This window comes from Callithrix jacchus, chromosome 7 (genome assembly GCF_049354715.1).
Source record: "Callithrix jacchus isolate 240 chromosome 7, calJac240_pri, whole genome shotgun sequence".
Lineage (NCBI taxonomy): Eukaryota > Metazoa > Chordata > Mammalia > Primates > Cebidae > Callithrix > Callithrix jacchus.
The window spans coordinates 131305682-131867029 of NC_133508.1; the positions used below are offsets into that span (position 1 = coordinate 131305682).

Sequence of the window (561348 nt, forward strand, 5' to 3'; positions counted from 1 at the left end):
TCATCATTTTTGATTGCTGCATAATATTCCATGGTGTATATGTGCTACATTTTCCCAGTCCAGTCTATCATCAATGGGCATTTGGGTTGGTTCCAGGTCTTTGCTATTGTAAACTGCTGCAGTGAACATTCGTGTGCATGTGTCCTTATAGTAGACCGATTTATAGTCCTTTGGATATATACCCAGTAATGGGATTGCTGGGTCAAATGGAATTTCTATTTCTAGGTCCTTGAGGAATCGCCACACTGTCTTCCACAATGGTTGAACTAATTTACACTCCCACCAGCAGTGTAAAAGTGTTCCTATTTCTCCACATCCTCTCCAGCATCTGTTGTCTCCAGATTTTTTAATGATTGCCATTCTAACTGGCGAGAGATGGTATCTCAATGTGGTTTTGATTTGCATCTCTCTAATGACCAGTGATGATGAGCATTTTTTCATGTGTTTGTTTGCCTCATGTATGTCTTCTTTTGTAAAGTGGCAAGACCCCATCTCTACGGAAAATTTAAAAACTTAGCCAGGTATGGTAGCACACTGCTCTACTCCTACCTACTTGGGAGGTTGAGGTGGGAGGATCACTTGATCCCAGGAAGCTGAGGCTACAGTGAGTTGTGATCACACCACTGCACTCTCACCTGGGCAACAGAATGAGACCCTGTCCCCCCAAAAAATAAATAAAAAGTTAAAAATCCAGTTTTTTTAAAGAGTTTATTCACCAACCTGGACAACATAGCAAGACCCTGTCTCTACCAAAAAAAAAAAAAAAAAAAAAAAAGAAGCCAGATATGTGTGGCATGCACCTGTAGTCCCAGCTACTGGGGAGGCTGAGGTGGGAAGATCGCTTGAGCCCGGGAGGTCAAGGCTGCAATGAATCATGATTGCACCACTGTACACTAGCCTGGGTGACAGAATAAGACTGTCTCAGAACAACAACAAGAACAACAAAACAAACAAACAAAAATCACCAAGAGTTTATTCGAGGAAAAAGCTGGGAATGGCCATCTGGGAAACAGACTCCAAAGAAATGGGGTCAGTGTTCTGAAGTTTAAAGTTAAGGTCTTGCTTATAAATGCAGAAAACAAAGAAGTTTAGTCAGATTATAACAGTTCACTGCTAAGCTGGTTTATGAATTATAACAGTTTGATTAGTTCATTTTGTTTTCTTTTCCTTACAGCTTATTTTGCTTCTTAACAGCTTGTCATCTCCTTTCCAATTTAGACATTGTGAGAGTGATAAAGCCTATTTTATATATTGTGGTTTTATTCATGATTGTGAGAAACTGGAAACAACACAAATGTCCTTCAACAGGAAATGGGTAAGCACAGGAAAGAAGCAGAAAAGCCCAGGAAAAGAAAGGGGCAGGACAAAGGAACTGGGGAGCTTGAGAGAACTGTTCTGTGTCTTGAGTGTTGTGACAGTTCTATATTTCTGTGTATTTCTCAAAACTAGAATTGTACACCTAAAGAGCGAACTTCTCTGTTTATAAATTATAACGTTTTTAACAAAGTTAAAAAACCTTAATGTTTTCTTAGGTATGAGGAAATAAACTATTAATACAAGCAATGTAAAACAAAATCAGGTCAGATCAGCCATCAAACATTAAACATGGAGAAACAATCCAGTTTATCTACTATTGAAAACTGAATGAAAGCAATATAAGTTGCTCTATTATTCTACTGTATTATTATTTGAGGCCTTCTCAGATAGCAGCTTTGATTTATAAACTAGCAATACTCTTACCAGCTATCAAAGTAATCAAGAGTCCTGTGATACTGGGATATTTTCTTCATACAGAATATAGAATGTGAATGTGCTTAGAGAAAGATAAGAAGTGAGACAATCGGGTTCTTGTATTACTTACAGGGAAATACTCTGGCTCCAGTTCTTTAAAACTATACCGAGAGCTGCCAAGATTGAGTAGAAGAGATAAAAACCAATCTGGAAGGGCTGGGCGCTTTGGCTCAAGCCTGTAATCCCAGCACTTTGGGAGGCCAAAGCGGGTGGATCATGAGGTCAAGAGATCAAGACCATCCTGGTCAACATGGTGAAACCCCGTCTCTACTAAAAATACAAAAAAAAAAAAAAAATTAGCTGGGCATGGTGGCGCGTGCCCGTAATCCCAGCTGCTACTCAGGAGGCTGAGGCAGGAGAATTGCCTGAACCCAGGAGGCGGAGGTTGCAGTGAGCCAAGATCGCGCCATTGCACTCCAGCATGGGTAACAAGAGCAAAACTCCGTCTCAAAAAAAAAAAAAAAACCAATTGAGTAAAAGAAAGATTGTTACATGCTAGTATCTAACACATAAGCATAATTCTAAAAATAATACAAAATTCGTTTTCCTTATTAGAATTATCTTGTAGGCCACTGATAATTTTTCATCAACACCTTTACTATTTTCAGAGTGTCACTGAATCCTCTGCAAGGTGTGTCATCCACACTGCCAGTTAGATTCTATAGTTGCTATAACCTGGATAATCTTTGAGTATAATGACCTATAAAATGAATTGGGGCCAGACGCGGTGGCTCACGCCTGTAATCCCAACACTTGGGGAGGCCGAGGTGGGTGGATCACGAGGTCAAGAGATCAAGACCATCCTGGTCAACATGGTGAAACCCCGTCTCTACTAAAAATACAAAAAATTAGCTGGGCATGGTGGCGCGTGCCTGTAGTCCCAGCTACTCAGGAGGCTGAGGCAGGAGAATTGCCTGAACCCAGGAGGCGGAGGTTGCGGTGAGCCGAGATCGCGCCGTTGCACTCCAGCCTGGGTAACGAATTAAACTCCGTCTAAAAAAAAAAAAAAAAATGAATTGGGAGGGCCATCTGTGGGTCTCTTTTAAACAGGTACTGTCCTACCCTCTTCTCTCTGAAAGTCCCTTCCATAGAGGATCAGTATGTACCATTCGTTCAGTCAGGTTCTTCCAAAGCATTCATTCTGTGATCACTTGCCACTATTCTTTACATACCAGCGCTGCTACACACAGAGACCTGGCATCTAGGTGTGAAAGAATGTGTTCTGCTATGTGCTGTAAGCCTTGCTCTGGTAAAGTGGTAAAGTCCTGCTGCAACATGGGCTTCAGGTACTAGTTAATACGTCCATGCCGATAGTGACAAATTTGTGAAATAAGATGTTCAAAATAGCCATAGTTGGTTGGGTCTTTAATCTGGAATCTATTAATTCACTCAAAGTTTTTAAAAAAATTGGTAGAACAGCCGTTGTCCTAAATTGATACATTGCCTTCAGGCTAAATTTTAGTTATTCTTTGTCATTCCAAACATTTCTCAAATTTCTTTTTAACTATCTGAGGTTGAGAAGTAGTTGCCTCTTTGAGTTCTACAAGTAGGTCCTCAAACTGGTGAACTCTTTATTCCCTTCATTACTTACAAAATGGTCAATTCTTTTTCTCAGCTCATCTCTTTCTTGTAACAGCTTGCCAAATGCAGCCAATAGCAAATAACACACAACATTCTGTTTTCCAGCCTTCCGCCTAAGCTACAAATGTATTAAGTACATGACCTGTCTTCCAAGTTACTGTAGATAACAATTTTACTAAAAGTTTCATTACTGCATAGCATGGATTGCTATCTTAAACTCTGAAAATAATTTTCTTGCTACCTGCTGTCTCTCTCAAATATTTTATGTTCTTGTTATGGCAGCAACCCACTTTGGATAACTATGTCTACCTTAAGTGATGATGACCTAGATTTTGCTGTAGTAACAACCCTAAATTCTCAGTAGTTCGAAACAATAAAGATTTGTTTGTTGCCTATTGCTATGGTCTGAATATATCCCCCAAAATTTATTGTTGAAACTTAATTGCCAATGTGATAATATTAAGAAGTGGAGGCTGGCTGGTTTAAAGGTAGTCAGTTATCTCAATTGTTCGCAGTCAGTTATAGATAGAACTCCTTGTTCCACTTTTTCCTCCCTTCTTACTACTGCAGTTGACTAATCGTGAAAAACAAAACAAACAAAAAAAACAATGTGGAGGCTTTTAGGAGTGATTAAGCTGTGAGGGTAGAGCCCTCATGAATAGAATTAGTGACCTTACAAAACAGGTGCAGGGAGCTGTTCACCCCTTCTGCCATGTGACAATGCATTAAGAGACACCATCTATGAAGTAAAGAGCAAGTATTCAACAGACATAAAATCTGCTGCTGCCTTGATCCTGGACTTTCCAGCCTCCAGACCTGTGAGAAATACCTTCCTATTATTTTTAAATTACCCAGTCTCAGGTATTTTGTTATAACAGCCCAAATAGACTAAGGTGCTTATGCAACTTGTCTTCACAATGTGGAGCAGAGCCCCACAACTACCCCAAATAAACATGTAGTCTATCTCACAGGTGCACTGTAAGATAACTGAGACTTTCTCAGGGTATACATTGCGAAAGGAAAAACCAAACTGATTTTTCTCTCTACTGACACACTTAACACAGAACACTTCTGTGACCAGATATGGTGTGATTTCCCCACACATCAGTCAGTTCTGCAGCTGACACGAGCTAGATGTTCTTTAATGCAATTCAATTCTGATACTATCTACCTGGAGATAGGGTCAGATTCCACAGGTTAAGGGCTCAGTCCCATAAGACTGCTTCCACTTCAGGTATCAATCACCAGTAGTGGGATGTTACCAATACTTCTGACCAACAGGCTATAAATCATGGCTCCCACTACCACCTTGAAAAAACTGCATGTTTTGAGAATGGCTTAAGGGCTGGGATGAATTTGTCCCACAATCATGCTGGGTGGTGTGGTACTACTGTCTAAGCTAAGTTGCTGAAGTTCAACTAGCTTCTTACCTTGTTCTTGTGCGGTCCTGGCTGTCTGGGCAAGTGTCCTGGGTAGACTCAGTGTTTCTCTGGGTTTTGTGTAAGATGACTGGCTTTGACATGGTGTTCGGGGGACTGGTAACATAAGGAATCCTTCTCTCTCCTTTTTTTTTTTTTTTTTTTTAGTTTTAGATGGAATGTCACTCTGTCGCCCAGGCAGGAGTACAGTGGTGCAATCTCGGCTCATTGCAACCTCTGCCTCCTGGGTTCAAGCAATTCTCCTGCCTCAGTGTCCCAAGTAGCTGGGATTACAACCACCCACCACACCTGGCTAATTTTTGTGTTTTTATTAGAGATGGGGTTTCACCATGTTGGCTAGGCTGGTCTCAAACTCCTGACCTCAGGTGATCCGCCTGCCTTGGCCTCCCAAAGTGCTGGGATTACAGGCGTGAGCTACTGCACCTGGCCTGAATCCTTCTCTCTTTTGTGAACTGGCCTGAGGCTCCAGTTTTGTACCCTTTTGTAATAATATTTCTATAAAAAATACTTTTTCCAACATTTAGACCTTTATGAATCGAGGAAACAAATAGCTTTCATAATGTCAGATTATAGACTTATTTTTGTTACAGAGAAGTATAATACAGTAGTCAATTAAAGATTCAAGCATAAAATATATTTGGATAATGTACTATGGGAGAAGTGGGATGAGAATATGACTTCAAGGAGAAAAAGGAATAATCTAAAATTACTTTGTTTCAGAAGAGCTTGTTTATGTACTTTTTAAATGGATGATGGTTATTTTAGTTAAGGGGCTGTTAGCTACTGAAGCAGATAAACCATCAAATCTCAATGGCTTAAGTAGAAATTTACATGAGTAAGTCATATAAAAATCTAATGGCTACTAAGCGGTGGGTGTTAATGGGAGATTGGAAGGCAGTGGTTGGAGGAAATGGTCTTTGCTCAATGTAGTCAATCAACATGTAGCAGGTAGAAGGGGAAAGAGAGAGAGCAGCATACAGATAGATTGTGCATTGGCAGTTTTTAATGGGTCAGACCAGGAAGTAGCATAAGTCACTTTCACTCACATTCTATTGCCCTGAATTCATTCTACACAGCCACACCTAATTTCAAGGGATGCTTTTTATCCACAAAGAAGAGAAAGTGGGATTGGTAAACAGCTAGTTGATCTGTAATTCTAGAGTGGAGATAAAATTGCTAAAATATTTAGATTTATTTTTTGTACAATAAAAAGAGCAAAATCACAGGTCTACTTTTAATGTCAGCATCTAAACGGCAAAGGAAAATGTATCTTTTGTGAAGACAGTCCATTGAGATTTGGGTTTAAAACATCTTTAGTTGGAGCAAGCAGGCAGTTGCAATCTGACTGATTTTTCAAGTTTATAATTTGTATGTCTTAAGGTTGTTTATGCATGAGCTTCAGCTCATCAAACTTCAGAAGAAAAAGAGTTTCAGTTTTGGTGAGTCCAAGTCAGAAAAGTGGAAGAAAAATTTAGAAAACATTAGTTTGGAAACTTATAGCCGGGAAAGAATTCAGGATTCAGGATTTCCTGCAAGGAAAACAATAACCCCAAAACAATGGGCAGGGTTAGGAATTTAATAACAGGTACATGATAATTTTCTTCTGAAACATAGTTTTCCTCTCTTTGTTCCCCATTTCTAACAAAGATAAATCATAGAAAGACCAATTTATATATAAAATTAAGTTTTAGTCTTATACCTGGTGATTATTTGCATAAAGTACACTAAGAATAGTGATTTATCACACAAGCTCTTTCAAGTCGGTTTGTTGGAACATTTTCATAAAAAATCGCAGATTCGACTTTTTAAAAACTTAAGAGCCAGAGCTGAGTATGATGTTTCATGCCTGTAATCCAAGTTCGTTGGGAGACTGAGGTGGGTGGATTGCTGGAGCTCAAGAGCTTGAGATAAGCCTGGGCAGAATGGCAAAACCCCATCTCCACCCAAAAAAAAAAAAACTTAGAGGCCAAGCCAAACACTGTATTACCTGTACCAAAAAATTGGGTGAATACCTTTCTTCTCAAGGCCCTCGAAATACCTTGAGTTTCCTGGGTCTGTCCAAAAGTGAGATTCTTGACTTACTTCAAGGTCAGGAACCTTGTAAGGGAACTGTGTAGACCCAGGCCAGTCTTTTTCCAAGTCTGTTGGCTTCATAAAATGCACCTCAATTCCTCAAAGAAGTCTGGTCATTTCTAAAAATAGGAAATTCCAGTCAAAGCCTCGGTAAAATAATCAGCATTTCAAATTATGTACTATTAAAAAGAAAACAGATTTTTACTGAATCTATGCAAATAATTATATTGTCATAAAATAAGAAAACTCACAAATGGTTTCTAAATTTTGGAGTGACCAAATAAAGAGGTAAATGTTTCAGTTTGGCTCACAAAAGTATACTTTACTTAGTTGGTAAAGCTATAAATAGCTTAAAAGAAAAGTGTTTTCTTTAGGAAAAAAAGAATCAGCAATGTTTCAAACAAAAAATTGTCATTGAAAAGCAGTTTCCATTTTTCATTAGTTCAGTCTCATGTAGTTAACTATTGTTCCATTTGTTGATACATTAGCAATTTTATGAGTCCACTTTTATTCTCTTAGTGTTCTGAAATTTTTTTACCCCGTCTAATGATTAAATCTTGATTTTTTTTTTTTTAAATTTTAAAGGATGAGCTTGCTGTTAAAAGAAAAAGAAGAAGAAGAAGAAATTTTAAATAGAGATAAGGTCTTGCTATGTTGCTCAGGCTGGTCTTTAACTCCTGGTTTCAAGCGATCATTCTGCCTTGGCCTCCTAAAATGCTGGGACTACAGACATGATTCAATCTTAAAGTAATCAGAAACATGTATTCAAGATTATGTGTTGTAGTCTTTTCCACAAATTTCCTTAAAGACACAAAATTTTAAGATTTATAAAGGGAGAGACCAAGGCAGGCAGATCACCTGAGGTCAGGAATTTGAGACTAGCCTGGCCAAATGGCAAAACCCTGTCTTTATTAAAAATACAAAAAAATAGCTGGATGTGGTGGCGTGCACCTGTAGTCCCAGCTACTCAGGAGGCCGAGGCACGAGAATCACTTGAACCTGGGAGGTGGAGGTTGTAGTGAGCCGAGATCACGCCACTGCACTCCAGCCTGGGTGACAGCAAAGATTTATAAAGAGCTTCAGAAAACAAGAGCATAAGGATAAAACCACAGATGCTTAATTGTGAACAATAAGACTTAAAATGACCATGATTAAAGATGCAATTGACAAGGAAATTTGGTCATTTTTGTGGTCTACAACAACTTTACACAGTATCCGTAATTATGACTGATAACACATATCAGGACATATCAGTTTTTTAAGAATCACATAATTTTGGAACACGTACTAACACATTTATACAAAAATGACTCAAAAAAAGGCTAAACATTATTTCTTATTTCACAATCCTTCCTGCATGATTTTAACATACCAAGTAAGCCTAACATGTCTCTCTCGTATTTCCAGGAACCCTTCCAGAGTGTCTAAAAGTTAGTTTGAAGTCAAAAAGACTTAATTTTTAATTTGAAGTTTGATTTTGGGAAGCCTGTAAAATATGTCAAAGATTTAAAACACTTGAACAGCAATAGGATCATAGGTCATTGTGAAATAACTGTTATTCATTTAGAAAAACTGATCATTAAAAATGCAAAAAGTAAAAATCTTTTTTTTTGTGGGCAAATCTCTTTTTAATTGCAAAAGACTTCATTTATAGCACATTCAATAATCAACCAACGGGAGAGTTGCTGACTTTGGAACATATGAATATATAAAAATCCCTTGCAGTTCAGGTAGTCAAGATAATAAACGCATACAGGGAAAGCAACCTTCATTTTTCTGAAAACGTTTACATTTTAAAAGGTCACTAAGTATACTTGGAAGTTTAAAGCGGTAGAATGTACCTTGGAGGGAAAGGAGGAGGAAAACCCTTTTCCATGTTGCCAGACAAATTTGTATCAAATCTATTCCAATTCCGCTTGGTAAAGTCAGCTGGATGACCTCCTTGAACCAGGATAGGGCAGAACACTTGTGAAAGCGGGCCCTGGGTAGGGATGTGAATCCAGGAGAGGAGTACCAGACCCCATGCAGCGCCAAACACACCCGTCCCACCCTCTAATACAGACGAGGCACGTCGCCCATGTCCCTGGACCCGGATGCACAAGAACAGTCATCAGATGGTTACTGCTCCCACAGCCTAGCACTTTTTAATGGTCTTAATTTAGGCCATGGAGAAAAGTCCTTTACCACCAAGTGCAAACCGTCATTGAACTTAAGTCATAAATGATGCTAGGGGGCAAATTCTTGTAGTACATATATAAGGACTTCTATTTACCTAATTAGAACAATGATCACACAATTGACATTCCTGCTTCCATAAGGGTTTGTTCTCTGCACTGGAATGGCTTAAGAAAACGTTGTCTATTTTTGGTTCTATTTTACACTTTCAAAATAGAGGGAGTAGAGAGAAAAAGTGTGACCAAGTGCCTAACTTTGGAGCCCAGCAGGTACAAAAGCGAACTTCTCTGACTCTGGGTCCATCAGATTTGGGGGAAGTTTCAGTGCCTAGGGAAGGTTAGTGAAGCCCATTACACCCCGAATCCTATAGAAAGAATTCTACAGCTCATCTATCACAGTGTTCTAGTAAAGCATATGCGGAAAAGTACAGGTTTCAACCTAACATCTACATTTTTAAAAGTAGCATTTCAGCAACAAACAAGCTCAGAGAGCTCATCGCAAAGTGGAATAATAGAACTGCTCAGATGTCAAAAAAGTCAAGCTGCTGCCCTCAGCTCTGCTCAGGCAGACACGTAAGGGGGCGGCGGCTGTTTGGCAGCACCATTCACAGTGGCCTCATCATACGGGGGTAGCAGCACCTTATTGTCATTGCTGGTAACGTAAACCAGGACATCGGAGGAGTTCCTGCCATTTATGTATAGGTATCAGTTCCAAACACAACTAATCAAGTAACCCTTGAAAGTCAAGATAATGCTAATAAACAGAAGAATAATAAGGACCAAACAGGTAGGATTCACTGACATGACATCATCTCTGTAGGGAAAATTAGGAGGCAGTTGTCGTATGTATTCCTGAATGGAGTTTGGATAAACAAACACAGTGATTGCAACCAAGGGGTTCAGGGCAAAATCAAAGATCTGGTAACAGAAGAATGGGATAATCCAGGCTACGTGTTGCTTGTATGCTCCGTAAGTAGCCATAGCACATATCAGAATCATGAGAACAGAAATCGCAATGGCAATGCACATGTTGGCATCATCCATGAACTCAAAGTCACCGCCCAGTTCAGAACTTGAAAAGTGATACTGATCCGGGTCAGCCAGGGCACTCAATAAAATCAACAGTACCACGGCATTGATGACCAGGTACCAGACACCGAGCAGGATGGTGCCGGTGCGGACATGGCAGCACAGGCAGCAGCTGTTGGAGTAGAACCGCGTCCAGGGCGCGACCATCTTCATCGATGCGGGTGCAGCGGCGCGAGCGCGCGCCCGAGTTTTCAGGAGCGCGGATCGCCTCGTCCGGGGCTCGCCGCGCTGCTGCTGCCGGCTCCTCAACCGCTCCGGGTCCTGGCCCACTCGCCCGTGCGCCCACAGGCCTCCCTATTAGATCCCCCGAGAGCTGCGAGCAGCTGCTGCGGCGAGACCCTGCGCTCCGAAGGCGGCGGCGGCGCGGGCCTAAAAATCTTTTCATGGTAGAAAGGGGACTCAGTTTTCTAAGCAATCAAAATATCTAATAGAGACAGCAGGAGGCAAACAGAGTCTATCTGTCCATCCCCACTTTTTTTGCAGTTTACTGAAAAATGAGCAACAAATTTTTTCTACTATCACATTAATAGTACACAAAAATCTTTTTCAAAAGAGAAAAGCAAATTTTATTTATTTTAATTTTTTTAGAGACAGAGTCTCTATTATTCAGGCTGGAGTACAGTGGCATAACTATAGCTCCCTGTAACCTTGCTCTCCTAAGCTCAAACCGTCTTTCTACTTTACAACCTCCTGAATAGTTAGGACTACAGGCACATGCCATTATGCCTGGCTAATTTATAAATATTTTTGTAGAGATGAGATCTTACTTTCTTGCCCAGTCCTGGCTTACTGAAACTCATCTCCTAGACTCAAGCAATCCTCCCACCTCAACTCACCCAAGTAGCTGGGATTACAGGCTTGTGCTACTATGCCCAACTAATTTTTATTTTTTACCTTTTGTAAAGACAAGGCCTGCCTATGTTGCTCAGGCTTGTTTCAAACTGCTAAGCTCAAGCAGTCCTGCTGCGTTGGCCTCCCAAAGTGCTGGGATTACAGACATGAACCACTGCACTTGGCATTACCAACAATTTAAAAACTAGTTTTGCTTTAACCTATATTACTAAATTTACATGAACTTGAAAAGCATTTTGGCTGATTAAATTATGAACACATTTATTTACAGGTCAATTTGGTGACATGTAGATAATATAAAGGCAGCCATGTATACATACATGCATAAAATACAGACAAACATAAGTAAAGATTTTATAGCATTGATTTAAAAATTTTAGCAACAAGACATGTAGAACTCACTTAAAGGACAGTTGAATTCAAACTCTATCATTGTGAATGAAACAAGTTAAAGTTTATCTGTCCCACATAGTCAAAGCCCTCATCAAGGTTTTTGTTTTGTTTTGTTTTTTAGAGAACAGTGTAGCACATTTATATCTCATAGCACAAAGAGAATTTAAGCTTTCTGAAGAAGAAGTTGGGGTGTGTTAGAGAAACATTAAAAATAGATGCCCAGGTAACATAAAATTATAGGAATTCACCACAGGAGATCAATTTTATAAGGAGATCAATTTTAGGTAGTTTTCAATTTAGTCTCTATTTTCCAGTTGGACCACTGAGCTCAGGGTGGAGCCCATTAATGAATAGTACCAATAAAGGTGCTTACAGTTTCCAGGGCCCAATACTGATATTTGTGAAAAGCAGACACAACTGGAAGGCAGAACACCTAGATCCTAGAAGTGTATGATCCCATTTTCACTGAATTCCAGGTTCTCAGAGTGGAGGCAAAAGTCCAAGAGGGAAAGGTCAGGGAGATGGTTCATGCCATCTTCTACAGTATATCTCATCGGAAGGAAAGTCCCCCGAGGCTTGTGGGTGACTCAATAGAAGTCCCCCAAGGATGGCAGGACTCCAGCCCACTCTGTGATCAGCCTATCCCCCATAGGAGTCTTATCCTTTTGTGGTGAGTGTTCCTACAGCCTCCACGTTTCCAAAACGTACTTAAAAAAAAAAAAAAAAAAAAATCTAACCATGCAAAAAAAAAAAAAAAAATCAGTAGCCCCTGTGTAATACCCATTCATTGCAACCACTGTCAGCCCCTCCAAAACTACAGCCCTCACCAGTGACTGCATCCACTGAGTTTAGAGCCAGTCATTGCACACTTAAAGATCAGGTGTTCTCTCATAGTACAGCATAACTCCTGGTACCCTCAAAAGCAAAGCTTTCAGGGAACTCAGTGCAAATGAGAGCAGAGCTTTAGACCTGAGAAGAACCTGCTCATGACTTTTGGTGCTTCATGAAGAAGATAGAAGACCCCAAAATGTAGTCAGGAGCACCTTTTTTGTCTTCTTTAAGGAATGTCAGAGTTGCTAGGGGTCCACTCTAGATCTCTTCATATGGTATCAAAGGTAGCAAAAAAGGAAGGAAGAATAAAAGTAAATGGGAGAACAAGTCTCAGAGAAGCCAATTTGGGGAGATTTAAAACTTCTCAAAAAATGTCGAAGTTTTACCAAAGATGGTGGAACATTGTTGGCAAAACACTGAAAAAAGAAATCAAACTAAAGTTCTAAACCCAGTAAAAGTATCTTTCACAAAAAGGCAAAATAAAGGCTTTGTCAGATATATAAAAAGTGCCTCTTTCCCTTGCTCTCCATCCTTTTTGCCATGTGAGAATGCAGCATTCAAGACACTATTTTGGAAGCAGAGATCTGGGCTCTCATCAGACACCAAACCTGCCAGCTCCTTGATCTTGAACTTCTTAGCCTCCAGGACTGTGAGAATAAATTTCTATTGTTATAAGCGTATATATAAAGAGAGAGAGAGAGAGAGAGAGGAAGAATTTAATGGCAGCAGAATTGCCCTACAAGAAATGCTAAAAGGGCCAGGTGCAGTGGCTCACACCTATAATCCCAGCTGAGGTGGGTGGATCACTTGAGGCCAGGAGTTCAAGACCAGCCTGGCCAACATGGTGAAACCCTGTCTCTACTAAAATACAAAAAATTAGCTGGGCATGTTGGCAGGCGCCTGTAATCCTAGCTATTCTGGAGGCCGAGGCAGGAGAATCATTTGAACCTGGGAGGCAGAGGAGGGTACAGTGAGCCAAAATCACACCACTGCACTCCAGCCTGGGTGTCAGAATGTGACTCTGTCAGGAAAGAAGGGAGGGAGGGAGGGAGGGAGAGAGGAAGGAAGGAAGCAAAAAAAAATCTGCTAAGCAGAAGGGAAGTGATACTAGATGAAAACCTATAACTACACAAAGGAATGAAGAGAGCACTGGAAATGGTAAAAATGTGGGCAAAGATAAAATACACTCCTTGCTAATTTACAACAGTTCTTTAAAAAATAATTGAAGCCATGTCAGTAGTCCCAGCTACTCCAGAGGCTGAGGCAGGAGGATCACTTGAGCTCAGGCATTTAAGACCAGCCTGAGCACCAAAGCAAGAGCTTTATCTCTTTAAAAAAAATTGGCTGGCCAGTCACAAAAGACCACATGTGATATGGATTCATTTACCTTAAATGGCTGGAATAGGCAAATCTATAGACAAGGATTAATGATTGCCTAGGGCTTGGAGGATGGGGGAAAATGGAGAGTGACTGCTAATGAGTATGGGGTTTCTTTTTGGGATAATGAAATGCTCAAAAATGATAGTTGCACAAGTCTGTGAATATACTAAAAATTGTTGAAGCGTGCACTTTAGATGAGTGAATTATATAGCTTGTTAATTATTTCTGTCTCTCTCTCTTTTTTTGAGATAAGGTCTCACTTTATCACTCAGGCTGGAGTGCAGTGGTGTGATAATGGCTCACTGCAGCCTTGCAGCCGCAGCTTCCTGGGCTCAGGTCACTCTCCCATCTCAGTCTCTTAAGTATCTGGGACTACAGACATGCACCACTATGCCCAGCTAATTTTTTGTATTTTTTGTAGAGATGGGGTTTCATCATGTTGCCCAGGCTGGTCTTGATCTCCTGAGCTCATGCAACCACTCACCTCAGCCTCTTAAAGTGCTGGGACTACAGGCATGCACCACTATGCCCAGTATATTATATTTCAACAAAATTCTTTAAAAAGATAACTAGTTATTTAAGGCAGGATTAATAACAATGAGCTGGTCACAGTGGCTCACACTTGTAATCCCAGCACTTTGGGAGGCTGAGTTGATAAGATCATTAGAGTTCAGGAGTTCATGAGTACCCTGGGCACCATAACAAGACCCCATCTTTACAAAATAATTTAAAAATTAGCTGAGTATAGTGGTAAGTGCCTGTGGTCCCAGCTACCTGGGAAGTTGTTGTGGGAGGATTGCTTGAGCCCAGGAGGTTGAGGCTACAGTGAGCCATGATTGCATCACTGCACTCCAGCCTGACAACAGAGTGAGACCCCATATAAAAAAAATTAATGGCAATGCATTGTGATGCTTATAAAATCTGAAGGAGTAAAATGCATGAAAATAGCACAAAGACAGGGGAAGGAAATAGATGTATATTGTGGTAAGATTATTATACCATACATGAAGTCTTGAAGGCATACATGAATTCTTGAAGGCAGATGATAATAAATTAAAGATTTATACTACACATCAATTAAATGTGATGTAAAACAACAATGAGATACTACTTCACACCCACTAGGATGGCTATAATCAAAAAGAAAAATAATTACAAGTATTAGTGAAGATATGGAGAATTTAGAACCTTAATGCACTGCCACTGCTGTGGGAATGTAAAATGATGCAGCTGCTTTGAAAAACAGTCTGGAAGTTCCTAGAATGGTTAACATAGACTTATCATATGACCCAGTAATCCAAGTCCAGGTATGTAGCCAAGAGAAATACTAACACATGTGTCTACACAGAAACATGTATACAAATATTGATAGTATCATTATTCATAATGGTCCAAAGATGAAAACAACTGAATTATCCATCAACTGATGATAATGAATAGATGAATAAAATATCTTATATCCATATAATGGAATATTATTTGTGAATCAATGGAATAAAGTACAAGTATATTTTACAACATGGATGAACTTTGAAAACATCATACTAATTGACAAAAACAGTCACAAATGACCACATATTGCATAATTTCATTTATACAAAATATCCAGAATAGGCAAATCTAATGGTTGCCTATGGCTGAGGAGAGTGGAGAAATGGAGAAGATTGCTTAGGTGTATGGGATCTCTTTTTGGGAATGAGAATGTTCTAGAATTGATCATGGTGATAGCTGCCAAACTATCATGGATCTGTTGCCATACTAAAGCCATTAAATTATATATTTTAAGCAGATGAAGTGTATGGTATGTGAATTATATCTCAAAAAAAGTTGTTTTACCAATATAGTCATGATAATAGTGGCAGCCTGTCTGGAGCAGCTGCTGCCATCATGCCAGCTGAAGCAGGGAGACACAGCTGGACTGCACACTCCATGGAGCCAGCAGGAGCCAGGAACAAGTGGGAACCCCTCCCCTTCTGAGCTGGTGGGGAGCTCCCTGGGTACCACTGCAGCTGCCCAAATTGTGTCTGTGGACCTGGGCCTCCTGCTCCATGGAGCAGGCAGGACCCCCCTGCCCCCTGCCACACACACACCCCTGAATAGCTGCAGCTGCCCAAACATGACTGTGGATTCAGGCATCCCTACACTCTTCGGGACCTGGAAAGGCCCCCACTGCTCTTGCAGACTCAGAAATGCCTACTCCCACTGCCTGGCTTCTCCCTGCTTTTGGTGCTCACTCTGATCTTGCAGCAAAGTCAGGGCCAAGCCCAGGTGCTGTCACAGAGTGGCCAGTTGTGCCCACACTTAGGGCAGTGCTGACACACTAGCCCCCTGCTGCCTTGGCCCCCTCCAGACTTTGGGCACTGAAGAGCATAGGAGGGAAGCCAGTGGGGTCTGAGGGCATCTTGGTGCTGGGCTGCAGGCTCTCCTTGGCACCTACAGCCTGGGCACCATAAATGGCCACAGGAGGCAGACAAGTTCCTGGGTGAAAGGGTCTTTGGTGAGGCCTCACCTTCAGGCCACGGAGGGCCTGAAGACTGAGGACCAGGCTGCCAGTCCTGCAGACCAGAGTGGGGATTTCTGATGCCTTTTTTGGGCCCATGGCCACCCATGGACCAATTGGTGCTTACTTCCTCCCCTCTGAGGCCCATAAAAGTTCTGGACTCAGCCAGAGCTGAGTAGACTTCGGGATGACCAACTGCAGAGAGGACCTACCCACTCCAGAGCCTCCTCTCTGCTGAGAGCAGTGGACATCAGGACGACTGGCTGCAGGGAGGAGCTATTCACTCCAGGGCATCCTCTCTGCTGAAAGCTACAGACACAGCGGGACAACCAGCTGCAGAAATATAAGCAGGTGCAGAGAGGAACAACCCACTCCAGGGCCTCCTCTCTGCTGAAAGCTGCAGAGATGACAAGACAACCTACTTGCAGAGAGAAGCCTCCCTCTCCAGAGCCTACTCTCTGCTAGGAGCAAAACACTTATTGGGATACCCTAACTGTGGAAAGGTGCCACCCACTACAGGTCTCTGAGCTGTTCTATCACTCAATAAAGCTCCTTCCCATCTTGTTTATCCTCCACTTGTCTGTATACTTCATTCTTCCTGGTAGCAGGACAAGAACTTGGGACGTTACAAAGAGGGCTGAAACATGCCCCTTGCTTGCCACATTGCTGGTGAAGAGAAGGAGAAAAGAGCTATAGCTCTTCAGGAAACCCAGACCTGGGAACTGCCTGAGCCAGGATTGTGACTCCCTCTCTGGGGTCTTGAGGTTTCTAGAGTCTCTAAGTTTCTGGGCATCACTGCATTCCCCAGTGGCAGCCTTGGAAGTTGCTTGTGGTGTGCCTGGTCCAGCCGGTGTGTTATAGAGAGCTGGCACCTATGCCAGTACTTGGAGCTACCCGCCCCACTGCAGCAGCTGGCATGTCTGACTGTGCAGTGGCTGGGCCCCATGCTTGCTCATTTACACAGTTCTCACCACTCCACACCTGACTCACCCTTGGCAGCCATGAGATCCAGGCTGGTAGCATGAGCTGAGAGGAGCCTGCCAAGCCAAGTGGGTAGAGTGAGCCCAGCAGCCCCAAGCAAAACTCAGGCAAAGGTGCCTCCAGCCACAGAGGTTTCCAGCCAGAAAAGCAGCACCTCAAGGATCCTGCAACAGTGAGATCTCATTCTGAAAAAAAAAAAATTAGTCAAGTGTGGTGACACATGCATGTAGTCCTAGCTATTTGAGAAACTGTAGGTGGGAGGATCACTTGATCCTGAGAAATGAAGGTGGCAGTGAGCCGACACTGCACCACTGCACTCCAAACTGGGTGACAGAGCAAGATCCTGTCTCAAAAAGGAAAACAGTCTTTTAAAAAATAAAGTTTAAAAAATATATGTTAGAAATCCCAAAGTAACCACTAAAATACAAAACAAAGAGTTGTAGCTAATAGGCCAACTGGAGATAAAATGAAATAATTAAAAAATACTCAACCTAAGAGAAGTTAACAAAAAAAGAAAAAACAGAAAACAAACAGGACAAATAGAAAGCAAACAGTAAGATGGTAGACTTAAACCCTCCCAAATCCTTAATTATGTTAAGCGTAAATATCTTAAACATCCCAATTTTTATGTTTAAGAGATTGTCAAGTTGGATAAAAAAGCAAGACCCAACTATATGCTGCTTATAAGAAACCCATTTGAAAAACAAATAACCTAAAACATAAAAGATGGAAAAAAAATCCCATGCTAACACTAATCAAAAGAATACTATGATGACAATATTAATTTTATATAAAGTAGATGTCTGAGCAAAGAACATTGCCAGTCTTAAAAAGAATCGTTTTAAAGCCAGGTACAGTGATGTGTGCCTGTAATCCTAGTACTCCAGATGCTGAAGCAAGAGGCCCCTGGGTAGCTGGGACTACAGGCAGGCACCAACATGCCTGGCTAAATTTTTGGAGTTTTTTTTTTTTTTTGTAGAGATGAAGGTTTGCCACATTGCCCAGGCTGGTCTGAAACTCCTGGCCTCAAGCAATCCTCCCACCTTAGCCTCCCAAAGTAGTGCTGGAATTACAGGCATGAGCCACCACTCCTGGCCCAAACAAGATCTTTTACACAAATGTTTATAACAACTGTATTTGTAATATTTACAAATATTTTATTTGTAAAACAAAATGTGAACGATAGGCCTTAAGCAAGTGAATGGATAAACAAATTGTGATATATCCACCCGATAGAATACCACTCAGAATAAAAAGAAATTATACAGCAGCAACATAGATTAATTCAAAGTAATCAACCAGGTAAAAGGAGCCAGATGATGGTGTACATACAGTATGATTTTATTTATTTAAAAATTACAGAAATGTAATCTTATCTGTAATCAAAAGCAAACCGGTAGCTGCCTAGGGACAGAGTGGGATAAGAGAGGTAGGTTTGGATTACAAAGGGTCACAAGAGCATTGTTGAGGGTGATGGATGTTTATTTCCTTGATTTTTGTGAATGGTTTCATGAGTATATACATGTATCACTTTATAGATATGCACTTTATTATAGGTCAATTGTACCTCAGTAAATCTGTTCATACAAAAAAAAAAAACAACTGATTCCATTTGAATTAAAGCTGATAAAAGGGGTTGGAGTATTTTGCTGGAGGATGAAACTATATTCATCTTGGTTACTTCATAAACAGGATTTGGGGGGGGCAGGATACTTAAATCTAAACAAAGCTTCCTCTTTTCCTATTTTTTTCTTCATTTTTTTGGCTTTCCATAGATGTTGCTGAAACACACTAAAAATTGCTAGTTTTCTGAAAGTTCCGTTTAGAGGGCTCTGCCTCCTCTTTGCTTAAAAAATACCTAGTTAACAGTTGACCCTCAGAAGTGCTTATTTTCAACAAATAATTTTTTAACTTTCTCTCTCTCTATCCTGTTTGTTTGTTTGAGACAAGGTCTCTCTCTGTTACCCAGGCTAGAGTGCAGTGGCACGATCACGGTTCACTGTAACCTCCACCTGAGGCTCCAGTGATTCTCCCACCTCAGCCTTCTGAGTATCTGGGACTACAGGTGAGCACCACCATACCCAGCTAATTTTTGCATTTTTTTTTTTTTTTTTTTTTAGAGATGGGGTCTCACCATGTTGCCCAGTGCCCAACCAACTTTCTCTTTTGGTTTTAGATTTCATCACAATGCATGTAACTTCTAGGTCAGAATATAGCAGCATGCCACGTAGACCCCTACTTTCAAAATCCCACTGAAAAAGTAGGGTCCAAGTAGAATACTTTAAGCAGCTCATTAATCCAGTGCTTTTTACAGAGCACTGTTTATATTCAAGGAATTGAATTACATATATTGAATCTATTTCTCCTTTTGGACTTTCATAGTAAAAGGACTATATATTGTGCTACTGCCTAATATTTGCAGTACTAAGTGGGCTGTAATCTGAAAGGACTAAAACATATGGTCAAAGAAAGAATTAAAATTACAATAGGGTCATGAACTTCTTACACAAATGAAAAATTCTGTTTTATTTCAGATTTCACAATCCTAATTGAATGTCATAATATTTACATCATGTCCTAATATTTACAGTGAGTACAAATGATAAATTCCATTGTAAAGCAGTCCTGCAAACTGTAGGCAAAGTCAATGTCCTTTTGCTTACTGCAGGGAGAGCGGTTCTTTTTACGTCTATGTAGTACAGTATTCTTACCATTAGATGGCAGTCAAAACTAATGCAACGATTAAACTTCAAGTTTAACATTGTTTTGCATAGGTGCAAGATGTTATTCAGTGGACATATTTATAAAAAGTTCTGTGAAAATTGAAAGACATGGTAAATGATCTAACAATCCTCTTTGAAACTAGACATTTTACAGGTAAATAGGTATCCCAAAGAGATCGGGGCTTTTTAAAAATATGCTTTCTGAAAATTTGGAGTATAACATATGTACAGTAAAATGCAGAAAGCACCACCAGTTTGAGGCATCATCACAAAGTGAAGACACCTGTATAAGCATCACCTAGATAAAATGAAAGAACGCTACCAGAAACTCAGAAGACTCCCTTGTGCTGTCTCCCATTCCCTTCTCCCCAGAGGTAACCATTATCCTGACTTTTTTTTTTTTTTTTAATGGAGTCTTCCTCTGTTGCCAGGCTGGAGTGCAGTGGCGTGATCTCCGCTCTGCCTCCTGGGTTCAAGTGATTCTCTTGCCTCAGCCTCCGGAGAGCTGAAACTACAGGCACACACCACCATGCCCAGCTAATTTTTGTATTTTCGGTAGAGACAAGGTTTCACCATGTTGGCCAGGATTGTCTCAATCTCTTGACCTTTCCATCTGCTCCCCTCAGCCTCCCAAAGTGATGGGATTACAGGCGTGAGCCACTGTGCCCAGCCTATGACTTCTAACATCGTAATTTAGGCTCTTCTATTTGAGAAAGTTTATAAATGTAATTATGTATTATATATTCTTTATGTCTGGCTTTTCTTCACTCAATATTTTTGTTAATTTTGTTTGTAGGTATATTTCACTTTTTTCCTTTGTGGTTAACATATTTTATTACACGAATATACCGCTATTTATCCATTCTACTATTGGAAATTTGGGTTCTTTCCAGTATTTAGCTATTATGAATAATTTTCTGTGATGAAGATCCTTGCATGTGCCTTTGGTACACATAAGAATGTATGGCTGGCCGGGTGAGGTGGCTCAAGCCTGTAATCCCAGCACTTTGGGAGGCCGAGGCGGGTGGATCACGAGATCAAGAGATCAAGACCATCCTGGTTAACATGATGAAACCCCGTCTCTACTAAAAATACAAAAAATTAGCTGGGCACGGTGGCGCGTGCCTGTAATCCCAGCTACTCAGGAGGCTGAGGCAGGAGAATTGCCTGAACCCAGGAGGCGGAGGTTGCGGTGAGCCGAGATCGCGCCATTGCTCTCCAGTCTGGGTAACAAGAGCCAAACTCCGTCTCAAAAGAAAAGAAAAAAAAAAAAAAAAAAAAGAATGTATGGCTTTTGAGTATATACCTAGGAGTAGAATTTCTGGATTGTATAGTATGCAATATTGCCAAATAGTTCTTCAAAGTTGTATCAATTTACACTTCCACCAGCAGTGTTTGAGAATTTCCATCATTCCACATCTTTACTAATGCTTGGTGTTGTCGATCTTTTAAATCTCAGCCATTCTAATAGACACATAGCAATATTTCAGTGGGGTGTTAATATGCATTTTTTTTCATACCTAATAAGGTTAAATACTTTTTGAATATATTATTGACTACCTGAATATTTTTCTTATGTAAGTGCTGATTCATGTATTTTGCCAAGTTTTCACCATGTGGTCTATCTTACTATTTTGTAGAAATTCTTTATATATTCTAGATATGAGTCCTTTGTTGGGGATATATTGCTAATATATTTTTCCATTCTGGATTTGTCTTTTCATTCTCTTAAACGCACTTTTTGATAAATTTAATTTACTCATTTTATCAATTTTTTCCTTTATAATTAGTTAGTGCTTTTTGTACATAGTTTTAAAAACCTGTGCTTATACCAGAGTTGTGAAGAGAGTCGCATATGATATGTTCTAGAAAATTCCCTGTATTAACAGTGAAACTCTGTATTTTCACAAAATTCAATTCCAGGTAGATTTTAGCTCAAACTGTGAAATACCTGTTTACTATTACGTGCAGTCATGTAACTTGTGGCATTCCTTTTTTTTGAACACAGGAGCCATAAATAGAATACTAAGAAAAGAGAATAAAAGTTTATTTTTTCTCAGATTATATGTTTGCCTGTGAAGAAATTCTTTCCTGCCAATTTTACTGAAATGAAGAGAAGCAAGGGTGCACAAGAGACACCACTTTTTCAGGTTAACTCCAGGAGAATGATCTAGGAAGTGCTCTAGGATACTCAGCTGGGCATGTCTTCTCTTTGCAGATTAAATTTTGAAGTATTGTAGTCAGTCATTCCTTTAACATTAAATGACATTTTATTTTATGAGACCTGGCCTCGCTCTGTTGCCCAGGCTGGAGTCTAGCGGCAGGATCACGGATTACTGCACCCTCAATCTTTCAGGCTCAAGTGAGCCTCCCACCTCAGCCTCCTGAGTAGCTGGGGTTATAGGCACATGCAATCATGCCTGGATTATATTTTTATATTTTGTAGAGACAGGAAGGTCTCACTATGATGCTCAGGCTGGTCTCAAACTCCTGGACTCATGTTGTCCTTCTGCCTTGGCCTCACAAGTGCTGGGATTATAGCCATGAGCCACTGCACCTGGCCTTAAATGACATTTGAGTAATAGTGAAAATGAGATAAATTGTGAACAGGTAGGGTGTTTCCTTGAAGCAAGCTGGCAAATTCCTATGATGGCACAACAACAGGAAGAGTTTCCAGGGGTGGCAGGTCCTTGTTACTCCTAGACCCATCCACTAGAAGTGCAGAAAAGGCAGGTTACTTAATAGATGGGTAAGCAAATGCTCAATTACCCTTCAGTGTAATCTGGTGGCCAAAAACATTAATTAAGAGTCCCCTTTCCTAAGCCTTCAGCTTAAACACTGAGCAGCTTCCTGTCTCACCACCCCTAAGTGGAGAGTTGTCTGAACTCACCACACATGAGTTCTTAAACAGAACCTCTCCAGCCTTGCTTTAAGTGAGTCATTTATTTTCTGGGTCTTTCCCGGGAGATGCAGGGAATGGTGTTCACATGAGTTTGTGGTGTGTGTGTTTGTGTTTGCTGTTTTTTGACAAATTCCACAGAGCAGTGTGTGTGATTTTCATGTATAATCAAAGTACATGTGGAGTTAAAAAAATATCCTGTGGAGTTTAAAAAATACATGCAATCATTATGGCTTAATCACTGGAAATTTAGAAATTCTGACTTAATAGTCCTACAGTGAGGCCTGGGCATTGTTGGTTTTGTAATTTTACACTCTCTTTAGATAGATAAAATATGGACAATATAATAAAACTAAATGTACAAAACAGAAGTAGTGAAAAGTAGGGCTTTTAAAAAAATCATCTCATTCTCCTAGTTCCCTTGTCCAGAGGGAAGTACTACTTCCAGTTTCTTGTGTTTCCTTCCAGAGGTATTCTGTGCATACAAACAGACAGTACAAATTTCTCTTTTAAACAGAAGTGATAGCATTATTTACTACTGTTCTGATATTGTAAGTCACCAGTCTTTAAAAGGCCCTCCAAGAGATTTTGAAGCAAATGCTTCATTAAGAGCTACTGATAAAAGCTATGCTTCTGTTCCCCCCTAAAAGCTATGGATGCATCTATTAAAAATCTTTTGTATCTAATTTCATGTGTTCAGCAATGCCCTCAAATTTGTTGTCTAAATACATTGGGTTAAGAGTGATCTAGGGTGCACAATGTTAGAATACTTGGTGGGATGTTGGCCGGGTGCAGCAGCTCATGCCTGTCATCCCAGCACTTTGGGAGGCCGAGGCGGGCAGATCACAAGGTCAGGAGTTCGAGACCAGCCTGGCCAGCATGGTGAAACCCCATCTCCACTAAAAATACACAAAATTAGCCAGGCATAATGGTGCGCACCTGTAGTCCCAGCTACTCAGGAGGCTGAGGCAAGAGAATTGCTTGAATCTGGCAGGTGGAGGTTGCAGTGAGCCGAGATCATGCCTACTCCAGTCTGGGCAACAGAGCAAGACTCTTATCTCAAAAAACAAAAACTTAAAATAGTTTTTATTATATTTCATGCAGTATTTTAATATCTGAAATTCAAATTTAAGTGGGAGTCTGAATATTTAATCTAGCAGCCCTATAGAAAATTTTGACTCATTGGAAGTTATTCCAACTGATACTCTGTAGAATGCCCTCTATTAGAGATGACCTAGGTTATAATATTAAAACCAGGCCCTTTAGGTTAAAGCCAAATTCTCTGAGTATACTGATAAATTAGACATCTGTTGGCTTACTTCCACATAAGTGGATTTAACTTGTTGTTTTATCTCATGGGATAAACTGTATTGTTACAGTGAAGTGGCCACTGAAATTTAAAAATATGCTTGAGGCCAGAAGTTTGAGGCCAGCCTGAGCAACACTGTGAGAGCCTGATTCTAAAAACACAAGAAATTAGCTAGATTTGTTGGAATGCAATATAGTCACTGCTACTCAGGAGGCTGAGGTGGGAGAATCACTTGAATTTGAGGAGGAATTGAGGTCCAGGAGTTTGAGGCTGCTTTGAAAGATGATGTTAGGCTTTGCACTACTGCCCTCCAGCCTGGGCAATGAAGCAAGACCCCATCTCTTAAAAAAAAAACACCAAAACAACAAATCTTGAATTTACACATAGTAGATGATCTTACTTTTAAAGAACTTAAAATATCTAAAGTCTGAGCCATGTTGGTGTTTAGAATCAACATTAAAATCTTAGCTAACTGGATTTGGATAAAGATAAGGAGAACCAGCCTAGAGAAAGTGTTCATGATTGATTATTTAAATCATCTTTATCAATAAAAAATCAAGCATTTACTTAAATAGTGAAAAATTCTGACATGAAAATGCAGAATTGTGGTTTATTATCTTTTAAGTAAATCAATAATAACGGATTATAATAAATATCAAATGACAAAGAATTACAAATGTTAGAATTCTACTATGATGATAGTAGAAGAAAAGATTACCACAAATGGATATGATTATGTTACATAAGAAATGAAAAAGAACTTATAATTGTGTTAGATACAACACAATTCTATCTAACTGAGTATCCCAGATAATGTCTGGATGGACTCAATAAAATTAAAATGGATCATTTCGCTGCCTGTGGTGGCTCACGCCTATAATCCCAGCAGTTTGGGAGGCTGAGGTGGGTGGATCACCTGAGGTTGGGAGTTCAAGACCAGCCTGACCAACATGGAGAAATCCCCTCTCTATTAAAAATACAAAATTAGCCAGGCATGGTGGCACATGCCTGTAATCCCAGCTACTTGGGAGGCTGAGGCAGGAGAATCACTTGAACCCGAGAGGTGGAGGTTGGGGTGAGCCGAGATCAACTATTGCACTCCAGCCTGGGCAACAAGAGTGAAACTCAGTCTCAAAAAAAAAATATATCATTTTATTTCAGAATTGTTCTCTTAGTAGCTGTTGTACATTTTCATTTCCTTCCCTGCTAATCTACTTAGGATTTAGATAGTAGTATGCTTGTGTTTAACGATCAGCTCTGCAGAGAAAAAGCCCTGATTTGAAGCATTTGCTAATTCCTATGGTGTAAATACTCTCACCATGACTGCTATCAAGCTGACATTTTAAAACAACCTGTTTGCTAAATTCCTGAAAATTTAACAATTTGTTCTCATGAATCTGTACAAGCTGATTTTATTTCCGTGAGTTCACATGATGCACCTGTCTGGTTTTCATAAAAAACAAAACAAAACAAAACAGAGAATATCTGTTGTTAACTGGTATGCATGTCTTGAAATTTGTTATCACATGCCAAAAAACTCCCAAACAAAACTCAACAACGAGAAAAAAAATAGGAATACTTAAAGAAATTAAAGTACAGCAAACACGTAGAGAAAACTATAACTTTTATTCTACCAGGTCTCCTGCCCTGAGGAAAATTTAATATAAACAAATACCTAAACATTTTTAATGTTACGCAGTTGTATCATAATGCAGTGGGAAAAATCCAACCAACAGAGAAAAGTGGACATAAGTTACCTCTTTAAACACATTTGATTTATATAGAATTTTCTTTTTCTTCTTCCACATTTCACTAGAGCAATTACATGAAATGCTTAACTAGATTCGGTAATGGTGAGTAGAATTCCAAAAAAACATAAAATGGTCTCTCTGTCTCTCACTTTCTTTCCCTCTTTCTCCCTTTCTTCAGTGAGCCACCTTGAACAATGCACTTGAAGTTTTGGATTTCTTCCAAATCTTGGATAGGAAAACTGGCAGTACAGAAAGTAGTGATGACTATTAACTAACCAGTGCCATTCTTTATTTGGCTGGCACGGACTCAGCGTGCAAGTGTGATCCCATTTTTGAAACATTAAAATGGTACTGGTCTTTGATTTTCTTCCTTAAGGTAGTTTTAGCTTGATTGTTCTGGCCTAGCTACTTGGAGAAAATTTTATTTCTGGACACTATCTCTGTAACTTTAATTTTAAGACATAGTCTTAAGATTTTCAGATGACAAGGGATTGATTTACAGTTGAAAGTTGATGTACTTGGACCAGTAAATTATTAAATATCCCAGCATGCAGCAGTGAAAAACTCTGTTTCATATTTTGCCTTAATAAACGATTCATGAAGTGAATATTTGAAACCAGAAAGGGCATTAGCTAAATGTTTATAACATAAAGAAATTATAAAAGGAACTTGCATTTGAATTATAATATATGGAAAAGAAAACATAACACTTTAATAGATTATGATAGACCAGAGTTCTATGACATGCCTGAAGAGAAAATGGGTTCAAAAAGTTATTTTTCATAATAAAAAGATACATTATAATAATTGTTTAAATTGCTAAAGCATCTTTGTAATTTAAGCCCTTGCAAATTTATTTGGAGAGTAGATTCATTGTATATGGAGAAAGTAGAATAATATTCTCATTATTTCTTCTGAGTATTATTACCTTATAAATTATGTAATAAGAAATAGAAACTATGTGGTGATTTATTGCCAAAATAGGTCAAGCAGCAAAAAAGTATAGTTGGTTTGAAGAGTTTTATATCCTTTAATGATTCAAAGTATGTTATAGAGGTAGCATCTGAAATAAATTAATAATAGATTTCCATTATAATAAAGAGATATTTCTTTGAAGATTCTGAAGATTGTGTTTTAACATTTTAAATTTAATTTACTTTTAATTTTTTTAAAATAAGAGATGGGGTCTTGCTATGTTGGCTGGGTTGGTCTTGAACTATTGGCCTCAAGCAGTCCTCCCACTGCAGACTCCCAAAGTGCTAGGGTTACAGGCATGAGCCATTGTGCCTGGCTAGTTTTAACATTTTTAGAGATAAAAATTCTGTGTTTGAACTGCTTACAAAATGCCTTGTCATGACTCTATAAAGAATAAATTATCTGTAAAAATAATTTAATGCCAAAATGATTTTGATTATGCAAAAATCGTAAACAACCTTATAAACTGCCATACTGATAATATATATTTGTGTATGCGACTATGTGTATGTAAAATATCTCTGGATGTTTGTTGACTAAAATGCCTATATGCTGTTTTAGAGATTTGTTATCAGAAGAAATATTTTGAACTCTGATTAGTCTTTATTATTTTTGTAACAAAATATAACACTAAACATTTATCTCTTTATTGTGAAAGTTTTCACTTTTTAATTATCTTTGCTTAAAGACTGTTGAAACTGACTTTTAATGTCATGAAAGAATCTTATAAATTACAAATAATTCTTTAGAAGAGATTATTTAAGGTGGTAATATGAAATATTAAAAATGTTATAGTAATGGAAGGTAACAGAAATTTTATTTAAATCTGAATATTAAACTTGATGCAGTGCTGGGTGCAGTGGCTCACTCCTGTAATCCCAACACTTTGGGAGGCCGAGGTAGGAGGATCACTTGAGTCCAGTAATTTGAGACTAGCCTGGGCAACATTGTGAGACCCCTGTCTCTACAAAATAAGTAAATAAATAAAAATAATAAAAGTAGCCAGGTGTGGTGGTGTGCCTGTTGTCCTAGCCATTTGGGATGCTGAGGTGGGAGGATTACTTGAGTCTGAGAGGTAGAGGCTTCAGTGAGCTATGATGGTGCCACTGCACTCCAGCCTGGATGACAGAGCAGACTTTGTCTCAAAACAAAAACAAATAAGAAAACCCTTGATGCTCCCAAATCTAACTTTTTGAAGAGAAATGAATTGTTTTAAGTGTGGAATCCTGCTTCAGTACCTTGGAAGAAGAAAAAAAAATCTTCATATAGGAGGTAAGCTTTATTTAGGTAAACAGTATGGTTGAGAATTTTAATGTGAACAGATTACTTTACTTTAAAAGAGAAATCCTGGCTGGGCATGGTGACTCACGGCTTGTAGTCCCAGAACTTTGGGAGGCTGAGGGGGTTGGATCTCTTGATCCCAGGAGTTTGACACTAGCCAGGGCGGGGCAGCAATGGCAAAACCACATCTCTACAAAAAAATCCAAAAAATTAGCCACGTGTGGTGGTGCGAACTTGTAATCCCAGCTCCTTGGGAGGCTAAGGCAGTAGAATTGCTTGAGCCTGAAAGGTGGAGGTTGTAGTGAGTCCAGATGGAGTCACTGCACTCTAGACCATTGAGGGGGCGGGGCGCGGGGGAAGAGATAAATTCTTTAACTTTGGTTTAAATTGTACTCTGTAGGTCTTAGCTTTTATGACAATACTTAGATATAATAAATCTTGGTATTGCTGTGGTTCTAAATAATGAGACATTCATTTAATAAATCAATTTCCTGCCTCGGTGCAGTGGCTCACGCCTATAATTCCAGTACTTTGGGAGGCCGAGATGGGCAGATCACTTGAGGTCAGGAGTTCGAGACCAGCCAGGCCAACATGGTGAAACCCCGTCACCACTAAAAACACAAAGATTAGCTGGGTGCTGTGGTGGGCACCTGTAATTGCAGCTACTTGGAAGGCTGAGGCAGGAGAATTGCTTGAACCCCCGTGGGGAGGTGGGGCAGGGAGGGTTGCAGTGAGCCCAGATCACCTGGGGCGACAGAGTGAAACTCCGTCTCAAAAAAAAAAAAAAAAAAAATCAATTTTCTCTTACTAATTAATGTTACTTGCGATTGCAAAATACATTTGTAATTCTATGGAGTGAGATGAAGTGATAGGAGAGGCGGTTAGCAGTGTTAGGTGATATAAATAAACGAATAAATTCTATTTGAAATAGAGGCAATGTAGAAAAATTGTAGGAAGTGTTGTTGAATGCTTCAGTCTTTTCATTGCATGGTACACTTAAGCATTTAAAAATTGGCTATACCACTTGGAAGAGGGCATTTGTATGCTTAAACTGGCCTCAGAGAAGGACAGCAGAGAATTTAGGAAGATTAGCAGCTGGACTGTTAGGCGAACTCAGGCTGTTGGCCTCAGGAGCGCAGCTAGGCAAGGACAAGGATTAAGCGGAAGAAGTTGGAACACCTGTGCAGGCCAGTTAGAGGAGGAGTTTCAATGCTGACAACCTGTTGGGAGAGCTTCCTAAGACACCCAGCTGTCGTGATGCACTGAGGAGTACTCTGCTAGTTGACTGGTTTGAAGTGTCTGTGCGCTTGCTTGCTTTAGGAGACGAGCTATTAATACTAAAGCATATGTTAGGGAGTTGCTCAGGGTACTTGATATCTAGTAGCACCAGCCAAGCTCGCTGACAGCCTTCCCATGGAGATAGGCCAGGAAGTAGCTCCACAGAAAAAAAAGGAAGTAGTGGACCTGCCTCCAAGGTTCCGATACTGGGAGGTGAGAGAGATCTGAAGTTCTGAATAGGCTGTTTACACTACCGGAGAGGAATCTGGCTCTCATCCAACCCCCACCCATGAGGTGCCCATTTCAGACACCGGGCGAGCTGCCTTCTCATTTTCCGCAGGTGACAGCTCGGCTCACATTTGTCCACGTCTTCCACATCGTGCCTTGGCAACATCCCCAGATGACTACTGGAAGAGCTGTCTCTTTTTATGATTTCATGACAGAATTTATAAAATTAAAATATTTAATTAAAGACAGAATCGGGGACATGTTGCATTCACATTCGATGTTCAACCTGTGCACATTTTGGTGATTCCCAAGAATATCACGCCGAAGCATCAGGCTCGAAAGGACAAATCACCTTAAACGCCAAGATTTTAAATAATAAAACACAACTCTCCTCAATCTAAACCCTAGGATTTGGATGATGTTTCCCGGACAGGGTTTCTCCCGAGAGGAGACAAGAGGCAGGAAAGGCAGGTAACTGAAATTGCCTCTTGTAAAGGGGCTCAGCGCAGAGAAGGGGTGAGATAATAGCGGCGGTGGGGATCTTTTCCCTTCTCTCGCTTTCTATCTTGGAAACAAGGGTCCGAGTGGCGGCCGCGGCGGGGCAGTCCAAGCTCCGGGGTACCGGCGGGAGGAGACTCAACCAGCGAGAGGGGCCCGCAGGGGGACCCCGCCGGCGGTGGCCAGGAGAGCCCAGGTCCTCCGCGATCCCAGGATGCACTGCTCCCCGCCCCCTCCCCGCGCCGCGTTCCACCTCCCCTCGGCCCGGGCCCCCTCCCGCCCACCTCGGGGAGGCGGGGACGCGGCGGCGGCGGCGCCTTCTCCAGTCGCGTCTTTCGCACTCACTGGGGAGCCCGGCGGTGGCGGCACCTTTCGAGGCAGAGCCTCTTAGCTGCGAGCCCGCCGGCCAGTGAGAGGACGGATAGACTGGCGGCGGAGCCGACAGACGGACGGACAGCGGCACAGCCAAACGGCCAGAGACGCCTCAAGTTCCGCCATGAGCTGGGGAACGGAGCTGTGGGTGAGTGGAGGAGAAGGGGCGCCCCGTGTGGACCCCGGTCTCCGAAAAGCACGGGTTGGGCGGGCGCCGCGGACTCTAGGCGGTGAGAGCGCGCACCGCCGTCCTCGGCCCGGCGCTGGCGGAGGATGGGGGTCCCGCTCCTCTTTGTGTGCAGACTCCTCTTTCCTTCTCGGCCGGGGGTCGACGGGGCCGCTAGTCCGCACTCCCGCCTTTGCCGCCGCGGTGGGGCTCGGGCTGCGCCCGGGACGGCCTGGGGAGCAGCCCGCGGGCTCCCTCGTCTGCCCGGATCGTCTCTCGTACCTTCTCACTCCTCCGCCTTCACTTTCCTGACGCCTGGCTTCGCGCCAGGCAGCTCGCCTCTCCCTTTGTATCTCTCCGCCTGCAGGCGGGGGAGGGGGGTCCATTGTCCCCAAGGGGCGCTGTTGGAGGGCAAGGAGGGGACCGGCCGCGGTCTCTAGCCCGGGCCAGGGTCCGTGGGGCTAGGGCGTCGCCGGGCTGCGGCGGCGTGGGGAGCGGGGAGGCGCCGCCCAGAGCCCTCGCCCCAGGTATGGGAACCCGGGCGGCTTTGTTCGGAGCCCGGCCTCGGGCCAGCCAGGCCTAGCCCACACGCCCATTTCCCTTTCCCTGCCACTGTGCTTCGGGCGGGCACAGCTTCGGTGGACTCCTGTTTGGCCACCCCCCGCTGCAGCCTTTGGCCGGTGGGTTGGTTTTGGGGGCTGAATTGATAAATCGAGTGATCGATGGGTAAGGTAATTTTGCTTAAAGGAGCGTACGGTTTCCCTGTTGCTTGACTTGCTCCTCCGTTCTTTATTCTCATTCGTCCTTTCTCCTTCGTTCTCTCCTTTTCTTTCCTCCCCGTCTTTCTTTGGCACCGGAGGCTCCAGACAATGCCCAGAGTCTGGCCAAGGTACGGGCGGAGGGTAATAGGTCGGAGAATTTGCTCCCGGCGCCGGCGCGGAAGGGTGGAGGTGTGGAGGGCAGTGATTTCTCAGGTGCGGCCGGGGGAACTGGGGGCGTGGGGGCGCTGTCCCGAGAGCTGCCTGGCCTCAGCCACTCCCCTTTTTATTCCACCTGTGCCTGTTTTCCTTTCCTTTTGTTCGCGAGGATCTCGTGAAATCACTGCAGAGAAAGGGGAGAAATAACTTTTGAGTATGTATGTGCCCGACTACGGTGGGAGTGAAAGCCGATCGGTTAATTGAAAGGCAAAATGTTTTCCTATTTTTCACGTCTACTCTTGGATTGGAAATCTTAGAACTGAGAGACTTTAGAGTCTATCTAGTGAATGCTTAGCCAGCCAGGAATCTCTTGTGCAACATTCTGGACAAGTGCTTACCCAGTCTGTAAACACACCACCCAAGAGAAAATACCTTAGGAGCCCTTTCATTCCGCTTCTTAGATAGCATTAATTGTTCTTATATTGGGGAGGATTGTGTGGTACATGAATTATGTAAAGTTTAATCCTTTTACATTGATTAGTTTCTCAGGCATTATTGGCCTTTTTTCCTTACACTTTGTGCATTCTGTAGTTGATTTTAGTGAGTTATCAATGAAAGGAAATGGATATAGTTTTATTGTCAATGTTTTAAATTTTTTCATGCTTACTAGAGTGCATTCATCCATTTTTATAATTACAAAATAATTTAATGTTTGCCTACTTAAATGACTCGTGCTTCAAAGGAAACCAAAATGTAAGCAGAATACTTTAAAAAAAGTAAACATAGGAAAACAGTGGAGGCATATTATTTAGATTTAACTCTTAAGATTTTTAAAAAAATTCACCTTGTATAACACAAAAGAAAAAGTTTAAGGGAAAACAATATTTTAGTGAACAAAATGTGATTTTAAAAGCTATTTAAAAAACTTACAGTATTACATAAGAAAACTGTTCCATTCCTCTACTGTCTCCTGTAATTTGGTTATTTACTTTTAGCATTTAAATAGTTTTTCAGCAATCTGAAAAGATGAACTGTAGAAAAGATGGGAATTTTTGTTCTAACTAAAATTTGTTTTGTGTCCTTTGGAAATTCTGAAAAAATCTTTTTAATTTTTCTTAACATTTAGTGCATCTCTATATTTTAAGATTTTTAGTTGTATGAGGATTTGAGGGAAACACTTAACTAAATAATTTAGAATGTAGTAATATTAACTTGATGTCTAAAACTTAGATAAGTAGAACTTGGTGCGGAGGACTATTGTTGGGACTAGAAGAAATCTTAGAAAAATTTGAGTATACTTCCTGTTTTTAGTGTTCTCAGTTTTGAAAAAGGATTTTACTTCCAGTGGATCGTAATGTAATACAAACACCTGTGCTGTGCTCTTGCTGTTGAGAACTTTGAGGTTGAGAAATTCTCTTGAAATTTTGGATTTATAATCCAGTTCTCCTGTTATTTCATATTTAGAATCACATTACTGTCCTGAAGAGTTAATTGTTGAGAATATGTTGTTACAGAAAAAATATGTAGCCATGTGCTCAAACCTAAGTCTCTTTTTTGTAACAATCATTGGAGTTTTTATTGTTATGTTAATGCTTTTTAAGTCATGTTAAATTTGAGAAAGAAAGGAATTCAATAGGACATCTCTAATACTGACTTTGGGGGACTTTTATAATGATATGCCAAGTGGGTTGTGTCAGACTGGTTGTGTAGCTGTTAGGAGATATGAACTAACTGGTAATGAGTTTGAGCTGTGCTTACAGGGATTTCTAGTGTTCCAAATGAGTAAATTAGTGAATACATATTACAGTTACAGTTTTGCATTGTGTTACGGGTAATACCAAAGAAAGAGATGATACTGTCTTCACTTCTTCAGGATGCAAGGTAGCATCTTAGGCATTGCTTATTGTGTTCATTTCTTTATTACATAGTAAGAATGGATGGATCAGTTAGAGAGCCAAATATGAATTAATAATTTCACAAAGCAGGGATTTGAATTGTTAGCTTTTTTGTTTTTGTTTACTGATAGAGAAATTAGAGATTAGAGAAGACCTATGTTTAGTCAATAGGTTTTACTTATTAAGAAATAGGTTTTTAGTTTTTTATTACCTGGTTAAAGTTAGAAAAAAAAATCTGTATGGGTTGTGACTGTATGTATAGATATGAAAAAAATATATGGCTGAGCACCTCACATTCATATGATTTAATGAAAAATATGCTATTCAAGGGAAATGCTGGACAAGTCTGGTAGTTAGGAGATGGATTCAGATATCTGATTTATAGGTGCATATAAATCTTTTTTATGCCTTAATTTCCTGGCCTATATAATCTTTGGCCCTTAGTTTAAGAATGTATAATTTAAAAGCCATTGTTATTTTTATCATATTATTTATGTTATTATTTTTGAGACAGAATCTCTCTGTCACCCAGCCTATAGTGCAGTGGCATGATCTTGGCTCACTGCAACGCAGCCTCCCAGGTTCAAGCAATTCTCCCACCTCAGCCTTCCAAGTAGCTAGGATTACAGGCACGCACCACCATGCCAACTAATTTTTGTATTTCTAGTAGAAACAGCGTTTCACCTTGTTGGCCAGGCTGTTCTCAAACTCCTGAGCTCAGGTGATTTGCCCACCTCCGCCTGCCTCCCAAAGTGCTGGGATTACAGGTGTGAACCACCATGCCTGGACTCATCATATTATTAACTAGATGCATTTGACGAAGCTTATATCTTTTTTTGGAAGAAACTGAAAAATGTGGGTTGAGTGATAGATTAGGTGGATAATTTATGTATTACCCCCAGTCTTAATCCATTAATGCTTCAGTATCTTTGCTTTGTTGCACTTTATATACCATTTAAATTTACATGGTAAGTGACTAGATTGTCCTTGAGTATAGAGAGGTTGGATTCATCTTTGTTTTCACTGACCAAAATGATGTTTGTAGGTGATCATGCATGTTTTGCCCAATTGAATTCATAGTTGATTGCATTACCCAGAGTATTGATTACTAATTAGCAAGTGTATTTTTAGGGTTCTGAAGGCCTTTGTAGGTGATGATAGGCCAGGTGATCCCATAACAGCCCAAAAAAGTCTAAAGCTGAAACTAAGATGATAGTAAAGTTTTACTACTTGGGTTAAACATTTTTATCAAGTAAAATGGTAAAAGAGTGGGGAAGAAATTACCTACAGGTAATTTCTAAATTACTAAAAGAAATTAGTAATTTAGGGAAGAAATGACCTACAGGTAATTTCTAATTACTAAAAGAAATTACCTACAGGTAATTTCTGGTTAATTTACTTGAATGATAGCTTGATAATGTGACTGACTCAATAATTGGTAAAATCTAGGCCCCATTAATAGATTTATCTGGAGCAAAGGAATTGGGTCTCATTATAGTCTACTGGTTAGACCATGTCTGTAATATGTATGTATACTTTTAGAAATGGGGTCTTGCTATGCTCTCAGGCCAATCTTGAACTCCTGCATTCCAGCAATTGTCATGACTTAGGCTTCCAAGAAGCTGGGACTGTCTATAATATTACTGACTTTAATTTTACTTCACTTTGTTTAGAGGGTACTTGTCTAGAGGAGGTTGACAAAGAAAATTCATTATTAATGTAAACGGAATTGCTTCTCCAAAAGCAAATGAAAGGCCATGAAACTGCTATAGGAAATCAGTTTTGTTTTAAAAATACAATAATTATTTTTTGTCTGTTATATGGGAAGCACTGTTATGTTTGGTGAGATTTGATTTATGAAGGCTTGTGGTATTGGCCCTGCCCTGACAAAAGATAGAGTTGACTTGAGGTGATACAACTTTACTAACTCCAAAATACTTCCCTACATTGATACCACTACCCAGAATGCCCTCTGTTGACCAGTTCCTATCAACCCATGCCTCCACACTACACATTCTGGATATTATCTTTCTTATGGGACTACCACCTTATGTTATAGTTGTTTTTTGTTCATTCAAAGCTTAAGGAAATGGTCATGGTATAAATACTTATTTTTATTTTCCCTTTTGTTGGTAGAAATTGTTGTGTTCAACATTGTATTACAGATGTAACTGCTATTAAGGAGGATGATTGTGAGTTATCAAGGCATCTGTTTATGTCACCATTCTATAATGACTATAATAAGCTGGAAGCTGGAGAACTGCCTCTAATCAGTGTCTCCTTTGCATTGCCACTCATACTTCAATTACTTCCATTTGCTTTCCCTGCGTTTTTCTTAAAATATTTGCTCTTTTTCCTTCCCCCACCCTATAAAATAGGATTTTGGCTGGAAACTTCAAAAAAACCTCTTCTCCCAACTTTTTCTGTCAGTCAGTTTGTAGACAGAAAGTATGGCAAGAGAATAGTGATGGCTTTTAATTATCAAATACCTTCTGTGTATTTGATATGCAGTCTTGAACCACAAATATCAGCAAGTGGTGTCTTATTTAATAATCTTTCATCTTTAAACACTTTCACTTCAATAGCAAAAAAATTCTGTCTCAGGGACCATATAGAATAGGAAAAACTGATAGGAAAGGTTATGTAAAGGTTTTGTTTTATAGAATGTAAAAGCTGTTCGATATTTCAGTTCAGGCCATGTCTATCCAGCACAATTAAAACATGTAAATAGAACTGATGCTTGTTCATTCAACAGATGTTTATTTCATGCCTATTACAGCTTAGGCACTAAGCTAGGCTTCCTGGGGCATACTAAAAGAATCAATTAGATATCAGCCTGAGCCTCAAAGCAACCCTAAAATAAATAGAAAGTAATAAATGGACCTTAGGGCTGCGGAAAATGACTTTTCACACTAGACATCACAGGAAAATCTTTAGGAAGGCTGTGTCTTTTGACCTAGATTTTGGAATAAGAAGGTTTATGCAGGTGGGGGTTCCTGAGAAGTTCCTAGAAGGCAGATATTGTATCTTATTCATTCTCTGATTCATTGCTGTATCCTGCCTGGCTTAGAGCCTGACATTATTAGGGTCTTTAATAAATGTTTACTGGACTAACCTGAGTATAGTGTTAGGTTTGACTTGAATTTGAGTGTAGAATGCCTGAAAAGAAGTGATGAAGGGTAGATTGGAATGAGGGAGGCAAAGAGATTGGTCTGGCCGAATGCTTGATTCATGAACCGTGTGTGTGTGTGTGTGTGTGTGTGTGTGTGTGTGTAATGCATTTTGTATGTAATCAATCCACTTTTCAGACCATTTAAAAATTCACCGAAGGAAATCTTAGTTTGTTGGTAGAAGGGATTACCTCTTGCTTCTCACTACTTTGGTGGCAGGAGAGGGAATACCCCTGGATTTTAGAGGATGAAAGTGTATTGATTTTATCACCCCTGCAAGAATATTTGAAGGATGTTAGTTTTTTTAATAATATGTTATTGATTTGAAATCACTTTTATTTTTAAATATATATTATTACTATGGCTCATTTATACTGTTATTTTCTTTCCCCTTTATCTGTGACTTTATATTGTAGGCTCTTCATATCAGTGTTTTCCACATCTGTGGATTCAGCCAACCATGGACTGGAAATATTAATTCAAACAATTATACAACAATAAAAATAACACAAATCTAAAAACAATACAGCATAACTATTTACACATATCATTTACATTGTATTAAGTGTTGTAAGTAATCTAGAGATGTCTTAAAGTATATGGGAGGATGCATATACTGTGCTGTTTTATTTTTATTTTATTTTATTTTTAGAGGTAGGTTCTTGTTCTGTCACCCAGGCTGGAGGGCAGTGGCACGATCATAGCTCAGCCTTAAACTCCTGGGCTCAAGTGATCCTCCTATATCAACCTCTCAAGTAGCTAGGACTCCAGGCATGTGCCACCATAGCCAGCTAATTTCTTTTATTTTTTTGTAGAGACAAAGTCTTGCTGTATTGCTCACTCTGGTCGTGAACTCCTGGCCTCAAGTGATTTTCCTCTGTTAGCCTCCCAAAGTGCTGGAATTACTTACAGGCCTGAGCCACCATGCCTGGCTCTATGCCCACAGGCCATTTTCTAAGGAACTTGAGCATCCATGGTGAATACCAATGCTAGTGGACAACTATATTTTTACTTCTATATCAGTTTAGATATCAGTGCTTTTTCTGGAAGTGAGAGGGTGTTCATTGGGAAAATGCAGTTAGTTTTGATCCCTATACTTTTGATTTAATTCCTATTTTCATGAGCTGATTTATGTACTGAGTTTTCTAATAACAAAGTATTTTAGAATATTTGAAATATCACCTTCCAATTGATGACAATGATAAATGCTTTGAAACTGCAAATTGTGCTTTAAAAATATTAAAAATCTAAATAATTTCAATATTGTCACATGTGTCTTTCAGCATTTTTTTTTTTTAATAAGTCATATTCTATGATTGGTTTTACAGAATTTTCATTGACTAGTTCTTTGAAACCTCTTTTATACTATACGGGATTACTGTCAGGCATTGTAAGATGTTATCTACCTGGGCATGGTGGTACTCCCCTCTAGTGCCAGCTATTTGGGAGCTTGAGGAGGGAAGATAGCTTGAGCCCAGGAATTTGAGTCCAGCCTGGGCAATATAATGAGATGCTGTCTCCAAGGGAAAAAAAAAAGTCTGACTGCTTTTTGTAATGTGAGAGTCAAGATTTAGAATCTATATGGAGCCCAAGGGGAAAAAAATCTATAATAACAAGGATAAAAGTTTTTGTAAAGTGTCTATATTGAATCCAAATTATTCATGTTTGGCAATTAGGGGAATGTTCTCCCTTAAGTTCTTGATGGAAAACTAATCAGCAGATTTTACAAATATTTCATGAAAGTTGGGAAATACTAGTATTTGTATACTTGTTATAGTTTGAAAAGAATAAATATACGAAGTGAGATTTTTCTATTTTTGGCACACCTTAATTTTGTTGTTTTTTAGGGAGTAAAGGATCTGTTTTGTTTTTGCTGTGTACCCAATTTATAGAAAAGGAGCCAGGTGCAGCGGCTCATGCCTGTAATTCCAGCACTTTGGGAGGTCAAAGTGGGCAGATCTCTTGAGCCCAGAGACCAGCCAGGCATGGTGGTGCGCACCTGTAGTCCCAGTTACTCGGGAGGCTGAGGCAAAAGGATCACCTGAGCCTGGGAGTCAAGGCTGCAGTGAGCTGTGATCTGCCTCTGCACTTCAGCCTGGGTGATAGAGTCAGACCCTGTCACCAAAAAAAAAAAAAAAAAAAAAAAAGTGGTTGCTTATGGGGGAGTATTTACTGGGGATGACAAGCCATTGAATCCCTCTACTGATTCAACAAATATTTGAGTGTTTAATGTATGCCAATTCCTTTCCCCTCCCTCCCTCCCACTTCTTTCTTTTCTTTCTTGACAGGGTCTCACCCCCATAGCCCAGGCTGGAGTGCAGTGGTGCCATCACAGCTTACTGTATCTGTGACCTACCTGACTCATGTGATCCTGCCTCCTCAGCCTCTTATGTAGCAGGACTACAGGTGCTTGCCACCATACCCAACAAATTTTTGTATTATTTGTAGAGATAGCATGTAGCCATATTGCCGAGGCTCGTCCTAATCTCCTGGGCTCAAATGACCTGCCTGCCTCAGCCACCCAAAGTGCTGGGGATTGCAAGTGTGAGCCGTTGTGTCTGACCTCTAACCGCTATTCTGAATTGTATCCCCACTGATTACTTTTTTAAGTTTTAAAATTTCATTTAAATGATACCATATGATAAGTACTTTTTTGCATCTTCTTCCATTTAACATTTTTCTTCCATTTTTTATCTTCTTCCTTGATATCTGAGAATCATCCTTCCATGGTTAGTTGCAGTGTTCCATTTTATGTATAGAATTTGTATTTTCTTCTCCCTGGTCTGGGACTACCTTAAACCAGGTTTAAGATGTACAGTTCCCTTGTGTGGTTGTTGGATTTTGATTTTTCTCTCCCTGTATCTCTTGCTAGCTTAAAAAAACAGTTTCAGGATTGGCAAACTTCCTCAGGACAAGGGTAGCTTATATGCTCTTTTTACCTTTCTGGATTCTCCTTTTTACTTCATATATATTGGCTTGTCTTCTTTAATGATTTAAAAATTTTGAAATATATTTTATCCAGATTTTTTATTCAGTTAAATAGTGATAGTTGACCTGGTTAACTTAGTCCACCGTTAATTGAAACAGGAATTTCTTATATTAAGTTTTTAATTTTTGCTATTTTAATTTATCAGGGCTTTATTTTTTTTGGTTTTGTTTTCTGAATGTAATTTTAAAATAGCAGCTACTTGTATCTTGGAGTAATATCTTCACTTAGTTCTTTTTATAGATCAAAGATAGGTTTTTGAGGAGGAAAACTGGATATCCACATGAAGAAGAATGAATTTTTTGTTTTTAGGTAGAGATGGGGGTCTCACTATGTTGCCCAGACTGGTCTTCAACTTCTGGGCCCAGGTGATTCTCCTGCCTCAGCCTCCCAAAGTGTTGGAATTACAGGTGTCAGCCACCATGCCTGGTCCAGAAGAATGAAATTAGACCTTCATGTCACATCATATACAAAATCAACTTAAAATGGTTTAAAGACTTAAACATAGCACCTGAAACCAAAAATACTAGAAGAAAATATAGGAGAGAAGTTCCATGACATTGGTCTGGGCAGAGGTTTTTTAGCTATGACTCCAAAAACACAGGCAACAAAAGCAAAATGAACAAGTGGGATTACATCAATCCAAAAGGGAAGCAATCAACAGTAAAGAGACAACCCATGGAATGGAAGAATATTACAGTAGTCCGCCCTTCAGTTTTGCTTTATGTGGTCAACTGTGGTCTGAAAATATTAAGTGGAAATTTTCAGAAATAAACATTCACATAACTTTGATACTATTTATTATTGTTATAATTGTTCTCTATTGTTGTTAATCTCTTACTGTGCTTAATTTGTAAATTGAACTTTATCCTAAGTATAGAAGTATAGGAAAAACATAGTATAGACTTGTATAGGCTTTAGTATTACCCAAGGTTTCAGGCATCCTCTGGGGTTCTTACAGTGTGTCCTCTGTGGGCTGAATATGGTGGCTCACACCTGTAATCCCAGCTCTTCGGGAGGCCGAGGTGGGTGGATCACTTGAGGCCAGGGGTATGAGACCAGCCTAGTCAACATGGCAAAACCCCATCTCTCCTAAAAGTACAGAAATTAGCCAGGCATGGTGGCATGCACCCTTAATCCCAGCTACTCCAAAGGTCGAGGCACAAGAATTGATGGAACCCAGGAGGCAGAGGTTACAGTGAGCTGAGATCACACCACGGCACTCAGCCTAGGCAACACAGAGAGACTCTGTCTCACCAAAAAAACCCTGTATTTGCAAACTATGCATCTGATAAAGGGTTAATACCCAAAATATGTAAGGAACTCAGACAACCCAATAGCAAGAAAACAACTTGATTAAAAATGGGCTAAGGACCTGAGCATACATTTCTTGAAAGAAGACATATAATTGGCCAACATGTATATGAAGAAATGCTCAACATCTCTAATCATCAGAGAAATGCAAATTAAAGCCCCAGTGAGATACCACCTTACAGCTATTCTAGGGCTATTATTAAAAAAGGAAAGATAAATGTTGGCGAGGATGTGAAGAAAAGGGAACCCTTGTACACTGTTGGTGGAAATGTAAATTAGTGTAGCCATTATGGAAAACACTATGACAGTTCCTCAAAAAATTAAAAATAGACTGCCATATGGCCTAGCATTTCCACTTCCGTGTATTTATCCAAAGGATATGAAATCAGTATGGTGAAGAGATACCTGCACTCCACTTACTTTGCAACATTTTTCGCGGTAGCCAAGATAAGGAATTGCTATGATTTGAATGTTGGTGTCCCCTCCAAAATACAAGTTGAAGCTTAGTCTCCAATGCAAGAGTACACATTACGTGCCCCTTCTCTGAAATGGTTAGAGAAGACCAGAAGTGTTCTTGATTTCAGATTTTTCTTTTGATTTTGGAATATTTGCATTATACTTACCAATTGAGCATCCCAAATCTGAAAATCCAAAATCTGAACTGTTCCAATGAGCATTTCCTTTGAGCATCATGTTGGCACTCAAAAGGTTTTGGAACATTTCAGATTTTGGATTTTCAGATTCGAGATGCTCAATCTGTTTTAAGCAGTGGGGCCTTTAAGAAGTGATTAGTCTGTAAGGGCTCTGCCTTCCTGGAGGGGATAACAGCCCTTATAAAAGGACCTGAGGGAGATCGTTTGCACCTTCCATTCCTATTTGCTTTTTTGCTGTGTAAGGACACAGCACCAAGGTGCTATTCTTGGAAGCAGAGAGCAGCCTTCTCCAGATACCAATTCTACTGGCACCTTTATTTTGGACTTCACAACCTCCAGAACTATGACAAATAAATTTTCGTTCTTTATAAACTACCCAGTCTCAGATAATTTCTTTTTAGCGGCACAAATGGACTGAAACAGGAAGCAATGTAAATATCTATCAGTGGATGAATGGGTAAAGAAAATATTGTATATTTTCACAATGGAATACTATTCCTTAAAAAGAAGGAAATCCTAGGCACTTATTTTCAGGATCTCCTGGGGCTGTGTCACAGAAAAAAAGAAAAAAAGAAAAAAAGAAAAAAAGAAAATCCTGTTATTTATGATAACATAGATGAACCTGGAGGATATCATGTTATACGTGAAATAAGCCAGGCATAGAGAGACAAATATCACATAGTCTCACTTACATGTGGAATATAGAAAAGTTGAACTCATAGGAACAGAGCAAAATGATGGTAACCAGAGGCTGGGTGTGGGGAGAATTGGGAAATACTTGTCAAAAGACTTAAACTTTCAGATTTAAGTTCAAGGAAGAATAAGTTCAAGAGGTCTATTGTACATCACGCTGACTGCAGTTAATAATAATGTATTGTATATTTGAAAATTGATACGAGAATAGTTTTGTTATGTTTAGTTTTCTTATCTTTGCATAATATCTGTAATCTCCAAGTTTGCATTTTATCCTTTGTTGGTTTTGGTTTCTGTCTTTCATGTTAGAGGCTTTCCTTAAATATTTTGTGATTCCAGGACTCTGGAAAGATACCTGTTAAAATTAGGGCATACTGAGCTCTGATATGCTCTACCTGTAAATTTAGAGTTTGGGTTGTTTGAAGTTTTTTTTTTTTTTTTGAGATGGCATCTTGCTCTATAGCCCAGGCTGGAGTGCAGTGGCACCGCCTCAGCTCATTGCAACCTCTGCCTCGCGGGTCCTGGTTCAAGCAGTTCTCCTACCTCAGCCTTCCAAGTAGCTGGGATTACAGGCACGAGCCACCATGCCCAACTAATTTTTTGTATTTTTTTTTAGTAGAGATGGGGTTTTACCATGTTGGTCAGTCTGGTCTTGAACTCCTGACCTCGTGATCTGTCCGCCTCGGCCTCCCAAAGTGTTGGGATTACAGGTGTGAGCCACTGCACCCAGCCTTTCGATACTTTTTACAGTTTTTTCCCTGAGACAGAGTCTTGCTCTCTTGCCAGGATGGAGTGCAGTGGTGCCATCTTGGCTTACTGCAACCTCGCCTCCTGTGTTCAAGAGGTTCTCTTGCCTCAGCCTCCCGAGTAGCTGGGATTACAGACATGCATCACCACACCTGGCTAACTTCTGTATTTTTAGTAGAGATGGGGTTTCACCATGTTGGCCAGAATAGTCTCGATCTCTTGACCTCGTGATCTGCCCACCTTGGCCTCCCAAAGTGCTGGGATTACAGGTGTGAGCCACTGCACCCAGCCAGTTTTTGATCCTTTTAAAGGAATTTTGCTTGTTAATTTACCCTGGAGTATTCCGATCCCCTTTTTCTTTTCCAATCATTTTGTGAAAGCCCAGGAGGCATGCAGAGTCCTTCTGAGGTAGAAGCAAATTGAAGTATTGATGTCACATATACCATTGCTGTTCATGGTGTTGGGAGTACAATTTTAATTTTTTTTAAAAAATCAGGTTCTTAAACAAATAGCTTGTCTTACATAACAAGACATTTGGAGGTAGGCTGTCACTGGCATGGGTTCACGAGATCAACACTCTCAGAGTCAGCATCTGTGCAATTGTTTTGGACTTTCCTTGAAGTTATAAGGTGATAGTTATAGTTCTAACCATTGTGTTTGTATTTAAGGCAAAAAAAGTGGGGAACAACATCAACAATGTTTGCCTCAAATACAAAAGCTTTCCTAGAAACCTTGCAAAAAATATCTCCCTCCTTCTCATTGTCCAAAGCTGGGTGCACTGCTCCTGAACAAAATTAGGATTCCATTAGGAAGAAGAGGAATAGGTATAAGATACCCCAAAGCATAGAATATCGGGGGTCTCTGTCTCCAAGGAGTTAATGATGACTTTATAGAGAGAAAACATATATATGGATATTTGAATTATTACATGGGAGTTAAGAAAAGGATAATAATACAAGTAACTGATCAGACATTCTAAGAGGAGATAAAGTCTTCAGAGATCTCAACGTAGCCCACCATCATTTTAAGAGGCCTGTTGGTGAAGGGCTTGTGTATCTTAGCTGAAATCTATGGACCACTTCTTGCTTGCCACACCTTGCCATGCTGACATCACCTGCCAGAATGGATGGATGTTTTGAGCAAGTATCCAGAATTGATGGGCAGTGCATAGTGGAGTTGACCCGACTCAAGACAGATGAGAAGACTCTATGGGGACTGAGGAAAGAGTCATGCATGACACAAAAGGCCAGAAATTTATTTTGTGAGTAGGTTTCCCTGGATGTTGGAAACAAAGAACTATATTTAACCCAGATTTCTTAGTCACGTAAATATAATACCAAGCTATAAATTTGTCTGCAGAGAGTAAGAGACCATCAGTCTGGAGTTACTTTTTTTTTAACCGATAGACTTTATTTTTTAGAACACTTATAGATTTACATTGAAATAGAGTAGCTATTATCCCTTTTGCCCTGGTTTCTCCTATTATTAATATCTTACATTAATATGGTACATTTGTTAGGATTAATGAACCAATATTGATACATTATTATTAACTGAAGGCCACAGTTTATTAAGGTTTCTTTACATTTTTACCTAATGCCCCTATTTTGTTTTATATTACATTTAGTTGTATAGACACTTGGCAGTAGCATTTTCTCAGACTTCCCTTGTTTTTGATAACCTTGAAGTTTCGAGGAATACTGGTCAAGTATATTGTAAGTATATACTGTTGGAAAATGTCTGATGTTTTTTTATGGCTAGACTGGAGTTATGGGTTTTGGGGAGGAAGACCATATGTCATTTACATCACATCATTTCAAGGGTATCTCTTATCGACAGGATTTATCACTTTTGGTGTTGATCGTGATCACCTGGCTGAAGTAGTGTTTATCAGATTATTTCACTGTATTTTTTTCCTCCTTTTTCTATACTGTACTCTTTGGAAGGAAGTCACTATGTATAGTGCACACTGAAGAAGAGGGGAGTTACGCTCCTGTTGTTTATGATAGAGTATCTACATGATTTATTTAGAGATCTTCTGCACAGGAGATTTGTCTTTTCTCCTCCATCTATTTATTCATCATTTATTTACGTCAGTATGAATGTATGGATATTTGTTTTATACTTTGTGTTACAATCCAAGTCTACTTCATTAGTTTTGTTGCTCAGATTATTTCAGTTTTGACCATTTGAGCTCTTTTAGTTGTTTTTTTTGTCTTTTTAATGCACTGCCATCAATAAGGATTTTCTTTTAAAGCGCTTCTTACTTTGTGGGACTATAAGATAGCTGATCCAGGCTCATTTTGTACATTTCCTCCTATCCCCTTCAGTGAGTTTGTTTCATACATTTGTAAAACAGATTCTCTTACCACATTTTACATTCTTTTTTTTTTTTTTATTGAGATGGAGTCTCACTCTGTTGCCCAGGTTGGAGTGCAGTGGCACAGTCACTACAACCTCTGCCTGCTGGGTTCAAGTGATTCTCCTACCTCAGCCTCCTGAGTAGCTGGAATTACAGACATGTGCCACCATGCCCGACTAATTTTTGTATTTTTAGTGGAAACAGGGTTTCACCATGTTGGTTAGGCTGGTCTCGAACTCCTGACCTCATGATCTGCCTGCCTTGGCCTCCCAAAGTGCCGGGATTACAGGCATGAGCCACGGTGTCAGGCTACATTTTACATTCTTTCTTGAGATTATCTGATCTCCTGAACGATTTTTAAAACATGCATACATTAACTTTCATTCTTTGTGCTGTGAGGTTTTGTAGGTTTTGACAAGTACATTATGCCATGAATCCAAAGTTCCAAGATCATATAGAATAGTTTCACTACCTTAAAAATCCCCTGTGGCCTACCTCATACCCATTAGGGTGGCTATCATGAGAACCACAGAAAATAGTGTGGGCAAGGATGTGAAGAAACTGAAACCCTTTTACACTTTTGATAGGAACCTAAAATGCTACTGTGCTGGGGAAAACAGTATTGGTGGTTCCTCCAAAAATTAAACATATGATCCAGCAATTTCTCTTCTGAGCATATACCCAAAAGAATTGAAAGTAGGGTCTTTTTTTTGTTTTGCTTTTTTTTTTTTTTTGAGACGGAGTCTACCTCTGTCACCCAGGGTACAGTGCATGCAGTGGTGCGATCTTGCTCACAGCAACCTCCACCTCCCAGATTCAAGCGATTCTCCTGCCTCAGCCTCCCGAGTAGCTGGGACTACAGGTGTGTGCCACCATGCCCAGCTAATTTTAGTATCTTTTTTTTTTTGAGATGGAATCTCACTCTGTTGCCCATGCTGGAGTGTAATGGTGCAATCTTGGTTCACTGCAACCTCCGCCTCCTGGGTTCAAGTGATTCTCCTGCCTCAGCCTCCTGAGTAGCTGGAATTGCAGGTGTGTGCCACCACACCTGGCTAATGTTTTGTATTTTTAGTAGAGACAGGGTTTCACCATGTTGGTCAGGCTGTTTTCGAACTCCTGACCTTGTGATCCGCCCACCTCAGCCTCCCAAAGTGCTGGGATCACAGGTGTGAGCCACCACACCTGGCCTAATTTTTGTATCTTTAGTAGAGATGGGGTTTCACCATATTGCCAGGCTAGTCTTGAACTCCTGACCTCAAGTGATTCACCTGCCTTGGCCTCCCAAGGTGCTGGGACTGCAGGCATGAGCCACCACACCTGGCCAGAAATAGGGTCTTAAAGAGATATTTGAAAAAATGGAAGCAACCCACTTGTTCATCAGCAGATAAATGGCTAAACAAAATCTGGTATACAGTGAATATTACTCAGCCTTAAAAAGGAAATTCTGACACATTCTATATAACATTAAGGACATCTCACTGAGTGAAACAGGCACATCAGAAAAGGACAAATACTGTACAATTCCATTTACATGAGGTACCTATAGTGGTCAAAATTGGAAAGAAGGAAGTAAAATGATGGTTGCCAGGGAATAGGGGTAGGAAGGAATGGGGTTAAATTTAATGGGTTTAAAGTTTCAGTTTTGCAAGATAAAAAGAGTTCTGGAGATGGGTGATGGTGATGGTTGTACAACAGTATGAATGTATTGTGATACCACTGACCAGTACACTTAAAAATGGTAGAGCCAAGTGTGGTGGCATATGCATGTTGTCTTAGCTACTTGGGAGGCTGAGGTGGGAGGGTCATTTGCGGCCAGGAGTTTGAGGCTATAGTTTGCCATAATTGTGCCTGTGAATAGGCACTGCATTTCACCCTGGGTGACATAGCAAGACCCCAACACTTGGGGAAAAAAAAAAAAAAAAAAAAAGCTAGGCATGGTAGTGTGTGCAATAGTCCCACCTACTCTTGAGGGTGAGGTGAGAGGATCCCTTGAGTTCAGGAGTTCAAAAGTCCAGCATGGACAACAGAGTGAGACCTTGTCTCTCTCTCTCAAAAAAAAGTTAAGATTGTAAATTTTACATTATGTGTATTTTACCACAGTAAAAAAATTGCTACTCGCCTTCCCCCAATTTCTCTGTGCTTTGCCTAGTCATCCCCTCTTCCCCTACAATCACTGATATTTTTACTGTGACTTTTCACCACCTCAGAAGGAAAGCTGGTGACCATTAGGAATCAGCTTCTTCTTCCTCTGCTCGAACCCCAGCGTTAATGACTAATCTTTCTGTCTCAATAGATTTACCTATTCTAAACATTTCATATAAATGGAATTATAGATCTGTGGTCATTGGTGACTGGAATGTTTCAGTGAGCATAATGTTTTCAAGGCTCATGCATATTGTGACATATACATTACTTTTTTTTTTTTTTTACTGAATAATATTCCCTTATATACATATGCCACATTTTATTCATTCATCTGTTGATTGATGTTTAGGTGTTTTCTATTTTTGGTATGAATAATGCTACTGTGTGCTGTGAACAATAATGAACAAGTTTTTCTTTCTTCTTTTTTGGAGACAGTCTTGCTTTGTCATCCATGCTGGAATGCAGTGGTGCAATCTTGCTCACTGCAGCCTTGACTTCCTGGGTTCAAGCGATCCTCCCACCTCAGCCTCCCATGTAGCTGGGACCACCGACATGGGCCACCACACCTAATTTTTATATTTTTGGTAGAGATGGGGTTTTGCCATGTTGCCCAGTCTGATCTCAAATTCCTGGGCTCAAGCAGTCTGCCTCTAAAATTGCTAGGATTACAGATGTGAGCCACCACTTCTGACCCAAAGGACAAGTTTTTGTGTGGATATGTTTTTCTTTCTCTTGGGTGTATACTTAACAGTAGAATTGTTGAGTCATATGGTGAGTCTCTTTTTAACCGTTTTAGGAACTCCCAGACTACTTTGTATTTTACATTTCCACCAGCAATGTGTGAGAGTCTTGATTACTATACATCCTTGCCAACGGTTGATATCATCTGAATTTTTGGTTATAGCCATCATAGTTAGATATAAAGTGGTATCTCATTGTGGTTTTGATATACATTTAATTGATGACAAATAATGTTGAGCATCTTTTCTTGTACTTATTGTTCCTTTGTATATCTTTCCTAAAGAAATGTCTGCTTACCTCAGTTTTAACTTTTTTTTTTGAGATGGAGTTTCGCTGTTGTTACCCAGGCTGGAGTGCAATGGTGCGATCTTGGCTCACCGCAACCTCCGCCTCCTGGGTTCAGGCAATTCTCCTGCCTCAGCCTCCTGAGTAGCTGGGATTACAGGCACGTGCCACCATGCCCAGCTAATTTTTTGTATTTTTAGTAGAGACAGGGTTTCACCATGTTGACCAGGATGGTCTTGATCTCTTGACCTCGGGATCCACCCGCCTTGGCCTCCCAAAGTGCTGGGATTACAGGATTGAGCCACCGTGCCCGGCCGACCTCAATTAACTTTTAAGTATGAATGTTCATCTTAAATTTCTGTGGTGGTATGTACTAGCAAACTACAAATAAAAACTAATATTGATGGCAGTGGTACTGTATTAAGGAAAAATTGCCAGGCAGCAACTCAGGAGGCTGAGGCAGGAAGATCGCTTGAGGCCAGAAGTTTGAGGTCAACTTGATCTTGTCTCTAAGAAAATAAAAATAAAAAAAATTAACCAGACATGGTGGTGCACATATGTAGTTTCAGCTACTTGGAATTACTTGAGTCTGAGAGTTCAAGACTACAGTGAGCTATGATCGTGTCACTGCATCACTCCAGTCTGGGTGACAAAGTGAGACTCTGACTCTCAAAGGAAAAAAGAAAAGGAAAAATGTAATTGTGGTATTAAAGTACCATATTTATCTTTGATATTCCTCCCTGAACTTGCCTGCTACTCTTTTATACTGTGATGTTTGGTTTTGAACATTAAGAAACTTAAAATCTAAGTGTGAATGTTAGCTATGCTGTCTTCTATTTATTTATTTACTTGAGATGGGGTCTCACTCTGTTTCCCAGGATAGAGTGAAGTGGTGCCATCATAGCACAGTAACCTCAAACTCCTGGGCTCAAGTAAGCCTCCTGTCTTAGCCTCCAGAATAGCTGGGACTATAGGTGCATACCACCAAGCCTGGCCACTTTTTGTGTGTGTGCATACAGGGTCTTCCTATGTTGCCCAAACTAGTCTTGAAGTCCTGGGCTCAACTCAAGCATTCCTTCTGCCTTGGCTTCCTAAAGTCCTGGGATTACAAGCATGAGCCGCCACCCTCAGCCTTGTCTGTTACTTTTTAAAAGAAACCTTTCCACTAACTGGCACTCCAGTTGACTTGGTTCTCGTCGCTGACTATGGATTGGAGTCTTCATTGCTGTCTTGAGTAGAAAGCTTTTTTACATTGTTATCTGTCAGTAGTTTAAGGTATGAAAGTCCAGGAAATGGGCTGGGCATGGTGGCTTATACCTGTAATCCCAGCACTTGGAGAGGCTAAAGTGGGTGGATCATCTGAGGTCAGGAGTTTGAGATCAGCCTGGCTAACATGGTGAAACCCCGTTTCTATTAAAAATACAAAAATTGGCTGGATGTTGTGATGCACACCTGTAATCCCAGCTACTCCGGAGGCTGAGGCAGGAGAATCGCTTGAACCTGGGAGCCCGAGGCTGCAGTGAGCTGCGATCACGCCATTGCACTCCTACCTGGGAGACATAGTGAGACTCCATCTCAAAAGGAAAAAAAAAAAACAAGAAAGTCCAGGAAATGTGGAGTCTAGGAGATACTTAAAAGTAATGAAAACCTTGTGCATAATTCAAACATGACTTTAGAATTTCATTAATTCCTATAACTGAGATATTTTGGCTGTTCTTTGGTAGTATCTAAGAAGAATGACGGCAGTATTATTTTTTAGCGATTGAGGATTACAAATACTGCAGTGGTACTTACTCACATTGTAGATACAGGTTGAGTGTTCCTTATCCAAAATGCTTGCAACCAGAAGATTTTCGTATTTTGGATTATTTTGGATTTTTTGAATACTTTCATTTTACTTATTGATTTGAGCATTCCAATCTGAAATAGGAAATGCTCCAACGAGCATTTCCTTTGAGCATTATGCTGTCACTCAAAAACTTTTGGATTTTGGAATGTTTCAGATTTTGGAGCATTTCAGATTAGGGATGCTCAACCTGTAGAACGTTAGTTGTTTATGTTAAAGCTACATTTTAATTTTTATTCTGCTTAGTGTTTTGACTTTATTATCTAGATTAAGAACCTAATTCTTGTCCAGGCACTGTGGCACATGCCTGTAATTGCAGCACTTTGGGAGGCCAAGGTGGGCTGATGGCTTGAGCCCAGGAGTTCAAGACCAGCCTAGGAAATATGGCAAGACCCTGTCTCTACAAAAAAAAGGCAAATATTAGCTGGGCATGGTGGTGTGAGCCTGTAGTCCTAGCTACTTGGGAGGCTGAGATGAGAGAATTGCTTGAGCTGGGGATGTGGAGCCTGCAGTGAGCTATGATCCAGCCTGGGCAACAGAGTGAGTGAGACCCTGCCTCAAGAAACAAAAGCAAAAACAAAAACCTAATTCTTTTTTATTTATCCTAATTGTTTCTTGCCTGGGTGAAATGTTGGTCCATTCCTTTGTTCAACTTCTAGTAGTCCATAGGTTAGTCATTTATTTTGTGTATTTTATGCCTTTAAACATCAATGACAACTTTGTATTTCAGTCAGCCTTTAGCATTTGGCTTGGAGAAGCTAATAATAACATTAATTTATGAGGTGTTAGGTGGGCAGTAGTGTATAGTTTTGTAAGTTTTCATTGATTGTGATTCTCACTTGGCTGAGAAATGGTGCTGTTAATTAGCACTACACAAATCTGGGTAATCATTAGAATCATCTAGAGAATTTAAAGGCAGTAAAAACCATACTCCCAAATCCTACTCTAATCTCTTGAATCAGAATCTCTGGAATGAGGCCCAGAAATTTGTGTTTTTTGAAAGCACTTCAGATGATTCTGACAGTACCAAGCTTTGATCCATTGCTTTATGTACTCTAAAATCTGTGCTTATGTCAAGTCAGGGAATTAGAAATCCCCTTGTTCTTGGACTGACTCATTTTCCCTTTTACTCCTATTAAATTGATTTTACTAATAATAGTCTAATAATTATTGAATACTTAAGCAGTATATTTCACATTTTTGGGGTTCAGAGAGACTAAGTATCTTGTCCAAAACTACTTCATAGTTAATGGCAGAGTGATAGAAAGTCAGATCTTTCTGTATCCAGAGCCCTTACTCTTTACCATGAATATTATACTGCCTTTATTGAATTGCTTTTGTTGAGAAGCCAGCCATTGGTTATGTGCAGAGTGATTATTAAAAATCCTAACAGTTTGTCAGTTTACCATAAAGATGTTAAGAGTATTGCTGATTGCATTATGCTATTCTTTATGAGACTCATGGGAGAAATGACTCTTTAGCTTTTTTATAGTATAGAAACTGCATTTTCTATGACTGTTTATGTTTCTCATTTTGCACTTGCTGCTAGAAAACTTAAAGTTAGATTTCTGGTTCACTATTAGCAAATGTATAGGATATTTTGTTTACAAATTTTATCATATTAGATTTGTCTATTTCTTTTTTTTTTTTTTTTTTTTGAGACGGAGTTTTGCTCTTGTGACCCAGGCTGGAGTGCAATGGTGCAATCTCGGCTCACCGCAACCTCCGCCTCCTGGGTTCAGGCAATTTTCCTGCCTCAGCCCCCTGAGTAGCTGGGATTACAGGTATGCGCCACCATGCCCAGCTAATTTTTTGTATTTTTAGTAGAGATGGGGTCTCACCATGTTGACCAAAATGGTCTCGAGCTCTTGACCTCATGATCCACCCGCCTCGGCCTCCCAAAGTGCTGGGATTACAGGCAGATTTGTCTATTTCTTTTTTTCATTTTTCATCTCTTTTATAATTATTTTATTTTGCTCTGTTATCTTCATGTCCCTTTAGAGGGAAGTGTTAGGTAATTAACAAGTGATTTTGAACCATTTTATGTAATTCTGGCCAAAAATCTTTTTGAAAGAGTTGAATTTGGGTAAGAAAGGATCTTATAATTTGGAACATTGTGTACCAGGCACTTTGCTAGTTGTTCTTTTTTTATTTTACTTTAATGTCAGTTCTGTGAGATAAGTAGTGGTATTCCATTTTAGAGAAGATGAAACTAAGAAAGTTTAACTTTTGTCATGCAAAACTAAATTCTGATCTAGATTTATGTGACCCTGAAACTTTTTTTGTGTGCCTCTAATGGATCTAATATACCTAGAGATTTCTTAACCCTCTAGTGGGTTGTGAAAACACTGTGCCTAGTTCTGGGTATGCTTTGTAGAAATTGTCACACTGGGTAGGCTGTCTTCACTTGAGCTTATTGTGTATTTGAACAGACGTTGTATTAGTCTGTGGTCCTGGTAGGAAGTAGCACTCAAAAGACTTAACTGAGGAGCTTTAAATAAACTTGTTATAAAGGTGTGGGCCTGGTCAGTGGAGCCAGCAGTGGTGGATGGTGCCTTACCCTAGAGCTATAACAGCTGGGAGCTGCTAGTTGTTAGGCCTTAAGGGCAAAGAGAGGCAATGGTTACTAGCCCTCTATACAGTAGGTGTAGGGAAAAGGACTACTTGACAGGATCTGGCCTTTAGTAGGGAAATATAGGAAATTTGCAGCAGAGTGGTGGAGGAATAAAAACTTTGACTTCACTTTCATCCTGCTGTTTCAGAATGCCTCGAATTGACTGAACCAAAGGAGAAGTTAGAGGGCAAGGGAACCTACTGATAATAGTCTATTGGGGCCCAAAGAATTGTTGATGAAAGAAAGAGTGATTCTGGAGGAGGAAACAGTAAGGAGCACAGACCTGGCCCTTATTCTGAAGGAATTTTACCATCCAGTAAGTGAAGACAAGTATTGAGCAAATTCTTACAAGTGTGATGAGGGCTAGGGAAACTTATGATAGATGTACCTAGTCTCAGAAGGCTTCTCTGTGGAACGTTCTTCACACACCCTAGTTCTAAAAACAGGTCCCCTTCTACAGAGATTATGATTTACTAGGTCTGGGCAATATATATTTAAAAAATCTACTCAGGTGATTTTGTCAGTCATTTCTTAGAGGCCATTATGCTGGGGCTTAGAGGTTCAGGGAAAGAATGATGCAGATGAAGCTAGAGAGATGATGGCCAGAGCCTGATAGGTCGCTCTTTCCTCCCCTCTCCTCCCTTCCCCCTACTGCTTGCTTCCTTCCTTGTTAAATAACTGTATCCTAACTACTTCTGCCTCTTCACAGCAGTTCTCATTCTCAGACCATAGCTTCTTTTTCTATGAACCTCCAATTCCTTAGGAGGAGCACAGACCTGGCCCCACACACACGTGTGTGTGTGTGTGTGTGTGTGTGTGTGTATGTGTGTATGTATCAAGGACGCTGGAGAAATAAAAGTTAAAAGTGATAACAGTAGCATTGTGTCATGATAACTGAATTCTAAAGCTTGTTCATTTCCAGTAGAGAACTAGAGTCAAGGTCATTTGTATTTTTTTTCCCAAGCAAACTGAATCTCAAGTGACTTCTTTTTGAGATTTTTTTTGGTATCCAGAATGATGATACACATAAAACTAAAAAACTATGAGACATGGAAAATATATAGAGCTGCAGTTTGAAAGAAGTAAAATATACTCATAACTTTTAGAAACTAAAGATTCAAGATTTACATGTTCTGAAAATGTATAATGAAAAAGTTTTTATTTAAAATATATTTAGACCAGTTGTGGTGGCTCACACTCGTAATTTCAGCACTTTGGGAGGCCAAGGTGGGAGGATCACTTGAGCCCAGAAGATTGAGACCAGCCTGGGCAACATAGGAAGACACCCTCCTTTACAAAAAATACAAAAAAAGTTAGCCAGGCGTGGTGGTACTGTAACTGCGGAGCATACTCAGCTTCCAGTTCCGAAGAGGGTCTTCGCCTCCCTAACCCCGAAGAATGGGAAAAGGCCCCCTCCCACCCTTGAGGTGCGGTGAGTTTCCCATTTGAGTAAATATTGTAGACCCAAAGAGTTTTGCAGAAAAGCGGTTTATTAGAGAGAAAGAGGACAGCTCCCACTATCGTGGGTGGGGACCCAGAGGGATACTGGTATCCCTATAGGTAAGGAGCAGCTGGAGTTTTAACCCTTGAGTTATTCCCTCCCTATTCATGTTTTCGTCCAGTGAGAGGAGTTCTTTCAAACTTCCTCTGAAGTGATTGACCTTTGACTCTGATACCGGATTGGGTGCTTGGTCCACAACTCCTTTTTTTTTTTTTTGAGACGGAGTTTCGCTCTTGTTACCCAGGCTGGAGTGCAATGGCGCGATCTCGGCTCACCGCAACTTCCGCCTCCTGGGTTCAGACAATTCTCCTGCCTCAGCCTCCCGAGTAGCTGGGATTACAGGCACGCGCCACCATGCCCAGCTAATTTTTTTGTATTTTTAGTAGAGACGGGGTTTCACTATGTTGACCAGGATGCTCTCGATCTCTTGACCTTGTGATCCACCCGCCTCGGCCTCCCAAAGTGCTGGGATTACAGGCGTGAGCCACCACGCCCGGTGGTCCACAACTCTTGAGTTACAGAGCCTCGTCCTCCCAGAGCTTTCGGAGGGGTTTTTGGGACAAAGGAGCTTTACCTGGCTTTTCCTACCTAGCCCACCTGGGGGAAACCCAGACAAACAACTTTACATTTGAAACCACGTCCCTCGCGGACCCAGGAAGAGAAGTCCCTCAGTATGTCCCTACGGTTCCAGCTACTTGGGAGGCTGAGGTGGTCGAAGCTGCAGTGAGCTGCGGTTGTGCCACTGCACTCTAGCCTAGGTGATGAGCGAGACCCTGTCTCAACAAAACGCCCAAAGCAAAAAACAAACTCCCTGTCTTCCACTCATTACACATCACATGCATGTAATAAAGAGTTACTCTGAGCCATTCATCACATTTCGTGAAATATTTTGCATAAAAGTTAGATAATAAACTGTAAACATAAAAATCAATTTAACATCACTTGTAAAGGATAAAACCTGCTATTCATAAGAAATTACGTGTAAGAATAATTGTAAAATAATAACAATAAGCATTATTAACAGCTTTAAATATTTGAATTATTCTGTTTACTAAAAGGAAACATAAAGTAAGGTTGCCTATTACTAGCTTTACCAGAGTTGTGAAATAAAATTGTGAAATCGAACCACCTTATTGGTAGTTTTATATATGAAAATGGCTGATTTCTATGTTTTAGTTCTGTATCTTGCTACCAACTTTGTCATATTTTTTTCATCGGTTTTCTTGAATTTTTGAGATTTTGCAGGTACAAGGTCTGCAAGTAACGATATGCTTATATTTTCCTTTATACCTCCAATTTCTTTCTCTTATTTAATTTCGTTGGTATGTTAGTACATTAAAACGTGAAGTAGACCAAACACCAACATTGCAGTAGTAATGTACAAATGATATGTAACTGAATCTATGTTCAATTAAAGTACTTATTCAGCTCTTGTTGACTGTAAACTCTAAGTGCAGAATCTGCTTTTTATTCTTTGTATCTTCCGTCTAGTCCAGTGTCACTTACTAGCTGATAAGCCCTGAGCCTTACTTTACATGTTTGTATAGTAATAGTAGTAATTATGTCTACTCTTAAGGAGAAATTAAATGAGATAATACATCAAAAGCACTCAACACAGCCTGGCACTGGTGGCAGTTACTACTGTTCATTTAATTCAACAAATAATTGAGTGTTAACCTAAGCATAGGGATATTATGTCAAAAATATCCCTATGTTTTTGGTATGATGGAAAGAGAGCTATTAATTAAATAGTTACATAGAGTGGTAAGTACTGCAAAGGAAAGGAATAAAATTCTGTAAGATGATATCAACATAAAAAACATAACCCATCTCTAAGTTGAGCAGGGCTGTCCTGTGGAAAATATTTTAACAGAGATCTGAAAAATTATTAGGAGATAATAGGTGTGTGTGAGTGGGCAGAAGGGGGAGTTCAGATAGAAGATGTAGCATGTGCAAATAACTCTTAAACAGGAGGGTGTCTTTCTCAAATGAAAAAAAAAAAACCCCACCATTGTAGCCAGAACAAAACATACAGAGAAGGATTTGTTATTCAAGTTGATAAGGTGACTACCATTCACAGAACACTTGCTATATTAGTTCATTTAATCCTTCCAGTCATTTAAGGTACATAAACTGTCATCTCTCCATTTTATCAATGATGAAACAAGACAGAGAAGTTAAGTGGCTTGTCCAAGGTGACACATCTAATAAATGGCAGAGTCTGTATTTGAACACAGGCAGCCTACATACAGAATCAGTACCCTTAATATTTGTACCATATTGCATGACATGATCACTTGCATTTTGAAAAGATTGCTGTAACTACAATGTGAAAAATAGATGAGAAGATAATTAGAAAGGACATTGAGAGACCAGTTAAGAGGCTATTGCAATATTAAACAAATGGTAATTGTAGCTGGAGTAGAATGATGGCAAGAGAGATTCAGAGAAGTAGATGGCTTATTATTATACAAAGTGAGTGTATCCTGGGTGAATAAATGAAAAATGAGTGAATGAGCTTAGACACATGTATAATATGGCAGTATGCTGTCTTACTGTACAGTATAAGCAACAACTGTTGAATTATCTGTTGGAATAAAAACCATGAGGTAAATATAAACCTATTTAGATTTATGTTGCTATCAACTAAGGTTTTTAATCTTAAATACTTCGTAGAAAAATATGTTAATCTATAAAGTAGTAGCTTGTATATGTTCATTCCACAAATTTTGGGTGCGCTTAATGCTATAAAGCTCTTCTGTTTCTCATTAGACCTTTAAATACTGTTCAGCACGAAAATGAATTATTACTGCTTCTCAGACATGAGAATAAAGGAAGAATGCTCTAAATATAAATGAACTAAAAGGAAGAGATTATTCACTTTAAAATTGAATATCATAACCTTCCTGAACAGTAAAGGCAGACAGGCAGAATAAGTACTTGGGTCTAATTTGAAAAATCCATATTTCTATTTCAGACATCCTACTATAACCATATCCTGCATTAGTGCATTTTATGGCTAAAACATTTTTATTCCAGAAAGCTAAAAGATGTAATAAGATATAATTGTTCTTAATTCTGCTGTTTCTGTTTCTTTAACAATTCTGATACTTTTTGTAATTGTAAGTACCATCGATAGATACAGACCAATTAATTCTTTGTTAGAAATAAACTTAGTTTTTAAAAATGTCTGAAACACACACAAACTCACTTTGGTTCTAGAATAAGCAAACTGTGAATAATTCACACCATGAAAACTGTGAATTAAGAATCATTCTAGTTAGAGATAAATGGGGAACTGATAGTACAAGAATGTAAATCAGAATTTGCAGTGAATGGCAGGAACTTTCTCTTCTCTCTTCTACCCTCTGAGCAAGTTAGGTGAGGCTCAGCAAGGTTGATGTCCTCAGAGTTGGAAGCTGCGATGGTCTAGAGCAGGGTATCAGAACCTGGGTCTTTGAGGGTAGGAGGGTGGCCAGGAATGGTAAGTCAGAGCCTAAGTAGAGATGGGACAGCCTCCATGTGAGAGGATGGCAGACTCAGTGCGGGGTATCAGCATAAATGGGATGAAGAGGATGACCATTTGGGAGAGTGGGAAGAGTGGCAGCTACAATCCATTGCAGTATGTTGGAGCCTAATGCAGGAGGGCAACCAGCCTCAGGGTAGTAGAACCCAGGTGGAGAGAGGGGGCAGTCTATGCATACAGCAGCACAGTGGCATCAGCCTGACAAGAGTGTCAGAGTAGGGGACAGCAGTGGCAGTCTAATAAGGTGTGAAGCCTTGAGTACAGTGAGGAGGATACCTGTGTGTAGCCATGGTGGCAATGAGAGACTGATTATCTACTGGGGATTGTTTAAGTGAGTAAATATATTAAGGATAAAGGGAACCAGGCCTTTTCACTGTTGGAGAAAGAAATTACAAATATTGAAAAGGTGTTGAGTTAGATTGGAATTGGAGATGGTGTAAACTGATGGTTTTCTGTATAGATAGATGGATAGATATAGAAATAAAGAGGTTAATGTTTGGTTAGTTTAATTTTGACTCAGATCTTCTTTAATCCACAAAGTCACATTGACAGGGAAGATACTTAATGATTTGACACATCCTGAGGTCTGCTTTCCAAAAGTTGGCCATTTAAACTTAAAGCAAAATTCATACATCAAAATTTGTAACTCTTCTAATTCATATCCCTTTCCCCACAAAGCATGTGGTTCTTCATTTTATGATTTTACTGAACCTTGGAACAGTTTAGCAAGGAGAAATGGGTAAACCTCTAGTGGCCACTCGTTCTATCTACATACCAGCCTGAGTCTGGATGAATACCTTGGACATATCAACAATGTTCTTGTCTTTTTCTTGCCATAGTGACCAGAAAGACTCTGAAATTTTTAACTTTCACAAATCACTTAATCTTTTGAGAACCCATTTCTCTCGCTATAAAATAAGGATAATACCACCAACTTCATAGGGTTGTGGGTGAAAATTAAATGAGAAATGCATGGAAATTTTCTCTAGATATTACACATTGGAGTGTGCTTCCCTTCAAGTGTCTTTCTACTTTCTTACTGATGACTCAGGGGTCCTGTAACTTGGGTCTCTTAGAGTCTCTTAATTCTTAAGGAGTGAACTTATGAAAATCTCTTCCACAAGTTTCTGTATAATAAAATTGGCCAGATTGTGTCTCACATCTTCCAATTTGTGCAAGAGCAAATAATGATTAGCGTAGAATTGTGAAAAACTATGATATGTCCCTTTACAACAAATAATCTTAGTGTTTCTAAGTGTAGAGCAAACTTTTTAATTTCTATATAAGCAATTAGGCCCCAGAGGTCCATGTATGCTCCTTTTTTTCCCCTTTGGAGAAAAGTCTGAGGCAGTCATTTATTGCATACTCTTCCTTCAATATTTTAGTGAAAGCACACTTCAAACCCAGTCTTTCATTATCACTACTGGCCTGTCAATAGTCAAATATATAGCTATTGAATGAAAACTTCTATTTTACTATTAACACCATAAGAAAGGAAAATAATATTGACATCTGACATGTTTAAGGATGTTTAAGAGGTAAAATTAAGGAGACTGGCCCATTAATTGTGGGATAAAATAGTAATAGTCAAACATTTTAATTAGTTTATCAAGTCACACTTAGAAGCATCTTATTAATTTACTCCTGTACTGAAATGAAGATACAGTAAAATTCAAAAGAAATTGAGGTTCAAAATAAATTTTACTTTTGAGCTTGGAATACAAAAATGTAACAGACTGTTGTCCTAATTATAATACCTTTTGACATCTTAGAGTTCCTTGCCACATCTGAATAAACTGTCCATTTCTACATAATTGTTGTCATTTGTGTCAATCCTTTTTGAAAGTAGATAAATACATTTTTTAAAACTTGGGAAAAGTAAGTGTTGGTCTGTTTATGTAAAATTTCCGTCTATTGCATTTGAAAAAAAAGCTGGGCACAGTGGTTCACACCTGTAATCGCAGCAGTGTGGGAGGCTGAGGCCAGAGGATCACTTGAGCCCAGGAGTTTGAGACCAACCTGGGCAACAGGACAAAACCCTATCTCCACAAAAAATGCAAAAAACAGCCAGACGTAGAAGCGTGTGCCTGTAGTCCCAGCTACTTGTAGGGCTGAGGTGGAAGGAGGATCACTGAGCCCAGGAGGTGGAGGCTGCAGTGAGCCGTGATTGCGATCACACCACTGCACTCCAGCCTGGGCAACAGAGTGAGACCCTGACTCCAAAAAAGAAAAGAAATCAACCAAAGAAACACAAGCACAACCCTGAAAAATTTTTTTGTTTGCCTTATTTTTGTTTCTTCTTAACTGCTAAACTTTCTCCATGTGTATACTTTTCTCCTAGTATATCTGTTAATTATTACTCTAAACATATGATTTATTTCACATTAGCAAAAAGAAATCATTCCTTTTCCATTTAGAGCCATTTTGTATAAATGTTAAAGGTCTACTGAAGAATTTTAATAGTTTTTCTTTAAGTTTTTTTAGAGGTATAATGCTTGTAAGTACTTTTTCATGTGCAGTATAAGGTTCATTCTAGTGCTCTTTTAGGAATAAAAAAAATTCTTGAAGTTATTTTTAAAAGTCTGAAATTATGTATTCATTTTAAATGCTGTGTATGGTAATGATTTATTGAAATGAAAGCTCGTAGCAGGCCAGACACAGTGGCTCACACCTGTAATCGTACCACTTTGGGAGGCTGAGACAGGCAGATCCTTTGAGCCCAGAAGTTCGAGACTAGCCTGGGGAACACGGTGAAACCCCTGTCTACAAAAAAATACAAAACTAGCCAGGCATGGTATCACACTGCTATTGTCCCAGCTACTCGGGAGGCTGAGGTGGGAGGACCACTTGATCCCAGAAAGTTGGTGGTGCTTTGGTGAGCTGTGATGGTGCCACTGTACTACAACCTGGAAAACAGAGTGAGACCCTGTCTCAAAAAAAGAGAAAAAAAAAGGAAAAGGAAAGGAAAGCTAGTAGCAGCCACCCTACCAGGTTGCAGGCAAGTTTTTGATGTTGAATAAAGAATTATATAGAGTCAATATAAAAAGGACAAAATTACCATGTAAATTTAATGTGGCACTAATAGTGCCTAGTTTATGTTCATGTACAAGAGAATTCATTTGCTTAATTATTCACTCAATGCCTCCCACCAGTATTACAGTCACTGTAAGTTGTACAAGAAAGGATAAACAGCTAAATTATGCACATATGTTCTGAATGTTGCTGTTTTTGATCATGGAGACTTCTGATTAAATTAACATGCATCTGTATCTATTGTATAAAATTGAATACATTTATCATAATTTCTTAATTTTAAATATTAAGATTTTTTCAATATTATGGATAAAAATCAGCCATAAGAGTTCTGTCTAGATCAGTGTTGCTTCTTCCAAAATATAATAGGACATGTATAGATAAAACTAAATTATCTCAATATTTAACCATAATTATATGCTAAGAATAATATGAGGTCACTCTTTGGAGTTATTCCCATGAATATACCAAGAACTAAGTATCCCTTCACATTGAATTAGAGCCAGGAAGCCTATTTGCTTTCCAAATAATAAATAGTCTTAGAGCATTTACTTAACTAAGTGAATAAGCATCAACACAAAGGAACAAAACTAATTAAGTCAAGACATCTGGATCATTGATTTAGCTCTGTTTCTTAGCTCTGTTACCTTGGGCAAATAGTTTAATCTGGAGGCTTTAGAAAATCTGTAAATAGAGGCTGATCTTTGAAGTCTCTTCTAGCTGTAAAGGCCTGTGATTAGATTTCATAAACATTGCAGTCACCAAGTAGATTGAGTCTCAGGGGCAAGGGGAAGGCCGACTAGAGTACAATGGAAAATGAGCCCAGGGAGAAGTAAAGAAATCAAAGAGAGATGGTGCAAAGGGATGCTTAGCACCATTCTAGAGAATTTAAAAAATATGAGTACATATACACAAAAGACTAGCTTGTTCTTGTATCCCGTTTGCTAATTATGTTCTCTGGTGTCAGGATAAAATGTCAGCACAGGGGAGTCATACTGTGTTGCTAATTGGTGTGAGGGTAGAGGAACTCCTGGCAGGATGTGGTCCAGGTTGGCAGGAAGTGGTCCAGGTTGGTAGGTAGTAGGGGTGATGTGCAAACAAATGACTAGAGAATCTGAGCAAAGGCTAAACAGTATAATATAAAGAAAACTAGATTTAAAATAATTAATCCTAAATTCTAGTTTTGACGTTAACCCTAACTACTGAATGACCCTGTGCTCAAGTTTGAGATCTTGGGAGGCAGAGCAGTGCTGAACGATAGAGAGGCTAATGTCAAACAGAAATGAAAGGCAGCTACTGGCTCATGCCTGTAATCCCAGCACTTTAGGAGACCAAGGTGAGTGGATCACCTGAGATCAGGAGTTTGAGACCAGCCTGACTAACATGGAGAAACCCTGTCTCTACTAAAAATGCAAAATTAGCCAGATGTGGCACATGCCTGCAATCCTAGCTACTGGGGAGGCTGAGGCAGGAAAATCACTTGAATCGGGGAGGCACAGATTGCAGTGAGCCAAGATCATGCCTTTGCACTCCAACCTGGGCAACAGAGGGAAATTCTGTCGCAAACTGACCACCCCCCATCCCCCGCAAAAAAAAACCAAAACCAAAACAACAACAAAAAAGGCAAGTACTGGAAGGAATGACACACACCGGTAATCCCAGCACTTGGGGAGGCCAAGGTAAGAGCATCCCTTAAAGCCAGGTGTTTGAGACCATCCTGGCCAACATAGTGAGACCCTGTCTCTACAAATAAAATAAATTAGCTGAGCATAGTGCCACACACCTGTAGTCCCAGCTGCTCAGGAGACTGAGGCAGGAGTGCTGGAGCACAAGAGGTCAATGCTGCAGTGAGCTATGATTGTGCCATTGCACTCCAGTCTGGGTAACAGAATGAGACCCTATCGCTTAAAAAAACTGCGTTAAATGCATTATTTACATTTCATTTAATCTTTTCACTTTAGAATTGTGTAATTCAGTTTTACAGTTGTGGAACAGAAAGCTCAGATCAAGAGCTAGTAAATGACACTGGGTTAGGTGGTAGATACAAAGAATTAGAAATGGATCTGTACTTAGAGTTTTTATTGTACTAAAAGCTGTAAGTGAGCATAGAAAATGTTAACATACTGTTCATGTATAGTTATTACAGAACTGATGTTTGGTCTGATGTACTATGTACTATTTTAATGCATGGAGGTACCAGTATTTTAGTTGGTATAATACAGTTATTTTGGAATTTCAAAAAATCGGAATCACTTGCATGTTGAGATGTGCCAGCTAGTTATTAGAATTTCAGCTGTGGAAAGGTCACTCTTCTATAATTCCATAATTTTCAGAAGATGAAGAAAATAATTGGTAAAGTATGGCTCTGTAGCAGAGCAATTTTTTTTTAGTGCTTTACCATTTATCGATCTTTCACATACGTTCTCTTTTGACACAACATCCCTGTGAAGTAGGCAGCACAGGTATTCTCAATTTGACAGTTGAGGAAAGTGAATCTCAGAGCAGTTAACTGATATGAATAATTACTAATTCTAAGACTTTCTGGGCCAGGCACAGTGGCTCATGCCTGTAATCCAACATTTTGGGAAGCCAATATGGGCAGATCACAAGGTCAGGAGTTCAAGACCAGCTTGGCCAACATGGTGAAACCCTGTCTATACTAAAAATACAAAAATTAGCCAGGCATGGTGGTGGGCACCTGTATTCCCAGCTACACAGGAGGCTGAGGCAGGAGAATCGCATGAACCTGGGAGGCGGAGGTTGCAGTGAGCTGAGATCGTGTCACAGCACTCTAGCTCTAGCAACAGCGCGAGACCCCATCTCAAAACAAACCAAAAACCACCCTCACTTGACCCCACTCTTCTCTTTGGCTATTTTCTGTATGTCTTCTCTCCTTTCAAGCAAAATTCCTTGAAAGCAATGTCCATACTTACTGTCTTCAACTTCTGTCTAATCTTTTTGGAACCCATTTCAGTCAGGCTTTTGCCCTCATTATTTCAACAGAAGTGCTCTTATTAAGACTATCAGTGACCTGCATGTTGCTAAAGTGGTCAGTTTTAAGTCTTTTTACTACTTTTACTAGCGCCTGACAAAGTAGATTACTTTCTCCTCCTTGAAATAATACATTATTAATTTGGCGTCCTTTTTCTCTCCCCCAGATGTTGGCTTTTAATTTTGTTTGTTTTGTTCATGTCCGTAACAGTGGGTACTTGGTATTTGATTTTGCCCTTTTCTCACCTATCACTTCTTTTTATCCAATGAAGCTTGATTTGGATAATCAGGGTAAGTCAGTTAAAGTGTTCAATCTGTGTATATAGTTTGTCAAGTAAATTTCAACCCTTACAGTCTGAAATGTTGCAAAGTCAGGCTGCACTACATGTTTGGCATCTCATTCTTCATCATACTTAATTTGTCACTGCATTCGATAGAGCAAAGCAGAACAAAGAAGTTTTTACTAACCAACCACATGACAGAGACTTTTGACTCCAGGCCTGGTGGAAATTCAGAAAGAGAAAATCGTATAAAGGAATGAAGTTCCTTAGAAGACCTTGGAAGATCCTGTTAACAGGTCAACCTAACTAGCTGTAAATGTCCTGAATTCAGGACTAAGATTTTCATCACTATAGTGATCTTCATTTGTTGTCTTATGAATTATGCCACACTTTTCTAGTTTTCCTTCTTCCTCATTGGTCACTCCTCAGTGTCCTCTGCTGGTTCTTCACCAATTCCTTGGCTTCTGAATGTTGGTGTGCAACCAGGCTTAATTGAGATCACATCCAGGGTCATTTCTTTATCGCATATCTTCAGCAGGACCACTTCTATTAATTCCAGACATATGTATTGAGCTGCCTACTCAACATATCAACCTGGATGACTTAAGGACATCTCAAACTTAACTGTCTAAAACCAAACTTTTCTCTTCCCATCGCCCAAACTTGATCCTTTATTTTAGTTAAAAGCAGTTCTATCCTTCTACTTCATGGGGGTCAAAGTTGATGTTTTTCTTTCGCAACCCTTGCTCAAAACATTAGAAAATTTTGTTAACACTAACTTCAGAATATATCCAAAATCTTGCCACTTTTTACCACCCTGCTGCTTTCAATCTGGACCAAACCAACCTCATCTCTGGTCTGGATTATTGCAGTAGCCTCCTTAAAAGTCTCCCTTGCTCTGAGTCTGTGGTGTGTGTGTGTGTGTGTGTTGTATTTTTTTAAAGGTAAAGCCTATAGCACCCGGTATACCCAAGCAGTCTCCCATCCAAACACTAACCAGGCCCTACCCTGCTTAGCTTCCAAGATCAGATAAGGTCAGGCGTGTTCAGGGATGATGGGTCTGTGGACCTTGAGCTAGTTTTAAATCAACATAGAAACACTCCAGTGATCTATTTAAGAATTTGTATTAGGTCATGCCAGGTTTATTGGAGGTTATGCCCTGTAGTGTATTTCCAACTCAGGGTTCAAGCCAAGGTCCTTATGGTGGAAGATAGGACATATAAACTGGCATTCTGGCCCTCGCACACTCCACTTCAATATCTACTACTTTTTCCTCTTGCTCACTCAGCTATGGCTTGCTTATTCAGCTTCTTGCTCTTCCTGAAATACATCAAGCATGTGTAGGCCCAGGGTTTTAACCGTTTTAACAACTGAACTTGTAACTGCACTAGTTCTCTAGGTAAGCTGAAGTATTAGGGGTATAGACAGTTTATCCGAAGTAATAGGAAGGCCTAATGAAAACATGCAGTTACTGTGGTAAAAATAGAGTTGGTGAACAAGGAATTACCGTCTGACTACTTTTAGCAAAGTAGGAGGCAAGATTATTAGCTAAACGTGAGATGGATAGGAGGTGGTATAAATTTCAAGTAAAAGAATAAGGTACGGGATAGTTGGCTAGGTTAATGAAATAGTGAATGGAGTTGAGCTAAGTAGTATTAAAGTCCCACAGGTAATATACATGGATTTCAAAGGATAACTAGACAACCCAGTTCTTTCTTTTTTCCAGACTTCTTCAGCAGCATGAAGAAGGGTTAGTAAAAAACTAACCATAAATCAGGGTTGAAATTTTGCAAAGCTAGAGAGGGCAAAACAGTGAGTATATTTGGAAGGAGTGACTGTAATGATGGCTTAGGAATTTAAGCTGTATAAAGATGGAAATGAAGACAGGAGGGGGGGTGAGAGATAATAATTAGTAGGATCAATGGATTGTGTTCTCTGTGGGGTCAAGAAGTTGTTTGACTTGGGGTATTCCAGGGCGTAACTTGACAAGGCTAGCTGTCTGAGAATGAGATTCTTGAAATTTATTGCAGGGAAGTGGAGTGGGAGAGACATGATTGGCATTCTTCCTACTTCATAAGGCAGTTATTGCTAATGACAATGGAGATGACCATGGGAGTGACTTATTGGGGTGGAGTGGAAGTGAAAGTCATAGAGAAGTCAAAAAAATTGCAGTACGGTATTGGAAAGGGAAAGATCATTTAGATAGATTTTGAAGTCACTAAGAGCTTAATTTAAATTTTAATTAAAAATTTAAATAAAAAGATTTGGAGAAGTTTCCCAAATATGGAAGTTTTCACCTGTCTTTTAAAAAAACAACACCATGAGAAACCAACAATAATTAAATTGATCTTTTTTTTTTAACTCTACAATATTTTTCAATTTTCTTTGAGGATAGATGTGGTTGATTCTGAATTGGATATTGGTTTTTTAGGTCTGTGAGATGGAAACAAACAGTTCTACAGTCCATACGAATTAAAGAGGAGAAAAGTCAGTTGTGTTAGATCTTTAAAAACATTTTTGGTGGTAGTTTAGTATTCAGAAGTGCTGGAGGAACTCTGGCACAAAGTCAGAGCCGTAGAGCAAGCCCAAACTAGGACAGCAAAGTCATTATTCTGCTTTTTAGTGAAGAAAGTATTTTTTAAGTGATGGTGACCCTTGGTTTTTTACCAAAAAGTACTTTATTGGGACTTCATTTGGATGCAAGGCTGTATCAAAGTAATTAGGAAAACAAGGATTGAATATTAAATAGTGACTTCTAAAAAATAACATTTTGTGATATATAAAATATTAATATATAATTAATATATATATTAATTTAAAATAGTTCTTTTAAATTAAATTACATTAAAGGCATACAGATAAAAGCAAGAAGATTTAGTAAACATAATATTTAGTGCCTCACATACCTATACAGTAGAACCTTGGAGCAACATATAATTTGAGTTATACTACATAGTGTGGACATTTATGTTAGTGCTAATGCCAGCTTTAATTTAGAATATTTTCCTTGTGTTTCCAAGTAAATACAGTAAAATAACTTTAACTGTTTATAAAATTTAAAAAGAATGCCCAAAGGAAACAGAAAATAAGAGCTTTCTTGAGTTTAAATATTAGATGATAAGATTTAAATTAGAGTTCACCACTGATACAGAGATTGATTCACACAAGCTACGGTAAGAATGAATGTATTGGAAAATGAAGTGAGAGGGTAATTAAGACAAGGAAATGAGGAAGTTGGACTCAGTAAGTCCAACTAGCTGAAATTACTACCTTGTAATTTATTCCAGATAGGAATAAGAGCAGTGCTAAAGGTAGAGAGAATAGGGAAGTGATGCCTCTTTGATGACTTAATCATCTTCTTTATTTCTAACACACACATGATTTCAGAATACTACTTACCTAAACTTCTTTAGTTTGTCTTGATCTTTTCCCTTGAACTTTTCCATAGTCCCAAAGTATTTGCTGCTGTGGAGCAGGAAGATTTATGATCTCAGACTTTGAAACTTAAAGAGATTGGAGGATGTTACTTTTGAAAAATCTAAGACTTCATGACTTGATTCTTATATTTTATTATTATTTATTTTTAAGAGATTGGGTCTTGTACTGTCACCCAGGCTGGAGTGTAGTATGTGATCATGACTCACTGCAGTTTCAACCTCCCAGGCTCAAGCAGTCCTCCCACCTCAGCCTTCAGAATAGCTGTAATTACAGGCAAGGCCATGATGCCTGGCTAATTTTTTTAAAAAATTATTTTTTGAAGAGATATTCTTGCTGTGTTACCCAGACTGGTCTTGAACTCCTGGACTCAAGCAATCCTCCCACCTTGGCCTCCCAAGTGCTGGTATTACAGGCGTGAGCCACTGTGCCTGACTGACTGTTGTATTTTAACTTAAAAACTTTCTATTTTATATTGTGGTGATCAAAACCATTCTTTCTTTCTAGCCTTCTTCTCTCATGTTTCTGGAGTTGTTTGATCACTAATGATGTGACCACTAAAGAAAGGCTGAATGACTTTTTTCCCCCACTCCAAAGAGACAGGGTCTTGCTCTGTCACCCAGGGTAGAGTGTTGTGACACGATCATAGCTCACGGTAATTTTGAATGTTTGGGCCCAAGCTGGCCTCCCATTTCAGCCTCCCTAGGAGCTAGAACTACAGGCATGTGCCACCATGACCTAATGTAAAAAAAAAAATTTTGTTTGTTGTCCTCCCACCTGGGCCTCCTAAAGTGCAGGGATGATAGGCATGAGCTACCACCAGGTCACAGATGTTACAAAGAAGATAATTTGTTTCACTTGCAGCTAAACTTGTATTATATTTTACCTTTATGGTGCCTTTTAAAAGCTGATACCTGTTTTTTAAAGTTGGCTTTTATTTGGGATCAATTTATTTCAAAGTATAGTACAGCCTTAATCAAATATACTTAATACAATTATAGGCTTAAGTTTTCCAATTGTACAGTTCTATTTTTGAGTTTTAAATCAACATTAACTATTAAACATTGGATCCATATATACAGTTTTTGTCAGTTAAAGATACATTTAAAACTTTAAAAAATGATATATAAATAAATTTTATAATTTATAACTTATTCTTCAGTAACTGAAAAATGAAATTTGACTGGTGACCAACTCTAAAAATACCTTTAGAGGAGAAGGATCCAAGATGGCTGATCCCTAACATCCCGGGATTGCAGCTCTCAGGGAAGGCGCGGAGAACTAGAGGACGCCACACTTTCAGACAAAGTCTGGTCGCTCACGGAGCAGAAGATCCCCCAGTGGTGGAAAAACACGAGTCGCCAGCGCGACTCTCGTGGTCGGCGCAGCGGTTCCGCCGGCACCTCGACACGGCAGCGCTCAGCGCAGAGTAAACGGGACAGGTTCCCCTTCTGACCGAGGTTTGGAGCCCCGGGAAGGCAGAGTCGCCTACTACAGAAACAAGAAGGAAGCCCGACAGGAGAATCCAGGGCAGAAAAGCACCATCAGTTTTAATGCCACTGCTCTGGCCCTGGGAACTAACAACCTGGACGTCCACTCAAGAGACCTAATCTGAAAGTTGGTAATTTCAGAGACGACAGGAGGATAAATTTACAATGACGGGAAGAAACCAGCGTAAAAAAGCTGAGAATACTCAGTCAGAACGCCTCTCCCTCTAAAGATGATCACAGTTCCACATCAACAATGGAACAAGGCTTGATGGAGAACGAGCGCCTCCTGATGACAGAATCACTCTTCAAGGAATGGATAATAACAAACTTCGGTGAGTTAAAAGAACATGTTGTAGCCCAACGTAAAGAAAGTAGGAACTTTGAAAAAAGGTTTGATGAAATCCTATTGAGAATAGACAACTTAGAGAGGAGTATGAGTGAATTAATGGAACTGAAGAATACAATACAGGAACTCCGAGAAGTATGCACAGGTTTAAACACTCGAATTGTTCAAGCAGAAGAAGGGATATCAGAGGTCAAAGTCCAACTTAATGAAATAAAACGTGAAGAAAAGATTAGAGAAAAAAGGATAAAAAGGAATGAGCAAAGTCTCCAAGAAATGTGGGACTATGTGAAAAGACCAAATTTACGTTTGATAGGTGTACCTGAATGCGACGGAGAGAATGAATCCAACCTGGAAAATATTCTTCAGGATATTCAGGAAAATTTTCCTAAACTAGCAAAGCAGGACAATATTCAACCCCAGGTAATACAGAGAACACCACAAAGATAATCCTCAAGAAGAGCAACCCCAAGGCACATAATCGTTAGATTCACCAGGGTTGAAACGAAGGAGAGGATACTAAGGGCAGCCAGAGAGAAAGGTCAGATTACCCACAAAGGCAAGCCTATCAGACTTACAGCAGATCTCTCAGCAGAAACTCTACAGGCCAGAAGAGAGTGGGGGCCAATATTCAACATCCTCAAAGAACAGAACCTTCAGCCCAGAATTTCATATCCAGCCAAACTAAGCTTCACAACTGAAGGAAAAATAAAATCTTTTATGAACAAGCAAGAACTCAGAGATTTTATTACCACTAGGCCTGCTTTACAAGAGCTTCTGAAAGAAGCATTACACACAGAAAGAAACAACCAGTATTAGCCTTTCTAAAAATACACCAAAAAGTAAAGAGCACCAACATAAAGAAGAATTTACACCAACAAATGGATAAAACAGCCAGTCAACATCAAATGGCAGTAACCCTAAATTTAAATTGACTGAATTTCCAATCAAAAGACACAGCCAAAACCCAACGGCATGTTACATCCAGACCTGTTTCACATGCAAGGATACACAAAGATTCAAAACAAATGGATGGAGAAAGATTTACCAACCAAATGGAGAGCAAAAATAAATAATAAATAAATAAAAAGCAGGAGTTGCAATTCTTGTATCGGATAAAATAGATTTTAAAGCAACAAAGATATAGTGGTAAAAGGATCAATGCAACAACAAGAGCTCACGATCCTAACACCCAGATAGGAGACATAGATTCAATGAGACAGAAAATTAATAAGGATATCAAGGACTCGAACTCAGATCCAGAACAAGTAAACTTAATAAATATTTATAGAGCTCTCCACTTCAAATACACAAAATATACGTTCTTGTCAATACCACATCACACCTACCCATTAGTTTAAATGAAACATTGATTGGCCATTATTAATACCCAATTTTTTTCAAAATAAAGCAATATTTCCATTTACTCTCCCTCTTTCTCTTCCTCTTTCTTCCTCTCCTTTACTTATTTTTTTTTTCTTTTCTTTCCTTCTCTCAAAAAAAAAAGAAATCAACTTGTAAACCTCTAGATCCAGGTCGGCAATGTCTCTTTCATTGCTTGATTTCCTTTCTTCCCTTCCCTCCCTCCCTCCCTCCCCGCTTCCTCCCTTCCTTCCTTCCTTCATCCCTTCCTTCCTCCCTACCGTCCTTATTCCCTTCCTTTCTGCCTTCCTCCCCCCCCCCCAAAAAAAAATAAATAAAAATACTTTTAGAGGAGAGAGCTAATACATAGATAGAGTCCAGGGTGTAATCCAGTAGAATTACAGCATGCATGATTTTGAGTATTGGAGAAAATAAGAATGACATTTAGTTTTTAAAAACAGTCTGAGGCCAGGCACAGTGGCTAATACCTGTAATCCCAGCACTGTGGTAGGCCGGGGCAGGCAGATCGCCTGAGGTCAGGAGTTTGAGATCAGCCTGGCCAACATGGTGAAAATGTCCTGGGTTACAGAGTAAGACCCCATTTCAAAAAAATAAAATAAAAAAAGAAAAACAGTCTGATGCAGGTCTTAGATATCAATTTTTTAGATGAAGTAATTTTTCTTTGGGAGTCCTGAAAGAGCTTGAGAAGTGATAAACAGAAAATGAATTATTTATGGGAACTAGAGATGGAAGACATAACAAGAAGAGAAAAGCCAGTAAGGCCATGTTAGTAGGGTAGGAAGGACTTGATATAAATTAGATAAAGGATAATGCATTATTTAAAGCATAGGTCTTCAAAGAAGAGCACACAAGATAATCCACTGACATAAGGAGAAAAGAACTTAGAACTTCTGTTTACATTAAATAAAAAATAAGAAACAGGATACTTTACTAGTGTTTAAAATGTGAGTTGTTACTGGTGTCTGGTCTTGGACGTAAAACGTTTCATATAAAGAAACCACAGATTGGGCTGGGTGTGGTGGCTCACACTTATATAAGTCCCAGCGCTTTGGGAGGCCCAGGTGGGAGAATTGCTTGAGGCCAGGACTTCAAGCCCAGACTGAGCAACAAAGCAAGGTCCGGTCTTTACTATATATATATATACACGTATATATATATGTATGTATCTATTTGAACCGGAGTCTCGCTCTATCACGAGGCTGGAGTGCAGTGGTGCGTTCTGGGCTCACTGCAACCTCTGCCTCCTGGTTCAAGTGATTCCCCTGCCTCAGCCTCCTGAGTAGCTGGGATTACAGCCACATGCCACCACGCCTGGCTGATTTGTTTGTATTTTCAGTAGAGATGGGATTTCACCATGTTGGCCAGGATGGTCTTGACCTCTTAACCTCATGATCCACTTGTCTTGGCCTCTCAAAGCATTGGGATTACAGGCGGAGACACCGTGCCTGGTCTAGAAAATATTTTTAAAAATTAGTCAAGCATGTTGGTGCATGCCTGTAGTCCTAGTTACTTGTGAGGCTGAGGCTGGAGGATGGCTTAAGCCCAGGAGTTTGACGCTACAGTGAGCTCTGATGGTGCCACTGCATTCCTAGGTGAAAGACCCAGACCCTATCTCTTTAAAAACTAAAAAACAAAAAGGAAACCATGGATTAAAGGTAGTACTTTAATGTGAAAATAGGCAAACGATAAGAAATGGCTAGGCCAATGCTTCTTTTTTTTTTTTTTTTTTGAGACGGAGTTTCACTCTTGTTACCCAGGCTGGAGTGCAATGGCGCGATCTCGGCTCACCGCAACCTCCGCCTCCTGGGTTCAGGCAATTCTCCTGCCTCAGCCTCCCGAGTAGCTGGGATTACAGGCACGCGCCACCGTGCCCAGCTAATTTTTTGTATTTTTAGTAGAGACGGGTTTCACCAGGTTGACCAAGATGGTCTTGATCTTTTGACCTCGTGATCCACCCGCCTCGGCCTCCCAAAGTGCTGGGATTACAGGCTTGAGCCACTGCGCCCGGCCAATTTTTTTTTGAGACTGAGTCTCCCTGTGTTGCCCAGGCTGGAGTGCAGTGGCACGCTCATGGCTTACTGCTGCCTCTACCTGCTGAGCTTAAGTGATCCTTCCAGCTCAGCTTCTCAAGTAGTTGGGACTATAGGCAGGTATCACCATACCCAGTTAATTTTTGTATTTTTAGTAGAGATGGGGTTTTGCCATGTTGCCCAGGCTAGTCTCAAACACCTGAGCTCAACCAATCCCCCTGCCTTGGCCTCCCAAAGTGCTGGGATTACAGGTGTGAGCCACCACGACCCTCTGGCTTCTGCAATTTTTTAGTTATGTTAAAAGTCAAGACTATGCCAAATTTTACTCAGTTTATTGATAATGTTTGGAACCCTCTTCTTAAAAATTATAGTAAAATATAGATAACCTAAAAACTACAATTTAAAGTGTATAGTTCACTGGTGTTAAGTACATTCACACTGTTGTACAGCCATCACTATCATCCATCTCTAGAGCTTTTTCATGATCCCAAACTGAAACTCTGTACCCATTAAACAATAATTCCTCATTTCTTCCTCCCCCATCCCCTGGTAACCACCAATCTACTTCCTTCATTATGCCGATTGAAACATGCCAGTCATCAATGATAACAATTATATGATTTCATTTATATGAAGTGTCTAGAATAGGTAAAGCTGTGGTTACAGAAAGATCAGCAGTTTCCTAAGACTGGTCGTGTTGGAGAGGGGGAAGTACGGAGTGACTCCTCATGAGCACCAACTTTTCTTCTGGGGTAAGGAAAAGTCAGAGTAAAATGATTAGTGGTTTTAGGGGGTAAGGGGAATACATAGGTGAACCACAGGAAATTTATTTTTGGTGGGGACATGAAGATTTTTTTTTTACTGTATAAAATATACATAATGTAAAATTTGCTGTCTTAACCATTTTTAAATGTATAGTTTAGTGGCATTAAGTGCATTTATATTGTCGTACAGCCATCACCACCATAAATCTCCAGAATGATCTTCATCTTAATTTCTTATTCCTTCCTACCCCATTCCCTGTCAATTACCGTTCTACTTCCTTATTTCTGATTTTGACTATTCTAGGTACCTCATATAGGTGGAAACATACAGTATTTGTCCTTTTCTGACTGTCTTATTTTACTTAGCATGATGTCATCAATATTTATCCATGTTTTGTAGCATGGCCAGAATTTCCTGCCTTTTCAAGGCTGAATAATATTCACTGTCTTTATATACCACATTTCTTTATCATTTATCTGTTGATGGACAAGTGAGTTGCTTTCATAATGCTGCTATGAATATGTGTTACTGGAAAGTCTCTTGAAATTTTGAACTTAGCGGTGAAAGGCAGCACACTGTTAGAAATATACTTGCTTAAAGGAAAAATGGTTTCTTCTGACGCCAAATGTGTGAGTTTTTTCCACTTGAACAACCAGTTCTTCAACTCTCTGGACACTACTAGATGTCTTGCAGTTCAATTTTGTCACTATCTATCTGGAGTTAATATAGATCCTACAGTTGAAGGATTCAGTTCCATAATACTGCCGAGACTTCAAGCTTCAGTTGCAGGTCCTGGACTTCTGGTACTTGATTGACTTGGTTACAAATCAGGGGTTCCTGTGATCCCCTTCTCAGGCTTGATAATTTGCTGTAATGGCTTACAGAACTCCGGGAAACACTTGATTTACTGTTGCTGGTTTATTACAAAGGATATCGTAAAGGTCACAGATGAACAGCTAGATTAAGAGGTACCTAGGGTAACTTTGGAAGGGCCCAGGGTGCAGGATTTTCTGTTCCTGTGGAGTTGAGATGCACTGCAAGTGGATGTGTTCACCTACCCAAAAGGCTTCCAAACTCATAGTTTAGGGTTCTTATGGAGGCTCCATTACATAGGTATGATTGATTAAATCATTAGTTACTGTTAATTAAATTCAATTTCCATCCCTTCTCTCTTCCCAGGAGGCTGGGGGTAGGGAGAGCTGAAAGTTTCAACCCTCAATCTCGTGGTTGGTTCCTCTAACAACCAGCCCCTATCCTTCAAAGTCATCTCATTAGTATAAATTTAGGTATGATTGAAAAGGAGTTATTATGAATAACAAAAGATGCTCCTCCTACCCCTATGACTCAGGGGATTCCAAAGGTTTCAGAAGCTCTGTCAGGAACCAGGGGTGGAGAGCAAATGCAAGTATTTCTTATGTAGCTGTATTAGTGTGTTTGCATGCTGCTAATAAAGACACACCCAAGACTGGGTAATTTACAAAGGAAAGAGGTTTAATTGACTCATAGTTCCACATGGCTGGAGAGGCCTCACAATACTGGCGGAAGGGGAATGAGGAGCAAAGTCACGTCTTACATGACAGCAGGCAAGAGAGCACGTGCAGGGGAGCTCCCCTTTATAAAACCATCAGATCTTGTGAGACTTATTCACTGTCACAAGAACAGCAAGGGAAAAACCTGCCCTCATGATTAAATTACCTCCTGTGAGGTCCTTCCCATGACATGTGGGGATTATTACAATTTGAGGTGAGATTTGGGTGGGGACACAGAGCCAAACCATACCAGTCAGTGGCACTAGCTCTTTTGTGGTTTAAATAGTGATATTATATGTGTAAAACATGGCAACAAAGTAAATTATCTTAGCAAATATTATTAGAAGGCCGTATAGAAAAATAGAAATTTTTTAAGGAAAGATTTGAGGTGGAGAGTTTGTTGTAAGGTTTGATTAAAATACAGATGTTTCCAGCATTTCTCAGCTTATAATGTATAGATTATGTTTCAATAATGAATAATGTTTCAGTAAAGCAGTTACATTTAAAACTGCCTTTTTGTTACCCACTAAAGGAAAGATGTGTTGAAAAAGATTTGTTCTCAACAGTAAATGTATTAACCACTGATAAAGTAGTGTGTTGGCTAGAATTTCAAAAAGAAAATTGGAATAAGGTTGCATTTATAGGTATGCAAAGAAATCCAAAGCAGTAAGTCCACAGAGTATTAAGTTATATTTTTATTATGGTTAGTTTTATAAAAACAATATCTTTGAGACTATTTACAGTGTTTCCAAATGAAACAGGGAGAGACCATTGACAAATCTTTGTTTCATACAGATTTGCTGTTTAGGCTGTTTCAAGTTTGTTGATGTTTTTCTTTAATTAGTGGCTGACAGTAGTATGCTTACCTACCAGGTATTTTTGGGAAAATTTAAGATAAAAGAGTTTTAATGGTGACTGAAAAGCTGCTTTTCCAAAGAAATTTGAGCTATGCAGAAAGCATATTAATGATGAATATTTGGAAATGTATTCATTATATAATTTTGTTGCTGAAAATGTTTTATTTCACTTGGAAATATTGTTGTGTCTGTACACTTAAAACTATTGGCAAAAGAAATTTTTTACTTGTAAAGTCAGTGTTTTAGTCAGAGTTCTCCAGAGACAGATAATCAACGGTATATATATATATATATACACATATATAGAGGAATTTCTTTTAAGGAATTGGCTCATGTGATTGTGGAAGCTTGGGGTCTGCAGGGTAGGCCCAGGGAACAGTTGTAGTCTCAGACCAAAGTCAGTATTCTGGCAGAATTCTTTCTTGCTGGGGGAAGGTGAGTCTATTCAATGAAAGCCTTCACCTGATTAGATGAGACCCACCTACCCATTTTTGGAGCATAATCTGCCTTACTTAAAATTCACCTATTTAAATATTAATTTTTTCCTTCCCTCTTAACCTATCCCCTTACCCCCTCTTCCTTCTTCCCTTTTTCCTTCCTTTCCTTTGGACAGAATTTTACTCTGTCACCCAGGCTGGAGTGCAGTGACACAGTCACAGCTCACTATAACTGGAATTCCTGGACTCAAGGGATCTTCCTGCCTCTGCCTTCACCTGGCTAATTTTATTTATCTATTTAATTTATTAATATTTATTTTTATCCCCTTACCCCCACTTCCTTCTCCTCTTTTTCCTTCCTTTCCTGTGGACAGAATTTCACTCTCACCCAGGCTGGAGTGCAGTGACACAGTCACAGCTCACTGTAACTGTAATTCCTGGACTCAAGGGATCTTCCTGCCCCTGCTTTTCACCTGGCTAATTTTATTTATCTATTTAATTTGTTAATGTTTATTTTTGAGACAGGGTCTTTCTGTCTTGCCCAGGCTGAATTGCAGTGATCACCGCTCACTGCAGTCATGACCTCCTGGGCTCAAACGATCCTTCCATCTCAAGTCTCCCAAGCAGCTGGAACTATTAGCACATGCTAACATGCCTGGCTAATTTTTAAATTTTTTTTGTAGAGACTGGGTCTTACTATGTCGCTAAGGCTGGTCTTGAACTCTTGAACTGGAGAGATTCTCCTGCTTCAGCTTCCCATAGTGCTGGGATTACAGATGTGAGCCACCTAGCCTTTTTCATGTTTTGTAGAGACAAGGTCTTGCTATGTTGCTCAGGCTGGTTGCAAACTCCTGGCCTCAATGTTAATTTCATCTAAAAAACACTTTCACAGAAACATCCAGAATAATGTTTGACCAAGTAAATAGCTGGGCACAGTGGCACAGCCCAGATGACACATAAAATTAATCATCACAATTAGTATCAGTGGGGTTTGAACTTACTATTTTTTTTTTGAGACAGAGTCTCACTCTGTTGCTAGGCTGGAGGGCAGTGGAGCAATCTCGGTGCACTGCAACCTCTGCCTCCTGGGTTCAAGTGATTCTCCTGCCTCAGCCTCCTGAGTAGCTGGGACTACAGGCACACACCACTATGCCTGGATAATTTTTGTGTTTTTAATGGAGACAGGTTTTCACCATGTTGACCAGGCTGACCTCAAGTGATCCGCCCACTTTGGCATCCCAAAGTGCTGGGATTACAGGTGTGAGCCTGGCCATAATATTTTAAAAGTCATTGCTCAAAGGTTTTTGTTTGTCAGATATGAAAAAAAATTAATGTTCATTTAATTTTCATTTCTTTTAAAAATTTCTGTTGTGAATTTTATAACTACCTAATTCAATAGTATATCATTTAATATGTAAATAACTGCATATAATAGTATTTGTTCAGGTGTTTTACTGAAGGGTTTGGAATTCAAAATTTGGAGACAATCTAGAGGATAAAGAAGTGTCATATAAAATTTGGTGAAGTAGCTTGTGGGAAGAGAAACCTTTGAAGAATTTGGAAAAATAAAGGAAGATTGTTTCAGCTTTGAAGTGACTTTTTTTGGAATTGTTTTTCATTGAGTGTGTTCCAGTTTGATGAGAACTCTAATTTATGATAGTTCATATTCTATAGATTGAGTTTACTGAGCAGCACATTTTCTCGCCATATTCAAATATATTTTGAAACCCAGATGATAATCAGAAAGTTTACTGAAAGAATAAGAGTAGCAACTTGCTTTTAGGAGTAGGTGTTTTTATTTATTTATTTATTTTAGGAAGGGAGGAAAGGAGGAAGGGAGGGAGGGAGGGAGGGAGGGAGGGAGAGAAGGGAAGGAAGGAAATCAAGCAATGAGAGAGACATTGCCGACCTGGATCTAGAGGTCTACAAGTTGATTTCTTTTTTTTCGTTTTTTGAGAGAAGGAAAGAAAAAAAAAGGAGTGAAGGAGAGGAAGAAAGAGGAAGAAAAAGAGGGAGAGAGAACAGAAATGTTGCTTTATTCTAAAAAAAAATGGGTATTAATAATGGCCAATCAATGTTTCATTTAAACCTATGAGTAGGTGTGATGTGGTATTGACAAGAATGTATATTTTGTGTATTTAAAGTGGAGAGCTCTATAAATATTTATTGAGTTTACTTGTTCCGGATCTGAGTTCAAATCCTGGATATCCTTATTAATTTTCTGTCTCATTGAGTCTAAATCTCTGTGTATCTGGGTGTTAGGATCGTTAGCTCTTGTTGTTGCATTGATCCTTTTGCCACTATATCTTTGTTGCTTTAAGATCTATTTTATCAGATACGAGAATTGCAACTCCTGCTTTTTATTTATTTATTTATTTATTTATGCTCTCCATTTGGTTGGTAAATCTTTCTCCATCCCTTTGAGTCTTTGTGTATCCTTGCATGTTAAATGGGTCTGGATGTAACATGCCCTTGGGTTTTGGCTGTATCTTTTGATTGGGGGATTTAGTCGATTTAAATTTAGGATTACTGCCATTTGATGTTAACTGGCTGTTTTATCCATTCGTTGATGTAAGTTCTTCTTTATGTTGATGCTTTTTACTTTTTGGTATATTTTTAGAAAGGCTAATACTGGTTGTTTCTTTCTGTGTGTAATGATTCTTTCAGAAGCTCTTGTAAAGCAGGCCTGGTGGTAATAAAATCTCTGAGTACTTGCTTGTTCATAAAAGATTTTATTTTTCCTTCAGTTGTGAAGCTTAGTTTGGCTGGATATGAAATTCTGGGCTGAAGGTTCTGTTCTTTGAGGATGTTGAATATTGGCCCCCACTCTCTTCTGGCCTGTAGAGTTTCTGCTGAGAGATCTGCTGTAAGTCTGATAGGCTTGCCTTTGTGGGTAATCTGACCTTTCTCTCTGGCTGCCCTTAGTATCCTCTCCTTCGTTTCAACCCTGGTGAATCTAACGATTATGTGCCTTGGGGTTGCTCTTCTTGAGGAATATCTTTGTGGTGTTCTCTGTATTACCTGGGGTTGAATATTGTCCTACTTTGCTAGTTTAGGAAAATTTTCCTGAATATCCTGAAGAATATTTTCCAGGTTGGATTCATTCTCTCCGTCGCATTCAGGTACACCTATCAAACGTAAATTTGGTCTTTTCACATAGTCCCACATTTCTTGGAGACTTTGCTCATTCCTTTTTATCCTTTTTTCTCTAATATTTTCTTCTCGTTTTATTTCATTAAGTTGGACTTTGACCTCTGATATCCTTTCTTCTGCTTGAACAATTCGAGTGTTTAAACCTGTGCATACTTCTCGGAGTTCCTGCACTGTATTCTTCAGTTCCATTAATTCACTTATATTCCTATCTAAGTTGTCTATTCTCATTAGGATTTTGTCAAACCTTTTTCAAAGTTCTTAGTTTCTTTACATTGGGCTGCAACATGTTCTTTTAACTCACAGAAGTTTCTTATTATCCATCTTTGGAAGCCTGATTCTGTTAATGGCATGCACTCGTTCTCGATCAAGTCTTGTTCCCTTGTTGATAAGGAACTGTGATCCTCTTTGGAGGGAGAGGCGTTCTGATTTTGAGTATTCTCAGCCTTTTTACACTGGTTTCTTCCCATCTTTGTAAATTTATCCACCTGTCATCTTTGTAATTACCAACTTTCAAATTAGGTCTCTGAATGGATGTCCAAGTTGTTAATTCCCAGGGCCGAAATATGAGCAACCCACTGCACTGGCCAAAACAACCGCGTTAAGACTGATGGTGCTTTTCTGCCCAGGAATCTCCAGTCTGGCTTCCTTCTTGAATCTGTAATAGGCGACTCTGCCTTCCTAGAGCTCCAAACCTCGGTCAGAAGGGGAACCAGTCCTGTTTACTCTTCACCTAGAGCTGCCGCGCCGAGGTGCCGGCACAACCGCTGCGCCGGCCACAAGAGTCGCGCTAGCGACCCGTGTGGCTCCTCCAAACCTCGGTCAGAAGGGGAACCAGTCCCGTTTACTCTTCATCTAGAGCTGCCGTGCCGAGGTGCCGGCAAAACCACTGCGCTGGCCAGAAGAGTTGTGCTGGCGACCTGTGGAGCTCCTCCACTGGGAATCTTCTGCTCTGTGAGCGGCCAAAATTTGTCTGAAAGTGTGGCATCCTCTCGTTCTCTGAGGTTTCACTGGGAGCTGCAATCCCGAGATGTTAGTGATTGACCATCTTTGATTGTTCCCCCCGTTTTTGTTTTTTTTTTTTTTATGATTTAAGGTGGAGAAAGATATAAGGCAAAGGGAAATAATTCATATGTAAATAACATGACTAAACCACAAGTGATTTTAAAACAAGCTGTAAATATGGAAAGAGATGATACCTGAATATTTTTTCAGCATTGCAGACTTGATATTTGAGAAGGAGACAGCACGAAGTTTATTAGTCAGTTTGGAGCTTGTTCTTAAAGCAAGGGAAATGGTAGTTACTCTGGCAGGACTTGGAGGACTGAAAGAGCCCTGTAGGACAGTGGTACTCTGTTATATGTCATTATCATGTTTTTCCTGCATTGCAGAACATTTTTAATAACATCACCACAATCTTGTTAGGTGGGTGATGGGACTTCCATTTTAAGATGAGAAAACATTTAGGGAGCCTTGTTAGCTTGCCCAGTTTGAAACATCTTGGAAATGACAGATCCCAGAATTTGAACTCAGGTATATTTGATTTTGTCCAGCTAAATATTTCTTCATTGAGTATCTGCTATGGTGCCAAGCACGGTGTTTAGGCTGTGGGAGTTCAGAGTTGAATAATGTGTGATCTGGCCTTCAGTATAGTATGGCAAATGAATAAGATAGTAATTTTAGAGATCCTTGGGGACCTAGAGAAAGACCACTTATTTCAGTTTGAGAGTTTAGGACCGTTTTCTGGTAGACATAATACCTGAACTGAATCTCAAAGGCCATGGTGGGGGGTTTAGGGAAGAATTGACTGCAAAAAGTTGACCACAGGAGGGTGTTGTACCTAGGAGAGCCATGTGCATAAAGATATTCAGGCATAAAGTAGCATGATTTATGCTTAGGGACTTATTTCCAGGTCTTAAAGGGTGAAGTAGGTGGGACTAGTAGAAGAGCCTAGGTTTTTCCTTTTATACCTCATTGCTTCACTATACAGATACCAGAAGCTGATTAAAATATTTGTGGATAAAATTTTAGACTTTTACAATGCATTTTTATCTTCCCTTTGTAGGATCAGTTCGACAGCTTAGACAAGCATACACAATGGGGAATTGACTTCTTAGAAAGATATGCCAAATTTGTCAAAGAGAGGATAGAAATTGAACAGAACTATGCGAAACAACTGAGGTAAGTTAATTTTTTTTCCAGTTTTTAGAAGTGAAATTACATGTTTAAACAGTTGAATATTAGATGAATGTGATATTCCAGAGGTTAATATGTTTTTCATTAGAATTAGATTGAATTAGTAACTGGTTTGTTTTAATGATTAAGTCATTGGCTAGTACAGTACCAAAAGGAATATCGACTAGCCAGATCACAAGTAGTTTTCATTCCAGAAAGAAACTTAAAAATCTGAAAACTGGGCCGGGCGCAGTGGCTCATGCCTGTAGTCCGAGCACTTTGGGAGGTCGCTGCGGGTGGAATCATGAGGTCAGGCAATTGAGACCATCCTGGCCAACATGGTGAAATTCCATCTCAACTAAAAATACAAGAACTAGCTGGGCATGATGGCACAATAGTCACAGCTACTTGGGAGGCTGAGGCAGGAGAATTGCTTGAACCTGGGAGGCTGAGTTTGCAGTGAGCTGAGATTGCACCACTGCACTCCAGCCTGGGAGACAAAGCAAGACTCCATCTTAAAAAAAAAAAAACAACTCTGAAAACTGGGGAGCAGAATCCTAGGAAAAAGAAATATCTGGGTGTTATTCTGTGTTTTATACTTTTATTCCTCTAACTTTTTGCTTTAGTCATCGTTTCAAAGTATTGAACATTTCTTCAGAGTTTCTCTTTTTTTCGGAGTTTGTAAGACTTGGAAATTGAGTGTGTGCTGAGCTGAATTTCTGTCTGTCGGTATTCAGATATATATTACAAATGAATGTGATTTTAGAATATGTGTTGGAAGGTAAAAGTTTTAAAGAAAAAAATTTTAGTCTTAACGCTGATGAACTTTGTTGACAAGTAGTTGCTGGAACTTATTCAGTAAAAATGGTGCTTGAAGCCTGAAGACTAAACACCAGTATAAGGTTCTAGCTGTAGGGTTTAGGACAAAAAAGTGTCCTGAAATGACAAAAAAAATCCAACCTAAACCGGCATGCATGACTACAAAGTCCAGGCGTATTTTGATTCAGGGGTCAAATAATCTTCAGGCCCCATTTCATGGCTGTGCTCCCTTTTGTTCTCTTTATTCTCAGGTTCCGTTCATACCATCCTCTCTATTCCTTTGGCTCTGGGTTTTACATCTTCATACCCCCATATCCTGGAGAAAAATGATGGTCTTCTCTATTGTACCTTCGGGGAGAAAGGAAGGGAGGGAAAGAGGTAGTGGAGGAATGGAAGAAGGGAAAGGGGGATGGAAGTAAGGGAAAATGCAAGCTTGCACCAAGCTTCTTTTCTCCAGAAATCCTAGCAGTATTTTGTCGTAGTGACTCTGGATAGGTTAAATGTTTATCCTGAACAATTCACTAATACTGACTTACAGCTAGTGATGGGGGGAGGATAATTATTCAAAATTAAACTAGTGGTCCCGGAAGGAAGGGGAAGATATTTGAGTACTTTATGTATCCACTATAATAGTGCATGTAACCAACTGACTGGATGTAGGGATGGAATACACTAGAGTAATAGCTTGCTTATAATTTTGTAATGAGAAATACTACAAAAATATTACTACCGAACAGTGGCATTATGCTAATTTCCTAATCCATTTTCCTCTTGTTCTTTAAAACAAGGTATTTTCCACATGAGAATATGAACAGGGAGCCTATTAGTATATTAATAATCATGTTGATGATACTTCATCTGTCCAAAAGTTAATGATCTGGGAACCTTACCTCTCTAGAATCTAGAAGAGCATGAAATGGCCTTTGAGAGATTAAAATAGCAGCTAACAGATCTATTTATTGTAGACAATTAAACATTTCATTTAAACTTTTAATTTAATCTCAATGTTGGCACATTTAATTCTCAGATTTCTATTGGAAAATTCTCAGTTTTTCCAAAGAAATGAGGAAAAAATGCTATAGGTAATACAGTGATGGCAGTGTGAAGGGACAAACAATAAAGAAAAAGGTTTAAAAATTACAAAAATATATGACATTTAGTGCAGGAGTGTCTTAGTTCATTTTGTGTTGCCATAACAGAATGCCTGAGACTGGGTAGTTTATAAAGAAAAGAAGTTTATTTAACTAATGGTTGTATAGGCTGGTAAGTTCAAAGGCATGGCACGGACTTCTGGTACAGGCTTTTGTTGGGTTAAAGGGAAGTGTGACTGTGTGAAGAACAAAAGAAAACCTGAGGGGGATACTGGCTTTATAAAAACCTACTCTCAAAAAGTGATCCAGTCTTATTAGAGTGAGAATGCAACTCACTACTAAAAGAATGACACCAACCCACTGGCCATGAGGGTGGATCCCTCATGACCCGGCTCTTCCCATTAGGCCCTGTCTCACAACACCACCACTTTGGAGATCAAATTTCAACATGAGTTTTGGTTGGGGTCAAACAAATCACATCCAAATCATAGTGAGATGTGAATCTACTTCTCAGGCCCCAAGAGAATCACTGTATTATAGGCAGAATGAAAAAATACATACTGGTAAGAATCATTCTGGGCCCTCAAGAAAAGAATTAATCAGATTATTTTAAAGAAGGCAGAGAATTTAACAGTGTATCTCAAAATATTTAAAAAGTCTAATCTGTCCTTTAATCTGGCATTTTCATTTCTAAACTTTCTTGCAGAAAAACACAAGTGTGCAAAAATGTATGCACAAATCTCTTCATTGCAGAAAAAAAAAGTTTCTGGTGTAAAAGTGCCTGGCAGTAGAAGAATGAAGAAAAAGACGGTTAGATAAAGTTTTAAAAAAAATCAGGCATACCAGCATTTTAAAACTTAAAAGCTTTATTTATCAGGTTGAATGATGAATGTACAGTAAGAACTGAATGTGCAGTAACATCATTATTTATATTGCTTACTTGTGTTTATATATACAGTTATTTATAAAATTTATATGTATTCTGAAGAGGTCTAGAAGATTATGCCCCAGATTGTATTACAGTGGTTACCCTTGTGGAATGAGAGTAGGGAATAAGGGAAGGAACTTTTTGTTTCATATACTTCTGAATTGAAGTCTTTTAAATTATTGTATATTACTTTTGTAATTTAAAATACTTGTTATTAAGCAAAGAAGAGGGTATGCTTCAAAAGAGATTTCTATCACAAATTGTAAAATAAAAATTGGCGGCGCAGTGGCTCACGCCTGTAATCCCAGCACTTTGGGAGGCCTAGGTGGGTGGATCACCTGAGATTGGGAGTTTGAGACCAGCCTGACCAACATGGTGAAACCCCATCTCTACTAAAAATACAAACAAAGAATTTAGCTGGGTGTGGTGGCTGGCGCATGCCTGTAATCCCAGCTACTCGGGTGGCTGAGGCAGGAGAATTGCTTGAACCCCGGAGGCAGAGGTTGCAGTGAGTAGAGATAACGCCATTGCTCTCCAGCCTGGGCAACAAGAGTGAAGCTCCATCTTAAATAAATAAATAATTAATTAAATAAATATTGATAATTTATAAGATAAAACTTCAGCAATCTGGAATATTTAACTGTCCAGACCTCAAAGGTTTTGGGATGCCCGGGGTTTTGCTAGTATAACGGGACTCATCTAATCAAATGACAGATTTGTTTGCTTTCTGTCTGTTCTGAGATTGATAATAACAATTAAAATTTTCACTTACCTGCAAAAAAGGGATTTGAGCTTAAGTTCATTGAAGCAAGGTTGGCTAGAACCCACAACTTTATGATATGAAAAATAGAATTTTGTATTGAGAAAGTGGATTTTATTATGTACTGATGCTTTAGATAAGTGATTTGTATCTTTTAAGGAATGAAGGACACTTAAAGAATTTGGCACATTTCCAATCTAAGGATAATTCTTGATAGCAGTGATTTTCAACAAGGGCAGAATTATTGGAGTGGTCATGTGTGAAGAATAACGAAGAGTTGAGAAAAGGCATGTTTAATTTGAAATGATCTACATTGAGATTTGCTGCTTTGGATGACTACTTAGTAAATAATTGGATTATCAGCTGCTGTTTATAGAATGTGTTTTGTCCAAAGGGAAGAGGTTTGACTTGTTTGTTTCCTCCTCTTTAATGGGAAAAATTCTTTTGGTTAACTCCCCTTTTTTTTTGCTACTGCAGAGGATAATTTCTTTCATAGTGAGGCAGCACTTTTTTTCTCATAAATCATAACTATTCTATTAGTCCATTCTCATGCTGCTAATAAAGACATACCTGAGACGGGGTAATTTATAAGGGAAAGAGGTTTAATTGACTCACAGTTCAGAATGGCTGGGAAGGCCTCAGGAAATTTATAATCATGGCGGAAGGAGAAGAATAATTACTCAGCGAAGGGAGAATCCCCTTATAAAACTATCAGATCGCCTGAGAACTCACTTACTTTTGTGAGAACAGGATGGGGGAAACTGCCCCTGTGATTCAGTTATCTCCACCTGGTCCCTTCCATGACACATGGGGATTATGGGAACTATAATGCAAGGTGAGATTTTGGGTGTGGACACAGTCAGATCATATCAACTATATTTATGATGTTAAACAATTTTATTTTAAATACATTGCCAAGAATAAAATTTCTTAGTCTTTGGTACTTCCAGATTTTCTTCTTTTCTCTCTTTACTCTTCTGTTCTTGTGTTTTCATGGTGTTGATTTAAATTTATTCTGGTGTTTAATATTGATTGACTTTTGGTTTGGGTTTGAGGATGGGAATAAATAGAAAATAAAGCATCTAATTACATTTGGAAACATAGTTATATACAATTGAATTATGTTCATTTTGATTGATGGAAGCTGATTACTTCAAATCACTTGGTAGAATGGTTTTTGTTTGCAAAGATAAATGCAACTGAAATCAATCATTCTTTTTAATAAACTTTTAATAAAAAACTATTGTATTTATATAACAGATTAAGATTTCTAAGTAAATAAAGGAGCCCTATATAATATTTATCATTTTAGTTTTTTCTAGTAAAAGTAATTGTATTAAGTTCTAGCATAGAGATAGTGCTGTATGAAATTATATTCCTCAGCCTCCACCTCAGAGCATACATACATTTTTGGGTTCAAATATGGCAGTATGGCATAGTGGAAGAGAATTAGGCTGGAAGACAGGAAGCCTATAAACTATTCTTATTTTGGCCAAAGCAGTAATCTCTGAATTCCTTTTGATCAGAGATTATATTATGTGCATTTCTGTACTCCATACCAAGCCTACCTGGTACCTGTGGAACTGGGTGATTAAGTTGAATGAATAAATAATTGAATAATCTGTGTTTCTGTTTAGTTTAGAAATTAGAATTTCTGACCACATGCTGAACCTTTGATCACATAACAGCTTTCTATTAATACTGGAGTTTGGTATCATGTACATCATTGTGATGTGGTTGTTAAGTTCGTGTCATGTACATCTGTTTTAGTGTTTACTAAGAGCAGTCCTAAATATTTCGGGTAGGCTTAGATACAGAGCAATCCAAATATAACTAGTCTGTAAGAAGTGCCTTTTACCTTCTGCCATGATTCTGCGGCCTCCTCAGCTGTGGGGAACTGTAATTCCAATTAAACTTCTTTTTCTTCCCAGTCCAGGGTATATCTTTATCAGCAGCATGAAAATGGACTAATACATAGTCTCTGTCTCATTTTACTTTCCTCATGCCTCCTTATCAGAATTTGATTTCTATGTCACTTTATTTCGTCACTCTATTTTGTCTGGCTGAAAGATTTTACATTCTCACCAGCTATGCACAAAGCTTCCACTTAGTCCACATCCTTGTTTTGCAAGTAGCCAGCCTAATCGGTGTGAGGTTTTTATCTCTCTGTGGTTCTGACTTGCATTTCCCTGATGATTAGTGATCTTTTCATATGTTTATTTTCCATTTGTGTTCTTTGGAGAAATGTGTCTTCAAGTCAATTTTTTAAATTGAGCTACTTGGTTTTTGTTGTGGTTTTAGGAATTCTTTATGTATTCTGAATATTAACCCCTTGCCATATATGTGATTTGCAAATCTCCCCCATTCTATAGATTGCCTTTTCACTCTCTCTATTGTGTCCTTCTTTGCACTGAAGTTTTAAATTTTGATGTAGTTTATTTATTTTTAATATTTTTTGCTTGCTTTTGGTGTCATATCCAAGAAATCATTGCAAAATCCAATGTCACAGAGCGTTCCTCCTGTTTTATTCTTACAATTCATAGTTTTAGGTCTTTGATACATCTTGAATTAATATTTGTATGTATTATAAGGGTCCAGCTTCTTTCTTTTGCAATGAATGCCTTTTATGTTTAATTTTTTACTATATGAGAGAAGATTCTTGGCTTTGATAGAAACTCCAGCTTGAGCTAATTTAAGTACAGTGAGAAATTTATTTACAATATAAATTTATTGATTTATTGATTTTAATTTTTTATTGAATTCAAGAAGTAGAATAGTCAAACTGCTGTAAGGCTTAGACTACAGCCAGGTCACAGAAAAAAATGAAGACAGTATCTGAAACACAGCCAAAGCCCTTTGTCTTTTTTTCTTCTTCTTTTGGTGGATTGATGGCTTTGTTCTATTAGCACAGACTGACTTTCTCCCCATGGCAGGAAACACAGTCACCCACAGTTCCAGTTTTATGTCTTAGAGAGTCAGCTCCCATACTGGCCTCAACGCTGTGTCAGGTCCAAAGTCTTACAGCTTTCAGAAAGGGATCTCGTTGGCCCAGCTATTTTGTTTTCTATCATTGGGTCACTTAACTGAACCCACAAATTGGGCCATATGTGTTAATCTGGCAGGTCTTAAGTAGGTTAAGAAAAGGGGTACTAGTCATTAAGTCTCAGGTCACTAATACTGCCCTTTACCAGAAGAAATAGTATGATTTATATTCCATTTTGTAAGTAAATAGGATATTGATCACCTGTTAAACAGTAATTAGAACTCAGCCTCTCAAATACTGAAAGGTTGAAAATGTATAGAAGTGATTCTGAGTCTTTTAAGATTTTTGAGATAGTTTACATTCTGACACTTAGCTGCAAAAGGTTTTAATAGAAGTGAACTAATGTTTTGAGAAAGTATTTGGAATATTTTGTAATTTTTACTGAAACTCAAAAGTCAGTATAAACATGACAAAACTAGAATGGATAAAAAGATTAGAATCAACAACTTAAATATATATTAAGTAGGGTGATATTTTTACTGTCACATATATAACTAATATGTATGCATTGCTATAATCTTTGGAGATGCCCACTGAATTTAGAAGCCTTGTCAGACAACTGAAGGAACAACATTAATTTCTTTTGTATCCAGAGTGCATGAAACCAAAGTACATAGAAAAACATGGATGACACATACACACACATTCTCTCTTCCCAAAATGATGTACCAGCATATCTATGAAATCTATTCTAATTTCTCTAATATGTACTGTGTGCATCAAAAACTTTGTTTCGGTTAACTCCTGATTTATGACAACATACTAAAAACATGTCTTATACATAAACTGCTATCATAATTGGTGGAGAATCTAGATTTAGAAGAGGGGAGAACAGAAAAAGAGCCTAGGGGAAGTGACATTAAAGGCAGATTTCTTAAACTAGATGAACTGTCTAAAATATTTTTAGTTTAGGAACAACCTGAATACTTTGCACTTATATATTTAAGATTTATTTGAGCTGGTAAGCATACTGTGTTAGAACTGCAAAGCAGGCATTTGTGGGACTTATTTAACCATTCAAGCCTTGGTATGGCTTTTTGCTGGCTTTAGACTCAAATGAGATTAGCTACTTTGGAAGAATAAATTCTCATTGCATATTTTTATTATTAGATTTATTTATTTATTTTTGAGATGGAGTTTTGCTCTTCCTCCCTGGCTGGAAATGAAGTGGTGTGATCTCGGCTCACTATAACCTCCGCTGCCTGGGTTCAAGTGATTCTACTGCCTCAGTCTCCCGAGTAGCTGGGATTATAGGTGCTCCCCACCACACCTGGCTAATTTTTGTATTTTTAGTAGAGATAGGGTTTTGCCATGTTGAGCTGCCTGGTCTCGAACTCCTGACCTCAGGTGATTTACCAGCCTCAGCCTCCCAAAGTGGTGGGATTACAGGTGTGAGCCTCCACATGCGGCCTAGTTTTATTTATTTTTTAATTATGAAAGCATTGTATGATTTTGTTTTTTTGAGATAGAGTCTTACTCTGTTGCCCAGGCTTGGAGTGCAGTGGCGCAGTCTCAGCTCACTGCAGCCTCCACCTCCCGGGCTCAAGTGATTCTCCTGCCTCAGCCTCCCAAGTGGCTGAGATTACAGATGTGTGCCATCATGCCTGGCTAATTTTTGTATTTTTAGTAGAGATGGGATTTCACCATGTTGGCCAGGGTAGTCTTGAATTCCTGACCTCAGATAATCCGCCCACCTCAGCCTCTCACAGTGCTGGGATTACAAGCGTGAGCCAGCATTATAGGATCATTATAGCATATTTAAATTCAAGTCCCTTTCCAGTTCTTCTCCTGAGAAGTGAGTACTATTAATAATTTGGCATATTAGCCCAGGCAGTGGCTAATGCCCGTGATCTCAGCACTTTGGGAGGTGTAGGCAGGTGGGTTGCTTGAGTCCAGGAGTTCGAGTCCAGCTTGCCCAACATGTCAAAACCCCATTTACTAAACATACAAAAAAATTTAGCCAGGAATGATGACACATGCCTGTAGTCCCAGCCACCGGGACTGAGATGGGAGGATTGCTTGAGCCAGGAGGCGGGGTTGCAGTGAGCCAAGATTGTACCACTGTACTCTAGCTTAGGTGACAGAGTGAGACCCTGTCTCAAAATAATAATAATAATTATTATTATTTCGTGTGTCTTCTTTCAGATCATATGTTTTCCTAGAAATTTGGATTTGGTGGAATATGAGAAGAACGTCGTGGACAGTGCTGTAGTTTTTCAAGTTGCAGGGTTGGCTTGAATGGAGTCTCTAGTGACTTGTGTATGGTATCTGAGGGCTCTGGACATTGGGGTTTGGATGAGTCACCTATAAATGTGTGAGTTTTACATACAGGGAAGCAAGAGGAATTTATTTTTAAAATTGCTTAGGACTACCCTGTATGCTCAAAATACAGAGTTATTTGTCTTCTTCCCCTTTCCTCTTGTGTTACATGTGCTCTTTCTCCCAGAAGCTAGAGTTCAAATTACTGTTATTTATATGATGTTTAAGCTATTAATGACTCTCTGGTTAACCTCTGTAATACTCATAATTCTTTCAAGTATCAGAAGCCTAACTCAGATTGGTTTAAACAAAGAAAGGAATTTATGGCTTATTTGAGTGAAAAATTTAGGTATCCAGGTACTCAGAGAATCGTTAAGGATCTTTCTTCTTGGCTTCACTTTTCTCTGTGTTGGTTTAATTTCCCAGTAGGCGCTTTCCCCATGGCTGTAAGATTATGTCCTATCAGTTTAACAACTTCAGCAGAAAGAGAGCAGGCTTTCCTATGAATTACAACAGAAATTTTAGGATTGAGTTTCGTTGGCCTAGATTAATGGACCTGGATCACATAAATATTCTTGAACCTTAATATATAGTCACCCTGACCATAGGTTCATAGGCATGACAGTGGAGGAGCTGTATTTTAGGATGCGTTAGGCCATAGCAGAATAACAAATTCCAAATCCCAGGGACTAAACATAACTAAACACTTGTTTCTTACTCTGCAAAGTGCCACAAATTCAGACAGCCCATATGGTAACTCAAGACCATACTGTTTTCATCTTCATCTCATCGTTCAGCCTCTACAGTTGCTTCAGTAGAGAATGAGGGAGATGAGAAGGCTGTGCACAAGCTTTAAGTCCTTCAGCCTGTGCTTACACAGAGCTAATAGCCTATTATGCAGAATTGACCACATGGTTCTACAGAACTGTTAAGGGGACTAGGAAGTGTGTGAAATAACAGGGTTTTTGGTGAGCAGAAATGCATCTCCACAAGCTGTTACAAAAGAAGGGTAATGATGCATGTAGGTAAACTGTGTCCACTGCAGACTGGGACCCTAATCAATGTTTAAAATGTTGATATAGGCCAGGCATGGCGGCTCATGCCTGTAATCCCAGCACTTTGGGAGGCTGAGGTGGATCACGAAGTCAGGAGTTCGAGACCATCCAGACCTACATAGTAAAACCCTGTCTCTACTGAAAATGCAAAAATTAGCTGGGCTCAGTGGTGTGCACTTCTAATCCCAGCTACTCAGGAGGCTGAGACAGGAGAATCACTTGAACCTGGGAGGCGGAGGTTGCAGTGAGCGAAGATCATGCCACTGCACTCCAGCCTGGGTGACAGAGTGAGACTGCATCTCGATCAATCAATCAATCAATAAATAAATTAAAATGTTGATATATAAAAATGTAGTCAAACTTTGAAACTACTCACTCTATGAAATGTTTTTTGTTTAAATTTGACTTGCTTTGTTTAATGCGGTTCATGAGTTTGTGCTTGAAAACCACTGAATTTTAAAAGTAGTTTCTAGACTACAACCCCATTTATAGGTTGGAGACTGTGTCTGTCATAACCACACTGTTAAATCACCTGGTAATTGCTAAATTCCATGGATATTTTAGGTACTTGTTTTATTATCTTTGATGAATTGACTGTTTCTGTCTTAGAACAACTTCTTCTTTTTCGTCCCCTGCCTCCAACACTCCTCCTCCGCCTTCTCTTCCTTCCTCCTCCTCCTTCCTTCCTTCTTCTTCTTCTTCCTTCTCCTCTTTTATGTTTTGAGATGGAGCCTTGCTGTTTTGCCCAGGCTGGAGTGCAGTGGCACAATCTCTGGTCACTGCAACCTCCGCCTTCCAGATTCAAGTGATTCTCATGCCTTAGCCTCCCGAGTAGCTGAGACGACAGGAGTGTGCCACCATGCCCGACTGATTTTTTGTATTTTTGGTAGAGACTGCTGACCTCAAAGGATCTGTTTTTCTTGGCCTCCCAAAGTGTCTTAAGTGTCTTCTTTTTTTCTTTTCTTTTCTTTTTTTTTTTTTTTTTAAAGAGACGAGCCTCACTCTGTTGCTGAGGCTGGAGTGCAGTGGCAACAATCATAGCTCACTGTACCCTCAAAATCCTGGCCTCAAGTGATTCTCCCATTTTGGCCTCCCAAAGCACTGGGATTGCAGGTGTGAGACACCTCACCTGGCATGTCTTAGAACGTCTTTTTAAAAAATCCCTTCTCTGCAATGACAGACTCTTGGGTTTTCTATTACCCATATGTCTGCTCAACTCGGTTGTCTTTCAGCTTTGTTGTTGTGGTGATGCAAAAGCAGCATAAGACAATACATGCAGGAATGAGTGTAGTGTATTTCCATTAAAATTTTGTTTTACAAAAATAGGTGGTGGGACATAGTTTGTTTACCTCTAATCTTCCTAGCTCTTCATCCTTATTGTTCTTCTGAAGCAACTCTTCTTCCTTCCCTGTTAAATTTATATTTGTAGGTGGTCTTTAGCTACCTTTCATTTCATACTTCTTGAGTAGCCTCATTCACATTCATTATTTTAACTATCTCAGGTGATGCCATCAGATTTGAGTCAGGTTTTGGCTTTGTCACTGACTAGCTGTGTGACTTGGGCAATTCATTTAATGTGTCTGAGTCCTGCAAAGTCATGCTAATAATATCTGTATGCAGTTGTTATAAGCATAAGATTATATATAAAGAGTTTAGCATTAAAATTTACAAATAATACATGAATGACAAATGGTAATTCCTGTTGTTTCTGTTACTGTCTTTATGTATGTTTACTCCCACATCTGCATCTTGATCCCAGAAGTTTCTTTAGAGTTCTAATTTTTACTTTATATCTCCAGTGGGCATTTTTATTTAGCTGTTCTATAGTGTCAGTTAAACATTCAGCTTCAGTAGTAGAGTCATTTTATATAACAAGAAGTTTGGAAGCGGCATTCTAGAGCTCAGTGATGATCGGCATTTTCATAAATCGCTTGGTCTTTCCCTTTATGATTTCAAGATATTGCAGTAGATTCCAGCAGCCTGTCCTCCTACATCTGTATTCAAAACAATTTTATAAAGTAGGCACAAGTCAGGGCTTCTCTTTGTGTATTTTTTCCTTTTTAGTATAAAAATTGTTTTTAAAAAAGTTGATTAGGAAATAGAATCTGTAGGGACTGAACATGTTAAGGTGTGAGAAACTTGAGAAAGTGTAGGATGATTGTCAGATTTTTGGCTGTAAATGTCTAGTGTCTAGGTGGATGGGAGTGCCACTAATGTAAGAAAAGAGGTATGTAAAAGAAGATTAAAAAGTAGATAAATTCCATTTTAGATTTGTTGAATAGAGGTACCTGTGGCAGATGGACTGCCTGTCCAACTGCCACCCCTCCTCCTATAGTAGCTTTATTGAGGTGTAATTCATATGCCATTAGATTCACTAGTTAAAAGTGTACACTTGAGTGGTTTTTAGTATATTTACAGAGTTCTGCAACCATAACCACGATTGAATTTTAGAATATTTTTATCATCCCAAAAAAGAAAATTCTGTACCTATTAGCAGTCATTTCTGTCTCCCCCATGTGCTGGCAGTGATTGCCTATTATTCTGCTCTGAATTTGCCTATATGTGAATTCTTCTGTTCGTCATGTTTTCCCCTTCTTGCTTTTTGAGTTCTTTTGTAGAAAGCGCTGTAGGTCTTGCCCAATTACTATTTTCCAAGCCATGACTCATCCCTTTCTTTCTGTCAGTCTAGTACCTGAAATAATTAATTTATAGCACATAGTAGCTTTGCTGATATTTGGGTAAATTAGTAAATTAATTCATTCACAACAGTGAATTTTGATAGTGTTTGTGTAACCAGGATTAATAACCACTGGTCAAGAGTATTTATTCAGAATTCCTTTATGTGACTTTAGAAAGGTCTCTGCTTTGCCGGGCGCGGTGGCTCAAGCCTGTAATCCCAGCACTTTGGGAGGCCGAGGTGGGTGGATCACGAGGTCAAGAGATCGAGACCATCCTGGTCAACATGGTGAAACCCCGTCTCTACTAAAAATACAAAAAATTAGCTGGGCACGGTGGCACGTGCCTGTAATCCCAGCTATTCAGGAGGCTGAGGCAGGAGAATTGCCTGAACCTAGGAGGCGGAGGTTGCGGTGAGCTGAGATTATGCCATTGCACTCCAGCCTGGGTAACAAGAGCAAAACTCCATCTCAAAAAAAAAAAAAAAAAAAAGAAAAAGAAAGGTCTCTGCTTCATTCCCCACTTTTCAGCCTTACTACCTGCAATTCTGTAGCTCATATTTGATGTTACAGCAGCATTGAAGCCACTTACAGTTCTTAAATGCTGTTTCTCCCCACCTTTGTTTGTCTTGCTCATTAAGTCTTCTCAAATGAGCAGAATCCTCCCCCTGGGTGTTTCTCTAGTTACTAAATTCCTATTCATCTCTTTAGGCTCAATCAGCAAATTGAAATTTTAGTTTTCTACCCCTGGAGAACCCTCTTTACAGAGCCCTCTATTGTTCTTACCATATTATAAGAATGTCTATATATTTGATTTCTCTAGACCAGAGATTTCTGAACTTTTTATTGCCCACTTGTAAAAAAAAGTTTGAGCATGTAACTGCACAACTGTTTGTAAATTACATGCATGTATTAGTGTAGTGATGTATTAAATATCAGCAAAGCTTTGAAGGCCAAGAAGGATGACTCACACCTGTAATCCCAGTACTTTGGGAGGCCAAGGCAGGCAGATCACTTGAGGCCAGGAGTTCGAAACCAGACTGGGCAATGCAGTGAAACCCTGTCTCTACAAAAAGTATGTATAAATATTATTAGGAATGATGGTGTGTGCCTGTAGTCCCAGCTACTTGGTAGGCTGAGGGAGGAGGATCACTTAAGCCCAGGAGTTTGAGGCTATAGTGAGCTATGATTGCAGTGTTGCAGTGTAGTGCGGGTGAAATGCTAATGTTTTCATCTTGGACCTAATTTTACCACCAGCGACAACTCTGGGTTTCTTGATGGTAGGAACTCAATACTTGTTGATATGAACTCTTTTCTCAGTGTCTTGCCTGTTCTTTATCCGCTCCTCATTGGGTGTAAGGTTTTCCTTTTCTTTGTGTATCTTTATCATAGCACTTACCAAGCTGTATATTATAATTATTGGTATATACTTGTTTCCTTTCACTAGAGAGTATAAGTCTCTTGCTCATGGGTCCTCTTTATGTGATGATGCTCCTAGTTGTTTGCATGGTGCTTAGCTCATAATAGACAATTTGTAGAGTGAATAAATTGATTCAAGTGGAATGAATTGATACTAATCTGAAAATAATTAAGACAGTGATTCTCTTACAGGATTGAAAGATAGTAGAGCCACTTATTTTAAAACTGCTTATAGTTTAAAGCAGTGCATCTCAAATTGTTTGTGATGATAAACCAGTTGCTTTTAGTTTCCAATTCATTGTGTACTGATGCTTTTGTAAAATACAATAAAAATTAAATACTAGAAAAACGACGTAAGAGAGACAAAATATAGACCCTAATTTTTAATTATTAGGTTGGAAAGAGAGAAAATGATTCCCAACTTCTACACTTATCTCATTGTAGATTGTTACCAAAGAGTATATGGATCCTTGCTGGACCCAGGTACCACACTTTGAGAGTTAGGGTATAAAGCCCTTATGTCATTTAATTCTTCTAACTGTATGGGGTAGGTACTATTTGCACCATTTATAGGAAATAAGGGGACAGAGAAATTAGGTGAAATTATTCAAGGTCACATAAGTACTACATAAAATAGCCAGGATTCAGGTTGGGTGTGGTGGCTCATGTCTGTATTCCCAGCACTTTGGGAGGCTGAGGCGAGTGGATCACCTGAGGTCAGGAGTTCAAGACCAACCTGGCCAATATGGTGAAACCCTGTCTCTACTAAAAAATACAAAAATCAGCTGGGTATGGTGGTATGCGCCTGTAATTCCAGCTATTCAGGAGGCTGAGGCAAGAGAATCACCTGAACCTGGGAGGCGGAGGTTGCAGTGAGCTGAGATTGCGCCACTGCAGTTCAGCCTGGGGACAGAGCGAGACTCTATCTCAATAAACAAACCAGGGTTCAAACATAAGTAGTCCAGTCTGGCTCCATAGGCCATATGCAAGTCTCTTTCTGATTTTTAAAAGGTGAAATAAGGTAGCATTCTACTGTAAGAATGTTAGGAACATGCCTGCATCACTGATAAAAAAAAATAAAATAAATAAAGAATGTTAGGAAGAGACATGGATGAAGGCAAAAAACAGTTACAAGTCAGAATGTAATTCATTTGCCTAGAAAAGAGAAGGGTAAGGAGTCCCATAATTATTTTAATATAAAAGTAGAGTTATAGAGGATGGTGACAAACTGTTCTTTTATCCCTTAAGTGAGTTAGCATCAGCTTACATTTTACCTTAGTTAGTATTAAAGGTCCCCGCCCCCCGCCCCGCTATTTGTGAAACAGAGGAAGTGATACTGCTTTGAAATGTTTCTTTTTGCCCTGACTCAGTTTTGCATACTGAGTGTAACTGTTCCTGAGGACGATTGGTTCCCAGACCCATAAATACCAAAATCCAAAGATGCTCAGTCCCTTATGTGAAAGGCATAACATTTGCCTATCACCTATCCACATCCTCCTCATACTTTAAATCATCTCTAGATTACTTAGAACCCCTAATACAGTATAAATGCTATGTATATATTTATTAGGCTCTATTTGTTTTTTAATTTATATTACTTTTTTAGTTGTATTGTTATTATTTGAATATTTTTGACCTATGGTTGAATCTGTGGTTGTGGATACAGAGGGCCAACTGTACTTTGTTTCTTCTATTCTGCCTCTTAACTCTTTTCTTATTTGATAGCAACATCAACCAAATTGTTCTGATTATGTTCATACAAAAATACAGAAATAACCTTTCTTTCTCCTTGTGTCAGTATTTTAAGAACAAATTGTAAGTAGTGATTGCATTTTATGATGTTAATAGAGTAGATGATCATATTGCTGTCTTAATTATTTTATATCATAAAATTAATGATTGAATGAAATTGAAAACTTAGACTATTTCAATTGTAACAACAGTTGAATTTTTTAAATAAATTTTTAAAAATCTTCTTCCTATAGAAATCTGGTTAAGAAGTACTGCCCCAAACGTTCATCCAAAGATGAAGAGCCACGGTAAATTACATACCTGTTTATTATTACATATTTAAACATTTAAAAAACGTTTATTATTTAGTAAGATAAACATATTCTTAGCTTTTTATAAAGATTTTCTAAAGTTTAATTTAAAAATTAATGTTTATGAAAGAGGCAACTACTGTTTATCTTTTATGAAGAGAAACACTTCAGTGGGCTTGATCAGCAGTTTTCTAGAATAGTCCAATACAGGTTTTCAAGTAAAACATAGACTAGGACTCCACTTGAATGATTTATTCTGCAGAAGTAAAGGATATTTTTCACACTTTGTTGTGTAGTTGTTGGCTTCTTAGATTCTTGCTTTTACTCTTATAGGTAGTAAAACAATTTAACTGATTGATATAAAGGGATATTGAAAAGCACTGAGAGTTTTTGGATTAGAAATAAGGTTAGAAATCACTTAGGAGTTTTTTGGTAGTCTTAAAGAGGAATATGTGGATGACTGTTTAGATGCAGAAACAAGAAAGACTAGGCTTAAACAGCTATGTATATAATTGTCAGTTGTAGAGTTCTCAGGTTTAGTGTTAATGGAGTCCTATCTGAGCTGTTAATCTTCAGCTGTAAGAGAGTGTTCCGCAGTATGTTCAAAGTAGATATATACATTAATACAGTGATTCTCTTTGTTTCTCTCCTTCCCTCCACACACGTTTTTACCCTTATTTTTGACCCCTCTACCCCCTTTGGTGTCAACTATAATGGCAGTTCACTTCCATTCAGGATGTGGGCAGGCATACAGGCAGCTGTGTCCAGAGCTGATAGCAAAATTGTTCTGTAGATCAGCCATCGAGATGCATTTGGCAAGCACATCATCTCTGCAACAGGTTCAGCTGCCAAGCCTAGGAATCCAACCAAGTTCATTCCCAAGCTCAGGCCAGTCAGTTGGCAACTTAAGAGATTCCAGTATGCCAAAAGAGCCTGCAGGTAGTATTCTTATTATTTTTTGACCCCAAATATCCCTTTACTAATAAATGAAAGACTACTTGAAGATATACAAACATGTACGACTTGAGCTTAATGCAGGATTTTTTCTGTATGAAGTTAATTTAGAACTAGTAGCTGAGATTTAGGTTGAATATGTTAAAATTTGTGAAATGTTAGACGCAGTCCATACCTCACCAACATTTTTGTAATGAAATAAAAGTAAGTCTCACCATTTTGAAATGTTTTTACCAGGTTTACCTCGTGTATAGCCTTTTTTAATATCCTTAATGAGTTAAATGACTATGCAGGACAGCGAGAAGTTGTAGCAGAAGAAATGGCGCACAGAGTGTATGGTGAATTAATGAGATATGCTCATGATCTGAAAACTGAAAGAAAAATGGTAATTCTTAAAATTTTTATCCAATTGCAATAGTATATGAAATAGTTGCACAGAAATACTTTGGTTTTTTAAAAAATGCATATTCAGCATAAAGTGGTTTTCTATTTTACTACATTTCTTCTAGCTAAAAATACTCTTGCTAATTTATGATCCTTTGGGATTTAAGTTTGGCAAACTACAGCCTATAGGCCAAACTGAACCTACTGCTTGGTTTTGTTTGCTAGTTGCCACAGGCTAAGAATGGTTTTTATATTTTTAGATGGTTGAAAAATAATAATATTTCATGGCATTGACAGTTATGTGAAGTTTAGTATTTAGTGTCCATACCATAAAATTTTATTGGAACAGACCCACACTTATTGAATTTTATATTGACTGTGACTGCTTTTGCAATACATCAGCAGAGATGAGTGTCTCAGAGACAATGAGGCTTGAAAAGCCTAAAATATTTACCTGACCTTTTATAGAAAATGTCTGCCATCCACTATTCAAGACAATCATTATTTTTCTGGAAATTATATCTGTTTTCAAGGTTATATTTAAAGTATTAAGACAATATCCTATAAAATGCATTTTTAGGAAGTTTTGCTTTACTTTTTTCCTAAGTCTTGGTAAAGCTATGTAATTAGTACCTTGAAAAAATAAAGTAAAAAGCCATTGAGGACTTTAGTCTTTAGTGTTTAAATGTAATTATTTTTGTTTGTTCTGTTTTCTTTTGTTTTCTTGGTGGTGATTATAATCTTCAGCATCTCCAAGAAGGACGAAAAGCTCAACAATATCTTGACATGTGCTGGAAACAGATGGATAATGTGAGTTATGTTGTTTTCATGATTAACATAAAATCTTGTAGACTAGGTTGGCCCTAAGTTATTTTATGCTTCATATTTAATAGAGTTTAATGTTTCTCAGTGTATTATTCATAATTTGACATTGGTATTGTTGTATAATAGTTAATAAAGTGTAAATGGAGGATATGAGATCATTTTGTCACTTTTCTTTTTGTCCTTTATAACTTTATATTTATGAACTCTGTAATCTTGAATCATTGTGAACATTTAAGGAAATTCTTTGCTTACTTTAGTTACTATAAAGCATTAATAGAGGATAGAAGTAAGAGGGAAAAGGTGATATATCTTAGAAGACCATTTCACTGAGAAAAATCAAGATCTATTTCTACCTTTAACTTAGCACTTGATTTCTCTTGACTTCATTTTTAGCATGTGAAAAATGAAGAGAGTGAATGAGATGATATGAAGTGTTTCTTCCAATTTGGTCATTGTATAATTTTGTAAATGCTCCTAATATTGGCCTGCTAATCAGAAACCATCCCATTGTAGGACATAAAGTACTTTGTAGGGCAAAATTATAAAGGCATAATAATTATTTACTTAAAAGTTTCCCCAAGGCACTTCCTCATATGGTTTTTCTTAAATGGTCTAGTATATAATAATTTGAAAAACAAGATGTTCACATGGAACACTGCAGTTGCCTTTACGTAAAATGCTCTATAATCTGTCATGAGGTTAGAGAAAAAAAGAAAAAAAGTTCTATTAAATGATGTTCTGTAGTATAAGATGTTCTTTTTGAACTCTCAGGTTATTGAACAGTTTCATTATTACTAACGTGTTTTTTTGGTGGACACACTGCATAATTATGCCAAAGGGATTTTATCCATGATAAATTAGTCAGTTTGGTCTGTGCTTGTTAGAAAAAGGACTTTGAGATAAAAAATCTCATGCATATAATTCCATTGTTTTCAGCCCCTTTTAAAAACACATATTCAAAACTTTGATTAAATTTCGACTTGGGAACTACCATTGATGTAATATTCTAATCACCAGTGCTGATTGAGAGTTCTTAGGTATATTAATAATCTGTTTTCATTTTCTTTCTAATTGGTTTCAGTAAGACTTTAGGAACTATTTATGTTGATTAAGTTTTAAATTGCCGTAACTATCATCCTTAGTATCTGCTAATGAATGTGTATGTGTTTTCATTTGCACAAAATAACGTACTCCTACACTCCTGAGTCATTGGTTCCTTTAAAAATTAGTGTTGGCACAAATTATTCTTAATATGCACCAACTTGCCTTTAGAACAGTTGACAGTTGTTAAGCAAAAGTTTTAGAGGTCATAAGTAAGAAAGAAGCATCAAAATTGTAGGAGAGATTTCTTTAAGGCATTAACAATACTGTAAAAAAGGAGTTCAGCTCTACTTGTGTTTATTGGGAAGTATTCTTGACATGTACTCTGGAGGTACAAAAGTAAGTATGACATGGTTCTTGTTTTTGTAGCACCTGTGGTCTAGTGAGGGAAACTAACAAATATAATTTCTGTTTAATATGTAGAAACAACTGTAGGATCCTATTTCCTATTCCATGTCTTCCTGTTTAGTTAAGAAAATGAAATTCTGAAATTCCTAACATGTTTGAAATAATGGAGAGGCGAAGTAAACAACTGGTAGAATCAGGTTGAATTAGTGACAGAGTATTAAAAATTGAGCAAAAAATTTAAAAGACAGTTATTAACCCTGGGATAAATAAAATAGGCAGTACTGGCATTTAAGATCCGGACAGAAGAGCCTATAAAGGGTGTCTTGAAGGAATGGTCAGAGATTAAGAAGATAGAAGCATCAGATATCAGGTCCATCAGTTGGGAGGCTCCAAGTAACAGAGCATACAATTTTTTAAGAGCAGAGCTCCAAAATGGAGCAGATCCAGAGTTCATCAGTGGCTCAAGAATGTCACCAGGCTCCGTCTCCTTTTCATCTGTCTACTTTGCCGTCTCGATCATGTGCTCTTTTCCTCAGCCATATCTCCTTAAGGTCAACAGTGGGCTTAAACAGCCAAACACCATATTCTCTTTCAGCTTCATCCAGAGGTGGGGAAAAGGGAGGATTTCACTTCCAACTATCTCTTTTTATCAGGGAAGGAAAACTTTCTCAGAAAGTCCCCAGCAAATTTCCTCTGCGTGCCTTTGACAGGATTAGATTACTTACCTCTGCCCTGGCTGTGGGGAGTCTGGGTTAGCAAGTATTAGCTGCTTTCTTCCTCTGTACTGGGTGGACAGGCTCTGCTAAGCAAGAGAAGGGGAGTAGAAGTGACTGTTCTTTGTCTGCCACACCAAGGATGAAGGGAAAGAGAATCTTTTCTGGAGTATATTTCTATACTGTATGTTACATTAATTTTCAGGGAAGAAGCATTTTTAACATTATTGTACTAGTAGTTCTTTTGCTGTTGCAAGGAATTACTAGGTAGGTGGTTTTCCACAAATAGGACACCACATATAAAAATACTTTTGTACATAAGTAGCCTCAGTTTGCACCAAAATTAGTAGCCTATAGTTACTTGATTTGAAAACACAGCTCTGAACTCAGCTTCAGAGAACGAAATGTGAAAACTTAATCTTAATTTTCATAGCAAAGTGACTTTATGTATGTTATGAGTATTTAAATATTTTAGGGGTTTTGAGTAAATTGCAAGTATCTTACTTGATGTCTCATACTAATTAAAATACCTGTAGAAAATAAAGCCTACATTTAAATAAATTTGTAAAAAATCTTGGAGTACATTTATTTGATAAAAGTTACAGGCCTATCTGGTTGTAACTATATTACACACTGAACTAAGAAACCTTTTGGCTACAAATGGCTTGAGATAACAGCTATTGTATTTTTAAATTGTATTTTAAACTCAGTTACTTGAAAGAAAGGGAAATTGCTAACTGCTAGGGAACCATAGGTAAACAAATCTAGAGCAATGGGTGTCTGAGCTGATACAGTGGCATTTGGAAAAATGGGGACAGAGGTGTTTGAGGTATAATGATTTCCTGGACCTGGTACTTGCTAAGAAGGGCTTGGGTTTTCATACCTACAGAGGGATAGAGATTAGAGTTAAGCTCTGTATACTGTGGAGAGTTAGAACTGAGATGCTTGTAAAAAATTTGAACCCCCCAGAGGACTAAATCTTTTAGTGGAAGGTGGACTATAAGAACTGTGCCTACTGGCCAACACATCCGTCAGAGAAACTTACCTCTGTCTGAAGGTCAAAGGAGAAGAACGTATCCTATGAGAAATTTAATCTTTCTTACCTTTGATCTTGTAGTCGTGAGGTTTGAGATCCAAATTTGTACTATTTTTATGGCTTTGTAATCTCCAAAGTAAGAAATTAACATTGTAACTGGTTCTATAAAGGAGGTTGGGTAAATACAAAATGTTGAGATCCCTGCTTGCTGCTTCTGAGGAATTCTCAGAGTAGAGGTTTCAAGGTATATATTTTCCCGGCAAGAAATTGGAAGAGTTTTTTGGGTAATCTAATCAGTTAGGGAGGAAAAAGCTTTAAAAAATGGATGCCAGGTTTTTCCAAGGAAACAAACTACCTGGCCATGCCACCCTAGAGGAGAATATCATAATCTGTAAAGCCCTCTCTATGGAGCTTTTAACCGGCTTTTTAAATAAGAGCAGATATCCAAGGATCCCCAGATAAAGAAGACATCTAATGTACACATCAGAGACCAGAACTAATAGGGAGGAAAGAAGGCAATGTGACTGTGAAAGGAAATGAAAATTAAAATGCAAAAACAACGAAAATACCAATAGCTATTAGTTAGGGAATAGAGAAAAGTTTACATCCATGAAGTAAGAATAAGGTATTATTTGAAAAGAAACATATAAAGAACGAAAAAGAACTTTATGATAGCAGGAAAAAAATGAAAGATAAAGTTCAGTAAATATCTCAGTAGAGCAAAATGACAGACATTGAAAATATGGAAGAAAATTAGACGACTTATCCAGTAGGTTCATTTTCAAAATAATAAACATAATAGAAAAGAGAAAACATAGAAAAGGACAAAAATAACCAAAGTTTTCCTATAACCAAAAGATATAAATTTCCAGATGGAAAGGGTTTCCCAGGTACTCAGCACAGTGGGTCCACATCTCTTGAAATTTCAGGACACTTTGAAGAGAGAAGATTCTACCAGGCTCCATGGAGGAAAAAACCCAAGCAAACAAACATGCTTTATACCGTGTCTCAGGAATCAGAATGGAATTAGACAGGATAGTCACACAGGAAGCCAGAATAATAATAGAGCAATGCTTTTGAAGGAAAATGATTTCCACCTTAGAGTTCTATATCCAGCCAAATTTATTGATTAAAAATGATGGTAAAGGCTTTTTTAGCCATGGAGATTCAGTTATCTCCTGCAAACCTTTTAGGAGGCTGCTGCTGAATGTGCCTAGCAAAATGAGGAAGTGAATCAAAAAGGAGAAAGCATAAAACTAGGAAATAGGAGATTCAAACAAAGATAGAGGTGAAATGAATCCACAGGTTGCTGGGGGAGGGAAATCCTAACTTAACTATGCATTAGGCCTAGTTGGTAATGAGTTCAAATTTCAGCGAGTTTAGAAGCCTTTGGGAGAGATTTAACAAGAAAATCACTAGAAAATTTCTAGTGTGTTAGAAGTAACTGCAGAGAGATTTAAAGAACTGGGAAAAACTGGGGTTGAATTAGAGATGAGTGCATTGGAAACTAAGCAAATTGAAAAAATGAAGACATTAATGCCAGGATTTAAAAAAAGTATGTAGGAAAGGAAATATAATATGACATATATTTTACATGGCTCAGTTGTGAATAGCTTTTACAAAGTCATAATAATTTGAATTAAATAAAATTTAAAAAGATCTGGGGCCTGGTTTGATGGTCTTTGTGGGACACCTGGAAGAAACAATATAAAACTACTTTGGAGGGACATTCCACATCCCAAGCTGCATTGGGCTAACCAAAAAAACAATGAAACAAACGCTAAAACAAAACCACCAGAACAAAAAACACCAAACAAACCAAAAAAGTCCTCCTGAAGATGAGTTATATGTTTTATAATAAAAATTATAAAACACATTTTTTGAGTGAGATACATAGTAAATATTAACTAACTCAGTCATGCCAACTTTTTTTCTTCATAGTCTGTAATGTCTCATATTTAAGGAATGTGGATTGGTTGTAATAGTAAAATTTATTTTCTAATTTAGAAAGGACAGATTTTACTTAGTGTGCAGTTCATTTCCACATAATACACAATGGCACATTTTAAAGTTATTTCTTTTTTTTATTATACTTTGCGTTCTGGGACACATGTGCAGAATGTGCATATATACACGTTCTTTGTTACATAGATATACATGTGCCATGGTGGTTTGCTGCACCCATCAACCTGCCATCTATGTTAGGTATTTCTTCTAATGCTATCTAAAGTTATTTCTTAAATGAAGTTAGCCTAATTTTATTTTCTTAGTGTGATATTTTAATTTTTTTTTTAACAGAGTAAAAAGAAGTTTGAAAGAGAATGTAGAGAGGCAGAAAAGGCACAACAGAGTTATGAAAGATTGGATAATGATACTAACGCAACCAAGGCAGATGTTGAAAAGGTAAGAAATACTCCAAACCAACTTTGATGTCAAAGTGCTATTACTTGCATAAGGAAGGTAGTTAACAACATTTGCATCAGTACAGTATTAGAATTTATTCAAGAGATACCGTGTATCTAAGTCTAAAATATACAAATATTTGCCTACTTTAAATTGTACAATTGGTCTGAGAAAGTAATATGTGTTAATTTATTACAGTATCTTAGCTGCATTCAAAGTTAGAGGAAAGATGTAGTTGCTACTGGGATTGAGTTTTTGTCCTATTCCAAAATAGGTTAGGAAGCCTAAGATGTGTTGATGAGGTAGTAACTAGTTAGTTAGAAAATAACTATTAAAATTTGACTTTGTACAAGAGATCAAGAGGAACAGAACTATATTCTAAGTAAGCATTCTTTAAAGTATTTGTGGTTTTACACAGAGGTGGAAACACTATTGAATGCTGTATTATTAAAAAGTCGTTAGTTTTCCTATGATTTTATTTTCATATTTTAGTTAGATATAGGTGGATCATAAAGACATGTTTTACTGTTAACTTCTTTAACAATCTGAAATATTCCTAAAGCTACCTGTTTTTCTCTTCTGATTAAAAGCACACTGTTTCAAGCTATAATGTTTTCATTTGTTTATGTGGTTTTTTTATCTGGATTTGATAAGGAGAGACTATATTAGAATGACTTATTGCTATCAGAGGATACAACTGTAATGAGGGAGGGAAGAATATTGTAATAAGGAGACCACTCTGACTATAAGATCTGCAAGTATCTTCTTACATTTTAAATGATATTAATAGTTTGAGAAAGTCATGCCACTTCATTATTCTTTTGATGTCACGTGTTGGCTTCTCCAGTGATAAAACCTAGTTTTAAGATAATTTTCAGAAAAGTGAATTGCTGTGATTTTGTTGTTATTCTTGGTAATAATTTTAACCATTTTGCCCCTAGGCCAAACAGCAGTTGAATCTACGTACGCATATGGCTGATGAAAATAAAAATGAATATGCAGCACAATTACAAAACTTTAATGGAGAACAACACAAACATTTTTATGTAGTGATTCCTCAGATTTACAAGGTAAGTTTTAGATGTGGAGTTAATCTCGCTTCAGAGTTGGAAGATCTGGTCTTTAAATATAAAAACTTAACTTGTAAATCTTAGACATCAGAATCTTTCTAGATTCACTACTCATCAAGATGAGGGATGAGAGATTCCTTTATGATTACAGATTTGAAAATAAGTTTTTTCTAACTTTTAAGTCACACATTTTATTACATAGTTACTATTAGTGTTATAAACAGTTTACTAGAACAATGACATTAGTAAGATACATTTAAATACTGTATCATTAAGTATTTTGACATGACAAAGGAGAATTAATTGAATTTGTAATTTGTTCACTTAGAATTGAGATGTAGCTTTTTTATACTAAATCAGAGTCCTTGGCATCAGTCCATATGGCAGAAATAAATCTTACAAAATGTATTTGCTAGCGTGATTTTTGCCTGCTTATCATGTTGGCTCTGTTAGATGATAAATGTAATTCACATGTTGAGCTTGCTTATAAATCCTTTCTGTCATCACTTGATGATAACAGATGCCAAACAGCCTCAGGTAAAAAAGACCTCAGAATTTTCATGAGGGTTAAATTATGTTATTGCTTTTTCTAGGAAGAAGAGAAATTATAGAAAAGGAATTTAGTAAAACAGTGTTGATGAGGTAGTATCTCAAAGAGCAGAGCTTATGTGGGAAGAGTATCAGCTCGGGTATACTTTTTCTTCTTTATAAGGCAATTTGGAAATACAAAGGAAGCACAGTGAGAGTTGGTGAACTGGAGTGGGCATCAAATTCTGGTCATTGAATCCAGAGGACCAAGCCTGCCAGTCTTCACTGTGGTACTTTTCTAGGCTTAGTAGTTAAGTCTTCATATTCTGGGGAGACCATAACTTGGAGATAAACTACCTTTTATGTTTTGGGCCTGATCCTTGCATTTGGACCTTTCTATGGGAGCAATTCTTTTGTGAAAATGCAGGTCTCAAAGTCCCAGGCTATGGGAGTTTGGGGACACAGGCAGTGTAACTGCTTCTACAAAACAGAAAGGTCAGTGCTGGCAAATAGGATATGTCAAAAAAATGCCTTTAAGTTGTTCGCCTTTATGTGTTCCAACATATTTCCTAGTGGCATGTGCCAGTGAATTTTGAATTGTAAGGATTCTATATGTGCCCCTTTGAGCTTGTGACTTCCTGTTTTTCCTTATTGTCCCCAGCTCTGAGCTGTACACTGTGGTGGGTCTGGTTATCTGTTGAGAAACAATGAGTGTAGACTCTTGGTCCAGCCAGGTCTTACCAAAGTACCCTGAATTAACTTGAGGTTAGAAGTCTTAGACTTGTATATGTTATGGGCCAATTACTTTAAAAAAAAAAAAAAAAAAAAAAAAAACAAACAAAAAAACTAGAATTTTTTCTTCAAATGAAATGTTTCCTAGAAGCATAAACAAGAACTACTCTGATTGAAGAGTAAAAGGCGGGAATGGTATGGGGCAGGGAGCTGATAGCCAGTAAGGGATCCTTTTAGAAGACTAGAATACCAGTGCCATCTGGTTTTAGGAAAACAATACTAAGAGCCTTACTAACTTTTTTTCTTTCTTTTGCTGTTTAGCATGCCTCAGGTTTTATATATTATAAGTCAATAGCATTTGTTAAAAGGTATCGACAACAACCGTATAACTATGAGGGCAGAAATCTTTATTTTTTTGGTGGAGAGTCACTAATTGATCTCCTTTAGAATGATTGCAAAACTGTTTTCTTTTTTTTTAATTCTTGATTATTAGCAACTACAAGAAATGGACGAACGAAGGACTGTTAAACTCAGTGAGTGTTACAGAGGATTTGCCGATTCAGAACGCAAAGTTATTCCTATCATTTCAAAATGTTTGGAAGGAATGATTCTTGCAGCAAAATCAGTTGATGAAAGAAGAGTAAGTGCCTCATAATTGTCTTTGAATACGTCTGTTTGGTTTAGGTGTGCAGTTTAAGTTAGTGAAATGAGTTGGGAAAGGGATAAAGTATCTGATGTATAGGTGGTTCTAAATTATATTCTGTAGAAGAATGTATTGTAATAGATTTCTTTGGGTTCTAAGGTTCATTCTAAATGAAAAATTTCTAATTCTTTCTTTAAAAAAAAAAAGATTTCTTAACTCTGTTCTTCTTTCACTAGGTTTTCAGTTCTTAACAAAGAGTCTAACCTAAGAACTATGTGTTACAAATTGTGTTATACTATTAGTTTAGAGAAAATTTAGAGAAGGACATGATCAGAGTTGCGTTTGGCACTTGAGCTATATCAAGAAATGTGGGTAGCATATGTAGTGATGACCCTGACCCATGAGGAGGAGGAAGGAGGACATTTTGTGCAGATGAAACAGCATAGCCTTCCTCCCCTTGGGGAAATATAGGTAATCACATTGTATCTTGATTAAGGACTAGTGGTCTTTTATCTCAGTAAATGTTGATTGAGTGATCAAAAAGCATGGTTGGCAGAAACTGAGGAAAAGGCCGTACGTAGCAAGAGGAGAACTGGTGTTTGGAGGGTATCACATGTGTGCCACGTATTTTAGTCTTCATGAACCTATCAAGTAGATATTACATTAGTGAGGATCCTTTCTGTAACAACTAATAGAATTGTTCTTAAATTTAGAAAAGAGGATTCTTGGCTTCTTTGATTGGGAATTCCAAAGTGCATATATATTTCAGCATGGCTGGATGCAACGTTATACAATATCATTAGAGCCATCTTCTCTCTTCTTATGCTTTAGCAAAGGATTGCTGAGGGTAGCATTACCGACAAAAGTAAGCTATGACTTAAGGATGACTTTTGACTAAATGAAGGGCAAAATGTACTCTTAAAAGAAATAGGCAACAAAAGAGGAGAGGTTGTTGGGGTGGGGAGGAGTTTATAGAGATATTTTGTTTGAAAATAATGAGTTTAAGGTGTCAATAAAGCATTCAGATAGAGGTATGGATATCTAAAAACAATATTTGAGTTTAAAAGTTTTAAGAACATGGTATTAAACTTTGTATTTTCAAACATTTTTTGCCCTCAGTAGTGTTTATGAGATCTTTCCCTGTTACTCTGTTAACATCCCACAGTATATATTTAATTTATCTTTTCCCATGTTGGATGAGTTAGAAAGCCTTTCCTACTCATCTTTTACAATTAGATGTTCTTTCCTCACTCCAAAGATTAGCTTCTTTGTAGACATCTATCTTTTAAAGCAAAAAAGCCTTTTTCCTTTGAAACTTCTCAAAATTTCTACTTGATAATTACCTCTTTCTGTATTCTTTTTGTCAATTAGGTCTTTCTTATCAGCTAACTAGTCTTCAGATAAATTTCAGGTGTAAAAATATTTTATGAATATTATAAATTAAGTGGTAATTTGCAAGTATATTTTTCTTTTGGGATTAAAATATTTTGAGTTTGTTAAACATTCATAGGAATAAATTATTTACTTTAATGATTACTGTGGAATTATTTATTTAAACAGATATTTGTTGTTTTCTTGTACTGAATAAAGTTTTGAAAGCTAATGTAGAATTATGAGCCAGTAAAATAGTTCTAAAACTTATGTTTCTTTTGTATAGGACTCTCAAATGGTGGTAGACTCCTTCAAATCTGGTTTTGAACCTCCAGGAGACTTTCCGTTTGAAGATTACAGTCAACATATATATAGAACCATTTCTGATGGGACTATCAGTGCATCCAAACAGGAGAGTGGGAAGATGGATGCCAAAACCACAGTAGGAAAGGCCAAGGGCAAATTGTGGCTCTTTGGAAAGAAGCCAAAGGTAAAACTCATAAAATTCCTATATGCTAATCAATTTAAGTGTACCAATTAAAAGAATATGGGTATTGAATGGAAAATGGTTTACCATTAATGGAGAATAAATGTTTTCAATTTGAATGATTCAGTTAACCTTTCTATTATATTAGGAAACATAGTTTTAGACCTTAATATAAAAGTCATTTATGGATTTAACATTTGACTACTGCATAATGGGTAAGAGTATTAACAAAGTTGTTAATATCTAGTTAAATTTTATGCTTTTGAAGTTTCATTTGTATGTATTTCCCACCAGAATTTCTAAGGAAACATGATCTAACTAAAATACTACTAAAATTGCAATTCTCAATGGAATGAATGACTAACCACAGCCATAGTAAATGTCAGATTAGGTTTTATAGATCATACACTACTAAAATTATTTTTATCATCCATATATGTTTTTAATGGGAAGGGTTCAGTCTTGGTTAATTGAAGTTTAAAACAATTTCGAGTTTGCTGAGAGAATCTCTTAACTTCTTGTTAGAACCTACCTTCTGATGTACTACTGTTCATTTTAGATAGATCTAGATCAGCATGTGAGCAAATGAAATAGATGGGTGCTGTGTCTTTCTTATCAATTAAGTGGTTGCAATAGTGTCTTATTAGCAAGGAGAATAGAGAAATACTTTTAATCTGATGTGCTATGTTTATATTTGATTATTTCTATTCATTTTTTTGATCATGGCATATGAGTGTAGATAAAATTTAACTCATACTTACATCTTTAAAAGCACAATTATAACTAACTCATGCTTTATTTATGCTTTTAATAATATTGTTCAGTCAAGAAGTTGGGAAGTGAGACCTGTTTTAGTCACATCGAGGTAGCTAGAAGAACTTAGACATACAAGGAATACTGTAATGAAAAGGAAAAGATGAAATAAGGATGAAATTGAAAGAGTCAGAGGAAAGCCATGAATGTAATGGAAGTTTTTTTTGCCTATTTTTGATAATAATCAGTTATAGTTTTAATATTTTATGTGTCACATTACCTATTTAGATAACTAGCTGTAGCTACCAGCTTTATCTCTTAAGTACCATGGTAGTACTAATATTCTAGAAATTAGAAGAGAATTTTAAAATCTAGGTCATATTGCTTTCTTTGACAGTGTAATTTACGTACTCTATATTTTTAATGTCCTCTTATAAAAAGTAATCAAGTGAAATGGTACATTTTAAAAAGTAAATTTGATTTTTTAAAATGATAGCTTTGGGCAAAACTATGTTTACTTTCTCATAGTATATTTATAGTAAACTTTATTTGAGGTATATTTTGTGAAAAGTATGTTGCCAAAAATAGAATTTTCATTTAGGAAAAAACTATGCACATTTGGCTTATTGATTCCTTTCTTTATTTCCATATTAGCCACAGTCCCCACCCTTAACCCCTACTAGTTTATTCACATCCAGTACTCCTAATGGGTCCCAGTTTCTCACATTCTCCATTGAGCCCGTGCATTATTGTATGAATGAAATAAAAACAGGGAAGCCCAGAATTCCTTCTTTCAGAAGCCTCAAAAGAGGGGTAAGTTTAATAATGGGTTAAAATGCATGATGGCCTATTGTGTGTGTAGTGTGGCTTTTAATACTCTCCACCCTCATTATAAGGCTCTCTCCTATAAATACATAGTTTAAAAACACCACAGAATTAAGAATAGCTGCCCTCAAGTTAAAAACAACTCCTCTTTATAACATTTGAAATGCTCAACCATAAAAGAATGGTATTATAAAGAGGGTGCTGGGTACAATCATATTTGAGCTATTTTTTTGTTTATGTGAAATCATATGTTCACCATTGTCTTGTAATGTATTTACATTTTTAAGACTTTCAGTAATTTGTCACTGGAGTTACTCTTGAAATAATTTGTCACCAATGCTGACTTTACCTGCCAATTTTATAAAGTATTATTTTGTTGACAATAAAATGTCAATAATTGCCCTGCTTACTTTGAGATGTATGAAACACAGTATCAATAATTAAAAAATATTAAAGATAGGTATTTTAAATATCAACATTGTTGCAGATCAAATTGAGATAATATATTAGAAGGATATTGTAAATTGTAAAGCCTAGAAAAATACTAGGTATCACTGAGTAATGTTTACTAAACCGTTGCTTAGCAACAACTGTTAAAGTACTAATAAATACATTAATGTTTATTATGTTAGGGAGGCTAATTTTTCTCATGTTTGATGTTAAGGGTGTGCACATTAGTGTTACTGTATTATGTTAGTGAGGCTAATTTTTCTTGTTTTTGTTTGATTTTAAAGGGTGTGCTTTTAATATTAATAGCCTGTCATTTAGATTCATTTATAAGATTTGTTTGAGCATTTGATTGGACATTTGAAAACCATAGGTTTGCTAACCCATAGATGAGAAATCAGTCTATCAGTGTCATAAGAAGTCTAACAATAATAATCTAAAGTTAGGTTATTTCATTCTTCCTTCTTCCTTCTTCCCTTCCCTCCCTTCCTCTCTCCTCTCTTTTTTTCCCTTGTTCCTTTCTATTTGTCTTCCTTTCTGTCTTCAGATTACATTTTGGCCTCCTGTAGAAGATATATTAGTTTAGGGACAAGATTACATCTACGTTGCCTTAAAACATTATGACAAACTTAACTGATATTACTAATGCAGCAGAAATGTTCCAGGGTGTTGTGATTCTTTTTTTTGGACTTGTTTTTTCCTCCAATGACATGAACTTCTTTGCATCTATCTTACCTAATTCTATATGTGGATGGTAGGTAATTGATGACATTTTGAAAAGGCCCCATGTATTATAACTACAGGATGCCTATAATCACTTCTAAAAGCTCTGAACACATGTTTGAAAGACTTGAAAAATCGTATTTGGGATTTCTATTGCCTGATTTACAAGGCTAGAACTAATTCCTATGTTGCTTCCCTATGGCAGTTTATTTATTTACTTATTTTTATTTTTAATTTTTTCTTATGGAGATGTTGATCTTGCTATGTTGCCCAGACTGGTCTCAAACTCCTGGGCTCAAGCAATCCTCCCACTTCAGCCTTCCAAAGTTGTGGGATTATAGACATGAACCATCACTGGCAATTTAGACTACACTAAATATTATGTTGTTATATAAATCATGAGAAATAACTATGTTGTAGTCATGTTTTTGTAATCGTTTGTGTATCCTACATGATGAGCCTGCCAGGCCCAGTTAAAATAGTCATATTTTATACAATATAGTCATAGTCATATTTTATACATATAGAGGTATGAGGTGAGTGTAATTATTAAAAAAAAAAAAAAAAAAAAAAGCTCAGGCAATGAGAGCTATGAGCCCTGGAGAGAGAAGCATAAATTTGTGTCATCTTATTTTTATTGAATAAGTTTGTAAGTAGAATTTTACAACTGTAAAACTTAAAACTATTTGCTTGTTATTTGTTTCTCACAAATTATAAATTATTTTTATGGGGCCTAGTTTTAGAAGGCTGAAATTCCCTCCCAGATTTATTACTAGCTGCCACTCCAAAGAAGAAAACTGTGCAAGGTAGAAAATATGACAAAACAACTGGGGTTGAGAGGACAGAGCAGGGAGGAAAGTGGATTACAACTTTGAGGTTGACAAATTTCTTTCTTTTGATGAGCATTTGTTATTTACTAGATATTATCTCAAAAACTAACCTATAGAGATTTTTTTTCCACTTAAGAATTTTCTCAATATAGAAAAATTCTAAAAGAAGGTAAGCTTTAGTAAACCTGCTATGGAGTTTTCAGTCTTACTAAGATTACAAAATAAGTCTAAAGGTTTCTTAAAACTGACGAGTTGTACCATTCAATTCAGAAACTTGTTTTGTGCAATATTTGCTGCACATTGCTTTTCCTAAGTAACTTTAAAAAAATTATAATTAAAAAAAATATTTTTCTTTTCCTTTTTTAAAGAAAAACTGCTGTGTACAGATCCCAGTGTAAATTAAGGATATGAAAAATGTTGTATTACAACAGTGTTTTTTAGTTTGACAGTGGTATCAGTGGATTTTTTTCTGAGGGAGAAAGGTCTAAAATTTCCTTCTGTGACATTAAGTTTTAACTGTTAATGGATATTTGAGGATATACCCAAACTTTAACTACTTAAAATATAAACTAATAATTTTTACTCTGTTGCTATTTTATTTGAGCTTTATTGGATACCGTTTTTTAAGTTATTTAGCAATGAGTTCAGGTTTTTTGTCTAAATTATTTATGACTTTATAGACTTTCAGAGACATTTTTCTAAGCTTTTATCTTTCCAGAGTAGTTCTCATGAGATTTTGTCCTATTTAAAATGAAATACACCTAATAATTTTAGTTGCCTAAATGGTATCCTGTTTAGCTCTCTTATATTTATTAAATATAGTTGAGTATATGAAATTTTCTAGTATATAAGTATATGATAATTGTATATGAGAATAAGGTATTTTTGTATGGAACATGTATTACTTTAAAACCTTACAAAGAGTATATGTCTAATAATTTTACAAAGAACTTGAGTTTTGTGTATCCCCAAATCTAATGATGAAATTTCCAAGTGATAATTTAGTAAGACTAGATTAACAAAAAACCGAAACATTTGATATTTCAGCTATAATTATCTTAATGTTTTCTCTCAAAGATTAACATAGAAATTAAGATAATTTGCATCACTTAGAAATTTTGCTGGTGAAAATTATAAAAGATAAGTCAGATTCAAATTCTTTATTTTGTTGCTTGTCCTATATATAATTTCATTTAATAACATTTTTTAAAGACTGTGAACATCTTTCTTTAAACCTTTTTATTTCCTTGCCAGGAGTTTTTTCATAGCCAAATAAATTGTGTTTTTTATTTCTCAAAAAATACTGACAGTCTAAAGAATGTTAAGCTTAATTTGAAAAGATAATGCATAGTGGTGACCAACTCATCAGAGATAAGGGGTAGATATTTTTATCAGATTATTTATTAAAATTCATTCATATTTTTAATGTGAATTTTTACCTGACCTCTCCCTAACACCTTCTCTTAAAATATCATGATTTAGAAAACAGGGAAAAGTAAAAATTTTAGAAGCTGCTAACCAATTGAGATGAATGTGAAGATTAACTTTATAAAGCTCTGTTGCATATTCTGGGTCACCGTGTGTGTGTGTGTGTGTGTGTGTGTGTGTGTGTGTGTGTGTATGTATGTGTGTAGTTGGGATGCTAGATAGATTCCATGCCAGTTGCAGAGAATGTGGGAAATATATCCATATCCATATTCGTATCTGTGTCTATATATATACACACACACACACACACACGTATATACATATATATAAAGTATAAGAACACTACAGTTGGTCTCTCCAGAATCTCTGTCATTGTGTATTTTCAGAAAGAATATATTCTAATCAATTTTCTAAAAATTGAAGTTAAGTTTTAAGTGTTCTTCAAGCATATGGATTTTAAAATAAAACCTGAAAAATAGAAGCTATATTTTTAAAGCAAAATTCAACCTATATATTTGTATGTATTTGGAAATGTGTATGGGAAACTTGAATCTAGATAACTCATTATTTTGATAATAATGTTTTTAATGTATCTGTATGTTTAAAAAGATCTTAAGATGAAAGTAAAAATGTTCCCCTCACCTAACCATGGTATATTTAAATTCAAGCAGTACTTTGAAGCATCAAAATGCAGATAATAGTATTTTCTTTAATGCACTGGGATGAACATTCTATTTTTTAATATTTCATGTAAGATTTCTTTTTAAATGTCTAATCTTGGAGCTCATATTCAACTTTTCAAATGTTAGTAATTTGAGAATAAAGAGCTATAGAAGTTAAATTCACTTACATAAAATTCACTTTAAAAGAAAATGCATGATTACAGATAGAATGATTACTTTTAAGTTTTAGTTAAACATAGAAAATATCTGCCCATTATCATCAGTGTATGCTTTTTTTTTTTCTTTTTTTGCAAGTAATTTACTTTCCCAAAATGTGCTTAAAATGGGTTTTCTGGCATATCTGTTTGGATTGTAAAATGTACATGATTTATTTTAGTATTGTAAAAAAAAAAAAAGAATAGGCTATTGCATCTTCTGTATTATGGTTTCCTGTGAATAATTTACCATTTCTTTCTGTTTTCCATTGAACTATTCAGTGGTCGGTGAAGATGGTAAGCCTTATGTGCTGATCTATATACTGTGCCAACATTAAGTAATCTCAAAACATTGTTTTGTTTAATTCAAAACAAGTGGTAAATTACATCCCACGTTTTCACCTTGTGTGTTTTTTCTTTTTATAGTTTAATTCATAGTCCAGCATATGCCAGTACTCTTGATGTCATAAGATTAGAAAATAGTGTGGTTAATTGTCATCAACCCATTAAGTTCTTAAATGTCATTGAATGGAGTCCTTGTCATGTTACATAGGAGTATAAAATTAAACATTTTTAAATGGTTAAACATTTTAAAATATTACATGGTGGAGCCACAGTTTGTTATGCAGAAGGAAAATTTAGCAAATATTATTTTACTTATATCCTTTAAAAATCATATACATTTGATTTGTAGTTTTGTCACCAGAATCATTCGATTTTTCAAAAAAGAAAGAAAAATTTCCTTCTAGTATCATTATGGAGTTAGTGCTTGGTTCTTCTGTACTGTTTAAGGAGAACAGAAGCACGGATGATCTAAATATCGTGAGTGTGTGTTGTGGGGGCATGGTGTGTGTGTTTCAGATGTATGTTTATTTTTTTCAAACAAATTAATGGAGCTACATTAGGAACTAACTCCAAAATTATTGTATAGAAAGATATTGGAAAATAGACTACTCTTTTTTACCCTGTTGGAATCAGCCTTTTATGAATTTCCTTTGTAGGAAGAGAGGTTGTTAAATGCCTCAGAGGTCTTCTGAACATCATAGGAAATAGAGCCGAGTTTAATTCTTGTATTCCATATAAGAATAGGGTTCTAATGGCAAAAGGGATATTAGAAATGTAAGTACCTCAGTATTTACTGTTCATAAATTTGAGAAGAAGGTTTGATAAGGGCTAAGTGGAATTTTGGTGGATTTACTTCTAGGTTATTGTAATTTTATTATAATTTTAAAAACAGAAACCCCACAGTATGTTGAACTGCATTTCTTCATTTTACTAAATAATTTTTCAAGATTTTTGGAAAAAAATTTTTTTTTTAAACGGAGTTTCGCTCTTGTTACCCAGGCTGGAGTGCAGTGGCGCGATCTCGGCTCACCGCAACCTCCGCCTCCTGGGTTCAGGCAATTCTCCTGCCTCAGCCTCCTGAGTAGCTGGGATTACAGGCACGTGCCACCATGCCCAGCTAATTTTTTGTATTTTTAGTAGAGACGGGGTTTCACCATGTTGACCAGGATGGTCTTGATCTCTCGACCTCGTGATCCACCCGCCTCGGCCTCCCAAAGTGCTGGGATTACAGGCTTGAGCCACTGCGCCTGGCCGGAAATATTTTTAAAATTTAAATTAGGAAGTTTATTTTTGGCATATATATGTGTGTGTATATGTATATATATGTGTGTGCGTATACACACACACACTAGTTTTCAAAACTTATACTCCTTGCCTATAATTCCAGCTATTTGGGAGGCTAAAATGGGAGGATTGATTGAGCCCAGGAGTTCGAGGCTGTAGTGAGCCATGAGAGCTATGATCACTCAGCTGCATTCCATCATGGGCAACAGAGTGAGACCCTGTAAAAAAACCCTCGACTCCAAATTAGATTAAACATGACAAATTTATGTTGAGAATTAACCAATAAATCTAAAGGAATTTCATATAGGAAGTTTCACCTTGATTTATTTAGGTCAGATTGGGTTGATTGATATCCTTGTTTCTAGTGACTGGTAAATGAAAAAAAAAAAAAAAACCACTTAGGGTGCCCTACTTTTTTCCAGCAAGCTCGTTGAATATCCATAATGTGCAGGCCACTGGAGAAAGATGCTAGGGATTCTGTTATTAATTAAACTACATTTGATCATAGCTCATCCTAGGAGTGAATTTTTTCTTTTCTAAAAGTAAATGAATCATTCTTACACAGGGTGAAATAAAGCTATTTAGCATATGTTACAGGCATAAGAGGTCCGAAGAGCAGGAATGTCTTTGTTTTGAGAGCTCCTTTTAGCATCACTTTAACAAATGGAATCATATTTATATTCTTTTGTTTGTTGTTTTAGACGGAGTCTTACTCTTGTCACCCAGGCTGGAGTGCGATGACACAGTCTCAGCTCATTGCAACCTCTGCCCCCTGGGTTCAAGCAATTCTCCTGCCTCAGCTTCCCAGGTAGCTGGGATTACAGATTTCTGCCACCATGCCTGGCTAATTTTTTGTATTTTTAGTGGAGACAGGGTTTCACCTTGTTGGCCAGACTCCAGGCTGGTCTCAAACTCCTGACCTCAGGTGATCCACCCGCCTCGGCCTCCCAAAGTGCTAGGATTAGAGGTATGAGCCACCCCACCTGGGCTCATATTTATATTCTTAAAATAACCATTTTGGAAAGAATGAATAGTGACAAGCATCATCAGTTTCTGGAGTATATATATAAAGACTTAAGTAATATAGGTTTATATTAAATAGATTCAATAGCTGCTAATATTGGTTCTGTTGTAATCTCTAATAACATAAGTAACAGTGATTAAAATAACATTTAAGGGGAAAGACATCATTTGGATCCAATGTTTACATTTAAATAGTAGCACTTTTTCTTAAATTGCATAGTTTCTTGAATATCAGAACTTTAAAAAATTTTCAGACATTAAGCATCTTTCCTAAAGAAGCATTTTATCTATCTTTCTCAACTGATGTATGTTATTTAGTTTACAAAAGGATAATAGAAAACATACTTCTTGTTGGAATATAATTTCTGCTCACTAGACAGTTCTATCTTTTGTTTTTTTAATGACCAGGTATGTTTTGAATGGTTTAATTGTTGAAAGGTTATCTGTAGTATTTTTTTTTTTTTTTTTTTTTTTGAGACAGAGTTTTGCTCTTGTTGCCCAGGCTGGAGTGCAATGGTGTGATCTCGGCTCACTGCAGCCTCCGCCTCTCAGGTTCAAGGGATTCTCCTGCTTCAGCGTCCCAAGTACCTGGGATTACTAGGCATGCACCACCACACCTAGCTAATTTTTGTACTTTTAGTAGATGGGGTTTCTCCATGTAGGTCAGACTGGTCTAGAACTCCTGACCTCAGGCGATCCACCTACCTTGGACTCCCAAAGTGCTGGGATTACAGATATGAGCCACCATGCCAAGCCGCCAAGCCCTATATGTAGTATTAAAGTATATTTCATTAGATTGTCCTTGTGAGGTAAGTTTCTTAATTATATTCATATTTTTAGTTTGAACATGTATAACATTCTGAATGTCATAGCAATGGGTTTGATTTGGAACTGTTGTGATATGTTATATATAAAACAATACCCTGTATAGACGAGATGTTACGTGTTTCCATTTTGTTGTTGTTGCTGTAAGAAGGTTTATATGTATTCATCACAACTGCCAGGATTTGAAAGTGATGTTTTACTGCCTACCAGTTATCTGTATCTGGGTATAATTTTAACATATTTTGTTTCATGGCTTTATAAAATGACAGGAATTTGAGCTTTCTTCAGTTCAGTTGTTTTCATTAACATATGCATAAACACAAAACGCATACATCTATGTAGATTTTTTTTAAGGGGTTGCTTGAGGCAAATTTGAAATTAAACAAGATTGGTATGTATTCTTATTTTGTAGCAGGTATATTTTAAAAACAACATTTCCCAAAAATGTCTATTATATTGATTTAGATTCTCTTTTCAGGGCCCAGCATTGGAAGATTTCAGTCATCTGCCACCAGAACAGAGACGTAAAAAACTACAGCAGCGCATTGATGAACTTAATAGAGAGCTACAGAAAGAATCAGACCAAAAGTATTATTCCTTTAAGTCTTCTCTATCATTATTATTTTAGGATTTACATTGAGTGACACCCTTAAATGTGATATACAGAAGGTTTAAAAGTCATATATCCTAATTGAAATCTTCTGAGAGAAAATTATACTCCTACACTGGAAATTTTTGTGGTTTTCCTGTCATAGGTAAAAATGAAATGTTAGAGAATTTCCTTGGTTGCAGATTTTTATTGGATGCTAATAGTATATATTTATGCCTTCATTAATTTGCAAAAAATTTCTTGATGTTTTATTATCAAGACTAGTTTCACCAGCACTAATCACTTCTTATACTTTGATACATTTTTTATTTTGCTTCTATATATAAATTGATTTCAGTAGCAACCTGAGGCTATTTTTTTTTGTAGCAAAACCTTTGGCAAACATTGCTTGATTACTTATGACTTCATATTTGTTCACACATAGGTTTACCTTTTTTTTTTCATTTTTACAAAAAGTTTTCTCTACTTTAATTTTTAAAAAATGGACAAAATTATTTATGATCATTAAAGTGTTATTACAGTGAGTTGGTGACTTGCTATATCTTCACTGAGGATAAAATTGGGGCTTAAATTGTAGCATGAAAGATTGAAGTTTTGATGTTAAGAATTAATGTATCAGGTATGATGTGGCACTTAATAATGAAATACTGCAGTACCTTTGATTCTAATTTACAGTAGCTATATTCTATAAAATCACTGTGAACATTGAATTATGGAATATGGAAACATTGCTCTTAGGGTGATACAATGTTGGGCTCTAGGTAACCTCTGGTACAATGTTTCCATCAGCTAATTGACACATAACCTTGTTTTATTTATGTTTCTGTGTAAAGACACCTTATTTTATATATGATGTTGATTTATTAACTTTGAATTTTTCTAATAGCACTGTAACTTGTGCTTGAACAAAGCTTATCTAAGACATGATTTTCTCATAATAATATTACAGCCTTCTTGTACTTAAGAACAGTAGACAGCACTTCATTGCTGTGCTTTGGGGCTATTTCAAACACCAAGATCAACAAAAAGCACAAAAATATGAGAAATATTGCACTAAATGAGTAGATTGCAAAAAGAATACATGTCCACAATATGAGAATACAAGCAAGAAGGCCAGAGTATCACCTGGTTTGACCTCAGCTTGGAACTCTGGTGACTCAGGTTTTTGACTGATCTCTCCATATCCAAAACAAGAATAAAGACATAGAAATGTGAATGTTCTTGCCATGGTCTGGAATAAGTGCTAATCCAGAGAGGCTTGGTTAAAAATAATATGGAGCATAATAACAGAAGTTGAGGATGAAGAAGTATAGGACTTCCCTGAATGCTTTTCTTTTGAGTTCTGTAGGTATTACAATCCCCAGTTATTGAGAGAAGGGGTAACATTGTTAGCTGTGTGTGCTACAAGATAATAGAAAGCTGTATGAAGAGTAAATAGTATAGGAAAGAGATTGGAGGTAGAAGACTTTAACAGTCGAGGTGAGAAATGCTGAGGGCCTAAATTAAGGCATGACTATGGGAACAGAAAGGAGGAATAGATAAAAGAGTGATTTCAAAGCCAGAGTAGGTTGTACTTTTAACCTGATTGGATGCTGCAGGAAACAATGGAGGAAGCTTTATAAAGTGGGGGCTTGCAGCTATAGATTAAATTGCAATAATAAGGAAAAGGTTTAGGACAAAGAAAAAGATTTTGATGTTGATTTTTGAAATGTGAAAAACCCGTATTAGAAGTGTCCAGTTGGGTTTGGAAATGTGAATCTAGAATTCAGGAGAGAAAGGGGTCTGGAGATATGCATTTGAAAATCATCTGAAGATGGATGATATTAAAACAGTAAGAGATCATCAACAGGACTGTAAGAAGAGATGAGAGGAAACCTTTGTCATTTTGTGTAGTGTGCATTTAAGATTGAACAAAGAAGGAGAAGAAGCCAGTGAAGAAAATTGTGAGAAAGCAGAGGTGAGGAGGAGGAAGAAGAAAATGTAACCTCCAGGAAGTCATGAAGGAAAAGAATATTAAGGAGTGTTAGGCAATAGTGTTGGATGTTAGAGTCAAGGACAGCTAATGGAGGCATAACCAATTCTAATATGATTAGAGAATAGGAGGTAGGTTGAGAGGAATTGGCAAATGACTGACTTTGGGTGGGGGCAAGTTAAAGCTGCCATTCCTATTTCTAGCAGAGATGAGTGGGAGGACAATGATGATGTATGAGCTACGGAACACTGTGGAATACTGTGGCTGGGTGGGAATATAATGAGTTTGATTTGGGACATGATGAGCTGAAGGATATTGAAAAATATTCTTCCAGCCCTTGTGTGTGTGTGTGTGTGTGTGTGTGTGTGTGTGCGCGCGCGCGTGCATGCATGTGTGTGTGTGTGTGTATAGATACAAATAAAATTCCTTGTTTATAAAGCAGGAAATAAGAAATGAACTCTGTTCTCTTTTGCTATTCCAATTTCTTCATAAATTACTAACACTATATATGTTATCACCTTTATGCAGATTGTCTTTAATCAGGTCATGTTAGACAAACTTAAAAAGATATGGCTCTATTTAAGATTAAGCTGCATACAAGTCCCCAGAATCAAATAAAACTCTTTTATCTGGAAGCATATGAAGTTAATATTTAATTATGTGGTTTCCTTCTCTTTTTCAGAGATGCCCTCAACAAAATGAAAGATGTATATGAGAAGAATCCACAAATGGGGGATCCAGGGAGTTTGCAGCCTAAATTGGCAGAGACCATGAATAACATTGACCGCCTACGAATGGAAATCCACAAGAATGAGGTAGATTTTTTATTCAGCAGTTGTCAAGATAAATTATTTTTATAAACTTCATTGTGATAGATTGGTTTTTATTAGAATTATCTTCAGATGTTTATATTTAATTTTAGGGTTTATGATCTAAAAGGATTGTGATGTGTATTTTTTAATCTCATTGAAATTTTTTTTATTTAAACCTTTATATAAAACTAAACATTTATACTATGTTTTGAATCAGCTGTAAAGTTGATCATTTGACCAGTTTGGAATAAAGTTTTCACATCTCTAAGAATTATGTAATTATAAAAACTTCAAGCACATTTTAAATGCAGAATATCTTAACAAGCTTTTAAACGTATTTACTGAGCTCAGTTGTTTGCTTATTTTTTTCCTAAGGCTTGGCTTTCTGAAGTTGAAGGCAAAACAGGTGGGAGAGGAGACAGAAGACATAGCAGTGACATAAATCATCTTGTAACACAGGGACGAGAAAGGTCATTTTTTGTATTTTATTTGTATTCCTTCTCCCCAAAGTTTTCTCACCCTTTTGTGCTAAACTTTATACAATTTGTTTTCTCCCAAATTTAACAAGTTCAGCTTTCAATAACCTCAGTCTTTTGAACCTAAGTAATTTTCTTTAGTGATAATTACAGGTGAAGTAGGAAAGTTCATCTTGCTATTCAATCAATCCTAGTTTATTGTGCTTCCAAACACAGAGCTAGGAACATAGAAAATTCTTGGAGCTGCAGTCTGAGGGCATAGGCTCCTCAGGCATGGGAAGCTTTCCTAAGGTTCAGGTGAAGTTAGGGTCACTTCTGCCAAAGAAAAATTTTACTATCAAATAGCTCAAAGTTTTGTGAAGGAAAAAAACCACATATTGTTATTCTAGACCAGAGCTTCCAAAAGACTTTTGCTAAGTTCTGTGCCACTTGTGACGTTTTTTTCTTTATATGTTTTTTTTCCATAATAAAAGTCCACAAATTAGGATTTGCCTTAACGAAGAATGTGAGAGATCTAGTAATAACTCTTAGTTTTCTACTTAATTACAGTGTAATCTAAGCAGGTTCATTTTTAATGCTCCCTGAGTCTCAATTTTCTGAAATACAAATGGAGCTTAAAATATCCATCCTTCAAGTTTGTTAGTAAAAAAGTAAATTATGCACATAAAGCACCTAGTAGCGAATAGCGGTAATAATAGTATCACTTCTTGAAAGAGTACATATCTTTTTTTTTTGAGACGGAGTTTCGCTCTTGTTACCCAGGCTGGAGTGCAATGGCGCGATCTCGGCTCACCGCAACCTCCGCCTCCTGGGTTCGGGCAATTCTCCTGCCTCAGCCTCCTGAGTAGTTGGGATTACAGGCACGCACCACCATGCCCAGCTAATTTTTTGTATTTTTAGTAGAGACTGGGTTTCACCATGTTGACCAGGATGGTCTCGATCTCTTGACCTCGTGATCCACCCGCCTCGGCCTCCCAAAGTGCTGGGATTACAGGCTTGAGCCACCGCGCCTGTCCCAAGAGTACATATCTTTAATATATCAAGAGATATCCACAAATTGCTGCTTTTTCTTTTTAGGTAAAACTCAGATTAAAAGGATCTAATTTCTTTGGCATGTGTTATTTCTCTGGCTTCTAGGCTTACTGAAAGTACTGTTAAAATCTAATTCTGGCCGGGTGTGGTGGCTCTCGCCTCTAATCTCAGCACTTTGAGGGGCTGAGGCAGGTGGATCACGAGGTCAGGAGTTTGATACCAGCCTGACCAACATGGTGAAACCTTGTCTCTACTAAAAATACAAAAATTAGTCAGGTGCAGTGGCGTATGCCTGTAATCCCAGCTGCTTAGGAGGCTGAGGTAGGAGAATCATTTGAACCCGGAAGGTGGAGGTTGTAGTGAGCCAAGATCACACCACTGCACTCTAGCCTGAGCGACAGAGCAAGTCTCTGTCTCAAAAAAACAAACAATATCTAATTCTGTAAAATTTTCTATTCAATCTAATTTATTGTTTGATTCTTCAGCAAAATTATTCACAATTTTCTCTGATTTAAAAAATTTTAAGAAAAATATATTTGTATTACCTGCCATTTTTTTGTTTTGTTACCAACTTCCGTGTTACCGTGGTTAGTTGGAAATTAACTTTACTTTTTATTTTAGTTGAGAATCTTTTAATTTTCAGTGACAGAGTGAACACTTTATTCGTGCTCGCTTAAACTAAAAATGCACTTCATTGGCTGACTTTAGGGAGAGCTTGGTCTGGGAGCTCACGTGTTGTCCTCAGGACTCAATTTCTCTCTACCTCACAGCTTTGCCTTCTATTGTGTTGGCTTCATTTTAAGGGTCCAAAACTCTAGGCCATTATTCCTCTGGGTTCAAGTCCAGTAGAAAAGGGACAGAGTGAATTCTCTTCCAAGAGTCCCAAACAAAAGTCCCTGTGCATTTCTTACATCTGATTGGGTTACAGGACTACTTATGAACTACTTATTTACTCTGGTCATGCAAATGCTTGCTCTGATGGCTACTCCAGGTCCAGAATAGAAACAACCCCACCTGAGGCATGTGAACTAAACTTGGGTCTGCATGGGTCCCCTAAGGAATTTTAGGGTGATAACTTTGGGATGATGGAAGACAAGTGTCTAGAACATTTTTCTGATTTTATCTCTAGACCCAGTGATAGTGAGATGTCTTTACTGAATAATGCTTTGTGCTTAGAATATTGTAATCTTGTAATTTTTTTTTATTTCAGGAAATTCAGCAAAGTAGCATTCTATGTTAGAATTAATTTGTATGCTAGATGTTTGAAAAAAAGAGGGCTTAGCTGGAAACCATGCCATTAATATTTAATTTTGGGAATTGATCCTGAGGAGATCAATTTATAAATAATATATATAGAATTCTCATGTTTATGATACTTGATCAGAGATAATTTTTTGTTTTATAGTCCTGAGGGAAGTTACACTGATGATGCAAACCAGGAAGTCCGTGGGCCACCCCAGCAGCATGGCCATCACAGTGAGTTTGATGATGAATTTGAGGATGATGATCCCTTGCCTGCTATTGGACACTGCAAAGCTATCTACCCTTTTGATGGTATGATTTTCTTAATAATATTGTATTTGATAATATTGGTTTTGTAGGCTGGGCATGGTGGCTCATGCCTGTAATCCCAGCACTTTGGGAGGCTAAGATGGGTGGATCACGAGGTCAAGAGATAGAGACCATCCTGGCCAACATGGTGAAACCCTGTCTCTACTTAAAATACAAAAAATTAGGTGGGCATTGTGGCACATGCCTGTAATCCCAGCTTCTTGGGAGGCTGAGACAGGAGAATCGCTTGAACCCAGGAGGTGGAGGTTGTGGTGAGCCAAGTACGCGCCATTGCACTCCAGCCTGGGCAACAAGAAGGAAACTCCGTCTAAAAAAAAAAATTGGTTCTTTAAAAGTATTTACATCAAGTCATTCACTATAGTGTCCTTATTTAAGTAATACACATCAGAAAATTATTATAATTCCATTTCTTTAGTATGTATAGTTTTGTTATAACTATTACAAATATAGGGATTTTTCTTCCATACATGGAATGAAAAGAAATTACTCATGTTGCTAGCATCCTAATACAGTTTATTAATTATCAGCTTTGGTCAGTGCAGAATTTTCCCCAGAGTTCTTACTAATGCATACATGTACAAAACAAAGTTGAGGCAGCTTGAGCATTAGCCCAACCCAGGAAGCAGATGCCGGTGGATGTCACTTCATGTTCTTCCTTGTAGCTTACTAACGTTGAGAGACAGGTCTGAGGCATAGCTAGCTGAATGCCATCATCAGATCCTGAGTCTGTAGGCCACCCATTTAGATGAAAGTGGGAGAGAATGTAGTAGCTTCTGAGAATGTAGTAAGACTATGCCATCTCTTACCCTATGAAAGTTGAACAAACTCTGGGAGGGAAGTAAGTAAGGCACTGAGGCCCTCTTCTGTAGAGTTTTAGTTCTTCTTTCTCTTGGACTCTGAAAAATACTTTTCCTCGACTAATAGGAGAGAGCTAAGTAACACTTTCATAAATAAACTGTTATGAAATGGTGCATGATTTAAGGTATTTTCCCCCCTTTGTGTTGATTTAAAATTGAGCAAAGTCTCTAGTAACCTCCTATTAGAAAATATATTAAATTTAAGACCTTGTAGCCAAGTGTAGTGATGTGCCCCTGCAGTCTTAATCACCTGGGGGACTGCAGCAGAAGGATCACTTGAACCCAGAAGTTCGAATCCAGCCTAGGCAGTAAGACTCTATCTCTTTAAAAAAACAAAAAAACTTACTATGATGTTATCTAGAGAGTAGGGAAATAATTTATTGTGTTAAATGAAGATTCAGTTGTGAAATTGTTACTGCTAAGCAGGTTGGGGGTGGTTGGGGATGGAGAATAAAAGAGTTATGTATGGCCATTCTGCTTCTACCATCACTAGAGTCACACCTATATTTTTCTTTGCTCTCCCTTCAAACTATATTTTTTCCTTCTTTCTTCCCTCTCTTTGACTGTCTAGTTACTGTTTTCCTAATCCATATGTGATTAACTTTTTTTGATTGACTACTAAAATTTGGGAAAGAAGTTGGAATAGTGAAATAGGAATTAGAATACCCTGTCAAATCATGTAATGTCACTGTTGCTCAGTTAACTTCATCTGTTACATGGGGGTGATGTTATCCAGCCTTACAGGCTTATTATGCAGCTCAAATGAGAGAATATAAATAAAGGTGCTGGATAAGCCACAAAGCACTATAGAGATGTTGCTAAGGAGAGTCAGTGGTTCCAGGCACATTGAAATCTATAATTTATTTTGTGTGTTGTATTTGTAATTTAAAAAAAAATGTATCACTGTGCTTAAATTATGCTTGTGAAAACTCTCATCTAGGACATAATGAAGGTACTCTGGCAATGAAAGAAGGTGAAGTTCTCTACATTATAGAGGAGGACAAAGGTGATGGATGGACAAGAGCTCGGAGACAGAACGGTGAAGAAGGCTACGTTCCCACGTCATACATAGATGTAACCCTAGAGAAAAACAGTAAAGGTGCAGTAACTTATATCTAAACTAACCAGGCAGCTTTGTGCCATGTGTGACACAGGAAGAGTAACATAAAATGAAAACACATTCAAGAGGTTGAAAAGAATAAGGAAATTTAAAGGGCATCCAAGATTAATTGTTCACTATGTGAGCTGAGTTAGGCTTGATCTTGTGAATGTTACCACAAGAAACTTTTTGTGGCACTTTACTGTTTGAGTAATGTTGGTGTGAAGCTTAATTGATGCCTTTTGCTTTATGTCCTGCTTAAGTCTGTGTGAAGGATTTGTGTTTTTCTGCCTTACAAGTAGAATTTGATTTATTGGGCAGGAATTCATGGTTAGTAATGCTCTCTGCCCCCTTTACTTCAGAAAACACAGTGACTCTAGTGAATTTGAATAAGTGAAACTGCTCTGAAATGCTATGGAAAGCCAACTCCCCAGAGTGGTTTCTTCCAGGAGTTTGGATTTGTAGCTACAGTTTCCAGGAAGAAAAATAATAGATGGATAATTGAGTAAAATAATAATATCATTTTCATTTTATTCCCTTTTCTTAACTTTGGTTTCCTAAAGGAAGAAAATAAGCACTTGGCACAGTAATCTATTTAAATAGATTTAAAGAGAGTTGCACAGTAAATCTCCTGGTCTAGCTCTTAGGTGAATAAAGCATTTTGTTCGAGAGACCTCAACATATTTTGAGGTTTGCTGTTAATTTTCAATAATTTACAAGTTTCCTTCCAAACTAATCTTATGCTTGTGTATTTCATCTTGAAAATATCTTTTGGGAAATACCACTTTAGTGATTATTTAGCATTTAGCAGTTACATATAGGAAAATACATAGTTATATAGAAAAATACGCATTTGAAGATAGAGAAAACCTTGGAGGGGAAGTGTTGACAAATTTTAATTTTAAAGGAGGAACTTTTTACTATCTGGGTTAGAGGAAAATATGTGTACCACCATTTAGGGCATTTTGTTATTTCAGCTGAATCATTAGTTATGAGGATAGATAAATGTTTCCAATTAATTTCAGCAAGCATTGTTGGAAACACTGTGCAGTCCAGGATTGTGCAGTGCTGATTGTGTGATCACACCCTGAGTCAGTGGTGTGGGGAAGTAAAATGAAGAAGCAGTAAGATTGGTTTTGATTTTGCCCATGTTTTTAAATTTCCTGGTGTTTTCAGTAGCTGTCTATAAAATGATTTTAGAGACATTTGAGACAGGCACTTTAAACTGAACACCCCTTTTGGTTTTACCAAAGGTCTTCAGTAATTGTTCTTTTCTTTTTCCTCCTGGACTGCAGGTTCCTGAAGAGGGTTTCTGAGGAAATGGGCAAGATGTTGAAGGAGGTTACATGCAGCTGCTTTTGGGGGGAGGGTATTAGAGTTGTCAGGCTCAAAGAGAGTGAGAGAAGCAAGTTGCATGAGTGCATGCAGACATGATTATTTTTTACTAACTTCATTAGCATTTCCATACATCGTTTTTAAAAATCGTAATACCAACCCTTAAGTTTCTAGTTCACTTACTCCCACAAAAGAAAAAGCCAACAATGGCTTACCATTTTTCTGTTTATTTTATTGTTGTCTAATCAATAAAGAATGCAGAGCTATCAAAAAATTTGTCTTACATTAGCTGTCCCAACAGGATTGTCTCCCTCCCAGCTCTGTTTTAATTGGCTTTTAGACCCACTGTCTGTCAGATATTTGCCATCTGTCAGTGTCTGCCTGCGCCACCTCCGTGCTTGCTTAACATCCCGTTGCATGTCTAGAGTGATTGGGCTAGATTTTTCAGGCATGTCTTTAGATTCCCTTGTTCTTGTCAAAGCCTCTGTTTTGTTTTACATTTGTAGTGCATATCCCATTGTCAGACATCTCCAGCACTAATGTTTCCATCCTAGTATTTGTGTGCACTGCTATAACTTCCCCACTGCAAACATTCCAGTTTTGGCATTACAAAGAAGTAGACTGTGAACCTGAAGTATTTATGATAAGAAAAAGAAAACGTCTCTGCTCTAGCCTACAGCCCAGTTGAAAGAACTCTTTGAAACGTGATACATCTTCAGCACCTCAGTCTGGGAAGAATCTAGTCAGCACTGAAATCCTGGCATAATAAACACAGAAGATACTCACCACCTCAAGACAAAGGACTATTGTCAAAAGTCAGCTGCTTCCATTCAAATGCTGCCTTAAACTAGAGTGCCTAAATCTGTTGATTGCCAACACTACCACTACAGTATCCCACAAAGGGCTTTATGTGTCAGCTCAGTGCGACCTCCTTTAACTCTGCAGCATGGCTGCAGCTGCCGATGTAGCCTCGGTAGGTGGCTATTAGAGCTCTACTATGTACAATGGTGCATCTTCAAATTTATGCATCAGACTGTCCAAGTCCATTTTACTTTCCTCAGTGTTTTTATGAGAAGTTTTATGGACCTCCCCCAGCTATCTTTTTATTTGGGGTTATCACAGTCATGTTTGATTATTACAATGATAGTCTGTTTCCATGTGATGCTTTTGTTTGAACCTGATAAAATTTAGTGAAACTTTGTAATTATCTATGTGCACTTTTACTTGTAAAATGGAATTTCTGTATGTTTATACTTGTAAATATGATTGTTGTTAGTGCTCCTGTTGCTTATGGTGTCCTGCCTCGCATTTGTGATTCTGTTGATGGCTTGTATCTTAACTAATTTCTTAGTGGTGTTGTAATAGGGAGATGGGAGCGGGTGGGGGGTTATTTGTACCACTGAATCTCCATTACTTTGGTTCTTTACTGTTTCAAGGGGAGAAGGAACATGAAATGGTTTGTGTATTATTGGATTTTAAGCAATATTTTAGAAGCTGTGTGACTGCTTTAATAACTTTTTCCCAGTGTTATTTGAATCATACTACCAGTTATACTAAAGCTGAATGACAATTGTGTGAAAGTTACTACCTTCATAAGATCAAGTCACCACTGTTACACAGCTGACATATAGTGTATTACCTTTGTGGCTAGTAAACTATAAAGTTTAGATATTAAATCTCGTAACAGGGTTATTTATATAATGTGACATTATTCAATGCTGACAGACTACATGAAGTAGTTTTAAAATCTAGTGCTATTTTTATTTTAAAGGTTAGCAATGAGGAGGAAATGTGATCTGGCTGTGTTTGTCTTCTGTACAAAGCCTGAAGTGCTTATGGTTCTTTGGCTAACAGCCACAGAGGGCAAAGTTCTTGTAAGGACTAACTGTTCTTTTAAAGCTACTGTTTGTTTTTCTAAAAGCAGGATTTGCTTCCGTAGGAGGCAAGTTCCTTGACGTGGAATAGTGCAACCTGCATATGGGTTATTATAATAGGAAAGACATTTGTACTTGCACAGTTTAAATCATTCTTAAATTTTGAACATGTGAATTGTCCCAAAAAATCTTTAATTTTTTGGTAATTTTTACTCTTTTTGTGCACATGTTGATTTCTTAATGGTAAATCCTTCTTTTAAAGATAGTGTTCTCTGTTGAGAATATTTTCATGGAATAAAACAATCTTTTCATGGCCTGTTAAGGTGTTTCGTGTGTGGTCTCTCATTGCTGTGTAAACCAGAGGTGTCATGATGTTGTTCTTGAATGTGCCAAGTTTCAGATAATAAAGAGTAGATAACAAGTTCCATACATAGGACAACTTTACTTTTGCAAAGCAGTTTGGAAATTTTATTCTAATTTTGGTTTCTCTAAGCATTCCTAAAGGAAAAAAAAGTTTGTTGTTTCTTTAGAGTAAATTTAAATGGCATGCAATAATTTGGATTTATCTTTCTTCTCCAGTAGCTGTGTTGCATAGACTTTCTTTTTACACCATCTATCCACTGCATGCATAAGAACTGTCCCTGTACCACATAGCCTCATCTAGCCGCTACACGCTAGCCAGCATTTCCTGTGCCCTGGCTTGATTCCTGATCAGTTGACAACACCCAAGTCTTCCTGGCATTTCAAAGCATGGAAAGAACATTTGCCATAATTAGTGACACATTATCTGTAATTTCAGGAAGTCTAATTTCAGAAGATTCGCCTTTTAAAAGATGCAAATGTGAAACTATGACTACAAACTTTTAGAAACTAAAAGGGAATAAAATTCAGGGTAGATGCTGAACAATGAGAGGTTACGATTGTTGAGATGAAAATTTAGAGATCAGTGCCAAGCTTGGAAGTAGGAACACACAAAACAGTGCAAATAGCAGGAAAATAGTGTCAGTTGTTACAGCATCAGATAGAGGTTTGGGGTGGGGAGTTCAAAACAATGAAAAAGGCTTTTATTATCAAAACTAAGATCAGGGAAATCACATCCTATTGTGAGAGGAAAAAATAATGTCCTTAAAACAATAAAAACAAATGAAAAGTCTCTCCAGGCTCATTGAAAAGGATTCTATTTTGAAGAATGTACAGGTTGAATATTCCTTGTCTGAAATGCTTGGGACCAGAAGTGTTTCAGATTTTTTTTGGGGGGGAGGGGGGGAATATTTTGCATTACATACTTAGTAGTTGAGGATCCTTAATTTCCAAATCCAAAATTCTCCACTGAGCATTTCCTTAGAGCATCATGTCAGTGCTCAGGTTTCAGATTTTAGATTTTTGAATTTGGGATACTCAACTTGTATTAGCTTAGGTTAAAAAAAATGCACAAGAAACATGGAATCTAATTTCAATGAGCTCATATACCTAAGATCACTGTATTCCTGAGCATAGTCACTGCCAGGAATTAGGGAAACTGCAGAAAACAGAAGAGGCGCCAAAAGACTGGGGAATTGGCTAACATGTATTTTGAAGAGGGAATTCTGAGAAGTTGGAAAACAATGCTTGAAAGTATTAGATAATGTTGGCATTTAGGGGACAGTGTATTGGGCAACTGACTGAGGTTCTTAAGAGTAAGTCATGTCAAAATAGCCTGATTTCTTTCTTTTGATACAAAGGGGAGAATTCTAGGACACAATTAGTGTCTTGCTTTCAACACAATTTCAGTTTGACAAGATTTCTCAGTGTTTTTGTGAATTGTGTCAACACTGTTAAGGAGAATGGGAGCATTTGACGGCCTCATTTGGTAAACCCAGAATCTCCACCCTGAGGAGTTTTTTGTGGATAATATGTATATGTTATGAACCATTAAAAGATAAACACATCACCCAGTTTAACAAATAGAATATTACCAGGTGGGCACAGAAGAAGCACAGTCTGAGTGTGGAATGAGACAGACAAAAACTTCACTCCCTTTTTCGGCCTTTTCTCCATTCTTTTCTATGGCTGGGAGCTCCTGCCACTGACTCTTGGCATATAGCCAGCACCCATTTGGTGCTGTTATCTGACGAGGGTAGGAAGTGAGATGAGGATCCATTGCTTATCCCCTCTCTTCAGGTGCTAGACAGTGGTTGGTAAACCAGTGACGATCAGTGGAATGGGGGAAGTCACTGGAAGAGTTTGCAGTTCCTTGCATCAAATCACAGGGGCATTTTTTACCTGGTGACAGCCTTATCAAAAGATTATACCAACTCATTTGTTTAAACAATTTGAAAATTATTAGTGATTGATAAATGGTTTGTGCTATTTTTATAACTTGATAAAGTTTTATGTAGTTTAAAGATAAAATGAATTCATTTGTACAGAGTTTATGAATTTTATATTTAGTAATATCCCACTTATCAAATATCTTAAATATTCCATTGTATCTTGAGACTTAGCTTTTTCACTCAACATTGTTTCTAAGATTTATCTGTGTTTATGCCTAATACAGTATTCCATCCTCTTGTTGATGGACATTTGGGCTGTTTTGTTAGTAAAATGTGCTGCTTATGCATATCCACATGTTTCTTGATATGAGTTTCTTTAAAATCTGTACCAAGGAGTAGAATTGCTAGATTATGGTTTTAATTTTCATTAAAATTTTAGATCCAAGGGGCACATGTACAGGTTTATTATAGGGATATATTGTGTGCTGCTGAGATTTGGACTTCCAATGATCCTTTTGCCCAAGTAGTGAACATTGTAACCAATAGGTATTTTTTCAAGCCTTTCTCCCCTCCCTTGCTCCCCCTTTTTGGGATCGCCAGTGTCTGTTGTCCCCATCTTTGTGTACATTTTTATCCAGTGTTCTGCTCCCACTTATAAATGAAGGCATACAGTATTTGGTTTTCTGTTTCTGCATTAATTCGTTTAAGATAATGGCCTCCAGCTGCATCCGTGTTACTGCAAAGAGTATGATTTCATTTATATTCTGTGTAGTATTCCATGGTATGTATGTATCACATTTTCTTTCTTTTTTTTTTTTTTTGAGATAGTTTCACTCTTGTCACCCAGGTTGGAGTGCAGTGGGACGATCTTGACTCACTGCAACCACTGCTTCCCGGGTTCAAGTGATTCTCCTGCCTCAGCCTCCTGAGTACCTGGGATTACTGATGCCCACCACCACACCTGGCTAATTTTTGTATTTTTTGTAGAGAAAGGTTTTCACCATGTTGGCCAGGCTGGTCTCGAACTCCTGACCTCGGTGATCCACCCATCTTGGCCTCCCAAAGTGCTAGGATTGCAGGTGTGAGCCACCGTGCCCAGTCACCGCATTTTCCTTATCCAGTCAGCCATTAATGGGCACCTGGGTTGATTCTATGTCTTTGCTGTTGTGAATAGTGCTATGATAAATATATGAGTGCAGATATCTTTTTGTAGAATGATTTCTTTTCCTCTGGGTATATACGCAGTAATGTGTCAAATGGTGTAATTCTGGGTCAAATGGTGTAATTCTAGTTTTAGTTCTTTGAGAAACCTCCAAACTGCTTTCCATGGGGGCTGAACTAATTTGTATTCCCATAAATAGGGCATAAGCATTCCCGTTTTTTCACAACCTTGCCAGTATCTGTTATTTTTTTTACTTTTCAATAGCCATTCTTACTGGTGTGAACTGGTATATCGTGGTTTTTTTATTTGCGTCTCTCTAATGACTGATCGTAAGCATTTTTTCATGTTTATTGGCTGCTTGTATGTCTTCTGAGAAGTGTCTGTTCATGTCTATTGCCCACTTTTTAAAGTAGTTGTTTATTTCTTGCTGATTTAAGTTCCTTATAGATTCTGGATATTAGTCCTTGGTCAGATGTGTAGTGTGCAAATATTTGCTCCCATTCTGTAAGTTGTCTGTTAACTCTGTTGATAGTTTCTTTTGCTCTGCAGAAGCTCCTTAGTTTAGTTGAGTCTCAGTTGTCAGTTTTTGTTCTTGTTGCATTTGCTTTTGAGGACTTAGTCATAAATTATTTGCCTAGGCCAATATCTAGAAAAGTATTTTCTAAGTTTTCTTCTAGACTTTTTGTAGTTTGAGGTCTTTCAGTTAAGTCTTTAATTCATCTTAATTTTTGTATATGGTGAGAGATAAGGGTCCAGTTTCATTCTTCTGCATATGGTTAGTTTTCCCAGCACGATGTATTGAACAGGGTATCCTTTCCCCATTATTTATTTTGTCGACTTTGTTCAAGATCAGTTGGTTGTAGGTGTGCAGCTTTATTTCAGGGGTCCCTACTCTGTTCCATTGGTCTATTGTGTCTATTTTTGTACCAGTACCTTGCTGTTTTGGTTAGTGTTGCCTTGTAGTATAGTTTGAAGTCAGGTAATATGATACCTTCCACTGTATTCTTTATGCTTAGGATTGCCTTAGCTATTCCTTAGCTCTTTTTTCATTCCATATGAATTTTAAAATAGTTTTTTCTAATTCTGTGAAAAGTGACATTGGTAATTTTATAGGAATAGTGTCATATATATATATATATATATATATATATATATATATATATATATTGCTTTGGGCAGCATGGACATTTTAATGATATTGATTCTTCCAATCCATGAACATGGATTGCTTTTCTGTTTATTTGTGTCATCTATGATTTCTTTCAGCAGTGTTTTGTAGGTCTCCTTGGTTAGAAGTAGTCCTAGTTTTGTTTTGGTTTGATTTGGGGTTTTTTATGGTGCCTACTATAAATGAGATTATATTCTTGGTTTGCTTCTCCGCTTGAATGTTATTGGATGTAGAAATGCTTCTGATTTTTGTATGTTGATTTTGTATCCTGAGACTTTGCTGAAATCATTTATGAGGTCTGGGAGTCTTTTGGTGGAATCTTTAGGGTTTTCTAGGTATAGAATCATATCACCAGCAAAGAGAAAAATATGACTTCCCTTTTTCCTATTTGGGTGCCTTTTCTTTCTTTCTCTTGCCTGACTGCTCTGGCTAGGACTTCCTTAATTTTCAGTTTTAAAATATAATGCCACATTTTCCTCCCAAAGTTATTGTAACATTTTTACAATAAATGGTTATTACAAGGGTTATTTGTATTCCATATCCTGGCCAGCATTTAGGAGTCAGACTTCAGTTTTTGTCAGTTCAAAGGATATAAAAGAGCATTTCATTGTAGGCTTAAATTGTGTTGTTCTGATTATTGATGGGCATCTACGTGTTTACTATGTTTCTCCTTCTTGTAAAAACCCTGTTTTATCTTCATTTTTTTTGGGGGGGGTGGGGTTGATTGTCTTTATATTTATTCATGGAAGCTCTTTATGTATTGTGGATGCTAATTTTGCTAGTTATCTTTTACTGTGTAACATAGCTAGCTGATTTTGGCTCAGGGTTTCTCATGAGGTGGCAGTCCAACTGCTGGCTGAGGTTGCAGTATCTTCAAGGCTTTGGGGCTGGAGAGTCCACTTCTAAGATTATCCATGTGGTTGCTGCTCAGCCTCTGTTACTTGCTGGCTGTTGGCTAGAGGCTTCAGTTCCTTGCCATGTGGATCCCTTCAGTTCCATAGGGATACTCATAAGGTAGCATCTTGCTTTCCCCAGAGTGAGTGATTCAAGACCCAAGACAGAAGTTACAGTCTTCTCATAACCTATCTATCTCAGATGCAACATACCATTACTTCTGCCCTGTGTGCTTGGTTGCACAAAGCCTGGTACAATGTGGGAAGGGACAACACAGTGTGAGCACCAGGAGGCAGAGAACATAGGGGGCCATCTTGGAGGCTGCCTACCATACCAATCTGTTGTCCACTGTATATGTTGCCAATATCTTTTCTTTTTTCAGGTTGTCTATGGTGTCTTTTGAATGGAAGTTCTTCATTTTAATGCAGATTAATCATTATTTTATAGTTAATGCTTTTCTAATTTAAGAATTCTTGATTCAGAGTAAAAGATATTTTCTTCTAAAAGTATTATGATTTTGCTTTTCACATGTAGATTCTTAACTCATCTAGATTTTATTTTTGTGTGTATGATAAAAGAGACCATTTTCCCCCTTTCATTTGCTTAACCAATTGTTCAAGATTTTAAAATCATCCTTGCCCCCACTGATCAACAGTATCACTCTGTCATGTTAAGTTTCTGATAATAGCTTAATTACTGTAGCTTAGTAATGAGCTTTTATATCTGATAGGCACCACCAACCTGGGACCACTGTAAATCAATTTCTTGGTTTTGGATTTTGCTTACTCCAGACGTATATGAGCACAGGCGTGGTTACAAATCCTCACCAAAGACTATTGTTGTTATAATTATTTTCTTTCCAGAGTGGTATGTGAAGACAGTCATGTTTCCTGGCAACCTCTCTTTGGCGGTAGATTTTTTCCATCCTGTTAACAGGGACCCTTTAAGGATTCCTGCTTAATGAAGGCATTTTAAGTTTCCCCAAGACACACTCTCTCATTCACTGAGCTGCTGATGTTACTCTTTGCCTCTAGGTTCTCATATGGAGCTGATTCAGATTTGCTGTACCTTTTTCAGGTGTGGTGGGGGGAGAAGTCTGTTCCTTGGGAAGTTCTATCAATCAAGGTTGATCATACACTAAAAGGTATGTTTATTAAAATTTATTCAGGATTTTCTTATGGTAAGAGGCTTTCTAAGAGCATCTGAACCATCATATTGCCAGAAGTAGAAATGTGCTTTGGTTTTTTTCAACAAAAAATAACATAATGTGGCCCATTTTAAAAAACCATCACAGGGTGATGGTTAAGTTACAGTGTAACTTCTGGAACCAATAAATAATATTTTTTAAAGGCTATTTAACAAGGAGAAATTTTCACAGCCAGTTTAAGATGAATATAAAAGTGGATATGGGCCTAATGTTATTTAAACGAGAAGAAGGAAAACTATTAAATGTTTGACGGTGGCAGAGTGACAGAATATTTTAAAGTCTTGTATTCCAAATTTTGTACAATAGGAAAAGTTGAGGGCGATACTGATAAACTAGAAAGAAATGAGAAAGTATCCCCTTTGCAAAGTGAGAAACCTAGAAAACCAACCCAGGTAACTCACTGTTGTACTCATCAGCCAGAGGAAAAGGTAACAGTTGATTACTTTGAAATATGTGAAGAGATGTTAATCATAACTAAGATCTGGGTGCCCAGTTTGTACAGGCTGCTATGCTGCACATGGGATCCAATGAGGTAAACTTGGCCTAACTCCACCGCTGGCAAGCACCGTGGCTTGAGTTTGAACCCAGATCCCATGGAGCTGTCATTAGCACTCTGTCTCCCAATCCAGAAATCTTTAACTTTTCATACCACTTTCATTCATTTTGGTTTACTATCAGGGTACAGTGCCTAGGGAAGAGCACACCTGAGGCAGCTAAGAGGTAGAATTATCGTACTAAGATGAGTTGTTTAAAATGAAAGAGACTGGATACAACTGTTTCGCAAAAAGATATATTTTTTATTCATGACTATTTACATTTTTCTTGTTTAAAGAATATCATATAACTGATACCTTCTGAAATGTTTCATGCTTTTAAACTTCTATTTACACTTATCTGACATGGAATGAAAACTAAAATCGTCAAATACCATAGAAAGCAACCAGCCAACATAGCTAGGTCTTCTCTTGAGTGTGCTGATCAACATTAGCAGTAGTTACCTTAATAATAAATTATTCATTTTAAAATCAGTAGTAATTTTAGACAATTCATAAATAAGTGTGCTCTGTGCAATTTACATGTTTAATATCCTGTGGATACTAAAAGCTTGTATACTGTCAGGTTTGCACATTATGACTTTATCAAATGGTTGGCTTTCCCAAAGAAGCAGCTGGGGAAACTTGAAAAGATACTCTAAAGATTCTCTGGAGAGTTATCAAAGCTCTGCCTGCTTTACAGGAGGAGGTTCCAGTTTACGGGAGAGGGCAGTTAAAATCTGGTTGAATTTCTCATATCTCTCTGTCTGATTGACTTGTGCACCTTTGCTGCCCCATAGCAATCGCATTTGAAATTCAGTCTTGCAGATTTCATTCATTTCTTCATCTGGTTGAAAACCTAATCAAAATAAAACAACCGAAAAGTTACTTCAGTTCAGCCTAAGATGTAGTGTTAAATACAGACTGAAAGCTTGCTTAAAGTAGAATCAAGATGAACTTCATCTTTTCTCTCTCAGAACTTTAAAAAATGTCCCCAAAGAAAAACAGAGAATCTATTCTATACAAGGGAGGGCAGAGACCCACCCTGCAGAACCTGAGCACCTTCAGAGAAGAAATAACAGGTAAACTGATTAAAACATGATAGAGTGACATTGGTTTGTACAAACCACTGTGGGAAGTAGTGCTGTGGGAAGGCAGGTTCACGGTACCTATAGGAGTCTGTTACTTGTTTTTGCTAACTTTACTGATGTATAGTTTACGCTCATATGATTCACCTGTTTTTGGCTGTGCAGTTGTATGATAGTAAGTTTCTACCTAAAATAGCACCACCAGTTTTAGACGTTTTTACATTCCCATCACCCTACTACCTCTTCGCGGTCAATTCCTGTTCATACTGCAGACCTCAGTCAACCACTGATCTACTTTCTGTTGCTACTGTTTTGCCTTTTCTAGAAATTTGGGATAAACTGAATCATCCACTATGGACTCTTTAATGTCTGACTTCTTTCACTTAGCATGATGTTTCTGAGAGTATTACATATGTCGCATATTCATGATTCATTTTACTGATCAGCAGTATTCAGTCTTATGGACATCCCACATTTTGTTTATCTGTTCACTAATTGATGACTTTTGGATGTTTCTAGTTTCTGGCTATTATGAGTAAGTGGTTGTGAACATTTGTTTACAAATCTTGTGTGGACATGTGTTTTCATTTCTCTAGGAAAGGAATTATTGGGTCATATGGTAAAAGTGTATGTTTATTTTTAAAGAAACTGTTAAGTGCTATTCCAAAATGGCTGTACCATTTTAGATTCACACCAGCAACATAAGAAGATTCTAAGTTTTTCCACATGCTGCCAACCCTTTATCATTTTTATTTTTTTTGAGAAGTAGTCTTGCTCTGTCACCGAGGCTGGAGTGTAGTGGCTCGACCTGGGCTCACCACAACCTCTGCCTCACTGGTTCAAGCAGTTCTCCTGCCTCAGCCCCCTGAGTAGCTGGGACTACAGTCATGTGCCACCACACTCGGCTAATTTTTTGTATTTTTAGTAGAGATGGGTTCTGCCATGTTGGCCAGGCTGGTCTTGAACTTCTGACTTCAGGTGGTTCACCCACCTCAACCTCTCAAAAAGTGCTGGGATTACAGATGTGAGCCACCGTGCCTGTGCCTGGCCTATCATTCTTTTTAGTTGTAGCCATTCTAGATAGTGTGGTAGTATCTCACTGTGGTTGGTTTAAATTTACATTTCCCTAATGCTGAATGCTTTGAACATCTTTTCATGTAGTTGTCATTTGTATGCCTTCTCTGATGTAGTGTCTGTTCAAATTTTTGTCTATTTAAATTTTGTCTTCTCATTGAGTTGTAAGAGTTCTTTGTATATTCTAGCTGTAAGTCCTTTATCAGATATATGTGTACTCAATGTTTTCTGCTATGGTTCATGCTTTTTGTGTCCTAAGAAATCTTTAGCTCAAGGGCACAAAGAATTTCTCCCATAATTTCTTGCAGGAGGTTACACTTGAACTCTTACATTTTGGGTCTGATCCATCTTGGGTTACTGTTTACAGTAGGAATTAAGGCTCGAGATTCACTTTTTTGCATATGGATATCCCGTAGTTCCAGCACCATTTGTAGAAGGACCGTACTTTATCCAGTGAATTACTTTGGCACCTTTGTTGAAAATAAACAGCCAGCCACTTGTGTGGGCCCATTATTTCCTAACTCTCTATTCCATCTAAGAGAGGATCTGGTCTACTTAAGGCCAAAGATGTTCAGACAACTCTATTAAAGAGGGAGAAGCTGTTAGCCAGAGTCGTGTGTTTGCTTCTCATCCTTGATTATTGCTGGGATAGTCTGTTTTGTCGTTAAATATACCCACCATCTAGATCATAGGGTCCTCGCGGTAGAAAGGACAATAGGAATATTTTCTTCCTGATGATGCCAGAATATCCTTGATGGATAATCAACCAAAGGCCAGCTGATGGCGACTTTTGTTTTGTTTTTTTGATACCAGGCTGGAGTGCAGTGGCATGATGCTGGCTCACTGCAACCTGTCTCCTGAAGTCAAGTGATTCGCCTGTCTCAGCCTCTCAAGTAGCTGGGATTGCAGGCGCCCACCACCATGCCCAGCTAATTTTTATATGTTTAGCAGAAGCAGGTTTTTGCCATGTTGGCCAGGCTGGTCTCTTAAGTCCTGCCTCGGCCTCCCAAAGTGCTGGGGATACAGGCATGAGCCACCACCCAGCCCCCAGATGGTGACTTCTGTTCATCCGGTTAACATGCATTAAGTCCCTTCCCGTATCACCTGGGCTGGTCTATGCTGGTGAGCAGATCTCTGCCTTTCCTGGGTTCACAGTCACTTAAGGCAATGGGAACTTACTATGTAAACCTGCATTAGGATCAACTGAAATATTTCATCCGTGGCCTTTAAGGTGATTTAAAGCTGTAGAGCGGCTCATGGCACAGTTTCCTCAAAACCCACCCTGATGTATATGCAACAACCATTGTAATGTATTCATTGGCTTTGTCTAAGAGGCACTCTGATATTCACTGGCTTTGTCTAAGAGGCACTCTGATATTCACTGGCTTTGTCTAAGAGGCACTCCTCTGATATTCGTTGACTTGTGTACTTTTATGGTTTGAGTCACATACAGCCAATCCTGGAGAACGTTTTGAGGAAGAAAATGAAACAGGTATGTGGTGCTTGTACCCACAGTAGATGGTGCAAATGACTGAGTCCCACATTCTGGTTCTGAAGCAGCTTCCTTTTAGAATGAAATGAATGGAGTCTCCTGCCCCCACATAGTTCTTAACCTTGTGAATCAAACTGTGGGCCCTTGAAGAATTTAAAAAATTACACAGTAACAAAATAGTCATCCCCGCTGACTGTCTTGGCAAAGCCCTCCTTCTTGGTCTTTCTGCCAACAAACATTCAGCCCTCCAGCCTTCCTCCACACAGGCACCAGAGTAATTTACTTTAAAACAGAAATCTGACCATGTGACACCCTCCCCTGGTTAAACCCTTCACTCGCTCTTCCTCAGCCACGGTCCTGTCTGGAAGGGCCTTCCCAGCTGCACCTCCCTCTGCAGCCTTGTCGGCCATTCCTTAGGTCATACTTTGCACGAATCTAAAACCGAGCACTTGTGGATCCCAGTTTTTCCTGGGCGCTCTCAGAGCCTTTGGTTGGTTGTGCGGTCTGAGTGGAATTCCCAGCCCTGCTTGCTGGTAACTACTTTTGTCCTTTAACAATCAATGGCAGTGTTTTCTGAGAAGCTGTCCCCAGGTGCTTCCTCTTTCCTAGCATCTCTGACCAAATCAGTCCCTTCCCCAAGTGCTCCCACAGTACACACTGCACTTTTCGCTGCGTGCCAAGATACCTGCTTCAATTCCTCAGGACGTCCAGTTAGCACGGTGCTGCGCACATGCCACATCTGTGATACATGTTGGTCGGGCTGACTGAGGAGGCTGCTTTCTGTCACCATAGCACTTATAAGAAAGATTCATTTACACAACACTGCCCCACACTTTCCAGGATGTGTCTGATGCTAAGAGCAGGGGACCTCACTTCCCACTGTGACTGGGAAGGAACAGGAATGCAGATAAATGAGGCCTGGATAAAACTCCACCTCCTCATCTTGGCATGTCACCTTTTCTAATCTCACCTATTAGAGGTACTATTAATAAGTGGTAGACAAGTTGGCCAATTCTTTCCTTTCTTCTTTCTTCCTTTCCTCTTTTCTTTCTTTTCTCTTTTCTTTCAGATGGAGTCTCGCTCTGTCACCCAGAACCCAGGCTGGAGTGCAGTGGTGCGATCTCGGCTCACTGTAACCTCTACCTCACAGGTTCAAGTGATTCTCCTGCCTCAGCTTCCTGAGTAGCTGGGATTGCAGGCATGCACCAGTATGCCCGGCTAATTTTTGTATTTTTCATAGAGACAGGGTTTCACCATGTTGGCCAGGTCTTAAACTCCTGACCTCAAGTGATCTACCTGCCTCAGCCTCCCAGAGTGCTGGGATTACAGTGTGAGCCACCAGACCTGGCCCCAATTCTTTCTTGACCCCTCCTCTCTGTTAATTCTATACCATTGAACAACAGAACAAACAAGAAGAAAGGTGAAACAGGGCACTTGAGTCATTCTGGAGTTAAGAGGAAGTAGTAACCAGCCATATAGGAAATGGAATTCTATCCTTTAATCCTTCCTCTTTGGTGTTTTTCTAAGTGAAGTCAGCCATGTTCTTCCATTCCTTCATTTCAATTACTACGCTGCGTTAGAGAACAGCTTACAAAAACCAGCTCTTACCTGCCAGGTTCATCTCAGCATTCATCCGGTAGCTGTCCGCAGTCTGGGCCATGAATCGTGCTGTTGCCAAATGGTTGAGCATGATTTCACAGCTTTGGTCGTTTTTTTCCCACATGTCGGTTCCTTCAAAAGTGACAGCCTGACGCTCCATTAAGGTCACAAGGGGCATCAGCAGTGGGACTGATACATTGCTTGGGGGAACACACGTGGACTCTGAAGAATAAGGAGTAAGAGTTTTCCGTATCAGATGCTTTCCAAAGCTAAGCACAGAATGAGGTGACTAGTAGCCCTTGCCAGGTTAGGTCAGCTGTAGCCTTCTACAAGCAACGCTGTCATCTGATAAAAGCCCTGATGAGCCATCCACAGTGCTGCAGATACCTCAGGGCCTCATAACATGCCCTGCGTACTTGTACTCCACTCCCCAGTGAGGTGGCTCCGTGCTTGCTCTGCCCCATGCTCACCTCTTCCTTCATGCAGGATTTTGCTGAAGGGCTTCAGCTGTTTCTCATAGAGGATGGCAGTTTGGGTGTACTGGTGCCGCAGGGCAGTCCACATCTTTTCTAACCTTGTGATCTGGAAGAAAGACGTTACTGTTTTGGAAAAGGGTTTTTTTTTTTTTTTTTTTTTTTTAAGACGGGGTTTCGCTGCTGTTACCCAGACTGGAGTGCAATGGCATGATCTTGGCTCACCGCAACCTCCGCCTCCCAGGTTCAAGCAATTCTCCTGCCTCAGCCTCCCAAGTAGCTGGGACTACAGGCGCGCACCACCATGCCCAGCTAATTTTCATATTTTTAGTAGAGATGGGGTTTCACCTTGTTGACCAGGATGGTCTCGATCTCGACCTCGTGATCCACCCGCCTCGGCCTCCCAAAGTGCTGGGATTATAGGCATGAGCCACCACGCCCAGCCTGGAAAAGGTTCTTTTTAAAATTACCTTTTTGCATAATCCCAGTACTTTGGAAGGCCGAGGCGGGTGGATCACTTGAGGCCAGGAGTTTGAGACCATCCTGGACAACACGGTGACACCCCATCTCTACTCAAAATACAAAAATTAGCCAGGCATGGTGGCATGCACCTGTACTCCCAGCTACTCAAGAGGCTGAGGCAGGAGAATCGCTTGAACCCAGGAGGCAGAGGTTGCAGTAAGCCAAGATTGCACCACTGCACACCAGCCTGGGTGACAGAGCAAGACCCTGTCTCGAAATAAATAAACAAATAAAATTACCTTTTTGCTTAAATTTTAGAAAAGGTGAAAGATACTTATGGTAAAAATGTCAAAGTGGTTGAAAGCAGGGTAGAGAGAAAAAGTAACCCCCATCCGCCCCATCTGCATTGCTGTTAGTCCATCCCAGAGATGACTCTCAACTGCCTGTGCATGTGTGCTTCACATACAGCCTGGCCTGCTGGCCAGGCCACTGTCAAAATTCAAGGCAGTATTGGATGAGAGGAAATAAACATGATACAAAGTAAAACAGCTGAATGAAACATTGTAACTCCTATTATAATAGAAATCAGCGTATCATGAAAATATGGCAGAATTGATAAGTTGCTTATTTCAAATATTGATCCCAGAAGATTCTAGTATAGCTGAGGAGTTTTGAAACCTCTTGAAATATAACTGGAAGTGACCTCCCAAAAATTCCTATCTATACACACAACCCTTTTAAAGACACATATATATGCATATTATACTATGTAAACCACATCTATTCCTTGCCTCAGAAGCATTCAGTATAAGTACATACAGAACAGCCTTATTTTGTTAAACTTCTGAATAATATTCCACTGTATGGATAAGCTATAGTTTAACTAGTCTTTTACAGTTAAGAGTTTTATGCCTTTTTGAGACAGGGTCTCACTCTGTTGCCCAGGAAGAGGTGCAGTGGTGCAATCATGGCTCACTGCAGCCTCAACCTCCCAGGCTCAGTGATCCTCCCACCTCAGCCTCCTGAGTAGCTGGGACAACAGGCATGAGACACCATGCCTGCTACTCACTTCTTTTCTTCTGCAGATAACTCGGCCTCAGTTTTCTTCTGGAATAATTTAGTCAGTAGCAGCATATACCACTGACTAACTGTCCTAAGATAAATGGTCCCCAACTCATATCAGCAAGGCTGTGTTAAGTTTTCTATGTGAAACAAGGAAGGACATTAGTATTTATGGAATAAGAGTCAGCTTTGTGTCAAATATTTGAAGAATTTCATTTAATCTTCACAATGTCCTTTAAGGCAGGTATTTTGGCTTCGTTTTACAGATCAGAAAACAGAAGAGATTAGGTAAGTGCCCAAGGCTTCCCAGCTGGAATGTGGCAGAACTGAGATTCATTTACTTGGCCCTGAAGAGCTCCTGTATCCAAAAGGAAGGTGAGTAGGCTCAGCACCAGCAGATGTGCTGTGAAGAAAAGGCTGTGCTGGCCTTCCTCCTGCAGTGCACCATGTTGCTCTCCCTTCTGGAGACCCCTGCTCCCTACCCACTCCCTGAGGCATTGCCTTTCTGAAAGAAGCCTCTGGGTCTGGGCTAGGCCCATCTCATGGACGAACTCTCTCGATACTAGAAGCTGAGAAGAAAAGGTGGCACATGTGGCCATAGTGTAAAGGTTGGGTTGGATAGTGACATGCAAAGTGACGTGACTCTCCTTTTGGGCTTTCTCTGGGTATGCCACTTCCCTTCCAGGCCACTAAATGCTCCAGAGGACTGTGTCCTCTCACTGCTGATGTGCTCCAGAAAGAAAGGTATGACAGTGTCAGAAGGCAGGGAACCACCTACAAAGCATGGTAATGTGGTTGGGGACAAGTCCCTAACCGCTGAGTTTGATGTCATGGATGGCAACCATGCGATCCCACAAAACATCCCCTTTACCACTCTCAGGGGAAGCTCTGGGCTGGAAGGCTTTACCCACAGCCTGGCCTGTTGGTTCAGCTGTCAAAATTCTAGGCAGCTTTAGATGACATGAAATAAACATAATGCAAATTTAAATACCTGAATGAAAAATGTGATAGTAGAAATCAGTATATCATGAAAATCTGGCAGAATTTATCAGTTGCTTATTTCAAATACCAATCCTACAAAATTCCAAACTACCTGAAGACTTTTGAAAGCTTCTGAAATATAATTGGAATTGACCCCCCAAAAATCCCCGATGAAGGCACTACGTTGTTCAACCTTTTATTTTTAAGACCTTGCTTTAATGCAAGTAAATTCTATTCCAGCCACGATCTGACTTGCGGGACATGTGGCTGTGGCTGTCTTTCTCAGTGGCAATGATGGATTTTCAGTGAGCACCTGGCAGGACTTCAGAGATAATCTGTGGCTATGAAACAGCCACGCTGAGTGACCAGCAGCTTTGGTGTTACTAGCTGCGGGTTTTGCTGGCCGGACTGTAAACTCATACTCAAGTCCTCCAAGCACCCAGGGCTTGAGAGAACAGAAGTGGGAACGCTGATCCCGAGTGATAAAGGTGGCAGCATACTTTCCTCTATGAGGCCTGTTTGACTTTAATACAGGTTTTTATGTTTGACACTCATCCTAACAAACCCCTGGCACAGCCGATAAATGCAAATGCCCAATTTTAGAAACGGTAATTAGGGAGTTCTATCGCAGGTGGACCAGGAACCTGAACTTGTTATTAGGACAGTCTGTTTTAGATGACCTGAGATAAAATAGTCTAAGGATTCTCTGATAGAAGCTCCACAAATGTCTCATTTCCCAGTGATTATCCTAAACTGCCCACATGGTGACCCTCTCTCAAACACCACACTGTACCCAGATGTCTCATCCTAATTGATTCTCCGTGAATCCCTACTGTTCATGAGGCTAACACTTGCTACTGTACATCAAAGAGAAAGCATGGACTGTCAGAAATTATCTACTGCTTTTAAAAAATAGACCCTAGAGGTCGGGCATGGTGGTGCACGCCTGTAATCCCAACACTTTGGGAGGCCGAGGTGGGCAGATCATCTGAGGCCAGGAGTTCAAGACCAGCCTGGCTAACATGGCAAAACCCCATCTCTACCAAAAATACAAAAATTAGCCGGGTATGGTGGCCCATGCCTGTTATCACAGCTACTCAGGGGGCTAAGGCAGGAGAATAGTTTGAACTCGGGAGACAGCGGTTGCAATGAACCAAGATCACGCCACTTTACTCCAGCCTGGATAAGAGAGTGAGACTCCATTAAAAAAAAAAAAAAAAAATGGGAGGCTGAGATGGGTGGATCATTTGAAGTCAGGAGTTTGAGGCCAGCCTTGCCAACATGGTAAAACACTGTCCCTACTAAAAATACAAAGCGGGTGTGGTGGCACGTGTCTGTAGTTCCAACTACTCAGGAGGCTGAGGCAGGAAAATCACTTAAGCCTTGGAAGTGGAAGTTGCAGTGAGCTGAGATTGCAGAGATAGCCTAGGTGGCAGAGTGAGATCCTGTCTCAAAAAAGGAAAAAAAAGACCCTAAACACTTAGGACACTGCCCCCAACTGAAGCAGCTTTCACTAAGATTCAATTTACTTTTGAGATTGACTAATACAGTCTCATTTGCCAAGCACAGCATGCAGCTCTCTCTACAGACCATAAGCACACATAAAGTAATTGGAAATTTACCTGTGGCATTTCCAGGGCCTTCATGAGAGCTGAGAAGGAATAGAGGTCCCCCATGGAATCCTTCAGTTCCACCGCCACCTGGATGATCTTACTGAGAGTGGCTGCTCGCTCGTCCAAAGTGCTCGTGCAGCCCAGAATGTCCACTGCAATGCCCATGGCCATTGTGTTGTGTCTGAAAGCGAGATCAGCGGTCAGGTTCAGGGCCAATGGGGACTAGAAAAAAACTAAACCAAATCAGCCAAGAGCAGGGCTGTGTTTGTGCCACTTGCTGCTATTGCTCTGAAATGTGCCAGCAGCACAGTTTAGACGCCAGTCTCAACAGAGAACGCCCCTTAGCAGGCTGACTGCGGAGGGCCAAGCTGGGCCACAGAGGGTGCACTTTGCAGTCAGAAAGCAAGAAGCCCCCGGACAGGGCCACATTGAACCCTGGACCTGGGGGCACAAAGAGGGTGCTCCTGGGGCAAAGCTGCTCAGAAGTACATGTGGCTGCTAGTACACTGTACCATGAGAGGTCCATGGAGACAGCAGGTCCCCCAACACACTCTGAGAATCTCTCCTCGGGGAAGCCCAGGGCCACCTCCACTGAGCCCCTGGACTTGGGGATGAAAGGGACAGAGAAATGAGAGGATATGTTTTAGGCAGGACAATAACACAGTTATTAGAACAAAAGCTGGAAAGAAGAGATAAGAATGGTGTTCTGTAGCCTCACTCCAGAAGCCGGGAAATGAATGGAGAAGAGCATAAAGATGGAATAGTTGATGGGCTAGAATGTGCCTACAAGGCCAGACCCTAATAAAATTGAAATCTCATGTTCCCCAACAATCCTCCCTTTTCTCATCCTAAACTACATGGGTCAACCTCAGAGACCCAGAACAGGAAACGGTGATCTTTTCGCTGCATGACAATCGGTCTAATATGAATGGGGTCAGTCTGTGGCAGAAAGCATAGACCGTGACCCCCTGTCCTTCCCACTGTAAATCAGGACCCTGGAATTAACTGCTTTAGACCAGAATTGCCTCAGTTTCTTCTAGGCTGTGGTACAAGTGCTGGAGATGAAGCCCCAGTTTATAGCTATAGTTATTAAAACACAACATGCATTCGAACGCCAAGGCCACTCTGTCCTGAGTGTTCACAGCTTAGGGTGTTACTCCATGTGGTGTTCTCCCTGTTCCAGCTGTGCTGGTCTCCGTCTTGCTCTCCTTGAACAAAGGGCAGCAGGGATTCATCGAGTGCTTTACCATTACTCATCTCTCTAATGTTTGTTAAACAGCCAATGAGCTCTGCCTCCAAGTGTGTTTGCACATATATGCGTGTATGGGGCTCACTTGCAGTGTAAGCTTAGGCTGGTGCCTAACTGCTCTACCCCTCAGCTGCTTTATCTGTAAAACAGGAGCAAGGGTTGTGAGAAATAGAGACTGTGTTTGGGTGTAAAGATAATTAAAGTGAGCCAGGTGACATGGCTCACACCTGTAATCCCAGCACTTTGGGAGGCCAAGGCAGGCAGATTGCTTGAGCCCAGGAGTTCGAGACCAGCCTGGGCAACAAGGGCACAACCCCATCTCGACTAAAAATAACAAAAATTAGGCATGGTGGCACATGCCTGTAGTTCCAGCTACTCTAGTGGCTGAGGGATAAGAATCTCTTGAACCCTGGAGGTGGAGGTTGGAGTGAGCAGAGATTGCGCCGCTGCACTCCAGTCTGGAGGACAAGAGAGACTATTTTAAAAAAAAGTAATAATAATAATGATTAAAGTGCCTGGCACTGGCAGGTGCCTGATAAATAGCAGCTGTTACTACAGTGTGTCTGCACTTCTCTCCCTCTGTATCTTGGTCCATTGTGCCTCTTTGTCCATCTTTCCTCTTTTCTCCATTTATCTCCTCTTCCTGATTTATCTTTCTCAATGGATCCAATCATAGACCTAAAATATATTTTTATTATTTGTTGTATTGTTTTTGCGACAGGGTTTTGCTCTGCTGCCCAGGCTGAAGTGTAGTGGCGTGATCATGGCTCACTGCAGCTTTGACCTCCTGGCTCAAGGGATCCTCCTGCCTCAGCCTCCTAAGTAGCTGGAACCACAGGCATATGCCACCATGCCCAGCTAATTTTTCTATTTTTTGTAGAAATAGGGTTTTGCCACATTGCCCAGCTAGTCTCGAATTCCTGGGTTCAAGTGATCCACATGCCTTGGCCTCTCAAAGTGCTGGGATTACAGGCATGAGCCACCACACCTGGCTGTTATTTGGTATATTTTTGGAAGAGTTTTATTATCCATTTGCAAAATGTTAACATTGACAGAACATCTTAGATGTTGCCTTTAACTAACTATAAACTCACTTCCCATGCTGCATTCAACTGATTCTTTATTCAGTGTTTTCTCCCTGTATGTTTTAATGGCCCTCTAGTGTTATATCAATGGTTATCAGAATGGTTATATCCATTCACTCAACCAGCATTTGCCTGAAACCTGGATACACCCACTATGGGAAAACAACTCAGGCTGGCAAGTCTGCAGCAAAAGCTCCCGTAGTTGGCGAGGGGTGGCACTCATATGTCACATGAAGGACACTTCCAGCCTAGGATGCCTGGAATGGGTGAAGTGGTAAATTAAAGGGTGGTTTTGTATTTGATTGTCAAATGCAAGAAGGTGATGTCATGTGACACATCAGGACCTCTATAACCTTGGCCTTTATTGAATAAACAAATTGTAATTAATGAAACGACTCCCCCAGCTCTAAAAAGAAGATCTCACAGGTCGGCCTTGGACAAGAAACAAGTGAAGGAACAAGACCCCAGCCAAGAGGCAGTCAGGAGAAAAGAGAAATGAAGGGGAGAGTCAGAAAACAGCCAAGAGAGAAGCCCCAAACCTGTCACCCTTGTCCTGTCCCAGCACACCAAATGATACTGATAAAATAGGGCTAGATTCATTAGTCCTGGAACCTGGAGGGTTTCAGGCTGAAATGTCTCATGGGAGAAATGGCAAAGTATGGCGTCACAGCTCACCTCTGCTGATAGAATGGAAGATAGTGGAGCCGGGGGGCCAGGGCCCTGGGGCAGGAGGCAAAAAGGGGACACCCGAGAGAAGCTGGAACCTAGAAAAGTCTCATCAGGAAAAGCAGGGAAATTCAGAAGCAGAACCTAGACTTCCCCAAAGGCCTGAACAATGGGTGTTCCCGAACAAAGTCAGCAGGGGCAGGCACTTCTTCACCTCCGGCCTCCCTCCCACACGGCTTCAACTCAGCGTTCTGGGTATTTTCTATGGGATGTATCTATGGCTGTGAGGCCAAAACAGCAGCAGCATGGGAGTCGTTTTATCTGCTTTACGCCCACGGAAATGCCAAAGCAGCAACGCTCATGCCCCCACAGATGCTGTTTACCCTGAAAATAGTAAATTCTAACAAACGTCATCCCTCAATCACATCAGTCATATTTCAGGTGTCTGAGAGTGACGTGGCTGGTGGCTGCTGTAATAGCCAGTGCAGAACTCGTCTGTTACCACAGAAAGCTGCCCTGGACAGCCCTGGCAGTCATGGCAACTAGGACATGGGTGGGACAGACAGAAAACTTCACAAGATAGTCTTGCCCAAATCAATTTTTAAAAAATGTGTCAAAAAGGCCAGCTTTTGTGGCATTATGGATATCTAGTCTAGTGCTTCTTTTCTTAAAAACATACCTCACTGTTGGTGTTTTTCTAATTCCTAAACATTCCATTTCAATGGACACCCAGGGCCCTGGCTTTTCATAAGAGGGCAGGGATGGCTTGGAGGCCCTGGGTGAGTGCCGTCATCCCCTGACCTCTGACCCTATTTGTCCACCCCTCAAAGAAAACACTGTCTAGACCCTGCTCTTCCCAGCATTTCCCACAAACTCCTCATAATTCCTCAAGCAATCTTAATCCCCAAAGAGACAAAGGCGCAGCTCACTAGGCAGGGCTGTAGGGCTGTAGGGCAGGAGACCCAGGAGACCCCGCGGTGCTCTGGTCACCCCAGTCCCGCCCCAGGCTGCAGGATCTGTGACTCCTGCTCACACAGGCCAACTGGGTCACTGGCTTCAGACCATCTGTTCTCTCCATCCGACCCTCCAGGATCAGGGAGGGGAAGATGTTCTTTGTTCCTGAGTTGTGCTGTCTTCGTGTGCAACTCCAGGAATTCTCTGGCTCAGGCTTCTGGGAAGAGTCGCCACAGGCCATGCACCCTGAAGCGCTGCTGCCCTAGGGCTGGGCTGGTGCTGGGCCTCTCTCCGTTCTAAAACCTGCTGCTCTGATACCTGCAAGGAGCTGGGAGCATCAGAAGTGCAGAGAACGGCGCTGCTCACCTTTCAATTATGTCCAGGCGCAGCTGGTGTCCGTGAGGCAAGGTAATGAGTTCCAGGCCTGAGCTCACCCCCATGTTCCTTTTCATCTCTTCAGAGACTTCAAGTATCCTAGCAACCTGTCAAGAGCCAAAGTTGAAATATACTAGGTCAGGAAGTGGGCTTGCCTGATCACGAATTCAGCATATGAGAAGAAACACACTGAACCAGAATGGCGTGGACACACTTTCTGTGTTGCATTTCTTTATAAGCAGCAGCTGACAATACTGTTCTTATGTTTAGGGTGTTTTAATACACACAGTATAGTATAAAACTTAGGGGGAAAAGAAAGACTGGTGGGAGATGCCTACACTGCTCTGCAGATCTACAGATTTGTTAAGTGTTTCTGCCCAGCCAGAGAACAGTTCAGTTCTCTGAGCTTTTGTCTAACACAGGATCCTGCTGTGACGTTTTGCTGCCAACAGCAGGGCTGCATGTGTGCGGAGCTGGCTGATCCCCTGCAGTGGAAAAGCAGAATCTCATTCAAGTGCCTCTCTGCTGTGGGCTTTGCCATTCATGTTCTCACTTAACAGCCACAGCTGGCTGCTATTACCCTTAATTATGCTTCTCCTGGGCTCAGTAAATGCTCTATACGTCTGGAAGCTATTAAAAATGTGTACAGTGATTGGAAACCTGAGATCTCAAACACGCTTCTTTCTCCTGAGAGGCCTTTCTTAAAGAAAATCTTTGTCCCAGACGGCTCTCAACCCATCTCAATTCTAGTATGTAATTCTCAGTTTATTAGAATCAGGTATTAGTTATTACATTGTCATGGAGAAATGTTACAACGAGCCAGCGTGTCTCTAAAATGGGGCTAATAGGCCAGGCAGGGGGGCTTATGTCTGTTACACCAACGTTTTGGGAGGCTGAGGTAGGGTACTGCTTGAGGCCAGAAGTTTGAGACCAGCCGGGAAATATAGTGAGACCCCATCTTTACAAAAAATTAAAAATGAGCTATGCATGGTGATATGCGCCTGCAGTCCTAGCTACTTGGGAGGCTAAGACAGGAAGACCACTTGAGTACAGGAGTTTGAGGTTACAGTGAGCTATGATCATGCCACTGCACTTCAGCCTGGGTGACAGAGCAAGACAATGTCCCTAAAAACAAAACAAAAAAAAACTAAATGCAGTTAATGACACCTCACAGCATAATGATGTACTAAGAGTGGAACTAACATATGCAGCAAGTCCAGCCACCTAAACACACGGCAGGCACGGGATGGTTTCTTCCCTTGATCTCGTGCACTTGTCCTCAACCATAATTACTCTAGGCTATCAAAACACATCTGGTCATTTGGGTGTTATTACTAACCCTGCCCTGTAACTTCTGTGGTTCAACCCACTGTCAACCCTTAGGGGATGAGCCTATGGAATTAGTTCTCCAGTGGCAGACGCCAGAACGGGATGCAGTATTCCTATTGTGCTCCTACCTGTGCTCTCTGGGCCTCAGTTTCCCCTTTTCTAACTTAACTGCTAAGTTTGCCTTTCTCAAGGACTTTGCAAGGGATTCAGATAACTTTAGAACCCCCAAGAGCCCCTGAAAATAGAAGTTGTGAATCATCAGCCATGTGGAAAGGGGAAGAATTCTGGCCAGATCTTGGGAAAGAGATTTATACCTTGACCTTGGCAAGGTAGCCCAGACACATGCCATGCACACTTCCTCATCAGCTGCCCTCTGTCAGAGGTCCCAAACCCTGTACTTCTGAAGGGTGTCCCCCACACTCTGGGTGGCGAGACTGGAAGGCCTGTGACTAATTTAGTTTTGCTCTGGAAGACCTGGCAGACAGGCGGCGGTCCCTGCTCTCCAGCCTGTGTTTCTTCAGCATGTATATGGCATCCTTGGGTCACTTCACTGGAGATACACCTGCTTGCCTGAGGGCTGAGGGGGTCCCAAGCTCACACAACCGGGCCTGGATTAGGTTCCCTGACAAATGCCCAAGGCTGTACAGCTCACAGACACAGAGGAAGGATAAACAGGTCTAGAGCATTTACTGTGAGCCGACTCCTCAGGGCAGGGTGGCAGAGGCCCTCTAAATCTCAGCTGGCCTACTCTGCCGCATCTCTGGACTCTGCCCATTGCTCCTTCTCCCACTGCCTTGGAGGCTGCTGCACTGACCCAGGAGAGCCCCTATTGGGGCCCAGCCCAGCCCTCTCCCAGGCGCAAAGGCCCTTCTAAAACACCATGAGACTGCCTGGCTCACTCACTGGTTCTGTTGCCCTTGGCATAGAGGGGCAGATCTGTACTACACTCGACTGTAAAGTGCCTTGCAGGCAGGAACGTGGTATAAGCCCAGAAGTAGAGACTTAGAAATGTTGAAGGAAAGACCTGTGAAGCCCTCTCACACCGCACTCCTAACCTCATCTTCTTCCACTCAACGGAATGAATCTGCTGTAAACCAACCCTCTCGGTCGCTTTTGACAACTGATCCTCTGTGCATGTGCATTGCCTGCCGCCTGCAAGATGCTTTTGCCAAGGTGCCCAGGGCTTTTAATATATTATCTCATTTAGTCCTTGCCAACCACCTGTGTAGTTGGTATTCCTTACAGATAGGGAGAGAAGGGGAGGTGCTTCAGCTGATGTGGCAGAGGTGGGACTCAGGCTCAGGCAGAGGCCAAGCCCTTCACTACTGGACCTCGTTTCTAGCTACAGTCAAAGACCTTGTGCACGGGAGGAGAGGCTCAGTGGCTCCTAACCAGACCCTTGGGGGATAGGGAGATGGACACAGCTGGGCAGGGAGCCTGGAGGGCTCTTAGGACCACCCACTGTCCTGATGGTCTATCTGGGCATCTGCCCGCATGGCTGGGAACCAGCATGCGAGTCCCAGATGCTAGCCAGACGCTGCTCTCAGTTTCCGGGTGGCCCTGTCTGCACTGCCACTGCATTTGGGGTGGGAAACAACAGATCTTGTTGTATTTCCCTCTTAGAGTTGTTGATTGTGCCTCCTTGGAAGTCAGTGATTCCAGAAGAGAATATGGAAATGGTGGTAGACTCCAGAGACAGGGAAGGAGGAATTTTCAACACAGCCCGGCCCTGGGGCTGGGTGGGCAGAGTCCAGGCTGGCTCCTGCTCACTGCCTGAGCAGGAGCCCCTTGTCCAGCCCCTTGTCCAGGGGTGCCTGCAGGCAGACATGAGAGTGAGGCCCCACTAGGAGGACAAAACGCACCACAGCAAGCCAGGGCAGACTGTGTTCTTCAGTTGAGAACATCCCCAGGGTCTAGTTTCACGGCTACCAAAAGTACTGGGCGGGTCCCAGACCTCCTGCCAAGGGTGGGAATGTAGGCATCTCGCCTCTACCTAGATGATCATTAAGCCCTGCCCAGAGCCTCAGGAGGGATTCGTTCCCTTGAGAACTGGGCTGCTCTGTAAACCCAGGCCTATTTCTACAAGGAGCTTCCTCTGTGGAAAACCCGTGCAGGTTCACACCAGGCCAGAGTCTCCCTCCTGGCCCACTGACACGGTTCTGCTCTCAGATCCAGGGCCCAGAGTGCTTGACTGATTAGAACAGAAATGCTCACTCCTCTCACCTCCAAAACAGGTTAAGCTCGCTTATTTAAAGTGAGGTCCAATAACTCCGCAAACTGCGTGACCACCTGTGAGCACTGCCCAAGGCCATTCGGCCAAATGTGCAGCACAACCTTGTTCTTCCAATGCAGCTGGTTCCCTGGCTCTCCTCTCAGGGCCTGCCCAGCAGAAGTGCACCCTCAGCCCCACCTCCCAGTCCTGGGCAATGAGTTATTCTGGTTTCTGAGTCATCTCTCACATTCTGTGGTCAGCAAGGGCCTTGTGAGCCCTCCATCAATGCTGGCACTTCCTGCAGGAGTGCTCCAAGACTGGACTTCTTGTCATGATCCAACACATAGGGAGGAAAACCCAGTTCCTAAATAAGCTCTGACATTGGAAGCTAATTGACTTCACTGAGCTACGAATAAAAAAGGGCTTTGAATGCCCAGGAACCAGCCTCTTTATGTTGAGAAGGTGGACTGAGACCACCATTGCCTGAGATGGTGCCTGGTGTCTAGAATACAGTCAGCTCTCTTTATCCATGGCTTCTGCAGCAGTAGATTCAACCAACCAAGGATCAAAACTATTCAGAAAAAAAACTGCATCTGTATGAAACATGTAGACTTTTTCCTTGTCATTATTCTCTGAATGATACAGTGTAACAGCTATTTACGAAGCATATCTGTTGTGTTAGGTGTTATAAGTAATCTAGAGATGATCTGAAGTATACACGAGGGTTGCATAGGTTATGTGCAAATACTACTCCATTTTATATAAGGAATGGGAGCTTCCATGGATTTTGGTAGCCACTGGATGAGATTGCTTTTGGGAAGGAACAAAAGTCACTCACATCTAAAATAAATGTTTCCTATAAAAAATGGTGATGGGCTGGGAGCGGTAGCTCATGCCTATAATCCCAGCACTTTGAGAGGCTAAGGCAAGCAGATCACTTGAGCTCAGGAGTTCGAGACCGGCCTGAGCAACATGGCAAAATCCCATCTCTACAAAAAATACAAAAGTTAACCAGGTGTGGTGGCATGTGGCTGTGGTCCCAGCTACTCAGGAAGCTGAGGTGGGAGGATCACTTGAGCCTGGGAGACAAAGGCTGCCATGAGCTGTGAATGCACCTCTGCATTCCAGCCTAGGTGACAGTGAGACTTTGTCTCCAAAAAAAAAAAAAAAAAAAAAAAGCGACAATGTAAATATTTAATCATGTGGAAAGACAGTCATGTTGGTCAATGAAAGATTCAGGGTTTGGAATAGTGTGTATAGAGCAGTGCCATTTCTGTGGAGAAATGATAATGTTTTTGCATAAACCAAATTCTGACACCGGTAATCTCCAGGAAACTGCATGTGGTGTTTTCATCTGTGCAAGCCGGGGCTGACTGCCTTCTTCCGTTGAGAGCAGCCCTTGGGGCCCCGGACAGGGCCACCCGGAAGCTGAAATTAACGGATTTTATCTTTTAATCTGTATTTTAGATTTTTTCTAAACTGAAGAGGGATTATTTTAAAAATCAAGGTAGCTTTAAAGATGTTTATTTATACTAAAGACCACTTTAGTAATAAAATAAGTCTATCATGCATAAATATAATGTAATAAAAATAACTAAGGTCTGCTACTCCAGAAACGTTTTCATCTATAATCTACTCTCCTGTAGCTTTGGCTTTACCAGTTCTGACGGAGCTGAGGCCAAGGGGGAGTTTTTAAATAGCACCAGGTAGGAGGAGGAGGATTCTGTTGCAGCTGTTGACACCAGCAGGGGTGGGTGGGTGGGTAGACAGGGCAGCCCCACCCCCGGCAGCAGGCTGCCATCCCTCTGTCTGAGATGAATTTTATAAGCTTCCTGCTTGGGCAAAGGTTGCCCAGCTTGTGGTTCCCACCCATTAAATAAATCCCCATGCTGGTGTTACCTTCAGACCCTCCTATGGACAAAGCACCTAATGGGTGGGGCAGAGTGAGGCCAGATGGATCCCCTCCTTCCAAACTTTCCAAAGCCAGAACAACACCTGGACCCCCAGCTCTTACCTTGCAGTCCATGCTCAGTATGTGCTGGGCGATGATCTTGGGGTTACTGTTGGTGAACACTTCTTTTGCACGTTTCAGCATTGCTGTTTCCAGGGGCTTATTCTCAGGGGGAAGGAGCTTTGACTCAAAGTCATTGGGCCTGAAGGAGGAGACAGTCTCCAGGAGGGGTGTCACAAACTTGCCCTTGTCCCACTGCCCCTCCTCCATCTGAGTTGCCACAGGTTCCCAAGGTCTTTCCCTGTCATCACCATCAAGGATCAAGTAGTTGATGCCAGAGTTCCGGGGACCTGGCACCCCATTCTGCCTGGCTGTGAGCAGTTCTGTGCGGCTGCCCTGGGCACATAAGGGAAGCTTGGCTGCCCTGCTGCAGCCTGTGGCAAATGCTGGGTTCAGTTCACAGTAGTTGGCCTCTGAGTTGAGCCAGGCAGAAGGAGATGAGGGAGCCTTGAGGAGGGGTACCTTGCAGGGCTTAGGGGGTGGCTTAGGGCACAGCTGGCTGTCTGATCCCCTCAGTGCCTCCCCAGCCCTGGCGTCCGAGGAGACCCTCCGAACCACTGCTGGGCTCAGGGCTGGCTCGCTTCCTGTCCTGAACACGGGTGAGTTTGGGCAGGGGCTTGTGTCCACACCTGAGGACTGAGGTGGCAGCTTGCAGCCTGTGGGGGATAAGAAAAGGTCAGAAAAAGCTCATCTGTGTGGAGAATATAAAACAAACAAAACCAGAGTGGCAGCTCCCCAGCCCTCTGTTCATGCCCTCAGGTTTCAATTTTCATTTTCATTTCCAAAAGAAAATGCAGTGTGACTGCACCATGCCTAATCTCAGGGAGTCTACAGCATTGTGAGGGCTGGGCTGGGCTTGCCCCATCCCACACTCCTGCGTGTAATTCTAAATCCCGGGGACTACTGACACCTGGGCTACAAACGTTGTATGGTCATAGAAGGCTGGGACAGTCAGAATGAGGAAATCTATGAGCGTGGAAGCCATGAATAATGTAATCTTGCCCTAAGAAACAGGAGTCATTAGCCACGTAATGACTCCAAGGGAGAGCTGGAGACAGAGAAGGGAGAAGAGACAGGTAACCCATGTGGAAGTAGTTTACACAGGGGCGTTAGCAAAACCCCTTTGTGGTCCCAGGGAAAGTCAGTTATGAAAATAATGAAAAACAACCCCCGGTTCTACTAGTGTAACTGCTTAGGAGGTGTGCCCACACCCAAATCTTATCACGCTTCTGGCCTTGAATGGAGGATGGAGAGGAAGGGGAGTCGGCCTGGACAGTTCTGTCAAAAGGCCACCCGCCCAGGAAAAGGACTAAGGGAGTAGGCTTGTCATGAAGACCACGAGTTTTCAAATGGGCTTGAATCAGAAAACCTGGGTTCAAATGCTAGGTGATTCTAAAGAAGTTACTTAACCTACCTGTGCCTCAGTTTCATCAGCTGTGAAATGGCGATAATCACGCCCACCTTGAAGGCTTGTTGTGAGGCTTAAAAGCTGGCATACAGAGTCTAGCTCAGTGCCTCACCACTGGATAATTCTGCAAACCCATTCCCCTCCAGGCTGCAGGCCTGAAGCCTTCCAAGTCGTCTCCAAATGAGACGACTAGATGGGGCGGGGTAAAAGCCTAAAGGAAACCAGGGTCATGCTGACATTCTTCGCCCTAAAAATTCCCCGAAACATACCAATTGGCAGGTAACTCTCCGACTGGTGGGCTTTGAGGGACAAGGCTCTTCTGTCCTGCATGTGATCCAGACAGGCTGGCTGGCTACCACTCTTTTCTTTATTTCTGAAGCAAAAGACAGATAGGACAGAAACATGTCATTGAAGTGTAAAACCTTTAGGCATGGAAACTTAAAAAGAAACAAGAAAGAAGACTGCTCAGAACGAGAGTGCTACAGCATACCCTAAAAGTAAAAGAATGTCCACTGGCAGAAAAAATTACTGATGGGACAATTAATACGTGACTGTGTTGTGTGCTCTGTCCCCCTGTCCTCGTGACCAATGCAGCTAAGTTCTAGGATGTCTCCTCTGGGCCGTTCCATCCTGTTCAACAGAGTAGGGTAAAAGTTTTACGATACTCCCAGGAAAATCTGATGAACTGGAATGTGTACTTTTAACAGAGCCCAAAATGACTTACAGGCCCAGAGGGAATGGCTTGTCTAACTAACACGCATTTTCCACATGCTCCACAGTGTTGCAGTTAGGAAGGAAGCTGTGGGGCAATTTACGTTCTGGTGCAAATCTCAGCATCCCCCAAATAACCTGCAGGACTGCCCAAGGAGGCTGCCCTGCGGGAACCCCCCATATGGCCTCCTCCTGCTGAGCTGGGAAAAGGCACCGCATGGTCCCCAAGCAGCAGCCGGGAGGCACACTGGGTAACCACTCAGGGTAAAGGTGGAGGTAACTTTAACACGCTCTCCGTTATTCCTTCTGTCCCTTTCCAATTCAAATTGGGAATTTCTCTAATTAGCACCAAGCACCAGAATCTCCCTAGCTAGAGACGGAGGCACTGCACCAGCCAAGTTGTTATGAATTTTAGTTGGCCTTCCCATAAGCATAAAACATTGTTACGTTACAGAAATCACGAAGTTCTTTCCTACCTTTACAAGCACCAAAGAAAAAACAAACAAATCAAAAAAACCCCAAACTCCGAGCAACAGAGAAATTCCAGCAACCTTTCGAAGATAAGGCAAGAACGAGGGCAAATCGCAAAAGGAAATGGCTCCCAAGAAGTGATATTTAAGTAATGACCACTGCGGCTGGACTCCAAGGGCCAGAACCGAAGGGCTTGGAATGCAACCTGCCTGTGAGCACACACCTTTGCCCAGGGCAGGCCACCAGCCAGCCAACTAGCAGGCCCGACGTCAGGACAGGGGGCATCTGGCCAGAGCTGACGTGAGGGAGCCACTGAAGGGCATTGGGGCAGGGCAGCAGGCCACAGGGCCGCCTTTTCCCTTCCTCCCACTTAAACATTTCTGGGTGTGCTGCCTGTGCAAAGTGGTGACACGTCCTGGGAGGATCTGGATTCCAAAGGGCAAACAGAAAAGTGGCTCTATTAGGCCTGACTTGTTGACTTAGAGACTTTCTTAGTCTTTTTTTCCTTTCTTATCTTAAAATGTTTTTAAACCAGGATCATTCAGGGCCAACGAGGAGGCCTTCCCCACAGCAGAGGTCCTGTCATCTGGCCGAATACACTCCCACTCTGTATATGACGTTAACTCCCTGCTTCAACCATTCAGCAGCCAATACCTCCCAAAGCGAACAGAAAAGGTACCCCTGTAACATTGTAAGGGATCTCAAGTTCGATCCTATTAGTATGAAAAGCAGCATTTCTAAATATCGGGCCTTGCCTCCCTCCTTGTAATTGCCCTGAGTTTTTTTTGTTTGTTTTTGCTTGTTTTGAGACAGGGTCTTGCTCTGTTGCCCAGGCTGGAGAGTAGTGGCACTGCCATGGCTCACTGCAGCTTTGACCTCCCAGGCTCAAGCAGTCCTCCCACCTCAGCCTCTCAAGTAGCTGGGACCACAGGCACACACCACCGTGCCCAGCTAATTTTTGTATTAAAAATTTTTTTTTAATTATTAGAAAAAATTATGGCTACATAGGTGTCTACACTTATGGGGTACATGAAATGTTTTGATACAGGTATGCAATGTGAAATAAGCACATCATGGAGAATGGGGTATTTATCTTTTGAGTTACAGACAATCCAATTACAATCTTTATTTTAAAATATATAATTGTTTTGATTATAGTCACCCTATTGTATTATCAAATAGGTCTTATTCATTCTTTCTAAATGTTTTTGTACCCATTAACCATCCCCACCTCCCTCCCAACCCCCACCCACTACTATCCTTCCCAGGCTCTGATAACCATTCTTCTACTTTCTCTGTCCAATAATTCAACTGTTTTGACTTTTTGATCCCACAAGTAAGTGAGAACACTTGATGTTTGTCTTTCTGCACCTGGCTTATTTCACTTAGCATAACGATCTCCAGTTCCATCCATGTTGTTGCAAATGACAGGATCTCATTCTTTTTATGGCTGAGTAGTACTCCATTATCCATCCATCTGCTGATGGACACTTGGGCTGCTTGCAAAGCCGAGCTATTGTAAACAGTGCTGCAACAAACATAATGCAGATAGCTCTTTGATATACCGACTTCCTCTCTTTTGGGTATATACCAGCAGTGGGAATGTTGGATCATACGGTAGCTCAACTTTTAGTTTTCTGAGGAACCTGCTAACTGTCCTCCATGGTGGTTGTAGTAACATACATTCCCACCAACAGTACAGGAGGGTTCCCTTTCCTCCACAACCCTCACCAGCATTTGTTATTACCTGTCTTTTAGATATAGGCCTTTTTAACTGGGGTAAGATGATATCTGTTATAGTTTTGATTTATATTTTTCTGATAACCAGTCATGTTGAGTGCCTTTTCATCTGCCTGTGTCACTGCAGTGGTTCGATCTTGGCTCAGTGCAACCTCCACCCCCAGGTTCAAGCGATTCTCCTGCCTCAGCCTCCCCAGTAGCTAGGACTACAGGAATGACCACACCTGGCTCATTTTTGCATTTTTAGTAGAGATGGGGTTTCACCATGTTGGCCAGGTTGGTCTTGAACTCCTGACCTCAGGTATTCCACCTGCCTTGGCCTCCCAAAGTGCTGCGACTACAGGCATGAGCCACTGCGCTGGGCCCATGTGTATGTCTTCTTTTGAGAAATGCCTATTTCTCAAAAGAGCAAATCTTTTACCCAGTTTTATTTTTTTTAATCACATTATCAGATTTTTTTCCTATAGAATTGTTTGAGCTCCTTATATTAATTTTATTATTTTTTGTAGAGATAGGGTTATGCCATGTTGCCCAAGCAGGTCTCGAACTCCGGAGCTCAAGCAGTCCTCCCACCTTAGCCTCACAAAGTGCTGGAATTACAGTTGTGAGCCACTGTGCTGGGTCTGAGTCTGACATTCTACTCCCCTCCAGATAATAATTACCATTAGTACTTCCCTAGAGCTCCTATGGGCCTGCCCTGCTCTGAGCACTTTGCATATATTAAATCATGTATACCTCACAAGCTCCATCTTTCTAGATGAAGAAGCTAAGGCCCAGGAAGGTCGAGTCACTTGACCCTGGTTGAACAGTTGCCCAGTGCAGAGTGGGCCTTTGTGCCTGGCTACCGGGTCCACAGCCAGAGGCTGACTAGCGTTTGCTGGAGCCCCCAGGCAGCACACAGATGCCATTTGCATTCCACAGAGTCCTGTATTTTCCTCCCCAATTTCTGTAGCATAGAAATGACAGTTTATGACATTTCCTCATGGACCAAAAAGAAAACCAGTGAGTAGAATACAATATGTTGGTTTACGTGCATAAGATTAGAAGCTGGGAGCCAGGGCAGGGCTGCTATGTGACTGAGGGCTGGACTGGGTCTGTGTCCCTGACACCTGCCTTTTCCCTCCTTTCCTTTCCCAGTGCATTTAGATGATGTGCACAAGGACCCTGAGCTCTGTGAAAGACAGGCCCTAAACAAATGCAGGTCACCACTGCTGACATTTAACAGCTGGGCGCCGAGGCTCAGCGATGTTCTGAAGCCCTGATTTTCCACCGAGTGCTCTAAATCCTTCTCTGCCCCCATTCCCCAAGGTTCACACTATAGCCCCCATGCTCTCTGCATCTCCTGTCTTAGAAATCTCATTTGTTTTCACCAAGTCAACTACCCTTTCCACGTGGACCAAGCCCTAATTTGTCTTCAGCCCTAATGGCCTCCTGGACCCCAAAACTCCTGCTGGACTCTGGCATTCAAGTCCATAGTCTTCCAGCTCAGATGAAAAAGTATGTTTCTCCTCCAGAGTCCCCTCCCTCCTGGTCACTCCTGTTGCCTCCAATGTGCCTTCCTCCTACTCCGCCACGTGCATTAGAGGCCTGGGAGGCCAGGCCCCTCCATGATTCACTAACTGGCTTTCGTGTTCGTGTCTCACTCCTTGCCCCCAGTATGTTGCTGTCCATTTCTATTCTTAGGACATCTGCGTTCACTCTGCTGAGTCTGTGCAGCTCCCTCAAAGCCCTGCACCTGGCATTAAGGCCCCCACGATCTGGCTGGGGCTAACTCCCTAAGCCCACTGCTACAGGTACCTTGCACAGACCTTCTCTTCCAGCCCCACCAGCACACTCACTCCAAGATCATGCCATTTTCCATCCCCAGACTTATGCCCAGGCTGCGCCTCCCACCTCCCCCGCTTTGCAGCATCTATCCAAATTTTCCCCAACCATCAGACCAGCCCAAGCTTAACCCCCCTTCACAAGGTCTCTTGTGAAGAGGGAGTCGCCACCCCCTCTGTCCTTCCTCAGCTCCTGTAACATTTATCGCTGGCACTGCTCAGATGGGAGCTAATAGTGCAATGCCTCGTAACAGCTATTCCATGAACAGTCGGCATTCCTATTAATATCACTTATTTCTCTGTTCCATGATGAATTCTTCATCTCCCTATGTCTGGGCACCTCTGGTGCCTTTCATGGTCCTATGCCAACTGCAGAGGAGGCCTTGACCCACCTGAGGAGGTTTCCCCTGGGCAAATTCTGCTCTCGGGTCTGGACGCCACCCATGGTGAGGCTCAACCTCTTGGCCACATCCGGCCGTCCCTCGGTGAGGCTGCCCTCCTGGGCCCGGCCTGAGGAGGTGCCATAACGCTCCTCCAGGCACCGCAGGGGCACCGTCCTGTTGATGGGCTGGAAGATGATGGCACCACTGTGCTGGGAGATGGGCCGGCGGTTGCCCACATAGCAGCGCACCAGGCCGGGGATGGAGTCGAAGCTCTCCATCTCGAACTGGTACTGTACGCGGCTATATGCCTCGCTGAGCCGCAGAACTGTCCGGTTGATTTTGAAGTGCTGAGCAAGGTTCTTCCACTGACAGGTTAGGACGAAGTTCCCAGGGCTGGACAGAGAGTCACGAACTAGGAAGTCGCCATCTCGCTGCACAAGGTTTTCAGACACCTTTGGGACAAAAAGGTGAGTGAGGAGTAGGAAAGGCAAAATCACATTCCTTCTAAAAGCTTATGGCTACCCACTTCTCTGGGCCAATGGAAGGCAATGCTACTATTTCTTCTTGGGTCAGCTGTTTCGTTTTTCAAAGGTCAAATTCATAGAAGATCCAATCATTCATTCAGGAACTACTGACTGACCACCTACTTGCACCAAGCACTGCTGCAGGGGTGACAGTGGCACACAAGAGCCCACCTCATGGAGCTCCTGTGTTTGGTGGGGAGCTTCTGTTTTAGTGAGGATAAATAACCAATGGCTATGGTATGTCAGATGTAACGTCAGGGAAAAAGTAAATCAGGAAAGGAGACAGGAAGTGCTGGGCAGGGGATGAGGGCTGTCCAGTAAAATAGGGTGGGTGGGGAAGTGTCACAAGAACATGATGTGTATATAGACTTGAATGACGTAATGCACCAGGAAACAGGAAATTAGAAACTGTCGGGCAGGCCTGATTTTCCTTCCCCAACAGGTGGAGTGAGGAGAAAGAAGGTGTTTGTTGGTGTCTAGAAGTCGTCCTCGGAGCCCTCTCAGAGGAGGAGTCCGTGTGCAGGACACACCGACTACTGGCTAGAAGGCTTGGAACTAAGTCAGGCCGGCAGGCTGGGGTCCCTCATCTCACAGTTACTATAAGGGTTATGCATTTGTATACATAATACATGCAAGCGCTGGAACACAGTGGATGCTCAAAAATAACTCGCATGATGCTGCTGCTTACAGCAACTGGAGAATTTAGACTGTGGTGCAGTCTGGCTGTTCCTGTAGCCTCAACCACCTGGGTTCGCATCCTGGCTCAGCTGTAAGACTCTGGACAAATTACATAATCTCCTTGTGGCTAATTTACATTATCTGAAAAACACAAATGATAATATTACCTACAGGATGACTAAAAAAATTTAAGGAGCTAAAATGTTAGCAATAACTCTTGTTATGATGGTTATGGTTATAGTGTCCAGTTACCCAGTTTGGAATGATTTATCGCTGAAAATTTATACTCATACTCATGGCAAGTACTAAACAAATTTAATGACCATGATAAGGAGAAGGACAGTGGTGACAGTCACCAGTTTTATAACTCTGACAATTTTTCTGAGACATTCCATCATTTGATCAACAGTATACTTCTGTTAGCTTAAAACAGTAGGCTACCATGGTTACTTCGAAATTGCATCTTTGCCTTAAAAATGTTTTCACTTAGAAATTCCATTTCTTAGAATTGAGCCTGTGAAGGCCGGGCATGGCGGCTCACGCCGGTAATCCCAACATTTTGGGAGGCCAAGGCAGGTGGATCACAAGGTCAAGAGATCGAGACCATCCTGGCCAACATGGTGAAACCCTGTCTCTACTAAAAATGCAAAAATTAGCTGGGTGTGGTGGTGCACGCCTGTAGTTCCAGCTACTCAGAAGGCTGAGGCAGGAGAATCGCTTGAACTCGTGAGGTGGAGATTGCAGTGAGCTAAGATTGAGCCACTGCACTTCAGCCTGGTGACAGAGCAAGACTCTGTCTCAAAACAAAAACAAAAAACAAAAAAACCAGAATTGGGCCTGTTGAGTCTGTGAAAATAATTACAGGTATGAACATAGTACTCTTAAAGGATGTTGGTCACAGTGTTAGAAACACCCTATGTGTCCAGTAAATTGTGATGCATGCATACCATGGACAGGCATACAACATAGGCTGGTACAGAAGAATATTTTATAGTGGGTGAAAATTTCCAGGAAGTGAGTAGAATGGGCTACCAAAAAAGTATATGCAGTACAATCTCATACGTGATTTTGAAAAGCCCCGGAGAATATATGTACACAAAAGTGTTCACGGTGGTTATCTTCAGGAGAATTATGAGGAGAATTACAGATAAGAGTTAATTTCCTTATTTTTGCTATCTATATTTTCTACCATCAATTTTCAACTTAAAAGAACAAAGTCAGAATAAGAATTATTTATTTGATTGTGCCAAGAAATCTGCTACATTAAAAAAAAAAAAAAGCCCAGGTGTAGTGACTCACGCCTGTAATGCCAGCATTTTGGGAGGCCAAAGTGGGTGGATCGCTTGAGGTCAGGGATTCGAGACCAGCCTGGTCAACAAGGTGAAACCCCATCTCTACTAAAAACATAAAAATTAGCTGGGCATGGTGGTGGGTGCCTGCAATCCCAGCTATTGGAGAGGCTGAGGCAGGAGAATCACTTGAACTCAGGAGGTAGAGGCTGCAGTAAGCTGAGATCATGCCACTGCACTCCAGCCTGGGCGATAGAGCAAGACTCTTGCCTCAAAAAAACCCCCAAAAAACAAAAACAAAAAAAAACAACTTACGACATGATGCCCTTCCCCCCAGCCCCTGCCCACACATTTCCTGTCATGTTGTCCTTGATTAATGATTGGCCAGATCAGGTTTACAATAAAAACCCAAGGGAAATACTATGCCTCAATTCTGCAGACTTATTCTATTTTTCCATTTTTACAGTATTACATTAAAAAACATTATTCATGGCAATTATCCAAATGACGATCACACAGTATATTCTGGGCCACGAGTCTGTGGTCATGGGTTTAATTCCCTTCTTCCCCACCTCTGGGTCATGGTATCCAGTATGGAAGCGATGGAGAGGGTGAATAACGGCTGGCTCCACTGGGGCACAGGCAGCCTTGTTGGTCTGGGCCACCCGCCCTCTCTCCTCCTGAAGCTAAGCTGCTGCCTTGAAAGGGAGGGGTTGCAAATGGTTTGAGGCTGCTGGCAGCTGGCCAAGGGTTCAATTACCTGGGCCACAGCCCTCCCTCCTAGTTCTTCCGGTTACTGACCCTGTGGCTGCTGCCTCCCGAAATTCTGCTTGCAGACAACAGGAGCGCTGGCTGTCCCTTCACTTCCTGAACATGTGGATGTGTGCTCTGGGTTCTTGACCTCAGCTCTTGCCATGGTCTTCTGAGGTAAGGGTCTAAATGAGGTCATTTTTAGAGTATTTGTTTTTGGTTATACAGGAGCTTGCTCCCACATGGCCTCAGAGTGGGACCCTGCAGGTCATCAATCTACACTGCCTGAGAGTAGCTGCGTGTGCGCTGGAGGGAACGAGACCAGGTACCTGTCGGGGAATGCGGCCGTGGTACCAGGCATGGCTGCGCAGGTCCTCGCTGCTCAGCAGCAGCTCCTCCTCCAGCTCCTTCTTCAGCCTCTCGGGGGTCCTGTCCATCATGTGCCTCTCCTTGGAGAACTGTAACACAGAGTCAACCATGAGCTCCCCTGCCCAGCCCACGCCAGGCCATGCCAGCTGAGGTGACCGCCTGCTTCACTAATCCGACCAGTTTTGCTAAAGCCTGCATTCAGGTAGGGGAGCCTGGATAATGATTACAAAGAGCTGTGACCTTTCGTTTCCCTGGCCACAAGTGTGTAATAAAATTTTTACCTGCACATGGAGACTATGGTGGGAGAGTCCACCAAGAAGTTCCCTTTACCAGTCTACCCAAGCAGCTGGGCGGGAAGGGCCAGAGAGACGTGCAGACAGCAAGACACATGCTGCCCAGGCTACTCTCTTCCCGGGGGAGCTTCTGCATTCTCCTTCAGGACTGTCCTGACACAGAGTGGGGAGGGCAGCAGTTCCCTTCTGGCTCTAGATCCTGGCCCAAATCACAGTCCCTGGGCTGGTAGCGATAGCCCTGGCTTCTTTGCTGTTGGCAAACTCAAGTTCAGGAATTGAGTCAGTCTTTAGAAACTTTTAGGGCAAATGGACAGAGCAATTTTATGTCTCTTGAATCTAATAACAGAAGTCTATGTCTTTATTTCGCTTTTCTAATATTTCATTTTTGTGACAGATAGGAAACTGAAACAAATTTTAAAAGGCAACCCTGGTCCTTCACCCCAGATGGTCTGAGGCATTGCACAGTGGCCCTGGCAGGGAGTGCTGGGTGGCTAGCAGTGGCTCCAGGTTTAATTTAAAACCAAGCCCACTTACAACATGTGAACTGAACCTGGAAACCTGCCCAGTTTCCAGCAAGACCAGGCTCAGGAACCACTTGCTGAAGGTCCCATGAGCAGAAAAGGCTGTGTCCCTGTGATTTTCCCGTTTCCCAGCTTGCCCTTCAAACCCCCATGAGAGCCACAAAATTATTACTTATCATACTACGTTTTAACAACTACTTTTTAACACTACTCTTTATTTATTTTATTTATTTATTTTTTGAGACAGGGTTTCACTGTTGCCCAGGTTAGAGCACAGTGGCGCAATCTCAGCTCACTGCAGCCTTGGCCTCCTTGATTCAAGCGATCCTCCCACCTCAGCCTTCCTGGTAGCTGGGACTACAGGCATGTGCCACCACACCTGGCTAGTTTTTGTAGTTTTTTTTTTTTTTTTTTTTTTTAGAGATAGCATTTCACCATGTTGCCCAGGCTGGTTCAAACTCCTGGGCTCAAGTGATCCATCCACCACCTTGGCCTCTCCAAGTGCTGGGATTACAGGTGTGAGCCACTGTGCCTGGCCTATTAGACTACTTTGCACCTCAGCAAAAAAAAAAAAAAAAACCTCTCCAAATCCTTTTCCACCAAAAAAAAAAGAGCCCTGATATTTTAGGACTAGATTCTTATCCTCTAGTGTTTCTTTGCATGTTGGCCCATGAAGAGCACTAGCTGAATACTGACTCAGGCTGATTTTTAGATGGGGCACCAGCTTACTACCTGTGTACTTCTCCCTCCTTCTCTTCTTACTGGGCAGGTACTCACCCGGGAGTGTTTGAAGGATGGAATTCGCATCAAGATATGCTGACACTGGCTGTCCAGGATGCCCACAGGCTTTAGATGGTGATGTTTGACATGATCCGCTCCCATCATTAATATTGTACAGTTGTATCTGAAGATAGCTCGAGTGTGGAATGCGGGTTGTCAACCCGGCCACACTTATTTTTCATTTATTGTCTGTCTTGCCTCCCACTAGACTGTAAGTTTTATGAAAACAGAAATCAATCTACTGTTTCCTCACTGCCCTTGAGCAATGCCTGAAAACATCAGGCATTGGGTATTTAGTAAACAAATACCCAGGATGAGAAAAGATGATGACTTTGCTTAGTAATGGAGATACTCCCTTTCTCCCTCAAGTTACGTGAAGCCCTGTTTTCACTGGGCATGCTGCCATTCAGCCAAAAGACCACATTCCTCAATCTCTGTCTCTTCCAGGGAGATGTGGCCACAGGACTCGGTTCTGACCAAGGAGTTGAGATGTGATGGCTGGAGCCTCAACACGATTCTGGACTCTGAGTGGGGAGCCATAACTAGGAATGGCTGGGTGGAAGGCCTGATTGAGGCTGGGTCCCTGATGACTGTGGGGCCAACACACCAGCCCTCGACTACCAGCTTCCAGATCTCCTAGGTGATCTATCTTAGGTAAGCCTGGGATTTATGGGTGTTCCAGTCACTGGTGGCTGAACTAAGTCCTAACCCATATCGTGACCTGATTGCCATTTAGTCACCCTGATAGGCAGTCTGCAGGCTGAGCCTAAATCCCTTGAACTGCACCCTGGACCCACTTCTTGGTCTGAGCTCTGAAAATGCAGAGATCTGAAAACATACAGCAGGTCTTGCATAGTTCTTTGCTGAAAATTTATTTGCTTATATCCAAGAAGCTTTTTCCATATTTATCTTTGCATTTTCCCTCCTCCCTGATGCCCTAACACTCAGCCACCTCTCCTTCTCCCTGGCTCCTTTCTCAGCCCTGCTCATAACAGCAAGGGGGTTTTTCTTTATATGCATCAATCTTTTATTCCAGGTTTTGAGATAATGCTGTTATAAACTGGTTATAAAAAAGATATAAAATCAGCTATCTTCCTAACGACTAAGAGAAGAACAGGAAAATCCTAAATTATTGCACTCTCCCCCTGTAGACTCCAGAGAGGGAATTATAGGGTACTATAGGAGGTAGGGCACTACAGGGAAGTACCGAGAGAGAGAAATGAAGATATTAACGCTCTCAAATAATTTGGGATGAAAGACCAGACTTCAAAAACTATGCCCTTAAGCTCTTGCATAATTTATGAAAAGTTTGAAGGTTACACAACTGCCTAGACTTGTATTTTAAAAGGGAAAGAGGGAAAGGGAAAGGGAGAAAAGAGAGAGGGAGAGAGAGAGCGAGACCCAGAGTGAAGAAGCAATTGCAAAAGGCTTTTCATATCTAGCCAGTAAGGACTGGTTCGAATATGCTGCAGAGCCAGGTTTGCTGCTGGGAGCCTCTGCCTCAGCAGATGATGTGGACAACGTCTCCCAGATAACTTAAGAAAGCAATTCAAAAGAATCACCCCATATGGCCACCTCATGATTAAATAGTGGTTATTTTGGGAGTGGATGCCTTCTAGAACTTTCACTACTGCTTTCATCACATATATTAATGCAGTTATTTTTCCCAGCTGTCTGTATTTTATGAGAACTATGATTTTGCCACCATAGATGGACTGTAAGCCCCAAGGTGAGAGGTGACCATATAACAAATTGTAGCAAAATGTATCCATCTGTATTCCTGAGAACACCTTGATTGATAGCTGTGCTTCTTGGGGACCAGAAATGAGATTTCTCCTTCATAGGACTGGTCATGTGTGTCTGCAATATTTGGCAAAATTCCTGTAGGCTTCCCACATGCAACTGAATTACTGGTAACAGTGTATCCTTCCACTTTTCTGCTGCATGTGGGAAGAATTTGGATTTTTCCCTGAATGCAACCATTTTGTTCATGGCCTGGGCTAGTTTTTAGGACATGGCTATGAAGCAAACTCTTAACACTTTAGGGTAACACAACAGAGCCTCTGCCTTCAGCAAAGGTTTCATCCCATCTGTGTGGCTACTGGTATCCTCTAATTGATCTAAGCTCTAATTTATTCTACGAATGCCCTAAGAATCCTCCTGCCCTTCCTTAGACTACCTTTCTAAGGGAAGGGCAGAAGAGGTAAGTACTGTATTCATTCACATAATATTCACATGCACTGTTATAACTGCATAGCCCAGAATTATGCATAAGGAAGAGACAGAATAAGGTGTCAGGCCATAGGCATTCCAATTGTTTCCAATCTTGGGAAAATAAAGAAGACAAGCATCATTCAAATCCGCCCCAGTTCCTACAGCCTTTTCTCCTAGCTCTTTTCCAACCCTACCACATTTGTAGACATCTTCTGAACTCAATGTGCTTCAAAGACTGGCTGGACTCAGATCATCCTCAGTCCCTCTGTCAGCAAGGGACAGCAGCCATTGTGGCACCCAAAATGAGTAACACAGCTGTGCTCTCTTAGAAAGTTGACACTGAGTATGAATGCAGGACTCTGGCCCTCTGGACTGTCGTTCTTCAACTGCCAGGCAAAGAGAGCAAGCCTTGTGAATAATCACTCGCTTACATAAATACAATAAACATTAATAATGATCACATTATCTGGTAATACAACTTTCTCTCCAAGATCAAATTCTCTAACATTTGCCCCTGAGTTTGAACCTCATTCCTAGAAGGCATCTGATTCCTGGTTTTTTCAGCTTTTTGTCTTCGGGGGAAGAAGGTGGCAGGAGGGGAGGAGTTGGAGAGGCAAGGTTGGTTTTCACTGCCTCGGCACAGCAGCTGTGGGCTCAGCCGCCGGAGGAAGGGATGCTGCTGGGCTTTGGATCAAGAACATTGTGCCCACAGGTCTTGCTAGGTTCATTCCAGGGACCAAATCCACCCACGACCATGATGAGACAAACATGCAGGCAGGGCCCATATCTTCTGCTTCAAGAAATTTAAGGGTAGTCCTTTTGGGGGAATAGGGAGAGTGAGAAAACGTACTATGTACATAAAGAATAGGCATGCCTTCAGCAGGAAAGAAAGAGAAGAAGGGAGGGAGAGTAAGTAACTACTGTACATGGCCCTATTTGGAAATGTTCATGTTTGTCCCAGTCATTAGCACTGGAGTCTCAGATGAGATGTAGGTAAACTGACAAACAGGGCAAATGGAGGGGGTGGATGAGGCCCTCTCTTCTCCAACCAAATTGCAGTATAGTTCAAAAACTAGTAAGTTACTATAATTGATGCTTTTCATGAAAATCTGAGTCTAGTGACAACTTTCCTATCCCCAGCATTTTAGTAGACCTCAACTCATATCAAAAGCTGTTACAGCAAGGTGTTTAAGATCCACCTCAATCCACAGGCCACTGTGCCACGGACCTGCTATGTGGCCTTGGGCAAGTGACAATAACTGTAGAGCCTGAGGCTCTTCATCTACAAAATGGGCAGGATAATGCGTCATGAGGTGTTAATAAGGATTAAATGGGTCAGCACCTGGAAAGCATCAAGAACATCCCTGGCATGCAGTCAGTACTGGTATCATTACAGATTCATATCAGGATGCTACTAATCTGTTTCCATAAAATAAGCAGACTTCGTGTTCGGGGTCTGATACAGGACGCTGAGGGAGGCCAGTGTTTGGGAGGGAAGCAGTGAAGGGAAGCAGCCTGGAGCTTGCCGAGTGCCTGGAGGCTGCCTGCTGCAGGTTTCTTCAATCCTCACTCACTGCTCGCCTGCCCCAGCACCTCTGCTCTGTTACATGGAGGGGGCTCGTCCTAGCTTGCTGGGGCTGGCTCAGAGAAATCATAAATATCACTCTGAATCTGGAAAGCACATCTCGGCAGCCCCATATGGCCCCGGCAAGTCCAGTCTTGACAGGCTGGAATAGCAGGGCCTGGGAGATCATTGGAAAACACGTCTGGAGGCACAGAGCCAGCTCAGCGGACGTGCTGGGAACCTTGATTAACACAGAAACCCACATTTCAGCAGCTCTCCAAGGAAGAAAAGCCATTCTGGCATGGGAGGAATTGAGCTCAGGGTCTCCTGTGTGAGCATCAGAGCCTGCATTTCAAATCAGGCACAACAATGGGCTCTGGATGCCCAGGAGATTCCAGTTCTCAAGACGGGGGAAGGGTAGGGATGCACTTGGAGGATCTGTCAGAAAGCCCCAGAGGAGGCTGAGGACACTCATTCACATGTAAGAGACAGCAGAATTTTTAAAAAGATGGCATCTACATTATAATTAATAATTATTTTACTTGATCCCTGCCTGTAAGAAAGGTTTCCTAGTTCCCACAGGATTTTAAATTGTGCAAATCACCAGGAAAGACTCCATCCCCAGGCCTAGGAACTGAGGGTGAAAAGAGGTTGTTGCTGGCCATGGCCATCCATCATGACCAAACAGTTGCCCAGCATCTGGCTGCCCACAGGGGATGGATGCCCTCCTCCCTGTCCTCAAGGAAGGCACAGTCTCCTTGGAAGACAGCACACAAAGAACAATTTAACACAACCCAAGCTCTAGAAACACACTGCTTGTCCTGCCGTCTGCTCCCTGTCCCTCCCTGCAATGCCGCCAAGGCAAGTTACTCCACCTCTTTGTCCTTTGGTTTTCCCCATGGAAAAATGAGAAAAGTCACTGTGGCCAGGAGTGAGTGTCCTGGAAACAGCTTCATGGGGATGGGAGGAGGACAGAGGTCTGGAGAACCAGGGTTGGACGGTGAGGATCAGATCTGGGACATTTGAACTAAGGAAGACAAAAAGGGCTGGCCTTGGCCGGAAGGTTCTGGCTAGGGGGAAAGGGCTAAAGCATGTGAAGACACAACAATGATATGTTATGTATTTTATATAGATCCAGCAACCCCACGGTTCTCCAGGAGAGCCCCATCTTCACTCTGAGCATGTGGTTCTGACCCCACCTTCCTGGTCATTGCTGGTTGGCTTAGGAAGGGCCCCGTCCCAAGTTGGTCCAATCAGAGTTCTTCCTGGGATATTTCTAGATGGAACTGAGCAAAGAAGATACTCTATGCGTCTCCAGTGAAAACACCATGAGACTTGAAGCATGGAAGCTGCATCACCCCTGTGTTTCCTGCCAGGTAGAACAAAGTGCTGAGAGAATCAAACCAGAAAACAAAGAGAAGAGGAGCAAGAGATGGAAAGTGACCCCTGGCATGTACATCCCTAAGCCCCATCTGATTACATCAGCCAGAAGACTCTTCTTGTGACCTAGGCTAGTATGAGTGGGATCCCTGTCACTTGTGATCAAAGCAGTCCTGATCCAGAAAGGCAGGGACTGGCTGAGGGCAGCCCAACATTGGTGGCTGAGGGTTTAGACCATCACACTTCAGAAAGTCAGTCACTAAAACTTTTGCCTGGGAAGGCCACAGGTATACAAAAAAGATGCTTTTAGAGAGATCAATCTGGCTTCAGTGAGAGCAATGGGCTGGAGGGGGCCAGGGCTGGAGGCAGAGGTCAGAGTCTTTTGAAATGTACTGACAATGACCAGATCTCTATCTCCAGCCCTTAGGGTTGGCGCCTGGTAGGGATATTTACTGGAATCCGTGTTGGAGCTCAGATGTCAATATGGATAAATTGAATTCATCCCCTTTGCAAAGCCTGATCTCACCCTTTTCCCCAGTCACTGGCATCTCTTCTGTCCTCATTATTACCCGAACTAGAACCCTCAAGATCAGCTTCCATTGGTTAAGAAATTTCTGATTCTGCCCAGGCACGGTGGCTCATTCCTGTAATCCCAGCACTTTGGGAGGCTGGGGGCAGGGGGGAGGGCGGATCACGAGGTCAGGAGTTCAAGACTAGACTGGCCAACATGGTGAAATCCCATCTATAATAAAAAAATACAAAAATTAGCTCGGCATGGTGGCTCGTGCCTGTAATCCCAACTACTTGGGAGGCTGAGGTAGGAGAATTGCTTGAACTGGGACCCAGGAGGCGGAGATTGCAGTGAGCCGAGATCATACCATTGCACTCTGGCCTGGGTTACAGAGCGAGACTCCATCCCCCCGCCCAAAAAAAAAAAGAAAGAAAAGAAATTCCTGATTCTGTTATCTATCCCCACTGTTTAGAGGACTGTTCTGTTCTCCTAGAACTTCTCCAATAGCCCCCTAACAGTTTCCCTACCTCCCATCTCTAGTCCCACAACCTGCCACCTACAATGCCACCAACCTTGTTCTACTGCCCCTAGGTTTGGAGATCTTAGCCCAGGAGTGCTCCGGCTAATGCTGACATGACAGCCACAGTCTCTTTCAACTCCCCTCACACACCACGCGCACACACACACACACACACACACACACACACACAATCAATAAGCTTCTAATATTTAGTTTTCATTCATGCCAGGGCTCAGGCCTGGTCCTTGGGGGTGCAGCCTCCCGTTGTGCCCTGTTCCCCCAGAATCCTAAGCTTTCAATACATTCCCTGTAGCCCCAGGGAGCAGAGCCACAGCCCCTGCCATATACTGAACCTGCAGACACACTAGGATTCAGCTCTGAATTTGCCAGGAGCCCAGCTCATGAAAGGGCTGTGGATGCAAGCAGGAAGTGTCCCTGGGGGCCCCCAGAAATAACTGTCAGAGGCATGACTGTCAGGGGAGATGGGCAAGGGTCCTGCCATTACAAAGTGTGTTCCATGAGAGTGTGGAGGAATTCAAGTTTTCAGGACATTATTTGGGTCTGTCGGCTGCCAAGGTCTGGGGAAATACTAGTTATGCTCCCAAGCGCTCACAGTGATCTCCAGATAAAGCCCAAAGCCTCCCTCATAAGGTAGATAACGCCCTTTTCCACCTGGCCACAAGCTAACTTGCTAACATGTTTTGATGCAGGGCCCCAATTACTGGGACTTCACGGCTCTCTGAACAAAACATTCCTCATGTCCCGCCTCCATGTCTCTGTCTTGTGGTCCAGCACACAGTGACACAGCTGTAGAGGTGCTGGCTGCATATCCTGGCTGGATTCCAGGATGGGGACTGGGAAACAGCCAGAGGAAAGTCAGACAAGGCAGGCGGGGACCTTGAAGGCCAAGCAGAGGCCATGCCTTATTTGCCTATGGCTCCCAGAGCCTGGCCCAGTGCCTGCACACAGGGAGTGCCCAGTAGGCACTGACTGGCTGGAACCATGCTCACCTGCTTGCCCTCTGTCTAGCAGGTTCCTTGTCACAGTGGGTGGAGAAGAGGAGAGAGCTTGGAGGCTAGTCAAGAACAAGTGACCTTGAGCACATTTCTATACTTCTGAGCTTGCTCTGTATGCACAAGGAGTGAGGTAACAATTCCCAGCTCATAGGACTATAGGACGTAATGCACATAAGGCATCTGGCACTATACCTGGCACATGGATGCTTGTTTGACACAATGTGGAATTTGAACCCTCTTTCAAAGATGGCTTTTAGCAACAAAGCGGAACAACTTCATTAAAGAAATAAAAAAAATTTTTTTAATCCATCAGAAGTTTTAGAGATATCTGGCCCGTGAGAATTTAGTTCTAATGGAATATAAAAGCTAGAAGTTGGAAAATTAATCTTTACTTAGGCACGGGTTTGCTTATTTCATTTATTTCAGTTCAAAGTCAATAGTTTTTAAGGTTTGGGGTAGCACTCACTGGTTCTATAGATGCAGGGTGAGTAGGCAGGCATGCTGTCACTTGGTGGCAAGCACTTTGTATGCATATCTTAATACTAACAACTGTGTGTATCAGCTCCAGGTGGCTCACATATCCACAAGTACCCAGGTGACACAGCCCTGCATGAGAGTACAAGACAGTGTTGTGTTTACACAAGGCTAAGAGGTCCTTGCATGTAAATTCTGTCTTCTTGGACACTTAGCTGTTGATAAATTTTTTGTTGAATTTTAAAAATTGAGATGATTTTCTAGTCATTCATTTATTCTATAATCAAGGCTGGCAATTAACTTGGCTGGACTAAAAAAAAAGAAGGGAATGTGTGCATAAAAAGAGGAGGTGGGGAGGAGAAAGGAGAGGAGGCTGGAGAAGGAGATCACTAGCAAGCTGCAGGGCCATTTTATCCTAGCTGGGGGCGATGGGCTCCAACACCCGGAATGCTACCAGGTTCTCAAACAAAAGCCTCTTTTCTTCAGCTTTGGAACGGTTTATTCGCTTGAGGGAGAAGTCCACAACAGTCCAGGCCTCTTATCAAATTGAACAAAACAACTCCACAGGTTGGGATTTTCTAGAAATCCTATCCAGAAATTTTGATAACAAACAAAATGTTCTGGATCTTCAATATTAACATTGGTCTAATTTCTTTTTCATTTTTTTGAGACAGGGTCTTGTTCTGTCCCTCAGGCTGCAGTGCAGTGGCGCCATCATAGCTCACTGCAGCCTCGACCTACTGAGCTTAGGTGATCTTCCTGCTCAGCCCCTGGGGAGCCAGGGCTACAGGCCTGCATCACCATGCCTGGCCATTGGTCTGATTTCTAAGCAAAGCCTAAGAAGGTGTCTTCCAATGAGGTCAGGGTGGGAAACCCCATGGGTTGGGCTGTGAACTGCACCAGGTGGCCCAAGCAAGGGTCCAAAAAGACAGATCCACATCTCAAATCCACGAACTCTGGGGAATCGCTGTGATGACTTGAGGCCTGCATCATCACTGTCCCCAGTAATGCTGTAAACATGTAAAGAAAATGAATCCTCAAGGCCTTAGAAATAGAAATTCCATTTGACCCAGCAATCCCATTACTGGGTATATATCCAAAAGACTATAAATCGTTCTACTATAAGGACACATGTACACGAATGTTCATTGCAGCACTGTTTACAATAGCAAAGACCTGGAATCAACCCAAATGCCCATTGATAATAGACTGGATTGGAAAAATGTGGCATATATACACCATGGAATATTATGCAGCAATCAGAAATGATGAGTTTGTGTCGTTTGTAGGGACATGGATGAATCTGGAGAACATCATTCTCAGCAAACTGACACAAGAACAGAAAATGAAACACCGCATATTCTCACTCATAGGCGGGTGATGAAAAATGAGAACACATGGACACAGGGAGGGGAGTACTAAACACTGGGGTCTATTTGGGGGAAAAGGGGAGGGCCAGTGGGAGGGGGAGGTGGGGAGGGATAGCCTGGGGAGAAATGCCAAATGTGGGTGAAGGGGAGAAAGGAAGCAAAACACACTGCCATGTGTGTACCTACGCAACAGTCTTGCATGCTCTGCTCATGTACCCCCAAACCTAAAATGCAATAAAAAATAAAAAAGAAAAAAAAAGAAAATGAATCCTGAAAAAGCACACTTTCAAAAACCACTACGCAAAGCAGTCTGAAGCCTTGCTCCGAAGAAGGCTGCTACATCTGGCATCGTCTTGCAAGTAAATCCACCCCAAAATGAATGAAGGTCTTCGGAGAATTCAGAAACTCAGCCCTTTTGAATCCCTGCCTTGTGGTGCATTTCAGGCCAAGTTTACAACCAAATTCCTAAGTATAGAAAGGACTTTTAAAGATTCAATTGGCATTTTTACAATTGAAAACCTGCATAAATTGATCACAAACCCAAAGAATGAATAAACCCCAATTACCTTCACCATTCTAAACCCTGCCTGAAGCTGAAAAATAAAAATCCAGTTCTCTACAAGTTTGAAGACCAGTTACTTCTAGTTCAAGGTCTTGGGTGTTTTCATCTAAAGTAGAACAGGAAGAACAGGGATGGCACTTGAGGTAATCCTAAAGCCTTGTAATGAAATCACTAGTAGACTGGGTCTGTTTCACCTTTTTTTTCTTTTTTTGAGACGAGTTTTGCTCTTGTTACCCAGGCTGGAGTGCAATGGCGCGATCTTGGCTCACCACAACCTCCGCCTCCTGGGTTCAGGCAATTCTCCTGCCTCAGCCTCCTGAGTAGCTGGGATTACAAAATTAGCCACCGTGCCCAGCTAATTTTTTGTATTTTTAGTAGAGACGGGGTTTCACCATGTTGACCAGGATGGTCTCGATCTCTTGACCTCATGATCCACCTGCCTCAGCCTCCCAAAGTGCTGGGATTACAGGCTTGAGCCACCGTGCCCGGCCCTGTTTCACCTTTTATTGAAACTTGCTGGTTTTGTGGCTTACCTAAAAATATTTATTATAATCCAAAGATAAATGAAGAAATGTCTGAATCCACCAATCCTACTTTTCTCATTGAGATGCTAGGCTAGAAAAATAGTTTCTTATGCTAATAACTGTGATTAAAACCAAAGCCTTTACTTAAATAACTAACTTTATAAATAAAAAGTTCAAAGAGAAAAAAATTCAAATTTTATATCCCCTATTTGGTAAACAAAACCAAATGTGAACATAGGCATCTGGGCATCTTTGCCTGGCCCAGCGGGCACGTGGTGGCCAGAACCATGGCTAAGGAGCTGCTACTCATACACAGCTGTCGTGAATCTGTATATTGATTACAACAGCTGCCCAGCAGATGGCAATAAAGTGTGTTGAGGAAAGGGTGTCTAACTTTAATTCACCCAAAGGCGCCCTATGGGCCAGCAGGGAGGGGCCCTGAGTGTGTCCCTGTGACTTCTCTGCCTTTTAGGTGTTGGGCTCTTGGTAGCTGAGGACCTCTGGCCTCCCTGGGCCCCTTGCCCATGAGCCAGCTCCTTCACACTGTCTCATGAAAGCTCAGTGAAGCAGCCATTGCAGAGAGCTTCCTAATCCATGCATACTTCACCCTGTTGGCTAAAGTTCTGCAGAAACAGTCAGGGGGTCAATTTTCAATCAAGAGCTCGATAGTCCCTGGAACACTGTGCCTTAGATGAAACCCAAGGACTTCCTGCGTGCCCGCGGTGCTACTCGGCCTCCCTGGTTAGACCTGAGGCAGCCGCAGCTGTGATGGAAGGAGGAGTCCAGGCCCTGACAGCAGTCACAGCCTTTTTGAGGAGACAAAGCATTAGAAGAGAATGTGCAGCAATAAACATCTATCTTATCTGGGGTCAGTAAGGGTTTCTGGCCTCTTCTGACAAAGAAAGCAGAGATTCCATAAAAAATTCAGTAAGTTTTAGCATTCTGGAACACTTCAATTAATTTGATGTTAATGTTTAAGCACCTTGATGAAATACATTTCTCTCTTCCAAATCCTAGACTCTCCCTTTCAGCAAAGATTCTGCAGATGGGTTTTGATTCCGTTTTACCATTTTATAGTTAGATCTCTATAATTTATCACACTGTAGACCAAATTCTCACTTTAGTGCCATTAAAACTGATTTGCAATTTGCTGTTAAATTAAGATGCTTCATTTTCTTACTGTATATGATTTTCCTTTTCACAGATGAGTGAGGATACAAGGGCAATCAGACCCTAATGCAGATAAGAAAATATCATCAAAACCCCTAGAGACCTCAAATCTAAGAGATTTCCTTTTATTCGTTATCAAACCTACTCAATCTCTTATCAAGAGGCTCAGAAACCATGAGCAGTAAATATGAAGATGATATCTGTAGAAACCCTTGCTTATAAAAGTTCTGAGAAATTTCCATTAAATTACTGTTATCCATGTGTGCAAACTAAAAAGACTAATTTAATTTAAATTTGTGAAGATTGAAGTCTTAGAGCAGAGCACTCTGTAAGCAGGCAGCAGTAACTTAATCCTACATGCCAAACTCACTATATTAGAATCATTGTGATAGGTGCCCATGGCTCCTTCGTTGCTAAAGGTAACAACCTTTGATCCCCCAGTTATTCTCTGGGCAAGGTCTCTTGCACACATTCCCATCCTGCCAAATCATGAAGCTGTTGCTTTTGAAGGTCAGTTTTAGTTTGATAGAACACCAAGGGACTGAAAATTATTTCTCACTGATATTGGCCTGAAAACTTCAGGTGGAATTCTAAGCTTGACAGAATGTAGCAATCACAACGCCAACAAACATGGCTTCTTTTTTCACTGAGATCACCCACACACTGGCGAAACTGCTCCATGTACTCACTGCACTGTAACATCCCTCTCCACCCCTTCTTGACTCCAGTGAGTTTGCCCATTATGTTTCTTACCCCCTTGCTAAGCATCATTTACCTACAGCCTCACTCAAAGCTCAGCTCCAAGGAGGGGGCGGGTCTCATCTTTCCCTGTTACTAGATGAACCGAAACACGATGAGATGTCCAATAAGCTGTTTGTTAACATCTTGCCCTGCTGAAAGCCCTGGTGGGTACCTTCCGTCTAGATCAAATTTAGATGACTTCCTGGAGCAGCCCACAGAGAAGCAGAGATCCAAATCACCCCCACGAGGCAGTCCTGCATTCTCATTCCTCCTAGCAAGAAATTGGGTGTGCCATGCTTAAGAGGAAGGGCGAAGGTCACTGGGTGCACTTAATTATTATTGGACCAGATAAATGAAACGCTTTGATAAAAGATAAACACCAGTTCAACCTATGAAAACCCTTTCTAAACCACTTTGCTCCCTTTAACCATGTCCTCGAGTGACTTCAAATAATACTTCTCTTACTTTCACAGGATTGGCACTGGGGTTAAATGAAACAATGCAAGTGAAATATTAATCGCCAAGTTCAGCAGCAAGATTACACTTAGTAATAGTAGTGCTTTGTTAACATCTACAAAGAATGAAAAGAACAGAGACTGCCCTGGCTAAGGCAGACCCTAATAAAAGAGTGAAAACCAGCTGATCAGAGTTCAAAATGCTAGAGGATCCAAGTCAGAAATCTTGACCACCGGTAATTCAATCTTGTTAATTCAACATCTTAATGCAAATTATGAATGATCTGGAACACAGCTGTTCATCAAACCAGATATCCCCTTTGCTATTCAGTAAGAATGTCAGCAAATCAAAATCAACTTAATTCAAATACTCTCCTTTTCATAATTCACCTTGAATGCATGAGATAAATTAAGAAAAGGAGAGTACTGAATCAAAAATATGCATTGTAGTTGAAAGACACCCAAAGATGCAATTGGAAGGAAAAACAAGATATGCCAAACACACGAACGAAAAGCCAAAGATTCAGACAGCCTTCAGCGTGGGGTGTGGAACAAATGACTTTCAAATTCTCTCTCTCCAAAATAGTACCATGACTAACAGCCGTCTTAGAACTCTGCTCTGGGACAAGGCGCATCATATGTCAGAGCTAAGTACGTAGTAGGCTTGCAGTAAAAATGATTCATCACAAGATGGGTTTTGGCCAGATATCAACTGCGCCACTTTTAATATACAACTCACAGGTCACTTTAAAGGTATATTCCTTGTAGAGGAGCTCAAAGGACTTGATACCCAGATATCTCATTTAACAAGCATTTAAAAAAATGCAAACAACATCCTAGAAACAGAGAATCAGGAACTGGACTTAAAGGGATAAGACACTCAACCCAATACAACTCAGATCTCATGAATCCATACAGTACTTCTGTAAGCTAAACAGTGAGCAAGAATGTTTATATCTTACAAGAGAATAGGGTGGTGGTAGGGACAGAAAGAAAGAGGCAGATGAGAGTGACATTTAGAAGGTAGTTCCATGAAGACTCACTAATTAATTACATGTGGAAAATGAATAGGAGGAAGGGGCATGGGCATTCCAGAAAGATGACTGAGCCACCAACACCTAATAAAAAAGCACGAGGGCACAGCAGGTTTGTGGAAAAAGATGTAGGACTGGGGTCTGCAGGGTCGTCTGGATGGAGTCACTTACTAGGCCACGGGGCCCAGGTGCTGTGGGCATGGGTTGACTGTGAGCCTGTCTGGAGAACTAAGGCTTGGGAGTCCTCGGTATAGAGGGGTATTCTATCCCAACTTTCACCAAAGAGATGGGATACAGCATGAGAAGAGGGCTGGGGGAGGCTTTTCAGAGGCAGACTAGAAAGAGAAACCCAAGAACACAGTAGGACTGGCCAGGAAGGACTCAGGAGAACAAATAGTATGCAGTGTCCTGGAGGCTGAGAGAGCAGATTTCAGGAAGAAATGATCAACATTGTAAAGTGCTACAGAGAGTTCCAATAATCTCAGAATCGAACAGCATCTACTGCACTTGGCAATGTGCAGGTCGCTGGTGGCATAAAGGGGGCTGAGTGGCTGATGGAAAGGGAGGGAGTAAAGACTGTTAACTTGTAAGTGGGAGTTTATGCATATATGACATACAGAGGGACATAATAGACACTGGGGAATCCACAAGATGGGGTGAGGGTTGGGTGGTGTGGGGTGACAAACTACCCATTGGTACAACGTTCAGTATTTGGGTGATGGTTCACTGGAAGCTCACATCCCACCACTATGCAATGTATCCATGCACAAACCTGCACATGTACCCCTGGATCAATATTTTAAAAAAGACTGTGTTAACCAGCTTTGGGATGGGGGAAGATGGGGACCAGGAAGACAGCATGGAAATGAGGATGGTTTTTAACATGGGAAAGACCACAGCATGCTTCTAAGCTAAGAGGAAACACGATCTCATTGTGGGTGTTAGAAGGACAAGGCCCAAAGAGAAGGTGGAGGGAGGAAAGTTAGGGTGTGCTGAGCTAGGACAAGCAGGACAGATGGGAGGTTTCAGGGGCCCAGGGAGGACACAGGCATGAGTTAGGCGGATGCTGCTGATGCTCCTCAAACTCATCCCACACATAGAGCCCAGCCCTCAAGCTCTCATTCACTTCTCATCCAAGCCACTTGCTGGGTCCCCACTGCCCTTAAAATAATGTCCTATTTCTTCCCCAAACACAGGCCCAGTATGCTCTATTCCCCAACCACCTCATCTCCTTCCACTCCTCAGCTTCAGCCTTATGGTTCCATATAGGAAGCTCTTTCCCTCTCCTATGCCTTTTCTACCTATGGCTCCTATGGCGTTATCTCTTCCAGGAAGTCCCTGATCCAGGGTTGGATTAAAGACCTCTCCCTAGATCTCACAATAGGCTGTGCCTCCTTCCTGCCTTTGCACCCACCACATAGCACAGCTTAAGCTGCTTGTATCTCCATCCGCCTATTGGACACAACAGAGCTCCTTCAGGCGGGAACATTCACCTCTGTCTTCCCCCTCCTAGTAGGTCCTCAGTGCACATGCTAGGGGTAGGGTGGGGAAGGGCGATGAATCAGTGGCTTCTGAGTGTGAGGCTGGATGGACAGTTCCTCAAATCCCAACTTACTGAGAATCCAGATTCTACTAGTCAGTCCTTTGTACACAACTATTTTTATAAAAGCATACACAGATCTAGAGTAGACACTAGGAGAGTTCTACTCCACAAGAACTAAAAGACATGAAATATAGCACTTTGATGAGCTAGAAAGGAAAATAAGCCATAACATTCTCATGGCTAGAGCCAGATTTCAACAGTAGCTCCTGGCAATGTGTGTGTAGACACACATTGGAAATCCAGCTGAGGCCAGAGATGGTGTCCAACCTCCTGAGGTTCCAACCTTCCAACCTTCTTCCTTTCTTCCAACCAGAACAGGTTGAGTGTCCTTTGCTGTTCCTGGGGATACCCAAGTTACCCATCAGCTAAAAGGCCCCCAAGCCATCATTGACAACATCTTTAAACCCAGCAACAGGCCTGGGTCGCCCGTGCACTGCTGACCTCTCTCTCTGGCTGTGCAGAGAGACCTTTGCAGCCAGAGCACACTAAGCCTCCAGAGTCCTCCGCAATTTAGCCTGGCCCATCCCTCTGCAGTCCTGGAGATGCTGAACCCACAAACAGAATTTTCCCAAGATCCCAGTCCTGTTTCTGCTTCCCACTTTGGTCTCTCCAACAAAAACAAGTTCTTGGCCACAATCCCAGCTCAGGGTCTGCTAGGGAAGGGGGTGCTGGGATACAGCCTCTGTCAAGCATGTCTTTCCTCTGATATTGAAACCAGATCCCACAGCTCCCAGATGCCAATGGAATGCATTTAAGCCTCTTTCAAAAAGCTACGCTGTCCTTTCTTTTTGGAGGGCTAGAGAGATAAGTGAGCAACTAGCGGCAGCCACAAGGAGGGGCCGAGCCATCTGAAAAGACATTTCCTGCAAGGCTTCTTCCACCTTCCTTGTGCAGCTTGTGCTGATGGTGCATCTGCCCCACTGACAAAGGCAACTCAGGCCATCGTCAATTCTGGGATGTGTCACCAGTCCCCAAGCTGTCACAGTAACAGACAGACCAAAGGACCAGCCACAGGGAAGATGAGCAGGGCCTCTGCTCCACCACACACACACCCCACCACAGAAAGACAGTTTCACATAAAACCAAGTTCCAGCAGCCCAGCACTCTAGGATGGCAGATGTGACTCCTCAGGCTATAATATGGATTTCATGAGGCTCCAGATTTTTTTTTGGGCAGGGGAAATGACTTTAAAGCGAAATAAAACAGGAACAATACTACACAGAACTTCCTGGCTGCAAAGACAGTCAAATCTAAGTCTAGGAAAGTACATGCCTAGCCTTCCCTGCCTCTAACTGTGGCTGCTCGTTGACAAGACCACTGCCACTGGACCGAAGGCCTGGTTAGCTGAGACTTACTGATTCATCTATCCACAGGCGCTACACCCCCACCTCTCCATGTGCGCTCTTTCAGAAAGGCGGCTTTTCTGCTCTTGCAAGGTAATTCCCAACTCTTAGGTTCATCTAACACACAAAGCCGCCCCAACCTTCCTCAGGCACAGACATTGATAAAGTGACAAGTTTTAGCTCCTCTGTCCCCTGCCCACAAAAATACCTAAATAAATAAGTTACAAATAATCAGAGACCAGAAGAGATGGGGGGTTGTTTCCAGTGCCAGCCCCATAAATGTGACCCAGGGTGCTTTTTACCAAGTTCCTTCTCTAGCTCACCAAGGACCTGGAGGTGGGTCTGCCAGCGGCCGCTCCCTGCACTCCCCTTCCCAGCTGGTACCTCCCGCTCACCCACACCTGGGTACTCCACATCTCTATACTTTTGTGCGTGTTCCTCTCTGTACCAAGAAGGCCAATTCTCCTTCTTCTCTGGATAATTTCTATTAATTCACCAGACTCAGCAGAGGCCGTCCCTCCCTGCAGGAGGCCATCCCTGATTCTCCCCACTCCAGCCCCATCTATGCCAGGCCTTTGCCTCTGGGGAGCCACAGCACCCTCTAAAGAGAGTACCACCAAATCATTGATAACCGATCATTTCCATCAGCCAGAGATAAATATCTGCAGAACGCCCATCAGGCATGGTATGACAACAGAGCTTCCCACAGTACCAACAACTCCCACTGGGTCCCCAGCACCCAGAAAGGGAAGACATATCCAATGTACCGCAATCAGATGAAAGTCAGTGGGGAAACGTGCCTCAAATACTTATTAACCCCTAGTACTAGAGGTCTAGCTGCTGGGATTATTCCTAGATCCTCTGTGACTTCTCTGACCATGTCACCCACTAACCTTCCCAGTGGACCTTCTGCTCTGAGCAGGCCTGGCCTTCTGCACTCTTGTAAATGCCAGTGACTTTTCTTTGAGCTACTGGGTCTGCGGCTCCCCCAGGCTGAAATGCCTTCCCTACACCATTCTTTCCTTTGTCCATCCAAATCCCCAGTTACTAAAAAAAAAGGAGAAAAATTTAAAGGGGGTTAAATGTTCTTTAAAAAAAAAAAAAAGAGAGTCCCACATCCTCCCTGAAGCTCTTCTAAAAAATAGGCTCACACTGTTCTCTCCCAACTGAACTGCAAAATAAAATTATTAACATATACAATATCACGTTTTAGGCATCACTTGTCTTAATATGGTACAGTAGAAAGAGCACTAGGCAATCGGGCGCGGTGGCCCACACCTGTAATCCTAGCACTTCAGGAGGCCAAGGCAGGTGGATCACCTGAGGTCAAGAGTTCAAGACCAGACTGGCCAACATGGTGAAAACCCATCTCTACTAAAAATACAAAAATCAGCCAGGCATGGTGGCGGGCGCCTGTAATCCTAGCTACTTGGGAGGCTGAGGCAGGGGAACTGCTTGAACCCAGGAGGCAGAGGTTGCAGCCATTGCACTCCAGCCTGGACAACAAGCGTGATACTATCTCTAAATAAATAAATAAATAAACAGCGAGCACTAGGCTTCAGCCTAGAAAATGTGATTTCTATTCCTTGTTCCCCATGAAATGATTCTGGGCAGGCTGTCTCTCTGAGCCTTGGTGTCTCCTCTGTGGAAAGGGTAAATTAATGCCCTACTTACCTCACAGGGTTTATTTTCAGACTCCAATGAGGCAAAGTTGTTAAAGTCTTCACAGCACACAGAGCTTGTTTTGAGACTCCGATGGAACAAGATGTGAAAGAACTCACATTTGAAAGTCTTTTGCAAATGCAACGAAATGATATGATGACCCAACAGTATTCTTGTGGTAAGCCCTTTGAAGGCAGGATCCATGCCTTGATTCTCATTTACTGTCCCATCGCTCCACACCTAACGGAGTGCTTATGCATGGAAGGGGCGACATTCAACACCCATGGACTCTAGAGCTTGAATGCCTATTAATGTTATGATCTGGAATATCTCCATTACAAGCTCCTTTCCACTGGGCTTAAACAAAATACACTTTCCTCTTTTGTACCCCAGAAAAAAGGTCCAGTAGTCTTTTATGAAATGGCTGTCTACGGCGAACCCCTTTGGGATACAGTCACAACCCTCAACATGGCTGGAACATCCTGTATTTGGCTCCAACTCTATGAGGGCCAGCACATCCCTGATCCTGCTCTCCATTTTGGCCTTCCACTTAATTCCCTCCCAGGGTCTTCAGACACAAATCCGTATGAGGCCTCTAAAGACATCCTAAATTCTGTAAGCCCTCTGCAAATAAGATCTCACCCTCTGAAAACACCAGTATAATTGTTCTCCTATGTAAGGAAGGGGCCTCTATATTTTTAGTTTTCTTCCCATACAACAAACACTATTAATACCATCGTACTTTCTCTAGAGATGATATGGATTAGACCAAACGGAAAGTTACCATGGCTACCGCAGTGTTATTTTTGGTATGAGAAATTCATGCCAAGGGAAGCAGTATACATGGTCAAGAATTGGAGCTTTATTTCCTCTTTGCTATCAGGCAATCAATCCCAATTTAATTTTGAAACTCTAATTGCAAAGGAAACTAATTATGAGCAGCAAGATCTGAAACCCCTAATTAAAGTGCGAGTCAATAAAGCAATTCGGCATTATCAATTGGGGTGCCACTGGCAGGATGGGGGATTAGGTACAAGCAGATTTCTTTCCCAAGTGAGTAGCTAAGCCAAATAAAAGAGGGAGACTCATTTTGAGGGTGCAGTTAGGGAACCCTAAGTTGGGACTGAGGGCTACAGTTTCCAGCGAGTGAGCAAGGTCAGGACTTCTCTCTGTGCTATGAAGAGTTTGACAAACTGGGAATGGAGTAGGAAGTCTGGCTGGAAAGAAGAGTGTTTCTACCAATAGTCAACCACTGAGAGTGGCCATAGTGGCGAGGGAGAAAGTGGACAAGCTGAAGGACAGCAGGTTCCAACTAAGCCCATATATTAAGTGGCCTTTTCTACACATTATGCAGCCTTGGGGCTGTAACTGCAGACAAGCAGGGGTGCCCAGACAGAATCTCATCCCTCAGACCCAGATATTTATAGGCTGACTCCCTCATATACCCAATGCTGAGTTGCACTTTTCTGAATTAGCAGAAGTTGGCTTGTGGAAGGACTTCTGTTAGAGTGAAATCTACTGCCAATCCCTGAAGTGCACCATACCCTTTGGGACCTCCCAGTCTATCTTGGAAGCTTTAAAATACTGTTAATGGCATGACGTCATCTGCCCCACACTAGAACGATCCATATTTAGGCCAGAAACCACATGGACCTCGCATCACTCCACTGGGCTCCAGGACAGAAAGGGGCTCGAGTCAGGAAGGGAACGCTTCTAACTGATAATTACTCATCCTCCATCAAATTTCTTGACAAAGGGACAAAGATAAACACTCCCACCAGAGAGCAAAATTGGCGGAAGCTCATCCTTTCCCCACTCTGCATATTTTTATGCAGAAAGGTTTCCTCCCACTAACAGATAGTTTTTCTGATTTTTTTAAAAAACATTGAGAAGAAGGAAGCATCATAACCCTGTTGCAGCTTTTTCAAAGGTAATGCACAAGCCAGTCCCACAGGAAAGGGAGCTCTGCTTCAGGGAGGGAAGGATTCCTTCAGAGCTTTCAGAGTCTAATTTCCCAGGAATAAATGAGGTCCACAGGCAGGCTTGGGCCAACAGGCTTTTTCCAAGGCAGGCAAACCCCAAGATCAACGAAAGCCTATATTAATCTTAATTCCTAGTGCGTCACAGGCAGGCAACACAGAACACAGGCATCGGCTTGAATTAGCTAAAGGAGGTTCTCTGAATATTTTTATCAAAATAGTGTATTGACATACAAAGCTCTTGGCACTGGTGTCTTACAACAAATGTTGAAATGTGAGCAGTAAAGACAACAGTTCTGAACTCTGAGATGTTTTGAAACCTGGCTGCAATTTGAAAGAAAATATTTTGTGGCTTCTGTACATTATATACATTATTGATATCTAATGGACCAGCAGGATCAACAGAGAAAAGGGTTCAGTCACCTTGCATTCATTACAACTGAAGGAAGAGAGACAGCGACAAAAAAGAGAAAGAAGAAAAATAGCTCTGTCTTATTGAGCTACTTTAGCATAAAATTTCAGCCTAAGGAAAACAGGCTGAAAAACAGCTTCAGCCCAAAACAGACAAGGAGCCCGCCCCAATCTGTGCCACTGGGCTCTGCTTCCAGGCGAGGTATACCACTAGGGGCTTTTGAAGACCCGCCAGTCAAGGAGAGCACCTCTGTTTTTACAACCAGCAAGCTGCAAACTTTTTCTATTGCCCTTTAAGAAACTAATGCTTTCAGGGCCCCCCGAAAGAGTTATACATGTACTTTATTTCCAAACCAAACCTACCTTCACTCCAATGAAAGACTTGCGGTGATAGAAGCAGCACAGAGCTGCCGAGAGGGCGTGGAAAGCATTGCATTCCTTAGGCATCTTTCGGTCTTCAGTCCCGGGGAACACACACTTTCTTTAGGGTTAAAATAAAGGGGGCTTCAGATGTAAAAGCCCTAGCCCACCACAGCAGCTGTGCTGCTTCTGCCCAAGAAGCCAGGGAAGTCAGCAGGCAGGGGAGTGAGTCGGCTCCTTCTCCTGGGCTAGTCTGGGACTTTTCCCCTCTGCTGAAGCCAATACGATCCACTCGCTCAATTCTTGCAGGCTGGTGTCCAGCCTGCCATGCACACAGTGCCAGAAATTCTCATGTGACCAGACTTGCTTTCTGATGAAATTCTAACCCCTCTTAGGAGAGGCCTTAGGCTTTAGCTGTCCCCTCAATTTAGAGACCAGGCAGAAATCATTAGCGTCCGCCTTCCCGCCCCCTAGTATTTTCTTCTGAGGCTGAACTGTACCATGTAACCTGCTCCTAGTGGTTCTGTTTGCTTGTCACTTCAGCACCCAGGTGTCTAAGGAAGCAGGGCAAGTTGTACATATCACACCACCTTGTTATGAACAGAGGCTCCTTTGAGTAAAGGAGGTGGCCTCAAAGTGACTTTCCCTAGGAGCAATCCTAGATGTCCTAAGTAACCCAGGCAGGATCCCCTGTCCTCACTCTCCCAAGCCCACCTCCAGAGCTGTTTATTTTTAATTAAGATGCTCCTGGCAGCCAGTTTGCAACTGATAACATTGGCACAGCCATCACTATTGGCAAAGCAATATTGCCTTTTGGGTTTAATTAGCAAGTCTGTCAGCAAACACCCAGAGTGCCTTATGCCCTCCCACCTGGCTGTGCAACCTGTTGGGAGGATGGGGACTATGTACCTCCTCCTGACTCAACTGTTTGTCCTACGCCCTCCTTTAAATCCTTCACTTTAATTACTTGTCACCTCTGATTACCCACTTTGCGTAACCTAGATCCTGCACACAAACCTCGCATCCAACGCAGCCAGGCAAGGCCCTCCTGGATTCCCTGCAACGTGAGCCCTCTACCCCTACCAAGAGCCGCATAACCTTTAGGGAAAGCTAATTGCTTTTCCTCTTTCATTCCAGTTATAGTGGGTGCTCCACGAATCTTTTTCATTTTTTAAAATCAAATCCAAGTTTCTGCCTGTCGCTCTTCCTCTCGTATCCTACTGCTCCAAATACTAACTTTTTGTGGCTTCGGCCACTCAAAACTGGAATGTGTCCTGAAGCTTTCTACTGCACACAGGCAGAAACTTGTAATGAGGAAGAAACAAGACCTATTCAGTCCAGAAAGGAACAATACCAGATGGGGCATGAGGGAGGTATGAGAAATATCCAATGGGATTAGCATCAAATTCTCAAGAGACCTTGGCCTTTGGACTAGGCCAAGTCTGCTTGCAAAAATAGGAGATTGTTTGTTCTGGGCCCAGTGAGCAGGTATGGAGCAGGTTTGTTCTGGGCCCACAGTCACACGCCCATGTAAGGGCAAGGGCCTGGCCTAACCAATGTGTAGATATGGGGATGGAGCTGCTAAGTGAGGTTCTATCACCACAGGCCCAAGCGTGGGCGATGATTTCCTTTCTGCTGCTTCAACTGCTTTCCTCCCTCACTCTTCCTCTCTGACTCTGGAGGTCTGGTCTACAGTCCTGAGGACTCCCAGGCCACAGAAAGTCCACCAGGAACCTAGAAGGAAGCACCAAAAGTGGCAGAACTCAGAAGGGTTTTCTGAGTTGAAAGAGCTCTTGAAGACTGTCTGGTCAGTGGGTCCTCCAAGGTTTAGCACTGCACCTGTGAGGAAGTGTTTTCTGGCTTGCCCTCATTTCTGTTAGATGGGGTTCAAAGGGTAAGTGCATGTGAGCAGCCAGGCCCAGGTCCCAGCAGTTCTGTGGCCATGACTCATCAATCAAGCCTTTAGCCACCACAGAAGGGGCCATTTTTACCTGGTATTCTCCTTTGAGAGAAAATAACAATTCCTTAGCTAAAAACCTCCCCAAGAGGCTAGAAAGGTACCATTCCAGGCTGGGGAAAAGGGAGGGGAGCAGTGCCTGAAATCCTGCACAGAAATTCAGTGAGATTAATCAGCCAAGAGCTTTCGAAGCCCAGGCACCCTTCCCCAAGAAATTATGAATGCAATGCATTCCTGAAAGTAATATGCAAATACCTCAGACATGTAAATCACACAGAATTAAAAATAAAGTGCTCCAGAGCCAGGGTAAAAACAAAATCAAAGACACTTAGGCCACTCTGGAATCACAGCTCTGGTTACCTGAGGATTTCTCTGTTTATTCTAAGAAATATCTCCAAAATACCCAAAGAATTTGTTCCACTAGTATTAAATAATGGACTAATCTTATTAGGTAACTGTTTTCTAAGCACTTTTATTTTTATTCCACACCAAAAATAATTTCTGAAGCAGCACTCAAAGGTTTTAATCAATTTTCTCCTGAAACGGTCAAGGAGAGAGACTAAAATAACGAGTTGTTTTTGTAACTGAAGATGATAATTGCATGAATTCTCAAAGTGTCCTTCACTGACTTGTTAAGCTTTAAAACATCACCTATTTACACTAATCAATTCCTCCCATTCTCCCCACAATGATTATTCTAGTTACAAAGAAACAGAGGACTAGACCAGTATGCCACTCAGCAGAGAACAAAGGGCTAGGGACTCCAACCTCAGACTGCAGAACCTGGTATCTGATCATATAGAAACACAAATAGATATTTAAATGTCTTATGATTAAATCTGTTACACAGCCCCGTGAAAGGGCTGTGACCTGGGGCAGTGGGCCACTTTCTGATGATCTGGTACATGGAATTGGGGACTCATCAAATTTGGATGCAGGGCTTTCTAAACACCAAGCCCGCTTGGGGACAGAGGAGGGCATTTCTTTTTTCTTTTTCTTTTTTTTTTTTTTTTGAGATGGAGTTTCGCTGTTTTTACCCAGACTGGAGTGCAAGGGCACGATCTTGGCTCACCGCAACCTCCGCCTCCTGGGTTCAAGCAATTCTCCTGCCTCAGCCTCCTGAGTAGCTGGGACTACAGGTGCGCACCACTATGCCCAGCTAACTTTTGTTTTTAGTAGAGACGGGGTTTCACCTTGTTGACCAGGATGGTCTCGATCTCTTGACCTTGTGATCCACCTGCCTCAGCCTCCCAAAGTGCTGGGATTATAGGCGTGAGCATTTCTAAGGAACTCCCAGGGACTGAGGAAGGGAGGGGCCCAGTCAGGCAGCTCTGAGCTCTGGAAAAGGTCCCGAAGGGTGAGCACCACTACGCCTCTCTGACTGCCTGGAAGGCCTGCCCCTCGGCACCGAGGGAAATAGCTGTGATTAAAGCCAGGGCTGGGAAGCCAGGTAGGTCCTTGAAGGAAACCTCCATTAGCTCAGGTCAAATGTTGCCCATCCCCTAATTCAAAAAGAGGGTTAAAGCAAGCCAGAGGAAGACCCCTGCATAAGCACTGCCCTCAATGCCAGTTTTTCCTTGGACAGCCCTAATACTAACCTTCCCCGTTTAGTAACCATGGAAACAGGAGCTGCCTGCCAGCCATATTCAGCAGACACATGCTTCCTGTTGGCAGCAGCCCCTCAGCTGAGAAGGGCCAAGAGAGTGAGTGCAGAGTGCTTTTCCCAAAGCGCCACGGCTCCCGCTAGAAGGTCAGGCTCCCAGTGAGGTGGACCCTCTCTCTGCCAAGGCACGGAGGGAGACGGCGGGAGAAAGACATGCCTGCCAGGTACCTGCTTTTCAGTGTTTCAGCACATCTGGAACACAATACTGCCCATAGCCCCAAACCCTCCCCAAAGCCCCCCAGAATCAGGGCATCAAGGCTTATACTAAGGCACTCTTGGGCTCTGTCAAGCAGCCCCATGGACAGTGACTGCCCATGGCTAAGGACAGTAACTCACCCCAGGCTTCAAGGCCTGGCTTGTTCCTGCCTAAAGGGATGTCAGTCAGGGTGAACACCAGTCATCATGATCAAAACAGCTCAAAATATCTTGTGGCAACTACTGAGATCCTTGATCCTACTCCCTCTCCCCCAAAGATCAGTGCTTTCTGGCTTTTTGCTTCCCCTAAACACCAGTGATCTGGCTCTCAGTAAACAAAGACTAAATGAGCTTTAATGAGATAGGGCATGAGGCTGATGGAATCAGCTCCATCTCTCCTCATGCCATAGGAAGTAGACAATGATTAGCCTGGACCTTGCCCGGCCTAGCACCAGCCTGGTGTCACAGGGAGGAGACCCTCTGCATATTTGGCTCCCTAGGCAAAAAAGGAGGCAAGCCTAGGCAGAAAAGGAGGCAAGCTGATCTGCAGCCCTGCTCCTCAAGACTTCTCCAGTACCTACCCTGTCTCTGCCTGATTCTGAAAGAATAAGCCAGGAGCCCAGACACTTTCCCACAAAGAGCGAGAGGGCCTCAGGGAGAAGAGCTGGGAAACCAGGGAGGACAGGAGGAGGACTTTGCGCAAGAGGTCAGCTCCTCTTCCAACCAGGCTGAGTAGCTATGGAAGCTGTCAAAGACAGTTCCACACATTTCCCTATATGCAAATCTGATTGATTTCTTGCTCCAGAAGGGAATGCAAACGAGACTCTGGCCCCCTTTGTGTATTGCTGTGGACAAGACGTTTGCCTACCCTGATGAACAGAGGGTGCATTCAGCAGTGTTTGCTGTACATATCCGGGTTTGACAGTTTCCCCAGATTCCTCAAGGGGATGAAAGTATGGCTGTTAAATGGTCTCTATCCGGAAGCAGTATTGATCTGCCTAGCACACAAACAGACACTAAGTACAGCAGATTTCTCTCTGCTGGGCCTTCTGTCTTCCCTTACAAATTTGTTTCTCTACCTAGCTATTAAAATTGTATAACTGAGTAAGTGAAGCTAAATTACGCACTCTGCTCTGTTTTGCTTTCTTACACTATCACACACAATTCTGCCCGTGCACCTCTCTACCACTACCACGCAGTTCCTGGTGTCACCCCAAAAATCCTGTATTACACGAGCTCAATTTTCTGTTTTTAGCATTAAGGCAAAAAAGAAAAAGAAAAAAGAACACATACAGGACATAATCCCAAGCTCTCAAATGGCAGACTCACTATCTGATGATCTTGGCCTTCTCTGAGATTCGATGAAAACCATGGACCCTCCTTCTAGAGCAAAAGACACATACGTGCAATGCTTTAGTATCAGAGCGTGTCCAACCTGCCTTATTTTGTTGTTGTTGTTCCGTTTTGTTCTGTTTTAGGCATTTAACAGCCTGAAGCCATGGGGTTGGTTTTTTTTTTTTTTTTGAGACGTACTCTCAATCTGTCACCAGGCTGGAGTAAAATGGCATGATCTCGGCTCACTGCAACCTCCTCATCCTGGGTTGAAGTGATTCCCCTGCTTCAGCCTCCCAAGTAGCTGAGATTACAGGCACGTGGCACCACATCAGCTAATTTTTTTTTTTTTTTTTTTTTTGTACTTTAGTAGAGATGGGGTTTCACCATGTTGGCCAGGATGGTCTTGATCTCCGGACCTCATGATCCGCCCACCTTGGCCTCCCAAACTGCTGGGATTATAGGCATGAGCCACCATGCCTGGCCAAAGCCATGGTTTTTAGTTTCTGTCTCTAGTGACAAGTGGAAAAGAGGGATGAAGGGACTTTACTGGTCCAACTAGAAACAGAAACTAAGAACCAATTCTCCCTCTTGGACACCTCTGCTTCAGGGGATTCTTGTATCCACTAAAGCCCATCCATATACCCCTTGGAGTCTTATCCATCCATGATGATTCACCACCTACTTCCCAAGATTCCATTTCTTCTACACTTACTATGCAAACAATTGCACCTGGAGCAATCACTCACTTCCCCTACCATCTCAGCTCCTGGGTTTTCTTTGCTGTACACTTTTCTCTTTCCCTTTCCTTCCACTTTTGGTAGGCATGAGCTATGTGAGCAACTAACAGGCAAACACCACAAAGCCCTTCAGAGGTCCCTCCCATGCAGAGTGCTACAGAAATGGGCAGAGGGGCATGTCCAGGGCCCTCTGGAGGCCTTACCAGCCAGGAACAGCTGTCTCTCTCCCATCTCCACTGTCTCACAAGCACCTCTGTAAAATGGCATCTTCCAAAACTGAGCTGTGAGACAGACATCCGCTCATCTTCAAAACGGCTCTGCAACACACCCTGGAGGTAGGAGACCAGCAGGAGAGCCACGACGGGTTCCAAGCTTCACCGCCAGCTAGCTGGGTGACCTTCGGAAATTAACTAACTTCCTTGAGCTTCAGTTTCCTCCCCAAACTTACCAGGTTATTGTGAACATCAAGAGGGATATCACATGGAGGCCCTGGCACCCAACACACAGTAGGCAGTCAACAAACGTGAGCTTCTTTACCCCTGTGAAGGGAGGGGCAACAGACCCCATCTTCCCCACTGTGCTCGCAGGGCACAAGCCCACCCACATGCTGGGCTACAGAAACCATGCCTGTAGCCATGAGAAAAGGGTAGACACCCACCCATGCCATAAGCCACTGACCAACGGCTGGCTCCCAGCTGGTATACTTAAAGCTGATATAATAAGGAGACTTTTAAGAGCTTTTAGCCTTAAATTATATGTTACTCATTAAATTTTAAAACTGCTTATTAAAATACCACATATGGTTTTACTTACACTTGCTCAGATGTCTCAGGATTTTCTACTCCAGAGTCTGTCATGTTAGGAGTTGTTTAACAGGTGGCAGGTGTTTACACAGCCCACGTGATCCTAATCCTCCTGGGTCCATCGACAGCTAGCTCTCCATGTACCACCCTTGTCTGAGCCACTCTGACTGGGAATCCTGTGGGTTCCCTCTGCCTATGGGGCCTGGGTGGTACCCCTCCTTTCCCACTGCCTTGGGACGAAGCTGGCTGCAGAATCGGACTACAGCCTCAGTCCTGATTGGATGCCCTACAAGATCCTCACTCCTCTAGCCCCACCGCCCCCTCCCCTGGCCCTGCAATTCAGCCCTGGGAACGCATCTTCCATGTGGGTTTGGCATCCCCAGAGAACCACTTCCCATATGCCGGATGCCTTCATACTTCCCTGGCCTGTATTACTGGGTTGTCTGATATCAACCATTCCTAGAACTATAGCAGTGTCTGGTATAGCTCCTTGGATGCTGTGACCCCTCTGCCTGCCCTCACTAGACTTTCTGTCTGTGTCCTCCCAGACTGCCTTCTGCCTAGACTTCCTTCTCTCAAGCCCCTGATGGCAAGAATCTGCCAGTTACAGCATATTTTTCCAAAACCACGCATCCCCATGCCCACCCAGCAAGGCTGCCAAGTGCCTGAGTGGATAAACCAGCCTGCAAGGGATCACCTGCCTAGGAAGGCAGGAATCTAGGGGCAGAGGGCGGGGTCTGCACTAGGTGAGAGGTGGAGTCAGCAGTAACCCCACCCATTCCAGCCTGGAGAGAAAATGGCCTTATCAGTCGCTTTTCTGCTGTCAAACAAATTCTAGCCATGTAAACAAACTATTTCAGTGGGAAAATATCCTTTTTTCATGGTCATAAGCTGATCATGGGCATTACCATCTGAGTGATGTACTGGATAATTCTGCAACCTGCCAAAGTAGCTGAGAATCAGCCCAGATTAGGAATTCTGAACCTAGAGGTGGACTGGGGCTTCCATGAGCCACTAGAAACCGTATACAAACTGTTGTGTTCATTGAGGAGAGGGGTTATTACTTTTACCCAACCTTAGAGTCATGTGACCAAAAAATTCCTTCTGATCCAGAAAGATTTGTGGCTCGTGGGAAGGAAAGTAAAAAGACTCTGGTGATCACGGAAGTGAGTGAGGACTGATAAAGCACCCTTGGCTGGCCAACATGCAAATTACTCAGGCCATAGCAGGGATGTGGTTGCTATGGGGGAATAGACAGCCTTGGGGCGAGTATTGCAGTTCCTCACTGCTTTAACCAGCAAGGGAACCTCTTCACTCTGCAGGTGGAGGGACCTTGTTTGCATATTATACTTAGGTTAGTAAATTCAAAGAGCTACAAGTTTGACTCTCAACAACCCCTCCTCACCAGACTTCAGAGATGCACTGAAGAAGCTAGCAGCAGTTACAGACATTGTTTCACCTCACTCACCCTGTGTGCAAGGTCTCCAGGAGCCGGCATTTCTACAGAGAACTTCTACCATAGTGTCCTATTTCATACGCACACTAGGAGAGGAGTATTATTTCTCTATTTCACATGTGGGATCAAACAGCTCTTAAAGTTAATGATTAAAACAACAATGAATCAGAATGTCTGGCTCTATCTGGTGTGATGAGGGAAGCATAGAGAACACCTTGTCACCAGAAGCGCTTTATCTTACGTAAATCTGAAAGGCAAGCCTCTCACCAACCAAGGGACAGATACTCTTGGCAACACAGACAGCAGGTCACATCTGTAATAGTCCATCAGAAATCCTAGCCCACTCACAGCTGAAAAGGAAGGGCAGGGCTGGGGCAGATGGATGGTGACGTCACAATCTGAGAAGAACGAGGAGGCAACAAAATCTTACTGCACAAGAAGGGCTAAGGGACCACCTTTGTCATATATCGAAACACAAACAGCACCCTTCCTCTACAGGAAGAGGCCGACTCCGAGGGTTCTGCACATGGAAGGACCTCACTGACTGCTGGCCAGTTTTTTCACTTCCTAACGTTCAACTGCCAAGCACAATGCTGTCCACAGGAATGACATCCAGAAGGCCAACATCTGCCCTTCCTGGTGCCAAGGTGGGGACAATGAATTCCTTTTGCCAGTGGCTCAAGGATTTGAGTATACTTTGCAATGTATACCCAAATGGGTAGAAGGGCTGGGTGGAAGAAAGGAGAATTACTAGGGAGGGCAGCAGAAACCCATCTGGGTAACTCTCCAGGAACACCAGGCCTCCTGGTTGGGTCACTTGTGATAAGATGTGGGAATCTGTCCAAGGCCAAGCTCTAGATCATCAGGGATCCCCAGCGCCTCTGGACACCCCCACCTCCGGCCCATAACTTCTCTGTAACAGCAGTGAATCTGGCAAACTTGGAGGCAATGGGTATCTACTACATAAATCAGGTGGTAGATAAACTAGGGAAAGATGGGGCTAGGACTTGAAGAGATTATTATTATTTTGCAAAACTTACTATTCATGTGTCAACATTTTATATATGTACCCTGAATAGGTAGAGATAATAGAAATAGAGCAGAATATACTTCTGATCCTAAAAATGTAGGGGGGAAAATTGTAGAGATAGCAGGTGGTGGCTATTATATTTAAAAGCTTTACTGAGTACCATGTGTATTCATCCTTTTAATGGCTATGTGAGCCAATCAGAACACTGAACACTGAATGGCCCAAGAACAACATGAAACCAAGCAGAGTCCTTCCCTGAGATTTTTCAAACTGGGGCTTTTCCCCTTGGACCACAAGCTTTAAGACTATAAGCCTAGAGCAGACCACAGCCACTCCCCCACTGCATGAAGAAGCTGATGGAAGAGAATGAGGCCAAAGTGCTGAGAGAAGCAGATGCAAGAGATTTAAAGTCCTAATGACGTTTTCCTTCCCAGACGTAGTCATCAACCCAGGCCGCTCCACCCCTGCCTGCCCAGAGGTAAGTTTCCTAGCTCACGCCATCAATGTATGTTTACAGGCTCACCTTATCAGTGTGAGATTAAAACTTGAGATGGAGATGTAACATACTGTGTTGGGCTCTGTTAAAGATTATGTGTATAAAATGTGATCTCTGTATCTGAGAAATGCTGCAAGGAGCCAACATGAACTGATGTTACATGAAAACATGCATATTATACACCCATTAATAATAGGGTTGTACACTCCTGTGTCAGCAATGAATGGAAATTAATGGTGTTTGGCAATCTCTTCCAGGGACTTCCATGAAAGAACTGACCTGTGTTGAGTTTTCAAGGATAAAGATGATGTGAATTTGCCTCTAGGAAGAGGGAGAGGGATTCATGTTGTTGGAATGTCCTGTGCCACTGGTGTAGGAGTGAGTCCTGCTCCCACGCCCAGCACCTCCCAGCCAGGGAAAAGCACAAACCAACTGCACTCTCAGCCCTGCTTACGTGGCACCAGGATGTTTCCAAAAGGCTATTCTATGTGGAAGGCAACAGGACCCTATTCAGAGGTACTGGCTGAGACATTCCCTTACTGAGGCCAGGTGAACTTTTCCAGGTACAGTCACCTGGGAGGGCAACCCTGATTACTTCTTTCTACGTCAAAGGATGGGACATTTACATCATCTCCAAATTACATTTGAATCTTCCCAAATGTGCTCCTTAGACAGTCCTTAGGTGGACGTGGCCTGGAAGTTTGGGAGCCCCTGCTTTCAGTCTGTGTGGGCCCATAGGGGTTTCCTTCTCCCCTTGCTATTATGCTACTTACCCCAGTAAGGAACCCTAACTCTAACCCTGCCCTCCAGGGTTCAGCTACTGAAGCACTCATTAAAATGACCGGTGCCCTTGTCTGTTGGCCCTCATGACCCACGTCTTATTGTCATCATTGGAATGCCTGAATATGATAGGGGCCCACTGAACATCTGGATAGCTCAGGGATTCTCACCCTGGGGTCCACAAACACCTGTAACTAAGACATGCAATAAGTGTGCATGCATATTTCTAGAGACATGGCTCTTATTCATCACATTTGCAGAAAGGTAGGGGCCCTTCCCTCTCTCCCCCAAAATAGTTTGGAACTGCAGAGGCATGAGGGCACAGAAGTTATGCTCCTCACTGGGTGAACCAGCTATGCCGGCCTCTGGCTGAATTAGGGCTGGTTCGCACTTTGGCCCTAAGAGTCATCTAACACTCTCAAATTCTGAACTAGCTGGGATTCCAAACTGGGAGAGGCTTCCAAAATGCAGTAACTCCCAACTCACACCACCTGTACTCTGTTCAAGTAATCCTGAAACCAGCAAGTAAGAGGACTTGACTCTGTTCTGTCAAGAGAAGACAGAGAGGAGGGGACTGAACTAGGATGGGCTCAGTTGGACCACACAGACCCCTTCAAAATATACCCACCTGGGCCTGGTAAAAATAAGTAACCAGCTGGAGTCTGGTGGTCACAGGAAACAGTCCATCAGCTTCCTCATTTCTTCTACACAAAAAGCTCTTTTGAGAGTGTGAATGGGGGCTTTATATAGTAAGTTCTCATCCACAGGCTAATAAATATGTGAAATGGCCTCTCAGACCAGGTTCCTGCAGCCTGGACACTGAGGTCATTCAAGAAACAATTAGATGCCATCTGGAGAGAGCTGGGACTCCAAAGGAAATTGCCTCGAAGGGCCAAACAGCATGCTCTCATTCCCAGGGTCTGACACAGCCTTATCTTCATTCACATAACGGAAGAATGGAGCTCAGCCAGTGAATCCACACTGGGAGCACTGAAGGAGCCAAGGCTGCAGCAATTAATAAAAGCTTAAGGATCAGAGAATGAGCACTTCCAGCCTGCCCCAAGTCAATAAATCCCTCCAACGAATTTATCCCTCGACTGCACTTCCACACTCAAGCAGAGCACCTTACCATAACCCCAGCCTTGGCCTCCCCAAGCTTGGGGATTCCAGAGTTTTAATATAAAGCACTGAGAGGAAAGCCACAATTGCTTCTGGCCCAGCACTTTATAGTGTATGATGAGTAACCAGACCTTTACAGTATATCATGAGGATGACTTAGTTGTGTTACATACAGTTAGTATTTCTGGAGGTGTTGCAATCCACTCCACTAGAACGAACAGCCCCACAATTGAGAGCCCTTACTTTGAGGATGGATTCTCAATTTTTCCCTCATTTTTAAATGAAAGTTTAATGCCTTTTCTATATTAATAGCCAGTCTCTTTAAATGTAAATGCAACTGTTGGGCAAGCTGAGCTGAAAAGTAAACTTTGCTAGAGAAGAAAATATGGATGTAGATAAACAAGAGGGGATTATTTGTGTTTTCATTGTTTCTGCAGCTTTTAGGCTCTTTTTTTGTTACCCAGGCTGGAGTGCAATGGCGCCATCTCGGCTCACCGCAACCTCCGCCTCCTGGGTTCAGGCAATTCTGCTGCCTCAGCCTCCTGAGTAGCTGGGATTACAGGCATGTGCCACCATGCCCAGCTAATTTTTTGTGTTTTTAGTAGAGACGGGGTTTCATCATGTTGACCAGGATGGTCTCGATCTCTTGACCTCGTGATCCACCCGCCTTGGCCTCCCAAAGTGCTGGGATTACAGGCTTGAGCCACCACGCCCAGCCGCTTTTAGGCTCTTAAGTAGCAAGAGACCCACTGGTACAGTGGTGCTCAAAGTGTGGTCTGCAGGCTGGTGGGGCGAGGGTCTTCTGGGGGTCTGAGAGGTCAAAACTTATTTTCATAATAAGGAGATATTTTTTGCCAGTTTCACTGGGTTGACATTTATACTGGTGGAGCAAAGACTATGATGGGTGAATTCCTGGTGCCTCAGCACAAAGCAAGGCAGAGGCGCCAAACTCTACCAGGGGCCCTTGCTTGACTCCCACTGGATCAAAGAATTGAAGAAAAACAGCCAGTTCCACCTAGAAGTCTTTGATGACGCAGTGAGAATTATTCACTTTATTAAATCTGGGCCCTCGAGGACATGTCTCTTTAGTATTCTGTACGATGCAATGGGACATGCACAGAAAACAATTCTGCTGCGTTTCCCAGCACAGAGGTTGTCTGAAGGAAAAGCAACTGTAGAACTGAATTAGGGCCCAACCGGCTGCTTTTTTCTGGAATATCATTTTTACTTCAAAGAATCTCTGACAAACTTGGTTATTCAGACTTGGGTATTTATTTGGCAGCCATTTTCTGAAAAATGAACAAAGTGAGCCTGTTACTTCAGGGAAAACAACTGACAGTGTTTGTTACCAATGATAAAATTCCAGGTTTCAAGTGAATATTAGAATTTTTGAAAACTTGTATTCACCACCTCGAGTTTGACAGCTTTCTATTACTTTATTTTCTGATGAGATCGGTGGTCATATTAATGAACATGAGTTTTGATATTATATAGTGAAATAATATAGTATCAGCTTTCCAATATTTTAATTATTTTCTGATGAGATTGGTGGTCATATTAATGAATGTGAGTTTTGATATTATATAGTGAAACATTTATAAAATCTGCATAACTTGTAAACCAATATTTTTCAAATGGCCAATGCATGATGACAAACTCATGCATGGGTAAAAGATCCATTCAAATTGCAAGACAGATCCATTGAAATTGAATTTTTTTTTCTTTTTTTGAGACGGAGTCTCTCTCTGTCACCCAGGCTGGAGTGCAGTGGTGTGATCTCAGCTCAATTCAACTTCCGCCTGGGTTCAAGCGATTCTCCTGAGTAGCTGGGACTACAGGTGTCCGCCACCATGTCTGGCTAATTTATAGTAGAGACGGGGTTTCACCATACTGGCCAGGCTGGTCTCAGACTCCCAACCTTGTGATTTGCCCACCTCAGCCTCCCAAAGTGCTGGGATTACAGGCATGAGCTATTGTGCCTGGCCTCAAACTGAATTTTAAGGAAATAAAGTAAAACAAGTTCATTGACAGGGTTTCAGAGTCTACACTGCAATTAACCTTTAAGAAACTACAACTTGCTGAGTTCTAGTCTAGTATCAAAGACCAACATCTGCAATGATATGAAAAGGTGATTAAAATACTCCTCCCTTTTTTAACTACACACCTGTGCAAGGCCACATTATTTTAAACTTCAAACAAAATAACATAAAAGAGTGAACACCAAAGCAAATATAGGAATCAAGTTGTGTTCTATCAGACACAAAGGAGATCTGCAAATATGTAAAACAATGACACTCTTACCATAAATTTACATCCACTGATACATAATGGGTTTCTCATTTTAAAATGAACAAACATAACACATGAAATGCTCATTAAGTAAAAGTAAGTTAAATAAACATTTTTAAATATTCCATTTTAATTTCTAACATGATGAATATCAATAGCTAGAAGCTGTATAACACAAACTTTTTAAGGTCCTCGATAATTTTTAAGAAGTCTTCAGACAAAACAATTTAAGAACTTCTGCTCTAATATTTAAGTTACTTGTTTTACATAATTTTGATTGAGCCACAAGTTTTCAGTATCTTATCTACGGAGTAGACTGAGGTATAAAATTACAGGCGTGTTTTCATTTTTATAAGTAACTATCATAAAAACACTATTAGAAAAAAATTAGAAACTGAGAAAAATGTAAGAAATAACAAATAAAAAAAAATCTTTTAGTTGCCAAGAAGTTTTATTTTGACCTATTAAATGACACTGAGTCATTCGACTCCTAGATTTTTATCTTCTGAATATTCTGGCATAAACGCACACCAAGACACCTCCACTGACAACAGTACCATCCTACCAGTGTCACGCATGGCTCCTCTCTTCTCCCACCTCATGTCCAATCCATCTGGAAGTGCTGATTGCTCCGCCTTCATGTTACATTTCTAGAACCCCCTTTTTTACCCCCTCCCCTGCTCTCACAGGTCCAAACTACCATCATCTCTCATCTAGACAATCACAGTGGCCTCCCCACTGGTCTTCCTGCTTCTGTCCCTGTCCCCTGCAGTCTAGCAACAACACAGAAGCCAAATGAACCTGAGATGCCTCCCATCTCATTCCAGAAAAAAATTACAGTCCTTAATTTGACACACAGGCCCTACACAATCCCTCGCACATCACCTTCTGCTGCTCTTAATATCAGCTGCTTTCATCAGCTCCAGCCTCTGGCCTCTTCGTCCCTCCATGGAAGAGGCTGGCTTCACAGCCTTGCCCTACTCCCCATTAAATATCACAGTTGATTTGCATTTCCACTCAAAAGTCACCTTCTTGGTGAGGCCTTCCCTGGTCACCTATCTAAAATTTAATGTCCCTCTACCCCAACTTTCATAGCTCCTTTCCCTGATGTATCTTTTCTGCTAAGCACACATCAGCTGACAGGACTGACTTGCTTGTCCTTCTTATTGCCTTCCCAGTCCTCCACCCCCAAGGTAAAAGCTCCAGCGGGGCAGGGATGTTTTGTTCACTCCTGTATTCTCAGACCATGGAATAGTGACCAGCTCAGGGAAGAGACTGAACACATATTTACTAAATGACTATGTACTAGCCACAAAAAACTCTTTCTAACAGAATCATTAGCAAAGCCCAAATGTCAGTAGGGAACTGGTTAACTAGAGCTGCATTTCATACAATGGAATACCGGAGGGAAGGAAAGGTGGAGGGAGGCCCACACAGTTAAGATGGAAGGATGTCCAGTGAGAAGAGCAAGTTGCAAAGTTATATGTAGTTAGATATTTTTGCAAAAAATAAAATTCTTCCCAAACTCATTGTTCTCTTAACAAAGTGATTTCTTCTGAGTATCTCTTTCCCCATTCAAGAAACATGGAGCATCTACCGTTCTCCCAAGGCTCCTCCAGCTCCAGTCAGCCTGGGCACACGCTGTCACCCAGGCAAGGGGTCTTCTGCCTTACCTAATACCAGCGTCCTTCCTGCCAAGCCAAGACGTTTTTTCAGATATCAATTCACGATTCAAATACAAGTTCTTTCCAGGAAACTTCTTGGTTACCAGAGGTAAGCCTTCAAGCCAAATGCAAACCTCCTATTTCAAAATCTACATACAGTATTACAGCATTTTAGAGATTTTCCTTCAAGAACATTGACAATTAATTCTAATAAAATTCCTTGACAATTTTAACTTGCCTTGTATAAGTCCATTGAAAACCACTTACCTTGTCATGTATTGTAAACACAGCTCTTCTTTCTGCAGATGAATGCAATGTCCTAACATACTATTACATTTAACATTAAAAGCGCTCAGAATGTAGCCAAACACTGCACTGTCGTGACACTAATGACCACTAGAGGGCAGAGCTTCACAGCAAATGATTCTAAAGCTAGAAATCGAGGCCATTCATTTTGGTGTTGAAGTTACTGACTGCTATAGTTAACAAGATCTCCCAAAGAGTAGATAGGTCTAAGCTACATAAGTTGCCAGAACTACATTTTTAAAAACAGTGTATATCTATGCCCAAATATGTGAGTAAATATTTAAGGTGTCAACAGCAACCCCACAGTTTTTATACCAGGTGGGAAAGAGAAGGTAGACTGAGGTTAGGTGTGGGAACCTCCTTGCTGTTTTGAAATAAAAACATTTAAGAATTTCTGGAAGAATTTGAGAGACATCAGCGTTACCTGCTTTGGGAAACATCAAAGTTTTTGGAACAACTACATTCCCCCTTCCCTAAATTTAAGTCCCTAGTGTGTGTAGATTTTAAAATAACTGAAGAGTATAATTGGTTTGTAACACAAAGAATAAATACTTGAGGTGGTGGATACCTCATTTCCCCTGATGTGATTATTATACATTGTATGCCTGTATCAAAATATCTCATATACACCTACTCTGTACTCACACAAATGAAAAGTTAAAATAAATGCCCTAGTGCATATGGTGTATGTGCTAAGTCAGTCACTAAACCAAAGAAAGGCCCTTGTCCTCAGGACTCACATTCTAGTGAGAAGTTTTATTTTTAAAAGTATACGAGGCCAGGTGTGGTGGCTCACACCTGTAATCCCGGCACTTTGGGAGGCCAAAGCAGGCGGATCATGAGGGCGGGGGTTCAAAACTAGCCTGACCAACACGGTGAAACTTCGTTTCTACTAAAAATACAAAAAATTGGTCAGGCACAGTGGCTCACACCTGTAATCCCAGCTACTCAGGAGGCTGAGGCAGGAGAATCACTTGAGCCTGGGAGGCGCAGGTTGCAGTGAGCCACTGCACTCTAGGTTGGGCGACAGAGCGAGACTTTGTCTCAAAAATAAAAATGGAATGAAAATAAAATAAAATGAAAGTAAACAAATAAGGCTGGGCATGGTGGCTCATACCCATAATCCCAGTACTTTGCGGGGCCAAGTCAGGTGAAATCACTTGAGCTCACAAGTTCAAGACCAGCCTGGCCCACATGATGGTGAAACCAGGTCTCTAAAAAAACAAAACAAAACAAAACAAAAATCAGCTAGGTGTGGTGGTGCATGCCTGTAGGCCCAGCTACTCAGGAAGTGAAGTGGGAGCATGGCTTGAACCTGGGCGGCAGAGATTACAGTGAGCTGAGATTGTACTATTGCACTCCAGTCTGGGTGACAAAGCCAGACCTTGTTTCAAATGATAATAATAATAATAACAACAACAAGAGGCTGGGCGCAGTGGCTCACGTCTGTAATCCCAGCACTTTGGGAGGCCCAGGAGGGTGGATTACCTGAGGTGAGGAGTTCAAGACCAGCCTGGCCAACATGGTGAAACCCCATCTCTACTAAATATACAAAAATCAGCCAGGTGTGGTGGTGGGTGCCTACGATCTCAGCTACTCAGGAGGCTGAGGCAGGAGAATTGCTTGAACCCAGGAGGGGGAGGTTACAGTGAGCTGAATCGTGCCATTGCGCTCTAGCCTGGGCAACAAGAGCAAAACTTCATCTCAAAAATAAAATAAAATAAGCAAACAAATAAAATTTCAGACAAATGAGGATAATATACAGAGTAATAAGATAGTGACTTGGGGGCCGCTTTTAGTAGGGATGTCAGGGAAGGCCATTCTGAGGCAGTGAAATGTGAGTCAAATGAACCCGCCACATAGGGAGTGGCCTAAGCTATAATATTCACTACATTAGGTTCATTACATGCTCACAGTCACTAAGCTGGTATTTACTTAGTGCTAACTACATGCAGGGCACTGTGCTAAGAACTGAGAACTTCACGTGTATTCACTGTTTAACGCCCGGTCTTCCCATTTACTGTTTAGGAAATTGAGCTCAGGGGAACTTCGGTAACTTGTCCAAGGTCATACAACCAAAAAATGGCTAAGACAGGGCTCTGGATCTGTATGAGTTTCCCGGGACTGCCATGACCAATTACCACAAACTTGGCAACTTTAAAATAGAAATGTACTTATTGTCTCACAGCTCTGGAGGCTAGAAATCCTAAATTAAATATCCAGAGGGCCACGCTGGCACTGAAGGCTGCAGAGAGGAGCCTGCCTTGGCTCTTCCTTGCCTCTGGTGGTTGCTGGCACACCTCGGCTAGCAGACTTATCCCCCAACAAACCCCCACCGTCTCTGTCTGTTCTCATATGGCCTTCTCCCTCTATGCCTGTGTCTGTGTGTCTGGTCTAAATCCCCTTCTTATAAGGACACCAGTGGATTAGAGGCCATCCTTATGCAATATGACCTCATCTTAATTTAATTATATCTGCAATAGCCCTATTTCCCAATAAGGCCACCACTCACAGGTACTGGGGGTTAGGACTTCAACATATTGCTTTTGGGGGACATAATTCAACCTAGAGCAGTGTCCTAGCACCCAGTCCAAACCACTCAGCTAGTCTGCCTGTAAACCTTCCAGGCGGATGGGAAGGCAAAGCCCCAGGGACACCAGGGAAAGCCAGGGTGGTAGAGGACAGTGACTATCAGGGTGGCAGGAGACGAGGTGAGAGGTCGACAGGCCACGCTAGATGCGAAGCCCAATATGGAGCTGAGTCCCATCAGAAGCCACAGTTTCAATTCTTGCCTGCCTGTTAGTTTTTGAGTCTCTCAGCCATCCCTACAGTTTGGGATCTCAGAAGAATCCTTCCTTAAGCTAGGGAGGATGGTGCCTCAGCTTCAGGGCTGAGGCCTGCAGCACAGAATATAAATTCACACAGAATGTAAATCTGGTCTTATTCTTCTCACTGGCCAGGCCATGTTCCTTTCAGCAACTCCAGAGGGCAGCCACAACATTTGACCTTGTCTCAAACCACCAAGTTCATGAGGCCCAGTGAGAAGTCACTTCTCTCTGACTTGGGACATGAGAAAAACATCTCAGGCTGCACTGATAAAGCAGTGTCTGGCCTGAGGAGTTATCCAGGCAAGCCCCAGGCGGGAGCAGCCAGGGTTCAAGTACCCATCCAGCCCCATACCCCTTTTCATCCATCGGGGCTGCTCAGAGCTGACAGGTACACTTCACAAGATGCAGAGATGCATCCAAATCCTGCACAGTGTGACAAGAGCAGTCCTTGTGACTGTGCAAGATCACAAAACTTGCCCAAGGACTCAATGTGTTGAAAGCCTGCTATGCACTATTGGGAAAGCAAAACGGAAACAGTAAAGGTGCAAACAGTCTAGAGCAGGGGTCAGAAAACTTTCTATAAAAGGTTCTGTTAAGTTTTTGGGGCATAGTGTCACAACTACAGAGGCCCCAACTTAACAATGGTTTCACTGATTTTCAACTTTACAATGGTGCTAAAGTGATACATAGTCAGTAAAAACTGTCCTTCAAATTTTGAAATGTGATTTTTTCCAGGCTAGCAACATGCACGATGATACTCTTGGGTGATGCTGGGGTAAGCTATAGTGTTCAGTACCCTAAGCTATGATATTTACTATATTAGGTGTATTAAATGCATTTTCAACTTAAGATATTTTCAGTTGATGATGGGTTTATTGGGATGTAGCCCCATCGTAAGTGGAGGAGAATCTGTACTCAATCTCACCATTATAGGGAAAGAAGCCACAGACAATAGATAAATGAATGGGCATGGCTGTGTTCCAATAAAACTATTGACACACATAAAAACTGGAACTTTGTATAATTTTGCCATTCTTCTTTGGATTTTTAAAAAGCCATTTTAGCACTTTGGGAGGCCAAGGTGGTGGATCAGTCGAGTCAGCAGTTAAAGACCAGCCAGACCAACATGGGGAAACTGTCTCTACTAAAAATATACAAAATTAGCCAGGGGCGGTGGCAGGCACCTGTAATCCCAGCTACTTGGGAGGCTGAGGCAGGAGAAGCGCTTGAACCCGGGAGGTGGAGGTTGCAGTGAGCCAAGATCATGCCATTGCACTCCAGCCTGGACAACAAGAGCAAAACTCCATTTAAAAAAAAAAAAAGCCGATTGAAGCTCTTGGTGGATGCGCGGGGAGGGTGAGTCAGGGACGCATTTCCAGACGGATCTTTGTTGCCCACAGAATGGGGAAATTCCCAGGTATAAAAGAGATGCGGGATGCCAGGCAGAGGTTTTGGCTGGTGTAGCCGGCAGCCGGTGCAGCGGCGGCCCGTGCTGTGGCGCGGTGGCGGCCCGCGCTGTAGTGCAGTGGCGCTCCACAGTGCTCCGCACAAAGCGCACTGGTCCGGGTGCCCTGTTGAACCGGCAACCTGAGACTTAAGAGGGCTGAACTTGAGACTGAACGGGACTTGGACAGTGAGCCAGCCCAGGAGATCCCAGGGACACAGCGTTTGGGGTAGCACAGTGCGACAAACAAAACGGTGATTCCAAACGCTCCCGGTGGGGAGGTTCCCTGAAAGCGCAGCTCCGTGGGGGAGGGGTGTCCGCCATTACCGAGGCAATCAGCCACTACTGAGGTACACGCCCATTGCTGACGCAGCCTGCCGTTGCCGAGGCAACCCATTACAACAGAGAGACTCCACTGCAGGGCGTAGCCCGTGGCAGCAGGGCAGAGACCGCAGCAGAAGGGCAGAGTCTGCAGCAACAGGGCGAACCTCACACCAGCAGGGCGGAGCCTCGGCAGGCAAATAGTGACTAGACTGCCTCCTAGCTGGGCAGGACAGTGCAACAGACACTCAAAAATAAAGCCCCAACCCCCCAAGACAGAGCATCTGAGAAAAAAAGGGTTCTTTTATGAGTTCTGTTGCAGCAGAATTAAACATAGCAGCCTAACAGCCCTGAATGAACAACAGAGCTCACAGCTCAGCACTTGAGCTCCTATAAAGTACAGACTGTCTCCTCAAGCAGCTCCCTGACCCCTCTATATCCAAAAGACTGACATTTGGCAGGCATCATTCTGGGACAAAGATAGCAGAAAAAGAAACTGGTAGCATCCCTCACTGTTCTGCAGCTGCTATAGGTGCACCCCAGACAAGCAGGGCCTGGAGTGGACCTCAGCAGTCGTACAGCGAAGGGGCTAGACTGGTAGAAGGAAAACCAAGTAACAGAAATACTTCATCATCAACAATCTGGGCATCCACTCAGAGACCCAATCGAAAAGTCAGCAACTACACAGACGACAAGTGGATAAATCCACAAAGATGGGAAGAAACCAGCGCAAAAAAGAGGAAAACACCCGAAACCAGAACACCTTGCCTCCTACAAAGGACCAAAACTCCTCACCAGCAAGGGAACAAAGCTGGACGGAGAATGACTGCGACGAAATGACGGAATTAGACTTCAGAACGTGGATAATGAGAAACTTTTGTGAGCTAAAAGAACATGTTTTAAATCAATGCAAAGAAACTAAGAACCTTGAAAAAAATATGAAAAAAGATTCGAGGAAATGATAACAAGAATGGATAACTTAGAGAGGAATATGAATGAATTGAAGGAGCTGAAAAACACAATACGAGAACTTCGCGAAGCATGCACAAGTTTCAATAGCCGAATTGACCAAGCAGAAGAAAGAATATCAGAAGTCGAAGATCAACTCAATGAAATAAAACGAGAAACCAAGATCAGAGAAAAAAGCACAAAAAGGAATGAACAAAGTCTCCAAGAAATGTGAAACTATGTGAAGAGACCTAACCTACGTTTGATAGGTGTACCAGAATGTGACGAAGAGAATGACTCCAAGCTGGAAAATATTCTTCAGGACATTATCCAGGAAAATTTCCCCCACCTAGCAAGACAGGCCAACACTCAAATGCAGGAAATACAGAGAACACAACTAAGATATTCCGCAAGAAGAGCAACCCCAAGGCACATAATCGTCAGATTCACCAGGGTTGAAATAAAGGAGAAAATACTAAGGGCAGCCAGAGAGAAAGGTCGGGTCACCCACAAAGGGAAGCCCATCAGACTCACAGCAGATTTCTCGGCAGACTACAAGCCAGAAGAGAGTGGGGGCCAATATTCAACATCCTTAAAGAAAAGAACTTTCAACCCAGAATTTCATATCCAGCCAAACTGAGCTTCATAAGTGAAGGAAAAATAAAATCCTTGGCAAACAAGCAAGTACTCAGAGATTTTGTCACCACCAGGCCTGCTTTACAAGAGCTCCTGAAAGAGGCACTACACATAGAAAGGAACAACCAGTACCAGCCATTCCAAAATCACACTAAATGCTAAAGAGCATCAACATAATGAAGAATCTACAACAACTAATAGGCAAAACAGCCACCTATCATCAAAATGGCAGTGTCAAATTCACACATAACAATATTAACCCTAAATTTAAATGGGTTAAATGCACCAATCAAAAGACACAGACTGGCAAATTGGATAAAAATCCAAAACCCATCAGTGTGCTGTATCCAGGAAACCCATCTCACATACAAGGATACACAAAGGCTCAAAATAAAGGGATGGAGGAAGATTTACCAAGCAAATGGAGAGCAAAAAAAAGCAGGAGTTGCAATTCTCATCTCTGATAAAATAGACTTTAAAGCAACAAAGATCAAAAGAGACAAAGAAGGCCATCACATAATGGTAAAAGGATCGATACAACAAGAAGAGCTAATGATCCTAAACATATATGGACCCAATCAATACAGGAGCACCCAGATACATAAGGCAAGTTCTTAATGACTTACAAAGAGACTTAGACTCCCACACAATAATAGTGGGAGACTTTAACACTCCACTGTCAATATTAGACAGATCAACCAGACAGAAAATCAACAAAGATATCCAGGGCTTGAACTCAGACCTGGAACAAGCAAACCTGATAGACATTTACAGAACTCTACACCCCAAATCCACAGAATATACATTCTTCTCAGCACCACATCATGCCTACTCTAAAATTGACCACATAATTGGAAGTAAAGCACTCCTCAGCCAATGCAAAACAACTGAAATCATAACAAACAGACTCTCAGACCATAGTGCAATCAAGTTAGAACTCAGAATTCAGAAACCAACCCAGAACCGCACAGCTTCATGGAAACTGAACAACTGGCTCTTGAATGTTGACTGGATAAGCAATGAAATGAAGGCAGAAATAAAGAAGTTCTTTGAAACCAATGAGAACTGAGACACAACATGCCAGAATCTCTGGGACACATTTAAAGCAGTCTCTAGAGGAAAGTATATAGCAATAAGTGCCCATATGAGGAGAATGGAGAGATCCAAAATTGACACCCTATCGTCAAAATTGAAAGAGCTAGAGGAGCAAGATCAAAAAAGCTCAAAACCCAGCAGAAGACAAGAAATAACTAAGATCAGAGCTGAACTGAAGGAGATTGAGACACGAAAAACCCTTCAAAAAATCAATAAATCCAAGAGCTGGTTTTTTGAAAAGATCAACAAAATAGACAGACCACTAGCCAGACTGATTAAAAAGAAAAGAGAGAACAACCAAATAGATGCAATAAAAAATGATAAAGCAGAAATCACCACAGATCCCACAGAAATTCAAACCATTATCAGAGAATATTACAGACAACTCTATGCACATGAACTAGTAAACCTGGAAGAAATGGATAAATTCCTGGACACCTGTGTCCTCCCAAGCCTAAACCAGGAGGAAGCTGCAACTATGAATAGACCAATAACAAGGTCAGAGGTCGAGGCAGCAATTAAGAGCCTACCACACAAAAAAAGCCCAGGTCCAGATGGGTTCACAGCTGAATTCTACCAGACACACAAAGAGGAGCTGGTACCACTCCTTCTGAAACTATTCCAAATAATCCAAAAAGAGGGAATCCTTCCCAAATCATTTTATGAGACCAATATCATCCTGATACCAAAACCCGGCAGAGACCCAAGAAGAAAAAAAAACTTCAGGCCAATATCCATGATGAACATAGATGCAAAAAGCTTCAATAAAATATCGGCAAGTCAATTGCAACAGCAAATCAAAAAACTTATTCATCACGATCAAGTAGGATTTATCCCAGGGATGCAAGGCTGGTTCAACGTACGCAAGTCTATAAATGTAATCCACCACATAAACAGAACCAAAAACAAAAACCACATGATTATCTCAATTGACTCAGAGAAGGCATTTGACAAAATTCAACAGCCCTTTATGCTAAAAACCCTCAATAAACTTGGTATTGATGGAACGTATCTCAAAGTAATAAAAGCTATTTATGACAAACCAACAGCCAATATACTGAATGGGCAAAAACTGGAAGCATTCCCTTTGAAATCTGGCACTAGACAAGGATGCCCTCTTTCACCACTCCTATTCAATATAGACTGGAAGTTCTAGCCGTAGCAATCAGGCAAGAAAAAGAAATAAAGGGTATTCAAATAGGAAAGGTGGAAGCCAAATTGTCTCTATTTGCAGACGACATGATAGTATACCTAGAAGACCCCGTCACCTCAGCCCAAAAACTCCTGAAACTGATAAGCAACTTCAGCAAAGTCTCAGGATATAAAATCAATGTGCAAAAATCACCAGCATTCCTCTACACCAATAACAGACTTAAAGAAAGCCAAATCAAGAACGAACTGCCATTCACAACTGCTACAAAAAGAATAAAATACCTTGGAATACAACTCACAAAAAACGTAAGGGACCTCTTCAAGGAAAACTACAAACCACTGCTCAATGAAATCAGAGAGGACACAAACAGATGGAGAAACATTCCATGTTCATGGTTAGGAAGAATTAATATCGTGAAAATGGCTATACTGCCCAAAGTAATTTACAGAATCAATGCTATGCCCATCAAGCTACCATTGACTTTCTTCACAGAACTGGAAAAAACCACCATGAACTTCATATGGAACCAAAAGAGAGCCCGTATAGCCAAGTCAATTCTAAGCAAAAAGAACACAGCAGGGGGCATCACACTACCAGATTTCAAACTATACTACAAGGTACAGTAATCAAAACAGCATGGTACTGGTACCAAAACAGAGATATAGACCAATGGAACAAAACAGAGGCATCAGACGCAACACAACATATCTACAACCATACAATCTTTGATAAACCTGACAAAAACAAGCAATGGGGAAAGGATTCCCTGTTTAACAAGTGGTGTTGGGAAAACTGGCTAGCCATGTGCAGAAAGTAGAAACTGGACCCCTTCCTGACCCCTTACACTAAAATTAACTCCAGATGGATTAAAGACTTAAACATAAGACCTGGCACCATAAAAATCCTTGAAGGAAATCTAGGCAAAACCATCCAGGACATAGGAGTAGTCAAGGACTTCATGAACAAAACACCAAAAGCATTGGCAACAAAAGCCAAAATAGACAAATGGGACCTAATCAAACTCCACAGCTTCTGCAAGGCAAAAGAAACAGTCACTAGAGTGAATCGGCAACCAACAGAATGGGAAAAAATTTTTGCAGTTTACCCATCTGACAAAGGGCTGATATCCAGAATTTACAAAGAACTCAAACAGATTTACAGGAAAAAAACAAACAAGCCCATTCAAAATTGGGCAAAGGATATGAACAGACACTTTACAAAAGAAGACAGATATGAGGCCAACAATCATATGAAAAAATGCTCATCATCACTGTTCATCAGAGAGATGCAAATCAAAACCACATTGAGATACCATCTCTCGCCAGTTAGAATGGCGATCATTAAAAAATCTGGAGACAACAGATGCTGGAGAGGATGTGGAGAAATAGGAACACTTTTACACTGTTGGTAGGAGTGTAAATTAGTTCACCCATTGTGGAAGACAGTGTGGTGATTCCTCAAGGCCTTAGAAATAGAAATTCCAATTGACCCAGCAATCCCATTACTGGGTATATATCCAAAGGACTATAAATCGTTCTACTATAAGGACACTTGCGCACGAATGTTCATTGCAGCACTGTTTACAATAGCAAAGACCTAGAATCAACCCATATGCCCACTGATGATAGACTGGATTGGGAAAATGTGGCACATATACACCATGGAATATTATGCAGCTATCAGAAATGATGAGTTTGTGTCGTTTGTAGGGACATGGATGAATCTGGAGAACATCATTCTCAGCAAACTGACACAAGAACAGAAAATGAAACACCGCATATTCTCACTCATAGGCGGGTGATGAAAAATGAGAACACATGGACACAGAGAGGGGAGTACTAAACACTGGGGTCTATTGGGGGAAAAAGGGGAGGGCCAGTGGGAGGGGGAGGTGGGGAGGGATAGCCTGGGGAGAAATGCCAAATGTGGGTGAAGGGGAGAAAGCAAGCAAAACACACTGCCATGTGTGTACCTATGCAACTGTCTTGCATGTTCTGCACATGTACCCCAAAACCTAAAATGCAATAAAAAAAAAAAAGGAATAAAACATTAGAAAAGGATAAAAAGAAAAATTGCAAAGCACTCCTCCAAACTGAGCTTCTGGAAGACAGAAACGTTTCCTTACTTTTCTGTGTATTCCCAGCACCTGGCACAGGAATGAACAGGATGCAGAGGCTGGGGCTGAGGCTGGAGCAGACATTCTAGCTTGACAGCAAACCCATCCTGGACAGGTCTGCCCGCATCAGCACACACTCACAGCAGGTCATTTGGCACATGCAAGAAAAATCAGTCCGCATCTCCGATGACCCGCTTGGTTCTGAAATCTCACAAAAGTAAACCATCACCTTTGCACCCTAGTGACTTAAGTAAAATTCAGACCTGAATTAACAAAAGGAGACTTTTCACAGGTGTGTTCTTATACTCTCTTTCTGGAAGGGGGAGACTGACTTCCAAACCGCGTGCAGCTGTTCATAGGACCTAACATGGCAGGCAGGCTGCAGCTTCTGGCTGCCTGGGCTCAGACTCAGAACTCCGTTTTCTACTTGCAACTTTTTCCTCATTTTGTTGTTGTTGCTAAAAGTTCTTCGACTTGAAAACCTCTTATCGGCCAAGCCCTAGGGCTGATAATCACGTGACTGGAAGCCTGGCGGTGTGTTTGATGATGGACCTCGCTCACTTCCACGCCGGCTCCCGATCATTTAGGACACAAAGCTCTGTGCTCCGGAGGGAGCATGAGGTGCCTTCAGCTGGATAATGTGGGAGACAGATCAGCACATCTGGCAGAAGAGGCCCAGAATTGCGTGACGATGAAGGTTTTCATTTAGGCAGATGTAACAAAATCTCCTCACTACCCACGGACTGTTCCTGGAGGATGCAGCCCTCGTGTGAGCAGCGTCCTACATCAGCCACCACGCAGTCACTTCACTTGGGTGCCCTCGAGTGAAGAGCGGAGGAGGTCAACTTGATATAAAAGCTGTACAGTGAAGTTTTGCTCAGAAACTATCTTGTAAAATAAAAATATGGATAAGGCCATTTAAAAGAAAAAAAAAGCCATATTAAAATATAAAATCCACTCTTAGCTTAGTGGCTAAAAAAAAAATAGGTGGTAGGCTAGATTTGGTCTTAGGCTATAGTTTGCTGACCCCTTGGTCTAAAGATATCCACAAATGCTCAAAGATTAACGTCATGGTGGCAACAAGGTTTCCAAATGGACATCCCCTTTCCTCCCTACTAACTGGCTTCTGGTATGATGTTAGGTACTGGTGTGGTCCCAGGGCCCCTAGCTTCTCTCTCTCACCTGCACCATTTACATCTTGTTAGAATTTCTCAGCTTCCCTAATAACTGGGTCTTAATTCTGTCTCTAAAAGGCCTTCAGCAGATGGCCTAACTTTCCACTGTTGCTATTTCAGGTCAGGCTCCTGGTAACACTTTCCTCCCACTTGGTCTGACCTGACCAAACAACTACAAACACATGGTACATAGAAAAAAAATCTGTGGCTGGGTGCAGTGGCTCACACCTGTAATCCCAGCACTTTAGGAGGTCAAGGCAGGCGGATCACAAGGTCAGGAGTTCGAGACCAGCCTGATCAACATGGTGATCTCTACTAAAAATACAAAAAAAATTAGCAAGTGTGGTGGCGCATGCCTGTAGTCCCAGCTACTCCGGAGGCTGAGGCAGGACAATCTCTTGAACCTGGGAGGTGGAAGTTGCAGTGAGCAAGACTGTGCCACTGCACTCCAGCCTGGGTGAAAGAGTAAGACTCCATCTCAAAAAAAAAGAAAAGAAAAGAAAAGAAAATATCTGTTGAATGAGCTACTGCAGTCAAACATTTTCAAGCTCAGCACTTTCTCCATTTCATCAGTAGTCTGGCCTCCCTGATGTGGCCCATCTCAAAATGGAAAATTTCTCCTACTGAGGTGGCATCACTTAAGCATTGAAATATAATATAAGGCTTCAGCTTGCCTTTTTTTTTTTGAGATAGGGTTTTGCTCTGTCACCCAGGCTGGAGTGCAGTGGTTAACTCTTAAGTCACTGCAACCTCTTCCTCCTGGGTTCAAGCAATTCTCCTGCCTCAGTCTCCACAGAAGCTGGGATTACAGGCGCACATCACTATGACTGGCTAATTTTTGTATTTTTTTTAAGTAGAGACAGGGTTTCATCATGTTGGCCAGGCTGGTCTCAAACTCCTGACCTTGTGATCTGCCCGCAGGAGTGAGACACCATGCCCAGTCTAGCTTGCTATTTTTTTTTTTTGAGACGGAGTTTCACTCTTGTTACCCAGGCTGGAGTGCAATGGCACGATCTTGGCTCACCGTAACCTCCGCCTCCTGGGTTCAGGCAATTCTCCTGCCTCAGCCTCCTGAGTAGCTGGGATTATAGGCACGCGCCACCATGCCCAGCTAATTTTTTGTATTTTGAGTAGAGACGGGGTTTCAACATGTTGACCAGAATGGTCTCGATCTCTTGACCTCGTGATCCACCCGCCTCGGCCTCCCAAAGTGCTGGGATTACAGTCTTGAGCCACCTCACCCAGCCTGGATTTTCTTTGTGTCTAGTAATTCATCCTGGGCAACATGGTAAAACTCTGTCTCAAAAAAAAAAAAAAAAAGTGGGGGAGTTTTCCTGTACAAGTTCTCTTCTCTCATCTGCTGTCATGTGAGACGTGTCTTTCACCTTCTGCCATGATTATGAGGCCTCCCCAGCCATATGGAACTGTAAGTTCAATAAATCTCTTTCTTTTGTAAATTGCCCAGTCTTGGGTATGTCTTTTAGCAGAGTGAAAACAGACTAATATGATGTATGTTTCTGTGTATATCAATAGTCCACTCCTAGGCTGGATGCAGTGGCTCACATTCTGCAAGCAATCCTCCTGCCTTGGCCTCCCAGCACTTGGGAGGCCAAGGCAGGAGGATTGCTTAAGGCAAGACCAGCCTGGGAAACACAGGGTGACCCCTTCTCTACAAAAAATAAACAAGTTAGCTGGGTGTGGTAGTGAGTGCCTGGAGTCTTAGCTACTCAGGAAGTTGAGGTGGGAGGATCACTCAAGATCAGGAGTTTGAGGCTACAGTGAGCTAAGATTGCACCACTGAACTCCAGCCTGGGCAACAGAGCTCACTCTGTTTCTTAAAAAAATAAGTAGGCTGGGCGTGGTGGCTCACGCCTGTAATTCCAACACTTTGGGAGGCCAAGTCGGCCAGATCACAGGTCAGGAGTTAGAGACCAGCCTGACTAACTTGGTGAAACCCCATCTCTACTAAAAAATATCTAAAAATTAGCTGGCGTGGTGGTACTCGCCTGTAATTATAGCTACTCAGGAGGCTGAGGCAGGAGAATCCCTTGAACCCAGGAAGTGGAGGTTGCAGTCAGCTGAGATCACACCACTGCACTCCAGCCTGGGCGACAGAGCGAGACTTTGTCTCAAAAAAAAAAAACAAACAAAACTAAGTAAATAAAAGTCCATTCCTCTTTATGGTTGAATAATATGCGATTGTATGGGTGTATTAGTTTGTTCCAGTTAAAGGGCTTTGGGACTGCTTCCAGTTTTTTGTCAATTATGAGTAACGTCACTATAAACATGCATATAGACTTTTATATGGACATGTGTTTTCATGATAAGGTTTTACTTTTTATAAATGGCTACATTTTCACAGACCCAAAGGATACAATTCCATTGAATGAGGGAGACTGTCGTCCACACCTAGGATGTGGGAACGTTCTACCTCAGCATTTTTTAATAACTGTAGTAACACCAAACCTTCTAAGTACATTTGCAGAGAATGTTTTTGGGGCAGAATAGAAGAAGTTGGATGGGAGCTCCCTTTCATCCCTCTGCATGTGGGCCCCAGTGCGGACCAGGGCTGTTTTATATTCACCACTAGCGGCGTTTGATCTCTGGTCCCACAAGGGACGGCACTGGCTCTGCCAACGTGCACACTCAGGCAAAAACCTGCAGAGCCAGCCAATCGGCCCATTATTTGGTTCATATAACTTGTTAAAATCTCACGGAATGTACAGCCTGCCATTGTTTTTTAAGTCCCTTTCATGACTTTTCGAGCTGGCTAATTCAGAGCAGACTGGCCTGCTTTCCTGCCGGAAGAAAAGGCTTCCCTCAAAGACAGCTATTTAACCGTGACCATGGCTGCAGCCGAGCACAAAAAGGGAGCTGAAGTCACGCCATCCCTTCTCCACTGAGGTCCCCGGCAGCCAGGGCACTTATTCTTGGTGTTAGAATTTGCATAATTACTCCTTTTTAAAGATGCTGGGTGACCTAATGTATCCCCAGCCGGCTGCAAGAAATGGCCTTGCTGAGATCTGAGCCTTGGATGGCCTGTAACATCTACAGGCCTAGAAGACCCTTTAGGAAGGCGAATTTTTGGAGCACTGATCCCACAAAGGACAGCTTCTTGAGTTTCTCTGGGGTTATCTGCACTGTGAAGGGAGAATCTGCAGGGCTCTGTCCCCACTCAGGATGACAGCTACAGCCTTTCCTTTCTTCTCCTAACCTGCGCAACGAGCTTAGAGACTGTAGGTCATTCTATTATAGCTCACAGTGGGTCTAACAAGAACCCACCAAGGCTGACTACACAAAAGAAAGAGAACATGCGTTCACTAGGAATCTAGCCAGGAACAAAAGGCTGCATTCCATCCTGACACTTCCTCACTGCAGGCGCCTGGAGAGCAGGCCTTTGTCCACAGGCGGGCAAGCATGCTGTTTACAGCCTGGCCACAAAAACCACTTGTCTACTCATGGCTAATTTCAAAAAGAAAAACAGGCATCCCAAATTTTCTTTTCTACTTCACCATATTTTCTAATGTATCTTTTTTTGAGGACAATTAATTTAATTTTTTTTTTTTTGAGATGGAGTTTCACTATTTGTTGCCCAGGCTGGAGTGCAGTGGCATGACCTTGGTTCACTGCAAACTCTGCCTCCCAAGTTCAAGTAATTCTCCTGCCTCAGCCTCCTGAGTAGCTGGGATTACAGGCACGCACCACCTCGCCCAGCTAATTTTGTATTTTTAGTAGAGACATGGTGAAACCATGACCTCAGCTCCCGACCTCAGGTGATCCACCTGCCTCAGCCTGCCAAAGTGCTGGGATTACAGGCATGAGCCACCACGCCCAGCTTTTGAAGGCAACTTATTTAAAAATGGAAAATGTATGATAAACACTTCTTCTAAAAGAAAAACCATCTAGCCCTGCCCTAACCAATCACTTTCTCCCTTAAAAAAGCACAGTTTAAACCATCCCCAGAAAAGAAACTCTTTACTATAATAACTGTAGGGCTGGTGTGTGAAGAGGCCAAAAAGAAGTAGTCTTGGCCCAGAATGGTGGCCCATATCTGTAATCCTAGCACTCTGGGAGGCCAAGGCAGGAGTATCACTTGAGGCCAGGAGTTCGAGGCAAGCCTGGGCAACACAGTGAGACCCTGCTTCTAAAAAAAAAAAAAGTTAGTCAGGCATGGTGGTGGTCTTCTGTGGTTCCAGTTACTTGAGGGCGCTGAGATGGGAGGGTTGCTTGAGCTAAGGAGTTCAAGTGAGCTATGACTGCGCCACTGCACTCCAGCCTGGGAAACAGAGTAAGCCCTGTCTTGAAAAACAAATAAAATAGCATTAGTCTTTAGTCTAAAAAGAATATAGGTATAAAGGAGAAGGAGATAATGTAAATTTTTTTTTTTTTTTAAGAGATGAAGTCTTGCTCTGTCGCCCAGGCTGGAGCGCAATGGTGCGATCTCAGCTCACTGCAATCTCTGCCTCCCAGGTTCAAGAGATTCTCCTGTCTCAGCCTCCTGAGTAGCTGGGATTACAGGCACCCACCACCACGCCCAGCTAATTTTTTTAGCTTTAGTAGAGACAGGGTTTCACCATGTTGGTCAGGCTGGTCTCGGACTCCTGACTTCAAGTGATCCACCCACCTCAGTCTCCCAAAGTGCTGGGATTACAGGTGTGAGCCACCCTGGCCAGTGGAGACAATGTAAATTTATATTTGTGCAGGTTGTGGGGGCAACTTCTGAAGCTTAAGAACTCCTTACCACTGGCTACAGGATTTTCCTCTCTAGCCTATTCCAGCATTAAGAGTCCTAAAACCTTAAGCCAGAAGGAACATTAGCCCACCCCAAGGTTTCTAGTTGTGGGGACAATGAAACCCACAGAGAGAAGGTGGCCAGGGTAACATTGCTAATTAGAACCGGAGTATGGGCCAGGTGCGATGGCTCACACCTGTAATCCCAACACTTTGGGAGGCTGAGGTGGGTGGATCACAAGGTCAGGAGATTGAGACCAGCGTGGCTAACACAGTGAAACCCCATCTTTACTAAAAACACAAAAAATTAGTTGGGCATGGTGGTGGGCACCAATAATCCCAGCTACTCAGGGGGCTGAGGCAGGAGAATCGCTTGAACCCAGGAGGCGGAGGTTGCAGTGAGCCAAGATTGCATCATTGCACTCCAGCCTGGGCGACAGAGCAAGACTCTGTCTCAAAAAAAAAAAAGAACCAGAGTGTGGACCCAGCTCTTTGCTGGGCTGGGGTCCTCAGGGGATGTGTACCTGGAGTGTCTGTTGGAATGTTATCTAGGAAGGGAAACACATGGAACTGTTACCATTTATTAACATTTTAACACTACTATTTTATCAGATTTTCTAAGCAACTACTTGACAGTGGTCTAAGAAACTGGACACAATTTTAATGAGGCAAAAATCTGGCCAAATGCAATGGGGCAGTGAGTAGGCTGAGCAGTGAAGAGATAAAATTCTATTTCACAATTTTGCCTAGGGTTATTGGCTCTAAAAGATATTTCCTCCTATTAAAAAAAAATGTTTGGTTTTATCTAGGGTAAGGTATGCTAGGTACGCAGAGGAAAATTCCAGAGCTGTATACCAGGAACCAAAGTCACTAACTACATGGTAAACAGCAGGAGGAGGGTGGAGCCACTCTGGAGGGTTCAGCTTTCCAACCTGGAAGAAATCTTTCCTTTCAATGCAATGAAAGAGAATCAATTATGTTTGAACAGAGAAAAGGACCTCATGATTAGACAAAAAGTAAAAGCAGACTCCCAAGACAATCATGTTTTGAGCTACTGTGGAGGCAAGAAATTCTGAGGAGAGAAGGCTAGGAAAACATGGAGAAAAATGGAAAAAAACAAAAAACAAAACCAAAATTCTCTCCTTTGAGTGCCAGAATAAAAGAGACAAAAACAGTGAAGAATGAGATCCCCAAATCCCTGGACTACTTTTGAATCAGCAATTTAATTTCCTACCACATCCAAACATCAAATTAAGCCTTTGGGATCTTGGTGCTGTCAGGAGTCCCAGCAGGAGGCCGGCCTGCAGGACAAGGTAAAAGAGCTGCAAACAGCTCTGGGGCTTCTCAGCCATGCATATTTCCCTCCATTCCACTTGGGATGAACAACTTGTCGCTAAGCAACCAAGAAACTGGTCCCCTTTGACCTGCAATACAAACTGTGCGCAGTGCTGGACGACACACAGACAAACTGCCAGAGCTGAATGTTGGATTCTTTCTCCACTCAGCTCTCTCCTGCCATGACACTGTAGTCCCATTGCCCCACCAGCTACAGGGGTCAGCCTCAGTACCCTGTCTCTCCCAGACCCAAGGAGGCAGGAGGCAGTCCCAGACCTCTCTCTTCTGCTCGGGCACTGGAAAAACCAAAGGAAGATGTTTGGAAACACTCCGATGGGGAGGTGAGCAACATTTATAAGACACAGAGAGGGAGGAAGACCTGGGGCTGGAGCTCTTGCCAGGGTTTGGACTGCTGACTGTTGGCCACAGTTGGGTGCTTCCCTCTCATCCTGGATGAGACTAAGGATACGATCAGACTCACCCCATTCTGGGGTCACAATGGGTCCTAAAACTTGGCATCTTGATGCTTGTTTTTTCAGCCAATGAATCTGAACCTACTGGGAGGGGCCTTTATGATACAACATAATTCACATAGAACTACTTTTCTCCAAGCTTAAGAGGCATTAAATGCAGAAAGGGATTGTAGAGAAGAAGTTAAGGGGGTCAAACTGCACCCCAGTTTATCTGCAACTCTCCTATCTCCCTTGATTTATCTCCAGCCACACAGCACCAGCTGGCATCAACTTATGAGTCCAGCCTTCCTGACACAGGTCAGCCTGGCTCCACAGGGCAACTAAGTATGAGAAATGCTACAACAGACCAGAGCCAAGAAATGGGTCCCTAGGTCCCCTTGGACCTTCAGGTCAGAGATCTCTATAATTGTGCTTACAGAGCTTTAGTGTTTGTAGAGGCAAATGAAAATACCTCACACTGGCCCAACACATTCCCAAACCATCCCTCTAATCAAGGGTGAAGTGAGAAAGAAAAAAAAAGTGATACATTCAGGTGGGATACAGACACATCATTTATAAGGCTCTGACCAGATCAGATCAAGTTAGGAGGAAAGGGTACCCTTCACAATACATGAACAAGTTCTTGAAAAGGAGAACCCTCTGAACCTCAAAGAGCAGCTCCATCACATCCCACTGCCAGGAGAAGGCGAAGACAGCCCAGATAAACAGAAGCCACTGACAACTCCAATATCTTTTCTTCGTCAATACCACTCAACTCACTATGATCGATATTCAAAAATAAGATGCTATAGCTTGGATAATACCTCAACAGGCCACTCCAAAATCCTCTATATTTAGCTTTAGAATTTACCACCAAATTGGCTGGGCGTGGTGGCTCACGCCTGTAATCCCAGCACTTTGGGAGGCAGAGGTGGGCGGGTCACAAGGTCACGAGTTTCATACCAGCCTGACCAACATGGTGAAACCCCGTCTACTTAAAATATTAAAAAAAAGAAAAAGTAGCTGGGCATGGCAGCACATGCCTGTAATCCCAGCTACTTGGGAAGCTGAGACAGAGGAAGGAGGCAGAGGTTGTGGTGAGCCAAGATCACGCCATTGCACTCCAGGCTAGGCAACAAGAGTGAAACACCATCTCAAAAAAAAAAAAAAAAAAAAAAATCACACACACACACACACACACACACAAATTGAATTCACCACCAAATTATCTTAAAAGGGGTTTAGACTTTTGTAAAAGAAAAGAGTGAGGTATTGGAGTAAAGAAAGGCGGTATACACACAGCCAGACTGCGCCCATGGTGGGAGACAGCCAATTTCTGAAACAAGGCATGGAGTGACTTTTAAAGGGCTGCTGTTACGCACTGCAGAATTCCAGAGTGCATTTTTTGTTAAGTTAAATCATAGTCTATGTGAATAGCATCCTCTGATCGTTTGCAATGCACAACCTGCACAAAAACATGTGACGCATCCGAGACCAACAAAGATACAGCATTTATAAAGCTCTGACCAGATTGTGGTGTGGTAGCCCTGCGGGTTTAGGATTACACATTTGCTTCCATGAAAACACAGCTCAGACGTCATTCAGGTGTTGAGAGAAGGGAAAAAAGAATATCTGCCTCCATTCCAATAAACTTCACTACGACTGCCAGCCAAGTGGTTCTGCTGGAGCTTCCTCCTCTCCCATCTATCCTCTGGTCTTTTAAAGAGGGAAGAAACGCCAGAACTCTGGGGGAAGGCATAGGTACACACAAAAGTGACAAGCCTAAATATTCTGAATCTGGGACCCTGCCCTTGGGATAGTGAAGATGGAATGAGGCTCCTGACTCTAAGCACTAACTACTGCCACAATTTCTCCCAAAAAGTAAGTATGTTGTCGTAAATCCAAGAAACTAAAAGTGACAATCAGACTTCTTTCTTCTGAAGGAAGTGTCAGATTACAGTTCTCAAAAAGAAAAGAAAATAAAGCAAACATCAACACCAGAAAATGAGAAGGCAGAAGGAAGAAGTGAAAAGCATCTTTTCTTTCTGCTCAGAAGAAATACATTACATTGAAGGGTTGAATATTTAGAAGCATTGACTGCCAGCCCCACTGGAAAGTAACTAAGTAACTAATATTACTACTTGGCCCCAGATACACACTGAACAAGAGGGTGGCTGTTGGAAAGGAAAAGACGGCTCATAAAATCTCAGGGAGCCCTCAGTCCTCCACTGAAGGTAAGCACGGGTCCACAACTCCCTGTCTACATTCCAAAATCCAAAAAACTCTGAAAACTAAAGTTAAAAAAAACACCTCACTTGGCAGCAACCTCATTTGGTGGCAAAATATGACCTGACCTACATAAAATCATTTGTCATCTATTTATTCCTCTTAGTGTGAATATTCTTACATGTCACTGTGAAAATAATGAGTGTGATTATGGAGTGCTGACCCCAAACCTCTCTGGGGGTATTACTATACATACCATATTACCTTTCTGGGGGGGGGGGGAGACTCTGAATTTTAAAACACATCTGGCTCTAAGGGCCAGATAAGGGTACCTGTAAATAGGATGACGTGAGACCCTTACAAAATTTCCCAAAGGCCTAAGGGAGTCAAATTTCTTCCCTGTTGTTTTGGAGAGTCTAACCAGCTTTCTACACAAACCAGGCTGCAGCATTACTTAGCAACGTTGTGTTCCAAATGGGAAATCTACTACATACGGTCATGGCTACATGTTTAATCTTGATTTCCTACCTTCACATACTCCAAAGTTGGGTCCAGAAGATGTGGATCCCTGAAAAAAGAAAATACAAATATGAGAATGGTTGGGAACGATGCATTCTTACATTGAATATAATGTGTCCAACATTATTTCACCCTATTCATTAAGTTATTAAGCTGGGCCCCACCTCCCAGACAGTATTCACAACAGGGTGTGTGTGGTGGGGTGGGAGATACCACCATGACCTCAGTCTAGAAGCTCCCACATGCTTTCCTGTCAAATTCAGGCCCCAGAGTGTTAGACTATATGTGGTAATTCTAGATTTACTTGAGCATAGAAACTGAAAGTCCGAAGCAAAGAGCTCAGGAGAGGGTAGAGGTGGGAGGCAGGCAGGACTGGGTATGGGAACATGCAGCAGTTTTGGTCACTAGTGGTATCTGGGTTAATCCCCACAACATCCCCACCAGTAACTGTATTGTTCCCACATTGACAGTAAGACAAGAGAGGCTTAGGCGGGTGGAGGGGCTGCCCCAGGTTGCCTAGTGCCTGGGTGATGGAGGGAACGGAGGCTTCTCTTCTCAGCACTGGCTATTACCCACCCACTACTGGTGGAAACCTTAGCAATTCATCCTACTGTTCTGTGTGCCCAGTGTTTTTATTCCCGCATCTAATGGCTGTTCTTAGGTCTATCACAATAGGACAACTGAAAGAAAGTGCTGTATATACACACCATAGAATACTACACAGCTATAAAAAACACACCATAGAATACCACACAGTTATAAAAAAGAAGTAAATCATGTACTTTGCAGCAACATGGATGGAGGTGGAGGCCATTATCCTAAGCAAATTAACACAGGAACAGAAAACCAAATACTGCATGTTCTCACTTACAAATGGGAGCTAAACACTGGGTACTTGTGGCATAAAGAGGGGAACAACAGACACTGGGGACTGTTGTGAGGGGGGGAACATGGCTGTGAGTGGGGACGTGGGCTAAGAACTAATTAGATACTACACACACTACCTAGGTGCAACATACCCATGTCACAAACCTGTAGATGTATCCCCTTTGTATCTAAAAGTTGAAATCATTAAATAATTAAAAATAGCAAAATCAATAACACATCAGCAGGTGTAACTGAGGAGGGGACTTTTTTTTTTTTTTTTTGAGACAGAGTCTCACTCTGTTGCCCAGGCTGGAATACAGTGGAGGGATCTTGGTTCACTCCAACCTCTGTCTCCTGGGTCCAAGCGATTCTCCTGCTTTAGCCTCCTGAGTAGCTGGGATTACAGGTACGCAGCACCATGCCTGGCTAATTTTTGTATTTTTAGTAGAGATGGGGTTTCACCATGTTGGTCAGGCTGGTCTCGAACTGCTGACCTCGTGATCTGCCCTCCTCGGCCTCCCAAAGTGTTGGGATTACAGGAGTGAGCCACTTCACCTAGTCTTGAAGAGGGGGGCTTAATATGACTAGGGCAAAAGGAGAGGAAAGGAGAGACAGGAGAGCTAATGTTTTTGGTGTCTGCAGGGTTATTATGAGGTGTTCCCCAACCCAACTGTGTAAAGACAGCTGCCTTTAGAGGCATAAATTAAAAAAAAAAAATCAACACATCCCCGCAGAGAGATGTGATCATTTAAAAAGGACAGAATGACTCAGAAGGCTACAAGGCTGGTCTATTCTCTGAAGTGGGGGAAGGGGGGTCGTCTTACCATATCTACAGAAAGCCTGCGTCCATCAGAAGGCAGGGGTGCCCTACTGGGAAGCAGTCACCTCGGAAGAGGGTGGCTCAACCCCAAACCCGTGGGAGTGGACAGATTCACTGGCTGTGGAGAGAGCCCCAGGAGATGGAGACTACAGTACTCCTTCTCTGAACAAGAGCAGCAAGGCCCTGGCTGGGGCACAAGCAGTCCCAACCCCACAGGTCAAGGAGACATCTGTCTTGTGGGGGAAATGGATCCAGCCCTCAAGCCATCCTCAGGCTGGTTTATCTACTTATGGCTGTGCACAGGGTATATGCTCAGGGGTAGTCTGGTATCCAAGATGCTCCTCTGCAGGCAAACAGATTAGGTTCTGAAAAGAATCCCTTTGCAGGGCAAAAGGATAGGAGAAGAGCTTAAGCTCTCAGTCCCCAAGTGCACTCCCATCAAAGACAGGTAATAAATCAGTCTTTCCAGGCCTTGCAATCAGGCATACTCTGTCTTCACACCCGTGTTCATTTCATCAGGCATCCTTTCCCAAAGCAGATGAGTGTGTCTGCTGCAGCATTTTGGTTGTGTGTCCCCTTTAAGTTCTTGAACCCCTGATTTTCTACTGAATTGACATTTGAGACTCAGAGGCATTGTCTGGCCTAGTGGTCTGCTCCTGAGAGTCCAGAAAGATGTCAGGACCACTGAAGTGCTGTTTTTCATCTTCATCCCACTTCAGCCTGGACCTCCTGGCCTCAAGTGATCCTCCCACCTCTGCCCTCCCAAGCAGGGACCACAGGCATATGCCATCATATATCATACCCAGCTAATTTTTAAATATTCTTTGTAGAGACAGGGTCTCACCATGTTACAGGCTGGTCTCAAATTCCTGGCCTCAAGCTATCCTTCCTGCCTTGGCCTCCCAAAGTACTGGGACTCCAGGTGTTGGCAACTTTGCCCAGCCCTCCCAGGTACTTTAAATCAGCTCTTGATTACTATAATACCTAATACAATATAAATGCTATATAGATAGCTGCTCCACTGTATTGTTTTTTTTTTAAATGTCAAGGAAAGTCTGTACATGTTCAGTACAGATGAAACCATCCATTTTTTTCTGAATATTTTCAGTCTACAGTTGACTGAATTCATGGATGAGGAACCACAGATGGGGAGGGCTGTGTTAGGAACTGTCAAGCTTATGGTGGAGGATATACATTCTCTGAAATTCTAATTTTCATTTGAAAGCCCAGATTTTTTTCATTGGCAACAAAACGCTGTCAAATATTTTTCTTGAGTTTCATTTCATTAATTTTTGGGAAAATATCTGTCAAATACCAAGACCATACAGTTGTGATTTGTGATTTTAACTTTAACTCTCTTTTTACAAGCACCCTGCATGTCATTATTTTAGTACTTTTGTTTAGAATTGTGCCTAGAATCTTTGCTTTACCCATCAGATTTGGTTGTAAAATCCCTTTCCCTTCACCTTTTGAAGGCTTAAACATTCCTCTCTTCCTTTCTCTAGAAATGCACATGACAACTCCCTGTACTAGGCTGGGCACAGGGGCTTGTGCCTGTAATCCCAGCACTTTGGGAGGCCGAGGTGGGTGGATCACCTGAGGTCAGGAGCTCAAGACCAGTCTGGTCAACATGGAGAAATCTCATCTCTACTAAAAACACAAAAATTATCTGGGTATGCTGGCACATGCCTGTAGTCCCACTACTCCGGAGGCTGAGGCAGGAGAAGCACTTGAACCCGGGAGGCGGAGGAGGTTGCAGTGAGCCAAGATTGCACCACTGTACTCCAGCCTGAGCAACAGTCATGAGACTGTCTCAAAAGAAAAAAAGAAAAGAAAACTCCCTGCACTCCCTGAGCTCATTCTCTCAGGCTGAACCTTGAACTCTCTTGAGAAGGCAGTAGGATACCTATGCTGGCCAGGCCAGGTTCCGGGGCAACGCTGGCTGCAGTTAGCACTGTCCCAGCAGAGGGGTTACCTCAAGGCAGGGGGTCTGTGCTGTCCTCACAACCCTGCCTCAGTTAGAACAACTTCTTTATTATATTTTTCTTATTCTCCTTAATTTTTTCTTTCTGGTTCCTTGGGACAGGGGTTGGGGAGACAGCTTTGAAAGACAAGGTGTTTAAGAGCACTTTTCAAGAAAATACCACATCATGAAAAAATGGCTGGTTTAGGCAGCAATCAAAATGCAAATAAGGGCTTTTCCTCCCAGACAACCATCTTAACTTTGGTATGCACAGAATTATTTGATATCTACTTCCTATTTTAACAAAATACTAAAGAGATCTATATTCAAGAGCTGTGATTTAATAAAATATATTTTTTTACCCTTCCGATAACATTCTTAAGAGAAATTAATTTTTTTTTTTTTTTTTTTTGGAGACAGACTCTTGCTCTGTCACCCAGGCTGGAATGCAGTGGTATGATCTCAGCTCACTGCAACCTCTACGTCCTGGGTTTAAGGGATTCTTATCTCAGCATCCTGAGTAGCTGGGATTACAGGCACCTGCCACCATGTCCAGCTAAATTTGTATTTTTAGTAAAGACGAGTTTAACCATGTTGTCCAGACTGGTCTTGAACTCCTGGCTTCAAGTGATCCACCCAGCCTCTCGAAATGCTGGGATTACAGGCATGAGCTACCATGCCTAGTCGAAGTTCATTTTTTTTTTTTTCTGAGACAGAGTCTCGCTCTGTCTCCAGGCTGGATCTTGGCTCACTGCAACCTCCGCCTCCCTGGTTCAAGCGATTCTCCTGCCTCAGCCTCCCAGGAAGCTGGAAGTACAGGTGCACATCACCACACCCAGCTAACTATTGTATTTTTAGTATACAGAGGGTTTCACCATGTTGGCCAGGATGGTCTTGATCTCTTGACCTCGTGATCTACCCACCATGGCTTCTCAAAGTGCTGGGATTACAGGGGTGAGCCACCATGCCCAGCCCAAGAAGTTAATATTTAAAAAGAACTGTGAGAGCACAGGGCTGAAGAATACAATAAGTATTAGTACAGCTTGGTGGCATTGCCTTGCTTTGCACTCTGCATACATACATACATACACCTATATTTAAGTATTATTTAGGGCTAAATACTATTCCAATGCATATATGGAATGTGTGTATATACATATATATGTGTATGTGTGTACATATGTATATATGTGTATATGTATACATATGCATGTACATATATACATGTGTATATATACATGTGTGTATATACACATATATATGTATATAAGTACATAAGTATACATATACATATATACATATGTATAAATACACATATGCATATATACACATGTATATATATATATGTATATGCTCAAATTGCTTATCTAAAATGGTGTAGTGTTTGCATACAACCTACACACATCCTCCCATGTACTTGAAAATAAAATTTTAGGGGGAAAATTCAAAATGGTAGAAAATTATAACTTTTAGTAGGGGTAAGATGAAAGTTGAAACTTGAGAAAAAGTGGATCCAAGATGGCCGAATACGAACAGCTCTGGAGTGCAGTTCCCAGTGAGAATGCAGAGGGTGAGTGATCATCGCATTTCCAAACGAATTTTTACTGCCCACAGACCAGGAGATTTCTGGGCAGAAAAGTGCCATGAGTTTCCAGCATGGCTGTTTGAGCTGGCACAATGGGTCTTTGCACAAAAACTCACAAATCAGGGTGGCTGTTTCAACTGGCGCCTGAAATGCCTGGGAGAGAGAGCTACCCATTCAATTGAAAAATAGGGGGCTGAAGCAGGGAACCAGGTGATCTGGCTTGGCGGGTTCTACCCCCACAAAGACCAATAATCTGAAATACTCTGGATTGAGTTTCACAGCAAGCACAGCTGGACCCCAAATGCTCCAGCTCTGTGGGGGGAAGGGCATCTGCCATTACTGAGGCAGTCCACCACTATTGAGGCAGTCTGCCTTCACAGAGGCAGTCCACCATTACCGAGGCAGTGGACTATACCTCTATAAACAAAACCACAAGAAGTTCACACAGCAGCTGGGCAGAGCCTGTGGCAGCTCAGCAATGCCTCTGCTGGCAGACTATGATTAGGCTACCTCCTTACTAGGCAGGGCATCTCTGAAAAAAGGCAGCAGCACGTCAGGAACTTTATAAAGGTGCACCTTCCCAAGACAGAGCACCTGGGGAAAAAAAAGGCGATTATGAGTTCCGCTGCAGCAGACTTAAACGTACCTGCCCAGCAGTCCTGAACAGAACAATGGAGCTCATAGCTCAGCACTTGAGCTCCTATAAGGGACAGACTGTCTCCTCAAGCAGCTCCTCAACCCCCAAATATCCAAAGAGACACCTCATAAAGGAGAGCTCAGGCTGATCTGGCAGGTATCCTTTTGGGACAAAGACAACAGAAGAAGAAACTGGTGTTAACCCTTACTGTTCTGCAGGTGATCCTCAGGCAAGCAGGGTCTGGAGTGGACCTCCAGCAGTCCTACAGCAGAGGGGCCTGAGTGTTAGAAGGAAAACTAAAAAGCAGAAAGAAATAACTTCATCATCAACAAAAAGGACGTCCACTCAGAGACCCCATCCTAAAGTCACCAACTACAAAGACCACAGGTAGAGAAAGCCACTAAGATGGGAAGAAACCAGTGCAAAAAGGATGAAAACACCCAAAACCAGAACACTTCTCCTCCTCCAAGGGATCACAACTCCTCACCAGCAAGGGAAAAAAGCTGGACAGAGAATGAGTCTAATGAACTGACAGAAACAGGCTTCAGAAAGTGAGTAATAAACTTCTCTGAGCTAAAAGAACAGGTTTAAACAAATGCAAAGAAACTAAGAATCTTGAAAAAAGGTTTGACAAAATGCTAACGAGAACAAACAGCTTAAAGAACAATATAAATGAATTAATGAAGCTGAAAAACACAACACGAGAACTTTGTGAAGCATTCACGAATTTCAATAGCTGAATCGACTAAGCAGAAGAAAAGATATCTGACACTGAAGATCAACTCAATGAAATAAAACAAGGCGGCAAGATTAGAGAAAAAAGAGTACAAAGAAATGAACAAAGCCTCCAAGAAACATGGATTATATAAAATGACCTAATCTACCTTTGATAACTGTACCCGAATATGACGGAGAGAATGAATCCAAGCTGGAAAACACTCTTCAGGATATTATCCAGGAGAACTTCCCTAACCTAGCAAGACAGGCCAATATTCAAGTCCAGGAAATACAGAGAACATCACAAAGATATTCCTCAAGAAGAGCAACCCCAAGGCACATAATCATCAGATTCACCAGGGCTGAAATGAAGGAGAAAATGCTAAGGGTGGCCAGAGAGAAAGGTCGGGTTACCCACAAAGGGAAGCCCATCAGACTCACAGAGGATCTCTTGGCAGAAACCCTACAAGCCAGAAGAGTGGGGGCCAATATTCAACATCCTTAAAGAAAAGAACTTTCAACCTAGAATTTCGTATCCAGCCAAATTAAGCTTCATAAGTGAAGAGAAATAAAATCCTTTAAGAACAAGCAATTTGTCAGAGATTTCAACACTACTAGGCTTGCCTTACAAGAACTCCTGAAAGAAGCACTAAACATAGAAAGGAACAACCAGTACCAGACACTCCAAAAACATACCAAATGGTAAAGAGCATCAACACAATGAAGAAACTGCATCAACTAACAGGCAAAACAACCAGCTAGCATCAAAATGGCAGGATCAAATTCACACATAACAATATTAACCTTAAATGTAAACTGGCAAAATGCCCCAATCAAAAGATGCAGACTGGCAAATTGGATAAAAAGTCAAAACCCATCAGTGTGTTGTATCCAGGAAACCCATCTCACATGCAAGGATACACACAGGCTCAAAATAAAGGGATGGAGGAAGATCTACCAAGCAAATGGAGAGCAAAAAAAAAGCAGAAGTTGCAATCCTAGTCTCTGATAAAACATTTTAAACCAACAAAGATCAAAAGAGACAAAGAAGGACATTACATAATGGTAAAAGGATCAATGCAACAAGAAGAGCCAATCATACTAAATATATACGTGCTCAATACAGGAGCACCCAGATGCATAAAGCAAGTTTTTAATTACTCACAAAGAGACTTAGACTCCCACACAATAATAGTGGAAGACTTTAACACTCCACTGTCAATATTAGACAGCTCAACGAGACAGAAAATTAACAAGGATATCCAGGACTTGAACTCAGACCTGGACCAAGCAAACCTAATAGACATTTACAGAACTGTCCACCTCAAATTCACAGAACATACATTCTTCTCAGCACCATGTCACACCCACTCTAAAATTGACCACATAGTTGGAAGTAAAACACTCCTCAGCAAATGCAAAAGAACAGAAATCATAACAAACAGTCTCTCAGACCACAGTACAATCAAATTAAAACTCAGGATTAAGAAACTAACTCAGACCACATAACTTCATGGAAACTGAACAACTGGCTCTTGAATATTGATTGGATACATAATGAAATAAAGGCAGAAATAAAGATGTTCTTTGAAACCAAGGAGAATGAAGACACAACATACTAGAATCTCTGGGACACATTTAAAGCAGTGTCCAGAGGAATATTTATAGCAATAAATGCCCACATGAGAAGAGAGAAAAGATCTAAAATCAACACGCTATCATCAAAATTGAAAGAGCTAGAGGAGCAAGATCAAAACAACTCAAAAGCTAGCAGAACACAAGAAATAACTAAGATCAGAGCAGAACCGAAGAAGATAGAGACACAAAAAAACCTTCAAAAAAATCAATAAATCCAGAAGCTCGTTTTTTGAAAAGATCAACAAAATAGACCACTAGCCATATTAATAAAAAAGAAGAGAGAATAATCAAATAGATGCAATAAAAAACAATAAAGGGGATATCACCACAGATTCCACAGAAATATAAACTACCATCAGAGATTACTACAAATAACTCTATGCACATAAACCAGTAAACTTAAAAGAAATGGATAAATTCCTGGACACATGCACCCTCCTAAGCCTAAACCAGGAAGAAATTGAAATCCTGAATAGACCAAAAACAAGGGCTGAAGTTGAGGCAGCAATTAACAGCCTACCAACCAAAAAAAGCCTAGGTCCAGATGGGTTCACAGCTGAATTCTACCAGACTTACAAAGAGGAGTTGGTACCACTCCTTCCAAAACTATTCCAAACAATCCAAAAAGAGGGAATCCTTCCCAAATCATTTTATGAGACCAGCATCATCCTGATACCAAAACCAGACAAAGACTCAACAAGAAAACAAAACTTCAGGCCAATATCTGTGATGAACATTGATGCAAAAATCTTCAATAAAATACTGGCAAACTGATTGCAACAGCACATCCAAAAACTTATCCATCACGATCAAGTAGGCTTCATCCCAGGGATGCAATGCTGGTTCAACATACTCAAGTCTATAAACATAAATCATCATATAAACAGAAACAAAGACAAAAAAAACACATGGTTATCTCAATAGATACAGAGAAGGCCTTCAACAAAATTCAACAGCCCTTTATGCTAAAAACGTTCGGAACAGGAACGTATCTCAAAATAAAAGCTATTTACAACAAATCCACAGCCAATATCATACTGAATGGGTAAAAACTGGAAGCATTCCCTTTGAAATCTGGCACTAGACAAGGATGCCCTCTCTCACCACTTGTATTCAATACAGTATTGAAAGCTCTAGCCAGAGCAATCAGGCAAGAAAAAGAAATAAAGCGTATTCAATTAGGAAAGGAGGAAGTTAAATTGTTTCTATTTGCAGATGACAGGATTGTATATTTAGAAGACCCCATCTTCTCAGCCCAAAATCTCCTGAAACTGATAAGCAACTTCAGCAAAGTCTCAGGATATAAAATCAATGTGCAGAAATCACAAGCATTCCTATACACCAATAATAGACTTAAAGAGAGCCAAATCAAGAACAAACTGCCATTCACAATTGCTACAAAGAGGATAAAATACCTAGGAATACAACTAACAAAGAATGTAAAGGACCTCTTCAAGGAGAAATACAAACCACTGCTCAACAAAATAAGAGAGGACACAAACAGATGGAGAAACATTCCATGCTCATGGTTAGGAAGAATCAACATTGTGAAAATGGCCATACTGCCCATAAGTAATTTATAGATTCAACACTATCCCCATCAAGCTACCTATGACCCTCTTCACAGAACTTGAAAAAAACTACCTTAAACTTCATATGGAACCAAAAGACAGCCCACATAGCCAAGTCAATTCTAAACAAAAAGAACAAAGCTGGAGGCATCACGCTACCTGACTTGAAACTATACTAAAAGGCTACAGTAATCAAAACAGCATGGTACTGGTCCCAAACCGAGATATAGACCAATGGAACAGAACAGAGGCCTCAGAGGCAATGTCACACATCTATAACCATCTGATCTTGGACAAACCTCACAAAAACAAGCAATGGAGAAAGGATTCCCTGTTTAATAAATGGTGTTGGGAACTGGCTAGCCATGTGCAGAAAGCAGAAGAAACTGGCTGCTTCCTGACACCTTACACTAAAATTAACTCCAGATGGATTAAAGACTTTAACATAAGACCTAACACCATAAAAACTCTAGAGGAAAACCTAGGCAAAACCATTCAGGATGGAGGCATAGGCAAGGACTTCATGACCAAAACACCAAAAGCATTGGCAACTAAAGCCAAAATAGACAAATGGGATCTAATTAAACTCCAGAGCTTCTGCACAGCAAAAGAAGCAATCATTAAAGTGAACTGGCAATCAACAGAATGGGAAAAAATTTTTGCAATCTACACATCTGACAAAGGGCTAATATCCAGAATCTACAAATAACTAAAATAGATTCACAAGAAACAAACAAACAAACCCATTCAAAAGTGGGAGAAGGATATGAACAGACACTTTTCAAAAGAAGACATATATGAGGCCAACACACACATGAAAAAATGCTCATCGTCACTGGTCATTAGAGAAATGCAAATCAAAACCACATTGAGATACCATCTCACGCCAGTTAGAATGGTGATCATTAAAAAATCTGGAGACAACAGATGCTGGAGAGGATGTGGAGAAATAGGAACACTTTTACATTGTTGGTGGGAGTGTAATTAGTTCAACCATTGTAGAAGACAGTGTGGTGATTCCTCAAGGACCTAGAAATAGAAATTCCATTTGACCCAGCAATCCCATTACTGGGTATATATCCAAAGGATTATTAATCGTTCTATTACAAAGACACATGCACACATACGTTCATTGAGGCACTGTTTACAATAGCGAAGACCTGGAACCAATCCAAATGCCCATCAGTGAGAGACTGGACAAGGAAAATATGGCACATATACACCATGGAATACTATGCAGCCATAAAAATGATGAGTTCGTGTCCTTTGTAGGGACATGGATGAATCTGGAAACCATCATTCTCAGCAAACTGACACAAGAAGAGAAAATCAAACACCACGTTTTTACTCATAGGCAGGTGTTGAACAATAAGAACACATGGACACAGGGAGGAGAGCATTGCACACTGGGGTCTCTTGTGGGGGAATAAGAGAGGGACAGTGCGGGGGTAGGGAGTTGGGGAGGGATAACATGGGGAGAAGTGCCAGATATAGGTGATGGGGGGATGGAGACAGCAAACCACATTGCCATGTATGTACCTATGCAACAATCCTGCATGTTCTGGACATGTACCCCAGAACCTAAAGTGCAATAAAATATATTAAAAAGAAAAAGGAAAATAAAAATAAAATAAAAATTTAACATTTACTTTAATACATATACATATATATGTACAGTTAGCAGTGTCCCATGCAGGGGGGTTATCTCAAGGCAGGTGGCCTTGTGTATGTGTATATATATATGTATATGTACATATGTGTGTATATACACATATTTGGTGGCCCAATACACATATGTGTATATATACATATATGTATATACACACAAACACACATACATGCATATATTTTCCATACACAATGGAATATTATGCAGCCCTAAAAATGAATGAGATCTTGCTATTTGCCTCAACATGGGTGAGCCTGGAAGACATTATGCTATGTGAAATAAGCCAGACACACACAAAAAAATATTACATGATCTCACTTATATGTGAATTTTTTTTTTGAGACAGTCTTATTCTGTCACCCAGGCTGGAGTATAGTGGCCTAATCAAGGCTCACTGCAGCCTCAACCTCCCCGGCTTTTGATCCTTTTGCCTCAATCTCCTGAGAAGCTGAGACTAAGGGTGTGTACCACCACAAATCGCTACTTATTATTTTTATTTTCTTGTAGAGATGAGGTCTCACTATCTTCCCCAGGCTGGTCTTGAACTCCTGGGCTCAAGCTATCCTCCACAGCCACAGCCTCAGCTTCAGCCTCCACCTCCGCCTCCCAAATTACTGAGATTACAGGATTGTGGGTGTGGATTACCATGCCTCGCCTGGAATTTTTTTAAAAAATTAAATATACAGAGAAAGAGAATACAACAGTGGTTATGGGGATGGGAGCAGAAGGCAGAGGAAATGGGGAGATGTATGTCAAAGGACAAAAAGCAGCAAATGTGTAGAATGAACAAGCCTACAGCTCCAATGGACAACATGAGGACTACAGGTAATACAACGTACTGTATTCAGAATTCATGCTGAGTGTATTTCAATTAATCTTGCCACAAAAACAAAAAAATTAGGTAACTATGTGAGATGATGAATATGTGAATTTGCTTCATTATAGTAACCTTTTAACTATTACATGTATTCCATAGCATCATGTTGTATATTTTGGATACATACCGAGGACTAAGCTCCAATTTTTTTTTATCTTGCCCAATTCCTATCTAAGGGGTCTGGAGTCATGCCCCACAAACCATAAATTTTCATCAAATGGGTTTTATTTAATCCTATATATTGCGACTTACTTTGCAATCTGACTCTGGTGTAACATTATGTGACAAAGAAGAAAGTCAAAATATTTTACCCCAAAACATGTTTTCTTTGCCATATCTTGAAATGGCCCTGTAAAGCTTGTGGGGGAAAATGTGCATCTGTAAAGAATCTCTATTAACTAAAGTCTAGCACCTTTTAAAGATTGGAATAGGAAACATTTGTCATCTGTTGTCTCAAAGTGAAGTCAGCATAAGACTTCAAAGGAACCTTGGTCTTCACAATCTTTTACCTTAACCTGAACATTTCCTTTCTATCAATCCCCGGTCTCTAGGGATTGTCAACCAGAACATGTTTAAATTTACCTACAGCCTGGAAGCCTCTGCTTTGAGTTGTCCTGCCTTTCTGGACCAAACCAATGTATTTCTCAAATGTATTTGATTCCTTTGTCATGCCCCCCTAAAATGTATAAAACCAAGCTGTGCCCCTACCACCTGGAGCACATGCTCTGAAGACCTCCTGAGGACAGTGTCACAGGCCATAGTCATTCATATTTGACTCAGAATAAATCTCTTCAAATATTTTACAGAGTTTGACTCTTTTCATCGACAATTATTTGATGCCAAAACACGTGGTGCCTCAGAGAAGACTCAGGACTCTGAAAAAGTTGCCCAAAACCAGAGCTAAGGTACCAGCTGGGGCCCACTGAAGCCTCATGTAATTTGAACTTCTCCTCTGGTGGAACTGGTAGGTCCTCCTGAGCTCCGGCCTCCCGTTTTGGTTGATGGGCCTTGATTTATTTTGAGCTGGATTTTCTCCCAGGAAGTTGTTGTTTAAGGATCCTAATTCTAGTTCGGAGATGCATTCTAAAGGGTATTTATTGCTTTTTCTCTTGGAATTAATCTCAATTTAGCTTGCCTGAGCATATATGTACATGAGAAACTGAACTGTTGTTTTTATAGGTAAATGAGAGACTTCAGTTTTTTCAGCTCCCAAGAGAAAGGGCATTTGCTCCTCCCAGCCAAAAGGCACCCTTCGGTGACTGGGGGTCTCGTGAGAGTGTCTGGGGGGTTGACCTCCCACGATGTGCAGCAACCCTGGAAGGAAATCCCAAATAAAAATTAATTTTAAAATGGCTCATCCAGGACACATATCCATCTACCACACAGAAACCCTAGGCCACAGCTCAATTCCTTCCTTCTCTTAAGAAAAAAAAAAAAAATGGGAAAGAAATAATCTAAAAAAAAGAAGAAAACAAGGAGAATGACCCCCTTTCCAGTACTTCGCAGGTTTTCTGGCATCTCTATTTGCCAGAGTTTACGTAAAATAGAAGTAATATGGTCTTGGTACACATTTGCATTAAGGAAAAGAACCCTAAGGTCGACCTGCAAACTATAGAGTTCCTAAGTTCTCTTCTCCTTTCTGCCTGCTTTACATCTGCTGTTACTTTTCTACTGAGATAGAAACCACTGTTTAGATCTAACAAGTTTTTTTTGCAAGCTGGCGAATTTATACTTATTTCATGGCTAAAGTACTGATAAAGCTTTAGGATCTGTGTGTGTCTGTATATGTATGTATCTGTATATATTTAAAAGGCTTTTATAAATTACATAACTTTAACTGGCAAGTTAATTTATTTTAATTTTCCTCTAGCACATCAAACTTTTTCTCCCTGTACCTTATCATGTAAATTTTGCTATCTGGTCTTCAGCTGAGTTGTTTCCTCTAACATGCAAATTTAGGACTATTTAGCTGAGAACTGCCTAGAGTGAGGCAATATATTATCAAGAATTTTAAGTCTAAACTAGAAAAAAAGGAAAAAGGACGTCTTTATGAATCTATAAAATATATTTCCATCAGCATGCCTAAATACATCTATGTATTTATATGCTGTGTACATGTTTCACTACTAAAAATATACAGAGCTCTAATTAATTGGCTTAATATATATAAGTGCTTAAATCAGATACTTAAAAGACTAGTTGAATGCCTTGAGACATAACCCTAGAAGGTTTGAATTAGACAAAGATATTTTACCTTTAATACCAACATTAAAAAGAAAATGTGGTCCTGTAATTCTTAGATTGGAAACTACCCAGATACCCATGACTTAAGTAAAATGTTTAATAAAAAGGTGGCTTTAAAATTATTGGTAAAATAATATTAGCAATGTCTTAAAAATGGTTAGCATTTTGCTAGCATTTTAAAAAATCAAGTGGTTTCATGTTTATTCCTGCAGAATATTATAAAATTTGCCATAAGGGTTATAAATTATAAAACCCAGCCCAAGACAGAATAATCTCTGCTTGTGTATACCTATGAAATATTGTTGGCTAAATGAAAATAGCTAAATCCTGAGTTATTGGTATAAATACCCTTAAAATTAACCATAAGTTTCATTGCTATAAGTTTTATTTCAAGTTTTAAATACCTGAAATTCACAGCTATAAAAATAGCTAATAGGAAAATAACCTTAAATATTAGCTTTCAGAGTTTCTGTTAATAATCTAGATAAACTATTAAATTAATCAGGTCAATGTAATGGAATAAATGCTCATAAACAAACTTTTCATAATTTAGGATTGAAGGTATCTGATATTAGGTATCAATTTAAGAATTACAGGAAAACACTTTCTTTTTAATGTTCTTATCAAAGGTACAATATCTTTGTCTAATTCAAATCTTATAGGGTTATATATAAAACAAGGTAAAGGAATCAGGAAATAAGAGATGTAAAAAAAAGTTGAAGATAGAAAGAGGCATTTTTGGTAAAGAAAGTAAAAGGAAATTTTATAAGAAAGAATCTTGTGTGGTGAATTTTTGCCCTAAACGTGAATGCCCCTCCCACAGACTCATAGGACTGTTTAAAAAGCCTTATCAAATTTGTCTTACAGATGCAACTCCTTGCTAGGAACTCGAACCCTTTTCACCAGAAAAGGTAAAATGGTCTGGGGGTAAAAAAGGGTTCCTGAGACCGGAACATAAAAACATACAGGTTAATAGACTTATAAAATTTGACCAGGTATGGTGTCTCACACCTCTAATCCCAGCACTTTGGGAGGCCAGGGCAGGTGGATCATGAGGTCAGGAGTTCGAGACCAGCCTGTCCAACATGGTGAAACCCTGTCTCTACTAAAAATACAAAAATTAGCCAAGTGTGGTGGTGGGTGCCTGTAGTCCCAGCTACTTGGGAGGCTGAGGCAGGAGAATCACTTGAACCCAGGAGGCAAAAGTTGCAGTGAGCTGAGATTGTACTACTGCATTCCACCCTAGGTGACAGAGTGAAGCTCCATCTCAACAACAACAACAAAAATTATAAAATTTAAGATGTTTAAACAAGCCTTTATTTAAATTAAAGCCAAATAAAATTTACAAATCAGCTCCTCGGTTACACTTGTGGCTAGCAGCTAGCATGACCTAGTTACAGAATATTTCCAACACTGCAAAAAGTTCTACTGGACATTCTAGAGTGTCCTACTGGATATTCTAGAGAAAACGCTTTTTCTAAGTAGAAGAATACTCTGCTTCCAAAGAGACCCTCACATTGCTGCTCTTGGTTATGACTTAGTAACTAAAGTACAAAAGGAGATTTGAGGTGCTCTCACTTATAAGGTAGCCCCAAACAATGACATCAGACCAGCAGCATGATAAAGTTCCTATGGATTGTTTTCTTGATATATATCTTTTCTTTTCCACTTAAAATTCTGAAATATTCAGGTGCCAGTGGACTATCTCTACATGAGAAAAGTAACATGGGTCACTCAACTACGACACAGCACTGGATAAAGGACTCAGATTAGGGAAAATTTTATTAGAGCCATCCAGTGCAATTTCCTTGAAATGTCTGCAATAAAAGCCAGGGTTCTGAGGTGAGGGTTGTAGTTCTGCTTTAGTGAGAGGCATAATGGGATGGAGGAAAGAGGTGCTATGTGTAGAGGTAAATGGTTTGAACTTGATCTCTCTCTAAAAGCTACTCTTAGTAAATGGAAATTGCATATTAAAAATGAAAAGGGATGGTGTTTAATGAGGTTTGACAGTAGAGACCCAAAAGGAGACTCTTTAAAAACTAACGTCTTAAATGAAAGAGATGGGGATAAATAAGAAAAAGAATAAAATGGACAATTTCCATTAATTGGCTAAAGAAGTTTGAGGTTTGTCTTCCCAGCTCTCTCTCCTACAGTCTCTAACATTAACTATCATTGGTCAGTGCTTGCTTAGATTTTCTACTTGTGATTAAAACTTGCTAATTTGTAACAGTAGTACTTCAGTGTCCTGACAGCAAAACAGGACCAGCTATTTGGAAGCCCCAAGTTACCTGAGGAGCCTCATTTTCCTCTTCTCTCTGAGGCCCACCATCACTCCAGCCGAGACTGCCTCTCCCAACCAGTGGGTCTTGGTCCAACCTCCTCCAGGAAGCCCTCCCTGAGGTGCCTTCCCTCAGCCTGGCTCCTGGCTGCAGCCTCCCTGGTCTGTACCATTCCTGCAGGCTACCCTACGGCAGTAGTCATCCTTCCCCCTAACTTCTCCAGGGAGACTGGCTGCTCTCACTGACTGTTCCCTGATTTAGAGGGCAGGGAAGTCTTCCTGAACACCAGCTCCAGCTTCAAGGAACCAGAAAGGAAAAATTAAGAAGCATAAGAAAACTCTAATAACTAGAGTAAGAAGGCCGAGAACAAGGAGAGCCAACTGCTGGAAGTGAAGGGTGCTGGGCTAAGGGAAGACACAGATTGCTCAGCACCTCCTGGTTTCTTTCACTTGTGGAAGTAGAATATGGGAAAGATGTGAAATTTGACCAAGTTTAATTGTGAAATAGCAGGATACATTTATCAAGGATGCCAGAGGGATGTCAGGCAACATTGACAGAAGATTAAAAACCAGAATGAAAGGAGGTAGGAGCCATTTGTCAGAGCACATCTGGACTATTCATTTATACCCTGAAAATAAATAAAACAGGAATAAATAGAACGCTGGTTCCCAGGACAGCTCCAGAAAACTAGCAACCAGGAAGGAGAGAAGGTATCGAAGCCATATAACATGGGAAGATCAAAAGGAAGAGGAACATTTAGCCAGGGTAAGAGTGGGCTTGGGGAGAAGGTAGACATAGGCCACTTGTCAGTAACAGCTTAGAACTTCTGTATGGAAGAAGAGCACATACTCTGTTTAGGCTCAGCCAGGGGGACTTACGGGAAGGAAGATTTTTGCATCACTTAAGGTGATTTTCACATCACCATCTGAAAATGGGATAAACTGCCTTCCAAGATGGGTGTGAAGGTCCATGGTCATCTGGTGGATGGGAAGCTGGATAGGCCTTTGCCCAGGCTGTTGGAAACAGCTAGCGTGTGAAAGTGGAGATTGTTTCTGTCTTTTAGCTTTTATTGATTGATTGACGAAGTCTTGTTCTGTCACCCAGGCTGGAGTACAGTGGCGCAATCTTGGCTCACTGCAACCTCCGCCTCCTGGGTTCAAGTGATTCTCCTGCCTCAGCCTCCTGAGTAGCTGGGATTACAGGTGAGCACCACCACGCCTGGCTAATTTTTGTATTTTCAGGCTGGTCTTGAACTCCTGACCTTGTGATCCTCCTGCCTCAGCCTCCCAAAGTGTTAAGATTACAGGCGTGAGCCACCGTGTCTGGCTATATCTGTCTTTTAAAAACAAGAAAACATTTACTGAGCACTTACTTTGTGCTATGATTTACATAAACTCAAAGATTTAATTTTCATAATCCTGTGAAGACAGTGGTACTATCCTCAACTTACAGACCATATAACAGAGGAGAGTCAGCTTGGAAGAGGAGTCGGGGGCTTGAACCAGATGTGGACTACATTAGACTGAATGTCCTGGAACAGCGCCAGAAACGAGGCTCTCAGGAGTATTGGCTAAAGTCAATTAGATGTGCAGTTGACCAACACTGAGGCTATGAACAAGGCATGAAGAGGCCAGGTGTGGTGGCTCATGCCTGTAATCCTAGCACTTTGGGAGGCCAAGGTGGGTGGATGACCTGAGGTCAGGAGTTTGAGACCAGCCTGGCCAACATGGCGAAACCTGGTCTCTACAAAAAAAAAAAATTAGCCAGGCATGGTGGTGTGTGCCTGTAATCCAAGTTATTTGGGAGGCTGAGGCAGGAGAATCGCTTGAACCTGGGAGGCAGAGGTTGCAGTGAGCTGAGATGGAGTCACTGCACTCCAGCCTGGGTGACACAGTAAAACTTTGTCCAAAAAAAAAAAAAAAGAAAAGAAAAGAAAAGGTATGGAGAAGTTACCACTATCCCTCCCTCTCTGGCCTTACCCCTACCTCCTTCCCTTCCCGCTTTTATAAAAGGGAAGCCAAGAGAAGCCACATTAAGTTTGGGATGTCTCCCAAGCCTGTGTCAGCACTGATCTCACCAGGCCTGTGGAAGCATCCGCACTGGGTCCCCCACCTCAACATGTTAGCTCACGCTGCCATGCAGAGACAAACCAGTGGTGCTCTCTGGCAGTGAGGCCAAAAAAAGTCAGACAAACTACCCAGAGAACTTTGGAGTGGGTATTTGGCACTTCCCATGAAATTATTCTGCTTTTCTTCATCTAAAAGGCCTCGAGAGCAGAGAAGAGAGTTAAGACTGAAGTTCCCCCTTAACTGCCCCCAGGTGAACCTAGCAGGCCTGTAGGGAGCCTTGTTCATTCTGTTCTGCGAGCAAACGGGAGTTCAAGTGTTCTCAGATTCTAGTTTCAGGGCTCCAAGGGGTCCTGGATCTGCTCATTCGCCCCACCCTTTTTGAGAAGGGAAGGAATATAAGGACAGTATCACAAAACCAAGTTAATCCACTACAACTCCAAAAACTTTAAAAAATCTGAACCAAATTAAAATTATACTTAAATGCAGAAATGCTGTGTCTCCTTTCCCAGCCAGCCACCCAATCGCAGCTCACCAGAAAGAAGACATTCTCCACACCCAACTGCCCTTTCCAAGGAGCTAGAAAACATCATAGTTGGCCCTATAGCCCCAGCCTCTAACTGGAGATAGAATATCCAATTATTTATACAAGACTGTACAGCAAACAGTTCTTGCACCACTGATTTCTATTCTCCAAGACAGATCACTAGAAAACAAACAGAGGAACTTGGCAATATAAATGAAAAGTTTTGTTGTTGTTTTTTTTGGCTTATGCCAATTATGAGTCCTTACCCCGTGATTCCATGGTGGGTGCATCTCTACTTGCAGTGGAGGGTCTGGCAGGCACCTCAGCCCCTGCTGGCAGGCACGCTGCCCCACTGTGAATGGCCAACGGAGAAGCCAGCAGGGTGAAACTGGACTCTCTCATTACATTGCTTTTAAGCTTATGAAGTTTTAAATAACATCACTGTGTCTACTCTGGTGAAATAATTCTTTACAGCGTTCCACTTTTTAAACTTCAAACTTGAGAAATGTTTAGTTGAGTCACAGAAATGATATACTTAACTATTTTAGTTTGTTTCTCATTAGCAACCAGATTGACAAATTCCTCCCTCTTAAAAGGACACTCAATCTGTGTTTGCTATTTTGAATTAAGAGGTCCTACTCTTCAGCAAAATTTCACTAGTATAGACCGTTTCTGAGTGGCTGGAATACAGATGGGGAAGGAAGGTCACTTGTCAGTCTTAAATTATAGAATGTTTTAAATGAATAATCATTTACTTCTTTAAATATTATAGAATAAATTAACAGCTAAGAGTATTGCCAAACAAATGTCCTTTTAGATATAACAAAATCGAACTGTTTGCAGTACTATTATTATTTCATGCAATGGAGGAATGTGAGAAGCTAGCACCGTCTATTGTAGACTGAGGAGGATAAAGGCTCCTCTTAAACTCCACGCATACTAGTAATCTGCAGAGCTCTGTGCACGTGGCATCGTGTCTGTATTCCAGTACATTGTATTGTATATTTATTTATAAGTGCTCTTTCTCTACAGAGTGAGCTTTCCAACAGTCGTAACATGTCTTCTTCATGTCCAATCATCTCCCATGTTCTTGTATTCATCCTACAAACATCATCAAGCATCTACAATATGCCATGGACTAGGCTACACAATGCAAACACAGGAACCAAAGACAAAGGCCTGACTCCGGACAGGTTACAGGCCAGGGTGAAAGACAGCTTAACAGACCCAGCACAGCTCAGATTGACAAGAGGGTTCCAGGAGGTGGGAAACACTGTGGGGGGGCCTCCAGGCAGCATCTGAGCTAGGTCTGGAGCACTCAGTGGGGACTTGTCTTGGTGAAGAAGTCCCATATGGGGTAGATGGTAATGAGAAATGCTCCAGGCAACAGGAGAAGCATGTGCAAAGACAGGGTCACAAGGCAACATGGTACATGTGGGGGACAGCACAAGCTGTTTGGGAGTCAATGCCACCTGAGCGTAGGCCACCATCATCTCCCGCTGGACACCTGCAATACCTTCTGCTTCTCGCCAGCTCCACAATTTGCTCTCCACCCAGAGCCACAGTGGTCCTTACTCAGGCTGCTCTCACCTCATCAGAACAAAACCCTCAAGTCCGTACCATGCCCTACGAGCCTGGTTCGCATGACTACAGCCACTAGTCCAACTCCATGGTGGCAGGCAGAATTCCTAAGACAGCCCCCCAAAACTCACATTCCCCAGCGATTCAGTTAAAAATCAGTCATTTAGATTAGTGCTGTTGCACAGGGATTTTGCAGATGGAATTAAGGGCCGAAGTCAGTTGATGCTACGATATGGTGATCATCCAGTTGGGCCCGACATGAAGCGTGAGGGGGACTGATGTGCGGGATCCTGCTGCTGGTGCAGTGTTATAAGAGGGCCTGGGAGAAGGTCCATGGCACAGAACTTCAAGTGGTCTCCAGGAGATGGGAGTTGCCCTCACCACTGACAGCCAGGAAACAGAGACTTCAGTCCTAGAACCATAAGGAGCTGAATTTGCCAATAATTTGAATGAATGTGGGAACAGATTCTTCCCCAAAGCTGACATCCTGAGTGGGACACCCTGAACTGAGACCTCAGCTGAGCTACACCAGACTTCTGACTTACAGACACTATGAGGTAATGAATGGTTATGAAGGTGCCAAGTTTTTTGTTACACAGCAAAAGAAAATGAACATATTGTCTATTCCACTCTTCCATTTCAGACACGCTGACTTTTTCTTCCTGTCACTCAGACATGCCAAGCTTGCCTCTGCTTCAGTGCCTTGGTACTGACTTCTTTTGTCCAGAATATTCATCCCCAGAAACTCAGGTGCTTACTCCCTCCCACCATTCAGGACTCTGCTCACATACCACCTCCTCCGAGAGATCTTCCTTGCCTAGCCTATTAGATTTGCCTCAACACTCCCTTCTATCTGCCAATGTGGCTCTATTTTTTTCCATCATACCTGATATTACAGTAAATGTTTATTTGCTCAGGGTCTATCTTTCCCCTGGAATACAACCCTCCAAGGGTAAGACTTTGTCCAGTTTATTCACCTTGGTACCCCCAGTGCTTTGCACATGGCAGCTGCCCCGTTAGCATGCTGGATTCTTGAGAAAGAGAATGAGAAACCTAAGCGCAGGGTTTGGGGCGGCAACAGCAGCAACAGTGAGGAGCTGGGAGCTGAGGCTGAAGAGGAGGCAGGGCCAGGTCACAAGGGGCTTGGATGCCACACGAACATGCTTAGACTTTATCATGAAAACAGTGGGATTTATTGAAGGATCTTAAGCTGGAAAATAACCAGAGATTTGTGTTTTTGAAAAGTCCCCCTGCAACAGCCTGAAAATTAGATTAGCTGAAGGGCAAGACAGACTCAGAAAGACCAAAGAAGAGGATGTTGGCATCATCTGGATGAAAGATGACGACGACACTTGAACTAGAGTGGGGGGACAGTGTATAGATTTAAGAAATTTTCCCAAGATTAGATAGATCTTGGTAAATGACTGGCTTTGGTGAATGAAAGGGAAGAGAGAGATAAGGACACTCACAGAATTCTTTCCAAGGGAACTAAGTAGATAGTGCCTGGTACATGCAGGTACTCGATCCATCTAACAACGAATTAGCAAACACCTTCGCCTCCAAGCACTACACTAGACACTTTCAAGACCTCTGGGATCTGAAAAAATAAGACTTCTCCTCATTATTACTTATTTTCCATGGCTACCAGTACACATACGACTGCTGCCATGCCAACTACTGAATGACAAATAAGCTCTCCTTCCCTCTCACTGGCAAGTAAGTTCAGGAGAGTCTTTCACATCCTTCAAATTATGGACCCATAAATCCTTCCCCAAAAGTACAATGAAATATGACAAACATTAAGGGATCCCTTTGGACCAACAAAGATAGTTAACCCATGAAGGAAAAGCAGAGAACAACAAAATAAGGGAGCTGTGCAGACAGTAGTTAAGAATGCCCAATTGTATATAACCTTTGCACTTCTCCATCACCCTGCCCAGTAAGTGGCCACTGCTTATTTGTCTATAGTCCAGTGGAAAAAACTCCATGAGGGGATATTTCGGTCTTGCTCACCAATGGATACTGAGCCCTTAGAACAGTACTTGAACACAGTAACCAATTAATAAGAGTAAAAATGGACAAATACAAAATAAGCCACAAATAATCAACCTTGTGTTACATCTATACAATCCAATTAAGGCCTCAGAAAATTTGAAATTTTTTACTATAAGACTTCCATCTGCTCAAGATGGCAAACCAGGTAGTCTGAAAACTAAATGATAGTTAAATTACAAATATATATTCAAACGTCGCTGAAGTCCAAGAAAGGGAAATTCTCAAGAAATACACACGCATATACAAAACAGATACAGAAACAGAACAAATCCATACAAAACATAAATGACAAAAGAAAGGCAAGGGGGAAAGCAGGGAGGATGCACTCTGGGCCCTGAAGCCCTGTGTAACAATGGAACCATCAAAATGGGGCTACCCCCAGCCCAAAGGAGACAGAAATGGGCTAAAAACAAAACATGCTCTAGCAAAGGGAACCAAGAAAGAAACCTATTGTCTCCACACAAATGCTGCTGGGAAAAAATAATGGCATTAAAATGGTCTCTCCTAAGAATCCATAACCACGGATCAAGTCTCTATGTTGGTTGGGAATTCAAATTCATATTACCTGCTTTCATAGAGAAATCCATAATAGAGAAATCAAAGTATCTGGGTTGGCAGTGCCTACTAGTAACGAAACAATGTGAACCCTTTTTGGAAGAAAACTTGCTCAACAGAATGCTACTCAGGTTATCCACAAATTTGGTTAAACGTAAATTCCCTTTCAGAAACAGCCATATGCACTGGGAAAGAAGCCCCAGAGAGTGAAAGTCAGCAGAAATAACAATAGATTGGGATCCACAGACTTTATATATTAGAGGCTGGGTGCAGTGGCTCATACCTGTGAACCTAGCACTTTGGGAGGCTGAGATATGAGGATCAACATAGCAAGACCCTGCCTCTACAAAAAATTTAAAAATTAGCTGGGTATGGTGTACATGCCTGTAGTCCTAGCTACTCAGGAGGCTGCAGCAGGAACATCATTTAAGACCAGGAGGTCAAGACTGTGGTGAGCTATGATCGTGTACTGTACTTCAGCCTGGGTGACAAAGTAAAACAGTTTCTCAAAAAAAAAAAAAAAAAAAAAAAAAAAGACTTCAGATATTGGAATATCAGACACAGGCTATAAAATAACAATGTATGGTACTTTTTTTTTTTAAAAAAAAAGATAAAATCGTAAGTGGTCTCAGAATAAACAGGAGAACATAAGAAGAAGCTACTATAATTTCTAGAAATAAAAAACTTAATAAATAAAAATATCAAACCCAATGGCTAGGTTAAATAACAAATTAGATATGACTGAAGAAAATACTTGTGAATTAAAGACATAAAGAAATTACACAGAATATAGCACAGAGAGAAAAGGCAATGGAAAGTATGAAAGAGACACTGAAGGTAGAAAAGCCCCAAGTACATTTAACCAGAGCTCTAGAAGGAGAAAACTGAAAGGAAAAGACAATAGTCAAATAAATAATGATGGGAAATCTTCAAAATTAATAAAAAAATACTAATCCCCAGATTCAGATACTGCAATCAATCTGAAACAGAATAAACAAAAAGTAAATCTTCACCTAGACACATTGCAATAAAACTACAGACCACCAAAGACAATGAAAAGATCTCAAAAGCAGTCAAAAAGCAAAGAAAGTACAGTAACAATTAAACTGATAGCAGATTTTCATCAGCCAAAAGGCAAAGTGAAGTGCTCAAAATTTTGTACCCAGCAAAACTATTAAGAACAAGGGTGAATACAGAGAATTCCAGAAAAACAAAAACAGAGCATGCCCTTCAGGAAGAAGGAAAAGGATGCCAAAAGGAAAGCCTCAGATCTAGAAACACATGATTCATGAAGAAACTGGTAAGCAGGTAGGTAATTCAAAATCAGAACTGATGGTATAAAGCAAGACAGAATGTCTCATTTGTGGAGTTAAAAGACAAACTACCACCTCACACCCACTAGCATGGTGCTAGGGTTTGGATGTTTGTCCCCTCCAAATCTCCTGTTGAAATTTGATTCCCAATGTTGTGGGTGGGGCCTAATGGAAGGTGTCTGGGTCATGGTGGCAGATCTCTCATGGACAGATTAATCCTCTGGGGAAAGAGGGTAATAAAGTTCTTACTCTGTTAGTTCCTGGAAAAGATAGTACCAAAACAGACTCAGAAACAACAAATCGGCCAGGCGTGGTGGCTCATGCCTGTAATCCTTTCACTTTGGGAGACCAAGGCGGGTGGATTACCTGAGACCAGCCTGGCCAACATGGTGAAACCCCATCTCTACTTAAAAATACAAAAAATTAGCCGAGTGTGGTGGCAGGCGCCTGTAATCCCAGTTACTCAGGAGGCTGAGGCAGGAGAATCACTTGAACCCAGGAGGCAGAGGTTGCAGTGAGCTGAGATCGCACCATTGCACTCCAGCCTGGGCAACAAGAGTGAAACTCTGGGAAAGAAAAAAACAGAAAATCAAAATAGTCCTATAACCATTAAAAATAAACTGAAGAAGTAGTTCAATATCTTCCCACAAAGAAAATATCAGGCCTGGCTGGGCACGGTGACTCATGCCTGTAATCCCAGCACTTTGGGATGCCGAGGCGGGAGGATCACCTGAGGTCAGGAGTTCAAGACCAGCCTGATCAACATGGAGAAACCCATCTCTACTAAAAATACAAAATTAGCCAGATGTGGGGCACATGCTTGTAATCCCAGATACTCAGGAGGCTGAGGCAGGAGAATCGCTTGAACCTGGGAGGCGGAGGTTGCGGTGAGCCAAGATCACGCCATTTCCTCTAACCTGGGCAACAAGAGCGAAACTCCGTCTAAAAAAAAAACGTATATATAAATATAAATATATTTATGTGTGTGTGTGTATGTTGATGTTGTATCTATGTTGTGTGTATATGTGTGTGTGTATGTGTATGTGTATATATATGTGTATGTGTGTGTGTGTGTATGTGTGTGTGTGTGTGTATCAGGCCTATATAGTTTTACTACATAGAAAATTCTTCCAAACTTTGAAATTATTTGTTACTTGAATATTATATAAACTCTTCCGGAGACTTGAAAAAGAGGGCATTATAACTTTGATGCCAAAAACAAAGTCAGGAAAAGAAAGGAAAAGCATAGGTTAATATCACATGAGTAGGTATGAACAAATCCTAAAAAGAAATTGACAAACCAAATCCAAGAATGTATAACATATCATAATCAAATAAAGTTTATTCCAGGCATATACAGTCAGTTTAATGTGAGAAAACCTGTTAATATAATTTACCACATTCACAGATTAAAAGAGAAAAATAATTTTGGACATCTAATTGATTAAAAAAAAAGCATTAAAAAATCCTTTAAGTCTGATGTATGGTCCAAAAAAAACCAAAAAGAAAAAAAAATCCTCACCTTTTCATTATCTCTGGGATTTAAAAAAGCTTAATGAACTAGACATAGAAGAGAATTTCTTCAACCTGAAAAGGGTATCTGCCAAAAACAGCAAGCATCATTCTTGATGGTGAAGTCTTAGAAGCACCACTAAAATCAATCATCAGAAACACGACAGGATGTCCACTGTTACTGCTTTCTTTTCAACATTGTCCTGGAGGTCTTAGCCAGTACAGTTAAATAAAGTAAAATAAATAAAAGGTATGAGGACTGGAAAAGAAAGAACAAAAGTGTAATGATTCAAAACAGTAATGATTCATAAATGATGACTGCCTGTGTAGAACACACAAAGAATCTATGCAGAGCTTATAAGAGAGTTGAGTGGGGTTCAAGACCAGTCTGACCAATATGGTGAGACCCTGTATCTACCAAAAAAATGCAAAAATTAGCCAGGCATGGTGGCACACTCCTATAGTCTCAGCTACTCTGGAGGCTGAGGTGGGAGAATTACTCGAACCCAGGAGTTGGAGGTTGCAGTGGCAAGATGGTGCCACTGCACTCCAGCCTGGGTGACAGAGTGAGACCCTGTCTCAAAAACAAAAAAAGTTACAGCAAGCTTCCTGGATATAAAAGCATTATGCAAAACTCTTAGATTTAAAACTTACTGAGGGCAGGGACTAGAAGGCTTACATGTCTGGGGTGGAGTTCTTGCTTTGCTGGTGTTTATTCATCATGAATCAATTCACTCCTGGAACACTTAATTACAATGTATGAACTAATTACCAGAACACTAATTACACAACAAGACTTAAGATGAGTGTAGCCAGTAGGCTGAACCTCTCTGTTTATCGGAAGTAGTGAGCCTCAAGAGGAACAAACATCTTAGCCTTGGAGTCCACTAGTCCACCATTCTTAACCATCCCATGCATCAGGGTATGTCATGCAATCAGGAAAGGTGAACTAAACAAACTGGGAGACAGTGTTCCCACCACAGGGGCTTCCGCTCATTTGCATCTGTATATGGCCTTGGAATCCAGAGGCTTCGCCCCTTGTTCTCCAGCACGAAGTTTCAGCAACATCTCAAAATCTTAGTTGGGGAAAGTGACAACGAAGGGATAGGGGAAAGAAAAATAGCAACAGGGTTTTTTTTTGTTGTTTGAGACAGGGCCTTGCCGTTGCCCAGGCTGGAGTGTGGTGGTGCAATCACAGTTCACTGTAGTCTCGACCTCCCAAGCTTAATCAGTCCCGACTCAGCCTCCTGAGTAGCTGGGATTACAGTTGTACCCCCACCATGGCTGGCTAACTTTTTATTTTTTGTAGAGATGGGGTCTTGCTATGTTGTCCAGGCTAGTCTCAAACTCCTGGGCTCAAGCAATCCTCCCTGCTCAGCCTCCCAAAACACCGAGATTATAGCCATGAGCCACCATGCCTGGGCAGCAACAGGCTTTAAGTCTATGAAGATTTTGCATCTACTGGATAATATTCCTTCTACTATAATAGAATTATATATAATATATACAGTTACATATATAATTATATTCTATTAGGTAAGATTAATACATGGAACAGTCTAGCATTCTCATTTTATATTTATTAGATGACTATCATGGTTCTAAAGTCTTGCCCAACTCATCAGTCTCATCGCCTCACCTTGCTCCTTGCACTCCAGCAAATTCAACTACTTGGAATTCCCTGAAACAACAGGCCTAGAGTCCCCATCCTTTTCTCATTCATTCCCACCTTCTCTGACCATGAGTTCCCACCCCCATCCATACACACAATTCATACAATCAGTGACATCTCCTCAGTGCTCCTTTCCTATGAATTATAAAATTATAAAAGAGATGACAAACAATTACAATTCTATATCCCACGTGTATTCCTCTATGTCTCCCTTAGTGGACTATGAGCTCACTGAGAACAGGGACCATACTGTATTCACCTTTGTACCTCCCGTGCAGTTGCTCCAAGTATGTCAGTTTGAACGAACATGTGTGTGTGTGTGTTTATGTGTGTTATCCATTATATGGAAGACCTAGACCTTTCTCCCACTACACTCTGAGTTCACCAAGGGAAGAAAACGTTGGAATGCCAGAAGGAACAAGAGAGAAATGTTGTTCTTGGATTGATGGGCCCCCTCATTAAGGGGATAATTTAGCCACAGGCCGGCTACTGAAGTGTGATGGCCTCAGACAGAACTCCCTCAGCAACAGAACATCACTGCTGCCAGGGCAGTGCCCGGCTCCCCAGCCCCACTGAGACCAGATGTTTTCAAAGTCATACTGAAAGGCTGGCTGCTCTTGTTGAAAATAAGTCTCTCTGAACATGTTTAAAATACCAGGGAGAAACTTAATCAGGGAGATAACCAAGAGAACAGACACAGTTTACCACAGGGCCATTTCTATCTGTTTACTGGCAAAATGAGAAAACAAGAGTCTTAAAACGGGACAGGCCTGGTGAGTGTAGAAATAACATTTGTGGAAAAAAATCAGCTAGTGTGTGCTTAGATTAACAGGTTATTTACTGATGTTGACAATCATATTAAGGTCCCAATGAAGACTTAGTTTCTCACTGCAGGCAGGGGAATGTTGTGCATATAGCCTTTGCTAATTTTAAAAGCAATGTAATTTTATTTATTTATTTATTTTGAGATGGAGTCTTGCAGTGTCACCCAGCCCAGAGTGCAAAGGTGTGATCTCAGCTCACTGCAACCTCTGCCACCCAGGTTCAAGTGATTCTCCTGCCTCAGTCTCCTGAGTAGCTGGGATTACAGGTACCTGCCACCACACCTCGCTAATTTTTATATTTTTAGTAGAGATAAGGTTTCACCATGTTGGCCAGGCTGGTCTCAAATTCTTGACCTGAAGTGATCTGCTCGCCTCAGCCTCTGAAAGTACTGAGATTACAGGCATGAGACAACACACCTGGCCCAATGTAGCCTTTTTTTTTTTTTTTAGACAGAATTTTGCTCTGTTACCCATGCTGGAGTGCAGTGGCATAATCTTGGCTCACTACAACCTCTACCTCCCGGGTTCCAGCGATTCTACTGCCTCAACCTCCCAAGTAGCTGGGGCTATAGGCATGTGTGCCACCACAACTGGCTAATTTTTTATAAACTATAAAAAACTATAATTTAAAAATAATTTTAATTATAAAAAATATAATTTAAAAATTTTTATAAATTATAAAAATTTATAATTTTAAAATAATTTTTTATAACACTTTCATCCTTCCTAAATGGTGGGATTACAGACATGACCCACCATGCCTGGCCCCAATGTAGCTTTAAACAGAGAACTACAACACCTCTAGATGTACATTTAAATATTTTTGTTTCATCGCCTTGCAAAATAAATGAGAAGAGATTCACTTTTCCACATCTTACAACATACACATTGATCTTATTTGTTAAAGTATGCTTTACTAGCAATTAGCAGGATTAAGACTGGCACTCATTTTATATTCTCTACCCAGGGTTAACACATGATAGAAGAAGTTCCTTTTCATGAATACAGAAGAATGTTAGGGATACTTCATGATTAAAGCAATAGAAGTGCTTCAAAGCAGGCAAGGTCTAACAGAAGCTCACTGCTCTGCAGTAAGGGGCATATTCACCTTCCATTTCTGATGTCTAGAGCTAAAAACAATTCACCAGGTACGATCTGGGCATCCACGTGTGGCCGCCTCCCATGGTCAGAATATTAACTTCAATTAATGCTCCTAACAATCACAGTAGCTTCTTTGATAACCATAGCATGCTGCTGACTCATTCTGAGGCTGCAGTTTTCCAAAAATCTTGAAATATTTTTCGTGTATGGCTGTTTAGCCAAGCCCCTTACATTCTCTTGTAATGAATGGTTTTGGGCTCTCATGTAAGTCTGTCTTTCTCCCTCTCAAATTTTATTCAATTAGATTTGGTTTGCTCTTTCAAAATACCAAAATCTCTTTTTTAAAAAAAAATCTCAGCTGGGCGCGGTGGCTCATGCCTGTAATCCCAGCACCTTGGGAGGCCAAGGTGGGTGGATTGCTTGAGGCTAGGAGTTCAAGACCAGCCTGGCCAACATGATGAAACCCTGTCTCTACTAAAAATACAAAAATTAGCTGGGTGTGGTGGCACATGCCTGTAGTCCCAGCTACTCTGGAGGTTGAGGCACGAGAATCACTTGAACCTGGGACATGGAGGTTGCAGTGAGCGGAGATTGAGATTGTGCCATTGCATTCCAGCATGGGAGACACAGCGAGACTCTGTCTCAAAAAAAACAAAACAAAACAACAAAAATTCATTTCTGTTGTTCTGACATATTAGCAATTCCCCTAGATTTGTCATTCATGTAAGTGATGTATATGCCAATAAAATTGTCCAGATGATTTATTTTAAACTGATGAAAACAGGGGACATAGTTTTCAGCATGCTTCCTGCACTATCATCTAGCCTGAATCTCCCTCACCCCACAGACAGAGCCAGTGACTGATTTGCATGCATGCCTTCTCAACATTCTTCTAAGCTTCCAACCAAGTAACTCCAGGAAGTAAAGTTAATCTGGTATGACTGGCTTTTAGCAAAGCCCTGATAGCTACTAATGGTGACTGCTTCCTTTACCAAGTATTCAAAAATCAATGTCTTGATAATCTACTTTATAAATAGAATATTTCCGGCCGGGCACGGTGGCTCAAGCCTGTAATCCCAGCACTTTGGGAGGCCAAGGCGGGTGGATCATGAGGTCAACAGATCAAGACCATCCTGGTCAACATGGTGAAACCCCGTCTCTACTAAAAAAATTACAAAAAATTAGCTGGGCATGGTGGCACACGCCTGTAATCCCAGCTACTCAGGAGGCTGAGGCAGGAGAATTGCCTGAACCCAGGGGGCGGAGGTTGCGGTGAGCCGAGATTGCGCCATTGCACTCCAGCCTGGGTAACAAGAGCGAAACTCCGTCTCAAATAAACAAACAAACAAATAAATAAATAAATAGAATATTTCCTGAGATCAATATCAAGCTTATCATTTTGTAGCTTTTATCTCCCTAAACCCTTTTTTAAAAAAATTAAACTAGGTATCCACCTGCTTCCTTCCTGTACTTGTTACTACATTATTCCTCCAACATCACATGATTTGATGATCTCAGTCTCATGCTCCCTCAGTCTTCTTGGACTTTGGGGCTTCACCTTATCTGGTGACATCAGAGCCTCTTGTCATGGCCTCATCCACTCCAGGCCAGCAATTCTTGCTTCACATTTGTCCTACCCTTTCCCATCAGAGAAGTCATTTCTTGATGGAAAAAAATGCAAGCCGAACAGAAGCTCAGCAGTTTGGTTTCTCTCACAACCCCCTCTTTGGTCTTATTGTTCCAAACATAACTGCTGAAAGCCCTTTTGTAACCCTTGGCATTTTTCACAATCCTCTTTTCACTTTGCACTCTGTTTCTTTTACAGCCCAGAGCCACCCTCTGATGTGGACCTTGGTTGCATGACCTGAACTTTCCTGGGTCTGGCTCAGGGTCCAAGGTCAGGACAGCACAGAGAAGGCAGGTCCAGAGGAAAGGGTTATCTAGAAAGTGCCACCTGTAGTCAGCAACTCAAAGAGAAAAAGTAACATGATATCTGGAAAAATGTTAAGGTCAGAGGTCAGGAAAGGCAAGATTACTTATCAAACGAGTGGAGCAATACCATGGATGAAAAATAGGTCACTTGCAAAGAAGATGGAGAATGGGTACTGCAAAGGGGAGGTGGTTCAAATGGCATCCCTTTCTCCTAGGGCTTCTTAAATGCATAAAGACCTGGCCTTTCTGTCTTTGAAGTTCCAGCACCTGGCACAAAGCCTGGCATACCAATGTTCAACACACTTGTGAATGAATACATCAAAGTGGCCCTGGCTCTCATACCACACTGGGGGAATCCTTTAAAGGGGTAGGAGGCTCAGACTGGAGTCAGTCTTTCATGTGCATCCTTAAACAGAAGAGCTACCTAGATGGCCACAAACCTCTTCCTCATTTGGAACTGGGGTCACAGCGCTGTTTTTTTTTTTTTTCTTTTTTTTTTTTTTGAGACGGAGTTTCTCTCTTGTTGCCTAGGCTGGAGTGCAATGGCATGATCTAGGCTTACGGCAGCCTCCACCTCCCAGGTTCAAGAGATTCTCCTGGCTGGGCGTGGTGGCTCACGCCTGTAATCCCAGCACTTTGGGAGGCGGAAGCGGGAGGATCACGAGGTCAAGAGATTGAGACCATCCTGGTCAAGATGGTGAAACCCCGTTACTACTAAAAATACAAAAAAATTAGCTGGGCGTGGTGGTGTGTGCCTGTAGTCCCAGCTACTCGGGAGGCTGAGGCAGGAGAATTGCTTGAACCCAGGAGGTGGAGGTTGCAGTGAGCCGAGGTCACACCACTGCACTCCAGCCTGGTGCCTGGTGACAGAGTGAGACTCTGTCTCAAAAAAAAAGATTCTCCTGCCTCAGCCTCCTGAGTAGCTGGGATTACAGGTATGTGCCACCACACCCAACACAACCCTCCCTGTCACTACTAAAAATTTTGTATTTTTAGTAGAGACAGGGTTTCTCCATGTTGGTCAGGCTGGTCTCGAACTCCCAACCTCAGGTGATCCACCACCTTGGCCTCCCAAAGTGCTCAGATTATAGGTGTGAGCCACTGCACCCGGCTCACAGCCTTGTTTTTAATTGTCCCGAACCGTGTTTCTCTTTTGGAACTTGAGGCCATGGGACCATGTTTATCATGTCCCTCGACTTTGGGAATCCTTTTACTTACAGTCCAGGGTAGACTGTAGATGAGAACACATTTCACTCCCTGGCTGTCAGAGATTCTAAGGCCCGATTACTTCTAAAATGCCTGCTTCTTTCATTTCAACACCCAGTTCCTACTTTTCTATGAGTCAGTGTCTATCTTATCTGAAAACATAGCAATGCCTGATGAATGTGTTCATGAACTATATTAAAAGAATGGCAACTAAACTCCTTTTTCAGGCAGTTTCCCTCCTGTTAAAACAGCATCATTTAAATATCCCACATCACACTATTGTGAATCTATATAGGAATCCAAGACTAATACGAAGCTGTATTGGTTGATAAAAACTTGACCCAGTCATGGGTTAACCTGGGCTCAGCAGAATTCTAGTGACAGCATAAAGCTAAAAGCCACTGTTGAAATTTTAACTTGGCAGCAGTCAGTCAAATTGAATAGGGTAAGAACAAGAAAAACCGTATCAAGGCCAGTATGTCTCTTGGCAGGCAGAGAGGATCTGAATCATCAGGCTTCAGGGCTGTCTAAGCCCAAACACAGCACTTTTGATAAAAGCAGATGCTTTGTTTGGCTGCTATCTATCTGCCCTTCCTCCAATCCCACCAGTCCCATCTATCCCATCCCCCACCCATTCCCTACTGGCTTCTGAAAGAGTGTGTTTGTAAAGGCTTTTTCTAACTAATCCAGAGGCAGAATAAAAATGCTATGGTTTTGAGATACTGTCCTCAAGCCTCTAAGAGGAAGGACTTATGCCTACCAATAAAAGAACATACCCCCTTGACCTGTCTTCCAGGGCAGACATTCATCCTCTCAATGTGGCCACCTACCTAAACCTTGGAAAAGCAGCCATCACCTCTCAGGCAAAAAGCAGACACTGCAGTGCCCACGTACCTCTTCTGTCTACACGGTCCTTTGGAAATGTCCAGGCCCACTAGGAAGGAACCACAGGAGTACAAACACCATGCTGCTGACACAGACCCCAGGGAGGGTGGCCCTGAAAATAGGTCTGTTTTAACCAAATAAAACATATTGATTAAAAAAATAATGGATAAAATGTACTTTGTTTTAGTTTGAATGGTAAGATATTCTATTGAATTTTGTCTATTATCTTAAAAAAAAAACCTTTCTTTGAACACCAACCCTATCCAGATCCTATCTATCAATAGCCTATCTCATTTCTCTGCACTTGGCCCCCTCTGCTGACTCCCTGGAATGAACTGTGCTGAGGTTCCTCTGGGGTCGTTCTTAGGATTCCTTCCCTTTACTCTTTACACAGAGCTCTAGATCTCTCCTTAGATGATGGCATCCATTTCCATGGCTCTAATTTCATTTCTGTGCAGATTCCTAACTTTATACCTTTTAGGCCAGATATTTTTGCAGAGCTCCAGGCTCATAATTCCAACCGCCTGTCTGATTAACACCGCCACTTAGACATACATGCATCTTAAACTTAGCCTACCCCAAACAGAAGTCTTGATCCTCAGCAATCTACTATAACCCCCTTCCCTAAGAAAATACAATCAACCAAATAAATAAAGACTTGGTCCTCTCCCAAGCTTCCCTATCTCAGCAAATGACCCTATCCCATATGCTCAGCTGCCTGAACCATGCTTGACTATACCTCTCCCTCATCCCACCACATTCAACCCTCAGCAGCTATGGCAGACTGTACCTACAAACTGTGTATCAAATCCACCGACTTCTCTCCTCTACCACCACCCTGGTGCAGACCCCCATCTGCTCCCTGTACTTTTACAACCACCTCCTGCCTTCCCCTACATCCTCTTCTCCATCAATCATTTTCCACACAGAGACAAAGCAGTCTTCTAAAAACTGATCGTGCCATTCCCTTGCTTATTATCCTTTAAGGGTAGATTTCCTTTTACGCTACAGAGAAAATCTGAACTCCTTACCCAAATCTAGACCAGTGCTATCCAATAAAAACACAATGCAAGCCATATAGGTAATTTTAAATTTTCTAGTAGTCAACTTAAAAAAATTGGTAAAGATGGCCAGGCGCAGTGGCTCATGCCAGTAATCCCAGCACTTTGAGCAGCCAAGGCCGGTGAACCATCTGAGGTTGGAAGTTCAAGACCAGCGTGACCAACATGCAGAAACCCCATCTCTGCTAAAAATACAAAATTAGTTGGACGTGGTGGTGCACACCTGTAATCCAGCTACTCTGGAGACTAAGGCAGGAGAATCAATTGAACCCGGGAGGCAGAGGTTGCAATGAGCCAAGATGGCGCCATTGCATTTCAGCCTGGGCAATAAGAGTGAAACTCCATCTCAAAAAAAAAATAAAGGTGAAGTTAATTTTAATCTTTTATTTAATCTACTATTTCAAAGATATTCTCATTTCAACATGATTACATAAAAATTATTAATGAAATATATTCCCTTTTTATATTAAATCTTCAAATTCCTATGCCAGAAAGGCCTTCTCTCCACCAGTCTAAGTAATTTGGGGTCCTCTGATGTATCTTCCTTGTACCTCCTCATTTTGCATTTATGTACTTAATGATGCCTTTGCCTGAATGCCCCTAAACTGAGAACTCTGTAAGGACAGGGGCTACATCTATTTCGTGTTTCACTAGGTACCTGGCACCTAGTACCATGCCTGGCATAAGACTAGCTAATAAATATGCATCGAAGAATAAACAGCAGACACTGACATTAATACAAGAACAATCAGGCAAGGGCTGGGGCCCGTTCCCTGAAGACGGGCTCTGTTTTGTGTATTAGTACAATGGTATGCTGATATTTTAGTGCCCTGTGTGGTTATACCTGTAAACTGTGAGTGTTAGCCAAGACTCACTGCTGTAGGGCAGACTCAGATACAGGGATTCCAGCCAGACTCCATCAACAAGTGACAAACTTTCTCCCACAGAAGCTGCCACTGAACATGATCTCAGGTTACACCATAGGATTAGGCACCACCCAGCTCTAGCCTTCCAGGAGGAAGGAAGGAAGGAAACCAATCAGTCTGAGCTCCTCCGGGCCAGGTTCTGTGTTAGGCACCCTCACATGAGATTGTATATGGTCCTTAGAGTCACCCTTTGAAGACATGAAGACTCAGAAAGGTAAAATAACTTACCCAAGATCACAAAGCTACCAGGTCAGGCTGCTGGAGTCAGCGTCAAGGTCACTAGTGGTTTTCTTTGATAGCCATGGTTACATTGACATCCCAGCAAAGGCCTCAGTGGCTTTGAGCCAGGCATCCCAGCTGAGTTGAGCAGGAAAAGAAGAAACTGCTGGTGACCAGGTGGGAGCTGCTCAATGCAGATTCCCAGGAGGTGTACCAGGCCCAAGTGTGAAAGTCAGAGCGCTGACGTGCTGTGGAACCTTCATAGCACTCCTTGGGTAGGTTATTTTCACTCCCATTATACAGTTTAGAACTTGCTGTAGGGTTCATGTACCTAATAAGTGGCAAAAACAAGGATCCGAACTGAAACCTCTGGATTATCTGTCTTGTGCTTTTTCTCCTCTTCACAAAAGGAGCTCTTTTATCTTTAGTGATTACATTCACAGACAAACTGGAGCTACAGACAGGCCACACTGCACAAAAGCTGGGGCACCTAGGGAAGGTTTCTCAGACCTCTATAACCTGTAAATAACAGCACAACCCTCCAAACAAGGCCCTATATGCTTGTCTTTGGGGCCTCTGAGAAGAGAGCTTGAAATTCTACATCCAATCTAACTGATAGCCTCTTGGGAAAAGACTGGATAGTGACACCATTACGAAGCATGACCTGAGGGCATATCAGCCATGTGGCTCAGGCCGGTCTGGCCACCCAGTCCAGTCCCCCTGAGGATGGTCTCCTTCCAATCAACCACAGCAACTACTCCTTCAGGTTACAACTAAAACATCTCCACCTTGCATATTCTAGCCAGGCTCAGCTGGCTCACAAATCCACACGTGATAAGAATCTGAGTAATAATTTGTAACTGCATAGCACCTTCTATTTACAAGGTGCTTTAACATATACTGAGGGGCATGAAAAACCCAGAAGACTAAAATACCTGACCTTTCCCAAATAGCAGGCGGGTGGCCTGAAAAAACATGATTTAAAACAGGTCTCTCCTGGGGCGGGAGGAAGGAAGGTGCAGTCCAGAGGCGATGTTAAGCAGCTCCACTCAACAAGGACTGCATTGTGTAATTCTATCATTTTCTTGGTTGTGGTTTGCAATCAGTTAATCAGTTAAAAAATTGTTTTGCCCCAGAACAGCTGAGAATGCACAGATCTTGGCATTGAGGTTCAAATCATCCTTGTCAGTAGAGGATTTAGACAACCATCAGACAGCTGGCTGGTAGATCTGCAGGCACTCCCCACAGTCTGGGCTTCTTTAACCCAGGAGCGGCACAAGATGCTGGAACTGAGCTCACCTCTAACCCAGCTGCTCCTGTCCTCAGCATGCCAGGAGCCACCAGGGGCCAGGATATTCACCATTCCTCGGAATTGACTAAACCACTCACAACAGCTGCATTCAAACACCAAGGGGTATTCAAAATGTTAGTAAAACTCAACTTTAAGTTTATAAAAACATAAATTCAACCCATGGACTATTATTTTCCAGAAACATTCTTGAACTTGGGCTGTTAAAAAGCCATTGTCACGATGCTAACTCAGTAAGTATACCTTCTATTAAATAGAATCTATTAATCCAGAAAAAAAAATTTTGTTTTTTGAGATGGAGTTTCACTCTTATCACCCAGGCTGGAGTGCAGTGGCGTGATCTCGGCTCACTGCAACCTCTGCCTCCCAGGTTCACATGATTCTTCTGCCTCAGCCTCCTAAGTAGCTGGGATTCAAGGCATGTGCCACCATGTCTGGCTAATTTTTGTATTAGTAGAGATGGGCCTTCACCATGTTGGTCAGGCTGGCCTCAAATTCCTAACCTCAGGTGATCTACCTGTCTCAGCCTCCCAAAGTGCTGGGATTCAGGTGTGAGTCACTGCGCCCGGCTCAAGATTTTTTTAAAAAACTCAAAGTCCAATTTTCTTCTCCAAAAAGTACACAAAAAGCTTCCAATCTGCAGACAGCAGACATGCTTGGGTAGAAATAAAGTGCATATGTTTGCGTGTGGACCTTCCTATCGTGCATCCTTCCGATTAACTCTGAGCTAAAGGCTGGTGTATTTGGATGTCTGAGGGAACATCTTGCTTTGTTAAGGAGAAGGCAATAGTCATAGAAATCAGTGGTTCTAAAGAGTAACAACTAAAACCATTTTCAGATGACAGCATTGACACAGTCCAGAGTTAGGTCTTTAAATCAGTGTTTTAGAGGAAAAAGCTGCATAGATCCTGGACCTTACATCTTTGCTTCAACATTGAAGATCTGACATTGTGACAGGGTAGGTTACTTACTGCCTGGGAAAGCATACCAGATTTTAACTAGGGATAATTCTGCAGACTTTCTGGCCACTGTCAGTTAAAACACTTGTGATGAGTCAGTCAGCTCCACTCATGCAAACTAATGAAACACCACATTGTCCCACCACATGCTCGCACAGCACAAGAGGCAGAAGGAATTAGGCACTCGCAGCTGTTCCCAGGAATGTGTGCCTCCACGTACCCACAGGCAGGAAAAGACCTGAATGGTCTCCAAGCTCTGATCCCTCAGCTACTCTAGCAACACAGACATCCCAACAACAGGAACCAGTCCTCTCTCAGCCCAAGGAAGTTTCCAGACTTGAATACAAATTCATCCTTGAGAATGAATTAACAGCATTTACAGTGACCTGGATGAGATTGGAGACCATTATTCTAAATGAAGTGACTCAGGAGTGGAAAACCAAATACTGTATGTTCTCACTGATATGCAGGAACTGAGCTATGGGGAGGCATAAGAATGATACAGTGGACTTTGGGGACTTGTGGGGAAGAGTGGGAGGGGAGCGAGGGATAAAATACCACAAATATGATGCAGTGTATACTGCTCGGGTGACGGGTACACCAAAATCTCACAAGTCACCATTAAAGAACTTACTCACGTAACCAAATACCACCTGTACTTCAATAACTTACAGAAAAATAAAAGTAAATGTAAAAAATCATCCTTGAAGATAAGTGAATCAAGGGGATATCAGCCGAATGATGTGACTATCAAGAGGAAATCCCGTCTGCAGACCTCTCAGAGAAACCTGGGTCCACTTTCAGAACAAAGGCTCCGTCTGTGACATCAAGCAGCAGGTTTAAGAGCTCCCTGGCTTCTGGCTTTGGCCACCGTTCAAAACCACAAGTACATCCAAGGGCAGCCAAGACAATAACAAAGACAAGAGATACAGTCTCCAAAAGAGAAGACCAACTCCCCTTTCCAGGAGTGCCTTCTGCCTGGCTCTCGACAGGTAAGGCTCCATTCTCCCCAAAGCAGGTGTCCAAGGCACTGAATACAGGCAGGGCACTGACCCCTGTGCAAGAAGATAGCTCAGACGATGCTCACGGCTGGTGTCAACATTCTTGGGAGACTATGGAACACACTCTCCCGGGAAGGCCTTAGAATACTTTCTAGGTTCTAATCCTACCTCAGTCATCCATTAGGGTATGATCTTAGGTGCCTCAACATCCCTGAATCCATTTCCTCAACTCTAAATGATGATACTAATGATGGCGATAACAGTGTTCATAACGAAATCTGCTATGTCTCTCTACAGGGTTGCAACATTCAAACAAGATAGTTTATGAACATATCTTGTAAGCTCTCTGAAAACTATAAAATGTAGGAGATAGATAACAATTAATAATTATTAGGATAATTAAGAATGTATAAATAATCATTAGGATAATTAATGGCTAATAGTGTAGGAATTAATAATTCAGGAGGAAATGACACACATAGATATGATAGCTTAATCATGCAAGTTTTAAGATCAAAGAGGAGACTTCCTCTGCTTTGTCTTGGGACTCCCACAGGATGGATGTTCAATGAATGTTCAATTATAATAAAGGTGATTTTTTAATGACTAATAAGCTAAACTATTTTTTTGGAAAAGCACGAACTTACAACAGAGTACTTCACAGGACAAGGAGGTGCTTATCTGGAGGGCCTCCCTCTGAGTGACTATCAGTTAAACTGGCCACGGAGCTAGATAGGGGACGCAGGAGACATACAAGGTGGCCCACTATCTTCATGTCAACATTCGTCAGGCCAATACCCAATGCGATGTGATGCAGTGTTTTCAGAGCTGACATCTGGGCAAGTCACTGTCAACTGAAATTAACCCCTGAATTCACTATGAAAAGAAAAAAAGAGGTGACTGAGCTGGTGTGAATGGCTGATGTTCCATAGCTCCTTTCAACTGAAATTGCTGAATGAGAAGTTCTGTTTCTCTCACTGCATTTCTGCTGTGGCACCTTTGGCAAAACCTCCCTCTCCAGAGCCTTGGGTTCTCATTCAGGCTGCTTGGTCCTAGCTTTTCATATGTAAAAACTTTGTTTACATCATGGCTGATTTCAAAAAGGAAATGAGGCAGCTTATAATCTTATTAGAAACACTTAACCAAAAAAATGTGTAAGGTATTTTGAACTCCTCAAAATTGGGAACACCTCAGGAGTTTTAAAATAATGTGTTAGAAAAATAAATATATTAATAATAGAACACAGCAGGGTAGGACTTTATGACCCTTTGACAGAGAACCATGTATCTTCTCACTCAGCATAGTTTTTGAGGGATACATATTTGTTACTTCCTGTATTCATCTTTAACAGTAAGATATTTTCAGTTAAGAAAAAAAGATGTGAATTTGGATTAATATAGCTCTCAATCATAAACAAACCTTAAACCAGCAGTGCTTAAGTCTTCCACAGACTGGACTTCAAACTCAGGACCTTCGCCCACCCTCTGGTAACATCTTTTACTGAAATATGACCTCTGTCCAAGTCAGTTTTCAAATCAAAAAGCTTTAAACTCTTGGCAGCTTGACAGCTTGGACCTTGGGTGTTTACCAAGAACTTCCCCAGGATAGGAAGAGTGACTCCATTACTACCGCCTCCCCACCCACCCCCCCTAGTGTGTGGAGTTTCCCTTTGTGAGAGTTGGCACCTAGCCAGGGCCTCAGAACTTCAAGGAGTGAGTCTATAAACTGTCTGTGCCTCGTATATGGTAGTCACCTCGCTCAGTGCAGTTCGAGTTAGTAAATGAAATGCAGTCCACTGTAAGCCAGCTAGTTGGTTCTGACTCCACATCCTGCAGCTTGGCATCTGTGCTCATCTTTAGCAGGCCAGAAGTTACCTGTCTTTACTGCTCCCTCCTGCATTCTTGACCCCTTAAGTGCCAATGATGCGATAACAATACTGTGCACAGGTATGCACTTCCGTGTTCACCCATTCCAGCACTGGCTGACTGCTAGCTCTGTGAGCTGGGAGGTCACTCACCTAGATTTTGTGGAGTGGGTCCAGGACCTTCTAACCCCCAGGATGTCCCAAGGAATGTTCTAATCTGGTGTCAGAAGCAGTTCAGGGCTCTCTAATGGTTTCTATGGAGATTATCTGGGCCTCCACTTATTTTTTGTACTACTGCAATTATGGAACTGAAAATAATTCTGAACTCTTGTTCATCTTAGCTTTGTGCCGACACCAATACTGTTCTCCTCTCAATGTGCTGCACTCCAGCCACAGGCCATTCTAGTTCATTTTGGGGTTTTCAAACATGCCACACTTGCTCTCACCTCCAGTTCTCTGCATTTGCCTTCCCTATGTCTGCAACAGCCTTGGAGGCCCATAGTTGCCTTCCCTCCTTATGCAAGTCTTAGCTTAAATACCATCTCAGAAACCTGTTTATCCTACCAAAAACGTATTACGTCCAATAAATCTCCAGCATATCACTCCATTTCCTCTATAGCATTTGGTATAATTTGCAATTGTCTTATTTATTTGTATGTATTACCTAAGTCGCTCACTAGAATGTAAGCTCTGTGAAGACATTGCTTCAGATGTTCCACTGCTAGCCTGCTGGTTCACATATTTCCACCATCCCTATAAACGGGCAAGCAAAGATTGCTGCAATAATTTGGCCACTAGAATGTCTTTAATGCTGGACCAGCCCTTCAGTTAAGATAATCAGAAGGACTGAGCAGAATTTTCCTGGTAAGCCCTGGGGCTTATAAAATCAACATACTCTAATATAAGTGCTCCATATATAGATATTGAACAAATAAATGAGCTAAGATCAAAGAACAATGCTGGACAAAAAGAGAGATAACAAAAGAAACTGTCTCACTCTTTACCAGATAGCATCACAGGCTGCTGATCTTTCCCAACAGGAAAAGGAGTGCAGTTTCCAAACTAGCTCTAACAGGCAGAAACCAATCACAGCCAGGCCCATTACAAACCCAGAGAAAAAGCATTTATAACCATTACGCCCATTTACTCAGATCTCTGTCACAGAGAGGGAGAAATCAATTCTCGTCCAAGTGTTCTGAAGCTGAACTAATGGTACATCCATATAAAATTTTATTTCAGCATGCTGACAACTAAATATAAGGAGATATGGGGTCAATTGGTAGACGTCGTGGCATCTCTGTAGACATGGATGGACATAGTTCACAATCTGATTAAAAAAAATACTTGGGCTTTCTTTTAAGGGACTTGACAGAGGAAGGTGGATTTTAAAATACCCTCAAATGTTACATAATGTTAAGAAGTGGTTAATTTTTATTTAGGTGTTACAGTTTTTTATATTGTGGTTATACAGTTTTCAAAATAAAAGTCCTTATCTTTGAAAGGAACAGACCAAAATATTTACAGATAAAATAACATGAAATCTGAGATTTGCTTCAAAATAATACCAGAGGAGGGAAGTAGGTGGGAGTACAGACAAAACATAACTGGCCCTGAGCTGAGAACTACTGGAGCTGGGTGACTGGGTCAAGGGAGTAATTAAATTATTCGCTCAACTTTGTGTATGTTTGACGTTTTTCCTAATACGAACTTTTTAAAAAGCCCTTTAAGACAAATCATCTACACTTGTGAAATTACAGAAGTTACCTGAAGGTGAAGGTTTCGCCTTGCCGGTCCTGCCGTGGGCTCTCCTGGATGCCGTCCTGGGTCAGAGGCGAGTTCTGCCGTGGGGATTTGGAATGGGGGAGGGTGCCCATGTGACTGAAGTCATCACAGGACCTTATGGGAGGAGGACCTTTTTTCTTCCGTGGAAGGGTGCTGTGTATAGACACGTCTTGATAGGCATCTGTGCGATGCTCAGTGAGAGAGGACTTGCTGCTCAGAAGGTCCATGGACGAGGCCAGGGGGAACTGGTGATTCACTGGCATGTTTCTGGGAAGGCTTGCAAATTTTCCTGCAGCCATAATTCTCAACTCTAAGGGGGAAAGAAAAGAGTGAAGGTATAAATCTAAGAGAATCACAAGAACTGACTTCCTTCTTACAAAAGGAAATGGAAATACGCCACATAAAATGAAATGTTCACAGACCATTAACAGATCAACATTTAATGGCATCACTAGCGGAGTCTAATAAGAATGGGAAGTTTACTTAACTGCCTCCTGAAATGATCCTACATAGGAAGTCTCCTGGGTTGGCAGCAAAACCAAGAGGGTGAATACTTTCAGAGTTCTTAGTGGCATATAAGCCATTTTATTACTGATGGAAAAAACACAACTAGCAAAAAAAGATGATTAAGGGAGGACTCACAGTTGCAGTAATAAGTGCATGAAAGAAAATATTATAAACTGTTAGATAATTAGCTCACATATTTCCACCGCCCTGTAAATGATAAGAATGGGTGGAAATTATTGGAATTCTTGAGCTGCTAGAATTGCCTTCAGTGCCAGACCAGCCCTCAGTTGTGCTACCCAGGAAAATGGGACAGAAGTTTTCTGGCAAAGACCCAGTGTTTATAAATAAATCAATGTACTCTAATTAGTGAACATGGCCTAGGGTCAGGGGTCAGGAGGTGGGCCATTCTGCCATACATCAGTGGGCTCAGCTGCAGAGGAAAGCCACTAGGGAGGGGGCTGCATGTACATGGCACCCAGAGGGGTCAGGATCTGCCATTAGCAGGGTTAGGCAATGCCCATGGGTGCCTGTACAGTCAGGGAAGAATAGACAAGAAAAGGGAAGAAGAAAAGAAAAAAAGTGGTGAGGGTGGGGAGCAAAGAGAGCATGGAAAGGGAAAAGCGAATGGCACATGAGGCTGTGTGCTGAAGTGGACCTGACACTTGCTTCTAGCTAGGACCATGAGGCAAAATGTTTACCTTGAGCAGAGTCAGTGCCTCCAGCTCCAAAGCAAACTATAGTTTTGGCCTAAGACAAATTATATAAGACATTTTTAAGGCCAATGTACAGAGGACAAGAAATAGGAGGCAAAACAAAAAAAAGAGGGCTGGTCCCTGTAGACACAGGCTCCCAGAATCTGTCCTACACTAGTCATGCTAGACTCTGGCTAGTTTGGACAGCACTGCAGGGCAGCCAAGCCCGACACACAGCCCTTCCCCCAGACTGGTGAGGAGAGCTGCCTCTCAGTGTGTTCTCCAGTCCTGCAGCCCTCTTTCGTCACAGACCACCTTTCCGCTGCATTATTTGGGAAAGGGCTTTGAGCGAAAATCATCACTTAATAGCACTACTGCAAAGTCGGTTCTACAAAGGAACCGTGGACTTGGGACATGGCTGAGGACAACCAAGAATGCAGCCCGCCACAAGCTGATATTAGTGGAACCGAGACAATGACATTGGAGTGTGTAAAGAAAACACATGTGTTTGTATGTGTGTATGCAGCAAAACACACATGTTCCACTGCTTCCACACAAGACAGGGAGAAGCACAGAGGTGGGGGTATCAGGTGGAAGAAGCATCTTTACTGAAGGTATAGAATCCTAACCTTGTCCTCAGTTCTTTGTCAAATCCAGTAATTCTGGAGCTTGTCTGCTCCATGTCTAACTGGGACCACACAGAAGGCCTGCTCACAGTGGGTGCAGAACAACAGGACAGAGTCCTGTGCAGCCCCTCCCAGCTCTGGCCAGTACCTGGCACACTGTGAGTACTTGCTCAATGCCAACCATCCGTATTAGAAAGGAAACCAAACTCCCTAGCCCCCCTGCCTGAACACAACTGACGTAAACCAACTAGGATTCTTCCATCACACACACACACACACACACACACACACACACACACACACACCCTTGCGAACTCTCGCCTGTTCAGCTATCAGCACCTTCTTTCTTCACAGACAGGCCTGGATCATTTTAAAGAACCTCATGGGGAGGCCTGCAGCACCCTATAGAACTTCTTCATGTGCATAGGGCCACATTGTTGATCAAATCTATTTCCAAGATAGCATGATGGCCAAAAGTCACTCTAACACCAGTGCCTTTGGTAGCCTGTTTCCTCTCTGCTTCTCCAAAATCTATCTGGACTTCAAGACTGCCCTAAAGTGTTCTAAAATGCCCTTCAAGTTACCAACACCTCAATTTGTTCTCCAATAACAAGGGATGTTAATACTTCCCCTTCCTACCTTCAGTTCAACATTTAAGTGCCTACTTCATAGAAGATGCCTGGAGAAACAAAATGCTTAAGCCCCAGTACCTGACCATGAACTTAGAATAAACAGAAACCCTTATCCTGGAAGGAACAATTCTGACAAAACACTTGAGTCTCAGAGAGGGCAGCAATAGAGACAAAGCATTTTGAAAAGTTAACATGTGGGGAAAAGCCTCCCGAGAGGATGCTACAATGGCAGATGCACAAAGGCATGGAAGGTCCCCACAGGCTCAGGACACTCCAAGCTGTGTGCTGTGGCTCCAGTGAGGTCGAGAAGCATTTCCCAGAAGCAGGTCAGGTTAGGACCAGACCATGGAGTCCTGAAGGCCCTGCCGAGGTGTCTGGACTTGACTGTAAGTGCTAGGGAAGATCTGGAAGGGAGGGATGGGACCCAGTCTGTACCCAGGTAAGTGACTCTGGTTGCTCTGGAGGGGAGAGAAAAAAAAGGCCGGGAGGTCACTGAGGCTGATGGTGACAACCCATGGAGGAACAATGAAGGAGTCTGACCTGGGGCAGCAGCTGGATGAAGGGAGAGGAAGGAGATACTGAAGAGACATCAGAGCTTGAGGCATCTGGCTAGAGGGAAGGAGCCTACAGCCACGGAGGTGGTGTGACGCTGTAACATGCTGAGTAGTTTGAGAAGGAGACCCCTGCAGGAACCACACACATCACTGGAGCTGCTGCATGTGAGGTACCAGCAAATAGTTTGATCTAGGAGGAAGTTAAATACTGGTATACACAATTAGGAGTGAAGGCAGATGGAGATTTTTAGGAGTCATCAACATAAAGGGAATATTTAAACCAGAGAGGAGATTCCTTAGCTTGTTATTATCAGATGTGATAACAGCTGTGAAAGTACCTCTTAAACTGTCAGGAATCATACAATATCCATGAATTATATCCCTGCCCTCTCTCACCACGGCTTCTTCAAGCCTAAAAGAACCAAAACAAGGAATGAGTTCTAGCATAAAAACATAAGTCATTGGTTCTCAACCTGGCTGCATATAAGAATCCTCTGGGAAGCTCTTAAAATCCTGATTTCCAAGCCTCAGCCCAGAACAATGAAATGAGAATCTCTGTGGGTGGGACACTGGCATCTGTCTCCAGTATTGTCCAATGGGAAGCCAGGATTGAGAACCTCTGGATTTGTGAGTCTCTTTGGTACACAGCAATTCAGTCAGAGTTGTTTACCTGAGAAACAGAATTCAATGATGAAGAGGTATCATTTTCAATCAGTAGAAACATTCATTCTTCAACACATACACTCATGGAGGGCCTCTTTTATGGCTGGTACGGTGTTAGGTGTTGGGGACAGCATTAGACAAGACAGAAGTTGTCTGTCCTCATGAAGTTAATAATACTCTGGAGGAAGCAGACAATAAGTAATGACCATAGGTTCTGGTAATTCCCAGTTCATTTTTCTAGATAAGGGAAATAAATGTTCATTCATTCAATTTATATTCTGAGGGCTCATGGTGTACCTAGGCTGAGGACATTATAAATTAGACAAGGTCCTGCTCTTATGGAGGAATCCAACCTATACAAACAAGAAAATAAATGAGGTAACATCCAAATTATAAGAAGCGTAAAGAATATAAAACAGGCCCGGCGCGGTGGCTCAAGCCTGTAATCCCAGCACTTTGGGAGGCTGAGGCGGGTGGATCACGAGGTTAAGAGATCGAGACCATCCTGGTCAACATGGTGAAACCCCGTCTCTACTAAAAATACAAAAAAAAAAAATTAGCTGGGCATGGTGGTGTGTGCCTGTAATCCCAGCTACTCAGGAGGCTGAGGCAGGAGAATTGCTTGAACCCAGGAGGCGGAGGTTGCGGTGAGCCAAGATCGCGCCATTGCACTCCAGAGCCTGGGTAATGAGAGCGAAACTCCGTCTCAAAAAAAAAAAAAAAAAAAAAAAAGAATATAAAACAGGATGAACTAACAAAAGATGCTATGAGCTACTTTACATTAGGGTGGACTGGGAAGGCCTTTCTGAAAAGGTAACAACAACATAAGACCTGACAAAAGGGAAGGGAAGGAACCAGTCAAGGAAAGGTCTGAAGGGAGTTCCAGGCAGGGGATCCAGCAAATGCAGGTCTTGCCGTAGGAACAAGTGCTTGGAACGACAGCACCATGGAGACTAAACCCAAGACTCCAGCCTCTGGCTCCCATGTTTTCTCCACTTGGAAATGTTTCTGTCTCAATGTCCCTAGTCATTATATACTTCCTATGTACCACTTGTTTTTGTTGTGTTTTTTTTTTTGAGATAGAGTCTCACTTTGTTGCCCAAGCTGGAGTGCAGTGGCACGATCCTGGCTCACCACAACCTCCACATCCCAGGTTCAACCTCATGATCCACGCACCTTGGCCTCCCAAAGTGCTGCGATTACAGGCGTGAAACACTGCACCTGGCTGTACCACTTGATTTTTAAAAAATAAAATGGTATGACTTAGAACCTAGGCTTTGTAAGCACATATTTACAGGTTCAAATCCCTACTCTCCCACTGACTTACTAACTATATGGCTTAGGACTTGCTCTGTCGCCCAGGCTGGAGTGCAGTGGCACCATCTTGGCTCACTGCAACCTCCGCCTCCCGGGTTCAAGCAGTTTTCCTGCCTCAGCCTTTCAAGTAACTGGGACTACTGGTGTGCGCCACCTGGCTAATTTTTTGTATTTTTCAGTAGACACCGGGTTTCACTATGTTAGCCAGGCTAGTCTCCATCTCCTGACCTTGTGATACGCCCACCTCAGCCTCCCAAAGTGCTGGGATTACTGGCGTGAGCCACACACCTGGCCTCTCTCTGACGGTTTATTTTAAAAATGACTTAACAACTATTTCATAAGATTGCTATAAAAATTAAAAGTGATTGTGTATTCAAAGTTCTTGAAATACAGCAAGCACTTAGTAAATAGTAGGTCGCCTCTAAGCAGGGCAGGGGCCAGGTCTGTCTTGTCAGATAAGAGTCACTGTATCTCTTTTGTACTGAGAGTTAGCAAAGGAAGTCACTGAGAGTTCACAAATGAAGACTGCAACTAGGAAGGATGGGGAGGGAAATGTTTTAACCTAGAACAATAGATGCAAAGACACCAAGACAAGCAGGACATGGACACAGGGACACACAGGCATACCAAGTGAGCCTACATGCAGTTTTCAGAAAAAAGCCCAGGTGAGACTGGACCATCTGACTTCTCTTTACTGTGCAGGAAAACAGACACAACGTCCTGACTCAGTCTAATGCCAGATTTTGAAATATTATACAAAGGCCAAAGACTGCATCTTGGTATGAAAGTCTGAGACCCATGTAAACATCAGGAACAAGAGCAAGCCTGACAAACTACCATATGTGCTGCCTCCCTGGGCCTGGTCAGTCTCTGGGCTTTGAAATGCTTGTGAACTGAGGCCCAACTCGTTTAACAATGATGTCTCAAAGAAACTGATGATCTTTCAAGCTGAGGCAGAGATAAGCAGCCCACTTGTTTGGATTTTACTCTGTTGTTTCTGAAATGGGATATTTTCAAGTTAAACTCATAATGGTTATCTGATGTGGACCTGGCTTTAAAAACCTTTCATTATATTTTAAACTCTGGAAATGTAACCATCTTGACTGTCCCATGAAGAGAATTTACAACTTGGATCTGTAGTTTTATATCTTCTCTGGAAAGCCAGCCAGGGAGAGGAGACGGAACAAACATATATATATTCAATTGGCTTATTCACTTAAAATGAAGTTTTGCTTGGCTTTAGGAATTAAGAGTATCCCTTTATTTTTGAAGTAAACTTATGAAGTCTGGCCAAATGATTCAAGTATGAATAATTCTTCCATGGATTGTAATTAGAGCAACACAGTTACAGGATTTACCCGATAAGGTTCTTAAGATTAGCATGCATTTGACAAGCAGTTCTTTCTATATGAACAGGAGACTGAGACCTTGGTTAGTCATCCTAGAAATGTCAGCCTTCTCAGCAGCAGTTTAGAGAAAGTTGGAGCTGGGGCGGTGTGGGAGCCCCGGCTTGGCAAGGTCTTTACTTTACCCTCAACACCCACTGGTGCACCTGCAGACAAGCGCTTCGCCTGCCGGCTTCCCCGTTGTTACTTGGGTAGCCCCGTCCCACTTGGACCTTTGTTCAGCTGGGACCCAACCCCAGCACTGAGGTCTCCCCCAGCCCCCAGGATCTCAACTCAGTCCCAGGCAACACAAGGGAGGCTATCAGTCCCAAACTGACCTTCCCTCGGCCAATGTACTTTCCATGGGGAGGTCTGTGTGGCCTTGGGAGATAAAGTCAAGGTTTAAAAGAATCTGAACGCACGGCTCTATTTTTCATCTCAGTCAACAGCTTTAAGTGAAGACAGATACGAGGTTAGGCGAATGGTTTTTTCCCCCTTTGCACCTTGCTTCAAGCGACTTAACGCCAACAAGAGTTCTCCACCCTCAAGACTCCAACCATAACCCGACCCACCGCCCCAAGGAACACGCCGCCTTGCCAGATGCTTCGGAGTCCGCTCGACCTCCTCCCAGACGAGTGTCTACACCTGATCACACTGTTTTAAAGCGGTGGCGCCCTCAGCGGCCTAAGTGGGTAGGGAGGGATCGGCTGTGCGATTTATCCGAACCTCCTTCCCAAATCGCGCCCACCGTCCCTCCCTTCGCCTTCCCTCCCCTCTCCCGACCGCGACGCGGAGGGAGCTACACAACCGACTAATTCATTCTTTCTCAACAAAAGGAGAGAGGGAGGGAGATGTTGTCAACAGTTACAGGGCAGGCTCCTTCGCTTTCTTTGCAAACTTCCCAAGGGATTAGCAGAGGAACTCGCCTCCCCGAGCCTTGGGCTTTCAGCCGAGCGTTCTGAGCCCTGGCATCTCCCCGACTCCGGCCGGATTCCGCAGAGACGCCGGGCGGGAGTGGACGGGGCTGGGTGGCCGGCCGAGCCACCCGGGCCGGCAGGGGCTCGGGCGAGGCCAGCGCCAGGGAAGATGCCGCTCGAGTGCCACCGAGCAGAGATGCCTGGCCGCCAGTCGCTGGGCGCTCGCTGCCGTGGGCTGCGTCCCGGGAGTCCCAGGGCGCTCGGAGGGGAGAGCGCAAGCCCCATACCCCGCTTCAGCCATCCCCGCCACCAACGCCAGATCCGCTGAGGATCTACAACAACCGCCGGCTCTACTTTCCCCAGAGCTTAACTTTCTGCAACAAACTTCCTAGCGCGTCCTCATCGGGGTGGGGGAAGTCCAGGCGCCCCGGGAGGAAGAGCACCCCGAGGACGCTGGGCGCGCGGCGGCGACTCACCTACCGGCTGGGCGCTGGGCGCTCGGACTCTCCGAATCTCGGGTGGGGGCTCAAAGGCGCAGCGCGGTCTGCCTCGCGCTGCCGGCGCTGCGGCTGCTATGGGAGCTGGGGCGGCTCATGGTTCGCGGGACGTACCCGCCGAGAAGCTCGTGCGCTGCTAGCCCGTGCTCCCAGCAGCTTCGGCCCCGGTCCGGGCAGCAGCAGGCACAACTCTGAGCCGGCGGCGGGCACTCCAGCCCTCAACTGGTGATTTGCGGCTCCGCGGCCACACCCCGGCGAGCCGATTCGCGCTGCCTGGCGGAATCCCCCGAGACATTTACATTCGGCGACCTGCCTGGCCCTCCTCTGCCCGGATTTTAAGTTTGGCTCTCTTCGTATCTCTCCGAGGAGCCAGTCTTCAAGTATAGTTCGATCACTTCCTTTCTGAAGCTCTCTCCAGAGACAACCTCTCCTAATCCACTCCTCCCCCTTCCCCGCGTTATTTAATTACCCAGCAGAGCTGCTTTGCTCCTCTGCAGACACCTGTCTGGCTTTTGGTGTGAAGGGCTTTGATGGGACAAAGACCCAGGTAAAGACAACCAGAACCAACCACGGGAACCGGCAAATCAGTCGCACTCGCACTCGCACGGACGTATAGAAAGCAAAGCGCGAGTTGGAGGTGGCACTTCAGCACTAGGTGGTTTGATGGGGTGAAAAACTGGAGGCCACTAGAAAAGACTTACACTATAGTATATCAAGACCCATTATAAAGCCATACAAACAGTAGAAGGATAGACAAACTGACCAATGGAATAAAGTCCAAAAACAGATTTACAATATGTGGTCACTTGATTTATGTGAGGTGCTGTTGTGCTCTATTGGGAGTCAGATTGGCTCTGTTTTTCCACTAAATGGTGCTGGATCAACTGACTCCCCCATCCCCAATCAATTCCAGATGGATTTTGAAGGTTAAAAAGTAAAACAACAACACGATCCAAAGAAAATGTCCAAAAAAAAAAATCTTCATTACCTTGTGGTAGACAATGTCTTAAACACATGTGGTACTAATACAAAGAAAAAACTGATCATTAGACAAGATTAAAATTAAGAGCTTCTGTTCGTGAAGACAACATTAGCAAAAAGGCAAACCTTTTTGTCGGTCTGCTTGCCTCCTTGTCTCCCTGCCTGCTAATCTTCTCTGGAGCTTGAGGTTCGAGAGGCTATATGGCGACAGGATAGGAGGTGTGGTGGGCCAAAAGGGACCTTTTTGATTGCGAAAACAGAAATGCCTGTTCTTATTTAGGGCGGCGTGGGTATCTGGGCTTAAAGGAGGGATTTTTGCTGGGGAACCACCCTCTTCCACCCAGTATTCCCGTCTCCTGCTCCTATCACCAGCCTGGCCAACAAGGAAAAACCCCATTTATATTAAAAATACAAAAAAAAAAAAAAAAGCTGGGTGTGGTGGTAGGTGCCTATTGTCCCAGCTACTAAAGAGGCTGAAGCAAGAGAATCACTTGAACCTGGGAGGCAGAGGTTTCAGTGAGTGGAGATCCTGCCACTGCACTCCAGTCTGTGCAAAAGAGCAAGAACTCCTCTCAAAAAAAAAAAAAAAAAAAAAAAAAGGCCAGGCACGATAGCTTGCAGTAATCCCAGCACTTTGGGAGGCAGAGGGAGGTGGAACACCGGAGGTCAGGAGTTTGAAACCAACCTGGCCAACATGATAAAATCCTGTTTCTATAAAAAATACAAAAATTAGCCAGGCATGGTGGCCTGTAATCCCAGCTACTCGGGAGGCTGAGGCAGGAGAATTGCTTAAGCCCAGGAGGCGGAGGTTGCAGTGAGCCGAGATCGTGCCACTGCACTCTAGCTTGGGCAACAGAGTGAGCCTCCATCCCCCGCCCCCCCCAAAAAGAATAAATTTAACCAAGGGGGTAAAAGATGTACACTGGAAATTATAAAACATTGGTGAACTGAAGATAAGTAAACAAAGATATTCTGTGTTTATGGATCTGAAGAATTAATATTGTTAAAATGTCCATACTATCCAAAGCAATTAATAGATTCAATGTAATCCCTATGAAAATTCCAATGATATTTTTCACAGATATAGAAAAATATTCTAAAAATTTTTGAGAGAGATCCAAGATGGCTGATCACTAGCAGCTCAGGCTTGTAGCTCCCAGTGAAAGCGCAGAACGAGAGGACGCCATACTTTCAGACGAATTTTTGTTGCTCAGGGACCAGCAGATTCCCAGTGGAGGAGCCCCACAGGTCGCCAGCGACTCTTCTGGCCAGTGTGGCAGTTATCCTTGCAGAGTAAACGGGACTGGGTCCCTTTTTGGTTGACGTTTGGAGCTCAGCGAAGGCAGTGTCGCCCATTCAGCTGATTGAAGAAGGGATTCAGGAGGGAAGCCAGACTGGAGACTCCTGGGCAGAAAAGCACCAAGAATCTTGACGCTGCTGTTTTAGCCGGCACAGTGGGTTGTTCAGATTCCGGCACTGGGAATTAACAAGTTAGATGTCCACTTAGAGACCTAATTTGAAAGTCGGTAATTACAGGGAGAACCGACTCAAGATGGCGCGGTGAGAACAACCCAGGATTGAAGCTCTCGGTGAACGCGCGGAGGGTGAGTCAGGGCCACATTTCCAGACAGATCTCTGTTGCCCACAGAACGGGGAAAATCCCAGGTATAAAAGAGACGCGGGACGCCAGCATAGTGGTTTTGGCTGGTGGAGCTGGCGGCTGGTGCTACAGAGCAGCAGCAGCGCTCCACAGCGCTCCACGCACGGGTCCAGGTGCCCCATTGAACCGGCAATCTGAGACTTGAGAGGGCAGATTGGCATATCCATCTGATTGAATGGGACTTGGACAGTGAGCCAAGCCAGGAGATTTCAGGGAAACGGCATTTGGGCCAGCACAGTGGGACAAACAAAATGGCGATTCCAAACGCTCCAGGTTGAGAGTTTCACTGTGGGCACAGCAGAACCCAGGACGGTGCGGCTCGGTGGGGGAGGGGTGTCCGCCATTACCGAGGCAATCCACCCCTACTGAGGTTACACTCCCATTGCTGACGCAGCCTGCTGTCACCGAGGCAACCCGCCACAACAGAGACACTCCATCGCAGGGCAGAGACTGCAGCAGCAGGGCAGAGCCTGCAGCAACAGGGCGGACCTCACACCAGCAGGGCGGAGCCTCGGCAGGCAAACAGTGACTAGACTGCCTCCTAGCTGGGCAGGACAGTGCAACGGACACTCATAAAGCCCCAACCCCCTGAGACAGAGCATCTGAGAAAAAAAGGGTTTTTTAATGAGTTCTGCTGCAGCAGAATTAAACATAGCAGCCTAACAGCCCTGAATGAACATCAGAGCTCACAGCTCAGCACTTGAGCTCCTATAAAGTACAGACTGTCTCCTCAAGCAGCTCCCTGACCCCTCTATATCCAGAAGACTGACATTTGGCAGGCATCATTCTGGGACAAAGATAGCAGAAAAAGAAACTGGTAGCATCCCTCACTGTTCCGCAGCTGCTATAGGTGCACCCCAGACAAGCAGGGCCTGGAGTACACCTCAGCAGTCGTACAGTGAAGGGGCTAGACTGGTAGAAGGAAAACCAAGTAACAGAAATACTTCATCATCAACAATCTGGGCGTCCACTCAGAGACCCAATCGAAAAGTCAGCAACTACTCAGACGACAGGTGGATAAATCCACAAAGATGGGAAGAAACCAGCGCAAAAAGGAGGAAAACACCCGAAACCAGAACACCTCACCTCCTACAAAGGACCAAAACTCACCAGCAAGGGAACAAAGCTGGACGGAGAATGACTGTGACTAAATGACGGAATTAGACTTCAGAACGTGGATAATAAGTAACTTTTGTGAGCTACAAGAACATGTTTTAAATCAATGCAAAGAAACTAAGAACCTTGAAAAAAGATTTGAAAAAAGATTCGAGGAAATGATAACAAGAATGGATAACTTAGAGAGGAATATGAATGAATTGAAGGAGCTGAAAAACACATCATGAGAACTTCGCGAAGCATGCACAAGTTTCAACAGCCGAATTGACCAAGCAGAAAAAAGAATATCAGAAGTCGAAGATCAACTCAATGAAATATAACGAGAAACCAAGATTAGAGAAGAAAGCGCAAAACGGAATGAACAAAGTCTCCAAGAAATGTGGGACTATGTGAAGAGACCTAACCTACGTTTGATAGGTATACAAGAATGTGACGAAAAGAATGAATCCAAGCTGGAAAATACTCTTCAGGATATCATCCAGGAAAATCTCCCCCACCTAGCAAGGCAGGCCAACACTCAAATGCAGGAAATACAGAGAACACCACTAAGATATTCTGCAAGAAGAGCAACCCCAAGGCACATAATCGTCAGATTCACCAGGGTTGAAATAAAGGAGAAAATACTAAGGGCAGCCAGAGAGAAAGGTCAGGTAACCCACAAAGAGAAGCCCAGGCAATGGGGAAAGGATTCCCTGTTTAATAAATGGTGTTGGAAAAACTGGCTAGCCATGTGCAGAAGGCAGAAACTGGACCCCTTCCTGACACCTTACACTAAAATTAACTCCAGATGGATTAAAGACTTAAACATGAGACCTGGCACCATAAAAACCCTAGAAGAAAATCTAGGCAAAACCATCCAGGACATAGGAGTAGGCAAGGACTTCATGAACAAAACACCAAAAGCATTGGCAACAAAAGCCAAAATAGACAAATGGGACCTAATCAAACTCCACAGCTTCTGCAAGGCAAAAGAAACAGTCACTAGAGTGAATTGGCAGCCAACAGAATGGGAAAAAATGTTTGCAGTTTACCCATCTGACAAAAGGCTGATATCCAGAATTTACAAAGAACTCAAACAGATTTACAGGAAAAAAAAAAAACAAGCCCATTCAACAATGGGCAAAGGATATGAACAGACACTTTACAAAAGAAGACATATATGAGGCCAACAATCATATGAAAAAATGCTCATCATCACTGGTCATCAGAGAGATGCAAATCAAAACCACATTGAGATACCATCTCACGCCAGTTAGAATGGCGATCATTAAAAAATCTGGAGACAACAGATGCTGGAGAGGCTGTGGAGAAAAAGGAACACTTTTACACTGTTGGTGGGAGTGTAAATTAGTTCAACCATTGTGGAAGACAGTGTGGCGATTCCTCAAGGCCTTAGAAATAGAAATTCCATTTGACCCAGCAATCTCATTACTGGGTATATATCCAAAGGACTATACATCGTTCTACTATAAGGACACATGCACACGAATGTTCATTGCAGCACTGTTTCCAATAGCAAAGACCTGGTACCAATCCAAATGCCCACTGATGATAGACTGGACTGGGAAAATGTGGCACATATACACCATGGAATATTATGCAGTAATCAGAAATGATGAGTTCGTGTCATTTGTAGGGACATGGATGAATCTGGAGAACATCATTCTCAGCAAACTGACACAAGAACAGAAAATGAAACACCGCATATTCTCACTCATAGGCGGGTGATGAAAAATGAGAATACATGGACACAGGGAGGGGAGTACTAAACACTGGAGTTTATTGGGGGGATAAGGGGAGGGCCAGCATGGCGGGAGAGAGCTGGGGAGGGATAGCCTGGGGAGGAATGCCAAATGTGGGTGAAGGGGAGAAAGCAAGCAAAACACACTGCCATGTGTGTACCTATGCAACTGTCTTGCATGTTCTGCACATGTACCCCAAAACCTAAGATGCAATAAAAATTAAAAAAAAAAAAGTCGGTAATTACAAAGACGACAGGTGGATAAATTTACAATGATGGGAAGAAACTAACATAAAAAGGGTTAGAATACTCAAAATCAGAATGCCTCTCCCTCTACAGAGGATCACAGTTCCTCATCAACTAGGGAACAAGGCCTGATGGAGAACGAGTATGTTCCAATAACAGAATTAGGCTTCAGAAAGTGGATAATAAGAATCTTACGTGAGTTAAAAGAACATGTTCTAGCCCAATATAAAGAAACTAAGAACCTTGAAAAAAGGTTTGACAAAATCCTAACGAGAATAGACAATTTAGAGAGGAATATAAGTGAATTAATGGAACTGAAGAATACAATACAAGAACGCAGTGAAGTATGCACAGGTTTTAACACTTGAATTGATCAGGCAGAAGAAAGGACATCAGAGGTCAAAGATCAACTTAATGAAATGAAATGAGAAGACAAGACTAGAGAAGAAAAAGTAAAAAGGAGTGAGCAAAGTCTCCAAGAAATATGGGACTATGTGAAAAGACCTAATTTACGTTTGATAGGTGTACCTGAATGTCACGAAGAGAATGAATCCAAGCTGGAAAATATTCTTCAGGATATTATTCAGGAAAACTTTCCTAACCTAGTAAGGCAGGACAATACTCAACTCCAGGTAATACAGAGAACACCACAAAGATATTCCTCAAGTAGAGCAACCCCAAGGCACATAATCATTAGATTCACCAGGGTTGAAATAAAGGAGAAAATTCTAAAGGCAGCTACAGAGAAAGGGCAGGCTACCCATAAAGGGAAGCCTATCAGACTCTCTCAGCAGAAACAACAGATCTCTCAGCAGAAACCCTACCAACTAGAAGAGAGTGGGGGTCAATGTTCAATATCCTCAAAGAAAAGCATTTTCAACCCAGAATCTCATATCCAGCCAAACTAAGCTTTATAAATGAAGGAAAAATAAATTTTTTTGCAAACAAGCAAGCACTTAGAGATTTCATCACCACCAGGCCTGCTTTACAAGAGCTTCTGAAGGAAGCACTACACACAGAAAGGAACAACCAGTATTAGTCATCCCAAAAACTTACCAAAACGTAGAGTATCTCCATAATGAAGAATCTATATCAACTAATGGGCAAAATAGCCGGCTAGCATTAAATGACAATATTAAACTCATAAATATCAATATTAATCCTAAATTTAAATGGCTTAAACACCCCAATCAAAGACATAGATATGAAAACTGAATAAAAAGTCAAAACACATGGGCGCTCTGTATCCAGATCCATCTCATAAGCAAGGACACACAAAGACTCACCAATCAAATGGAGAGAAAAAAAAACGGGAGTTGTAACATTCGTCTCTGACAAAATAGACTTTAATAGTAACGAAGAGTAAAAGAAACAAAGGAAGACATTACATAATGATAAAAGGATCAATGCAACAATAGGAGTCAATGATCATAAATATATATGCACCCAATATAGGAGCACGCAGATACATAAGACAAGTTTTCAATGACTTATAAAGAGACTTGGACTCCTGCACAATAATAGCAGGAGACTTTGACGCCACATTGTTAATATTCGACGGATCAATGAGATAGAAAATTAACAGGGACATTTATGATTTGAACTCAGACCTGGAACAAGTAAACTCAGTGAATATTTACAGAATTCTTCACCCCAGGTCCACAGAACATACATTTTTTTTTAGTATCATATTACACCTATTTTGAAAGTGTCTGCATAAATGGAAGCAAATCACTCTTCAGCATTTCACAAATTTAAATGAAATATTGGTTGGCTGTTTGTTATTTTCTTTCCTTATTCCTTCCTGTCTCTGCTGTTAAGCACAATTATTGGTATAAAAGAGGTTTTTAATACCTACTTTTAGATTGCATTCCAAGCTCTGCAATAGAGCAAGACTCCTGTTCTCTCTCCCCCTTTTCTCTTTCTCTTTCTTTCATGAAAATAAGTAAATAAACAAATAAGTAAAATTAAGAGCTTCTGTTCGTGAAAAGACAACATTAGCAAAAAGGCAGACCACAGAGTGAGAAACATAATTGCAACACATATATCCAAAAAAAGGTTTGTTTACAGATATATAAAGAACACCTACTGATCAGCAAGAAGAAGGCGAAAAATCCAATTAAAAACAGGCAGAATATTTCGACTGGCATTTCTGAAAAGAGGACAAACAGGTATTTTTCAAAAAAGTCAATAAACATATGGAAAAGTTCTCAATTTATTATACATCCCAGAAATGCAAATTGAAATTTCAATGTGATCTAACTTCATACCATCCAGAATGACTGCAATTAAAGGGCCTGACCATACTGCTAGTCAAAGTGAACTTTTTACAACCACTTTAAAAACCCATTTGGCATTATCTAGAAAGCTGAATTAACATGTATCCTACAACCCAGTGATTCCATCCCTAAGTATGCACCCAACAGAGATATATGCACATATGCACCAAAAGATGTTGAAAAATATTTATAATGTTTCTTTTTTTGATGTTGTTTGAGATGGAGTCTCACTTTGTTGCCAAGGCTGGAGTGCAGTGGCACCATCTCGGCTCACTGCAATCTCCACCTCTCAGGTTCAAGCAATTCTGCCTCAGCCTCCTGAGTAGCTGGGATTACAGGCCTGCACCACCACACCCAGCTAATTTTTGTATGTTTAGTAGAGACGGGGTTTCACCATGTGGGTCAGACTGGTCTTGAACTCCTGACCTCATGATCAGCCTGCCTCAGCCTCCCAAAGTGCTGGGATTGCAGGTGCAGTGGCTCACTGCACCTGGCCTGTATCTCTTTATAACAGCCAAAAGGAAAACAACCCAAATGTCCATCAGCAGAAGAGAGAAAAATGGTGTAACATACAACATAGTAATAAGAATGAATGAACTACATTTACACTCAAAATGAGTGAATCTTACAAATACAATATTGAGTGAAAGAAGCTGGCCACAAATGAGTACATACTATATAATTCCATTTACATAAATTTCAAAAATAGTCAAAGCGTATCTATGATGTTAAAAGTGAAGACAGTGGTTATCTTGAGCTATGGATTGTGATAGAAAGGGATCCCAGAAGTGGCTTCCAGGTGCCACCTGGAAATACTCTATTTTTTAATCCATGTCATTTAATAAAAATCACCTGTCCTTTAATTTATAAAAATCATTGATTTGTGCATGATCTGCTTGTATGTTTTACTCCAAGAAAAACATTTAAAAAATTGTACCATATCGGGTATATCATTTTACTCCCTATGAGAAACAATTGTTAGTAAGTCTACAAGATTCTAAGTGCAGCATCCTTTAGACTGAGTTTCTACCTTTCCCTTATGAGTATTTTTGTGGGTTAGTCTTTATCCTTACTGCTTTATTAGAAGCATGAATATTTCATTGTTATATTTTCCCTAAGTGTTTAGTGCAGTGAATGTGAAACAGACCAGCTAGTGTATTTTTAAATTGAAGTATCCGAAATTCATCTACTGATTTTCTGCTGCTCTGAGATGTCACTGAGAATCGTGGAAAAACATTAGTTTTTCTTGATTTCAAAGTTCTCTGAGTACCTACTATGTAGTACCTCCTGCATAACCTACAAAGTTTCTAGTACAGAGCATCATGGGGGAGGTAGCAATAAAGAAAGACCAGAAGAAAACCTTCAGCAAGCCATTCTTCCCCTCGGTCCCTCCATTTCCTCATGAGTAAGTAAATATATGCCCACATCATGGGTTCCCATGAGAAGTCCAGGAAATAATGGATGTGAAAGTGTCTAGCACACAACAGGTTTCATTAATTATCACTAGATGTGGTAACACATTCTATCATTGTCTTCACAATATCACTGTGAGATAGGAGGCATCTCTATCCTCATCTTACATGGGAGGAAACAGTCTCAGAAACGTTAAGTAACTTCAACCATAAATTCATTTGATAAATACTTGTTGCATGCCTGTGGGCCAAGATGCATAGCTAGTGAGAAGCAGAATCCAAATTTGAATCAAGTGGTTTTTTTTGTTTTTTGTTTTTGTTTTTGAGAGAGTCTCGCTTCTTTGCCCAGGCTGGAGTGCAATGGCACAATCTCAGTTCACTGCAACCTCCACCTCCCAGGTTCAAGTGATTCTCCTGCCTCAGCACCCCCAAGTAACTAGGATTACAGGCACGTGCCAGCACACCCAGCTAATTTTTGTATTTTTAGTAGAGACGGGGTTTCATCATGTTTGCCAGGCTGGTCTCAAACTCCTGACCTCAAGTGATCCACTTGCTTTGGCCTTCCAAAGTGCTGGGATTATAGCCATGGGTATTTTAAGTTTAGTGAATCTTTCCACCAAACCACAACCATATTCACATTTGTATCCCCTGGGTCTAGCACACAGTAGATGCTCAATATGTTAATGATTTAATAGTGGGAATAAATATAATTTTTTGACTAGGTAGTATTCACAGAACAATTGCAATATGGTTCGCAAGTTAAAACTATATAAGGTTTCCAATGAAAAGTTTCCCTTTTACTTCTGTCTCCCACCTGCCCAGACCCCATCCCACTAGAGATGAGCACTGCTATTGTGTGTGCCAACCAGAGCTTCTGTATATGTCTGTGTGCGTGCAGGCGTTATTACCCCATCCCCACCCAAAAAGTAACATAGTTATACCCACTGTTCTATACTTTACTTTTTAAAAACCACTTAATAGGATGGGCGCAGTGGCTCACGCCTGTAATCCCAGCACTTTGGGAGGCCGAGGCGGGTGAATCACGAGGTCAACAGAGCGAGACCATCCTGGTTAACATGGTGAAACCCTGTCTCTACTAAAACATACAAAAAAAAAACTAGCTGGGCATGGTGGTGTGTGCCTGTAGTCCCAGCTACTTGGGAGGCTGAGGCAGGAGAATTGCCTGAACTCAATTCAGGCAATTGCAATAAGCCGAGATCGTGCCATTGCACTCCAGCTTGGGTAACAAGAGCGAAACTCCGTCTCAAAAAGAAAAAAAAAAAAAACAACACTTAATATATCTTGGAGATTTTCCTGTATTAGTACAGAGCAACTCTATTCTTTTTTACATAGCATTTCTTTGAAGACATGAACCATAATTTACTGGACATTTAGCTTGTTTCCAATCTTTTCTTATTACAAATCATACTGCAATGAATAAAAAATGTGAGTATTCTGTAAAATAAATTTCCAGAGGTAAAATTGCTTAGTCAGAGGGTATATGCCTCTGTAATTTTGATAAATAATGCCAACTGCCTTCTCTAAGGATTGTACCAATTTCTGCTCCCCAGCAATGTAAAAAAATGCCTATTTCCCCCACAGCTTGGCCAGAAGGTATTATTAATAACACCTTTAATAACACCTTTTGTCAACTTGATAAGTAAACTATACATTTTAGTGTAATTCTCATTTACATTTCTTTTATAATAAGTGAGGCTGCTTATCTTTTCATGTTTAGTAGTTGTTCGTTTTTTTCTTTTTCGGCATCTGTATTTGTTTTTCTACACATTTGTACGTCTTTTTCATATCAATATTCTAGGGCCTCTTTCCATATTAAGAAGTTTAGCTCTTTGTGCTGTGAGCTTCAAATATTTTTTCAATGATAATATTAAAAGAGGTGATATATGCAAAACACTGTTATTTTAGGAAGCAAGTAGAATGAGTTAGAGAAGTGAGAGCCACAGTGGGGGCACTGACCAGAAGGCTTCTATGGAATAAATTCTTACCAAACCACAGGGGCCTTCTCTAGGCTGTTGGGAATAGAGGTAAAAGGCCAAAATTATTACAAAGAAATAATTGGCAAGAGTTATTAATTAGCTCCAGGCACTGTGGTGCATGCCTGTAGTACCAGCTACTCGGGAGGCTGAGGCAGAGGATAAGTTGAGCTAGGAACTTGAGGCTGTAGTGTGCTATGATCCTATGATTGTGCCTGTTCATAGCTACTGCACTCCAGCCTGGGCAATACACTGAGCCCCCATTACAAAAAAAAAAGTTAGGCTGGGCGCAGTGGCTCATACCTGTAATCTCTGAACTTTGGGAGGCCAAGGCGGGTGGATCACTTGAGGTCAGGAGTTCGAGAACAGCTGGCCAACATGGTGAAACCCTGTTTCTACTAAAAATACAAAAAATTAGCTGGGTATGGTGGCGGGTGCCTGTAGTCCCCACTACTCAGGAGGCTGAGGCAGGAGAATCACTTGAACCCAGGAGGTGGAGGTTGCGGTAAGCCAAGTGGAGTGCGCCACTGCACTCCAGCCTGGGTAACAGAGCAAGACTCCGTTTCAAAAAAAAAAAAAAAAAAAGAGAAGAAAAAGAAAAAGAGGTAATCATTAGCAATAACAATTACGATAACATTAGCTATACTTGATTTAGAAGTAACTACATGCCAACTACTATGCTAAGTGCTTCACAAGCTTTAAGCCATGAGCTGATACTATTGTTGCCCCCATTTCACAAATGAGAAAAGTGGGTTTACCAATTAAGAAACTCACTCAAGTTCAGATGAGATTTAAGTGGCAGAACCAAAGCTAACCCCGGGTCTGTCTGACCCCTGCTCCTTGGCAGAGTGGAGGAGAAGGATCAAAGGTCTTCAGCTGGAGTGCCTGAGTAATTGCCTGGCTACACGACAGAGGTCAAAGCCAGAGAACAGCTGCCTTTGGCTGGAGGGACATACTCAGTTTTAGGCACACTGAGCATTTTTCAAAGCTCATTCTTATCCATGACCTCTCTTCCTCTAGTGTCTCTGTGACTCTAAGAGGGGAGTATCCCTATTTTACTAGTGAGAAGACTCAGGTACCACAAACTAAACAACCAATTGCAGCTCTGATGTTCTATTCCCTAGGAAACCTTCCCTGACACCCAGCATAGGTCAGGTTCCCTGGTTATATGTGCCTTACAGCACCCTCTCCTTCCTGGAATTTGTCACAGTTGGTAATTATTCATTTCTGTTATTGCTGTTGAATACCTGTTGCTCTATAGACTCTAAGATCTATATCTGGTTTTGCTTTGTTTTGTTCTTAGTTTGGGGCCTGGCACTCAGTACTTATTGAATGAATGAACGAACTCCTTTGGCCTTTCATCTTTATATTAATCATCAAGCTCCCCATAGGCTAAATAAATATAATTCCCTGGATGTTGGTCATACTATAAACAATTTTAGAATTCAAATTTCCTCAAGTCCACAACCAGGCTTCACTTAAACTTTTATTTTATTTTTATTTATTTATTTATTTATTTGAGATGGAGTCTCCCTCTGTCACCCAGGCTGGAGTACAGTGTTGTAATCTCAGCTCACTGTAACCTCTGCCTCCGGGGTTCAAGCGATTCTCCCGTCTCAGCCTCCCAAGTAGCTGGTATTACAGGCATGTGCCACAAAGACAGGCTAATTTCTGTATTTTTAGTAGAGAAGAGGTTTCACCAGGTTGGCCAGGCTGGTCTTAAACTCCTGACCTCAAATGATCCACTTGCCTCATCTCCCAAAGTGCTGGGATTACAGGTGTGAACCATCATGCCTAACCACACTTAAACTTTTAAATATGGAAACCCTGGGTTACTTTGCCAAAGAGACACGTGAAAGGACAAAATAACGATGACTTCCGAGCAGCACAAGACGCTTGTCAGGGAGCACTCAACCTGGAGTTGATTCCTTCCTGCCACAGTCATTGCTTGAGTCCCATCCCATAACAGCACTAGTTTACAGGCAGCTGAGGTAGGCATTAGATGAAATGCATTTTAACAAAGAACAATCCCTAAAGTTCTTGCTTTGCCAAGCCCTAACGGTAACAGGTAAGGAATAACAGGTGCTTAAGCTATCACCAAGGAAGACCAATCAGAAAAGCTGAACTTGAACAATCCCAGAACGAAAGATTGAGAATTCCCTGAAGTTAATAAATCATAACTACTGATACAAAGAGTTGGCCACTCTGATATAGACCAGAAAGGCAAAATTCTGCAATTATTTTCAGAAGCCTTACCCTAAAGAGGTAGTCATGAACTTGGTGCCCAGTCTACTAGGCAGGGAAGTCAACTCAGTTTCCAGAACGCCCGTGTGATAGCTGCATCCTCACTACCACACTGGCCAGAGAAATCGTCTGAGAACTATGGCTTACTGATCCTCAGTAAATATTATAGAATACATAATGAGAGAGCGAAAAAAAGATGAAGTTCTTGACAACACAGGCTCATTTTCTGTGCAAAGTACACCTCAACCTGATTGTCTATATTTAAATCACCCATTTCAGCACTTACTCTTATCACCAAACTCTGGACCCTGTTTCCCATTTACTTCCTCAGTCTGATTACTAGCTTTTTTCATCACTTGGTTTCTTAATTCAACAACTGGAAAGAAATACCCCAAAATGTCTCTGGATAGGAATTCTAGATGACTTAATTTTCTTATGTACACAGCTTTGCTTTCCAGTTTTTCCTTACAGTAAATGTGTGTGTGTGTGTGTGTGTGTATACACATATATATGTATGTATTTAAATTTTTTTAAATTTATTTTTTAGACAGAGTCTCACTCTATCACTTAGGCTAGAGTGCAGTGGAGCCATCAAAGCTCACTGCAGCCTCCATCTTCTGGGTTCAAGCGATTCTCCTGTCTCAGCCTCCTGAGTAGCTGGAATTACGGGTACATGCCACCACACCTGGCTAAGGTTTTTTTTTTTGTATTTTTAGTAGAGACAGGGTTTCAACACGTTGACCAGGCTGCTTTCAAACTCCTGACCTCGGGTGATCTGCTCACCTTGGCCTCCCAAAGTGCTGGGATTACAGGCGTGAGCCACTGTGCCTGGCCAGCATATATTATTTTCATAATGTAAAATGTTACTTAAAAATAAATTCAAAAACATATTTCAAAAATATAAACAAAGTTTTAAAAATTCATTGAGCGTCTACCATATGGAAGGCATCACTAGCTCTGGGTGATGAAGGTGATCACATTACCAGGACTTTCATCCTAGCGGGGAGCATGGCATGGATCTGGAGGGAGGGAAGGATGGGCTGCAGTGGAGCTCCCAGTGCTGTGAGAACACAGAGAAGGGAGAGACTAAAAGTGCCGGGGGCCAGACTGGATGGCTCACACCTGTAATACTAGCACTTTGGGAGGTTAAGAGGGGTGGAACACCTGAGGTCAGGGGTTTGAGACCAGCCTGGTCAACATGGTGAAACCCATCTCTACTAAAAATACAAAAAATAGCGCTCTATTTGGCAGCAAGTATACTAAAAAAATACAAAAATTAGCCAGGTGTAGTGGAATATGTCTATAGTCCCAGCCACTCAGGAGGCTGAGGCAGAAGAATTGCTTGAACCTGGGAGGCGGAGGTCGCAGTGAGCTGAGATCGCACCATTGCACCAGCCTAGGCAACAAGAGCAAAACCACATCTCAAAAAAAAAAAAAAGTGTTGGAAACAGACTCTTGATTCTGGTGATGCCTGTGAAAATAAAAGAAAATAAAGAAGAGGGAGGAGATGAAGGGGGGCAGGGAGCCTGATTATGGAAATGAAGAGAGAGGAAACAAATGTATGTAAAATCTAGTGGCAGTGGCCACCTGACTGCTTTCTTGGGTTATGACTGGAAAAGGCTCAGTTTAGATGCTTTGGGCTGCCCCAGGGATGGGGGTGGATGGGTGATGATGAGCTGTGCCACCTTGTTCCATCGCAGGACGAATGCAGGTGGTTGAGGAAAATGCAGGGAACATGAAGCATCTATGCTTCACCAGCACCCCCATACAGAAGGAGCCAGACTGACAGAAAAATCTGACTTGGTTGGATGTACTAATTCAATCTCTAAGAGCAAAGTTAGCCTTCCAGGGGTTCACTCTCCTGTCCATATGAAGATAAACATCCTGAAATGCTCATGGTCACATCATTTACAGAAAATCTGTAGATAAATGATTTAATTATAGCACATCTATACTTGGCATGCACTCTGCAGCTGATAAGAATGAGATAATTCCATAGGTACTGACAGAAAGATGGCTGTGAAATGTTAAATGAAAATACAAGTTGCCCTTTTCATGTGAAAATTACAGACATCTGTAATTGCGTGCATTTGTGTGGGATTATGTACAAGTGTCTGGAGGAATCTCTTCCCATCAAACTGTTTGAGAAGTCAAGTTGACTGGTGAGCACAAAAGGATGTACCTTTTCTTTCACGTTATTGTAAACTGACTTTTTTTCTTATGATCACTAATTGCTTTTATTTTGTTTTATAATCTACATAGTGCTTACTATGTGTCTGGCACTGTTCTAGGAGTCCTATGTACATTAACTCATTTGATTTTGACAATAATCCTGTGAGGTGGTTTTCCCCTTTTACAGGTGAGGACATGGTCCTTGCCCAGGTCACATAGCAGTATGTAAAGGAGTTGAGCGCTGAACCCAGGCCATCTGGCTCAGACTTTGTGCTCTTAATCACCAGGATTCAGTGCCTCAAAAAGATTAAATAAACAAATAGCACTGCTTTTAGAATCAGACACATCTGCATTTGAATCCCAAATTTTGGAAATTAGCTGTACAATTCCTAGCAAGTGTCTAACTTCCAGATCAGTTTCCTCATATGTAAAATGAGGATAATAGTTACATACCTCATGATGCTTTGGGAAAATTACAAAAAACATGTTTAGTGCCAGGCACTTAGTGAGCACTTGATAAATGCAGACTCTTTTATCTATTGAGATTAAATTACTAGCCCTTTAATGTATATTGGTTTTACAGGTCGTTTTCTTGACTTGTTGCCTGACATTATTGGGTGCTTCGAGAGTGAATGGAAAGGGGGTACTTGGGAAAAAGGGGAATCTGAGAAAGTAGAAAATGCTAAATTGACACTTCTGTTTCACAGTTTTGCCTAAAGTCAGTCCAATTAAGCCAACAAAGCTGATAATATGTATTTGAGTTTCAGAGTCATTCTGGAGTAAAATGTCATTATACTCATTCTTAGGAGGAGAATATGGAGGCTCAGGGATTATCCAAGACCACCAAGCAAATTACACAGCAGAGCCAGGAAAGTGAGACGTTCTAATTCCACATCCCATCCTCTTTCCACAATACCTACTGCCTGAGCTGGTGTGGGGCTATCAGGGTGGGAAGTGGTGACTTCAGCCTCTCAGAAGGAAAGCATTATAGAAATGATAGTGGTAATGGTCCCACTGGGGGAACCGCCTCCCATTACTTCACAGGCTGCTGTTGCTGAGTGGGGAAAATGGTCTCCTCTGCACTTCAGAGCTAAATCAACACAAGGGCAAGTATGACAGACACACCCCTTTCCTGTGGGGTACACACAGCCCGTGGTCACATTACTGCCCCTTTCTCTTGGCTGTTTAAGGTGCTTATTTTTACAGCAGTTATCACTCTACAAAGCAGGACGCAATCCACCCTGCAGGAGACAGGTGGCCTCAGCAGGCAGGTGGCTGCCAGCGGGTGGTGGGAGGGGCCAGAGTGGATACTTGGTTTTTGCTCCCAGCTCAGCAGCCTCCTGCTTGTGCCTGTTCCTTCCTCTTTTTCCACCCAGGAGCACAGGGGGCAGGCAAAGCCCAGAAAGGAGTGTCCATTTGTGAGGCTCTGACCAGCAGCCCATTTCTCAGGCTCAGTCAATCCCTGCAAAGTAAGGGTTATTACCCCATTCTCCAGGAAAAAAAAAAATTCAAATGGAAATGAATAAGACAGACCCAGAGTTCTCAGCCTTTTTTCCAATAAGACATGAATAGGTCCAATTTACTCCCACGTGAGTGGCAGGGGTGTACAACCCCACACCATTCTCTTTCACTAAGAGCCCTTTTGCTGCTACAATGTGGACAACTCCGAAAGCTGGAGTTCCTTACACTACTCTCTCTACTTTTGTGTATGGTTGAAAAATGCCGTGATGAAAAATTAAATAATGTTTCTAAAATCCCTTTGGAATGCAAGTGAGTGAAAGTATTGCTATGATAGAGACAATCTAGGGACGGCCAGTTTGTTTTTGAAATAAGTGATTTACAACTTGCAGCCCTGCGTTACTAGGAATGAAGTGCTGGCTGCACAGCTCGGCGTCCAACGTAGGAGCAGCTGGCACAGCAGGCGGAGGGCTGCGAGAGGCTGCCAGTTTGGCCCTTTCCTCTCTGGTTCCTTCCTCACAACAACCCCCTCCCCAATGCACACACAGGTGCTGTGGAGCACTCCTCTTGTGTGGTAACCATTTGGAACTGCTTTTAGTGGTGCTGTTGACAGTACTGAGGTTTCCAAATATCTTCCAAATGGTAAGAATACTTTCCAAATAGTAACACAGTCAAGCATAAAGAGTCACACAAGAATTGGCCTAGGTGTCTGCAAAGAGGAACAGAGTACTGAAGGTTCTGGTGGAGGAAATGTAACCTAAATATGAATCATAACAGCTAGGCTTATCAGCCCAGGGCTAAGAACTTTGCATGCATCATCTGAGTTAATCCTTTCAGCAACGCAGAGAGGTGGGGGTTATTAAGCGCTTTTTATAGAAGAGAAAAGGGAAGCATAAAAAGGCAGAGTCACCAGCCAAGTTCACAGAGCTGGGATGTGGAGCTCCCTAAACTGGCCTCCCTGACTCCACTGCCCACTTCACCTCCCAGTGTGAACCCTTGTTCCTTGGAGTGAGTGGGAGAGTTTGGGGTTGATTGCTTGAGCGTGGTGTGGAATGGCACAGTGAGTCTTAAGAGAAGCAAGCAATCTGGGTGAGGTAACCTTAGCCCAGTGCCTGGTACTTGCTAGGCATTCCATAGATATTTGTGATTTTGAACAGAGTTTCAGACATAGGGTCGGGCATGTGGGGGTCTCAAGCAGGTCAGAAACCACAGTCAAGCCTCCACACACATTTGAATTTTCCCCATGGCAGGAACCACATAGATGGTTCACAGGGGTGATCCTGGAGTCCTAGCCCCATCCTGGGGCTGTAGAGCAGCTGCCTCTCCAATGCCTGGAGCTTGTCATAAATGCCAAATCTCAGCCCCACCCTAAGGCACTGACTCAGAATCCACATTTTAACAAGCCTCCCAGTGACTTGTGTGAGAGGCACTGCTTCAGCTCAGCAGCCTTCCTGCAAAGGAACAAGCCAGCAGTCATCCCCCCATCCAGAACCGGGAAATTTCCTTTTCCTGTACTAGGCTTAGGGAACAGCACTTTGGGGGCTAAGCCCTCGTGCTACCCTAACCTCCTTGTCACAAAACCTTCCATACGGCTGTGGGAGGCAAACTTCTCAGTTGTCAGCATTTCCAGGAAGAGCGAACCCTTGAGTGATCTCCATGTGACCTCGTCTGTCTCAGGTTCATGAACACGAAGGTGAGAGCAGCTTTTCCTCACAGCATGACCAGGCAGTGACAAACATGCCACACGGAAGGAAATGAGTGAACAATCCTCGCATACTCTGTAGTGAGTCATTGACCTTTCTTGTGGACTGTGTACTAGATGATTCTGGTTTCTGTTTCTTATTTCAGAATAGATTGATAATGAACACACAGTGTCTCCCAAAACGCAAGGTGCTGGGGACAACAGATCAGATGGTCCTTTAACACACTTTATACAAAACTAGTATTATACTATTACCACCTTGGTAACACAGTTAAAATAGAGGACAGGTAAGGCGCCTCTGTAAACAAAGACTGCTGTGATTTTGGTAACTAGTAGGGGACAGAAACACAGGAGTAGCTCCAGGGACCCTCTCCTCCTGTGCTCCCCTCCCACTGTCCATCTCCCAGCTGCTCTGGTCTCTCAGTGTGGAGTGGAGCTAATAGTGGCCTCCACCACCAAGGCTCTGACTCTTGCTCAAGCCCCTGGGCACCTACTCTTGGCACTCTATGTGCTTTGCCCACCCAATCCTCACAACAGCTCTTTGAGGCAGGTATTATTATCCCTCTTTTATAGATGAGGAAATTGAGGCTCAAAGAGAGGCGAAGTTGCTCAAGGTTGCATGTCTAGGGCATATCAGAAGATGAGAATACAAATCTGACCAGGATTCTAAAGCCCGTGTCATTCCCTCCACTCCTGGTTGCTTCAGCCTCGCCCAGCTCCTGGTGGAATTTCCAGTGAGGGATGCTCACAGAGCACAGGGTGGGGAGCTTCCCTGACACGTGGAAATCACATCACACTGGTGGCTGGCAGCTCCACTTCCATGTCAATCTGGTGCCAGATCCAGGATCCTGAGATGCCCTGTGTGAATCATCAAGGGACAAAAAGAAGATTTTCCAGGGACTGATGCCCTCCCAGCCACCATGGGATCCCGGCTACTGTGACTGAGCCCAGTCATGACCCCAGAGTGCTTCACATCACATCATTCTTGCTCAGCATCCAAAATGTGAGTCCTCTGGTCATGAATTCTCTCCACCACTTCACTCTTCATGGCTCTCCTTGTCCCTTCCTCTTTCTTCTCCCTACTCCTTTCTTTTCCAAACCGCTCATCCATTCTTCTCTATAGTCCCCTTCTCCATACTTGGAGGCCTATGCCTTCCTAATATCAACCTTCTTCGTCTTTCCTGATTGTCAGAATCGCCTGATCAAAAGAATCATGCAAACCCCCTGGCTCCTGTCCCAGAGGTCTGAGTTGGAGAAATCCAAGTGAGACCTGGAGGCCCATGTTTAACAAGAGCCCATGTGTCCTTATGATCAAACATTTGGGGAAAAAAATCCTGAACCTTACTCTTCCTGTTGTCATCCACCAAACACTGTTCCTAATTCACCCTACACATGGCTGGGGTTCTCAAAGCTACCTACTCCTGTCCAGTGACAGCACCTCCAATGTCCAGCCTCACAGTAAAATGACCTCCCAACTTCAGTCACCTTCACCTGTGCGCCACCTCAGCCTACTCTCTTGCCCACCTGAGTCTCATTATTGCCTTGGACTGCTCCTCTCGTGATAAGTTCACGCCAACAGCCTCTTTCTGCTCACATTCCCCTCGCCCTCCCGCATTCCTGCTCCCTGGCACCTGGCCCTTGAGCATAATCCTTTCATGCATCAACATCATTTTTGTCTATCAGGCCCCTCCTGGGCTTTCTTCTTCCTTCCCACCCATGGTTAATCACACGAGCTAGTTTGTTGCCAGTCCGGACCCATCTCTTTCTGTTGTACTTAGTACACAGCAATGTTCAGATTAATTCATTCCATCTTCTCTGAGATCTTCAGAGAAACCCCACAACCCTGCAGGCTCACCCCACCACAAATCTAGGGTAAGCTCAACTTCATCTAGAATTATAGCCCATGAAGGCATCAGCTCCCACTCCCACCCTCTCCCCTCCTACAGTGAAACTGGCATCACTGTCATCCTCTCCACCTGTCTCTTCACTGTCTCCCTCCTGTGGTTCAGTAGAAACACACCCAGTATGTCCTTGCTGCCATCCATCCAAATCCCATCCCACTCTATCGATCACCCTCTTTCTCTGTATCTTTAACGCCTCCCTCTCAGCTGGCTGTTCCAGCTCGGCCAATTCAGCTGCTCAAATTTCCCTTGCCCTGATAGCTTGCTTGATTTTATGCCCCCATCTACCATCTTTATCCAATCTCGTCTTCATTTCACCAAAGGCTCTGTAATTCTCTGCAGCCACCCCTGCCTCAGCCCCTCCTCTGAAATTGCTCTCCCTGAGGTTGATAATGACTTCCTCAGTGCATGATCCTGTGGACAGGATTCAGAACTCGTGTTACTTGGCTTTTCTGCTATATTTGACATTGTTGACTGCTTCCTCTTTTGTGAATCTTTCAGCTCTTGTGACCTCTGAGACACTGTTTTATCCTGACTCATTTGCTACCTCTCCGACAGTTTCTAGTCTATCTTCCTGTGTGTTGTCTTTCTCCAACCACTTTGAAAATGAGTGTATCCAGGTCCTGCACTTTGTCTACTCAGCCTGGTTATCACACGCACTTCCACAATAGAATGCAACCTGATGCTGCTGCTTTTTTTTTTTTTTCTTGAGACAGGGTCTGTCTCCAGTCTGGAGTGCAGTGGTGAGATCAAAGCTCACTGTAGGCCAGGTGCAGTGGCTGGGGCCTGTAATCCCAGCACTTTGGGAAACTGAGGTGGGTGGATTACTTGAGGTCAGGAGTTCGAGACCAATCTGGACAACAGTGTGAAACCCCATCTCTACTAAAAATACAGAAAATTAGCTGGGCGTAGTGGCAGGTGCCTGTAATCCCAGCTACTTGAGGGTTGAGGCAGGAGAATCGCTTCAACCCTGGGGGCAGATGTTGCAGTGAGCTAAGATCGTGCCATTATACTCTAGCCTGGGCAACAAGAGGGAAACTTTGTCTGAAATATAAAATTAGAAAAAAGCTCACTGCAGCTTTGACCTCCCATGCTCAAGTGGCCTCAGCCTCCTGAGTAGATGGAAATATAGGCATGAGCCACTGTGCCCAGCTCTGTGTCTTTAGCTTAGTTTTTACATCAAAATGGTTTGCTAAATGTTGATTATGGGACAGTTTAAAATTTGCTGCACAGCCAGCTCCCTCTTCTCTTGAATTCCCACATATTAGGATGGCACCTCCATTCAGCTACTGCCCAAGCTGGAATCCTGGGAACCACCCTGGGTCCCAGTCTCTCTCCATTTCCACCTACATACAAATAACACACAGCCAATCTCTCACCAAGGCCTGGGGACTTCATCCCTAAGTAGCCCTCAAAGTCATGCCCTCCTCTCCCCCACCACCACTCTGCCAGGGCCCCTCCTCTCTCACCTGGACTCTCCATTGCCCCCTGCCTGGTCTCCCTCCCGCCCATCCTGTCTGTCCCTTTTCCAGTGTGTCTTCCACCCAGGCCCCAGAGTGATGTTTCTGAAAGGCAAGGTTGATCCATCCCTCGACCACTTAAAGCCCTTTAAGAGCTTCTTGCCACCCATAAGTGGAAATCCAAATTCCTCATGATGATTCCCCTAAACTCACCCCTGTATTCCATGCCTCCACACCACTGCTCTTATAGTTTCTCTCATTCTCTATCTAAACTTTCTCTATCCCATCCCTTGCCCAGGCATCATGTCCCCAGCAACTTCGTTTCTGGCTCTATCTGGCTGGGTTGGTGCTTCTCAAACATGTTCCTGTGTCACCTTCCACTTACCAGATTACATGGTAAATACAGCTATTAGCTGCAGAGAGAAAGTCTGAGGACTGTTTTAGGGTGTTACAGCTTCCCCCAGCCCTCAGTGACTGGGAGCTGGTGTCTCCACGCACCCACAGATGTGTCTGAAGCCAGCCCTCCCCTCCCTCGGCCTCTCACAGTGAAGCATCAGGACCACCCAGGTTCAGCACACCTCCAGCTCTACCCCTCAAAGGGAGTGGCCTCTCCTGGCTATTGGCAGAGCTACCAGAAACTTGGCTTCAAACCATTCATATCTAAGCAGGTGGTCCAGATATTCTGATAGGGATGTGGATGTGGGTTTCAAAGGGGGAGAGATGGAATCATAAAATGCCATGTTTTCAGACTACCTGAACCCTAAGGGCCAGGTCAGTGGTAAGGGGATAGTCCAGGTGGGAGGGAGGGCGTGGCCCACTTACCTACCCACCTCAGGCATCCTCAGATGCCAGAACAGGGCCCTAGAGTACTGTTTATAAGGCAGCCTACCTGTCCTGCTGGGAGGAAAAGTGAAGAGGCCAAGACTGGTGCCAGAGGCCCCGGGATTTGGGAACACACTCTTGAATGCAGTCATGGGGGTGCTGCCCTCAGCCTTGGATAGGCAGGAGATTCTCACTACTATAGGAGATGGGGAGACCTTCACCTGGGCCTAGAGTGCTGAGTGATGCCAGAGAGAATACTATACAATTGGACTCTGTGGCAAACTTCAAGTGTCCTCTGACCCAGCCCTGGAATGGACCATGAGTCCTTTCAAAGAGAGGGCTAGAAAAGCTGACATGTCCAGGCTACCTTCTGTGACCTGTTGAAAGGCAGCTTTGCTCATGGGAAGGGCTCCAGCAGAGGCAGGAGCAGCAGGTTCAGAGGAGGCAGCAGCAGAAGTATGGCCAGTCCTGACCATTGAAGCAGAGCATGGGAAGCAGGCCTGCCACGCTGTTCACTGCACGAGGCAGCTCAGCCGAGGGGGCAACTTGGGGCTGAAATCTAGCCAATGCACTTCTTGTATCACAAGCTGTGTGTCCTGTCACATGACTCCATTTCCTGGGGAAAGGGGATGCCTATTTCTAACTTGCAAAAAGGTACCATGTAGGATTGTCACAACCTTGACAGATAAGACACTGGTAGCAACCATGAGAAAGCTTAGGAGAACCAAAGAGGAACCCAGGATCTGGTAGAAGATGACAAGGGCTTTGGGAGCCCCAGGGACCCTACTGGATGGGAGCTTAGAATTTCAGCCCATTGAGATGCAGCCCAGGCCCATGACTGTGCCCTATTCCTCCTTTAACCCCTTCAGGACCATTCTACTCCCTCCAAGCCTACCCCAACCATGAGGCCTCCATGGCCAGAGGAAAGAAGGCAGTATACTCAGGACTGCGGCCCTGGCCACCTAAACTCCAACAACCCATTCCTGAATCGGGTGGAGGATACCTGCTAAAGAGAGGTGTCCTTAGTCTGCCCTGTGACTGCCACTGTGCTCAGCCTTTAGTGTCAACCTTGGCTGCTAAGCTAAGTCTGTGACCAATCTGTCTGCAGCCTAATGTCAGGTGAAAAGGGGCTGTTGAGTTTTCACCTTTTGTTTAATTCCTATTTATAGCTTCACCTTAACAGCATCCACTACTGACGACAGCCCACAGGTTCTAACGTGCCCAGGAACTTCTAGGAAGATTATAGCCTTGTTCAGAAGGCTAACAGCACACAACACAAGGGAATGGTGCCTCCTGCTTTTTTGGGTTGGTACAGAAGGTGGACAGGCAAGTGGAGCACCCCCTTAGGCAGAGACAGGGAGGGAATGCAGCGGAGGGGACCTAGCTTTTCTGAGTCCCTGCTTTCTGCTGTACATATATGTTGATATGTGATTCTCCAAAAACCCTGTAAAACAAATATCATTATCTCCATTTTACAGATGAAGCAACTGACTCTGAGGGAAGAAATAACCCTGGTCTGTCAGTAAACTGTAGAGATCCAATTTGAATTTTCCCCTCTGTCTGGCTCTGAGACATGCGGTTTTCTTAACTCACAGTGTCACCTGCAAAGTATTTCCCTTGGGGAGAGAGGAACCCAAAATAGTGAAAAGGAACAGGAAACGTTTGAAGAGCTCTGCTTCAGCACTTGAGCCAATCTCCCTATAGTCTTCTTCCTGTTCATGCTTCCAAGATGCTATCAGGGAGCCTGGGTGCTGGGGAAATTTACACTCCTGCCTCCCCCCGCCCCATTCTCTAGGGTGAAATCATTGCATTAAAGCTGTACCTTGTTGCGGGGAGTTGGGGAGTGGGCAGAAGAACTCATGAGCTGATCATATATAGGCCTCAGTGATTCTCTCCTCCTCCCGGCCCCATGTCTTGTTTTTAAACTCTGGCAGGGAAGAATCTTCTTTCCCTCCAGCCAGCTTTTCAACCCATTGTTCAGCTAAAGCGTTTTCTCTCAGAGAATGATTGCCAAGACCCACAGTTTAGTTCATGTGGGAGTGGGGAGGGGACATAAATAATAATAGCCAAGTTTACTGAGTGCTTAATACGTAATAGCCAAGCACTGTTCCACAGACATTACATATAGACCCATTTCACATACACACATGCGCGTGCGCACACGCGCGCGCGCACACACACACACACACAGTACAAATGAGTAAACAGACCCAGAGAGGCTGCTGCCATCTTATGCCATCTGATGACGGGACTTAGACAGCCTGAATCCCAGATGCTGCCCTGCCTCTCAAGGATAAAGAGTATCTCCCCTAGCTACCCCACCCACTTTACAGGTGAGGCAATGAGCTAGTCATGGGCAGAGCCAGTCAAGTTGTCAGGTCTTCTGACCAGAAGCCAAGGACTCTTTCCTTCACCCTGGGGGCTCAGCACACCCAAAACTCCAGGAGTATGCAACTGCACTTCACCGAGCTCAAAGTTTAGATCTCTCCTAATGCTTTAAACTAGAAAATTCTTTTGTTTTTCTTTTGAGACAGTGTCTAGCTCTGTTGTCCATGCTGGAGTACAGTGGTGTAATCTTGGCTTACTGCAGCCTCCTCCTCCTAAGCTCAAGCCATCCTCCCACCTCAGCCTCCTGAGTAGCTGGAACCATAGGTGCACACCACTACGCCTGGCTGATTTTTATATTTTTTGTTGAGATGGTCTCAGACTCCTTAGCTCAAGAGATCTGCCTGCCTCAGCCTTTCAAAGTGCTAGGATTACAAGCATGAGCCACTGCACCTGGCCTAGAAAATCCTTAAATGCCTGTTTATTTAGACATGCCACAGGTAGACATCTGCACTGTACCTGAGCATCCCCATTGGGCTCACAGAATGCTAAATATAGTTCCCCTATAGGTTAAACAGAGATTCTGCCCCTCTCCCCGCCTTGGCAGACAGATACAAACAGAAGCCAGAAGGAACAGCAGCACCTCACACACCCAGTAGCACTCGGGCAACGACTCTGAATTCTCCCTGCAAGGCCGGCAAATATTTTGATAATCTTTCCCCTACAGGATTCTCCTGTGGAGAACAAATGAACACAGTTGGGAGCCATCTTTCAGCGGAATTCCACAGGAAGAAACATTTCATCAGTGGAGAGGGTTTTCACTCTGGCCTTTTGGGGAGGGAAGCAGATTCCTCTGAGCTATTGCAGAGGGTGGGGGCTGGCCATGGGCATCTGCTATGCCCTCAGCACATAGCTCAGGGCAGGGATGTGGGCATCCTCAGCGGACCTCACCCCGTGGGAGGGACATGGTGTGGTGTTATAAAAGCACAGCCTTCGGGGGCAGACAAACCTGGGTTTTGAGCAGTGGTCCTGCTGCTTGAAGCTGTGTGACTTTGGGGCAATTCCTTCACCTCTCTGCTCCTGTTTCCCCATTGTAAAATGGGGGTAATAAGAATACTCATCTCTTGGACTGGCCCTTGAGAATTAGACACCACGATGTCAAAGGAGTACAGAGCACAGGGCCGGCCACATGCAGGTGCTGAATAACCACAGTAGTCATCGCGAGGTCCCCACTTTCCTCAAAAGGAGCTGTGTGGCTGAGTTCTCTGCTGTCACTGTTTCCCTTATTAAGCTTGCCTTAGGGGGCCCAAGGCGTCCTTCCAACCCAAAATGTGCCTTCAAGAGAGGCAGGGACTGGCCACCCCATGTCTCTTCCATTAGAATGGAAGTCAGGATCCACCAGGCTGGGGCACTGATCCCCCAACGTGTGTCGGTCTGCTGGGCTGTGAGAAAAGCCCTAAAGATGCCTGGCAGGGGACATCTCTTCACAATGACATATTATTATTTTGAAAAAGATAAAGCCAAATTAGCAAGCATTTATAAAAAGCAGAAAAAAAAATGAAGCCACTGGGACAAAAGAGATGCTGTGCAGACCAAGCACCGTGTATGACGGGCTGGGCAGGGCCACAGGGGGCCTCTTTTACGTGGTGGCCCTCTTTGTCCCCACTCTGCCCACTTCCCAGCCCTGCCCCTGGGCCTCGCTCCAAGGATGATTCTGTCTCCATTTTTGGTGTCTACAGACCTTGGGGATTGGGAGGACTGCCCTGGGCCCAGCATTCTCCAGGTGACTCACCAGGCAGGCCATGCAGAAGAGCCACTTCCTGCATCCCTGAGTGGCCAGTCATCCTCCTGGTACCTGCCTCAAGAACATGTGAGCCACCCTCAGGGGCAAGGTGGGACCCGGCTGTGCTCCAGGCAGGGGCCTCACACAGAGAAGGGCTGGGTGAGTGTCACGGAAGAACCCTGGACATCCAGGAGCCTGTGGCTGGGGGTGGCGTTGGGGGTGGACACATTGCTCCTGGTGCTTTCTCCACAAAAGAAACCTCACCTTCCTAAAGATATCAATCCACCCACTGGCCTTGTGGGAATGAAATTCTCATGGTGGAAAGTCTTGGACCCAGCACACCTACCCCTGCACGCTTCATGCCCCCAGGCACAGCACACCACTGCAGCAGGCCCCTTCCTGAAGCTGCGCCCCCAATGAATAAGCCCTGTATTCGTTCTGAGAATCTCAGGTCTGATGTTATGGGAAGAAAATGTGTGCCTAGGTATGTAGTGGAGGGGCAGGTTAGGCAGGTTGGGAGGGAGAGCCTTGAAAAGAAATCCAAGCACATGGGCCACAGGGGAGTCTATTTTATTTTATTTTTTTTTTGAGACATAGTCTTACTCTGTCACCCAGGTTGGAGTGCAGTGGCACACTCTTGACTCAATGCAACCTCTGCCTCCCAGGTTCAAGCAATTCTTCTGCCTCAGCCTCCTGAGTAGCTGGGATTACAGGCGCATGCCACCACACCCAGCTAATTTTTATATTTTTAGTAGAGACAGGGATTCACCATGTTGGTCAGGCTGGTCTTCGACTTCTGACCTTGTGATCTGCCTTCCTCGGCCTCCCAGAGTGCTGGGATTACAGGCATGAGCCACCACATCCAGCGGGTAGTCTTAAAAACAACCTCAGTCCAACTGTCTCCTGACTTTGCCCCCAACTTATCAGCTCAGGCCCAGGTCAGGGGAGGTCCAGGCCAGCCTGGCACAGCAAGCTGAGCCTGGTTCCCAGACCCTGCAACTGGCTTTGAGCAATGGAAGCGGCAGTGAGTCTGTGCTCATGGAGTTCCTGGGCTCAGGCCCAGGTGGGGATGGGGCTGGGAGTGGTGGGGATGTCCTCTGTCTTCAATTTGACTCCGTTGCTCCAGTCAGAGCTCTCTCAGAGGCAGACATGAAGCCAAAGCGCTTCATTAAGACAGGAGGTCAGATAACAGCCCCAGTCCTCTTTGGAAACTGCACACCGCCCAGTGGCATGGAACGGGCCAGGTCCCAGCCCTCCCAGGAGCGCCAGGCATTGTATTTCAGAACAACTGAGCTTCAGCTACTCCCACAGGAAGGAGATGACTTGCTCCCACCTTGTTTTTAATTTCCAGAATACTGCAATCCCCTTAGGAAAACTCATGTTTTCATGATAGAATGGCAGCTGCCCATGCACGTCAGAGGCTTCAGACCTGATCCCGGTCAAGCCCGGAGCAGTGGTCTCTGGACAGCAGATGAACAGCCCAGGGGCCGGCAAAGGGAGCCTCCTGCCCTCTGCGGTCCAGGGCTGGCCCGTGCTAGGCAGAAGAGCTCACAAGTGTGCCCTGCTTTACTTAACCCGAAAACAGTTGCTCAGAAGTCACCTATAATTGGAATTGTGATCAGGCCAGGCCCTCCTTAAGTTTCCAGGGGGACTACAGATTATATATATTCCTGTGTGGTGAGGGGGTCTCACTTGAAGAAATTAAAAATACATTCCAAACAGGAAAACAACTTTTTAAAATTATTGGCATTTAACAATCAACTCTGTGTGTATTAGGGATTTTTAAAACGTGAAACACAGACAGGCATGGTGGCTCACACATGTAATCTCAGTACTTTGGGAGGCTGAAGCAGAAGGACTGCTTGAAGCAGGAGTTCAAGACCAGGCTGGGAAACAAAGCCAGACTCTGTCTCTATAAAAAAAAAAAAATTAAAGATTAGCAGGTGTCGTGGTACACACCTGCAGTCCTATCTACTCAGGAGGCTAAGGCCAGTGGATTGCTTGAGTCTAGGAGTTTGAGGCTGCAGTGAGCTATAATCGTGCCACTGCACTCCAGCCTCTGTGACAGAGTGAAACCCTGTCTCTTAAAAAAGAAAAAAAAAAGAGAAAGAGAGATACTTTCAAATTATATATACATATAATGACAATATACTACATTTATATTATGTGTTTTGGTTTACAGAGTGCTTTTATATGCCCATTCGTTTATTTATCTAACAAATCTTAATGAGCCTCCACAAAGACCCAGACATTTTCCTAGGCACAGGGGGACACAGCGGTGAGCAAGGTGCATAAGGCCCCCTGCCACTTATGTTGATCTTACTCTCTGGTTAGGGGAGGTAGACCACAAACAACAGACAAATGAATCAGCAATACAAATCCAGGGAGTGACAAGTGCCACAAGTCAGGTAATGGCTATAGTTGCACTGTCTAATACAGGAGCCACATGTGTTATTCACATTTAAGTCTAAATGAATTAAAATTAAGTGAAATTCATTCAGTTCTTCAGTTCACAATAGCCACATTTCAGGTGCTGAATAGCCAATGTGGCTAGTAGTTAGTGATATACAGGACATTTCCATCATCACAGAAATTTCCACAGGGTAGCACAGGGCTAGTGAGAGAGACTCGGGGCTGATTTGGAATAGGTGGGCAGGGAAGGCCTCTCTGCAGAGGTGCCTTTAGTTGGAGCCTGAAAACGAGAAGAAACCAGCAGCTCACAGGCCTGGGTGGGAGTGGGTGTGGGCAGACAGTTTCAGACACTCTAGGGCAAAAGTCCACACGTAAACATGAGTTTGGTAAATTTGAGGAACAGAAAGAAGTCTGCTGTGACTGGAGGGTAATGAGCTGGGGGTGGGGAAAGTAGAGACGATGAGGTCAAAAGTAATAATAAAAACAGCTGAGATGGCTGTTGGGCACTCATTACGTACATCTATGAGGTAGGTAGTGCTATTCTCATTTTATGAAAGAAAACATAGACACAGAGAAGTAGAGATCCTTGGCCAAATTCACACCACTAGTAAGGGACAGAGCCAGGATTCCAGCTGGTGCCATAACCATGGAACACTTAGCTATTATACTACACTGCATGGCATTTCCAGAGTCAGGGGTGCCTTATGAATGCCCTGTGAGGAGTGTGGACCTCATCAGGGTGTGAAAGGAAGTCCCTGCAAGTTTTGAGGCAGGAGTGTGACATGATCTACTGCACTTTAAGTGATCCGTCTGTTTATGGTGGGGAGAATAGATGGTAGAAGGCCAAGTCGGGGGTCTGCCTCATTTTTCAAGGTAATAACATTACTGTGGCTCCAACTAGGAGAGCAGCAATTCTTTTTATTTTTAAAAGCCTATCAGACATTGCACTTTTATTTTTCATGGTTTACTTATCTTCAAGGACTATGGCAGATAAAACCATGTATCTTTCCATTTTCCTAAGACAAAAGTACACACACATTCCTAGAGGTAGTTGCTTCCAAACTCAGTAGGTACATGCCAGCATGCATTTTAGCTGCAGGACAGTCCGTTTTGGCCAAGCTTTACCTAGTTCTGTTTAAAGCATCTTTTCTATACATTGTTGTCAAGTTAGGTCAATGATCTTCCTAGAGTGGGAAGTCTGACTTGAGCTGGTTCGTGTCACCCAGGTTGTTTCCATATTTAAGAGAAGAGGGTGGAGTCTTGACTCAGGTGAGAACCCAAGGTGTGGAGTTTCTGCTTGGAAAAGAACTTCATGGACTGGGAAGTATGTAAGCATCTCCATCTCAGGCATTTAGAGGGGCAGGTCTTAGGAATGCAGTGATAATCATGCCTCCCTGGACCCATTTACCCTGTGACATTGACTTTGAATGTGGGGTGTATGTTTTCCAGTCTCCCTTGTAAATGAGGAAATGAAGGAAAACTGACAGACCTCCCAGGAAGAGAGCAGGACTCTTTTGTCATATAAACCTACTACCAGCCCTGTAAATGACTGCCAAGGTGCTTCAGTAAAATACAACTGCTGACCACCTCCAGCTCTAACACTCCCCCCCGTCAAATGCCAATTGTTTGTTTAAAACTTCTCCTCCCAGTAGGGTAAGAGGAGCAAGGTGGCTCAGCTGCAGTTTCCCCTCCAGCCACAGCTCCCTTCGCAGGGTCTGTTTGGGATACAGGTTCAAGTCGAGGTCACAATCTTGTGGTGCTCCCAGTACCTGAAACCCTTCCCTCTCTATGGCAGATTATTCAGCCTCCCTGTGGCTGCCTTTCTTCACCACTGAAATAAGGATAATTATGGTAACCATCATTCTACCTCATAGTGCTGTTGTGAGAATTTAATGAGTTAGAATGAATTAAATGTCAGACATAACAGTTATGGTCAGCTATGATATCATATTGTCATTACTGGAGGGAAGAGGATAAGAAAGAGGTGGCTGAAGCCAAAGCCCAGTCTCAAGGCTGCGATGAATAAGGATCCTAGAGTCACCCAGAAACAACTACCCTGGAGCTTCTGTAGGTTAATCAGAGGATTCCCATACACTGCAGGTACTGCCCCAGAAGTCACTTTGTAGGCTGAATCAACACCACAACACAGCTCCAGCTGCAGTTTCTGCCCTGCATTCTGGGGCAGAGCAGCAGGGGGTCAGGCCACTTCCTACCTTGCCTCTTCCTCCCTTCTCCAGGCCAGCTTGGGTCAGATGCAGCAGCCCCTATAGCAGAATGCAAAGGAAAGATCTTCTCAGATGGTTGTGCAGAAATTACAGTAGCTTCGGGGGAGGCTGGAGCCCCTTGGGTTCTGCCCGTGGGTGAGTAACCCGGGCCTCAGGCGTGTTGGATCCAAGTCTACAGCCTCTCCTGGAGTCACCTCTGGGCTGCATGGCTCACACTGCCCATCCCGCCCAGATGCTTCTTTGCCTGTTGTCTCAGCAGCTTAAGATTTAATTATAAATAACAGTGACTCACAGGGCAGCAGTTCCCTTATTTGCCAGGGAAGTCTTATGAAGATTAAGCTATTCTCCCAGGTAAAGGAAGGTCTTTACTTTTCAATAGAGGTAGAGGGAGGCAAGCAGAGGGCTGTGATTACAGCACAGACTTTGGAGCCAGATTGTCTGGGTTTGAATCTGGCTCCATCACTTACAACAAGGTGTGACCTGGGACAAGTTATTTAGCCTGTGACTCAATTTCCTCATCTGCAAAATGGGGATAAAAATATTACTTACCTCATAAAGCTATTGTGAGAGTTAAATGAGTTAATATCTATTTGGAGCTTAGAACTATGCCTGGCACATAGTAAGTGCTTATATAAATGTTTAATAAATAAAAGTCCAATAATGGAGAATTGCTTATATAAATCTATATAATGCAATATCACACAGCCATTATAATTTCTATAGTAGCATGGGAATACATTCATGATCTATGACTAAAGTAAACAATATGCAGTTTAATAGTGTACAGTGTAAAACAAACTGTATACTATTATTGCTGAAAACAGAAAATAAATCTATATGCACTGAAAAAATACTAAAAGTGTATACACCAGAGTGTTTCTCCGTTTTCCAAAATTTCTGTCTTGTGAAGTACAGTAATTATAAAAAACAGTGAAAACTATTCAATGTGCAAAATCCACATTGATTATTCTTTAAAATAATAATAATAATAATAATAGTCTGGGCATGGTGGCTCACGCCTGTAATCCCAGCACTTTGGGAGGCCAAGGTGGGCGGGTCACTTGAGGTCAGGAGTTCAAGACCAGCATGGCCAACACAGTGAAACCCTGTCTGTAAAAATACAAAAATTAGCCAGGCCTGGTGGCACCTGCCTGTAATCTCAGCTACTTGAGAGGCTGAGGCAGGAGAATCACTTGAATCCAAGAGATGGAGGTTGCAGTGAGCTAAGGTTGCACTGCACTCCAGCCTGGGCAATAGAGTGAGACTCAGTCTCAGTAAATAAAGAAACAAATAAATAAACAAAATAATAATAATAAAAGCTCTGATGGTTACCAAGACTGGATCATTCAGGGTGCCTCCTAGGCTGAAGCTGAATGTTACATCAAAAAGAAAACAATGTTAATATTAAATGCTTATGTGGATATGGTATACTATCTTTCAGACTTCAATCTTTTTTTTTTTTTGAGATGGAGTCTTGCTCTGTTGCCCAGGCTGGAGTGCAGTGGTGTGATCTCAGCTTACTGCAACCTCCACCTCCCGGGTTCAAGCGATTCTCCTACCTCAGCTTCCTGAGTAGCTGGAATTACAGGTGCACACCACCATGCCCAGCTAATTTTTTTGTATTTTTAGTAAAGACAGGGTTTCACCATGTTGGTCAGGCTGATCTAGAACTCCTGGCCTTGTGATCCGCCCACCTCCGCCTCCCAAAATGTTGGGATTACAGGTGTGAGCCACTGTGCCTGGACACCAGACTTCAATCTAACCTAAACAACAAGTGACCTGCATACACAAATAAACAAGAGGTAAATGGCAGTGTGTAAAAGCAATGGATCTGGCGTGTTCTGCAAGGTGGTGACCCAAGGAGGTGGCTCAAAAGTTGCCAGCATAGACAGGAGGGGAAGGGTGGGGGAGGGTTCCTCTAGTCATTGAGTCAGAGGTTTCAAGCAGGAAATGGAACTTTGTGGATGGCTACAATAAAGGAAGGAGATAAGCAATCCTTTTACTACTCACTTATATAGAACGTGCGTAGAGAAAAGAACCACGACCTTCAGTAATAGGCCAACTGCTCTACTCTGAAACCAGGCCACTTCTCACCCTGCTCCAGGGTCTCATAGAACAATTAAACCCCTAAGGACCTTGCCACCAAGCTCTGGCAGATGGGACTAATGTTAAGCTAAACAAGCTTAACATTAGTTACGAGGTCAGATGAATCCCAAAACCATCTTCACTTTGTTTGCAAGGGGCCTTGTTTGGTTTTGCCTGTTTTCTCTCTTTAACCCTCATCATTCACATACCCCTTTCCACACAGCTATTCCAACAAACAGTGTGGATCCGTTGCAAGTTGTCATTATCTTTCCATCTCATATTTTTGTATATAAGTTCTCTCCCCAGCATCCCATTACTCTCAGAAAATGTGAAGGTCTCTGGAAGAAAATAAAAATAGCGGTAGCAAATTCTAGCATGTGCTGGCTGAATAAAACTTTGGGCTCACAGAAACCAGTTTCAGTTCCCCCTTCAATCTTTTCAAATGTCACTCTCATAGAGTCCCCTATATAACTCACCCTATTCACCAACCACATTGTATCTACCAAAAAAGACCATCTCAATAATCCCCCAAACACCTGAGCTGGCTGGAGTTGCTTCTTTCTTTCCAAAGAACAATGGGGTCCTTGGGGCTCTTTTGCCCCACCAGGGCTGTGCCAAGGACACAGGCAGGAGGAGGTTGGCAGGCTGTTTCATTTTTTAGCAAGCGCTGGCAGTACTTAGAGCATTCAGATGATTTCTGTTGACGCTGATGGTGATCAGCTTCTAAGCTTCAGGCTTGCTAAAACAGGGCTCACAACTTTCATATCAGGAGAGGCAACTGCACATTTGAAGAGGCTAATTAAAAAAAATCACAAGAAGTGCTGCGATAAGCTAAGTAGGCTTTGTTCTGTTTGGAGAAAGGAGCGCCTGGGAGCCCTGATGAGGTCACAGCTTTTCCCCTCCCAAGGGCATCTGTTTCGATGCTGCAGAAGAGAGGAATGAGGGGAGTCCACAGACTGCAGGGCAGCAGAGCAGCGTGCTCATGACTGCTCAGGCACATCTGATAACACCAGGCCTTCCTGGAGGTGCCCACATTCTCCTCCTCTGACCCTGAGCAGGGGAGGTGACACTGATTTACAGCTGCATCTCTTCTCCTTCTTCCTGTCCCTCCAAGCCAGCCTGCGGTCTATTCAAAGCACACTCAAGGGAAAGAGAGGCCAATGAATGTGCCCAACTGGGAAGTGGTTTTGAGCAAGCGCTGATGTTCTGACAACAAGCTCTGTCTTCCAGTTCGTCCCTTGCTCTTCAGTGGAGCAGGCCTTGGTCTGTACAGGTGTTGGCCAGGGGCTCCAGAACACAGAGCCTTCTCTCTTAGTGTGGGTGACCCTGTATAAGGAAGTCTTGAACTACTGGCATTAGATTAGGATTGACAGTGGTGAATGTTCAGCAGGCAGTCCCTCTTGAATGTCCCTGGAACAGCAAGAAGGAGGGAGGGGAATATCCCCTAGACTAGAGATGAGAAGAGAAAAAGGAAGGCTGTTCAGTGAAAAACTGTTGTGGTTTTTAAAAATTTAAAGTCTATGGGATTGTAGATTGGGAAAAAAGACTCTTTATCTGATCAACTCAACCCTCCTATATTAGGACTAGGGCTTTGCTCCTGAACATGATCATGGTGAATGTATCTCCTCAATGGAACATCATGTAATTTTTTTTATATCTCTATCTTAAATATATATTTTTAAAAGAAAAAATATAAATTATCTCTCTATAATCAATTCGCAAAATGAATCGACCTGTTCAATGCTGTGTTTCTTTTGGTTTTCTGCAAAGTTGTTTTGGGGAACATTTCGTATCTTTTAGAGTCTTTTTCACTAGAGAAAAAAGATTAGGCCAGTTGGACCAAATCCATGAGAATGAAATAAGAGTTCAAGTGCCCTAGTTCTTGTAAAACAGTATAAACTCACTCCTGATGGTTAGGGAGTAGGAAGCTGGAAAGCTGGGAACCAAGAAAGACTGACCAAGAGGAGGGTTCCCTCCAAGGCAGGACCTGTGCCCCTTGTTTGTGACTTTGCCCCTGTTGGAGGGACCAGTCCTGATCAGCCAGGAAAGCACAGCTCTGCTGGACCTGGCTGCCTGGCATGGCTGGAGCTAGAGAAGCCTTACCTCTATCACACTGGATGTTTGCTACGTCTCCCTTTGCCCCTTCCCTTGGAGACCTTGAAGGGCACCTTTAAGCAGGGAAAACTAAAAACCCAAAGTTACTAATTTGGAGGACTGGCAGGGAGAGAGACTTTATCTTAGCCAGGATACCTGGGTTTCCTTGGACCCCTAATGCTAGTCCCTCAATAATTTGGTTTCTTATCACTCCTAATGCAAACTTCTTAGGAAGACCCCCCAGGCCACACCCAGCAGGTCATTTGCTCCCCGAACTCGTGCTGCATTAGTCTTTTAGTTTCTTCTGGTTCTGTGTCCCTCCTACATGAGGACCTGTGTTCCCTCCTACCTGAAGACCTACACCTCACACCATTCCCTCTGTCTGGAGCACTCCCATCCCCTCCCCCTGCTTTATCTAGCTAACTCCTTTTGTCAGTTATCTTTTCTTGCATAACAAATTACCCCCAAACCTAGTTGCTTAAAACAAAAATTTGTTATCTCACATTTTCTTTGGGTCAGGAGTCTGGGAGCAGCTTAGCTCCATGGTTCTGGTTCAGGGTTTCGCAAGAGGTTACATTCAAGCTGTCAGCCTGGGCTTTGGTCATCTGGAGCAGCAGGATCTCCTGCCACACTCATTCAGTGTGGACCCCAGTGCTTCTTAGACTATGGGTGGAGACCTCAGTTCCTTACCATATGACCCCTCCATGGGCTGACTGGGTGTTCTCACGATGTGGAAGCTGGCTTCTCACAGAATGAGTAAGAAAGAGAGAGAGAGAGGGCTGGGTGCAGTGGCTCACGACTGTGATCCCAGCACTTTGGGAGGCCGAGGCAGGCAGATTGCTTGAGGTCAGGAGTTCAAGACCAGTCTGGCCCACATGGTGAAACCCCGTCTCTACTAAAAACACCAAAAAATTAGCTGGGCATGGCAGCACGCAGCTATAATCTCAGCTATTCAGGAGACTCTGAAGTAGGGGAATTGCTTGAACCAGGGAGGTGGTTTAAGACATGCCATTGCACTACAGCCTGGGCGACAGAGTGAGACTCCATCTCAAGAAAAAAAAAAAAAGAGAGAGAAAGACAAGGCACCCAGAATAGAAGCTGCAGGCTTTTGTAAACTAATATCAGAAGCAACACATCATCCCTTCTGCCATGTGCCATTGTTACACAGACCACCCTTGGTGCAGTGTGGGAGGAAACCATACATGGTGTGAATACCAGGATGGGGATTTCTGGGGCCATTGTGGGAGGCTGGCTTAATTATTGCTTCCTTTCCCTGAAGATATACATGTATGGTATGGGTCCAAATGGCCTCACTCATGTCTGTCAGGTGGCTGGCCATTGACTGGGACAATGAAAATGAAAGGGCCATGTGTCTGCCATTATCCAGCCAGCTAGCTTGGATGAGTTCACATGGCAGCTAGAGAGTTTCAAGAATAAGAATGGATAGGTACAAGGCCTCTTAAGGCCGAGATTTGGAAGAGGTACAGTATCACTTCCACCACATTCTATTGGCCAAGACAAGTCACAAGACTAGCCTGGATTCAATCGGTGGAGAATAGACTCAACTTTAATGGAAGGAGCTGCAAAGTCACAGTGCAAAGGGGTGTGGATATAGGGAAAGGGGAAAGTGCAGCCGTTTCTGTAAACACAGCACACCAGAGTATCCCTGGAGCCTAGCACAGCACCTGACACGTACTAGAGACTCAATATGTCCAGTATTTCCTACATGGATAAGTTTGAACATTTCACCTTTAGTTGTTCTCATCTTGTTCTTAGCCTGTCTGTCTCACTGCTAAGGAAGAACCTACAGACAAGAATCCTGTCTTATTCATGTTTGTGACCCGCACAACATGGATATTGCATAGAACTCTACTAGATGATAAAAAAAATACAATGCCGACTCTTTTCAGACCCTCTCTGCACGTCTCTCTTGCTATTCCTTCCTTAAAGCTTAAGGGCTTCCACAGCTGATGTGCATAGGCTTTGCAATCCTGAGAACCAGAGCTGAGATCCTCAATTTTGTTTACTGACTCTGTGATCTTGGGCACGTTCCTTCACTCTGGTGAGCCCCGGTTTCTTCTCCCACAAACTGGGGGTGGCTACTGTTGTGGGGCGAAGTGCAACTGGATATGTGAAGTGCTGAACATGTAGCAAGCGCTAAATAAATGTCATCCTCTTCCTTGTACTCTAATTCCCTGTATCAATGTGATCATGGTCTGGCCCCTCTGTCCCTAACCCTGGTTCACCCAGCCTGTCCCAGGAAAGCCACATCTGTTCCACGCTTTCCTTGATCTCAAGAATGCAATCATTGGCATAAACATGAGTGCAGGTAAACTCCCATAAGCAGCACAATTCCTGCTGCCACAGACGGGCAGGAAGACTGGATCATATGGGATCATGCCCCACCTGACACGGTTCCCCTAAACCAGAGGCCAGAGGATCTTCCCCTCGTGCTCCGCAGGTTTCCCGAGGTCCAGCTGCCTCTGTTGCTCTGTCCTTCCGACTTTTACTCTCCAGCCATCACAAAAGTGCTCACTGTCTAGCTTCTCGTAAACATCCTCTGGACATTTCTTCTTTCCAGGTCCGCTGTCTTCTCACTAGGTTCTCTCCCTTCTTTTTTCTTACCCCTCCCTGCCTCACTATTTTTGACCTTTTTCTATATGCCAGGCAGCATGCTAAGCACCTTATGCTAATTGTCTCATTAATTTTCACATCAACTCTACGGCATAGAAACTATTATTATCACCATTTCCCTTATGAAAAGATTGAGGTTCCACGAGTTCATGTAACCTGTTCATGGGCGCGCACTTGGTTAAGATCAGGATTAAACCTGGCTTCCGGTCCCAAAGCTGTACTCTCTCCCTTCATACCCTTCACTTGTTGCCTAGTTTTGCTTCGTGTGGCAACTTCCTGCTAGAATGTTCCTTCTTGCTATATGGCTCGTCTAGATGTTATCAGCATTTCTTCAAAATTACCCCCTGCATCTTCAGCTTTCATCTTCCTTTTTCTCTAGGGCAATACAGTTCAGTAGAACTTTCTGTGGCGATGAGAATGTTGTCCGCACTGTCCACCATAGTTGCCAATAGACATATGTGGCTTTTGTGCATTTGATATGTGGCTAGTACGACTGAGGAATTACATGTTCAATTTTATTTAATTTTAATTGACTTAACCAGACATGGGTAGTGGCTTTATACTGGACAGTATAACTCTAGAGTCTCATCTTAGTGGAGTTTGTTATTGGAGGGAGGATAAGGAGCAGGAGGTAGTGAAATGTAGATGGGGAGAAAGGCAGCTTGAGGAAGCCACAGAACTCTTTGCTCGTGGATACGGACCTGAGACTAAGCTTCTCATAAGGACCAATTATTTAATGAGGTCCAGATTCCTGGTTCAAGATGTTTTGCTGGACCTCTGCCTTCCAATCACCAAATTCCTGGTAATGTCATCAAGCATGCCAGGCTCTAGGAAGTATGTTGAGGCTTTCCAGAGAGGCAGCCTTCCTGAGCAACACGCAGAGTGAAATGTGCTTATTGCAGGGTAGGGGAAGTGTGAGAAGTCTCACTGAAGTAAGAGTTCCTTGCTGCTAAAATCAATATTTAGTAAAAATGACCTTTGGCCTGTAGCTGCAATTCCACAGAGTTTCCCCCTTCAAGATTTCTGGAAATGCAGATTAAAAAACCCACAGCAATGATTCCCAAAACTGAAATGCCATTTTTTTCTATTAAATAATGTAGCTTCCAGGACGTTCACACGTAGCAATATTTAAAATAGTTACTTAGTGAATTTGACTGTAGTGAGCCTTCAAATATTAATAAATTTCTATTTGAAAAATACGCCCATGTCTAGAAGCAAAAAATTCATTATTTTACTTATTCATTCATTCATCCATCCATCCATCCACAAACATTTTATGAGTACATGGGAATTCCAAATTGCAAGTAGGGGAGAGACATTTAACAAATTAGAAAGACAGAAGGTGGAACTGGAGCTGGTGCGGGCAGTGGACACAGTTCTGCTGAGAGCCGAAGATGACAGTGAACGTGCACTCAATGTCAGTGACCAGCGATGATCTAAGTCGACATGGCATGCTGCCCTGGATCAATGAGTTTCTGCAGTTGAATCTGACAAAGATTGAGCAGTTTTGCTCAAGGGCTGCCTATTGTCAGTTCATGGACTTGCTTCAAGGCCTCCATTACCTTGAAGAAGTGAAATTCCAAGTTAAGCTAGAACTAAATACTACAAGTGCGTTTTAAGAGGACGGGTGTTGACAAGATAATTCCTCTAGACAAATTAGTAAAATGAAAGTTTCAGGACAATTTTGAATTCATTCAGTGGTTCAAGGAGTTTTTTTTGATGCAAACTATGATGGAAAAGACTATGACTCTGTGGTGCCAGACAAGGTCAAGAAACTGCAGGGGCTCCCTCCCTCGTTGCTCCAGCGCTGAATAAACTGAAGAAACCTCTCAGTTCTCATAAGTAAAAAGTACCTCTCCTTAAAGTGCACTTTGCGGACGTTTCACTCCCTTTCCAATAAGTTTGAGTTAGGGGCTTTTACCTTCTAGCAGAGCAGTATCAACATCTAGTTGGTTCACCTGGGAAACAAAGAGGCTGACCCTGGGACTCACCGTGTGGATGCAGGTCACACTGAGTGCTGGAGCACTCAGTGTTATGTAATATGCTGAGATGGTAACCTTAGTGGAGAAATGTAAAGACTGAATTGAATTTTAAGCTAATGTGAAATCAGAGAATGTTGTCATAAATAAATGCCTTAAGAGTATTTAAAATATTCTTCCATATTTCAAAATATAAAACGTAACGTGACAGAAGATTTTGCGTTTGACATTGTGTCTGGGAAGAAAGGGCCAGACCTTGGACCCTTTGGAATCTGCTGTCACAGGTTTTACAGGGCTGCTTGTATTCTCATAGGCCTAGGCTTTGGTCTAAAATAAACATTTGAAAAGTCCTGTAAAGCCATTTGGTGTCATTGATCAATTGCTTCCCTGCTAAAAAGCAAGAGGTGTCACTGCCTGGATAATAGAGGATGTGTTTCAGTCCTGAGATGTTGTAGTTGAAGAGCTTGGTTTTCATTGAGCATTTCTCTATTTTTCCAGTTGTCCCCAAAATTTCTATGTATTATGTTTTGGGGGAAGTGAGGTGTGCCCAGTTTTTTAGTCTAACTACTTTTGGGACTTGCCCACATCTCTGGGATATGAATGGAGACTGTATCCCATTTTACTGTCTTTGGGGTTTACATTTACCATGTTTCTCTCCTCTGCTCCCTTTGCCCACTGGGGACTCCTCTTTGGCTCCTTGAAATTTGCTGCTTAGAATTGGAAGTGCAGCAGGCAGGTGATCATGCTGCAAGTTTTTTCTGGACCTCTGGCAAACGGAGTGGTCAGTGAAGGCCATTGTTGCCTTGGGATCTGCAAGGCTGGGGTGTTTTCGGTATCTGCTGTCCCCAGCTCTCCACTGTAATCTGAATCCTTTCCTGTGCACTGTCTTTGGAGATAAAATTCATTAGTGTGTTCCTAAATGTTCTTTTGCAGAAAATACAGCACCGTGTCTGAATTAATTATTGATATTTAAAATATTTCCTTCCTTGACTCTCTTTCATTTGCTTTGCCCACAGCCCATTCAGTTCCTTTGTTTGCTGGGATTCTGCAAAATGTGTCTCACCCACTGCTGAGATTGTTCAGTCCTTGCTGTATTTGTATTGATTTGTTTCTAGTGGTAGCTTTTCCTAAAATGTGTGTAGAAAGCAAGTATTTTATGATAAAATTAGTGCATGCTGTGTGGGGAATTCAGAGGAAAACCCAGGTTCAGTGATTAACAATGCCAAAACAAGCAAGTAACTAGCTATTATTCAAATGGCTGTGGTGCTATTTCTCTTTTGTGGCCTTTTAGACTTTTGTTGCTCTAAAATTCCATTTTATTGGGAACCCATTTTGCATCTGGTCTTTCTTGACAGGGTTTTTTTCTACTCTAAACAATTTCTAAATAAAATTCTGTATTTCAAGAAAAATAAATTAGAAAAACAATTTTAATAGATTCAACTTCTTTTTAATTTTGAAAATAAATAGGCAGGTTTCTTCCTGGTGACCAAAAGGACATATAGCATTGCGTACCTACTCTTAGTACCTTCTACCTGGTATCTTTCATAGTTTATTTATTTCTTTATCAAATATTGTCAAGTCTCTTTCATGCACAGACATTTAATTATTGTCATCACAATTTTGAGGTCATAAAGCGCTCCCATCATACTTTTATTATGGAACTTAACAACGTGAAATGTATTTTTTTCCCCGTATCTGCTTCTGTCTCTAGATTGGTGGTGCTGGAGGTCTAGGACACCATCTGATCTAGATGCTGTGTTCTTGGTCTCTAGAACCCTGCCCAGCACATATTCTTAAATATTCCCCTAAGAAACACAAAACCACAGAAGTGTGTTCCTAGGCTGGGTCCAGGGTCACCACGGCCCAGCATTCTGTCTCTAACGTGAGAGTCCTTCAGAATATAAGCCTCAAAATCCCTGAGGAATCTGAAGCAACTTACTCTGAGATCAGCCTTTACGAATTCATCAAATCCCTCTTGGCTTACTTGTATTTTCAGCCTCCTGTGTGAAGGGATAAAAATTCTTTTAACATACTAATCACAACTAAGACCTCCTTTCTTTTTTTTTCAGATGTCCTAAAACTTCATATAGTTCAAAGGTTATTCTGTATCTACTTCTAGCAACACAAATATATTTAATGAAGATTTATAAATTAATCAAAAATTGAAAAGAGATGATAATAGTCTCATCCGTGACTTTGACAGTTTTGTAAGTGCCTGTGATACCCATTTTCAATTCCTGCCTTTACATACCAGAAAGAGTTCTTGAGAAAAGTTGTTTTTTTTTTTTTTTTTTTAAATAAAAGCCTCCCATTCCATCTGTTTATCATCTCTACATACTCTCTTCTGGGTACCTTTCCTAAGGTTCAGTGACAAAACCTGTACAGAATATTCATTCATTTATTAGTTTACTTGAACAATCATTCAACAATATTTACTGCATGCCTACCATGTGCCCGGCACACAATTTTGTATTAGGAAAAAACGGAATAAAATTACAAGTCAGGAATACCTCCTCGTTTTTCCCCCCTGCTATTCTCCCGGCTCAACTTCTAGAGCAAACACTGGTGTTTGGCAATTCATCACCCCATGTGTTTATCGCCTTTCTTTTCTTGTTTTGTTTTGAACTGTTGATTATCTTTTAGAAATGTTTTCTTAACTTTTCACAAAGTAAAATTATCTTTTTTTCCTGGAAAGGTTGTAAGTTCCCAAGAAAGACAACAGAAGCAAAGCATTGCCTTTGAGATTTCCACCTACCCCTCTGCAGTAGGCAGTACCATTTTAAAGGTGAGGAAACGGAGGTTCTGAAGAGATCGACTAAGTTATCCAAGATCTCTCAGCTGATTGATGATGGGGCTGGGATTCTTACTGAACATGCCTGGTTTTAAAGCTACCAGAACTGCCATCCCACCAGCCTGCCTCTTAGGGTGCCAGAGCTGGTGGCTCACACTTATTTGAGTACCCCAGAGAGCGAAGCTCAGGGCTGGCCCACAGCAAACGCTATTTATGGACTTGACTTGATTTAAGTAAATGCAGACGGTTTGGCTGATGTAAGGCATTAACCTGACAGCACTTCTCCCTCACGTTATAGACAGATGGCAGCTCTTCAGGAGAAATGTGAAGACCTGGAATGTTATGAATCATCTCTTCCTCTCCCCAGCTAACTGAGATAAAAGCTGTAGGCTTGGCCTTGTCATTGCCCTTTCTCAATTTCTGTCAGAACAAGCCGCAAACCTTAATGCATTTGAGTAGCGCTCAGCTAGCTTGCAATTATTTGTGGTGACAGGGAGCAAGGATGGCATTCACCAACCCCGCCAAGTTTCCTCGGGATGCTGACCATGAATGTCAGCGTCTCTCTCCTGCCCTTCCAGCAGTGAGATCTGTGGGCTGGAGGGTGTTGGGAAGGCCCAGAACAGGCTTGCAGGAGTGAGAGGGCAAGATGCCACCAGGAGTGGCCTCAGAAGAAGCCAAGAGCTAACTCCCTGTGTCTTAATGCACTCTAAACACAATGGCTATTTAAATGCTCCTTTGGTGGTGAAAAATGATTCTAATAATAGATGTTTGGCACTTTTCTAATTTTGTGCCATGTGTATTTACTACTTATTTAAAAATAAATGGACTTTAAAAGAAGATCTGCATATTCTCACATTCAAAGCCTGAAATAACAATAGGATACAGCTGACGTAACAGCACTGGCCTGAAGTCAGTGCAACTGGGTGTTATTAGTTTCTACTTTGCTACTAACATTGTTTGTAAGACACCAATTTCTCCTGCTCAAAACCCACTGAAGCTCAATCACCTGCAAGATAAATTCAAACTCATTAGCTTGGCCTATGAGATCAGGGGTGATCTATTTGTTACCTCTCTGTCTTAGCATAGATTTCCCCAAAAGCAGGCCCTAGAAAGATTTGGTTGCAAGTAGTGCGGTAAGGTAGAGGGGACATGAGACAATGAAAAGGAATGTTGAGACAGGGTGCCTCATGAGCAGGTGACTACCATGGGAAACTTGGGCTCAATCTCCCACAGCCCTTTGGAGAATCTGTGTAGAACACACCTTGAAATGATCTGACTAAGGGAAAGGAACCTAGGGATTTGTCCATCAGCTCCCCTCCTCATTGGCTGAGGGGCTGACTGGAGGGCATCCACTCTGATTTTCCAGTCTCCTTCATGCAGAAGCTGAACACACAGGAGCAGAGTGTGGACTCAGGCAGGAAGATGCAGGCGTGCAAGCCGGAAGCTATAGATGGGCTCAGTAGATACACACTGAGGACACAACACTTTCAGCTCTTTCTATCAATAAGTGGAATCAATTTCTCTACTCCTTGCTTCTGGGCTTGCCTTTTGATGAACAAAATGCAGAGGTTACAAGGTTGTAGTGGAAGTTCTTAGCTAGAACTCAAGAAACCAGACAGCACCTATACTCTTAGATCTGTGCTGCTGCCATGTGAATAAGGCCAGGCTACCTGCTGAAGGATGAGAGACCTCAGGGAGCAGAGATGAGTCATCCCAGCTGAGTACTCCCAGATCAACCAGTCCCCAGCCAACCTGCTAGCTAACCACAGACACATGAGTGAAGCCAGCTCAGCCCCGAAGGAGGCCCAGCTGAGCCCAGCCAGAACTGCTGAGTTTGTAATCATGAATTAAATAAATTGCTGTTTCCTTGAACAGCTAAATTTTGGGGCAGTTTGTTAGGCAGCAAAAATTAGTCACTTTTGCATTTAGGTCAAGGGCTACATGCAAGTAAGAACTAGAGATAAGAGGCTGGGCATGATCACTCAGCCCTGTAATCCCAGCACTTTGGAAAGCTGAGGTGGGCAGATTGCCTGAGGTCAGGAGTTTGAGATCAGCCTGACCAATATGGTGAAACCCTGTCTCTAACTAAAAATGCAAAAAAATTAGCGGGCGTGATGGTGTGCCCCTGTAATCCCAGTTACTCAGGAGGCTAAGGCAGAGGAATTGCTTGAATCAGGGAGGTGGAGGTTGCAGTGAGCCAAAATTGCACCACTGCACTCTAGCCTGGGTGACAGAGCGAGACTTCATCTCAAAAAAAAAAAAAAAAAAAAAAAAAAAGAATTGAAGAACTGTGCACAACCAGATTCCTGTCTTTAGGTGACAGGATGGTTTCCTTTGCAGGGTTGTTATTGAGGCTGCTCATTGTGGAAAAGATAGGTAAGAGTCTGAAGAATCTGAGTGTGGCCTGAGCTTTTGGAGGGGGTCGAAGCTTAATATTAAAAACAAAATCAAAGCAATTGCAAATCTCTTTTATTTTTTATTTTTTGAGAGAGTCTCGCTCTGTCACCAGGTGCCAGGCTGGAGTGCAGGGGCACGATCTCGGCTCACTACAACCTCCGCCTCCCGGGTTCAAGCAATTCTCCTGCCTCAGCCTCCTGAGTAGCTGGGATTACAGGCATGTGCCACCACGCCCAGCTAATTTTTTAATTTTAGTAGGGATAGGGTTTCACTATGTTGGCCAGGAATGTCTCCACCTCTTGACCTCATGATCCACCTGCCTCGGCCTCCTAAAGTGCTGGGATTACAGGCATAAGCCACCACGCCAGGAGAAAATTTATTTTATTCCTGGTGGCAGAGGGTTGAACATTTTGTCTGTTCATCTGCAGATCACTCTAAAAAGACAGGAAAGCCTAAAGTCTACTTCACTTGGTTCTGTTTTGCAGATTACTCTAAAAAGACAGGAAAGCCTAAAGTCTACTTCACTTGGTTCTGTTTGTCACATTTAATATTCCCAAGTGTCTAAAGACTTTCTTTTTTTTTTTTGAGACGGAGTTTCACTCTCGTTGCCCAGGCTGGAGTGCTGCAATGGCGCAATCTTGGCTCACCGCAACCTCCGCCTCCTGGGTTCAGGCAAATCTCCTGCCTCAGCCTCCTGAGTAGCTGGGATTACAGGCACGTGCCACCATGCCCAGCTAATTTTTTGTATTTTGAGTAGAGACGGGGTTTCACCATGTTGACCAGGATGGCCTCGATATCTTGACCTCGTGATCCAAGACTTTCGCTGGAAACATCTCGCCTTCAAAGCTCTTAAAATTAAATTATAAATTTAAACATACTCCTGTATATTTGTAGCAGACGCCGAATTCCAACCAGAGGATGAGGAAAAGTTTCATGTCAAAGGACATGTCATTTGGCCTGAGTCCAGTAAAATAAATTGGATTTGAGCAGGTAGAAAACAAGGGAAGATAGAAGTAGTTTTCTAAACTTTGTTACATATGATCAGACACACCCTAGTGCTGCAGAAAGAAAGACAAAGTCCTCCTCCTGGACTCTGGAGGCTGGTGTCACTCTTTCCTGGCAGTGTGCTCTTGGTCACAATAGAACCTAACTTTGGAATCTCCTTCTTTACCTGCTGAAACAGGGGCCTGCAGCAGAGGGGCTTCTGCCTGCCTTGCTCTTATTTTCCCATCCTGTGAGGTCTCTAATTACAAGGAGATGTTGAATTCCATTATGAACGAGAAGCCACTTGGCCACCTCTCTCTGGGGACCTCATAACAGTGCCTTTGTCCCCGCAGACCTGGAAGACATGAACTGATCCTCTGTCCCTGGTCTCCCTGAATGGTGGTGCCTTACACAGTCACTTGCCTTCCCAGAGTGCAGCACCTGATGGAGCCCCAAAGTCAGGACCATGCTCAGGAGCTGCGACTGCCTCCTCCACAGGCCAAGAATTAAAACTCCTTCTGCCTTTGTTTCTGGTGTGTTTGCTTTTTCCTAATAAAAGAACTCAGAATCACTTTTGTTAAAACAATTGAACAACATGGAATTCCAACCAGCCACACACAAAAAAGTAAAAACAAAACAAAACAACTGAACAACAAACAAAAGGTAGAAAGGAGGAGGATGCTCTGAGCAGCAAGAGAAACACAGCCCCATCTGCCTCCACGCACCCTGCACCTGGGGGCCTGGCCCTTTGGCCTTCCTTGTACCTTTTTCTCACTTGGGAGGAAGAGAAAAGAATGAAGAAGCTGCTGGAACCCCAGGCCCTGTGCTTTTCTCTGTGCTTTCACGTGTCCACTTGCCCTGCCATTAGCCTGCAAGGGTGGATGGATTGAAGCGGAGTTGGGAGTGCACCAGGGCATTGAGCAGCAGGGCGAACCTGAGCCAGCTCTGTGGGTGCTTCTGGCTGAGGCGAGGCTGACCCTTGTAGCACTGCTGGGATAGAAGCCACTGGCAGCTCTGGGCACTTTAGAAGTTCAAGGATGCCTCAGACTGGAAGGGTATCATCTAGGTGGGGCAGGAAGGAAGGGTAGGAAAGGTTCCTCTGAAGTCAGCACAGTGGGGATCAGTAGTAGCTGGGCGGGGACAGTTACTCAGTTCTTGCCATGCCCTGCAGACTGGAGCCGAGGGCCCAAAGCTCAGAACCCTCAGGAACAGAATTCTCAAGAACAACATCTTGAGCCTGGTGGAATACGGCAGTGGTTTGCCCAGGTTGTCCCCTCTGCCCAGAGAGCTCAACTCCACTTCGTCAACCCAGAATAATCTTGGCATCCTTTAGGATCTAACTTGAGTGTTCCCTCCCCTAGGAAGCCCTCCCTGACTGCATGCAGAAAGCATTCCTCTCAAAGAGCACACATGACTTTGTATTGTTATTATCCCAGAAATGCCACAGAACTTTCCTTAGAGATCCAGGGCCCAGTGGCCAGGAGACCTCTGGAACAGATTGGAACCTTTGGTAAATGTTTGCTGACCTAAGTATGATGGAGAATGTTTTTTTTTTTTTTTTGATTTTTTATTGCATTTTAGGTTTGGGGGTACATGTGCAGAACATGCAAGACAGTTGCATAGGTACACACATGGCAGTGTGTTTTGCTTCCTTTCTCCCCTTCACCCACATTTGGCATTTCTCCCCAGGCTATCCCTCCCCAGCTCCCCCCCCCGCTGGCCCTCCCCTTTTCCCCCAATAGACCCCAGTGTTTAGTACTCCCCTCCCTGTGTCCATGTGTTCTCATTTTTCATCACCCGCCTATGAATGAGAATATGTGGTATTTCATTTTCTGTTCTTGTGTCAGTTTGCTGAGAATGATGTTCTCCAGATTCATCCATGTCCCTACAAACGACACAAACTCATCATTTCTGATTGCTGCATAATATTCCATGGTGTATATGTGCCACATTTTCCCAGTCCAGTCTATCATCAATGGGCATTTGGGTTGGTTCCAGGTCTTTGCTATTGTAAACAGTGCTGCAATGAACATTCGTGTGCATGTGTCCTTATAGTAGAACAATTTATAGTCCTTTAAATATATACCCAGTAATGGGATTGCTGGGTCAAATGGAATTTCTATTTCTAAGGCCTTGAGGAATCGCCACACTGTCTTCCACAATGGTTGAACTAATTTACACTCCCACCAACAGTGTAAAAGTGTTCCTTTTTCTCCACATCCTCTCCAGCATCTGTTGTCTCCAGATTTTTTAATGATCGCCATTCTAACTGGCGTGAGATGGTATCTCAATGTGGTTTTGATTTGCATCTCTCTAATGACCAGTGATGATGAGCATTTTTTCATATGATTCTTGGCCTCATATATGTCTTCTTTTGTAAAGTGTCTGTTCATATCCTTTGCCCATTTTTGAATGGGCTTTTTTCCTGTAAATCTGTTTGAGTTCTTTGTAAATTCTGGATATCAGCCCTTTGTCAGATGGGTAAACTGCAAAAATTTTTTCCCATTCTGTTGGCTGCCGATTCACTCTAGTGACTGTTTCTTTTGCCTTGCAGAAGCTGTGGAGTTTGATTAGGTCCCATTTGTCTATTTTGGCTTTTGTTGCCAATGCTTTTGGTGTTTTGTTCATGAAGTCCTTGCCTACTCCTATGTCCTGGATGGTTTTGCCTAGATTTTCTTCTAGGGTTTTTATGGTGCCAGGTCTCATGTTTAAGTCTTTAATCCATCTGGAGTTAATTTTAGTGTAAGGTGTCAGGAAGGGGTACAGTTTCTGCTTTCTGCACATGGCTAGCCAGTTTTCCCAACACCATTTATTAAACTGGGAATCCTTTCCGCATTGCTTGTTTTTGTCAGGTTTATCAAAGATTGTATGGTTGTAGATATGTTGTGTTGCCTCCGATGCCTCTGTTTTGTTCCATTGGTCTATATCTCTGTTTTGGTACCAGTACCATGCTGTTTTGATTACTGTAGCCTTGTAGTATAGTTTGAAATCCGGTAGTGTGATGCCCCCCGCTGTGTTCTTTTTGCTTAGAATTGACTTGGCTATGCAGGTGCTCTTTTGGTTCCATATGAAGTTCATGGTGGTTTTTTCCAGTTCTGTGAAGAAAGTCAATGGTAGCTTGATGGGCATAGCCTTGATTCTGTAAATTACTTTGGGCAGTATAGCCATTTTCACGATATTGATTCTTCCTAACCATGAACATGGAATGTTTCTCCATCTGTTTGTGTCCTCTCTTATTTCGTTGAGCAGTGGTTTGTAGTTTTCCTTGAAGAGGTCCCTTACGTTGTTTTGTGAGTTGTATTCCTAGGTATTTTATTCTTTTTGTAGCAATTGTGAATGGCAGTTCGTTCTTGATTTGGCTTTCTTTAAGTCTGTTATTGGTGTAGAGGAATGCTGGTGATTTTTGCACATTGATTTTATATCCTGAGACTTTGCTGAAGTTGCTTATCAGTTTCAGGAGTTTTTGGGCTGAAGTGATGGGGTCTTCTAGGTATACTATCATGTCGTCTGCAAATAGAGACAATTTGGCTTCCACCTTTCCTATTTGAAAACCCTTTATTTCTTTGTCTTGCCTGATTGCTCTGGCTAGAACTTCCAGTACTATATTGAATAGGAGTGGTGAAAGAGGGCATCCTTGTCTAGTGCCAGATTTCAAAGGGAATGCTTCCAGTTTTTGCCCATTCAGTATGATATTGGCTGTTGGTTTGTCGTAAATAGCTTTTACTACTTTGAGATACATTCCATTGATACCGAGTTTATTGAGGGTTTTTAGCATAAAGGGATGTTGAATTTCGTCAAATGCCTTCTCTGAGTCAATTGAGATAATCATGTGGTTTTTGTTTTTCGTTTTTTGTTTATGTGGTTAATTACGTTTATAGACTTGTGTACGTTGAACCAGCCTTGCATCCCCGGGATGAATTCTACTTGATCATGATGGATAAGTTTTTCGATTTGCTGTTGCAATCGGCTTGCCAATATTTTATTGAAAATGTTTGCATCTATGTTCATCATGAATATTGGCCTGAAGTTTTCTTTTCTTCTTGGGTCTCTGCCGGGTTTTGGTATCAGGATGATATTGGTCTCATAAAATGATTTGGGAAGGATTCCCTCTTTTTGGATTATTTGGAATAGTTTCAGAAGGAATGGTATTAGCTCCTCTTTGTGTGTCTGGTAGAATTCGGCTGTGAACCCATCTGGACCTGGGCTTTTTTTGTGGTAGGCTCTTAATTGCTGCCTCGACTTCTGACCTTGTTATTGGTCTATTCATAGTTTCAGCTTCCTCCTGGTTTAGGCTTGGGAGGACACAGGAGTCTAGGAATTTATCCATTTCTTCCAGGTTTACTAGTTTATGTGCATAGAGTTCTTTGTAATATTCTCTGATGATGGTTTGAATTTCTGTGGAATCTGTGGTGATTTCCCCTTTGTCATTTTTTATTGCATCTATTTGGTTGTTCTCTCTTTTCTTTTCTATCAATCTGGCTAGTGGTTTGTCTATTTTGTTGATCTTTTCAAAAAACCAGCTCTTGGATTTGTTGATTTTTTGAAGGGTTTTTCGTGTCTCTATCTCCTTCAGTTCAGCTCTGATCTTAGTTATTTCTTTTCTTCTGCTAGGTTTTGAGTTTTTTTTGATCTTGCTCCTCTAGCTCTTTCAATTTTGACGATAGGGTGTCAATTTTGGATCTCTCCATTCTCTTCATATGGGCACTTATTGCTATATATTTTCCTCTAGAGACTGCTTTAAATGTGTCCCAGAGATTCTGGCATGTTGTGTCTTCATTCTCATTGGTTTCAAAGAACTTCTTTATTTCTGCCTTCATTTCATTGTTTATCCAGTCGACATTCAAGAGCCAGTTGTTCGGTTTCCATGAAGCTGTGCGGTTCTGAGTTGGTTTCTGAATTCTGAGTTCTAACTTGATTGCACTATGCTCTGAGAGACTGTTTGTTATGATTTCAGTTGTTTTGCATTTGCTGAGGAGTGCTTTACCTCCAATTATGTGGTCAATTTTAGAGTAGGTGTGATGTGGTGCTGAGAAGAACGTGTATTCTGTGGATTTGGGGTAGAGAATTCTGTAAATGTCTATCAGGTTTGCTTGTTCCAGGTCTGAGTTCAAGCCCTGGATATCCTTGTTGATTTTCTGTCTCGTTGATCTGTCTAATATTGACAGTGGAGTGTTAAAGTCTCCCACTATTATTGTGTGGGAGTCTAAGTCTCTTTGTAAGTCATTAAGAACTTGCCTTATGTATCTGGGTGCTCCTGTATTGGGTCCATATATGTTTAGAATTGTTAGCTTTTCTTGTTGTATCGATCCTTTTACCATTATGTAATGGCCTTCTTTGTCTCTTTTGATCTTTGTTGCTTTAAAGTCTATTTTATCAGAGATGAGAATTGCCACTCCTGCTTTTTTTTGCTCTCCATTAGCTTGGTAAATCTTCCTCCATCCCTTTATTTTGAGCCTTTGTGTATCCTTACATATGAGATGGCTTTCCTGGATACAGCACACTGATGGGTTTTGGTTTTTTATCCAATTTGCCAGTCTGTGTCTTTTGATTGGTGCATTTAGTCCATTTACATTTAGGGTTAATATTGTTATTAATGAGTTTTCTCATATTGTGTGAATTTGATACTGCCATTTTGATGCTAGCTGGCTGTTTTGCCTGTTAGTTGTTGTAGATTCTTCATTATGTTGATGCTCTTTAGCATTTAGTGTGATTTTGGAATGGCTGGTACTGGTTGTTCCTTTCTATGTGTAGTGCCTCTTTCAGGAGCTCTTGTAAAGCAGGCCTGGTGGTGACAAAATCTCTGAGTACTTGCTTGTTTGCCAAGGATTTTATTTTTCCTTCACTTATGAAGTTCAGTTTGGCTGGATATGAAATTCTGGGTTGAAAGTTCTTTTCTTTAAGGATGTTGAATATTGGCCCCCACTCTCTTCTGGCTTGTGGGGTTTCTGCCGAGAGATCTGCTGTGAGTATGATGGGCTTCCCTTTGTGGGTGACCCGACCTTTCTCTCTGGCTGCCCTTAGTATTTTCTCCTTTATTTCAACCCTGGTGAATCTGACGATTATGTGCCTTGGGGTTGCTCTTCTTGCGGAATATCTTTATGGTGTTCTCTGTATTTCCTGCATTTGAGTGTTGGCCTGCCTTGCTAGGTGGGGGAAATTTTCCTGGATAATATCCTGAAGAGTATTTTCCAGCTTGGATTCATTCTCTTCATCACATTGTGGTACACCTATCAAACGTAGGTTAGGTCACTTCACATAGTCCCACATTTCTTGGAGACTTTGTTCATTCCTTTTTGTGCTTTTTTCTCTGATCTTGGTTTCTCGTTTTATTTCATTGAGTTGGTCTTCGACTTCTGATATTCTTTCTTCTGCTTGGTCAATTTGGCTGTTGAAACTTGTGCATGCTTCGTGAAGTTCTCGTATTGTGTTTTTCAGCTCCTTCAATTCATTCATATTCCTCTCTAAGTTATCCATTCTTATTATCATTTCCTCGAATCTTTTTTCAAGGTTCTTAGTTTCTTTGCATTGATTTAAAACATGTTCTTTTAGCTCACAAAAGTTTCTCATTATCCACGTTCTGAAGTCTAATTCTGTCATTTCGTCACAGTCATTCTCCATCCAGCTGTGTTCCCTTGCTGGTGAGGAGTTTTGGTCCTTTGTAGAGTCAAGGTGTTCTGGTTTCGGGTGTTTTCCTCCTTTTTGCGCTGGTTTCTTCCCATCTTTGTGGATTTATCCACCTGTCGTCTGAGTAGTTGCTGACTTTTCGATTGGGTCTCTGAGTGGACGCCCAGATTGTTGATGATGAAGTATTTCTGTTACTTGGTTTTCCTTCTACCAGTCTAGCCCCTCCACTGTATGACTGCTGAGGTGTACTCCAGGCACTACTTGTCTGGGGTGCACCTATAGCGGCTGTGAAACAGTGAGGGATGCTACCAGTTTCTTTTTCTGCTATCTTTGTCCCAGAATGATGCCTGCCAAATGTCAGTCTTCTGGATATAGAGGGGTCAGGGAGCTGCTTGAGGAGATAGTCTGTACTTTATAGGAGCTCAAGTGCTGAGCTGTGAGCTCTGTTGTTCATTCAGGGCTGTTAGGCTGCTACGTTTAATTCTGCTGCAGCAGAAGTCATTAAAAAAAACCCTTTTTTTCTCAGATGCTCTGTCTCGGGGGGTTGGGGCTTTCTGTATGAGTGTCTGTTGCGCTGTCCTGCCCAGCTAGGAGGCAGTCTAGTCACTGTTTGCCTGCTGAGGCTCCGCCCTGTTGGTGTGAGGTCCACCCTGTTGCTTCAGGCTCTGCCCTGCTGCTGCGGTCTCCGCCCTGCTGCCACGGGCTACGCCCTGGGGTGGAGTCTCTCTGTTGTGGCAGGTTGCCTTGGCAACGGCAAGCTGTGACAGCAATGGGAGTGTAACCTCAGTAGGGGCAGATTGCCTCGGTAATGGCGGACACCCCTCCCGCATGGAGCTGCACCATCCTGGGTTCAGCTGGGCCCGCAGTGAAACCTTCAACCTGGAGCGTTTGGAATCGCCATTTTGTTTGTCCCACTGCGCTGGCCCAAACGCCGTTTCCCTGAAATCTCCTGGCCTGGCTCACTGTCCAAGTCCCGTTCAATCAGATGGATAGGCCAATCTGCCCTCTCAAGTCTCAGAGTGCCAGTTAAATAGGGCATCCGGACCCGTGCGCTTTGTGCGGAGCACTGTGGAGCGCTGCTGTGCTGGCCGCCGGCTGCACCAGCCGCCAGCTGCACCAGCCAAAACCGCTGTGCTGGTGTCCTGCGTCTCTTTTATACCTGGGGATTTCCCCGTTCTGTGGGCAACAAAGATCTGTCTGGAAATGTGGCCCTGACTCACCCTCCATGCGTTCACCGAGAGCTTCAATCCTGGGTTGTTCTCACCGCGCCATCTTGAGTCGGTCCGATGGAGAATGTTTGAGGCACATCTTCTATCTGTGCTCCATGAAGGAGAACCACCTCTCCCCAGGCCCGTTCTCGTGGCCTCCACTTAGGAACTGATGCTTCTCTTGTGGATTCCAAAGGGAGCTCTTCTTTCTGAGCCTTTAGGTTCTGCCTCCGCTCACCTCCTCAGAGGCCATGTGACAAAGTAGGGGAGGTGGCCTCTGGAGGAAGGAGTCCTCAGGTCCAAATTCTGTCTCCACCAACCATGGTGGCTCTGGCCAGGTTAGAAGATCATCAGAGTACCTACCACAAAGACTGGCTGTGACAACCAAAGGAATTAACACATGCAGTACTTAGGTCAGCAGCTGGTACGTCACAAGCACTCAGTAATGACAACTATTATTATTATTGGCCCTGTCTCCCCAAATCACAGAAGCAGACCTCCACACTGTCACACGGTCAGTCCTGAGTGCCTCAGGGGACAATGGGTGTGCTGTGGATGGGCCATCCTGTAGCTCTCCACAGCCTTGGCCAGGTCCCATGGGGAAGGGGCAGCTGGGGCTGGTGGCTAAGGACAGGCCTGTGGAAGGGAGGGCCTGGGAGAGACCTGGCTCCCAGTGCTAGATCCCACGCACTCATAAGCCTCCCCAGAACTCCCAAGTGACTGCCTCCTAGATCTCAGGCCTGCCTTTCTGTTTTTGGCTTCCTGGTCTTTACTGCTGTCCTTGGGGACAGGCTACTATTTTCAGTAGCAGTCAAAATAAAACTAAGATTAACCCAGAATTCTTGGCAGTCAAACAATGCCATAATTATGTGCTTTTTAACTTCAGAAATCAGGCAGCCACAGCTAACCCGCCGCGGTCCATGGGGTGCCCTAAGGATACTAAGGCCTCCATCCTGCGCTGTGTCACCTCTGCACACCCTAAGCCACAGGCACCACTAGAGGACTGTGGGGCTCTGAGCGACACTATTTCTCCTCCTGGGAGCCACTGTCTGAACAACAATACAACTTGCTTTCACACGAGATGTTGCCAGGTTGGAAGGGTGACTTACTACTTTCTATATCATAAATTCTCTTGCCTAAGTCCCAGTCGCAGGGACTGGTGGGCTGTGAGGGAACAGAGGAGGCCTGTGTTCCGGGCTGGGCTCTCAGGGCAGGAAATCACCCGGAGGAATATGTTTGTGCTTTGATTGCCGACAAGAGCTGCAGACCCTCTAGTCGGGCAAACAGGCCCCTTCCTCTTTGCAGGAGCAGAGGGGGAGGGGAAGGAATTAGTCACACACAAGAGCGAAAGGATTAGGCCCCTGAGAGTAAAATCTTTCACTCTAACCCAGAAAGGGGAAAAAAGAATGGGAGATTCAAATAGATGGGGGGGTTGAGATGATGTCATTAAAGGTCACTGCCTAAAGAACAAAGAAGCAGCGGTGATTAGAGGCTTGGGGAGGTCTCTAAGCTCTTAGGCAAGACCTCAAAATGCCTGGAAGAAAGAAAGGAACCAATGGATCCCAGAAGTATAGCTAGAAAAAAACAATTTTTCATGAAACACTGACTTGGCCCCAGGAATAAGGTACTTCTGGAAACCTGACGCTCCTAGCAGGGGTACAGATCTCAGCGATTCTAGCTAGGAAAGTGGTTTGCAGGGAGATGTGAAATAGAAAAACACACTCCAGTGTCCTCTGGCCGAGCTGCCCTGTTGGCTCAAAGGCAGATACCCTGCATGGTGACAGGCCTGCATTCCTTTAGGGAAAGGCCATCTGGGTGTGGGCACCCAGTATTCAAAGGAGCAATGTACTGGAATGGTCTGGCTGCTCCCTCCCCACCAGGATAGAGGCTGCTTTCACTGATGACGGTAGAGTACTATGCTCCTCTCAGGCCTTCAGCATCCTCCATTGGCTCCTCCCTCCAGGGTCCTCAGTCCCAGTCTTTTCCACCAGCTCTCTAGGAGAGTCTCCTGGGAAGACCACATCTCTTTAAGGATAGATTCTGACTTTCTGCTTGGTTTTAGTTTGTTTGATTTTCCCCTCTCAATGCCTTTATTATATGTCTTTCTCTGCCACAGGAGCCTCAGAAACAACAAGCCTTGGGAGGTTGTTATTGGGGACTGGACGTCCCCAGAGACATAAACCTTGTCTCAGAAACAGGACCTTGAATTTGATCTAGGAGGAGGCAAAGGAAAAAGAGGCTGTGATAACCAATGAAGAAGGCCAGGAGTTTTAAACAGCTGGGACTAGAATGCAGGACCTCTCAGTGGCTCTCTTGGTAAAGGCAGATGGGTTTTCACGCTAGAAGGGCTGCCCTGCTCTTATTTTCCCATCCTGTGTGGTCTCTAATTACAGGGAGATGTCGAGTTCCATTATGAAAGAGAAGCCACTTTGCCACCTCCCTCTGGGGACCTCATAGCAGTGCCTTTGTCCCTGCAGACCTGGAAGAAATGAACTGATCCTCTGTCCAGGCCAGGAGGAGCTTTTGATAAGCAGGTTGGGGGGCAACAAAGTGATTAAGGAAGGCTGAGCACTAATCCCACTGGCTGCAGCCTGTGCTTGGGCAGCTTAACCAAAGTGAAAACAAGGGGAGCCCCACAGAGGGGAGCTGAGGCCCCTAGATTTATGATGTCAGCGCTGGTGGCTGGGGCTCCATGTTCAGGTGGGGACATTGGTAAAGAAAGGGCCACCATCACACCAGTCCCATTGTGAGTGGACTTCTGAAAGCCTGCGTCCATTACTGGCCTGCAATGCCTTCCCGGGCTGCTTCTGCTGGGGTGGCCTTATCTTTGGGCCCTCACACACAGGAGTCCTCATTTGTTGGATTGTTGTAACTTCCAAAGAATACACTCCACCCAATTTGTACATGTAAGCGGTACCCACAGAGTTCAGAAAGCTGCCTTAGATTCTTTCTAGTGCAAGGGGGTGCATCAGAGGATCAGACTGCAGAAAATGCCTGCTTCCTGCAGCACTGTAAGCCTGTGTCTACAAGGATCACTGGCTGTCCAGTCTGAGCTACCTAGCTCCCCTCCTGCCACCTAGCCTGGTGTCCAAGGACTCTTGTCTCAGAAAGGTCCCTTCTAGTGGGTCTTGGAGAGGTGGGTCCCTTCTCTGGGATGGGCCACAGGAGAGGGAGGTCCTGGACAAGATGGTGGGAGGCTGATGCAATGTCCTTCCTACCCCTGACCTGCTACCGGTATTTGAATAGGATGGAGGTGGTGGTAGTGTCCTCAAGGGGTTCTCTCCACTTCCACCCACCCGTAAAGACCTCTGAGAGGTGTTAGCCCTCTAAACTGTTCTTAGCTGATACCCCAGGAAGAAATCACCTGAAGGAAAGGCCCAAGGGAACTGATGTGTGAAGGAAACACTGTGAGTACTTGTGGGGTAAGTCCCACCTGTGTCTGTCCCTACCACCCGCTTCTCCTCACCCTGCTCTGCTTTGTCTTTCGTAGCCCACAGCACCCGTCGCTTTCCACCGCGCCACTACATACTTCACCTCCTTCTGTTCACTGTTTATGTCCCACTCACATGTAAGCTCACAGGGGAGAGATCCGTCTCCTTTGTTCAACAATACATCCCAAGCACATACAACATTTCCTGGCACGAGTAGGCACTCCAAACTATGTACCGAATGAACAAATTTCATGTGGGATGCGGATGCATGACGGTATGTGAAATATTATAAGATCAGGCCTCCAGAAATAAGTATCACATAGGGCCAGGCTGCCTGTACTTCAATTGCTAATGAGGCCGAGCATCTTTCCACATATTTATCACATATTTGTGTTTCTTCTTTTGTGAAATGCCTGCTTATGTCTCTTGTTCATCTTTTCTCTTGGGTTGTTTGTCTATTTCTTTCTGATTTGTAGAAATCTTTTACATATTCTGGAAAGAAATCCTATATAGATTATATGTGTACCTCCCAGTTTGGGGGTTTGTCTTTTCTATTTCTTTGTGGTATATTAATTTTAATGTAGTTTATTTATGAATCTTTATGATTAATGCTGTGTCTTGTTTAATGAATATGTTTGTATTTTGAAGTCACAGAGATATTCTTCAGTAGTCTCTCTAAAAGTTTTAAAGTTTTGTCTTTCACATTAAAATCACTAATCCACTAAGAGTTGATATTTGGGTAGGGGTGATATTTGGGTAATGAGGGATCCAGTTTTTTCCCTCATTAACCACCAATTATCATTACTTACTTACTACTCCTTTCTTTTTCCAGAAATCTGCAACTTCACTTCCGTCTTATATCAAGATTCCATATTTGGCAGGTCTATTTCTGAGCTCTCTATTCTGTTCCATTGGCCAATCTTTCCATTCTGGCATCAGTACATTTTGTTTTGATCACCACTTTATAGAAAGTCAATAATATGTGGTAGAGAAATTCCCTCTTCCTTATTCTTATTCTTCAGAAGTTATTAGCTTTTTTCTTTTTTTTGAGACAGGGTCTCAGTCTGTCGCTCAGGCTGGAGTACAGTGGTGTGAACACAGCTCAATGCAGCCTCGAACTCCTAGGCTCCAGTGATTCTCCCACCTCAGCCTCCTGAGTAGCTGAGACCACAAGTGGATGTTACCATGTCTGGCGAATTTAAATAAAGTTTGTTTGTTTGTTTTTTAACAGAGACAGGGTCTCATCCTGCTGCCCAGGCTGGTCTCAAACTCCTGGGTTCAAGCAATCCTCCCACCTTGGCCTCCCAAAGTGTCAGGATTACAGGCATGAGCCACCATGCCTGGCCTATTTAACTGTTCTTAATACTTTATAGCCCACCTAAATTTGGAATTATCTTATTGTGTATCTCAAAAAAAATTCTATTGAGATTGTGAGGGGAATTGCATTGACTTAATTGCTTTAATTAATTATTTTAAGAAAAGCTGATAGCTTTGTGATAGGGAGTTTTCCTGTCTATGAACTCAGATTACCTTGTGACTTTCAGGCCTTCTTTAGTACCTTTGAATACAGTTATACTTTTCTCCACATAGCTCTCATACTTTTGCCCACAATCTGGATCTTGTCTTTTTTTTTTTTTTTTGAGACAGAGTCTCATTCTGTCACCCAGGCTGGAGTGTAGTGGCCCTATCTCAGCTCACTGCAACTCCCAGGTTCAAGCGATTCTCCTGCTTCAGTCTCCTGAGTAGCTGGGATTATATGCATGCACCACCACGCCCAACTAATTTTTGTATTTTTAGTAGAGACAGGGTTTCACCATGTTGGTCAGGCTGGTCTGGAATTCTTGACCTCGTGATCTGCCTGCCTTGACCTCCTAAACTGCTGAGATTACAGGTGTAAGCCACTGTGCCCAGCCTGGATTGTGTCTTATAGTTGATGGTATCTTGCAATTTTCCTTTCTTAGAGTGTATAAAGTAATAGTTCATCATATCACTGATGGTGTCTCAGAGTCTATGAAGTACATTACTTTTGTTGCTTTGCAGTAGTATCTTTTTTAAAAAAACAAACCACTAAATTTCCACCCACAGGTGGTGACTAGAAATACAATTAATTTTGTATACTGATTTTGTATTCATCAACAGCCTGTATTTCCTTTACTAATGAGGCTGAGCATCTTTCTACATGTTTATCAAACACTGGTGTTTCTTCTTTTGTGAAATGCCTGTTTTATGACTCCTTTCATCTTTTCTCTTGGGTTGTTTTCTTCTTTTTGCTTTGTAGAAATCCTTGCAGAACTTTTATCTATCTAATAATTTTTAATCTGTTGTCTGTTCCTTCTACTGGCTCTTGTACATGGTGGTTTTGTTTCCTTGTGAGTTGGATGATCTTTCATTGTAAGCTTGCATTGGTACAGTCTTAATCTGTAGAATCCTACGGCCCTAAATGGGGATGATTTCCTGCAGAGGGAGTTTGCAATTGCTTCCGTCTAGATCCATGTGATGCATTAATCTGGAACCACATAAGCCCCTTAAGAGGTCCCTGGATTTAATGTGGCAGCCTTACCTTGCCACTAGCCCAAGCCTTGTTCTCCTGGACTAGCTCCTAGATAGGCACTTACTCTCAGGTCAACTTTCACTCTTGGTTATTTACTGCTTTACCCAGATTTAGTTTCAATTCTTGAATTTGGGGTAGAAAAGACTGGGAGAGAACTTAGAGATTCATCATACTTCTCGTAAGCCCAGCAATGTTTTAAAAATTGCACTTTCTTCAAGACTTGGGGATCCAGTCATTTTGTAATAGGAGAGTCTTTCAGTCTACCTGTGGCTGGTACCTCTTGCCCTACACTCAAGAGGCAGGTACATTTTAATCCAGACTGCACACTTTAGGTCAAACCACCAACTCTAAAAAATCACCGTTACAAAAGTTATACATACCTTCTGTACAAAATTTGGAATAAATAAAAAAGTACAAAGAAGAAAATTAAAGTTACCTATAAATCCCAGTCCCACCCTGGGATATAATCACTTTAATATGTTGGTGTATGTAGCAGGTTGAATAGTGCCCCCAGCCAAAAGATACATCCGCTAGGAACCTATAACTATAATCTTATTTTTAAAAAATGATCTTTGCAGATGCAATGAAGTTGGGTTTCAAGATGAAAACATCCTGGATTGGGGTGGGTCCTAAATCCAATGACAAGTCCTTATAAGAGAAGAGACAGGGCAAGAAACAGACACAGGGGAGAAGGCCATGGGAAGACCAAGGCAGGATTGAAGCGATGCTGCCACAGACCGAGGAATGTCTGGAGCCACCGGAAGCTGGAAGAGGCAAGGAAGGCTTCTCCCCTCGAGCCTCCAGAGAGACTGGATCCCTGCTGACACTTTGACTTGAGGCTTCTGGCCTCCAGAATTGGGAAGATAATACATTTCTTTTGTTTTAAGTCATCAAGTTTGTGATAAATTTGTTACAGCAACCCTAGTGAAACAGGAAAAGTTCCCTTGTCCTCCGCAGGGCATGCAACAGGAGAGTGGCTTGCTTCCTTAGAGCCCCACTGCTCAACTGCTCAAACCTCTAGGGGAGCATAAGACAGGCAGGTCGTGGGGCTCCGACCCCATGGATGGCCATGTTGAGGGGTGGATATCTACAGCTCCTGAAGCCCCAGTGGGTGTGTGTTACAGGATGCTTTTTCAGTTTTGCCATCTACAGATGGCTTGTATTAACCATCTCAAGCTTAATTAGACCCTCTACATGTTACAAGGACAGAGGGCTTTCTGTATCCTGAGTTCTTGCCTTGGTGTACCGGTGGAATCAGATCACGTGTGGGCTTGGAGAATGAGTGCAAGGTACCTGGGCTCTCCTTTGATTCCCCAGCCAAACTCTGCCTCCTTCTACTACCAGTCAATGGCCTGCGAGGGAGCCAGCATCTGTCATTGCGCTTCTGCCGGCATGCTCCTCTCAACCTCTAGCCACTGTGTCTCCTTCCACTGATCTGCTCCTCTCGATGTCCAGCCACCTGTGTGTCTGCCTACTAGGGTCTCAGGGCTTTTATAGACACAGGATGGGGCTGTGGCAGGCCAGGGTGGTCTTGGGAATGCAACATTTGGGCAGGAAAACAAAAATGCCTATCCTCACATAGGTCGGTGCAGGTGGAGCCCTAGCCAGGAACCACATTCTCCTCTACCCAGCACTTCCCTTCCCTGCATCCATATCATTTAAAGGGACCACACTCCCTGATCAAATTCCACAGGAAATACATTCTGAGACAGAGATTTTTATGTAGGCAGTTTACTGGGAATGTGCTGGAAAACAACACAGATGACCTGGACTTACAATGGGGTTATGTCTCTATAAACCAATTGTGAGTTGAAAATATCTTAAGTTGAAAATGCACCTAACTTACTGATCATCTTAGCTTAGCCTCGCCTCCCTCAACTGTACTCAGAACACTCACATTAGCCTAGAGTTGGACAAAATCATCTAGCACGAAGCCTATTTCATCATAAAGTGCTGAATATCTCATGTAGTTTATTAAATAGTGTAATGAAAGTGAGAAACAGAAAAGTTGTATGGATACTGGAATTACGGGTTCTACTGAATGTAGATGCTTTTTGCTCCATCAAGAGGTCTTAAAATTGTAAGTTGAACCATCACATGTTGGGGACAAACAGGACCTGATATGCTGTGAGACAAGTAGCACTGGGAAGAGGGGAAGTTGAACTGGGGTGCAGTTGTCACAGAGGCCTTAGCTCACCCAACCGGGAGCCCTGATGCTGGGATGGCTTCTCAGAGTTGTCTGAGATTGAGGCCAGGGAGCCAGGCCTTGATACTTCTGCATCGGCCAGTCATTGGGAGGGGTACACCATGGGTGGGCAGCTCCCTCAGAAAGAAGGCAACGCCTAGGGTGGTCTGGCTGTGAGCCCTCAGCAGGCACAACTTCAGCATCTGGGGAAATGAGAGCCTCTGTCCTGAGATGGGGAACTGGGGCCACATCAGCTTGCACTAAAATATCCTTCCAGTCATTTCTACGCTTCTCTCTAGTACACATTTTCAGTTTTACCACTTAAGTTCTGAAACACTTGAATTTTATGCATGTTTATACATAAATTCAGCAGAATATTAAAGCATAAATCTATTATCAAACATCAGTGAGTTTTATGTCTTAAGTTGAAGAGAATAAGCTTATTTTAAGAAAGTAGAACTATTCCATATGACTAAATTATCATGTGATGTTTTTCCAGGAAGCAGTTTTATTTCTACATAAGCCTCTCTCAGTTCCACCAGATGTTCCTCTTGACATTAATTTGTTTTTAACACATGTTGTTCTGGCATGGTGAGCTTTTCTCCCTGGAAGCCTTCCCTGCTCCTCCCCCACCAACACCTGGCTCGCTTCTGCCCATCCTTCACATCCACGAAGAGGCCTTTGCTGACTCCCCCTACAACAGCTCTCCAATAGCACCTGGAACTTTCCATCTTATTGCTCGTCATGCTTGTAATTGCTGCTTCACTGGCCCCTAGGATTGGGCTGACAGTGGGTGTGCAGAGATATCTGATGGCCTGCATGGCATTCCAGCCCGCCACGCCTGGGACCTAGATTGAGTCTGATTTGCCGCTCCAGGCCTTCAGCACCCAGCAGAGTGCTGTGCATTTATGGATCCTTGCTAAACATTTTTGAATGACTCCGTGATTTTACACAGTGGTTACATGTTTATACACATAAGTCCTGTCCTCTGCATATCCAAATTGCTTTCCCTCACACCAAGGAACTGAAAACCCCAGGGTATGTCCCATGAGATACTTGAGATCCAGCCCTGCAAAATCCACACATCCGGCACCAGTGCCCCTTTAGTAAGTGCTGGAGGGAATGTCTGAGTTACTTAAAACACCATGTCTGGGATCTCCCCTGCAGAAGATTCCAAGTAAAAGACGAGGTACTCCCTCGTCTGGGAGGTGGAGCTTACTGCCTTCCCCCATCTCCCTTGAGTGTGGCTTGCTTCAGAGAATACAGTATGGAAAGTAGGAAAAGAACTTGACAGGAGAGAACCCTGGCAAACACTCCTCAGCCAGGTGATCCAGGTGAATTGACATCAGGAGTAAGTCTTGTGGGCAGCATGTGCCCTTAGTACATTGTGACAAGAAAGGTACTGGCCCTCTGTGGTCTTCCTCCCCAGAGCTCATAACCTTAGTCTAGTCATGAGAGAAGCAGCAGGCAAATGCAAACCAAGGGACAATCTACAAAACACCTGACCAGTAAGTATTCCTCAGAACTGCCAAGGTCATCAGAACAAGGAAAGTCAGAAACAGTCAGAAACAGGCCAGAGGAGGCCACGGATGACTATGTGCAGTGTGGGATCCTGGATGAGATCCTGGAACAGAAAAGGACACAGGGAGAAAACTAGTGAAATCCAGGTAAAGGGTGGACTGACTTACTAGTAAAATGTACCAGTGTTGGTTTCTTAATTGTGACAAACGCTCCATGGGAATGTAACAGGTTAACAACAGGGAAACTGGTGAGGAGTCTATGGGAATTTCCTATGCTATCTTTGCAACTTTTCTGTTCATCTAAAGCTAGTTTGTTTTTTCTTTCTTTCTTGTTTTAATCTAGGAGAGGCACAACAATGATTCTATGCCAGGGGAAAGCTGCTGGGTATGCTCCACCCTCTGATCAACCCATTTTATCTCAGAGGCTGGAAAGGAAGAAGGTACAAGGCCAGGGGCTCAGCTATAAAAACATGTTCTAAATGGGATAAAAACATTAGTGGGAAGCCTGTATCTTATATAAATAAACAGTAGATGCTAAAGTAAAATAAAATGAAGTATTTCAAGTGCCACCTGAATCCAAGCAACTTTCCCTTTGGCTCAGCGCAAGGCTGACAGATTCCAAAATAAGGTTCAAAACCCCACACTCTATACTTGCTGCAGCTCGGGTCAAGCCTGGACAGCATTACTGTCCAGCATCTCCCAAACAGTCCTTTTCAGATGTAATGCCCGAAGCAGCTGGGGAGTAGGAAGTGGGAAGTGTCCTCCCAGATTTCCAGGGGCCTTCTCCTCACCCGCCCCCACCACCTCTGAGAAAAGAGAAGGAAGGCAGCAAGAGTTCTGACCCTGGAGCCGGTAGAGGCAGAGGCCCCATGGATGAGGCTCACAGGTGGGCCTGGTAGGCAAAGCTGGGACACAAGAGCAAAAAGAGCAAACCGTGTGGACAGGTGACTTCTTTCTAGCATCTGCACATCCAGGAGAGATTCTATTCTCCAGAGAAAGTGAGAAAGAAAAAGAGAGAATTGGCATATTTAGGGAATAGAAAGAGGTTCACAGAACCGGTGGCTTGACAGTGTGGAGCCAAAATTAGCATGGCTAAGTGTTTAGGACAGGGCCTTGGGGATGAAACCTGTTCCTAGACAATGTGCTCAGTGCCATAGAATGCTTTGTAAAGCCAACAAAGCCTCAGGACAGACAAATCAGCACCAAGAGGTAGAGAGACAGAGAATGAAAGAGGTCTAAAAAGGATGATCTGGCCGGGCTGGGGTGGCTCACACCTGTAATCCCAGCACTTTGGGAGGCCAAGGTGGGCGGATCATGTGAGGCCAGAAATTCCGAGACCAGCCTGGCCAACATGGCAAAACCCTGTCTCTACAAAAAACACAAAAATTAGCTGGGCTTGGTGGTGGGTTCCTGTAATCCCAGTTACTTGGCAGGCTGGTGTATAAGCATCACTTGAACCTGGGAGGTGGAGGTTGCAATGAGCTGAAATCGCACCACTGCACTTCAGCTTGGGTGACAGAGCGAGACCCCGTCTCAAAACAAGAAAGAAAAGAAAAGATCTGATTTAAAAGGACAGAGAAAAACGACTTCAGCAGTTGCTTTGAGGTCCCCTAGGGGAGATTCCACTGTCCTTCAGCCATGATGCCTTTGCCAAAACCCCAAACTCCAGAAAATAGTCTCAGCAGAGTAAAGAGGTCTCTCCTCCTCCCAACCTGCCTGACCTCATGGCAGCAATTTCAGAAACCTTTGATATAGACTGAGCACTGCAAAATGGTGCCTCTTCCACACCTGCAGCAATGATCATTTCTAGACAAAGACCTGCTAAACACAAACAATAACTGCAGAGGCAGAGGGAGAAGTATTTGCATTGCACCCAAACTCTATTAATGGAGTTACTATCTGAGTCCCCCAGCAAAGAAAGCAACACAAAATACAAACCTGAGACCCATGCAGCACTTTACCAGGTCTCCTACCAGAGCAGAATTTGGCACTGTGGATCCTTGCTAGATTCTGGGTCTTGGCTGCTTTTTTTTTTTTTTTTTTGTCCCTGAGGAATAGTGCACTGAAAACTCCAAATATTCTAACCCCTCCCCACCAACAGCTGAAGATTTGTCTCTTTCTCAGGCCCACCTGAGGACAAGTTCCTTGGAAGTACAGACACACCAAACCAGGAGAGCCACAGGAAAGATGCCTTGGCTTACTTAATATTTTGGATTTTTTGTACATCCCCCCACCCACCCACCACACAAACAGTGGGCAGGACAGTGGAGGGGGACTAAGGACAAGATGGCCAGGAACAGGGGTCTGGTGTTCAGGAGGAGGGTTGGGCTTGGGGTAAAGGAGAGCTTAGAGGAGACACACAGGGCTCTAGTGGGATATCCCCCAGGACTTGACTGGGGAAGCAGCCTCCCAGTGGGGTGGTGAGGAGTGGCAAAGCCTGCCTTCCTTGCCAGGGACTTTGTGTACCCCAGATGAAAGGCACAGTGCAAACACAGGATCCTTATCTCTACCAGTACCCTTTTCTCTACCCAGAGACTTTAGCACAGCTAGGTGATGTGTGTGTGAGTGTGCACACATGTGTATGCACGTGGTGTGTGTGCACGTGCATGCGTCTACCCTTCTCCAGATCCTCTCATTTTTTCAGAGCCCTTGGCCTGTTGGGTACTAGTATAAAGGGTATTCAAACATTCCTTTTTCTTTTAAGCATTAGGCCACATAGGCACAGTAGACAAGTTAATTTGAAAAGCAGAACCTAAAACCAAAATCCAATCTCTGAGGAGAAGAAAGAAACCAGTGACTTTTCTCCTAAATATTTGGCCTTATTTTATTTCTATAGGGAGAACTGGATTATCATTGGAGGAGAAAGTTCCAGGCTGCTGAGCAAATGTGGGCTGGCTGTCTCTCTCAGCTGGCAGACAGGGTGAAGACAAATAACAATAATACACATTCGTAATTACATGGCCTCTTCAGATGGAGTTCCAGGTGTCTTACGTGCCTCACCTAATAATACACATTCACAATATTTGTGAAGTATGCAAGAGTCGGGCAATGCACACCCATTTTTGAGGTGGGAAAGCTTGAGGCTCAGAAAGGTGAGGCACTCTTTCTACTCTAAGGCTGTACGCTTTAAAGTGAGATCTACCATCTGAAAGAATGATTAATTTTAAAATCCATTTTGATTTTAATCTAAAGGAATAAACATTCTATACCTTACACAAAGTACTGACATGAAGTTTCAAGGCATTTGTGTTTGGTTTCAACACATTTGTGTTTGGTTTATAATCATGTCAATTAGAAGTGACTGCATTATCTTTCAGTGCAATGTTCCTCAAACTGGAGTGCATGGATATATTTTCAGGATGCATTGGATTCCCAAGTTTGGGAAACATTGCTCTATGACTCCAGCATTTCTCTAGGATCTTCCACATGGTATGATTGAAGGTAAGCCTGAGCCAGAGGGAAATGGTGGGACTACAATAGGGTGGGTGGCTGACTCCTGCAGTCACCGAGGCCAAAGGAGGGTGACACACAAGAGTGTACTCTGACCTGGGCTGACCTCTGAGGAGGTCAGATGGGGTGGGAGGGGGTATGGTGTTCCAGGGCAGTGGCAATGTTTGGGAACAGGTGGCAGCAGCAGTACAGCTTTGCAGGGGCCACCTAGGGCAAGCCATCTAGTGCAGAGGCTGTTACATCCAGGCAGGGAGGGCCCCAGCAACATAGGCAAGTGTAGCTGTAGTTCCAGCAGGGAAGGGTGAATCAGGAAGCCATGGCAGGGATTCAGAGATGTTACTGGGCCAATCAGAAGGGGCTTCAGAATAGCAGGCACATAGAGGATGCCCATTCCTGGCTTCTGACACCATGTAAGGCAGCATGAGGCTTTATTTGAGAAACTCTTTCCTGTGGCTGACTCCTACTCACCCTTCAGTTATCATACTAAATGTTAGTTCCTCTGAGTGGTCCTCCCTGACTCCCAGACTAGATTAACCTCTCTTCCAGACACCCATGATAGCCTGCACATCCCTTTGCAATCCCTCTTCCACTGGTGGTAGCTTCTTGGAGTTTGTTTTTTCAACTTCACTGTAAACTCCTTGAGCAGGATGTTCCCTATCTTGCTCACTGTGGTGTTCCCTAGCACTAGCAGAGTTCTAGACACATAACAGGGCTCAGTAAATATTTCATGATGAAATGCAAACAATGTAAATTTTAGGCCCTTTGGGTTTGGTGGATCTGGGCCTCTGGTGTCCTCTCTGGCTTGGTCAGAATTGGCCTGGACCTCAGTGCCAAAAGCTGAGCAGCAATCATCTACACAATTGCTCTTTCACCTGTGGAACCACATGCCAAAAGCCTGGATCGTGCGATAATCTTCCATGTGATTCTCTGGATCTGACTGTCCAGATAAGGATCCTCCTCTCCTCCATTCCCACTCCTCACATGGACTCCACTCAATGTCATGAGCTCCTTCGTGGCAGACAACATGGGATCATTTTGAGAACCTCACAAAGACCAGGCACTTATGCTCTTGGAGACTGCATTCCATATAAAAAATTGTTAAAATGTGATCCACATGAACTATAACATACATAACCACATCAGAGTTGAGCTCAGATGCCGTTGGCTAGTTGGAATCATTTTATATTTTGTAGACATTTAATTCAATTTATCAATTTTGATTATGCAGTTTCCTTTCCCTATTTTGAAAAAATACATAGTTTTTCAAGTCTCAAAATCTTTATAGGCCCATGAAAAGCTCATTTATCCATTTATTGCATAAGGTGGTCTTGGGATAATATTCTTAGAGAGAGAAGATGATATTTTGGGCCAAGGCAGCTAGCTTCCATGGCCTGCCCCACCAAATAAGCTTCTAGCTTCCACTGGTAGGAGCCAAACTTCCTTATACAACTCTTTAAAGCACAGCATTTGGTGTCCTTCCTATGGATTCTGTAGGCAGAGCAGAGGAAGAACATTCCTGCCACCAGAATTAAGGGTTGTGTCTACAAGTGGTGGTAAGCCCTAGTTCCTAAATAAGGTATTTGGAATGCGAAACAATCCAACCAGACTAGTCACTGCATACTGACCACAGTGTGAAACTTGGAGCATCTAGGAGAGAGAAAACAGGGAGTGTAGTAATAAGAAAGAAGAGCTAGTACAATTATTGAACTAAATTAAGAAAAAAATCATGCAATTCCATTTAAAAACAATAAATTGAACACTCAATTGTATGAAGAGATGAATAAGGAGTTTAATTATAAAATACAGTAGACTTTCTACTAATCCCTACACCCTCAAACTGTTCATGTATGTAGACAGAAATATGTGATTCCTTTGCATAAGATGGTACCGGAACAAAGCATACCAGCAACAATTATGGGGGAATGGACAAGAAGATAGTAACTAATATGGCACTAAGGGAGTCCAGGGTTTTTACAGAGGTGATGTCTTCTTCACTGGATTTTGAAGGATGAAAGAAATTATTCCAAGTGATAAAAGGAGGAAAAAAGTTCCCAGGAAAAGTAGGCAAAATGAGCAAAGCTATGAAAATAAAAAATCACCATGGTTAGCTTTCATCGAGTGCTTTCTATGTGCTGGGCTCTGTTAGGCTTTTGTATTTTATCCTATAAACCTTTCTCCAAATATGGTCTACAGTTGTCTGTATCAGAATCATCTTATGCATGTTGAAATGCAGATTTCAGCTTCTCCCAGGGCCTATTGAATCAGGAGCTCTGGGATGTGGCTCTCTAACCTGAATTTTAAGAAGCTCTCCAGGTGATCGTTTTGCACACTCAAGTTTGAGAACCACTGCTAGAAGCCATTTAGACATGTGACCATTTTTAAGTTGTGGAGTAGGGGCCAGGCGCGGTGGCTCACGCTTGTAATCCCAGCACTTTGAGAGGCCGAGGTGGGTGGATCACGAGGTCAAGAGATCGAGACCATCCTGGTCAACAAGGTAAAACCCCGTCTCTACTAAAAATACAAAAATTAGCTGGGCATGGTGGTGCGTGCCTGTAATCCCAGCTACTTAGGAGGCTGAGGCAGGAGAATTGCCCGAACCCAGGAGGCAGAGGTTGCGGTGAGCCGAGATCGCGCCATTGCACTCCAGCCTGGGTAACAAGAGCGAAACTCCATCTCAAAAAAAAAAAAAAAGTTGTGGAGTGCTGTGGTCAGATTTGCTTTTCATAAAGCACATTTTTGAGCAATGAATGAACTGGAGAGGGGAAAGCCTCAAAGCGGAACAGTGGTGATGGTGAAAGTCCAGACTAGAGAAATAGTAGTTGTACTGGGTTGAATGGTGTCCCCCAAGAATTCCTGTCCACCCAGAACCTCAGAATGTGATCCTATTTGGAAATAGGGTCTTTGCAGGTGTAATTGGTTAAGATGAGGACATAGAGGATTGGGGAGGGCCCTAAATCCAGAAATTGATGCCTATATAAGAGACAGGAGACAGAGCTGTACCTAGACACAAAGAGACACACAGGGAAGAAACCATGTGACAACAGAGGCAGAGCCTGGAGTGATGCAGCTACAAGCCAAGGAGTGCCGAGGATGCCTGCAATCACCAGAGGCAAAGAGAGAGGCACAGGATGGTTCTCCTTTGGAGTTTCCAGAAGGAAGTAACCCTGCTGACTTCTTGATTTTGGACTCTGTCCTCCTAAACTGTAAGAATAAATTTCTGTTGTTTTAAGCTGCCCAGTTTGTGGTTGTTTGTTACAGAAGCCCTAGGAAGCCAATGCAGTGACATCGAGAGGCATTTCAGTGGCAAAATCGTAAGGACATAAGCATCAGATTGGACAAAGAGTGAGGTATGAGCAATTAATTATTCAACAGTTTCTGCTTGGATGGCCAATGATGAAACTGCAATAACAGAGCATGGGCTTGGCTTTTTTTTTTTTTTTAAGATGGGCTCTTGCTTTGTCACCCAGGTTAGAGTGCAGTAGCACAATCATAGCTCACTATAATCTCAAAATCCTGGACTCAGGTGATCCTTCCATCTCAACCTCACAAGTAGGTAGGACAGGCAGGCACAACCATGCCAGGCTTATTTTTAAATTTTTTTTTGTAGAGACGGGGTCTTGCTTTGCTGCCTGGCTGATCTTGAACTCCTGGCTTGAACCAATCCTCCTGCCTTGGCCTCCTCTGAAAGTGCTGGGATTACAGAGGTAAGCCACTGCACCCAGCCCCTGAACTTGTATTTAGAAGACCGGAGTTTAATTCAAGCTTTGAAATCTACCAGTAGGAAGATGGTGGCACCTTAGTCTTTTTATCTGCCAAGTAGAGACAATATTACTCACCTCATAATATTGTTATGAGGATTAAATAACATATCACCAAGAAATGTGCACATTCCTGACACTCAATACTTTTCATGCTCATTTCCAGAAAGGGAAATTTAAAACGAGATGAAATTGAAGAGAAGAACTTGTCTAACAAGCATTCCCAAGCCACAATCACCACAATCACCACCTCAATGCACTCTGGGCCTTGCAGGCTGGTGATGGAGCCAAGTCTATGCTCCACCCTCCCCTGCCATGGATCTCAGTGCCAAGGATGAGCTGCACTGGGAAGGAATGCACAGAGGCCCCGGCAGAGCTGACCGCAGGTCAGAGATGAGTCTTCGCCTGGCAGATGCCAATCTTCCATGGTGGTTAACAGCTTGTCTGTGAAGTCCCCATCAGAGGGTGGGGCAGGGCAGGGTAGGGCAGGGCAGGTCAGCAGCTAAGTCCAAGAAAGCCTGGTGGGAGATGCTGGTGGGGAGAGCACTGGTCTGGGTGCAGTTACAGTCATGAAGAAGACAGTCCTGAGTCAGCCAAGACAGGGTGGGGTGGGGGGTGGCAGGGTTAGGACTGTGGGTGGCAGATATAATACAGTCTATCCAGTTAAACTTGAATTTTATATGTATTATTAGCTGAATCTGGCAACTTTAGTTAAGACCCTCAGGTGAACAAAGGATAACTTAGGAGCCAGGGCCAGAGAAAGGGAGCCATGGGAAGAGCAGGGGGCAAAACCTTGGCCTCAGTCCTCTGAGGATATGTTTCCCTGACCCTACCCAAGCAACTCGTGGAAAGGTACCTGGCACTGCCTCTAATCTCCTGGAATTCCCACCTTGACTTGCTGGACAATACTGAATGTCTTTCTTCCTCTGTGCTGTCAGTGTTAATCTCCCAGGTTCTGCAGCCTGGGTTTCTAGCTGTACAAATAAATGGGAGATAAACTTCCCTTCCCTGGGGAAATGGTCCTCTCTGGGCAGCATGGTTCCATGATAGCTGCCACATCCTTAGGTGACCCCTACACCAGTTAAGAGGAAACATTTCAGAGCCGCGGAGGACTGTGAGACGGAAAACACAGTGCTACCCAATGATGGGAGAAAATTAGGGTTATGTTAAGTAGTGATTAGAATCAGTTAAGTGTTAATAAAAGGGGTGCCTAGATATTCATATCTCTCAAATTTAAGGTCCTCTATATTTAAAAAATAACTACTAATAACTGATTAAAATCTTTATATTTTGATTGTTAAAAACAGTATTAAAATATTCTAAAATTTAAAATGACCAAACATGTATACGATGTTGTCTTTGACCCAGTTAATGTTGCCTACAGAAATGTAGCCTCTTAGAACCCATGCAGGGCCCTGAGCTAGAAGGGCCCTGGTCTAATGCTCTGTGACTGCCATCTTGCAATTCATATTAACTTTTGAATGAGGCCCTTCCTGCATGTTCATTGTGCACTGGACCCTGAAAATTATGTACTCAGCCCTACCTTAAGGGGATGGAATATGCCTAAAAAATGACCACAGTACATGGAAAAAGAAAAGAGCTAACTGGGTGTGGTGGCTCACACCTGTAATCCCAGCACTTTGGGAGGCTGAGGCAAGTGGATCACTTGAGGTCAGAAGTTCAAGACCAGCCTGGCCAACATGGTGAAACCCAGTCTCCACTAAAAATTACAAAAAATTAGCCAGGCATGGTGGCACACGCCTGTAATCCCAGCTACTTGGGAGGCTGAGGAAGGAGAATTGCTTGAATCTGGGAGGCAGAGATTGCAGTGAGCCGAGAGCATGCCACTGCACTCCAGCCTGGGTGACAGAGTAAAACTGTCTCAAAAAAAAAGAAAGAAAAAGAAAAGAGCCTCCAAAATGCCAGCCCAAATTTGAGACGTGATGGCACAAAATCACAGCAGGAAGGCATTTTCATTTGGGGAGAAAAGTCAAGTCAATTCAGGTAGGTATCTTGTCACCCGGGAAGTTGCTCATGGTGACACCAAATGTCAACCACAATGGCTAGGTGGGTGTGGCATCCAGGCCTAGGAAAGTCAGCATGTCCACAGAGATGTTCTTTCCCATGGACACAGGCGTTAACAGCACAAAGTCAAAGGGCCATGCTGTGGAGAGAGGCTTCCAGGCTCAGCCACAAGCTGGGCCATCCATTTTTAATCCCACAGAAGCAGCCTCTAGATGCTCAGCCAGAATCTTCCTGTAACCTCTGTCCCATCAGCCTGTCAGGGTTTGCCCTTACCCAAAGACAGACTTGTTCAGTGGGCCCTGGGTGGGCCTGGACTTCCAGCAAGATACAGGGAGACCACTAACAGGAAGGGGTTCTTGAATTTGTCCACTCTGCTCACTCAACGTTCTTTCCTTCTTTTGTCTTCTGCTTAGTCCTCCCCTCACTGCACATGCTGGCCCCCGCCCCTTCCAGCCCCTAAAACCCTGATCCATCTGGATTCCCACAAGATCAGTCACTTAGCGGATCAGAGGTCAGGGAAGAGATGGCCTTTCCCATCCTTTTTGTTCTAGTCCAGCAGCCTGGCCTAATATTTTTGCTATCTTAGGTGATAGGGATTAGGGACTGGCTGCCAAGCAGAGAAGCCAAGTGGGAAATTCAGTAGGGGGGGCTTTTTGTTTATTTCTGATAGGAAGTTAGGAATTACCCGAGAGCACTGGCTGTGTTTCCAGCTGACAGCATTGTGTTCAGCCCTTAGATGCAAGCGTGTCTGCCGACTTCCACATCCTCTGCAACTGGCTTTATTGATAACAGCTGCAGATGCCCAGGGTGAGAACTTGGCTTTTTGCCTGCTTGTCTCTGAGCTAGAGTCCTTGCTTGGCTGACATCAAGTGACCAGTGCCTAAATCTTCTAGGTGGCTTCAGGAAATATGCTCAATGGAGCCAGAAATGTAATTTAAGATGTGGCACTTGAAGGAGGTTGTAACTACCATCAGTTAATGGTGGGGGCTGGTGGTTGGGCCCCAACATCCCAATGATAGCAATGGCAGCAGGGCCCAGAATTTGATACCAGCTTGCAACTTGGGAAAAACATGCTGGACAATAACAGCCTAAATTATTATTAATGCCTGATACCTCCACAAAGCCATTACAGTTCAATATTAAGATCATGGACGCAGGTCAGACTGTCTGTGATGCCTCACTGTGATACTTGTTAACTCTGTGACCATGGGGAAGTCACTCTCTGTGCCTGGGTTGTCTTTCAGTAAAACAAGGAGGATGAAAGTGGATACTTCATAAGGTTGTTTTAAGGATTAAATAAGCTAATATTCATAAAGCACTTACAATAATGCCTAGCACACAGCAAGTGCTCAGTAACTGGAAGCTATTGTTTTATCATTATTACTATTATTATTTTGGAGACAGTGTTTCAATTTTGTCACCCAGGCTGGAGTGCAACAGTGCTATCTCAGTTCACTGCACCCTCCACCTCCCAGGTTCAAGTGATTCTCCTGCCTCAGCCTCTTGAGTACCTGGGATTACAGGCATGTGCCACCACACCTGGCTGATTTTTTATTAGTAGAAACAGGGTTTCACCATGTTGGCCAGGCTGGTCTTGAACTTCTGACCTCAGGTGATCCACCCACCTGAGTCTCCCAAAGTGCTGGGATTACAAGCGTGAGCCACCGTGCCCAGCCTTATTTTTTAAATTTAATCATTACAATAACATGGTAAGAAATGCATTATGATTAAAAACTAGCTCCAAAGAGGTTAAATCATTTGTCCATCTAACCCAGATGGTGAGTGATGGCGTCTTCATTTAAATCAGAGCCCATGTACCTGCCTCCACTGCACAGTGCTTCAGTGTAGATAGGAGAATGGAAAGTTATCTGGGTCTGGCACCTCCAACCAGCGTTTTTCACTCCTAAAATGTCCCTTTGAATTTATCCAGGGCACTGGAGAAGGGGAGGTGGGTGGTGCAGGGTATCAGAGTGAAGAGATCTTTTTGGAAGAGTAATTTGCTAACCAGAAGACTTAGAAACAGGAGAATTAAGGTGAGGGACATTATGCTTGCTGGACTATGCCTCCTGCTATAATCCAAAGAGCTCTCTAAAGTGAGAAGTCAGCAAGCAGAGTTGCTCCATATAACCACCAACTGTGTCTTCACAGTCTTAGGAAGAAAGTGGAAACTACAGTTCAAGGTTTAAAGTAGAAGGCCTCTTGACTCCTGTAGTTGACAAGGTGCTAATAGTTTCTAATAATATCCTAAATCTCAGTTGTGTTCCTCACACAGGGTGTGATTAAAACCTGCTACTCCCAGGGGACCCTGGGGAACCATACTCTCTGTTCTCCAGCTTCCATGTTCTCTAATTGGCTTGCACACCTGCGTCTACTTGAAATGGGATTTACACCTATTAGAAGCAGTTTTCTATCTATACAGATTTCATCCTTGTCATCTATTTTTGGTGAACTCTCCCACGCTGAATTAGTCTGGGAATAAAATTGCTGGTACTAAAAATCTGTTGTGTTTAAAACCACTGACAAGACCATCCTAGGTTTCTGCTTAAGTAGATTATTTTACAAATTGAAACAGAGATCTTTATTTTAAAACCTACTATTTTGAAAACAAACAAACAACAAACCCACATTTAACTATTTCAGAAATGCTACCACACAGAAAAGAAATCCTCTTGCCAAAATGCCATCATATAAAGAAGGGAACTGAAGAAAGAACGCCACTTCTTTCATACTGAATAGAATTGGAAAGAAAAAGAATATTCTGCTTAACTCTATAAGTCTTTTCTCAAATTACTCTTTATTTTCCAAAATTATTTTATTAAATCATATGTATTGAATCATAGGCAAACTCTTTATGTAGTTTAATAAAAATTATTTGATTAGTTTTTGGTATCAGAAAACAATGTTGACAGAGTGCTAAAGTGAATACAGTTGAGAGATTACTGGGTTTGGTAACAGAAGACCTGTGTTTTTAATACTGGTGCTAGGTTAGTTATTTATTGCTGTGTAAGAAACTACCCCAATACTTAATGGCTTGAAACAGTAACAATTATTTCTTTTCTCTCACAGTTTCCATGAATCAGGAATTTGGTGCTAGCTCATGAGGTGGTAGTCAGACGTCAGCCAGGAGTGTGATAAGCTGAGGCTTAACTGGGACTGCAGGACACACTCCCAAGGCAGCTCGTTCACTTGGCTGGAAAGCTGATGTTGACTGTAAGCAGGAGGTCTCAGTTCCTTTCCACAGTGACCTCATCTCGGATATTCTTGAGATAGGGGGCTGCTTTCCCCCAGGGTGATCCAAGAAATTAAACTGAAACTCATGTGCCATTTGTCACCTCTACCAACCCCTCCACCATACTGTATTGGTCACACAGGCCTGCCAAGGTTCAGTGTGGGAGGGAATTACACAAGGGCATGAATCCAGGAGGCGAGAATCAATGGGGTCCCCTGGAGGCTGGCCAGTAACCAGTTCTGGGAAGCCTTCAGTGATCCTCAGTTTGTGTCAAGCATTTCTTTCTTATTTTCCATAATACCCAACTCCATCTATCACCCCACTAAAGGCTCCTGCTTTGTTACAGACGTGAGGATACATACTTACTGGGATACAAGGAGTGTATCAGCTCTTGTACTGTGAAGGCAGACTCAAAAGACAGTGGTGGAATAAATTGTCATCCCTGGAGAAACCTGGAGCTGAATGGCATTGTAGCAATCACTTATTCTAATTCTAAATGCCTCTTGAGATACTTTATTTCTGTTTATGTGTTCCTCTCTTCTACCAGACTGTAAGCTCCTCGAGGACAGGGATGCTGTCTTAATTTTATCCCCAGTGCTCAGCATAAAGCTTATAACAATAGCCTATGAATGATAATGGAAGTGTTGGATGAATTATTCTCGCCTCGATTTTCTCATTTGTATTGGACTGGTTGACTTGTAAGCCACTTGCCTCTTTATCACATGAAGAGCCTTAGAGGCTTCTTTCTAGTGGAATGTAGTGATGTGGCATGATAGTTTGTCGCCACTTCCCAGAAGCATCTCCTTTTGTTTTGGGATCCTAGGCGTCTACTAGTGATTGTACTGTGGAAGCAGATACCTTATAGCAGGCCTTGAGAAGACAGCGATGGAATACATTGTCATCCATGGGTTTAGTTTTTCAGCAGAGGCCAATTCAAGAACAACTTCCAGATGTATTGTGGGCAAGGAAAAGACAATTCAAGATAAAGAGACTCTTACTCTGTGAATTAATCTGATTTTTACTCTCTTGCTTGAAAACCTCTTTGGTTCTCCACTGCCAGCAGAGTAAAACTCAACCTCCTTAGTCTGCTCCTAATTACCTTCCCTTCATGGACCCTTGCTTCAGGCAAACTACACACTAGCTCTACCCTGTCCAGAGCTGTGTTTTCTTTGTCTGTGGTGATTCTCTCCCCTGATGTAACCTCTCCCAAGCAAAATCTAGGCCTACACTCTCCAAAAATCCCTCAAACTTAAATGTATGTAAGTTGATTTGAAAGTTGTATTCTCAAGAGATGCTTGAAATTAAAACTATCAAGATGTATTAAAAAACTTATGCTGTGTATTTTTTCTTAAAACATTTCATCTAATAGGGAATGAGAAACAGACTATACATTAATTAATTGTACTTTCTCAAAGTTTTATTTGATGTACCACATCATGCAAGAGAGAAAAATTGAGCCCAGGAAAAAGAGCGATCTGGAGGTGAGCCTTCCAGATCAGTGGGCTGGTAACACAGGCAGAGCTTGAGAGTCCTACAGACAGCCACAACTGCTCCACAAATCTCACATAGTTCAGCTTAGTTTCCACTGCTCTGGTGCATACGGCCTTTGCATTGGAGGTTCATAAAAATAAATTCATTTAAACTTACCAAATATTTCCCTTTCACTGTTAAAACATGAACCTCAAAGGAGAAAGTGCTGATACGGCTTTTCCTTGAGACACTTGTCTAATTCGGATCCAAGCAGGTGGTGTTTTCCCAGATTGACTCTGTTTGGAAAATGTGGGGACTTTGATGAGAGCACTCAATCAGCCAGGAAGTACAGACAAGCCCATTCTTACCCAGCCACTCCTGAGTACACTGACTACATTATTTATCTATAATATAAATAGGTATTTATTTAATGTGTCTCTTTGTATAAAGATCATAGATTGGTGTGTGTGCCTGTCATCTCTCAGTCTACAGTACTATTGTTTCTTAAAAAGAAAGGTTAAGGCTTAATAGTGCCAACAGTATGATATCAGGATGTGCGTAAAAGGATGCTGGGGAAGGGCATGGGGATGTGTAGTGGGAGGGGATAGAAAGTGCAGGGAAGACCCGTGGATCTAACCTAGCCAAGCCTGATTAGCCCGAGGGCTGAGAGGCAGCAGGTGGTATGCAAGAATAGCCCCACCACCCACACTGTACACTACAGTTATCCAGGGCATTCACATCTGTAATCTCCCTTCACCCTGGCAATGGCCCCGTTAGGTAAGCATTATTATCCCGACTTCACAGATTGGAAAGCCAAAGCTTAGAGTGTGATGAGAGTCTTACACGTGTTACAATTTAGTAGTAAAATTATTTATTCGCATTGGTGCTTGATTGCAGAGTTAGGCCCAGGCAAAGTATGAAGTTGGCAAGCTATCCTGATCAGTCGGAGGACACATTTCCACAGGGGTAAATACCTATAAAATGAGCCCACTTTAGAGGCAGTAATAAGAATAAGACCGTTTTGCTAATGTAAAGTGCTTCTCCAATAGGAGCACTTTCCATTAGCAACAAATGAGTGCAAGAGAGAATCTGGGGCCTTACTTGAATCTCTCTCAGGCCACCAATCTGTATCGTATGATGAAGAGGCTGGCCCTTTTGCATGCACAGGAGCCAGGGTCCCACTCAAGGCAGAGGTAAGCTGGGTTTGAATGTGAGATGCATCCCCAGCTTCCCTCTGGGCTCTCTGGGGCATATCCCATGAAACCTTTGTTTTTCCCACTGTACTGTGATCATAAAGGGGACCAAGCCTGAGGCCAGCAGAAACCCCTGTCCCGCCTTCCCTGGCTCAGTTCTCTAGACCTCCCTCACTGACATGATTTATTGCTTTCATTAAACAGGATGCTCAGCCAAATGCAATGGGTTTCATGTCTTTCCCCACAAGGAAATCCCCTTAGGAAGCAAGCTGCCATGGTGTCTGAGAGAAGAAAGAAACTACAAATGAGAGATTCGCCCAAACTGCAGTTTCTCTTTCCCCTTCCAGGCCTTCTCTAATTTTACTTTGAGCTGGGCCAAAACCCAAAGGCATTTCTTTTTTTACTTAATTATCTCCAGGGAACCATAGCTAGAAATCAGGCAAGCACATGTCTGCCCTACCCACCAGGTATACCCTTGTTTGGTAGCTGGGGTCAGAAGTCTTATGGATGACAGCAATTCTCTTTCCCACAAAGAAACAGACTCTTTTTCAAAGAGCCTGTGATGGAAAGTCTCCCAGGTGGAGCCCACCATGTGGGGCAGAAGCAGATGCTCCAAGAACCTGCTGGTTTGGTCATGTGACTGTGAGTGGAGGGAAAGAGGTGATTCTGCCAGCTTGGCTGTGCAGATGGCAGTTGGCAGTTGGATTCAGTCTCTGCCCACCTCCAAGGAGTTAGGTGCTTTGAAGAACTCATCTGAAGACAGATGAGTTCACTCTTCAGCAAATGAACAGAGCCTTTATCAACAGCATTTGTGAGAACAGAAGAGGGGCCCATGGTTCAGTTGTTTCCAGAATTGGTTTGTCATAGGCTCTTGTGGTTATTCAGAAATTACCAAATGTTGGCTTCTTGAGCTGAAATGTTTTATGCAAATTAAAGGTGGAGATCAAGATGCATTTATCTTTCTCCTACCCACCTACCATCTTTCTTCTCCTGAATCAATCCCCTCTATCCCCAGCACAATCAAATAAACATTGCATAGTCTCTTGTCTCTTGCTACTTGATAAGCAGAAGAAAGTGTCCTGGATTCTCATCTTGTCTCTTCCAGGTGTTCATAACCATGCGTGGGACAGGGAGGCAGGGGTAGCAGGCAGGCAACCCTATCTACTACTTCTTTATTAGATCCTCCATCTGAAAAGTAGGGCGTTTAACACATTTTATGGCTGGGCATGATAGCTCATTCCTGTAATCCCAGCACTTTGGAAGGCTGAAGCGGGAGGATCATTTGAGACCAAGAATTCAAGGTCAGCCTGGTCAACATAGTAAGACCCCATCTCTAGTTTAAAAAATTAAAAACAAACCAAAAATATTTAACTCCTGGGCATGTTTCTAGGGGAGTATCTTAAGTGAAAGTGCTTAGAACTCTTCAGAAGATAGAAGCTTTTATTCACTTAAACATAGTATTTGTATGAAACTAAAGGTGAGACAGAGGTCTTGGGATGATAGAAGGATGCAAATGCAACTTGGACAAAAAATTCAACAGAAGTCTAATGCTTTCCTTGTGCTCTATCAGGAAAAAGGCAGCTGGCTGTAGATCAGCTCAGGGATTTGTAAGCATGTGGGTAGGAGGATGTCAAGAGCATCTAATTTGCAAAGTCTTCTGGGATAGTCACAGAAGGAGTGGCAGCAGCAGCCACCAGCCCAGGTCCAAAGGAATATGGGCTGGGTGCCATTCCTGTCTGGGAGCTGGAAAAGATGCACTGGGTTGAAATGCTACAAGGCTGTGCTCAAGTCAAGCCTCCCACCCCAACCCTCATACCTCCCTCCAGCCTTTCAGGATGCTTCTTGCCGTAGACATCTGCAAACACTAGATATAAAGTTGAGACTTTCTATGTTCTTAATCCTTAAAGAAGGAGAGCTTCATGGGTAGTTTAGTCTTAAAAAGAACACTAATACTTTTGTAGAACAGAGCAACTTTCTCAGAGCAGCAGAAAGGGAGAGGCCATTACTAAATTTGTTCTCCCCACAGCCTGCGGACATCCTCAGAAAACACCAGGTTTGCCCAGCACGTACACCTATAAATGTAGTCAAAGTGCCCCAGGCTCAAAAACCCAACTCCACACCCTACCACCCTGTGCCACTCCTTAGTTTCGACTTTCTCTTTGTTTTCCCTTTGCAGTCAAATTGTCTTGAAAGAGTGATCCACACTCTGTCTTCACTAACATAACTCCCACACTCCTGAGACCCCTGGATTCTGGCTTTTATCACTACTTGTCCCTAAAAATGCTCTCCCACGGGTGAAAGGCTGCCTCCTAACTGTCAAATTCAATGACTGCTCAGTCCTGCTCAAAGCCTTCTCTTCCCAAGACTTCTGCAACACTCCTACTTTTCTGAATCTCCTTTTATCTTGTTTCTTCCTTCTCAGTTTCCTTCGCTGACTCTTTCTCCTCTGTCCCTTAAATATTGGCTTTCCTCAGGGCTCTGGTCTTGGTCTTCTTTGTTTTCTTCATTTAAAAATATTTTTAATGGACATTCGTCATTCTTTATGGCTGACCAGCCCCTCTAAATAGGTTTCTTCTTCGAAGTCTCCACCTTAAGAGTTTAGGTGGGAAGCAAAGGTAGTTTGGACACTGGTTCCTGCTTCCCTTTCAGCTAGGGTGCACACATGTAACCTTGGATCTGGCAACCAGATGCACCTTCTGAAAGCCACCTTTGAATGGGAAACCAGGCTCAAAAGGCACACACTGGCAGGCTCCATTCAGGTGAGGATAGACGCTGCTGTGTCCAGGTTCTAGAAGTAGTGTCTGTGCACAAGCTGCGGTGTCTGCATCCAGCATTGTTGTAGACAGTATAGGGGCCACTCTCTACTTTCCACAGGGATTCTTCTCTTATACTTCCAATCTTGAGTAACAGCATCACATCATCCTATTTGCAGTTGTTGGTGTCTGTCTTCACCCAAAGTGGTTAACCAACTCTTGTACATACCTCTCGATTTTGTCTCCTCCCCTGGTCCCAGCGCCCCTATGTTAGTTTAGGGTCTCATTAGTGCTCACCTGCCCTATCAGAACAGCCTCCTAGTGAGTTTTCCAGCCTCTCGTCTCTCCCATTCTATCTAATTTGGGTTGCTACCAGAGTTGTCTTTCCTGAATGTAAATCGGACCTTGTTACTTTGCTGTTTAAAATCTTTCAGCACATTCTACTGCTTTGAGGATAAAATCTGACTCCTTTAGCAAGTCACTCAGGGTCCATCCTACCACTTCCCCCAGTGTGCTATGCTCCAGCCATACTCAACTGCTTGTGTTTCTTGTACGTGCCACATGGATGAAAACCTCTAGGCTTTTGTTTACTATGATCCTGGAGATTCCTGCCTGCTCCAACCTTACCTATCTGCCAGCAGTAATGACCCATCGAGTGCTTCTGGTCCTGAGTGAGAACCAATACTGGTGGTCCACTGGAAGGCCCTCATCTTTAGTGAGTAGAAATGTCTGCTTCCCTGAGCCCTGAGACCAATGTCCCTAGAGTAAACAGAGCCCTCGTTTCCTCCTTTTCCTCCTCATTTCCTAATTCATTCATTTAATTATTCAACACTTATTTATTGAATGCCCACTCAATATTAGGTACTGAATTAGGTGCTGGGATTGAGCATAAACAGTCATTGCCCATCTTCATGGAGGGCAAAGCCAGCTGAATGCCCACTCTTTGGAGTTAGCTTGCTTGCCCATTGTTGCACTGTCTTCTGAATTGTATTTCAGTGGCCAGCTCCCCCATACCCCACTGACCAGCACCCATCTCCTTCTTTACTCTCCACTTTACTCTCCACAAAGGGTTGCATCCTAATTGCCATACCCTTTCCTTCACCTAACTTGATCTCCAACTCTGTCATTTACCCATCCCCAAGAACTATTTCCACCTAGAAGCCCTTAGCATTGTCCCTGACTCCATCCCTTGGATCCGATACTTCGATTACTAATGCCATTCCAGGCTGGACTTTGGTCAGCCATATTCAGTGATCTTGTAATTTTTAACTTCTGGCTCTTCATTAAAGGGAAGTAGCCCCTTTGATCACCATTCCTCTCAATATCGTTTCTCACTGCACAATTCTTCTTTTGTCTTTATTGTCTGTGTAATTAATAGCACCTCAAATACTGACCTATATATTCTTATTGTCTGCACAGTTAATAGCACTTCAAATACTGATCTATATACTCTTTCATAGCATTGCATGGCCTGGAATTCTATTCTTGCTTGACATAATGTTGTTGTATACAAACCTGGCTTGTTCAGTTTATACTGCATGTATGTCTCAGCCCTCCAGCTAGATTGGGGTATATAGGAATAGGAACTGTGTCCTATGCTTCTTTTAAGTCCCACACCAGCCAACACAATACTGAAGACAGCAAAGGTACTGAATCAACATTTGACTCGAGTAGCCTCACCACCATAATGTGCCAGTTTAGTTTTAAAAACTAAATTAAGTTTAGAATTACAAGATGATCTGCATTAACTACAGGGCATTGCATAGGTCTCAAAGAAATGTTACTGTATCCTTCAACAAAAGAAATGATGAGACCTGGTCCAGTGGCTCATGCCTGTAATCCCAGCACTTTGGGAGGCTGAGCCAGGCAGATCACCCAAGGTCAGAAGTTCGAGACCAGACTGATTAACATGGTGAAACCTTGTCTCTACTAAAAATACAAAAATTAGCCAGGTGTAGTGGCAGGTGCCTGTAATCCCAGCTACTCAAGAGGTTGAGGCAGAAGAATCGCTTGAATCCAGGAGGCAGAGGTTGCAGTGAGCCCAGATTGTGCCACTGCACTCCAGACTGGGTGACAGAGCAAGGCTCTGTCCCCCACCCAAAAAAAAAAAGAAGAAAAAAAAAATTCTGCTGTGTGCTGAGTGGGTTGTTTGTCTCTGTATGTATTAATTGCATATTAATCTCTCACTATGGCTTCCAGAGCCACTAAAGAAGAACATATTTGGGTTTAAGTTTTGGTTAATGTTTCTTCATGGTTCTCCTTCTTATTACCCTTCCCTCACAATATTTTTAAAAATATAAATCATTAATAAAAGAAAAGGAAACAGACTCTGTTAATGCAATCTTCAAAGTGGACATTTCAACAGATTAAAGGTTCAAAATTTCTAAAACCAGATTCTTTAAGTCACTAGGAAACAATGTGATACAAGTTGGCCCCACTTTAAGAAAATCCAGTCTCTAAAAACCCTAATTAACAAAACTGAAACTAGGAAATAAATTTGCACAGGAGTCTTTACTAGGAAATTCCCATTCATACATCACTCTCAAGTCAATTTAAAATATACTTAAAGTATAAATGTTTAATTTCCACTCACCAAATAAGTAACACAAGTATTACGTAAAGCAAATTGCACCTGCACAAATTTAGTAATTTTATACTCTTAAAAATCTTCATTCTTGGTATTTGCTCAGTGAGTAATTTGCTTAAAGATGATCTTGATTTTTTTTTTAATTCTCCTGCTTTGGTTGAAATGTTTCAGCTTAAACATGTATGATAAATGGGGGTTTCCTTATCTTAATATGAGGCACGAGAATTTGTCTCAGTTGAAGGAATTTGTACTGCAATTGAACAAAGGTTATTCTTTCAACTCTCCTTTGATATTTGGCACCAGACCAAAGAATCTAAAATTAGCTGCCTTCAAGAATCCAGGTGTGGGCTAAGTGGAAGCAATTCAGTTTGCCCTAGGAAGTCACAGAAGTTGTTCTAACAGTAAAGAGTTCTGATCAAGCTGCTTCCTTCACTAAAGCCAACTGCTCAGGACTGCCTCCTTCAGCAAGGAATGGAAAATCACCACATTTCAGGCACCAGCGATGGCATCATGAATAAACTCTTCATCCCAGGGGAATGAAGTGGCAGCCTTTCTGAAGCTGTTTCCACAACTGCAAAATGGGGTTTTGCTAACCTGTCCTGCTCACCACTCACTAAGGCATTGTGAGGATCAAGTGAATGGGCTTTTGAAACTATAAACATTCTGTAAGCATGAGGCATTATTATTTTCTAGAGTCACTATGATGGTTTTAAAATTCTTTAACTAGTCTTCCCATCCATAGCTGCCTTCTCTTTGACTACAGACAGCTGAACTTAAGAGACTCACTTGTAACCCATAGAATGCTAGAACTTCCTGAGGCTAGGTTAGAAAAGGCGATTCTGCTTCTGCCTGGTTTTCTTGGGACACTTGCTCTGGGAGAAACTATGCGCCATGTTAGAAGTCTAACTACCCTGAGACTGCCACCATGTTGTGGGGAAGCCACATGGAGAGGCCATGTGTAGGCCTTCTGGCTGACAGTACTAACTGTCAAATCCCTCCCAGGTCAGGCTCAAGACATGAGAGTGAATGAGCTTCCAGGTGATTCCAGGTTCCAACCATCAAGATACCCTGGATCTTTACTTTTCCCAGATGATTCCCCAGAAATCACGGAGCAGCGATAAGTCCTCCTTGCTGTGCCATTTCTGAATTTCTGACCTACAGAATCCATGAGCATGATAAAATAGTTGGGGTTTTTCTGCCACTAAATTTGTGCTGTTTGTGACGGAGCCATGGTCATCAGAACAGTCACACTGGGTAACAATGACCACAGTGACCATAGAAACAACACCAAGGCCCACACATTCACCTCAATTCATTCTGACCAGAACTCAGGGAGGAAGTCATCATCTTCCCCTCACACAGCAAGGAAACTGAATATCAAGGGGCTAACAACTTCAGTTCCACAGGGAGGAAGTGGCAGAGCCAGGGCTCATACTTCAGCCTGGCTTAACTGCAAAGCCCACCTCTGAGCTGCAGCTGACTCTTCCCATGCAGTGGGTGACAGCATGACTGTGAACACAAACCTCTGGACTTCCATTGTGACGGCCTTTCCCTCATGCCCTCATCTATTTGGTTCCCATGGTTCCTCTCTTTTCCCACTTGCTGCCTACAATTCCTTTCTTTCAAGAAAGGAATGAAACCTCTGCATTTTCTGACCTGAGTAACTTTACACCCGGTACCAAGCTGGCCTGGTATAACCAGAGAGGTTTCCAGACTCTGGCAGCAATCCTGCCATGCCTCGGGCTCAAACGGCCATGCAGCTTCACCTCAGAAGCCCTGCTTTGCTTCATAGACCTTGGCCAAGCCCATCAGAACTAGTTTTCTTCTGAACTCCAGGGAGAAAATATAAAATAATTCACAGAACAACTCATTCACACATTCCAATCTCCAAAAATGCAGTGTGACCCATTTCCTCTTGGCCCCCTGAGCCATTAGCACACTTGTGACAAATTATCTAGAAGATTCCCCATATGCTGGTGTTCTCAGCCATCCCCATAGGCTGGCAGCCTCCAGACTGCTCCAACACAAGGGTGTGTGGCTGGGGCTGCTTCCCTGGCAAGGCCTTCCCAGCCTAGTGGGGAACAGCCATGCCAGCTTTGGCCCTGGCATCTGTGGATGCCCTGAGTTACAGATCCACCCACATGACCCAGATAGAAGCATGTGCTTTTGAATGTCTTTAGGAATACAGCTCAGAATGTAGCTCTTTGCTGTGCACTTGAAGGTTTGCTTTGGCTTTTCACAGTTATTCCCTGGCAATACCACTAGCACACTCATTTCATCCAGCCCTCACCAAACCCAAACCTCGGGCACTTCTTACTGGCAAGAGGCCACCCTCTTCAAAGGCAGGCATGGAAGAAGCTGGGCACTAACTCTTCCACTTAAAACTGTCACTACCACAGAGTATGAAGGGAGCTGGCTTGTTCCACATTGAATTCTCCTGTAGAGTCCATTTCTGGTCTCCTGTCACGTGACTGTGAAGCTCCTAAAAGGGCTATGACTACCCAACTAGCCCCTCTGCATTAGGAATGGCCCCAGAGCTCATGGATTGGGAGCTGTGAGGATTCTCTTTCCTAGTCTAGGGCCAATTCAAGTCAGCAGTGAGTATCCACCTGGGCATCGGAAATACTAAGACACATAAAACAAATCTCTCCCCTCACCCACGGTTGCAGACATTTGTCCTCAATCTTGACTTTCACTTGTGACATCACATGTCAACTGGTTGTGAGGTGAGTCACATGTAATTTGTTATCAATAATATAATGTACCAAAGGTTTGAAATAGGAGTATATTCAAAATAAGAACAGTGGATTCATGGGTATGCATATGGTATCATTGCTCTCACTTATGTTCAGACACACCTTCTTTGGTGAAGGAAAACGTATTGGAGGGGGTGATCTGAGTTCTGTGACATTTGTGAGTGTTGTCTGTGAGCCTAGTGAAGGCAGGACGTTGGCCTGATCCACACAGGGCCACACTCCATATCTTGTAACAAAGAGGGTGCCTCCTTCACTGTTTTTCATAGAGAAAGGACTACGCTTGAAGGAAGGCTGGCTTTCGAGAAAGCAGAAAAAGTGGTCAAAACTATTGCCTGTTGACTCTGGCAAGATTTGTTTGTTGTTTGTTTAGGAAAAGAACAGTGTACTGGTTATATTATAGCCCTGGCAATATTTTTTATCACTGTGAGCTTTACCTCTCTATGTGATATTTCACAGATGGCCTGTGATGAATCATGTGATGCACAGTGCTAAGTTAATCTCTTTAATGATAAGAATGCTATTTACTTGTATTAAGCTTTAAAATTACAGTTTAAATGTGAATGTTTTTGCATTCATTGACTCAGGTAGGCTCGTCTTTAAGAACCTTTGAAGTAGGTCTTATCTCTACCTACTGTGAAGAAATAACCTCAGCGACGTCTTGCTCAAAGTCTATAGCAGGTGAATGATAGAGCTGAGATTCAAATCCAGATAATGTGTTTCCAACCCGTGTTTTATGTATTCCACTCAGGCTGTGTTACGCCAACTTCATAACAGTGAAGAACAAAGATGCAGCTACACTTTCAATGTTGACATCTCAAGGGTATGGTGGCCAGTTTCACATTGTTGGATGGGATGTCTCACTGGCTGAGAGAAGCCTATCTCTTGGTAGTGGAGACACATCAACCTTTCTCTCTTTGTTGTGTCTTCTTGACTGGTGAGGCAGCCATTGCGCAGAATTTTGTCTGCTTTAAGTAGGCAGACCCTGTACTGCATGCGTGTGTGTGCGTACACGTACACACAGACACACACATGACTAGGACTATTCCAGACTTGGCAGGGGTAAATACATCCATCTGGTGCTTTAATAGGCAGCCCAACCCAGTGACTTCCTGAGAGCCCACAAGTGTCATTTCTGACTGTCTCTGTCTAAAGACCAGAGCACCTACATGCTGCCAAGGTTGGCTGCTGGGCTGGTTTTGGGATTCTTTTGCATTATGGGCTTATGGGTACTTTACTGTGACTTAAATCACAGGAAATCTTGCAGAGAAGAGCAGATAAGAAATGCTCCCACAACCTTGCTCCCTTCCCCAAACACACACACATAGAAACACATAGACACACACACTCACACACACACACACACACACACATCCTTCTGGAGCCCTGCACACCTACAGCAGGCACTGGCTCTGTGACTAAGATGCTCCACCCAGGGAGTCAACTTTGGCAGGTGCCCAGACTGTGACATGGGCCACTGAACTGCTCATTTGTCATTCAAAGCCAAGGACTTTTCACCCCTCAGCAAAGCGTTTCTCAATCAAAACGCTTATTGAACTTAAAACTGAATGGCCATCTAAAGGGTGGGACTAGCACTCCCACAGTCAAAGAAATGAAACTTTTGCTTTATTGATGCTGAGTCTTGGCTCAAGGTTTCAAGGCTGGATGAAATTCCGCCCCGTAATTGCAAACTTGCAGAACTGCTCAGTCAGCTTTCCGAGAAAACCATGCCCACCTCCTACTGGATTCCTCCAGCTTTGGTGTTGTCAACACAGAGATCACTGAGAGTTGAACTCTAAATTGCGGGCCTCCATTGTTCCCTGAACACAAAGGGCAAGATAGAGAGTAATCAGATAACAAGTAATGAAATTACGGTTACGGGTGGAAATGCCTTCCATTTCTACAGCACTTCATCTTTCTGGAGAGCTTGCATGATGCGATTTGACCCACACAACATATCTCAGAGGTGAAATTGAACCAGACTTTCTCTTTTGTCCCCATTGTACAGATGAAGAATCAGAAATATATAAACATAGTCAATGATGATTCACATATATGACAGTGGTCCCATAAGATTATAACAGACCTGAAAAATTCCTGTTGTTTAGTGATGTCATAGCTGTGGCAATATTGCAGCGCAGCACATTCCTCCCGTGTGTGGTGATGCTGCTGTCATAGAGAAGTCATAGCCAGTCACAGAGAAGTCTAGCACATACAGGTATGTAGAGTATACCATAATTGATAATGATAATCAATGACTATGATACTGGTTTATGTGTTTATGATACTGTAATTTTATGTTAACTTAGTGTGTACCCTACTGAAAAAAAAGGTAACTGTAAAACAGCCTCAGGCAGGTGCTTTAGGAGGTATTCCAGAAGAAGGCACTGTTATCCTAGGAGAAGACAGCTCCATGTGTGCTGCCCCTGAAGACCTTCCAGTGGGACAAGATGTGGAGATGAAACACAGTGATACTGATGATCCTGACCCTGCCTAGGCCGAGGCTAATGTGTGTGCTTGTGTCTTAGTTTTTAACAAAAAAAGAACTTAAAAAGTAAAATAATTAAGTAAAAAATTTAAAAATATAAAATAACTACTGAACATGGATATAAAGAAAGAAATTACTTTTGCACATCTGTGTAATGTGATTGTGTGTTAAGCTAAGTGTCAGTATGAAATAATCAAGGCCGGGTGTGGTGGCTCACACCTGTAATCCCAGTACTTTGGGAGGCCAAGGTGGGCAAATCACCTGAGATCAGGAGTTCGAGATCAGCCTGACCAACGTGGAGAAATGCCATCTCCACTAAAAATACAAAATTAGCTGGGCATGGTGACGCAGGCCTGTAATCCCAGCTACTCAGGAGGCTGAGGCACAAGAATCGCTTGAACCCGGGAGGCATAGGTCATGGTGAGCTGTGATTGCTCTATTGTACTCCAGCCTGGACAACAAGAGTGAAATTCCATCTCCATCTCAAAAAAAAAATCAAGGGAGGGGGAGGTGGGGAGGGATTGCCAGGGGAGAAATACCAAATGTGGGTGAAGGGGAGAAAGCAAACAAAACACACTGCCCTGTGTGTACCTATGCAACTGTATTGCATGCTCTGCACATGTACCCCAAAACCTAAAATGCAATAAAAAAGAAAAAATCAAAAAGTTAAAAACATTAAAACATTTATAAAGTTAAAAAGTTAATGTATTATTGAACAAAGAAAATAAAGTTTAAAAATAAATTTGGTGTAGCCTAAGTGTACAGTGTTTAGGCTACTAAACTAAAGTCTACAGTAGTGCACAGTAATGTCCTAGGCCTTCACATTCGCCCACCACTCACTGACTGACTCACCTAGAACAACTTCCAGTCCTGAAAGCTCTATTCATGGTAAGTGCTCTATACATGTGTACCATTTTAAATCTTTATATTGTAGTTTTACTGCATCTTTCCTATGTTCAGACATGTTTAGACACACAAATACTTAGCATTCTGTTACAGTTGCCTGTAAAGGTTTGTAGCGTAGGAACAACAGGCTACACCATACAGCAGACGCATACCATCTAGGTTTGTGTAAGTGCACTTTATGATTTTTGTACAACAATAAAATCACCTAATAATGTATTTTCCAAAATGTATCCCCATCATTAAGCTACATATGACTGTATATAAAAAGATACAAAGTGAAGAGGTATGTGCGTTGTGTGTGTGCGTGTGCATGCGGGTGCATGCAAAAGGTAGGAAACATTTAATCATTTAAAATTATCTCAGATAATATCTGATGACAGGGGCTTTTGTACCATTTAAATATTTTGTGTGGTGTCCCATCACAGGGTTATCTGGACTCACACTGACTCCAGGGCTCAAGCCAGAGTGGGAATTCCCACAGCAGGAGCCAGATTCCTACTGCAGTTCACCTCCCCCTGACAAGGGGAGAATATGTCCTCCATTTCATGGGCTTTGTGGCTCTCCTGTCTAGAGCCTCTGACAATTTCAGTGGATTGTAGAGAACTGCCAATAGCACAGACAAAATGAACAGAACTGATAAGCAGGATCTGAGAGTGATCTATAACCTAAAAGAACCAAATTAAGCTCCTCTTTAATCGCTCGCAGTGGTCTAGAATTGTTTTCTTTCCCCCTTGTGTGTTAGTGCCCTTGGTGGCTTGCGTTCCCCCTCTTTTAGAAAACAATGTCTGGCCCAGGGTCACCCAAAGGCTGTTATTAGAGTGCTCACTCTTAATCCCTTCCCAAGCCATTCTAGCTCCGTAATACCACTCCCTTGTCTAATAATCAACACCCCACCACCCCCAAGTCATCCAGAGTCCTCCTTTGCATGGGACACGAGTGGCTGGTGCTTCATGCTAGGAACCACCCTGATGGCTAACTGAAGAGCCCCGCACCACTTTATGTTATACAAATTCTTGTAAATTTTGCATTTCATTTCTCCTATTCTCTGGGATCTCTTAAAGGTAGGGGAAGAGCTGATAAAGCAAGTCAGTATATGTGCTAACTTTCAAATTCCAAATAAAATGGTTATAAAACATATTTTTTTAAATTACATTTGAACAAAAATCTTAACAGAAACTGAAGGGGCCTTGGTTAGTTCCTAAGAGGTAATATTCCATTTGGAATAGAAGTGTATCTGTGCCCATTGTTCCTGTTCCATAAGGAACACTCCAGAGAATGCCCAGGTACAGCTTCTGGGAAGGGTTAGAATGATTTTTGGCACCAACAGCACTCAGAGAGTCTCAAGGCTTTGATGACTAGTCCCTGGCATTCCAATTCCAAGTGCTATGTAATGGTTATCCCCAAATGGGGAGATATTTTGTAATGCCTGGCCTTACAAAATGTACACTCTAGGCCTCTAGAGTTGCCTGGAATGGGAGAGGCAGAGATGCTGAACTGAACTAGCCTCTTTGGAGTCAGGAAGGGGTGGGGAGGACATGCAGGCATGTCCCCTTACTAGCTGTGGATCCAGTTCAGCACCCACAGTAGGAAAGTCTCTGCTGGTTGGGGTCTGTTCTGGGTCTGATGGGCAGGTTAGTGTGTTTAGCCTCTGGAATCCATGTTGAGGTACAAAGAGGAAGACCTTCACTCCTGTCTACTGTCATAGTGAGGAGTGGTCTTCCAAAAGGGGCACATAATCATGGGGCCTGAGGACTGAAGCCCAATCAGAGAAGTGGGGCCAGGCCTACCTGCTGACCTCTCTTCTCCATACCCCTCTTCTCCCACAGAGGAGCAGAACAGACAGCAGCTGTCCCCATTTTCTCTTTTCTCTGATGTTCACTTTGCATTCACATTACACTCCACTGAGACAGCTGCTGGGAAGTCTCACTGCACCAATACCCAGGCCAACTTTCAATAGAGAGAAGCAATGACTGGGAGGGAAGTTTGCCTGGGCAACAAGGAGTAAGATCATTTTACAATATGTGTTTGGTTAACTGTTGTATAAATAGTTGACCCTTCAGAGAGCATCATGACTCCTCTGTACTTCTTTTTCTCTCCTCTTTCTCCACTTGGGAAGAGGCAATCCTGCATGGGCTGCAGAGGGCAAGGCAGGCATCCTCCAGAGTCAACTCTTCCTTCCCCAGCGCATTCGTTCATCACCCTCCCAACTTCTTGGACGCACAGTCTCCAGGCATTGCTTCTCCTACCATACAGCTTCCTCATGCAGAATGCACATGCTGGCCCCTGTGCTGGCAGCCTCCTGCCCATTGTTTCTAAGTGCCATGGGTCAGGTTGTCTGGGAAACAGACTTTGGGAAGGAAATTTATGTGCAAATGTGCTCTTGGGAACAACACCCATGAGGGAGTGAGAGAAGGAGGCTCTGACACAGGGTTGAGTAGTTGACACAATTCTACTAGAGGCCTCAGCAGATCTCACAGGAAGTTCTGAAGCCAAGTTGGCCCTTTGGGGATGTCCTGAATGGAGGGAAAGGAGGAGACCTTGGTACCACTACAGCTCCCATTGGCTGAGGGCAATTCCCAGGGAGGAATCCAACAGAAGGCAGCACTCCTAAAGTCAAGAGACAAGTGTCTTGGTTCATAAGGGAGATCTGGGCACCTCTCCAGGACCTGCTCCTGTCAGAGATCAGAGAAAGAGGAGTATAAAGCTGTGGCTTCTGGTCTGCACTGCTCTAGGTCAATGCCTTGGCCTGATCCATCAGGATACAGGACTAGGGGAGGACAAAGAAGAGTTTTCAGAGAGTCCTGTCAGTGGCTGGAAAAGAACAAGTGTCAGCTGGAAGCTGCAGGGCAGACCTAGTATGAAGAACTGGCTGTCATCTTATAGATGGAGTCCTGATGACCAGTTTAAGCCTAAGAGGACAGTTCCAGTGCAGACAAAGAGTTGGTTTGGGAAACACCCCTAATTGGGAGCCAGTTCTAAGATGGTCTAAATCTATGAAACTTTTACTAGATTCCCAAAGGTGAGTATAACCTTACTCTGCTTTGCACATAGTGTATGTCATTTTTAAAGCATAGCAGACTCATAGGCACTGGATGAGGAGAAAAGCTGAGAAATGTTCTTGGGAGCTGAGAGATATTGACCAAAGCTAGGAGTGATGTCTGCCTATCAGCATTCACCATACCACTTCATCAGGTCCAATGTGGTTCTCTGCTCTCTGTTCACTCCCTGGGGATCATTGCCACCTATCTTCATTTATCTACTGCATTTGGGAGGAGGGACAGTGGGTAGCCACTGAGGAGAGGCCGTTTGAAAACAGAATAGGAGAAAAGTCCAACTCTCTGCACTGTGAACCTTTCTCAGGCCATCAGGGAGGTGGTTGGTCAGATGCCAGGGAATGGTGGAAAGTTCTGGGCCTGCATGCCCCAGCCAAGAGCATTTAGTGTATAACTGTTAGCACCCTGTTACCCCTCGCCCAACACTATTATGCAAAATTAGGTATAACCCCAGCCGGACATTATCCCCAAACTAACCTCACAAGCATACACACAGGCTGATGCAATCCACAGCCTGCGGCACCCTTAGCCAGCCCCTGACAACAATGTTTAAAGCGTGACCAAGGGTGAAATATTGCCTCACGGGTCTGAAAAGGCTTTTGCCACCAACAAAGAACCATTATGATAACAGGAAGGCGCCGAAAGCTAAGCATAGTATAGACAGGAAAGATCTCTCTTTCTCTACGCTTCACGAAAAAGAGAGAGGTTTTTAACCCTCCAGTGTCTGGCTAATTTCCTAAGCAACACTGGCCAATGGTAACTGCAGCTCCACACTGAGCTGGTCATTCAGGAGGGGCAGGAGCAGTTCTTGGCTAGAAGGCTGTCGGCTGGACGCCACCAGGGGCGGCACCTCTTGTGTCACCAAGTGGCCTCTATGGGTGCTAGGGAGTGTGGAGCCAAGAGTGCCACTGGGGCCTCACAAACAATTCTTGTTTCTTAAGTTTCCTGCTTTTTCTTCATTTTCATGCCAACTGCATCAATCAGACATTTAAATAACCAAATAACAAGTGTTTCTGGAAAGCCCACTAGGTCTAAGCATCACACTAAATGATTCAGGGGAGAGAAGGAACATACCTGCCCTTGTGTTATTTGGAGGGAGAAGATAAGTACATATAAGAAAGAGAAAATGATAGCACAAAGAGCTGCCATGAGTGCACCGGAAAGCCACACAGGAGGTGCTGTTGAGGTCCAGGGCTGGAACAGACCAATGACTCACTGTCTACCATGGTCCACGTGGACCATTAGTCAAGTCACATGCCTTGCTCCTCTCTAGCCTCAAAGGTGGCATGAAATGAAAATCTGGTCAATCAGAGACCTCTATTCCTTGGGCCACAGTGAAAGGTCCAGGGATGAACTAGACTCATCCAGTGAGTGGGTCAGTAGGTGAGGGAAAGCTTTCTGGAGGAAGGCTAACATAAACTAGGTGTGAAAGCAGCAACAGGATTCAGATTAAGAAAAGCAGGTGTTCTTGGCAAAGACCCAGCAAGAACCTGGCATACAAAAGGCCACAGTAAATGAATGAATAAATATGGTCCACAGGGAAAAAAAAAGGCATTTTTGGAGTTTTCAAGCTAACCATTCAGAGAGGTCATCTAGGAGAGATATGGGGGAAGGGAGGGTTGAACAGAAAGATTAGAATCAAACAAAGTCTTGCACTAGGAATTAAGGTATTCAACTTTGATCTTTTATGATTTTCAGTGGGGTCTCAGTTATAAGGTGATAAAGGTCTGACTTCAGATGAGACTCAGTGAGAAATGGGAGCAGGAGGGTGTCTTCCATGTATAAAGCATGATAAAACATGGTAGCAGGTGCTTTACTCATTCCAGTGAGGATGGAAATGAAGGGACAGATATGAGAGACATCATGAAGACTAATAAAATAAAGATAAATTTGAGGAATCAAATTTTGATGCTGTTGTGGTTGCATTAGATTTAGTTGCAAATGGTGGAAATCGATATAAATTAGCTAAAAAAAAAAGAGAAAAAAAGAAGGAATGTATTAGTCATGTCACTAGGAAGTGTAGGGATGCTTCTTGCCGCAGGCACAGCTCCACTCAAGGCCAGGCTCTTTCTGTGGGCAGGTGAGTGTCCTAGGCAGCCCCAGACTCATCTCCCAGCAAACACAGGTGAGCTTTCTCATGACCTCTGGTAGAAAGGTCCCAGGAAAGACTCTGATTGGCCAGGCCTTGGTCAGGAGTTCATCCCTAGACCTACACTGTGGCCCAAGAAATGGAGGTCTTTGATTGACCAGATTTCCATTTCATGCCACCTTTGAGGCCAGAGAGGAGCAAGGCATGTAACTGATGGTCCACATGGACCATGGTAGACAGTGGAACCTAAAAGGGAAAATGAGCCACTCTAATTGGAAGGATTGAGATGGGACAGCATGTAGGACACTCAGAAATGATAACTACTGAGGTTCTATGCTGGGGCCATTAACACAAATATGGAAAGCAGGAATTTAGGGTCAAGGAGATGATTTTAGACATGTGGAGTAGAATGCTGCTGGGACAGAGCTGGTGGCAGGAGTCTTCCCCCTGTAGAGACACAAGGCCGAGATAACAGGGCGTGTGGAGCCTCTACTCCCTAGAACACTCAATCTCCATAGCAGTTTCTTCCAATTTCTGCTGACCCCAATGTCCTGAACCAGTTTAGTCTTTACAAAACTGGAACCAGTGAACGCAACCAGTGTAGACCTGCTCAGAGAGGAGGCCTTGCCTCCTGAGGCTGAAGTTCCAACCCTAATTCCCCAATTCACCCAGCCCTTCCCCACATATTAATGCCTAACACCTCAGTAGGTGACATCCTATCACCAAAGAACACTCCAGCTCAGGCAAGGGCCACCCTGGACATGCTGAAACCACAGGCTGGTCTTTGGCTGAGATATTTTCTCTGTTTTCACCATGAGAGTAGGTGCAGGTGGTAACCCAGACAGCCCTGGAGACAGATGAACTACCTATCTTGAGAGCACCCAGCCCTGCAGTTACTGTGTGCCCTCAGCCATCCCAGCTGGGGCAGCCATGGCAAACCCCAAGCTCAAGCCAGCCAACCTAGCATGAATGTGGTCTTCTAACGTTTCACTTTGATGGGTAATCTGAACATCCCCAGGCCACCTTCCTGTGGATCCTGTTTAATTCAAAAGAAATTCAATAACATGAAGATCATGTTCTTACCCCACTTGCCTACATGCCCATGGGCCAGTCCATTGATTACATCAGTAGCATCCTCCCTGCTATTCCTGTCTCCTTCCGGTTTTCTCTCATTGATTCCCTCACTGAAGAAGCCACTTAAGGGTACTATACTGCTGTCCAGGCTGTCAGGGTTTATCATAAGAGCACCAGCAACTGGGCCCAGGGTGCTGACTTCCTGCAAGAGTGGGGATCATGGTCTTCTCACTGACTCTGTGCCACACCTTGTCACGAGGGTCCCACGGCAGCAGAATATGTGCTCTAAGTGTCACAAAGACCCTCATGAAAATAGCTCTTTAAACTTTTTCCTCCAAACTGTCTCTCCACAGGGGTCGAGAACAGAAGCACCAGGGACCAGGCTGAGGACAGACACATCTTACTCCTCCATGTTCCTTCTCTCACTTTCATGATGCACAGTTAACAAACAAGAGAGGTTTCCACCTCCTTTGCTAAGAAATGAAAGCCTCCCTGCACATCAACTCATGCTAACAGACCCCCTGAAGAGTCACTGTCCTCAGCTCTGCTCCATGCACCATCCACATACATGGCAGACAAAACTGCCAATCAAGGCTCTCCACCATGCTGACCATAGGATTGGGTCAGAACTCAGAACCATGCTGCTGAGAGCTCTTGTACAACCAGTGTCAGCAGCAGTGGATACAGACAAGTTGGCATGGGCAGCAGGAGGACATGCACTGATGGCCATACCTGGCTGAGACCCAGAGCCAGGCAAAAGCAGGCCAGGCCACAGACAGACCTGACTGTGCTATGAACTCATGCTCCTCTGCTGAAATGATACCCTTCACTCCTGAACCCAATTATTGTCAGGCACTACCAGATACCCCATCCCCAACCCCAATACTCTCTGAAAAACTCTTGTGCTCTTCAAAATTGCTTCCTCCTCCCTCCTCTCTGCAAAGATGGCCCTTCAAACCCCAGCCTGAGCCCAACCTCTTTCCCAAAGCCTCTTCTAGTCACCTCACTCAGACACACTCTCTCTCTCCCTCCTGAACCATAGTCAGTTAATCTCCCAGTCCCCTCAATTCCACCTCAAGGTCCCTCAAATCTCCTCTCTTCTCTCCACCTTAGCTCAGGCTCCCCCATGTCTTGTCTAATGACTGCTCCTTGCTCGTTCTTCCTGCCTTCTCTCTTGCCCCTTTCAATCTCTTCTCTACACTGCAGGGTTCATTGTAATCTCAAACTCCCAGACTCAGGCAATCCTCCCACCTCAGCATTCAGAGTAGCTAGGATTACAGGTGCACATCACCATACATGGCTAATTTTTAAATGTTTTGTAGAGTAGGGATCTCACTATGTTGCCCAGGCTGGTCTTGAACTACTTGCCTCACGTGATCCTCCTGCCTTGGCCTCCCAAGGTGCTGGGATTACAGGCATAAGCCACTGCACTCAGCCTGCTAACACTTATTTTTGAGTGCTTACTGCATGCTAGGCTCTGTTCTAAGTGCTTACATGCAAAATGTGTTGAAACCTCACAGTAACCTCAAGAAGCAAGCATTATTTCTCCCATTTCATAAAGGAGAAAACTGAGGCCAAGAGAGATTAAGTAACCTGCCCAAGGTCTCTCAACTAGTGGCAGAGCCAGAATTTGAACTCAAGCCTCCAGGCTTTAAATTTCACACTCTCAAGCAATGCACTGTAATTATATTGCTTTTTAGTTGTTCTCTAGTCTTCTTAGCTCATTTTCTGGCTCCTGCCCACCTCTCTCTCTGGACTTAGCAATTTTCACTTGACCACAGGCAGCTTTGTTCTCCCTTCCACCCCAATGATATGCCAGTAAATGTTTAACATTGGTTTTCTGGAAAATAAAGGCCTGACTTGCAGCATTTGCCAATTTCCATAGTGTAAATGCCCCCACCATGGCTGATTTCAAGTTATGAATAGACGTCACTGAATGCAGAGTTAGGAAGAGAGGTGCACAAACAGTCCGTGAGCTGAGCCTGCAGGAGCTGGCTCTAGCACACCACTGATGCGATCCAGCTCTGTCACCCTCCATGACTCCACTCATCAAGGATGGAGTACCTTGGACCTCACGCACCCATTCAACTCATCACATGTAGATCTGGAAAGTGCTGTTGAAAGCCTGCAGTCATTTCTTTGTCCACCACTGACAGTCTTAAGGCAGGACTGAAGGCTGCTGTCATTTCCAGACAGGTCCCTCTCTCCTGCTTGCCACAGCAGACTTGACTCATCACAGCCCCTTCCCTCCTTCACCAGAAGCACCCCACCCCACTGCCTGTGTCTGTGTGTCTGTGCTTCTCAATCCACCCACACTTTTGGGGGCCCATCTCTTTTCATTCCTTCTTGTGATGATATTTCTGGAATATGGATGTCCGTAGGTTCCTCCCAGTCAGCTGCTCTCGGGACTCCTTGATCTTCTTTCTCCACAGACCCAACAATTCCTCCATGTCTCAATCTCTGACTGACACCACCATTCATTGCATCAGAGAAGCCAGAAACATGGGCATGATCTGAGACCTCCTTCCCCTCTCCCACCCCAGCCCAGGTACCAAGCCCTACAGAGTCTACCCTTGTGACATCTGTGGCCTCAATCTCCTGCCTCCCATGGTCCCATCTCTGCTGCAGTCTTCACCATTCTCTTCCTGAATTGCTACCACAGCCTTCCACCTGCATGCCTCTGCTCTGGCCCATCCCCACATCGCTACCAGGAGACCTGGGTCCCCACAACACTGGGCCTGCCCCTCCTGCTCCTCTCCTCAGTGCCCAGGGTGTCCAGAATCCTTGCCTCTCACCTGGGCTTTCACACTTACCTGGGTTCTTCAGTGTGGGGGACCTGGTTGGAATGCTTCCTCTCTTCAGTTTTGGTCTCCAGCCTCCTTTGGGTGCTATCTATACCCCTGATTGAGCACTTCTGCCTCCTAAGTAGGAGTCTGGGTCCAGAGGTGTCCTCTTGCCCAGTCTACCCCAGGCCACATACACAGTCTTGGGGGAAGGTGTCCACCCCCATGCAGCACACATGTGTGTTTGCATCTCCTGTTTAAGTGGGAATTTGTTCTTATGCCAGGTAGCCTTAAGGATTGAGCTGTCCCTGCTCAGAGGCCAGAGGATATCCCCAAGGCCAGGATGAACTGCAGTGGACATCCTGGGGGCTACTCCTAGGGGAGGTGGCTAAAGATGGGTACAAATCATAGCCAGGACGCTGTATTTTCCTCCCAACTCCTAATTGAAGATCAAGTGGTTTACCCAAAGCAAGTACTTGCTCTCCTTTGTGCGTCCCCAGTGCTGTGGACAATAACCATTCCTAGTAGGTGTGGCTTGGGAGTAACATTTTCTTAATAAATATTTAATATGGGTATTACCAAAGAAAACATTCACCACATAGGAATGATCAGTTTTCACAGCCTCACAATCCAGTGTTAATATTAAAACTACCTACTGAGACCACAGCACATTTCCCTGGTACTGATTTTTTTTTTTTTTTTTAAATGAGACGGAATCTCACTCTAGTGCTAGGTTGAAGTGCAGTGGCGCAATCTTGGCTCACTGCAATCTGCTTCCTGGGTTCAAGCAATTCTCCTGCCTCAGCCTCCTGAGCAGCTGGGACTACAGGTGCATACCACCACACCTAGCTAATTTTTGTATTTTTTAGTAGAGACGGGGTTTCACCATGTTAGCCAGAATGGTCTCAAACTCTTGACCTCATGATCCGCCTGCCTTGGCCTCCTAAAGTGCTGGGATTACAGGGGTGAGCTGGCCTTGGTTATTCTAAATCTTGTGGGACCTGGGGCCATCTCTAGGATCACCAGTTAGCATCTCTTTTCTTTAAACCACTCTATTGAGATATGATTGACAGGTAGAAATCTGGATAAAGTTAATGTATACAACCTGATGAATCTGTAGATATCACCTACGAAATCATCACCACCATCCACCAAGGCTATTCATTACCTCTCAAACTTTCCTCCCACTCCCTTTATTATTATTATCATTATTTTTGTGTGTGTGGTAAGAACACTTAACATAAGGTCTACCTTCTTAGAAAATTTTAAGTATACAATATAGTATTCTAAGCTATAGGTACTATGCTGTATAGTAGATCTCCAGAACATATTTGTCTTGTGTAAGAGAAACTTTGTACCCTTTGACCATCACCTCCCCTTTCCCCTTCTGCCAATCCCTGGCAACCACCATACTACTCTGCTTCCATGAGTTTGACCAACATCTTTTTTTTTTTTTGAGCTGGAGTCTAGCTCTGTTGCCCAGGCTGGAGTGCAGTGGCACAATCTCCACTCACTGCAGCCTCTGTCTCCCAGGTTCGAGTGATTCTCCCACCTCAGACTCCTGAGTAGCTGGGATTACAAGTGTGCACCACCACACCTGGCTAATTTTTGTATGTTTAGTAGATACAGGGTTTTACTATGTTGGTTAGGCTGGTCTTGAACTCTTGACTTCATGATCTGACTGCCTCGGCCTCCCAAAGTGTTAGGATTACAGGCATGAGCCACCTCGCCGGGCCAGCAACATTGTTAAATGCAGTGCCAGTTCACAGAGATGTGTGGGATAATAAGTTTATAAAATGACCCCGTAGAGAAAGTTTCTTCAGAGGAAATCACATTGGTGACCTCTCCTGAATCATCTAGAGCCACTTGAGCCAGTGAATTAAAAGCTCTTCGTAGAGCAGTGAAGACGTGTCATAAATGCATTAGGTGACATTAAGTGTGCATGTGTTTGGGGTAGAGTGTTGGAGGACTGTGCTGTGCAGTCTCGGAGGTGGTGCTGACCATGACTGAGCTATCCAGGGTCCTTCCTCCAGACTGAGAGGCAAGAGCGTCCAGATAGTGGGCAGCCAGAGCTCTCTGAAGGTCCCTCTTCCCAGATGAATTTTCTGTCTGACTGCAGGAATGCTGGGCTCTTGTTGCCTGGTTTACTGAATGCTTGTTGCCTGGTTCACTGAATGCTGGGCTCTTGTTGCCTGGTTCACTGACTGGGGGCCACAGCACACATCCAGCCTGAGCCTGAGCATGGCTGCCTGCCCACACTCCCAATGCCTTCCTGTTTCTTGGAGTCCACTTCAAGTTATTCAGATAACCAGAGTCTCCTCCATCTTCACCAGATCAGCTGTAATCTTGTCAGGATAAACCAATTGTGCTGGATCTTTTAAAGTCTATCTGTTGGAGGTTTCCAGGGAATTTATTTAGTGCTTATCTGATTAACTGGGGCCAATTCACTAAGCTTCCAAGTAATGAAATCTGCTTTAAGCCTCAAGACATTGAAACAAAGAAACTTAGACAAAGATGGCTGAGATAAAAATTTATAGTACAACAAAGACTATGTTGTAGAGACTGTCAGAAACAGAAAAAGCTTAGGACAGAATTTATATAGCTCTAAGGGTGGGGAGCAGGGCAGGTAATTCAATCCTAAGTGGCAAATGTGTGACAGAGCGAAAAAAGGCCTCCTTTTCTATTTAAGTAGCCAGCATGTCATTGTTTTTGAAGTAGTTGACTGATTTTTGAATCTGCTACAAGACTGTCAAGATCCATCTTAAACACAGGAAACCAAGAATGGTAGTTACGGAGGCAGGGCAGGAACTGAGCAGAAGGAAACAAGACTGGGAGAAAGCATTTTTGCTTTCTAAGAATATTTCTACTTTTTGGCTGGGTAGGGTGGCTCATGCCTGTAATCCTAGCACTTTGGGAGGCCAGGAGTTCCAGACCAGTCTGGACAACATGTTGAAATCCTATCTTTACAAAAAATACAAAAATTAGCCAGGTGTGGTGTCATGTGCCTGTAGTTTCAGCTACTTGGGAGACAGGTGGGAGGACCACTTGAGCCTGGGAGGTCGAGGCTGCAGTGAGCCATGATCACACCACTGCACTCCAGCCTGTGCGACAGAGTGAGATCCTGTCTCAAAAAAAAAAAAAAAGAGTTTATACTTTTTGGGTTTCAAACTATATGAATATCTATGCCTTTTGAAAATTAACCATTTCCCGTTTAGAAAATAAAATTGCGGCTCACTGCCTGTGCTCATTTAATTTTACATAAATGCATTCCTTGAGGCTGAAGGAAATCTGATTTTCAGTATTAAAATAATATATAAAAACTGTCCTTGGAGTTATTTCTAAACATAACATCTCTAATCCTAACGTAACAGAAATATATATGACATTATATTAGGATTAGAGACAAGAGTATTCTCGAGGCAAACAGGACATGGGTTAAATGGAAAAAAACAGTTTTATTTACATTGTTATTTTGAAAAATAATATAACATCCAAGACAACATTTCAATTAGGCAGATTTTCTGAAACCAGATAGGGGTTACAGAAGCACATACTTCTAGTTTTGAAAAACATCATTTATCAAAGAGTTCTGAGCCTCTTGGTTTGTGCTGTCTTAGTCTAGGCCTTGAAAAAGACAGGGACGTGGCAGGGCTGGTGCCTGTCTTCAGGCTTTGCCAAGTTACACTCAGTGAAAATCAATGTGATGTGCTGGGACTACATGGTGAGCAAGTGTCTATTTGCAGGGCTGTCAGATTACAGTCAGTGGCCAGAGCAACAATGAATGACCCCATTTGCAGAGAGATGGTGTGCTGGAGAAGCCAAGTGCCAAGGAGGAAGGCTGGCAGAAACTCTGCCCTAAAGACTGAGTGAAATGTGTGTGTGTGTGTGTGTGTGTGTGTGTGTGTGTGTGTGTATACAACAGCCCAATGAAAAGCAGGTATACAAATAGGAAGAAACAAACAGTGGAATCCATGCCCATGCCCAAGGGTGAGATAAGTGAAGAAAGTAAATTGTGCCCTGATGGGTTTGAGTTCAAAGTGTGGGGTAGAAACCCATTTGGGCAAATCAGACAGGCACTGGCCACTCAGCTGAGCTGGAAAAGTGTCTGTGGGAAGATGCCAGGAAAAACACCATCGCCCACACATTTAAGGAGGGGGATGCGCTGAACCTTGGTAACCAGGAGAAGTTAAAACCAGAGCCGGAAGTGCAATGTGATCACCCAGAGGGAGAATGCACAAACAAAATATGAAGGGGAAGAAAGTTTAATTAAAAAGTCAGCAGCAATGAGAGATTTAATTTCAGTCATGTAGCCAGCCCAGGGCCCCTGTGGGGAAGTAGAGATATCACAGGAAGTGAGGCTGGAGGGGATGCTAGAGGCCTCTCATTTCATGGAGATAAGGTATCTGGCAGCCTGTAGAACAAACAGGGACCTGCCTGGGAGAGATGCAGGTACCTCTCAAGCCATAAAATCCCTCTTCTGGTCCCCAGCAAGCACTGATTCTGCAGTAGGTCACTGGAGGGGACTGATCAGTGACAGATTAAAACAATCCCTTTTGGTTCAAAGGTCATCTCTGCCACCCTGCTCAAGGATAGCAGGCTTCAAGACCTGAGATCTGAGTGTTGCCACCTTTATCCCCAAGGGCCTTTGAGCACGGCCCAGAAAAGGCCCTGGAGCTGTCAGGTAAAAAGAGCAGGGGGTCTGTTGGGTAAAAAGAGCAGGCTCTGTAATTTCCCAACCCTGAGGGAGGAGACAGAAGGAGCAGCAGTATAACTTCCCGAAAAGCATAGCTGGCAAGTATACCCACACCGTTAGGGTGCAACTCCCTTAACTAATTAAAAGGCAGAGCAGTAGGAATTTCTGGATTGCTGCATAAGCAGCTCTTGGGGAAAATATGCTCATGGTATTGCAAACACAGGGCTCCCTCTTCACTTCCAAGAGCCAAGTCGGACATAGGTGATTACAGTTTAGGACTAAATATGTGGGTAGGAATGTGTGTGTGTGAAGGAGGTGGGTGGAGAAGAACTCAGCCAGAGAGAAATGCAATGTGATGGAAATACTTAAAAAGGCTATGATCCTCTCTCTGATTCCCCTTGAGGACAGAACAATAGGCAAAGGACTCAAATTGCACCACCAGAGAATTAGTGTGGCCATTAGGAGAAAAAAAAATCCTCCAACTTATAAGGGAGCGTTTTTGCATTTTAATCTCTAGAAGGTGTTTTCCTCTCTTTCTAAGTATAAAGCATTATTGTTTGAGTTTAACTCCACTTGGAGAAAGAAAGATGGGCCAAATCAACACCAAGAGTGTTTTCTGCTTTATGAATCTATGAAAAGGAAATTTTTTCCAACTCTTTCCTCATAATAACACTCTATCAATGTAGAAAACTCCTCTGGTACAGAACTTTCATATCTTGGATTGGGGATCCCAGAGGGACCCCAGCTGACAGGATGCCCTTAGAAGACCCACTTGTGGGCCACCAGGAGAGTTATTTGATGAGGGTGTTGGGAATGTAGCTGTGCTGCAGGATGTCAGATAAAACCCTGACACCAAGAAAGAGGACAAAAGCAGCGTGCCCCCTTTGTCTTCCCTGGGGAGGGCCCAGTGGAGGCTGGACTTTATCCAGAATAGTGATGGATTGCACTGTCTGGGCTTATGAGACAGAAACGGGAAAGGCTTTTGAGCAAGATAGTGGGGGACAGAAGGTGCTCAACAGTCCCTTGGCCCAGCCTCCACTGGAAATCAATCCCAAGTCCTTGCTTGAGATGATTTTAAATTGAAACAGCAAAAGAATACTTCAATGCATATAACAGAAGAGCCTGTGATCCTGCTGCAGGAGTGCCCTGCCCCGTCCCCACCATAAGGACTACCAGAAAGGTACAGCAACAGTAATGGCAGAGGCAATGACAGCTCACGTAGTCCACCAGGAGACAGTGCAGAGAGTCCCTCTGTTCTGATCCTGGCTTTGGAAAAACTTAAATGGTTGCTAAAAATCTGTGTGGGCCCCCTTGGACTCTGCAGGTAGAAACTGGGCTATGCCTTCAGTGGGCTTGGGGCTCCAGTAACTCTACAAGGAGGGAGCTCAGAGGCAAACTTTTTTTGTTGCCACTATGTTGCCCCTTTCTGACTGTGCCCCTCAGGTAGGAATTGAGAAACGAGTTTATATATATAGGATGGTATATAGCCTGGGAGCATCCCCATTAACATACAGAGGGGCTGGGTAGAAAATGCCTACATTAAAATATAAGGAAACTAATGTTTCAATAGGTTATTAGCAATTTATCTAACTAGTAGTTGGTGGGAGGACTAAGCCATAGGCAAGGAGTTATTGGGGAGGCAGGAAAGACATGGGGCTTTCTAGAGAATTAACTAGGTCCTACTAACAAATTGTATTTCAGGACCACAGACAGCAGCATAGGAGCACCATTTTGGTGCACACTCCCCACCCCATTTAGTTCATCTATGCCAGTGGCGTCATCTCTCACCCATTAAACCCAGTCCAGGCTCTCAGTGGAAGCTCTGAGGAACTTCTGAGGCTACACAGAAAATAGTCTAAAGACCACTGCACTATGCCTTTCACACAGGAATGATAAATCAATTATCTTCATTCTCAAGTCCAGTTCTCATCCAGTACTAATAATACTAATGTTTATTAACCATTTACTATAGCCATGTACTATGTTTTCATTTTATCCTTATCCTCATCTTTCCATTTCTCTATCAATAAAATGGATATAATAATGGAATTAACCCAAGGTTAATGAGGAAACTGAGAGAAGCTGAAACATGAGAAACAGCAAAATTAAGTGACTTTTTCTAAGGTCACACAGGCAATCTGATTCCAGAGCCCATCTCCACAGCCACCCTGTCAGAGTTGTTTCTTGAACTTTACATATGGAATTCAGGCAAAATGGTAAGAGACACGACACTTAATAGGGCAACTTGGCATATGAAGTCATCAGGGATCCAGAAAAGCATCTGCTTTAGTGCCTAGGAACTGAAAGAGTTCTGTTTCCTATTAAGATTCTGCCTCTTTTCATTATCTGCAAAAATTAGCAACAAGTTATATAATGTCTCTATGTCCCTTTTTCCTTTCCCAGTGGAACAATGAAGTAAATCAGGCATCAAGGCCAGATTTGGAATAGGTGAAACACTCTAAAGCTGCTAAGGCAAATAAGCCATAAGTTAGCATGTCTGTTTAGTTTTCTAAATTGTGTGGTGTTGTGTGTGATTCTCTCTAGATGAGAGAATCACAGATTTTTAGAGCTGTCAGGGACCTGCAGATCTTAAAATCCATGTTCTGCAGCATCTTTAATATTTTATCTACATGAACACCTCATCCAACACAAGAATCCTTCCAATCACATTCCTGAGATGGCACAGAGGTCTTTCAGGGCCAGACTGCTCCTTGGGTCACCAGGAAGCCATCCCTTCTCCTTGGTACACCCTTCCTCTACCAAATGTACCCAAATATAGCACATCATAGCATTTTCCAAACCTGTTTCTTAGATTGCACCATGTCCATCTCCTTCCTACCAGAGACACTATTTGTGTCCCTGGTGAGGCCAGGGCAAGTCATATCCCACTTCCTCCTGGCAGCACTTGGAAGGAAAGTGAGTTATTATGCCTCTCACAATGCTCTTTTTTCTAGGCTTCCCTGTCCTAGCTTCTTCAGTTATTTGTAATTCAGCCTTATTCCCAGAGCCCTCATCATCCTTATCACTCTCCTCTGAATGTACTTGGGTTTGTCACTTGTTCCCTTTGAAATGCCTAGCCTTCCACTTACATTATGAGAGGCATAATAACTCCCTTCATGCCAGGGGCTGCCAGGAAGAAGTGGGATATGATTTGCTCTAGCCTCATCAAAGGTGAGGATTATGGATCAGTAGAGTACAAGAGATAGTATGGACAGGTAAGCAGGGGCCAAAGCATGAGAGACATTGTATAAGATTCTATGCTGAGGGCAATGGAGAGCCATTGAAGGCTTTTAAGCAGGAGAGTGACATAAACAAATTTGGATTTTAAGAAAAATCACTCTGACTACAAGTTAGAGGATTGGAGGAAAATGTGAGACTGGGGGCAGGAGATGCCATGGCCAGACTAGGGCATAGTAAAGCAGGCCTATAACCTCCTAGCTTGTATCAATGCTGCCAGTGATGGTGAACTATACCAGCAGCCATGGCTCACTCTTGTTTCACATTCAGCTCAGGGTAACAGAGCCTTTTCTATAGGAATAGCAATGTTAGCTCTTTCCCAGCATCTGTCTCTGCAACCAACTGTTTTAAATCTAATCTTGTTAGTTTCAGCTCTTCTTTTTGGGCTATTGAAATCTTTGTGCATCTTGATCCAACCTCTTCTTTTTTACTTAAGAGGAACTACTGAAAGATTTGCTGAAGGGCCATGGATAGTCATGGGTGGTAGGGATAATACTGAACCCAGGCTTTCTGATTCCTAAACCAGGCACCCCTGGTATTCTGCCTCTCTAGGAAATTGATCTGTTTAAAGGAACTAGAATCAAGATTGACTAGAAGATTGACAGGTTAGTTGGAAAAACAGGTTTTAGCTTACAGATCCCAAAGGCAGGGAGAAAGGACCCTATATCCCTTTCTAATGTTTCCTCCTATTGACTAAAAGATGCCTGAGTTTGAATCTAAAATCCACAGGGATGGCATTACAAGTCTTCAGGCAGCTGAAAGTCACAGTTGTTCAAATCAATCATTGTGGCACTTGACAATGTCAAAAGGCTTAAGAGAATTTCATAGGTGAAAAAAGTACCTTACAAGCTAATGAGTGCTTAACAAAAGCTTCTCTATGGAGCTGAACTAGTTCAGAACATAAATGCTGTTTAGGGAGACTGGACAGGAAATGGGACACCACTATGCAGGTGGGAAGAAGAACGGGGTAGACAGAAAACTTCCATGTGTGATTTCCCAAGAATCAGTGTCTGTCTCCTGGGACCTAATCCACTTGGTCGCTGGACAGAATTTATTTCCACAGCCCCATGAAACCTGGTGACTGGACCCTGCTCATGAAAGTCTTGGACCAAGCTCCAATTGCACAATCAGTTAGTGCCCAGTGCCCATAAAGTCTAGGACTGGCTTTCCACATGGTTCTGGATATTAGCAGTGAACTGTGTCCAAAGCTTTTTCCCAGCCTGACCAGTATCTTCTAGGTGAGTCAATTCCTTCACCCAAGCTAGCGCACCTCCATTAGTTCTTTTTTCTTGTGTTTTCTTGATATTAATGCTTTAAAAAAAACAAAATAAAACAAAACAAAACAAAAAAACAGAACAGCCTTCTCCTTCTAGACAGCTCATTCTGCATCTCTTGTGTTGGCCTTGCAGGACTTCCACTCAACTCCTTCTCCATTCACCACTTGAATCCCCACCTCAAGTCCCACTAAATCAATCATTTCTGAGTAGCCTCTATTCGTAAGCCAAATGCTGTTGAAACATCAAAGTTGTCAGATGATCAAGAACTTTGCTGGTCCCTTTAAAGTAAGCATATGCTTGTCTTTCAATAACTATTAATTGTCCAAATTTCACATAGGAATTTAAAAGCAATCAGGAGTAACTCCAAAATATACTCCTCAGGGAGAGACTACATAAGCCTATATCAACTTTTCAAACAGGCACATGAGAATTATTTTAAAAAGGACAAGTGGCCAGGTGCAGCAGGCTCACACCTGTAATCCCAGCTCTTTGGGAGGCCAAGATGGGTGGTTCACGAGGTCAGGAGATAGAGATTATCCTGGCCAACATGGTTAAACCCCATCTCTTCTAAAAATACAAAAATTAGCCTGGTGTGGTAATATGTGCCTGTAGTCAGTCCCTGTAGCTACTCAGGAGGCTGAGGCAGGAGAATCACTTGACCTAGGAGGTAGAGGTTGCAGTGAGCCGAGATCGTGCCATTGCACTCCAGCCTGGGCAACAGACCAAGATTCCATCTCAAAAAAAAAAAAAAGAAAGAAAAAGAAAAAGACAAGCAAACCAAATCATGTGCATTTTTCTCCCAGCCCTGATACTTACTGTCCAGGCTATAAGGGAGGCCCCACATAGTCTGTACTGAGACAGCTGTCCATCTCCCAAGCCCTGTCCCTATGGTCTAACAAACCTCTCAGCAAAGAGATGGCGTGAAGTTATCTATGCCATTCAGGAGATTGGATGGCAAGAGCTTTACTAAGCAGTCAATGACAGAATACTTTTTCAAAGAGCATTTTCTATAGCTTTCTATCTGGTTTCTCACACATCTTCAATGACATTTGAAAAGCTTTGTTGAAGTGAAATGTATTTGTCTGTGGCCAGATTACTCAAATTGCTTCTCTTCCTTGCCAGAAAATTCCAAAATCTGGCAAGAGATGTCTTGTATAAAGTCCCACACAGCAGAAAAGAAAAGCCATGCTGACACAGAGGACTTCCAGAGGATTAAACACAAACCACATTTTAAAAAAATAGAGTATGCTAAAATAAAAGCTTACTCTGGTTATCCACTTTCAGAGAAGCCACTAAACCATCAGAGGCACTGGTGCTGCACAGTAGCATCTTAACTTGGACACACCGCCAACTGAGCAATTGCTGCAGCAGGTAAATTTAATTGAGTTTAATATCCCTCAGTTCCAGAATCTTTCAACGCCAGTGCCTGCGAACTTACCTAACGACAGGAGGCAGGTGAATCTCTTGGTGCTGATGCTTTTATCTCCCCTGGGCTGGGGCATCATACAAGAGGGGATTCGGGGGTGCATCAAGCACCCTCAGCCGGGGAGCAGCTGTGCACTTTCAGGCACTGGTGCGCTGGTGCTCTCCACGTGCCTCGAGAGCCAGGCATGCTCCTGACTGCTCCAGCCTCTACCTGACCAGCACTCGTGCAGGTGATGAGTCACAGGGTAATGCAGACAGGTCCAGGATGTTTGTTGTGTGCTTGCTTCATACCATGGAGCGCTTCCTGTCCTGAGCTGGAAGGATAAAGGAGGGGCTTTCTTAAAAGATGCATATTTTTTAAAAAAAATTCATTTTCTATATGTGTTCAAGAAGGGATGTGGCAGGATTATCTCTAAGAAGAAATCACTGGAAAAAAAGTGCCTGCCAATCAGGGAGCGATTTGAAATAAATATGATTTCCCACATAATGGAACAAAAAAGAGGAGGATGTGTATTTGCTGCTATGAAAATGTCTCTAAGATATATTGCTGGGTGGAAAAAAAGCAAAGTTGCAAACACACTTAGGCTTACAGTGAGGTCCAAATCATGCTTATTTTTGTATATGCTTAGAAAAATGTATGGAGTAATTCACAAGAAACTTGAAGCAATGAAGACTTTAGGAATTAGAACGGCAGAGGAGTGATCTTAATTTTTCTGCACTTTTTGAATTTTCTTTTGATTCTGTGTATGTATATAGCATTTTATAATAAAAAGGGGTTTTAAAAAATTCCTTTCTTGCCTAATGAAAAATATCCTTTTCAGCTAGCCAGGTGCTTCCTACAAACAAAAGGTCTTCATCAGCAATCAAGCTGCAGTGAGTAAGTTTGAAAAGAGAAACTTCATTTTCTAGGAAAGTATCTAGAACAGCAGATGTCAGTGAGGGTGAGGGAGGGAGGTGTCCTCAGCAGTGTCAGGTAGGTCCTGATACTTCCCAAGCTGAGAAGCATTAACTAAACATACTGCATGTTAACTCTTTTTAATTGTATAGGCTAAAAAATGTCTGCATATGAAGCAGAGAAAATAATATAATGAATTTCCATGTCCCCACCACCAGGCTTCATTAATTAACTTGGCTAACTTTGTTTCATATCCAACCCACCCCGCTAGTGTCTTCCCATCCCCAAACATGCCACTTTATCTGAGTAAATGTATTTCTGTAAGTTAAAGACTCTCTCTTTTTTAAAACATTACCACAATATTAAGACTTTTTAAATTGTCAATAGCCCTTTATTTTATTAAATATCTAGTATTTAACTTTTCAAACAAAATCTATATATTGTATTCAGTTGTTATGAATTTTATGTCCATTTTATTATAATTTACAGAGCTGTCTCCTGGAATTTCCTTGCAATTTATTTGTCGAAGAAACCAAGTCATTTGTTTTGTAGAGTTTCCTGCATTCTCGGTCTTGCTGATTCTACTGCCTGAGGTAGTTTTTAACATGCTTTTCTGTACTCTCTACTTCCTGTAAATTGGTAGGTAGATCTAAACTTAGTTTGATTTGTGTCTAATTCCTTGGCAATAGGTGGTATACTCTGTCAGAAAATACATAAAGTCTGGTGTCTTCTTATTTGTGATCTAAGCTGCCCCTGATGATTATTACTGGTTGAACTGTGTTCCCCAAAAAGATGTGTTGAACTTTCAACTATCCACCAACCCTGTGCCTGTGATCATGGAAACAGGATTCTCACAGACAGAATCAGGTTAAAATGAGGTCATACTGAATTAGGGTGGGTCCTGATTCAGTCCTTATAAGAGGACAATTTGAACACAGATAGACACAGGTAGAAGATAGTCATGTGACCATAGAGGCAGAGAAGGGAGTGATGCTTCTACAAGCAAAGGAATACTGAGGATGGCTCACTGGCAAACAAAAAAAAAGAAGTCTTTTCTAGCGGCTTCAGAGGAGCACAGCCCTGTCAGTATTTTGATTTCTCATTTCAGCCTCCAGAGCTGAGAGACAATAAATTTCTCTTGTTTTGAGTTTGTGATACATTGTTATGTGGCAACAGGAAACTAATACAATTATTGTTACCTAGAATAATTGTTTCTTTAATGCCTTGTAAATAATATTTCTTCTGCTGCTTTCTTCTTCTTCCTCTTCCTCCTCCTCCACCGCTTCCTTCCTTTCTTTTTTTTTGAGATAGTTTCACTCTTGTTGCCCTGGCTGGAGTGCAATGGTGTGATCTCAGCTCATTGCAACCTCCACCTCCCAAGTTCAGGCAATTCTCCTGTCTCAGCCTCCCTAGTAGCTGGGATTACAGGCATATACCACCATGCCTGACTAATTTTGTATTTTTAGTAGAGATGGGGTTTCTCCATGTTGGTCAGGCTGGTCTCAAACTCCTGACCTCAGCCTCCCAAACTGCTGGGACTACAGGCATGAGCCATTGCTCCCAGCCTCCTCCTCTTCTTTCCTTCTCCTCTTCCTCCTCCACAGGCATGCACCATTGTGCCTAATTAAAAATTTTTTTTTGTAGAGATGGGAGTCTCGCTATGAGAAGACATGTCCTGAGGGGTTTACCTTTTGGGTGGAGGCCAAGGGCAACAGGAACCGGAGTCATCTAGGACTAGCCAGTGGCAAACTCCTGGGCTCAAATGATCCTCCTTCCTTGGCCTCTCAAAGTGCTGGGGTTACAGGCATGAGCCACCACACCCAGACCAATATTTCTTCTAAATTATTGGCTAGAACACTCCTCTGGAAAGAAACATTCTCTCCTCCACCATTTGGTTACCCTGAGGTTCAATTTATATGGCAAAGGTAGATTCCTTTTCTTTACTTTCCTGTTTTTGGAATAAAGAGTTGGTTCCCTCTACATCCAAAGGTGAACAATTGTCTTTTTTTTTTTTGAACATCATTATAAACTTGTGAATTTCCAACAGGATTCATGTGGATTTCAGTCCTTTTCAGTTACTCTTATTTATGTTCACATTGTCCCATTTGTGGCCAGTGAGAGCCTTGACAAGTTGACTTCTGAGTTCTGTTGACATGACCCCTGGGATCTCTGACACTTTCCTCACTATTTGGTATATCATGTTTCAGACTCATCATATTGCAATTCCTGCTCTGGACCATCCATTTCTGCAAGAAACCCTGGTTCCATTTGATGGGAAACAGAATTGAGAGACTACAAACCAGCACTAGGGGCATGCCCTGCATTTGACTAGTCATTGTTTCTAGGTCTTAATAGTGGTCAGAGCTAGGATAGATTTTTTTTAAGATATTAAAATGTATCATCAGTTTATACTAACATATTTCATTCAAATTTAAAATTATAGAATTTTTACTAATTTTTAAAATTTTATATTTGCAAGTCTTTTATAGTAAAAAATCTTGGTTTCTTTCAACATTAACCAGTTAATTACTTATTTGGTCAGTCCTATACTATATATAGTGAATAGTGACAGAATAATAATACCAATATTATTACCAACAACTTGATTACTAAAATCATGGAGTCCTTTTTTTTTTGCCAACCAAACCAGCAGCAGCAGTGGAATGGTTATTTTTGCCTTAGGATAATCTTGTTCTAAGCTTGACACAGCCCTGGTTTTACCCACGACTCACACTTCCTACTGGGTTCCCAGGCGCCTGGCAGTTCTGGCTCCTCCAACAAGACCCACTTCTCTAGAATCAGGGATTTTTCCCTGGTGTCCACTTTTCTCCAACCCTTCTTTTCCCAGCCGAATCCTACTCATCCTGCAGTTTAATACTCAGGTATCATTCCTCAAGAGAAGCCCTTCTGAAGGTAACACCTCCCCTGTTGTGGTTCTCATTAAACCATTATACAATCATGTTTAATTATCAGTTCCTTCACAACATATAGGTTCTTGGGAAAGGAGGGTGTCTAACTGTCTTTGTTATTGAAAGCCTCAAACTTTGGTGTGGGGTCATGGTAGGAGCTCAATTTTCTGATACTAATCTCAGGTTCTGATATCTTGGCCAACATCAGAAAATGCAGTTAAGGAGGAAGGCAAGATGGGAGGAGGAGTTGTGAGGGCAAACAGATTCTAACAGTCAGATTTTACTGTCTAAAACTTTGAGGGAGAAATGTGGATGCTGAGTTTTAGGCAATTCATTTTTGTACAGGAAGCATGGTGAAAAGAGGCCACCCAATAGTTAACAAAATCTAGTATTAGAGTAGCAACAACTTCTAATTGAAAGATGCCATTCCTAAAGTCCAATAACTTGGCCAGGGCTATAAACAAATACAGGATGAGTCGGTGGACATAAGTAAAATGAAGAAAAATAAAGCAAGGCAAGAGGATAGTGAGTGATGAGTAGGGCTATATGGGTACTGGGGTCAGAGAAGGCCCCTCTTTGAGGGAAACTTGGTTGAAGAAGAAAGTGAGCCATGCAGATACCTAGGGGAGGGGTGTTCCAGAGTAGTATTAGTCATGTTGACAGAATGTCATTAGAAACCTGAGCCTCTTCCTTCAGTGCTTTTAAGTAATTGCTTAGTGCGTAAGTTGTTCAGGAAATGAGAACAAACTCACCAATGCACGTACTCCTGGATAGCAGACATTCTGCTAAAGGATTTTGCAGCAAGGGAATGGCATGTGGCAGCTGCAATACCCACCTCCAGGCCAGCAGGGCCTCTCATGCACACCTCCTCCCTCCTCCCCCAATCCCAGGATGGGAACAACCTGACCCCAGTGCTTCATTTACAATTTGGGATCAGCTAATCCTAGGTGACTCCAGTTCTAGGATTGTTGCCCTTGGCCTCCGCCCGAAAGGTAAACCCCTCAGGACTTGTCTTCTCATTCTCAACCCCACATTGCTTCCAACCTCCTTCCCACTGACCTCATCCCCAACAGCTCCTGGAATTCCCTCCTACCCTTCAGGGCCTGCTTAAGGTAGACAACACCCAGACTTCAGCCTTTTCTCCTCTGCTCCCCTAGAGGGCTCCTCTGTAGCCTTCCTTTGCCACCTTCTTCAGGGAAGGCTGCTCATTTTCCCACATCCTGTGGGAACTCAGAGGAGATCAGCATTGTCCTAGCTCCCCTGATACTTTGCTCATCTCTCCTTTGTACAAATGTCCTTTGATTCTTATGCCATCTGCCTCTTCCTTCTGCTTTTCCTGCCAAATCCTTGTTATCCAATAATAGTGACTGAGAAGTTGACTCATAATGTTTCTTCCACTCCAACTCTTACCATCACTTGGGACATGTCCACACTAGGCTGATGATTCTCTTAAAACTGTTCTCTCACATTTCCTTGGCTTCTTCAAACACAGTGACATCGTTCTGCTCTCTACTCTGACCACCCAAAGCAATCAGGTAGTCCAAAGTACAAGCAGAGACTGGAAAACAAAATGGAGATAGTAAACAGGAAGTGAAGAGGAGAGGAAAAAGAAAACCAAGATGGAGGAGCCAGGATTTTCTTTGCAGAAAGGACTAGAAGCTCAAAACTCCATTTTGGGTGTGGGTTTGACATGTATTGTGGATGGCTTTATTTGTTTAAAAATATTTTTTCACCTGGACAGAAATTAGAGTATTCTGGTTAATAATACATTTTGTTAAAAGTGACCATAACATACATTACTAAATTTACAAAGAATAAAATATATCCAAACCTCACTGATATCATTTAACCATTATTTGCTAAATAAGATTCCGGCCGGGCGCGGTGGCTCAAGCCTGTAATCCCAGCACTTTGGGAGGCCGAGACAGGTGAATCACGAGGTCAAGAGATCGAGACCATCCTGGTGAACATGGTGAAACCCCGTCTCTACTAAAAATACAAAAAATTAGCTGGGCATGGTGGCGCGTGCCTGTAATCCCAGCTACTCGGGAGGCTGAGGCAGGAGAATTGCCTGAACCCAGGAGGCAGAGGTTGTGGTGAGCCGAGATCACGCCATTGCACTCCAGCCTGGGTAACAAGAGCGAAACTCCGTCTCAAAAAATAATAATAATAATAATAATAATAATAATAAGATTCCTTGCATTTACAAAGCACTTTCACAGGTTTTATTTCATTTTAATCTTGAAACAGCCTTGTCCTGACTCCCCCTATAATTCTGCAGTGATTTGGCTTACTGTTCAGAAATCTAGACCCCAGTGCCCTGGGTCAAGTGGGACAGGCTTGACCAAAAGGCACTCTGGAACCCCAGGGGAGGGCCAGTGGGAAAAGAAGGGTGCCCCTCCTGTGAGCAGCAGTGTTCCTGGGCACCACTTGGCATCTTCAGGTTTACCCCACTCTTGATTTTAGCCCTAGAGGAGAATACCCAACATGAGTACAAATGAAACCATCCAAGTACTATAGAAAACTGGGGCTCAATCCTGGCAAGGCTAATATCTAAGAGACATCTTCAGCAATGCTGATGCTAAGTGGGGCACTGTGGTTCCAGAGAAGTCAGTTCTAGGCCAGTCCCCAGACAGCAGAGTCCAGTCCTGGGTAGAGAGGGCTAGAGAGGTTGTAGAAAGAGCCCAATCCCAGCAGGGAAAATGGAGTACTTTAGGAAATACAATCTAAGTGTTCATAGGGACTGAGCAAACGCAGTGGAGAATAAGGAAGGTCAGTCACATCTGGGGTCAGCAAGAGGAACTCTAGGTAATTGCCAGCTGGAAAACATGAAACCCCAAAATGCTGCCAGGCTTGGGAAGCAATGAGAACCTTGAGGCAGGGCATTCTTTCTAAAATGATAACCCTAAATCACAAACCTTAAAGGATAGTATAAGATTGATGGATTTAACTACATGAAACTTAAGAACATCTGTTCATCAAAAGAACCAGGAAGAAGTGAGAAGATAAGCCACAAACTGGGAAGAGATATTTTTAGCATGTACAAACACCAAAGAGTTAGTATCCAGAATATATAAATAATGCCTACAGATCAATCCTATAAAAATTAACTCTATAAAAACAGACAAAGCACACAAACATGAATTTCAGAAGAAAAAAAACATGAATTGGCAAAATCTAAGATTGACAATATCAGAAGATGTGGAGCATCCCTTTGGTAAGAGTATAGACTTGCTCAACCACTTGGGTAAACAATTTAGTATTATATAGTAAAGTTGAAACTGTGATTATCCTATCATCGAGAGAGAATTCTACTCCTCCGTATATAACCTAAGCTAGGATTTTTCAGCCTCAGCACTACTGACATGTTGGACCAGCTGATTATTATAGGGGGCTGTCCTGTAGATGTTTAGCAGCATCCATAGTCTCTACCTGGTAGATGTCAGTACCAATGCCTCCTACCCAAGTAATGAAAATAAAAAGTATGTAGGACATTTGCTAAATGCCTCTGACACTGCTAAAAATCACCCTGGTTGAGAATTCTTGCTCTAGGCTCATGTGCAGAGTTCTATGAAAATGTTCAGAGCAGCTGTACAAAATAGCAAAAAGCATAAATATGTAGGAAAAAAGGACTGGAAACATATAGAAAAAGCATATTCAACAAAATAACAGACAACTAAATTGTAGCAAATAATTGCAATGAAATATTACACAGTTCTAAAAATATATGAACTTTTTCCAACAATATAAGTGACTCATAAATGTTGAGGGAACAAAGTTGCAGAAAAACATATTTAGTATGGATGTTTCTATAAAGTGTAAAACATGCAAAATTAAATAGCTACAACATTTCTGCTCCCATCTCTCTTCTAGAACCTTACCACTCTCCCATCAAAGAGAGTGTGGTCAGTATCCTCTCCTCTTGAACCCAGGTGGGACTCTGACTGCTTCAATTAATAGGCACTATGTGATTTCTGAGGCTAGGTCACAAAAGGCAAGGTTTGCTCTCTTTCCTGGTTTTCTCTTTTGGGATGCTTACCCTTAGAACTCGTGTACCATGTTGTGAGGAAGTCCAGGCCACATGGAGAGGTCCATGTGAAGACAAACCAAGGTCCCAGGGCCTCAACCCAGCATTAACAGCCAGCCAGCAGTGAGTCATCTTAGTGGATTCAACAGCCCTCAGCTGAGCTGCATGGGTGATGTTATATGAAGTGGTGATGAGTTTTCCCTACAGAACCCTGCTCGAATAATGGATTTGTAAAGAAAAAAAGACTGACACCACTAAATTTTCAGGCATTTTGTTAAGTCATAGATATCCAGAATAGATGGTAAAATCTCTAATAAACAGTAGAGAAGAAACATAAAATTTAGGATTATGGTTATTGATGAGGGGAGGACAGGGAATGTGATGGAGCAGGATCAAGTGGGGAAGTGCCTGCCACAGAATGTCCTAATTTGGTGGTAGAGCCTACTCAGAAGGTTAAGAGGAGTAAAACCATAGACTTTTCCTACTCCTAAGCACTAGCCATGCTGACGGTGAGCAGTTCTCCTAGTATCAAAGAGCTAAAGAAAAACCCAAGAGCCAAAGGGAAAAAAGTGTCCTGATTAGACAGAGTTGCCTAGTCAGGCCCAGACTGTCCTTTCTGTGCAGGCTGGAGCTTCTCTAGTGGGCTTGATGAAGACCACGCAGTCAATGCTCTCCTTAGGCAATGCTGTTGCTGGTTTAATCAACACTTAAGAGTTATCTGTTGACATTTTGGAAACAAAACCAAGAGCTCTTGAAAGGACAAAGCAAGCATTGTGCCATTAGGAATATTGAGAACTGCTTCTGAACAGTGGATGACCACTGGGCACTTATCTTCCAGAGAGGAGGTCTTTGTGAGCAGACTTGGCTCTAGGCGAGATGGTGGTGTTAGAAAACTTTGACATTGGTGCTCCCTGTATGAGCTGCCCTTACTCCTGTTGAGAATTCCAAGATACACGGATCCTGTGTTGATCAGGCACTGAAGAAAGCAAATTCAAGGGATTAAGGAGAGTTCTGCTCCATCTTGGAGATTTCAAAAAGGGCTAGCCTGGAAGGGAAGGACTAGAACTGAGCAGCTGGGCCATTCTGGGATTCAGGGCATATCATTCATTTCAGTCAGTGGACAGCTGAAGGTGCCTGCTCTTCAAACAAGAAACAGCAACCTTACAGTCTCCCCAAAAGAGAGAGAGGATTAAAACAATCCCCAAAATGTAGCTTTCTATAGCAAGTACTTCAAAAACTCCAAATTAAGGGTATGGCTATTACAATTTTCCATAGTAGAATCTGGGCCTATTTTTCCTAAGGCGGAAAAGCTCAAAGTCAAATGCTTGTGGGACACAAAATGTAATGAGTTAAGTGGTAGGTAACAAGGAGTAGTGGGAACTGTGGCAAACAGAGAAGACAGGCTTTTACTAAGGGAGCCACCACTACTCAGCTCCAGCTCACTGCTGATAGGAGGAAAGCTTGACCTAGATTTACCTAATCTTATGATTGTGAAGAGAAGCCAGAAATTCAAATACTTATGTAAGAATTCACAATTTTTAAAATAATGTGCTAGCTATACCAGACATGTCTATGAACCACAGTTGGATGTAAAACAAAAATATCCAGCTACATCACAGGATTGTGAAGAGGATAAAATGAGGTGGAATACAACTAACAATAATTAGTGAATATGCATCACTAACGCTTTTAAGAAAAACCCATAAACATAATACAAAATAGGCCAGGGTCTGGTGACAGACTGTACTTTCCAAAGATGGCTGCAGTAACACCTCCCAACCCCATGCTATTTTTATAAGGTAACCATGACACTCTTTCCATCAAATGGTGGGGATTACTTTTCCTCCCCTGAATCTGAGTGGGACTTTATGAATTCCTGAAGCAATAGTATGGTGGAAATTATATAATGTGACTTCCAAAGCTAGTAAGTCATAAAAGTGCCATGTATTTCTGCCTTGCTCCCTGGGGATGCTCACGCCTGTAGCCCAGCCTCCATTCTATGAGGGAGCCCAAGGCCCCTGTGAAGGGGAGAGGCCCATGTCGAGAGGAACGAAAGTACCCAGCTCACACCCTCAGCTGGGCTCTTAGCCAACAGCTAGCTCTAACTGGCCAGCTATGTGAGTCAGCTATCTTCAAAGTGGGTCCTCCTGCTGCCATTTAAGTAGCCCCAGCTGAGACCATGGAGAGCAGAGACAAAGCCATTCCTGCTCAGTCTTGCCTAAATTACAGATTCATCATCAAAATAAATGAACGTCATTGTTTTAAGTCACTAAGCCTTGGAGTAACTTTTTACACAGAAATAGATAAGGGAAACAAGGATCAAATGTTGAATTTGTAGCCAGAGACACTCCTCAAGGGCAAAGAAAGGCGCAAGATCAATTCAGAACCTCCAAAAGCACAGAAACCAAAATTTTTAAGGTAAGAGGAAAAGGTGTTTTCCTTCCAGGTTTCCAAGGCTGAGAAAGAACTCACTGAGACAAATAACAGATGGAAATGGACAGTCTGAAGCTTAATTCGAACCCAGCATCAGGCTGAGGAAAGAGTGATAACCTTTCTATAACTGAGCATAGCATTGCTCCAAACCCTTTTTACGTGTGAAGACTGAGCATTTTAGTTGATCATCTGAGCCAGTGTTCCTCCAACTGTGATTCTCACACTGTCCCCTGCAGCCAACTGCCTTAGAATGGAGCCTGAGAGCTGCATTTTTTAGTCACTTTCCAGATGATTCTTTTGCACCTAAGAATCACTGATTCTTTATACATTTAGAGATCTATACTTCACACATCTTCCATGTAGCCCTTCAAGACATTTTTTTCCTGCAGTTTATTTCTTAAAGAAATGCTCATAGTTTAACATTTAAGCCATCCATGTCTTATCTGGGAAGGAAGCACAGTTTCATTTCTCAGGTGACAGAGGCCCTGTGTCCTCAATGACTGGATATAGTGGGCTTGGTGTTAAGCTTGAATAAATGGAGGAAAGGGGGCATCTGAGACAGATGGTGGGTGAAAACTTAAGAGGAAGAATCATTTAGTTCTGCTCTGATCTTTGTTATTTCTTTTATTCCACTGGGTTTGGGTTTGGTTTGTTCCTGTTTCTCTAGTTCCTTAAGGTGTGACATTAGGTTGTCTGTTTGTGCTCTTTCAGACTTTTTGAGGTAGGCATTTAATGCTGTGAACTTTCCTCTTAGCACTGCTTTTGCTGTATCCCAAAGGTTTTGATAAGTTGTGTCCTAATATCATTCAGCTCAAATAATTTTTTAATTTCCATCTTGATTTCATTGTTAACCCAAAGATCATTCAAGGGCAGATTATTTAATTTCCATGTATTTGTATTGTTTTGAGAGTTCCTTTTCAAGTTTATTTCCAGTTTCATTCCACTGTGGTCTGAGAAGATACTTGATATGATTTCAGTTTTCTTAAATTTATTGAGGCTTGTTTTGTGGCCTATCATATGGTCTATCTTGGAGAATGTTCCATGTGCTGATGAGAAGAATGTATATTCTGCCGTTGTTGAGTAGAATGTTCTGTAAATATCTGTTAAGTCCATTTGTTGTAGGATATAGTTTAAGTCCATCATTCCTTTGTTGGCTTTCTGTCTTGATGACTTGTCTAGTGTTGTCAGTGGAATAATGAAGTCCCCCAATATTATTGTGTTGCCGTCTATCTCATTTTCTTGGTCTAGTAGTAATTGTTTTATAAATTTGGGAGCTCCAGTGTTAGGTGCATATGTATTTAGGATTGTAATGTCTTTCTATTGGACTAATTTTTTAATCATTATATAATGTCCTTCTTTATCTTGTTTTACTGTTGTTACTTTAAAGTCTGTTTTGTCTGATATAAGAATAGCTACTCCTGCTTGCTCTTGGTTTCCATTTGCGTGGAATGTTTTTTTCCACCTCTTTACCTAAGATTTATGTGAGTCCCTGTGTGTTAGGTGAGTCTCTTGAAGTCAGTATATACTTGGTTGGTGGATTTTTATCCATTCTGCCATTCTGTAGCTTTTAAGTGGAGCTTTTAGAACTTTTATATTCAACATTTGTATTGAGATTGTGAGGTACTATTCTACTCATCATGTTAGTTAGTACATAAATACCCTGTTATTTTTTCATTGTGTTACTGTTTTGTAGGCCCTGTGAGATTTATGCTTTAAGGAGATTCTATTTTGGTATATTTTGAGGTTTTGTTCCAAGACTTAGAACTCCTTTTAGCATTTCTTATAGTACTGGTTTGATAGTGGCAAATTCTCTCAGCACTTGTGTCTGAAAAAGATTTTATCTCTCCTTCATTTATAAAGCTTAGTTTTGCTGGATACAAAATTCTTGGCTGACAATTATTTTGTTTAAGGAGGCTAAAGATAGCACCCCAGTCCCTTCTGGTTTGTAAGGTTTCTGCTGAGAAATCTGCCATTAATCTGAGATGACTGTGAGAACCAGAGCCTCTTCTGGCTGGCAGAGATAGACCATTGCCACTCACTGCTCAAATCTTCCTATAACCTCATTTTTTGGCCACTCTTTGGGCAGCCTTAATCAACACCAAGTCACTGTTCAGTCCCAGTTACCACCCAGAGTCCCACTGGGACCTGCTTTCCTTTCAGTAGTAGAAAGAATTTAGGCTATAAGAACTTAGGCTAAAAGTTAGAGAATGTGTGATTTTAGTAAAATATAATACCAGCAAATGTTGTTAAAATATTCCCTCCCTTCCTCCCTTCCTTTATTTTTCCTCCTTTATCTCCTCTCCTTTTTGAGAAAGGATCTCACTGTCACTCAGGCTACAGTGTGGCGGCATGATCTGTGCTCATGATAACCTCTTAACTCTTGGGCTCAAACAATTTTCCTGTCTCAGCCTCTCAAGTAGCTGGGACTACTAAAAATTAGCACCCAGGTAATTTTTTAAAATTTGTATAATTCTTGGCGAGGCTGGTCTCTAACTCATGGCCTCAAGCAATCCTCCCTCCTCGGCCTCCCAAAATGTTGGGATTACAGGCACAAGCCACCACACCCAGCCTATTAAAATATTGTCTTTTGGTGCAAGAGGAAATGCTTATCAGCAAAGAAAAACACTGAATTTGACATGTAAAGACCTATGAAATGAAGGGTTTTTTTTGCTAGGCCCTCCCTATGGGGGAAAGCAATGGCCTTTTGCAGGAGCCAAAAACCTTAAAAATGTTACAATCAAGTTGCAAGAATATGTATATAGTAACATTTCACATATACAAAAATTGTATGCATAGATATGTATTAGTATATTTATTAAATAATCTGGAAGAACAAACACAAAACTAATCATTGAGTCTGTATCTTGGGGTGGGGTGGGAGTGGAGAGCAGTGTGAGATTATGATGAAATTTCATTTTCTAAAATAAATTTCTTTGAAGTTTCTCTTGCTTTTATTTTTTTGGTAACAATGTATTAAGAAAATTTGTAATAAGAAATGTAATAAGAAAACACTGTTGGGGAGGGATAGCCTGGGGAGAAATGCCAAATGTGGGTGAAGGGGAGAAGAAAAGCAAAGCACACTGCCATGTGTGTACCTACGCAACTGTCTTGCATGCTCTGCTCATGTACCCCAAAACCTATAATCCAATAAAAAATTAAAAAAAAAAAAAAAAAAAAAAGAAAACACTGTCAAGATTATTTTAAAATACAAATATAATATTATTCTCCATAATATTTCTATCTTTATAGAGATATAATTTACATACAAAAATGTACCTATTTACTTTGATGAGTTTTGACAAATATACCACTATAAACACCATTTCAATCAGGATATAGAACATTTACATAACCTCCAAAAGATTTTTTGGCCCTCATCCCTGCCCCAGATAACCATTAAACTGCTTTTTGTCACTATAGATTATTTTTGCCTACTTTAGATTTCATATAAATTAGAACTATACATTATGGTCATTTTAGTGTCTAGCTTCTTTCAACACATTTCTGAGATTCATTCATGTTGTTATGGTATCAATAATTTGTTCTCTTTTGCTTACGAACAGCGTTCTACTGTCTAAATATACAGTAGTCCTCTCTTACCTATGGGGGAAAGTATTCCAAGCTCCCCGGTGGATGCCTGAAACTGAGGACAGTATTAAGACCTATGTATAGTATGTTTTTCACCATAGATACTGTGTATCTATATATACCACAGGTGTTGACTCAAAATGTTAAAATAGCAGCCACCATAAACTTTAAAACCCAAAGTTAATTTTATTCTAAGCCAAGTTCAAGGACTATAGCCCACAAATACAGACAGTACAAACTGAGAATGTATCCTAAAGTTTGTTACATGAGGCATAGTATTTACACATTTTGTGTCATAGAAAATGAGAGATAGGCAGTGAAGTCATCATTTGCAAATATATCTTACATATATTTACATATTGTATATTAAGTTTCATGTATATATACATATATTACAAATTGTATCTCTGAAAGAAGATATTCTGACTATTCTGATTGGTGTTTAGTGACATTATACATAAGACAAAGCAAACATGTAACTGATGGATCAGCTGGGCGTGGTGGCTCAAGCCTGTAATCCCAGCACTTTGGGAGGCCGAGGCAGGTGGATCACGAGGTCAAGAGATCGAGACCATCCTGGTCAATATGGTGAAACCCTGTCTCTACTAAAATACAAAAAATTAGCTGGGTATGGTGGCGCATGCCTGTAATCCCAGCTACTCAGGAGGCTGAGGCAGGAGAATTGCCTGAACCCAGGAGGCGGAGGTTGTGGTGAGCCGAGATCAGACCATTGCACTCCAGCCTGGGTAACAAGAGCAAAACTCCATCTCAAAAAAAAAAAAAAAAAAGGTTTAATGACTACATGGGTGTCTTGGGATTTGGAGAGGGATGATTGATCCTATACTGCCTTCATCTTTCATCTGATAGGCAAGGTTGCAATCAGTACATGTCAGTGAAATATTCAACAAACTGCAGCCTCACAGGTGAGAGTTCAGCTTTAGCTCATAGGCCTAGTTTCTATTACCTGTATGTCAAACCTACATTGGGCCTCTTACAGATTTTTTTCCTTTCAAATTTTACTTTTGCTGTCAATTCCTCACTTTTGGTCAGAATCCTCCAAAGGAGGGCTTTGAAGACCAAATATTAAGAAATTTGGCCAGGCACATGGCTCAGGCCTCTAATCCCAGCACTTTGGGAGACCAAGGCAGGTGGATTACAAGGTCAGAAGTTCAAGATCAGCCTGACCAACATGATGAAACCCCGTCTCTACCCAAAATATAAAAATTAGCCAGGTGTAGTGGCACGTACCTATAATCCTTGTTACTCAGGAGGCTGAGGCAGGAAAATCGCTTGAGCTCAGGAGGCAGAGGTTACAGTGAGCAGAGATCACACCATTGTACTCCAGCCTGGGCAACAGAGTGAGACTCCATCTTTAAAAAAAAAAAAACAAAAAGAAAGAAATGTGAAGGGAATAGGTCTCGTTTGTTTAGAATGAGAGAACATATGGGATCAAATCAGAATTCTGTAATGTCCTCATGCTATTGTTCACCCGCACATGAAGTGCTATCATATGGTTTTCCTGTGAAGATTCGGAGGCTCCTATTTTTCCTTTTGGAATGCCAAAGCCCCTTGTTTTATGCTAATGTATTCTCATTAGCATAGGGAGAAACGAGATCAGGATTGTAATAAGGATTACTTCCTTAGGAAAGATTCTTCAGAGGCAACGATGCATTGCATGGTCAGTCATACTGATAGAGGACTTGAGGAGTCAGGTGGAGGAATATCCAGCTTGATATCTTTTGTAAGCTTTGGAACTTTAGGGCTAAACAAAAGTTAATGGAAGCCCTTCCCCACTTGGTCAGAGTAGAGGAGAAAGTGTGTTGGACAAAATGGGCCATAGAAGACTGCCTTTACTTACATTCTATGGCTGTTGGTTTGAATTGATGAAGTAATATAATTTTAGCTGGAATTCTACTCTTTCTATGACATTTGCAGTTTCTGTAGCATTTATAACATTTGTAACAGAAATATTAGAAAAATAATAAACAATACAGTGAACAACTGAGAGGTTCATTTAGCTAAAGACAATGAAGAAAAGAAATAACATATAGAAAAAAACCCTGAACATACATTTTGATAGTTTGTGCTTAATCCATCATCCTTCTCCCTTTGCTTTTATATGGACTTTTTGGTATATTTAAGTGTATTTATCCAGAACTGTAATTAACTCATGATTTGTAATATCTGATTACTTAACTTACCATTCATTTTCTGCTGGGAGTACAACTTGAATAGGGTTGAGTTCCAATTCCCAAAATATTTGATTATCAGTGTCCTCATTATTATATCTAAAGCTACCTTTCCTATGAATCCAGTAGTGTACTAAATGACAGTATAATTTAAATCAAATACTGTCTGCTTTCAAGTAAGATCTAAAACACTTACATTCTTTTTTTTTTGAGACGGAGTTTCACTCTTGTTACCCAGGCTGGAACGCAATGGCGCGATCTCGGCTCTACCTCCTGGGTTCAAGCAATTCTCCCACCTCAGCCTCCTGAGTAGCTGGGATTACAGGCACGCACCACCATGCCCAGCTAATTTTTTTTGTATTTTCAGTAGAGACGGGGTTTCACCATGTTGAACAGGATGGTCTCGATCTCTTGACCTCGTAATCCACCCGCCTAGGCCTCCCAAGTGCTGGGATTACAGGCATAAGCCACCGCACCCGGCCTAAACACTTACAGTCTTATTTGTCTTCACTTCCAAACAAAAATGTCCCTTTCCTATATATTATTTTGAATAGGGGTAGAAATTAGAAACCATGTTTCCATGATTTCAGGATTCCAGATGTATTGGGGACAGTACCATTCTTCCTGAATTCATTTACAATCTAAAACTGAAATTGGATTCCAAATATCATTATTTAGTATGGTCCCATCAACTGCCAGTTGGGAAAACAAGGGTATTATTTAAAATGATCCCTATTTCTACTAGCTGTACTGCATTATATTTCTGGTTACTGTATATGTGGGTTGCTGAAGCTGTAAGAGTACAGGCTATGTACCCTGTTAGTAATTTTCCAGGAAGAAGAGGGCCCATGTGTTTTCCATAAATGTATACCTTGTACTTCTGCATCCAAAATTATTGGCCATGTTTTAGAGGTCATTTCTGCTTCCATCTGGATTGCATGGTCAATAACCTTGTTGAGTTTGAACCCATACTTTTTCTGATTGTTGGGCTTTGGCACAGTCCCTCGTTAGCTGGGCAGTTTGATTTATCCATTTAGCAATAGCATCATTATCTTTCCATACAGACTCTCCACCCTCACTTTCATTCTGAAAGAAGTTTTCTTTTTATTCTACTTAGTTTGTTAAGTATCAACTTTTCTTGTAAATGCCTTTTTTCATTAAATACATTCTCAACTTGTTTTAATGTCCCAAGTCCTGCCTCTATTGTATTTAAGGCTCTTTTTACAATTTAGTTTTTTAGAAAGAAGTTTAGTTAAGCCTTGTTAATAATGGAGTATATCTCTTTTCAATAAAGTTCGTTCATATAAACTGCCATTCACTTTCATAGGTCAACCTGTAATTATCTCATGGGATAACTGATATACTATTCCAGAAGGAGCTGCTCTTAGGTTAAGCAAAGTCAATGGAAGAGGCTTGGGCCAAGTAATAGGAAAAGCTTTCAATAATTTTCCAGCTGGGTTTTATTTTTGAAATGTTCATTCCACCAATCAGAAGACTGGGGATGGTATATACAATAAAAATTTTGGAAAATAGGCCACATTATACATTGAATGAATTCTCTATTCACTGGAAAGAGTTCTCCATCACTATGTAATTTGGAAAGAATTCCTCAAAAGGAAATTATCCATTCCATCAACCATTTTTCTACTGCTTAACTGTGGCTTTTTCTCAAGGAAATTCTTCAACCCAATGAGAGAACATATAAATTATAACCAATACATATTTGTAACCCTGAGCTGCAGGTAAGTAGATAAAATCCATTTGTCAAATACTGAAAGGTCCAGTAGGCAAAGGGAAATGCCCTTGAGATTCAGAAGAGGCTTTCCTGGATTATATATATGACAAATTGGACATTTAGCATAAACCTTATGAACTACTGTAGGTGAAGGTTTCCAGTAATAGCGTTTTCCCCATGCAATTTTCTCAGGTCCCCAGTGAATGAACTCATGGACATGTAATATAGGAAACTGATATCCCAAAGGCAAAATAGGGATTTGCTTTTCTGTCACTGGGTCTATATTATGTTTTGCAAGTCGGGGGAAAAGCATTCTCCCTTAGTTAGTCATATTTGCTTTTTCTTCTTTGGAGCCTTTTCTTGAGCTCCTTCACTTTAAACCTGGCCATCTCTACAGTTTCATTTGATATTAGCATTAAGCAGTCTTTTTTTGCTCAGCATCAGCAAAATGATTTCCTTTACTCCAGGGAGTCGTGTTTGGAATGTCCAGGACTCTTAACAATAGCCAATTTTTTTTTTGATAATTGGATGGCTTCCAGAAGATCAGAAACTTGAGAGCCATGTTTAATAGGATGTCCAGAGGAGGTTAAATAGCCTCGCTATTCTATAACATTCCAAAGACATGAGCTGCACCAAAAGTGTAATCGCTGTCGGTATAAATATTAGTTACTTGATTTTTGGACAGTTAAACAAGCTGTGGTAAGTACTATTAATCAATCCAACTGTGCTGATTTTACTTTAGGCAAGAAATTTCCCTCTACGATGTCTACATGAGACACAATGGCATAGCCTGTTTGGTGTTTTTCAAATTTATCCTTTAGATATGATCCATCTGTGAACCAGGTAACATCAGCATTTTGCAGTGGTGTCTCCTGTAAATTCTGACTGTGCATCAAAAGCTGTTCTATTAGCAATAGAACAATACAGCATACAGAGTATATGCTGTTCTTTTTTTTTTTTTTTTTTGGGGGGGGAGGAAGGCAGGAAGGAAGGGAATAAGGACGGTAGGGAGGAAGGAAGGGATGAAGGAAGGAAGGAAGGGAGGAAGCGGGGAGGGGGGGAGGGAGGGAGGGAGGGAAGGGAAGAAAGGAAATCAAGCAATGAAAGAGACATTGCCAACCTGGATCTAGAGGTTTACAAGTTGATTTCTTTTTTTTTGAGAGAAGGAAAGAAAAGAAAAAAAAAATAAGTAAAGGACAGGAAGAAAGAGGAAGAGAAAGAGGGAGAGTAAATGGAAATATTGCTTTATTTTGAAAAAAATTGGGTATTAATAATGGCCAATCAATGTTTCATTTAAACTAATGGGTAGGTGTGATGTGGTATTGACAAGAATGTATATTTTGTGTATTTGAAGTGGAGAGCTCTATAAATATTTATTAAGTTTACTTGTTCTGGATCTGAGTTCGAGTCCTTGATATCCTTATTAATTTTCTGTCTCATTGAATCTAAGTCTCCTATCTGGGTGTTAGGATCGTTAGCTCTTGTTGTTGCATTGATCCTTTTACCACGATATCTTTGTTGCTTTAAAATCTATTTTATCCGATACAAGAATTGCAACTCCTGCTTTTTATTTATTTATTATTTATTTTTGCTCTCCATTTGGTTGGAAAATCTTTCTCCATCCCTTTGTTTTGAGTCTTTGTGTATCCTTGCATGTGAAACAGGTCTGGATGTAACATGCTGTTGGGTTTTGGCTGTGTCTTTTGATTGGGAATTCAGTCAATTTAAATTTAGGGTTACTGCCATTTGATGTTGACTGGCTGTTTTATCCATTCGTTGGTGTAAATTCTTCTTTATGTTGGTGCTCTTTACTTTTTGGTGTATTTTTAGAAAGGCTAATACTGGTTGTTTCTTTCTGTGTGTAATGCTTCTTTCAGAAGCTCTTGTAAAGCAGGCCTGGTGGTAATAAAATCTCTGAGTTCTTGCTTGTTCATAAAAGATTTTATTTTTCCTTCAGTTGTGAAGCTTAGTTTGGCTGGATATGAAATTCTGGGCTGAAGGTTCTGTTCTTTGAGGATGTTGAATATTGGCCCCCACTCTCTTCTGGCCTGTAGAGTTTCTGCCGAGAGATCTGCTGTAAGTCTGATAGGCTTGCCTTTGTGGGTAATCTGACCTTTCTCTCTGGCTGCCCTTAGTATCCTCTCCTTCGTTTCAACCCTGGTGAATCTAACGATTATGTGCCTTGGGGTTGCTCTTCTTGAGGAATATCTTTGTGGTGTTCTCTGTATTACCTTGGGGTTGAATGTTGACCTGCTTTGCTAGTTTAGGAAAATTTTCCTGAATAATATCCTGAAGGGTATTTTCCAGCTTGGATTCATTCTCTCCGTCACATTCAGGTACATCTATCAAACGTAAATTTGGTCTTTTCACATAGTCCCACATTTCTTGGAGACTTTGCTCATTCCTTTTTATCCTTTTTTCTCTAATCTTTTCTTCACGTTTTATTTCATTAAGTTGGACTTTGACCTCTGATATCCCTTCTTCTGCTTGAACAATTCGAGTGTTTAAACCTGTGCATACTTCTCGGAGTTCCTGTATTGTATTCTTCAGTTCCATTAATTCACTCATACTCCTCTCTAAGTTGTCTATTCTCAATAGGATTTCATCAAACCTTTTTTCAAAGTTCCTACTTTCTTTATGTTGGGCTACAACATGTTCTTTTAACTCACCGAAGTTTGTTATTATCCATTCCTTGAAGAGTGATTCTGTCATCAGGAGGCGCTCGTTCTCCATCAAGCCTTGTTCCATTGTTGATGTGGAACTATGATCATCTTTAGAGGGAGAGGTGTTCTGACTTTGAGTATTCTCAGCTTTTTTACGCTGGTTTCTTCCCGTCATTGTAAATTTATCCTCCTGTCGTCTTTGAAATTACCAACTTTCAGATTAGGTCTCTTGAGTGGACGTCCAGGTTGTTAGTTCCCAGGGCCAGAGCAGCGGCGTTAAAACTGATGGTGCTTTTCTGCCCAGGATTCTCCTGTCGGGCTTCCTTCTTGTTTCCGTAGTAAGCGACTCTGCCTTCCCGGGGCTCCAAACCTCGGTCAGAAGGGGAACCGGTCCTGTTTACTCTGCGCCGAGCGCTGCCGCGTCGAGGTGCCGGCGGAACCGCTGCGCCGACCAAGAGAGTCGCGCTGGCGACTCGTATGTTTCCACCACTGGGGGATCTTCTGCTCCGTGAGCGACCAGACTTTGTCTGAAAGTGTGGCGTCCTCTAGTTCTCCGCGCCTTCCCTGAGAGCTGCAATCCTGGGATGTTAGCGATCGGCCATCTTGGATCGTTCTCCGTATATGCTGTTCTACAAAGTCATGAGGTATCTCCTCAGTTGCTTCAAGAAGTAACTTGTGAGATTAAGAGTATTATACCGAGAGAGGGTAATGTGTGGAGCAGAGGGTGAAAATACATTGTAATAAAGCCAATCAGTTGACAGAAAAATGTTGTGTATGACATGAATTCAAAAAAGCTTCTGCAGAATGAAGTACATATATAGTCAAGGGAGCCTCCATTACAGTTTCTTGAGTAGCCTTGAGAAACATGATAATGCCTGAAATGGCCCTCCAACAAGGGAAGCCCCTGAGCTACAGAGTCTATTGCTGACTGTAATAGCCAATAAGTCTACATTTTACTCTGTGTTTTGGGGTTGGAAACCTAGGATGATGCCATGGCTTCCATAAACAAAAAGGAAAAATGGTAGCTGATAATTTGGATGGCTCAAAGCAGGGGCCTTTGTGAGATTTTGCTTTATTTATTGAATAGTTATTTGTTCTTATGATATCCAATGTATGGGGTCAGGTTGATCTTTCAACAATGCATATGAAGGCTGTTCCATGAGAGAAAAATTACCCAACTGTAACAGTAGCCAGCTAAGCCTAAAACACTCCTAAGCTGTCTTTCAGTCTTTAGAGTTAGGTATGCAAGAATTCCAGTTACTTGATCTGGATTTATATGTATTTCCCCCTTAGAAATTAAATGTCCCAAATGTTTTATTTCTGTTAAGCAAAACGAGTTTTTCTTTAGATAACTTATGCCTTGTTTTAGCTAATTGTTCCAGCAACTACAGAGTGTCATTTTTACAATCATGTAGAATGGAAAAGCATAATAGGAGATCATCCACATACTGAAGTAGAGTGGAATTTTCCTCAAAATTTAGCTCAGCCATCTCAGCCCTTAATATTTTGAAAAATAAGTTGGGCTTTCAGCATAACCTTGAGGCATAACAGTCCAGGTATATTGACAGCTGTCCCAGGTAAAGGCAAACAAATATTGACTGTTAGCTTTTACTGGTATGCTAAAAAAACAAAAAGCACTGCATAAGTCAGTGAGTGAAATTCACTGCTTACTGGTATATTAAATAAAGGAATGTGTGAGGATTTGGAACTACTGAAAGATGGGGAATCACAATCTTGTTAATGGTTCTACAATCTTGTACAAATGTCCATCCTTTCCCATTAGGTTTTCATACTGGGAGGATGGGAGTATTACAAGGACTGGTGGAAGAGATAATCCATGCTTTATCAATAAAATATTTGATTATTGATTTTATTCCTATGATAGCCTCCTGTTTTGATGGCTATTGTTTAATATTTGGAAGTGGTTTCTTTGGATCCATTCATATCCATATGGGGTGCTGTTAAAATTTTTATAACATTGGTGGATGATTCAGACCGTAAATAATTAGAGATTTGACTTAATGAACCATCAAGTTGGCCAGGTGCAGTGGCTCACACCTGTAATCCTAGCACTTTGGGAGGCCAAGAGGGTGTGGATCCCTTGAGGTCAGGAGTTCAAAACCAGCCTGGCCAACATGGTGAAATCCTATCTCTACTAAAAATACAAAAAAAAATTAGCTGGGCTTGATGTTCTCTGCCCGTAATCCCAGGCACTTGGGAGGCTGAGGGAGGAGAATTGTTTAAACCCAGAAGGGAGAGGTTGCAGTGAGCTGAGATCAGGCCACTGCATTCCAGCCTGGGCAATAGAGTGAGACTCTGTCTCAAAAAATAATAATAATAATAAATAATAAATAAAGCCTCAAGTTCTTTTATTATCTTAACACTTGATGATTGAATTTGGATGATTATCTGCTCTGAATTTTCTGATTTATCATTTTGAGTCAGTCCTCTTTCAGTTATTTTTTTAAAACATTTTTCTCCTTTTTGAAAAAGGAAACATGAGCATTATAAAGTTCCAAAAAAAAAAAAAAATCTCCTCCTATAAGATGTATTGGTGTGGAAGGCTCCAAAAGAAAAGAAGGACGTCCATCTAAATTTCCCTGTTGGAAAGGCAAAGGTTCTGATTTGTATATAGTCACCAGTTGAGTAGATATCCCTACCACTTTAACTGTTTCATTACTCTGAGGAAGAACATTCTTTAAAAACATAGGGTCGAGAACAGGAAGGGTAGCTCCCATGTCGACTAATACTTTTTAGTTTGTTCTCTATTTTATATACATAGCTCCACTTCCCACAGAGTATTGCAAAAGAAGGGGGAAAGACCTCTTGATTCCCTTGGAGTCCCTATCCCTCTTTGCCTTTTCTTTCGTTTCTGTACCATTTCAGTACTCTGCAATTTTTCTTAAGATGTCCTGTTTTCTTGCAATAACAACAAACATCTTTAGATGTTTCTGAGTCTTCTTTTGACAGCGAGGCCTCTGTTTAGATCAGGTGAACTGAGCAGCAAGTTGCTGAATCTATAAATTCATGATTTTAGTAGCTTTGTTGTTTTTCTTCTGTATAACTGGCCAATTTATCAAGTTTCACTAGTTCTGAAGTATGCACAGAATCCCAATTTTTTATTTATTTATTTATTTATTTATTTGAGACAGAGTCTTGCTCTGTCACCAGGCGCCAGGCTGGAGTGCAGTGGTGGGGTCTCAGCTCACTGCAACCTCCGCCTCTCAGGTTCAAGCAATTTTCCTGCCTCAGCCTCCCAAGTAGCTGGGACTACAGGCACATGACACCACGCCCAGCTAATTTTTGTATTTTTAGTAGAGACGGGGTTTCACCATGTTGGCCAGGTGGTCTTGATCTCTTGACCTCCTGATTTGCCCACCTTGGCCTAGAATCCCAATTTATTTGATGTATTTTGACCACCATGGCCAATGGCTCATCCAATCCCTTAATGAAGGTATATTTAAAATAGAATCATTTGGATGATTCCTTAGACTTCCTTCATTCATTCCCGAATATTGTCTAATAACCTTTTCAAATCTTTCAAAGTAGTCCAGCTCAATCTTTTTGGTTTTTATTTACACTGCCAGACTTTAGACCAGTCAGTGGTCTTAGGAAATATCAGGGGAATTGCTTAGGCTAAATGGTTTGTCAGTTCTCAAGCTTTTGCTTGGTCTGCAGCTGTTCGTTTAAGAAGATAGTTTCTCAGGCCGGGTGTGGTGGCTCAAGTCTGTAATCCCAGCGACTTGGGAGGCCAATGCAGGAGAATCACTTGAGGGCAAGAGTTAGAGACCAGCCTAGGCCACATAGTAGGAACTCATCTCTACAAAAAATGTTTAAAATTGTAAAAAGCTAGCCAGGTGTGCATGCCTGGTGTGTGTGCCTGTAGTCACAGGTATTCAAGAGGCTGAGGTGGGAGGACCATTTGAACCCAGGAGTTCAAGACTGTGGTGATTCATAATCACACGACTGCACTCCAGCCTGGGCAGCAAATGAGATCTTAACTTTAAAAGAAAATTGTTTAGTGGATCTTTCCAGTCAGCCTTTGACACCCATTCCCTTGCTTTTCTTTCAGATACTAACATGTGAACCAACTGACACAGAGCTAAATGGCCAAGATTCATAATTTCTTACACCTAGACTAAACTCCTTAGTAAAACCAATAGTATTCTGGGTGGGATCTGGAAATTTCTTAGTAAGAGCTCTAAGTTCTGCCTTGGTCCAGGAAGTATGGGCTACTGAAGGTTTACCCTGTGGATTAGGCTTTTCTTTAACACATGGTGTCAAAACTTCTGTGGGTGGTGGAAGAGGGAGTGGCCAGCAGTTTTGAAAGCAAAGAATAAGAGAGTTCTAGAGGATCAGAAGAATGGTCAGAGGAGGAGGTGAGACAGTGGAAACTTCAGACAATTTTTGCAGTAGAGAAAGTTTCCAAGATCTTGCAGCTCACCTCTTGAATGGAAGCAATTTTATCATTCCCTTTTTTAGAAGTTTCTAAATACCTCTGGAAATAACTATCCCATTCTTTTTATTTAATTTTTGAGCCAGCTTCTTCCAATTGTCCACATAAAAAGACTCCCCACTTCTCCCTTGTCTACTACAAACTAATCATGTTCAGGGTCAAAAATGTGCTGCTTATGAACTTCACTACTCAGGCTCTTACCCCGGAGTTAATCCTCTCCATCTTGGGAGATGTGCACCTGTGGAAGCAGTGAGGTGCTTCAAACACGAGATGACTAACCTTTATGAGCATCCCCTGGAGGATCTATTGCAATTTAAGTGTTCTTCTGTTGATAGTTAAGCTCTTTGGGACTACTACATGTCATGAGGGATTTCCTGCAGTACCTCCACAAGATTTTTAGCTACATAAGAATACCCGAGATTCAGGCTGGAGGAAGAAAGTGGCCCATATCTTAAGAGCAATTTTGTCTCAGTTGTTCACATATAGAATGTAAAGGGTTGGACCAGACAAAAAAGTTTTGAAAACACTCAGCTGATCAAAGAAACTGCCACTGTAACCTGCAGCAATGCTTAGTTGACCTAACTTTTTCCTTTCTTCCTTCCTAGCAATTTAGAATAATAATAACAAACACAGCAAGAATTTAGCAAACCCAGGATTTACTACTCCTTTTAGTGATTCTGGAAATATCTCAGAATAAAGTGAAATAGACCTCTACCAAAAAAAGAGAGAGGTTCAGATTCCAGGCAACTCACCCTGTATACTCAGTGGTTCCTCCAGAGTCAGTCCAAACACAATGGGTTCATTCTGGTACTAAGTGCTGAGTCCCAGAGAATGAGTCCAGGGTGCCCATGGATTCTGTTAGAATCCTGCCAACTATGCCAACTGTGGACACAAAAGGTTAAAATAACAGGCACTATGGACTTTAAAAGAATCAAAGTTAATTTTATGGTGAGCTAAGTTTAAGACTATAGATTGGAAACACAAACTCAGGGCACACCGAGAAGGGCATCCCCAAATGGGTACAGGAGGCACAGATTTTATATTTTTTGCAACATAGGAAATGAAAAGAGGGAGGAGTGAAGCAAAGATGTCATTCTTATAATATACTATTGATGAGTATAGGGTAAAGGTTTAATGCATACGTAGGCATCTTAGGTTCTGGAGACGGATGATTGATCCTATCCTGCCTCTGTGCTTAGCATCTGATGATAGGCAAGGTGGCCATAAGTACATGTCAGTGAAGTATCTGAAGGCTGGGCATGGCAGCTCATGCCTGTAATCCCAGCACTTTGGGAGGCTGAGGTGGGAGGATGGCTTAAGGCCAGGAGTTTGAGACCAGCCTAGACAACATAGTGAGACCCCATGGTCTATTTCAAATATATTTAAAATTCTTTTGTTTTTAATTTTGGCAAACTCCAGCCTCACAGGTGACATTTCAGCTTTAATTTGTAGGCCTATCTTCTATTACCCATATGCCTAATCTACAGCCATTTTGGACCCTTTCTAAAATTCAAATTTTTCTTCTTCTGAGATACGTATTATACCTACCTATGATAAAGTTTAATTTACAAACTAGGCACAGTATGAGATTAACAACAATAACTACAATAAAATAGAACGATTATAACAATATGCCATTATCACTACTCTTGCACTTTCAGGGCAGTATTAAGTAAAATAGGGATTCCTTGAACACAAATACTGTGATACCGTGAGGGCCAAGCTGATAACCAAGATGGCTATTAAGTGACTAACACAGGCACTGTATGTAGTATGCATGCGCTGGATGAGAAATTATTCACATCCTGGGCAGGACAGAGTTGGCCAGCATAAGATTTTATCATACTACTCAGAACAGGATGCAATTTAAAACTGGACACTGTTTATTTCTGGAAATTTCCACTTAATATTTTTGGACCAAAGTTGACTGCAGGAAACTGAAACTGCAGAAAGTAAAACCGTGGATAAGAAGGAACCACTGTTTAATAATTTGTTTATCCATTCATCAGTTGATGAACATTTGAGTTTTTTATAGTCTTTAGCCATCATGCATAGAATAAACTTGTTATGAACACTTGTGTACAAGTCTTTGTGTGGAATTATGTTTCATTTATCTTGGTACATACCTGTGACTGAGATTTCTGGACCCTAAAGGTAACTGCTTGTTTAATTTATTTTAAAACACAACTGCTTCCATTTTAATGCAGCAATTTTTTTTTTTCACAATTTATTCTAAATAAAAAGTCATGGATGTGTGTAATGATTTAGCTCTCAGCATCTTCATCATAACATTGTTTACACATTTGCTACAATTTAACATACAACCATATTACAGAGTACCATACGGCAATTTAAGTTCAGGAATCCTCTAGCTCAGGAATTAAAATGGCATAAGCCTACAACAAAGAAGAACATAGGAATCTGCTTTCAGCAGACAGAGATTTCAACAAATTTCTTGGAAACAGAAATAGCTGCATGAATATTGGCTAATACAGCAGGGTGGAGTGAGCTGCAGCTAAGAGCTCAAGGTGAGAGGTGATCTTAGTCTGGAAACGAAAAGGATCTTAGATAGCAGGAATGGAAAATGGGGCTGAAACCCATTAAAGTTCTGTATGTGCAACAGTTGACACCTGTGCTTGTATAGACAGGTGTCAATCACCTCTAGGTAAAACACTGAGAGTGTGTCTCTTAAGAGACTGTATAGACTGCCTGTGGAGAACTAGGGCAGCCAATATAGGATTTGGAAGTCCAGAGTAAAGCCCTCTGCATTCCTGCCTTTAAGGACTCTCAACAAAAAGAATGACTTATTATCAACATTCCCTGACAGTGGACAAGCTCTCCCTATGTTCTTAAGATTTTCTATTAGCCTCCTTATTGCCTCAGTCTTAAACAGACATGAAAAGCCAAGAGTAAACAGACATGAGAGGAAAGTCTGCAATAGGAAAAAGGAAAAATAAACCAACAGACAAACACAATTTTAGAGGAAACAAAGATAATTCATGGGGAAAAAAAGGATTGAACAAATGAACAACAACTTCTAAAAATCTCAGAGAAAACTAAGGAAAATATGTAACAGTGACAAAACAAGAAAAGGATGTTATGAAAAAGAAACAATCAGAGAACAAGAAAGAGCTTTTTGAAATAAAAAATATGGTTTCCAAAATAATGATGAGGTTAAATAATGAAGTTGAAGAAATCTCCCAAGTATAGATTTGAAATGAAATGTAAAATGTGATTAAAAAAAAAAAAAAGACAAAAGGTCTAAAGTGGTGATATAAAAATTTGAGATCTAAAAGACAGGAATTCCAAAAAGAGAAAAACATTAAAACAAAAGAAAGAAAACATAATGTTGAAGAGGAAAAACTTTGCCTTCTACCAATTCTGAAAGTTTGCTGAAATGATCTAACCATGGACAGATTAATATGAGAAAACTACATAGAAATTCATTTAATGTGCATAATCATAGGAGCCATACACAAAATATGACACTCAAAGAGAAGACAGATGGTTAAGGCTTAAATATTCTCTTCATAAGGGAGTGATATATGAACCTGCGAGGCAGACATTATTTTATAAATGATTATCTTTGAAAGCTGGAAGGGACTCACATGGAAGGCGAGGAGTGAAACTATGCAAGAACAAAGGTCGTCTTATGCAGATAAAGTTTCTTAGGTAATCTCTTGGAACTGCCGTCAGAAGAACAGATGAAAACTCTGTCCCAGTGTGGTAACAACTTTTAGTGGTTAATCTTCCCTGGTCATTTGATGAGATTCCTAGAGGGGGTTTTAAGATAATTACATTTCCTTCAGACTTTTTTTTTTTAAGTGAGATAAAGGAACTTCTAGAGAGAGCCCATCCCAGTGCTTCCAGAAAGATCAGAAAGATGGGGCTGGAAGCAGCTCAGAAAGAGACCTTGATTCTGCAGCTTATTTTTTAGGCCTTTCAATTTTCTTTAATTCAAAGCACTCATCATGTCAAAGTATCATATTTTGGGTTATCATTTTCTGAACCACAACAGAAGTTTTAAAAGAATAGTAGAAGGCTGTGCATGGTGGCTCACAACTGTAATCCCGGCACTTTGAAAGGCCAAGGTGGGCAGATCTGAGCTCAGGAGTTCAAGAACAGCCTTGGCAACATGGCAAAACTCTGTCTCTACAAAAATTAGCTGGCAGGGTAGTGCACACCTGTAGTCCCAGCTACTTGAGGGGCTGAGGTGGGAGGATTGCTTGAGCCAGGAGATCAAGACTACGGTGAGCTGACATCATGCCACTGCACTCTAGCCTGGGTGACAAGGTGAGACGCTATCTTAAAAGAAAAAAACAGGTTGTAGAATTTTCTTTTCCTTTCTTTTTTTTTCTGAGACACTAGTCTTGCTCTGTCACCCTGGCTGGAGTATAGGGGCGTGATCTCAGCTCACTGCAACCTCCGCCTCCCTGGTTCAAGTGATTCTCCTGCCTCAGCTTCCTGAGTAGCTAGAAATACAGGCACCTGCCATCATGCCCAGCTAATTTTTGTAATTTTAGTAGAGATGGGGTTTCACCATGTTGGCTGGTCTCAAACTCCCGACCTTGTGATTCACCCATCTCAGCCTCCCAAAGTGCTGGGATGACAGGCGTGAGCCACTGTGACCGGCTAGAATTTTCTAAAATGAAGAAGGACATGTGTCTTTGATTGATATGGCCTGTAGGCATGGGGGAAAGCCTCCTCTCCATCCATTGAAGGTTCACTGAAAATGAACTGAAAAAAAGACAGATTAATAGGAGAAAAAGACATACAAAATTTATTTAACATCAAAACAAGGATCATTGAGGGGGAAAAAATTATTTAACATGCGTAACACAGGGAAATCCCATGAGAATGATTACTCAATAACCCAATGAGGGTTTTATATCCTTCTTCATAGAGGAAGGGGAGATGGAGAATGATGGGTGTGGGAGTAAATAATTTTCAGGGGAAATGAATGAGCACAAACAACAATGGCCTGGGAAAAAATTTCTCTGAGCTCTGGGGGAGGTGGTGGAAGGCTAGGGGTAGAATTCCACTATGAACAAAAGTTGTCTTATTATGCAGATTAAGTCAATCTCTTCTTGCTACTCTCAGAAGAATAAATTAATAGTCTGTGTGGGTGTGGTGATGGCTCCCTGTCTCTGCTCCCCAGTGATTAATCTTTCCTGGTTAGTTGGTGAGATTCCTAGGGAAGGAGTCTTAAGACAACCGCGCTTCTTTTGGAAAGAAGTTTTCTGGGTCAACTAAGAAAATACCAGGCCCAGCATGCTGGCTCACACCTAGTCTCAACACTTTGGAAGCCAGAGGCAGAAGGGCTGCTTGGCCCCAGAGGTTCCAGGTCAGCCTTGGCAACATGGCAAAACTGTCTCTACAAAAAATACAAAAATTAGCCAGATGTGGTGGTACAGACCTGTAGTCCCAGCTACTTGCAGTGGGGGTGGGGGGTTTGAGGTGGGAGGTTTGGGGAGGCAGAGGTTGCAGTGAGCTGAGATCGCACTGCTGCACTCCAATCTGGGTGACAGAGCAAAACTTCATCTCAAAAAAAAAAAAGGGAGAGAGAGAAGAAAAAAGAAAAAATTGCAGAGTCCCTCTCCGTACATTCAAAAAGAGGATCAGAGAGAAAGGGAGGTAGGGAAGATCAGAGAGAGATCTTGAGTCGGCTTCATTAGTTCAGCATGTTAAAGTGCCATATTTTTGGGTATTGTTTCCAGAGCCCCAACAGGCCCAATGAATGCCCAGAACAAATCAATCAAAAAGACCCACACATAGATACACCACTGAAAACTTTCAGAACACCAAGAATAAAAAGTAGATGCTAACAGATTCCAGAAAAAACCAGATTCTATTTTGAGTAATACAGTGTTTGACTTATAATTTTATACCCAGCCAATTTATTAAGTGAAAAGTTGAATAAAGGCATTTTCAGATATGAAAGCAGAATTCTACCTCCTGTACAGCATTTTCTAGAAAGTTACCTGAGAATACACTCCAGCAAAATGAATGTATAAATTAAGAAAGAGGAAGCTGTTGAGGACTTGAAAAATATGCCTCTGAACACTGATAGCAATCAAGAGAAACTGCAGTATGGCAACCATGTTACAGACCAAGAGGAAACAAGAGAAGAAAGATAGAGAACTACAGAGTTTTTTAGTTTTGTTTTGTCTTTGGAGGGGAACTGGAAAGAACAGAAGTAGAATCAGTTAAAAAAAAACAGCTTGATTGAAGCATAGAAAATATGATTTGAGGATAAGATAAAGAAAATTGGTGGGATTAAAAACAAAAGAAAAATAAGATAATTTGTTCCAGAAATATTCTCTATTGGGTAGAGACACTGGTTCCATAAAGATATTTAATCCTAGTTCACTACTTTATCTGCTGTGAACTATATTTCCATAGCCAAAATAAGATAAATATTATTTTCTGGCTTTCAACTTGTAGAATTAACATTAGACAAACACAACCAACTCAAAAATGGTTTCAAAACAAAGTGTAAAAGTAACAGGCTGACAGAGGTTGAGAGGTAGAAGAGAGAGAAGTGGGAGGAAAGGGTTTGGTGCCAAGTGTTCCTTTAACAAAGTGAAGAGTAAAGAGATACTATCTATATTTGATGGAGCAGGAAATGAGGGTTTAATTGTGTTCTTTGAAGTTGAGGAGATAGAGAAAGATCTAGGAATTGTGATTTAACTATATTTAGAAGGATGAGTGAGGAGACAGGAGTGGGATAGAAGTAGCTGACTCCTCTATGGCTGTAGAAAGTCAATAGAAAACACTAAAGTTGCCAAATTAATAAATAGCATCTTCTATCAGAGGTAACCACCAAAGACACTCAAAACAAAGATGCTTAAAATTTGCTTTGGTGTATCAAGGCTAAGGGGTGGTGTAGTGGGGCAGGTGTCTACTGTTTTTCATGATAAAGTCTTTGGTATTATTTGAACTTAGATCATTAAAGACTTTTATTAGGTCTTTAACTCTCCCAAACATTTCTAAGATAAGCAGTTTATAAGACTGTGTAAAAGCTGATGGCATGGAAAGAGAGGGAATATAAATGAAATTGCTGTTAGAAATTATCTCTGGGTCTTTGGTTAACAGATTATTTCACTTTCTTCTTTACAGTTTATAAATATATGCATCTTCCATAGCAATTATTCTTTTATTGTTACAATTAAAAAAAAACTTTTGAGAATTAGCCCTTAAGTTTTTCCTGAACACAGGGAAAGCCTTTCCCACGGTGAATACTAAAGGTGGTCATGACTGATGAAATGTTCACCTCTTTCCATCCATCTCTCAAAGTCTCAGACAAGAAACTGGCCCACATCAGCATACTCTGATGCCAGGTCAGGAATTCTAGGACACTTTAATGGCTTCAAAAATGTTCATAAAAACCTCACATCTCTGCAGCATCATCCTTCTCCATGCCAAGACCCACTGTCAGCAGCCTTTCACAATCCTGCACAAGTTCCAAGACCCTGTACAGACACCAGGCGAACTAAGCTGTCACCTGTGCCCAGATAGGACTGGTTAGGGAGTTACTCAGCACTGTGTAAATACTGTCCAAAGCTCTCTGGTCATTCAAATCAACTCATTTCTGACTAATGGAATAGAGTGGGCATTTAACTCTAATATACTCCCATTAGGCTAAAGCTGTGTAGAACAGAGTAGTACACTGGTGCTAAAATTCATTTACATTCATTTGGTTCATCAGCTCATCTTACAGATGAGAAACCAAGACCCAGAGAGGTAAAGTCACTTGTCCAAGGTCAAAACCCAAACTGATTCCTGAGTCTAGTCTTTTGTCTCTACTAGAACTTTTGAAGGGAGATAATCAGGGTGTCTCAGGCTCTTTGGGTTACAGGTAACAGAATCCCAATTTTAAGCCAAAAGAAAAAATTATCAGAAAAAAGAAAGAGTAGAATCCAAGGGCAGGAAATACAGCTTGTGAGGGACCAAAGCACAGTCGTGAAAGCTCACAGGGACACAGTCAGCTTCTCTCCCTTTGCCTTCTTCTCTGAAGCAGACTGGCCAATGTGGCTTCCAGATCTACCCTGAAGGTATGGGACATCCCTCAGACGTGAGGATGGGATCTGTTCTATGGGGCTAATACAGGGTCTGGGCCAGCATAAACCTAAGTGGAGAGGGGTGAATGCTGTAGCAGGGAAGAAAGAGTGGGTTGTGAAGTCTGACTGGTATGGAATGCCTTCTGGGCTTTGCATGGAGCTGTGTACACTATTAGTATTGTCCTTGCTTTTAAAGACAGAGGATGAGGCTCAAAGCAGTTAAGTACACAGCTGCTAAGTATCAGAGACAGAGATATGTGCAAACACCAGGTCTCTTTCCTCTTAGTTTAAGATTCTTCCTTTTCCTTGATGCTTCTCTATTATGTAAAATAATCCTCCTGGCTTTGGGGCTCTAGAACAAATCCAACCTACCTGCCATTTTCCTTTCTTTGGGAAGAACTGTTGTTAACTGGTGCTTCAATGCTTGGAGCCAAAAGTCATCCAGCCTGTGAGCCGCTTCCACAGGTAATCCTGGCTCTCTGGGTTCGGAAACCAATGCTGAAAAGAAATTTATACACTACTTATACAGTGGCTCCAACCATTTCTTGTTCTACATTCTGGAGTGTGCTAGAAACAGCTCATACTGGCTCCCAAGAGCCAACTGTTACATTTTTGGAATTTTACAAGCTAGTTGACATTATGTTGTTAGCTTGAAATTGGACATTATGGGAGAATTTTATAGCCTGGAAATTGGCATTCGCTACAAATCAGGGCTCTCCTGACTCCCAGCCTGCTGGTAAGTGTTTCCCAGCATATCATTGTATCCATCTGCCCACTTGCTGCCTAGGAGACTTTTGAAGATGTTCATATGAAAGCTAACAATTTTCAGTAATAAATGTCCTATAAATATATTTAATGGACTGATTTTTTAAAAAAACATCTTTGAAGACTTGAATACTTTGTATCAATTTTGGTGGTAACTCAGGGCCAAAAGTCTAAAGGAACAAATGGATTCTTTGTGTAACTCTACTTCCCACTCTGCTAGAATGCTTAAACTCCCTTATTTTCTATGCACACTTGTCATCCCCTTTCTCCAGGCCCTTCCCTCCCAGGAAGCCCACTGCTGGGACCTCCTGTCTAGTTTTGCCACCTCCAGTCCCCCCTCTCCTATATGTCCTTCATATCTCTACCAGGTCAATCTTTTGAAAGCCCTGCCTCTGGTCATGTCTCTACCATAGCCTCTGTACCACCTGCCAAATATGCTCCAAACTCCTGACCTGGCACTCAGGCCCCTCAACTGCCTTTCTGCCCATCATTTCCGCAGGGAACCCAAATGATATACTGGATTGGACTGTTTTCTGGGTCTTTGCTTCCCTAGAAGGCCCTCCTCTACCCCATCTCCTCTGAAACCCAGTTTAAGGGGCATTTCATTCATGAGGCTGTCTTCCCTAATCCCTACTGCCCAGCTAGAGGTACCCCATGGTCAACCCTGGACCTGTTTGACTGTGACTCTCACATGTTCCTCACAGGCATTACTCCTCCAGGGTGGGCTGAACACAATCACCTGCAACACGACTGCAACTCACAGTGTGGTCCAGACCAACAGCACCAGGTAGTTTTTTAGAAATATAAATTCTCCACCCCGTCCCAGGCCTAAATGAATCAGAATTCTGATAATCCTCCAAGTGGTTCTAACACATTATTCCCATCAGCTTTTTCTACTCTATGTCCTTTTTCATGGCTGCTCTCATAGCAGTCTTTTTACTGTTAATATTTCCCCTGTTCATTTAGATTCCAGCAGTCTTACCTTTTGGAAGGTTTGCCCCAGTAAAGCTGTAGGTGGTGGTTCCACCCTGCACCCCTCCTCCAGATGAACCTCCACTGTATTTCACAGGCCCTGGAATGCTCCCTGTGTCCCCAGCCCCTAGAGCTCCATTCTGCATTCAGCTAAGTCCACTGTTCCTCCTCCACCTATAGGTGTGAATTAGGTGTGAATTATATTCACTCCCTCAAAATGTCTGAGCAAAGGCCCATCTCCTAGGTCAGATAAATCTATTATCAGGTAAGCTCTGTGCGAAGTTACTCTGGCCAGTCCAGTGCAAAGGTCAAGGGTCCACAGTGGGCTGAAGCCACACTTTACTAAAAAGAGGCCTCTCCTCACCACCTACCACCCACTCCAGACTGAGAAAGCTTTCACTACCTCAAATTGGGTATGGCTACCACAAGGCCAAAGCTTTGGAGAACCTAGGGCAGTTTTTCTCCTTCTCTTTCTCTCATTCACTTTTTTTTTTTTTTTGAGACGGAGTTTCACTCTTGTTACCCAGGCTGGAGTGCAATGGCGCGATCTTGGCTCACTGCAACCTCCGCCTCCTGGGTTCAGGCAATTCTCCTCCCTCAGCCTCCTGAGTAGCTGGGACTACAAGCACGCGCCATCATGCCCAGCTAATTTTTTGTATTTTTAGTAGAGACGGGGTTTCACCATGTTGACCAGGATGGTCTCGATCTCTTGACCTCGTGATCCACCCGCCTCAGCCTCCCAAAGTGCTGGGATTACAGGCATGAGCCACTGCGCCCAGCCCTTCTCATTCACTTTTAATGTGGATATAATTTAAAAGTTATAGAAAACTTGTAAATACAGTATCAAGGGACTCCCATGTGCCCTGTGCCCAGATTCACCTATTGCTTATATTTTGCTCCATTTCTTTGTGGCCTTATCACTATCTCTGTGTTCTTTCTTGACTATTTTTTTTTTTTTGAGATGGAGTTTCACTCTTGTTACCCAGGCTGGAGTGCAATGGCGTGATCTTGGCTCACTGCAACCTCCACCTCCTGGGTTCAGGCAATTCTCCTGCCTCAGCCTCCTGAGTAGCTGGGATTACAGGCATGCGCCACCATGCCCAGCTAATTTTTTTTTTTTTTTTTGTATTTTTAGTAGAGACGGGGTTTCACCATGTTAACCAGGATGGTCTTGATCTCTTGACCTCGTGATCCACCCGCCTCGGCCTCCCAAAGTGCTGGGATTACAGGCTTGAGCCACCGCGCCCGGCCCTTTCTTGACTATTTTAAAGCTAGGTGGAGACATTATACCCTTTTACCCCTTAATATTTCTGAGATCAAAGACATTCTCTTATGTAAACATATTATGATTACTACTTTAGGATACTTAACATTGATACAATACTATTATCTAAACCATAGTCCAAATTCAGATTACATCATTTGTCCCAATAATGTCCTTTACATTTTTTATTGCTTTTTTCTCAGCCGAGGATCCAACCAAAGATCAAACATTTACTGCATTAATTTGCATTTAGTTGTCATGGCCCTCCTTTACCCTGGAACAGTTCTGCCTTTGACTTTTTGGACCTTGGCAATTTTGAAGGGTACCAGCCAGTTGCTTAGTAGAATGCCCCTGATTTTGCGTTTATCTGGCATTTCAGGATTAGGTTTAGGAAAGCTTTTTATGACAGGAAAATCATCGAATTGATGTTGCATCCTTTTCATTGTATCTTGTCAGGGAGTGCGTGGTGACGTATGCCCAATGCTGGTATGTTAGCTTTCATCTCTGCAAAGGCAGTTAAATGGCCTCTTTGTGGAGGCTGTCCTCTGCTGGTTATTCTCAACATTGCAGCTGCTATGCCCCTGCTGATGTGATTGACAAGAGACCAGATGGCCTGAATACAAACCCTGACACTCTACGGGTTGTGTGACCTTAGGCAAATAATTTAGCCTTATTGAACCTCAATTTCCACATCTGTAGAATGTAGTATCCACATCCTGCTTCCCTCATAGGATGGTTGAGGGTGAAGGGGTCTCACAGAGATGGTCATGCAGTCTATTCCTAAGCTAAAGTCTATGCTGGCTGCTATGACTTCTGGGTGGGCAAGGCCTGATGGTCCCTGGAGTGCCAAAGCTGCTCTTCAGGACTCATGTCCACTACCTGCAAAATCTCCAATGGGCTTGGGCTCCACAGCCACCATGGCAGAGCTGCTTCTTTGCCTAAGGCTTCCATGAACAACAGGTTCCTCTGTTGCTATTGTGAAGGAACTCCAGGCAGCCCCCAGGGAGACCCAGGCCTGGCCTTTAGTGGTTCTGCCCTGTGGGCCCATCTGGGGGTCACCAGTGGTGTGTGTACCAGCTGGTACACTGGCATCCACTGGGGTTACAGCCACACAGCTTCCCCCAGGCTGATGATGCCCCTGAGACTGAACATAGCTCCTGCACGGCAGCCAGCAGAGGAGGTGCATGCACCCCTTGACTCCCACTAACCAGGTGTCAAACAGGTTATCCACAGGGCTTTCACCTCAACTAACCCAGGGATTACGTCTTAAAAGAAAAAGTGCAAACTCTGCTCTTACCTAGACTTTAGGTTTCTGAAAACCTCAGAAGCTTAGGTGCACCCGCACATATTTCTTCCTCCTTACCTGCCTGCCTTCTTTCTTTTAATAACTATTTATGGAGCACCAGACACTGCATTAGGGGTATATGGAGAGCACAATATACAACTTGCCCCATGGGAGCTACAGTTTATTGGGTAAAGGAAACAAGCTGAGCAACAATTACACTGCACCTGAGATCCCTGGGCAGGCATTCAGTTCCTACCGGGCCTCTTGGCTGCACTTACCATCTCCCAGGTGGCCCAGAGCCTTCTCATTATCGCTTTATATTTATTCAGTGCTCTCCCAGGACTCCAGCAAGATGCATTTTGTAGGCCCCAGGGAGAAGCTCAGAGACAGGGAACTATGAGAAATAAGTAGATCAAGGGGGAGAGAAAGAAGAGAAACATTTCTCAGCATAAACATAATTAGTTGTTTCTTTTCTTACTCAAATTTGCTCTTCAGAACAGAGGTCTCTGCAGTAGTGAACTTGAGTCTTTCTCTGTGGGGTCGTCATATTTGGGGATCGTGGGATTCCTGGGAATTGATAACTCAACAAATGGAATTGGGAGCATGTTCAGAGGAAAGAGTCTCACATGTAGCAGGTGATCAGTAAATGCTGAATATAAAATGAACCTCACTTGGTAAAGCTGGAAGTGCAGATTAGGCTGTGAGGAGTGGGCTTCACAAAGTGGGGAAGCAGCCCTCCCCCAGGAGAATGGGGAGAAAAGCCACTTTTCATTCATGTGTTAGATACCATTGCCTGATTCATTCTGCCACACAGGCTTCTTCTGAAGGGAAAATGAAATACAACATGGGAAAGGGCCATATACATTTGTACAGAGAGGTACTAGACACCAACAGACATAGGAGAATGTGTTTGAGCCAAAAAATACAATGAGGAGTTCTAATGTAATTTTACAGTGGTTTATTAGGTAGCAATCACACTTGTCTACACTGATGAGGAGGTTAGAAGAGTGCTGCCATGGGTGCTGGGTTTACAGGATCTGATTTATACCTTCCCTGATCTCTCAGCCATGTGTACAGTACACTCTGCATACAAAGGATGCCGGGTAGGAATGGGAGTGGAACATTCACAAACACATTATGACTACTCAAAGAACAAGAGGTGGATATGCAGACCATCCGGCTATGCAGAAGGCCAACTTCTAGTTGGAAAACTATACTAGAAAATTCCAAGAGAGTGAGGACTATGTTGTCTTGTTCACCATTGTATACCCATAATCTAGCGCTATACCTGGCACACAGTAGGCATATAATATAAATTAGCTGCACTGGAAGCCCACCTATGACTAGTTTATTCTATCACTGTAGGATAATTTTGCTCAGGAATTCACAGGAGAATACAGTTTTATGTTTTCTCACGACCATATACCCCAAACAATATTTTGAAATTATGCTGCAATTTCCAGTTTTTCTTTCATTGGTGAGTAATTCACAGAAACCTTTAGAAATTAAAACTCTGGGAGAATGATCCAAGATGGCCGATCGCTAACATCCCGGGATTGCAGCTCTCAGGGAAGGCGCAGAGAACTAGAGAACGCCACACTTTCAGACAAAGTCTGGTCGCTCACGGAGCAGAAGATCCCCCAGTGGTGGAAACACACGAGTCGCCAGCGCGACTCTCGTGGTTGGCGCAGCGGTTCCGCCAGCACCTCGAGGCGGCAGCGCTCGGCGCAGAGTAAACTACTACGGAAACAAGAAGGAAGCCCGACAGGAGAATCCTGGGCAGAAAAGCACCATCAGTTTTAACGCCGCTGCTCTGGCCCTGGGAACTAACAACCTGGACGTCCACTCAAGAGACCTAATCTGAAAGTTGGTAATTTCAAAGACGACAGGAGGATAAATTTACAATGACGGGAAGAAACCAGCGTAAAAAAGCTGAGAATACTCAAAGTCAGAACACCTCTCCCTCTAAAGTTGATCACAGTTCCACATCAACAATGGAACAAGGCTTGATGGAGAACGAGCGCCTCCTGATGACAGAATCACTCTTCAAGGAATGGATAATAACAAACTTCGGTGAGTTAAAAGAACATGTTGTAGCCCAACATAAAGAAAGTAGGAACTTTGAAAAAAGGTTTGATGAAATCCTATTGAGAATAGACAACTTAGAGAGGAGTATGAGTGAATTAATGGAACTGAAGAATACAATACAGGAACTCCGAGAAGTATGCACAGGTTTAAACACTCGAATTGTTCAAGCAGAAGAAGGGATATCAGAGGTCAAAGTCCAACTTAATGAAATAAAACGTGAAGAAAAGATTAGAGAAAAAAAGGATAAAAAGGAATGAGCAAAGTCTCCAAGAAATGTGGGACTATGTGGAAAGACCAAATTTACGTTTGATAGGTGTACCTGAATGCGATGGAGAGAATGAATCCAAGCTGGAAAATACCCTTCAGGATATTATTCAGGAAAATTTTCTGAAACTAGCAAAGCAGGTCAACATTCAACCCCAAGGTAATACAGAGAACACCACAAAGATATTCCTCAAGAAGAGCAACCCCAAGGCACATGATCGTTAGATTCACCAGGGTTGAAACGAAGGAGAGGATACTAAGGGCAGCCAGAGAGAAAGGTCAGATTACCCACAAAGGCAAGCCTATCAGACTTACAGCAGATCTCTCGGCAGAAACTCTACAGGCCAGAAGAGAGTGGGGGCCAATATTCAACATCCTCAAAGAACAGAACCTTCAGCCCAGAATTTCATATCCAGCCAAACTAAGCTTCACAACTGAAGGAAAAATAAAATCTTTTATGAACAAGCAAGAACTCAGAGATTTTATTACCACTAGGCCTGCTTTACAAGAGCTTCTGAAAGAAGCATTACACACAGAAAGAAACAACCAGTATTAGCCTTTCTAAAAATATACCAAAAAGTAAAGAGCACCAACATAAAGAGGAATTTACACCAACAAATGGATAAAACAGTCAGTCAACATCAAATGGCAGTAACCCTAAATTTAAATTGACTGAATTCCCAATCAAAAGACACAGCCAAAACCCAACGGCATGTTACATCCAGACCTGTTTCACATGCAAGGATACACAAAGACTCAAAACAAAGGGATGGAGAAAGATTTTCCAACCAAATGGAGAGCAAAAATAAATAATAAATAAATAAAAAGCAGGAGTTGCAATTCTTGTATCGGATAAAATAGATTTTAAAGCAACAAAGATATCGTGGTAAAAGGATCAATGCAACAACAAGAGCTAACGATCCTAACACCCAGATAGGAGACTTAGATTCAATGAGACAGAAAATTAATAAGGATATCAAGGACTCGAACTCAGATCCAGAACAAGTAAACTTAATAAATATTTATAGAGCTCTCCACTTCAAATACACAAAATATACATTCTTGTCAATACCACATCACACCTACCCATTAGTTTAAATGAAACATTGATTGGCCATTATTAATACCCAATTTTTTTCAAAATAAAGCAATATTTCCATTTACTCTCCCTCTTTCTCTTCCTCTTTCTTCCTCTCCTTTACTTAATTTTTTTTTCTTTTCTTTCCTTCTCTCAAAAAAAAAGAAATCAACTTGTAAACCTCTAGATCCAGGTTGGCAATGTCTCTTTCATTGCTTGATTTCCTTTCTTCCCTTCCCTCCCTCCCTCCCTCCCCCCCCCCCCCGCTTCCTCCCTTCCTTCCTTCCTTCATCCCTTCCTTCCTCCCTACCGTCCTTATTCCCTTCCTTCCTGCCTTCCTCCCCCCGCCCCCAAAAAAAAAAAAAAAAAAGAAATTAAAACTCTGGGCGAGGCGTGGTGGCTCACACTTGTAATCCCAGCGCTTTGGGAGGCCAAGGCGGGCGGATCATGAGATTCAGTTTGAGACCAGCCTGGCCAAAAAAGTGAAACCCCGTCTCAACTAAAAATACAAAAATTAGCTGGGCGTGGTGGCAGGTGCCTGTAATCCCAGCTACTTGTGAGGCTGAGACAGGAGAATCACTTGAACCCAGGAGGCGGAGGTTGTAGCAAGCTGAGATCACGCCACTGTACTCCAGCCTGGGTGACAGAGCTAGGCTCCATCTCAAAAAAAGAAAAAAAAAAAAAGAAATTAAAACTCTGTTTAAACAAGCAACAGACGGTAATATTGAAGGCATTTAAGCTATTGCCCACTGAGTTCTTGATTGACAATGTCAAAACCACCACCATGGCTAGAAACAGGCTATTCAGGAATGCAACAAAAATGAAGATAGAATCAAACAAAACCCCCCAAACTAAAACTATCTTAGCTATACCAATAAAAGCAGGTGCTAACTTGTATTTTGCTGAAGTCCTGAAACTGCCCTCAGGGGCAAGCAAGCAATCAGTACATTAAAAAGACAAAAAACGTTATTAATAATAGAACTAGCTTCTCTGTCCTGAGCTTGGAAGGGCAATACCTTCCTGGATGGTTCCACAATATCTGCTTCTCAGCCATCTGTTTCCCTGGTCCCCTTACATCCTGTTCAACCAACACTGTTCTGGTAACAGCTTCTGCTTTATGTTATCTTTTCAGCTGCCTGTCCTGTTTCTGCAGGAGTTTGATTTAGCCTTGTATGTGAGCAGGCACTTGCGAATATGAGGGAAGGAATCGGCCACTGGGCATCAAAGCAGGGGCTGCAGGGGGTCGCCTGCAGCACGGGGGCAACAGGCACCATGATCTGGCATTGCTTTCTGGCTTTCGGGGCTGCGAACCCAGCATTTCCAGTGGGTCACTTCCATGGTTTTTAAAAGCTACCATTTACTGAGCACTGTGCTAAGTATTTTACATGTTATCATATTATCTCATTGCATTAACCTCACAGATACACCATGAGACAATTTTTTTCTTTCTTTCTCATTTACAGATGAGGAAATGAGTCTCTGAAAGTTGAGTGTCATGGCCTTTTATACGGTTCAGAAGTGGCAGAGGTGGAACTGGAAGTCAGGCTGGGCTTTATAGTCCGTGCCCTTAGCCATTTGGTTTTCTGGCCTACCCTGTGGTCTTCCATGTCATCTCTGGCAGCATTTCCAATTTTACTCCTATTCTTCTTCCTGATCAGTCTCTGAGTTGCTTCCCAGCTCAAGGTGACATCCATGCACAAACTACATACGCCACTCTCCATCCTGGCTTTGACTGGTTGCAGTTGACTGCCTCTGTTTACCCCCCACGTCCCTGCCCAGCACCTTTGCAGTACGTTGCCTCACAGCAGTTTTTGCCAAGGAGCTCTCTTCCTCCCTGCTTTCCCATCCTCCTAGTTCAACTTCCCTAGACCTCTTCAGCCTCCTGGCTCTGCCAGTCCCAAGGAAGCTCTGCTCCCCGCTGCCCCTACATCACACAAAACTTCCCAGCCTACCTAGGCTTCGTTGATTACTCTCTCCTTAGGGGTGAAGCACTGGTTCCCAGGGCCACTGGTTTGGTTGTTAACCACATGCCACTTTACAGTACCCTTAATACTGCCAACTTTGCTGTTTAATTTTTCATATGCTAGTGCTTTCCACAATCATAAGCTCCTTGAGTGCCAAATGTCTCTTTTTGTACTTTGTGATAGTTTTCTTAACACCTACATCAGTGCTTTACACACACACAAAGACTTCAGAAATATCTGGTGGTTTCTGTGTGACTATATTCATTAGAGGCTGATATCAGCACTGTTAGCCAGGATCAGGCACAAGTGTCACAGAGCTGACGTTAATCGTCAGTGCCTACTGCCTCCTTCTCAGGGCCTTCCTTTGCTTCCTACAAGCTAAATACCTTGGTCTGTGCCTACCACACAATGCTCGACTCAATGCTGTGCACCTGCGCTGCCTACAGTTGTGGTTGTGGGTGTCTCTAGAGCAGGAGTGTCTGGGTTTGGATCACAGTTCTGCCTCTTCCTAGCTGTAATCTGCACAAGCTGCTTAACCACTCAGAGTCTGTTTCCTCACCTGTAAAATGGGGGGTAACAGTACTTTCCATCACTAATCAAGTATTTACTGAGGACTAGCCATTTGTTTTATTATATGTAAGGCATTATTCTAAGTGCTGGGTATAAAACAAATTCTCACCATCAGGGAGCTTACTTTCTAGTGGAGGGACACAGATAGGTAATGAAGTAAACACAGTGTGTCAGAGAGTGGTAAGTGCTGTGGAGGAGAGTAAGTGGGTAGGTGAGGAATGGTTTTAAATAGCAGGCTAAGGAGGCACTGGAATACAGCCCTGTGGGTCAGTAATGATTAAATGAGCAAATGAGGGTAAGCACCTAAAACGGTGCTTGGTAAATTCTAAGTGCTGAAGAATTGTTAGATATTAGGTATCAGTAATGCATGTATGATATTTTTGTAAGTAGAAAAGTACCAATTAAATGTTTGTTATAATAATGTTGAGATAGAAAGGCACCAATCCACATGTTATTACAATTATATTCTCTGTGGGTTGCCCATTTTAAACTGACTCTGCTAACCAATTCATACTTTGTGAGCACCTTCCCTGGCCACTCCTCCCACCGGTTACCAAGCCCACTTGCTTTTAACTATCAAAATATATGAGCCTTAGCGAAAGATACAAAGGTATGTTACTTCCTACTTAGCTCTTTTCTGGATCTTTTATTTTTTGAGGAATAAACTTGAAAGTGGATTAAAATTCTAATCCTAAAATGTGACCTGTGTTAAATATTGGGCCTTTGCAACTTACAGAGAAAATTCAGGCAGATGCTGCTGGGTGCAAGTATCTTTTCACCTACCACAAACACTATAAAACTTTGCCAGATTTATTTATCTATTTCCAGTTTGTTTGTTTATTTATTTATTTTTCTTTCCAACTTTTATTTTAGGTTTGGAGTACCAGTACAGATTTATTATGTGGGTAAATTGTGGGTCGTGGGGTTTGGTGTACAGATTATTTAATCACCCAGCTAATGGGCATCATACCTGATAGTTTTCTGGTCCTCTCCCTCCACTTAACCTCCACCCTCAGGTAGGTCTCAGACCTACTCTGTTGTTCCCTTCTTTGTGTCCATGTATACTCAAAGTTTAGCCTCCATTTATAAGTGAGAACCCTCAGTAGGTCTGTTGTGCCCTTCTTTGTGTCCACGTGTACTCAGTTTAGCCTCCATTTATAAGTGAGAACCCTCAGTAGGTCTGTTGCTCCCTTCTTTGTGTCCACGTGTACTCAGTTTAGCCTCCATTTATAAGTGAGAACCCTCAGTAGGTCTTATGTTCCCTTTTTTGTGTCCATGCGTACTCAAAGTTTAGCTTCCATTTATAAGTGAGAACATGTGGTGTTTGGTTTTCTGTTCCTGCATTAATTTGCTTAGAAGCCAGATTTATTTAAGAGTAAACTCCAAACCCAGAACACATTGACACAAACACAGTTGAAGATGCTACTCAAGTATTAAGGATCCATCAGGACCTCGATTTCTGCACAAATTGGTAAGAATACCAAAGAAAAACTACTTTTCAATGCTCTTAACACTTCTGACACCAAAATGTGTAGGTTTTCCAAACTGAGTACTTCTTCAGTTCTCTGCAGACACCCACTAGGGATCTTACCATTTATCTCAATTCTGATACTAACTCCCTGGAATTAGCACAAGCCCCACAAGTTAAGGGATCAGCCCCATAAAACTGACCCCCTTTTTAGATGCCAATCACAAGTCTCAGGTCTCCTGTATTCCTGACTATATCCAGCTATAAATTGGGGGTTCCCAAAATCCCCTCCTCAGGTTCAAAAATTTGCTATAGTGCTTCTCATAACTCAGTGAAATACTTTGCTTACTCTGGTAAGTTTATTTTGGAGAATACAACCCTAGGAGCAGCCGAATAAAAGAGATGCATAAGGCAAGGTATGTGGGAGGAGGCACGATACTTCCATGTTCTCTCTGGGCATTTGCCTTCCTGGCACATGGATGTGTTCACCAACCTGGCAGCTCTCTGAATCACATTGTTTAGGGTTTTATGGAGGTTCCATTACACTGGCATGACTGATTAAATCAGGGGCCACTGGTGATTGGAGTCAATCTCCAACTTCCTTCTTCCCAGAGGTCAGAAGATGAGGCTGATAGTTCCAACTTTCTAATCATATGCTTGGTTCCTCTGGTAAACTGACTTCACCCTGAAGCTGTCTAGATCCTCCACCCCCACCCAACCTAGAGTCAACTTATTAGCATACAAATTAATGTCTTATTTCTCTGGAAATTCCAGGGGTGTTAGAAGCTCTTACATCAGGAACTAGGGACCAAGACCAAATGTTATTAAAAAAGATGCTCCTGTCACTCCTATCACTCTGGAAATTACAAGAGTTTTAGGAGCTCTGTGCTAGGAACTGGGGCAGAGACCAAATGCATATTTTTTATTATGTCACAAGTACATATGAGCCTTACTAGACCTTCAAATCTTCATTTGCCTCTTGAAGGTCTTTCTCCAACACTGAGGGGTCTGGAGTGGGTAAATCGGCTGTCCTCCCTTGAGACTCCCTCAGGGACCCTTCTAACCCAGATTCCATTCAAGTTCAGAGATTAGAGGGCAGGAATATCCTGCAGAGGCCAGGAGCAGAGCCTCCTCTGATCTCACTAAGGAGATGACCGATAAGGGAAGGGCCTGGAGAGAGCTCTGTGAAACTGTGGGTGGATGCCTTCAATTTCTCTTTAGAGATAGCCCTTGGATGCAGATGGAGGTCAGAGGTGTTGGTAAAGAAACCCTTCAAAAATGTCTGCGGTGCACACCATGCTGTTTGCCCACACAAATACCATAGCTCCAAAGACTACAGGGGCCTGGTGAAATGATAGGGCCATTTGAAAAGTGAGCAGATGTCTTGGAATCACATTCTGGAGGATTCTCTATTTGTATGTGTGTCTACAGATGCCCCTTCATGAGGGTGCTAATAATAATATCTACCACCAAATAAAAATAATTAGCATTTACTGAGCACTATGCATGTATGCATGTACTTAGCACAATACTCCTTGTGTTGTGCTAAGCCCTTAGCATACCTTATAATGCTCACAAAAACCTAATGAGGTAGGTACTATTATTAGACCTATTTTTACCATCATTATGCCCATTTCACAGAAGAATCAATTAGATTGCTCAAAGAGTTAAATATCTTGCCTGAAGTCACTCAGCCTGTAAGCATGAGAACTGGGGTATGTGCTTTCTGTACCTTATATTTAACCACTGTACCAGTCTGCAATAACCAAGCCACTTGCAAAGGAGCACCTTCTAATTCCACCTGGAGGTGGGGGCCCAGCAAGGTTTGGAAAGCTGGGATGTACTTGGGGAGAGTATTGGAATAGCAAGGGCTGCCTGAAAGAACAAGGCAGCAAGGGCCAGATCACAGTGTGGTCAAAGGCATTGAGGCATTAGAGAACAGAGAAGGTTCAGATGGATTGCAATACTGTGTGTGGTGTGTGTGTGTGTGTGTGTGTGTGTGTGTGTTTGAGACAGTCTTGCTCTATTACCCAGGATGGAGTGCAGTGGTATGATCTTGGCTCACTGCAACCTCCACCTCCTGGGTTCAAGCGATTCTCTTGCCTCAGATTCCCAAGTAGCTGAGATTACAGGTGCATGCCACTTTGCCTGGCTAATTTTTTTTTTTTTTTGAGGCAGAGTTTTGCTCTTGTTGCCCAGGCTGGAGGGCAATGGTGTGGTCTCAGCTCACTGCAACCTCCACCTCTTGAGTTCAAGCAATTCTCCTGCCTTGCCTCTCAAGTAACTGAGATTATAGGCATCTGCCACCACATCCCACTAATTTCTGTACTTTTAGTAGAGATGGGGTTTTGCCATGTTGCCCAAGCTGGTCTCGAATTCCTGAGCTCAAAGTAATCTGCCTGCCCTGGCCTCTAAAGTGTTTGGATTGTAGGTGTGAACCAGTGTGCCCAGCCAGCAATACTTTGGATATGGTTGGAGAAAGGCACCTGAGTACCATTGAAAAGATGAGGCTAGAGGAGCAGGTAGGGACCTGAACATGAAGGGCCTTTGATACCTTGCTACAGAGTTTGATTTTTTTTTTCCTGAAAGTGAGACAAAGTTATCTGTAACAGACACCTGTGGTTGCCTACCCATCAAATCATCACCACTCACCCTTGACTCATTGACTAACAGAGCTCCCTTTTTAGATCAGGAAATCTACTCTACCCATGGCCCTGTGCTTCTCAGAGGCAACCATGGAAATCCAGTTCCCTTGCCAGTGAGTTAGGAAGAGGCATCACTCAAGTCCAGCCCATGAGTCATGAAGGCAATCTGCTGGGGCCCTGGAAAAGGTCCCCTCCCTGCTGTAGATGCACAGAGAGAAGTGTCTCTCCTACTGCTGAGTGCTGTGGTGTCTGGATGTGGTAGCCATCATGCCACTCTGAAGGGGTTAAGCCTGGGAATGACAGAGCTGAAACAGGGGAAGGACTTCGGCTCCTAGTAGTCAATCACTTAATTAACCTACCAGAAGCCACCTTCCCCAGGTTACTTGCTGGGTGAGGTGCTAAGTATCTTTATGACTGTGCCAGCTGAGTCAGGGCTTTCTACTTCTTGGGAGTCAAAAGCATCCCAACCAATTTACAATCTATACCACTAAAGCAGGAAGTCCCATGACGACATTAGCACGTTATAGAATTCCTCCAGGGGTGTAGGAAGGTGAATCAGGAGAAGAAGCTGGTGGAAGGAATACAGTTAGGAGGCAGTGGTCTCTTCTTCTGGAGCTATCTGCCCTCTGATATCTTCCTTTTGCCTCCCACCCTGAAGGGATTATTGACTATTTTGGAAATGGTGAGAGGAATAATGCATAAAAATGCGGTGCAAGTCAAGAAGATGTTGACAGGCAAAGTACTGACTGTGCTTCTGCTCTGCTGTTGCTGTAAAAGAAGACAGCCTTGGCAGCCTTGACCTGGTTGGGAAGCGAAGACAAACAAGGAGCTTGTTTAACATACATAGAAAAGTGTCTCATTGTTTACTTGTCTATCACCCCTCACTAGAAGGTAACCTAGAATATAAACTACAATCCAGGAGATCATGGAGTTTGTCTTGTTTGCGGTATTCCTAGTAGATGTTCAACTAATGTTTGTTGAAGGAACAAATGAACTCTCAGCCACTACCCCAGTCTGGCCAACGTGGCCTGGCCAGCTTTACCATGTCCTCTCTCATCTTGCCTGAAGTGCCTCCTTCACTACCACTGTGGACTGTTCCCGCAAGCACCATTTAGGACTCCTAAAGAACAAAACAGTATGGACACCAACAGCTTCTGTCCACATTTTCCCTCAGAATCTCCAGTGCTGCTACCCTCTCTAAAGCACTGCTGGCACTGAACATGCAAGTCAGGGGCCAGGAGCAGCTCATCCATCCATGGCTGGTCGGTAGGTGGAGGCTGACTCCTTCAGCTAAAAAGGCCCATTGTTTCTTCTCCCTCCAGGGAGGGCTGGGTTGGGCTCCTCCAACACGGAGGCTACAAGCCTCTGATGACAACTCTCAGTGCTGGGGAAAACACTGATCAGGGTCCAGAAGCTCTCCTTGCATCCCTGGCCTTACCCCCACCACCTCTCTCCCTTTGTTCTTCAGCCTCCTCCTTCCTGGAAAAGACCCTCATCCTTTCTTAGTGTCCCTTTCTTCCTTCTTCTCTGTTTCCTGGCATAATTCCTTCCAGGCTTCCTGTCACACTAACCTCTTTGTCTCCTCTCCCCCAACCTCAGATGACATTTATTTCATGCCTTCTGCAAGCCCAAAGCTACCCACAGGGCCTTTCTTCTTCCTCATTTCTTCTGTCTCATCACAAAATGCACTTAATTTGAATTTAACCAAGTTTCCATCCGGGCCCTCTATTCTGTGTGCCCAGGAGGCCTGGGAGGACCATCCCTCTCCATGGGATAACCAAGCTATCCCAAGAAATATTCTGTGAAAGAGGCAGCTTTGTTGGGCTTGGCTGCGAGCCACCCACCTGGGTGCATGAGTGCATACAGAGACCTCCTCAGTGGGTTTAGTCAGCTCTAGAATGGATTCTCTGGGTGATGTATATGACATTACCGCCACATCCAAGGTCAAGTTCTGGAAGCAGTACACACAAAGCCTGACACAGTAATTCAAGATACAATATTGGAGTGCTATGCCTATGTCCCCCACTCAACCTCAGGGTTCCAGTCTCATTTCCAGGGCTGCCAGCTCTGAATTTGGACATGGTTGGAGAAAGGCACTTGAATACTGCTGAAAAGATGAGGCTGGAGGAGCAGGCAGGGACCCGAACATGAAGGGACTTTGATGTCTTGCTAGAGTCTGCACTCACCATGGGCAGCCTGGCCTTGAGATCCCATCCTAACCACCCTACTTTCCTTTTAGAAGCTGTATAACAGCAGCCCGTCTTGGCATATTCTCCCTCCTACCTCAGGGAGGTTTTGCAGGCACGAGCTTCTCTCTGATCAAGAAAAGCAACCTAAACAGTTAAAAGTTAAGGTCTCTTCAGAGCAGAGAACAGAGGTCACCCCAGCAGGAGACAGTACCATTTCTTTTATGGAAAGGAAACAGATCATTCTCCCTGCTTTTCTGCACTCTGCCTGCTCCTTGCCGTGGGGATTCCAGATGCCCCTTTTCTCTACCTTGAGCTCGGCCTTCCATCCTCCTTCTCCAGGGCCAAACCTCTGGGGTCAGCACCCACAGGTGGGGCACTTGTCAACCAGCCCCCAGGCCATGCAAGCAGAGGAGCGGGCATCATTAAAGGGTACCCATCAGGAAAGAGGCTTGCTCTTTGACCCATATCTGTTCTGGGTAACTCCGCTAACATGGCCCCTTTAAATCTGTGCCTACTTTGGGATCCACCAAGATTCTGTTTCTGTCCTAATTTTTCCACATGCCAGCTCTCATCTTCTTGCCTGACCACAGTTCCAGCCCAGTGGAAGCATTTCTGACTTGGAGCTGGATTCATCTTTCAAAGCAGAGAGTGAGAAGAAAATTCTCTCTCTAACTCTTGATGCACAGAAGGAGCTCTGCAAACGTGAGCTGAATTTGGTGAAGAATGAGAGAAGGGATGACAAACAGCAAGGGAAAGAGGAGAGAGGGAAGGAAGAATTTTCTTCTTTAGAGTGCCCTGCCATGATACGGACTCCAGAGTCAGGGATTCTGCAAGTTCTTATGAAAGGAGGGAGGCATGTCTGGGAGCTCACAGCTTCTCCTGGCAGCCTCTGATGTTCCACACCTGCCTCATGAACTTCTCTCCAGACCCTGGAAACACCAGGCCCACCACCTCCTGCCTTTATTCATGCTGCCTCTTCTGCCTGAGCTGCACTTTCCTCTCCTCTTCCTTTTACTCATTCCTTCTCCTCCTTCAAGATCAGGTACACATTTCTTCTGAGACCTTGCCACCCATCCCTTCTCTATCACAGCTGCTGGTGTCCCTTCCTATAGGTCTACCAGTCTTTGCCCCCTTCCTTCTGTGATTTTGACAGGATATATTATCTCTATTTGTCTCTCCCTTTCACAGCATACTCATGCACATTTCATTTATTGAGGGCCTACTGTGTGCCAGGAAGTGATCCAGCAGTGATTGAGAGAGACCCAGCTCCTCATGCTGCCAGGTAGTTTACAGTCCAGGGAGGGAGAAGACTTAAAAGGAGTAACTAGACGGAGACTGTTTCGAGAAGGAAAGTTAGGGTGCTAAGGGAATATATAACAGGAATTGGGGGCAGAACAGTCAGGGAAGCTCTCCTAAGGAAAGTACATTGAAGTTAAAACTTGAAGAATGGAGAATCCCACGGCTGGGGAGAGAGATAGGAGTGTGTGTTTGTGCATGCACATGTATGCATGAAGATGTGTGTGTGTGTGTGAGTGTGTGCACACATGCACATATGTGTACCTGGGGTACCTGAACAGGGGTTCCTGTTCAGGCTGAGCATGTGCATGTGCAAAACCTCCCCAGGGAAAGGGACAATATGACAGGGAGGAATCATCAGTAGAGGGAAATAAAGCTGGAGAGATTGTGGAATACCAGGAAGGCCACAGTGAGTGCCAGCTCCAGAAAGGAAGGGACTGTGACCTATTTGGTTTGTATTATGGAGCCTCTCAGAGTGCCATGGCCATACAGTTACCTGAGAGGTGTTTATTGAACAAATAAAGATATGAAAACACTTTAGAGAAACAGAATTGAAATAGAACATGGTGTCTAACAAGTGAAACAAAAGCACCTCTCTAGGCCAGCTGTGCCATCATGAAGGCCATTTCAACCTTTAGCTGGGATCCCCAAAAGCACTGCATCCATCTGGCTGGCACAAGGACAAGTTTGTAATGAGGCACATATGGCATGATTTGAATTGGTCAAATTTAGCAAAACAAGATTGTCATTTTTATCCAAAGCAGGCCTATCTGGAGCCAGTGGGGAAAATCTAAGTGACATCTGCCCGAATGGGAGTTTACACGGCAGGGGAGTTTAGCAGACTGAGACCCAGCCAGGGGCTGTCCTGATGCCACTCATCAGAGAGGGTCTGTCTCAGCCACTTCCTGCAGTCTTATGGATCACAGGGGACCAAAGCATTTTGGAACTGGGCAGGACCCTAGGGATCCTCCCTTGGTCAGCCCCTAATTTTACAAACGAGGACACTGAGTCCAGAGAGGCTGAGTTACTTACCCTAAGTAAAGGACAAGAGCAGGCCAGTTTCTAGGTCTCCTGACTATATCCGGCCCTCCTGTAAACACATCTAAAAGGAAAGAGGGAGGGAAAGAGAGAGGAAGAGAAGGGGGGAGGGAAAGGAGAGAGAAAGAAGGAAAAGGAAGGGAAGGAGAAAGTATGGGGGGAGGGAGAGAAGTGATGGACAGTGTTGGGGCTCAGAAAGTAATACCCCAAAGTAAGACGTACAGAAGGAGCTCAGCAAATGTGAGCTGAATTTGGTGAAGAGTAAGAGAATTAGCATGCTGAGTACCTCAAACTAAAAGAGACTGGAAGACCTCAGAAGCAGCCCCCAAATCAAATTCTCTCTGACTTTCTCCTGCCCTCCTGTCTCTTGCCCCTCATTCTCCCCAGTCATAGAAATCACAATCCCTGGCAGGGCCTTGTGGTTCATGCCTGTAATCCCAGTGCTTTGGGAGGCAGAGGCAGGAGGATTGCTTGAGCCCAGGAGATTGAGGCTGTAGTGAGCTATTACTGCACCACTGCACACCAGCCTGGGCTACAAAGCAAGACCCTGTCTCTACAAACCATACAAAAATTTATCTGGGCATGGTAGCACGTGCCTGTCGTACCAATAACTTGGGAGGCTGAGGCAGGAGGATCACTCACTTGAGCCCAGGAGTTCAAGGTTACAGTGGGCTGTGATTGCAACCACTGCCCTCCAGCCTGGGCGACAGAGTAAGACACTGTCTCTTAAAAAAAAAAAAAAATCATAATTCCTCTTCCCCAAGGCAAGTTATAGAAACTAGAATCCCTTTCTTCCAAATTAAGCCATAAAACCTAGAAATATTACTTCCTCTGCCTTTCTGCACAGAAGCTAGCTATAAACTAATTCCCTGACCTACCTTGTCAGACTGCAGGTTGTCCTTATTCCAGAAGGGTTCTGCCCTCTGCCTAGGAGGAAGGAATGCTACACAGTGAGACCAAGAAGAATCTGAACGAACAGACCTCGCTGGGTTCCTGCCCCTCAAGTTTATTACCATTAGATCATATTCTTTCTGTGCGATCACATTTCTACACAGCTGATCATCTTCATCAAATCTATGCATAAAAGTGGACAGTTTTCCCTGTGTCTGTGTATTCATTTTTGAAGTCTCCTGCATCATGAAAACTTTTTTTTTTTTTGAGACAGGGTCTTGCTCTGTTAGCCAGGCTGAGAGCACAGTAATATGATCTCGGCTCACTGCAACCTCTGCCTCCTAGGTTCAAGCAATCCTCGTGTCTCAGCCTCCCAAGTAGCTGGGACTATAGGCACATGCCACCACGCCTGCCTAATTTTTATATTTTTAATAGAGATGTGGTCTCACCATGTTGCCCAGGCTGGTCTTGAATTGCTGGGCTCAACTGATCTGCCTGCCTTTGAAACTGTTGTCTGGGGAATGTACCCTGGCTTTTAGTCTCAGTTGAGAAAGAATTCAGGATATGGACACACATGAGGAGTCGGTTTAGGAGTGGAAAGTTTAATGGGAAAAGAAGAGAGAAAAAGTTTCCTCATGCTGAGAAAGCAGGTCATTTGAAAGAGGGTCTCAGGTGCAGTGGAACGCAATTAGTTTTGTACAGAGGCTTGAGGAGGTGGTGACTGATTTACATAGGGCTCCGGGAATTGGGTTGACCAGGTATGCCACTTACATAGCCCGTGAAAAGACTGCCCCTCCCACCCTAGTCTTTTATTATGCAAACATGGCCTGCATTTGGCTGTGGCCATGATACTTGTACACGTGGTTTTACCTGGAGGCTGCCATGACACCTGTAAACCTGGTGACATGGAAAAGAGGGTGGGAGATGCCATACTGAAAGTACCTGGCTTCCAGGTACAGCTGCCTGCATGTACATATAAAAGCTCCTAGTTTGCATATCTATGCCTGACATCTCAGGCTGATTTTTGTTAGAGAAGAACTGGTTTGGGGCTGCTTTTTATTAAAGGAAAATTCCACTGATAACTCTCACACTTTCTAGCTGCGCAAAAATTATTTCTTAATAACTCCTGTATTACCTTGGCATCCCAAAGTGCTGGGGATCACAGGCATAAGTCACCACATCCGACCTAAAACTTTGATTAAATAAATTAGCTACGCTTTTCCCTTGTATATAAATTTGCTATGTTTTTCCCTTGTTAACCTGTCTTTTGTTCTAAAAAGTGTTGGCTATGAGCCTTATGATGGGTGAGAAAAGGTACCACACATTTCTTGTCCCTAGAGTGGCTTACTTCCAGACTTTATTACTGCAATAGTTTTGCTCTGTGTCCTCACCCAAACCTCATGTTCAACTGTAATCCTCAGCATTGGGCGTGGGACCTAGTGGGAGGTGACTGGATCATGGGGGTGGAGTTTATCAATGATTTATCACCATCCTCCCTTGGTACTGTATAATGATAGAGTTCTCACAAGATCTGGTTGTTTAAAAATGTATAGCACCTCCCTACTCACTCTCTCTTCCTCCTACTCTGGCCATGTGAAGTGCTCGCTCCCTCTTTGCCTTCTACCATGTTTGTAAGTTTCCTGAGGCTTCCCCAGAAGCCAAGCAGATGTCAGCATCATGCTTCCTGCACAGCCTGTGGAATCAAGGGCCAATTAAACCTCCTTTTTTTTTATAAATTACCCAGTCTGAGGTATGTTTTTATAACAATATGAGAATGGACTAATACAATTACCTAATACAGAATAAAGTTCCAGTTCATTTAAGCTTCAGTTGCTCTGTGTTGTGTGTTTTCTCTGTTTCATTCACTTAGTTGAATATAACTGATACACCTTCTTTCTTCCTGCTCTTTCTTAATTCCCCCAAACTTCAATGAGCTACCCGTTCAGCTCCTGTTCCTAGTCTCTCCTTCCTTTTTACTTCTCTGTTGCTTCCAAATTTTGCTTCCAGATTTACTAGGGAGCTATATTAATCCATTCTCAGTTCAACTTACTTTAAATTCTTATTCCTGCTCCAAGATCCATCTTGTTGAAGCTCAGAGCCAATCGGGTTCCATTTATCTCCCTCTAACCAGTCCTATGAGTAAGACATATCAGGTTGAGTGTTAAACATTGTTTTCCAGCTTGCAACATGGAACCACATTCTCACATTGTAGGTGCCATCTGTAATGACTGGCACAGTGTGGGTACCAGCCCAGCAGAGTGGTGGGTGGCCTACTCAATGGGAATGGACTCTGGCCCTTACTCCATGTTAGCACTTATAAGCTCAGTATCAGCCCCAGTCATAAAGGCACTTGAAGAATTAATTGATTGATCCATCCATCCATCCAACACCCACATGAGTCATGTTCAAGGCTCTAGCATGAACTCTATTAGGACAATATCTACTGGGTCTTTCCATGTATCATTATTGTTTGCCACAGGCGTAGAAATGACAAACCCTTGGCCAGCAAGTAAGATAATCCAGAGAAACGGGGGAAGGGATGGCCTCTCTCTTTCTCTCTTTATGCTTCTGCCCTTAGTCTGTTTTGCACTGGTATAAAAGAATACCGGAGACTGGGTAATTTATAAAGAAAAGGTTTGTTTAGCTAACAGTTCTGCAGGCTGAGAAGTTCAAGGGCATGGTCCCGGGCTTTCAGCAAGGGCTTTTGTGCTATATCACAACATGGCAAAGGAGATCAAAAAGGAAGTGGACATGTGTGAAGAGGGAGAAAAACCTGAGGAGCATCCTACCTTTATTACAACCCACTCCATGGGAACAAATCCATATCCATGAGAAGTAATCCAGCCTAGCAACAGAGAGAACTCATGTACTACCAGGAGAATAGGACCATGCCACTCATGAAGGATCCACTCTCATTACCCTAATACCTCCCACCAGGTCCGCCCTCCAACACTGCCACACTGGGGATCAAATATCAACTTGAGTTTTGGTGGGGACAACTAACTATATTCAAACCATAGCATCTCTCCATTACTAGTGTGGAAAAACTTGATGCTAAGTAGCCCTCCCCTTTCTGGTCATTTGCAGTCTGCTACTGGAGATCGGAGAAAAAAAGGCATGCTGACCTTACCATTCTACAGATGAATTCACAGTTATACAATCACACCGTCAGGGATCCAGGGGTAAATTAATTTGCATTCAAGGGCAGACATTCCAGAGCAAGGAGGGCGATTGCAGCCAGTGCATTTGCTGCTGGTTGTGACTACCTGATGTCTTGAGATATAATAAAATATACAATGAATCATTTCAAGGAAAAAGTGGGCAAGGACCAAAAAATAGTGAAATAGTGAGGAGCATCCCAGTGGGCCCACGTTCTTCAGATGAACTAAGATACATTCTGAGTCTAGTTCCAAGTGTCAGTTATTTAGTTATAAACTAAAGCAAATAAAAACTAAAAAGTGCAAGGTGTGGTAGCTCATGCCTGTAATCCCAGCACTTTGTGAGGCGGAGGCGGGCCAATCACTTGAGGTCAGGAGTTTGAGACCTGCCTGGCCAACATGGTGAAACCCCATCTCTACTAAGAACACAAAATTAGCAGGGCATAGTGGCACACACCTGTAATCCCAGGTGCTCCAGAGGCTGAGGCGAGAGAATCGCTTGAACCTGGGAGGTGGAGGTTGCAGTGAACCGAGATCACGCCATTGCACTCTAGCCCGGGCAAAAAGAGTAAAACTCCAACTCAAAAAAAAAAAAAAAGAAAGAAAGAAAAGAAAAAGAACAAAACTAAACTAAACTAAAAACTAAAGTGGGCAACGAATATAGTTAGATTCAGAAAGCTGAATGACAAGATCTCAATTGGGACAGGGATTGTTAGTGTCATTTCTGGGTCTATAACAGGAACATGCCACAGGGAAACAGCAGAAGTCATGAAAGTTTAGATACCACTGGCTGGAGGATTTTCTTTATCAATCAGCTTGGTACTCAAGTATGGTCATCACCTAACTGAAGTTGTAGGCCTGATCCTGCTGACTCAGAAGAAGGAAGGTAGCCAGGAGCTATTCATCTGCCTCTTCTAGATTGGACTGAACTTACATTCTGTTAGACACCATTAGCAATATAACTTTTCTTCCTCAGTTGCCCCACAAAATGAAAAGTAAAAGGTCCTATTTTCCTCTGAAGTCATTTTTTGGGCCAATATACCATATTAATTCTGACCTTATTGATGGAGTTTTGAGATTTGCTTATTAAGAACTTAAATTAATGCTAATAACAGAAGACCAAGTGGAATAATGACAGTTTGAATACCTAAGCCCTAAACCAGTGCCTCTTAAACTTTAGTGCAAATGAGTCACATAGGGGATCTTAGTGATTTGATTCAGCAGGTCTAGGGTGGGGCCTGAGATCCTGCACTTCTAATCTGCTCCTAGGTTATGCAGATGCTTCTGGTCCATGGTCAGCATTTTTGTAGGAAGGCAGAGGGCATTATTTAAAATCTGGCTATAAAGGAGAATCACCTAGGGAGTTTTAAAAAATGCTGATGCCAGGGTCCCATACCCAGAAATTCTGATTTAACTGGCCTCACTATGCATCACGATTCTAGAGCATGATAGAATTTGAAGACCACTGGTCTAACAAGTCTGTTCCTAGTTGCCTGCTGATTCTCTCCTGATCTCTTTCCTAGGAGAAACTGCTGAAGTCCAGGGTACCTTTGAACTTGGGGACAGATGCCTGGATTCAATTCTGCTGCTTTCTTTGTGATTTCCCTTCCCACCTTAGAATAGGGCAATGATCCTGCCTATCTTAGAGGGTTGTTATAAAGATTGTGAGGCCTGAGATACATGAAGAACCCAGAAAAGTGCCTGGTGTGATGTTATTATTACTTCATTATCATTTTCAACTGCTAAACGGTTAAGATTCACTAAGCTTTAACAGACAATTATTTGTTGTGAGGCCCAGGACTGGGGCTCAGAATGCCTTTCCTCCCAAATACACTTACCAAAAAGTCACCCTACTAGCTTGTTGAGAACTTGAAAGGCAGAGATGTCATTCTGAGGGGAAGAAATTTAAGACCTACTTCCCCAAATTGGGTCACTGAAACAGAAATTAGGACATTGAAGATCAACTTCTACTTCCACAAAGGCATTAAGGCATTTATGGAGTGTCCACCGTATACAGAGCATTCTGCTAAGCCTTGGGGAGAATTACAAAACAGCTAGAAAGCATGGATGTTTGGCTTTCAAGAGCTTCTGGTCTAATGCGAAAGATAAGCTAGGCACATAATCAAGCAGGTTCCTTACTGCCTACAGGACTCATTCGTTTGTTCAATCAAAATCCAAAGCTGCTTGTTGTAAGCTAGCCACAATGTTAGGGATTGAGGTTACACAGATAAAGAAAAAGAAGATATGTTCCCCCCACCTTCCTCCCACTCCCCTAAAATACTTATTGTCTGAGAGAAGAGACAGAAAACCACACAGAAATTTATAGAGCTTTCAAAGTACTCTAGGAACCCAGGGGTCCCTCCCCACCACCACCAGACTAGGCTGCAGACGAATGTCTGGGAAAATTCTCAGAGGAGGTGACATGGGGCTGCTTAAGACAAGCTCCTTAGCCTTGCATTTGAAGCGCTTTGGGATCTTTGCCCCACTGACTTTCTCAGCTGTATCTCCTGTCATGCCTATTTCCTATACTCATCCATGCTCTGCCGTCTGCTCAAGATTGCAAGGTCCATGGTAGCAAGGACAGCATTTGTTTTCTTCACCAAAGTGTCCCAAGAGGCTTGTGGAGAACCTGGCTAGTCTCAGTGCTTAAATGAAAGATTATGGTCTTTTGTTTGTGCAGGCACCAGCCTGGCCAGCCTTGAAGCCTCAGACAGGTAACTGCCACTTACAAGATAGTCCTACATCCTTCCTGAGCCCTACTACTTGGAAGCCTGGTCAGCAGCCCCAGGCAACCAGCCATGAGATCTGGAATTGGTGGTGCTGCCTGCCTCAGATATAATATACCTGCATCTGCCTCAGTTTTCCTTCATGACTAGACCTCTTCTCTAAATACCAGCCTACCAGGCTAAGTCTTTCAGTCTCCTAAGCTCTCCCCTTTTGGGGCCAGATCATGATCCCTTTATCCTTAGCCGTGATTCTTGTCCTCTTGTGAACAGGCTAATGGCACAGAACCATGCCTGACTTTGTCACCAGTACTCTGAACCCCAATGACCTTTACCGGCACTTGCTGCAACCAAGGCCACGTTGTGGCACTCTTTTAGACACTGTGCACTGAACTGCTCAGCCTCCATCATTTTCCCAGCCTTGACCTATCTTCTTCCTCACATACCCTGAGTCTGGTTTCTACTCCTGTGCCCCAGCCACAGCATTACTTGTATGCCAGTCAGTCCTAGGTTAGACAGCTCATTTTAAATGCAGCCTCCCTCCTTAATTCCCTCTCTCAGAATGCAATCTCTCTCTTCCCTGAAGTCCCATATCACCACACTTGTACCTCACTTAAAGACCTTTTTACTTTACATCACAGCTTTTTGTGTACCTGACATTCTTTTTTTTGTTTTGTTTTGTTCAGGGACTCCAAGGTGATCTTGGCTCACTGCAACTGCTGCCTCCCGGGTTCAAGCAGTTCTCCTGTCTCAGCCTCCCAAGAAGCTGGGATTACAGATGCGCATTACTGCACCTGGCTAATTTTTGTATTTGTAGCAGAGATGGGTCTTTACTGTGTTGGTCAGGCTGGTCTGGAACTTCTGAGCTCAGACAATCCACCCTCCTCAGCCTCCCAAAGTGCTAGCATTACAGGCGTGAGCCACCGAGCCTGGCCTGTCATGCTTTCTATAAAACTTGTAGGCCAAGCACATGCTTTTTTCATCTTTGTATTCCCCGAGGTCAATACAACCAGATCCTCAGACAGCTTGCTGAAGAGATGAAGAAATCATTCAAATTAAATAGGATGCAGCTGTCTCCCTGACCTTCTAGCCCACTCCATTCAGCCTACACATCCCTTCCTATAGTAATCACTCTAAAGCACAGCCTTTCTCATGCCAGATGAGAATGATTGCCACATTCCTTATCCTGAATCAAGTCTGCCCTATCCCCTTTTGCCATATCTGGCCTGGATCCTACCTTCCCAACCTCATCTGTTGACACATCTTCCACCATCCCAAACTGTACTTCCATAAGGATCCATTTGACCCTCATTTTTGTCTTGATGCCTGCTTTTCTTCATCCTAGAAAATTTTCTTTTCTTCCCCTATTTTTGGCCACCTAATGTGGTTTGGCTATTGGCCTGGCTCAATAATCAAACTCAGCACTAAGATATTTTAGGATGAAAAAGGCCTTCATTTCAATGTTGTGAGTAGATTTTATCTAGTGAGAAATGAGTCTTATTAAGTCCTTAAGGGTGGATGGTATCCTTGTTTTGGGAAATCCTGTGGTGGGACAAATGAAAATAAAAATGTGTGCACACCTTCCTGCTCGCCTGAGTGGCTGGGCAGGGGTCGGCCCACACTCAAATGAATAAAATAAAATAATATAAAATAAAATAAAAATGTGCCTAAGGTTCTAGAACTGAGAACTGTGAGGAATTGAAGCTGAAGGTAGATGTTTTCAATCTGAGAAGCTGTGTTCTGTTTGGTAACAGAAATGAAATGTACAGTTGAGTAGGAGTGGGGTAGGGAGCTGTAGAATGTCCCTCCAGTTGCAACAAATTTAGCTGATGCTGTATCTGTAATGTCCTTTGTTTCTGCAGGATGTGGGATTTCTTTATTGAGAGTTGCTTACTAATATAATAGCAAATGTTTGTTACACACTTAGATGTGCCAGGACTGAGATAAATCCTTGAGACGATTAACTCTTGCAATTCTCATAATAATTTTGTAAATTTTCAGGCACAGAAGTTAAGGATCCTGTCCTGCAAATAAAGGTAGAACCAAGATTTGAACAACAAGGGCCTGACTCCACAGGCTGTACTCTTAACCCGTACAAGCAGTTTTTGTTTTTCAACAAGCTCACCCTTTAAAAATTCCTTTTTAGGTATGTTTTATAATTAGTACAAGAGTGCATGCTTATTCTTTGTGGATGCAAACTCCAAAAATTTTTACTGGTAGGGATACCCCATCATTTTGCCACTTTTTCACATGCTACCTTGCTTCATTTGCTTATTGCTTCACATTAATAGACTGTATTTCTCCTAGGAAATTTGGAATGTCCTTGAAGGTAGGAATTACGTCTTAAACTTTCACTTTATTCCCACAGTAGGCCTAACTGTATTGTCCCTAAATACTCACTGAATTGAATTAAACTGGTACTCCACAACCTTATCCCTCTGGAGTAAAGCAAAGCTAGTGACTGTACAGCAGAAGTACAGTCAATTTCTAGAGCTTCTGGGAAGGCTGAAATCACTAACCACACAGTAACTTAAAAATGATCCTGCTGTACCAACATTAAAGGTGTTACTGCAGTTCCAAAAGGTGTATAATGCATCTAAACTTTAAAACGCCAACATGCTGGGTGCGGTGGCTCACGCCTATAATCTCAGTACTTTGGGAGGCCAAAGCAGGCAGACCAAAAGGTCAGGAGTTCGAGACCAGCCCTGACAACATGGCGAAACCCTGTCTCTACTAACACAAAAATTATCCATGGCACATTCCTGTAATCCCAGTTACTTGGGAGGCTAAGGCAGGAGAATCGCTTGAACTAGGGAAGTGGAGGTTGCAGTGAGCCAAGATCTCGCCATTGTACTCCAGGCTGGCTGACAGAGCAAGACTCTGTCTCAAAAAATCAAAACAAAACAAAAACACCAACATGAAGCTGTGATTAATTTAGGGCTTTGCTCTCCAGCAAACTCAAACTGCAGATGTGCAGAAATTAACCCAATTGTAGGTGGTTATAAACCATGCTTTGACTCCCTCTGTTGGCAGAAAGGAAGAGGCTGCTTTTTCACTTTTGAGAATTCTTGGTTCAGGTTGTATAATGGCTGTTTACTGTACATAGAGCCTGAGAAAATTGAGTCAGATTAGAAAAGGGGAAGACAAAACCCACTGAATCTTTTTCCCCAGATGGCAACTAGATACTCTTTTTATTTTTCTTACATGGTAACATTGCTACTTATAAACTGCTTATTCACCACACACCTGACCATGTTTGGCTGTGACTTTCCCAGTCTTCCTCTTCCTTTTTTTTTTTTTGAGACAGGGTCTCACTCTGTCACCCAGGCTGGAGTGCAGTCGTGGGATCATAGCTCACTGTAACCTCAAGCTCCTGACCTCAAGTGATCCTCCCGCCTCAGCCTCCCAAAGGAGTCTTCTAATTGCAGAGCACAAAAACTTCAACCTTGATAGCTCACAGGAGGCTGCACTCAAGCCTGGTTTTCCCACACTCGCTGCTAACACTGTATCTCCAATATTTTCCATGATACAAGATTTATTTTGGTCTCATCTAGTAGAAGAAATAAAATATCTAAAATTATTCGTTTGATTCATTAAGTGGAATTAAACACATACACATCTTTCCTTAGTACATTGTTTCTTTCCCAATTACCCCTTTCCAGAATTTTTATGTATGAGTCTCAATTGTCACTTAATCACGTCAAGGACTCCTCATCATTTGAGATTTGGCTCCAACACCACCAGCAGAATTCCTCCGTATGGTTTTCCCACAGGCACACAGAGCATATCCTCTCCCATTGGGCTGTGAGCAACTCCTAGGACCAGTGGAGACTCAGAGATGCCACCAGTGCCTGGCCTATTTCAGAATTCAAAAAAGATTTGTTTAAATAAATACAATTTAAAACCATATTTCATTAAGGGCTAATTTTATGCATGTGGGAATTCCCCATGCATGCAATGCGAAGACATTTTATTTCATTAAAGGGGCATAACAATGTTTTATACACACACACACACACACACACACATCGTGCGATCTCAAGAAATTTTGTTTACATTACAGTAGAATTAAATAGGCCTGGCACCAAACAGCGTTCTGCCACTTACTGTTTGGAGAAGTGATTTACCATTAGCGTCCTTGCACGTTCTTGCGATGTGCCAAGAATGCAAGACCCTGATCACACTTTACTTGGGCCATTTCTCAGCGTTGTGTTTGCAGCGAGCAATCTTGAGGAATGAGATAATGTCTCCCTACGGAACAAAGAGCAGGTTTGCTTAGTGCTCACTATAGCATGGTGGGTTCCCCAAGCTCAGCATACCTCTTCTCTAATGCAACCATCTTGTGTGTAAGCATGCATCTGGGCCTGTGGGCTTTGTTCCTGTGAGAATTAGGGTCCAGGGAGCCAACATAAACATGGTGATGCTCTGGCTACTGCTTTTGCTGTAACAGTCTTTTATCTCTGACTCAGAAGTCTGGGGTGTTCTGTCAGCATTGATGAAACTCTGAAAGCTAACGTGTTAGTTTGCAAACATAACAAAATTTCAGCTTCTTCACGCTCATTAGGTGGGTGTCCCTACACGAGTTCTTTAACCTGTCTTAGCTGGTTTCCCTCCTTTATATTCTAAAGGAGACAGTACTGTGCACCCGCCTCATAGCTTAGTCTGGGGGTTAAGTTAAATATTTAAGACAGTAAAATCCCTACCACACTACTCCTCCCGGGAGTTCCCTTTCCTTTTTTGAACTCTGCCAGAGACTATTCTGCAGTGAGGCAGTGGGGTAGAGGTGGAGCACTGGGTGGGCTGCAGTTGGCGGGTTTGGTGCCGAAACAAGCTTTGGCCGAGCGGGAGAGCGCGCCCAGCGGCAGCCCTGCGAATCCTCCGTAGGCGGGGCCGAGACGGCGGAGAGCTAATTGGAACGGGGCTGGGCGTTAGGTTTCGCTGCGGCAGTTGCATAGCAACCTCGCGGTTTCTATTTAGCCCGTCTATTTCGAAGGGCTTCGTGGTCTTGCTGATGGGGATCACTGCTGACCCTGGACACCCGCGAGCCCCCACCCAGCCACTTCTCAGATTCGTGGCGACCGCACCCTTCCGGGCAGCGACACCAGGCCTTCTGCCTTCCCCGCCGCTCGCACCCCCGGGAAACCCCGCGGCCGCGCTCGGGAGCGCGCCCTCCGGCCGCATGAACCCGCACACGCATGCTCCCAGCGCTTCCACGCGTGCTGTCACCCTCCCAGATGCCGCCCACACAGCCGCGGGCCCCGGGCGCGCGGGCTTGGGATGGCTGCGCAGCGTCCTCGGAGGCAGGTGCTGGAGGCAAGACGAGCTCTCGGAGGATGCCGCGGAGCGGGGCGCGTCGCCCCCCTCAGTCCACCAGAGCCCGGATACCTCAGAAATTCGGCTCTGGGTCTGTGGGGAGCGAAATGCAACCCAAACCCCGTTTTTCTGATCCCCGCGCAAATAAACACGCACAAGCACGCACACAGACCTCGCCGCGGCAGGGCCTCGCCGCCGCAGGTCTAGGCGGCCCGGGCCGCGAGGGAAGAGCCCAGGCCCGAGAAGGGGTCGCCGCTTACGTCTCGTAGCCCGAGGGGCGGCCGCTCGGCCTCTGCCGCTCACCGGCGCGATGTAAGTGCTCGGCGTCACCGACCCGGCTTAACGGTGCAACGGCCGGCCTGGACCTGCAACTCTGGGGTCCCGGCCGGGCGGGAACGGCCGCCGGAGAGACCTGGTAGGCGGGGCGCTTGGGGCAGGAAGGGAGCCGGGGAGGGAAAAGCGCGACCGTGATTTGTACGGCTGGGCCCGGACCGGGCAGGAGACCGGTTGCGGCTGCCCTCACACTGACCAGCCGGGACGGCAGACTGCGGCCGCCCTTCGCTCAACTGGGTCGCCGACCTAGTTGAGGGGCGACCACTGCGGGGAGGTCGGGAGCCTGCGGCTCGTGTCTAAGGCGGATGGCAGTGCCCTGAGCGCGGCGGCGGGGTCTCGACACTAACTAGAAAGGCGATCGTAAGAGAGCGGGACCGTAGCCCCTGGCTTAACATGGCAGATGCGCCAAGGCTCCAACAGGTGGCTCCGTGGCGCAATGGATAGCGCATTGGACTTCTAGAGGCTGAAGGCATTCAAAGGTTCCGGGTTCGAGTCCCGGCGGAGTCGTAGCTTTTTTTTGCCCGTTCCCCTACAATTTATCTTCTGACCCAGTCATGTCTTTTTCTTTCTTTTTTTCTTTTTTGCTAAACAGCTTAATTCGTCTCTTATTCCCTGCTCTCGCAGTCACTGCAATTGCGGTCCTTTCCTCTTAAGCGGGTCGCAGGGTCCCGCGCCCCTCATCTCCCCTGGCCTCAGTGGCGCAAGGTCCGGCTCAGCCGACTTGGCGGTCGATCCAAGTCCTGACAAGAGCGGTGGCAGCGGCAAAGAAAAAGAAGCGACAAAAAAGCGAGGGGTCGCGGTTTTGGCCTAAAAGAGAGTGGAGGGGAGGTCCGAATCTCGGGTGACACCTCCGCGCCTTGAGCGGGGCTGTGGCTGCGAGGGAGGGACGAGAAAACGCGCCTACGTCCTGCGTGGACTGTGCCAGCTGACTGCCTCTCCAGTGGGAGGTTTCCAGATGAGCAGACACCCGAATCCCAGCGGGAGCCCGTTAAAAACGGGCTAGATTTCTGCTATCACTCTGGGACTCTAATTAGGTCAGTCTGAGGTGGGGCCCAGGAATCTGCATTTCTAAGGTCGCCCGCTCCCCTCCCCCATTATTTCAGTGCAAAGAGGTCCAAGGCCCACTGCCCATCAGCTCCTCAGGACAGGAATTTACTGTATCTCTTTTTCTGACACCTCTTAGCTTTGCACAAGCTTAGCAAATAAGGAATGAATGACACCTTAAAATTCATAAAATACAATGAAAGATAATTCACACAAAAGATGCAAAATCCAAAATTGTCAAAAAGAGTACAGGGAAAAGTAAACATCCTTGTTATTCCTATAGGCCAGCCTTGCCATTATGGCCTCTCCACAGGCCATTAGTGGTAATGGTTTCTTGGAAATATTTTCAGATTTATTTTATGATCATGTCAGCATTTTTAACATCTATTACAACATATTGTTATTGATATATGTGATATGCATTCTTTTAAAAACACAAATGATTGTATGCTATACTTGTTTCACTTAGGAATACACAGAGCTGCCTTGTTCCATTGTACATATGTACGGTAATGATTTAACAGTCCCAATAGCTGGACATTTAGATTTCCAGTATTTTCCTATTACAAACAATGCATCAATGAACATCCTCGTTCTTATATTATTGTACACAAGTACATCTGTCTGTAGGACAGATTCCTAGAAAGTTGAATTGCAGCTGGCACAGGGACTCATGCCTGTAATCCCAGCACTTTGGGAAGAGACCAAGGTGGGCGAATTACCTGAGGTCAGGAGTTCAAGACCAGCCTGGCCAACATGGCAAAACTCCATCTCTACTAAAAATACAAAAATTAGCCAAGCATGATGGCACACATCTGTAATCCCAGCTACTGGGGAGGCTGAGGCAGGAGAATCACTTGAGCCCGAGAGGTGGAGGCTTCAGTGAGTCAGTCGTGCCACTGCACTCCAGTATGGGCAACAGAACAAGACTCCATCTCAAAAAAAAAAGAAAGAAAGAAGAAAGTTGAATTGCTGGTTCAAAGGTTTGTGTATTCTTAATCTGTACATTAATAGATATTGGCAAATTGCTTCATAGAGATTGTATCCATTTTTCTCTCCCTACCAATGTGAGTGTCTGTTTCCACACAACCCACATGTTCTCAAAAGGTGGTTTCTAGCTGTGATTTTAATTCATGTACATATATTTTAAAATAAATTTTATTATTACTATATTTGAGACAGTCTTGTTCTGTTGCCCAGACGGGAGTGCAGTGGCACTATCACAGCTCACTGCACACTCAACTTCCTGGGCTCAAACAATACTCCCACCTCAGCCTCCCAAGTATTTGGAACTACAGGCACATGCTAATATACTCAGCTAACTTTTAAATTTTTTTGTAGAGATGGGGGTCACTCTATGTTGCCTAGGTTAGTCGTGAACTCCTGGACTCAAGTGATCCTTCCATCTTGTCCTCCCTAAGTGATGGGATGACAAGCGGGAGCTCCTACGCCTGGGCTGTGTCTTTTATTATGAATCAAGGTGATTATCTTTCCATACATAAAAGAATTTGTAATTTTTTTCCCGTAATTTATCTGTTCTTGAGTTGTGTTCATTTTTCTACGGCATCATGAAAAACAGCCCTTTGTGTTAAGTTACAGTTCCTCTTCAGTCTGTTATTTGACTCCGTTTGCAGTATTTTGTTTTTCTGCCTTACAAAAATTCATGTATTTGGATTTATCAATCTTTTATGGCTTCTAGGTTTGGGGTCATACTACACTCAGATTATTAAGTAATTTCTTTAATGGCTTTCCTTTTATGGTTTTATCTTTGCTTCATCTCGAATGTGTTTTTGTGTAAGGAGTGAAGTGGAAGTTTTGTCCCAAAATCACTTTTAATGAACACTCCTACACAGTGTAACTTGTGCCACATTTATAATTTCCTAAATTCCCATATGCATATGGGTTACTAGATTCTCTGCTCTATTCCATTGACCTTTCTGTCTTAATTTTGATTCACTAGAACTGTGCTGTTTTAGAGAGAGGAGAATTGAAATAATTAGATGTTGAGTCTTCCTGTGTAAGAGCAGCAAGAGGAAATAAAGAACAGCTATGCCTTTTCATTGTTCAGTAGTAATTATGTATGTTTATTACTATCATTGTATGTGCTCTTCTGGAGTTTGTATCTTGACTTTTTTTTTAACTTTATTCCCAGATAGTGTATCTTTTTTTTTTTTTTTTTGGAATTGTTTCCTCCACTATATTTTGTAACTGGTTATTATTTATATATAAGAAGGCTTTTGATATTTTAAATAATAATTTTATATCTCATTAAATTATCTTACTATTTAAAATAGTTTTTCAGTTCAAAATCACAATGAGATACCATTTCATACCCAGTAGGATGGCTATAATAAAAAAGACAGACAATACAAATGATGGTAAGGATTGGAACTCTCATACAGTACCAGTGGGGTTGTAAAACGTGTGGCTTCTTTGGAAAACCGTTTTGCAATTCCTCAAAAAATTAAATATTACAGTTACCATAGGACCTAGCAATTCCACTCCTAGGTATATCCCCAAGAAAACTAAAAAAATATCCACACAAAAATGTGTACAGGAATATCCATAGCAGCATTATTTTTGTTGTGGTGGTTGAGACAGGGTCTTGCTGTGTCACCAAGGCCGGAGTGCAGTGGAGTACAGTGGCATGGTCACAGCTCACTGCAGCCTCGACTCCCAAACTGAAGGGCTCCTTCTATCTAAGCCTCCCAAGTATCTGGGACTACAGCCATGCACCACCACGCCCAGCTAAGTTTTGTATTTTTTGTAGAGATGGAGTTTTGCTGTGTTGCCCCAGGCTGGTCTTGAACTGTTGGGCTCAAGTAATCCACTTGCCTCAGCCTCCCAAAGTGCTGGGATTACAGGTATGAACCACTGTGCCCGTCTAACATTGTTTTTAATAACCAGAAAGTAAAAACAATCCAAATGTCCATCAAATGATGATTGGATATACAAGATCTGTCATATCTATTTGATGAAATTTTATTCAGCAATAAAAAGGAATAAAGTAGTGAATCATGTTATAATACTAATAAGCCTTGAAATCATGCTAAATGAAAGAAGCCAGCCACAAAAGACCACATATTGTATGATTCCATGTATATGAAATGTCTGAAATAGGCAAATCCATAGAGACAGAAAGTAAATTAGTGGTTTCCAGGCATTGGGAGTGGGGAGAATGTGAAATGACTGACTGCTAATGGGTATGGGGTTTCTTTTTGGGATGATGAAAATGTTCTGGAAGTAGTGGTGATAGTTTCACAACTGTGAATATATAAAAATCCACTGAATTATACACTTTTCAAAGGGGCTGAATTTAAAAAAGGAAAAGTGGTTTTTCAGTTGACTAAGTTGTGTTATCTGGAAATAGCCTCCAATTGTAAGTTTACATTTTCCTTTCTAATTGTTATGTTTCATATCATCTTTATTGTCATAGCATCAGCGAGTACAGCATGTCCAGAAAACGTTAAATAATTTTTCATAATAATGGTGAGAGCAGACTTACTTCTTTGACTTGTTTCTGGTCATTATAGAAATGGAAATGCTTCTCCACTAAGCATGATGCTGGCTTTTGGGGTTGGTGTGGCATACGCACACGCATATTGTATCACATTTAGGAAATACCTATCCCTATTTGTCTATAATCTATGGGGATTTTTCTTTGATCTAATATTATGTGATATATTAACAGATATTCTAATATTTAACTCATCTTTCGTTCTTGAAATGATCCTATCTGGTTGTGATGTATACTTACTTTAATATTCTAACATTTTATAATTTTTGCATATTTAGAAAGATTGACTTTATCCTTTTTTTTTTATTGAGAAGGAGTCTTACTCTTTTGCCCAGGCTGGAGGGCAATGGCACGATCTCGGCTCACTGCAACCTCCGCCTCCCAGGTTCAAGTGATTCTCCTGCCTCAGCCTTTTGAGTAGCTAGGACTACAGGCATGTGTCACCGCAACCAGCTAATTTTTGTATTTTTAGTAGAGATGGGATTTCACCATCTTGGCCAGTCTGGTCTCGAACTCCTGACCTCGTGATCTACCTGCCTTGACTTCCCAAAGTCGTGAGTCTCTAGCAATGAATAGGAAACAGAGCATTGTTTGTAATGGCTCCCAAACTGGAAATAGCCTAGATGTTTGTCCATAATAGTCTGTTCAAAGAAAGTGTGGTAGAGGCATAGAATTAAATACAATGCAGACCTTTAAAAAACGAGAAAGATCCATATATACTGCTATGGAAGAATATCCAAGATTATATGAAAAAAGATATACAGATGAATATTTTAAATGAGATTCCATTTATGCTAAATAATGCCCATAGTAACAGTAATTATGTATGTTTATTAATATCATTGTATGTGCATAGATAATTTCTAGAAAGATATTCAGTTAACAGTTACTTTAGGGTAGCGGTAGATTGGGGGAGGCAGTTGTATTAAGGGAGGGAGCCTTCCTTTTACTACATATTGTATGTAATGTTTCAGGTTTTTTTCTTAATAAGCCCATCTTACCTTTTTTTTTTTTTTTTTTTTTTTTTTGAGACAGAGTCTTGTCCTGTCTCCCAGGCTGGAATGCAGTGGATGATCTCTGCTCACTGCAACCTCTGCCTCATGGGTTCAAGCGATTCTCATGCCTCAGCTTCCCAAGTAGCTAGGATTACAGGTGCCCACCTCCACACCCAGCTAGTTTTTATATTTTTATTCAATATGGGGTTTCACCATGTTGGTCAGGCTGGTCTCAAACTCTTGACCTCAAGATCTGCCCACCTCAGCCTCCCAAAGTACTGGGATTACAGGCATGAACCACCATGCCCAGCCCCCATCTTATCTTTATAATAAAAAGTTAATTTTTAAAAAGTTAAAGGTAAAGCAAGAAAAATAAATCTTAATGCTAAAGAGGAAGGAAAAAAGTATCTACCTGTTCCTGGATCACTTTCAGACAGGTAGCTCTAATACTGCTTATCCATTAAAGATTTCTCAAACTTTGTTTTTAAAAAACATTGATTGACACCTTATGCTCTACTATATGCTGGATCTCGGTGATTAATAAGCCCTTTAGGAGCCCAAACTGTTAAGCACATCTAGGAACTCCTCCTGATACTACTGGAAAAACATAAAAACTAAATACCTCTTTTCAAAGTCATTCCAGCAGGGATTATATCCTGTATGGCTTGCACACTGTGTTGAAGAGGGTGGACTTTAACCCTGAAGACAATGTGAAACCACTGAATAGTTTCTATTTGAGAAGCAGTAGGATTAGATGTGTGTTTTGTATCATCTCTCTGGCTGCAACATGGATCACATATTGGAATAACACAAAACCAGAGGCTGTAAGACCAGTCCAAGGCAGTTGGAGCTATCTAGGTAAGAAAAGGATTAGGGCTGGAACCAGGGAGGTGGTTTGGACAGAAAGGTAAGTATACAAACTGGAGATGTTTCAAGGGAGGCCAAATAGATGGGCCTTGATGAATTAGGGATGTAAAGGAGAGAGAGGGAGCAGTCAGAATGACTCCTATTTCTAATTAGGCAGATGGGTGGGTGCTGAAGTAGTCACTGAAACCACAAATAGGGAGAGAATTGGGTTTGGAGATGGGGGTGGAAATGAGTTCAGATTTGCAGATGTTGAGTTTGAGGTCTCTGTGGAACATCCTGGAGAAGATGTACACCTGACAGCTGGATATACAATCCCAAGCACATAGCAGCCTCTCAGTTAAGTATTTATAAAATGAAAGAATATCAGGAGAAGAATTATAGGAAGGGAGATGTATAGGGAGAGAGAAGGAAAAGAAGAGGTCTGCAGCTCAGGAGACAGATCTATGCTTGGGATTTAAATTTCATTATTCTACAGATGGCACTTGAAGCACTGGACATAGACGAGATCGTGCAGGGAGAGTGTAGGGCAAGAAAAGATGAGGGCTGAGGACAGAAACCCAGCACAGACATTTGAAGGACAGGCAAAGAAAAAGTCCTTCAAAGAGACCAGGAAAGGGTGTCCAGAGAGATAGAAGAGATGCAGGGAAAAGGTGTTTGCCCAAGAACCAATGGAGCAAGTTTCCTCTGGAGAAGGGAGTCAAGAGGAAAAGAGAAACACTTAACATTTTTTGAACACCTACTTTATGCCAGAAACTTTATTTAACCTTTACCATTTAATTATCCCCTAATTCTACGAAGTGTGCATTATTCCCATTTTACAGAGGAGAACGTTAAGATGCAAAGATGTCCTGGCAGTCAGGTGAAACGATTAGCCTAGGAATGGTAGAAAAATGGCTGTCCTTCTGAGGCAAGAGGGAAGGGGACAGAGATAAAAGCATGAAGGTAGAGAGGGGACAACTGAAGGTGTTCATGTTTGAAGACCTAGTTTCTTTGTGCTCTCTTTCACAGCTCTACCTCATACCTAGGACCCAAGGAAGGTACTGACAAAGCAGAAGCTGCCTTAAAGGATGAGACACTCCCACCTTGTTGTCGCCTGTGACCAATACAGATTCTACAAGACCAGAGGTCAGGAGGAGTTTCATACCAGTTTCCTCCTTATCTGGGGCCTTCTATATCCATCAGTTTATATTTTATAATCAATTCACCTTCAATACGTAACTTTTGAGTAGTAGTTTGTGCAGTGAACCATGCACAAAGGATATACAAACATGAGTGAGATAGAGTGCATTTTCTTAAGATGAACCTAGTGAGGGACAAGGAGAACAGACTGGTGGTTTTACTAATTAGGATTGGTTTCGGCTATGAGTGTGACAGGACACCCACAGTAATGGTGGACTTTATAAGATAAAAGCTTTTTCTCTCTCATGTAAAAATAGCAGCTACCAGGGTATAGCAGCTACTTAATCATGAGAGATCCAGGTTCCTTCTTTTTTTTTTTTTTGAGATGGAGTTTTGCTCTTGTTGTCCAGGCTGGAGTGCAATGGCACAATCTTGGTTCCCCACAACCTCCGCCTCCCGAGTTCAAGCAATTCTCCTGCCTCAGCCTTCCAACTAGCTAGGATTACAGGCATGCACCATCATGCCCAGTTAATTTTGTATTGTTAGTAGAGATGGGGTTTCTCCATATTGGTCAGGCTGGTCTCAAACTCCTGACCGCCGACAGTCTAGGATTACAGATGTGAGCCACCGCGCCTGGGCCTTATGCTTCCATTCTCAAAATGCAGCTTCCACTTCCTGCTCCAAGATGGCTGCTTCTGGTCAATACACCAGGAGCCATCAGGTCAATGTACTAGCTTGTGGAAAGGAGATGAAAGGACAGAGAAGGGCCCTACTCCAACCTCATCCAACTTTGAAGGACAGTTCTAAAAGTTATACATATCACTTCTTTCTACTCACACCCCACAGGAAGGTGGGAATTACAGCTTTTCGCCCAGGTGGCCACACTGTCAGCTAAAAATCAAGTGTCCTGTAACTACAGAAGAAAGAGGAAAAGTCCAGCAATTTCCGTGATGCTGAAAGAGGTGTGCAGACAGCTGTAGTACAAGACAAGAATAAAAGTGTGACAAAGAGATGCATGCTTACTAATTCTGTGACCACAGGTTAACCTGTGTCTGTTTCTCATTTATAAAGTGGGATAATAGCACCTACCTCATAGATTTACCAAATGCCTAAGTTATTACATACAAATGTTACATATGTACATACAAGCTTAGGTACAGAAGGGTAATGTAAAAATAAGTTTTATTGGCTCAAGCCTGTAATCCCAGCACTTTGGGAGGCCGAGGCAGGCGGATCACGAGGTCAAGAGATTAAGACCATCCTGGTCAACATGGTGAAACCCCATCTCTACTAAAAATACAAAAAAAAAATTAGCTGGGCATAATGGCGCATGCCTGTAGTCCCAGCTACTCGGGAGGAGAATTGCCTGAGGCAGGAGGCAGAGGTTGCGGTGAGCCAAGATCGCGCCATTGCACTCCAGCCTGGGTAACAAGAGCAAAAAACTCTGTCTCAAAATAAAAAAAAAATGTATTTTCAAGTCCTTAGACTAGCCCCTGACTCTTAATAAGTGCTATATAGACATTTGTCAAATAGAAATAAGTGGAGGAAAAATAAGCACAGGCTAATGGGAGTATATACATCAGTGGAGACAATCTGAAAAAGGTGTTCTGAAGCATGTGGACTATCAGTTCTGTGGTGGCTAGGATGACTGCCTTTCCTGTGCACCCCTAGCACCTAGTGTGGTGCCTGGCTCAAAGTATTGGTTGCTGAATAGGCTTCATGTCAGAACTATTTTGTTAGGTGAAATGGAGGCAGGAAAGATTTTAGGTGGAATTAACCATATGAACAAAGACATAAAGGGTGAACCTGTCATGGTACTTAATGTGCATGGAACTCAGTATATGTCGATTGAATGAATGCTCAGATTGAGTAGTTTGGTTTGGCTGAAATGTATCAGTTAGGTTCAGACAGAAAAGCACATCACTCTAGAGAATTTAATACAGGGAATTTTGTTCCACAGGGGACAGAAATGCTGAAAGTGTTGGCAACTCAGATACTGCAACAGTAGGAAGCCTGTCACCCCTAGTGCCAGAGGGACAATGGGAGATGGTGTTACCAGAACCTGGAAGCCCGAGTCATCTGGCTGGTGGGGGCTTGGACCATGGTGGGGCCGCAGACCAAACCAAGGCAGAGGAGAGAAATACCTGGTTTCTTTCCTTCTTTTGCCCGTAGATCTTTTGTCAGTGTCGTACTGGAAAGCCAGTTGGCAAGGGAATCTGGAAAATGTAGTTTCCTGAAATCCAGACACTCCAGAGCAGAGCAGAGAAAGGGCTATGAAAAGAGCTGAGAGAGAAATAGGCAAATAACTAGCACAAGTGAAGTTCAGGTCATGAGCAGGGAAGCAGGGAATGGTGGTGTGTCATTTTGTGGAGGGGCTTGAATGTCAGGTCTTGAATGTAGGGCTTTCTGTTTCATTGGGCAGAAGTGAGTTATAGAAGATAAAAAGCAGTATGGCCTCATTAAAACTGTTTAATGGGGAAGCTGGGGGAGAAAAGGGAAACAGTAGCTTCCCTTTGAATACTTGTTACTTGCTAGGCATGGTGCTAATTTTTATTTAATCATCTCAGAAAGATGATGTGCCTGTTTCTAGATATGTTAAATTTGAGATAACTTCCTAATAATACTTCATATGGGTAATTTGCAGTTAATCTGAAATGTGAGTCTACAACAGAGGGTGGGGGATAGTGATGTAAGGACAGAGACTCTGGGGTCTTCTGAAGAGGTGAGAGCAGAAGTTGAAGGAGAGGGAGGACAAGATACTCAAGTCAAACAGTATAGAAAAAGCAGATGAGGGCGGGCGTTAGGGAAACCAGTAAGTGGTGGCTAGAGTAAGAAAATAAAGAGCAGGTAAGAGAAGCAGAAAAGCTGATCTTGCAGAAGCAGAGAAGCTCAAGCTGCAAGAAGAGGGGAAGATCAGTAGTGTCAAATGACATTGCCTGGTTAGAAGTGATGAAGACTGAGGGAAAAAAACTGACTATAGCAGTAAGGAGGTAGGAAGGAACAGTTTCTCTATACTGGTGGGGCCATGAGGAGCTAAGGCAGTCTTCATCAGATGGCCGTGGCTAATTTAGTGAAGAAGTAAGTAGTTTGCTAAGGCTAGGCGTGAAAGTTGGGTTCTGGGAGAATGGAAGTGTCCGGTATCTCCTGTGTGCTTTTAGGGTATAGAGGCTGCACTAGCTGCACTGCTGTACCCAGTGCTTATATAATGCACAGGGCTCAATTATTTGTTAGCTGACTTGCAGGATGAATGAATTTGGCAGAAAGTATTTAAAGTTGAATAAATGGATTGTGGAGTAGCAGTGAAAACCCAGCGGAGGGTCAATCCTTTCCTGAATCTCAATAATATGACTGATAATAGTGTTTTCCTTGACTGAGATTGGTAGGTGAAGAGTAACAGAAACCACAAAAGACTATTAAGAATAAAGAGACTAGTGGGGCATACAGACTTTTTGAAATATTTGATGAATCAGGTCCAGATTTGTTAGGGAGAAAATGTATCTTCATGGGGATAGAGGATTCAGAGAATGAATGGCTGAAAGGCTTGAAATCATTTCACAATGTTTAGCGGATGAGACCCAGGCATCAGAATTTTGAAATCATCATAGGTAATTCCAAAGTGCAGCCAAGGCTAAATTGGAGAGAACTGAAGGGAAGGCTAACAGGATAATAGATTTGGGTAGTCTAAGAATCTTGACACTGATTCTCAAATGAGTCTAAGGCCATGATGGTGACTCATTAAAGTGAACTGGAAATGAGGGTAACTGGAATTGATAAAATTGAGCTTGAGGAATTATAGGGCCATCTTGATTTGAAGGTATATCTTGTATCTCCTCCTAGGAATTCTCTTTGCACAAACTTACGTAATCTTAGGTTTCCTAGTTCATTTTGACATGTCTCATTTCTTTGGTAGAGCACTGATCTGCTTATCATATTTAATTATAGGTCATGGTATTGACCCTACTTCTTGGAAGCATTTCTTCACTTTAAAAACTATGTGACAATTAGGAGAACTGCACTTTACATTTTAATTAGACAGATGCTTGGGGAATTGGTTAATTAGAAAGCCCATTTTGTTTTAACCCTTACTGAAAACTTTCAATAAAGATATTAATCTAACTAAATAGCAAGTACATATTCTATTAAGTAAATAACTGGATGTTTTTCAGTGGTTTGGGATCTACTGTGGGTAATTATTCTGAACGATAGTTGTCACTATCTGAAAGACTGAATACCTGGTACATATCTCAGAAATGTTAACTTTTTCCCCCATTATATTTTAACTTGCTGCTTCCAAGAATGGAATCATATTAATCTGTACCTGTTTCTAAGGACATTTTCCCAGTTTTCAGTAACAGGAATATTGATGTTTCTCTAGAGCAGCTGGTTTATCATACAGCAGAACACTGAACACAAAACTGACTGTGTTAGAACCTAGCCAGAGCCCACCTTTATCAATTGTAGTCTTAACAGCATCTACTTTGTTTTAAAAACATTTTGGGCCAGGCATGGTGGCTCACACCTGTAATCCCAGCACTTTGGGAGGCCGAGGCAGGTGGATCATCTGAGGTCAGGAGTTCAAGACCAGCTGGCCAACATGGTGAAACCCTGTTTCTACTAATAGAAAAATCAGCCAGGGGTGGTGGCAGGCAGCTGTAATCCCAACTACTCGGGAGTCAGGAGAATTGCTTGAACCCGGGAGGCGAAGGCTGCAGTGAGCTGAGAATGTGCCACTGCACTCCAGCCTGGGCGACAAAGCAACAGTCTCAAAAAAAGAGGCATTTTGGAGCCAGATGGTGTATAAATATAGCATTCTTTTAGAAACCTTTCCCAAGGCACGTAATCGTTAGATTCACCAGGGTTGAAATGAAGGAGAAAATACTAAGGGCAGCCAGAGAAAAAGGTCAGGTTACCCACAAAGGGAAGCCTGTCAGACTGACTCACAGCAGCTCTCTCAGCAAAAACCTTACAGGCCAGAAGAGATTGGGGGCCAATATTCAACATCCTTAAAGAACTTTCAACCCAGAATTTCATATCCAGCCAAACTGGGTGGTGGCAGGCAAACTGGATATGAAATTCATATCCTAAGCTTCATAAGCAAAGGAAAAATAAATTTTTTTGCGAACAAGCAAGTACTCAGAGATTTCATCACCACCAGGCCTGCTTTACAAGAGCTTCTGAAAGAAGGTAACATAGAAAGGAACAGCTAGTATCAGCCATTCCAAAAACATACCAAAAGGTAAAGAGCATCACCATAATGAAGAATTTACATAAAACTAATGGGCAAAACAGCCAGCCAGCATTAAAATGGCAGTATTAAACTCAACTATATCAATATCAATCCCAAATTTAAATGGACTAAATGCCTCAATAAAAGACACAGACAGGTAAATTGGATAAAAAGCCAAAACCCATTGGTATGCTGCATCCAGACCCATCTCATATGCAAGGATACACAAAGACTCAAAACAAAAAAAGGATGGAAGAAGATTTACCAACCAGAGAGGGGGAAAAAAAAAAAAAAAAAAAAAAGCAGGAATTGCAATTCTCGTCTCTGATAAAAATAGACATTAAAGCAACAAAGATCAAAAGTGACAAAGTAGGACATTACACAATGGTAAAAAGGATCAATGCAACAAGAAGAGCTAACGATCCTAAATACATACGTACCCAATACAGGGGCACCCAGATACATAAGGCAAGTTCTTAATGACTTAACAAAGAGACTTAGTCTCCCACATAATAATAGTGGGAGACTTTAACACTACATTGTCAATATTAGATCAACAAGACAGAAAATTAACAAGGATATCCAGGACTTGAACTCAGACCTGAAATAAGTAAACTTAATAAACATTTACAGAACTCTCCACCCCAAATCCACAAAACATACATTCTTATCAGTATCACATCACACCTACTCTAAAAGTGACTACATAATTGAAAGTAAATCACTCCTCAGCAATTGCATAGCACTACACAGGTTTAAATGAAATATTGGTTGGCTGCTTGTTTGCTATTTTCCTCCTTTATTCCTTCCTGTCTCCATTGTTAAGCACATTTATTGGCATAAAAGAGGTTTTTAATACCCATTTTTAGACTGCATTCTAGCCTGGGCATTAGAGCAAGATTCCTGTTTCTCTCTCCCTCTTTTATTTTTTTTCTTTCTCTTTTTCTTCCTTTTTCTCTTTAAAAAAAAAAAAAAGAAAGAAAGATTTTCCAGTGCATAGAGGTACTTGGAAAAACTTTTCCTTTCGTTGCATTTGTGGAAGTTAGTTTTCTGGCCTGTGGCCTTTAATTTTCTTAGCCAACCTAAGTACATCAGGATAGAGGTAGAGTTTCTGTAAAAGAAGAGACATTAAGAGTTCCTGAAATTTATATCGGGCATATGGATAGGCTTATATTCAAAACATCTTACTCAAAAAAAAAAAAAAGAAAAGAAAAAGAAATCTTTCAAGATCTTTCTCGGGTATCTTGAAGGTCTCTTTCACCAGCACACCTGACTGTGGCAGCCCTTTGTACTCTTTACACTTCTCTGGTATATCTTAAGCCTTCAAATAGTTCCAGTTGGCTGGGCATGACGGCTCACACCTGTAATCCCAGCACTTTGGGAGGCTGAGGCAGGTGGATCACTTGAGGTAAGGATGGCAAAACCCCATCTCTGCTAAAAATATAAAAATTAGTTGGGCACTGTGGCATGTCCAGTAGTCCCAGCTACTTGGGAAGCTGAGGCATGATAATCGCTTGAACTTGGGAGGCCAAGGTTGCAGTGAGCTGAGACGAAGCCACTGCACTCCAGCCTGGGTGATGGAGTGAGACTGTCTCAAAAAAAAAAAAAAAAAATTCCAGTAGGTGAACTGAGTTTAGTGACACAGGTCAAATTCAGTAAGACCTGTTTCTCAAAAGACTTGCTTATTAAAAAGTGAAACACAAAGTCATCCATTATTTAAATATCCAGATATTTGTAGAAGGCCAGAACCACTAAAGGAGACAATTCTCTCATACTAGGTCCTACTTTTATCCAGTAGAAGGCAAAACACAATTATTCCAGAAATAAAAGTAGGTTTTTTTTTTAATAAAAGAACAGACATAGAAGCTTTCCTAACTCCACCTATTAATGTTATTGTCAGTTCTGCTATTACTAGGTTTTGACTCCAAGCAGTAAATATGAGACTTCATATTTGCTGAAATCTCAAGGAAGCAGTATGCTGGAATAATAGGGGTAAAGTGAATAGTGATGTAAAGGAAGCTACAAATCACCAAGTACCAATAGAAATGACAAGCACTCTTTGGGTGCCAGAAACCAGCTTAGCCAGGGTGCATACTTATGCCACTATACAATAGGTAGTATGGATTACTTCGAAGACCTCCTGCCAACCTAAAGTATTGTTTAATCCCATTTTACTTGGACCACAACATTGAATCTGGATAAAAACCAGTTATTCCTTCCTGTTTCAGTTGCCAAAGAAGGAAAACAGATCTTCTGCCCAAGCTTTCTAGGTCATTTCTTCATATTTTTGTATCCCAACTTTTTGGATCTGAATTTTTTTTTTTTCCTATGGCAGAGTTTCACTCGTTGCCTAGGCTGGGGTGCAACGGCATGATATCAGCTCACTGCAACCTCCACCTCCCGGGTTCAAGCGATTCTCCTGCCTCAGCCTTCCAAGTAGTTGGGATTATATACCATGCCTGGCTAATTTTGTATTTTTTGTAGAGATGGGGTTTCACCATGTTGGTCAAGCTGGTCTTGAACTCCTGACCTCAGGTGATCCACCCACCTCAGTCTCCCAAAGTGCTGGGATTACAGGAGTGAGCCACCACACCTGGCCTGGATCTGACTTTTATAGCTAACTATAAGACATTGCCTCTCTACCACCTCTCATCACCTACACAGACACACTCACCCATACACACATAAAACTACATATTAATTACAATAATGTTTATATATCTTTGATCATTTTTTAAAGTTCTTTGAATATGTTAGCAAACTTTATTCTTCCTAAATATCTTTTAATTAAATTTTCTTTAAATAACTAAGCACTGAAAACTTTACAAACTCAGTTACCTTAAAATGGTTGGGATTCTTTCTTTTTTTTCCTTAAAGAGTCTAAGCCAGAGTGGGTCTTTTGTAGACACCCCTATTTTCCAAGGGCATATAATCAATTCTCAAATCAACTTTTTTCAAATAGGAATTCCTGTATGAACAGGACCAGTCTATGGTAAATTAATTTAGATGATGGTGTTAGTTTCAAAACATCTTTAATAGGCTGGGCGCACTGGCTAACGTCTGTAATCCCAGCACTTTGGGAGGCTGAGGCGGACGGATCACCTGAGGTCAGGAGCTCGAGACCAACCTGGCCAACACGATGAAACCCCGTCTCTACTAAAAGTACAAAAATTAGCCGGGCATGGTGGCATGTGCCTGTAATCCCAGCTACTTTGGAGGCTGAGCCAGGAGAATCACTTGAACTCAGGAGGTGGAGGATGCAGTGAGCCGAGCTGAGATCACACTACTGCACTCCAGGCTGGGTGACAAGAACAAGACTCCTTCTCAAACAAAAACAAAAAACAAACAAAAGTCTTAAGTAAATAAAAGAGCGATGTAAAATGTTGCAGTTTGCCTGGTAAATCTTAATTGCGAAACTTCTTCTTCTTTCGGAACCTTTTTCCTGCCGCATTTGCTGCTTTTTCAGCCATGATCTCTGAGTACTTCCTTCGGTTGTATCTGAAAAGCAAAATCAGACCCTTATGTTTGATATATCAGACATTCCAAGTTAATATAAACTTGGGGTAGAAGTTGGGAATGGAGTGGTGGACAAGACAAGTGTAGTCTCTGCCTCAAAGAGCTTGCTTGCAATCTAGAGAAAAAAATGCCAACTGTCGTAGGGAGAATTTTTGAAAACTTTCAACCACTAGAGACTCATGCACTATATCCATTACCAGGCAGTATCAAATGCTTTAAACATTTTTGAGGAGTAAAAATGCAAAAACAAGGAATAAGCAAAACAGAAAGTCACACTTACCCTGAAAATGCACAGTATGATATATATTTCTTAGAATCGACCAGTGGTTTTCAAAATGTGGTCTGTGAAATAGGCCCTTTCAAGGAATCCATTAGGTAAAAACTATTTAAAAACTATTTTCTCAAGAATACTAAGGCATTAATAGCTTTTTTTCACCATCATTGTCTCATAAGTGTACAGTGTTTTCCAGGGTCTATGTGATGTGTGGTATCTGTAGAAGCAGGTATGAGCCTCCATCTTTAGTTAAGCCAGGCATTAAAGAGATTTGCACTACATTATTTATTTTCATAGAAATATATATTCATGTTAATATGTTATAGGTTATTTTAAATATTTTTAAATTATCTGAAATTTTACGTTTATACATATTTTAAAGCAAAGTATACATATTACAAAATAAATTTAAATTCCTTTACCTTCTGAACTCAGAATCAGCCAGCAGTTCTTCCACAATAGTTCTTTTCCTTTGCTTCTTGGGAATTCGTGAATGGTAGAAATCTGCTGGATTGTCAACAATGGTTCCTATCTGTGAACAATTGATTGAAATAAGTCATGCACGATCCGAGTGCCAAGCTGCTTTCATAATTCAGTGTAGCTCTAATTATATTTAGAGAAAGGAATGGACAGCACAAGCTTACTTTACACTGATAGTAATGTAAATTTTGCCATTTTTTAAAGCAAAAAAAAAAAAAAAGTAGCACACTGGTACTACTAATGATGTTTCTTCATTAGTTTACAGTAGATCCAAAATTTCTTTGCTGAACACTAAATTCATGAACAGTATAACTAAAGGAAAAAAGTGGAACAGATAATATATACTTTTTGTTCTATTTTCCCAAATCAATGAGTTAGACATAAATTCTACTACATACCTATTTGGTTTCCTAGGTTACCACAAAGGCTGCCAGCTTAGCCTACTTAGTGATCATTCTGCATCTGTTCATACACTCAATTAACTAAAGTTTACAGTGACCACTATGTGCTGTGTTACATGTTAGAACATCTGGTTCCTGCAGTGAGGAGCCTACAGTCTTAAGGAAGCCCCACAGAAAGGTAACTAAAAAAATTGAAGTATAACATGTGCTGAACAAAACACTTATAGATGCTCTCAAGACAAACTGACCAATTCTACCTAAGAAAGGTAAGGAAGATTTAACAAAGAATGACATTTTAGCTTGAATTTGTATGGGTAAAATTTCACCAAACATACAAGAATCATGCATATGCAAAGTCAAATAATGCAAGGACTGGTATGTACACATTCTTACAAGACTGAGTAGCTGAATGTATTGGAATTTGTTGGGCTATATGACAAAAGGCAGGTGAACTAGGTATTAATGGCTATATTAAGGGATATAAACTCAATCCTGTATGTCATAATTCATCAATTAATGTTTCTGAGCAGAGGTGTAACAGGAACAGATGAAAACATTTTAAAAACTGGCTTGAGTTAGTACACATCATACTCTCTTTTCCCCTCTATCCTGTATGGGCTCTTGCTATTAGGCTAGTACCACTCTTACATTCACATACTGAACTTTACAGGTTCAACGAGTTTTAGAGAGCTGACCTGGAAACCATTTGTAACACTGTCTCTCTAAATGTGATCAAATTAATAGTGGCTGAATTGTATTATGGCCATTATTATATAGCCTATGAAGATATGGTCAATACATTATGCAGGCACAATGGAAATATGCTCTACTTTAGGAGTAAACTTTAAAGATCACTATAGTGCTTTCCAAACTAAAATCCACAGATCATCATCACTGTTCTGTTTGCTTAATACCTGGAAGTACTTGGGGAAGCCATCTCTATCATTTTTCTTGTAAAATCTTTTCGGGTCCATGCTGGCTCTCATCTTCAGTGCTTTAAGATCATTTTTCAGTTCATCTGTCATTTCTGGAGCTTTCATACCAAACCAGCCATCCCCTGCCGTTTTTTGTCGTTCTTTCTGAAATTCAGATTCAAAACTAAACATTCAACAGCTAACAGAATAGAATTCATTTCCACTGAAGTAACATATACAGAAAATTCTGTGAATTAAAAACAAATGGTTACTTTATAGAAAACATTTATCTCCAGAATCATAGAGATAAAAGGGATTAAATCACAAAAAGTGACTTATCTGCTAAATTAGGCACAGGATTATCAGTTTCGTAAATGAGGGCTCCTTAAAATCTTTTTTTTTTTTTTTTTTTGAGATGGAGTCTTGCTGTCTCCCAGGCTGGAGTACAGTGGCGCAATCTTGGCTCACTGCTACCTCTGCCTCCTGGATCAAGTGATTCTCCCGCCTCAGCCTCTCAAGTAGCTGGGATTACAGGTGCCCGCCACCACGCCTGGCTAATTTTTGCATTTTTAGTAGAGATGAGATTTTACCATGTTGGCCAGGCTGGTCTTGAACTACTGACCTCGTGATTCACTCACCTCAGTCTCCCAAAGTGCTAGGATTACAGGCGTAAGCCACGACACCAGGCCTAAAGTCTATTTTCTATCTCAGAGAGTAACTGCTGACTTGCTGGGAGAATAATACACAACTTCAATTTTTATTGTCTACCACTGACCGTATGTGGTAAAAGAATGTACAAAAACGTTTTCATTTCTAGAACTTAAATGTAAACATTTTTATTTAGTCACTTGAGTCTCAGAAAACCACTCACAACAATGATCCAGAAACTTGTGTTATTTCTATAATAAAACAAAAAATTACCATTCTTTTTTTCTTTTTTGGGGGGGGTTCAGATTTGAAAAAAATTACTATTTATTTGAAAACTTCTAGCAAGTTATTTTTGTTTCATTCATATAACAAATATTTAGTGAGTGCCTACCATGTGCCAGGATGCTCCATATTAGTGACATTACTAGAGTACCATCCTCAACTTTCCTCCAAGCTCTCTGGATAACTAGTTGAAATGGCAGATAGAAGCAATCTATTAAAAAAAAAAGCTCTACCTATATATACACCATTGTGGCTGTGAAAATCTATACATAATGTATTTATGGTAATATATTTTTACAGCCCTTAGAAATCTATAATTACTTTCTTTGGACTCATATATAGACCAACAGATACATATAGTTTAATTGTGCAGTTATGTTGTAAAAGCTGAAAATATACAGTCAAACATATCTAAGCATTTTAATTAAGTTGCTGTACTTACTCTGCGTTTTTTCTGAAGATGATACTTTGATTCACTATATGGTGGAACACAGTGGTTTTTCTCAAAATCAGGTGTAATGACGGCTTTCTGCAGAAGCTATAAAAACATAAAATTGGTGTTAAATAGTATCTGAATGTTATATAAGTTTTTCGATAATTTAAAATTATATAAGTTTTAAAATTTTGTTTAGTGAGCCCAGCAAAGTGGCTCACATCTATATTCCCAGTGCTTTGGGGAGGCCAAGGCAGGAGGATCACTTGAGGCCAGGAGTTTTAGACCACCTTGGTCAACATAGCAAGACCCTAACTGTGTACACACACACACACACACACACACACACACACACACACACAAAAATGGGAACAGTGGCACACACCTGTAGTCCCAGCTACTCAGGACACTAAGGCAGAAGGATCACTTGAGCTGCAGCAAGCTATGACTGCCACTCACTCCAGCATGGGTGACAGAGTGAGACCCTGTCTCCCCCCAACAAAAAAAAAAGGAAAAAGAAAAAAAAGATTGAGCACAGTGGCTCACGCCTATAATCCCAACACTTTAGGAGGCCAAGGCAGGAAAATCACTTGAGGCCAGCAGTTCAAGACTAGCCTGGGTAACATAGGGAAACCACATTTCTCCAAAATAGATACATTTGTGCAGTCAAATCTGTTTATCTTTCCCTAAATGATTTGTGTACTTTTGTTACTTGTCTAGGATCATTATATTCTCCTAAAACTCTGTGTGATTAAAAGAACCTCGGGTTAATTAGCATTTTTCTCAGTACAAGAACCAAATAAGACTGCTCTCTAGCCCTCAAAATAGTTTACAGGAATATAGTACAAGCATTAATTTGGGACTGACATTTGAAATGATCAACTCAGAAATTAACAGCCACACAATTCAGGCTCAAGCCTAGAAGTTTCTGTATGGTACAGGTAGCTGTCTAAGCTTTCCTATCAGTCAAAAAAGGGGGCATAATATTCACTTAACAAATGATTAAGAGTTTGCTGTGTGTCAAGTACTGTACTAGGCTCAAAGATAGTGGTTCTCAACTGGGAGCAACTGGCAATGTCTGGAGACATTTTTGGTGGTGGTAAGGAGAGGGAAGAATGCTACTGACATCTAGTTGGCAGAATGCACAGAACATCCTCTAACAACAAAATTATACAGCCCAAAAAAGATGGAAAAAACCCTGTTTTAGGAATAAAAGATGGTAAGTTAACGTATCACATGATCAATAATGAATCAGATTTAATCTAGATGTTATGAAAACAGAGAGGGGCTGTAGAGGCAGGAATGGAAGTAAAATGTTCCCCAAAGGCAACAATCAATTATTTTTGCACTTGCTTGGGGAAAAGCAGGTTCAGGCAACTACAGTAGTCTTCAATGGCAAGAACAGAGCAGATGACAGTTGGGGATGGGGTAGAGAGGTACCTTGAAGAATTTAAGTGAATACCATGTTACACTGGTGTGTGTGGTGTGTTTTTGGGGATGGGAAGGAGAGATGTGGTCTTCCTGTGGTACCCAGGTTGGTCTCGAACTCCTGGGCTTAAGCAGTTCTCCTGCCTCAGCCTCCCAAATTGCCAGGATCATGGTTGTGACCTACCTTGCCCAGCAGGATCTGTGTTTTTAGAAAGAGAAATCTGGCAGAAGTATGGAGGATGGCTTAAAGAAGATGATGAAAACTAGATCAGTAAGGCCACTGGAATAGTCTAGATGAGAAACAAAGGCCTGCACTAGCTGGTAACAGTCGCTTGAAAAGGAGGAAGCAGAGAAGCATCTTCCCCTAGAGACTTACTGACTGACTTCAAAAGGAAAATAGATTTTGTTGTCATCAGCCAGAAGAGAGAATACAAAAAGATTCCTGGTTCAGGCAGGGAAAGGGGAATTAGTGAGGTCAAGTGCCTGAGGACATCTAAATTAACAAACAGGCACTTGGAATTAAAGGTCTAAAAGTGAAAGTGAGAGGCATCAAGGCTAGAAAATATAGATTTGGGAGAAAGCAGTGCAAGGTGTTGGCTAAAGCTAAGGTTTGCACACGTTTTCCCCAATAGTAATTCCTTCTGAAATTATATGTAAAATGTCTATATATACATGTGTATTTTTTCCTGGTGGAAGAGGCAGGCATTCACAGCTTTCAGATTCTCAACAGAGTCTACATTAGTTAAGAACTTAAGAACTGAAAGTATAGCAAGAAAGGAGAAGAAAACAAAATCCCTGGGATCATTATTCATGGGTATATGATGATGAACGCTGACCCTGTATTGATTTATTTTTAAAGCATTATCATTGATAGGATTTTACTGTAAAAAGAAATGACTGTTTTAAGAGAGGAGGAAAAAAACTAACACACTAGGCCAATATGATTTCACTGTAGGAAAATTAGTCTTTTACCCAGGACTAATTTCTAAAGTGATTAGTTCTGTGAAAACCTAACAGCACAATTAACTTACCTCATTTTTCTTTTTCTCCTTGATCTGTGTTAGGGTTCTCTTGTTAGATTGTAGTTTATCTGCATTGAAATTAATATACAAACCACCCAACTGCTTGATACTCAGACCAGGGTCTATGCTGCTGCTTGTCAACTTTAGACTGAAAAAGAAATCATCACTTAAAGACCAAGTAATTAAATCAAAATGGAGACAAGATTGTATTTTAAAAAATCACTTATTCTTCTCTTCCCTTGTATTGTCAATGATAAAAAAAAAAAAAAAAAGCATCGTATGTTTACAAGGAATTCCTAAAAACACTCTGAATAAATATATATTTTATAAGTTTATTTTCTGAGACAGGGTCTCACTGTTGCCCAGGCTGGAGTGTAATGGTGATCACTGCAGCCTTGAACTCTTGGGACTCAAGTGATCTTCCTGTCTCAATTTCCCTGGGGGACTGGAACTACAGGTACTCACCACCACATCTGGCTCATTTTTTCTTTTCTTTTTTTTGGTAGTGACAGGGTCTCACTATGTTGCCTAAACTGATCTTAAACCCTTCAAAATGGGAAATAGATTCATTTAGAAGAAACTCTTGATGAATAATAAATTAAACAGAAAAGGTTTCAGGGGAACACATCCAAATTTACTCCCCAGACTTTTTTAGAGAAGATTAAGGCAGGCCGGATGTTGTGGCTCATGCCTGTAATCCCAACACTTTGAGAGGCCGAGGCCAGTGGATCACTTGAGGTCACGAGTTTGAGATCAGCCTGACCAAAATGGTGCAACCCCGTCTCTACTAAAAATACAAAAAAATTAGCCAGGCGTGGTGGTGCACACCTGTAAGCCCTACTAGGGAGGCTGAGGCAGGGGAATTGTTTGAATCCAGGAAACAGAGGTTGCAGTAAGCCGAGATCACATCACTGCACTCCAGCCTGGGCAACAGAACAAGACTCTGTTTAAACAACAAAAAAAGAAGATTAAGGCCATATAAAATAGCAATAGATTTCATTTATAAACTCAAGAGAGTTTATAAAGAATTACAGAAAAGGAGAGAAGGAAATATACCTGACAATGGAACTGCATATATAGGAAGTGAGTTAATAAATGTACACATCTCCATCTCTAAAACCATTGAGAAAGGCAGGTTCTTGAACTTCCAAGTTATCAAAACTTAAGTGTTTTTTCCTGGGTGACTAAGGGTATTTGCTAATATCTCTAAAGTGGGTCTCCAACAGCAATGAGCATCCATCCCACAGGAGTGTTTTAAAAATACAAATGTCATACCCCAGACCTACCAAATTGGGATCTTCTAGATCTAGACCCAAATTGACCCGGGCTTCTGCTATATTTATGTAATGATAATTTCTACTTGATATTATGAAAGGGTCCTTTTAAAAAGTACACTTGGACTTATAGTAACTTTCCTCCCTCATTATCCATATACACTGAGTAAGTGAAAGCATAATCAACCTCTACTGAAAAGTGAAATCATTCTAGTGCAGTGTCTTAGCAGCAATTCTCAACCCTGAATATATATATGTAGTCCCAACCAAGGGACTACATATATACAGGTGGATGACACCATAAACCAGCTTAGTTTACACTCAATCCTTTTTTTTTTTTGAAGAAAAGTTTTGCTCTGCTGCCCAGGCTGGAGTGCAATGGCACGATCTCGGCTCACTGCAACCTCTGCCTCCTGGGTTCAAGCGATTCTCCTGCCTCAGCCTCCCAAGTAGCTGGGATTACAGGGGCCCACCACCACACCCAGCAGCCAGGCTAGGCTCCAATTCCAGACCTCAGGTGATATATCTGCTTCAGCCTCCCAAAGTGGGTTTGCATTCAACCTTAAATGATCATTTGACATAAATACAATACTGAAAACTGGATACAACCCGAATGTCTATCAATAGTTGAACAGATAAATTCATTGTTGTATAGTCATACAATGGAATAACACTCAGCAATAAAAAGAATGAACTACTGGCATACATAGTAACATGGATGAATTACAGAAACAATATTTTGAGTGAAAGAAGGCAGACACAAAAGAACATACTGTATTTTTTTTTTTTTGAGACAGGGTCTTGCTGTCACCCAGGCTGGAGTGCTGTGGTGTGATCTCAGCTCACTGCAACCTCTACCTCGTGGGCTCAAATGATCCTCCCAGCTCAGCCTCCCCAGTAGCCAGGACCACAGGAGCTTGGCACCATGTCCAGCTTGTTTTACTTTTTTTAATTTTTTGTAGAGATGGGTGCCCAAGCCAGTCTTGAATCCCTGGGCTCAAGCGATCCACCTGCCTCGGCCTCCCAAAGTGCTGGGATTACAGGTATGAGCCACTTATTGCTGTTAACCACGCACAAAAATCTTAACATATCTTTTTTTTTTTTTTCCCCAGAAACATTTCCCTCTTGTCCAGGCTGGAGTGCAGTGGCACAATCATGGCTTACTGCAGCCTCAATCTCCTGGGCTCAAACAATACTCCCACCTCAGCTTCTCAAGTAGCTGGAACCACAGGGGCAAAGGCCACCACACCTGGCTAATTAAAAAAAAATGTTTTTGTAGAGATAGGGTCTCCCTATGTTGCCCAGACTCATCTCAAACACCTACCTGGGCTCAAGTGATCCTCCTACCTCAGCCTCACAAAGTGCTGGGATTACAGGCATGAGTCACTGCATCCAGCAGATGATTTCTAACATGTCACCAAAAGGAGTACTTTTAGCTATGATTGGCAGAAAAATATTACTAAAATAGGTATCAAAAACGACAAGGGAAATGCTGGATAGAAGAGCTATTCCATGAAGAACCCAAGGCACTGATTTTTCTCATTTCCCATGCTAACACTCCGTATTTTTGTGGTAGATCAACCACTTGAAATACATGTATCAAAAAGCTTGTAAAATAAAGAAAAAACTTACAGTTTAGCTTTTGTGCTATTTAGTAAGTCTTCTTCATCACTAAGTTCATCTTCATTTTCATCATGGTCTGATGATTGTTCTTCACTTTTTTCATCCTCTTCCTCTTCTTCCTCAATGGCAACCTCACTTGCCTTGTCTTTCTCTTCCAGGTAAAAATTTTTATCAGCACTCATTCCAGGAGTTGTGTCAATTGTAAACAATGCATTGTCACATGACATACTTCCCGTGTTTCCACTTAATGACTCTTTTTGGCCACTATTTTCAACAAAACATAAAGTATCCTCTTCATTTTCACTATTTTCAGAGTGTTGGCTTTCATCACTGCTGAGAACTAATAAGACAGAATTATCTTTATCCTGAGACGTGTTAGGTCTAGAGGTGTATAGTTTGGTATCACCTTCAAAATCTACATTCCTTTCATTGTTCATGTTTTCACTGACACTAATCATTGTGGATTCTTCATCATCACTACCACCACAATCACCAAACTTTATCAGGTCACTTGCTTTTGGGGGGCTCTTTTTCTTGTCATTCCATCTGCCTACTTCTACAATTGCAAATGTTTGAGTTAATGATTTCATTACAGCCTCAGAGTTCAGATTAGAGTGCACTGATATAGCATTTTTATTTTGGGGGGTTGAATGTCTCTGAGAAACTAACTGTTGAAGGCTAATGTCCTGAAGTTCAGAAAAATTCTTCAGCTGGGAACTTTTCTCATTAATTTCTTTCCCCTCATCTATTATTCCATTGGCATCTTCATCCAAATCTTTACAATTCTGTTTTACTTCTTTAGGAGATTCAACATTGGCCTGTTCTTGCACTGTTAGTTTATTTTCTGAACTTCTGTGGAAGAAATTATCATCAAAGTCATTATTACAGAAATTTGGCTTATTTATCTCAGAAAGAGATCTTGATTGTAAATGGGAAGAATGTCTGGTATCTGAATCCTCGGAGTTCACAGGTGTTCCCATGATCTGTTTCTCATTTCCTGGTACAATCTTACTATCTTTCTTTTCATTATGTGCTTTACATTTCCTCTGCATACTCCTGGTTGTTCTCCTAGTTGCAATTCCAGAGTATGAAATGTATGAGTTTGATGTCTCAGTATCAGATATAGCTTCTGTATGAGATTCTTGGCTTGGATCTGTCAGAGATTTAGCCTTACTTCTTCTGGTTCCTGTCGTTTCTTCTGTGGGAAGCACAATTCTAGAAATACCCGAATCATGAGATTCTGCTTCAGATACTACTTCCTCAGTATAAGACTCCTTTGTTGGAGTTACTTTCAGCTTTTTCCTAACACTGGACACTGGGGGGCATGCAATTAAGATCTGTCTTCTCCTAGTTACTCTTAAAATGGTATCATGGTGCTCAGACACAGAATAATTCGACTCTGCCTCGGAGGTCTCTCCATCTGTAGATGGTTCAGCCCCCTCTGGTAGTGAGCCTGTAGTTCTGCTCTTTCTAGTTTTAGGAGTTCTAAGGATTGAACCTTTTTTCCCAGTGGTCTGTGATTCAGCAGTAGTTCGGTCATCAGATCCAGTACTACTTCCTGGATGTGCTTCAATCCCATTAGCAGCAGAACTCTGCAAGGCAGAGAAAACACACAGTAATTTAGGTAGGGCTGGAACAAGGGCAAAGCAAATGAAGTACTGACCCCAAAAGCTAAAACCAAGTAAACAAGATAATCTTTAAAAACAAAACAAAAAAACCCACCCAACTCACGCTTTTAAAAAAATCAAAATTTGGCAGGGTGTGGTGGCTGACTCCTGTAATCTCAGCACTTTGGGAGGCCGGCGTGGGCAGATCATGAGATCAGGAGTTTGAGACCTGCTTGGCCATCTTGGTGAAATCCCGTCGCTACTAAAAACACAAAAATTAGCAGGGTGTGGTGGCACACGCCTGTAATCCCAGCTACTTAGAAGGCTGAGGCAGGAGGAGTGCCTGAACCTGGGAGGCGGCGATTGCAGTGAGACGAGATCATGCCACTGCACTCCAGCCTGGGCAACAGAGTGAGACTCCGTCTCCAAAATAAATAAATAAATAAAAATAAAAGTAAAAATAAATCAAAATTTAAACACTGAGTCCAACCCTGCATTTACTTCACTTGCCTCATCCTTCTTAGATGTAACCTCGAGAAGCAGAACAATTAAAATGTTTCTGCTTAAAGTCAAATATAATGGGTAAACCAACATTTCGACCCACCTACAGGAGAACAGGGGAAAAGGGGAATATTAACTGTGAACAACGATGTGTTTAGGAACACACTGATGGAAAAAGGTGGCTACCCTAACCTTTACATACAGAAAAAAAATCGCCGCCGCTCCGTTTCCTGTACTGCAGAATCAGAATCAGCCGACTAACGCCAGTAAGAGTCACCAGGCGGCGTCATCACTGCCCTCCTCACGCCTTAAGGAGGTGGTGCTGGACAGCAGCCAACCTCCCCACGCGAAAACGAAGCTTTCCTCCAGCTCCCCTAAATGGGGCTTGCGCATGGTGGCCGAAATTAACCCCCCTAGGGACCGTGTTATCAGTATGGTTTAAAAGCTTGAACTGTGCTTCTGCATTAAGGAGATGAACGACCCAAAGAAAGTTACCTAACCCTATTCCATACTAAAAATCGCCTTAAAAGACCGTGGCAAGGACTAAACAGTTTCCGTGACAGGTTGCGGACGGGGCCTGGGAGACAGCAGCGAACGGCAAGCTCGGGTCCTCTGCACCGGCAGTTCTCGTCCTCAGGCCGACCCTTGCGCTGCCCCGCCTGCCTGAGCGCGGCTCTGCGGCGCGGGGAGAAGTAGGGAAGACGGGATTTCCTACCTTCTGCGCGGAACTTTCAGCCGACGCGGCGTGGATACTGGCCTTAGCCCGTGCAGATCTGGTGACCACCATTTTCCCTGCTCCCCAGCGACCACCACGACTTCCCTCTTCCCTGGCGCTACGGAAATACGTCAGAGAACTGCCTCGAGCGCGTTTTCCGCGCAGATCCGAGAACTCACGAGAATCTCATGCCTGCCTTCGCCCCGCCTGCTCACGCCAGGGCGGTCACAGGAACGGAGTGGGTTTATGCTTGTACTTCAGATTTGTAGCAGACAAACCAGTTTTTGTTGGGAAAGATCTTCATGGGGGCAGCGAAGCCCGCAATGACAGAGGGCCTTAGCGTACCGGTTTCACACGAACAAACTGTAAAAAGGCATTTACATGTCATCCGTTCATTTGTTCAGTAGAACAGCTTGAACCCGGGAGGCGTTCTTTCATTTCTGCATTCTAAAGAGCTTAACGTAGCCATTGGTGTGTCCAACGGAGACGCTGGAGATATTGTTACTTTTTTTAAAAAAGACAGTAATTTACTCGTGTATTATTTGTGACGCTAAATATAAATAAAATAAAATTTAAAAATTTGGTTGGGGTAAAAGGGATATAAACTGCCCGCAGGAACTCGGAGACGAAGTAGGAAGCTGTATAATCTAAACGTGGGATGGTGTTTAGGGATTGGGAACAGCACAAAAGGAAGAAAGTGAAAGAAATTGTAAACAGAAATAAGGTTTTATTTTTTATTTTATTTTTTGCAGTGAAAGGAAGAGAATGACCAGAATCAAGAGGTTTTTGGGGGCTTTTAGGACAAAAGGTAGAGAACTATGAGGGGATGGAAAGGGATTGAAGAAATAAGTAAACGCAAATTATTGATGGAGGTGAGAAAGGATGGATGAGGGCCTCACCAAATCTAGTCTCTACTTCTTTATAACAGAAAACCAATTTTTTCAATTTAAAGTCACAGAACACAGACTTAAGGGGACACACTGCTTCCCAGCTTAAAATAGCTTCTTTTATAGCCTCCCTTGCAGCCAAATGTGGCTAAGTGACTACATTTTAGCCAATTAGGTATAAATTGGGCGCATTTGTTCTGACTTTTTTTTTTGAGACAGTCTCACTGTGTTGCCCAGGCTGGAGGGCAGTGGCATGATCTCTGCTCACTGTAACCTCCGACTCCCGGGTTCAAGCGATTTTCCTGTCTCAGCCTCCCAAGTAGCTGGGACTATAGGCGCCTGCTACCACGCCTGGCTGATTTTTGTATTTTCAGTAAAGACGGGGTTTCAGTATGTTGGCCAGGCTGGTCCTGAACTCCTGACCTCGCAATCCGCGCACCTCAGCCTCCCAAAGTGCTGGAATTACTTGAGCCATGGCGCCCAGGCCTTTTTTTTTTTTTTTTTTTTTTTCTTGAGATGAAGTCTCGCTTTGTTGTCTAGGCTGGAGTGCAAAGGTGTCATCTCAGCTCACTGCAACCTCCAGCTCCCAGGTTCAAGCAATTCTCCTGCCTCAGCCTCCCAAGTAGCTGAGATTACAGGCGTCTGCCGCTATTACCAGCTAATTCTTTTTTTTTTTTGGTATTTTTAGTAGAGATGGGCTTTCACCATGTCGGGCAGGCTGGTCTTGAACTCCTGACTTCAGGTGATTTGCCTGTCTCAGCCTCCCAAAGTGCTGGGATTACAGGCGTAAGCCACCTCGCCCGGCCTCATGACCTTTCAAACTGCATTTTACTTCCTGGAAAGTTCGGTTCGCGGGTTTTCAGGCAGCAAGTTTGTGCCACAAGGATGAAGGCATGCTTTAAAGATGGCATAGCAGTGAGAAGGAAAAATCAACTCGTGGAGCTGCCCTATGAGACCTCAAGAGCCTTCTAGATTTTTCACCTGTGGGAAACACCCTGTTAAAAACTGTTACTTAAGAGATTTTTCTGTTTGCAGCCAAGCCTAATGCTAACTGAAGAACTGGATAAAAAACAAGACGTGGGTGTAGCTGTAAAAGAATGCACCTTCCTTTAAGGCAGGAGGGAAGAGTTGATATTTGAAACAGAGAATGTGAACGCAAGGATGTTCAATTGGAGAGAAGAGGAGATTTGGGATAGATAATAACTTCTGTAAGTAGGTGATACATCTCAGAATAATGGAAATGGTTTAGATCAGCTCTTGTGGCAAATGTGGTGAGGAGCAAAAATAAATTTTGGTAGGGCCAAGTAGCAGTGAGACTATGTAAGAAGATGAACAGAAGAGAAAGGCTAGATTTGAAGAGGAGACAAATGGTGTAGAAAGAAAGTGAACCAATTGGATGTAGGTTGCGGAGATCAAAGCATCAAAGAACAACAGCATCAATCACAATAGTACTGGGCACTTAATATCTGCTGGGTACTAGTCGAAGTGCTTTACATGTATTCAGTTATTTAATCTCCACAACTTTAATTTGAGCAAACACATGAAAACAGAAATGAAGACGAAAATATGTGTAGAAAATTGGAGAGAATATTAGAAAATCATTCAATGTCTAATATTTGCAATCGTGGCCCCTCTCAAGTTAAAAAAAGAGAGAAAGGAGAAAACCAACTCACATTATCTAACGTCAAGAAACAAATATAAGAAACTAAAATTGTCAGTACATATTCATAACATGAGAAGACTGAGCTGGTCTATCAACAAATCTACCATAGGCAAAAAAAAAAAAAAATGTTTTTACGTGGGCTTACCAGGTTTGTCCTGTTCTTTGCCTATCTTCTTTAACAGAAGTGGATTTAGAGCAAATACAGTATGCCTAATTTTAGGTAAATATATACAATATATAATGTATACAACATATAAAATATGTATTAATCAACTAGTTATCTGCAAGACTTCTGGTCAATAGTAGGCTATTAGTTAAGTTTTGGGGGAGTCAAAAGTTATTTGTGAATAATTCACTGCAATCTCCACCTCCCATTTTCAAGTGATTCTTGTCCCTCAGCCTCCCAAGTAGCTGGGATTACAGGCATGGACCACCGTGCGTGAATAATTTTTGTATTTTTAGTAGAGACAGGGTTTCACTATGTTGGCCAGGGCGATCTTGACCTCTTGGCCTGAAGTGATCCACCCGCCTCAGCCTCCTAAAGTGCTGGGATAACAGGCATAAGCCACCGTGCCCAGCCAACAGAAGCAGCCTTTTATTGCTTTTATTCATATACAGATTCCTTCTTTTCTCCCAAATATACCACATGTTCCATGAAGATAGGAGTTATTTTTCACCTGTATCCATCTGTAGCACAGTGCCTAACACATAGCAGGCATTCAATAAATCTTTGTGGAATGAATGAATGCATAAATAGCTTTATGACTTGGATGTTTTACAATTATTAATTTATTTTTGAATCATACTCAGTTTGAATTCAAATAGTTCAAAAATCAATATAACACTTCGGGATGCTTCCAGCTATTGAAATAACCCAATTAAAAAATATACAACTCACATTTTATTTTAGTTAAATTCATAAATGTAAGTATTAAAAATTATAAATATTTAATACTTTATAATTTGCTTTTATAGTATACTACAGACACATAAAAAGTTGAATTATCTAATTAAAACATTTTCCCTTCCTATGTTTCTAATTCTGAAAACTATAAAAATATTAAAGTCGTGTTATATATTTTTCAAAAATAAAACTGCAATATCCCATCACCAACTTTACAGGAAAAAGATACAAGTTCTGGTATAATAGGAAGTTAATGATGAGAAAAGTAGGTTTAGAATTTTAAGTTGGTGTATTTGAATATGAAAACACAAATGATACAAACGGTTTAAATACTCACTAAAACAGCTTCACATTTCTCTAAATGCATATTTTGCAGAAGGATGAACTGTCAGCCAACATACAATAAATATATCAACTGTTTACATTCCCAAATATTGAAAGCACTGGGTGCAAAACCTAGAAAGAAAATGTTAAAGGAGCATAATTAAATGAGCCTTAGACCTTTTATCATTGAAAATTTGATCCTAATTTTAGTTACTACTTGGCTCTGGTATGGAAGTCTGAATGATTCATGCAAAATAGAGTAATTTTTTATTTTCCACTTTATACATAGCTGTTATCCAAATGACCTTTTTTGAAAACTGAAAAATTATTAGCTATTATTTGTGATTCAAGTTCTAGCAATGGCCATCTCCAAATGGATATTCTATTAATGTACTAGCACAATATGATCTTTTTACATCATGTGAAAATACTTGTTGCTTTTGGTGACTACAGTTTCCTGGATGAGAATTCAAGATAGACTCAGAACAAATTCCAAGTTACAGTACACTGTGTTAAAGTAAGGCTCCAGTGTATTTTGAAAATTTAATGAATAAGCTACAGCTTTTTTTTTCATATTTACTGGAAAAAAACAATTATATAAACTTTTTCTACCTTGGTCACACTGGATTCACATCTCCTCAAAAAACATGTTATATAAACTGTTGATAACTTAGTTTCAGTTTTAAGTAATTATTTGGTAGTATTACTACTCTCTATTTTATGGCTTTTTAAACATTAAGTCCTTAAATATTTGAAAAGTGTTCACTATAGTCTGATAGTTCATGAAAAAAAGATGTGAACATCAGCTTGGAAAACTTCTATATAAAGTCTTAAAAATCAGTGTTTTAAAAAAGATTATTCAATAACAGAAAATCAAGAGTACAGAGGTAAAATTAAAAGCTCATTAAAAAATTCCATACATGATCCCCTTCAGAAAATGAACCTATAGTCTTGTTTCTTTGTCAAGAGTTGAGGTTGTAGGTAGATCACCAGAAAGCTCTGCTGAAGTTTAGATACATCTGAAGTTTAGATACATTAGCAACTAAGATTTTTTTTTTCCCCCATTTTCAGAATAACCCTTCAAACAATCCATTTTTATAAGTCCAGGTTTATAAAAGCAATAAATGTGCTATTAAAGCTTCCTCTTAAAATATCTTGGCAAATTCACTGTATAGATTTAAAATAAAATGAACACTTGTTTAAAGACTTATATGGAAAAAAAAGGTTGTATATTTCCAAATTTAAAAGTGAACTATATATATTTAATAACATTACATACAATTAATATAAAGGCTAGATGGCTTAAGTAGTTCAATGTCTAACCAAGTTTTACCAGGCAAATCACATGATTTCACACAATTTTTGTTTGTTTGTTTGTTCAGATGGAGTCTCGCTCTGTCACCCAGGCTGGAGTGCAATGGTGTGATCTCAGCTCACCACAACCTCCACCTCCCAGGTTCAAGTGATTCTTGTGCCTCAGCCTCCCTAGTAGCTGGGATTACAGGCACCTACCATCACGCCTGGCTAATTTTTGTGCTTTTAGTAGAGATGGGGTTTCACCATGCTGGCCAGGCTAGGCTCGAACTCGTGACCTCAGGTGATCCACCCACCTTGGCCTCCCAAAGTGTTGGGATTACATGTGTGAGCTGTGCCTGGCCAGATTTCATGTAATTTTAATGATCAAATTATCCAATCAGTAAACCACAAAATCTTATTTAGGAAAAAGGTCTATTATATTTATTTTGAATATGGAACCATAGTTCTTTTCCCTAGGTTGAGAAAACTTGAGCAAGATTAGTTTTATTTAGGCCCATGGTTAAAAATACTGAGACACAAGAGATTTTTAAAGAAGTTTTCAAACTGTTCAGTTTATAGATACCAGTTTATAAAATTAAGGAGACCTATAGTGTATATCAAAGGCTATAGCTTATTTATTTGCAATTCTGTGGTTTTTAAACTGATGAGGAATTATATGAAATGACTTAGTCTCTTTTAATCTATAAAATTTTAATTTATTATTCTGCTTTAAAATAGTTAAAACTATATCTCAAAGTTGTTTAAGTAGATAATGTCTCTCCAGAGCCCACAGTATCCCAACACATGGTAAGTACTCAATACTTATTGAAGATGTTTTCTTTTTTTTGAGCCGGAGTTTCATTCTTGTCACCCAGGCTGGAGTGCAATGGCGCGATCTCTGCTCACTGCACCTTCCTCCTCCTGGTTCAAGTGATTCTCCTGCCTCAGCCTCCTGAGTAGCTAGGATTATAGGCACCCGCCACTATGCCCAGCTAATTTTTCTATTTTTAGTAGAGACAGGATTTCACCATGTTAGCCAGGCTGGTCTCAAACTCCTGACCTCAGGTGATCCACCCACCTCGGCCTCCCAAAGTGCTGAGATTACAGGCGTGAGCCACTGGGCCCGGTCACTTATTGAAGATTCTTGAATGAGTAGCAATATATACTAAGGATGGATCAATAATTTAAAAGAATCTGGAGATGACAGTTATTGCTTTTATAAAACTCCCAAACAATAATTTCAAAGTTTCTCCTCTTCTTTTCAGATTTACTTTGGTTTGTTTTTATAAGTAATAGAGATAATATGGCACAAGAATACATGGTTAAATCTTAACAGCTATACTATAAGCAAGAACACATAAAAAAATTTAAGTTTCCATTCATGTATTGAAAAGTGAATTTTATTTACACTACTAGTAAATCCCAGCTACTCCAGTTACTCTGAGATACAGCTTATCAATAACAGGAAAAGTATCTTCTTCCAGTATTTCAGTTTTAACAATTGTAATTACATTGCTTATAATAAGATTTAAGAAGCAATTAATGAATTTTTTTGAAATAAAAAATATGTATATACATTACCCTGATAATTAGGCCAAAATATATCTAGCAACAAATTTTCTTGATTTATATTAGTCATAAAAATAAAGGAAAAATATATTGCAAATATTTTCTTTATAGACAATTTCAATTAGAAAACAATAGTTTAAGGAAACCAATATAGTGGTTCATGAGAATGGATTGATAGGGAGGCAAAAGAAGTATTCAAAACTTGATAGACAACATACTGTCAAATATGACAAAAAATATCTGCCTCAGTGACACCATTTACAGGCAATAACCAGATTTTTACACATCTCAATTTTATCTTATATTCAAGGAAATTACAGGTCAGTAAGTTATGCTCCTGAGTCAGTTACGAACCCCTTCTTTTAGCTTGTAAAATGTAGCCTTTTGATTTGATAATTCCTCTACTTTTCACAATGACTGAATATCGCAGTAGCCACAGTGGCACCCACTCCTGTGCTTGGATGTCAGGAATGCTTTCCTGAAGAGCTTCTTGGAAACTTGCTTCAGAAAGCAGTTCTGAAAGAAACAACAACAAAACTCCAGCATGTTAGTTGGAAAACAAAAGTACTTTACTATGTAGGTAAACAGATAACATAATAAAGAAACACCTCAAAATTTAATATAAAATATGCTTATCCTTCATAAGGATAAGCTATGAATCTGAACCAGAATATTAGAAATTCCCAGGCAGTTACTTAAAAAGTATTTACACCTGTACCCCAGCCTATTTAATTCATAACTTTTGGGGAGTAGAGCCTAGACATTGCAGTTTTTTAAAGATCTCCAGGTGATTTTAATGTATAGTCAGGGTCTAAAGAAAAAAAAAAGTCACTGATAATCCTATCAATTGGAGATGATACCATTGTCATGTATTTCCTTACAACTTTTTTGGTGTATATCTTCATATATATCTCCATCCATATCTTGAATATATATCTCCATCTTATATCTGTATTTGTGTGTATATATATCCATATCTTACAAAACTAGAAATCATACGGTAGTTACAATAGCCTTATTTACTTTTTCCACTTATATTGTGAATATTTTCCCATGTAATAATGTGCATAAACATAATTTTTAATAATTTCCCCAATACTATATTAGATATCATAATTTATATATTTCCTTATCATTGGTCAAAACATTTAGTTTTTTTTTCTAATATTTTGCTAATAAGAATAATGCCAAAATAAATATTCTTTTTCAAAAAATATTTTCTTTTCTTTTTTTTTTGAGACGGTATCTCGCTCTGTTGCCCAGGCTGGAATGCAGTGGCACAATCTTGGCTCACTAAAACTTCTGCCTCCCGGGTTCAAGTGATTCTCTTGCCTCAGCCTCCCAAGTAACTGGGATTACAGGCGCATGCCACCATGCCTGGCTAATTTTGTATTTTAGTAGAGATGGGGTTCACCATGTTGGTCAGGCTGTTCTCGAACTCCTGACCTCAAGTGATCCACCCACCTCGTTCTCCCAAAGTGCTGGGATTACAGGCATAAGCCACCGTGCCTGGCCTCAAAAAATATTTTCAAACCAAAATTGGTTTATTACACACACACAAAGTTGTGTGATGGGAGGATGTAAAGACTATATTGGGGTACATATTATACCCCATACTAATTACAGTACATTAAAATGGTGGTTTGCATTACAAATAAGTCTGTAAGTTTAAATACACTAGTGTTATTATCCAATGTATAGACTTTCTTTATATAATACAATTATCAGGAATGCCAAAAAAAAAGCCATATACACATAAATAATGCCCGTTTTACAGATGACATTTTAACAATGAAAACACCAATGGCTCTGATGACAACTGGGGCACTGGTCCATAAAAACCCTTTCTAAAAATAGAAATATTTATACCAACAATGCTTTAAGCATCTGAATACAAATCATTGCAAGATCATTTAAATAAATTTTTATCAACTATATCTTATAAAACAAATCAACACATAAATTTATCTCCAAATATGGAAGAAACAATGTCCTCCAAGTGTCACAGTGATGCCAGATGATGAACATTTTAAAATACATGCCTGGCTGTGGAGTGAAGGGCCAAAGTACAAGTACATTCTTAAAGCTAGATACACAGTATATTGCCAACTGCTCTACAGGAAAGGCTATACTTTACACTTCCACCGGCACGAGCAGCTGATAATTTTAGAGTGCCGCGGTGCCAATTCTTTTTTTTTTGAGGCAATGTCTCACTCTGTCGCCCAGGCTGGAGTATAGTGGCACAATCACAGCTCACCGCAGTCTCAAACTACCGGGCTCAATCCATTTTCCCATCTCTTTCTCCTGAGTAGCTAGGACTAGAGGCATGCATCACCAAGGCCAACTAATTTACTTAATTTATTTTTTGTAGATATGAGATCTTACTATGTTTCCCAGGCTGGTCTCAAACCCCTGGACTCAAGTGATCGCCTGCTTTGGCATCCCAAAGTGCTGGGATTACAGGTGTGAGCCACCGTGCCCAGCAAATTCCAAGGTTATATCCAAGCTCTCTATGACTGTTCGGATCCCATATCCTACCACTCCTCTCCTCACTGCCTCTTCTCTGGCCACACTGGCCTCACCTCCTTACTGCATCCTGAAAACCCCAAGCACATTCACACCTTGGGGCCTCTGAATCAGTTTCTCCCTCTTCCTTGAACACACTTTTTCCAGATAGTCACATGGCTCACTCTTTCCCTGCAGGTCTCTGATTAATATTCCCTTAGCAGAGAGACCTCTCTGACTGTACAACATAAAACAACGACTAACTTAGATACTCTTTCTCCTTCAGTCAAATTATCTCCATATCATGTACTACCATTTATCATATGTAATATTTATTTTATAGTCTGTCTCCTCCCATTAGAATATAAATTCCATGAGGGCTGGTTTTTGTCTGACTTGGTCCTTTATCTCTAGTACCCAGAACAATGCCTGGCAAATGGTGCTCAAATGTCCATTGAATGAATCAATCAATATGGAAAGATTCCACTGGGGTCAGAAGCAACCTACAGATAGGGATTAAGTGAGTATCTTTACAGTTTGATTTGGGACTGCTAAAGGATACACCTATTCCCAAATGAACTGCTGTGATACCTGAACATTAATAATAAACAATCAATGTTTATTAATGTTAGATGTTTTCATGTGCAAGTACTTTTCTGAGTACTTCACATATTAACTCAGTTAATCCACATGCTAACCCTATGAGATAGATACTATTATCTCCTTTATGGGGGGAAACTGAGGCATAGAGGTGCGTAACTTGGCCAAGGTCACACTACTAGTAAATGGTAGTTTTCATGAATAGAATGCAAATGTCTCCTTGGAAAAGTAACATTACTATAGATTTGTTTATCAGATTCTCTAACAGAGAAGAAAACCCTGAGGGAAAGAAAGATAATACAGATTGGATTTAATTCAAGTGGGAGGTGGGGAGCAAATAAAAAGGGAAAGTTCTAAATTCAGGATCACCTACTTTATAATTTTACTCTCTAGTTAAGCTGTTACTGCAACCTCTAGAACAAAGGGTAATGGAAAATAAACCCATTATGAGTAAGAGTAATTTTTAGAATGGGGTAGACCTTCAGGGAATTTATGAACAAAATTCTATTTTAAATGACAAGCAGAGTTAAATGTTTTACAATTTGGTTGTTTAAAAAAATTAAAAATTTGACACAAAATCAGAGACTAGGCTATTCATTTAACTATATACTTTTAAAATTCAGCTGTGGTTGAACTCTGGTCAGTAAACATGACAAATTAAATCAAAAGTTGCATCATTATAAAGTGTTTGAAGTTTCATTAATGATAAATGCAGGATAAGCCTATACATTTTCACCAAAAGTCTTAGAATTAAAAAAGACAACCAAGTATCAAATTATGTCGGTAATACAAAAACAGGATTAAATCTCTGTCCTCACATACATATACAATATATTTTGCCATAATTTCTAAATGCAACATTTAGATATGTGAAAATAGAACACTAGACACCTTCATCTTTTCCTATTTCCTTTACTACTAGATTGAGTTTTTTTTCAAGTGAAGCTAGAAGAGGGTACAGGCTGGATCATCAGTGGTTGGTAACAGTTACCGTTACAAGAGCCTCCAAAAAGTAAACAGACACATGACACCTGCCAACATATGGAAAGTTAAAATTTAAATCACTTATAGTTCAGAATAAATCAGCATAACAGTTTGTTAGATTTTTCACTAAAATGGCTTACAAATCAATTTACTTGATTGTGAAAGCTCGACTGGGGAGGCAAAAGTCACTGTTTATCTTATTCTGGTATGATTTAAATGAAAATGCATGAGGTTTTCATATTGAAATACTGTAATACTAACATTTCAAATCAGAGAGATAGTATAGTGGAAAAGAGTCCAAACTAATCCAAGACTTAGGCCAAGTTCAAACTTTGCTCAAAGCCAGCTGGGTGACCTTGGCTAGTACCTTTCACTCTCAGGCTCTATTTCCTGACTGAAACAATGCATAGGTTCAGGTGTTGTGAGGATTATAGATAATCTCTCTGAGGCATTTGGCTTGATGCTGGGCATTCAAGGAACAATAACTATTAAAACTTCTTCTTCTCCATCTCCCCCTCCTCTGATGAAACAGTGAAGAAATGAGAATGAAGTAAACTGCTAATAAATAGTATAAAGTCTTAATAGATTATTCACAGCATCCTTAAAAAGAGTAAACTGAATCAACCCACCGATATTATGTCATCTTTTTAGGTATGGAAGTAAAAGCTGAACATTTTTTTGACGGGAATTTTCTCTGAAATATAATTTCCTCTAATATTTATTAAATCAGAACTTCTATAAAAATGTCATTGAGAGTTAAAACACTCACAAGATATTTCTCACTTATAACCAAACATTTTTCATTTATAACCAAAAATAGTAACATACAGGCTCTCTGAAACATTTATCTTTGCAAATTATGTTCAATATCCTTCCAAGTCTTTCTAGTTATCATATAAAATGTTGTAAATAATTACTGTACAAAAGGCAGATAAGCCAGTCTCATTAATCAAATAATATTTCTGATTAGCATTAAACATATAGCTCGATGGTAACCATTAATAAAATACGTATCCTAAGATACTTATTAAGTTTTGAATTAAATTACATGTGCCATGTTTTTCAGATATTTATCCCCTTAAATAAAGTGGCCTTTGGCCAGCTGCAGTGGCTCACGCCTATAATCCCAGCACCTTGGGAGGCCAAGGAGGGGGAATTTCTTGAGTCCAGAAATTCAAGCCCAGGCTGGGTGACATGGTGAAACCCTGTCTCTACAAAAAATACAAAAATTAGCTAGGTGTGGTGGTATGCACCGGTAGTCCCAGCTACTCAGAAGGCTGAGGTAGGAGGATAGCTTGAGTCTGGGAGGTGGAGATTACAATCAGCTGAGATCATACCATTGCACTCCAGCCTGGGTGACAGAGCAAGACTTCATCTCAAAAATAAATAACTAAATAAATAATCAAGTGGCCTTCTGGTCCAGTCTTTGCTGTACTAGATAGGATTATAAATATTGCTATTTGGAACGCCTCAAAAGATCTTTTCTGTGTAGTTTAGCATTTGTGAACCTCAAAAGACCAGATATTCAGGAAATGATCCCTTCACTTTTCTTCCCCATTGGTACAGAGACAAAAACAAAGTTTTCCGAAAATAAAATAAAGGCATATATGTTTTGAACCAATCATTAAGAATAGTTCAGATAACACTGTATTTTTATCACTATCCACACTTAAAATTAAATATCAACAAGTACCTTTTTGCAAGACAAAAGTTTATGATCAATCTCTATAATGAAAATATCAGTTTTACCTTTTGGATCATTGTGAGTCAAGAGCTGTATGTCAAATTGTTTAGCAAATGCAGTCAAATCTGGTGGCATCACACAGCAGGAAGCAAGATTAACTTGGTTACTATTTGGTTTTACCTAGAAGTGAAAATAAAATCATGATATCACTACTAAATTAAATATAATACCAAAAGTAGAAAGCAATAAGCAATAGCATAACTTAATTTTAGAACATATGAAAAATCACAATCCACAGTGCTTAAAGTTTACAAAATACTTTTACGTGAATATCTTTATTAATATATGCTTTTCTAACCCAGGTTAGTGGTAAGGTTAGACATTCCCTATTACCTTTCCTTATGAAATAGGAAAAGGAAATATAACTTTAGCAGGAGGAAAAATCCAACACAGTACTACACTATTTTTTTTTTTTGAAATGGAGTCTTGCTCTGTCACCCAGGCTGGAGTGCAATGGTGCAATCTCCGCTCACTGCAACCTCCACCTCCTGGGTTCAAGCAATTTTCCTGCCTCAGCCTCCCGAGTTGCTGGGATTACAGGCACCTACCACCACACCCAGCTTGTATTTTTAGTAGAGATGAGGTTTCACCATGTTGGTCAGGCTGGCCTCGAACTCCTGACCTCAGGTGATCACCTGCCTTGGCCTCCCAAAGTGCCAGGATTATAGGTGTGAGCCACCACACCTGGCCTAGTATTACACTATTAAAAAGTCTCCTGTTAGAACCATTTAACAATCTAATACATCTGCCTAGAAAACAAACATGATTTTTGTTAGTTTGTTAAGTGCGATTGTTTCCGCTACAGAGGGAATAGGTCTTAAAGGTAGAGGATCAAATGCAAGTAAATACATTTAATGTTAAAGTGTAAAATATGGCTATTAATCAGACACATTTTGAAAGAGAAGAACTGATAGCTTCCAGTAGCTGCACTGGTTAATTTGCATTCTGAATCATCTAAGTCTCTCCATAAGTTTCTTGATCACATTCTGGCTATCATCAAGTCAAAAGGAGAAGGGGAAATACTTTCTCTAGGGTCTTCCTGTCCACAAGAAACTATGAAAGCTCTGAAAAGGAGAAGGCTGAAGAAGAAGGAAAAAGAATAAAGAAAAATACTGAGAGTAAAGGTAAAATGCTAGTAAGTGATTTTCCCAATAATTCTGTAGGTTATCAGAACAGAGAGTGGGAATAATTAATTTATGACACTCACTCCTATCAAGTTGTATGAACTGAGAGTCTTACACATCTATTTGAATAACAGAAAAATATTTGTTATATATAATATTCCCTTACTTAGGAAATTAGAGCCTGGTCTAATCATACCTAAAGAAAAACCTTAATTTTTCTTTAGGTACTATTGTTTTCAGCATGTAAGTAGAACTGGAGGAAATGGCCTTAATTTATTTGGCTATAAATGTTTTAACACACATTTTCTAGTATTTTTGTCACTCATTTTAACTAGGATTAACATTCAGTTAAATCAGAGATATATTTAAATAAAAACAAACAAAAACCCCAAATGATTTTGATAAAACCTGCCTCAAAACTCCTGCAGAAACAAAACAAAACCCCCACAAGTGGAAAAGTCCCCTGCAGGGGTGGCCACTATGTGCATGATGCGCAACGGCACGCAGCAAAGACTGAAGAGGGCAGGTTCTTCCCAGAGTGCTTATGATCCTGCCATCCCTTACCTGTGCCCACTGATACAGCTGTTCCAACTGCGTTTTGTCTAGATCAGAGGTACCTATGGCAACAATCTTTTTGCTCTGAACTAAGTTTTCTAATTCCTCCCAGTAAGGCTGTAAATGCTCCAAGGAAAGATTAACTCCATCTTCAATAGGAGGTGAAGCAATGATCACAGAATCCAGCTGTGCAACTCCAAGGACCGAACAGGCTGATAGGAAGGAAAACACAAAGAGAATAAAGCTTGTTATATCATAAGAACAAATATTTCTAATATTTTCAAAGTATTTCACGGAATTCTGTCTACATTCTTCACTAGTTTTCAAAATAACAGATTATTTTGTAGTTTACTTTTTATTTAGAACATTTCCCTCTTTTAAAAATGTTTAAGTGCCCATTTGCCTACTTGCTCTGTGTGGCAGAGAAGTTGGTTTCTCTGACCTGCCTTTTTCCTAGGCAGTTTGCAGCTACTACATGCTCCTCCTTCTGGGGAACAAAATGTCTTCTTGTTTCCTAGGTCGCAGAAGTCTTTAGTAGCTCCCTTATCTTCATAAAATTTTCTTCTCCAGTTCTACCTGCTCACTACTATCATATATGGATGATCACATGAATAATGACCTAATATTCTGTAACTGGTAGTCACAGCAAAGAATAAGCTTGAGACACTGGAAAACTGAATGTATGGTCTTAATCCGTATTTATAAAAGTAGATAATTTCTTAATTTCTGTAAAAATAATTTAAGAGCTTATTTTAAATGATTATTCATTCTAAACTTATATTAAAGAGCCAGTCATTTACATTTTCAATATATGCAAACATGGAATAATTTTTTAAAGTATTGAATAACTTTAACATCACAATAACCTAAGTGCTAAAAATACATATAAAATATTTGGATTTTTTTTTTTTTGCCGTTGTTGGTTTTGATATTTCACCTATAGTACTAAAAGAGCCAAGAATATGATTAAGAACTTCTATCTCCAAACAGATAGTGAAGATTTAACTACGTTACACCTTTTACATTCCTCTTGCATATCAAAATATGACCATACATAAGTCACCATGATTTTACAGAAGCCTAAGAAATTAGGCTAGAACTTTAAAAGGTAAAATTGGAATCAATTCATTTTCTTTTTACCTGAACCTAAACACAAGTTATAACTAATACACTTATACTAATTTAAAGTCCACTATTAAGATAAAAAGTTCAGTTTTTACTTACCCATGTCAACTGCACTTCTAGTTGATGATGAAGAGTTTGATCCTACAATGAACAGTTTTGCTGGGTAACAAAGAAAATGAAACCCATTACTACATTTGGATACACTTTTCACTATATACTAGTATTAACACTGTTGTAATACTAAGATGACAGACAATCTTGAATGAATTATTTTTCCTTTCCCAGTTACATAACTTTACAGTTTTAATTTTAAGACATAAATGTATATTTCCACTGTACTTTTAAAATCATGTGCTAGGCCAACAAATATCTGTTTATAAAACAGAAAGCAAATATTTATTTCCCATTTATTAGAAGGCAAGTCAGATAACTATTGGAGCTTAAATTACTTGATATTTATATTTTTATGATTTAAACATTAATAGAGCACATTATATACTTTCTCCAATAAACCAAAATCTGTATACAAAGACTAAACTAAAAATGTAATGAGAAGAAAACTGAAAAAAAAAAAATCCACAATTCTACCTTCCTAATATAATCATTTTCATTTTCAGATATTACCTTCTAGTTTTGATCATATAAAGTAGGGCATAACATTATTTCTACTTCTATTTGGTTTATCTTTATATAATAAATATTTTAAATATATTTCTATATAGTATTTGGTTATCTTAAAATTTCTTTAATTTAGAAAATTTGTAGAGACAGGGTCTCATTATATTGCCTAGGCTGGCCTTGAACTCCTGGCCTCAATGGATCCTCCCACTTCAGTCACCCAAAGTCCTGGGATTACAGGTGTAAATCAACACAATTTTTTTGAGACAGGGTCTCACTCTCATCCAGGCTGGAGTGTAGTGCTGCAATCACAGCTCACTGCAGCATCAACCTTCCAGGCTCAAGTGTTCCTTTCACCTCAGCCTCCCAAATAGCTAGGACTACAGGCATGTACCACTATACCTGGCTAATTTTTTTTTTTTTTTTTTTGTAGATACATGGCCTTGATATGTTGCCCAGGGGATTCTTGAACTCCTGGCCTCAAGCAATCTTCCCAAGGTGCTGGGATTACAGCACCACACCAGGCCAAATTTCTTTTTTTGTCCTAATAGTTAGGTGCTTACTGTAGAAATGAAGACCTAAAAAAGTAAAGACCAAAAATAACTGCCAGTCTCATCACCCAAATTACTGTTTAGATTTCTGTGTATTCTGTGGTTTTTTGTTTTGTTTTGTTTTTTCCACTTAGGGGTGGCCTTGAATGTATTCCGGGTTTTTAGTGTATAATTTTAAATACTTTTTTTTTTTTTTTTTGAGACAGAGTCTCACTCTGTTGCCCAGGCTGGAGTGCAGTGGTGCCATCTTGGTTCACTGCAACCCCCTCCTCCTGGGCTGAAGCAATTCTCGTGCCTCAGTCACCCGAGTAGCTGGGATTATAGGCCTGCACCACCATACTTGGCTAATTTTTGTATTTTTAGTAGAGATGGGGTTTTGCCATGTTGCTCAGGCTGGTCTCAAACTTCTGGCCTCAAGTGATCCACCCGCCTCGCCTTCCAAAGAGCTAGGATTACCGGCATGAGCCACTGCACCCAGCCAATTTTACATACTCATTTTTTAATGGTTGAATCTTGTTTTGTAATTTTGAAGGGTATCATTTATTAAATGACTTCTACGTATTAACATTAAGGTTAGTGCCTGTAATCCCAGCTACTCAGGAGGCTGAGGCAGGAGAATTGCTTGAACCCAGGAGGTGGAGGTTGCAGTGAGCCGAGATCGTGCCATTGCACTCCGGCCTGGGTAACAAGAGCGAAACTCCGTCTCAACAACAAAAAAAAAGGTTAGTAAATGTTGGAGTAGTAGTTCCAGCTTTCTGTTTTCACATATATAATGCCAAAACAAACATCTTAGTAACTTTCTGTTCAGCATTATACTGTATCATTTCCCAGGGATGAATAGTTAGAAATGTAATTATGAGTCAAAACACTGTGATGTTTTGTGTTAAGTCTTGCTATGTTTCAAAAAATGTGTGCCAGTTTACTACACCACCACCAATTAAGAATTGTTCTTCTAACAACATAGGATGCTATTATTAAAAATTTTTTTTTAATTTAGCAGGTACAATACATACCCACCCAGGACCACATTAATTGGCATTTCTTTGGTTACTAGGAAAGTTGAGTCATTTTCTACATTTGTAAGATTGAGGCTTTCGCTTCATTTAAACTCAATTTTATATATACATATTTACTTTATATAAACTCACTTCAAAAAAATAAATTTACTCAATAGACAAAGAGGTAGAGTAGCAGAAGAGCAAGAAAAGAAAAAAAATGAAAAGAGGAAATGGAGAAAAAATAGGGCTAATGAAATATCCTTATATAAAGCGCCTGACATTTGATATATGCAACACATTTTCTTGTATGTTTCTTATATGAGTCCCTTCCTACTGCTAGATCATCTCTCTAAAAATACCGCTTCCCTGAGATTACTCCCTATTGAACAGCCATCCCAGCTTCCCTACTATATGAGAGTCAGTATTTACTATTTTGGTCTAACTTTGTCCCCTATAACTCTATGAAAACCCTCCCCACTAGTATTTCTCTATCCATGAATTTGTGCCATCTGAAATAGCCTCCTTTCTCTGAAAGATGAGGCCTTTTTGGATAGGTAGAAAGAGGAAAGCTCTTTATATGAGGAGAATTTTGATACCTATATATAAAAAAAAAAACAACTCAAGCCCTATAGGAACTGAGTACAACTTCTAAGAGACCCAAGATGGAACTAAATAATGGATTACAATCAACCTCAGAAAGAATGTTGCTTTACATCCTTTCCAACACAAATAGCATGTGATATTAAAAGGAAAAAATGGGTTTTGGAGTTAGGCATACCTGAGTGGATTCTTGATTCAACCACTTATTGGTTGTATGACAACTTTCAAGTTATTTAGTATCACTAATGCAATGGGATAACAGACTTATCTTACAGGATTGTTTTGAGAATTAAATGAGAAAATATAACCATAATGTGCCAAGTACAGTGCCTGGCACAAAGCAAGACTCAATAAATGGTAGTTATTATTATCAGATTAAAAAAGACAATACCCTATCTCATCTTACATGTAATTTATTATTATTATCCATCTCAATAATAATAAAATACTATCAACCACAATAACAGCCTGGTAGCACATAAAGCTAACTAGAACTTACTTTGAGGCAAGCACTGTGCTAAGTGCTTCTTTTGTTATTTTATCCAATTTACAAAGAAGCTGGAGAAACAGATACATCCCCATTTTATAAAAGAGAAAACTGAGGCACAGGGAGGTTAAAGTCTTTGTTAGCCCAACAGTATACTAGCCTGTAATCCGCACACCCAGAAACTTCAAAGATCAAGCTTTTAATGACTATGCTATGCTGATTTTAAGGTAAGGGCAGAAATAGCACATCTTTTCATTTGTGTATTCCTTGAGTGTAGTACAATTTCTGGAATTTGTCACTTACTACGTTTCCTGAATGAGTGTTACAGTATTTTCTTTCTCTTCATGTAACTGTTGCCCAGACTTCTTTTTATATTCCCAGGTGGCCTCAGACATTGCTTACCAGTATCTTACCAGAAAAGGGGAGCTTATGCTTGCTTTGGGGACACTGCTCCTAAGCCTTCCCTTTATCCTTTCCATCTCCTTCACCTTAATCTTTCTACTGAAGTCTGACACATAAATTACATGACATGATGACATCATCATGAGAAAAGCAAGTTGAAGTTCTATTCTGATTTTTTTTTTTTTTTGAGACAGAGTTTTGCTCTGTCACCAGGCTGGAGTACAGTGGCACAATCTTGGCTCCCTGCAACCTCCACCTCCCAGGTTCAAGTAATTCTCCTGCCTCAGCCTCCTGAGTAGCTGGGATTACAGGTGCCGGCCACTGCTCCCAGCTAATTTTTGTATTTTTAGTAGAGATGGGGTTTCACTGTGTTGTTGTGATCCTCCTGCCTCAGCCTCCCAAAGTGCTGGAATTACAAGCATGAGCCACGGAGCCCAGCTATGACTCTTATATAATAGCCAGCACTGACCTCCTATAGCTCCACCTTGGAGTTTAAGTAAAATTATGTTTAAAAAGAATCTTTGTTTTTCCCACATTTAGTGTTTGAGCAAAGAAAGGCTTATTCCAATGCCTAATGCCACTATGTAACAAAATAAATTGAAAAGACTGGATTTTACCAGAAACTTTCATTTCTTCTCTTTCATCAGGATTTATCTTTTCTACGGCATGAGATACAGTGCATTCCAAGACATCTGGAAACTCCTATAATAAACACATAATATTTAAAATAAACATAAAATTTAATGCTTCTAATTATAAAATTGTCTATTATCCAGAATGCCCTTTAGAAGCAGAGAACCTGTAAGACAACAGATGGGATAACAGACTTATCTTGGAGGATTGTCTACCTGTCACAAGGGTTGTAAAGCTCTGAAATAAAGGTTAAAGGGTGTGTGTTTTCATCTATTTTCCTGGGAAAATGTGTCTCATTTTGACCAGGTATTTAGAAGGAAGCATGATCAAAAAAATTAAACAAGCAATCGGGGGATATGTGAGGAGTCAGAACCACTAGCACAGCAGATAACTTTACCCTAAAAAAAATGAAAAACAATATTATCCATCTGGATGACATATTAAAAACTTTCTACATTAATTACAAACTTTTTCTTTTACTTTTTAATTTATTTGGATTTTAATGTTATTGGACTTTAACCTGCAAGTGGATTTAGTTTTGTTTCTTTTTTAAATAGACTTTATTTTTTAGAACAGTTTTAGGTTTACAACAATATCAAACAGAAAGTAGATTGAACAGATTTCTCATTTACCCCCCAGATTCACATTCACACAGCCTCCCCCATTATCAACATACCCACCACAGTGGTATACATTTGTTACACTTGATCAACCTACATTGACATATCATATTCACCCAAGTCCAGTTCATCTTAGGGTTCATTCTTGGTGTTCCATGGTTTATGGGCTTAGAAAAATGTATAATAACATGTATCCACCATTACAGTATCATACGCAGTAGTTTCATTGACATAAAAAACTTGTGCTCTGCCTATTCATCTATGCCTCTCTGCTAATCCCTGGCAACCACTTGCCTCTTTACTACCTTTTTCTTTTTCTATTTTTTTTTTTACTAGACTAGCAAAGCTATAGTCTATATAGTTTTGCTTTTTCCAGTATATCAAGTAGTTAAATCATACAGTATGCAGCCTTTTCAGACCTTTTATTTAGTAATATGCACTCAAGGTTCCTCCATGTCTTTTCATGGCTTGATAGCTCATTTCTATTTAGCATTGACTAATATTACCTTGTCTGGATAGTTTATATATGCATTCATAATTTATACATACATTCGCTTACTGAAGAACATCTTGGTTGCTTCAAATTTTAGCAGTTATGAATGGAACTGCTGCAAAGATCCCTGCACAGGTTTTGTATGGAAATAAGTTCTTGGCGCCTTTTGGTAGATACTAAGGAGCAGGATTGCTGGATTGTATGACAATAGTGTATTTAGTGTTATAATCACAAGAATTTTATTTTTATTTATTTATTATTATTTTTTGAGACAAAGTCTCACTCTGCTGCCCAGGGTAGAGTGCAGTGATGTGATCTCAGCTCACTGCAACCTCTGCCTCTCAGGTTCAAGTGATTCTCCTGCCTCAGCCTCCCTAGTAGCTGGGATTACAGGCATGCACCACCGTGCCCAGCTATTTTTTTTTTTTTTTTGAATTTTTAATAGAGATGGGGGTTTTGCCATGTTGGCCAGGCTGGTCTCGAACTCCTGAACTCAGGTGATCTCCACTTCAGCCTCAAAGAGTGCTGGGATAACAGGCATGAGCCACCGCGGCCAGCCTATAATCACAAGCATTTTAAACCAAAACTTTTTTTTAAGTGCAGCAGAGAAAAGCAAAGGTCATTCGAACATATTTTAATGAATAATTACCAGGATAATGACAAAGTATTAGTACATATAAATCAGAAACACATTAACTTACATTTATAATATTATACAAAGTAAACAGCAAGGGCCTTCCCATGATTCTTGAGCACTTTCATAGTACACATCAGGAGTTCAGTAAGTGTTTACAAGTCAAGCATAAATTGAATAAATAGCAATTTCAGAGAAAGAGAGATTGATTTAAAAAAATTACTCAATGTCTATATAGCAGCTATGGAGTTACATAGTTGTAGTATGCCCAGTGGAACCAGTATTCCCAGCACATGTCCTTTCCCATACTTTTAAAGTAGCTAAGTAATGTGCTGTGAGCCTTTGACTAAGTTGGATATCAAAGAGTGGTTTAGTGTTTTGTACATTAACATTTCTGATAGTAGCCATACACTGTCATTTAATGGACACAGTTCCTTATTGCTTCATCAGAAACTGACATTTGAAAAATTATTTCCAGTGCCTTTGAGTCTACCAAAGCAATCTACCAATCAAAATTGATAATCATTCCTCTACTAGACCAAATATAAATGTAAATAAAACACCGATAGTGAGGAAACCGTGGTGAGAACATAAGCATGAGAATCCTAGTATCTTGTCTGGCTAAAAAGTTGCCTACAGTCTAGATTTTCTGTTTTACGTATAAGCCTACTGGATGAGAGTGCCGCCTCAGTAAATCTACCACAGAGTTTTATGGCTAATTGCCTATTTGACTTCCCTCACAAAACTGAAGAAATTAACTTCCTGTTTACTTTACTTCCTTTTTGACCTGCGTGATAATTGCATTCACATTTCACTTACCCTGACCAAATCTGGGTTGATTTGGGAACTCCACTCATTCAAGGTTTTTTGGATACAGTCACGAAGCTGCAAAAGGAATGCATTTTGAAACTGTTAATCAAAGTTTATACACTTTTCTATACTCCTACAATAAGAATACATTAATTTGATAGGCAGAAAAAAGACAGCAACAGGAAATGCCATAGAAACCCCAACTTTAATTCTACAAGGCTTTTGTTTCCTTCAACATAGATAAATTCAGGCTTTTTTTTCATCCTACTCTTGTTTCTCAAATGTTCTTGAACTAAAGCAGTTGTCTAATTATTTTAAAGTGTTTTTGTACCAGTGAAAATTTAAGTGAACTGTTGAGACATAAAAGTATTCATAGGCCAGGTGCAGTGGCTCATGCCTGTAATCCCAGCACTTTGGGAGGCCAAGGCGGGCGAATCACTTGAGGTCAGGAGTTCAGGACCAGCTTGGCCAACATGGTGAAACCGTCTCTACTAAAAACGCAAAAATTAGCTGGGCGTAGTAGTGGACGCCTGTAATAGCTACTTGGGTGGCTAAGGCAGGACAAATGCTGGAACCCAGGAGGCAGAGGTTACAGTGAGCCACGATGGTGCCAATAATTCCAGCCTGGGCAACACAGCAAGACTCTATTTCAAAAAAAAAAAAAAAAGGCATTCATAAACAAAAATAAGGTTTATAAACAGAGAAATCTGGAGTCAAGCCCAGGCTGTCTGACTAGAATTCATATCACCACTATGCTACATTTCTTAAAGATAGACAAACAAATTAAATTACTGGAGAATAAGTGTGGCTGAAGGACTCTTACCTCAGATTTACCTGTGTTGTTTATTAAAAATTCAGACTCCTGAGCCTAATCCTAGACACACCGAATCATTCTCCAAGAGCAGTCTGGAGTTTTCATTTTAACAAGTGTGCCATGTAGAGTGCTTTATGTACTCTAAAGTCTGAGAACCACCAGGATAGGCATATCTTGCAGAAGTCAACTTGTATGACAGTCCAGAAGTCATTTCCTAACATTTAGGTGTACCTCTAACCTATCTTCAGTGTTTTCTTAGATAAACAAAAAAAATTTTTACACAAATATTACAGTATGGTATGTTGTAAATTAATTCAAACATAGTTTATTAAAGTGTATTTCAAACTTATTTCATAGTAGTCCAAAGTAAGACATACATTCACATAGTAAGCAAAGACCCATATGCATTATATGTATATACATATAATGAAACAAAACATCCACAAAACGACATTTAGGCTCATAACATGCCAGGTACTCTAATGGCTTCTAATATATTAATTAGAAAAACTATACTGCTCCATGACTCACTGAACTGATTTATGACCACCAATGGGCCAATGCTGTCTATTTGAAATAATTCCCTTATTAGATAACCAAGGACACAGTGTTTTGCATTCTTCTGTGGGCAATCAATGCAAAAACAAATGAGTAACTAGCAGCAAGCCCCTGAATTGCAAAAGTACTTTCCTAATAGAAACAGCAGAGAACAAACTTCTGAACTATCTGAATTATGATTGCTTATGATAAAAATTGATATAAGCACTTTACTACTTATCTCTTAGTACAAGTTTATCAATTTAAGGGCACAGAACTACCTATATTAAGATATACGATACTTAACAATAATTTATGTGCTATTCACAGCAATACACTGGAATTCAAGTTACAGGGTCTACATCTTTATGTAAAGCATATTTATAACCAAAATTTAAGTCAGTGGATAAAAATGAGTTGATAACCATTCCAGACAGAATTACAAATCATAATATTCCCTTAAAAATTAGTAAAAATTGAAGGAACAGAACCAACTAGAGGTTAAAAATTCTATTGGAAGTGCTTTGGCTCAAATCGTGGGAGAATTCTAAAAAATTTCCCTTTAGAAGGATGGCTCATTTGCACACTTGAGGCTTTCCCGATGAATTCCTCAATTCAAGAAGGAAGTATATTTTCAGAGTATTCACCCCCTTCTTGAAACCATTTCTTTAATTAATCTTGGATTCTGCAAAATGTCAGGACAAATCATAAAACAGTCTAACGTTATAATTACATAAAAAATTCATTGACTTTATCAAAAACCTAATGATTTTTAATCTTGTAAATTACATGTTCTCTATATTGACTAAACATTAACCTTATACTTGGGTTAATGTTTGTCATTAACATTAATGTTTATGTTTGTCCTCTGCTCTCTCCATTCTTATCATACATACACAGTATCACTGAGGATAAGCATCATCACAACTTAGCCTATCATTAGATCTGGAATTGTGTAAGAATTTTTTAAATACCATGATGTAACCGGTCAAACACCCTTACAACAAAGAACTGGGCAAAACAGTTTATAATGATCTACTTAAAAAACTATTTGATTTCATAAAATTCCAGTGAAACAAAAAATCTGGACAGAGGTCATAACATTTTTTTTTTAATTAGAACTAGAAGAGACCTTGTAAGAAATTTAACTGAACTCTCAACCCAGTATATACATTTTCTCAAAAATAAGTTATTTACTCCGTTTCTTTAGTCTCTTTAGTGAGGTCAAACTGTTCTAAGTAGTACATCCCAATTTGGAGCTCTGGATGTTACAAAGTTCTTTTTACATAGAAACAAAATGTGCCCCCTTTTTGTAGTTTCCCTATAATATGATTCCTTCAGGTTTTCCTCAAACATTTTCTAGTTTCTTTAGTTTTGCCCTACTCTTATGAAGCACCCTAAATAAAACACTACAAACCAGAATTAGTCATTTGAACAATGTTTTACAAACTGTGGTGTGTGACTTTGTGCATCAAGAAATCAACATTTTAAAAATTAAAGACAGAAAAAATCAGAATACACAGTATAAAATAACGGTTAATATCTTTTTGAGAAACCTGGTTCACATATATGATTTTATATCAGTTAATAGTATATAGTGTTATACTATTAACTGGATTGCAAGGTAAAATGTACTTCTTACTGTGTTTGCAGTCAGAAACTCTTGAGTCACTAGAGTATGCTATTGTGAGATAGATAAAATTTCGCCCAATATCACCAACAGTACAGGAAGAAATTAAGGGTCTATGTACCAAATACAGAAATATTTATCTTTGGGAGAAACAGCCAAAGTAGGTAGTTTAAATAAAACAAAACATACACACTGAGCTGGAACGTGAACACAGAATATAGTGTAGACTCAGATTCCTACTAAAGTTACAAGCAAGAGTTCTCATCTCTTGATGGGCACTGACCCCAACCAGGCCTGGGCAGAGGTCCAGCACTTACTGAGAGGGATGCTGTGTGCTGCTGCATGGTCTGTCACCAACACCTCATGTAAGAGAGCAGAAACCACCTATGAACGCAGCTGATACCATAATATGACATAGTTTAGGAAGGTTTTTTTCTTTTAATTAAGATTTGTTTTATCTTTCTGATGGAACCAGATGACAGAGAGATAGATGCCTTTATGGTGAGCATTTTCATGTATTCTCTCAACAACCTGATGAGGAAGGTGTTTTTACCCAACTTTAAAGTCATGTAAACAGACTCAGAGAGGCTAAGTAACTTTCTGAAAGACATATAGCTCCTAAATCTAAAGGTTTTATTTTTTAAATACTAAAATTGTCCCATACCACCAATATGCACAATATGCAGTCTGTGGATGACTATCTGCTCAGAAATGGCCAGCAACAAATAGGAATACCAAGTTTGTAATTCCAGATTAATTACTGTCACCTCCAACTAGTGACTAGTCTTTTTATTTTCCAGTTTTCACAAAACTTTTATTTTTTAATTGATATATGATATTTGTACATATTTACGGGGCACATGTGACATTTTGTTACATGCATAGAATGTATGAGTCTGTTACATGCATAGAATGTGTAATGATAAAGCATACATAGATGCACAGATAAATGCATAGAATGTGTAATGACAGGCCAGGTGTGGTGGCTCAGGCCTGTAACCCCAGCACTTTGGGAGGCTGAGGCGGGCAGATCATGAGGTCCGGAGTTCGAGACCAGCTGGCCAACATAGTGAAACCCCGTCTCTACTAAAAATACAAAAAATTAGCCAGGCGTGGTGGCACGTGCCTGGAATCCCAGCTACGCGGAAGGCTGAGGCAGGAGAATCACTTGAACCCGGGAGGTGGAGGTTGCAGTGAGCCGAGATAGCGCCATTCCATTCCAGCCAGCCTGGGTGACAGTGCAAGACTCCGTCTCAAAAAAAAAAAAGTGTAATAACGAAAGTCAGGGTATTTAGGGCATTTCAAAGCCAAATTTGAGTGCCTACTCATTTGCCTCACTGCAACATTGAGTCTAATGTCTACATTCCAGAAGTTAGGTGTACTAGGAATACTACTTCATCTGAATGCACCAAAGGATAATCTCCGAAATACTCCTTTACCTGGACAGGGTGGGGGAAGGAAGCAAGAGACGTGGAGAGGAACGGGGCGACGTCCTGGCCCTCTGTTGACCTCCGTGCCAGGAAGAGGGACCCAGGATGTTTGAGAGTTCTCCTACCAGCCTTAAGCACCTACAGAGGCGTCACTCAGTGCGCAGCTGCACCCGCTAAGTTTTAAAGACGCGTTGCCCCCAGCAGCGGGTTTGGACCCCAGATCGCACCTACACTGGCCCCGGCATCTTCCCGCGGGTGGAGCCCAGGTGCGCGCAAGGCCCTACCACCCTCCCTCGCCCGCGGGAGCTTCTTCTTTCCCGGAACCGCCCGGCCTGGCGCGAGGCCTGCCCCGGGAGCCCCGCGGTGACGCTCGCCGCGCTCACCTCCTCGCTGTGCGTGGACGGACACTTCTTCCGCAGGCGGCCCCAGTTCAGCAGGTTCCCTGTCTGCAGGTGCAGGGTGCGGGCCCGCGCCAGGAGCGCCTTGGCCGCGCGGCTGTCGGTGCCCATAGCAGCGGCTGCCAGGGGCGAGCGGCGACGGGGCTGCGGGCGGGCAGGCAGGCGGCCGCCCCACGGGACGCGGGGCCAGAGGCCCGAGGGAGGCCCGAGAGGGAGCGCGAGGCTGCCGGTGCCGCGCGGCTGGAGCCCGGCCTGCGATCGGGCCCGAAGGAGGCCAAACGGCGGCGGCTGGAGAGGAAGGCACCGGTGGCTGCGGCTGTGACTCAGGTTACTGCGGCCGCTGAGAGAGAGCTGACGGTAAATTGAGGGAGCTGTTTCCTGGAAGACAATGACTAAGCAGAAATCGCGGCAGAGAAAGTGCTTCGTAACCGTTACTCGTCCAGCTGCGGGGCAGGGGCGGGGCGCGAATGGGCTGCGGGACGCCGGCCCGCGAGTGACTGGCCCTCAGCCTGAGGCGGGCGTGGCGACAGGCGGTGCGCGGCGGGCGAACGGGCCGAGAGAGCGGGGCTGCGCGGCCGGGTGCGCAGCGCGCGGCAGGGCTCCCCCTGGCGGTCAGAGGACGGCGCTCCGCAGACGCCGCCTACGCCTGGTGCGGGCTCCAGGCGCTCGGATCGTGGCTCCGCCCGCCGCTCCCAGGCTGCGGGTTTCCATCTCTTTAAAGGGCCACCTGAGAGGCCACCAGGCTCAGAGATACTACCTGGTTTTTGTTCTCAGAAGCAGGTGTTAATACGCAAGCATCCCCTTCTTTTCGCTTTGCTACGTTCAAGGACCTTCTCCCAAACTACTAGTTTTTCTTCCTGTCCATTAATTAAAGGTCTATTGATTCACACTATTTGCTGGCAGTGTATGAAGTCAATGAACAAGACTGTGTCTTTGTCCTTGAGACACGTAAACTCTACCCAGAGACAAGGCCTAAGAACAGGAAACAAGTAATTTTATATCATAAGGCAGTTATTCTCCAGATGAATTCAGATTAAAGAGGGCATTTGAGCCGGTGAGATCACAGAAAGCTTTTATCACCCACCCCTTTAGAGGTGGTCGAGATTATTTACCCCTATTAAATTTCACATGTGGTGGTGGACTCAGTGTAAACATCAACTTGAACATTTGTTGAGCTTTCCTCAACAATCTTTCACTTTCGTTGAGGCGATCAGATTATTAAAGGCAAAAGGAGAGTCTCATTATAAGTGGGGACAATAGCCATTGAAAAGAGAGATGAACCAGTTGGTAAAATAGTAAGAATTAGGGGAGGAATGGAAAAAAAGATCCTTCTAGGAAGTTAGAAATTGAGCCTAATGTTATCATTAGAGTGAACCAGCAACCAACAGAATGGGAAAAAATTTTTGCAATCTACCCATCTGACAAAGGGCTAATATCCAGAATCTGCAAAGAACTAAAACAGATTTACAAGAAGAAAACAAACAAACCCATTCAAAAGTGGGTGAAGGACATGAACAGACACTTTTCAAAAGAAGACATATATGAGGCCAACAAACATATGAAAAAATGCTCATTATCACTGGTCATTAGAGAAATGCAAATCAAAACCACATTGAGATACCATCTCACTCCAGTTAGAATGACAACCATTAAAAAACCTGGAGACAACAGGTGCTGGAGAGGATGTGGAGAAAGAGGAACACTTTTACACTGCTGGTGGGAGTGTAAATTAGTTCAACCATTGTGGAAGACAGTGTGGCGATTCCTCAAGGATCTCGAAATAGAAATTCCGTTTGACCCAGCAATCCCATTACTGGGTATATATCCAAAGGATTATAAATCATTCTATTATAAAAACACATGCACATGTATGTTCATTAAGGCACTGTTTACAATAGCAAAGACCTGGAACCAACCCAAATGCCCATCAATGATAGACTGGACAAGGAAAATGTGGCACATATACACCATGGAATACCATGCTGCCATAAAAAATAATGAGTTCATGTCCTTTGTAGGGACATGGATGAATCTGGAAACCATCATTCTCAGCAAACTGACACAAGAACAGAAAATCAAACACCACATGTTGTCATTCATAGGCGGGTGTTGAACAATGAGAACACATGGACACAGGGAGGGGAGCATCACACACTGGGGTCCGTTAGGGAGGACTAGGAGAGGGGCAGTAAGAGGTAGGGAGGTTGGGGAGGGATAACATGGGGCGAAATGCCAGATGTAGGTGACAGGGGGATGGAGGCAGCAAACCACACAGCCAAGTCTCTCTGTATTTCAGTTTCTCTAAACCATGAAGAGGATACTTTGAACCACATGAAACTGCCCATAATTGACTATTTTTAACCCACAGAAATGGAAAGTCCCCATGGTTCCACCAAATACAATACTTACCACATTGGGCAGATGTGAGGAATTAATGAAGAGGCATGAAAAGCCCTTAGTAAATGCCCAGTAAGTGAGAGCTCCTATTATTAATGCCTCTACTGTTTCCCCATTACAATCCAGTTCTTACAACATTGGTAAATATATAACATGAATGCATAGAAGGCATTGCGTTGTGTTTTTGAGATTTGCATATGTAAACTCATTTGCTCTTCGCAGCAACTCAGTTAAGTAACTTGTTGAAAATCTTAGTTAGTAATTAGTATTGTGGCCACAATCAAAACCTAGATGATTCAACTTCAAATTCTTCACTCTTCCATACTACAGATAATTTAAATTCTTGAATGTGCTTATACATGATTTATATGTCTTTAATGCCTGTACAGCTTTAATTTACTACATATTTGCTCTTAATGATACCCTTGCCATAGCACCACAGTTCTTAGGAAGGGAAATTTAATCTTCTAAACCTATTTTGGGGAAAAACCAGGGGAATGCAAATCAGAACTTGATTATATAGTCATCTTTAGTAAGTTATTTTTCTCCTATCTAGAAAAGAGAGATAATATTGATAACATTTCTATCTTTGGGAATATATATATATTTTTAGTTGCTTTAAAGCTCTTCTACAAGTGCTGTATAAATACAATGTCACTAACTGGCTGCTGTTTTTTTTCATTCTTGACATGTACAGGATCTGATATTCAACTGTTTTTGTTTTCCTTTTAATAAAAAAACACTCTTCTAGGACAGGCGCCATGGCTCACACCTGTGATCTCATCATTTTGGGGAGGCTGAGTTGTGGGGATCACTTGAGCCCAGCAGCTCAAGACCAGCCTGGGCAATAAGAAAGACCCCCATCTCTACAAAAAAATTTAAACATTAGCCATGCGTCTGTCATCCCAGCTATTTGGGAGGCTGAGGTGGGAGGATCATTTGATCCAGTGAGGCAGAGGTTGCCGTGAGCTGTGATTGTGCCACTGCACTCCATCCTGGGAGACAGAGCAAGACCCTGTCTCAAAAACATAAAAACAAAACAAAACAGTCTCTTTGTGTGTCCTGTAATATCCTGCATCACTTTCCCCAATGTATTTGATCACAGAACACATTTGAAATTATAATATACTGTTGGAAGCCCATCAGGAGCTCAAGCTTTAAGTGTTTAGAACAAAGCAAACAGCAAAAAAAAGTCTCACAGATGAATTAATTGCTGCAGGAAGTAATCACATTTTCATTCATAGTCTTTTTTGCTTTATACAAGACAAACAAAATGAATTAAAATTAATTTTACTTCATTAAGAAACCACCTGATGAATTTTATTCTTAACAAGGTAAATGGATTTAAATTCTCAAATTTTAATTCTTGGAATTAGTGTAACTGCTACATTTATGTTACCATATTCAGAAGCCCCTAAATGGATCCTGGCCTCTCTAGAGGTGAGGGTTCTTTTTCTTTTTGAGACAGAGTCTCACTGTGTCACCCAGGCTGGAGGAGTGCACTGGCATAATCTTGGGGCTCACTACAACCTCTCTCTCCTGGGTTCAAGCAATTCTCCTGCCTCAGCCTCCCAAGTAGCTAGGACTACAGGCACGCACCACCACACCCGGCTACTTTTTTTGTATTTTTAGTAGAGAGAGGATTTCACCATGTTGGTCAAACTAGTTTTGAACTCCTGACGTCAAGTGATCCTCCTGCCTCAGCCTCCCAAAGTGCTAGGAGTACAGTGAGCCACTGCGTCCAATCTAAGGTTCTTTTTTAAAAGGACTTTCTGGGATTTTTCTGAAATCTAAATCCCTTGAAAATAATACAGCTGTCATGACCTGTTACCATCTTAAGGATTTGGAGGAACAGAACCATGGTTTGGAATAGAACATGAACAAGTGCAGAGGAGTGGAAATTACCACAGTTTGTTCTGAAAACTGGATAGAGGCACCTTCCTGAAGCCATGGTACCCCTAAAAGGTGAAGGGAACCTGTAATCCCAGCTACTCAGGAGGCTGAGGCAGGAGAATTGCCTGAACCCAGGAGTGGCAACAGAGGACCATTATCAAAAAGAATTTTTTGGGTTTGGTCTGAGAGGTACTGGGAAACCTCTTAAGCTTGAGTAAGGCAGAGTCTTAACTCGGAGTAAAAATTTGGCGAAAAATCCCACATGCCCTATATTTTCAAATGTTATTCATTTACTCATTAGATATTTCTCCAGTGTCTAATATTTAAGGTACTGAGCTAGGCACTTCAACTCATAGCCTCGCCTCCTCAAGCACCAGGACAACTGGCCGGAGCCACCGCGGCTCCTGAGCTAGGCACTTCAAAACACATTGTTCCTGTTCTTAGTAATTTACACTCTAGTGGTAGAGGAAGATTTTAATCATATAATTACAATAAATGTAAAATTATATTGTGGTGGGTGGTTATCATGAAGAAGGAGTGCAAACATAATAATCAGCAAGTGGTATATAAAATTGCAGTGGAGAAGGACTCAATGCTAAGAGACCAGTGAAAGACTCTAGTAGTCACCTAGACATAGGTTAGTGAGAACGTGACCCACACTGAACGCAGGCTGTGAATATGAGTCAAGACAGAGCCCATGTGCCTTCATTTTGCCCTAGTTAGTGGGAAGGAAGGGATCAGGTTACCATGATGGAATTACAAAGTGTTAAGATTTACTTAGACAAAGCAAAATAGTTTATTTTCTCAATAGGGAGTCATGGGAGAATGTCCCAATGGGAATATCAGGGTTGGGTTGAGCATGAAAATTTGTTAAAATTCTCATATGTTTAAGTATAGTAGAAATCTGGCCATTGATAATACGAATCCAAAATACCCAGTACTGTTATGTAAGATTGTCTGGAGGGCTGCTATATTTGCATACGTTTGGCTGCATCATTATCTGCTAAGTATAAATGATATAATTCCTACTCCTTCTCATCTACTGATGGAAGAAGTTGTTGGCAGTAATTAAAATTAATATAGTGATGAAAAATACAAGCAGGTATTTAAAGAGTCAATATTTGGGTCTCAATGTATACATCACATTGAAAAAAAAATTTTTTTTGAGACAAAGTCTTGCTCTGTTGCTCAGGCTGGAGTGCAGTGATGCTATCTCTGCTCACCGCAAGCTCTACCTACCAGGTTCGAGAGATTCTCTTGCCTCAGCCTCCCAAGTAGCTGGGACTACAGGCATGTGCCACCCTGCCCAACTAATTTTTGTGTTTTTACTAGAGATGGGGTTTCACCATGTTGCCAGACTGGTTTTGAACTCCTGACCTCAGGTGATCTGCCCGCCTTGGCCTCCCAAAGTGCTGGGATTACAGGCATGAGCCACTGTGCCCTGCCCACATTAGGCCGGGCGCGGTGGCTCAAGCCTGTAATACCAGCACTTAGGGAGGCCGAGGCAGGTGGATCACGAGGTCAAGAGATCGAGACCATCCTGGTCAACATGGTGAAACCCCGTCTCTACTAAAAATACAAAAAAATTAGCCGGGTGTGGTGGCACATGCCTATAATCCCAGCTACTCAGGAGGTTGAGGCAGGAGAATTGCCTGAACCCAGGAGGCGGACGTTGCAGTGAGCCGAGATTGTGCCTTTGCACTCCAGTCTGGGTAACAAGAGCTAAACTCCGTCTCAAAAAAAAAAAAGAAAATTCTGTGATTGACCATGGGATGAAGAGTATTAATAGTACAGATATTATTGAGAATTAATGTAACTTGTGACTGTCACACTTGTGTGTGTGTGTGTCTGTTTGTTTTTGTTTTTTTTATAAAATCACAGCCAGGTGTGGTGGCTCATATCAGTAAGTGAGCATTTGGGAGGCTTGAGTCCAGGAGTGGGAGACCAGCCTGGGCATGAGACCTCCTCTCTACAAAATTTTTTTAAAAAAGAAAATCACTTTATTCCAACCATCTCACAAACAATAATGCCACAATGGCAGGCTTAAGGAGGGCACACAAACATTTGCCCAGCCCCAAATTCTATACCATCTCAATGAACTTGTATATGGTAAAAACACTGTTTTCCATTGCAATTCTGAAGCAAGGAAGCTATTAATGAAAGAGAAGTTTATGCTTTTATTATCAACTATATTTTTATGCTAAATGAACTTGGTCAAGTGAGCCAATTTTTCATTTCTTCAATCAGAACTTTTTGATTAGGCTAATTCATCTGCAAGTCTGCACTGTTTCAGCACCTTGCTGAAACTCTCACAGAGCTTTATGTCACCCTGGTTCTGGGCACACTCCAAAAACTGTTTATCTCAGGAAGCAAGGATCAAGCTGCTGCTGCTGCTGCTGCTGCTACCGTGCCAGCTGGGTTTCTGAGGGCCCTACTTAGAGACATTAGGGCCCAGCATTACTTACTCTTCTGAAGCTCCCAGTGATGGCCTGACCCAGTGTGTGCCTGACAGCTATGCCAGCTGCAGCAGCTGTCATTTGGGTCATCAGACATGGCTATGGGGCACAGCAGCAGGTGAGCCAACTGCAGATGGTGAGGCTGTTGCTGGTGCTGGCCAGGTGCACTTCTCATCTGAGGTACCTGCTGGAGATGCCTGGCTGGCCCAGGAAACCATGAGGAAGGTGCTTTGGCTTCTGCAAGCATCACAAAAGCGCAGTAACTCCGCCTCTAGAAGTGTGGACCTCTGCCCAAGTGTCAGTTTTAAGATTTGAATAGTCATCCAGCGTCAGTTCAAAACAGTTATTTCTTGGCCTGAATAGATAAATATTAGGCTTGGAATTAGGCTGGTAGCAAAAGCATATGAAATAGTTTTTATGTGGTGAGGTTAAGAGATATCTTAGGAAATGTTAGTAATTAAAATGATAAGTGAAATTATGATAGAAGAGAACAAATTTATTGCTTTTATTTGGAATTACACTCATTTTTTTAGCTTCTAATACCAATGGATTACTTCTATGCTTTAAAATTTGAGAAACGATATTATTCTACATGGAGGCATGAGTTAGCGATTTTTGCATACTTTCTCAGTAAATAAGGAGTTTTAGGTTTCTGCTATTTTAGTCACAATATAATGTCTTGTTTAATGATATTTACAATACATGGGTACTAGAATAATTTGGGGATTGCGATAGTTGTGAAAGGAGAAGAGAAATATAAGTAGTAGAATATTTTTCTCATGTGAATGATGGTTTAATGGGGTTTTTTTTGTTTTTGTTTTTGTTTTTGAGGAGTCTTGCTCTGATACCCAGGCTGGAGCGCAATGGCGTGGTCTTGGCTTACTGCAACCTCCACCTCCTGAGTTCAAGTGATTCTCCTACCTCAGCCTCCCAAATAGCTGCGATTACAGGCATTTGCCACCACACTCGGCTGATTTTTGTATTTTTAGTAGAGACAGGGTTTCTCCATTTTGGCCAGGTTGGTCTTGAACTCCTGACTTCAGGTGATCCACTTGCCTCAGCCTCCCAAAGTGCTGGGATTATAGGCGTGAGCCACTGCGCCTGACTGGTTTAATGTTACTAATGTGGTATGTACATTTTCCTCGTTGTATTGTGTTTAATATGTAGAGTGAATTTAGGGCTGTAATTAGTATATTAAGTCCTATTAGGATAGTGGTAAAACTAGATTACAAAAATAATACTATAACTAGAAATAATTTTCTAATTAGGTTCATAGTGGTGGTTGGGCTAGATAAGTTAGCTAGCCAGTACGCGTTGTGTTTCTATTAAAGGAACTAATATCTTTTTGAGAACTAATAGTATAGTGCAACTATGGATTCGTTCATAGTGTGAGTTTTTGAGGCACAGCAACATTGATGACATGAGGCCATGGACAATTACAGGGCTGTGGCTCTTGTAAAATTTCATGGCATTAGGATAAAAACGGCTAGCATCACTAATGTTACAAGACTTATGAATGAATAGGTAATGAGTGATTTTAAGTCTTCTTTGGTGTAAGCAAACAAAGCTGTTATAATAGTTCCTTCTAGGGATAATATAAGAAATGAATAGGGCCAGCTGTGGTGGCTCATGCCTGTAATCCCAGTACTTTGGGTGGCCAAGTGGGTGGATCACAAGGTCAGGAGATCGAGACCACGCTGGCCAACATGGTAAAACCCCGTCTCTACTAATAAAAAAATTAGCTGGGGTGGTGGTGTAAGTAGTAATCCCAGCTACTTGGGAGACCGAGGCAGAAGAATTGCTTGAATCAGGGAGTCAGAGGTTGCTGTGAGCCAAGATGGCACCACTGCACTCCAGCCTAGTGACAGGGTGAGACTCCTGTCTCAAAAAAAAAAAAAAAAAAAAGAAAGAAGGAAAAGAAAAGAAAAAGAAATGAGTAGGCCATGTATTCTGTTAGTGGACTTAAAATTGTAATATTTCATTTTATACTACAGCCTCCTAGTTTTAGTAATGTGGCTGCAATTGGGGCTTCTACATGCCCTTTTGGTAGTCAGAGGTGGAGGCTGTAAAGGGGTATTTTTCCTAGGAATGCTGTTATGCATGCTAATCATGGGAGACATTAGATCAGGAGCTTGGTTATGTTTTAATTTGATACTGGTTATTTAAAAATTTAATGAGCCTGAGGAATTTTGGATATAGATTAATGCTGTGAGTAGGGTTGAACGGCCAAGCAGTGTGTAAGAAAGGAAATAAAGTCTTGCATAGAATCGTTCTCTTCAGTCGCTCATTGACAGTTATTAGAGTTGGGATTAGTGTTGCTGCAAAGAGAATATAGAATAGAATTAGTTCTGTGGCAGTAAATGTCATGATTAAGAATATTTGTAGAAAAATTAACATTGGCGGGGTGTGGCGGCTCAAACCTATAATCCCAATACTTTGGGGGGTCTGAAGCAGGAGAATCACTTGCGTACAGGAGTTCGAGACCAATCGGGGCAACATGGCAAAACTCTGTGTCTACAAAAAATTAGCCAGGCATGGTGGTGTGCCCCTGTGGTCTCAGCTATTCAGGTGGCTGAGGTGGAGGGATTGCCCAGGCAGTAAAGACTGCTGTGAGCCATGATCACATTGCTGCACTCCAGCCTGGGTGACACAGTGAGATTCTGTCTCAAAAAAAGAAAAAAGAAACATTAATACTGAGGAATATAGTCTTTTCATGTATCTGATTATTTTGAGAGATGGTGTTGATTTGTTATAGTTATTAGGGAAAGTAGTCAAATTGGACTTAGATGGGGTGGGATAAGGTAAATATTTTAAATTATGGCCAGATGCAGTGGCATGTATCTGTAAATTCCAATTATGCAGGAGGCTGAGCTGAGAGGATAGGTTGAGCTCAGGAGTTTGAGTCCAGCCTGGGCAACATAGTGAGGCTCTATCTGAAAGAAAAACAAAACAAAAAATGAACAAAAAATTAGAATTTTCTTACAACAAATAATCATAACATTATGCCTTCTAAACATAATAACGAATATAATTAGGCATGATTGGCATTCTAAAAGCTGTATTCAGTGTGCAACATAAGCTAGAATAATGTTAATATAAATGAAGGCATGTTGGTAATTATAAAACATAATTTAATGGGTTGAAATTGTTTTAATTTAAACTAAAAACCATATTTAATTTATTCTAGTCCTTTTTGGATCCATTCATAAGCTAGGCCTAAGGATAGGATAAATATGAAAATTAGTGCCATAACGAGTGTGAGTTTTGAGTTGTTTATTTGAGATGCTTATGGTAACATTGGAGGGTGATTTCCAGATTAAATAATCAGAATGCTATAGCTACTAAGAAACATTTATGGCAAATCATCGTTGGGCAGATGCTATTATATCAAATCTGCGTTTGTATACCCTTGATTTTTCTGTATAGATGTTTAATTGTTGTAATCAGAATGCAATGATGATAAGCAAAAGTGCTAGTTATGTATTAGTTAATAAGGTTAATGTAAGATTGATTATTATTTTTCAGGTTGATACTGGAGCTAATTGATTGAAAGTCAGTTGTGCTGATTAATGCTAAAACAGAATCCTCATCAATAAATAGAGATGTATACAAATAGACTACATTTACAAAATGTCACTCTCAGGCAGCAGCATCACATCTGAAAGGGGTGATTAGATGTGCAGTAAAATTGCAATTAGCCTGGGCGATATAGGGAGACCCCATCTCTGCAACAAATACAAAAATTAGCTGGCCATGGTGGCACATGCCTGTAAATCCCAGCTACTGAAGGGCTGATGTGGGAGAATCTCTTCAGCCCAGGAGGCTGAGGCTGCAGTGAGCCAAGATCCCACCACTGCACTCCAGCCTGGAAGACAGAGTGAGACTCTGTCTTAAAAAAAGAAAATAAAAAAAATTGTGATTGACATAAGAAGCAAAGGATAAAAAAGGTGACACCAGTAATTACATTGATACAATAAAGAGAATCATTTTGTATCATAGGCCTTTTTGAACAATTAATGTGTGGTGGCCTTGAAATGTGTTTTCTTCATCATCCTCAGCAAACTGACACAAGAACAGAAAATGAAACACCGCATATTCTCACTCATAGGTGGGTGATGAAAAATGAGAACACATGGACACAGAAAGGGGAGTACTAAACACTGGGGTCTATTGGGGGGAAAAGGGGAGGGCCAGTGGGAGGGGGAGGTGGGGAGGGATAGCCTGGGGAGAAATGCCAAATGTGGGTGAAGGGGAGAAGAAAAGCAAAGCACACTGCCATGTGTGTACCTACGCAACTGTCTTGCATGCTCTGCTTATGTACCCCAAAACGTATAATCCAATAAAAAATTAAAAAAAAAAAAAAAAAAGAAATGTGTTTTCTTGGACTACATTTTGTTATCATTGATATGCTGTTAATGTGTTAGTACAACTAAAGATAGTAAAATAATTGAATTAAAGTAAAATCATATTACTAAATGCTATAAGCAAAACTGATAAGTGATCAAGAGCTAGGGGCTAGGGTCAACTGTATGGTAGACATGGGTCTGGTGGGTGACTAAGTATTATCATCTAGGTAAAGCTTAACTAGAAATGTGATGTTAACCTGAATTAGGGCAACCATAAATTCAGGAGTGATAAGTAATGAGAAATGTAATTAAGACTGTTGCTGGGCAAATGGATGTTAGGACTAAGGTGGCTCCACCAATTTAAGCATATGGTAGATGGCCGCTGTAATGTTGGCTCTTAATTGTACTGCTAGGCCCATGGGTTGAATAAAAAGGCTATTATAGTTTCAATAATTACTAGCATAGGGATAAGTGGGACAGGTGTTCCTTGTGGTAGGAAGTGAGGCATTAATAATGCTCTGTTCTGTGGTGAAAGCCAGTAATTACTGCTCCTGCTGATAGTGGGATAGCTATACCTAGATTTTCTGATAATTGGGTGGCTGGTGGGAGTGAGTGGGGTAATAATCCTAGTAAATTTGCTTAGCTCATAAATAAGTGAAATTAATATTAGAGATAAAATATGTTATTTAATATTTTGTATTGTTAATTGTTTTAGTATGAGTTGTATGAATCATTGTTGAACAGAAACTAATAGATTATTGATTAGGCAACTTGGGGCAGGAAACATGATATTTATAAATTAAATGATTAGAATAACAATAGGTAGTCCTATTATTGTAGGCATAATGAAAGAAGTGAATAAAAATTTATTTATTTATTTATTTATTTATTTATTTTTTTTTTTCTCAAGGGATCTGGTGTTTTGATGCTTTGATATTCTTTGGTGATGGATTTAAAAAACAAATATAATTCAATTTTTTTTGAGACAGTTTCACTCTTGTTGCCCAAGCTGGAGTGCAATGGTGTGATCTCGGCTCAGCTCACTACAACCTCAGCCTCCCAGGTTCATAATTCTCTTGCCTCTGCCTCCCAAGTCGCTGGGATTCCAGGCACATGCCACCACACTTGACTAATTTTTTGTATTTTTAGTAGAAACAGAGTTTCACTATGTTAACCAGGCTGGTCTTGAACTCCTGTGATCCACCCAGGAGTTCCACCTCTGCCTCCCAAAGTGCTGGGATTACTTGTATGAGCCACTAGTTCAAAATTTTTAATGAGATAAAATATATAGTGCTAGAAATATTGAAATAATAGTGATAAATCAGCATGGTGCAGTAGCTCATGCCTATAATCCTGGCATTTTGGTAGAAGGACCACCTCAGATTAGGAGTTTGAGATCAGCCTGGGCAACATAGTAGGTGCCCATTTCTACAAAAAATTAAAAAATTAGGCCAGGCGTGGTGGCTCACGCCTGTAATCCCAGCACTTTGGGAGGCCGAGGCAGGTGGATCATGAGGTCAAGAGATTGAGACCATCCTGGTCAATATGGTGAAACCCCGTCTCTACTCAAAATACAAAAAAATTAGTTGGGCATGATGGCGCGTGCCTGTAATCCCAGCTACTCAAGGGGCTGAGGCAGGAGAATTGCCTGAACCCAGGAGGCGGAGGTTGTGGTGAGCCGAGATCGCGCCATTGCACTCCAGCCTGGGTAACAAGAGTGAAACTCCATCTCAAAAAAAAAAAAAAAAAATTAGCCAGACATGGTGGCATACACCTGTAGTCCCAGCCACTCAGCTGGCTAAAATGGGAGGATCTCTTGAGCTCAGGATGTTGAGGCTGCAGTAAGTCTTGATTGTATCACTGCACTCCAGCCTGGGCAACAGAGCAAGACCCTGCCTAAAAAACAAAAAAAAGTGATAAATCATGTTGATATGTCTAGTTATAGCATTTATGAAGATATTAATACTCTCAGTCTTGAACTTAAAAGATTAAGGTTTTTTAGCTTCACAGTGGCATTATAATAGATGATCAGTTTTTAAAGTGTTTTAGTGGAACTAATTCAAGCACAATAGGTATAAAGCTGTGATTTGATCCACCAATTTCTGAGCATTGTCCATAATACAGGTCTGGTTGTGTGGGTGTTAAGGTTACCTGATTTAAACACCCTGGAATTGTGTCAGGTTTTTTTTCCTAATGATGGAAGAGCTCATCAGTGTAGGAGATTTTTAGAGGAAATTAGTATATGAGTTGATATTTCTATAGGCAGGACTACTTGATAATCAACATTGAGTAGTCATACTTCTCTTGGTTTAGATTTGTTACAGGGATTATGTAGGAATCAAAATTTACTTCTTTGTAATGTGTGTATTTATAACTTCAGTATCATTGATGGCCTATATTTTTTAAAGTTAGGGAGAAGTCACTAATTAATTATGTATATTAATAGGATTTGTAAAGATGGTAAAGCAATTAGGATTAAAATAATAGTGGGTAGCATAAGTCATATTGGCTGGGCACAGTGGCTCACCCCTCTAATCCCAGCACTTTGGGAGGCCGAGGGGGGCTGATCAGCTGAGGTCAGGAGTTCAAGACCAGCCTGGTCAAGATGGCAAAACCCTGTCTCTACTAAAAATACAAAAATTAGCTGGGCATGGTGGCAGGCACCTGTAATCCCAGCTACTCATAAGGCTAAGGCAGGAGAATTGCTTGAACCCGAGAGGTGGAGGTTGCAGTCAGCCAAGATGGCACCATTGTACTCCAGCTTGGGCAACAAAGAGTGAAACTCTGTCTCAAAAGATTAAAAAAAAAAGAATAGTTCATATCGTCTCTACTTCTTAAATATCCATAGTACTTGTGTGGGTTAGTTCAGTTGTTAATAAAATAAGGTGAAGGACTAAAGGGCTAACTAAAAATATAATGAAAGCATGACCAGGGAAATGCAAAAATTCTTCTGTAATAGGTAATGCTGCATCTTGAAGCCTAACTAGAATGGGTATGCCATAAGGATATAAAGGATTTTAACCTATACCTTAACTTCAACTAAGTTATTTAATATTTTTACTAATATCTCACTTGTTGGGAAAGTCCTAGTGGTTATGAGACTGGCTTGAAATTGGTTATGCAATTTTGATTCCTTCCTTTCTTATCTTAAGCTTTTATGTAAGCAGGCTCTTCAAATGCATGATATGGGGGTGGGCAGCCATAAGGTCATTCAAAGTTTGTAACTGAAAGCCCCACTACTGAGACTTCTCATTATGAAGCAAAGTCTTCTCAAATTATGAGAATTATTAATATTCTGTTAGTGAAATAGAGGATCCTATTGATAAGATGATTTGTCATGCTGTACATGCATCAGGATACTTAGAGTATGATCATGGTATGCCTGATAAACCAAGGAAATGTTGCAGAAGTAAGTCAGGTTAATACTCACAAATAAAATTTTAAAATGAATTTTGGCTCAGGTTGAGTGTGTAACCTAAAAATTCTGAGAATCAATGAACAAATCTTCCTATAATAGTGAAAACTGCTCCTGTTGATAGAACATAGTAGAAATGTGCTACAAGGTAATATGTGCTGCAAATAACAATGTCTAGTGATGAGTTAACTAGTACAATTCCTATTAGGGCTCAACTATAGATAGAGAAATACAGCCTAAGGCTCATAATACAGCTGGAGGTCATTTAGTGTTACCTCCAGGTAGTGTTGCTAGTCAGCTAGATACTTTAACTTCTGTGAGAATAGCGATATGGTTTGGATGTGTCCCTACTCAAATCTCATGTTGAATTGTAATCCCCAATGTTGGAGTGGGGCCTGGTGGGAGGTGATTGGATTATGGGAGCAGGTTTTTCATGAATGGGTTAGCTCCATCCCTTTGATGCTATTCTTCTGATAGAGTTCTTATGAGATCTGGTTGATTAAAAGTTCACAGCACCTCCCACCTACCTTCTCTTCCTCCTGCTCTGGCGGTGTGAAGATATTCCTGCTTTCCCTTTGCCTTCCATCATGATTTAAGTTTCCTGAGGCCTCCCCAGAAGCTGAGCAGAAGCCTCTATGCTTCCTGTACAGCCTGAAGAACTATAAGAAACAAGAATAAGAAAATACAAACAAAGCCTCCAAGAAGTCTGGGATTATGTTAAATGACAAAACCTAAGAATAGTCAACATTGCTGAGGAAGAAGATAAATCTAAAAGTTTGGAAAACATATTTGGGGGAAATAACCAAGGAAAACTTCCCTGGCCTTGCTAGAGACCTAGACATCCAAATACAAGAAACAAACAAACAAACAAACAAAAAAACCTGGGAAATTCATCACAAAAAGATAATTGTCTAGGCATATTGTCATCAGGATATGTAAAGTTAAGATGAAGAAGAAAATCTTAAGAACTGTGAGATTAACGTACCAGGTCACCTATAAAACAAAACCCATCAGATTAACAGCAGATTTTTCAGCAGAAACCCTACAATATAGAAGAGATTGGGGCCCTATCTTCAGCCTTTTCCAACAGAACAATTATCAGCTATAAAGTTTGTATCCAGTGAAACTAAGCATCACATATGAAGGAAAGACAGTCTTTTTCAGACAAACAAATGCTTAGAGAATTCAGCACTACCAAGCCATCACTATGAGAAATGCTAAAAGGAACTCTAAATCTTGAAACAAATCCTGGAAACACATCAAAACAGAACCTCTTTTAAGAATACAGCTAATAGGACCTACAAAAGAAAAATACAATTTAAAAAGAAAAAAAAACCCCAAAAACAAAAAACCAAGGTACACAGGCAGCAAATAGCTCAATGAATGGAATGGTACCTGACATGTCAGTGTGAACATTGAATGTGAATGGCCTAGATGCTCTACTTAAAAGTTACAGAACTGCAGAATGGATAACAATTCACCAACCAACTATCTGCTGCCTTCAAGAGACTCACCTAACACATAATGACTCACATAAACTTAAAGTAAAGGGGTGGAAAAAGGCATTTTATGCAAATGGACACCAAAAGCAAGCAGGAGTAGCTATTCTTACATTAGAAAAAGACAAACTTTAAAGCAACAGCAGTTAAAAAAGACATTATATAATGGTAAAAGGCCTTGACCAACAGGGAAATATCACAATCCTAAACACATATGCACCAATACTGGAGCTCCCAAATTTATGAAACAATTGCAAATAGACCTAAGAAATTAGATAGACACCACACAATAATAGTGGGGGACATCAATACTCCACTGACAGCACTAGACAGGTCATCAAGATAGAAAGTCAACAAAGAAACAATGGATTTAAACTACACTTGGAACAAATGGACTTAACGGATATGTATGGAACATTCTATCATGACTGCAAAATACACATTCTACTCAACAATGCATGGAACATTCTCCAAGGTAGACTGTATGGTAGGCCACAAAATGAGCCCAATAAATTTAAGAAAATTGAAATTACATCAAGCACTCTGTCAGACCACAGTGGAATAAAACTGAAATTAACTCAAAAAGGAGCCTTCAAAACCATGCAAACACATGGAAATTAATAACCTGCTCGTGAATGATCATTGGGTCAAAAACAAGATTGAGACGGAAATTAAAAAATTCTTTGAACTGAATGACAATAGTGACACAACCCATGAAAACCTCTGGGATACAGCAAAGGCGGTGCTAAGAGGAAAGTTCATATTCCTAAATGCCTACATCAAAAAGACTGAAAAGCACAAACTGACATTCTAAGGTCACACCTCAAGGAACTAGAGAAACAAGAACAAACCAAACCCAAACACAGCAGAAGAAAGAAAATAACCACAGAGCAGAACTAAATGAAATTGAAACAACAAGAACAACAACAAAAAAATACAAACGATAAATGAAATAAAAAGCTGGTTCTTAAAAAAGGTAAATAAAATAGACTTTTAGCAAGATTAAGAAGAGAGGGAAAATCCAAATAACCTCAATAAGGAATGAAACAGGAGATAGTAGAACTGACACCACAGAAATACAAAAGATCATTCACGGCTACTACAAACACCTTCTGCATAAACTAGAAAACCTAGAAGAGATTGCTAAATTTCTGGAAAAATAGAATCCTCCTACCTTAAGTCAGAAAGAATTAGATACCCTGAACAGACCAACAACAAGCAGCAAGATTGAAATGGTAATTATAAAGTAACCAACAGCTGGGCACGGTGGCTCAAGCCTGTAATCCCAGCACTTTGGGAGGCTGAGGCGGGTGGATCACAAGCTCAAGAGATTGAGACAATCCTGGCCAGCATGGTGAAACCCCATCTCTACTAAAAATACAAAAATTAGCTGGGCGTGGTGGCGTGCACCTGTAGTCCCAGCTACTCAGGAGGCTGAGGCAGGAGAATTGCTTGAACCTGGGAGGTGGAGGTTGCAGTGAGCCGAGATTGTGCCACTGTATTCCAGCCTGGCGACTGGCGACAGGCAACAGAGCAAGACTCTGTCTCCAAAAAAAAAAAAAAGAAAAAAATATAACCACCAACAACAAAAAAGTCCAAGACCAGATGGATTCACAGCGGAATTCTACCAGACATTCAAAGAATTGGTACCAATCCTATTGACAGTACTCCATGGGGCAGAAAATGTGGGAACCTTCCCTAATTCATTCTTTGAAGCTAACATTACCCTAATACCAAAACCAGGAAAGGACATAACCAAAAAAGAAAACTACAGACTGATATCCCTAATGAACATAGATGCTAAAATCCTTAACAAAATACTAGCTAACCAAATCCAACAACATATCAAAAAGATAATCCACCATGATCAAGTGGTTTTCAACCAGGGATTCAGGGATGGTTTAACATACGCAAGTCAATAAATGTGATACACGACATAAACAAAATTAAAAACAAAAATCACATGATCATCTCAATAGATGCAGAAAAGGCATCTGACAAAATACAACATCCCTTTATGATTAAAACTCTCAGTACAATTGGCATACAAGGGACATACCTCAATGTAAACCATTTATGAAAAACCCACCACCAACATAATACTGAATGGGGAAAAATTGAAAAGGATTCCCTTTGAGAACTGGAACAAAATAAGGATACCCACTCGCACCACTCCTCTTCAACATAGTAATGGAAGTCCTACCCAGAGCAATCAGACAAGAGAAAGAAATAAAGGACATCCAAATCGGTAAAGAGGAAGTCAGACTATCACTGTTTCCTGATGATATGATCATTTACCTTGAAAACCCTAGAGACTCCTCCAGAAAGCTCCTAGAACTGATAAAATAATTCAGCAAAGTTTCTGGATACAAGATTAATGTACACAAATCAGTAGCTCTTTTATGCACCCCAACAGTGACCAAGGGTAAAATGGCTGAGTAAGCTTTAGATGATAACTCTAAAGAGAGAGATTGAGCTCTCTTTATACCAAGTCTTGTGGTGAATGTTTAACTAGAGAATATTTAATTAGAGAAACTCAAAAGAGCTTCTCTAATTCTTCCACCGTTTCTCCCGCCTTTTTTCCTTCAGTGACAAAAGTAGATTGAAGCCAGTTGATTAGAATTAGTAGTCAACTAACTCTCTGTGGGATTGATGCCACTGACCTATCTAGTAAGAATTTAGCTTAATTCAGGTGTTTGGTTTGCATTCAGATTTTTCAGGAATTAAGTATGGGGTTCTGTCTTAGAGATTTTTTTTTTAAATAGAGAATTACAATTTTAGATGAGATTTGAGTGGGAACACAAAGCCAAACCATATGATTCATGTTGAGGTACGTTTTTTCTATGCCTAGTTTCTTGAGAGTTTTTGACATGAAGGGATGTTGGATTTTATCAAGTGCTGTTTTTTTTTTTTTCATTTGTTGAGACAATCATAACAGTTTTGGTCCTTCATTCTGTTGATATGATATAATTACATTTATTGATTGCATATGTTGTACTGTCCTTGCATCCCAGGGATAAATTCCACTTAACAATGGGGTATAATATCTTTTTGATGTACAGTTTGCTAGGTTTTTGTTAAAGATTTTTTATCAATGTTCATCAGGGATATTGGTGTGTAGTTTTGTTTTCTGTGTGTCTTTCTCTAGTTTTGGTGTCGGGCTGTTGCTAGCCTCCTAGAATGAATTAGAGAGAATTCCTTCCTCTTTAATTTTTTTAATAGTTTGAGAAGAATAGATATTAGTTCTTCATAAATTTGGTAGAATTTGGCAATGAAGCCTTCAGATCCTCGGCTTTTCTTCATTGGGAGTCTTTTTATTGTGGATTCAACCTTGTTACTCATTATTGGTCTGTTCAGTTTTTCATTTCTTCCTGATTCCATCTTGGTAGGTTGTATGTGTCTAGCAATTTATCCATTTCCTCTAGAGTTTCTAATTTGTTAGCATATACTTGTTCACAATAGTCTCTGATGGTCTTTTATATTTATATGGTATCAGTCGTTATGTCTCCTTTTTAATTTCTGATTTTGTTTATTTGGGTCTTCTCTCTTTTTTCTTGGCTAGTCTAGCTACCAGTTTATCAATTTATCTTTTTTTAAAAACTATTCTTTGCATCATTAATTCTTTGTGTGTTTTTTTTTAGCATCTATTTCATTTATTTTTGCTCTGATCTTTATTATTTCTTTTAGTAATTTTGGTTTGCTATGTTCTTGCTTTTCTAGTTCCTTGAAGTATATTGTTAGATTGCTTATATGACGTCTTTTACAGCTGGGAGCAGTGGCTCATGCCTGTAATCCAAGCACTTTGAGAGGTCAAGGTGAGCAGATCATTTGAGGTCAGGAGTTCAAGATCAACATGGTGAAACCCCCCTTGTAATAAAAATACAAAAATTAGGCTTGGTGGTGGACGTCTGTAGTCCCAGCTACTTGGGAGGCTGAGACAGGAGAATCACTTGAACCTGGGAGGTGGAGGTTGCAGTGAGCCAAGATCATACCACTGCACTCCAGCCTGAGTGACAGAGTGAGGCTCTGTCTCAAAAAGAAAAAAAAAAAAAAACTTTTTCCTTTTTGATGCAGGTGTTCATTGCTATAAACTTCCTTCTTAGCACTTCTTTTGCTTATGTAACTTGTCCTTCTCTCCCACAACACATTCAGTCTTTCAGGTTAGGCCTTCATAATGTCCCTTCCATCCTTCTTTCCTGCTCTTCCTGATGCCTACATTCCAATTTAGGTAGGCATTACCTTGTGCTTGGATCTTGCCACCCCTTCTGCATGGCCTCAGAAGCTTTTTCTGACCTGTCTCGACCATGCTTACTACCAAATTTAAATGCCATGAATATTGCAAATGTTTAGTAGTGGCACTATCATCAAATGTTCCTCAAAACAGCGTCTGGTCTAGTGAGTCACTTTTAGGGAGTGTCACTACCTGTTGGGTAAAGTCCAAATTCTTTGTAGCCCAGCACTCATGGCCCCTGTCACCTTTCTTCCTCACCTCCTTTCACTCCTGACTCATGCCCTACATTTAAGGCAATTGGACCTTGTGCCTTTGTCCCTTCTGTGCCACATTTTCCAGCCTCAATGACTTTGCTCTCCTATCTCAACATCAAAAGCAGCCCAGACTACAAGACCTGTGTCACACACTCTCTTCTTCATGAAGCCACCCTTGCCTCTGTTCTGCTCTGCCCCTCTGGTGACCTGATTATTTTCTGCCCTGGCTTATAATTGGTTGGCAGTCTGGTTTAGCTGTTTGTCTTGACTCCCACTCTTCCTATGCTGTATGTCTTTTCCCACTTCAGAATCCCTTCTGGGATTGCCCGTGACCTCAGATAAATTGTCGTTATTTTTGTATTTTGCTTACCTAGTCAATTAGTAATCTGCTCCTGGAGTTGATGTGCTATTTCTTAGACTTACATTTTTAGTATCTCCCATGATTTGAGTGTTGTGTTTCAGTGCCACAGAGTACTTGGTGAAAATGTGTAGATTGAATTCAATTGTGAATAATCACAGGATTCCCTGGTTTAGGCAGCTGTACATTTACCTTCTTCTTTCTTGCTTGCAAGATTATGCCAATTTTATTCTGTAAAAGAATGGCATGGAACTGAATTGGACAGATGTTCTATCTTTTTTCAATGTTGTATATTTTTATTGTTGCTTAAAATAAATTTGCTTCCTAGCTTAGATGCAATAGAGAAAACCAGTTTCTCAGGTGTGGCTGCAATCCCCAGCTAACTTGTAGTAAAAGCTTATAGGGTTTGGATTCTACTAGATAGATTGGAGACAAAAAAAAAACAAAAAACACACAATTTTAATACATTCTACCTAGTAAAGCCCTCAGAGCAGAAGCCTAAAACAAGCTCAGTACACAACAGGGGAATCAGGCTGAGGCTCTTCCTGTGGAAGTTAAAGCTGTGACACAGACCCCGCCCTGTGCTGCAGACACCATCAGACCCCTACACCCACCTCTGTGCTGGACATCTGCACCCAGAGCTCCCACTGGCACCTTGAACTCTTAACAGCTAAGATGGGCTTCTTCTTTTCCCTCCTAAACGTTTTTTTTTAAATCTTGGTTGGTGATACCACCTTCTGGCAGTTTCTGGGAACCATGTGAGCCAGGGAAGACCCCCTATTCTTGATCCCTCCTGCTCCCCATGCTGATTTTCCTTCTGAAAACTACCATTTCCAACAATTGCAATTTAGAAGCCTCTTCATGCCATGGGTTTCTAAAGTGCCACCTTGGTGATCTCCCTAAACTACAAATGAATATCTTTTGCCTCTGTTTGAAACCTGTTTCTGTTTTCCACGAACAAGATGCTCACTTCCCCTGTCTGCCTGGTGACAAGCTCATCCTTGGAAACCCTACACAGATATATTTTCTTCTGGGCTGTTTGATTCTCGCAGTGACTCAATCTCTCTCTCCTCCCTTGGGTTGCATGGCTACCCTGAAGGTCCAGACAGCTGTCTCATACCATGTTTGCTCTAGATGGCTTCCCATCTGTCTCTGTACTGGGTGGTGAGTGCTGGGATAGTGGTGGTGGTGGGTTGGTGTTTGCTAACTGTGTGCACTCTGCCAAGCACCTAATAGAAGAAGCAAAGTTAAAATCTGTTGACTTGAATATGCAAACAAATCATCGCATCCTAGTATTCCAGAGGAAGAAGGGATGTGCTGTCTTCTCTTTTAAGTAGTCGTCTTATAACCCCCAGACAGCTACAGATTGAGTATTCCTGATCTGAAAATCTGAAATCCAAAATGCTTCAAAATCTGAAATTTTTTGTGTGCCAACATGACTCTCAAAGGAAATGCTCATTGGAGCACTTAGAATTCTGCATTTTTGGATTAGGGATGCTCAACTGGTGTAATGCACACATTCCAAAATCTTAAAAAAGCTAAAATCTGAAACACTTCTGGTCCCAGGCATTTAGCAGAAGGGATACTCAACCTGTAATAGCCACTGCATGACTTTGTCTTGCCCTGTTTCTCTGTGTATTCAACAGGGTGACCCTGTTCCTTTCCTGTACCATCTGCTTTCCATCATCCACCCTTTCCACATCAGTAAGTGTATTTTTCATATCATCTGCATGATATAGTGGAAAAGTCATTAAATTTGGAGTATACAGACTTAGGAACGTATCCTGGCTCTGTTAGCAATTCGTTGTATGATCTTGGAGAAGTCATCTATTTTTTCTCAGCTTCAGGTTTTCCATAGGTAAAAGGGAAGAGTGGTTATTAGACTAAAATTAGTAGTTTTAGATATGCTCTGGGGTTAGGAAGGCAACAAAATTAGGGCCTGGTCCCTGACTTCAACCAGAGCCTTCTGTCATGGTGTGTTTTATTTACGTATCTTGGTAATGTTTAGTTTGAGCAAAGCTTTCAACAGTGTTTAAAAATCCCTGGCTTTGATGAATTATAAAATCCATTTCCTCCTATTATCTCAGGAACCACAGTTTCTCATTCATTAATAAGGAACAGGTTTTGCTAGTCTTCTGCAAAGGATTATTTCCTGCTGGGAACATTTCTCCCCCTTTAGTTTTCTTAAAATCAAAATTTAGTCATAGGTCCCACTGTTTCTCTGAACTGACTTGGCATGTAAAACCTGGCTTGCTTGTTTGTTTGTTTTTAGAGACAGGGTCTTGCTCTGTTACCCAATCTGGAGTGCTGTGGTGTGATTCTAGTTCACCACAGCCTTGAACTCCTGGGCTGAAGAGGTCCACCCACTTCAGCCTCCCCAAGCACTGGCATTGCAGGCATGAGCCACCATGCTTGGTGTTATTTCTATTTTTATTGTCTCTTCAACCTTTGCTCTCAGTGTATGCTGAGATTTCATAGCTGATCATAAAGCACAGCTCGGTGGGGATGTCATCTTGGAGATAAGCTGCCACATTAAGAGGCTGGAGGCAGGCCCAGGCTTGCCTTTTGTGAGGTGAGTAGGAAGAGTAGTGCTGGGCATTGGCAGGACTTTTTAAACATACACCATTTGAAAAGCATTTGTTAAAAAAAAAAACTAGTATGCAAACTAAAATGCAGTGCATTTGAGTATGAAAGGAAAAAGAATTTATTGGGTGCCTCCCACAAGCAATGTGCTGTGGTGAGGAGTGAAAAACAAAGACTACACTGTGTCTTCTCTTCCAGAGTCTACAGACCAAACATCTTCTAAGAAGCCATTAAATTAACCTAACATTTGGAGGTTCATAAATGTTTGTTTCCTACTGAAAACAAAAGGAGAGCTTGTGAGCCATTTTGACCTTGCTGATAGAACCTTCAAAGATGAATTTAGTTCAGACTTTCTCTCTATGACCTGTATCTGCATTCTTTGCAGTTTGTATACTAATAGTTCGAGTATAGAAGGCACATTACAAATTTTATAACTGTTATTAGTGACTGAATTGCTGTTTATTTTTTTAAATGAAGCAAACTCATCAAAGAAAGCATGGACTCTTGCCTTTATGGTTTTGCAAGTGCTATTCCTTTAATCTAGAACATTTTTCTTCCTGTCCTTGCATCCCCTTCCGATGGTTAACTGATTTCTAAAGTCTCTGTTTAGAGTACGAGTCCTTTGGGAAGTCCTCCGAAGTCTGAGTTAGGTACCCTTCTTGTGTTCTCCTAAAACATCTTGTACTTACCCTTATACATAGAGCTTACTGAGTACTAACCATGGATAAACTTTACCTATTTGGATTTACTTAATCCTCTCATCATGATAAGGTAGTCCCTGTCATCATCACCATTAGACAGAGTGGAAACTAAGATGCACAGAAGTTAAGTGACTTGCCTAGGGTGACTTAACCAGCCAGAGGAGTCTAGCTCCAGAGTGCATACATTTAAGTATTCATGTACTCTTGTGCCTCCTGGCGTTGCCAGTATCAGAACAGTCTTGCTGGCAGTGTTTCCCAGGCCTATCAATTTGCTTGGCACTTAGAAGGCATTAGTGTATACTTGTTGGAAGAGTAGATGAAACATGACTCTCACCTCCAGGAATTTTCCGTATGGTGGCTTGATCACAGAAAGTTATGATATGAGGTCAGAGGGAGAGATTTCAGGAGGCCTGAGGACATGGGAGGAGGAAGAGACTCACGCTGTCTGGGAGTTGAGGGCTGACTCCAGTGTGCCTAACTTTCCCCCACAAGGAGCCAGCGTCTCAGCGGGACAGTGACCAGCCTCTCTGGTTGTGTCAGGACAACCTGGAATGTCTCTTGAACTAGTCACCCAGATAACCTCAATTTTAAGAGAAATATTAAATGTTTGATTTGTAGAAGCCTATTAAAAACAAAAACATTTTTTTTCTCGGTGCCAAAGACTGAAGAAGTTAAACTTGCCATCTGAACAATGGAATTCCCAAAGCACAGATAAAGAGCAACTTCTTTTTTAAAAGGATTTTGAGTCTAAAGAGCTTGTCTAAAGGAAGCTATTATGAGCCACCCACGTTTGCAATGCCCCTGGTCTGGAAGGGAATAGAATGTCAGCAGAGGTTGGATGAGAGAACCGCAGAGAGGACACCCTGCCTCCTTGAGGATGGCAGCCTGAGTGCTGGGCATGAGGCATTGATGGGAGCTGCTACAATTCACAGGTGTCTTTAGCAGCACTCATTCATACATGTTCAGATAGGCTTTACTTTAGAAAATAGATACATTACGGCAGGGATGTCAGAACATTTTTCTGTAACCAAGTCTGTGCTTGGTCTTTGCCTGTTTCCTGAACATGCCAGACTCCTTAACTGCACATGGGTTTCTTGCCTCTTCCCCTTCCCCTGGGTCCCTCCAAATCCTTCTTCCTCTCCCATTGAGCCTTCTCAGGTAACTCCACTGCTCACTAATCTCCCAATTTTTGGAAATGCTACAGTGAATTAAAATGGCAAAGTCGGTATCGTCTGACATCAGGTTGTGGAGTTTAAGATCCGCTTCTGCCAATTTCTTGGGCACGCCACTTAACCTCTCTGAGCTATCCACTTCCCATAGGTAAAGGGGACATGGATAACAGTTCCTGCTGCATGAGGTAGTTGTAAGGATTAACTGAAGAAATGCAGGTAAAGTGGTAGGTACAGTGTCAGGCATACACCAAGCCCTGTGGGCCAATCCCACAGAACAGGGCCCCACCTCCCTTTGCTCTGGGTCCTGATGGTATCCCAGAAGTGGCTTTGGAGTTGAAGGTGGCCTTGCCACACACCACATGCAACAGACACAAACACAGTGATGTTGAACCAGGGCTGAAGTTACTAATCTAGCGTTTATGTGTCTGGGTAATGGGGATCCTCTCTGGGCTACAGAAAAGAATGGGCTTAATCACTGGCTTATTTGTTAACCAAGTCAGGGAAAGTTTGGCTAAGGACCCTAACTTACATTTGGGGTGGTAGTCTTAACTCACTCTATTGTCTGCCTCATCTGAATCCTTTAGTTTTGTAAAACGCCAGAAACAGAACAGTAGGGTTTATTGGCCCAAAGCTGGTAGGGGGACCGGGACCCACCTCTCCATCAGGTACCATCTATTATCATGTGTCCTGAAGGTGTTCCCAGCTTCCTGGTACTCACTCCTCCCACTGCAGGCTGCAGGCTTTTTTTTTTTTTTTAAACAAGATTAAAAAGTAACCCTTTCACTATGAATAAACAAAAACACTGAGGCAGAGTTATTGCAGGCTTAAAGTGAGTAACTGGAATTTCTGCTGCCAGATTTCTGAGCTTACTGCCAGGGCAGAAAGAAACAACAGATTTGAGCTGTGGGGATTCATGGGCTTTGTGTCTGCCACTACAGTCAGAGTCAGGCCAGTCTTTGCCTGTGGATTTTTTTTTTTTTTTTTTGAGACGGAGTTTCGCTCTTGTTACCCAGGCTGGAGTGCAATGGCGTGATCTCGGCTCACCGCAATCTCCGCCTCCTGGGTTCAGGCAATTCTCCTGCCTCAGCCTCCCGAGTAGCTGGGATTACAGGCACGCGCCACCATGCCCAGCTAATTTTTTGTATTTTTAGTAGAGACGGGGTTTCACCATGTTGACCAGGATGGTCTCGATCTCTTGACCTCGTGATCCACCCGCCTCGGCCTCCCAAAGTGCTGGGATTACAGGCTTGAGCCACCGCGCCCGGCCGCCTGTGGATTTTTATTTGTACATGTCTGAGCTCTCAGTTGTTTAATCCAAAGTAGCTGGAACTACAAGGTAGTTGTCCACCCAAGGTGGGGTGACACGAAAAGACATGAATTCTGTGCTGTGGGATTAGGATTCACCTTGCTATAAACCCAATTACAATGGTTCATGGGGAAATTAAGAAAAAACAACAAAAAAACAAACATAAGCCCTATTGCTCTGGGCCCAGCATTTCCCGGCCATCAACAGTTGCTAACGTTTGTTAAGCTCTTACCGTGCACCAGACAGGCGCCATGCTGTACAACAGGTGTTGCTTCACTTCATCCTCATAGCCACTCTTCAAGGCGGGTGTCAGTCATATCTACACTCTGCAGATTCAAAACTGAGATGCAGAGAGGTTGGTAACTGGCCCAATGTCAAATAACTAGAAAGTGGCAGAGTTGGGACTTGAACTCAGGTCTGACTGATGCCAAAGCCTACGCATTTAATAGGATAGAGGAAAAATATCAACCAGTTCTCTCCTTTACCACTACCTCAATTAGCTCAGTGGGAATAGATTGCTCCCTTCTTCCTTATAACATAGTTAGCAGCCTCTCAACTCCAGCATCCTAGGAAAGTGACATGGGTTTGCCTCCAGAGTTCAAGTGTTGAGGAAGGAAGCTGAGGCTGATAACAGCACAACACCACAGGGCTGGTTATTGCCTGGTCTTGGCAGGAATAAGGTCCAGACCAGATCTGTATCGTGGGAAATGAAGCGTAGGAGGCAAGTCTCCTTCCTGTCAAAGGAAAGGTAGCTGCTCAGTATAGATTTGCTTGTTTGTAAAAAGCACCAACCACAAGGGCCTTCAGGAGACTTTTGCCCTGTGACCCAGAATGTGAATGTATGATGCGAGGAGAGTTTGTTTTAGGTGGGAGGATTTGGTTGGGCTGAGGTCCAGTTGGGTGTAGCCCAGCCTACGTGCTTTTCAGATTAGCTAGCTTCTCTCTTACCTTCCTCCTCCCAGGATCGTAGCCAGCACCAAACCCAGACCTTTACAGGCTCTGGGGACCTTGAGAGGTAGCACGATTTGCCCAAAGTTGCAGGGGTTTGGGGTGGAGTCAGGGCTAGAACTAGCATTTCTGGTGCACCATCCTCTCCCCTGCCAGGCCTTGGGGCTCCTGTTTGCTCCTGGTGAATCGACACACTGAGAACTCTGGGTGAGGGGTCTGTGGCCTTAGTGACCTCCTTAGGCATTTAATTCTCTTTGTGTGTTGAGGTTTCTCTTCCAGGAAGAGATATTTGGGTGACTGTGGCTATTTGTTGGAGTCTGGCCACCATCTGTCCCCTAAGAACTGTGTGGAGCTTACAGGTGAGCAGGTGAGAGCCCAGCCCAGAATGCTCTGTGCCTGACATCAGAGTGCCTGAAAGGTTAGGCCAGACCAGCAGCTTTCTCACTCAGCAAATGTTTATTGAGCCTTTTGCCCAGAACCAGAGGCAACTGTGGCAAATGCTACTGCCCATGCTGGCAAAAATGCGCACAGTCTGGTAGGGGCTACAGACACATAATGAGCCGACCATTCCACAAAGTGGTAATGTTTCCGCAGATGGTCCCAGGTGGTGCAGGAGCAGAGCTGATGGTGTCTAACCCAGGGGTGCTCAGGGAGGGCTCTTGCACCAGGCACACGCTATTCCCCAAACTGTCAGCTCACTAATCTGGATCCCCTCACACCATACCAGCCCCTTGGCTCACCTTCTTCTGTTCCCAGTTGCATTATTACTCTCTACAAAGAGTCACAAGGGGTGAAACATGAGGCTAGAGAGGAAAGCAGGGCCAGGTCGCATAGGTCTCAGTGGAGACATTGGACATTTTCATGGGAGCTGGAGGGTGTGAGACTTCGGTTCCATCTCTCTCCTGTAACCTAAGCCTTCATGAGAGAGAAACCCTTTTATTCCATGGTGTCTGCCCACAAAACAAGGTGTTTTTCTAAGAGCTCTGGAGGCAGAACAAGTTCAGGGCTCTATGCCAGAGGTAATAGGTAACCCTGGCACTCCATGCTGGCCACCAAGCTATCTTTTGACCTTGGTGATGATTCTGTTCTGGAAACTGGACCCAGGGAAGCTCCTGTGCCTCCTGTGGCTCTGTGCTTTATTCCCTGTCACAGGTATTGGCATGCACTAGATGAGGTCATTGTGGACTCATGTTGCCACAAGCAATGCTGCAGAGAAGGGCTCAGCCCTTGAAAGTCAATGCTATATCCTGTGTGTTTTCTTCTAAGTGGGACTATCTTATTGTAAGTTATTATTACTAAAGTTTTAGATACATATATATTCCTTATAAAAAAGAAACATTCCAGAAGTGTATACAACAAAACGTGGAATTTCCTGCCTCCCCTTATAATCTCATCCCTCTCAACCATTATCCTTGCAAACTTTAAAAGAAATGCATTTATATGTATGTCCAGACATTTCCTGTGGCAGTATCCTTTCTCCAAACAAAAACAAGCCCTCAGGACCCTCTCGATGTCCCCCAGTTCTTTCCAGAAGTCCCCCAAAGGGTGCCTTACATGTGTCCACGAGCCTGTCTGGTGCTTGTAGTCCATATGGCAACCTTCTGTGTTTCTCTTCTCCCATATTTGCTCCCATCCTTGTGTGTCTGCTGCTCACAGAAGCTTGGAGAAGTTCACGGGAGCCAGACACTGAAGTCCATGTCATAGGTGCTGTCTCCAGGTGCCTCCTGCGTCTTCAGTCCTTGGTTGGCATAGATGGGATGCTGGTGTACAGGCAGAGGTGGGAATGGGCCATCTGCTCAATGTATGCCAGTGCCATTTGTCGTGCAGGTCCCCAGTCTGCTCTGCTCAGAACCTGCATCTCATGAGTTCTCGACTGAGTAATCCCCGTCAGCTTCTGCTGCTAATGCCTCTTGTAGGTGGCCTCAAAATCAGTGTGGGGATTGAGTGGAAGGAAGAGGCTTTTCTCTCTCTCATTGTTCTTTTCCCCTTTCTTTGCCTCTGCCCACTCTTTCAAATAAAACTCTTTTCTCTCCTATCCTTTGTCTTCAAAGAGTTTAATTTGTAGAAGCCTTTTATGTATTATAATTATTGACCTTTTGTTTATCTATATTGAAGACACTTGTATCAGTTTGTCTTTGACATTGTTTGTGGTAATTTTTATTCCTAAACATTTTCAAAACTTTAGTCCAAACTGCCTAAATTTCCCTTTATAACCTCCGTGTTTTGTATTCTGCTTAGAAAGGCCTCTTCTATCCCAGATTATAATAATATTATCTTCTAGTACTATAGGAGCTTCATATTTACATTAATCTCTTTTATCCATCTGGAATTTGTTCTTGTGAATGTTGTGTGGTAAGTGGAATTTCTTTAAAATTCCCTATAGAGTTAGATACAGAAGCTCAAAGCCACAGATGGACTGAGCTGGCTTTCAGCTGTGGATACCCCGCCAGCAGGTGGGGGAGGGAGGGCTCATTTGCTGGAAACACAGATGACTGCACTCTTGGTCAGCTCTGCTTCCTGCTGAAAATAACTCTTGAACCTTGTGTTGTCAGGGTCAGTCTTTCCCTTGCAATTTAGTTCAGGCTTCAGAAGTTCATCGGGATGTATTCAGGGCTGCATTATTACTGCATCCGAGGAGAGGCTGAAGAATGCCTGTGAATCATGATGATTGAATTTCAAAGAGGGCCAGGACTGTCCTGTTCACAAGGCCCTATGCTGCCCTGGAGGGGTAGGCAAGGAATCCTGGAGTTCTGAACTGCACTAAGCTCCGTGGCATCAGGTGGCATCCTCCATGCCTCGTGGCTACCTTCCTTAGTGATGTTACCTCAGTGTCTGGCATCAAAAACATGTATTTGATGCCTGTGTGGGCATCAAAAATACTTATTTGTTGAGTTGCTAGGAAACCGTTAGGAAGGATGTGGGGTGTCCAAGAAGATGATGATCAGAATGAGAACTTTAATGGCAGTCTGTAGGGGAGGTTACATTCATCCATTCATTCAGCAAATATTAGCTGAGTGCCTACTATGTACTAGACACTTTTCTAGGAGGATGTGTTGTTTTTCCAGCAACAACTAATTTGATTCTCTGATACCAACCAGGTATCCTACAATTCTATTCAATTTTGACACTAACTATCTGAAATTAGTGCAGACACTAACACAGGTTAAGGCTCAGTACCACAAGAATGCACCCCCACCCCTCACTTTAGATGCCAGCTGCGAATGGTGTCCACAGTCTACCCACACTTCTGCCCAGCAGACTACAGAATCTACAGTTCCCACAACCTCCCAGCACCAGTTTCAATAATTGGTTAGAACAACTTACCGGGACTCAGGAATGTATGATCCTAGTTTATTATAAAGGATATAAACAGCTAGATGAGGAGATACATAGGCTGAGGGCTGGAAAGGTCTGGAGTGCAGGGGCCTTTGTCCTGGTGGAATAGGGTTTTCATATGGAGTGTCATTACATAAGCACGATTAATTAAATAATTGGCTATTGGTGATTGAACTCGATTTCCAGCTCTTCTCTTCTCTCAGAGTTTGGGAGTGGGGCTGAAACTTCCAGCCAGCTAATGACATGGTTGGTTCCTTTGGCAACCAGCCCCCATCCTGAAGTGGTTTGGGAGTCTTCCATGAGTCACCTCATTAGCAAAAACTCAGGTTTGTTCAAAAGAGGTTTATTAGGAATAACAAAAAGACATTTCTATTACTCAGAAAACTCCAAGGGTTTTAGGAACTCTGCCAGGATGCAGGGAAAAATACCAAATATGTATTTTTTGTTATACTGTGATAAGTTATCTGCTATTGCAGAGCTTACAGTCTGGTGGGAGAAAACGCCCAGTAAAAAATAGACATAAGTTCTTTGACATATTGGAAGGTGACAAGTGCTATGGGGAAAAAGTAGAGCAGAGTAAAGAGGCTGGGGGTATAGGTGGGTGGGAGTGGCAAATGTGTAGCAATTTAAAATGTTTCAGGTGAGAGCTAATTTAGTTTTAGACAAAAACTCAAGTATAGTCCTGTACTGCATAAGTACAGTTCTGTCAACAGTCTTAGGCAGGTCCTTCAGGAGGAATTCCAGGAGAAGGCATTGCTGTGATAGGAAATGATAGCCCATGAGCGTTACTGCCCCGGGAGACCTTCCAATGGGGTAAGATGTGGAGGTGGAAGAAGGTGACACTGATGACCCTGACCCTGGGTTTGCCTAGGCTAATATGTATGCTTGTGTCTTAGTTTTTAACCAAAACATTTAAAGAGAGAAAAAATAAAGAATTTAAAAAAATAATAAAAAGCTTATAGAATAAGGATTTAAAGATAGAAAATAATTTTGTTGTTGGGGGTCAGGGGCGGGGGTGGGGGAATAGGGGAGGGATAGCATTAGGAGAAATCCCTAATGTAGATGATGGGGTGATGGATGCCGCAAACCATCATGGCACGTGGATACCTATGTAACAAACCTGCATGTTCTGTACATGGACCCCAGAACCTAGAGTATAATAAATAAATTTTAAAAATAAAATAAAATAATTTTGTTATAGCTCTACAATTTGTGTTTGAAGCTAAGTGCTATTACGAAAGAACCAAAAAGTCTAACAAATGGTAAAGTTTATGAAGTAAAAGAGTTAATTTGTTATTAAGGAAAGAAAGTTCCTGAATAAATTTAGTGTAGCCTGAGTATCCAGTGTTCATAAAGTCCTCAGTGGTGCACAGTAATGTCCTAGGCCTTCACGTTCACTCACCACTCACTCGCTGACTCACCCAGAGCAACCTCTGGTCCTGCAAGCTCCATTTATGGTAAGTGCCCTATACCTGCATACCATTTTAAGATGTATTTTTGCTGTTTAGCTATGCAAGTATTTACCACTGTGTTACAATTGTCTACCCAGTATTCAGTATAGTACTGTGCTGTACAGGTTTGTAGCCTAGGATCAACAAGCTATACCACATAGCCTAGGTGTGTAGTAGGGTATTCCATTTAGGTTTGCGTAAGTGCACTCTATGATGTTCACATGACAACAAAATCTCCTAACAATGCATTTTGTAGACTATATCCCCATTGTTAAGCAATGCATGACTGTACTGTGCTTGGTGCAGAATACAATCACTAATAGAAAAGATACAAATTGTATGATAAGAAATGAAGTGTATGGTTGAAAACAAATTGCTTTGATTCATTATTCCTATTCTACTAATGAGTTGGGCTCTATTTTGGTTAATTGGCATCTGGAAAATACCAGCAATAACTCTGAATCAGGTTCAGAATTAACTTGAAGCAGGATAAAATAAAGAACTGACCCAAAATCTTTTTTTTTTTTTTGAGATGGAGTCTTGTTCTGATGCCCAGGCTGGAGTGCGGTGGTGCAATCTTAGTCCACTGCAACCTCCACTTCTTGGGTTCAAGTGATTCGCCTACCTCAGCCTCCTGAGTAGCTGGGATTACAGGCATGTGCCAACATGCCTGGCTAATTTTTGTATTTTTAGTAGAGACAGTTTCACCATGTTGACCAGGCTAGTCAAACTTCTGACCTCAAATGATCCACCTGCCTCAGCCTTCCAAAGTGCGGGGATTACAGGCATGAGCCACTGAACCGGCCTCTCTTACTGCTTTCAAGAGTCTCTCTTTGTCTTTAGATTTTAACTGTTTGATTATCATGTTTGTGTCTCTTTGAGTTAATCCTACTTGGAGTTTGTTGAATTTCTTGGATGTTTATATCAATGTTTTTCGTCAAACTTGGGAAGTTTTGGGTCATTACTACTTTGAATAATCTTTTATATTTTTTCCTCTTTCTTCTTCTGGAGCTCCCAAATGCATATGTTTGTTTGCTTGATGGTGTCCCATAGGTCCTTTAGGTTCTGTCACTTTTCTTCAATCATTTTTCTTTCTGTTCTTCAGACTCAATAGTTTCCATTGTCCTATCTTCAAGTTTACTGATTCTTTCTTCTGTCTACTTTAATCTGTTTCTGAAGCCCTCAAGTGAATCTTTCTTTTTCAGTTATTTTACTTTTTGCCTCCAGACTTTCCTTTTGGTTTCTTTTTAGGCTGTCTTTTCATTGATATTTCATTTTATCATATATTGTTTCCTTGACTTTCTCCATGTCTTCTTTTTCTTTTTTGAATGGTGCAATGTTGGCTCACTGCAACCTCCACCTCCCAGGTTCAAGCGATTCTCCTGCCTCAGCCTCCCAAATAGCTGGGACTACAAGTGTGCACCATCATGTCTGGATAATTTTTGTATTTTTAGTAGAGATGGGGTTTCAACATGTTGGCCAGGCTGGTCTTGAACTCCTGACCTCAAGTGATCCACATGCCTTGGCCTCTCGAACTGCTGGGATTATAGGTGTGAGCCACAGCTCCCAGCCTTCATGTTTTCTTTTAGTTCTTTGAACATCTTTAAGACAGTTGTTTTAAGGTCTTTGTCTAACAAGTCTATAATTTGGTCTTTCTCAGGGACAGTTTTTGTTAGTTTATTTTTTCCTTTGAACAAGCCATACTTTTCTATTTCTTTGTATGCCTTGCAACTTTTCTGTTGTTGTTATTGAAACTGGACATTTGAATCTAATATCACAGTAACTCTGGAAATTAGATTCTAACTCTTCCCCAAAGTTTACTGATTTTCATTTTTGTGTTTTGATTGCTGTGGGCTGTCCCCATGCCAAGGATCAGCCTGAAGTGCAAACCTAAGCTCTTTTCAGGTCTTCTTAAAGCCTGCGCCTTTCCCCAGGCATGCACAATCATTTTCTAAACTCTCTTGTGTTTGGTTCCTTTTGAATGTACCAGACTTCACATGTTTGGCTCCCAAAAGAAGAAAAAGAGAAAAATAAAAGGGTAGAGGTGGGAGAAAAAGGGCACAGCAGTTTAAATGCCCTAGAAGTTGCTTCAGCTTGAGGAGGAAGCATTTTCAATAATAGGGGAAAGGGAGCAATAATGGCTGCCTGCCTGTGCCTGCATCTTCAGATCAGGAGCAACAATCAGTAATCAGAACACAGATCCCCAGTTTTGGTAGCATAGAGTCCTTATTGTCTATCCTGGCTCCACTAGCTGCCTGCAAGCTGCTCTAGGAACATGTACACAGCTGCCTGCTTTGGGGACGGGTGATTGGTAGCTGCTATGAGCTGAAATTGACTAAAATTAACCACATTTTACCAGGCAATCCTTTCCTTGGAAATTGGAAGCCTTTTAATAGACTCCAGAGTTCCAAAATAGTTACATCAGACAGATCCTACCACCGTAATTATTGTGTAGGTGGAGAGATAGATTCCTGGTGCTTCCTATTCTGCTATTTTCCCAGAATCCTCTCTTCAGGTCTAGTTTCATTTCAGATCTTGATCTGGAAGTCTTGGTTCATTTGAGGTGGCTCATTACATCATTACGTAGGTAATGATTGTCCCATTAAAACATGAGGGTTATACATAGTTCTCCTGGACCTGTGGAGAGATTGAATGCTTATTGTGAGGGGTTTGTCCTCAAGACTTTATACTGTGTTGTATTCTGTTAGGAGTCTTGACTTGTGTTTTAATAATGGTTTTGTAAGACTGTGAAAAATGTTTAGTGTCCCAGAGAGCAAACCCTTTTCATAAGCAATCTCAGTTTCTTTGCCTATAAAGGAGAAGTAATAATACCTTAATCATAATGTTAAGAATAGTACATTAAATTAAATGAGATAATATATTGATGTTAAGAGAGATAAATCTAGCTGGGCATGGCGGTACATATCTGTAGTCCTAGCTACTCAGGAGTTTGAGACAGGAAGATTGTTTGAGATGAGGAATTGAAGGCTTCAGTGAGCTATGCTCACACCACTCACTGTGCTCCAACATAGTGAGACACTGTCTCTGAAAAAAAGAGAAAGAGAGAGAGAGACAGAAAGAGACAAATCTGGATTTAAATCCAAGCTCTACCTCTCATTACCTGTATGAGTTTGGCAGATCACTCGACCTCCCAAAGCTTGACTGGCCTCATCTAAAAAGTGAGGGTAAGAATAATTACTTCATAGGATTATTTTGAAAGCTTCTGGCTCATAATAGAAACCTGACAAATGTTAGTGTTCCTCCCATTCCTACTATGTCTTTTAAGCCTTCTCTGCTTTGCCATGAGTAGGTTACAGAGCCACAGCTTTGCGACATAATTATTATAGCTTAGGCAGTCATCATTTATAAATTGAGATGACAATTTGAAAATAGGAAGATTCAATTGACCCATCTGAAATATAATATATGAGAGGAACCAACCAGATACACATAAAATCCTTTGTGTGGCTAAGAGGAAGAGCAACTTAGCACTCTGTGTCTCTGTGTGTGGGAAAATATTGACCTCTTGAAACTCACCACCGGTAATCCTAGCAACTTTGGGAGGCCAAGGCGGGTGGATCACTTGAGGTCAGGAGTTTGAGACCAGCCTGGCCAAGGGGGTTTTAGAAAAAACCGCATCCTACTTAAAATACAAAAATTAGCCAGTGGTAGTGGCACATGCCTGTAGTTCATTCTTGTTTTGCTATAAAGAAATATCTGAGACTGGGTAATTTATAAAGAAAAGAGGTTTAATTGGCTCATAGTTTTGCAGGCTGAACAGGAAGCATAGTGTCATCAGCTTCTGGGGAGGCCTCAGGAAGCCTCCAATCACAGAAAAAGGCAAAGCGGGGAGGGAGGGGGGGTACACACGTCACATGGGCAGAGCAGGACAAAGAGAGAGAGAGGGGAGGTGCCACAAACTTTAAAATTACCAGATCTTGGCTGGGCACGGTGGCTCACCACCTGTAATCCTAGCAACTTTGGGAGGCCAAGGTGGGTAGATCACTTGAGGTCAGGAGTTTGAGACCAGCCTGGCCAAGCGGGTTTTAGAAAAAACCCCATCTCTACTTAAAATACAAAAATTAGCCAGTGGTAGTGGCACATGCCTGTAGTCCCAGCTACTTGGGAGGCTGAGGCAGGAGAATCACTTGAACTGGGGAGGTGGAGGTTGCAGTAAGGTGAGATCACAGCACTTCACTCCATTCCAGCCTGGGTGACAGAGTAAGACTCCATCTTAAAAAAAATAAAAATAAAAAAGACCAGATCTTATAAGAACAAAATCACTATCATCAGAATGATGCTAAACCATTCAGGAGAAACTGTCCCCATGATCCAATTATCTCCTACCAGGCCTCGCCTCCAACACTGGGGATTACAATTCAACATGGGATTTGCACAGGAACACCGATCCAAACCATATCACTCACCTTTGCCATCTGAGGTCTGAAAAGGTATTCTGTGGTTCTGAGTTGGGTCCCCAAGCTGAGAATACTTGGGGAGGGTGAAGGCATGGCAGTGAGGCCCCCTGACCTTTGATTTGGGCCTTGATGGTACTGGGGGCCATCCTACACTGGTAGGCCAGACATGACCAATAACTAGAGTTTTTTGTTGTCATTTTTGTTTACCCCAGATAGAAATTCTTGACTATAAGACTGAGAAAACAGCCATGTCTCCTGAACAAGACAGTAAACCCAGGTGTCATAGGTATGGTGTGCTGGAAAGAAAGCATAGTGGAAACAAGATGGGGGTGGGGATAGACCACTCTGGCTGAATTCCAACTCTACCACTTATCAGTTATATGATCTTGAATCTCTCTGAGCCTCAGCTTAATCCTCATAGTTAATGCTGAGGTAATAATGTCTAGAATTAATTGACACGAAATGAGTTTTCTATATTGGACATGTCTGACATTCGTACCACTTATGACAAAAATAGCTATAAAATGTATAAATCAGTCTGAAGACTATTTGAAGGCTTATTTGAATTTATGTATTTTTTTTGCTTATTTGAATTTAAACCAACTCCTTGATCTTAAAGTTATCTTGGGGCTTAAGATATCTTTATCCCAGATCTGAATGGATGGTGACTGTGCCCCCTTGTTGGGCCAGTTTTAAATCCCTGTCTCTAGGTGTCATGGGTGTCATGGGCAGCAGAGGGATGATTATCACTGAATTGTCCTGACCCACCAGCCTCTTAGTCTCTGCACTAAGACACAGAGGTACTTGCCTGGGTCTTACTAAACCCAACCACTCGAATCCTCATATTAACAAGTTGTAATAATTTTATTGCTTTAGTTCTTTAGAGTAGAATAGTATCCTTGACAGCCATCTCAAGTTTCCATCATGGTTTGTTTTTGTTTTGAGACAAAGTCTCGCTCTGTCACTCAGGCCAGAGTACAGTGGTGTGCTCTTGGCTTACTGCAAACTCTGCCTCCCGGGTTCAAGTGATTCTCCAGTGTCAGCCTCCCGAGTAATTGGGATTACAAATGCGTGCCACCACACCCAACTAATTTTTGTATTTTTAGTAGAGACGGGGTTTCACCATGTTGGCCAGGCTGGTCTCCAACCCCTGACCTCAAATGATCGGTCTGCCTTGGCCTCCCAAAATGAGGGGATTACAGGTGTGAGCCACCATGCCTGGCCTGATCATGTTAGTAGATTCCAAACGATCAACTCTCTAGAAATGCTTTATTAATTATAAATACATTTGATACCTGTGTGAAACTCATCCTTCAATTAGTGACATAAGGTTGATGTTTCTTAAATATTTTAGGTATTGACTACACACTCACAAATATCATTAGACCACACACGCACAAATATGATGTTTAAATGTTTATGGCCTATGAATTGACAGACAGTCACAGAAAAGCCAAAACGTTTGATTTAGGTCCCTGTCTCTAAATTAAATTGAGCCATCTCCTTCTGGCTGTTTAAAGCACCTGAATATGATTATTTTTCTGTTTTCTTCTCCAGATCTTTAATGGTATCCCACCAGATAGTCAATGGGGCACAATACCTGCAAGTTCCAGTCAGGATTCAGCTGCTGAAGGGGTAATTATGTTAAGCTTAGACCAAAAAGTGATCTGGGAAATGTTTAATCAACAAATGGTCCGAGTATAATAGCTGGTGATCGGGTGGCCTTGGAGCTTTGCTCATTTCAGACTTGCTCATTGGAGTAGCTGCTTGCTACCAAGGGCCAGAAAAAAGAAGCCCAAGACGTGTTTCTTGCCCTCTGACAATCATGTTCTACAATTATGAAGCAAAATGGCACTTTCTGTAGCATTGTCTAACTTTGGGAGAGATGAGACTCTTCCAATGGAGGAAGCGTGGGAAGATGAGATACATTGTGGGTGCTGACAGGGCCTGGAATTTGGTGTGGGCAGGCTCTCAGTAACAAGGTGGGATAACATTACTTAGCCTTCTGTGCTGTCAGCCACCCTGGGTTTCTGACCATTCCCAGTGTCCCCAGGTTATAAGAATGCAATCACTACAAAAACCCACATACAAAATATTTACCAATGTATTTATCAGTACTGGTTGCAGGAAACTAGGCTAAATTAATCAGGGCGAGTTCAGCTCTAGGAGGTGCTTTCATTGGCATTTCAAGGGTAAATAGCTGACATGGTCTGAACCCAAATTCCCCTGCAGCCTTTGTTAACCAAATAAGCACAGGTTCTGTCCTGTCAGGAGCTTCTGCAGCCCTGGCTAGACCAGATAGGGATCTGTTCCAGGCTCTAGCCCCTAGCTGTGTCCTCCAGAATCCATAAGCCCATCAGTGGACCTGGGGTCCCAGGGCTTTCATGCTTTTACAACCAGTACCCCTCCCTGCCTTGGGTTTTGGGCTACAAAAGAGCCAGAGCAAAACATTCCAGGACCACTCAGACATGGCCTTCCCAGTGGCCTCTCTTCTCAGGAGACTGTCACTTTCAGAGCCCACTATGAGCTTTTCAGCCCCTGGGCAACAGAAGATTACAGGAGGATTATCAAAGGATTAGGGAGGTCTGCTGAGTAAGCATGTACAGGGCATTTTCTGCCAGAGTGATTTTTCTGAAACAGTCCTGATCATGCCACCCTTCTATAACTCCATGTCTCCTACAGCTATGTTTGGAAAAGTATCACCCAACCATCTCCTATTTCAAACTCACTCTGGGAAGGGAGGGATTATTAACATGCAGACTCCTGGGTCCACTCTCTGGCCATTGAATCTGAATTTCTGCATACAGGTTCAGGAACCTACAGTTAAAACAAGCTCTCCTTGTGATTTTATGCCCATGAAAGTGTGAGAGTCAAAGTACACCACAGGATAAAGTTCAAACTGCTTAGCATGGAGTACAAGGTGCACCAGCATGCAGCTTGACCTGTTTCTATCTTTCCTGGAAGCACCTACCAAACCCACATCTCCCCACTTTTAGCCATACTGATGCATCTCAGAGAACTTGCCAGGGTCTATCACTCCCACGCTGCTCCCATTATTAGAGTACTCTCTCTATCATCCCCCCGATCCTCTTCCCCCTTGTTATTCTTTTAGTTTTCTTAACAATGAGCTCAGTCATCAACTCCTTTGGATCAGGCATGCCTCCACTTAGTGAGATTCTTAGTGAAACTCACACTGAATCATAACATTGGCTATTTGCCTTTCTTTCCATTGGACACTGAGCCCTGCAAGATTTGGGAACTGTGTCTTGTCCTTGGTTTCTCAGCACACACTATGATTCTTGGCCCATAGTAGGGCCTCAGAAACAGTTAAGAGCTAATAAAGATTTTCAGTTAGAGATACCACAGCTTTGAGTCTATATGGGTTGGGTGCATCTTCTTAACAAAATCTGAATATTGACGGTTTTAAATTCTGGTGTCTAAAGGACAGTAAGATTAATAAAGAAGGAATAAACCCAAGATATGAGATTAACTGTGTACAATTTAACTAAAGATTTAAGTTAGGTATAATGTATGGAGCAAATTACAAACAGAGGTTCCCCCACAGTGTGGCCCTGTTCTAACTTTGCAAAACCACCCACCTGAGGCTGGGGTTGGACTGATGGGGTGGTGGCTGGATGGGCTACCTCTGGGAGTTGGGTAGCCCAGCACCTGAAACTAAGATATGTACCTCACCCCAGGACTTTCAAGGAGAAAGGAGAGAAGTCTGAATGGGCTTTTGTCAGCCTACTAAGGGTCAGTGCTCCTAAGATTAAGCAACAACCATACCAAGTCCTAAAGGTAGGAATTAGAGTAGGGGCCACAAACAACACCATCAGTAAGGGTCAGGAGTCAGACAAAAACTGGGCCAAGAATGGTGAAGAGTTTGGAAAAGATAGAGCTGGCATGTTCCCACCAGCTGTCAGGAGGCTGGGCAGGATCTGCCATGAGGCTTTATAATGAAGGCCTTGTTTTGGACTGTCAACCAGAGAGAAGTTGTGGGTGCTGAGGAGTGTTCATGGCAATAGACACCTATGGAAGGGTGGGCATGTGGGCATGGTAGGCAGGAACCCCTTGATAAGATTCTTCTCAGCCTTCTCTCTCTGCTATTAACCAAGACTTTAATGGCTTAAAAACAGGCCAGCACCCCTCTTTCTGCTCTCGTCAACCATATGTAGTCCCTTTTTCATCCCTTGCTCTTCCAAAATGAACTCAGATCATGAAATGGTGCATCCATGAGTTTGCATGTTTAAAACTTTTTTAACACTCCTGAAGTTCTTCCTTTTTGCAGATGCCTCTGATAGAAGGTGCCGTTTCCCTAAATAGCCAGCTCCTGATATCTTGGCAGACCTTTCAACCTTAGCCTGACAAGAAGCTTGTGTCCACTTCCCTGCATTAACTGCGTCTTTTTCCAGAATCCCAGGGTGTGTCAGTGGCAGAGTGTTTATTCCAAATGGCTCACCATGGATGTTTTTTAGCTTTCCTACATCTTTTCGTTTTATTATTTCGAGCTTGGCCTGTATTTGTCATTTTCTTCTACTTCATCAAAAGGTTGAATGGAAGAATGTCTATTCATCAGATTTCCATGGAACCATGCCATTGGGGAGCATCATGAAGGCAAGTTGTCCTGGCCCTGCTGCTATCCGCTTAGTCGTATGTACAGAGCCTCGCAGGTCCCTGCAGGTGGGAACGGCCACTGCTGTGCTCTCCGCATGTGGCTTCAGCATTGTTTAACCCCCTTCTCCATTCTACCTTGCTGTTACAGTCCCAAGATTTGTTTCTCACTAGGTTTTTTTTTTTTTTTTTTGAGACAAAGTCTCGCTCTGTCGCCCAGGCTGGAGTGCAGTGGCGCGATCTCGGCTCACCGCAAACTTTGCCTCCTGGGTTCAAGCAGTTCTCCTGCCTCAGCCTGCCAAGTAGCTGGGATTACAGGCATCTACTACCATGCCTGGCTAATTTTTGTATTTTCAGTAGAGATGGTTTCGCCAGGTTGGTTAGGCTGGTCTTGAACTCCTGACCTCAGGTGATCCACCTGCCTAGACCTCCCAAAGTGCTGGGATTACAGGTGTGAGCCACTGCACCTGGCCTCACTCATGTTTTAAGCCCTGCATTGGATCTTCTTCCTTGGCTGTAATTGTAGAAATACCGCACTGTGTTTTTGAGAAGGGAGTCTGACAAGTATACGCAGTACATGCCATTTGGCCTTTGCCTGATACCTGTGTGCTTCTCTGCTGTTCTTTTTAATTAAAAGAGAGAGAGGTATTTATGTGGGCTGGAGCAGGACTGGGGCCGTTAAGACTTGAAGGACTTGAACCTGGTCTTGTTCTGTCACTGAGCTTCTCTCTGGCCTCAGGCAAGTTCCCTAAACCTCGGATTTTTCACTGGCTTTAATGAGTAGCCTGAGCTGTTTCTTGGAAATCATGTCAAATATGTTAAAAATGCTAAATATTGAAAAAAAATGCTAAATATTGAAAATACTTTTTCAGCTGCATCTTTTGGCAAATTCCAGATTCCTTTCTATCCATCTCTGGTTTTGCAAGGTCCAAGGTCCGATATCCTAGATTCCCTCTGTCTAAACCTCTTCAGATAGCTGGCCCAGTTTTCATGGAAATAGGAATCTGAGGCATAGACATTCATTAACTGTAGCTGTTAAAATTCCCAAGCAAATCCAAGTAGAATGTGGTTATGAAAGCCAAGGCCTGTTGCCAAAGAAAGATGTGTGTGTGTGTGTGTGTGTGTGTGTGCACGCTCATGCATTGTGGGACATGTGCTTGTTATGTAACATCTGATCTTTGATCCCTGGATGTTATCCAGTGAGTAACTGGTTGGATTTGGGGCTTAACATGGTTTGGGAGCTGTTTGGAGCCTTGGTGGGAAAGTAGATGATTCTGTTTTGTCTTAATCCTGCTGTGTGAATATCTCTTCCCCTGACCCATCGGCCACAGCCCAGCTGCTTTTCAGCTCCAGTGATCCTGCTTACTAAGTCTCCTAGAGACAGAGATCTGAATGGTGGGTGAGGAGCCCGTCCCAGGCTGGCAAGGAAGGGTTCTGGGCACAGTACATCTTTAATGTACTGTGCTGTAAGATATTTCAGTAGGAGACTTCCAAGCTTGCTCTGTCAAGGAGCTTTAACATCCTTTGTAGCTGCTTGAGTTCCTTTGGAGGGAGCTGTGTGCCCCACCTGAGCTGAATTCACTTCACCCTGTAAGCTAAGCTCCTTCCTCAGAGCTGGCCCAGGGCCCATTGCTGCCACCAGCACACAGGGGCCTGCAGGCCTGTTGTAGTCTTGGCTTAGTTTGGAAGGTCATATATCTGGCTGTTGGATGAATAAAAAATAGTAGTTTCATCCCATCACTTAAGTCACCCAAGCTCAGCTGCTGTAGCCGTAGCCAGAGACCCTCACTAACTTGAGCCACCTAGTGGTCTGCGGGGACTGTGTTGCAGTACTCAGCAGCTCTGCTCCACACAAACACTCAGGGACCCAGCGTGCTTGCACCTTGTGGCTCTGCCATCCTGAGTCCTTGAGGCTGTTTCCATGGCCAAAACTGGGTTACCATAAATCTACATTTCAGATGGCAGAGTGGGGGAAGAGATTGTGGAGGGGCACTCCTTCTTGGACTTTGCACACATCCTTTCTACTCTGTTCTGCTGGAGAAAACTTAGTGACAAGGCCACACCTTACTAGGAGCTTGAGAAAAGCAGCTCTTACGTGGGCGACCACCCACCAAGGCATGACTCTGTTACGGTGGAAGAAGAAAATAATGGATTTGGATGCATAGCGAGCAGCCTCCCTACATTCCATTCTTTTAAATCATGCAGATACATTGTGAGTTGTGAATTCAAAGCCTGTTGTCAGCTGGCTTCATGGATATGTGGCCTGTATAGTTGCACAGGATTCTACACTCACAGGGCTCTGCATTTGATTTAATGCTCTGTTACTGCCCTCTTGAAGGTCTAATTTTTTAACAAAGTGCACATTTTCATTTGCACTGGGCCTTCCAAATTACGTGGCTTGTTCTGTCTGCTGTTTCCCAAATTAACATTTTTATTCTACCCAATTTAATATTTAATGAAAATACATTTTGTAGCAAGATACCATGGAAGATCATGTGAGGGATGCAAAGATGAGTGAAATTCAACATCAGAGATCTTGCAATCCAGTAGGGGGATGGGAGAAGTGCAGTAAGTTGTCATTCAGAAGGGTTGTGCACATATGGCTATGAATATTCACGGGAATGAAGGCAGCTTCTGCTTGATGGTGGTGTTGGCAGGGGTTGTGGCTGGTGGTGTAAGATATTCACTCTGGGAAGAATATTTTAAATGTTATTTATATTTATTTAGTATATTTTAAAATATTTGTAGAGATGGAGTCTTGCCATGTTGCCCAGGCTGGCCTCAAACTCCTGGGCTCAGGGGATCCTTTCAAAATGCTGGGATTACAAGCATGAGCCACAGCGCATAGCAGGGAAGGGATATGATACTTTTAAAGGAACGATTTCAAGTATATAAAAATATAATCTTAAAAATATCTATGTGCCTACCACTTTGTTTTGTCAATTCTTAACGTATTGCCATGTTTGAGTCACATATTTTTAAGAAATTTAAGTATTACAGATATAGTAGAGCCTCTTTTGTAGTTCTCTCTGATCTCATCCCCTTCTTTCCCCACCTAGGAATAGATAATCACTTCCTGAATTTGGTGTTGCTAATTCTCATGCATAATATGTTTTTTTTTACTACACATGTATTTATATTTAGTATTTTACATGTTTTAAGCTTTATAAAAATTGCACCATACTTCACTTATTAATTCAGCAAATATTTTAAAAAATAATTTCAACTTTTATTTTACATTTAAAGAGTATATGTGCAGGTTTATTATGTGAATATATTGTGTGATGATGAGGCTTAGTGTCTGACTGATCACATCACCCAGGCGGTGAGCATACTGCCCAATAGTTTTTCCAACCCTTTCTCCCTTCCTTTCTTGCCCTTCTAGTAGTCCCTAGTGCCTATTATTATTATCGCCATCTTTTTGTCCATGAGTAGCTCCCACTTATAAGTAAGAACATGTAGTATTTGGTTTTCTGTTTCTGTGCTAATTTCCTTAAGAAAATGGCTTCTAGCTGCATCCATGTTGCTGCAAATAACATGATTTTGTTCTTTTTTATGGCTTCATAGTATTCCATGGCATATATGTACCACATTTTCTTTATCCAGTCTATTGTTGATGGGCATCTAGGTTGACTCCATGTCTTTGCTATTGTAAATAGTGCTGCAGTGAATGTATGTATTCATGTGTCTTTTTGGTATAATGACTTTCTTTTGAGAAATAAATCATTCTAGATGATTTATTGAGATTGCTGGGTCAAATGGTAGTTCTGTTTTAAGTTCTTTGAGAAACCTACAGTTGCTGAACTAAATTACATACACACCAACAGTGTATAAGCATTCTCTTTTTTCCAGTCTTGCCAGCATCTACTGTTGCTTGCTCTGTAACGATAACCATTCTGACTGGTCCAAGATGGTATCTACCTGTGATTTTGATTTGCATTTCTCTGATGATTAGTGATGCTGAACATTCTTTCTTGTGTTTGTTGGCTGCTTATATGTCTTCTTTTGAGAAGTGTCTGTTTATGTCTTTTGCTCACTTTCTAATGGGATTATTTTTTGCTTGTTGAATTAAGTTCCTTATAAGTTCTGTGTATCAGACTTTTGTTAGATGCACAGTTTGCATAGTTTGCAAACTTTTCTCCCATTCTTAGGTTGTCTGTTTACTATGTTGGCAGTTTCTTTTGCTGTGTAGAACTTCTTTTAGTTAGATCTCACTTGCCAATTTTTGTTTTTGTTGCAATTGCTTTTGAAAACTTAGTCATAAGTTATTTCCCAAGGCCAAAGCCCAGAATGGTGTTACCTAGGTAGCAAATACTTTATTGAGTAACTATGATGGCCAAGTATTGTTATAGGCATTGGAGATTCAGCCATAAAAAAAAAACCCACGAAAATTTCTTCTTTGTATTCCAGAGGGGCAGAGAGACAATAAACAAGATAAATAAGTAAAAATGTGGTATGTGACAGAATGATAACTACTAACAATGTAATAAAAAGCAAAGAAGGGGATATGCCATGAGGATGGCAGTTGAGGAAATCAAAATTTTCAATACAGTAGCCATGGAAGATCTTGCCGTGCCTATTATTCTGCCATTATGCATTTTTATGAACATTACGTTTTGAGACTTACCCATTTCTAGTTCATTTTCATTACTACATAACATCCATTGAATGAACAGGTCATACTTTATTTACTCATTTTCTGCTGGTTCATATTCAGATTATTTTTAATATTTTGCTTTTATAAACAAGGCTGAAAGGAACACAGCTGAACATATCCCCATGCACACATGTGCAGTTTCTCTTAGAGTACAGCTAGGACACAGGTAATTGGGCTGCTGGACATGCCAAATGCTGTCCAAACTAGTCCTATCCATGGACGCTCTGCAGAAAAGGGTTATCCTAGCAGACCTGAAGCTGCTGTTTTTAGAAGGGCCTGCCTATTCTCTATCTACACATATGTAGATACATACATACATACATACATACATATTCTCTAATTGTCCACTAAGAGTGCCTAGATGTTGACTTCTGAATAGTATATTCCCTGAAAAGAACCAGGGCCCTTGGGGAAATGGGTGAGTTCAGACTGGGAAATGGCAAGATGAACCTGGCCAGAAAGCAGGTAAATGCTCAAAGAATGATGTGAAACACATCAAAAGGATACAAGAGTCATCTTTATGTATTTCTATTAGCTAAATAAGGAACAAATTAGACATTAAGCTAAATGGTAAAGAATTGAGCCCATTGAATAAAATAGTAAACCATAAATTCATAAATAAATATAAATAAATAAAATACTTGTTAATTACAAAGGGAAAGAGAAGCCTGCGGACACCTCCATAATCAAGCGATCAAAGTGAACATCATTAGCAATAGGTCAAATTGAAATTGCATGTCATCGAATAGGATGCAATGGAAAGAACACAGTATCGCTTCTGAAATATTCCTGCCAAAGATACATAGCATAAATCTCATTACAAGGAAACATCAGACAGGCCCACATCAAAGAACACTACAAAAAAACTGATCTGTCATTGTTAAAAGACCGAGGAGCTGTTCCAAACAAAAGGAGATCAAAAAGACATGCCAACTCAATGCAACATATGATTCCTAACTGGATCCTTTTGCTCTAAAGGAGGACATTATTGGGATAATTGTTGAGACTTGAATGGGGTCTGAGGATTAGATGGCAGTGATGTTAATTTACTGCTGTTGGTGGTTGTATTGTGATCATGTAGGAGAACGTACTTGTTTGTAGGAAATATACAAACTATGAGGCTTCTGGTTGGCAGCTTTTTGTCGAATGAAGATAAAATTCTATTATACTTACAACTTTTTTGTAAATTTGTGATTGTTTCACAATTTAAAAATTATTACATAAAAATGACTTCTTATTTTTTAAAAGAATACTTTAATCCACTTGGAATTTATCTTTGTATATGTCGTGACATAGAACTAACTTAATTTTTTTAGTATTTTCATGTAAATAACTAGTTGTTAACACTGAATACAAATTTGAAAAGTGATATTCTAGGCACGGGGAGGGAATAATTAAAGATAGGGCAGGAAAATAAGGGTTGAATTTAGGGGTTTTGTTTGGCTAGACTATAGCTCATGTGTGGTCTGGCAAGAGGTCAAGCTGGAAGGGTAAGTTGGGGCCAAATCATAAAAGGCCTTTAATGTCAAAATGAGGATTTTGCACTTAACTCTGCAGTTTAACCATTGAGAACTTAAGTGAATGATCCTTTTGGGAAGTCTTCCCTGCTCCCTCCCACTTCCTGCTAGTTGAGTGTGCTTCTTTTGGGATCCTATAATTCATTCATTCATATTTTCTCAATCTCTCTCTCCTCCTTTTTCCTTCTTCTTCTATCTGCTCTCCCTCCCTTTTCCTACTACATTGACCTCATCTGTTTCTGGGACAGCTTCCCAACCAGAGTGGTGCTGCGGCCTCTTATTGTATCTGGCAGTTAGCACAGTGCCTGGCTAATAGAAGTGTTCAATCGTGGTTACCAAACAGACCTCAGGAGACAATTTTTAAGAAGCAGAGTAGTAGTAGAGGATGTGGGAGAGGCCAGGCCGGGCTTGGAGCTGAAACATCACCCAGCAGGAAGTAATAAAGGCCTCTATCAGAAAAAGGACAGTGATAAAAGAAAGGCAAAAGGGGTATTTGGGAATGGCCTTGTGGTGTTGGAAGCTGTATTTTGGCAAATGGTAGAATGCAGCGGGGTGAAGGAGGTGGAAGAGGAGGAGTCTTAGGTTTTTTTTTTTTTTTTTTTTTTTTTGAGATGGAGTTTTGCTCTTGTCACCCAGGCTGGAGTGCAATGGCGCGATCTCGGCTCACCGCAACCTCCGCCTCCTGGGTTCAGGCAATTCTCCTGCCTCAGCCTCCCGAGTAGCTGGGATTACAGGCACACGCCACCAGGCCCAGCTAATTTTTCTTATATATTTAGTAGAGACGGGGTTTCACCATGTTGACCTGGATGGTCTTGATCTCTCGACCTCGTGATCCACCCGCCTCGGCCTCCCAAAGTGCTGGGATTACAGCCTTGAGCCACCGTGCCCAGCTGAGTCTTAGGTTTTTTTAAGGCTCTTAGGACAGGAGAAGAGTCATGCCTTCAACCAAAACAGGAGAATTAATCAGTTCAGAATCTCAGAAAGCGAGAACAATTAAAATAACAAAAAGCATAACATTACCTTATAATTGCTTACCATCCTGCAGTTTTCAAAGTTCATAATTTTCACCTTTATAGTGATAAATACCATTGAACACTCCAAAATAGGGAATCCTCTCCAGAGTGGGGACTGTAAATAAATTGGGAGTTCCTGGCTCTTCCCTGACATTTTTGCCGTAGAGCCCACATTTTAAAACAAATCGACTTACTGACCTTGCTATTTTGTTTCTGTAGAGCTCCCTGGACATTTAGCTGAGGGAACAATCATGAATGCTTGGAGCCGAGCCCTCAGGCTCCTGCTGGTTTAGGTAGTTCTTGATGCTGTACCTATAAAACATTTTGTTGCATGAAGTGGGTTGGGCAGAAGGGAGAAGCAGGTAAAAATCCAGGCTTGTTACACCTTCCTGTAGGCTGTTGCTGTCAGCTGTTGATTTAGTTTAATGAAGATCTAAAATTATAGTTTCTGAGCTTAACATTGTCCCCATTCTCTGACCTTCAACTTATCTTTCAACAGCTGCTATCCCAGCTAAACTGGAGTTACTTGCAGTTCATAATGTAAAACAGAAAACAGAACAAGTGGTAATGGGGGGGGTCCCTAAAAGGCATCCGAAGCTGTCTAATGTCCCTTAACATTAATCTCTTCGCTTGCTAGAACAGGGATGGGTACAATATGGCCTGTGGGCCAAACGCAGCCTTGCCCATTCCTTACACGTTGTCTATAGCTGCTTCTGAGAACCACAGCCAAGTTGAGTAGTTGCATCCAGAGGCTGCCTGACTTACAAAGTCTGAAATAGTCACTATCCAGCCCTTTACAGAAAAAAGAATGTGCTGTCTGCTGCATTAGAATGTTAACACCATGAAAGCAGAGGTTGTGTCTTGTCCCCAGAATACGGAGCAGTGGATGCTTTTTTACCCTCTTCTGTGATGTTTCTTGTCTCCTCTCCTTTCCCCCTTACTCCTTTGCTGCTCTGGCAGCTGTAAGATGATGGACATGGCAGTCAGTTTGTTCAAGACCAATGAGGCTGCCTATCTCTGGTGGAAAAGAAGAATTGCACTAGGGCTAGGCTGTGTGCCTGGAATGCCGTCTGACCAGGTGCTGTGCAGGGTCTTGTGGATGAAACGTGCCCCTGGAAACTCACCATGACTCAAGACTGGGAGATTTGACTACAATAATCTGTGGTCTCTTATGAAATTTACTAAAGTATAAAACCAAGAAGAAGGCTTAGGTCTGGGCAAAGCCTAACCCATGGGATGTGTACATCTGAGCCTGGAGATCAGGCAGCTGCTTAGGAAGCTGAGTGTGTGTCATGGTGAGCTGCAGGAAGGGCCCCGAGGAGAGTGTCCTCATATCATTTGTGTCTCAATACTTCAAGTTACAAACAAAGCTAACCAAAATGCTAAATAATGACCTTCATGGTGACCTGGGTTCAAATGTCAGCTTCTTGACCTCCTTGGAGTTTCACACTGGCCTGTGGTGGTGCAGAGCCCACTGCCCCATGGTTTACTTCCCTCTTCCCATTTTCCCAAGTGGCCTCATGTGCCCTGGGAGGATGCTGGCCTGTAGCATCCAGAACCAGCCTTGACTCAGCTCACACAGACCCTAGAAGTGGGCTTTATCATTTGGACAGATTGCAGAGTTCTGGGTCCAGTAGGCATGTACCCTGGGACCTGTGGATGCTTGGCCTTGTGAGAATGAAGCCACTTGAGGAGGATGGCAGTGGAGTAGGGCAGCAGGGAAAGCTGGATGGCCTGCCAAGCCACTGGATTTTTCTGGGACGTGGTTTCCTTTTCTATTAAAACAGTGCAAACAAAACAAACCCATGAAGGCTTAATTTGTGAATATTGAGGTATTTTCTAGCTCTACAAGCCTATGGTTTTATGAATCTGAAAATTCTAGTACCTATGCTTTCCCCAACTTGACGATCACCTTGGACAAAACGTGGAGCAATCCTCCCCTGTAATCATCAGGAGTCATGAACTGTTAAGCTCAGGGGACCTGCTGAGGCATTGAAATGCTGCGTTGAGGAAACCAAGCCCCAGGTGGCCGGGGCCCCTGGGCTGAGTCCTTCTGGTGCCTGAAACAGCCACCCCACAAGGGTAGGCGTGTATATCTCTAGAGGAAAACCTCCTCCTTTGCCCCATAATCCCCGCAGGCCTGCTGGTGCAGCACTTCTTCCTCAGTGGCCACAGTGAAGGTGCCCTGGCTGTCACAAAGACCCTGTGCCCCAAGCCCAGAGCTTTGCTGATGGGTTGTCTGCCCTACTTTTCTCTTCCCGTCTCTTTGGGAGAGCTAGAATGGCAAAAATGTGGGCCTTTCACTCAGTGTGAAAGAGATTTCTCTTTTGATCTCAGCTATTCCAAAATCTTGAGCTCCTCAAAGATGAACTGAAAGCTTAGAAATTCTGGCAGCACATCATATGCCTGGAGCATCTCTTGAGTGGCTATGTTTTCTGAATGGACTCTCTCCATTTCCTCCTTTTCCTCATGCATTTCCTTTATTCAGCCTTCCTCAAATCCAAGCAAACTGTGGCTCTGCTGCCTCCTCCTTGCTTTGTGGCTATTTTTAAAACACGGCATCCTCCTGCTCCACTTGCCCTTTGTTCCTTTTTGGAGGCATCATTTTCTTGGACCCACTTCTTTTCCATACACTTTTCTTGCTGGGTTTTCACATGTTGCAGTGTTTTCAGTTTGGCGAGTGTTAATTGAATATTTTCTGTGTGCCAGGAGCTGGAAGAAACAGGATGAAAAGATACAGACCTCAGGTGTAGTGAGACAAAAGGTAAACTGAGATTTTCCCTTAACGAGGTGTGCAGACTTGCATCTGATTCTTTTCAGTCCATGATGCCTTTCTGAAACCCTCATAGCCAAACAGAATGGCTGCTAAACCACCTCCCCTACCCTAGGTAGTCTTTTTTTCTTTTCTTTTCCTAATAGCTCCAAAGAATGTAGTCTTCTTTCCTGTGATATTGTAGTTGCTAATTTAAATTATGAAACCAGCCAGGGTGCAGCAGTGTGATGCAAGCAGTGTGCTGGGCTTTCCCAACTTCTTTCCCAGCCCTAGCTAAAATGGTCTTGTAGTTTTGGTCATTGGCAGGTTAAAACAAAAAGTCAAAACCAGATGAAGCTGTGAGGCTACCAAAGTAGTTTTATAGTCTCTATGGGCAGTTATTTGCCTTGCATCTAGTAGGTGTGATGTGGCAAGCCAGCAGGTGTTCAGGACTTAAAGTTGCTGCTGGGCGTGGTGGCTCACACCTGTAATCCCAGCACTTTGGGAGGCCAAGGTGGGCAGATCAACTGAGGTCAGGAGTTCGAGACCAGTCTGACCAACATGGAGAAACCTCATCTCTACTAAAAATACAAAAATTTAGCAAGGTGTGGTGGTGAACACCTGTAATCCCAGCTACTCAGGAGGCTGAGACAGAAAAATCACTTGAACCTGGGAGGCAGAGGTTGCAGTGAGCCGAGATCGCCCAATTGCACTCCAGCCTGGGCAACAAGAGTGCAGCTCCATCTCAAAAAAAAAAAAAAAAAAAGTTGTGTAGCCCTTGCCCTCTGTCTCTAAATGAGCACAGGATCCTTTTTGCTGAAATAAAAATTTTAGCATTTTGTACTCACTTCCTTCCTCGTCCTCTTCTCAGTAACAGTTCCTGAGCCTCAGCATCTCTCCCCTTTCCCTCTTCTCTCACCCTGACTCTGGAATCTATCCTCAGTATAATGGAAGTGTTTTATGATGAAGCCCATCTCTAGGTCACGGAGGGGAGACTGCCCTGGTAAGGAAACGCACTTGTTCTCCTCATCTACAAGTCTTTTGAAAGGTTGGGTTTAAAACTATTATTTTCTGAATATTGGTGAGCATTTATGTGAACTAGATGGCCATCTTTATTCCCTTCTAACATTACTGCAGAAGATGCGCTCAGAAGCATTGCGGAAACGGCACAGCAGCATGTGAATGAAGCCCTGACCTCTTCAGGTAGTTGCAAAGTCCTGTTGGATCTCACGTCCAACCAAGGACCAACTCTCACCTGTCCACGCCTCTTTGTCTCCTGTCCTAATTACACCTGTGAGGCAAGCACTCAAATAAGCTGGGCAAACAGACATAAAACTGAAAGTTGGTAATACCCAGCTGACA

At 41.9% G+C, this 561348-nt stretch overlaps 6 protein-coding genes, 2 long non-coding RNA genes, 1 other non-coding gene and 1 pseudogene across 87 annotated transcripts; 5 read left to right on the plus strand and 5 right to left on the minus strand.

The window, feature by feature from the left end:
- Positions 1–9570: 9570 nt before the first annotated feature.
- On the minus strand, positions 9571–10495 carry LOC100392085 (lysosomal-associated transmembrane protein 4B-like). The gene is given in 1 exon segment (XM_009001727.5): positions 9571–10495. A coding segment is annotated over 1 exon segment (681 nt). The 5' UTR covers positions 10301–10495; the 3' UTR covers positions 9571–9619.
- Positions 10496–30363: 19868 nt separating this feature from the next.
- Positions 30364–131865, plus strand: FNBP1L (formin binding protein 1 like). 30 transcript variants are annotated; one of them, XM_078332498.1, is made up of 18 exons: positions 30364–30546; positions 81749–81864; positions 97893–97946; positions 98743–98888; positions 99197–99288; positions 100035–100097; positions 105609–105713; positions 106655–106783; positions 108537–108683; positions 110344–110547; positions 111952–112110; positions 116710–116724; positions 120383–120492; positions 123169–123301; positions 123674–123768; positions 126212–126360; positions 128176–128334; positions 129630–131865. In XM_078332498.1, the coding sequence occupies exons 1-18, from the start codon at positions 30523–30525 to the stop codon at positions 129635–129637; spliced, it is 1908 nt and encodes a 635-aa protein (XP_078188624.1). In that variant the 5' UTR covers positions 30364–30522; the 3' UTR covers positions 129638–131865. The 30 variants fall into 30 exon arrangements, with proteins under 30 accessions (XP_078188624.1, XP_078188627.1, XP_078188635.1 ...); XM_078332501.1 differs by lacking the exon at positions 129630–131865 and adding an exon at positions 90645–90813 and having other exon boundaries at positions 128176–128486; XM_078332502.1 differs by lacking the exons at positions 30364–30546; positions 129630–131865 and adding exons at positions 30914–31091; positions 90645–90813 and having other exon boundaries at positions 128176–128486.
- Positions 131866–139002: 7137 nt separating this feature from the next.
- On the minus strand, positions 139003–453927 carry BCAR3 (BCAR3 adaptor protein, NSP family member). 50 transcript variants are annotated; one of them, XM_078332532.1, is made up of 22 exons: positions 453778–453927; positions 452332–452455; positions 427111–427226; positions 422919–423044; positions 418095–418259; positions 415239–415368; positions 404692–404813; positions 389605–389905; positions 313160–313288; positions 310854–310904; positions 286766–286828; positions 271125–271452; positions 227936–227975; positions 168591–168719; positions 165030–165472; positions 160162–160265; positions 158488–159140; positions 152924–153039; positions 148613–148784; positions 144483–144594; positions 144022–144234; positions 139003–139618 (listed from the first exon to the last, which is right to left on the minus strand). In XM_078332532.1, exons 8-22 carry the CDS (start codon positions 389693–389695, stop codon positions 139440–139442), a joined length of 2823 nt encoding a protein of 940 aa, XP_078188658.1. In that variant the 5' UTR covers positions 389696–389905; positions 404692–404813; positions 415239–415368; positions 418095–418259; positions 422919–423044; positions 427111–427226; positions 452332–452455; positions 453778–453927; the 3' UTR covers positions 139003–139439. The 50 variants fall into 50 exon arrangements, with proteins under 50 accessions (XP_078188658.1, XP_078188650.1, XP_078188659.1 ...); XM_078332524.1 differs by having other exon boundaries at positions 452312–452455; positions 453690–453927; XM_078332533.1 differs by lacking the exons at positions 418095–418259; positions 427111–427226 and adding an exon at positions 394806–394953 and having other exon boundaries at positions 452312–452455.
- On the plus strand, positions 168696–170788 carry LOC103794570 (uncharacterized). The gene is made up of 3 exons (XR_013520274.1): positions 168696–168832; positions 170214–170299; positions 170672–170788. It is a non-coding gene; the product is annotated as an uncharacterized LOC103794570 (long non-coding RNA).
- On the minus strand, positions 366969–389495 carry LOC144577124 (uncharacterized; annotated as a pseudogene).
- LOC144577054 (uncharacterized) lies at positions 453185–453899 on the plus strand. Its single transcript, XM_078332565.1, has one exon. It carries the CDS (start codon positions 453216–453218, stop codon positions 453648–453650), a length of 435 nt encoding a protein of 144 aa, XP_078188691.1. The 5' UTR covers positions 453185–453215; the 3' UTR covers positions 453651–453899.
- Positions 453928–454272: 345 nt separating the features above from the next.
- TRNAR-UCU (transfer RNA arginine (anticodon UCU)) lies at positions 454273–454357 on the plus strand. The gene is given in 2 exon segments: positions 454273–454309; positions 454322–454357. It is a non-coding gene; the product is annotated as a tRNA-Arg (tRNA).
- A 6137-nt stretch (positions 454358–460494) lies between these two features.
- LOC128928326 (uncharacterized) lies at positions 460495–462400 on the plus strand. The gene is made up of 2 exons (XR_008473207.2): positions 460495–461398; positions 462239–462400. It is a non-coding gene; the product is annotated as an uncharacterized LOC128928326 (long non-coding RNA).
- A 7076-nt stretch (positions 462401–469476) lies between these two features.
- Positions 469477–481867, minus strand: DNTTIP2 (deoxynucleotidyltransferase terminal interacting protein 2). The gene is made up of 7 exons (XM_002751114.6): positions 481738–481867; positions 478924–480506; positions 476027–476165; positions 473577–473672; positions 472205–472369; positions 470832–470941; positions 469477–470117 (listed from the first exon to the last, which is right to left on the minus strand). The coding sequence occupies exons 1-7, from the start codon at positions 481807–481809 to the stop codon at positions 470024–470026; spliced, it is 2259 nt and encodes a 752-aa protein (XP_002751160.2). The 5' UTR covers positions 481810–481867; the 3' UTR covers positions 469477–470023.
- Positions 481868–485461: 3594 nt separating this feature from the next.
- On the minus strand, positions 485462–509007 carry GCLM (glutamate-cysteine ligase modifier subunit). The gene is made up of 7 exons (XM_002751115.6): positions 508658–509007; positions 503873–503938; positions 501291–501375; positions 497117–497176; positions 495902–496104; positions 494219–494333; positions 485462–488896 (listed from the first exon to the last, which is right to left on the minus strand). The coding sequence occupies exons 1-7, from the start codon at positions 508781–508783 to the stop codon at positions 488727–488729; spliced, it is 825 nt and encodes a 274-aa protein (XP_002751161.1). The 5' UTR covers positions 508784–509007; the 3' UTR covers positions 485462–488726.
- Positions 509008–561348: the final 52341 nt, after the last annotated feature.

Bases quoted from the DNA above. Each gene is read 5' to 3' on its own strand.
- BCAR3 (XM_078332534.1), bottom strand. From the start codon at position 389,695: ATGCACCCCCGAATCCCCTCTTGTATGATGCCCCAGCCCAGGGGAGAT. The intron at 271,453-286,765 runs GTAGGTGTTCTT...TTTCCCCCTTAG, and splicing joins CGCCTTCTTCTTGCTGATCA to AGTTGAGAATTATGGCTGCA. The intron at 165,473-168,590 runs GTACCTGGTCTC...TTTGTCCCAAAG, and splicing joins ACGGCCGCATTCCCCGACAG to GTGTCTGAAAACCTTGTGCA.
- DNTTIP2 (XM_002751114.6), bottom strand. From the start codon at position 481,809: ATGGTGGTCACCAGATCTGCACGGGCTAAGGCCAGTATCCACGCCGCG. The intron at 476,166-478,923 runs GTAAGTTTTTTC...TTTCTTTTTCAG, and splicing joins AATAGCACAAAAGCTAAACT to TCTAAAGTTGACAAGCAGCA. The intron at 473,673-476,026 runs GTAAGTTAATTG...ATGTTTTTATAG, and splicing joins AGGAGAAAAAGAAAAATGAG to CTTCTGCAGAAAGCCGTCAT.
- FNBP1L (XM_078332497.1), top strand. From the start codon at position 30,523: ATGAGCTGGGGAACGGAGCTGTGG. The intron at 123,302-123,673 runs GTAGATTTTTTA...TTTTTTCCTAAG, and splicing joins TGGAAATCCACAAGAATGAG to GCTTGGCTTTCTGAAGTTGA. The intron at 123,769-126,211 runs GTCATTTTTTGT...TTTGTTTTATAG, and splicing joins GTAACACAGGGACGAGAAAG to TCCTGAGGGAAGTTACACTG.
- LOC144577054 (XM_078332565.1), top strand. From the start codon at position 453,216: ATGGGGATCACTGCTGACCCTGGACACCCGCGAGCCCCCACCCAGCCA.
- GCLM (XM_002751115.6), bottom strand. From the start codon at position 508,783: ATGGGCACCGACAGCCGCGCGGCCAAGGCGCTCCTGGCGCGGGCCCGC. The intron at 501,376-503,872 runs GTAAGTGAAATG...TGTTTATTATAG, and splicing joins TCAACCCAGATTTGGTCAGG to GAGTTTCCAGATGTCTTGGA. The intron at 488,897-494,218 runs GTAAAACTGATA...TGTTTCTTTCAG, and splicing joins GACTCACAATGATCCAAAAG to AACTGCTTTCTGAAGCAAGT.